The sequence below is a fragment of the Haliotis rubra genome, unplaced genomic scaffold (genome assembly GCF_003918875.1).
Source record: "Haliotis rubra isolate DU_JTF1 unplaced genomic scaffold, ASM391887v1 Scf271, whole genome shotgun sequence".
NCBI lineage: Eukaryota > Metazoa > Mollusca > Gastropoda > Lepetellida > Haliotidae > Haliotis > Haliotis rubra.
This window is the reverse complement of record NW_025766792.1, coordinates 713,312-1,168,213: the sequence shown is the minus strand read 5'-3', so window position 1 is coordinate 1,168,213 and position 454,902 is coordinate 713,312. Positions and strand designations below refer to the sequence as shown.

The following is a 454,902-nucleotide window of genomic DNA, read 5'->3' as shown; positions in this document are numbered from 1 at the left end:
CTAGACGTAAGAAATGAAGAGTACTTACATCTTAGTTGTCCTATATGTTCCGATGCAATCGGATGACTTATTATTTCCTAATTTTCCATTTAACTGCCCATAAAGCATGGCCGGAGCCTCTTGCTTGCCAAGCGCGATAACTCTAAACCCCTGCCGTTAAATAAGACCGTTATAAAAAAAAATACGCCTTTGACGGACGTAATCAAAGGGAGATAATTTCATCAACCTAATGTGACAAATCCTGTTCAGAAGGAGTAATCTACTACTGTTACTGATGTAACGTAACACACAACATCCTATGGAACAGCATCAATGTACTCACCAGCAATCACACCCACTACAAGATCAGAAAGCTACTAGAAGCCATTCATATCAAGAGACTCCAACCGGCCATGAACAGAGACCAAGGATATTACATCCCCACTGCCTACAACCAACTCATCACCAAGCAATCTTAATCCTATTATTCTCCTGTCTGTCATATCACTGGCTTCCTCCCTTAATCTCCCATGGCTTACTATGTTTGTGTAACTATTGGCCTCTTGTGTAATCATCCACCACCTTGTACATCCACCTCATTAATTGTGTAAACATCCTCACTTACTGTTCAACTTTACCATGTATATAAATATACCTTGCATCTAGTATTGTACATCACTTGCTTGATACCGGTGTTAGGAACTACACCGAAACGTCGCTCATATCATATTAAAGAAGTTGTATATCCATAGAACTCTCCTCGTTGACATACTCTTAATAAACAGACAAAATATATATCAGACCTAATACCCCAATCTGACTTGTCAGGATCTGCTGGTCGTGGGTTTGAATCCAAGATTGGTCTTTTATCTGTCAGCAACATACGATTGCATTTCACCGGAATGGTCCAACAGTCTAACCTTTGACCTCCCTGGCACATTATCTGCCACGCCAGTTTCAATGTAAGGTAATCCTATAGGCGTATATAGTGCTGACGCGTCACGCCATGAACATTGGTTTTCTTTATATCTTTATACGTCTGTATTACCTCCACATGATCATTTCAAATGAGATTTTTCGAAAGTCATAGTATATGTATGTATTTGTAGAATTGAGGATAGAACATTGAAGGTTATTCTTGCAGGAAGAGAGTATAGGAGAGGAGAGTGTCATGTAAGATGATGCTATAGGCGTATATAATATTGACGTGTCTCTTAAATATTTACAGTGAGTGAGCTTTACCCTTACGTTTACACTATTCCACGGCTTGTGACACCAGAAATGGGCTTCACACATTGTATTCATGTGGGGAATCGAACCCGGATCTTCGGCGTGATGAATGACTTTATTGCAGTAGAGGGGCCACAGGCCCATTATACAGTGCATTCTACAAAAGATGATTGATGGAGCGCCGCACAGTTGACAGGTGGTATAATAATAGCCATGGTTAAGTTGGTGACACAAACGATTTACGTTTTTTCATTGAAAGGAATACGTATTTTCCTAGACATTCAATGGTACATACATTATCTGATGTTAAAAGTAAATAAAGCTTATGTTCTGATGGAAATTGCCAATAATATCTTGGTAATAACGATTGTCTTAATTCGTTATAAAATGGGCACTGTAGAACTAAATGTAATTCTGTTTCTACAGCTGGAACAATACATAGCGGACACAGGCGTTCCTCTCTCTTTAACCCCAGTTTCCGCCCCATTTCAATCATTAAGCAGTGATTTGAACATCTGAGAAAACAAAGTACAGAGCGATAGATTTTCACTGATATAAAAAACCACAGCAGTTTTAACTGACCGATATAAAGATAATTTAGAGCACTGATTTAAAATTTCGAACCACCACTGGTTATCAATATCAACACACCTCTGCTTGAACGATGGAATAAAGGAAGGAATGCTGTTAACCCGTTGATCGGTCCACACCGACCCAAATCCATATTCAACGAGGAGAGTTTTAACTCGAAAACCCAACAATCAATACCCTTGTTCGCTATGCATTTTTCATACTGATAAACATTATGTTGCATAACATTATTTTCTTGATAGAGTAATCTAACCCAATACTTGATAATCTTGACATAGTAATTAACCTTGAAGGAATATCGCCCAAGCTCTCCACGAGCTACAATATTGGGAGTTGATCTACTGAGATGTAGTAGGCCTTCATAGAATCTATTCTGGAAAGCCTCAATATCTGGTGCCAGATCGAATCCCCAAATTTCACTGCCATATGTAAGCACAAGTAAGATTTCACATCAAAAATATGAAATAAAACATCAAACGGTAGTTTATCAAACTGAGAGATCTTAGACTTCAGACACTGCAAGACTTTGAGTCCTTGTTGAGCAAGAGTTTTCTGAGTCATATACCAAGAACCCGAGCTAGCCAAATGGACACCGAGATATTTTTATGTACTAACCACTTCTAGGGATTTACCATTAAATCTGAACCTCTCATAAAATCTCAGACGCCCCCTTTCCTGAAAACAATTACTTTACTTTTATTATTATTGACGAAAAGTTGCCACTTATTACAATACAAACACAAATTGTCTAGTCTCCTTTGTAATCCTTTAACAGTGCTATCAATAATAATAATAATAATAATAGTATAGATCATTTGTAATAGCAATGTCATCTGCACAAAGTAAGATAAATAGCTGAAGAACACCTATGGATATGCACCACTGATTGTCTTCACTCAGGAACTGAACAATATCGTTAATAAAGAATGAGAACAGAAACGGCGAGAGCTGGCATCCCTGACGAACCCCATATGCACAATCAAAGAAGTCTGTATATCCACCACCAAGAGAGACACAAGCTTTAACATGTGTATACATATTACTTACTAACCTGTACATTCGATCTTCAATGTTTCCAACACAAAACTTATATAGCAGACCTGTACGTGAGACAGAATCAAAAGCAGACTTGAAATCGATGAAGGCGCAATCTAGCATACCCCGATATAACGACAAGTACTTCGTTATGACAGCATTAATTATGAAAATATGATCGACAGTTTGGTATCCTATCCTAAACCCAGGCTGTTCTGGTGTAAAACTATTTTCATGTGTCGCCCATTCGGTCAGTCTGGAACAAGTAAGTTTACAGAATATTTTCCTTGAAACTTCTAATAATGTTATAGGTTACAGTTTTCTGGAGCATGTGCATTACCATTTTTTAAAAATTCAATAGTGATACCACTGAAACCAGGGGCTTTACAACTATGCATTCAGTTCTCTTATTGCGGTGTTGATTTCATCATGTAAAATGACACGATCAAGGAATTCACCATCAACAGTAGCGTCTATCATATCATCATAGAATCGTAAAAATCCTTTTCTGCCTGTACACAGTTGGTTCCCTGAAACAGTTCAAAGAAATGTGAGCCCACTGATATTTTGTAACAGATGTAGAGTTCAATGTTGAGTTTCGCCTGTTTACACAAGACCACAACATATTATTATTTTAGTGCTATTCTAAATTTATCACATAAACAATTATAAAACATGTCAACTTTTTCTTTACACATCTCTCTATAATGTTTCCATGCAAGGAAATAGTTCAGTCTGTTTACATCGTTGTTTGAGTCCTGATACGCAAGGAGTAACACATTCCTGACCCACTCGTGTTATTCCGGGACAAGCCGAATAGCGACTCGTGCCCCTCTGGAAGGATTTCATATTGGCGCATGAACATCAGAACTACTTTAAACAAGAACGATAACTCTATGCCTGTTTGATACCAATGTTTCTTAACATCACCGAAGTACATGTACATTGCTAGGTTGTTGTTCTGGGTTTTTTCTAATCTATTTTAAAGAATTAAACCTCTTTGATACAACTAAAAGAAGGAGAAAAACATATTTGTGAAAGACATATTCTTATGTAATTATTACCAGCTGTTCACCTTATATTTCCAATTTTCGAAATAAGGTTTAATAATCAAAAATGGGAATTGTTTTATTGAATATACAAATAAAATAATATTTTTCGGCTACATTAAATCCCAAAGCAGATACTCAAAAATGACTTTGAAATATTTCTCAAACTGAACATTCGTGTATCCTTGCTGTCACACACCTTGTGGAATTTTAAATGAATTCGCTGAAACAATATGCATGACCAAATAGCAGTCAGACTAAAATATCCCCAGAGCTGTGAAATATAAGCCCAATGTTAAAGATTAAGGTTGATCAGTTACATACAAGTATGATATTATTGTTTCGAAACTCGAAGCGATTGTAATTACATTTCCTAAAATTGGTCGAACCTCACGTACAATCTCCATAACAAGCCCGCAAGATCCTCAGAAATACTCAGTTGGACCCATGAGAGCCGTTATGTCAACAAACGCACGTGTGTGTATTTGAATCTCTCACCGTCATTCGCATGATTCTTATTGAAAACTTCATAATAGCCAGCAAAATCCTGTTAGCTACGTTCTTTGTACTTTCAATAAGACGATATATATTTTTCATGATTCTTTAAACAATGACATAATGCCTTAAAGGTCACCTGCAACCAAAACATAATTAAAACACAATTATCACTTATTCATGACATATAATATACAGTCAGGCCGCGGTAATCCGGTCCTCATTAATCCGAATCCACCGACTTCCGAACGCTACTCACTGGGCACCAAATCATCTCCCTATATATTGTATATAATTGACACCTCGTTAGTCCGATGATTCAGTTTCCGCCTCCGAACGCTGGTCAGTCGGAACGGATTGGACTAATTAAGTTGTAAACAGTTGCGTTAATCCGAACGATTTAAGTTGACCACGCTGCTGACTTGTCCACCCAAAGTGACACGTTGTTTGTTTAGCGACTTAACGACTCATCCCTTTGATCCCTTTATCATAAGTGATAGGGAAATTTAGACGACCACGTTGTTTTGGGAAAGACTTCAATCCAGAAATATATGCTCGGTACCGTTTCAACACGAATTAAAATTATAAACTATTTTTCGCAATGTTATTGAAAAAAACGATTCTCGGACACATGCTTCGGCAGCGGGTCGACAATAACATTGTCAAAGAGCAAAGTATCGAGGAACTGATTGAATAAACTAATGAATAAAATCAACAAAATATATACATGAAGCATTTTTGTCACAGGTCATAACCTAGCACAATACGTCCAATAAGTTCCATAATTTACGTATAGGTAGCGATTTCTTGCTTAATATCTTCAAAATAGCATTATTTTACCAAAAACTTTGGTCTAATCTAAAAGTTTTCGTTTACGAGGACGCTATCCCTTGCCGTAATATGATTGGCTGCCTTACGTCACGTGTCTGATTTGGACCAATCACGACCCTTATAGCAGACCGTAGCGAAAAAGCGTCATTAGAAACCAATTTCTATCCAATAAAATCGCTTCTTACAACTGTGAAAATACTCTTGGCAAGGGTTCAGTGATGTTGTTGATGTTCAGAGCTTTCGAACGATACCCGACATCAAACGATTCGCCTCCTATGTTATTCATACGACGCTTCGAAAACGGAGGTATTTTCCGTTGTTATGTCATATTACCGAGCGGAAAGCCACAGATATCGGGAAATAGGCGACCATACATATTATTTAAGAAATCTTTTTATAATAATTTTCTGATGACGTAAAAGTCAAAATATAAAAGAAAAAGGCACGGGCATGTTATGACATTTCACAAATGGAAAAAAAAATCGCCATATTTTTTGCTTCTTTCGTGGTTTATCTGGACGTTATAAATGTAAGCTTGCTGGTTATGAAGAAACATAAAAACAAAATTATAAGTGTACAATCGCAAAACAAAAGTGCAATATTTTTTACTTGGGTTTGCTTCCCAAGAAACGAAGCAGCCGGGATGCCGAACCAAGTCAGAGCGGGTGGGTGTGCACTCAAGTGTAACGGCTGGTTCATTTGCAGATGCCCTCACGGCTCATTGTGTGTGTATATATAAAGATGTTGGGTTTGTAAATACATGCTCATTTTTTTGTGTATAACATTTGGCAAACAACAGACACCATAACATGTCATGTGTACAAGTAACACACTTGCCTGTCTGTGTAATTACATAATGTGACAGAGACCGAACTCGGGCCATAAATCAATGCGTTTTGTTTATGGTGTATAGCCTGATTGGTGTTAAGTTCAAATTGTATGTGGTCAGTGATTGAAATTGTGTATTGAATATTGTCATTAGCAGACGGGCAGGCAGACACATAGGTGCCAATAAAACAGACATTGAGTTTTGTTTGTGACAAAGACATATCTTTATCACAGTTAGAAATTCTGTCGACGCTAAATAATGACATTGCTTTTGAGTATCGAACTGAGAAAGTGACTCGGTAAGAAGAACGTGTGGTGAAATAGACAAATGAAATTATATAAACCGTTAAATCGGTAATCTACTGTAATAACATATAAAAAGCTCGCGCCTGTGAAATATCAACAAAACATTAGAAAAATAGCTCACACCAAAGCCTTCACCGAATATTCACCGGACAACCCGCTTCCAAGCTCCGCGAACCTATTTCACTGCGCATGTGCTATGAGCGCAGCCCAGCTGTTGAAACCACTTCAATTCCCCCAAGCGCTGGGGGAAAGTTAGTGAATCGTTTGAACTACGATTTCGCGCGGGTTTGTTTTAACTTTATAAGTTGAATTTGCATTTTTGATGATTTGTTTCGGTAAGTCCATACCGAAAGGTATCAGAATCTGCAAAGTTGTGTTTTACGTTGCATGTGACCTTTAAACGATTTAAGTACTCGGGATTATTTTTATCAAAGCACCGGGCTCAATTACGCGCGTTCTGATTGGTTTGTTGTGTTTTCACACATAACAAGTATCGTTGGGGGGACGAGTCTTCTTGGAGATTACGGAAAGGGGCGAGTGGTGACGAATGGGAGTAACATTCTCGCAGCAGTGAGTGCATGTCTACATTCACTATCATACCAATTATCTACCTTGCTGGAGCGGCGTTTGTTTATGGGAGTTTTTTTGAAGATATCAACACATTATTTCATACACTTATTAAAACAATCGTATGATTCCGATACATTAGACCTTGATATATAGTCCTGGAATTGATCTTCTAGCTCTGACGAACTGGCTTCAGCGTGATGAGCAAACGCTTTAACCACCAGACCTTGTAAAGACGTCCATTTTGATTTTGATATATCATGGAAGAATATAGAGAGGATATTTGGTTTCTCTCGTCAATAACTCGACGCTTTCACCAATAGGCTACCCCACCGCATACCTTCTCACATGTACCTGACACGACCTCTGACAAAAGTACCATCCAATCCACAATCACAGAGCTGATTCTACGACAAATGTCAAATTAGCTATTGAATACTTACAGAACAGATCGCCATTCCCGAAAGCTTAGTGTAAGGCAGGTATCTGTGAACGTAGCTTGTACAGCAATGGCGCACAGTCAACTTTCTAGAGGTGATACAATTCCGAGTATTGTCGGGGTATATGAAGTGTCACTTACACAATGACACGGATATAAATATAACCAATGTAACGCTGACGTATCTCTTAACTTTGTCACGCACTGGATATTGCATAACGTCATCATATAGCCCGATAATTTGATATCGTGTTCCTGACAAATGTATGGTCTTAAGTAAAGAAAATTGACAGAGAGTAGAGGAAAAAGTAGGAGTTCATGACAACAATATCCCAACACGAGCTGAATTCGACGTTCTGGTGATTTCGACGATTGCATTGCACGCGCTATATCGGGGGAGTACGTGTGCGATCGGTGTGCACAAACAGTTTCACTGGTAGGGCGGGTGCCCAGTCGTTGTCCTGAGAAGTTGTATTGACAATGGAAATCGGGAAGTAAAGTTATATAAAAAGCAAACAAACATCAATATTATTTACCCGAGATCGTTCATACCACTTTAGATGCAAACTCAGTTGCCTTTATAACCAAAAATAGCAAGCGAAAATTCAGTAAGATCAGTCGTCTGCTGGTGACAGGCAATATATACTGGCCACATAAAGAAACTGTGCACACAGAAAATATAAATATAGGCACACAGCGTATTTATACATTAATACATTTGTGAACATAGCAAGTATGCTCATGCACGTGCCAGGCGACGTGACGTCATTAACGGTGGCGTATGGCCTTGCAATGTTTTACTGCACGTGCAGTCCGTACAGCTGCACACAACATGTGAAACTCGGAAATTGCTGTCACTGTCGAAAGTTTGATCTTTGGTCATTCAAACGTTCACAAATCCACATGAGAAGTCACATGCACATCATGCCAAGATTAACATCTGCTCAACGTCATGAAACCATTGGAATGGTTCGAGCAGGAATGAGCCAACAACAGGTGGCAACACATTTCCAATGCCATCGTAACACGATATTTGCATGGGTCAGGCGTTATCGAAACAGTAATGATGTCACCGACTACCCACGTTCTGGGCGTTCCCGACGTAACGACGCCAAGACGCCAGGTGGATTCGGGTGACTCATCTCAGATACAGGTTCCAGACAGCAGTGACCACGCCCCAGACCATTTCCCAGGCCTCCAATGCACATTTGGTAGCCTCTATGCTTCGTTGTTTTACTACTGTGCTTCACGCACATGGTGGTCATACCCGTTATTGATTTTGTGACTTCGTCATGTGACCCCCCTACTCGATTTTGAACTTCTGACGTCATCGTTACGGATATTGTTCATGTTCTTTTGACAATTTCATGTGGTCCGATACTTCAGCTTATAAAGTGTCTACATCATTTCGTCTTTGCTGTGTTGTATTCCAATTCTGAAGGCATTTTCTGTGTGCACAGTTTCTTTATGTGGCTAGTATATAAATAGGAAGCCACGTGATCACAACACTCCCTTCGCAGTGCGGAGCAAAAAGTATGGCTCATCGTCAAAAACCCATACCAAATATCCGGATGTTACGAGCGGCAACAGTTTCGCCGATACGATGTCATCAACGCTATTTTTGTGTGAAATAGATGAATATATCCTTTATCACTCGAGGTTAGTAAAATAAAAACTTTAAATGATATTACAGATAAAAATTACGTTTTTGTCTTACATCGTCGAAACCCCTGACACCGGAATACCAGTTACCTCCTAATTTCAATGGAAAGCGAAGAAGCGTGGAGGGAGGTACTCGAAGGTGTAGAAGACCGAGGAAGACTCCCTAAAGATGTGGTAACAATGGACACAAAGGAGATTATAGAATTAAGCGGTGTGAATGGGAGCGACGACAGGTGTTCGTCGGCTGCTGGCGCCTGATCGTCCGCTACGGGTTGGATACGAAACCGTTCGTCTGCTTCAGAGCTGTCGTCTGCTCGCAAGGCGCTTCCGGTTTACACACCTAAGGTTGTTGAATCCGTGTCATTCGTCACCCCTCTCCCCTTTCCGTAACCTCCAAAAAGACTCGTCCCCCTATCGATGCTTGTTATGTGCGAAAATACAACAAACCAATCAGAACGCGCGTAAATGAGCGCGGTGCTTTGATAAAAATAATCCCGAGTACTTAAATCGTTTATGGCATTATGTCATTGTTTAAAGAATCATGAAAAATATATATCGTCATATTGAAAGTACAAATAACGTAGCTAAAAGGATTTTGCTGGCTATTATGAAGTTTTTAATAAGAATCATGCTATTGGCGGTGAGAGATTCAAATACACGCACGTGCGTTTGTTGACATAACGGCTCTCATTGGTCCAACGGAGTGTATTTCTGACGAGCTTGCGGGCTTGTTTTGGAGATTGTACGTGCGCTTCGACCAATTGTAGGAACTGCAATTATAATCGCTACGAGTTTCAAAACTCGTATATATGTATATGTCCGATGATTGAAAATGTCAATAAATAACAAACATGATAATATTTGTTCATTTTATTTTTTATTAATTATAATAACCTCATGTGTAAGTCAGTATGAATGAATGAATAACTCCTAGGAAGTATACTAGTATACTTCTTAGAGGTTGGGAGGTCGTATATCCGTTCCACTGCAGAGGTTGGGAGGTCGTATATCCGTTCCACTGCAGAGGTTGGGAGGTCGTATATCCGTTCCACCTAGAGGTTGGGAGGTCGTATATCCGTTCCACTGCAGAGGTTGGGAGGTCGTGGCAGAGGTTGGGAGGTCGTATATCCGTTCCACTGCAGAGGTTGGGAGGTCGTATATCCGTTCCACTGCAGAGGTTGGGAGGTCGTATATCCGTTCCACTGCAGAGGTTGGGAGGTCGTATATACGTTCCACTGCAGAGGTTCTGACCTCGTGTATCCATTCCACGGCTGTGGGTTGTTTCCGCCCGGCAGAGGTTCAGAGGGCGTGTATCCATTCCAAGGTTGCGTGGTGTTTGGGTTTGTCATAGGTGTGGGAGCCACGCATCCGTTCTGTGCAACGATGTTGTTGTTGTTGATGATGTTGTGTTTGCTCCCATTTTCAACATGCGTGTATCCGCTACAGCTTGGTCTTGACTTGGCAGATTCTGTTCCAGGTGGTGGTGAGACAGGTCTTATCATCGAATCTAAAATGGAATGTAGAAGTAGATTTTTAATTTTTAAATAAAATATGTATACAACACTTCTGTTGAAGAACGGAAATAAGTAAATAATTCGGGACTTACCGGGTCTTTTATACGGATGTGTTCGATTGATGCCATCCACCTCAGGATCGCAACAGTTGACCAGCTCTAGGTCTTCTACAACCTCCAGTATCTCTTCCTGCTTCTGAACAAGCGCTTTGAATGCCTCCGGCGTTAGACTTAAGCTTTTCTCTCCTTTTAAATTGCGTTTCTTTATATGAATGAACGGTTTTGAGGTAGATGGGTCCAAGTTCACATGTACCGTGTTGTTAAACCAGTAGCTTATCTTCTTGGTAACCCTATTCATTGCCATGTCAGATAGTCAAGTAGATGCTGGTAGGATTTAAGGAGATATGACAGTGAGGTGAGGTGAGGCGAGGCGAGGCGAGGCGAGGCGAGGCACGAAACGAAACGAAACGAAACGTCGTGCTTGAGAATATTTCGCTCATATGACGACGTGTATGTGTGTGTATGTGTGGCTGCTTGTACTAGCCCAGACTGAAGCTGGTTTTATAGTGCTAGTCCACTGAGATACCACGCCGCAGTGAAGCATGAATACCCCACTCAGACACATTATACTGACTCCGAGCCGATCAGTCCTTGTTGTACCCATCAATGCCGAGCGCCAGGCGGGGCCCATATTTTAACGTCTTTTGGTATGACGCGGTCGGGGATCGAACCCGCGACCTTCCACTCTCCGGGCGGACGCTCTAACCACTACACCACGGAGATGGTCAGTATGTAAGCAGTTTTGAGGTTTTGCGCGAGCAGTTTTTACCGTCCAAAGATCAATTTTATTCTTCACTGAGCGAGGAAGGAGTTTTAGTCTGGTAGGATGGGTACAGAATTCAAGTCCCGTGGAAGTTTTGTGATGAAAGCAAAGCATTGTGTTTTTGTATTCATCAGACATGCTAGTTAAATAAAAAGTTTGGTTCCAAGTTGAAATATGGTGCAAATAGTACTTTTGAGCACTGTACAAAGTGGTTGTGGAAAAGGTTGCTAAAAGGTTAGAAGGTCATAATTGGAGAGTTGAATATTTAAAGTTTGAGGTTATTAACTTTAGCCAAGTGTGTTTCTCTATTTCATGAAATATTTTTTTAAAAGCAAACCCCAAAATATATTTTTTTAAATGAAAAAAAAAATATAATGAACACTCCCCCTCTAAAAATGGCAGCTGGGAGACGAATTTAAGCAGATGTAGGTTTTATGCATTTTGTAAGTATATGATTGCTTCATTTCATCAACTCAATGTAAATCAAGTTATTAAAGAACAGTTATGTATGAAACAAATAGAGATGTTTATTTTTGTTTGGTGAGACTCTCAGTAAGGGAGCAGTCCTTATTTCAAAATGTAGTATGTCAATATCAGATTATGATTTATCAATTATTACGCTTGAAGTTTTTCTTCTAAAAGCAGAGTTCTTTGAAAATAGATAAGAATATAATGAAGTGATGAGGAGAAAACACTATTTTCTGCTTCACACTCTCCTAATTAAATCCCTTGAAATAATATTCAAGTCATCAGATCGAATAACTTTCTAAAATGGTTATAATCTTTGAAAAAACACCATCTACAAATAAATGTAGGGCGACAAAAATTTATCAGCAGGACAGGAGAAGGCACGGTGTCCATATTTTGCTTGTTTGGCTTTGGGGATAACAAGAAGGTGTTGATTCCCTGATCTGAGAGATCTAGATGGTGCATAAGCCTGAAGAAGATCTGAGAGTTAGACTGGAGCCGTGTTAGTCATGCACTGGTATGCAAGACAGAATAGTTTGAAGGAGATTCTGTGTTTCACGGGCAGCCAATGAAGGTCCTTTAGAGTTGGTGTGATGTGCTTTTTCTGGTGATCTGGGAGGTAATGCGAGCAGCTAAATTCTGTATGCATTGGAGTTGGTCAGTGACACAAGATGAAGGTCCGGCCAAAAGGCTGTTACAGTAGTCCATGCGAGATATGACTAGGCTGGTACAGCACCAAAACCGGATAGTAAACCATTGAAATAAACGTAAATACAGTAGGAAATACATGCCATGACCGGATTTACGTATGTTTTCAGATATTTCCTAACTTCGGGCATATATTTCATATGAATCTATACCTTTGAAACATATGCTCATCGTACATTTTCGTATGCACAAGCACCTCGTTCATGTATGCCCTGACCGGATTGTCAGGGATTTCCAAATATGAATTGCAAAACAGATACCCCGGTAAATACATGATCATACAGTATTTCCAATGCATTCCATTGAATTTCAATGGGTGCTGAAATTTCCGATCTCGTTCTAAGTTTACTCGGGTTGGAAACATGTGAATTTACTTAGGTGGGGAAACACATGTAAATTTTCAAATTTACAAATGTTTACACACCTTAGATATTTATGTATCATACCGGATTTCAGGGGTATGTATATGAACGGTTCATACACCATCATGTTACCTGTGCTCAAGCAAGATGATCATATGTTTCCATCATGTGAATTACTTGGCTCATGTAATTTCACTTTCACACATTTTAGTACGTTTGAAATCAACGTTCACATGACCTCAATATTCTTATCACCAAAGAGCCTGGCAAAGGAAGCGATATTACCCAAGCTAACACGCCTTATTAAGCTGCACTCGCTCTTGCTACCAGTATCAGTTACGTCTTGTCTGTGGTGTTGGCAAATCTTGTGAGGTGCATGTTTCGAGGGATTGAAAGGTTCAGTGGTGAACAAAGGGCGATGCGTTGCTCCTTTGTCCTCGCAAGTGACCCTAGCTGCCCCAAAAGAATAGCACTTTGTCTCTCTCTTGGAGCACAGCCAAATATGCTACAGGAACCAACTCGTAATTTCTTAAGTCTGTTCAGCTCGCGCATCTACTGTAAAATATGTTTTTTGCAGTACATAATTGGAATATTATTGCACTGCATGTGACCTTCTTAATAGTCTCACAGTGCCTGAACAATGTTATTTCTCCATTCGCTCAGCCTTTGCTGTAATAACGCCATACATAAACTTTTGTTTAAGTTAAAGTTTGTTTCACTAACGCAAAAGTATACAATAAGAAACAATGTCATATCAAATTATAAATTCTGTGAGACATGAAATGAAAAATTGTTTTTATCGAGTAGCGATTATGACCGGATAGCACAGGCGGGTGTGTTCTCTGAGTATATATCATAGGCATGTTGGATCTTCGTGCCTTTTGTGAAATTCGTCTATATTGTCCTGTTTAAATTGACGATCCATAACTCAGATTGCGAGTAAATATCACGTAAGTAATTGTGATGTCGCATTGCTGTAAATTTCCCTGTCGAAGAAGTCATTCTCACAAGATGTATATTCCCTTGTTTGGAGAAGATCTATGGCTGTTACGCCCCAGTGTTGCTAAACATCTTATAGGCCTTTAGTCTGACACAGACGCGGACATCGCATGTTCAAGTTCTGATCTGACAGGGGCTGAAAATATCATTCCGACATGAATATAATGTCTCAGTGTTTTCCTAAGTAAGTGGAGATCTTTCTACAACATTGGAAATAACTGTATCGTTGTCCTTCTGATATTCCCCCGAACGAAAGCTCTACCCATTTAGGGTACAATGTGTAAGTTACAGAATTGTAGGGAACAGTCTTAAGACTTTTCTACTTTGACGAGGATTCTTCGAACTTGTAACAGTCGTTTGAGAAGATCAAAAGAGAAAAGGGTAGTGCGCGATGTATATGACGGACGTATATGGAGAACGTTCGAAGAACTTAATACAATAATAGAAATACCGGTTATGTTTAAAACGTACCTTCAATCTGATAGCCAGAGGGATTATTGTGAAAGATCGCAGTACGTATCATCATAAACGGGCCAAGATAAAAGTACATGTCATTCATCCCCACATTATATCCCACGGGACATCGTTGTTACAGGTAGGGCAAACACTTTCTTCTAAAGGTATCTGCCGGTTTCACGGTACATACATGTGTTCAGATTATCGGGAAAACTAGCGCAAGTTCTCCTCAATTACACCAGAGACCACATAATCTATCATATGGCCTTTGATCACACATATAATTGTATAAATACCCAGTGTTTATTGATAGCGAACTTATCAAAATTTAAGGCCGACAGTATCATCTGCATTACTCTCTTACATAAGGTGAAATATCACAGGGTTGTCATGGTAACGATAATTTGGCATACAATTTATTGGGTTATTCTTTAATCTGCGATTAGAATTTAAATCAGTTTTGACATGACTTAAGCAAAAAGAAGCTGTAAAACGAAATGTATTGTGATCGAACCTATAGGCCTTTGTAAAAAAAAACGAGTTGTAAAAACGAGTTTCAAGCCACCTACATAAAAACCTGTTTTCATGAAACATATGTGCTAATCGTGGCACGATTCCAACCAGATCATGGGCATATTTTTGTGAATCATAATCAAACAGTAATGTTACAAGGCGTCAATGCCGCGTCAACAACACATATGCAAACAGGGGCGTAGCTACCATTATAAAAAACAGCTCGAGCTTACACATGATCTTTCCTAAAAAATAAGTTTTCTTCTAATTTTTGCCAAAAATATGTACAAACACGTTCCATTTAAAAAGTGGAAATTCCTCTACGAATCGTACTGACTACAGTATTCTTTGATTAAAGCATTACCACGTACAGTAAACAGGTTATTCTTCACATCATAACTTTCAGTGATGATTGTGTTTCCATCGACATGTATAAGGATGTTTTGTTACAGTCATGATTACATGTGAATCCTCACTGAAATGCAGTTGTTTATTTTTCATTTGTTTATCATTTATTTTAGAAAAAACACCAAATACTCGATGTATGGTATTGTATCAATGCAGCAGACACGTGTAAACTATGTCCAAACATATTTGTATATGAGGAAATCACATTTCAATTTTGACATTATTTTGAAGCTATTGAAATCATCAAACGTCAAACGATAACTCTTCAAGTCTCATAAAAAATGAAAGTTGGGCAAGCCCTCAATACCACCTATAATATAAATCTTTGCAGCTCTTAGGGCTTACACGAAAAATATGGCTTGCTACGCGCCTGGCAAACGCACGAGAAGTGCAATACGGGCCTCTAACCACTGATTCTCCGTGACCTGGAGACACATGTGACTGAGCGTATGTTGGGACGTCGTCTGTCATACAGACCCTGAAGCAAATATATCCAAGCCCACGCAAGTCTACAAAATGTGGCAAGTCTAGATTTCCACAGCTTCGGGAGAAAGTCTCAGGGCTCCTTTTCATTATATTATATATTGTTTTATACTATGAACTTTTTTCTGTAAGATATGTTTATATCAGAGACTAGTTGTTAATCTAGTTCTGACGGGTAGAAGACAAAAGACAAAATGGATACTAGTGCTGTTACTATTATTTAATTATATATAAACATTCGTCCTTGTCTCGGGATGAATGTATATTTTCCACCAAATGTACATTCGGAGGATATCGAAATCTAGGTTAAGCTATTTGAATCATATTTGCAATTAAAACACCCAAACAATGGTTTGTTGTCCCAAATTTTGGTTTTCCTTATCTTGTCCCAGTCTGTATCACAGTCACAGAACGATATTTTTCCACTTCTGTCTCTAGGAAAACTCACTGCAGGGTTCGGGTTATGGAGTGCCATACCAAACACCCACAGCTGTCGGGACCAACATCTCCAGTAACATTTACATCTGCCAACGCTTAATTCGCAAGTGGTGAGGCAATAAGCTAATGAGGCTTAGGGTTTATGAAATATCTATGATGCCTTATATGAAGTCTAAGCAAGTCTAGCTATGTATGGCGTTAAGTCACTGCTTGAAGAAAGGCTCCTTTACAATTTTATTTGGTAAATCCATGTATTATTATTTCCATCATATTGGAAAATTACATAGACCAACGCTTCGTGTCTGAATATATATAATTTTGATAGTGACAAACCTAAAAGGAGCCCCAGGGAGACACGAGATTCAGTCCGGCCAGCCATGGCAGTTAGATATGTTTACTTTGTAACCCGACCCCCAAAGTGAGTAAGGTTTCTTGCAGATGTTAACAGACCCTGGACCTGAGGAGATCTAGCCTTGCTTCATTAAAGGCTTTAGCATTGTAGAGAGGGCTTGGCAGTACGGGAAATAATGTGGTTCAGGGACTGTGAGACAGACTAAGCAGTAAGGGAAATAATGTGGTTCAGGGACTGTGAGACAGACAAGAAAATGCATGGCGACCTACACTTCATTGTGACTATGATTAAAGCATCATTTTAAAACACAAGGGTTATTTCCTCTGCGCTAACTGACAGGCTTTCGGTTTCAAATTATTTGGAACTCCGGCCAAAGGTGATGTTATGCTGTCTGGAAATATGGCCTTTTGGCAATGCTTTGGTTGCACATAATGATAAGTGATTGTTGTACATATGATGTTTCTAAAGGATAATCTCAGCTGACTAATACTTTGCACGTGTTTCCCCCCCCACTCTTTCCATACCCGTAAAAGTTAATTTTCCATATATATGTCTGTAAGAAAATACTGTAAAGTAATGGGATGGCTGAGGTAGTGACCACAGCACTCTGGTTATACTGCATTCAGAGAGGACAGAGCTTGGCAAGATACCAATAAATATGCTTGTCATTTAAACCTTTATCTGATGTTTGTGGAATGTGATTTTATAATTGAAGATGCTTCCTGCACATGCAGCCTCAATATAGATGTTGTTAGTCTGTGAATCTTCCAAATTACTTCGTCTCTTTTTTTCAATTGAAATTAAGATCTTTGCCTTATATCAAAATAATATATTGTCAGTCTTAATGTGCCAATGTCGGGAATCAAACTTGAAAGGCGAACGCTTTAACCACGAGCGTACCCCATCATTCCTTGATACTGTTAAAGAATATACATTGGTACATTTATAATACATTTAAGATTGAACCCAGTTTTGTCACCATATATCCTTCAGTTTTTATGTTAGTGACATGATCTGCACACTGATAATTTAAAAAGAGGAATATAAATAATGATTGTTTGAGATCTTTATCCAATTTAGTTTTCCATTTATCTAGTAATTTTTAGTTTCTATTTCCTAGAAATTCTGTACGAAGGTACTTTTAACAGTTTCACCCAATAACAGTAAAGCATACAGCTAATACGTCTCGGTACTTTGATAGAATAATAAGTACACATTATATTCCATGATATTGAGATACCAAAATGATTAACATAATTAAATAATGTATATGTATACAAATCAGACAGCAAAAAGCAAAAGCAAAAAGGAAAACGCATGAGCAACATAAATGCTGGCAGGTTGAAAGATTTCAATAATTATCGAAACTGCTTAGTTGTGAGCTAATTGCAATCACTACAATTTTCTATAATCTACCAAAGAGATGGAATTTCAAACAAATTCGGTCTATTATGAAAATTATTAGCTAATTGCAATCACTGCAATTTTCTATAGTCTACCCAAGAGATGGAAACGAAATATGTCTACAGTATATTCCGTCGGGTAACTGAAATTTGAGAAAACTTCCGTATGGGATAATACCTGTATTCCGAATCAAAAATGAGGTCATACCAAGTATGTGCAAGTTCACACATTTACAACAGTAATTTACACCGGGAATCATTAATACATTGTAATCATCTTTTATGAAAGTATAGATAATGAAATTTGTTCAGTTATGATCAGTCGGATAACTCATACAAGTGAGCACTTAAATTAGGGACCTACCGGCTCATGTCTGTGTGAACACATGTGTCTGTGTTTTATTGTAATTAGCAGTGTCTCCTTGTATAGCATATATAAGAAGTGTACCAAAGGTCAGTTATATAAACTGTTATGTAATTTCCATTACAAAAAGTATAAACGATGTTACCTACTGGTCAGAAAGACTTATCAGTACCCCAACAACCCACCGCCACCACCTCATCCTAGGCCTACCCCATGCCACACCCTCTCCCACGCACCACACACACATACACTCCCTAACATACATATCGCTCTGGCCCATAGACCCGATATTTGAACCTGTTAAACAGACACCATGTGTATGTCAAGAAAGACACGCACGTTATTAGTTGTGCTCAGTCATGGGTATCACTTCACCATGTGTGTCTAATTATCTCAGTACATTATGGCCTGGTCGGACGCGCTAACGAACCCAATGGGACAGTTACCTTACAGAACCATTGAAATACATGTTAAAGTAGTGCTAATCATGTAACACTATATTTACCCATTTCCAACCATTTACGCATGTACTAAATATATGACAAATCTAACCCTGGTCATACGAGATTTCAAGGGTATTGAAATGCATGTCCTACAATCACAGCATTTACATATGTTACACATGTTAGGAAACACATGAAAACAATGGCCAGATTTACACACCTGTGAAATACATGTAAATGCAGAGTTGAATGTTCGTTTATTTTAACACCCCTTTAAACGTGTGTAAATCTGACGGCCAGATGATACGTAGATTTCAAACGTTGTTCATATGGCCACCGGATGAAACGAGTATTTTCTGACGTTAGTAAATTTGGGTAATACAGTCATTTTGTGGACTTGAGTACACTTGGGGCATAACCAGATGAAGTAGAAGAGTTAATAATCAGCACTAATGTTGGTAAATATCAGTGAAACTATCAATATGAGTAAGAGGCGTGCCATCAAACAGTTTTGAAGGAATATCAGCTTCATCCATAGCCGCAGAAGACGAAGTCTTGTCATGAATGTTCTTGGATCTTTTTGTAGAAATAATCCGAAAATGTTTGTGCTATTACTTCATTGTCATCAGATGTCGGAAGTGTCGATTCAATGTGTTTACTCAAGATACTGAACAAAAGTTTGAACAGCAACTTTGGACTTGACTCGTTGGCTTCAATCTTTGAATTGAGATGTTGATTTGTCTGGTGACCGTTGTTAAGTGATTTTTGGCTGAAATATGCATTTGGAGATGAATCTCCGGGAAAGATTGTTTTCCATCTGCGTTCTGCTTTCCTCTTGTCTTTTTTCGCTTGTCGAACTTCAGGTGTGAAGTCCCAAGCAGATGTTTTAGTGACTGGTATGACTGTCCTTCACTGGTGCATGTTTGTCTATATTGCAGCTCAGATAGAACTCTATTGTATAGCAGAACGAGACTCTCAGCGTCAGATGGTGGCTCAAGTATAAGGTCTGAGTTTAGCAAATTGTCTTTAAAAGTATCCATATCCAGCGAGCGCATGTTCCTACAGCGAGTAATCTTCACATTTGGACTGGGTATTGAGAGGTCCAAGCTCACAAATATATGGAAATGGTCAGAGAGCTGTAGATCCTATACAGGTACACAACTGACACACGCGTCCGAGGCACCGTTAACTATCCAGTCCAGAGTGTGTCCACCTCTGTGGCTTGCCTCTGACATGAGTTGTACACAGTTGTGGACTTCAAGAAGATTAATTATTCGTTTAGTGTCAAGGTTTTCCTTGCTGTCAAAATGGAAATTGAAGTCGCTTACAATGATAATAGCTACTTCGTCAACTTATCCAGTCTGTGTCGAGACGGTGCCGAGCAGTAATTGCTGCCAATGGTGGCCATACAAAGAATTGACTTTGACGCCATCTTGTGGACTCAAGAGAACAGAAACACAACAGTAAAGGCTTTGTCTAATGACGTTTGAATTTTCACCTTTTTACCATTGGGATTACATGAAATAATAGCTCTTAAACTAATGCAAGAAATTCTTCTAAAAAATGGCTTGTGCGTTTCTGTTTTTTTGAAGAGTATATTTCTGGGTCGCAGTTTCATGTAAAGACCTCTTCTATAGTTGATTAACAGTGTAAAAAGTATATTCCTTTTTCATATTGTACTAGTTCTATACAAAATATATGCCTTGTGAAGAAATGGGTTTTTTATTCATCATTAAAACTTTTAGAGCTAAAAATGACTCTTTGATGAAAATTTAAGACAAAATCAAACTAAAAAGATCTGGTGACTTACAGCATATGAGAAATATATTCCGTAACCAAACATGCATGGTATTTGATATTAAAACCATTGTTTTGTTCCGAGTTTTCGCAACTTTTTCAGTTCCCGGTTAAATTTTGGCAGCCATCTTGGATTTTGAGCTAAAAATAGCTTTCACATTACTATTCAGATTGGAACCAAACATTTTTTTAAACTTCTTTAACATATAAACACAAAAGAATATATGATTTGCTTTCATCAAAAAACTTTCACGGAATCGCATAAGCCTGAATATTTCGGATCCGGATTATGAGTTTGTGCAAGAGCTTTGGCATACGTTTGACATGAAATCGATCAATGAAGTGTCGGTGGACACTTTGCTGTTATGCGACGTCATGCAAATGTTTCGATCTATGTGTATGACAGACTATGGCATCGAACCGTTTCATTTTGTGAGTCTACCAGGTTTCTCGAACATGTGTTGCCTTAAGCTCACCGGTGTACAGTTACGATTCTTAACACACCCCGATTTATACGGGTATTTTGAGAAGGGCATCAGAGGTGGATGTAGTTTCATCTCCCATCGTTATTTCAAAATTAACAACGTGCACATGGGGGATGAGTACGACCCTGCGAAAGAGACGGGTTATTTGTTGTACTATGACGTGAACAGCCTGAACGCTACTTGTATGACAGAGCCATTGGCCGTGGGGAAGTTTGAGTTCTTAGAGCGTGACGAGTTCGACAGTATTGACTGGATTGCTGTCCCTTATGACGGGGACTATGGCTATACGATAGAATGTGATCTGACAATCCCTCCGCATTTACACGATTACTTCTCTTCATTCCCTCCCTCACCGATGCATAGGGACATACCGTCGAGCGAATTTTCACCATACTGTGAAGATATTTTGCACGAGTTAAGTCTATCTAAAATCAAATCGAGTGGGAAAAAATTATTTTGCACACTTTATGACAAAAAACAACTATTTCGTTCATTCCGAAACGTTGAAGTGTTATTTGAGACTAGGTATGCAGGTGAAGTATATCCACGCCGTAGTCAGATTCGCTCAGGATGCGTGGATGAAACCTTATATCGATGTCAACACTCACAAACGTAAAATGGCAACTGACAGCGCGTCCGAAGAGTTTTACAAACTTTTGAGCAATGCGTGTTATGGAAAACAGATTGAAAACTGTAGAAAGTTCAAGGACATTCGTTTGGTGGCCGATGCTAACATACTGACGAAATGTTCAGCCAAGTGCAATTTCAAACGTCCCAATATTTTCTCCGAACAGTACTTCGGTCGCGTTAAACAAACCCATTGCTGTGGGATTCTGTATACTGGAACATGCCAAGAGAAGAATCTATTCTTTCTGGTATGATGTTTTGGTCAGACAGTACGGTAGTCGGGTGAAACTGTGTATGTCTGATACGGATTCGTTCTTATTGGCCGTGAGCGCCCCACCGTAAAAACCCCTCCTGGACCCTTATCTGTTTATGAGCTATCATATGGAATTGTTTGACACGTCCAATTTTCCAAAGTCTCACCCATTGTACACCACAGAAAGACATAAACAGCCGGGTCTCATGAAATCAGAAACTGCACATCATATTATTACTGAATTTGTTGGATTGAAAAGTAAATATTACAGTTTTGTAGTAAAGCAGGAAGTAGAGAGCGAGGAAGGAGAAAAGAGTGCTGTACTGATAGAGGAGAAACGTGCTAAGGGTATACAGCGTACCTGGGTAAAAAAACACCTCAGACACGAGGCTACGTTTCACCAAATCAGGTCTTTTCGCAATACATTGTACACAGTGAAGGTAAGGAAAGTCGCGTTGTCTCCTTTTGACAATAAAAGGTACATACGCGATGATGGGATATCATCCTTACCCTATGGTTATATTGCTTCCGAGTAAGACTAACCAAATCTCTCCTTGTCATTATAGTTTATCGTGTTTGAAGCACGCGCATTATGACGAATCAAGAATCACAGACAGGTGGGTGAAGACTTGTCAAGCCGGATAACTGAAAGAAGCAGACTGGTCGGCTCGGAGTCAGTATAATGTGTCTGAGTGGGGTATTCATGCTTCACTGCAGCATGGTATCTCAGTGGGCTAGCACTATAAAACCAGCTTGTCTGGGCTTGCAGCCACACATGCACATGCTTGCACGTCGTCATATGAGCGAAATATTGTCAAGTATGACGTTAAACCCCATTTCACCTCAGCTCACCGTATCATGTGAAATAGTGAAAGAATGTGGCAAAGATTATATACACATTATTCGGTGAAGTGACTCTCCTTCTTTAACTGATTGATGACATTATTGATTTCGTTTCAGAGAATCGCACATGTTGTATCCTTGTCACGGGTTAATCTTTCCTGGCGTTTTTCTTGTTTGGGAACACGCTTGCCTCTCTGCATGTTGAACTCCGGCCAGTGACCTTGCAACTTAGCAATGTATTTTAAATAACAGTTCTCACTACAGCTGTGGTCGGTGTCAGGCACATAGTTGTAGCTGAGCCTCCAGGCAGGGGTAACACCAATATGTCTGTCGATGGCTTGCTTGTCTCCGGAGCAGTGTGACCTCAGACGGTGGATAATATCTTTGGACCTCCCCACATAGATGATCAGTCTATCCTGTTTGATAACGTAGATTCCTCTTATTTTCGTCTCTTGTCGAGGCCATTGTTTCCATGGTTTGCCTTGGCTGTCGATCAGGGCTTGGCTGTTTTGCTCAGTTTCACATGTAACTTGGAAGTGCTGCAATATATGGAAGTGAATCATGACTGACACACTGTTAATAAACAGACACAACATGTATCAGACCTAACACCCCATTCTGACTTGACAGGATCCCCTGGTCATGGGTTTGAATCCTTGATTGTTCCTGTTTCTGCCAGCAACATACGACTGGACTTCACCCTACTGCTCCAACAGTCTAACTTTTGACCTCCCTCACACATTATCTGCTACGCCCTGAAATGACTGGGGTACTGCTCAAAACAGAGATGACCTTACAAGCTCAATCAGACCTGATTCTAAGAAACTTTCACATGGGTTACTGATCATTTTAAGAAATGTTTGACGTTCTGAAACTATCGGTATGGGGCAGGTAATGTTACAGACGATATGTGTTTAGCAAACTGGCCCAGAGGTGTTCCTTACCAAAAAAAATCAAAAGCTCATTTGAATATGTCCACATAAAGGACAAACATTCATAAGAAATCGATTCACACACCCAGTTTCTGAGAACCAAGGCAGTTTGGGGTCCTACCAAGTATTGCCAGTTTGAATGTAAGGTTTATATAATGCTGACGAGTCTCTTAATTTACAGTGAGTTTAGTTTTATGCCTCTTTTAACAATATCCAAGCAACATCACGGCTGGGAACACCAGAAATGGGCTTCACACGTTGTACCCATGTGAGGAATCGAACCCCGGCATGACGGGCGAACGCTTTACCACAAGACCTTGTAAAAACGCCCATATCTGTTGTTATATCGTGGACGAATACAGAGAAGATATTTGGTTTGTCTTGTCTCGGGCTAATTCTAAGACAAATGTCATATTAGCTAGTGAATACTTACAGAACACTTCGCCATTCCCGAAACGTTAGTGTAAGGCAGGTATCTGTGAACGGAGCTCGTAGGTCGGAGCTCGGAGTTACCTTCCTAGAAGTAATACACGACTTACACGATGACACCAATATAACGCGGACGTGTCTCTTAATTTAGCCACGCAATGGACGTTGCATAATATCATCATATAGTCCGATAATTGCTAACAAATTTAAAAAGAGCTGCTGTATATACCTACAGAATTGTTACGAGTGTTAAAAACATCAATTCGAGGCAAATAATTAGGCACGGACCTTGTACAGTGCAATCGCGCACTTAAGGTTTCTCAGAAAAGATTAGAGTGTTATCAGTTGACATTAAACATTGACACCATAAATGAATATAACTATGACGTGTCTCCTAAGTTAGAATCCAGAGCTACAGATAAGTTCCTTGGTCACTGAGTTATGTAGTCGCTTGCGTTCATGTTGGGTATCCTAATTTTCCTTTGAGCAACCAAATAAATTGTACTCACCTCACTCAAACTCAATTGGGTATTTTGCCGTTTTCCATTAATTTAAAAAACATAAAAAGTTTTAAATGTTAGTGTTTGTTATTTATAATTGATCTGTAATATGATAAACGATAAAAAAGACTGCAAGTTGTCAAGTTCATGTCGCATCTCATTGGTCAGAATTCGAACGAGTTGAACCGTTGAGCTCGATCAAAGACCAGTTCCTATCACAAATTATAGTTAAATCAGCTATAGAATGTTTATTGAACACTTGGACATTCTTGGAACATCAGTGCCAAGTTCATTCGTCATCACTCGCCCCTTTACGTAACCTCCAAGAAGATCGTTATTCGGCTTGTCCCGAAATAACACGAGTTGGTCAAGATTATGCAAAGTCTTTATATCTGGTTTCCTAGAACCCATGATATTTCCTGGTATTAACAGATAAATACTTATCTAAATCAAACAATGACACCCAGATAATATGCATGTTATCAGAATTATCTTTGCATGGACATCTCAAAGTTGATCTTTCATTTACAGGTTATTTGCAACTGTACGAAGTACAGATTAACGGAAGAGGTGTTTCGGCACGATGTGGACAGTCGTTGTTAGCGTCCAATGGTAGATGTTGTGTAATCAATGTTTTTCGCTAAATTCCACAATATAGATATCGCTTGATCTCACACAAGCGATATTTACTCTGGGAGCCAGTTTTGGATATAGAGAATACTACACGAGGTCTCATTACATACGAAATATACGAAACGAGTGTCCTTCCTATGGTACCTTACCGAGCGAAAGCGAGGTCAGAAACCATAGGAAGGTCACGAGTTTCGTATAATTCGCATGTAATGAGACCGAGTGTGGTATTTTATTTATTACCCACGTCTTACATGCATTAAATTGACAAAATAGCGTATTTTTGTTATTGTTATGGTTATGGAAAATGAATTTCACTTTTAAATTTTAATAACATCGTATTGTTATATTTTATGGCGAGGTGAAGGCAGCATGACCTTTACTAAGACGTCACAGACTGCCCCAGTTCGATGAGGTCGTAAAATTATTCACAATGCATCTGGCGCAGTGGTTACACCTGTTATGTATTTTTTACGCTTATACAGTGTAGTTCTGTAACGCACAATGCGATTGATATAATATCAAGTCCGTACCAGACTTTTCTAGCGGCAGAGCCTCGTTTTGAGATTCCACGATTTCCAGGTTTCCGTTTGTCAGAGCACGTTGTACGACAGAGCACGCTGCACGACGTGTTTGCAAGGATTAGAAGGAGCGTAGTGTTGCAATACACAAGTGTTATATGTATCAAATAATACTGATTAATATTTATGTATCCAGTTAAATGAATTGGTCTAAAAATTCCGGACTGGTTATTGTACTAAGTTGCGCAATAGGACGGAATCCAGTCAACAGGAAACGAGGCTGTTGTGTAATCAATGTTTTGACTTGTTCCGTCACAACGTGACCTAATTGAGAGGTCATCGGTTATCAAATCAAATCGCTAGTATCTCAGGTCAAGTCATTACGACACAGGTCAACGCGATACGACACTCGTGTGACGTACGAGATAAGTATGCAACTACCCATACGTCGACCACATGGGTAATAAGATATAGTACGCACACGCAGACATAAATTGTTATTAAATAACATATATCGTTATTCGGTTTGTCGGTAAGTTAGTCACGAATATGCAAAGTCCTTACTTTCCCTTTTAGTGTCCTAGAACTCATGATATTTCCTGGTATTAACAGATAATTACTTATCTAAATCACTATTCTTATCACAATGACACCTTGATATATATATAACTCCGAAGTGTGTCTGTGGACACGTGTGGCTATATTTACGCCTTAATATATTTAGATCCAAGTCAGAGTTATCTTTGCATGGATATCTTCATGCTGACCTTTCATATGCAGGTTGCATGCAAGTGAGCGAAGTACAGATATAACAGAAGAGGTGTTTCGGCAGGATGTGGACAGTCGTTGTTGGCGTCCACGTTTGTACACATGCTCTATGAACATTAACGGTCATTCTGTTAAGCCTGAAAAAAAACGATGGGAGAAAAATTTCTCCCGGGGTTTTGGCACGTGCACCACGTGCATTATTACCAATCAAAGTCACGGGCTCTGCCTGCTTTAGTGACAATGGTAGACGCGAATTCTCATGCCGAGTGAGTGAGTGAGTTTAGTTTACGCTGTTTTATCAATATCACGGCGGGGAACACCAGAATTGGGCTTCACACATAGTACCCATGTGGGGAATCGAACCCGGGTCTTCGGCGTGACAAGCGAACGCTTTAAGCAGTAGGCAACCACACCGCCCCAGTTAAGCCAAGAGTAACAGAGGCGCAACAGAATAACGCAACAGAATAACGCAATATGTTATTTTGAGGCGGACGAGTAGCTACTGGCAGTTGCTCGGTGTTTGAATGTTTATGAGCACATGAAGGCATGACACGGATTTCAGCAACATAGAATTAGTCGTAATTGCCCTCAAAGTGGAACAACACGTGCTCTCTGGCGCAGAGCAACATCCATGCCTATCCACATCCATATCCAGTCATGTCCAGCCATGACCATCAAAATCACCAGATAGCAACCCTATTGGACATTTGTGGGACAATCTAGATCGACGACATCCCCTGCCGCTGACCTCACCAGCTTTGTTTTGGGGTTAGTTGGGTGAGCATATTTTGTCACGCATCACTTAAGATCCGGGTTAAAATCGGTCTTCAGCAACCCTTGCTTGATCTCAACACAATTGCTGGACTTCCGGTAACTTAAGGTGCAATGTGAGATGAGAGGTAAGAGTAAGTGAGTATGTTTTACGCCGCTTTTAGCAATATTCCAGCAATATATTTCGGACGGGGTACATCAGAAATGAGCTTCACACATTGTATCCAAGAGGCAAGAGATAGCAAACCTTAGATACCTAGACAAAGCTATCAGATCCCTGTTCTCTGCATCGGAGGAGGGCTGAAGTACCATGTTGTATCGTCCAGAACTGTTCAACACAATAATGGACTTGGTGATTTATGTGTACGAATCCCCACATGGGTACAATGTGTGAAGCTCATTTCTGGTGTCCCCCACCGTGATCGTGCTGTAATATTGCTAAAAACGGCGTAAAACCAAACTCAGTCAGTCCTAATAAAAGTATATCTACTAACTATCATATAAATAAGTATTATATTGTATAGCATGTAGGTGTACTATTTGCAATCATGTTAGTTTTCCAATCCTAAACTACAAACATAAATAAGCATCTCTAATATATTCTTATCTTTACTATCCTTTCAATGAATGTGTGAGATGAGAGAATGTGTTTTGATATAAGTTGTTTTAACTATGATAAGTGCAATTATCAATGTTTGGAGGTAATTCTGTGGTTATGAATGAGGGGCGGTGGGGTAGCCTAGTGGTTAAAGCGTTGGCTCGCCACGCCGAAGACCCGGGTTCGAATCCCCACTTGGGTACGTTGTGTGAAGCCCATTTCGGGTGTCCCCCGCAGTGTTGTTGCTGGATTATTGCTAAAAGCGGCGTAAAACCAAACTCAGTCAGTCAGTTTATGAATGTAGCCCTGAAGCTACTCCACATAACCTTGCATATTATATTTATAATCTAATATTATAACAGATAAGTCCCCGTCTATATGATTGGTGCTGTTCCCTGTACCACCCACAGGGTATGTGTATATGTACGTTTTATATCCATGTATTGTACATAGTACCATCAAGTAATGCGTGGTGATGAATCATGTGTATATTACAATTACGAATAATGCGTAATGGTGTATTATTGCCTATCTTGTGTGTATTGCATTGTATGTATGTATGTATTAGCATTACGTTACGCGTAATGATGTAATATCATAATTCGTGTTCCATATGTGTAATAAGTAATGGGAAAGATTTCCGTGTTAACCCTAAACCCCTAAACCTAACCCTAAAACCTCGAAATAATCCTATTAATAGAATACATTTCCAGCGGGGGTTACGGGCGGAACTCTTACCGTCACATGAAATCGACAGACCAACTCTTATGACTTGTCTCATAATTTTGGACACCCGAATCAAAAAGTTGCTTAACAAACGATTATTATTTTGTGGTCATTTTTCGCTATTTTTTACGAGGGGGGACCACTTGCTGAAATAAACGACCTCACACCCCAGCGTTGGTTATCTATGCCTCACCTTGACCCTGCTATAGTGACATCTTTGAACTTGACCTTTCTTCATGTGCCATTTGTTGCCCATCAACACTTCCATTGTGATCTCAACACCTGTAACAGTTTTTGTTTTTAAATGTCATTTGACTCCTATGTGTTGGAAATGATATTCAAATTGAATTTTGCCAGAATACTTATCCGGGGTTTACTTGTGTCCCTGTCGGTAAAGTGATCCGGGTTTGTTTTGGTCCCTGTCGCTAAACTGATCCGGGCGACTCAAGTCGACGAGAGCACATGGCCCATGTTCACAACGCTGATGAAAACTTTTGGGTCGCAAAGGGCCAAGATTGTGTGTGAGTAGTGTTATGATTAATATTTTCATTGACGATGACTTCTTTATCTGGATATTATCCGCATTAACTTTGGTAAATATGTGTTTGAAACAAATATTAGTTTGCCATGTCAGCCATGAGGGTTCGTGTATCATGTTTTCGTGGTATTGAGAGAAAATTATATTTATGTGAGCAGCCAGGATTTTCAAGCATTCAAAGCTTTTAAATTGGATCTAAATAATTGTTTGTTTTGATATAAAGCTTGAATCGTGGCAAGTAGTGTTCAATACTCAGTGCTACACTGCGGCATTTTGTCGAGTCAGAAATTACTCGATTTGTCAGTGGACAGTGAACAAAACATAAATAAATTCAAGATAAAGGCCCGCCCATGTTATTTCCTCTATACTGTAATTATGTATAACTATATGAGAAATCATCTTTGCGTTTCTTTTTATAGCATTATATTTATTATTCCTGGGAATGGTGAATTGATGATATTCAGACAAACGTATATATATTGTTTCCACCGGATTTCCACTAGAGTGAGTGAGTGAGTTTGGCTTTACGCCGCTTTTAGCAATATTCCAGCAATATCACGACAGGGGACGATTTCCACTACAGCGGGATAGAGTAGCAGATAAGTGAACTTTGAAAACATCCGCATTTATGTATTTATACAACTCCTTGTAAACAATCGTGTAGTTTCATATCATTACGACGAATGACGAACAGGTTGTTACAGATGGCGCCATGCGTTCACATTTCTCGTAACTATTTGGATATTAAAGGTCGTACTTACTGTCCAGTCACAGCACGGCAGAAATTGTCCTTCGCATTCCTTCCCGCTACTGTTAGTCATGAATCTTGAGCATTACTACTGGTCATTTGTGAATTACATGACTATATTGTACCCGATATTACCCCTTGTTTTGTTTGTTGTATAACGCCAAACTCAGCAATATTTTAGCTACATGGCAGCGGTCTGTAAATAACCTCGAGTCTTTGATCATCAACATGAGCATCGATAGGATGACATGTGTCAACCAAGTTAGCGAACCTGACCACCCGATCCCCTTAGTAGCCTGTTACGACAAGCATGGGTTGCTGAAGTCCAATTGTAACCCGAATCTTCACGGATTATATGTTACCCTATTACTCAGAATTAATAGATACCCTTTATGTAATAAGAACATAGTTTTAACATATTTGCACACTCCAAAACAATATTTACAGCTCAGTAGCTAACATGTCAGTCCAGTGCACTGCAGATCCCTAGTTCTCACCCACTCACTCACTCACTCACTCACTCGGTCACATTACACAATGGGCCGAAGAAAATTCTAGTCGTGATGTTACATGATTACTCAGGTTTCTGACCTTTCTACCATCATTTATAACGTGCCATGCTTTGGGTGAAGATCATGTGCCATTATGCTTTCGGGTGAAGATCATGTGCTTCTATGTGTTCTGTGATCCCATACTGCTACGGTTATTTGTATATCTCGTACTAAAATGGTCTGTGAATATCACATGCTAAGCTATTGGGCACAACTGTACGTTTTACATGAAGATCACCACCGCATAAACGGCATGAAGACAAGCACAACATTTTATTCTTTGAGGACATTTGCTGTTCCATATGAGTAAATACTGATCAATTATTGTGCATCTATGCTTTGGGTGAAGGTCGTGTTTCTGATCCGTTATTTGCAGGGGTACGACTGCGTCTAAGAACAAACTTTTTCTTGCATGTTTTTTTTGCATATTGTGTTAGGAACGGATGATACCAGTAAGGCAGAACAGGTTTACCCTTTTCGCGAACACCTGGTGTCCCTGATTTCCTGTTGATTTTAACCATTAATATAATGCACCGTTATTTTGCATTTGACGTCAGTTGGAATCAGTTTCGGGGGAAACCTTATCTCTGACGTTGTTACATATTAACATATAACATATGTTTCCTGTCGAGAGCAAAATAATTTAAAGTAAATATTTTTTTCTTCATTTCAACCATAACAACTTGCTGATGCAAAAACAGACATCCACAAGAATGTAGACTTCACTCAACAGTGATCTCCCACTGCTCTGTTGTCGAGTATTATCGCCGGCAGCAGCAAACATAATAAAACAGCAACTGAAACAGAGAGACAGAGTAGAGTGATAGGGTCTCTGAAGAACGTGCTGGTTATATAAGGATGTGTCGCCTCTGTAAAACACGTATAACGATGCCACACGTGACTAAGGTTGATAATCAGGGATTCGAACTCATGTAAATGAGTTCTGGCAGAAGTAAGGGATAAGATACGCGCAACTACGTACTTCTGACGGCGACGTGACTGTCCTGGCCAGCGAGGGAGGGAGCGGGGGAGGGGAGAGTATGGATGGGTGAATGAAATACGGAACAACTCAACGGTTACGTTCAATATCACTAATAATCGCTTATGAGGGATGTCACGCCTATTGAAGTAGTAGATACAATAGCGATCCGAGACCAAGTCCAACAAAAGCCTCTGCAAAACTTTTATTGTCAGGCCCTTAGATCTCGCCCCAGTATATCTACTACTTTTGAACCCCCAGTTAACTTCCCGGCCCCCACGTGGCACTATTGTGTCGCTATGACCGCGAACTAGCACGTGACACTATGTCGCGTTGACCTCCATGAAACAGTTTAATGTGAATCGCCTATGATCTCTTTGGTGTTCGTAATAAAGGCTTGCTGGGCTTTTCATACCCCCTGTTCTATGTACTTTTTTTTTCTCGTCTTCGCTGATAGCAGACTTACGAGACTTGGACCGGATTTCTTGTTTCATCTTACGGTACTTGCCGAGGTCAGAGAGGATTGAACGAAATTCCTCCTCTGAGATCTTACTGTCGATGAGTGCTGCCGAAATACGCTCACTTGTTCGGCTTTGCTTCAGCCAGAACCCTGATCTCGTCGTGTTTCAACGCCTTTCGATGCAGTCTGCGGGATACAAACTTAAACACCAACCCTGCCACCCCTACCACCCCAGCTGTTATTTCAATGCCTAGCACTATCAGTCCCGTCCACGATATTGAAAGCTCTATGGTACTTCTTATATAGTGCTTTCCGAGTGTCGCGGTCTTGTTTTAGTTGGCGTTTTACATCACATAACTGTCTCAAGCGGAACCCGTCTACGGTTACCAGGGTCGTCGCGACTTCTTCTACGACTGGGTACAGCCCCATTCTGTGTGCATATAATATATCTTATGGGATATTTTTAATTGGGCTTCAGTTAATAGCCGATCAATGTACTTGAGGCTCATAAGGCTTAAAGCCTCGTATAGGAAGATACGGGAAGGATTAATAGGTAACTTCTGGTCTATACTAACATTCAGGTTGTCTATTAAGGGGGGCAGTAATCCCAGTGGCTGGTCCCCCAATCGTATAACGATACGGCAGCGTAGGGGATTTGTATTAGGTGGTTATCAAAATGTATTATCACCCCAGGTAAAAGTCGCTGGGTTTGTTTCCGGCCTAAATCCTCATAATTCCCCTTATAACCGACTTCTATGATGAGTGTGGAGCCTGGGGCCATAGTCCTAAAACCTGCTATGGCATCGGGGCGGTTGAGACTTCAATATGACAAATAGGGTGAAACTAACATGTTGTCCGAGTAATGTGGTATTTAGAAATTATCATCTTTTCCTGAGTTGGAATGAAAGACGTGAGCAAGATACCGTTGTTCCTAATTTCAGGGACATAGCCATCTTTATCTAATGAGATATAAGGTGCGGTGAGGGTCACGTTGATCAACCATGCGGGTTCTTTAAAGTCTGCCAGAGGCTGACGTATGTACCCGTCATCTCTTAATAGCAGGACGTATGAGTCACCTTCCTCACCAGGCTGATCGAATCCCTCCGTGCCTACTAGATCGTTAAGCGTGGCGTTGGGCCGATGATTGGCCATTGCTATAATACTATTACGAGATAGTTTCCAATTGTTTTTCTGATAATTTCTCAGGGGTGCACTTCACCCCCATGAAGTGTATGTTGTCGGGTAGGAAGATCTTGGTGAGTGATATCATGACTTCCACTGTCACGGTGACCCCCTGCAGACTGGTGTGGGAGTCGACACCCACCCGAACATAAACAGTGCAAACCTGATACTGGTGTTGTTTCCCCTTCACGATTTCAACTTCATCCGACGATGGTTCCCCTAGGTAGACTTTGATGACCAGCGTGGAGTTCACCGGCGCTACAACGTGGTGTGGTGTGACATTGACCGACACTCGGCGTGGGCCGCTGAGTCAGTCTGTGTTCATGTTTCACGTGTACTACTAGGTCAGGCGTATCCTCAAAGAGATCAGCGCCCCGCTCCCACAAGACAAGGCGTGGGATGCAGTAAACAACCAGTATGATAGACGGGCCTACGAACGTATTTGCAACGAATTCGAACTAAACCCGAAGACGGATTGGCGTTTGCCGGGGCCGAACCACGGGTTGGGTATTCCATATAATGGGGGGGCAACCCGTGAAAGTCAGTGATGATTTACTGAAACGAGATGTACTACGCCAGGACTTTGCTTTGTCGAGTAATGAATGGCAGGATGACTGTATGAACTTTAAAGGTGGTGTTGCTTTCACCGTCCAGAAAGTGGAGCAGTCAACCGCAGACGGTTGGAAAATGTTCATGCTGGACACGTCGAAAGGGTTTACTCGTGCCGGTGTCACCAGATTGAACGACTCGATTCGAACGTACGTGTGGGCGCTGTTGGGTGCGCAGACGCAAACGCGTTTCAGCATCCTCGGTAAGCGGACTGCTTACGACGCTCAGAAACAGTTCATTGTTAACGTTGAGGATGCTATCAATGCTCCAGTTGATCTCCCGAGTGCCATCAAATGCTACCAAGACGTGTTGGAATATGCACGGTCGAAAGTCGACTACGTCTTCGACGTGGGACTGTACATGGCTCCGAGCGATATGCATCTGAGAGTAAAAAAAGTGGTGGGCTACAACAACGAAATAGTCATAGCCACGGCGGACCAAAAGTTGGGCGTCAACCCGGATGTTAACACGCCCCACGTCCCGCCACCCACACATACTGGTGCGATGGGTATAGTCGTACAACCCCCAGAGCCTAGGGTTCAACCAACACCCCCACAGCCCCCACCCCCTCAATCCAATCAGCAGCACATCGACCGTAAAACAGCGCTGGTGGTTGGCGGGGTCGCGGTCGGGGTGGGGCTCATTTGGTTAAAAATTCCTTAGCCGCTACATACACCAGACCCGCCACGGCGACGATGGCTGCCCACAGGTTTTGACCAAGCCATGTGTCAATTTTAGCCAGAGTGCCCAGCAGCCACGAGATGATGCTACCCAGGATGCCGGGTAGGGCTCCGGCGGCCTTACCAGTGAGTTTAGCCAGGGCCTCCCCGTGGAATTTCAGGTGTTTTTTTATCCAGTCTCTGATGCCACCAGTGGGTGTTGGTGTTGGAGTACCACTGCCGCCGGCAGGCATCAATGCCAAGACTAGGGTTGATATGATGAAGCCCAATGCAGTCAGAATGCTGGCGATGGTGATGCCTTGCTCTCGGAAGAGGATTCGGATCCTGTCAGCTAGCGTGGTGTCTTTATTTGGGACTAGATCGATGGTTTCCCGTACACGACTGATCTGGGATCGGAGGGCTTCCCGGTTCGAGGAAGCGGATTCCAACCGACTCTGTCTCTCGTCTTCAAAGTTTTTTATTCTCTCCTCGATAGGACGTTTCATATCATCGTCCTCCATTTCGGGGAGTTTTATTTTCTCACGAGGTCTCAGCGTACATGTTTCAAGGCTTCATCTAGGACTCGAAGTTCCCTCAGGGTAAATTCGAGACCCGGCAAGGGGTTGGCATGGTACGTGGCCAATATTTTTTCGACACTGTCTGATGTTTCTTTAGCACGTTGGGGCATATCACCTTCACCGCTGAGTTCGGGCCTGGCTGCCTGCAGATCTTGGACGACCTTCGGGGGAAGCTTAGGCCATGACCAACCGTAATCTATGAAGCCTAGTTCATCATGGATGAGTTGAGGCGACTGGTGAGTGTTGACAAAGCATACGGTCCTTTCCCGTCTTTTTTCATGATGTCGACCCCCGGGTGAGCCTTTAATCGCAGCGTGCCCTTCTTATCGATGATAAACTTGGCATAGTCTCGTAGCAACTGCTTGATGTTGTCTCTCTTTTCAACTGCGGCGTAATAATCGTCGACGGCTGGCTGTACAAGTTCAGCACTTAAGGGGTTGTTCGTGAATGTGGTGTCATCCTCCCAGAACGTCTGGGCACTATCATCCCACATATCATTCATCGGGATGTACTCATGACCGCCTTCAGCCATTATTTATATTAAACTTTTATATTTTATCTATATAACAGTGTATGGCAGGAAACTAGATCCTTTCCGAAGATCAAGAGAGCCTCTAGGTGTCAGAGCCGTGCGCCAGTCGGTGACCATCACCAACAATCCCAGCAAGATAGACCAGAACCAAACGCTGCTGGTTAGATTCCCAAACCTGGGTGAGAATGACCTTATCATACAGGGCACATTCAACCTCACGACAGCGACGTCTTTCACTGCTACGGAGACCTCTGGAAAAGTGAGGGAGAACGCGTCAATGACGTGTACCAAGGTATCAGCAAATCGACTCGGTTGCGCGTGGGGTACGGCTTCACGGCCGACCAGCTAGACAAGATCTCGGACGGTGAAAAGGCCATCGCCCAAGCGTACGGGAACAGGTTCTGCGGCAGCTCGACTTCGAGCTGCTCACGGGACACTCGCCGTTTTACCAGGCCGCGCTGGGTGATAGGCTTGAATACGAGCTCACGTTTAACGACTACAGCAAAGTCGTGCGTACGCTAAACGGTGATGAGGCCAGTTACACCATCGACAACATCTCTCTGGAGTTCGACATGGTCACTAGCCCGGAGCTGGCAAGACAGATTCGAAACCAGTACTCGGGGAAGGTGGCCATCCTGTACGATCGCATACTGAGGCATAGATCGGTCGTGCGGGATAAGAGCGACACGCTGTGGAACATCAATCTGAACGTGCCGGTGCGATCGATGAAAGGTATCCTGATCGTCCCCGTGGAGGATTACAAGCCGTTCCGAAGGGACAGCAAGAAGTTTTTCAACCCCGCAATTGAAAAGGTGGAAATGACCATCGAGGGCGTGCCCAACCAGCTGTTCAGCGATGGTATGAGGGCACACCAGCAGTGGGACGAGATAATGAAACTACCGACCCGGCACCAACACATCATCAAGGACCTGGACCTATCCGCCGTGCAGATCGGCGAATACCCGACCACCAAGTACGCGCTGTGGTTGGACATGCGATCCACGGATGACGATAAATTGCATGGCAGCGGTCGCCGCATCGACAAAGGCAGCGAGGGGATAACAATCCAGATTACCAAGAAGGCTCAACCCGCGGGCAAGTTGAAATTATATCTGTACGTTATTATGGACACGCAATTTCATATAGAAAATGGGAGATTCGTGCAAGCAATCTACTGATTTGCCCCGCGACCCACACTGCGCCATAGTGTGCGGGCAGACGGGCTGTGAAAGACCGTTTTCGTGCTGGATATGTTGGAGGGGTACTACCAGGATGTGTTCGATAACATCGTTATCATGTGCCCTACTTTGCACATGAATAGAACGTACACGGAAAGACCTTGGGTGATGACGGACCCAGATGTACATAAAGTCGACCCGGGAACACGTCTGCAGGACTGGTTGAAAGCTTATCACAACAAATTCAAGGGGGAGTCAACGTTGTTCATACTGGATGACTGCAGCTCTAATCGTGAGATAACAAAAAAAGAGAGACATGCTATTGTACCTGGCCTTCTCAGGCTGGCACGCAAAGCACAGCGTCTGGGTACTAACGCAGAAGTTCAACTCGGTGTTGAAAGACCTCAGGGAGCAGACGCAATGGGTGGCCTTATTCCACTGCAAGGACAGGGATTCGTTCGAGGAGTGTTTGAGAGAGAACGATGTCATGAGCAAACTAGAACGGGAACGTGTGAAGAAACAGCTCGCTGAAACGAAACATGCTAAGCTCGTGCTCAAGACGGACCAACCCGTGGCCTATAGGGTGTTTTATCTTAGCAATGCTAAGTAAATGCTAAGCAAAGCTAAGCAAAGCTAAGCAAAGCTAAGCAAAGCTAAGCAAAGCTTAGCAATGGTTGTTTTTGAAGTGCTAGTCGTTTGCAACTTAACCTTCATTTCGTTGTGTTTCACCTGCATCGGGAATTATATTATTTAAACTAAAACTTACTTATTACATTATAAGATGGAGTGTGATGAATTGTTGGAGGGGGATAAGCAAGGGTCCGATGATAAGCGAGGGGACGATGATAAGCGAGAGAGACTGGTGGCGCTGGCTGTTGGTGGTAAAGCCAAACAATACTTTGGGGACTACACTCCCAATAAGATTCACAAAATGTCAGCCGAAGAAATCGATAAGCTGTACGCTAGATACGAGGCTAGACTCGGGCCAAGATGACAAAGACTATAGGATCGGCTATGACCCAGATATACACTGGTATTGCGTCGTACTTCCTTCCCATTCCCCTTAGCCCCGGTGACGGCGGCGATTATCACAGCAAAGTATTGCCAATTTAAGAAGGGAAAAATAATTATAATAGTATACAAGATGGATGCTGCCCAAGGAATGAGACCCCAAATCGAGGAGACCCCCCACGTTGGGGGAACCCCAACTGGAGGTGAACCCTACAGTCACCAGGCAGAAGAACCCTAAGAGAGTCGCCGCCGGTAGAAAAAGGTGGTCTAACCAACATAAGAGTAACACGTGGAGCCGGGCTCCACTCCTGTTGATTGCAGGCGAAACTGCTGCCGCGGCTCTCTCATTATTGTTATATAATAAACAACCTCCCCCAACCTCAACCCACATATCATGTTATAAATATATATTTTTATATCACATACATAATGTCTGAGGGGAAAACGTTCGTCAACGATGCATACCACGCCACGGTGGTCGCCAGTCTAGCTGTAGGGTACGCCGGTTGACCAAAATGGTGCTTAAACAACCGACTATAAAGCTAGATTTCAACCTGCAGGATATGGGTATGCTCATAATGAACCTGGGTATGGCGATGGCCACCAAGGACATCCTAGTAAAACAAGGGATCCTACCGGAAAATATTTTGAAGTAAATGTAACTATATATAGGATGGCTACGATCGCCATGATGGTTGGTGGGGCGTTAGTAAACGCCCTGGCATTTTCCGGGAGTAATTTCCTCTTCTCGAAACTACGGGACTCACACGCGGCTGAGACACAAGCTGAGCGTAAGCGCCACAACCTGGCTGTTGAACGATTACAAGCAGCACAAGCTGAGTACGCGAAGAAACGTGTACAGAGGATCGATTACATTTACGAACGACTACAGCGTGAGAACCATGCCATTAAAACATTCCATGATGTCGACGACGCAGCGAGAGAATACTACCTACTAACCGGTAAACAGTAAGAACCACTCCATAAGCCCACACTCCCTCAGTACTACACACCATCCCCGGGGCAAATGGACCGGGAATTGATCTTTATCGCGCTGGGTCTAGCAGCGACTGCATTGGTTGCAAAACAATTAGACTTAGTACCCATATAAATATACCAAAGATGAGGCCTGCCTCATACCAATCCAAATACATACTTATGGGGAAGACCGAGGCCTGTGGTAGGAGCTGCAGGACTAAGGGGTACTGTTGTTTTCATATAAAGAGTATCAACTACACGTGTTCTGTGTGTGGTGTCAGGGTGAAAGGTTACTACTGCCTATGCAAAGCTCACGGAGCAAACGTAGTCAGACATCATCTTATCTACGAGAAGAAAAAAGACTACAGAAAAGAATGTAGGCGCCTCCTCAGGATAGCAGTGTAGTGGCCCAAGTAGAGACTGTGCACACCTAGGTATAACAATGTTCATGGAAGTTGAGCCCAGGGAAAGTCGTTGCCTGAGAAACTGGCAGATGAATGTTGGGGACAGTATAGATATCAGTGTCCTCAAACCCATGATTGTTAGCGAACTATATAAGGGGTGCTCATTTACAATCATGGTGAAAGTAGGGTTTGATGTACCGTGGGCTGGGAACACTTGGAATTACTTTGATGGTGGACGAGCAGATGTGCATGGAGAGATAGATATACTTGTTGACGACTCGTTGCAAATAATACAAAACACCCTACTATGCTGCGCATGTTCCGGGTGGGTCGAGGGTATAATCGATAAGGTCTATCTAGATATTTACTAAGGATTTTATAGCGCCTCTATTTTTTATCAAGGTTTGAAGAGTTGCCTCCCTTGCCTGCGGCCCAATTAGAGATTGATATACTTAGGTGTGTACACAATGTCTACTACTCAAGAGCTCAAGCAGATCGCGAGACAGCGAGGTGTAATTGGTTACTCTTGAATGAGGAAACTTCAGCTGTTGAGATTACTTAACATACAACTCCCTCCCACGGTAAAACAACTAAAACTTCGAGCAAAAGAGCTAGGGTTGACGGGTTATTCCCGCCTGGCGAGAGCCGGGTTAGTCACATTATTATCACATGCACCCATGAAAGGCCACCTCCTCGTGGTGGGTGCTGGGTCACGCTAAGCGCTTTCTTTCAACCCCCCGTTGTGGACCCGGGGGTATATTTGGTCCACCAACCCGTTTGCCGTGGGTTGCGCCCCTGTGTCGGTGGAGGACGGGAGTCTGGTGGTTGTGGGCACTGGTTCCAGGAACAGTGTTCCTTTGCCCAACACACCACTTCGGCCCTTACTTCACCTAGACGGGTGGTTGAATGGGCCCGGTTCAACCATTTGGCTGGTCATGTCGAGCCCTGTGCATTACTTGTATTTGCACAAATTATATTTTTAAACTATATGGTGGACTTTAGGTCTCGGCTCTATTAGTTTATATAAGATCACTTGATTTCGAAATATGTCTTGTTCAATTTGCCTAGAGTCTAAATGCCCAGAAGGCGATGGCTCATGGGCCAATCTGGTGGGATTGATCTTTTCAAGATTTTTTCTGCTTGAGTATACCCTCCTAGTATCCTTGGTGTCGTCTGCTGGAGATCCACAGACATGAGGCATCGTCCTTGTTGACACTCCATGGTGGGTGGGGAGCTAGGAGGGTGAATCATATTTATTACTATCATGGCACCCCCACTTAGAAAAACGTTCCCACGAATCTGACGATTCGTTTTCCTCAGAGGATGAGGGTCTTGCAACTCTGACCAGCCCTGACAATTGGCCTCGTTTCCTTGTCATGTGTGCACCTGATGGTGGAACTGTCAAGTTGAATCCTTTTGCTGTCACAAAAGGCATTGAAGGTTTGGCTGGTACAGTAACAGAAATAAAAAAGCTGCGATCTGGTTCTTTACTCATTGACTGTAAAAAACAGGTACAGTCCCAGATTCTTCTCAAAACCAAATCATTAGCGAATGTTCCTGTGGAGGTGTCCCCTCACAGGACATTAAATAGCAGCAAGGCATCGTCCGTGATATTGGACGGTGCCTCTCTGATATGGATGAAATTGACATCGTGACAGAACTACGCTCCCAGGGAGTTACTGATGTCAAAAGATTCACTGTTAAAAAGAATAAAGAAACCCTCAAAACAAATACATATTTATTCACATTTTGTTTACCAGTCCATCCAGATTCGTTGAAAGCAGGTTACTGCAGCTTGAGGGTTGAAAGATTTATTCCTAATCCTTTGAGATGCTATACCTGTCAAAGGTATGGACATGGATCAAAGTCCTGCCGCAACCCCGCTGCTTGTCAGCGATGTGCTGGAACGTGTGCAGATAGTAGTCTCTGTGACAAACCTCCCGTCTGCGTCAACTGCTCTGGCAGTCACCCTTCCTCATCTAAGGATTTCAAAAGTGAAACATGAAAGAAATATTTCATTTTTAGAAGCAAAAAAGATTGTTCTTGCTCAAGAACAGTCAGGCCCGACCTATGCCGCCACCGTATCAGCTTCTATTCCGGCCTCCAAACCAAAACATGTTTCCTGTTCTTCAGTAGGTTGCCAGACAGATTACACGTGGGCTAGGACTTCTGCTCCTACCTTATTGTCTGCAGAGATTCAGTCCAAACCCTCGCAAGTCACATCCTGTTCACAAACCTTGCCTTCATCCATAAGTGTTATTCAATCCCAGGCATCTTCTGAGAAAGTTACATCTGCTTCTCAGAAACAAACATCGAATGCGAAACAAAATGTGAAAAATAAATCAAAACCTAAAAATGACACTTCCAAAAAGAATCTAAGTGACAGAACCTCTAAGGGGTCGAACAATCAGGTCCAACTGTTTAACAAGTTTGGATCTCTTGAGGACATGGATGTGTCCGACCATAGCCATGGTAGGACACATAGCTTGTCACCCTCAAGGAAGATGAGGGGTAGATCTCCCGTTCATCCTCCGAAGAAATGATACCTTCACCTATAATACAATGGAATTGTAGAGGACTTCGCAATAATTTAAACGATTTACAGCTATTAAACCAAGATTTTACACCGTCAGCGTTCTGCATCCAAGAAACTTATCTGAAACAGACAGATAACTTTGACTTACGTCAGTTCAATGCATATCACTATTTTTCACCTCCGGGTGATAGAGCTTCTGGTGGATCATCAATCCTGGTGAGGCAAAATGTTATCCATAGCCCAGTTACACTCACAACCAATCTCCAAGCCGTTGCAGTGCGTCTTACGTTGCACGTTGCACTCACTTTGTGCTCTTTATACCTTCCGCCTTCATCAACTGTTCAACTAACCGATCTACAAGCTCTTTATGATCAGCTACTTAAACCTTGTATAATCATGGGTGATTTAAATGGCCACAACCCACTCTGGGGTGGCACTAATACAAACACCAAAGGTAAATTACTGGAGGATTTTATTTCCAACAACGATTTATGCATTTATAATGACGGTTCACATACGTATCTTCATCCTGGCACAGGAACATATACAGCTCTTGATTTGTCAGTTACTGACTCCAACCTATTGTGTCAATTTGAATGGTCAGTCCACGACGACCTCTGTGGAAGTGACCATTTCCCAACATTGCTAAAACCTGTGAATCCATCTGACGTTCCTCCATCATCAAGATGGAATTTTAACAAGGCTAACTGGCCTTTATATGAAACTCTCTGTCGTGACAAACTTAGGCCTGAACTTTTTAATGATATTCCTGATGCCATAAAATGTTTTTCGGATGAACTGAATAATATAGCTGACGAGTGTATCCCAAAGTCCTCTGCAATTCCTCATGTACGAAAACCATGGTTTACCAATGATTGCAAACAGGCTAGGAAGGCACGGAAAAAAGCCGAGCACTATTTCCGTCGCCATCCTATGGTCCACAATTTGGACAAATATAAAATGTTAAACGCCAAAGCACGACGTACTTTCAAGCAAAGTAAACGCTTATCTTGGCGAAACTATATATCAAAAATTAATTCTCGCACACCTATATCAAAGGTGTGGAATATGATCCAGAAAATCAAGGGTAAGGGCTCTAAGTCTAGCATACACCATCTCAAAGATGGGAACGAGTTACTTACTAATAAATCTGATATTGCTAATAAACTTGGTGAGACGTTGGCCAAACATTCTTCCTCGGCAAATTATGTACCTGAATTCCAAAAATTTCAAAAACAGCAAGAAAAGAAAGCTATTAATTTTAATTCAGATAATGGGGAAGACTACAATGAAACCTTTTCGATACATGAGCTTCATACTGCTCTTGATCAGGCTCACGATACTGCTTCTGGAGCTGATAACATACATTATCAACTCCTGAAGCACTTGCCAGAGTCATGTTTGGAGACACTGTTACATATTTTTGATGATATTTGGACAACTGGAAATTTCCCTTCGTCGTGGCGTGATGCTATCATTGTGCCCATCCCTAAACCTGGACGTGATCATACTGATCCTTCCAATTATAGGCCAATTTCACTCACTAGCTGTGTTTGCAAGACCATGGAACGCATGATAAATAATCGACTTGTTTGGTACCTGGAAACCAATAACTTAATAACAGATATACAATGTGGTTTCCGTAAAAAACCGTAGTACCATCGATCATTTAGTGCGTTTAAAATCTTTTGTAAAAAATGCCATAATTAATAAACAACATGCAGTGTCAATCTTTTTTGATTTAGGTATTTTAAGAGATTTACACGATTTTGGATTGAGAGGCCGTTTGCCTCAATTTATATCCAAGTTTTTGGCTGACAGGCAATTTCAAGTCCGAGTGGGTTCTACCCTGTCTGATCATTATAATCAGGATCAGGGTGTCCCACAAGGCAGTATTTTGTCTGTCACACTTTTTAGTATCAAAATTAACAGTTTATCCAAGGTTTTAAATGATTCAATTGATGGATCACTTTTTGTGGATGATTTTAATATTTCTTGTCGTGGTAAGAATATGCATACTATTGAACGGCAACTGCAGCTGTGTTTAAATAAAATACATAAATGGTGTCTTGAAAACGGTTTTAAATTTTCCAAGTCCAAAACTAATTGTCTACACTTTTGTAGAAAATATAAGCCGCATAAAGACCCGGAACTATCTCTAAATGGCACTCCTATCAAAGTTGTGAAGGAGGCCAAGTTCTTGGGTATTATTTTTGACTCACACTTAACGTTTCTACCACATATTAAAACACTTAAAACTAAATGCCTGAAGGCACTCGATTTGTTAAAAGTTGTTTCCAACTCAAAGTGGGGGGAGGGGATCATACTACGCTCCTTCACTTATACCGAGCATTGATACGATCTAAACTTGATTATGGTTCGATCGTATATGGCGGAGCCTGCAAAAGCAACCTTAAATTACTTGATTCTGTTCACCACCAAGGTCTAAGACTTTGTCTTGGATCATTTAGAACCTCTCCAGTTGATAGTCTCTATGTTGAGGCAGATGAGCCTTCGCTTTCCCAACGCCGTATTAAATTATCCTTACAATATATTACTAAACTATATTCAAACAAATCTAATCCTGCATTTAATTGTGTCTTTAATCCTCTTTATGAGGATTTGTATAACAAAAAGCCTTCTCTTGTTCCGCCTCTTGGGCACAGAATTAAACCATTCCTTTCTGCTGCCGGCATTGAGCTGGAGAATATATCTCCTTCTCGTCTTCTTTCTTCTCCTCCTTGGCAATTGGTGAGGCCAGAAGTTGACTTAACATTAACCACATTTAAAAAAATCCGAACTAATGATTTACAATATAAACAAGAATTTAGTCAATTAAGAAATAAATATAATACCTATAAATCCTTATATACAGATGGATCCAAGGATGGTTGCGCGGTTGCTTGTGCCACTGTCATTGGGTCCAAAACAATATCTTCTAGACTACCCAATGGCAGTTCAATTTTCACAGCAGAAGCAAACGCCATCTTAACAGCTCTTAAATATATTAATAAACACCGTAAATATAAACAATATATCATCTTTTCAGATTCTCTTTCGTGTCTTCAGGCTATAAAAAATCTTTCTTGCAAACATCCACTTTTATTAGAAATTATTGAATTGTATAATGAGCTTGCTACTGGACAATGCGACATCGTCTTTTGTTGGTTACCCAGCCACGTTGGCATTTCTGGGAACACGATGGCTGATATTGCTGCTAAGGCAGCACTCAACAAATCTGTGACACCACTTCTGATCCCATACTCTGATTACAAAGCTGCTATAAGATCTTATATCCGTGATCTGATGCAAAAGAAGTGGGACACCCAAGTCGGTATTAATAAACTACATGCAATAAAACCTTATATTGGTTACACCTACTTGGGTTGTCAGTCCAGATTTGAGGAGGTCATTATGAGACGATGTCGCATTGGCCATACCAGATATACTCATGAATATTTATTGAAAGGCGAAGATCCTCCGTTTTGTATCCCTTGTGATGAAAGGATCACAGTCAAGCATGTCTTGCTTGACTGCACTGAATATTCCATCACAAGGGATATCTATTTCACATCCAAAACTCTGAAGGATCTTTTTAATAATGTCAGTTCTCATTTAATTATTGCATTTTTAAAGAAATTAGATTTGTTGACTGATTTGTAAATAGTTAAATATTTTATTATTGGTAGTTTATATTAGTAACTGAGATTGTTAGTGGCTGTACCCTCAAAGGGGGTTGACGTAGCGTAAAATTATTGTCCTCCTGAGGGGGTACGTAAGTCCCAAAACTTTCAATGTCAATTTAAGTGTACCAGGTTTTTAATCGTAGAATAAGTGTGTTTTTATTTTTATGGCTAGATTTCTCTTCTGTCGCCAATGGCTGAAGGGATGGTGTAAATCCAACTAGGGTCCATGCAGGTAGCAAAAGTAATGTAAGTCCCCATGGTTCCTAGTATGGTGATCTACCTTCAGTTGATGGCGATCTATAGCCCATTTTTACATTGTATTGTTTTCTTCTTTAATTGGAATATTTTAGCTTTGTTCGCTAGTTTTATATTGATATCTGTGAGTATCTAGTATTTTTACTGTCCTTCGTCGGCAGGTTTGTTATAATATACATATATTTCATTCTAATATCGCATGTTCTCGTCACGATATGGCTGAAATATTGCCGATGTGACGTTAAATATTAACTCACTCACTCTTTCTGATAATTTTACCTGATGCAACTCGGGCCACAAGTCCCTTCAAACGAGAAGAATTTGTTTGGTTTGCAGCAGCAAATTCTTCTGTGAGACATTTTCCCAAGATTAGTTTTTTCCTGATCTTAGGACTCTTCATAGGACTTATACCAGCTTGTCGCATTTCAGTGTCAACCATTTTACAAGGACTCGGGTCGATGTTAGTTGGAGTTTTTATCTTCTTTTGCAGTCGCTCATAGCGCTTTTCAACAGTTTTAACCCGCCGCTTTAAATTCAAATTTTGCTGTGACAAGTTGTTAATGTTTCTTCGGGCTTTAGACACTGCTCTGCTGATCCGCTTTCTTGTTCTTGCTGGCCCTGTCTTCACCCTTCTAAAAGGGGGTAGCTTTACAATTATTGGTTCGTGTGTTGTACTGGACACACCATTGTCATCAGACATTGCTGTCACTACAGGCCCCTGTGAAACAACTTCTGCCGTTGCTTCATTCTGGTTCATAGTAGCAAGAATGGATTTTACTTTTTCTCTATATTTTTTTACATTTCTTTTGTTTCTCTCCCTACGCTTTTCTTTTACAGCTCTAGACAGAGTACTGGTTTGCTTATAATACTTTTTAACACGCTCTGTTTCTTTCCTGTTCCATTTGTTTCCCAGCTCTGACTTTTTCCGTTCTCTGTAGTCTCTTTGTCTCTCTGCTTGAGATTTCGCCATAATATCTGCAATAGTTTACCACAATTCAAGCAACAATGTATAAATTTCAGAACTCGGTGGAATCTCTCAGAAATCCCAAATAAAGTAATATAATTTACGTTGTAATTTACGTTATGAGTAAATATAAGTCTTTATAAATGCATTATTATGAATCGCATGCAATAACAACACTACTTTGAACAGTTTCCCAATAGCCATTTGTTTAAGAATAAAACATGCATGTTTTTAAGTATTATCATTATACCAGGTGTGCAGTTTTACAAGTATTATTTAAAGACCTATATCAACAAATAATCAAACACTGAACATGGCTCTTTTTACATCTTTAAACTAAAACTCCTCCGACTCAATCATAGGTTTACTGCTTTATCACTTGATAGGAAACCATATTGTGCAATATTCAGCTTACTTTATTTACCAGTGATTTATACAGAAACGATTAATGTAGGGGCACTGACAAGTAATTTACGTCACAATTCTTGTAATTTACGTTACAGGGCCATGCATGGAAGGCAGAGAATGGTTTTCATGAAATATGTCTGAATTATGAAAGTATTTAACTTGATTAATCAATACATTATCATAATGTTGCGAAAACGTAACTCAGAAACATTATACATGATGTGGCAAAACAGTACAGTCATCCTTACCATTGGAAAACACTTATTCCATTTCAGGAAACTTCCGTTCGTCAATGTTCTCATTCGAATGACGTGCAGAAATGACCCCTGCTTCCAACACGTGATTGCACAGGGTATTTGGGGTGCACATTTTCACTTACACGGAATTTCTGAACATGTACTAAACGTAAATTACAAAACGTAAATTACATCCTTATATTACATGTCCAGGATGAGGGCTACATTGCTCCGTTTTGGTGATTTAATGTTTGGAAACATACACGGTTATGCTATCCATTTAAATGGATTAGGGCCAGCATCGATTCGTTTGAGACTATGTTTTTGTAGTCGTCACGTATGATTACATCCTTAAAAAATCGTTCTAATAACTAAAGATAAAATAGGTTAGTTCGTTCAGTAGATTCTCCTTGTTGATCAGTTGACATGTTTGAAAACAATGTTGTTTTCTGCATAGCATACAACTCATTTTACTTGTTTAACTTGTTTGTAAATAGTAAATGTTATGTACATCAGTTACCATAACGTAAATTACGTTACTTCTACTGACAAAATTGAAACAAAAATTTTCTTTCTGTTTCTTTCTCATCCATGTTTTTTTATTATCTTGAATATAAAAACTCACTTTGAAATTTTATTATGCTGGTTTACAAGGTTGACTTGTCTTTGGAATATTATCCAGAAGAGAATTTATTGACGGCAATATCTATCACCGACAGCACAAAAAGCATAACCAACAGTATAGGAACGGTCAGTTTCAAATATTTTCTCAAATGTTTGTGACTATTGGAGTTTAGCATAAACTTTTATGACATTTGACTATTGAATACTGTCGATTTCACATGAAAATCTGTTTCATTTTATGGATAGCAGGGACCGTAACCAGTCCGACAGCATTTATACAACTTAACTGAGAATGGGTGTAAGCGTTGGATAGCTATTGATGGGATCAACACGTACGCGTACGGGCATGAGAAAATTGAACCAAGAACATAGGTGTATATATACAAAGTAAAAAAAAGTGATGCACCCCCTATCTTTTTACCGGGATATGATGTTTTTGGCGTTACTGAACGATAACAGAATGAGAATTAGAACCTGGATGGTACACCAACAAACCAGTCTTGTGCCTATGAAATGAACTGAAATGAGGTATCCTCTGACCTCATGGTATTTAAGGATCTTGAATTGCCCTTAAGTATTGTGTTCAAATTTAAGGAACGAGACGCTTTTAAGTATGGTCAAACATGAAAATTTAATGTCGAAACAAAACTTCTCTTAGGCTGACACTGACATACAGAGAGTGGACAAACACAAACAGTCAATATCGTGAACTGCCGCCCAGAACTTGGATAACAGCTTCCAGTCTTCGTCTCATACCCCTCACCAGACGTCGAAATCGCTCTATGGGCAGCTGCTGCCACTCTTCGTGCAATGCTGCTTCCAGTTCCCGCACGTTCTGTGGAGGAGGATCCATACGTTGTATCAGACGGCCCAAAATGTCCCAAATGTGTTCCGGGGATTGAGATCTGGACTCATTGCTGGCCATGGGAGGTGAGTCAGTTCTGGATGACCTGGGTCACAGCTCATGAACGATGTGGCCGAGCATTATCATCCATGAATATTGGCCTAGATGCAAGTGGATGAGTGTCAAAATGGGGCACAACAACTGGATCAAGCACTTCCTGAATGTAGCGATCGCCCGTTAAAGTGCCTTTCATGGTCACTAGATCCAGCTTACAGTCAAATGAGAAGCAACCCCATACCATAACCGAACCACCTCCATATGGTACCGTTGGCATGATGTTCCTAGGTGCATAAGCTGTACCCGGACGCCTCCAAACTCTGACTCTGCCATCCACAACATGCAGAAGAAATCTGCTCTCGTCTGACCAGTGGACTTTTCTCCAAGACCTCAAGTTCCACACTTGTCTCTGTCTACACCAGGCTAGACGTAACCTCTTGTGGTTCTCTATGAGTTGCGGGCGCTAGTGACTCTTCTGGACCTCAATCCAGCGGCCTTGAGTCGATTTCTCAGTTTGATGGCTGATCTGACGATGAGGAAGCCATTGGCGTTTGAGGGTTGCACTTGAAGCAAAGGGTTGCCGCCTTACCAGCCGTAGCAATGCTCTATCATCCCTGACTGTGGTTATACGTGGTCTGCCTGAAGGTCTGCGATTCATTACATCATTAGTCTGCGCATGTTTTCTCACCAGGCGGCTTATTGTGGAGTAATGACGCCCGGTTCTTCTGCCAATCTCCTTGAAGGACAGACCTGCCCTATGGAGTCCAATAATCTGCCACATGACTGCATCTGATATTCTCGTACCTGGCATCCTGCATTACAATGGATTAAATGGCCAGAAAAACATTTTTTATAGGCGAGATTCATCACATAAGCATACTGCAATTTACAAAAATCATGAAGAATGATATTCACGTCCAGGTTGCTGCGTTTTAGAGATCGTTTTCACTACGAAAACATAATGACTTCAACACCAAATCCTAGCAGAATGGTTATCATCAACAACCTATTCGGGTGTTTTGGATATGCCAACGTCACCAGAGTTTTAATATGGGGGTGCAACACTTTTTTTACTGTGTATATAAATACCCTGTCTGGATGTCACGGAACCAGAGAAACTTTGAGGCTATTTAGTACAGCCCACGTGGGTACTGGAAAGGAGCTAGTACCGTACATAAGCTGGCTAAAATGGCGCTAGTACCCCCAAACGAGGCCAAAGTGTGGCTTGAAAAACAAGCCCTATGGCAGATCTATTTACCGGCACCACGCTACGTGCTTAGAAGGAAGTTCGGTATTAACATACCCAATAGCGTTCACCAGGCCGACCTCCTATTCCTACCCCACGACAAGAGGTACAAGTATGACCTAACCGTCGTGGATGTGGCCAGTCACTACAAGGAATCCGAACCCTTGACCGCGAAAGACTCGGCCCAGGTAGCCCGCGGATTCGAACGCATGTACAAACGCAGTCCGCTGACGTGGCCCACAGAGCTGCAAGTCGACCCCGGGCGGGAGTTCATGGGTGCCGTGTCACACCTGCTAGACAAACACGATACCAAGGTCAGGCGTGGCGCTGCTGGAGCCCATCGCAGCCAAGCCAAAGTTGAGAGATTCAATAGGACTTTGGCCGAGTGCTTATTCGGGTATCAGAGAGAGATGGCCAACCCTGGGAAACGATCGACTGAATGGATAGCGCGGTTACCTCAGGTGGTGTCGGCCATCAACCACAAAATCACCTGTCCCACTGGCAAGAAACCAGCCGACGCTATCAAACTAAAATCAATAGTGGCAGAGTCGGCTGCACCATTGCGTGGGAAGGAGAAACAGATACCAGATAGGGCCCTCATGAGGTACTTCTACCAGCCGGGGGAACACGAAGGGGATAGCCGTAAGCGAGCCACAGATCCGATATGGTCAGTCAAAACTTACAACATAGATAAAGTTGACATCAAAGCCGACGAGCCGAACTTGTACTACTTAGAGAGGAATTATTGATCATACCCTACGGTACAATGTTACCTCCTGTCAACACGTCATAGCGACACAATAGTGCCACGTGGGGCCGGGAAGTTAACTGGGGGTTCAAAAGTAGTAGATATACTGGGGCGAGATCTAAGGGCCTGACAAAAGCTTTATTTGTGAAATAAAGCTTTGCAAGGGCTTTTGTTGGACTTGGTCTCGGACCGCTATTGTATCTACTACTATTGACGTAGTTTCCCTTCTTGAGTATATTATTACACCGATATTTATCATTATTACACCGATAATTATCATTATTACATTGATAATCCAGCGTTAGATATAACTGATGATCCAGTTTAGATGTAACTTATGGTCCAGGTTTAGATATACCTGATGATCCAGGTTTAGATATAACTGATGACCCATGTTTAGATATAACTGATGACCCAGGTTCAGATATACCTGATGACACAGATGTGGGTTAGAAATGAAAGACACGACGCACAGTTTACAATGACATCATGTATATATTTTTTTCTGTTCTCGTATCATAGGACTCCGTTGTGTAGTGGTTAGAGCATTCCGCGTCATACCAAAAGAACTTAAGATATGGTACTTGTTAGTCCCTGCCTGGGCCTCGGCATTAATTGTTAAAACAAGGTATGGTCGGCTCGGGGTCAGTATAATGCGTCTGAGTGGGGTATTCATGCTTGACTGCGGCATGGTATCTCAGTAGGCTAGCACTATAAAACTATAGTACAAGCAGCCACACATACACACGCATGCACGTCGTCATATGAGTGAAATATTTTCAAGTATGATGTCGTTAAACCCCATTTCACCTCACCTCACCGTATCATATGATATTGTGAATGAATGAGGCAGGGATTAACACAAATCTCATATACTCATTATTCTGTCAAGTATAGGTAAGTCACATGGATCTCCTTCTTTAACCATTTCTGGTGTCCCCCCGCCGTGATGTTGCTGGAATATTGCTAAAAGCGGCGTAAAACCAAACTCACTCAGTCAGTCCTTCTTTAACTAATTCATGACATTAACTTCGTTCAGAGAATCGCACATTCTGTATCCTTGTCACCGGGTTTATCTTCTCTGACGTTCTTTTTAGGGGGGGCGGTGGGGTAGCCTAGTGGTTAAAGCGTTGGCTCGTCACGCCGAAGGCCCGGGTTCGATTCCCCACTTGGGCACAATGTGTTAAGCCCAATTCTGGTGTCCCCCGCCGTGATATTGCTGGAATATTGCTAAAAGCAGCGTAAAACTAAACTCAGTCAGTCAGTCAGTCTTTTTAGGGGGAACACGCATCTCCTCTCAGCATGTTGAACGTCGGCCAGTAACCTAGCAACTCAGCAATGTATTTTGAATAACAGTGCTCGGCACACTTGTGGTCGGGGTCAACCACATAGTTGCAGCTGAGCCTCCAGGCAGCGGTCCGACCAATATGTCTGTCGATTTTTTTGCTGTTGTCTAGAGCGGTGTTTGTGTGTCTTCAGACGTCGTTTTATATTATCGGACCTCCCACGTAGATGACCCATCCACCCTGTTTGATAACGTAGATTACTGTTATTTTCGTCTCTTGTCGAGGCCATTGTTTCCATGGAATGCCTGGGCTATCGATCAGGGCTTGGCTGTTTCCCTCAGTTTCCGCCTGCAATATATGTAACATGGAAGTGAATCATGACTGACATACTCTTAATAAACAGACACAACATATATCAGACCTAATACCCCAATCTGACTTGTCAGGATCTGCTGGTCGTGGGTTTGAATCCAAGATTGTTTTTTTTTTTCATCTGTCAGCAACATACGATTGGATTTCACCGGAATGGTCCAACAATCTAACCTTTGACCTCCCTCCCTCATTATCTGCCACGCCCTGATATGACTGGGGCACTGCTCAAAACCGAGATGACCTTACAAGCTCAATCAGGTCTGATTCTAAGACAAATTTCACATGGGTTACTGAATACTTTAAGAAATGTTCGACGTTCTACAAATTGGGCCAGACGTGTTCTTACAAAAAAAATCAATATCTTTTATGTCCACATAAAGGTCACACATTTGTAACAAACCGATTCCTGGCAAGGAATTATCCACGGTGCTCGTACCGTGCAATGGCTCTGAGAACTAAGGCAGTTTGGAGTTCTATTATGCTATTACCAGTCTGAATATAAGATGATCCTATAGGCGTATATTATGTTGACGTGTCTCTTAATTTACAGTGAGTGAGTGAGTTAGTTGCTGTACGCCTCTTTTAGGCGGGGAGGACACCAGAAATGGGCTTCAGACATTGTACCCATGTGGGGAATCGAACATGGGTCTTTGGCGTGATGAGCGAACGCTTTGACCACTAGACTTTGTAAAGACGCCCATTTCGATTTGGTTATATCAAAGAATATAGAGACGATATTTGATTCGTCTCGTCAATAACACGACAGTTTAACCAATAGGCTACCCCACCGCCCACCTTCTCATGTGCCTGCCACGTCCTCTGACAAAAGTACCATCCAAAACTCAATCACAGAGCTGATTCTAAAACAAAATGTCAAATTAGCTATTGAATACTTACAGAACAGTTCGCCATTCCCGAAACCTTAGTGTATGGCAGGTGTAGGACAGGCAGGTGTCTGTGAACGGAGCTCGTACAGCAATGGCGCGCAGTCACCTTCCCAGAAGTGTAACGATTCCGAGTATTGTCGGGCTATGTGAAGTGTGACGTACACAATGACACCATAAATCAATATTTCGATAACATGTGTTGTGCCATTATAACCTACAATGGTCTTAAGTATGGAAATTTGATAGAGTACGTTTTGTTTCCACTATGCAGACAGGGTGTGTGTAAAAACGTTGAGTCTGAAGTCTTCTCCTTTAGCAGGGTGGAGGGTTGTCTGCAGGTATCCCCTGTTTGAACTGAATTTGGTGTTTTCTAATCAATGCATGGGTTATGTGTCACGTCTTTTATCAATCAACTTGAAATATAGGTGTTCTTATACGGTATCTTTAGATCTAACTGATGTTCCAGGTTTAGACATACCTGATGGTCCAGGTTTAGACATACCTGATGGTCCAGGTTTAGATATAACTGATGGTCCAAGTTTAGATATAACTGATGGTCCAGGTTCAGATATAACTGATGATCCAGGTTCAGATATAACTGATGATCCAGGTTCACATATAACTGATGGTCCACGTTCAGATATAACTGATGATCCAGGTTCAGATATAACTGATGGTCCAGGTTCAGATATAACTGATGATCCAGGTTCAGATATAACTGATGGTCCAGGTTCAAATATAACTGATGATCCAGGTTCAGATATAACTGATGATTCCCCACATGGGTACAATTTGTGAAGCCCATTTCTGGTGTCCCCCGCCGTGATATTGCTGGAATATTGCTAAAAACGGCGTAAAACCATACTCAGTCAGTCAGTATAACTGATGATCCAGGTTCAGATATAACTGATGGTCCAGGTTCAGATATAACTAATGGTCTGGGTTTAGATATGACTGATGATCCAGGTTCAGATGTAACTGATGATCCAGGTTTAGATATAACTGATGGTCCAGGTTTAGATATAACTGATGATCCAGGTTTATGGTCTAGTTTCAGATATAACTTATGATCCAGGTTAAGATGTAACTGATGGTTCAGGTTCAGATAAAGCTGATGATCCAGGTTCAGATATAACTGATGATCCAGGTTCAGATATAACTGATGGTCCAGGTTCAAATATAACTGATGATCCAGGTTCAGATATAACTGATGATTCCCCACATGGGTACAATTTGTGAAGCCCATTTCTGGTGTCCCCCGCCGTGATATTGCTGGAATATTGCTAAAAACGGCGTAAAACCATACTCAGACAGTCAGTATAACTGATGATCCAGGTTCAGATATAACTGATGGTCCAGGTTCAGATATAACTGATGGTCCAGGTTCAGATGTAACTGATGATCCAGGTTTAGATATAACTGATGGTCCAGGTGTATGGTCTAGTTTCAGATATAAGTTATGATCCAGGTTTAGATGTAACTGATGGTCCAGGTTTAGATCTAACTGATGGTCCAGGTTTAGATCTAACTGATGGTCCAGGTTTAGATCTAACTGATGGTCCAGGTTTAGATCTAACTGATGGTCCAGGTTTAGATCTAACTGATGGTCCAGGTTTAGATCTAACTGATGGTCCAGGTTCAGATCTAACTGATGGTCCAGGTTCAGATCTAACTGATGATCGAGGTTCAGATGTAACTGATGATCCAGGTTCAGATCTAACTGATGGTCCAGGTTCAAATATAACTGATGGTCCAGGTTCAGATATAACTGATGATCCAGGTTCAGATATAACTGATGGTCCAGGTTCAGATATAACTGATGGTCCAGGTTCAGATATAACTGATGGTCCAGGTTCAGATATAACTAATGATCTGGGTTTAGATATGACTGATGATCCAGGTTTAGATATAACTGATGATCCAGGTTTAGATATAACTGATGATCCAGGTTTATGGTCTAGTTTCAGATATAACTTATGATCCAGGTTTAGATGTAACTGATGGTTCAGGTTCAGATATAACTGATGATCCAGGTTTAGATATAACTGATTGTCCAGGTTTAGATATGACTGATGATCCAGGTTTATGGTCTAGTTTCAGATATAAGTTATGATCCAGGTTTAGATGTAACTGATGATCCAGGTTTAGATGTAACTGATGATCCAGGTTCAGATATAACTGATGATCCAGGTTCAGATATAACTGATTGTCCAGGTTTAGATATAACTGATGATCCAGGTTTAGATGTAACTGATGGTATAGGCTTAGATATAACTAATGGTCCACGTTTAGATATGACTGATGGTATACGTTTAGATATAACTGATGGTATACGTTTAGATATAACTGATGGTTCAGGCTTAGATATAACTGATGATCCAGGTTCAGATATAACTGATGGTCCAGGTTCAAATATAACTGATGGTCCAGTTTTAGATATAACTGATGGATCAGGCTTAGATATAACTTATAGTCCACGTTTAGATATAACTGATGGTATACGTTTAGATATAACTGATGGTATACGTTTAGATATAACTGATGGTCAATGTTTAGATATAACTGATGGTCCAGGTTCAGATATAATTGATGGTCCAGGTTCAGATATAACTGATGGTCCAGGTTCAGATATAATTGATGGTCCAGGTTCAGATATAATTGATGGTCCAGGTTCAGATATAATTGATGGTCCAGGTTCAGATATAATTGATGGTCCAGGTTCAGATATAACTGATGGTCCAGGTTCAGATAAAGCAGATGGTCCAGGTTTAGATCTAACTGATGGTATACGTTTAGATATAACTGATGGTATACGTTTAGATATAACTGATGGTCCAGGTTTAGATGTAACTGATGGTCCGGGTTCAGATATAATTGATGGTCCAGGTTTAGATATAACTGATGGTCCAGGTTCAGATATAATTGATGGTCCAGGTTCAGATATAATTGATGGTCCAGGTTCAGATATAACTGATGGTCCAGGTTCAGATATAACTGATGGTCCAGGTTCAGATAAAGCAGATGGTCCAGGTTTAGATCTAACTGATGGTCCAGGTTTAGATGTAACTGATGGTCCGGGTTCAGATATAACTGATGGTCCGGGTTCAGATACAACTGATGAACCGGGTTTAGATCGAACTGATGATCGAGGTTTAGATCTAACTGATGGTCCAGGTTTAGATCTAACTGATGGTCCAGGTTTAGATCTAACTGATGGGGTTTAGATCTAACTGATGGTCCAGGTTTAGATCTAACTGATGGTCCAGGTTTAGATCTAACTGATGGTCCAGGTTTAGATCTAACTTATGATCCAGGGCCTAGATTTTCGAAGCTCTCTTAGCACTAAGATAGTCGTAAGTTAATGTTAATGAATGGCACTTACGACTATCTTAGGGCTAAGAGAGCTTCGAAAATAAAGGCCCAGGTTTTAGATGAGGGTCAGAAATAAAAGACAGGACGCACAGTTTACAATGTCATCATGTTTATTTCTCTTCTGTTCTGATCATATCAAATCGTGAATGAATGTGGGCCAGATTAACACAAAGCTCAGATTTTTATACACATTACGCAGTCAGCTACAGGTGAGTCAGGTTTAAGTCAGGTTTAAGTGATTCATGACATTATTGATTCCTTGTCACAAGATTTATCTGCTCTGACATGGGGCACACGCATCTCCTCTTGTCTAGTTGAACCTCGGCCGCCGACCTTGCAACTGAGTAATGTGGTCTATATAACAGTCCTCACTTAGGTCGGAGTCAGGCACAATGTTGAAGCAGAACTTGTTCTCTTCAGGGGGTAACAGCAATATGTATGTCGATATCTTGCTTGCCTCCGAAAGAATGTGAAATCAGACTCTTTTTTATATCGCTGGATCTCCCCACGTAGATCACATATTCAACCGTGTTAACGTGGTTTGCTGGTAAATTCCCCACTTCACGCTCTTTGATAATGTAGATTCCTGATATTGGATGCTCTTGTGGAGGCCATTTTCCCCATGGAATGCCTGGGATGTCGATCAGGGCTTTGATGTGTCGCCTAGTTTCCGCCTGCAAAATATGTAACATGGAAGTGAATCATGACTGACATACTCTTAATAAACAGACACAATATATATCAGACCTAATACCCCAATCTGACTTGTCAGGATCTGCTGGTCATGGGTTTGAATCCAAGATTGGTCCTGTATTTGTCAGCATCATACGTACCGTGCAATGGCGCACACCCAGTCTTGGGGAACTAAGACAATTGGGGGTTCTATCAGGGTATTACCAGTTTGAATGAAGGTGATACTATAGACGTATATAATGCTGACATGTCTCTTAATTTACAGTGAGTTTAGTTTTACGCCACTTTTAACAATATCCCAGCAATATCACGGCGGGGAACACCAGAAATGGGGTTCACACGTTGTACCCATGTGGGGAATCGAACCCCGGTCAACGGCATGACGAACGAACGCTTTAACCTCAAGACTTTGTAAAGACGCCCATATTTGTCGTTATATCTTGGAAGATTATAGAGAGGCTAACTGGTTTGTCTCGTCTCAGCTGACTCTAAGGTAAATGTCAAATTAGGTTTACTTACAGAACAGTTCGCCATTCTCGAAACGTTAGTGTAAGGCAGGAATCTGTGAACGGAGCTCGTACTTGCGAAGCTACCTTCCAAGACGTAATGCAGTTCCGGATATTGTGGGGCTATAAGTAATTCGCACGATGACATCAGCATAAACATAACCAATATAATGCTGACGTGTCTCTTGATTTAGCCACGGAATAGATATTGCATAATACAGTGCAATGGCGCACTGCAGGTTTCTCTAAAAAAACAATTAGAGTATTATCAGTGACACCATAAAGCAATATAACTCTGACGTGTATTAGATATACCCACACTTTCCGAGGTGTGTCGCTCAATACCCCTACTGTTTGAGTCATGTGGCCTCCGAGGCGCTAGCCGAGGAAGTGTGGGTACATCTGACTTATACCTCACTTCTGGTCGAGTTACGAGTTTACTATAACACTTTATATTCTAAGAATGACAAAAAATGTATTTGTTTTCCATCTGTTTCATTTATTTTTAGCCCACTGGTTAAGACCCTCAAATGTCCCGCGTCTATCGTCTGTTTGCAGTGAAAACGTACCGATCAATTTCACTTAAAAAAAAAGGTAATCAAATAAAGTGAAATTAAGATTGCGAATCTCATAATTTGACCTTGCCAAATGAATATCTCAGAATTATATTCAACTTAGAATAAATTTTGTTTAACAAATGATCATAGTTTCAAATCAATATAATTGGTTTGTATTACAATTTTAGGGGGGTAAGCGCAGTACTTGGAACAGTGAAACAAATGCCCGTGCGGTACGTAATGAGCGTTAACTTCGACCAAACCTACATGTTCTCGGTGTTTCATTTAATGCGCATACCCCCTTGTAATACAAACCAATAACAGCGCTTTGAAGCTATGATCGTTTGTTAAACACCTTTTATCCTAAGCTGAATATAATTATGAGATTTAAATGTTCAATAGACAAGGTAAAATTATGGGGTTTTGCAATCTTAGTTTCACTTTATTTGATTTACTGTTTTTAAGTGATATTCATCGGTAGGTTTTCACTGCAAACAGACTATAAGCAGTCGATTGCACGTGCATGCACGGGCTTGCACGATTTCACGTGATTTTAAAAACCAGTTCGGGCGCGAGAATGATTTCAAGTAGCCCCAAATATGCGCAATATTATTCATAATTGACATTTGTATGGGCAGACCAATGCGCATGCGTTCTCTGACTCGCATGTGGCATAGAAAACATTGGGAAGATCACACGTTCGTCGGCCATGGATGCTGAAGAGTGGACAGAGGATTTTCTTTCTCAAATTGACAGTTCGTTAGCGTCACATTTCGACCTGGAAGATCAGGAAGATTTTAAGTTAACGACTGATTACGACAATTTGTAAAAAAGTGTAGGTGTATCATTGATACACCTACACTTTGACAAACCGGAATACACCTACACTTTTGACAAAGGAAACAATGACTACGAGACCGGAAGTGGGGTATAAGTATAAATAAACACGTGTGGCTATATTTATCTCTCGCTATATTTATATCCAAATCAGAATTATCTTCACATGGTTATCTCCAAGTTGACCTTTCATATCCAGATTACATGCAAGTGTACAAAGTACAGATATAACGGGAGAGGTGTACACAGTACAGATATAACGGGAGAGGTGTACACAGTACAGATAAAACGGGAGAGGTGTACACAGTACAGATATAATGGGAGAGGTGTACAAAGTACAGATATAACGGGAGAGGTGTACAACAGAGGTGTACAAAGCAGATATAACGGGAGAGTTGTACAAAGTACAGATATAACGGGAGAGGTGCACACAGTACAGATATAATGGGAGAGGTGTACAAAGTACAGATATAACGGGAGAGGTGTACACAGTGCAGATATAACGGGAGAGGTGTACAAAGTACAGATATAACGGGAGAGGTGTACACAGTACAGATATAACGGGAGAGGTGTACAAAGTACAGATATAACGGGAGAGGTGTACACAGTACAGATATAACGGGAGAGGTGTACAAAGTACAGATATAACGGGAGATATAACGGGAGAGGTGTGCACAGTACAGATATAACGGGAGAGGTGTACACAGTACAGATATAACGGGAGAGGTGTACAAAGTACATATATAACGGGAGAGGCGTACAAAGTACAGATATAACGGGAGAGGTGTACAAAGTACAGATATATATAACGGGAGAGGCGTACAAAGTACAGATATAACGGGAGAGGTGTACAAAGTACAGAAGTAACGGGAGAGGTATAACAGGGAGAGGTGTACACAGTACAGATATAACGGGGAAGGTGTACAAAGTGCAGATATAACGGGAGAGGTGTACACAGTGCAGATATAACGGGAGAGATGTACAAAGTACAGATATAACGGGAGAGATGTACAAAGTACAGATATAACGGGAGAGCTGTACAAAGTGCAGATATAACGGGAAAGGTGTACAAAGTGCAGATATAACGGGAGAGATGTAAACAGTACAGATATAACGGAAGAGGTGTACAAAGTACAGATATAACGGGAAAGGTGTACAAAGTACAGATATAACGGGAAAGGTGTACAAAGTACAGATATAACGGGAGAGGTGTACAAAGTGCAGATATAAAGGGAGAGGTGTACAAAGTACAGATATAACGGGAGAGGTGTACAAAGTACAGATATAACGGGAGAGGTGTACACAGTACAGATATAACGGGAGAGGTGTACAAAGTACAGATATAACGGGAAAGGTGTACAAGATATAACGGTACAGATATAACGGGAAAGGTGTACAAAATGTACAGATATAACGGGAAAGGTGTACAAAGTACAGATATAACGGGAAAGGCGTACAAAGTACAGATATAACGGGAGAGGTGTACAAAGTACAGATATAACGGGAAAGGTGTACAAAGTACAGATATAACGGGAAAGGTGTACAAAGTACAGATATAACGGGAGAGGTGTACAAAGTACAGATATAACGGGAAAGGTGTACAAAGTACAGATATAACGGGAGAGGTGTACAAAGTACAGATATAACGGGAGAGGTGTACAAAGTACAGATATAACGGGAGAGGTGTACAAAGTACAGATATAACGGGAGAGGTGTACAAAGTACAGATATAACGGGAGAGGTGTACAAAGTACAGATATAACGGAAGAGGTGTACAAAGTACAGATATAACGGGAAAGGTGTACAAAGTACAGATATAACGGGAGAGGTGTACAAAGTACAGATATAACGGGAGAGGTGTACAAAGTACAGATATAACGGGAGAGGTGTACAAAGTACAGATATAACGGGAGAGGTGTACAAAGTACAGATGTATAACGGGAAGAGGTGTACAAAGTACAGATATAACGGGAGAGGTGTACAAAGTACAGATATAACGGGAAAGGTGTACAAAGTACAGATATAACGGGAAAGGTGTACAAAGTACAGATATAACGGAAGAGGTGTACAAAGTACAGATATAACGGGAAAGGTGTACAAAGTACAGATATAACGGGAAAGGTGTACAAAGTCGGTAAAGTGACCGGGCGACTCAAGTCGACGAGAGCACATGGCCCATGTTCACGACGCTGATGAAAATTTGTAGCATCGCAAAGGGCAAGAAAATGTGTGAGTAGTGTTATGATAAATATTTTCATTGATAACGACCCCTTTATTTTGATATTAACCATGTAAACATATGTTTGAGCTTGAAAAAAATATTAGTCTGCAATGTCAGCCACCGTGGTTCGTGTATCATGTTTTCGTGATATTGAGAGAAAATTAAATCTGTGGGCAGTCTGGATTTTCAAGCAGTCAAGGGGCAGAGGGGTAGTCTAGTGGTTAAAGCGTTGGCTCGTCACGCTGAAGACCCGGGTTCGAATCCCCACATGGGTACAATGAGTGAAGCCCATTTCTGGTGTCCCCCGACGTGATTTTGCAGGAATATTGCTAAAAGCGGCGTAAAACCAAACTCAGTCAGTCAGTCAGTCAAGCAGTCAAAGCTTTTAAATTGGATCTAAATAATTGTTTCTTTCATTATAAAGCTTGAATCGTGGCAAGTAGTGTTCAATACTTAATCCTACACTGCGGCATTTTGTCGAGTCGTTAATCGTTTAGTCAGTGGACAAAACAAAACATAAATAAATTCGAGATAAAGGCCCGCCTATGTTTTGTCCTCTATGATGTAGTGATCTTTTTATAGTATTATATTCTGGGAAGTTTTACATGAAGATCACCACTGCATATTTGGCATGAAGATCACCACCGCATGTTTTACAATGAACATATTATTCTTTGAGCTCATTATCTGTTCCATGTGAGTAAGTCCTGATCAATTAATGTGCACCTATGCTTTGGGTGAAGATCGTGTTCCATTCAAAGGAATATCTGACCCGTTATTTGCAGGCGTACGAGTGCGTCTAAGAACAAACTAAACTTATTTTTTATGCATGTTGTGTTTGGGTTGATACCAGTAGAGCAGGACAGTTTTGCCCTTTTCGCCAACTCCCGGTGTCACAGATTTCCCGTTGATTTTAACCATTAATATAATGAACCGTTATTTGGCATTTGACGTCAGTTGGAATCAGTTTGGGGGGAAACCTTATCTCTGACGTTGTTACATATTAACATATAACGCAGGGTTCCTTTTGAGTGAAAAATGATTTAAGATACACAATTTATATTTTCTTTATTTCAACCGTAACAAGAAGGTGCAAGAACAGACTGACATCCACAAACATGTAGACATCACTGAACAGTGATCGCCCACCGCTCTGTTGTCGAGTATTATCGCCGGCAGCAGCCAACATAATATAACAGCAACTGAAACAGAGAGAGTAGAGTGATAGGGTTTAATGTCTCTGAAAAACGTCTTGGTTATATCAGGATGTGTCGCCTCTATAAAAGCCTGCGATTATGCCAACAGACTAAGGATAGCAATCAGGAATTCAATCTCATGACGACTGTATTCTGGCAGAACTAAGGGATGGGACACGCACAACTGCGAACTTCCGACCGAAACGTGACTACAGATATAACGGAAGGTGTACAAAGTACAGATATAACGGAAGGTGTACAAAGTACAGATATTATCGGCGTCAAACAACATTCAATCGATCATCCTACCACTCCGCGATCCAGATATAAATGGGAGATATTCGATACCTATAATGCAGGTCACTTACTTATTTTCCTGCTGTCGTGAGGACGATGGGGAGGTAGTTGGTGTGGCTGTGGCTACCGCCGCCGCCGTGGGAGTAGGGCACGGGGATCGGGATGGGGTAGTCCTCGGATGAGGACTCAGAAGACTCGGAAGACCCTCCGCAGCTGGAACATTCGCTGGACTCTGAAGACCCGGATGACCCGCCGCCGGAGGAGTGGTGGTGGTGGACGATGATCTCCTCGCTGCTGCTGGAGCTCTCACTCTCACTCTCGCTGCTGCTACTGCTGCTGCCACCGCTGCTGCTGCTGCCGTGGTGATGGTGTCCGTGTCTGTGACGATGGTGCCTGTGGTGCCTGTGGTGGTGATGATGATGGTGGTGGTGCCTGTGACGACGATGGTGGTGATGATGGCGGTGAGAGTAGACCAATGCCACAAGGGCTGAAATGCAAGAGAAGATGAGTGAGTGAGTTGGGTTTAACGGCGCATTTAACAGTATTCCATATCGTTACATCGCCGATAACATGTCATCTTAACGAAGAACCGCTCGACGTTAGTATGGACGTAAACAAAACAACAACAAAACAAAACAAAAGGATAAATGTTCAAAATTAATGTGTATTTTTCAGATTTTAAGATATATTTTAATGCAAGTTAACCATTCTGTAGCATATATTTGTTTCAGAGTGCAGGCGAATCAAAACCTGTTTTGTGGTTTGTGCGGTGTACACAGAACCACCACTAAAAACCTAATGGGGAGCTACTTTAAATCTGCCTCACTAACACTGCGAATGTCAGAGTAAAGGACCATAAAATATTACATAAAAAGAACCTTTACCTTTCATTGACAAATAACATGTTCAGGTCTTCTTGTGAGAGAAGAGTGACATATTACTCGCGCCACTCGTGGAAATATTTTGCCACGTCACGAGATAAAATTAAAACCGTTTTATCGACGAGACAAACCAAATATCTTCTCTATATCCTTCTACGATGTAACATAAAATATGGGCGTCTTTACATAGCCTAGCGGATAAAGCGTTCGCTCGTCCCGCCAAAGTACGGGGTTCGATTCCCCACATGGGTACAATGTGTGAACCCATTTCTGATTTCCCCCGCCATGATATTGCTGGAATATTGCTAAAAGCGGCGTAAAACTAAACTCATTCACTTTACAAAGTGATGGAAGCAATAATACGCTCATACTTAAACTTCGACTTATAACAGTATATAACGAGATATATCCATGTAAGGGGGCCCTTGTATGGCTGGGAAAACAACAGGTTAAGCGATCAAATCGAAAACCCGGGTTCGATTCCCAGTAAATCCCCAGCCGTATTACCATAGTGTGTACCCTGTAACCCTTAATTAGAAAAGACCACCTCCGTGGTGTAGTGGTTAGAGCGTCCGCCCGGAGAGTGGAAGGTCGCGGATGCGATCCCCGACCGCGTCATACCAAAAGACGTTCAAATATGGTACTTGTTGATCCCAGCCTTGCGCTCAGCATTAATGGGTACAACAAGGACTGGTCGGCGCGGAGTCAGTATAATGTGAGTGGGGTATCCATGCTTCACTGCGGCATGGTATCTCAGTGAGCTAGCACTATAAAACCAGCTTCAGTCTGGGCTAGTACAAGCAGCCACACATACACATACACACGCATGCCCGTCGTCATATGAACGAAATATTCTTAAGTGCGACGTTAAACCCCATTTCACCTCACCTCACCTTAATTAGAAAACGCTGTGAATGAAAACAAAAGATAAAAAAGACGAAAAAAACACGTACCAGTCAGCAGAAGGGCCATGATGATTACTTTGTTCATTTTCAGCTAGATCCTGTAGACAGCTCTGGATGTCGTTAAGGTTTTTTTTCATCGTTTATATACAGCTAAATCGACCCCCGTAGGCAGGTATGGCTGGTATCCACACCCACAGTTTGTCCGTGTGGTCAAGGTGGTGGCCGGTCACGCCGTGGTCCGTGACGTGAGCCTGCTGGTAATACCACATCATCGGCTCGCCGGGAGGCCACTTTAATACTGAAAAGCGCTAGGCACGTGTCCATCAGCTGGATGCCGAGGATTAAGATGTCTCACAGCATACCAAACTCTCAGCATAACTGTCACTTGTTTCATATTGTTCATTTTACTGACATATTTCATATGCCTTGTTGGGACTATTGTCGACATGGCGTATTACGAGTTGCGTCCCTTGACAAAGCCAGGATTCGCTGTTGTGAAATACATGATCAGCCCGAGATTGTCTCGAAAAGGTTACGTATATGACATTATTCAATTTAGGTTGTTCTGTATCTAACTGCGTACACAAAATTGCGACATTTATCCGACAAGAGACATAGGCGGTTTCAGGTTGTTTTTGGTTTTTTTTAAAGAGAGGTGTGTGTGCGTGCGTGCGTGCGTGCGTGCGTGCGTGCGTGTGTGTTTTGGTTCCGAACCACCGCCTTGGAATCGCCAATGCTAAACATTAACTTCAAAGAGAGGGTCCGAACCCTTAAACAAGCCCGCCCCCCTTAAACAAGCCCGCTCCCTTGGATCCGACAATGAGAGATAACGTGTACTCTGGATTATATACACTTTAACTCTGTTAGTACGGGGGGATACCTGTGTTGTAGGCGAATACTGTTTGTAGTTCCACGATAACCCATTAGAACGAACCCACTTCTCGTCGATACGGAACTTTATTATGAACGGCTTTACTGTGAACATCTTTTTCCTGATTTTAGGAAGTTTCTTTTTACACTGAGACTCTCGTCATAAATATTGAGATAAAAGATCCATTTGAACTTTTTACTCCTTTTTTTAAGATTCAGGTTAGGAATTATTCTTGGCAGGAACCCATGCTTGTCGTTAGAGGATACTAACGGGATCGAGTGGTCAGGCTCGCTGAGTGACAACTCATCATATCCATATATGGAAACATGTTCGTGATGTGAATCACTGGATTGTCTGGTCAAGATTCGATTATTTACAGACTGAAGTCATATTGCTGGAATATTGATCAGTGCTGAGTTAAACAGCAAAAGAATCAAATCAATATACATTTTTAATCAAAATGCCTATGTCATTTTAAGACCACCGTGTTTTCTATCTACTTCCTAGGTCGTAAACAATGCGGTCTCGTTTACTGTCTGTGGCTTATTAAGACTAGTGGATCTCAGTTTACTCTCTGTGACATATCAAGACCAGTGGTTCTCAGTTTACTGTCTGTGACATATCAAGACCAGTGGTTCTCAGTTTACTGTGGCATATTAAGACTAGTGGATCTCAGTTTACTGTCTGTGACATATCAAGACCAGCGGTTCTCAGTTAACTGTCTGTGGCATATCAAGACCAGTGGTTCTCAGTTTACTGTGGCATATTAAGACTAGTGGTTCTCAGTTTACTGCATGTGACATATCAAGACCAGTGTATCTCAGTTTACTGCCTGTGACATATCAAGACCAGTGGTTCTCAGTTTACTGCCTGTGACATATCAAGACCAGTGGTTCTCAGTTTACTGCATGTGACATAACAAGGCCAGTAGTTCTCAGTTTACTGTCTGTGACAAGTTAAGAACAGTGGTTCTCAGTTTACTGCCTGTGACATATCAAGACCTGTGGTTCTCAGTTTACTGCATGTAACATAACAAGGCCAGTAGTTCTCAGTTTACTGTGGCATATTAAGACTAGTGGTTCTCAGTTTACTGTCTGTGACATATCAAGACCAGTGGTTCTCAGTTTACTGTCTGTGGCATATTTAGACCAGTGGTTCTCAGTTTACTGTCTGTGACATATCAAGACCAGTGGTTCTCAGTTTACTGTCTGTGACATATCAAGACCAGTGGTTCTCAGTTTACTGTCTGTGACATATCAAGACTAGTGGTTCTCAGTTTACTGTCTGTGACATATCAAGACCAGTGGTTCTCAGTTTACTGTCTGTGACATATCAAGACCAGTGGTTCTCAGTTTACTGTCTGTGACATATCAAGACCAGTGGTTCTCAGTTTACTGTCTGTGACATATCAAGACCAGTGGTTCTCAGTTTACTGTCTGTGACATATCAAGACCAGTGGTTCTCAGTTTACTGTCTGTGACATATCAAGACCAGTGGTTCTCAGTTTACTGTCTGTGACATATTAAGACTGGTTCTCAGTTTACTGTCTGTGACATATCAAGACAGTTTACTGTCTGTGACATATCAAGACCAGTGTGACATATCAAGACCAGTGGTTCTCAGTTTACTGTCTGTGACATATCAAGACCAGTGGTTCTCAGTTTACTGTCTGTGGCATATCAAGACCAGTGGTTCTCAGTTTACTGTCTGCAGTGACATATCAAGACCAGTGGTTCTCAGTTTACTGCCTGTGACATATCAAGACCAGTGGTTCTCAGTTTACTGCCTGTGACATATCAAGACCAGTGGTTCTCAGTTTACTGTCTGTGGCATATCAAGACCAGTGGTTCTCAGTTTACTGTCTGTGACATATCAAGACCAGTGGTTCTCAGTTTACTGTCTGTGACATATCAAGACCAGTGGTTCTCAGTTTACTGTCTGTGACATATCAAGACCAGTGGTTCTCAGTTTACTGTCTGTGACATATCAAGACCAGTGGTTCTCAGTTTACTGTGACATATTAAGACTAGTGGTTCTCAGTTTACTGTCTGTGACATATCAAGACCAGTGGTTCTCAGTTTACATATCTATCAAGACCAGTGGTTCTCAGTTTACTTGTGACATATCAAGACCAGTGGTTCTCAGTTTACTGTCTGTGACATATCAAGACCAGTGGTTCTCAGTTTACTGTTATCAAGACTGTGGTTCTCAGTTTACTGACATATCAAGACCAGTGGTTCTCAGTTTACTGTCTGTGACATATCAAGACCAGTGGTTCTCAGTTTACTGTCTGTGACATATCAAGACCAGTGGTTCTCAGTTTACTGTCTGTGACATATTTACTGTCTGTGACATATCAAGACCAGTGGTTCTCAGTTTACTGTGTGTGACATATCAAGACCAGTGGTTCTCAGTTTACTGTCTGTGACATATCAAGACCAGTGGTTCTCAGTTTACTGTCTGTGACATATCAAGACCAGTGGTTCTCAGTTTACTGTCTGTGACATATCAAGACCAGTGGTTCTCAGTTTACTGTCTGTGACATATCAAGACCAGTGGTTCTCAGTTTACTGTCTGTGACATATCAAGACCAGTGGTTCTCAGTTTGTCTGTGGCATATATCAAGACTAGTGGTTCTCAGTTTACTGTCTGTGACATATCAAGACCAGTGGTTCTCAGTTTACTGTCTGTGACATATCAAGACCAGTGGTTCTCAGTTTACTGTCTGTGACATATCAAGACCAGTGGTTCTCAGTTTACTGTCTGTGACATATCAAGACCAGTGGTTCTCAGTTTACTGTCTGTGACATATCAAGACCAGTGGTTCTCAGTTTACTGTCTGTGACATATCAAGACCAGTGGTTCTCAGTTTACTGTCTGTGACATATCAAGACCAGTGGTTCTCAGTTTACTGTCTGTGACATATCAAGACCAGTGGTTCTCAGTTTACTGTCTGTGACATATTAAGACTAGTGGTTCTCAGTTTACTGTCTGTGACATATCAAGACCAGTGGTTCTCAGTTTACTGTCTGTGACATATCAAGACCAGTGGTTCTCAGTTTACTGTCTGTGACATATCAAGACCAGTGGTTCTCAGTTTACTGTCTGTGACATATCAAGACCAGTGGTTCTCAGTTTACTGTCTGTGACATATCAAGACCAGTGGTTCTCAGTTTACTGTCTGTGACATATCAAGACCAGTGGTTCTCAGTTTACTGTCTGTGACATATTAAGACCAGTGGTTCTCAGTTTACTGTCTGTGACATATCAAGACCAGTGGTTCTCAGTTTACTGTCTGTGACATATCAAGACCAGTGGTTCTCAGTTTACTGTCTGTGACATATCAAGACCAGTGGTTCTCAGTTTACTGTCTGTGACATATCAAGACCAGTGGTTCTCAGTTTACTGTCTGTGACATATCAAGACCAGTGGTTCTCAGTTTACTGTCTGTGACATATCAAGACCAGTGGTTCTCAGTTTACTGTCTGTGACATATCAAGACCAGTGGTTCTCAGTTTACTGTCTGTGACATATCAAGACCAGTGGTTCTCAGTTTACTGTCTGTGACATATCAAGACCAGTGGTTCTCAGTTTACTGTCTGTGACATATCAAGACCAGTGGTTCTCAGTTTACTGTCTGTGACATATCAAGACTAGTGGTTCTCAGTTTACTGTCTGTGACATATCAAGACCAGTGGTTCTCAGTTTACTGTCTGTGACATATCAAGACCAGTGGTTCTCAGTTTACTGTCTGTGACATATCAAGACCAGTGGTTCTCAGTTTACTGTCTGTGACATATCAAGACCAGTGGTTCTCAGTTTACTGTCTGTGACATATCAAGACCAGTGGTTCTCAGTTTACTGTCTGTGACATATCAAGACCAGTGGTTCTCAGTTTACTGTCTGTGACATATCAAGACCAGTGGTTCTCAGTTTACTGTCTGTGACATATCAAGACCAGTGGTTCTCAGTCTACTACTGTCTGTGACATATCAAGACCAGTGGTTCTCAGTTTACTGTCAAGACCAGTGGTTCTCACATATCAAGACCAGTGGTTCTCAGTTTACTGTCTGTGACATATCAAGACCAGTGGTTCTCAGTTTACTGTCTGTGACATATCAAGACCAGTGGTTCTCAGTTTACTGTCTGTGACATATCAAGACCAGTGGTTCTCAGTTTACTGACCAGTCTCAGTTTACTGACATATCAAGACCAGTGGTTCTCAGTTTACTGTCTGTGACATATCAAGACCAGTGGTTCTCAGTTTACTGTCTGTGACATATCAAGACCAGTGGTTCTCAGTTTACTGTCTGTGACATATCAAGACCAGTGGTTCTCAGTTTACTGTCTGTGACATATCAAGACAAGTGGTTCTCACCAGTGGTTCTTCTCAGTTTACTGTCTGTGACATATCAAGACCAGTGGTTCTCAGTTTACTGTCTGTGACATATCAAGACCAGTGGTTCTCAGTTTACTGTCTGTGACATATCAAGACCAGTGGTTCTCAGTTTACTGTCTGTGACATATCAAGACCAGTGGTTCTCAGTTTACTGTCTGTGACATATCAAGACCAGTGGTTCTCAGTTTACTGTATCATATGTAGTGGTTCTCAGTTTACTGTATATCAAGACCAGTGGTTCTCAGTTTACTGTCTGTGACATATCAAGACCAGTGGTTCTCAGTTTACTGTCTGTGACATATCAAGACCAGTGGTTCTCAGTTTACTGTCTGTGACATATCAAGACCAGTGGTTCTCAGTTTACTGTTCTCAGTTTACTGTGTCTGTGACATATCAAGACCAGTGGTTCTCAGTTTACTGTCTGTGACATATCAAGACCAGTGGTTCTCAGTTTACTGTCTGTGACATATCAAGACCAGTGGTTCTCAGTTTACTGTCTGTGACATATCAAGACTAGTGGTTCTCAGTTTACTGTCTGTGACATATCAAGACCAGTGGTTCTCAGTTTACTGTCTGTGACATATCAAGACCAGTGGTTCTCAGTTTACTGTGACATATGACATATTCAAGATATCAAGACCAGTGGTTCTCAGTTTACTGTCTGTGACATATCAAGACCAGTGGTTCTCAGTTTACTGTCTGTGACATATCAAGACCAGTGGTTCTCAGTTTACTGTCTGTGACATATCAAGACCAGTGGTTCTCAGTTTACTGTCTGTGACATATCAAGACCAGTGGTTCTCAGTTTACTGTCTGTGATATATAAGACCAGTGGTTCTCAGTTTACTGTCTGTGACATATCAAGACCAGTGGTTCTCAGTTTACTGTCTGTGACATATCAAGACCAGTGGTTCTCAGTTTACTGTCTGTGACATATCAAGACCAGTGGTTCTCAGTTTACTGTCTGTGACATATCAAGACCAGTGGTTCTCAGTTTACTGTCTGTGTGACATATCAAGACCAGTGGTTCTCAGTTTACTGTCTGTGACATATCAAGACCAGTGGTTCTCAGTTTACTGTCTGTGACATATCAAGACCAGTGGTTCTCAGTTTACTGTCTGTGGCATATCAAGACTAGTGGTTCTCAGTTTATCTGTTCTCAGTTTACTGTCTGTGACATATCAAGACCAGTGGTTCTCAGTTTACTGTCTGTGACATATCAAGACCAGTGGTTCTCAGTTTACTGTCTGTGACATATCAAGACCAGTGGTTCTCAGTTTACTGTCTGTGACATATCAAGACCAGTGGTTCTCAGTTTACTGTCTGTGACATATCAAGACCAGTGGTTCTCAGTTTACTGTGTCATATCAAGACTAGTGGTTCTCAGTTTACTGTCTGTGACATATCAAGACCAGTGGTTCTCAGTTTACTGCCTGTCGCCTATGGTATATTAAGTCCAGTGGTTCTCAGTTTACTGTCTGTGACATATCAAGACTAGTGGTTCTGTTTGCTTCCAAGCTGCAGTCACCAGTAAAGGGCTGCACATGTTGTACCCATGTATGTCATGGAACTGAATCAACATCAACAAATATTGTAGTAAAAAGACACTACCACTGTACTATCCATGTTCAGATGTGTTTTAAAAAATCGATTCAGGTAAGAACAGATCGGCTGTATATATTGATTTCATTTGAATGACATGTTTATATCTAAGATGCATTTAGTTATATACTTCAACCTTCTCTGGTGTGTAAACATAATCAATCATCAGTGAACCTTGTAAAGATAGTAATTGGCCACACTTATATAACCTGCTCATTGTCTGTATATCACTTGGATGGATGGATGATGTTGGTTTTACAGTTAAGCAAGACTTACCTGTAAGGCGATGGTTGACTATAATTCCACCAACCTAAGCAGAACTGAGGGATTATGTGACATGTGCGCATGCGTAAAATAATCAGCCTTTAGCAATAAATGTATACCTTAAAACATCCATGGGTGGGAGAAAGGGTGGGCACGTAGGAGTGAGTATACACTTGTTCTGGGGGAGACGGGAATTCTATGTGAGCTCCCCTAATTGAGGATATAATACATCTGTCAGAAGTTATCATTTTCCACATATCTGAATACTCACATACTTTACCAGCCACAAAATTACTGGGAGTATTCACAAGTCTGAAATTTTTTCTCACCTGTGATGCCGAATTGTCCATGAGTGGTTGACAGTCTACTGATATTTGCCGTAGGTAGGGTAAGGGGAGACGTTTCGACCCCTGAAGGTTTTCTTCCCCCCTGTGCCATGATTACCACCTGATGGGTGTCCTTGTCCATAATGGTACGGGTTGAATTTCTCTCCGTGGTATTTCTTCTTAGTAAACTTGTCAGTCATCTTGAGCCCTAGTTGTTTACTGTCAGAGATTTCCTTAACTTTCTTTGCAAGATCAGTCGTCGTCGTCACTTTTTCTGTGCAAAGTCTTTTGTATGGTGCCCCCACCTCAGGTTTAAACCCTTCTCTTCTTTTCTTGTTTAGCTCGCTGATGGCACCTGACAGGAGTCTGATGGCATCCATTGATTTTACCAAAAGTTCCTTTACATTCACTGGCGTTTCACCTAAGGCGGCAGCCATTAGGTGGTCAGTCGCCTGGATTACTGGGATCAAAGCCTTGGTAATGAGAGCCTGCGTGTGTTGGTGTTGAATGTCTCTTGTATGGGCAAAACGTTCTGGCTTGTCTCCAGATCTCATCGTTTACCTGGGGAACGAGAAGTCCTTCACAATTTCCAGGTCGTTTGTACTTTTCCATAATAGCCTTGATCATTTTTATATTTACCACGTTCCGTACCCCATCACTCACAGTTGAGGCAAGCTCGGCTGTCACATTTGGCGATGTTTCATCCGTGTCATCGAAGAAACTCTTCAACTCGGCCACAAGGCCTGCCACATCACTTTCGCCGTCGTCCTGTTTATCGGGTTTAGACTGCTCAAGCTGGGATAGAAAGCCATCGAGTCCATCCATAGCGTTTTCATAATCATCGTGCGAGTCTATGATTTTGCCCTCACTCTCACTGTTATGGCCGTGTGGCACTTCCGTCACACTCAAATAATCTCTTAACTCCGGACGTACTCGGTCCGGGTTGCGAGTCAGAGATTGCATAACCCAAACGGGGCCGTTCACAACCCTCTGGGTATTCTTCCTCCGTTTCTGAGTCCATTCAGGGTTTGGACTTGGGTCTCGGTTTATCCAACTGTTACGACAGACAGATTTTCGGTCTGTTCATGCCAACTGTGTTGGGCTTTGTTATGGTAGAGCTGTGCTCCGTCACCCCATGAAGGTCTTTGGTAGGTGTCGCCATTTTGTGTCCACTCTTTGACCACGGACTGTGTCCGTCAACGGTTCAAAGAAAGGGTCTGTGAAGGCTGTGCCCTCTTCCGACCCACAAAAGTCCCTCCAAGACACTTCTGCAACCGATCACGTAAAACAGAAAGTTGTCTGTATCCGTAGTCCGAACTTGTTGCAGACCATTCTAAGCAAAGCGCCGAACTGATTATTTTACGCATGCACACATCCCACGGAATTCTGAGGTTCTGTTTGGGTTGGTGGAATTGTCAGACTGACATACAATCCAACATGTTGCGGAGGCTGACTACCTGATCCATCCATCTTTCCATTCATCCATCTGTCAATCCTACATAAATGCTGGGGAGTGTGGTGACAATGTCGGCATCTATTTACCCAAATCACGATGCTGAATGTTTCTCAATGTTTTGAAATGTGATTAACACTTGAATCTTGCAGACTGTCTGTCTGCAACCTCTGTCCATCATCTTTCATTAATTCTCCCATTCAGTTAAATTAATATCAACAACAACCATTTATTTTACTTGATAAACATTTTATTTCCATGCTATTTTCTTGAAAATATAGATTATATACCTCATAACAACTAACTCATAACTCTAAATTGCACTACAGCTTTTAAACGACGACTCACAACGTTTTGAGAACAGATGTAATTACCAGGACAAAAGACTTTGGGGTCTTGTCAAGAGAACATGGAAAACTTTGTGTGTGATGGGCAAGAGTGCAATACTGATTGCAATATAGTATGACTTGAAATGCTTTTCATTTTTTTACAAACACTGTTTACTATATATGTTTTCATTGCAATGTCTTTTTTGTCACTGAAGTGGTCCCTTCATATTGGGGAGGGGATGGCGAGGGTCCGTCCCTTCATATATTGGGGAGGGTCCGTCCCTTCATATATTGGGGAGGGGAGGGTCCGTCCCTTCGTATATTGGGGAGGGTCCGTCCCTTCATATATTGGGGAGGGATCACAGCACCCCTGACAAGACCTCTAAGGTAGAAACAATTGCATGAACATCCAATTGTCTTCATGAATTTAGACTGACTGAGTTTGGTTTTACGCCGCTTTTAGCAATATTCCAGCAACATCAAGGCGGGGGACACCAGAAATGGGCTTCACACATTGTACCCATGTGGGGATTTGAACCCGGGTCTTCAGCGTGACAAGCCAATGCTTTAACCACTAGGCTACCCCACCGCCCCCATGAATTTATAAACCTGTACAGTGGAATATTCATTCTCATTACTAGATACAGGCATCAGTTAAAAATACATACATACGTTCCCTTAAGCATAATTCTCATAAAGAAAAAAGCTGACTGAATGTGATCAAACATAATTACACTGAGAACATATGTGAGATGCAAGGTGCAGCTGGTACTAAAAAGACAATAAATTGACAGCTCACCAGATTCAAGACTCCCATAACCTTTGACTAATGAGTGTGGGTTTGTGGACAAGATAACAAGCAGCCATAGAATGATAGTCTGTAACAACTGAAGCAGGTACAGAATAATAACTTATAACTTAAATAGTAGGACAAGCCGACTAGTGTGAAATCAAACCCAGGTCTTCAGCGTGATGAACAGACGCTTAACCATTAGGCTACCCCTGCCCCTAACAACAAAGGAAGGGACAGAGCAAACCTATTGTCCAGGTCCATACAGGGTCAATCATCTCAGTATCTACACAACTTTTCCATTCCATCAGTCGACCATACCAATAGTCGGCACCATCACATCAACCATCAATACTATAGACAGCACCATGCCACAGATCGGAGAACCCACCATAGATGTTGGTCCTTCCCTGGATGGGCGTGGTATGTATATATACAGCTTGTATTTACATCAGCTATGTACATCATGAATAATGAAGGTATATATATTTTATCTGACAGCATGAATAATGTAGGTATATATATTTGCATAACAAGCACATTCAAAAGTATTTAGAACCTATCACAGAACTAATGTGGAAGATTACAACTTAAATATAATGAACCGAAAACCACAATTTGATAATTAGCAAAAAAGCTAAATGTACTATTATACTGCTAATCAGCAATCCAAATTTGTACGGATTTGCTGCCAATGTACATACAAAAATATGGTAAAATTCTTGCATTGTTCAACTGTAAAGGTACCAGATTCACCCTACTAAGCACCCAGTTCCATAAGATACCACCGCAATGTTGAAACCAATCCAAGAGTAACATTTATAGCAGTTCAGAGGGAGATGGAAAGTTTGCGCAATGGTCCGATACCATTTCGCTAAAAATTTCCCTTTTTACAGAAATTACAGCTGTGTAAAAAGGGGTGCATAATATTCTCCTAGACACTGTTTTTCCCTCAAGAAACCTAGACAGTTGTCAGGTTAACATTGGACGAAATTGGATGTCACGCTTAAAAAGTCAAAGGACATTTTCAAATTACTTCTGATCCCAAACATGCTTTCTATTTTCACAGAAACAAACGTAACTTCAAATAGACTTCAGTTGACAGTATGTAACTTGAATGAAACACAGCCAACGATTTGTTCACCGTACCAATTTGTCACACTGAGAAAATAATCATGAATATTTTTGGGGTATTTATTATGGGGAGACCTAGCACACAATTTCATAAAAATATCCCAAAAAATATTTATATATTTCATATTCAGTATGTCCAATATATCCATACAATTTTGACACTTAGGAATTGGCAGCATGGATGTCTATAAGTTAATCTATAAAGTGTATTCTAAGATGAGATTTCAAGCTAGCTATTTGGACTAAATACACACAAGCTACTAACCACAAGATATGACTTAGCTCCTCCGCTTCATATCCTCGGAGGCTAGTAAGTAAGTGTCTTTAGTTTTACGCCGCTTTTAGCAATATCACGGCGGGGGACACCAGAAATGGGCTTCACTCATTGTACCCATGTGGGGAATCGAACCCGGGTCTTCGCAGGAGTGACGAGCGAACACTTTAACCACTAGGCTACCCAACTGCCCTGGAGTGGAGGTAGGTAAACAATATGAAAAGCAGCATTCATCAATTAAACAAGGGAGTATAGGGACCATTTTAGGAATACAGGAACTGCATGATTTACTGGAATGAAAGGTGTACTCAGAATTAGATTTCTGACATTGCAAAATTTAACTTATCAAAACTCACTGTTTGAAGGTAATTTACTTTCCGGTTCATTTCACTATAATTGCTATTACTGACAACCATTAATAACTGAACACAACTCCGGACATCATCAGCTCATCTGCGACCGGTCTTGTTGGTCTTGGTTGGCACTCTGGACTTGGGTGCAGGTAATCTGGATTGTGCTGAAACATAGCAAGACATAATGCAGATTAGACCTGTGATTAATAGCGTGAACACCAATTAACGAAGTCCACTCAAGATAAAGGTAAACGTCTGAGGACACATCACATGCAGACTGAATATTACTTTGGTAAGAAATCTCCCTGATATAGAAGCAGATAAAGTATTACAGATAAACTGTTTTGGGGGGGATATTACAATGTAATATTTGAGGACATACAATAAAATTTCCATCTATGCCCTTGAAACAAAAGTACACACATATTGACAACGAAGAATATTAAGAGGAACAAAAATATTAAAAAATATGCGAAATGAAAAAAAAAGCAAAATGATTAAAATGGTTACAAAAAAAATAATAATATAAAGATCAAAAGCAAAGCTGTAGAAAAATAAAAACATTCTTCATCTCTTTGGAGAAAGAAAATTTCCTAAACAAAGTCATTACAAAATCAGAAACTAACAAAATAAAACTGAAGAACAAATATAAATTATAGAGCAATTTCACTCCTTAACACATCCTATAAATAGCTGCAGCTGCAATATTCACGCTTATGGAACAAGTACTCCCACAAAATATTAACGAAAGATTGATATACTGTTGAAAATACTGTAATTTGTCAACGACATCATCAAACATAAAGATACTATAGTAATAAACCACAAACCTGAGTATTGATTTAGAGAGATATTTTAAATGCATTTGATGTGCTTTGAATTCTTCAGATTTGGATCCTCGGTCTAACATTGGCTAAAACCTTTTAACAATAAAACAAAATTCCTATGTGCTAGTAAAAGGATGATTTTCAAATTAAGATAGCTATGGTGCAAGAGGATCGCCCTGTCTACAGCCTATTTCTCACAGTTGCAGAATTCTTGCCTAAAATGTCATGTCAGAATAACAAAATAAAAGGAAAAGAGATGTTGGATTTAGAACATTTGTTTACACAATTACACAGCTATAATATTAGCTAGGGCTGTAACAAATACACAATGAGGGGAACAGGATAGGTTTTACGAACGTACAGTAAAGAAATTGCATACAAATATTTATTCAGAAATACTTTTCTATTTTAAGTTCTTGATATCAAACAAACTTCATTGAATTTCATAAGTTGAAACATGTAAATCTTACTTTTCTATATAGCAAAAAGGGTAATACATTGTGAATGATGCTGCTTATAAAATAATCCTAATGACAGGGCCGTAAGGGGCCTTGTCAAAACAACACAAGTTATGCTACTGCATCACTTGGATATATTCCATTTTGCGTAACTAGTTCTAAGTAAAAGCATTCTCTTAAAAGTATTTGTAAATATTTGATTCTAGTGACAACAAATAGTGAACAGAATTCATGAAGGGATACAGTTCAATTCACAGATTATGTGCGTGAATCCTTACAGACCAAAAAGAGGCGGACTAGAATGTTCTTTTAAACCAGCACTGACAGTACATCTAAATTATGCATCCTTTTCTGGTCTCACAATATTATTATTATTATAGGATATTTATACAGCCCACATATCCACGCAGTAGTGCATGCTCAAGGTGCTGGTTTTTTCTCCATCTATCATTGGATGTCAATCTCAACGGCACATTATCAATCTCAACTCCTTGGGGAGTATACAACTCTTGCAGCCACTAGGCGCACCAAGTTATTGTGGCTTTCTCATCCTAACGAGGTAAACACATAAATCCAAATTGGCATGGAAAGGTTCAAATGATTGTCAAGTACACAATGTTCTAGAAAATATACCTTAGCTTGGAAACAAAAACCCTTTACATTTTTAGATTCTATTTCAGCACAATAAGGCAGAAATGATAGACAAGAAACTATAAACTATCATTCAAAGAAAATTTGGCAAACTAGTAAAACTGTGGTCACTTAGAGGACTTACACCCTTTGGTAGATTTATCATGCTAATAAGTCTGACGCTTCCAACACTAGATTTACATAATCTCAGTGCCAAATCCAAAATCAATCATAATGCAAATTTTTAGAGAAAATGTTTCCCAACTATTTGGAAAGACAAACCCGATGAAACAAAAAGATGCCGGATAACTAAAAGTTATAAAGAAGGTGGGTTGAAAGTCCCATTTAACTAATTAGTTCTATTAATATCTTGACTTAGTTGGGTTTTATCCAGTCAGTACTTCTTGCGATGTATGGAAACGTGTTATAGCAGGAATAAAAGGAACCAAAGACTTCGGTATCCTGCAGGTTTGTTTTAGCAACAAAGTCACTGAAGGTTAACACCATTATTACTTGAAACAATTATATGACAGAAAATAGCATGGTTAAGTAGATTCTGTACAAGAGTTCAAGGCTAACCAATCTTCTATACTTATCACCAAGAGTGAGTGAGTTTATTTAGTTTTAGTGACATGCTTTAACCACAAGGCTGCCCCACTATCCCTATCATTCAGAAATGGAATCAAATTACTTAGAAACACGATATACTCCAAAACTTAAAAAGCGTCTTTCCAGAATGGGTGTTTGAGGTTTGGCCTGAATGGCAAAAAAACTACAACTACAAAAATAATGATTTTAGCAAACAGTAAATATCTCATCCTCGATAATCTCCAGGATATACGTTACAATCACTCTCCACTATACCCTGGATGCATCCACGGCTTGGCCCGATAATTATATTACCTCCCTTTGCTGGCTCTGCATTCTCACAGTAGCCAATCAGCTAAGCCGCCGTTACATACGAGCTTGCCAGTGTCAACAAAGATAGCGGTCGCAGTCGCAGTGCGACTCAGATTTTTTAGGAAATAATACCGACAAATTGACAGATCTGACACTTCAAAAAATATATAAAAGAACTCCTTTTACCTCTTCCAGAGGACCTCTGCAGCAATTGTGTTGCCAAGTTTAAATGGTTAGATAATTTAAGAAGCGAAAGTGAGTTGTAATTGGTACATTCAACTTCCCAGCGTAGACACCTGATTGGATAAAACGCCAGCCAAGGGAGATAATAAAATCATCGGGCCAAGCCGTGGATGCATCCAGGGTATAATGGAGAGTGATCATAACGTATACCCTGGAGATTATCGACAATGTAAATATCTGGGCGAATGACAATATGAAATAGCATTACTTTCAAGCAAATGACAAATATATTAATGGTTATCTTAAAGATGAGGGAACATTTCTATTGTATAAAGAATTTGCAGTCTTGTACACAGTCAAAACCAACTTTTTAGAATATGCTGGGCATACAAAATATTCAAAAGAAATACCAATGTAAATGAGGAAAAGATCTAAATGTCAGCATAACCAAATTATAGAACTTTAATTTTAAGCCATTTCGAGCATCTCACAGTACAAGGATGGATTTCAGTATCACATTACCCCTAGAATTCTAAACCAATGAAGACTTATGTACCTATGCTTTAATAGTACCACAGGGAATTGTCTGAAATGTTGAAAAAGAAACAATTATTTATGTATTACTGGATATGAATCACGGCATGCAATGCAGCCATGGCACACCTGATGAAATGGTACACCTGATGAAATGGATTGAAAAAAAATGAAAACTGATACTGAAGTATCCAAAAACTGTCAAAGACACTTGGTTTTAGAGAAAGACGAAAAAACCATGTTCTAATCCTGGTAATCTTGAAACCAAAGAATGCAAGTACTCCAGAAAACTGGCAAAGACACAGTCATCTCTTAAGATGTGGGACACAAAACAAGAAAAAAGTGATTACAGTTATCATATGTACACAAATACCATGCATGTTCTTCAGGCAAATGTAGCAATTTGATGACTCTTGGTAGTCTTTTCCCAAAGGCACCACCACATACATGTATATTGATATAAGATGGAAGGAAATGAGGACATGACAAAATAGCAAAAAAGGCAGTAGACAAAAGGTGAGGGAGGGAGCAAAACCCTGTGAAACAAGACAGTTACAAATTTTCATGCATGTAGTTCAATCCCACAATACCAAGTACCCTCGAATATCTCACCTACACGGTTGTTTACTGAGAGTCAGCAATCTGAAGGGGTTCTGTTAGTCCGATACACTGCATCACACAACTTCACGGTTTCTTATTGACAGTCGGAAATCTGAAGGGGTTCAGTTAACCTCTCACTAGTGCCCCATAACCTACCTGGTTGTTTGTTGAGAGCTAGCAGTCTACGGGGGTTCTGTTTACAACCATTCTGCCCCATTAAATGTTCCTTCCAACCATCTTCTCCAATGTGGATGTTTTGGTGACAGAGTGGACAATGGCTCATCTGTGGCTTGCCAGCTGCAACATCAACAACGTGAGTCAGTTAGTGAATGTCTGTCTGTTGCTGCACTGGTAATATTCCGTCTTTACGACAACAAGCTGTAGATAATCAAATCTGGAGTAAACAATGATTGATTGATGATTGTGATTGATGATGTTGCGATGGTGAGAGGACGATGAGCTGAACCACTAGATCCATTCAGTTACACCTTCAGATCAACATCGGTTGTTGGAGATGTGTCCTGACTTGGAATGCTTGGTTCACATGCAACTTAGTCTCTGGAAAATCTACAAAGTGAGTCAGTGAGCCAGTTGTTAGTACGTGAGTATGGTTTTACAAAGCTTTTAGCAATATTCCAGCAATATCACAGTGGGGGACACCAAAAAGGGGCTTCATACATTGAACCCATGTGGGGAATCAAACCCGGGTCTTCAGCGTGACGAACGAGTGAGTGTGAGTGATTGGTGACATGAACAGTGAGTGAGTGAGTATGATTTCACGCTGCTTTCAACAATATTCTAGTTATATCAAGGCAGGTGACATGAGATATGGGCTTCACACATTGTGCCTGTGTGGGTATATGAACACTGGTCGTTAGCGTGACAAGCTTTAACCAGAGCGAGTGAACGGGTGAGTGACTATGTAGCTGTTACGGAGTGAGGAAATGTGAGTCATGTGACTATGTAGCTGTAACGGAGTGAGGAAATAAACGTGAGTATATGGATTTAACTTACGATTGCAAGCTTTCTCCTGAATGTGTTGATCATAATCCTCCTTGAGTATAGCCTCGGGAGCAGCGAGGACACTTGGAGAACATGCCGTGGGACTCACATTCACTCAACAGGTGGTCAGTGAGGCTGGCGATCTCCACAACCTGTTGTCAACACAGACAGTGAAGCTAAACAATTCCAGCCAAAATGAAAATGGACTCATATCTTAGATTAAAGCAAATATTTTTGACAACTTCAAAGTTGTCCAAGAGTTTGTTGGCTGTTGCATGCATTGTACACACATAATATACAGTTCGATCCCGTGAATCAGTAGGTAATTCCCGAATTTTAAGTCAGTCTGACTTGTCACTTGTAAATTCTGCCAGTGAGATTAAAATACGCACAATCTTGGAATGAAATGTATTAGTACCGTGATACATTTTCAAAATGTGCTACAAAAATTAGAGGAGTCAATCAGAGCTGCTCTTCACTGACATGAACTCGACACACCCAGAAAGGTTGACTTTGTTAGCTGACAGACCCTCATGTCATCATGGAAGCAAGCCGTGTGTTGTGTACATTGTGTTCTACTCACCTGTTTACAGTTCGCACATCTCTTCAGCATGGGGCAGTTCTTCCAATAATGAAGGTCCAAGCCCTCATCATCGAAACCTTCATTCCTCTCACCACAGAATATACACACCCTAGAAAACAGCAAATCTTATTAAATTTGTTTGTTTATAACACAGCACTCAGCAATGACAGTGGCACTCTTACAGACATTATAAGCATTGAATTATACAAACATATGGCATGCATTAATCAGATCAATAAGCTTTACCACCTGGGGCAGTCTGCACGAAGCTATTTTAGCACTACTATTATCTTATGTCTCTGTTTGAGCATGGTGGTTATAATACTTGGTATCTACCGTATATGACCGTCTATAAGCCGAATTTTGAGGACCAAACAAAGCAGTGTGTAGAAGGGGGTCGTCTTATTCATGGGTTACGCTTTCGTCAAACTTTTTTCCAGAGGTAAGAAAACAACATCGTCTCACTTCGCGTGAACAAACAACAGAAAACGACTTTGTCAGTAGAGACGTCAAATGTGCAATTAAACATCACTAGACAAGATTATTTACCTTTTAAGTTCTAAGTTGTTTTTGCTGGGCATTGTATTATTTGCAGGGATTAAGATTACGGAGTGTATCTGAGCCGGAAATAGCAATCAGCTGTGCACATGTTTCCCGGCGATCAAGTTCAAACATGCACAATAATATATTTAGAGAAACAAAATATATTATGCCTTTTCTGTCAACTATACTTCTTTTCGATCCGTGAGTAGACGCAATATATGATTGTGAATTCTTTGAATAATGTGGACCAAAGTTATAATTATTGGTAACTGCCAGTTGTCTGTGTTTGCTGCAATTAGGACCCCATCGCAGGGGATCGACTTATGCACGAAACATACCATTTTGACACTGATTTTAAGGGTGAAGTTTGGGGGTCGTCTTATAGACGGTAATATACGGTAAGATGTGTTTTGCAAGTGGGGCCAGATCTTATACAGCATCAGTTGCTCAAAAACAAATCTAACCCAGATGATAACATAGCATTAGCATCTTTGTCATCGGTCAACTGTTGCTAAGTAACCATCAGTGGAAGGCGCCAAGAGTGTCTGTGGGTTGTGAATTACTTCTCCATGAAACTCGTTAATGCCAAATAATGCCCACATTTTCAAAATGGTATAGTTTCAACACCTAAATCCAAAAGGAACTTATTAATATTATTCAATGAAAGATGTCAATAATTCTTGTACAAAAGTCATGAAGGTTCATCATGATTAAGGGTCGTAACAGGACAGATGAAAGTCCAGTAAAGTTGGAATGTGCTGTAAGATTTGATGATTTCTTTACTCATCTTAATATTGTAACTTTTACTTGTTTTGTTTTTTGAATATTAATGTACCAATCTCGGGCGCAGGGATGCATTTTCTTTATCAGGAGTCAGTCCCTCATTGCATGAACTCCAAGTGTAAAACAAAACAAAAACTTATATTAAATTGTAACTTTTACTTGTTTGTTTTTTCCACTGCATATTTTACGGAGGATTCATGAACTGAATATTAATATGTGCATTGTGTGCTGTAGAACCCTAGAGATAATACTCCGGCCAACTGAGCATCTATTTCTCTACTGGAAATACCCACTTCCTATTTTTATCACAAAAGGTTGTGATATTTGGACACTTGGTTTCTACTCACTTATCCATGTTGACTACGGACATGTCGTCATCTTCGGACGTCTTCTGTAACGCCTTTGTCTTGGGTTTCACCTTTGCCTGCAACCCAATGTGATGACGATATGATTGAGGTGGGTTAGTGCCACTGTGACCAGTATTCCAGATACTGCTATATAACAATGGTTCAGAACAATGGGGGAGAAAAACTTGATATGATGCAAGTCTACGATGTTTCCCATGGTGATGAAGCCCATAGTGAGCGAGTTGGGTTTTACGCCGCTTTTAGCAATATTCCAGCAATATTATGGTGGGGGACACCAGAAATGGGCTTCACACATTGTACCCATGTGGGGAATCGAACCCGGGTCTTCAGCGTGACGAGCAAACACTTTAACCACTAGGCTACCCCACCGCCCCTGATGAAGCCCATGAGCATGCTGACACACCTAGAAGCATCATCATCATCATCATCATCAAAAAAAGATTTATATAGCGCCAGCTCCAGTCCAAAAGTACTGCTCAGTAGTGCTCTCCGAACAACTCGAGAATGAAAAGTTAGACACCGTATGTTTTCTGAAAAAGGTACGTCTTTCAGTTTAGATTTGAAAATCTTCAGGTTGTTGACTGTCAGTAACTCCAGTGGAAGTTGATTCCAGAGAGTGGGTCCTGCCACCTGAAACGATCGATCCCCAAACCTGGTACTGGACTGAATGTGTGGGACAAGACTGACTGACTGACTGACTGAGTTTGGTTTTACACCGCTTTTAGCAATATTCCAGCAACATCACGGCAGGGGACACCAGAAATGGGCTTCACACATTGTACCCATGTGGGGATTCGAACCCGGGTCTTCGGCGTGACGAGCCAGCGCTTTAACCACTAGGCTACCCCACCGCCCCTTGTGGGGCAAGAAGAAGACCAAGATTTTCAGATCATAAGCATAACCAGAGCCCTGTTCCACAGATCTATCTTAGCACTATGACTGTTGTAAGTCTATGTTTAAGTACAGGAGTCACGATCGCCTTAACGCTAAGTCCACTTTGTGAAACAGGGCCCAGGATTTAGACCCACAATACCCCAAATAGGATTCATACCTAAGGAGATTCGTACATAACCAAAATGGCGGGCCTGTACCTAAAATTCTTACCAGATTTATACCGGTTCAGGAGCAGTTGTATTTAATTTGGGTTACAGAATATGCCATTTAAAGCCATTCATCAAGAATGGAATGCAATACCTTAGCATCAAATTCCACGACTGATACAATTAATGAGGGTCAGAATGTTTGTAGGTGGTTCACACCACAAGTAGACTTTGTGATCTGTTACTGATACTTATGTGATTTCTTCAGATTATCTGCCAGAATCTTGAAAATGACTGCACTTATTCTTGTCATACAACCATAGTTACCAGCATAACAAAATGAGTCAATTCTCTGCCATGTTTGTCTCTGAAAACATGGCAGAGTGTGTCTGTGTGTCAGGTTTTGGCATTTAATTATTCCTTGAGGATCAGTTTGCCCAGACACTGAGTAGACTTCAGGTTTGGATACGTTCCTTTACAATGTTTAATGTAGATGTATTGACACCATGAGAAATATGGGGTGTTGCAATATGTTTTTTTCCATGTGCATACGTAAATCTCATTCCTAGTCAAAACGTAATAGCATTAACGTTTGAAAATTCTTCAATAACAATTTACAAGTGCATGAAAACGAAAACAAAGGTATGTGAGATTATCTACCTGCTCCACATGTACAGAGCTGCCAACTACTGCACTGCAACCCATGTTGTCGTTGTCCCCCCTTCTTTCACACACAACACAAAACGCCATTGTATTCTCTCAACATACAGATCATGTTGACCATGTTGCTAAGTGAAGATGAATGAATCCTAAACACTCTTTCCTGTCTTATTATGCAAGTAACATTAGGATATAAAAAAATAGGTCAACTCAACTGGCCTAGTGTACATATTTTTGATCTAGTATTGAAACTATTACCATTTTAGGAGTCAGGTGGTGTAACAACAATTTTAAAAAGTCAGTGACTGAACTACTCCCGTGTTATATCAAACACAAATCAAACATGCCGAATCCATTAATCAGTACCGGTAAATGTCTGTGGAGCAGATACTTGTCAGAAGTGACTGGAAATACTAAACAGATTTTCAGGATATTAAGCTATTAATTCACAATGATATCCAGGTCAGCACAACATTCCCGTTGTCAAATTTCACGCCACTGCTGCAGTTACAATAAGAAACAACGTATCAGATCATATAGGTTTTCATTGGGTCATTGCTGAACATGAGAAAACAACTGATTAAAGTTTCAAATCATATATATCTTCATTCGTTATGGATTTCCATTTAGGGTACGAATCATCTATTTGATTGGTTAGAGTGTAGATTATCCAAAATGTATGTACAAGGCCGCCAAAATTGGGTACGGAGCAAGTCAACAGGATATGCAAATCATGTTATTTTCATCTTAAAGCCATAGGAAACATCAGGAAGTACATCACAGCGGAATGTGCCCACATCCTAGTCAGATGTCTAGTGCTATCCAGACTAGACTACTGCAATGGACTGTTGATCGGCCTCAGCAAACACAATATCTCAAGACTACAGAAAGTACAGAATACAGCTGCAAGAATTATTTCTCTGAAGACTAAATCTGATCACATCTCTCCTGTTCTCAAATCCTTACATTGGCTGCCTATTCAATAGAGAATCAACTTTAAACTTCTCTGCATCACTTTCAGCTGTCTCCACAATCAAGCTCCAGAATATCTCACTGAACTCACAAAATACATTCCATCAAGATCACTCCGGTCCCAGAATCAGCACCTACTACAAGTTCCCAAATTCCACCTAGTTTCGTATGGGAAAAGGGCTTTCTCCTATGTTGCACCAACTCTTTACCTTTAGAAATCAAATTATGTGAATCTCTCTCAACCTTCAAGTCAAAAGTCACCTGTTTCAAAGTGCCGATGGCTGACTCTTTTACTCAATTCTTTTCAGCGCATTGAGCATTCATAAGTGTGTGGACATTTGCGCTTTATAAGTGACATTATTATTATTATCTCTATGGGTACAGACTGTCAAGTTAACTTTCAGTATATGTATAAAACATTGAACTGGGTAATGGCACAGAAACTAAAGGAAAACATATTCTTCGTGACATGATACTTTTGAAGCTGAACGAATTCAATACCAATAAAGCTACAGATGGTGTTAAAAATCTTAACATTCCAAGAATCATTTCTGGGGCGTCATATACCTTTCATCAATATATCATTGTCTGGAGTGCACTACATCCCTCCATCACCTGTTTAAAGATTCAGCTGCATCAAAACAGGGTTCTTGCACAAGTACCTTCTACTTATTTCATTTGTATTACAATTACGAAATATGAGAGGCAATATGTTAATGGTGGGCACAGAGAAAAAAACTAGGAACTTTTTTGTTTTTAACACAATCTTGTAATATCACATTTAAATTTTAACAATTTACATACACAATTCGCTAACGAAAGACGCGTACACAGATTGACAATGGCACAGTTCTGTGCGTCTGTCATGCTAGAATATGAAACATGTCCTAACACTTCCGGAACTTTGTCATGTTTCCAAATTCATGACTCCCCTATATCCAATGTGACATTGTTTACAAACACTGCAAAACATCACTATCACACTCACCACTGCATTTATCAGTGTACCAGATGACGTGCTGTCTCATATATTGAAGTGCATGTGCTTGAATCTGCGGTTTATGATATAAAATTTGAGCAAACATTCGTGAGAGCAATTTTGTGCATGTCTATGGCTGTGGTGGTGCACTTAATGGAGCATCTGCTTGGAGAGAGGAAGGCGTGTGGTTGGACCCTGGCCTTGTACCAAAACAATGAAAAATTCTTCAGAATCTAACTGAAGTCTTCAGCATGATGCTCTGATGCGACAGACTACACAAGCATTCTGTGTGATGGAGGGTGGTGGTGGTGGAATTGGGTTTAACGTCGTGCTTGAGAATATTTCGCTCATATGACGACGTGCATGCATGTGTATGTGTATGTGCGGCTGCTTGTACTAGCCCAGACTGAAGCTGGTTTTATAGTGCTAGCCTACTGAGATACCATGCCGCAGTGAAGCATGAATACCCCACTCAGACACATTATACTGACTCCGAGCCGACCAGTCCTTGTTGTACCCATTACTGCCGAGCGCCAGACAGGGACCAACAAGTACCATATTTTAATGTCTTTTGGTATGACGCGGTCGGGGATCGAACCCGCGACCTTCCACACCCCCGGGCGGACGCTCTAACCACTACACCACGGAGGCGGTGTGTGACGGAGGGACAGAGCCTATACAAGTATCAGTGTTGAAACCATTTACCTTTGCAGGACCTGGTCCTTTCTTGCCACCTTTCACCATGGACTGGTCGATGGGCTGCAAGGAGAGCATCATAGTCACAATACTGACGTAGACTATATATCTAACAGTGCAATCTCATTACAACCAAACTACTCCAGCTAAATACCTATCTCATAACCACCCCCATTAAGTTTCTTGTTAACACTGCATTCAGGAAATTCAAGCTGTATGACATGAGTTAATAATGTAGTGACGATCCAGTGACTGACATCATGACTGACATTTTACGCTTTTAGCAATATTCCAGCAACATCACGGTAGGGGACACCAGAAATGGGCTTCATTGTACCCATGTGGGGTTTGGACCCCGGTCCTCGGCGTGAAAGCCACGCTTTAACCATTAGGCTACCCCAATCAGATTGACATCATGAGCAATAATCTAAACAGTTTAGACAGGATGACATGCATCGACAAACTCAATGAATCAGACCTGCAAATCTATTAGGTGTCTCTTATGACAAGCTGTTGGCTGAAGACCAATGACCAATTTTACTGCTAGCCACAATCAGTGTATCATAATATTCTATCATACCCGTCCCCGTAATTTGTGAACAAAACCACAGAGACAACCATGAACTGTGCCAACATGCTGATGAAGTGCCGTAATGTCATATTAAAAACTGTAACGGACACAGAATATACAAACGATCTATCTGAAACCTATTCAAATACTTTGATCATAAAGCTTTAAATTTGCAATTTCTCTCAATACCAATCAGTTGTTTCTCGTAAAACATAATAAACACATAAAAACAATTTTCCATTTTTTAAAATTCCAAGCTTATTTCCAGTGCAGTGTGGACAATGGCAGATTTGAAAGCATTCCAACAAGTATGACAGGGACAAACTTAAATGTGCTCTTCAGGGCAACAAAAACTTTGTGAAGGGGAGGTTTCAAGTATGGTAAGGCTTTGTTTGAATTGGTTTACTGAATCTGCCGACATTTGAAAAACAAATATTCCAAAAACAGTCTAAATTGCAATAAATTGTACTATTTTACTGAATGCAAAATTGAGAATTCAAAGTAATTCTTTTTTCACAAATTAGGCCAATGTGGAAAACTGACAAGACAATCACAATTTATCCTCCACACATGGGAAATATATTGAGAATAAAAAATATCAGAAATGTCTTTTTCACTTTTTCCCCATGTATAGACCAGAATTTATCACAGAAGAATGTGTAAACACATTAATGCAAAGTCAAGCCATACTTCATGGAATCAGTAGTGGACACAGATGATCACAGTGCAACTATCATTACTGCTCAACTTTTACTGGAGTAAGTCTGAAAGTCCGTGACCAATGGAAATAAGGAAGGGCTAGTTACATTTCCCCTGTCGACCACCAGTTTTCAATAGATGGCAACTTGGTAGCTGATAGTTTTTAAAGTTTTGTGAAAACAAACAAATATTTCTAATCCTGGATATGAATACACAATGTGTGGGTTCGAATCCCACATGGGACTCAACAAAACAAAAGTACCATAATCTGTATTTTACTGAGAAGTGTAATCTAAATATAAAATATATTAAATCCTGGATATGCAGTACAACAATCATATCGGTGAAAATTGAAAAACATAATCAACATCATTGAGCTAAAAGTCCAAACTTTTTACATTTGCAATAATTAATGTTGTGTTGTTATTGTATACAAGGAACAATAATTTGGTGTCTTCTACAGTTCAAAGTCATGAAAACAAAACGCTACAATCAATGCTTTTCCAAGAAGATATGCATCATGTTTCTTTACATGAAAACAACCTGAAAGTCTATTGGTAACGATTTTCACAAGGGAGAAATAAACTTGGCATAAAACACCAGTGATTGAGTGGGGATATGGGACAAAGTGACCAGAGCACATTAACTATAAATTCATACTTATAATAAATGCATACGAATATCTGTTTCCAGTAAAAGTTAAGCAGCATCTCTAACACTGTAACACAACACTGGTGCCATCAAATCAATCACTTTTTCCTCAGCATCTCCCATTGTCTGTAATTTCTTCTGCATGTTTCAATGTCAATGAATGAAAAAAAGATAATATTCTTTTTAAACATCGACGGTAGAAATATCAGTAAAACAAGATAAATCAGACATAATAAATACAATTATAATGCAATGATATCGATGACAATCAGAGAACATGGCATGATCACACAGACAGGAACAGGATATAGTTTGTAGGCAGCACCATTCACAGTAATTTTAGGCAGGAATATTCACATTAATTCCCCAATTTATTTTAGGGCTCCAAGCTCAAATCAATTTGACGACATGTCTCAGGATGTTAGTGTCAGCCCAGCTGTTGGTGTGTGGACCAATACACATAGAAAAGAATGGTTTTAACTCCTACTTATTGCTGCACATCATCAAAATACTATTTTCGAAGTGAGTGGACTTACCGTTTTTCCCGCCGCCATGTCCTTCAGCTGCTGCAGCTGCTTCTGTAGAGCTTCTATCTCAGCCTGCTTCTTGGCCTCGTCCTCGCCCTTCTGTTTCTGTAAGGCAACTCACTAGCTCTAGAAAATCTCCTCAAACTATACTTTTTGTTTAATGACACTCGGCAATATTCCAGCTACATGATGGCGGCTTGTGAATAACCTTGGCCAGACAGTCCTGTGATCGACGTCATGAGCACCAAACCATGCAATTGGGACATAACACCAGCCAAGTCACAAGCCTGATCACCAGATCCTGTTATTCTTGGGTTTATTTGTGTTGCTTACATCATTTGCTTCAGTAAAACGGCACACATATATTCCAGACCTGCATGAATGAATGTTGGTAAGATGAATGTGTTGTCAACGGTCACTAAGGGTATGTGGTGTGATGATGCGCACACACATACACGTCACACCCTATACCCCTAGACATGGACTGACATGTTGTCATATTGCAGCCACGTCATCCTGTCCCCTGTCACATGACACACTCCAGCCACTCAGTTGGCAGAGTCAACTTGTCCTTCAAGACAGGGATTACGGAGTTTGAAGGAAATACTTAGTCGATGGTAAGAATGTAAGACATTTCAGACTGACTGTTTGGTTCAGGATATCTGACTACCAATGATGTATAGTGTTCCTGTTGCCTGTTGTCTGGCAGTCTAACCTGGTATTCCAATTCATTGTCAATGTGTTTGTTTGTGTTTGTTGGAATATAACAGCTGTTCTGAGCTGACTTTATTTTTAGTTTTGTTTCTTAGGATGATGAATCCCTACTCCAGCTCTGTGATGACATGACACCGCTCCAAGGAGCTAAGTTGTATATCACATGACAGGATTTTTACCTTGTTTGTGAAGAGACATATTTATCCCAATGTCACAGAGATAAAGCCTTGCAGTATTTTTCATGTATTGCATTTTGCATAATATTTTAGACATGCTAAGACAGCTGATACAGTTAGGCATATTTTAGTTAGGGTTAGGTTGATTTACTGTCTGAGGACCAGACAACCTAGTACCTGGCTCCACCCCAGTGCCGTACCCCTCTAGTACCTGGCTCCACCCCAGTGCCGTACCCCTCTAGTACCTGACTCCACCCCAGTACCGTACCCCTCTAGTACCTGACTCCACCCCAGTGCCGTACCCCTCTAGTACCTGACTCCACCCCAGTGCCGTACCCCTCTAGTACCTGACTCCACCCCAGTGCTGTACCCCTCTAGTACCTGACTCCACTCCAGTGCTGCACCCTCTAGTACCTGACTCCACTCCAGTGCTGTACCCCTCTAGTACCTGACGCCACTCCAGTGCCATTGCCCTCTAGTACCTGACTCCACCCCAGTGCTGTACCCTCTAGTACCTGACTCCACCCCAGTGCTGTACCCTCTGTAGCTCTAGTACCTGACTCCACCCCAGTACCGCACTTCTCCCCTCCTGAGTACCCAGACTCCACCCCAGTACCATACCCACTCCAGTGCCCCCTGACTCCTCCCAGTGCCCAGTGCCCCCTCTCTAGTACCTGACTCCACCCCAGTGCTGTACCCCTCTAGTACCTGACTCCACCCCAGTGCTGTACCCTCTAGTACCTGACTCCACCCCAGTACCGTACCCCTCTAGTACCTGACTCCACCCCAGTGCCGCACCCCTCTAGTACCTGACTCCACCCCAGTACCCCGTACCCCTCTAGTACCTGACTCCACCCCAGTGCCGTACCCCTCTAGTACCTGACTCCACCCCAGTGCTGTACCCCTCTAGTACCTGACTCCACCCCAGTGCTGTACCCCTCTAGTACCTGACTCCACCCCAGTGCCGTACCCCTCTAGTACCTGACTCCACCCCAGTACCATACCCCTCTAGTACCTGACTCCACCCCAGTGCCGTACCCCTCTAGTACCTGACTCCACCCCAGTACCGTACCCCTCTAGTACCTGACTCCACCCCAGTGCTGTACCCCTCTAGTACCTGACTCAACCCCAGTACCATACCCCTCTAGTACCTGACTCCACCCCAGTGCCGTACCCCTCTAGTACCTGACTCCACCCCAGTACCGTTACTCCCTCTAGTACCTGACTCCACCCCAGTAGCGGACTCCTCTAGTACCTGACTCCACCCCAGTAGCGGACTCCTCTAGTACCTGACCACCCCAGTGCCGTTACCCCTCTAGTACCTGACTCCACCCCAGTTATGTACTGACCGCCTCCCTGGTGTAGTGGTTAGAGCGTCCCCACCCGAGAGAGTAGAAGGTCACGGGGTTTGATCCCCGACCGCGTTATACCAAAAGGCGCTAAAATATGGTACATGTTGGTCCCTGCCTGGTGCTTTCGGCATTAATGGGTATAACAAGGACTGGTCGGCTCTCGAGTCAGTATAATGTGTCTGAGTGGGATATTCATGCTTCACTCTGCGGCATGGTATCACAGTGGGCTAGCACTATAAAACCAGCAAAGTCTGGGCTAGTACAAGCAGCCGCATGCGTGTACACATACACGCATGCACGTCGTCATATGAGCAAAATATTCTGAAGCACGACGTTAAACCCAATTTCACCTCCCTCACCCGGTAATGTATCCCTCTAGTACCTGACTCCACCCCAGTGTCGTGCCCCTCTAGTACCTGACTCCACCCCAGTGTCGTACCCCTCTAGAACCTGACTCCACCCCAGTACCATACCCCTCTAGTACCCGACTCCACCCCAGTACCATACCCCTCTAGTACCCGACTCCACCCCAGTACCATACCCCTCTAGTACCGACTCCACCCCAGTACCATACCCCCTCTAGTACCAGACTCGACCAGAGGACCATACCCCTCTAGTACCAGACTCCACCCCAGTACCAGACCCCTATAGTACCTGACTCCACCCCAGTACCAGACCCCTCTAGTACCTGACTCCATCCCAGTACCAGACCCCTCTAGTACCTGACTCCACCCCAGTACCAGACCCCTCTAGTACCAGATTTCAGCCCAGTAGCGGACTTCTCTAGTACCCGACTCCACCCCAGTAGCGGACTCCTCTAGTACCCGACTCCACCCCAGTAGCGGACTCCTCTAGTACCCGACTCCACCCCAGTAGCGGACTCCTCTAGTACCCGACTCCACCCCAGTAGCGGACTCCTCTAGTACCCGACTCCACCCCAGTAGCGGACTTTTCTACTACTTGACTTCACCCCAGTACTGGACTCCTCTATTCTCTGGTTACCAGACAATCCAGTGCTCAACATCATGATCACGATGACATGTCTCATGACTACCTGATCCAGTGAGTCCCCTCTTACAACAAGCATGGGTTGCTGAGACCAAGTCTAACCCGGATCTTTACAGGTGCTAAGAATTTGTACTGCCATCAATAGAATTCACATCCCCCCCTATATCCATGCCTCTGACACTCAAATGTTCCCGAGGTCCTCCCCGTCAAGGTCCCCACAAGGCCCTGGAGTGGGTATATACAGAATAGGCATAGGATATATACAGAAACACACAGCAACACCACAGGGATATATATATATATATATATATGTGAGAAAATGTTAACATGTAAAGCTAATCAAGTATAATGTCAGATCATAAGAAAGGATTACTTACTATGTATTTTTCTCTTTTCGCATTTACTGCATATTTTTTTCTTATAATACCATCTACATTTCATACCATACAGTTTAATTTTGTAACTTTTCCAAAGAGTGACTTCCACCAGATTGTAGAGATTTCATAATTAATTTCCATCGCCTACTCTGCAATAAGACTCTTGTGTCATCGGTAATAGACTCACGATGAGAGAATTAAACGTGCAAAAATGATAGGATACCATTAAGTGCCAATGATAATTTTATTCATTAGAAACAAAATAACAATACAGATAAAAGATGTTAAAAGAAACTGCTACACTCAAGCTCTGGTGCAAGTCACCTCTACAGATCTGTTAGATGTCAAAACGTTAGCAAACTGTGCAATATGTTCCAAAATTGCCAGAAAGGTTCTTTCCTCATCAAAATTGAGATTTAGATCATACAGGCCACAAAAAATTAATCATTTGTTTGTCCGAATAAAAACCTACAGAAAAAGTGGACATTTGCCAAAAAAATGTTTAAAGCCTTTACTATTAAAAATATAACTGTACAAGAGAATATAATTTATTTCTCCAAATATAATATGAATTGACAAAATGAATTTGTCTTGGTTTTTTTACATATTTTTGTGAACAAGACAAAAAGGAAAAAAAAAATTGTTTGATTGAAATATCCATCTGAAAATAAATTATTTTGTCTAAATTACAATCAAATATATTTTTGTTTTAAAAAATTCATATCGAGTTGGTCCGTAAAACAGGACTTTTTATGATTGGTCAAATTAAAAAACATCTGAAAACATTTAAGACAAACAAGGTATTAACAGATTATGGCCTTGATGTTATTGAATGGTGTCTGAACACGGTAAGGCAAGGCTCACCCATGCCTGGTTGTTGCAGTTATCTACAACCCAAGACCAGAATACCCTCGGATACCTAGAACGTCTATGTTATCAGTGTAGCAAATCAGTCACTTCAATCATCACACTGAAGACATAAACTAACTACATGTACCTCAACATGTTTATTTGGATAGGCAATATGTATTCAACAAATAAAACAATTTCTTCTCAATACTGGACACGCCATATGCTGCAATATGTGTTGCCTTGAGTGAGTGAGTGAGTGAGTTTGGTTTTACGCCGCTTTTAGCAATATTCCAGCCAAATCACAGCGGGGGACACCAGAAATGATCTTCACACATTGTACCCATGTGGGGAACGAACCCGGTCTTCGGTGGCCGGACGAAATTTAACGCTTTAACCATCAGGCTACCCCACCACCCCGTGTTTCCTTGATGTTGTGAAGACGTTTAAGTACTGTAATATTTCAGCCAGAAAAATACAAAAACTGTACACATTCAGGACATATGTTATAAAATTTAAGGAATTTTCATGTATTTTAAGTTTGTAGACTCATTAAAGTCTGCTACATTGTAATAACATAAATTTTCAGGGTATAGCTCCGGGGGATATTACTGGTCGAAGGTTGTATGTTTAGCGTTTAGGTGCATAAAATACAAACAAGGTTAGAAAAACATGGATACCATTAACTCCTGCAGAAAGTAAATATTACGTTTCCTGCAAAAACATTTTCAGCTAATCCAGTGACATACATTTTTGTGCGTTGAATTTAAAGCAAAATTTTCATGTAAAGTTACTTTTCTAAATCATGCCCTTGAAATTATCTAATTAGAATTGAATGCTATCTTTACAAGCTGCACAACGAAAGGCAACATTTTATGGGGAACAGCATTTAATCTGCTTTTCAGAATCGAAATTTAGGATTATGACGATGTGACAAGTCCTTTACCTAATCTGAACTTAGCGTAGCTTAGAAATTGATGGTATCCTCTGTGAATACACAACCATGATTAATACGGTGAGCACGACAACATAATTTTACATTAGACACAGGTGATTATGTAAGAAGAAACGTGAGAAATGGGGTGGGTAATAAAAAACGAACATGATGAACATGTGTGATCCACATTCTAACTGATTAACAAAGTAGAAAATGTACAAAAATGTCAAAATGTATCAAATATCCGAAGGACCTTCTACCAAAACGTTATGTGCTCATCTACTTTTGAAACAGTATATGTGAATATTCATAAACTTATCATCTCAGTGTCTGTTTTAACATTTGTCAATATCGACAGTAATATCAGAATCATGAAAGTGAGTGCATATTGTTTTACGTCGTAGTCAGCAGTATTTCTGGTATTTCACAGCATCCTGTAAATCTACATCAAGTCTAGGGCAGACACCCAGTGGGTGAGAGCATGAATAAAGTGAATAAACACAGCCATAGAAACTCAGGCTTTCTACCACTAGTTCAGAGAACTTGTATATCACTAGTCTTCAGGGTCTGTCGTTAGTCCTGCTTGAACAAGACAAAAATATTTACTATGTTCACATTCCCTGTCCATATCATTCAGTTCCAGTTGTTGTCTGTTGTTTTCCTTTCACTTTCTTTAACACCACATTCAGCGATATTCCAGCTATGATGGCAGTCTATAAATAGATTGAGTCTAGATCAGACAATCCAGTGGTGGACATCATGAGCTAAACAACTGGGAGTCAATGTCAGTCAACCAAGTCAGCGAGCTAGACAACCTGATCCCGTTGATCGCCAAATTATACACAAGCATGGGTCACTGAAGATCAGTTCTAACCCGGATCTTCACGGATAGACAAGCTTGGGTTGCTGAAGATCAGTTCTAACCCAGATCTTCACGGATAGTCAAGCATGGGTTGCTGAAGATCAGTTCTAACCCGGATCTTCACGGATAGTCAAGCATGGGTCGCTGAAGATCAGTTCTAACCCGGATCTTCACGGATAGTCAAGCACGGGTCGCTGAAGATCAGTTCTAACCCAGATCTAAACAGGCAGATAAGCACGGGTTGCTGAAGATCAGTTCTAACCCGGATCTTCACGGATAGTCAAGCATGGGTCGCTGAAGATCAGTTCTAACCCAGATCTAAACAGGCAGATAAGCATGGGTCGCTGAAGATCAGTTCTAACCCGGATCTCACGGATAGACAAGCATGGGTTGCTGAAGATCAGTTCTAACCCAGATCTTCACGGATAGTCAAGTTTGGGTTGCTGAAGATCAGTTCTAACCCGGATCTTCACGGATAGTCAAGTTTGGGTTGCTGAAGATCAGTTCTAACCCAGATCTTCACGGGTAGACAAGCATGGGTTGCTGAAGATCAGTTCTAACCCAGATCTTTACGTGGTTGACAAGCATGGGTTGCTGAAGATCAGTTCTAACCCAGATCTAAACAGGCAGACAAGCATGGGTTGCTGAAGATCAGTTCTAACCCAGATCTTCACGGATAGTCAAGTTTGGGTTGCTGAAGATCAGTTCTAACCCGGATCTTCACGGATAGTCAAGTTTGGGTTGCTGAAGATCAGTTCTAACCCAGATCTTCACGGGTAGACAAGCATGGGTTGCTGAAGATCAGTTCTAACCCAGATCTTTACGGGTTGACAAGCATGGGTTGCTGAAGATCAGTTCTAACCCGGATCTAAACAGGCAGACAAGCATGGGTTGCTGAAGATCAGTTCTAACCCAGATCTAAACAGGCAGCTAAGCATGGGTTGCTGAAGATCAGTTCTAACCCAGATCTTCACGGATAGTCAAGTTTGGGTTGCTGAAGATCAGTTCTAACCCGGATCTTCACGGATAGTCAAGTTTGGGTTGCTGAAGATCAGTTCTAACCCAGATCTTCACGGATAGTCAAGTTTGGGTTGCTGAAGATCAGTTCTAACCCGGATCTTCACGGATAGTCAAGTTTGGGTTGCTGAAGATCAGTTCTAACCCGGATCTTCACGGATAGTCAAGTTTGGGTTGCTGAAGATCAGTTCTAACCCAGATCTTTACGGGTTGACAAGCATGGGTTGCTGAAGATCAGTTCTAACCCAGATCTAAACAGGCAGACAAGCATGGGTTGCTGAAGATCAGTTCTAACCCGGATCTAAACAGGTAGACAAGCATGGGTTGCTGAAGATCAGTTCTAACCCAGATCTTCACGGCTAGACAAGCATGGGTTGCTGAAGATCAGTTCTAACCCAGATCTCACGGGTTGACAAGCATGGGTTGCTGAAGATCAGTTCTAACCCAGATCTCACGGGTTGACAAGCATGGGTTGCTGAAGATCAGTTCTAACCCGGATCTAAACAGGTAGACAAGCATGGGTCACTGAAGATCAGTTCTAACCCTGATCTAAACAGGCAGACAAGCATGGGTTGCTGAAGATCAGTTCTAACCCGGATCTAAACAGGTAGACAAGCATGGGTGCTGAAGATCAGTTCTAACCCAGATCTTCACGGGTAGACAAGCATGGGTTGCTGAAGATCAGTTCTAACCCAGATCTAAACAGGTAGACAAGCATGGGTTGCTGAAGATCAGTTCTAACCCAGACCTTCACGGGTAGACAAGCATGGGTTGCTGAAGATCAGTTCTAACCCGGATCTCACGGGTTGACAAGCATGGGTTGCTGAAGATCAGTTCTAACCCGGATCTAAACAGGTAGACAAGCATGGGTCACTGAAGATCAGTTCTAACCCGGATCTAAACAGGCAGACAAGCATGGGTTTGCTGAAGATCAGTTCTAACCCGGATCTAAACAGGTAGACAAGCATGGGTTGCTGAAGATCAGTTCTAACCCAGATCTAAACAGGTAGACAAGCATGGGTTGCTGAAGATCAGTTCTAACCCGGATCTAAACAGGTAGACAAGCATGGGTCACTGAAGATCAGCCCTCCCGGATCTAAACAGGTAGACAAGATCAGTTCTAACCCAGATCTTCACAGGTAGACAAGCATGGGTTGCTGAAGATCAGTTCTAACCCAGATCTTCACGGGTAGACAAGCATGGGTTGCTGAAGATCAGTTCTAACCCAGATCTTCACAGGTAGACAAGCATGGGTTGCTGAAGATCAGTTCTAACCCAGATCTAAACAGGTAGACAAGCATGGGTTGCTGAAGATCAGTTCTAACCCAGATCTTCACGGGTAGACAAGCATGGGTTGCTGAAGATCAGTTCTAACCCAGATCTTTACGGGTTGACAAGCATGGGTTGCTGAAGATCAGTTCTAACCCAGATCTAAACAGGTAGACAAGCATGGGTTGATGAAGATCAGTTCTAACCCAGATCTTCACGGGTAGACAAGCATGGGTTGCTGAAGATCAGTTCTAACCCAGATCTTCACGGGTAGACAAGCATGGGTTGCTGAAGATCAGTTCTAACCCAGATCTTTACGGGTTGACAAGCATGGGTTGCTGAAGATCAGTTCTAACCCAGATCTTCACGGGTAGACAAGCATGGGTTGCTGAAGATCAGTTCTAACCCAGATCTTTACGGGCAGATAAGCATGGGTTGCTGAAGATCAGTTCTAACCTGAAGATCAGTTCTAACCCAGATCTATACAAGTAGAAGATCAGTTCAAGCATGGGTTGCTGAAGATCAGTTCTAACCCAGATCTTCACGGGTAGACAAGCATGGGTTGCTGAAGATCAGTTCTAACCCAGATCTTTACGGGTTGACAAGCATGGGTTGCTGAAGATCAGTTCTAACCCAGATCTACACAGGTCAGCTCCAGCCTAAATCACAGCCATCAAACGCTGCTCTAAGCCAGTAAGGACTACCATCATCAGAACTACTCCCTGTAATTACAACATGCTCTGTAACTGCAGCGAGTGAACCTACAAATACATCACTGGTTCAATATTACTGATATGTGAAAACAGACTCCATGCAATTCAAGAAAATCACGATTAGTACGTGCAAACACACATGCAGTGCAGACATTATACAAGTATAACATAGTATATTAGTTGACGATCGCTAGGTTAGAGAGGCATGCAACAAGATGTTGTACCCGATGTTTCTACCATACACAGATTACAGAGATAAACTTGTCAGATATATTTGGCATGAGGATTTTAATCCTATAAAACTGTGAACTGCTGATACTACTGGTGTACACATTTTAACAATAATCCTGACAAAAGCTGATATGCCTGTTTGCACTATGTGTATAGTCTTGACATGAATTACCTCTTACTATAACTGAAACCTTATCCTACCTTACAACTGAAAATATATTTCCTACTTCGGATTTTTGTTTGTTTTAATGCTGCAGTCTGCATTATTCCGCTGTATGACAGCAGTCTGATAACAATCAAGACTTTGCCAGACAATCCAGTGATTGACGTCATGAGCATCGATCCACGAACTGGGATACAAGAGAATCAGCCAGGCTGAATAGTTATTAGATCAGCTAGTGGTGCTCTGCAGCATTGAAATCCAGTGAAATTTGTGTAAGAATAAAATGAAAAAATCTGATATTTCATTGAATTCTCACTGAATCAATATCAAAACAAACATGGGGAATTATATTGGAATATTATGGGCGGAAATCTGATATCACAGAAATATGTCAACATCATGGACACGACTAGACTGTTTCAAAATGTCCATTAAGTTGCAAAGTATATAAAAACAGCTTGCTACTTATGTAAAAAAATCCAACACAGGTTGAGATCCAAACCTCAATAAGAAAAGAAAACTGTAAATCCACGTAAATCCAAACCCGCATATTGCATTGTCAGCATCTAATTCACAAACACTTCATGCACATAAGGCCCCCCCACCCCACCCCACCCCACACCCCACCCTACCCAACTCTTCATGTTCATAAGATGCCACTTTATGAGACGTTGAAACAGATTTGCCTGCCCAAGAGTGCCCCAAAGGACAGGTCAGAACGGCCATTTCAGGAAGATTTCTCCTGGTATTAATCACTCCTCACAAGACAAGCCTGGTCAGGGCTGCTATTTTGTGGAGGACGTAAAGGCCATAAAGTGAAGTGGCTATGATGTTGGTGTAACAAACAGACATATTTAGAGAAACCGCTGCCATGATGGAAAATACCTTATTAAGCTATAAAATTAGCTCCCATTAGTCACCTGGGGCCGGATTCACTAAACTTCCTAGAATATTCTAAGAAGTTTAGTAAATCCGCCCTGGCAAGCAATATCTGACCTGTCCTTAACAACATTTACAAAAAGGGCATGCTATAAGTGGTCTCCCTTTACAACACTACATGCACTTAAGTTGTCTCCCTTTACAACACGGCATGCACAAGTTGTCTCCCTTTACAACACGGCATGCAAGTTGTCTCCCTTTACAACACGGCATGCGCGCAAGTTGTCTCCCTTTACAACACGGCATGCATGAGTGGTCTCCCTTTACAACACTACATGCACTTAAGTTGTCTCCCTTTACAACACGGCATGTGCATTAGTTGTCTCCCTTTACAACACTACATGCACTTAAGTTGTCTCCCTTTACAACACAGCATGTGCATAAGTTGTCTCCCTTTACAAGTCTGCATGTGCACAAGTTGTCTCCCTTTACAACACGGCATGTGCATAAGTTGTCTCCCTTAACAGTTTCCTCCCCTGAATATACTACATATAAGTGTAAGAAAGTCATTTCTTTGGGAGAATAAATCAACAACAGCTACCAAATTTACAGTACATGTGGGACTTACTTATTATTTGCCCATCAAGACATCAAGTTCATTGCATAGTCGCTGTATCTCCAACAAAGGGAGGAACAACTAGACACATCTGAGTGTGTCCAGACAGTTTCAGAACAGTGTCATTAATGCCATGTAAAACTGACACACTGTATCAACTCAATACTGTCAATAGCACTGGACCATGAATGAAATAACATTTTGAAACCTCTTTCCTGTTTCTTTGAGTGGCACCTTAGAAGCTGGGAAAGTACAATACTGAACAAACTTTATGGATAACACATTCCAGACAACGGTACAAGAATCTGTAATAAAAGTAGTTATCAATAAAAGTAGTTATCAATAAAATTTGTTCAATATTCTCTTTTCCTGCTGTCTAATAATGTTTTAAAAAAAGATAATCCAGCCAGGTTAGGTTGACTTTTCACTATCTATGGAATTGGCTTCTTACATTTGCACTAATAATAGCATCAGACCTATGTCCCTATATGACAGCCCTACATATCTCAAATGTTCTTTGTTAAGAACCATCCTGCCACCCCTCCTTATCAAGACCAAAATACATGCAGTATCATAGAACTCCTTGCAACCAGGTAAGTAAACTTATCGATATTTCACCTTCAGTTCAGATTTACTGGGCTTGCCGTCCACTTTGTCAAAATATTCAAACAACTGCCGCCATAGTGTGTTCTTCCGCGTCTTTTCATCATCAGGAGGAAGGAAGTCCTTGACGGGGGCGCCGACTTCACGGTACAGGCTTTTGATGATTCTCTCAGAGACCTCTCGCACCTCTCCTGCATTGTGGTTCAAGGCTTCCACACAAAATGGCATTAGGTTGTCCACGTTAAGCCCACTGAAAGATGCAAATGTTTAATCTCACATTGAAAGGTATTCTAGATACATGTGTAATAGGTTTCTCTGCCCAGTGACAGTTGAAGTTGGCTATAATAGGGTTTAGGACCTTGCGTTGTGTACTTTTTTATGTGGTGATGGTAAAGTAGCCAACTTCAAATAGGCTCTATGAATCAGGCCTCACTGCTGGTAAAAACATAACAAATAGAAAAGAGAAACTCAATAATTTATTTACAAAAACCTAAACCTAATCTATAACAACCTAAACAATCTAACCTAACCCCAAACCCTAATAAGACATGGCCCTCAGAGCATATGTCCAAAACAAATAAATATCTTAATTTCCTATGTAACCAAAAAAAACCTATATACTTGGTCTGGATTACCAGGACTCAAGCAACTGAAATAAATGTCCTCACCTCTGGTGAACCAGTGGACCAAAGACAAGGAGTGCTGTGACGCTACTCCCTTTATAGGGCTAGAGGCAGGCAGTGCATGTGCTGCACATGCCAGGCACAACCTGCCGGGTGTGTTGTGGCTATGTAATCAGCATAGCCGAGAACACACTAATAACCCATGTTATATTAACCCAACCCAAAATAGAACTCAAACTTTACCCGAAATATCCTAAACTACCACAAATGTATGACAAAAGTATAGACAGGCTACCTTGTTAATTAGGACCACATGGTTCCAAGAGAAATCTGACTATTATCCTGTTTGTATTAAACACCAAATTAATGATGCATAAACAAGTGAGTTGGTTTCAGATCATTATTGCACTCAGCAACATTCCAGCTATATGTCTGCAGTCTGTAAAATAATCGAGTCTGGACCAGACAATCTATTGATCAACAGCACGAGCATCGATCTGCTCAATTGTGAACCGATGACATGTGTCAACCAAGACAGCGAGCCTGACCACCCGATCCCGTTAGTCGCCTCTTACGACAAGCATGAGTTACTGAAGGTACATTCTAACCCGGACCTTCAAGGGTAGGTGGGAGGGAAGTGATGCAGGCACAGACATAATGCTGTACTAAATACATGCCATATATAGAGACATTCCCATCTCTACAGAACAGCCGTGATGTAAACCAGGCATGCAGCTGTGTTAAACCCAATCCTGTCACAACATCTAGTGTAAGTGAGATTTGAAACTACTTTGTACATTACACAGAGTCAGCTTGATGTAGGAGGAAAGATTGAAGTGATACAGTCCCTAGACGTTCACCACTGACTACTACTGTTGAAACCCAGATCCTCCACAGCCTACTCTGAGCCAGTCAAGGCAATCAGATGACTCTACCTCTCCTAGACATGAAGACAGTACCCTGTAGGGAGACCCAGGTCCTTGTACAGAGTCTCCCCAATCTCCAGCCTACTCTGAGCCAGTCAAGGCAATCAGATGACTCTACCTCTCCTAGACATGAAGACAGTACCCTGTAGGGAGACCCAGGTCCTTGTACAGAGTATCCCCAATCTCCAGTCTACTCTGAGCCAGTCGAGGCAATAAGATGACCCTACTACTAGACATGAAGACAGTACCCTGTAGAGAGACCCAGGTCCTTGTACAGAGTATCCCCAATCTCCAGTCTACTCTGAGCCAGTCGAGGTAATCAGATGACCCTACTACTAGACATGAAGACAGTACCCTGTAGAGAGACCCAGGTCCTTGTACAGAGTCTCCCCAATCTCCAGCCTACTCTGAGCCAGTCCAGGTAATCAGATGACCCTACTACTAGACATGAAGACAGTACCCTGTAGAGAGACCCAGGTCCTTGTACAGAGTCTCCCAATCTCCAGCCTACTCTGAGCCAGTCAAGGCAATCAGATGACCCTACTACTAGACATGAAGACAGTACCCTGTAGAGAGACCCAGGTCCTTGTACAGAGTATCCCCATCTCCAGTCTACTCTGAGCCAGTCGAGGGCAATCAGATGACCCTACTACTAGACATGAAGACAGTACCCTGTAGAGAGATCCTCAGGTCCTTGTACAGAGTCTCCACTGATCAGTACCCTGTAGAGACCAGCCTCCCCACCTACTCTGAGCCAGTCGAGGTAATCAGATGACCCTACTACTAGACATGAAGACAGTACCCTGTAGAGAGAGACCCAGGTCCTTGTACAGAGTCTCCCCAATCCTCCAGCCTACTCTGAGCCAGTCAGGGCAATCAGATGACCCTACTACTAGACATGAAGACAGTACCCTGTAGAGAGACCCAGGTCCTTGTACAGAGTCTCCACTATCTCCAGCCTACTCTGAGCCAGTCAAGGCTAATTAGATGACCCTACTACTAGACATGAAGACAGTACCCTGTAGAGAGACCCAGGTCCTTGTAGAGAGTCTCCCTATCTCCAGCCTACTCTGAGCCAGTCAAGGCAATCAGATGACCCTACTACTAGACATGAAGACAGTACCCTGTAGAGAGACCCAGGTCCTTGTACAGAGTCTCCACTATCTCCAGCCTACTCTGAGCCAGTCAAGGCAATCAGATGACCCTACTACTAGACATGAAGACAGTACCCTGTAGAGAGACCCAGGTCCTTGTACAGAGTCTCCCCAATCTCCAGCCTACTCTGAGCCAGTCAAGGCAATCAGATGACCCTACTACTAGACATGAAGACAGTACCCTGTAGAGAGACCCAGGTCCTTGTACAGAGTCTCCCCAATCTCCAGCCTACTCTGAGCCAGTCAAGGCAATCAGATGACCCTACTACTAGACATGAAGACAGTACCCTGTAGAGAGACCCAGGTCCTTGTACAGAGTCTCCCCAATCTCCAGCCTACTCTGAGCCAGTCAAGGCAATCAGATGACCCTACTACTAGACATGAAGACAGTACCCTGTAGAGAGACCCAGGTCCTTGTACAGAGTCTCCACTATCTCCAGCCTACTCTGAGCCAGTCAAGGCAATCAGATGACCCTACTACTAGACATGAAGACAGTACCCTGTAGAGACCAGGTCCTTGTAGAGAGTCTCCACTATCTCCAGCCTACTCTGAGCCAGTCAAGGCAATCAGATGACCCTACTACTAGACATGAAGACAGTACCCTGTAGAGAGACCCAGGTCCTTGTACAGAGTCTCCCTATCTCCAGCCTACTCTGAGCCAGTCAAGGCAATCAGATGACCCTACTACTAGACATGAAGACAGTACCCTGTAGAGAGACCCAGGTCCTTGTACAGAGTCTCCCCAATCTCCAGCCTACTCTGAGCCAGTCAAGGCAATCAGATGACCCTACTACTAGACATGAAGACAGTACCCTGTAGAGAGACCCAGGTCCTTGTAGAGAGTCTCCACTATCTCCAGCCTACTCTGAGCCAGTCGGGGCGCCATGTTGGGTTTGAAGAGCTTCACACACTCATGAGGTACGACGTTGGTTGGCTGCAACAGAAGATGTGCCATGTAGAATAAAAGACAGGAATTACAGTTATCTTTGTATCATACTTAGTCTCTGAAAATATATAAATTTGAGAACAATAAAAACAGAGGTACATGTATATCCCTCAGTTCAAACTTCTGTTTGAAGGCGTCCACACATGTGGCCATTATGAAAAGCTAACATACCCTAACTTCTGGGAAGTTGGACAAATCTTGGAGAAACTTCTTAGTGTCTTCTCGGTTCCGTACAGCCTGAAACACAGACAGACACAAAGTGCTTGATGTTCCATCTTCTATAATCAAGGGGTGGCGATGTAATGGGGCACATGTTTTAGACCCAAAAAGTCCATCACATGCCAGCCCAAAAAGATATTGTGTCTCATATTTAACACGGAGACACAGAAAACTGACTCCATGCCAATTGGACCTTCTTCATCCCCATAATGACAAAACAACGAGCACATATACAGAAAGTATCATCTCTTAAAGCCTCTTGGTAAGATGTGTTTAGGGAATCGAACTAAGGGTAAATCTACTGTCTATCTAAGGGTACTGCACCCAGGGAGTTCCTGACTGGGATATCACTGTCTATCAAGTCAACACGAGGCAGTTATGGTTAAAGCGTGTTAGTAGCTCCCACATGGGTACAAAAGCCGTGTCCTCATATTATATTAAACTCAGTCAGTCAGTTCAGTATATCCATAGAGATGGTACTTTCTCATGTGCTCTTTGTTGTTTCAGGTCTTATTTTGTTTGATTAGCATTCCTGAAGTTGGTTAGTCAATGACGCACAGTGCAAACAATGAGACAATGGATAAGCACTTCCTGTTGATTGTATAGAGCAATGTTTCGGTATAAATTCTTACACTGAAAACTTGTTGTATACAATAAACAAGCAGTTCTGATTAATAAAGTCATATGCTTCACTATTGACAAACCAGCGATTGATATTATGAGCATCTTGTAGTCAAGGTACAATCAATTCAGTCAATCAGGTCAATGAGCCTGGACACCAAATATATTAGGCCTCTCTTACGTCGAGCACAGGTCACTGTAGGACAATTCAAACACTAGCCATCATCAGTCTATCACCACGTCCCCAATATTCAAAATTCAGGTTGCTGAACTAACTGAATTCTGTGAAACTTAAAAGTCTTCAGTAAGTTTTGGATATGCCCCAACAAGATGGAATCCGACCACTTGGTCATACACACCACTCATAATAATCCACCTGTGTAGATCCAGGTTAGAATATTGATCTTCAGTAACCCATGCTTGTCGTAAGAGGCGACTAACGGGATCGGGTGGTCAGGCTCGCTGACTTGGTTGACACATATCATCGGTTCCAAATTGCGCAGATTGATACTCGTGCTGTTGATCAATGGATTGTCTGGTCCGGACTCGATTATTTACAGACCGCCACAATATAGCTGGAATATTGCTGAGTGCGGCGTAAAACTAAACTCACTCACACTCACTAATAATAATACCTTCTAAAATTTGTTGTTCACTTGTTTGAAGTTAAATGCAATTTTCCAGCTATATGACTGAGGTCTGTAAATAATCGAGTCTGGGACGGAAATTCCAGTGGTTGACATTGTGAGCACCGACCTACACAATTGGAATATGATGACATGCATCAACCTAGTCCGCAAACCTGAAACTGTTAGTGGCCTCTTATGACAAGCAGGTTGCTGAAGACCAATTCTGGCCAAGTGAGTGAGTGAGTTTTACACCGCTTTTAGCATTATTCCAGCAATATCATGGCGGGGGACACCAGAAATGGGCTTCACACATTGTACCCATGTGGGGAATCGAACCCGGGTCTTCGGCGTGATGAGCGAACGCTTTAACCACTAGGCTACCCCGGGCGTCGCAATTCTGGCCAAGATCTTCACAAGTAAATTCCTTCTTACATGAAGAAGCAACAGTTCAACAAAGACATGATCCCATGCAGAGCAAGACAGGTAACTTACAGTATCCCCAGATTTATGCAGCAGATTGGGGATTGTCCTCTCTACAGCAGAAATCGTCTCCTGACGAGGTATTCTGAAATATCACACACTAGTTATTACATGACACTTGACACTTGATCAGAAGAGTATGTATATATTGTGATCAGAAGGGTGCAGTTTGAGCCAAAAACATTTAAGACTACTAGCCCAGACAAGACTTTAAGCAACATTATCAGTAGATTATAGTGTTATTGTATGAATTATAAAGTCTGAGTTTACTAGACCAACCAGACTTTTACTTGACTGGGGCAGTGGGTAATGCCACAGATTACTGAAGGACTTACTTGTGTTGTGGCACATATTCTGTTAAGATCATTTTCTCCAACTGTAGAGCTGCCTTGAATACCTGGGAACAAACAAGTCAGATCCATAAGATCGAGTTGACGAATAAACTTCATAGTCTTAACCACTATGGGAGAAATCTTGTCTCTTTATTTCATACTTTATACTCAATAATTTCCACAACTGACATCCTACAAGTGTTCTTGTTCATCCTACAAGTGTTTGTTCATCCTACAATACCTGGGAACAAACAAGTCAGATCCATAAGATCGAGTTGACGAATAAACTTCATAGTCTTAACCACTATGGGAGAAATCTTGTCTCTTTATTTCATACTTTATACTCAATAATTTCCACAACTGACATGCTACAAGTGTTCTTGTTCATCCTACAAGTGTTTGTTCATCCTACAATACCTGGGAACAAACAAGTCAGATCCATAAGATCGAGTTGACGAATAAACTTCATAGTCTTAACCACTATGGGAGAAATCTTGTCTCTTTATTTCATACTTTATACTCAATAATTTCCACAACTGACATCCTGCAAGTGTTCTTGTTCATCCTACAAGTGTTTGTTCATCCTACAATACCTGGGAACAAACAAGTCAGATCCATAAGATCGAGTTGACGAATAAACTTCATAGTCTTAACCACTATGGGAGAAATCTTGTCTCTTTATTTCATACTTTATACTCAATAATTTCCACAACTGACATCCTACAAGTGTTCTTGTTCATCCTACAAATGTTCTTGTTCATCCTACAATACCTGGGAACAAACAAGCCAGCTCCATAAGATCTAGTTGACGAATAAAGTGGATAGTCTTAACCACTATGGGAGAAATCTTGTCTCTTTATTTCATACTTTATACTCAATAATTTCCACAACTGACATCCTACAAGTGTTCTTGTTCATCCTACAAATGTTCTTGTTCATCCTACAATACCTGGGAACAAACAAGCCGGCTCCATAAGATCTAGTTGACGAATAAAGTGGATAGTCTTAACCACTATGGGAGAAATCTTGTCTCTTTATTTCATACTTTATACTCAATAATTTCCACAACTGACATCCTACAAGTGTTCTTGTTCATCCTACAAATGTTCTTGTTCATCCTACAAGTGTTTGTTCATCCTACAATACCTGGGAACAAACAAGTCAGATCCATAAGATCGAGTTGACGAATAAAGTGGATAGTCTTAACCACTATGGGAGAAATCTTGTCTCTTTATTTCATACTTTATACTCAATAATTTCCACAACTGACATCCTACAAGTGTTCTTGTTCATCCTACAAGTGTTTGTTCATCCTACAATACCTGGGAACAAACAAGCCAGATTCATAAGATCTAGTTGACGAATAAACTTCATAGTCTTAACCACTATGGGAGAAATCTTGTCTCTTTATTTCATACTTTATACTCAATAATTTCCACAACTGACATCCTACAAGTGTTATTGTTCATCCTACAAATGTTCTTGCTCATCCTACAATACCTGGGAACAAACAAGCCAGATCCATAAGATCTAGTTGACGAATAAAGTGGATAGTCTTAACCACTATGGGAGAAATCTTGTCTCTATATTTCATACTTTATACTCAATAATTTCCACAACTGATATCCTACAAATGTTCTTGTTCATCATACAACTGCTCTTGTTCTGTCCTTGTTTATCCTACAAGTGTTCTTGTTCATCCTACAAGTGTTCTTGCTCATCCTACAAGTGTTCTTGTTCGTCCTACAAATGTTCTTGTTCGTCCTACAAGTGTTCTTGTTCATCCTACAAGTGTTCTTGTTCATCCTACAAGTGTTCTTGTTCGTCCTACAAGTGTTCTTGCTCATCCTACAAGTGTTCTTGTTCATCCTACAAGTGTTCTTGTTCATCCTACAAGTGTTCTTGCTCGTCCTACAAATGTTCTTGTTCGTCCTACAAGTGTTCTTGTTCATCCTACAAGTGTTCTTGCTCATCCTACAAGTGTTCTTGTTCGTCCTACAAATGTTCTTGTTCGTCCTACAAGTGTTCTTGTTCGTCCTACAAGTGTTCTTGTTCGTCCTACAAGTGTTCTTGTTCATCCTACAAGTGTTCTTGCTCATCCTACAAGTGTTCTTGCTCATCCTACAAGTGTTCTTGTTCATCCTACAAGTGTTCTTGCTCATCCTACAAGTGTTCTTGTTCATCCTACAAGTGTTCTTGTTCATCCTACAAATGTTCTTGTTCGTCCTACAAGTGTTCTTGTTGGTCCTACAAATGTTCTTGTTCGTCCTACCAATGTTCTTGTTCATCCAGAAGTGTTTTTGTTCATCCTACAAGTGTTCTTGTTGGTCCTACAAATGTTCTTGTTCGTCCTACATGTGTTCTTGTTCGTCCAACATGTGTTCTTGTTCATCCTACATGTGTTCTTGTTCGTCCTACAAATGTTCTTGTTCATCCTACATGTCAAGCAGCAACATCACACCAGGAAGTACTGATGGATGATTGAACCATCCTATTCAAAGACTTCACCAGAAATGTAACTTCACTGTCATGAACTAGCATCAGTAAAAGATCATAAAGATTGACCTTATCATTTGGTTTCATTACCATCTCCAGGGCTCAAGATAAGGGCCGTATCTGCGTATGTACGGATAATAAATATGCATGATATGGTAGGAAACAATTTAGAAAACGTAGCAGATAAGCACCACAGGCATATTTATCTGAAAAAAGTATCGTCTTATTGTTTATTGACCTGTTTACACAAGACTAGCAATGTTGTGGTGCATATATGAAACTAAACACAAGATTACTTATACTCCATTAAATTCCATTCAGTAAATCTATTCTTAAGGTTTTCCAGAACTCATGTATTGAAAAAATAAGGAGTACGTACTTTTGATGTTGAAAAATTATCTGGAGCCCTGCATCTCTCAAGAGGATCTTGGCATATTTTGTTGAAAAGTGGTTCACTGGAAAACTAAACTGCCACTAAACTAGATCAACATAATGTATGTGACCACCTACTGCATAAACTTTGTCATCGATTGCTCTCTTGGCGAGGAAAATAGCTGCCCTCATCATGGCCTTGGCGTCCTCCTTTGGTGTGGAGGATGGCAAGGCCTGCATCTGTTTGTACACGGCAAGCAGGGAGTCTTCTCGGTACGACCAGGTCTTGGAATAAGCTTTCGACACCTGGTGTTCAAATAGTATATGTGTTAGAACAGCAGCAGACGCATCCATCTAACAACATCATCCATCCAACACATCTATCCATTCATCCATTTATAATCATCAGTCAATCCATCTATTCATATTCACAGCCATCATCCATCCTTCCATCCATCCTCCACTAAACTATTTTATCACGCTGATACCACTTGTTCGTAGTTTTTCCATTCCCACAGCTATTACAAATTTAATTAAACATCCATCTAAACCCAAACATTCACCAACTCCTACCACTGAATATATACTGAGGGAAAAAAATAAGGGATCACATGAAAGCACAAGTGTTCTCTTATTTTTTTCCAGGTTTCTTCACAAGCTATGCGACACAAAGCTTGTGTAGAAACCTTGGGAAAAGATAAAGGAACACTTGTCCTTTCATGTGATCTCATATTTTTTTCCCTCAGTATAATCTATCCTACCCATCGAACATCCTCACCCTCTCACAGCCTTGTCACAATCAAGTTTGGAGCAGTACATATCAACACGTATCACTTACCAGTGGGTGTCCAAACACATCAATAGCGGATGATGCGTCTCGAATGTCCTTCTCTGTCATGGGTTCTGGTTCTCCTGGAATAGAAACAGAAACCGAATAAACACAGGAACATTGCCACCATTACCCAGCAGTCATCATTACCCAGCAGTCACCACTATCGATCAGCTATGTATGAGTGAGTGAAAGCTGTTGTCACAATCAGCCATATTAGAGCAAGATATGGACCAAGCTCACCACCGAGTATTGATCAGCACTGTATGAGTGAGTGAAAGCTGTTGTCACAGTCAGCCATATTAGAGCAGCAGATGGACCAGGCTCACCACCGAGTATCGATCAGCTATGTATGAGTGAGTGAAAGCTGTTCTCACAATCAGCCATATTCCAGCAACACTTGGACCAGGCTCACCACCGAGTATCGATCAGCACTGTATGAGTGAGTGAAAACTACTGGGGGCCAGGTCCACAAGTGTTTGACTGCCATCACTGTCCTGGGACTTACTACCATGCCCCGCCCCCATCACCACCAGACTGAAGACTTCACGCCTTGTAAACACTTCTCACCTGCTGCCATTTCTGGCTCCGGCTCTATCTCTTCTTCCACTACTGGTGGAGGTCTGTAAACAAAGACATACTCTCACGTGAGTGAGTGAGTCAGTGAGTGAGTGAGTGAGTGAGTGAGTATTCCCTTTTATCACAGCCCAGTATGAGAGGTGAGGTGAGGTGAAATTGGGTTAAACGTCGTGCTTGAGAATATTTCGCTCATATGACGACGTGCATGCGTGTGTATGTACGGCTGCTTGTACTAGCCCAGACTGAAGCTGGTTTTATAGTGCTAGCCCACTGAGATACCACGCCGCAGTGAAGCATGAATACCCCACTCAGACACATTATACCGACTCCGAGCCCACCAGTCCTTGTTGTACCCATTAATGCCGAGCGCCAGACAGGGACCAACAAGTACCATATTTTAACGTCTTTTGGTATGACGCGGTCAGGGATTGAACCTGCGACCTTCCGCTCTCCGGGCGGACGCTCTAACCACTACACCACGGAGGCGGTCCCCAGTATGGGAGGAAAGCCTGAACACAGTAACACAATCACAACGACAACAGTGCTCCAATATCACCGGTAAGCCTTGAACTGCACACAATGATCATATCTTGTGGCCTACTCAGTATAATTATATTCCTTCTGGTCTAGTCAGCACATGTGATATGTGAGTGAGTTTAGTTTTACACCATACTCAGCAATATTCCAGCTATATGGCAGAGGTCTGTGAAAAATCTAGTCTGGGCCAGGCAATCCAGTGATCAACAGCATGAGCATCGATGTACGCAATTGGAACTGATGACATGTGTGAACCAGTCAGCGAGCCTGACCATCCGATCCCGTTAGTCGCCTCTTACGACAAGCATGGGTTAATGAAGGCCAATTTTCTAATCATGAGTCCGATATGAAATGAGTTTTAGCATTTCCAGACACAGTACCTTCAGACTTTACAGATGTAAAAATATCATAAAATCCAACATTAAAAATCCTTGAAAAGACTTTCAGAAAGAAACAATACAATCCAGCATACCAAATTATTTTCTAAACCATTGATGAACAACTTTATGTGTTTGAACTTAACGACCTTTGATTCATTTCATCTTTCATTACATAAGATAGGAAGGTCATTCATATAATTTGTCAGCATGAACTCTGAAATGTCTATAACGGTTTATGGAACACATGCAGGTCTCATGACAATCAAAACCAGAAACTTGAGGAATGAAGATTTTCATATGCAATCAAACTTTAACTGATACCCTTCAAAACCTCCCCAGAACAGCAGCATGTCCACCTGATCAACATTTTCACACATTTGGCTGTAAGTGAGTGAGTGAGTTTTAGCAATATTCTAGCAATATCATGGTGGGGAATACCAGAAATGGGCTTCACACATTCTACCCATGTGAGGAATTGAACCCGGGTTTTCAGCCTGACGAGCGACCGCTTTAACCACCGGGCTACCCCACCGCCCCAGTTTGGTTGTAAGAACCTGGTTGAGTAACTCAGCATAACATGACCAGGCATGTGGCAAGATCCAAGCCAAACCCTTGAATCATCAGTTAGTGAGGAAGATAAATATTTCAACACACAGGCAAGAATTGACACAATATGGATCTGGGGAATAAGTAGGGGATACATGCTTGGCAAATCATCATATATATGTCACAGCACTGCAAAATATTTCAGGATTACCATATATACGTAACAAAATTATGTGAAGTATACTGGAGAAGTGTGGAATATCAAAGAATATTTCAGTAATTCTCGCTATTTATGTTTCATGGTGATAAGCTTGGTCACGCAAACTGTTCAAGTCTTTGTTTATTAGCTTAGCAGACCTTAGCATCATTATGTCATAAACACATGATAAAATATGACTGATGACGTCATCTGTATATGACATCACTAACTGACCAAGTTAAGTTTAGACCAAAAATCCTTATTTCTTAAACTTAAATTAAAAGTCAGAAGAATTTAAGAAACAAAATGTTTAAGATGATTCCCAGATAATCCACAATTCCGCAGGTATTCTGGAAGTATTGGGGTATGAAGTTGTGATAAGTGCAGAACACAGGTGTTAACACTATACATGTATATGATATGCAAATAGCGGCAAGCAAGTGCTGAGTAGGAGACTAAAGATCTTTATTAATATAATGAACTGAGGAGGTTGAGAGAGAGTATATCACCATTAAATTGAGCCACAGTACAGTCGAGTTAGTTGTATTATTACTTAGTAGTTTGCTGATTACTATAACTGATTGTTTTACACAGTTTTCACATATAGTCCGTTTGGCTCAAAAGCGGACCGATGAATTGCAATCTAACTCGAAAACTAATAAACATAAAATACTCAATGACACGCTGATCATAATCAAAACATCATACCAACTCTGTGAGGTTTTTGCAGAATTTTTGTCCTAAAAATAAAAAAGTTGTTTAACAAACTATCATTAAAATATTGACACAGTTCACTGTTTGTTACGAGGGAGGAGTGAAGAGAAAGGGACAGCCAGGTGTGCGAGAAGCACGTTCACAGACAAAGTTATTTATTCATTAACCTGTGCTGTGCCGTCTCCATCCGTTCTCGAACACCTGGTTGTCCCTTTCTCTTCACTCCTCCCTCGGAACAAACAGTGAACTGTGTCAATATTTTTATAATAGTTTGTTAAACAACTTTTTAATTTTTAGGACAAAAATTCTGCAAAAACCTCACAGAGTTGGTATGATGTTTTGATTATGATCAGTGTTTCATTGAGTATTTTATGTTTATTATTTTTCGAGTTAGATTGCAATTCATCAGTCCTCTTTTGAGCCAAACGGACTATAGGTTACGACGCAAATGTACCTTGGCCACAATCGCGTTCACATATATACCTAACTGACCAATGGCGGTATTAGTCGGGTCTTTGTTGGGGTGCACAAAACCATTCCCCGCCAACTATAATCGCCTTGATATATTCCTGTATCATCTACTTATATATTCACAGAAGAGTCACAATTTCCCCTCAACAGTCAATTCCCCATTCGTAAGTGACAGTTTTTACCCTAACAATTTCATGCAAAGGATTTGGTAGTGACCATTCAGGTTTCAGTACTGGGATAGCGTCGTACACAAAACACTCCCTTCAACAGGAACTAGTCAGGAGCTGTGAGAAGTGATCATGACATCAAGGCACGATTGAGTGGGTATAATGCCACTGAAGGGGTCGTTGTCGGCCCAGGTACGTTTCTGTATACAGATATGTACCCTAAACAAAGTCAAAATAAATAAACGTACCCGGTACCCTAAAAGGCGGACGAGTCTATATTCCGCAATCCAAAACCGAAACCGTATGTAGTTGTTCCCGTTCAACTGATTCCGAGTGGTATTCATATGCATCGCAAAATATCCGTTACTGTGTATTCTCATTACTTACATAACGCAATCAAATGTATCTAATACAACAGTATGACAGTTCCGGTCAAGAATACGACACAATGGGAATGGAATCGTCCAAGGGTACGTTTCTGTATTCTCATTATGGCCAGGGTACATATCTGTGGTAACCGTGCCGACAATGACCCCTTCAGCTATAATGCCGCCTTGATTCCAGTTAGATAACGGCCGCTTCCTGATCACTTTTGTAAAAACCAAGCACGACTGTGGGATTTGAACCCAGGATCACGGCATTACAGCACGTCCAGCACATTCTGATGTCATGTATCCCCTGTGTATCATGCAGAGTGCATAAAACAAACTGGTTTTCGTATGATTAAAAAATATACATGAATAGTGGTTAATTCACAGTGAAAATGTCTTCACTCTGATCATGATGTTAATATGTTGTCACTGCAAAAATGCATTAACACCATAGCCTTGTTGTGAAGTCAGTGTCCGAGCATGCTTTACACTAGCTTGTCACACAACTTACTTGTGTATTGGCAGGGGTCGTTCATCATAGGCCCGAAGCTGAGACGACTCAGGGTCAGGGTCAGGGTCAGGTTCAAGGTCAGGTTTGGGGGAGGGCTGCCTAATTAGTTCAAAGTTCAAAAGTAAAGAAAGCATGAAGCAAAGAATGAGTATCAGCCTACTAATGCTTCCATGAGACTAAATTAGTGCAAGGCATATTCTTGTTGGCTGACTGTGCAGCTACTTCTGCATTCTGAACTCCTCTTGGAGAAGAAATTGTGAGTCTATACAAGCATCTACCAGTCCACCCTTGTATACTGTACTTTCAGTACATAATTATGAGAGAAGTCACAGAACACCCAATTCCTTCACAGCATAACAGATACTACAGAAATATTGAAGAATTTGGGTGATCTTCAACTCCTGCTGAGTAGAATAATTAGGCTAAAACGATCAAAATCAGTTGATGTTATAGGCGAGAAAAATATTTGCGTAGACTCTGGCTTTGGACAAGTGGACGAAGTCACTGTCATATTTATCTATTTAATTTCAATATAAACAACCAAATATAGAAGTTGATGATGCTGATGATTTGGAGATCTAACGTGCGCTTTCCGACACAATGCATATTTCGCTTTACGGTTTTCAAAGTTGTCAAACAGAGGCTTTTATATAAATACAATCAAACTTGAGAGAATAACCACAGCATCAACTTGGACACAGAGACTTACACCATGATCGTCACAAGAATAAGCCTTGTACAAGAGTGACGATGCTGATGAACCGTATTAGAATACTACAGACAATGTTACAGATGTATCTACACAGTGTGCGGCATTTAATCATGGTTACGTACGCCCTACTGGTACATGTGAACGTCATGTTGGAAAATACAGATATCATGGGTACGATATCACTTTAATAATGAGTTTCTTGTTGCTGATTTAATTCCATGTGGATGAGAAAACATAAAAAGCTGAAAAGAACAGAATCTTCAAACTGTAGGTCTGCGAACTGTAATTTGTAAAATGGATAGAAAAATTTTACAAACTGAATTGTAATCAGATCATAGTGATCAGAGATTGAATGTCTAACAAAAATATTAAAACTACTTTGAATTCACATTATTTTTTGGAATCTCAAAATCTTACTTTGTACAAATTCAGACAAAATTCATCATCATTCAGATTGGAATGGCAGCCCCAGGGTACCTCAACACCTCGCAGGTTTCCAATATGACATTCACATGGGGGGTAGTAACACATGAATGTTTTCAATGGAATACTAAAGAATACAGTTGACAAATATAGCAATAGCATGTTTACCAGTCATGCAATAAACAAAAGGGGCAACAGTTATATAATCACCATCTGTATACAGCTACATAAAATAGTACAGAGACAATCTAGGAACTGGAGGCTACACGTTCAGGACTGAATAAAAAGTAAAACATCTATCTGTCTACACAGGAGTGAGTGAGTGAGTTGAGTTTTACGCTGGTTAGCAATATTCCAGCATATCTGGGACATCAGAAATGGGTTTTACATAGTGTACCCATCGAGGAATTAAATCCAGGTCCTTGGCATGACCTCTACACAGAAACGATAGACTTTGTCAGGATGATACGTGTGTTTATTTGTCATACAAGACCATTCTCAGCAATTTCAGCCATATGAACGCAGTCTGTAGATATTTAGGTCTAGACCAGGCAGTCCTTTGAGGTGAGGTGAAATTGGGTTTAACGCCGTGCTTGAGAATATTTCGCTCATATGAAGACGTGCACGCGTGCGTTTGTGTATGTGCAGCTGCTTGTACTAGCCCAGACTGAAGCTGGTTTTATAGTGCTAGCCCACTGAGATATCATGCCGCAGTGAAGCATGAATACCCTACTCAGACACATTATACCGACTCCGAGCTGACCAGTCCTTGTTGTACCCATTAATGCCGAGCGCCAGGCAGGGACCAACAAGTACCATATTTTAACGTCTTTTGGTATGACGCGGTCGGGGATCGAACCCGCGACCTTCCGCACTCCGGGCGGACGCTCTAACCACTACACCACGGAGGCGGTCGGCAGTCCTTTGAATGATATTGAGAGCAGAAATCTGCGCAATTGGGATAAGATGACAAGCGATCAAACAAGTAAGTCTGACCACCAAACATCTTTGTCTGCTTCTATGACCAGCGTTGGGTGCCAACAAAAGTTTGGCTATAACCAGTGCTTCAAATAAGCCTAAAACCAAACCAGACAGCAGGGCTGGTAACTTCAAAATGTTATAACTCAATTTTTTACTCAGATGTGTAAACATGCTATCGAAAAATATTACCAGACCATCGGGCTGGCTAGTTGTAAAGTAGTCTGTGTCGGTCTGTCGAACAGGCATTATTTCATACACTCATATAACATACAATATGACGATAGTGTACAGAAGCCTTCAAATCTTGAGTATTGACAATGCACTAAACAAACTTTGTTTCTACCTGTGGGTTATAGGTAGTGGTCTCTCGTCATACTTAGGTGGTGTCAGTGGAGGTGATCGAGGCGATCGATGGATTTCTGCCAGTCGTGGAGGAGTCGGCTGCCGTTCAGAGTCTGAAACACATCATAATCTGTAGTCAGCCAGGTGACTATGTGAATCTACTTGTAAGCAATAGAGATCCTTATTTAGATTGATCAAGATGAAGTCAGCACACCCAGACATCATTGTTTACCATATACTAGACTGTGTTAAGTTTCACAAAGTCACATTCATCCACAATGTGTTCTTTCAGCAGTGTTAAAATCCATATCACACATACAATATTAAATCAGCAATCAAACGACTAAATAATTCCTTGAAACTGTTCTACTTACCAAAGTTTATTGGATGTGGATGCCTTGACTGTTGGAACGTAAAATTAAAAGTACATTGAAAAGTAATCATCATAATCTTCAATCATACAAATCTTTTTCAAAGTAAAAGATTCAGAAATTAATTAGAAATACATCTCGTATCTTCAAGAAATGTTTAACCATTATAAATAAAATTGACACAAATACTTAGCTTAAGAAATACATCTTGTTAAATGTTCCAAGCATGCCATTAGGCTAGATACTACATTCTATATGACAGTTTTAAATGCACCATGCATCATACATATAGTCTACAAGCATTATTAGCGCTGAGTATCAGGAACGGAACTGGCAGCAGGTATGGAACCACAATGAATTGTTATATGTCATGCGCATGTTAGAGCAGAGAGCCAGGCATGCTGGGTATTAGTAAATCCCATTTACAGAGAAAAACTATTTGTACAAAAACTAAATTACAAAGACAGTAGAAAAACTACTTTCCATACCACTAATTGTCAAAAACTAAACTAAGTATTTGAAAAATAGCTGAAAAAAAACTTACAAGAGCTACTATTTTCATAAACCAAAATATGAGTATTACTTGCCCTTTTGATAATGACAATATAAACTTGCCACCAAAGGAAACTGCATCTTATTTCACTATATGCAGTCTCTCATGGTGCCTTATCAATCAAATCATATTTGTTTTATTGCATTCTTAAGCTATACTATTTAATGAAGAGATCTTTCAAGCATTACAAAATAACCTCCCCACTCACACCCAACCTCATTCTGTGAATGTCTACATATTTCCACCCATGTCTACATATTTCCACCCATGTCTACATATTTCCACCCATGTTTCCACGCTTTACACTGACACTGAATGTAACAGTACAGGTGGACATTACCCCAGTGGTTTCCAGCAAGTCGGTGAGATTCAGGTCCCTGTAAATATGGAGGCGGTATTCGTCCATCTGCAGCTTCTTCACCTTGGCCTTGTCATAGTCCTCGTTCTCCACCGCCTGCCGTTTCTCAACCTCCATCTTACCCAGCTTCTCGCCCACCTGGTCACGTCATGGACATATTGGGTTTGGATATAAAGTGACAGCTCAACAGAAAATTGACAGGTACCAGAGCTCACCTTCTTAACTGAGCGAACACATAGTTCTAACCTCCTTTTAACCCAGCTTCTAACCCACCTGGTTAAGAGATGGTCATATTGAGTTTGGATACAAAATAAGCGAGTCATGTGACAGCTCAGAAGAATGATGGTGATAGGTACCGGAGCTCACCTTCCAAGCATCATAACCTGAACGAACTTATAGTTTTAACTTCTTTCTTACCAAGCTTCTAGCCCACCTGCTTACGTGATGGTCACATTGGGTTTGGATACAAATGAATGAGTCATGTGCCTATAGAATAAGTGATTTGGGTTTATCAGTTCCTCCAGGATTCCTTTATTCAGCGGTTGCAGAATAAATCACGGAAATTACCTTTTGATGCAGAAAAACACCTGGATCGCGGAAAGCACATTTTCATGCAGAATACCTGCAAAATTTGCCCTTTTTCTGACGTGAAATTTACTTATTTTGAAAGTTAAATCAAGATTGACTATCAACCGAAATGAAAAATAGGGCTAAAAGTCAAAAGTATGATCGGTTACACAAAAACGAACTGAGACATTTGTTATAACGATATTTTCAAAATATTCACAAATAAAGATGATTTATTCATAAGGTAATCATTTCAATAATATCTTATGAATTTGACACTGCAAATATGTTCACAAAATCGATCTTTTTGTAGATTGAAATTTTTTTTTTTTTTTTTTTTTTAAGTTTTTAATGGCACAATGTTTTGCAGAATTTTGAAAACTAGGATACAGAATTTGCTTAAATTTGCCACAGAATTCTTAAAAATTCGCTGTGGAATCCAGGAGGGACTGGTTTATTGCTGCTTTGAAGAGTATTTCAGATACATCAAGACACGTCAGCTTCATGGGGGAAGCCCAAAGAAACACAGGTCTTAGATGGCTACCATTTTGGAGAAACGCAGAAATACAATAGTGAGTAAGTGAGTTTTTTAAGCCACTTTAGCAATATTCCAGCAGTATTACGGTAGGGGACACCAGAAATGGGCTTCACACATTGTACCTATGTCGGGAATAGAACCTGAGTCTTTGGCATGATGAGCAAACGCTTTAACCACTAGGCTACCCCACCGCCCCAGAAATACAATAGAGGTGAACCAAGATTCGAATTCATGTTTATAAGGGGCTAAATAGGGATTAAAAAATAAATTACTTAGTGAACGCAAATGTTGTTTTCTTCATATATTTGTGAGTGTTAACAAATGGAATAGAACTATACAGAATTCATAAAATGAACAGAAACATACAATAAAAGTGTTAGTTAGTGAGATGCCAAGTTTAACAGAAAAATCCTGTTATCTCCTCGATGCTGAGACCAAACGCTGCTGTTGATAACCTGAGTTGACGCCGGTTTGGAAAAAGGAATGGGCAAAGATTTCCTATTACATAACTCATAATATCTTACACTTAAAATGAATGTCCAATCAAATCATAAAAGAGAACTCTCTCCATTCAAACACATAATTTAGTGAAAACTAAAGACCTCAGTCACTGTAAAATATATTGGAAATACACATATAGTCAGTTTCACAAATTTTCACAAATATATTACACCTGTTCACTGCTATTTCGATGTGACAAAAAAATTTCTGACTGATTATTTCATATTACTGTACCTGTGGGAATGTGTCTTAGCATCAATACTATAATGATCGGTAACTAACACCAGTTGACTGATAGCCACACACTGTTATATAATGTGTCTCACAAAGCTATAGTTTTAACCTCTACACTGAAATGAAATATCAACCAGTACATTAGATTCTTAAAAGAATTTGTGAGGGTTAATTAAACCTCTCCAAAACCGTCTTTCCCAACAATTTAAGACACAGGTTTCAGTTTTCATAATAACCTACTGATATTCTGTCTGACATTTAGAACCGTACCAGGATTTTTCTGTTGATCTATTTCTAGGGGCTAATAGATCCTAACCTTCACACATGTTATAGCAAAGGAAAGCCAGAATCGGAAGATAAAGCAAGCAGTCCTGACTATGTGTGAGTCTGACAATCATCTACAGCTCTCGTATATTCAGAAAGATCACCCTGTGGGTAAAATCCAAGGAAATCTTGAGTTCCTCATCATTCTCAAGTTCAAGTTCAAGTTCTGGTGGTTGTCCATTGCGAGCGCTTCGGATAAGTTCTTCTGTATCAATATGAATGTGACGGACATTTTTCTTTAGAGAGGGTCTAGCTTGCCATCCCGAAGGTTCATGGGTCACAGGGGGATCAAACGGCACTGACCAATCCCCATCCAACTGAGGTTCAAAAGATGTGGACTCATCGAGTGCCACTGATTCGTATGGCCTGGTCGGAGGATAGCGCACCGATTCTGGGATATAGTCCATCGCTGGTGATTTAGACCTAGCAGCGCTCTCCTTAAATAGATGGTGTATCATTACTGAGATGAACCGTGATCTCGGAATATTTCATATTGCTTGCATGTTTTTGTCAGATTAGAATCTATGGCCCCTAGAAACAACACTCACTTTATCCTCGAACATAAACATTTCCTTATGTTATGGTGACACACTGAGAATTACACCTTTGGTAAGTCACTGAACAGATCAGGCACACTGTGTCAGAGTTACGACATCAAAGCAGTTTTCGTTTCTTTGCTACGACAGTGGCTTGTAATAATCGATGCAGGCCAGACAATCCAGTGATTGATATTGAAAGCAACAAGCCAAAACATGTGAGCAAGGTCACCATGACTCCCAACTTCAGCTGAACAACAATACCAATGATTATTCTTGACAAATTTACAAGATCTGTATCCAACTTTTAACTGCACTTTCCTATAAAAAGAAGCCATCACTTGACAAAGAAGCTGTTTTCCAGATTTGAAAACATTTAACCAATACTTTCCAAATTGTTGGTTGAACTAACTTTTCAAAGTTTAAATTTCCAAATTGCTGTAATTCTCAAATAACACAGACTATCATAATTTGCACTGCACCTCTCCTTTTGACATAGATGGTGGTGCCGAAATTTGAAAACAATCCAGCCAATAGTTTAGAAGTTATTGGTTGAACAAAAAGTCTTCTGACAGACAACTGATCGACAGACTTCCTTGATATTACAATCAAAGCTGTCTGGGTCAATGACATGCTATCAACCACATGACAAATGCTTGTCTGTCAACACTGAGACCAGCATTAGATACTCGGGACCTATTGCCACCCAGAATCCCCATGGACAAACGAGCTGAGTAGGCAAATATGATTGTAAACAGAATAGATGCCATCTTCCCCAAATAACAAGCTATAAAGTATTTCTCATCAGATCAAGACATCAAAGCCTATTGGTATGAATCTACAGTACTTGACATGTACAAGCCACGTGATTACGAAACAGCTGATTGTTTTATCACTTAGTTCCAATTTCAACTACAGCAACTTACGATAATACAATCAAGTTTTTTTATCTCGAAAATGTAACACTATAAATCTTGTGATGTAACTATAAATAGACATTATACCATTCGATAAACAAGACGTGATCATATAAAATATCAGACTAAATAATGACACAGTGGTAATTAAATTTTGGTCATTGCAGTTTTTTTAGAATGCAATTTTATTCATATTAAGAACTGAAGACACCATATTTTTGTTGCAAATTCAAGGACAATTCGAAACAATATGCAATTATGTAACAGCTAGTCTGATTTGAACAAAAATGAAACATACAACTTTATGGATGACAACTTCTTATTTATTGCACAGAGCGACGTTTCGATGTAGATTCTTACATCGTTATCAAGCTAAAAGATTTTGAACAGGTTACTATTGATAACCGTCAGCACACACCCAATATATGCATCTGTCATGCTGCCTCACAAACTGGCATGCAGACCATGCTATGCGATGCACCCACAATGCACCCATCATGCACCCAACTGCAACCACAACTGTCCCTGATTCATGCAGATGTTTGTAGTTCAGTGCTTACCTTTTGAAGTTCAGCTATTGCAAATTTTAACCTCTTTGCATAGTCGTAACGCTCCTCTGAAAAACATATTCATGATACATATTAATGTTTTAAATGGTTTTAAAAGTTATACACATTAAGAGGGGAATTTAATGGATATCCACTTCTGTCATGCAAAGAACACAATATCTTGATACTCCCTGAAACACTGTGTTCCTCATGTTACAGAAGTGGACACCCATAAAATATCCTCCTTTATGATAAATATACATCAAACACGTATCAATAAGATTTATTTCTTAACCACGAAACCTTTATTACCAGCAGTATGACCAAATTCTTCCTTATTTCCAGGATTTCACTCTTTATGTGACAGTGATAGTGATTTTCGTGTGATAAGCTAACATCGCATTTCAAATATATTTTGTAGTTTCTCAAAATTATTGAAACATACCTGAATATGTAGACACATGGTTAGTGTGAGTTACGTTACAGTATATTACAGTTTAACTTATTTCATATTCATAAGTATGCATTTGGTGGGATAACCAAAACAAGCACTTTTCCAGTGTTTCATTCATTTCAAGATTTGAAGGCTTCTATTACATATCAATATTCCAGCTTTATGATAGTAGCTTGTAAGTAAGATGACCAGACATCCAAGTTTGCGGAGGTGGTGTGGGGTGAGGTGGTGGTGTGTGTGTGTGCGTGTGTGTGTGCATGTGTGTGTTTGCGTGTGTGTGTTTGCGTGCGTGCGTGCGTGCGTGTGTGCGCGCGCTTACTTAAAATACAGTGCGAAGAATACAGCTTAGTTCCATCACCGTAGATGATCATGAATACACCATGAATCCAATGAACTCACGTAACACAGCTTCCTGTTTCTTGCGCTCCAGCCGGCGGATGATCTGAGCGATCTCGGGGTCCTGGTACATGTCAAAGGCGAGGTCATCCAGAGGCGAGATGTATTCCGGTCTGCAGATACAGGGAGACATGTTGATAGATGGGTAATTCCTCCAGTAAGCCAGTAACATAAGCAAGTGTACCCTTCAGTGGTCAAGAGATATGGAGGGCCAGTTGGCGGAGGGCGCTCAAGTTAGTTGATTTGTTGGCATTTTTTTCTCCATTTTACTTCTCAAGACAGTCATCAATAAACAATCTTTACGTAGTTAACGATTATTGATCTCTATGATCGATATTGATAAGCAGCCTTAGTGTTTATAGTACTAGCACAAAGCAATGACATGTAACCCATCCTGGAAACCCCACCCAGATACTCCAAGCCAACCAACCCTTGTTACACCTTCACAGAGGTACAGATAAGCTGCATAACTTATGCAAATATTTATGTGAAAACTCAATTCCTATTAAGTCCTTTGCATACAAGTATGCTTGAATTTTTGTAAATACTCAATAAATTTTATCCTACATGTGTAAGCACAAAAAGTCAAATCTTAGCTTTCATACGGATGTATACATAAAATAAATGAGGTACACTGAGAAGTTTTATTTCAGCACCTGAACTTGGCAACTTGCAGTCTTTCTTATTGTTTCTCATATTACATATTTGGTTCCTCAAAGGAAAATTAGGATTACCAATTGAGATGAAGACAAGTGAGTACATAACTCAATGACTCAAAAAGTTATCTGTAGCTCTGTCTGGATGCCAAGCCCCAGGCCGACCATCCTATGACATCTTTGTGTATGATACTTCTGGGACGGAACTTCAAACCCTACACTACGTGGACAGATGCTCTGTCAACTACACAATAAAGACAGCGGCCAACTATCATCATGATTGTCCAGACTCCTAAGAAACACTCCATGTAGAAATAACAGTGGAAGAAACATCAGTTCAGTGGTGTCACTCACCTGTTAAAGAAACCTTCTAATGCAGGGTCTTTATCTTGCGTCCGATTATCACTTACATCAAGCAGGTACTCCTTGAAATAGAAAACAATTCATTCTAAAAAGTATCCATACATTGTATTTTGGAGAAAAATTAACTACAAAACTGAAGAGATTGACAATTTCCACATTGTAAGATAAGAACATGGCACTTTTACGTCGTTAGATCAATTGTTATTTTATGTAAGCTTAAAGGACAACAAAGTAAGTACTAGTTAGCCTCATGAATGTTTTTTGAAACATAATTCTGATTTATCAGTTGCAAAATTCATTTAAAATACTTAAATCATGTTCAATCTTACACAAATGTGACAATATCCTTGATATTTACATATAAATGCCTGTGGTATTATATATATCCGTAGCAGTAGTCTTTGAACAGTTGGCCTAAAGATACGTAGGGCATTATGTAATGTCAAATAACTAATGTCCTTTTATTTCAGTGGATCAAGCTTGCAATGCTACAGCAATATTACAGATGTATGACGATGGCTTGTAAATAATACTCTCGGCTAGGGCTACATCATATTCCATTTTGCATATCTCGTTTTGATAAATAACACCCAAATTCAAATAAACAAAATCATGAATTCACGAATTAATTAATTGAATTCACGAATGGTTTAATTCACCAAATACACATATGGATTGTAACAGGCCTACTGTGGGTGGGACAAACCAGTGATATATACCATGTATTACAATCAACACTGTTGGGGTACGAATACACGCAATAAACTGAGTGATGCATTCATTATGTCTTCTTGTATCACCAGCTATGATCACAGTCTTGCCGCTGATTTTTTTAACATCCGGTCACTGTGTCTGACGACCACCTAAGTTACCGGTCCTGCACGAAAGCTGTCGGTCACAAAAAAATGATAGTTCCGTTGCCCTCCTCGTATCAGAGCCATTTATATTCAGATATCCAGTCTGAATTAACTTTCCGTAATTTACTAAGCTTAGTTTTGAAGACCTAATGCAACTTGAACTTGAATCATTGTTTTGCCCCTTACTGTTTGTTTTGTCATCCTCAATAGCCGAAACCGTACCTTTACCAGAAAAAAAATTGGACAGCGTCGTCTGCTTTCTGCTTGTCATTTCGACAAACATGTGGTACATAAACAATCAGATAACATCCTTACTTTCCGTAATTTCCCATGACAACTGATTATTCTGACGTTTCGAGGTACAAAATATATCAATCTTTTCCGAGTGACTGCCAAACTGACCAATCATATTGCGCGTAGCATAATGAATTTAGAAGGAAACATCATCTCAAACGAAAGTTTAAGTGGCCGATTCTACTATTAGAGGATTACTTCAGCGATTTTATTTCAAGTTTGGTAACATTTCAAGCAGGACAAAAAAAAGCTTTGGTATTTTACCGGACAGTGACCGATAGCCTCCAAATTTATCGGTCCTGGGCATTTTTACCGGCCAAAATCCGGTATATACCAGAGAACAGAAATACTGGATCAGACCTGCAACAACCTGACTGGCTCTCGGCAGTAGGGCTGTGTATTGGCAAATAAATGGTATTGTAATATATTGTGATTCAGGTACCCGTATTGCGATATATTGGGAACTTAAGTGTCTGACAGTAAATGACACTAATTGTACATGTCGATCCTATTTTCTACATTATACGTCCCTAAACATATATGTTATGGTCCTGATAACAGCAGTCTCAAAATTAGGTGGCATAGTCAGGGATTCTATTTTCATTTTTATACAGTTTATTGCATTACAGTATGTCGTATTGTAATTGAATAACGAAGGAAAACATTTGTTGTGCATGAAAGTGTGTAGATTTTAACTGAAACCATAAAGATAATCATAAAAACTTCATATATCTTCTTTACCCAATATACCGGTTCTCAGAACAAAATATTGCAATACGTATCATTTGAAAAGCGTATTGCGATATACCGGTATATTGGCAATACCATGCAGTCGTACTCAGCAGCGATGACAACTGTTTCAATGACTCACCGGGTCGGAGGGGTCGTAGGACTTCGTCAGTGGATCCCCTATCACATTGATTGCAATAACGCCAACCTGGTAACGTGAAACAACATCTAAATTCAGTTTAAACATACTGTATTCACAAATCAAAAACAGGACATGTTCTCATAACTCATAAAACCTCTCTTTGAGAATATTTACAATAACAAACTACATCGCAAGTTTGTAGATAATTTCCGACGCTGTATGTATAATCAACACTCAAAGAGCATTTTCACATGGATTACCACATGTGCAGGGTGGTTCTGTAATTATGTAATGTTTCGATTAAAATTGATATTTTATTCTTATCCTGACTCATGCTCTTTTGCCTGTCTCCTTCTTGCGAATGATAGTGGAACACTTGAATCCCCTTTTGAAGCTCCCTTCAAAAAAGCGGGCGTAAAATCACTCATCCCATGAGTAGCCTCCCTTTGCCCTTTGGCACCCTTATTGGTCACCTGACCAGCCAAGCTTGTCACTCTCTCCGTATATGAGCCCGACACCCAGATTACCGGGAAATCCAGAGTGTCCAGAGGGGAGGTTGGGAGGGCTGACCTCATGAGTCAAAATAAGTATAAAATATCAATTTTAATAAAAAAAATTACATACATTTCCTTATCCTGACTCATGCTCTTTTGCTTGTAGAATCCGACGGAACCGGCGGTGGGTCTGGCCATATGAACTTATGATGGCACTTGTGCTGATCCTTGTTTCTTGCAGCTTCTTCTGATGTGTCTGGGGGGACCACAACTGGTCAGATTTCTCTGGCTTCTCCTGACATTATGTGTGGATTTATGAAACTCCAAGTCTTTATGCTCGCATCAAGTGGAGAAGAGACCCTTCTTCATATACGAGCAACTCCTTTACAAGTACAGGGTCTATCACTCATGCTGGTCTGTCCTACACGTGCGTATGGACTCTAAAGCTCTAGCTCTTCAGAGCGTTGGCTTTTACAAGTCACGTGATAAAAGGGTGAGATTCATCTCAGCGCCTTTGAGGAACCGTCAATTGTTGTGCTACAACAAGAGGCCCAAACTGGTGAATGCCGGAGACGTCCTCGGTAGCAATGTCTCTGAGGTAGTGGTTGGCAAACACCATCTCTTACTTCCAAAGCAGCCCTCCATTATTGTCAAGATGGAGCAGTTTCCATGCAGAGCGAGTGTCGATGCCAGGGCTCTGACTTCATGAGTGTTGAAGGCTCGCGGAGGCTCAAGTCCTGCTGCTTTGTAGGCTCTTAGGATGACGTCTCTCATCCATATCGATATCGTCGTACGTGAGACCTCTGTAGGCGTCTCCGTAGATAGAGGGATGAAATGGCGCTTGAATTTTCATCTCCTCGTCTTAGACCTTTGCAGGTAGACTTTCAATGCTCTGACTGGGCATAAGGATAGGTCCTGAGTATCCTGTGGCCCAAGGACTGTCGAGAGACCTGGGATGTGGAACTGTCTATCTGGTTGACCGGCCAGTTGTTCTTTGCTATGAAGTCCCATCTCAATCCCAGATGTACGATGTTGCGATGTGCATCAAATCGTGTTCGTTCAGAGTCCAGAGCATGTATTTCCGACATCCGAGCTGCTGTTGCCAAGGCAATCAGGAACAGAGTTTTGTGTGTTAAAAACTCATAGGATGTCCTTTCTAGTAGTTCCTAAGCGTCACTGGTGAGATGCTGCAAGACTACGTTGAGATCCCAAGCAGGCGCGCTTTAAATTTCTTTTGTTGGCCTTCCAAATAAAAGGAGCGTAGTAGTGCCAGTATCTCTGGTACATTGGTCAGCTTAACACCCGTCTTCATGGTGATAACCGTGCTGAGGGCCGCTAGGTATGCAGAGAGTGTTGAACCTTTTAACCGCCTCGTTTGTCTTAGATGACAAAGGTATTCCGCCACTTGAGTATTTGAGTTGCTTTCATCACCGTGAAGCCCTTCCTCAATGCATATTTCTCAAAACTCTGCCACTTGTCGTCGTACAAGTTGCGGGTTGATCTACATAGAGCTAGTGTGACTGCTTTCGCTGTTCTGGTGGAAGATCCTCTTTTCTTCAATCAAGTCTTGATACGTTCCATGCTTGTAGCTGGAATACTGTTGGATTCCCCTGTGCTTGCTTGGTGTGCGGATGAATTAGTAGGTTCGGCCACTCTGGGAGTTGCAGGGTTGGACTTCCGAGTTCTTGTATGAGGATGGGGAAACCACACCCTCGCTGGCCAGTAGGGCGCGACCAAAATCAGTTGCAGCTTCTTCGTATGCTTGATTTTCTGCAACACCTTCGGTATTAGAGCTGGAGGTGGAAACGCGTAAGCGTTTAGTCCTTCCCAGGAGATGCTTAGAGCATCTGTTGCCCATGCTTGTGGATCCAGAACCGGAGAGACGAATGTTGGTAGTTGTTTGTTGAAGTTTGAAGCAAACAGGTCTATCAGCGGAGATCCTATCCTCTGTATGATGCATTCCGTCGGGGATGGTTGTGTTGGACGAGATAGGGCGTCTGCTATCACATTCTTGGCTTAGGGAATGTGGCACGCTTTTATGTTGATGTTCAGGTTGTCTATTATGCTGAACAGATGAAAGCTGAGGTCAAGAAGATACCTTGATCTTGTTGATCCTTGTTTGTGATGTAGAACGCCACTGTGGAGTTGTCCATGTGGATCATCAGTTGTGCGTTCCTTAGTATGCTGGACCAGTGTAGTAAGGCGTTTATTACTGCTTTCATCTCTAGCATGTTGATGTGCAGACTCTGCTCCTGACTCGACAATTTCCCTGCTGCCACTTCGTTGTCGAGGTGGGCTCCCCATCCTTGAAGTGATGCATCTACGTACAGATGAGTGTTGCACTCCAGCTCTGATAAGTAGATTCCTCAACAAACATTCGATTTCCGAGTCCACCATAGAAGATTTCAGTCCGTCCGGTAGTCCGAAGGAATCCAGACTGTCTAGATGAGCGTTCACGAACACTTGTAGTGGGCGCAGTTGTAGTCTTCCTCTGTGTGTCATGTCTTGTGCTGACATGAGATGACGAAGTAGGCTCTGCCAACTTCGTAGTGGTAACGGAAAAGAGTAGTGCTTGAGATACCATGGCTTGTATCAAGACCCAACGATCCTCTGAGACGGCCATGCGATTCTGCGGTGAGATGAACATCTTCCCAGAAATCTGCTCATATCCTACGTTGTTGGTAAGTAGACAGCGGAACCCTTGCCATGTCCGTAATGGAAGCGGAGCAATGTCCTGTTCTGGAATCATGACTTGAAGTTTATTTCTTCAATCTTCCGATAATATGTCAAGAAGACTTGTCCCCAGAATCCCAACAAAGTGCAGTGATGATGCATAATTCGCCTTCAGATGTACTGGAACTGCCATCGCTGTGAAGTCTATGTATAGTAGAAATCGTCAAACATATGTTGCTGCAAATCACTGGATAAACAATCTTCAATCTGCTGACAGGGAAGGTCCTTATGACTCGTGAAGACAGTCGAATCACACTGTACCCTGCTAACTGGACTGTAAATGGAGCCTTTCTCCTACATTGAAAAGTTGTTTACAACTGTAGACGACTTCCTGGCACGTGAGCTATGCCCGACTTCTGCGCAGAGCATTGTCTCTCATGGACCAATCAGTTTGCAGCCTTTGATTCATCTCAGATTCCCGCGATGTGACGTCACCCGGTGTTGCAGGAAAAAGATCCTTGTAAAATCTTGTGCAGTCGTTGATTTCTTCATCAACCCTCGGCCTTGTCCGTAACCTCACGGAGTTACACGAGTGAACACGTGTATAGCAGGCTGAGTGGAAAATGCGGGAAGGATTTCTCAGCGTAATACCGATGTAGGTAGACTGTCTCCCTGACTGTTGTGATTGTTTCCTTCTTCACTGAAGATAAAGTAATCGTCATCTTTTACAGATGATCAGCAAGTTCATACTTGCTTAACGCTGTTGCTTGTAGACTGTAGTCATCGGTCTCAATGAAGCGCCGTAAAATAACCAATTGTGTTGAATACACAAAGGTTCTTGTAGAGTTGATTCTTCGCTACGATGACCGTGAAAGAGGATGTCACCCTGAGGACTGCGACAATGCCAATGCTAGGCTAGTGATAACTGTCAAGCTGTCCCCTTCCTCACAAGAGTCAAACCCGCTGATGTTGGATTTGACTAGTCCGAAACAAGTACGTCTAGTAGTTGTGTAGGTTCTGCAATGGGAGTAGTTGATGTTCTTGAAGTTCTCATCAATCTCTGGAGCCTTCATGAAGGGTTCCATATGAAGTAGTGGGAATTTCCTGGCGTTGAACGTCGGGACATGTTGACTCTGGAACTTCGTAGCCTTACCAAGGCTGCGCTGAAATTCTCCGGTACTTGAGCTATCAGGTCGATAGGTGAAAGGTGAACGTATCAAATCATCGTTAGATATCTTGTACGTGAGTGCTTCTGATCCACGACGATGTGAGTCCCTGCCTGCCTGAAGACCTGCCTAAAGACCGGTTGGAATATGAATCTTCCCTTGAATCTTGAGACGTATCCCTCTGCCTTCGTGAAGGTGTGGATTCTCTTCTCCGTGATGAGGAGTGCCTGCACGCAGGCTCACGACGAAGATCCGCGTCTGAGGTTGAAGATGATCCATGTGACCGACTTCTGCGATACTCCGAAGAACGTCTAGTCCTGCTCCTTCGCGAAGGCTTCTTGGGAGGTCCTTCCGGCACGTCTAGGGCTGCATCATCGTTGTCGAGGTTGCAGTCAAGTGTGAACCTTCACGCAGGCTTCATCCTTCACGCAGGCTTCCATCTTCGTTGGAATTCTTAATCCATTAGCCATCCAAGACTTGATCTCTGTATCGGAGAATATGATTCCACCATCATCTTCAGATTTGGATGCATCTTGTTCTGAAGACCGTTGCCGTTGTGCTTGCTCCCTGAGTGGAGATCTACGTGGTGATCTACGTGGAGACATTCGCGAATGCCTTCGTGGAAATGCGTGTGGAGACCTGTGTGGCGACCTATATGTGCGTGAAGATCTGCGTGGCGATGAACGTGAAGATCTTCCTGAAGACCTGTGCGAAGATGATCGATCCGTATAAAGATCCTCCCTGGAGTCTTGAGACGTATTCCTGCGCCTTCGTGAAGGTGAAGATTCTCTTCCGTGGGATGTGAAGTACGTTCGCGCAGGTCCGTGATGATTGTCCGAGTCTGAGGTCGAGGTTGATCTGCGATGCTCCGGTGAACGTCTGGTTCTCCAGTGAACGTCTGGTTCTCCTTTGCGAATGCTCCTCTTCTACTGCAGGCTCATCGTTGTCCAGGTTGACAGGTTCTCAGGAAGTTGTCGTGGATGACTGTCGAGTACGTGGTCCTTCACGAACGTTCCCTTCTTCAAGCAGGCTGCCATCTTCACTCAGATGCGATCTGCAGGCTGCTTGTCCTTCGTGCAGGTTCGTCGTAGATGGTGTCTTCACCACAGCCTTCTCCTGCGCGTGAACCTTCGATCCATCAGGTCCATCATCTGCTGAGTAAACTGCTGCATGAAGATACACGGGTTGAAGGTCTGCGCTGACAACTGCTGCTGCTGTAAAGATGACGACGCATCTGAGAGTGCTGAGGCTCCTTCCAAGGACTTCCTGTCGTCTCTGGTCTCTAAGTCTGCGTTGATAAGACTGCGTTGATATGGCTGCTGACGTCACTGTAGAAGAAAACCTTGTCTTCTTCCTAACTGTTACTTCAGGAATCAGGATGGGTGGTTTATCGTATACGTCTGCTTCGTCCTGTGGGGTGATATCTGCGGCGAAGGACCTCGTCTTCTTTTCTGCCCCAAGGGACGACTTCGATGAAGTCTTATCTGTAGACGATTTCTTCTTCAGAGCAGACGATGTCCTGGTCTTGTTAGACTGCGACGAGGGTAGTTGTGATGATGATGATCTCTTCCTGGACCCGGAGCTGCCATCTGCCACAGTCAACAGCTCCGAAGTAGCAACCGGTAAATCACTGGAATGGTGAATCTCAGCAGACAATAATACACGGTTATTAACGCATTCACTCTGTTTAGACATGACTTGTAAAAGTCGTCTAGACCTGTCCAAGGAGCTTCAAAAGGGGATTCAAGTGTTCCACTATCATTCGCAAGAAGGAGACAAGCAAAAGAACATGAGTCAGGATTAGGAAAAATAATCATACTCTGTAAAGATTTAAACATTACAACCAAGTATATGCCTCAAAACTCCCATTTCTGAACCACAGTGTTCAAAGTACTGGATTTTGTCAATATTATGATTTCTGGAAAGGTGAGTGAGTGAGTTTAGTTTTACGCCGCACTCAGCAATATTCCAGTTATATGGCGGTGGTCTTTAAAGATCACATATACCCCAGGGGGTACAAATACATAAATCACTAACTGGCATCGTTATAAATGAAACCCCGTCATTAAAACTACTCATTTCGACCTTTGACTTAAATCGACCTTTTTGACAACAGTGCACAATTCTCACCCGCGAACGAAATTTCAACCAATCAGAGCGGCGCGTCTGTGTGACGTCATATGAGGAATAGCTTTGAGGGCTGATGCAGAATTCATCTACATTTTAGGGGGTAAATTATCTTGTTTACAGGCTTGTATAACCTGAAATCGTGACAATTGTTGTGGAAAATGAAAGCTATATGTTCTCACAATCTACTGTCATTTAATTTTGTCTCCTGCTTTGCCTAGTTTCTGAGTTACAACTTGTTTTCATAGACGATTCTGTCCAAATCGATTGGTGTCTTTAGGCACTATTTGTATAATGACTGATCCAAATTGATCCCATTTCTGTGTTTTTTACCTCGATATTTAATCATGTCATGTAAAAATCTGTTTGTATTCTCAAAACAGTGTCGGCCCATAAGTTTTCACATGCAATACAGCAATTAATACTCCCTTGTTGTAACCCGTGTTAGGTGGTATAAACCTACACATGTTATTTGTCATCATTCACTTGATGGTCAGTTAATGAATTTATAACAGGTATAATTAGTGGTAACACACTTAGATTACCCGACAAAGGTTCCCATTTGGCATTTCTTGTGTCTGGAGTAAATATTCAACATTATAAACATCGATCAAAGGATTAACCGATAACACGCTGATTGATTAATTACTTTTATCTTACACAGCGGAATTGTCAAAAGGTAGTGTTTATGTATGTAAATTTACTAATCTATACTGAATACACTCTGTCGTGTCGGTGTCTCGCGTGAAAACAACGCCCTTCTTTCAAAGGATTAACCGCAATACATTGATTGATTGCCCATTATTGGCTAACTAAATTACTGTTTTTAAAGAAAGGCGGACATTATGCAATTAGTTGCCAGGTGTGCTATCTTGGGTGACCAATGAGACTATACACCAATACCTGAAAAGATTTATCACTTTTTCGTATATTAAACTGTTAAAAGACACATCATTTGGAACAGTTTTGTGGATATTGATGCATACATTCCTCGAACAAGGTAATGGCCTGATATTGTTCCTATAACATTAATCTGTTTTAATTTTAATATTTGCATTTTGTTTTTATTCATTTGTCGTAGCATTCAACAGAATCATTGTTTTCGCCGTGAAGTGTAATGAGACAGACAACATACACTAGGGTGTGTGTGCGAATTATGATTCACATTGGCAAACTATAAAATGTCTAGATATTACAGTTCTGTTATAAATTCACTATAAGTATCAGCAGATCGTCTGCTTTTTATTTAGTTTCAAAATGCATACAAGTATGATAATAAACTAATTAGGATTATAAGACCAAATATAAAGACGCACATTGACTAGTATCTACATACTGGTGAGTGGACATTAACCATGTGAATGTAGCAAGAAATTTATCGCGCAGTATTGTCACTTCGACCCCCACCTCACTTCCGTGGAAGAAATCGTTATGTTATAAGTTGTGTCATGCAAAATCCGTTTGGTTATGATTCCAATACATATTTAACTACGGGTAGAAAGTAGTTTTGATTTTCTAACTTGATGAAAACAAACTATAATCTCATTAATTCTAACAGACTTTACGATTTTCAAAAATGGCGGCACCCTGTCGCGAACATCCGCCAGTCTGAGGATAAATGCTATTTAGGTTTGTTTTCACCGAGTTACAAAATCAAAACTACTTTCTACTGGTAGTAAAATATCTATTTTATTGATGGCCAATAGGATTTTGCATGACATAGCGTATAACATAACAATTTCTCTCCTGGCAGCGAGGTGGGTGTCAATATAATACTACTTACAATATTATTGTTACTTCGACCACAACCTCACTTCGAGGAAGAAATCGTTATGTTACAAGTTGTGTCATGGAAAATCTTTATGGTCATCAATCATATACATATTTTACTACAACTAGTAAGTAGTTTTGATTCTTTAACTTCCGTGAAGCGATCTGAACACAAGTAAGATATCGCTTTCAGGCTTCCACAACGCTAAAGCAAGACTCACAAACATAACCCATTTAGCACGAACTGCGCGGGTCCTGTGGAAATCTGTGCATGGTGACACCATCGCCCGACCCCTAGGAGCAATTGGCGACAAAGCAGCGATTCGGCATGTCGCCGTTGATGTCAAGAAATCATCAAAATGATGAGCGTGCTACACACTTTCTATACAACTAACTGAAAATCGTTCCTCATATGACGTCACTGCAGTGCTCTGGCGACAGAGTTACGTAACCTGTCTGTGGTTTCGTTGGCGGGCGAGAGGGAAGCAGGCGACTTTTTGGCCACTTTTAATCACTCGGTATTAATTAACCACAAGTTTTTAAAGAATAAATTTGGTGTTCCGCATAAGACTAACCACAAATCTTTCATATGTAATGGTTAAAAGAGTAACAAAAAACAAAGTTTATTGGTTCTTTAAACAATCAAGTCTGGACCAGACAATCCAGTGATCAACAGCATGAGCATTGATCTGCGCAATTGGGAACAGATGACATGTGTCAACCAAGTCAGCAAGCCTGACCACCCGATCCCGTTAGTCGCCTCTTACGACAAGCATGGTCGACTGTTGTGGCAAGCTTGGTTTGCTGAAGACCTATTCTACCCCGGATCTTCACAGGTCAGGGAAAGGAATGAGTGGGACCAGTTAGATTACATTTCAGTATATATCTTCAGTAAAAGGTCCAGGACAAACACCCTTCTGAAAGAAGTTCAACCCCGGGTGGTGGAGTAGGGAGCAGGACAATGCCACCCGGACAAGTGCCACCTAGGACAATTGGCACCGAGTGATTTCTACTATAATAGTGAGGACACTTGCCACCCATTCAAAATTTTTAGGAATTTTATTTGAGAAAATGAATGCAGGTTGTCAATAAACACAACTTTAGATGATAAAAAGTCAATGGTTTCTTGGTAAATTCATATTCTGACTTTGATCAACTTTTAACCTTGAAGTAATTTTGACTTTGATGAAATGGGGTAGCCTTGTGGTTAAAGCATTCACATGTCACACCGAAGACCTGATTTCTCCACATGGATACAATGTGTGAAGCCCACTGCTTAAAGTGGCATGAAACAATACTCACTCACTCACTCACTCCTAACTATTGAACAAAACTGTAAGTGCTTCATCTCACCTGGTTATACAAATTAAACTTGTTGACGTGGTTCTTGTGGATGTTGAGTTTCAGATACACCCCTACAGCATCCACATGGACAGACTTGAGTTCCCGAGCCTTGTAACCAGTCTTCTCATTGTCCGACAGAGACACATACCTACACACAAAAACAGTACAAGTCCTCAAAATACTACAAAGTTTGCAAAGACTCTATGAAAGTCATTTATACTGGACAAAATAAGTTAGGGATATTGGTATGTTTATGATTGATATTGTATTAGTGTGTCAATGAAGAAATAGATCAGTATTCATAATTTCAAAATTTACATATATCCCTAACTATTTTTGTCCAGTATATATATTTGTCAAAAATTAACGAAGACTAGTCCTATATCACGTTTATCGCTTTAGTGCAACACTCTAAAATAATATCATCTAAGCCCAGTGTTTCCGCTGTTTTTTTTAAACAGTCGGTCACTGTGTCCAATGACCACCTGATTTACTGGTCCTGCATGAAATCTGCCAATCACAAAATACAGGGCTTGATTTAAGAGATGTTGACCTAATTGCACCAGGTTCAACCTCAGATAAAAGCCTTGTTGCACAAGCCAAATTCCAGTTGCACTGCTTTTATTGCAATATGTAGATGTAATTATCTAGTACGGCTGGGTATTGCAGAGAATTTTCATATTGCGATATATTGCGATGCAAAAGCGTATATTGCGATATGTATTGCAATATATTGCAAGAAGGTTTTTTTCAACAAAAAAATACGTATAATCGAGTTAATGCTTGATTTATAAAGCAAAAACACAACAAAATCACTATGCTTGATTAAGATTTAATAAAAACTTTTAATCATGACAAAAAACAAATGTAAATAATGTTTTGCACAAATAAAAAAGGAAAGGAACAACTTAAAAAACGGAAATATCCAAAGATTTCCGAGTGTTACGAAGTTTTCCGAATGCATGTCAAAATACCGGTTTTCAATCAGCGTATCGCAATACGTATCGTTTTCATGTCTGAACCGGTAAATACCGGTAAACCGGTTATATTGCGCAGCACTATTATTTAGATGTTTTATTCAGAAGTATACCCACTCAAAAATTGACTTGCACATGGTGCAAGTTAGACTAATAACTAGGTTGCACTTTGTAATATTTGGTTGCACCAATGCAAGTAACAGAGCACTAAATCGGGCCTTGAAATATGATAGTTCCGTTGCCCTCATCATATCGGAGCCATTTATATTCAGATATCCAGTCTGAATTAACTTTCTGTAACTCTGTAACGGTTTTGAAGACCGATTGCAACTTGAATTTGAATCATTGTTTTGCCCCTTACTGTTTGTTTTGTCATCCTCAATAACCGAAACCGTACCTTTACCAGAAAAAAAATTGGACAGCGTTGTCTGCTTTCTGCTTGTCATTTCAACAAACACATGGTACATAAACAATCGGATAACATTGTTATTTTCCGTGATTTCCCATGACAACAGTGATTATATTGATGTTTTGAGGTACAAAATATATCAATCATTTCCGAGTGACTGCCAAACTGACCAATCATATTGGAGGGGCATAATGAATTTAGAAGGAAACCTCATCTCACACGAAAATTTTGAGTGGCCGATTCTATTATCAGAGCATTACTTCAGCGATTTTATTTCAAGTTCGGTAACATTAAGCAGGACAATAAGTAGCTTTTGTATTTTACAGGACACTGTGACCGATAGCCTCCAAATTTATAGGTCTTGGGCATTTTTTACCGGCCAAAAACTTGTATATACCGGAGAATGGAAACACTGTGAGCCTATATGGAAATTAAGCAGCAACTGGAATGAACACTTGGGGGCCATTCTATATTCTTATCTCTAGGATAAGAGTTCTTGAAACAACTTCACACACAACTGTTACGTCACTGCAGTGTAAATATGTCCTTTGTATTGTACTCACCCGAGTCTGGTGTATCGAGCTGTGTCCAATGACAGTGGCACTCCATCAGGGACATCGCCCACGTAGAACTCTATCTTGGTAGCTGAAACAAAAACACAAGTCAACATCTTCCACAAACCGTTATAACATTGTGAGATAAATCAAGCCATAGCTTTACAGGCGCATAGTAAGCCATATTTTTTCCTGTAAGCCCGCTAGGTTGCAAAACTTTATACTTAGATATTATTGAGGGCTTGTCCAACTTTCATAGCAAAAATCCTGTGAAAGCCTGGGGTTTTTTTGATAATGGTAGCTACTCCCCTGCTATAAGCATAGGTCAAGACAACATAACTGTATGAAGTACATGAATGATTCCAGGATTATGGACAGACAGACACATGGAATGACAAACATGATGACTTAGCCCAAAATGTTAATTAAAGAATAGGCACAAATTTCAATCAAAGATTTTAAGTTGGGTGCTAATTTGCAGACGATACAATGGCCTGAAATGACTGACTGAGTATGGTTTTACGCCGTTTTTAGCAATATTCCAGCAATATCACGGCGGGGGACACCAGAAATGGGATTCACAAATTGTACCCATATGGGGATCGAATTTGCGGCCTTCGGCGCCGACGATGGGTTATTTCCACCCTGTATACGCTTTAACTACCTATAAGGTACTATGGTTACCTATAAGGTACTGGTGAGACAGGATCTGTATTTTGCGGAGTCGAGATCTCTTCTCCAGCTGAATGACAATATCTTGTGGATACAAGCAGTACCTGGTATGGAAAAACAAACATGTCAATACTGGGAAATACATTTCTTACTGCTGTTTTCACAGCTGCTTATGCCTAATATTGCAATGTTTATGATATATGCTCATGATATCAATCACTTATTTACATAGCTATATCATATAGCCAGAATATTGCTGAGTGCGGCATTAAACAAACAAATAAACAAATTTTAATGAAATACATGCCACAGGGCTCCAGATAAGGGCCGTATCGGTGTATGTACGGATAAAAAATATGCCGATACAGTAGGAAACAATATAGAAAACGTAGCAGATACGCATCACAGCAATGGTGTGCGGACTTAGAATCATTTACAGACGTATTTATATGAACAAGTACTTTATTGTTTATTGACCTGTTTACACAAGAGCAGCAATGTTGTGGTGCATATATGAAACCAAACACAAGATTACTGATACTCGATTAAATTCCATTCAGTACTCTAAATGTACACACAATCCTCTCAATGCTACTGTCGAACCAATTCGACAGGAGAGCAGCATAATGACATCCCCAAATAAAACTTGCAATAATTATTCAACAAGTGGGATTTACGTGTCATTTGACTTATGTATGGAATGCATTAATTCTCAGCTTTCTAAATATGTAATCTTCAATTAGTTTATGTACCTTAAAAAGAAAAGCCAGCGAATTAAAAATGTGCTTGCCAAAATTCTCGGCACACAACCGTAAATAACGGCCATTGTTGACTTCAGGCACATCACGTCGAGTGGCACCCAGTCTAATATTTTCTTCATAATGAATTTTTTTTTTATAATTTGATCAATATATTTGTTCTTTGGTGAAAAGGAAACACTGAAGTTTCCCATTTTCTAAAAAATAGTAACTTTCGGTTTAATTATTTATAAACAAAAACAATCTCAATGTTACATCACCGATGAATAGGAACGATCATGGCAATGGCGGTAAACAAACAACTCCACATGCATCATGATACCGAAAAAAATATGCAATCCTTTTGATAGATCCAATTATTTTCGCTGGAATTAATTACATGGTCTGATTAGGTAAATGTTATTGTCTTTGTAACACATTTATCATATTTATCGACTTTATAATGATTTTGTTGGATAAACCTTCCGACACTGACATTGTTGACAGCCATAGGTGACGCGTCAGGGCGTGGTCAAACTCGCATGTTTTTTAAGTGACGAGACACGTACGAAGAGCGTTAGAAAATAAGCGTTCAGAATCAGAATCTGAAATCCAAAACATTCACAGAAAACGACTCAATACCTAAATAATACAATGAAACATCATCACAATATTTGTAATTGTACCCACCCTTGATGAAACCGGAAGAACGTACGGCATGGCACTCATGGAGGTAAAATAGACACGAGTTGGAAAACAACCATTGATACATTTTCTGAATTGATTCCAATTCCCGTAAAAATCCAAAATATATAATAGAATTAAGTTTATATTTACACTCAATTCGTTACTTTTAGCTGTTTTCAACAGCAGTTGGCATTTTTGCTTGCGTTGTATATTTTGTCCCCTCAATATTGCCGCCGATGCGTAGATCTTTATGTTTACAAATTCGAAGTCTTAATGGATCTCGCGGTCGATGATTTTTTAATAATGTTCTGACACAGGGAGATATTATAAAATGTCAGTATGTCATAACAACAACATAATGTTGTTATGTGTCTATCGTCACAAGGACAATTCTGGTGATTGAAGATGTCATGCCATTCTCTTCCCACAGAGGTTACTCCTGTCATATCTTCCTACGTAACCTCTGTTCTAATACGGCCCTTTCATGGTGTGAGCGTTCAAGACTCGTGATTGGAGACAATCAGATTTAGTTGTGCAATCAGCGACGTTGTTTCAAAAGTGATCATTCGCAAGGCCTCGGTAATTCCCGTATACTTCGAGAAAACTAAACCTCTTCCCCTGCGCGATGCGCAAACGTTTCTTCTAGACAGAACTCAGTCATGTTATGGCGGATCAGTGGCGTCTCCATCGCCCCCCATGACAACGGACAAGCTAGCCATTAAACGTCTTGTGTGTAGTATCAACACAAGTCCCCGGCAGATGGGGGATATTTGTGGCCTCACATTTGCTTGTGTTAGTCAAGTTGAATCTAAGTCGATGTAACACGTGTTCTGATTGGATAGAAAGAAGGGAGATAATTCGTGTTGCGATCTTTTGCCGCTAGGGGATTTTGTGAGAAACGGGAAATATGGCCGTATTAGAACAGAGGTTACGTAGGAAGATATGACAGGAGTAACTTCTGTGGGAAGAGAATGATGTCATGCATGAATTCTTTTTTCCTTTCACAGAAACGGATGAAACCAGATCTAGTGTAAGAATGTGATGTAAATGGATTTCTTAAAAATTGGAATGACGGGATAAAAAATAGTCACTGTCTGTGTGAATGCATTTCACTCAAAATCGGTATTTATTTTAGACATTAAAACAGTTACACAGCACATCTTTTGTTCTCCAAGCAGGAGCAAAATTGAAATAAGTTTGTTACCTCAAAAAGCAGAGCTTTCAAAGTTTTAATTCTACCTACTAGTTCCTCACATTGTTTGATGTGTCCATTTTCTCTAAAACGAATTACTGGTCAAGTGACCCAGTGCATGGCTCAATTTAGCATTTAGAATTTGCACAGGTGCAACCTAAAACTGCTAAATGTAACCTCATATTTTTACCTACTTGCACACTGTGCATGTTCATATTTTGCTGTTAAAAAAACAGACATGTTGAAAAATTATCTGGAGCCCTGATGCCGCCTCTACCAAGCCATCACATCAGTTATATCAGTAGGTATCCCGTATTTATAACCAAACATTATAATTTCTTAATTTAGGAATTTTTAAAGACATCTGTTGCAGACTTGTGGAACTCTATCAGCATCTCAGCAGGTCTGTATAAATTCTGTATGGTTCGTAATCATTCATAGACCTTTACTGCTGTTTCAGAACTGTCATAACCTTACCAGACCAAAAGAAATGTTACTGTATTCAGCCACTTGGGGCAAATAGTTTTGAAACATTTTCTAATGAAGCAAAGATTACCTTTCCACAGGTTTAGGCTGAATCCCCACCTCACATGGGCTCAGTATAAAGTAAATGTAGCTGTCTGTCTTAAGCAAATGGTTATTTCAACTGACTAAACATTAGTACAGATGGTTGTTTACCTTGAAGACTGCCATCCCTTAGTGAGGGGACCGTGGCTGTTGAGTTCCGTGGCCCGGTAACTGTCATCCTGACCCGACACATGCACCACTCTAAACTGGAGTTTCGCCGGCATCCTTGCTCTGCTTCATCTATCTACAACACAATAACATCCATCTCAGTTAGGATTCATACAAGATTCAGACACATAATTCAAGTACTTTAAAGTTTTTTTTAGACTCCTACAGTAAACTTCATAAGACACTCTGTGCCATGTTTAAGAGGCTACAGCAGGGTTTTACCTTGTCCTGCAAATCTAAGGCTCCAGAAAATGCGAAATTACTAATTTTAAGGGTCCTTCATGAAATAGGTTGATGTACAGGACCCTTGCACATTGTGTTAACCTTTATTGTTGCAATAATATGTACATGTAACTGTTATACACTGCATATGATAAATGGGAGCACCTTTAGAATACAGCACCACAACTTCTTGTGGCAGTCTCTGTCAGAGGTCACATGTCACTGAGACAAGCAACCAATTTTGTGAGAATCTGTCGGAAGCAAACCCATGACCTTCGGACTGTTAGCCTAACAGCTAACCGACTGAGCTACGCCCACACTGTTACACAATGTGCTTAAAATTATCTAGTTATTCCTGAGATGTTATGGAAATTAACGGACAATTCCGAAGATTACTTGATATCTCTTGATTTTAATCTACAGACAATTGATGAATGGCCCCGCTGCCATTTGGCCCTCTCGTCCCATTCTGTAATCTACAAGTTCCTGAATGGTGTGGAATGAGCTGATATGGCGCAAAGTGAAAACAGCTGTTGACATCAGACATCGAATTCACAGCATGCATTTTAAAAAAATCATCGGGTGATATTGTGACAGAATAGTGTTGCAAGGAACACTGTAAGGATGGACCTGTGAAGATCCGTGTCAGAATTGTCTTCAGCGACCCATGCTTGTCGTAAAAGGCGACTAACGGGCTCGAGTTGTCATGTCATCATATCCCAATTGTGTAGATTGATGTGCATGCTGTTGATCACTGGATTGTCTGGTCCAGACTCGATTATTTACATACCGACACCATATAGCTGGAAAACCAACCAACAAACCAACCAATCAACAACTGTCAGGATAATGTGGATTGCAATAAGGAATAAGGGAGACATGAGCAATTTGGGTTCCATTAGACAAAATCTTCAACATTAAACCATTTCATTGTGTAATTTCAACATTTTTGTGTGAAAAAAGTATTTAAAATCTGAAAGGATTATGTTTAGCACACAAACTCCCATCAGCTCTTGGCTTACTCAATGACAATGTGTGTAGAGATGACAGAACACTAAGAGGAGGCACACCCAATATCCCAGCAAAAGTTTGATGTCACAAATCATTGTTTTTGGTAAGGAAGTTTCACAACAAGCGCCATAATATTTCGTAAGCATAATCTAATAAAATATGAAAATTTAAGGTGATTCCATCTGGTTTTCAAATTCACAGATTGTTGGGTGGCTCATGCTAATTGGTATCAGATGTAGATGCTGGTTTATTAGGCTCTGCTAATAAAATGGCGCTGGCTGGATGATTTGATGAGTTTTGTTTCCCTTAAACCGAAGCAACAGCTATCGAAGTGAGAAAATATGCTCTATATTTTCATACTGACCAGTAGTGTTGGGAATTGGTTGAAATCTCACAATTGATGACTCACAATTGATGATTGGTTCAATACCAACGACCAATCATCGAAAAACATTCGTTAGCGTCATTTTTTAGATTTTCCTATTCAGGTTGTAGTTGTACTGATCTAAACTTACGCTGGTAGTAGAAATGCAACGTTCATATTGCCCCATATGGTTTACGCTAATGACAGATGTAATTAAAATAATTCAGAGAAGATATTTAATCCGAACGTAAACCGTCATCAAACTGTTATCATTTGTTTTTTTCTGGTAACGTTCGTCTTAACGTAGGGGGACAGAGACATCAATAGAACAGCGCACCAGTTAGCTCTGTACAAGGATTCTTAATTTAGGTCATCGACACCGTCGTTTGTTTTCTGCCTTAAATTAATCGTAATTATCCTTAGAAAGTATTAAATTTGGCATCTTAGAAAAGAAATATAGTTCGTTTACCACCATGTATAGTGTAATAAAATTTAAGCCCTGAACTATTATAGCGTTAAAGCACTCGACGCAAGCCGCCTCGTGCTTTAACTATAATAGTTCAGGGCAAAAGTGTGTTTTATTACACTATACATGGTGGTAGAGAGAAGTGTATTTCTTAAATCAAACACTTCATCACTCAAACTTATTCTAAAAAAATTGGCACGACATAGGTTCTTAGTTTTGCAAAATCAGAGTTATTGCCACAACAACACAGAACATTACTTAATATCATACCAAAATGGCACAACTTATGTTGGTGGCCAGTAGGTAAACTGAGAAAAAATGACTTAAACTAATGGAAAACATGGTCATATAAATAGGTGGATCAAAAACTATTCCTAAATCCTACCAACAACTTCGCTGGCACACGAAAACAACTGCAAGTAACATCAATATGATCAATTCACTGCTACAACATTGGGCCCAACATTGTCCATTCAAACATCACTGACAGGTTGTAACAAGTGTTCGTTTTAATAATGTTTGTCCACATGCTCTGACCAGATGGCAATAGAAAACAGTCGATCGGTGGACAACATGATAGTAATTTTGTGTTTAGTAAGCTGAAACTTGTCGCTTGACTATATCTTCCAAATAAAGACATCGGATACGTGAAGTCATATTCTTTTCGACATTGGAATGTGACTTTCGTGCATTTGTTTATGTTTTGACAGATACGTTTGTCAGCCGGTAACATTCAAATATTTCATGGCACATGGCGTCATTTTCTTATGTCATGTTATGCAAATATATCGATACTCACACATATACGCGGGACATTCAGCTATATTGGGTAAAATCAAGCGTACAATTCACATTTTATCTTCTTGACGACGAATAAACCGCGCAGGTTGTGTACATTGGAGCTCGGCGGAGTTCTCGTTGACGCGAGACTTGGACAGATAAATTACCAAAGAGTATTGCTCCTTAAAGTTAATTTTCGATGCATGAAAACGAAAAATTCCCACAGAAATATGCAATAAAATAGATTTTTATTTAAAAATAATTTTCCGTGAAATCGACATCAGTCATTCGGAACAACACTATCTCTGCGGGGAGATTGTTATATGTATTTCTGCGAATGTTTTCTGTTCGCGGCGTTCGTCCTAAAGCATCCAGTATAGTGTTACTGCAAAGATGTATAAGTAAGGAATAAACTCCGAAGACTCGCCAATATTCGCGCAGCTGGTTGAGTCCGAGGCCGTTAGGCCGAGGACCCAACCAGCCGAGCGAATATTGGCGAGTCTTCGGAGTTTATTGCGCTTAAACCTAAAATCATACATATTGGCGCCCTAGTTTCGTAACTCTTGCACCCGAACACAGCAATATAAATATTGGCGTCCTACATCTGGGTAGCACGGTATGCACGATACACACGTTATGAACACGCTCAACTGTGCACGAGACAGCATATTGGAGGGATACAAAACAAACGAAAATATTTTACTGCATCTATTTTACCAGATGTTTTCAACCATGTCAGGAGAATGGGATCCTTTAAGCGATGTCTTTGTCACTCAAAATACATTTTCCGAAGCTACAACTTTGAATGTGAGTGACATTAATTCAGATTTTGAGGAAATTTGAAAGGAAGTATTTCGAGTGTCAGTTCTGATATCACTCTGCAATGGGACAAAAATCATGTAGATACAGTTGGGAATAGTATTTCGGATGAGGAATTGCTGTGTGAGTCGCAAAACCTAGAACAGGAATTTGACCAAATGAATAGTTCAGCAGATGATGAACTGATGCTTGCTTCTCAGCAGATAGAAAAAGAAAGTGATCAAACAACTACCAGACGTTTTGGCAAACCCCTCTCAGTTTCTGAATATCAAAACTTGGAAAATCTTGCAAAAAATAAACATACAGAAAAGAAAAGCCGGTGGGCAGTGCGGATTTTCGATACATGGCAACGTGAAAGGGATGGGTTTGAATCCGAGTTAGGCAGCAAATTATTAAGTCTTTCGGATGAGGATCTGAATAGAACGCTGAGTCTATTTGTCACAGCAGTAAGGAACCAAAGGGGAGGTCAATACAAGGGCAACACAATTCATGAGACTCTTATTTCGATGCAGAGATTCATGCGCCAAAGTGGTCGAGATGTTAACCTAACCACCGATTTTGCTTTTAGGGGTTTGAGAACCATTCTTGATGCTAAAATGAAATCACTGGCCTAGTCTGGTATTGGCATGCATAGAAGGCGAGCTAACGTCATCACACCACAGGAGGAGGATGCGTTATGGGAGAGGGGTTTGCTTGGGGATGACACTCCGGAGAAATTGCTTGAAACCGTTTTTTATTTGAATGGGATAAACTTTTGTTTACGAGGTGGGGAGGAACATCGTGCTCTAAAAGTAGGTGAAGTTTCAAACTTCTGTGTTTTTAGAAGAAACAACAAAAAACAATTGGTATACACTGAAGGGGTTTCCAAAACGAATTCAGGAGGGCTAAAACATAAACGATTGTCTGCTAAGGTCATTTCAGTGGATATTAATGAAGAGAACCATGCCCTTTGTCCAGTTAGACTTCACCAAAAGTACATGTCACTGAGGTGAGTGAATAACTTAGTGATTACTGAAAATCTTAAAATTGAAAAAGATGTGAAATTCATATCCTCTTTTAAAAAAATAGCTTTTTGTATAAAAACACCCATGGAGACGGCTACAGTGAAGCTTGTATGCAATGTATGTACCACTTGATTGCAGGCCAGTGGGTTGTGATGACTTTTACCTTCGTCCACTCAAGTACCCTAAGCCTAACCAGTGGTACTCTGCCGCTTCTATAGGGAGACACTTCTGTCTGGGGTGGTCAAGAGGCTCTGCGCCAGGGCCGGGTTTGAAGGATTTTATACAAACCACTCCCTAAGGGCTACAACGGCCACACGCCTGTATGAGAGCGGTTTGGATGAGCAGCTGATTGCCGAAAGGACAGGTCACAGATCGACAGCTATTCGTGCATAAGTGTAGGTGTAATTGCATTTGAAATAATCATATACTGAACAACAGGTTGATTGATGACAAATGGGCACTGGTATAATGAGACATATGTGCACTGTATTTAATGATTATTAATCACGTCTAAGTGCGATGAGGTAGCCTAGTGGTTATAGTGCCTGCGGTGCGGGTTCGATTCCCCACACAGGCACAATGTGTAAAGCCCATGCTTTGTGTCCCCTGCCGTCATACTGCTGGAATATTTGCTAAAGGATGTGTAAAGCCAAACTCACTCGCTAACAATCACTTGTAAAATGTATATCAAAATATTAGTGAGGGAGTAACATGTATTGAATAATTATGTGCTATATACAATACAGGTACACGAGAACAAGCGAGGGCATGTTAAAGATTGTTGATGATGTTGTCCAGAGGAAAACACCAGCAACTGCCACATCAGCGACTAGCTCGCCAACACCTCACTCTCCGACACCACTGACCCCAAGAGACGTCAAGACGCCAACTGTTCAAATGCTAAAACTGTACACTTCGTTGTTGAACGCGACGGTGCAAGAGTGACATTTGACATGTAATAAAGGGATGAAAACATTGTGAGGTTTTGTTTCTATATTTCGGTAATGACTGACTGACTGAGTTTAGTTTTACGCCGCTTTTAGCAATATCCCAGCAATATTACGGCGGGGACAACAGAAATGGGCTTCACACATTGTGCCCATGTGGGGCATCGAACCCGGGTCTTCGGTGTGACGAGCCGACGCTTTAACCATTTCGGTAATGTGGGTATTACTGTTTGAATTCAGCGTTTGGACCGGGTCGGTAATAGGGCGCCAATATTTGAAAGTAGGGCGCCAATACACCAGATAAAGTCGCCAATATACGAAGCTAAGTCGCCAATAAACGAAAGATACGGGCTTCCCATCCCATGCTTATTGGAGTGATATGTTGTGTAATGGAGGCAATTTTAGGTTTAACCTGATTGCGTAATACCCCCTATACTGAAATACAGAAACAAACTCAATGTTTTCATCCATTTATTACTTGTCAAATGTCACTTTAGCACCGTTACGTTCCACAACGAAGTGTATAGTTTTAGCACTTGAATTGCAGCAGTATAACGGTGGGGGACACAACGCATGGGCTTTACACGTTGTGCCTTTGCGGGGAATCGAACCCGCGCCGCAAGCACTATAACCACTAGGCTACCTCACTTATTAATTACGTCTATGGGCGGTGAGGTAGCCTAGTGGTTAAAGTGCCTGCGGCGCGGGTTCGATTCCCCAGTCATCACAACCCACTAGCCTGCAGTCAAGTTGTACATACATTGCATACAAGCTGCACTGTAGCCGTCGTTGTTTTTTTAAACAAACTATTTTTGTAAAACGATATGAATTTCATTTTTTTTTAATTTTAAGATTTTAACTAATCACCATATTATTCACTCACCTCAGTGACATGTACTTTTGGTAAAGTCTATATGGACAAAGGCCCATTCAAATAAAAAGCGGTTTCAAGCAACTTTTCCGGGGTGTCGTCATCCCCAAGCAAACCCGACTCCCACAATGCATCCTTCTCCTGTATTGTGAGCCTGTGCCAGTGGTTACATTTTAGCGTTTAAAATGGTTCTTAAACCCCTTTCAAGCAAAATCGGTGGTTAGGTTAACACCTTGACCACTTTGGCGCAAGAATCATTGCATCGAAATAAGAATCTCATGAACTATGTTGCCCTTATATTGACCTCCCTTTTGGTTCCTTACCCGTGAAGGTCCGGGTTAGAATGTGCCTTCAGTAACCCATGCTAGTTGTAAGAGGCGACTAACGTGATCGGGTGGTCAGGCTCGCTGACTTGGTTGACAAATCATCTGTTCCCAATTGCGCAGATCGATGCTCATGCTGTTGATCAATGGATTGTCAGGTCCAGACTCGATTATTTACAGACCGCCGCCATATAGCTGGAATATTGCTGAGTGCGGCGTAAAACTAAACTCACTCACTCCTTTGGTTCCTTACTGCTGTGACAAACAGACTCAGCGTCCTATTCAGATCTTCATCATAAATACTTAATAATTTGCTGCCTAACTGGGATTCAAACCCATCCCTTTCACGTTGCCAGGAATCGAAAACCCGCACTGCCCACTGCTTTTCTTTTCTGTATTTTTATTTTTTTGCAAGATTTTCCAAGCTTTGATATTCAGAAACTGAGTGAGGGTTGCCAAAACGTTTGGTAGTTGTTTGTTCACTTTCTTTCTATCTGCTGAGAAGCAATTAAGCATCAGTTCATCATCTGCTGAACTATTCATTTGGTCAAATTCCTGTTCTAGGTTTTGCGACTCACACAGCAATTCTTCATCCGAAGAACTATTCCCAACTATATCTACATGATTTTGGTCCCCTTTCAGAGTGATATTAAAATTGACATTCGATATACTTCCATTTAATTGCTTCGGAAAATGTATTAATGTTGAGTGACAAAGACATTGCATAAAGAACCCCATTCGCCTGACATGGTTGAAAACATATGGTGAAATGGATGCAGTAAAATATTTCGTTTGTTTTGTATCCCTCCAATACGCTTCCACGTGCACAGTGGAGCGTGTTCATAGCGTGTGTATCGTGCATACCGTGCTACCCAGATGTAGGACGCCAATATTTATATTGCTGTGTTCGGGTGCAAGCGTTACGAAACTAGGGCGCCAATATGTATGATTTTCAGTTTAAGCGCAATAAACTCCTCAGACTCGCTTAACGGCCTCGGACTCAACCAGCCGCGCGAATATTGGCGAGTCTTCGGAGTTTATTCCTTACATATACGTCCTTGTGTTATTGTTAATTTGATGAGTTTTATCATATCAAAATTAATGTCTCTTTCATATATGTGTCATTAGAAATGTGACGAAAAGTATCTACATGTACATTCATACTTGTCTCCGTGTTATTGTAATTTCATTAAAAATTGCTGGTTTCAATAGTTAGAGTAGGAGTGAAACTGTTTTCGGTCCAAGAACAGTGTAGTTGGAAACAATACCAGTAGCCAAAATGCAGCGAAAAGAAATAGCGGAATTACACGAGGCATGCCGAATGGAGATCTGGCGGTAATGTCAAGTCCGATTGCGGAAATACACAAACAAACGTGCTTGCAGAAGCCACTGAAAGAAGGACCTGATGTCAAATAATGTTCAGCCGTTTCCTGGCTCTATTTAACGGCGGAATGAGGGCATACAAAGTACAAGATGTTGGGAGAGAAGTCAGAATAGGCGTGGCAGCCAAAAACTTTGAAGACTTGAAGAAAAAAGGCTGCGAAAAACTCGAGGTTGAAATCTATTTTTATATGATTATATCTCATTCATAACAGACGAGTTGTTTCGGTCGTTTGTCAGCTTCAACACTACATTAACATTTTAGCAGAGAATCAATGTTTATGATAACATCGATGGCCACGATCGACAATGCAGGGTAATGAGAGTCATATGAGTATTGTTCAAGATCATTGTTGTAAAATATGGGAAACATCTAAGGACGGAAAGATTTCCACCCATAACCCCGGTTTTTTTATCATTCTATGCCTAAGATTTATAGTAAGAATAGATATTTTTACATAAAGCCTAAACCCTAATCCCTTGAGGTGAGGTGAAATTAGGTTTAACGTCGTGCTTGAGAATATTTCGCTCATATGACGACGTGCATGCGTGTGTATGTGTATGTGCGGCTACTTGTACTAGTCCAGACTTAAGCTGGTTTTATAGTGCTAGCCCACTGAGATACCCTAACCCCTTGAAACAATCCTAATAAATAGAATCAGAGACCATATACCGGTATATGGTCTCTGATAGAATACATTTCAAGCGGGGGTTACAGGTGGAACTCTTACGAAGAGTCATAGTTGACACTGGCCCAATTTTTTGTCAATTTAGTATATACCACTTCATGAACAAAGCAACTGAAAGATTATCATAATGATATATATGTATGTAACACTGTTTGTTTGTTTTCTAATGCCGCACTCAACTATATCGTAATGCAGTGTTTAAAACTCCCAAAATTCCAAGCCAGACAGCAGGACGGTAATTTAAAAATGATTACCAGTCCGGATACAAACTTGCCTGTCCGGTTTTCAACAGTAAAAAACAAAACAAAAAATGAGGTTTCTGAATTCTTTACTGCAGGAAGCCCGACAAATTTCCGTAACATCGTGTTGCCTTATGATAGCAATGATAGGCATCGCAATGAACTACATAGCACTAACAGGCAATGCACCAAGTTTAGGTAAACCGAAAGTACACGTGTTGTTATTGGTTATCGGGGCGGTGGGGTAGCCTAGTGGTTAAAGTGTTGGCTCGTCACACCGAAGACCCGGGTTCGAATCCCCACATGGGTACAATGTGTGAAGCCCATTTCTGGTGTCCCCCGCCGTGATGTTGCTGGAATATTGCTAAAAGTGACGTAAAACCAAAACTCAGTCAGTCAGTTATTCGTTATCGTAACGTGAACTGTCCAATCATAAGTAGTTTAACATAATTTTCATAGTACCTTAAACACCTGAAACTAATGTCAAGAAAACCTGTCTGATATTATGAAATATTTACTGAGAGGGGTAAATATATCTACCAGACCACTTTTGACCACTACTTTTGAAATTTGACCGCCCAAGATGAAAATAGACCATTCCAGACGGTTGGGCAGGCTGGAATTTTAAACGCTGGGTAATGGTAATTAAATAATCGAATTTGTCCTGACAATCCAGTGATCAACAGCATGAGCATTGATATACACGTGTCAAGGCTGACCACCCGATCCTGTTGGTTGCTTCTTAAAACAAGCATGGGTCACTGAAGACTAGAGTAGTGTTTTGGCAAATAAATTGTATTGCAATGCATTGCTATTCTGGTACCCATATTCCAATACGTATTGCGATATATGGGGAGCCTCGGGGTTTGACAGTGAGTGACATCAATTGTACATGCAGAGCCTATTTTCTACACACATAAAGATTTTTGGTTAATCCATAAAATAAACTTAATGGTTGTGAGGCCATAAATTTCAAATTTAGTTTTGATTTGAGGGATTGTATTTTCTATTCTATGAATTGTATTGTCTGTAAAGTCTGCTGTTTTGTCAGTTAATTACAATAGAAAACTTCAGTGTGAATGAAAGCCTTTGTAAATTTTAACTTAAACCATAGAGATAATCACAAAACTTCATATATACCCGGTATACTTTATTACCCAATATACCGGTTCTGAGAAAAAAACATTGCAATACGTATCGTTTGAAAGGCTGTTTTTCAGTATACTGGTTATACTGTGGTGTCCTAATGAAGACCAAATCCAACCTGGATCTCCACAGTCTATAAAACACAGGATAACCCAGGATGTTCATCTGTACAATGAATTATTTCTTTCAGCTGAATCCAGACGATGTAACGGTAGTTATAGAGGATGATGGCACTGTCGTCGACAGCGAGAGTTTCTTCAAGAAGTTACCTGCGCAAACTGTCTTTGTATTTCTTAAGAAGGGACAGGTTTGGAATGGAGGTACGAAATTGATTATCCCTAAAAGTATCTTTCAAGTTGAAATATGTATTGGGGCTGTAGACATGGTAGATATAAGTCTAAATATAGCTCACTACTGCCCCTTTTTGAATCTACAGGTACAATGTACGACAGTTTAAACACTTATATAAGACAAAATATTATGGATGTCAACTTCTTCTTTATTGTATACACAGCGTTTCTGGGATGTTCCTTGCCCCTTCGTCAGGTGAAAGACAGACAGCGTCATTCACCTGACGAAGGGGCAAGGAACATCCCAGAAACGTTGCGTATACAATAAAGAAGAAGTTGACATCCATAATATCTTTTCTTCTACTTGAATACCAACTTTTATATGCCTCTCAAGAACCTCATTGTAAACACTGTAGTACAATGTATAACATTGCCTTATAACACCACACCTCATTTTAGGAGTGTAGAATTCTAGTTTTCTTTTCCAAAATCCAATTGAAAACAAATGTCAATTCCTCAAATTTTATTCCTCATGGTAATATGTTGAATATGATGATATGGAAGTGTGAAGACGTTCAATTTTGAAGATTGACTGAAATAACAAAAATAAAGGACCATAAGTTTCAGTCCACAGTGAAAATGCAGAAAATGGCTGACATTCATTCACTGACAAAGTTACCTTCAAAACCAAAATATAGACATTCAAAATTACCAAATTAACATAATGCTACCCAAATAAATAGATATAAGAATAAGTTGGAGTACATACCATTTTGTTTGACTTCTACATCATGAAATCTAGTGTGTGAGACACTCTCACTGCACAGCTGTCTGTCACCCATGTGCCTCTCAGGCACCCCTCTAGAGTTACCCGACCTGCCTTAGCCTCAGGTAACTGAATCACCTCAAAAATCTCTCTCTCTCTGATATTTTCACATTGTCATAACCAAAAATTCTTTCTTACTTTTAAACTCATACATGCACATTTTTATACATACATTAAGTCACACATTCACAATTTGATACAAAATACTCAAAAACTGACACTTTGCATATAAACTTAGTACACATATCTTTTGCACTTCATATTTATACGGGGCGGTGGGGTAGCCTAGTGGTTAAAGCGTTGGCTCGTCACGCCAAAGACCCGGGTTCGATTCCCCACATGGGCACAATGTGTTAAGCCCTTTTCTGGTGTCCCCAGCCGTGATATTGCTGGAATATTGCTCAAAGCGGCGTAAAACTAAACTCAGTCAGTCAGTCATATTTATACACTCACTCTTGCTACTTAAATGCAAACACTCTATCCATTCATACCAATTTATATACAAACAAAAAATAACCTATTACCTGAATACTACAAGGAGCATCCACAAATATGAACACTTCCTGATCTGTGACATCCCAGCCAGTAGATATGGAGTAATGGATACTAGATAGTTGGTCTGCTTCTCTTCAGCTGGAGCAGTGATACACGAAGCTCTCACCAAACTGTTGAGTGCGACGCGAAGAAATGAGCTAGCCAATCAAATCCGTGACCTGATGGAGGACGACAAAGCGCCGGAGAAAGTACACATAATGTCCCAGTACTTGGACATGCTGGACACAGACGTGGAATCGGAACACAGACACGAGAACGAAGACTGGTTCGAAGGTCAGTGTGTTTTGAAATAATTGTACAAGCTGTTGGTCCGATGTTCTTGGTTCTTGTACAGATGAATATTTAACTTGGGGAAAAGGGTTTACACCTGCACAGAGGCTAATATTAGGCCTAAAGTCTACAGCCAATGTCTGTTAAAATTCCCGAATCAAATTAAATATGTCCAGTTTGTATTAACAGAGTTTAACTAACAAGATGTCACTGATCACAACAATGATAAAGAGGTATTAATGTTTAATCGAGCATCATTTCATATAATTCAATGTTAATAAACCTGGGAATTTAAGTAAAAATTAACTTATATAAAAGGCAATTTTTTTAAACCAATTTAGCTACCAAGAATGCATATTTTGGAATCCTTGATAAATCCCCACTAAGCTGTTTTCATTTTGACCAAGTCAGCTTTTTAAGACCTGTTTAAATAACGGCTCATGATAACAGCTTGAAACAATCATGAAAATAATGCCGAAAGAAGAACCTGAAAATATTTTCCCTTGAACAGAAAATGTTTTTTTTAAAACAGGAGAGTATGTAAGGATATCTTGAACTCATTATTACTAGGTTTAAACAAGAAATACAAGACCAAGAGCGAGGTGATGAGGAATTCAGCGCAGACCAGGATACGGAGCTACTACAACAGTGTAAGTGTACTGGTTCCTGGCCCTGCCAAGGGATCAATCTCAGAGACGGACAAAATGGAGATAGCATTCTGTGTATTCCCAGTTATGTTTTGTGACATGTTCTGATTAAAGTAATGAGGTGTTTTTGTTCAGTGCTCATCATACGGACAAATGTACTGAGACGCATAAAGTTATACTGTGTTACATGGCTGAGTGGAGGTCATCTGTGTTTTTGTTCATGCTGTCAATCACTGGCTTGTCTGACCCAGACTTTACATGTAAACAATATTCCAGATTTGTTTTGTTTGTTTAACGCTGCGCTCAGGAATATTCCAGCGATATGGTGGCAGTCAGTAAATAATCGAGTCTGACAATCCAGTGATCAACATTATGAGCATGTATCCATGCAATTGGGATACGATGTCATCAGTCAACCAAGTCAGCGAGCCTGACCACCCAATCCCGTTAGTCGCTTCTTTCAACAAGAACAGGTTGCTAAAGACCAATTCTTACCCAGATATTCACAGACCGCCTCCGTGGTGTAGTGGTTAGAGCGTCCGCCCGGAGTGCGGAAGGTCGCGGGTTCGATCCCCGACCGCGTCATACCAAAAGACGTTAAAATATGGTACTTGTTGGTCCCTGTCTGGCTCTCGGCATTAATGGGTACAACAAGGACTGGTCGGCTCGGAGTCAGTATAATGTGTCTGAGTGGGGTATTCATGCTTCACTGCGGCATGGTATCTCAGTGGGCTAGCACTATAAAACCAGCTTCAGTCTGGGCTAGTACAAGCAGCTGCACATACACATACACACGCATGCACGTCGTTATATGAGCGAAATATTCTCAAGCATGATGTTAAACCCAATTCCACCACCATCACCACCAGATATTCACAAATTTATTGCTTACTGTGAATAAATATAAAATATCAACATTTTGCCAAACGAGATTAATCAGTCCTGCTTAATCCAGCAAACGATACTTCTCCGTTGGAGGCAAACTGACATTAAAACTTGGATCAGTGTTTCATGGATTACACCAGGTATTGAAAAAATCAACTTCATTTATTCAGCACCTTTTTCTACAATTTGTTCTGTTCGGCTGTTTTAATGAAATATTTCTTCCACAGGCCAAGGAACAGATTGAAAAAGATGCAGATGCTAAGAATAAGCCAATGCTTCTGGAACTGTTGGAGGAACTGTACGAAGAACTCAAGTCTCAAGACTTCCATGGAACATACTTTGACCGGAGGGCCAAACCAAGGGAGAGAATCTGTGACAACAAGGGCTGGTTCCTGTGTCAAGGAGCGTTTGATGAGAAATCCTGTGAGAAACACCACACTATCAACCCGTATGCTTCCAGAGGCTACAGACAGCTGTTTGGTCTGTGGAATCTCGACCATATGTGAGTTGCTGTTTTATCACATAACCTATTGATAAGATAAGATAATTTCTTTATTATCCGAGGGGAAATTTGTTTGGCATCATATACAGTTCTCCAGTTTTTCCTTCATAAGGCAGCCATATAACATTGCAAATAATAATCATAAAACTATTGTTTAAAATAATCAGGATATAAATACATCAATTTAGTACACAAACATAGATATTGACTAGAATTTGGACAGTTGGAAGACAAGTCATTCATTGAATTTATTGTTAATGCATCTAATACCAGCTGGAACAAATGAGTGGCGAACCCTGTTTGTTCTAAAAGTCGGATACGCAGCCTGCGTCCAGAAGGTAATGATGAATATTCCAAAAAAAGTATGTGAGTAGGATCGTTTAAAATTTTGTTTGCCTTTTTTGAAATTTGTTGCTCATAACAACTGTCGATACTTTCGATAGGAAGCCCAATAATTTAAGACGCAGTGTTTACGATTTTGAGAGTTTGCTTTTATTATTCTGTACATACAGATTCCCGAACCAACTCAAGAAATTAAAGGTTATGACACTTTGAATAAAGGTTTTGTAAAATGACATCACGATAGTGTGGTCGATTTTAAAATGTTTTAACTTCCACAATAAATGCAAGCGTTGTTGTCCTTTCTTATATATTTTCTCAGTGTTTTTGTTCCAGGAGAGAAAAATATATAAGAAAGGACAACACTTGCATTTCTTGTGGAAGTTGAAACATTTTAAAATCATTTTAATGCATAGTTATTAGTCTTTAATAAAAGCTTAGAATAATTAAGGCAAGAATTTATGGATCAGGGGTGGAAATAACCCATTGCCCGACGGCCGAGTCCAGTGTTTTTTTCTGTCAGGCTATCAAATTTGTATATCACACTGTACCGGTGTCCACTTGACTTTCCAATGTTAATTATGTTGTTTATGTTAAAAAATCAACCAGGAGACAGCCAGTATAGTGGAAAAATTATCAGGGCAAGTGATTTTACATGTGCGACTGTACCGGAGTACACTAGCAATTTTAAAGTTATTTCCACCTTTGTGGATGTCAACTTCTTTAATCGAGGAATGTGATGTTTTGGAGTATAAGATAACAACAATCCCCAGTAGTTAATTGGTGCTGAGTGGTAAGTAGTGGTGGTCCGATTAATTGAAATAATCGAAGAATGGTCGCAGTGACTAAACAACCAAGCAATCGAACATGTTTTCTCGTAATCTAACACGACCAATCTTGGAACACTTGTTTGCATTAACAATATTTTTCACAAGGCTGGTTTTGTCTGTGTCCTTATATTTACATTTCATAAGCACTACAAGCTCGTTCCAAGTCATGACTGAATTTATCTTAAAGAATTCAGGAAATATGTGTTCCTAACATACTAATCATCCTTTAAATATGCGAAATTTGCAAATGGATTTAAGCAATTTGCTAAAAACAAACAAATGTTACTACATGTTTTTTCTTTATATTTTTTGTGTGCATTAACAAAAATAACAGGGACATTTAATAAATGATGCTAACCAATTAATTTCGATGATTGATCGGTTGTAATGAACCAATCATCAATCATTAGATTTTAATCAATTCCCAACACTAGTAGGAAGGGCAATGGACTGATAGAAGCCAGAGATTAACCTTGACCTCCATAAATTCTTGCCTTGATGTGTATCACTTCTAAGTGCCGTTCAAAGACCTTTAAATAATAATTGACCAATTAGAGAGAATATTTTCTTAATCTAATTTCATAAAAGTTTTCATGTAATTGAGACCACAACATTATCAAATGGCAGAAACTAAATTATCAAATAGGCAGAAACTAAATTCAGTAACAGCAAGATCAGAGAAACGTGAGACCTTCAAAGGATGTTATATATTTACTCACAGACTGACAGTAAGCTGTAGTGAGTGAGTGAGTTTAGTTTTATGCCACACTCAGCAATATTCCAGCTATATGGTGGCAGTCTGTAAATCCAGTCTGGAGCAGACAATCCAGTGTTCAACAGCAGGAACATCGATCTACGCAACGGGGATACGATGACATGTGTCGACCAAGTCAGCGAGCCTTGCCACCTGAGCATGGGTTACTGAAGATCAATTCTAACCCGGACTGGCGGTTCTTCACGGGTGTAAGCTGTAGAATAATACAGATGATAAATCAGAATGTTGCTGATGTGTAAAATTTTGACCTGGCAAACCAGTGGTCGACAGCATGAGCATCATAAGAAATCACTTTTATCTCCTATCCTTTATTTTGTGAGCTTTAATATAGTTTAATATTTCAAGGTGTGACCATGTGATAATTTTTTAGATGTTTTTTTCTTTCAAGACTACAAAATTTTATCAGTTAAATATATTTTGACTAAATATCCTAGATTGTTGTTTGTACTGGCATGTGAAATTAGAGGAAATATTGCAGCAGTGATAAAAATATTTCTGCCCCTGCTGACACGGCCATGACATGTAACTGACTCTGTAAACATTTTCCAGAATCGAGAAATCCAGAGAGGTGATACCAGGGCTGATCGAGGCAGCACGACAAAAACCCAAGAATGCTCATCTCAACTGGGAGCAGGTGTATAAACTCTTGTTCACCAGGGACAATCTCAAGTTTGTACAGGTCGGCTGCCACAAGAAGGCAGCTCGAGAATCAGGCAGTTGTCCATGGCAATCTTTTGTTGTCAAGTGATACATCACAATGTTGTTATTGTTTTACAGTGCTATCTTCCCACAGCAAGGGAGATAACTGACGATATATAAGTCCTATTTCCCCCTTGCCAAACTAGGTTGGAATTATCAGCCCCGCCTGGAATCCACAGCGAATTTTTAAGAAATCCGCAGCAAATTTAAGTAAATTCTGCATTCCATTTTTCAAAATTCTGCAGTTTAAAAAAACCCACAAAATAATGCAATTTCAATCTTCAAAAAGATCGATTTTGTGAACATAATTGCAGTGTAAAATTCAAATAATATTATTGTAAGGGGCTGAAGAAAATATTACCTTATGAATAAATGACCTTTATTCATGAATTATTTAAAGATATCGTTATAACAAATGTCTCAGTTCATTTTTGAGTAACCAATCATACTTTTGACATTTACCCCTACTTTTCGTTTCGGTTGATGGTCAATCTTGATTCAACTTTCAAAATAAGTAAATTCCATGGCAGAAAAATAGCAAATTCTGCAGGTACTCTGCAGGTTTTCCGCAGACCAGACGTTTTTCCACATCCTAAGAACAATTCTGCAATTTATTCTGCAACCATGGAATCCAGGCGGGACTGAATTATTGAGCTGTAGTTTTGCTAGAATAACGAGTTCAGTATACAATTGGGTACCAAAAGTGGCATTAGGTTTGTGAACGGCCCTGCAGACTTCAGTCAATTGTAGGTTTTATGTACTACTCAACACTTATTAATATTTTTCGAATCTTGTTTTTGATCAAGGTGCACAAGTAAGTGCACTTCATGGAGGTCATATCCACTATATTACAAAAAAAGATCTTGATTATAGATGGTAACATTTGAATAGGGGACATCATTTTGGTGCAATCTGATTGGGAAACAGGATTGGCATTCAAGGGACATAACTCAGAATGGCCTCTGTTGGCTCTGCCATAGAGCTACAATATTTCGAGTTTGGTATTGCTGGAAACTTGACTCTGTAGTGAGTGAGTTAACTCCCTTGTTGAGGGAAGATGTACCACCTTTACAGACGCAAGTTGGTTTTCCAGGCTCTCATTAGCCAATTTTTCTATTCCTTTATGTATTTGTAGCAAAAACATACAAAATGGTTTATGTTGTGTAAAAGCGGATGTATGGATGAAAGAGTCGATTCTCTGACTTGGATCTGGAGAAGAAAATCTTTAGTCGGAGATGAATTACAATGTGTTGAATATTATGACAAGTTTTAAACAAAATGACAAATGAGTAATCAGTTATGTTTTTCGTTGTCAAAACAGATGGGATATTATTTTCAATAAGAGAAAATATGTCACGGTTGTTCTGAGGAAATTGTATTTAAATATCTTTCAAAATATATACTAATCAAATAATAATGTTAAATAATTTTTACTTTTATAAGAATTGCATTTTTAGAGAAATCACTATATTTCTCTGTGTGTGTGTGTGTGTGTGTGTGTGTTATTTCTGTTTTTGTCTCAAACCAAAACAAAGTATGTCATGGTCTGAGTAAAATGTAGTTTCATGATATCTTAGTAATCATTGTCATGTTGACAGCAAACAAGAAGATATGTTGTTCATGTTTGCTGTGAAGCAGAGCGTCGAGTTGTCTCACAGATGACATCCTTACCTTGTCAGCTTGCTAACGGGGTTAACCTCTTTGGTCATGTGGACAAGGTATCCGACTTTGATTCGGAAATTTTATGGCTGCTACTTGTTTAAAAGAGAATCAGTTTGTTCACCATATCACAAAGTGCCCTTAGTAATGAGCTGATTGGAGAGCAAGATCTGGGTAAGAATTGACCTTCAGGAACCTATGCTTGTGGTAAGAGGCGACTAATGGAATGGTCAAGCTCACTGTCTTGGTTGACATGTCATCCCATAGATCACTGCTGATGCTGCTGATCACAGGATGGTCTGGTCCAGACTCGATTATTAACAGATCGCCGCCATATAGCTGGTATAGTGCGGAGTGCGATGTTCAACAACAAACAAACAATCGTACTCTGTAGACTTTATACAGTCATAACTTTGTGATCACCTTGAATGGGACCTGGTCTTATTAGAACATGTTGCAATTGGCTAACTGAATGTCTATTGTTTGAAGATAATGATTGTAAGGAATCTGCAAATCATGACGCTTTCCATACTTGCATTTAAGTAAGTAAATATAGACTGCCGGATAATCGCTCACGCTGACCCAAATGTTTACCTCCTCAACTTGAATGAGTTTAGTTTTACGCCACACTCAGCAATATTCAAGCTATATGGCGGCAGTCTGTAAATAATCGAGTTTGGACCAGACAATCCAGTGATCAACAGCATGAGCATCGATCTGCGCAATTGGGAACCGATGACATGTGTCAAGCAAGTCAGCGAGCCTGACCACCCGATCCCGTTAGTCGCCTCTTACGACAAGCATAGTCACCTTTTACGACAAGCATGGGTTACTGAAGACCAATTCACGTGTAGTGAAAGGTTTCACATTTAGTGAAAGGTTTCACATTTAGTGAAAAGGTTTCACATTTAGTGAAAGGTTTCTCACGTAGTGAAAGGTTTCACATGTTCTGTCAAATGGGAAGCGCCTACCATTTACTCAATTTGCAGAAGAGTGTACGTGTTTGTTTGCTGTCAGTAAACAAGGCAGACGATCAAATTATGGCACAGAAAATCAAGTGAAACTATAGTGCATTTATAGATATCTTGATGCTGGAAGGGATGGTTGACATAAAGTAGAAGAAAATGGGTAGAAGAACATCTTCATGTATGCATTGGAACTTTTTTTGCATATGTGTTTGGGCATCTTTATATATGCAATGTACCTTTTATATATGAACACACACAATATATATTTGCACCATGAATTATAATGAATTGTTGCGTTGTTTTAGTAAGGTTGATTGGGCAGCCTTATGAAGCATTCCTTTGTGTCCATGGATGCTAATTTGTTGATGGGATATATTTTAAGTACATATAATTTTTGTCCATTTATTCCACACATGAAATGTGCCTTTTACATAACTAAAACCCTTGTTTTAGCATGTTGTATGCTGTGATCTCATGTATATGATAGCATATGTTAATGTCCAGTTTGAACTTCAGGGGATTTAGATTCAATTTGTGCTTAGAGTCTTCATCCATTGACCTTGGGATGTTAGGAAATGTGTATGGTTGTGTGATCATTGTGTGATTCAAGACTGTGTCACAGATGTAGACATGTTTGCCTGGGTGCCCAACTCTCCGCCATCCAGAGTTGAACCATTATGACTCTAACCTCACATTCTCTCACACTCAGGGAACCTATCCACTAAAGGTTCATAGCACTATGCCATTCGTAAAGATATGGTAAAGTATAGAGTTACGATTGGTCGTAACGTTACAAACACTTCGTGGATCGGGATCCAGGGCCTAGATTTTCGAAGCTCTCTTAGCGCTAAGATAGTCGTAAGTTAAGGTTAATGTATGGCACTTACGGCTTCTCTTAGCTTAAAAAAATCTAGGCCCAGGGTCTTGTTCCTCAAAGCGATCGTAGCGCTACGATGATCGTAACTCCCATACTTAAACATAGACTTACGACTGTCGTAGCACTACGGTCGTTTTGAGGAACGGGGCCCTGGGCCTAGATTTTCGAGTGAGTGAGTGAGTGAGTTTAGTTTCACGCCGCAATCCAGTGATCAACAGCATGAGCATCGATCTGCGCAATTGGGAACCGATGACATGTGTCAACCAAGTCAGCGAAACTGACCACCCGATCCCGTTAGTCGCCTCTTACGACAAGATAGTCGCCTTTTTATGACAAGCACATGGGTTGCTGAAGACCTATTCTACCCCGGATCTTCACGGGTCCCTAGATTTTCGAAGTTCTCTTAGCGCTAAGATAGTCGTAAGTTAATGTTAATGTATGGCACATACGACTATCTTAGCGCTAAGAGATTTCGAAAATCTAGGCCCTGGATCCCTAATTTGTCATCACCGACTTGATTTTGGTCTCTGTTGAGTTGTAAACATTCACACCAACATTACCTCAGGTCTACCTTCCAACACAACCAGACACGGAAATACTTGTAAAATGGCTGAAATCGGTCATACACCGACTTAGTTATCCATGTCAGGATGTCCTGTCGTGTTACGACAGTGTAAAGCTGCAATCTTTGGGCGTGCCAGAAAACTGTGACAGTTGCTCCAATCAGGCCCTGTTCAACAAAGAGACTGTAGAGCTAAGATGATCGTAACTCCCAACATTTTAACATAGACTTACGACTGTCGTAGCGCTACGATCGGTTTCTCGAACAGGGCCTAGATTTCCGAAGCTCTCTTAGCGCTAAGATAGTCGTAAGTTAATGTTAATGTATGGCACTTACGACTTTCTTAGCGCTAAGAGAGCTTCGGAAATCTAGGCCCAGGGCCTAGATTTGTCAGCCGTGTACCTTCACTGGTGGGGTTCACTCAAGTGGTGAATGTCTAAAGCCAGCGTCACTTCGGGCTGTTCATCATGCTCAATCTGACATACTAACAGAAATAGTGTACTAAACCATCTCACTTCTTGATGACAGCTTTTTCCATGCTAACATCAGAATTTGTGGCGTTTCGACATGAACGTGTAAAACTAACAATGTGTGGAGCTGACGTATTATCTGGGCATGTACACCATATGTACGTATTACTCGTACGGTTGTCCAATACCTTGTCCAGTTTACACTTTCTGGTTTAATGGCATCGACATGTGGCGTCCACTATTTCTGAAGGTTCGTGTCATGAGGGCCCACGATGTATTTATGCATGTACAGTGTTGAATTTAACTGCTCAGAGTGTATAAACATGTTACATTTGTAATAACTTGTTTGTTGACTTTGCATTTCATGCCCATTTCAACTCGCCGGGCCCGCTGGATCTTAGCTATACGATTGTCGCAGGTTCGGCTCTCTTATTGTCAGAGACAAATATTAGGAGACGGAGTGGTTTAAAAAGCTGTTTATTTACCTGTAATGAGAAATATCAACAATATGAAACGTTGATATGTCTGCCATCGTCTGTAGCTGACAGGTGACAATAGAAAGTGAATTCAAATTGTCCTTACAGACAATAGATAAAATAATGGTTTAAGTAAAATAGGCAACATATTTATAACCACACGGGTAAGAGTTCCGCCCGTAACCCCCGCTTGAAATGTATTCTATTTATTAGGATTGTTTCGAGGGTTTAGGGTTAGGTATAGGCTGTTTAAAAAAAACATAGGTGTATATTCTTAGGCATATAATGATAAAATAAATACGGGGGTTAGGGGAGGAAATCTTTCCAATTATTATACTAGCAACTAAAGGTAGATGTAAAATGAACATATAAGGAGAGTGCTTACCTGTAATTAGAAACATCAACAATATGAAAAGTTGATATCTGTCTGCCGTCGTCAGAGGCTGACAGGTGACAATAGAAAGTGAGTTCAAATTGTCCTGACTCACAGGCAAAAAGCTCGTGAATTACCTGTGCGTCAGATACAGGTAGCACGTACAACTCCTTATTATTTGATAGTTGAGAGGCAGCCGCAAGACAGAAGATGATCGTAATACCCGCACTCGTTCGCTCGTCACGCCGATTTTCCAAATGGGTACAATGTGTGAATCCCTTTTCTGGTGACCCCCGCCGTAATATTGCTGGAACATTGCTAAAAGCAACGTAAAGCCTTACTCACTCAATCCCATATAGTGTAAATACACACTTATTTCAGTCAAATGGAAAAGTGTATCCGTCTGGGTTCGAATTCCAAATCTGCTTTGATGGTGCTTCTCGAATGGTCGAAACGACACTGTACTGAGTAGCACACTGGTCACCTCCAAGACATTCGGTGGGTTCACTGAAACAACGGTCAATGCGGCGGACATCTTAGTGAGTGAGTGAGTTTAGTTTTACGCCGCACTCGTGCGTCAACCAAGTCAGCGAGTCTGACCACCCGATCCCGGCGTACATCTGAACGTACTGATGAATGAGGAACTACTACGGACTGGTTCCCGACCTGTTTAAGGGCCATATGTTTTCTTACCGCCAGTGTCGGTCAATTAATTACACATCCTAAGATGAATTCAGACAGAAATAACGTTGGAGGTGTCATATTGTACATTTAATCTACGGTTGTAGAACTTCAAGTCTTACAGGAATGATCACTCGCGTTGATTTACATCATAGGTGTGTGTGTGTGTGTGTGCGTGCGTGCGTGCGTGCGTGTGTGTGTTTGGGCACCCTTCTTCTTTTCGGGTGAAAATGAAGTGTGGACCCCATCTTTTCTCAATAGTGTGCACCCGCCTTTCTCAAAAAGCTGTGTCCGCCCCTGGATTTACATGCTCCCGTACGGGAAATTCTAATTACCGTATTTTCTCTTATAACCGCCGGAGGTAAAGCAGCTCACTAACAATTACGGTAATTAGACCCAATAAAAGCGCCGGGTCTGGAAGTCCCTTGAAAAAATACGCGCCCGGGCGCTTTTTTAGAGGGAAATACTGTAATCATGATAAGAATACTGCGAGCTGCCAAGCATGAAGCCTTCTGTACTTACATTTAAATAACGCATGAAGACAGACATCTTGAATAACAATAACAATAACCATTACCATTTATACACTACATCTATATTAAATTCCAAATCGCTATTACTCTTTACATATTTCATATTTTTTACCTTTTTAATTCGGCCTCCCATTCAAATTTCCCTTAAAACTCAGTTGTTTTTTTCTTGGCTTTTATGTTTGTTGTTTTTTTTGTTTTTTTTTGTTGGTTTTGTTTTTTTTCTGAGGGGGTTGGGGTTGTTTTTTTGGGGGTGGTTGGTTGTAACACCACTCTTTCTAAGTTTCTATTTATAGTTCCGCGTCATTTCTTAATAAGTGTACTACCCCGTCGCCGAAATACCTTAGATGTGCGTGCGACGTTAAATAAAGCAAATAACAACAACATAGACATCTTTAATGATGTGTAACAGTTAACGTTGCAGGCGAGAGTTCCACTATGTACACCCATGAAGACTTGGGGCGGGGAGCTGGTTCCTGTTTTTTAAATGTAGCAAACCTGTAAAGAAGGAAATTAGCTTAAGTGGTTGCGCAAGGAAATACCCTCAAGTGTTTTGTAGACGTTGTAGACATTGTAGACGTAGTCGATGTTAGTGGTAACGCCATATACTACAGCAATAACAATGGAATTGACATCAGGGTGCAAACACCGAGTTCAACGCCTGTTGTACAATTAAGCATAACCTGCCCGAACACGTGTCCTGCACACACACGCAAGGGCAAGTCATTTGGTCACCCGAACAAACACGTAACGTCTTTGAGCCACAATTTCTCGGATTTGTTTCGGTCACGCTGAGGGGTCAAACTTGCAGTGTCCTCTTAGGAAACAGCGCTTGGCTTCGGATCGTGTTTCGTAACATTTGTTCGTTCGTGAATGTGACTCGCAGAGTACAAGACTAACAACTAGTCTCTGAAATAAACATATTTTATAGAAAAAAGGCTTTTAGTGAAAAACAAACATAATAAAAAGGAGCCCTGAGACTTTCTTCTAGACTTGCCACATTTTCTAGACTTGCGTGGAATTTCTTGGATATATTTGCTTCAGGGTCTGTATGACAGACTAGCAGAATACATATAATTGAACCTACTTGGAGAGAAATAACGTAAAATGTAGAAACAAAACTATATTCTTAACACGACGCCACTAATTGTTTTAAAACAATATTGTTGCAATGTTCTCACGAAGAGTTCGATACATATTATTTGTCCACCTTCTGTACAGACTGGCGTCCCTTGTCGAGGATTCAAGATTCGACAAGAAATTCAACTTAAGTCTAACTCACTCACTCGACACAACACAGCATTATACACGTGTATACCTGCTACAGCCGACTGGAAGCCGGCGTTGTAGTCGCACGCAACTTCGTTGTGGATGTAGTCGGTCCTGAGATCCTTGTAGTTGTCGTGGGCGTCAGGCCCTCCAACCAGAGCTCCGTACAGCACGTGAGCGTTTGGAGATGGGGAGTCGAAATTGCTCCAGTCACAGGTTGCGGGAGGATTCGGACAGGTGCTGAAGCAAAAGAAGCAGGTGCGCCACAGAATAAGCGAGTTCATTTCTAAAATCAACACTATAAGATTAATTTCTTGTTCACTCAACACGACGGACGGGTGGCCATGTGGTTTGGTCGCATTGTACAGAGTCGCTTCCCTTTGTTCAGTATGGATCCTCTGATAGCGACGCACGTGCAGCCAGCACAAAGGCTAAATTCACTCAGGTTTATCACTTGTTCGTTAGGAAAGACCGTTCCCACCCCCAAAGCCTAAAATCTTGGGGTGGGGTGTGGTGTTTGCATGTCATGTTCAAAATCGATTTCCCATGGAGATGCATATTTTTATGTACAATTGTGAACCCCCCCCTAATCTTTACAAAATGTACAAACAAAATGGGTGATCCCCCTCATCTTGCATGTCATGTACAAAACACACACACACATCGATAAACCCCCTTAAGCTTCCCATAATTTCTAAGCATAAACTTTAAACATACTTTTATGTCCAAACTTGCTATGGACTAAAACATTGTCAAATAAAGACGTATCGCTGAAAACAGTGACATTAGAAATTGGTTGTGAAATCGTTGGTTAATGTTTGTGTCTGCAACTATGAGTTAAAGTCAGTAAACGGACATGAACTTTAATTTCGTTGAATTATTTGTACGTCTTTCACTGCGTCACAATAGCAGCAGCCTGTCAACAGCAGTACAGAATCACTGGCATCTAGTCACCTTCCAGAATGGTGGACATGTAGTGGGTATTTCAACCCATAGCCGACGACGAAGCTCATATGGTACTTGTTGTCACCCAGCATATAGGAGATCTGACCTTCTGCCCATGCGCGGTATGAGTCAGGGTGAAGGCCATCCTCGGCCGCCATCAGAGCCAACATGGCTGCATTGGCTGCAAATGTAAAGACCTCACATGGCAATATGTGAAGTTCATATTTCTGTCACGAATTCAAGAACCAACAAACACGAATCATTGTACAATTTAGAGATAACACCTGGTTATCTTGGGTCGCTGAATACCTCCGGTCCTGTTTGAAGTATAAGTCTTTATTGAAAGCCAGTGTCAATACAATACATTCCATTTCTACACAAAACATTCCCCTAAAGCCGGCGTAGTGGTCTTAGTGGAGGCCAAGGGACGGCCGCGAACTTAGGGTGTTACAGTTATTGTTGAATTGATCCCGAAGTCATCCTGAATAGCTGAGTCGCTGAAGCCAACCTATAGCTTAATGATCCCACGCGTCTGTGAAATTCACCTGCGTAGTTAGATGGCTGTACCCACATACCTGAATGATACCAACATTTCTCTAATCTTACCTGCGTAGCTGAACGATACCCACATCTCTGTAAATCTTACCTGCATAGCTGAACGATACCCACATCTCTGTAAACTTACCTGCATAGCTGAACGATACCCATTTCTCTGTTAAATCTTACCTGCATAGCTGAACATCTCTGTAAATCTTACCACTGAACGATACCCACATCTCTGTAAATCTTACCTGCATAGCTGAACGATACCCACATCTCTGTAAATCTTACCTGCATAGCTGAACGATACCCACATCTCTGTAAATCTTACCTGCATAGCTGAATGATACCCACATCTCTGTAAATCTTACCTGCATAGCTGAACGATACCCACATCTCTGTAAATCTTACCTGCATAGCTGAACGATACCCACATCTCTGTAAATCTTACCTGCATAGCTGAACGATACCCACTTCTCTGTTAAATCTTACCTGCATAGCTGAACTGAACGATACCCACATTCTCTGTTAAATCTTACCTGCATAGCTGAACGATACCCACATCTCTGTAAATCTGTTAATCTTACCTGCATAGCTGAACGATACCCACATCTCTGTCTCTGTAAATCTTACCCTGCATAGCTGAACGATACCCACATCTCTGTAAATCTTACCTGCATAGCTGAACGATACCCACATCTCTGTAAATCTTACCTGCATAGCTGAACGATACCCACATCTCTGTAAACTTAAATCTTGACCTGCATCTTACCTGCATAGCTGAACGATACCCACATCTCTGTAAATCTTACCTGCATAGCTGAACGATACCCACATCTCTGTAAATCTTACCTGCATAGCTGAATGATACCCACATCTCTGTGAATCTTACCTGCATAGCTGAACGATACCCACATCTCTGTAAATTTTACCTGCATAGCTGAATGGCCCCCACTTGTCCCTGAAGACCAGACCGCACGGCGTGTACGGCACGGTGCCTCCCGGCATGAAGTCCTGGAGGAAGGCTTCAACCATTGCACTGTATTTCTTGTCCTTCGTCACCCCATACAGAAGCATCTGTGAACAACACACACAACCCAGTCATATTGGTACACTCAGAGACCATATAATACACTCTGGTACACTGTAGGGCTGGAACTATGCATCGAACTATCGATGGATTGCAATTGTTGTTTCCCCCTCAATACTTCTTTGATTGGCATTCTAGAAGTTGAGGATATGAATAATGAGGCAAATTTTATGGGATTAAGAAGTTGTATATCCATAATTCTCCCCACATCCTCATTCTTCCCCCTCAATAGTCACCCCTAGTAGTGAGTGAGTGAGTGAGTTTAGGTTTACGCCGCACTCAGCAATATTCCAGCTATATGGCGGCAGTCTGTAAATAATCCAGTCAGGACCAGACAATCCAGTGATCAACAGCATGAACATCGATCTACGCAACTGGGAACCGATGACATGTGTCAACCAAGCCAGCGAGCCTGACCACCCGATCCCGTTAGTCGCCTCTTACGACAAGCATGGGTTACTGAAGATCAATATTCTAACCCGGACCTTCACAGGTCGTCACCCCTAGTACACTGGCTTCATGTGACGCGGCTAGCTAAGTGTAGAAGACACTGACATCTACGAAGACGATATTTTTCATCGCCATATATGATATTGTGATCTGGCGTATTACGTACAACCGTGATATTGTCTTTTAAATTTGCGACCCGATTTTGATAAGTTTATGTAAGTCTGTGTATGACTTGTTTAAATTTTTGGTAGCACACTGGTCGTTATTTTCAATGGGCTTTTTAGTTATTTCACAACTTTCTGAAATTATTTTGAATTATGAAACTAACAGCGTTAAAATAAAAAATAAACAAAATATGTTCATTTACTGAAACATTAACATGTTAAGGTAATTTTACTTTTTTAAGTATTCAGATACTATCTACAAACGCACATCGTGTTTGGAAGTCAAACAACTCGTCATTATTATTAACGCCAAAGGTTACATATAACAGACCAACAATTGAAAATGTGATAACGATACTAGTCGATAATTCGATAGTAACGGATACTTTCCCCTAAATAGCTTATAATATCATTTACGTAAATGTATCTATCACCTACGTAGAATTAAGGTATCACTTATGTAGATGAAAACATTTCTATGGAGATAAAGGTATCTTCTTCTCTGATAGTGGTATCATTTACGTAGGCGATAATTTGCACTAATACGCTCCCATAGTAACATTGGACGAGTCAACATTAGTGTTTAGGATCCGCAGGTCAGTAACACATTCTTATAGCTGCTGCAGCAACGTGTCTCAAAATCTGACTTGTGTTATTGCATACATCGCCTATTGGTCAAACAAGCTGGGCCCTAGAGTTAGACAGTTCCAATTACTATTCTCGAAACGTTCGTAGCCCTACGAACTTCTTAACCCATCCTTAACACATTGGCTACAATCAAAGTTAAGAATTCTTAGGGCTACGATCGTTTCGAGATTAAGATGTTTTGATTATCTCTGGAACAATTCAGTCATCACGTGGCTGTTACGACGCCGACCTGGACGGCGACGTCCTTGTCATCCCAGTCCAACGCCCACGCTGTGCCCGTGGCGACGTACGTCTCCGCATCCTGCAGGTAGTGCTTCTCCATACTGGCTTTATACAGCCAGACCGCCGCCAGTGCCAGCTCGTCCTGGAACCCCGAGGATCTGCCACACAGATGGAATCGTCAATAGAACCGAGGATCTGCCACACAGAGGGAATCGTCAATAGAACCGAGGACCTGCCACACAGAGGGAAGGTCAATAGAACCGAGGACCTGCCACACAGAGGGAATCGTCAATAGAACCGAGGATCTGCCACACAGAGGGAATCGTCAATAGAACCGAGGACCTGCCACACAGAGGGAATCGTCAATAGAACCGAGGACCTGCCACACAGAGGAATCGTCAATAGAACCGAGGATCTGCCACACAGAGGGAATCGTCAATAGAACCGAGGATCTGCCACACAGAGGGAAGGTCAATAGAACCGAGGACCTGCCACACAGAGGGAATCGTCAATAGAACCGAGGACCTGCCACACAGAGGGAATCGTCAATAGAACCGAGAGCTTGCTAGAGAGCTGTTTCATTTCCACCCAATGTATCCTTTCCAACAAATGTTAGCGTACCACAAGGATACTTCGATACCAGTGAGTGAGTTTGGTTTTACGCCGCTTGTATTAGTATTATTCCAGCAATACTACAAAATAAGTGGGCTTCACACATTGTACCCATTGACCTGGGCCATTGGCGTGACGAACGAACACTTCAACGGCTAAGCCCCACCGGCCCTACTTCTATGTCAGTATTGGGAGTAGAGACCGACTAAGAGCTGAGATCGCTTCGATGAACAGGGTCCCGATCCACAAAGCGTTCGTAAGGTTACGACCTGTCGTAACTCTATGGTTTATCATAGGCTTACGAATGTCGTAGCGCTACGAACGTTTTGTGGATGGATCGGGACCCTGGCGTGTTGCGCTGTATGATTCGGGCCTGTCTTTCTGATCGCCATGCAATGGTACTATTCCAATGGGCTGTTAATGCAATGGTACTATTCCAATGGGCCGTAAATGTAATGGTACTATTCCAATGGGCCGTTAATGCAATGGTACTATTCCAATGGGCCGTTAATGCAGTGATACTATTCCAATGGGCCGTTAATGCAATGGTACTATTCCAATGGGCCGTTAATGCAATGATACTATTCCAATGGGCCGTTAATGCAATGGTAATGCATTGGTACTATTCAATGGGCCGTTAATGCAATGGTACTATTCCAATGGGCCGTATTCCAATGGGCCGTTAATGCAATGGTACTATTCCAATGGGCCGTGTTAATGCAATGGTACTATTCCAATGGGCCGTTAATGCAATGGTACTATTCCAATGGGCCGTTAATGCAATGGTACCGTATTCCAATGGGCCGTTAATGCAACGGTACTATTCCAATGGGCCGTTAATGCAATGGTACTATTCCAATGGGCCGTTAATGCAATGGTACTATTCCAATGGGCCGTTAATGCAATGGTACTATTCCAATGGGCCGTTAATGCAATGGTACTATTCCAATGGGCCGTAAATGCAATGGTACTATTCCAATGGGCCGTTAATGCAATGGTACTATTCCAATGGGCCGTTAATGCAATGGTACTATTCCAATGGGCCGTTAATGCAGTGACACTATTCCAATGGGCCGTTAATGCAGTGATACTATTCCAATGGGCCGTTAATGCAGTGATACTATTCCAATGGGCCGTTAATGCAGTGGTACTATTCCAATGGGCCGTTAATGCAATGGTACTATTCCAATGGGCCGTTAATGCAATGGTACTATTCCAATGGGCCGTTAATGCAGTGGTACTATTCCAATGGGCCGTTAATGCAATGGTACTATTCCAATGGGCCGTAAATGCAGTGACACTATTCCAATGGGCCGTTAATGCAGTGATACTATTCCAATGGGCCGTTAATGCAGTGATACTATTCCAATGGGCCGTTAATGCAGTGATACTATTCCAATGGGCCGTTAATGCAGTGGTACTATTCCAATGGGCCGTTAATGCAATGGTACTATTCCAATGGGCCGTTAATGCAATGGTACTATTCCAATGGGCCGTTAATGCAGTGATACTATTCCAATGGGCCGTTAATGCAGTGATACTATTCCAATGGGCCGTTAATGCAGTGATACTATTCCAATGGGCCGTTAATGCAATGGTACTATTCCAATGGGCCGTTAATGCAGTGGTACTATTCCAATGGGCCGTTAATGCAATGGTACTATTCCAATGGGCGGTTAATTATTTTCATATGCTTGATGTCGATACGCCGTTAATGTCAAGATGCGCGTCAAGACTGATAGATAGCAATGCGCTTTTAAGATATAGATGTGGCTGTTTTAATGCTAATTCTTACTGTAATGTTAAGATGCGCCGTTAGAATTGCGAAAGCCTTTTCTGCGTGAGTTAGTGAGTGACGGACCACACCACCTATGGTGTTTTTCAAACGATGTCACGACGTAGGACGACAATGGAAGAGAGGGACAACTGTGAAAATCGAACGTGGATCTTCAGCATGAGGAGACAGCGCTTAAATCACAAGGTTGTCTTACTGCTTCTCGCTACTCACTGAATACGAAGCTCATCTTTGTGTCTCCGTCGTAATATCGACATATGGCTCAAAACGGCAGTAAAATCAGAGGCATGGACGATGTTCAGTTATCTGCGGCGTAATACAACATTCAGTCACGTTCCTACTCACAAATTACCCGTAGAATTCCTTTGCATCCGTTACACTGTCGCTGTACTTTCCTTGGTGAGCCTTTGCAAATGCATACAGGCTTTTAGCGGCTGTCAGCAGCTTTGTAGCATAAACCTTATCTGAAAAACAAATCAACTTCTCGAAACAATGCGCTGAGAGTACACTTAGTGGCCTACTAATCCGGAAGATTTTGAACATGTATTTTTTCTGAAAGAAAACCGAAAATACGTACGGGAGGACACCTTTTGACATTTTTAATCATAAATTTCTTTCCGGGCGTCTTCATTGCTGCCTACCCGTGAAGATCCGGGTTAGAATATTGATCTTCAGTAACCCATGCTTGTCGTAAGAGGCGACTAACGGGATCGGGTGGTCAGGCTCGCTGACTTGGTTGACACATGTCATCGGTTCCCAATTGCGCAGATCGATGCTCATGCTGTTGATCACCGGATTGTCTGGTCCTGACTGGATTATTTACAGATCGCCCCCATATAGCTGGAATATTGCGTGTGGCGTAAAACTAAACTCACTCACTCATTGCTGCCAACGGCTTTAAGGCTTAAAGTAACAACCGCCATTTCCCATTGGTGACACGGTGGACAAGGCTGTACAGGAAGTAACGACCGTCCGTATTTTCTATATATGTATCGTCTTTACAATCATTAACCGTCCTCCAAGTATTAACGTATTTGTTAACTGTTTTATGTTTTACCGTAGTTACCAACGATTTACCGTAGTTACCAACGATTTACCGTAGTTTCCAAGAATGTACCGTATTTACCAGCCATGTACAGCCTTAAATATGTGCAATGTTTTTACTACATGTGAATAACGTCTTTCGTCTTTACCTAGTATGTAACATGTAGCAACATTAGCCGTCGACAATGGCGCGCTTGTCTATAATGCCACGTTTATCGACTTGCTCCTGGCTGTATTTGCCACGCGTCGCCTTTTTAATGTACAGGGAGGGGATCTCTTTCAGTGAACAGCTCATTTCTCTTATACCCGTTTAGTTTTCTGCAAATGGCAATTTTTAAACTTGATAAGCTTATACATTTCTTACAGTCCTGGCATGTTAAAGTACACATGGGTGTATACTTGGGTAAAATGCTGTTTCAGGGAACCTTTAGATATAACCACGATCAGAAAATCAGCTTGTGTCACTACTTGCTCGTCGTCGTGAAAACTTCAGTCAATAATCAATCGACGGATATCATCTCTACGTATACAGTTAGTCGTGTTATGATTCCAGAACATGTGCTGGTTGAAATTAGTAAAGCCCTGTTCTCATTCACGTGAAAATGTCTGATAAATTTCATCACAATTTACATTTTATATACATTTGTATAAATTCTAAAACTATACAGGAAATGTGGGATCACGAAGGCCAGTATCCTACTTTGACGTTTATCTGAAAAAATGAAAACAAATATATCCAACCTTTTGTTTCAAAAGCAATTGCTCCCGCCGCCATTGCTGCGGCCATTTGACCCGCTACGTCACTTCCGGGATGCGCTGCAGTCACCTTGTATGCTGGGCGGGGCATGGTCATATCTTCAGCGCGACCAAACACATCATGGTCAGTTTTGCCCTTGCCAACCTAAACAGTGACGTCATCATCAACATCGTGGTTCTGTCTTTGGGTTCAAGACAAATTGTCAAGAAAGCAAATAACATCTGAAATTTACTGAGAAAACAATGAGATAATAATATGTGAAAAGTAGTGGACATAGATAGGAAAAACTTGCGCCACGTGTGCTCCGCCCCTTGCAGATCTGTTTTTCGATGCATGCGAGTCAGAATCTCTGCTCGGTTTGGCAAAAATAAGGAAATTTGGCCAAGAACTTTAACTTAAGCTTCAGACATACCGATGATATGTACACCTATTCTCACGAAATTTGCACCAAATGATAAAAATTAAAGTTCTTTTTAAATGATAAGTCATTTTATTGTTAGAACATCATTTATTATTCACACAATTCAAACTATGAAAAGTCAGATGTCAAGGAGAACACGAAGATCGCCAGTCATGATTGGGACCCATGGTTGGTAAAGTAATTTGCTTATATTGATCATCAAACGTACTGTACAGGTTTACTTAAACTACGTGTTACTGGAAATATATTTCCGATAAGTTTTATCTGTATTATATTGTGATAAACAACACAACTTGGCCATTATACAACCTGAATACAAATCTTGTAATCTAAAACTCTACCATATCTATATTACAGAACTTAAGAAACATTACTGGTGAAATGTTGCATTAAAAGATACAATAGAGATTAACTGTTTCTTCGTTTCATTCATTATTTAAAGTACAGACAGTACAGAAGCACAGTGAAAATTCATCGAAACTGTAATTACATTCCCTGTTTAGTTAGATGTAGAATAGCAACAATGAGAAGCCATCTAAAAGTAAATAATCATTTAACGTTTAGAAGATTTCATGCCATAACTTTAGATCCATAAAACTATCTTACCTGAGTAGCCCTGATAATGTGTGATCAGTTGTACTCGGGTAAGACATCGTGCACACTTCAATTACGCTACTGAACAAACTGTCCGTCATGCCATGTGCTTTTGGCGCTTGTATGACTGCGCCATTATTACTTCTGGAACCAGTGCACGGTCAGTGCCAAAGGTACGTAACTATTGTGTGCGATCCGTGAAAAAGACGATGCTCCTTTGGAAATGAGGTCACGTAGATTACATAACGTAGATTACATAACGTAGATTGTACATTACATAACGTAGATAACATAACGTAGATTACATAACGTAGATTACACAGACGTCCTTCAGCACCCACCAAACGTATAAAGTGTAAAGGAAAAGCATCGCCAAGGAGGGATAGGTCTGCCGACATGCCAACCGGCGAAGGCGACCTCAAAAGCACCAAACACAACAAACAACATCTCCTTCACTTAGTTCTTACTACTGAATAGATCCGTTCATTTTAAAACCCTTTTTGGTGACACTGGTTGTACAGTTTTTATCTTATGGTGGTCACGTAGATTACATCCTTAAATATCTCTACAACTTTAAACCTGTGAAACATCATGGTGAGAAATCGGCTGAAATTTAGTGGCTATGAGATTGATATTGTATTGTCCCAACATAAAACTGCAAATAAGGAACATTATATATTAATTATATGGTTATTTTCATGGGGTAAAGTAGATTACACTTTTTTGGGAAACATCACATTAAACACGAATTCTAAAAGAAATAAAGAGATGAATACATGTTCTGGGTACAGACGAAAGGGACAATAACTTATGTCGAAAATGTAATCTGTTTTGTTCACACTAGATGACTATTTACTTTGAAATGACACTCAAAATGTTATACCATCATTGGAGACATGCACATTTTGGTGATTTTGACCAACGTTTACCCTGAGTCACACACAGGAATAACAGATCATTGACAATTTCTACGTCTCGGATACCTACCAAGCCTGTCGCCTAATATAAACATGAAATGAACAGGTGAAATCAGTAGCAAAGTTTGTTTTAAAGCGGAGACACGTAACATTACAAATGGTGCACATTTCGTGAGAATAGGTGTGTAAGCCCGATAGGCTCAAAGCGTTATATCTAGATAGTATTGAGGGCTTGCTCAACTTTCATGGTGATCCTTAGCAAAAATCATCATGTGTAAGCCAGGGATTTTTTTATGATGGTAGCTCCGTGTGCGCGTGGTGTGTGCAAATGTGTGGGTGGTGTTTGTGTAAGAGTGTGTTCGTGTGTGCGCGAGTGGAATGTGTCTCTGTGTGCGAGGTGTGTGTGCACGTGTGTGTGCGTACACGTGTGGGTGTGATGGGTGTGCGATATTTGGTCGTCTCTCAGCGAGGTGTGCGTACACGTGTCTGTGTGATGTGTGTGCGATGTTTGGTTGTCTCTGAGCGAGGTGTGTACACGTGTGTGTGATGTGTGTGTGTGTGTGTGCGATGTTTGGTTGTCTCTGAGCGAGGTGTGTACACGAGTGTGTGATGTGTGTGTTTGGTAAAATACTGGCACACACTGCCCAGATGAAACCAACCTGTACGTAAAGTTCTTGCCGCGAAGGTTCCCAGCACTTCAGGAAGTAGTCAAGCGGCCATTTTATGCAGCTGTACATATGATCCAGTTGACCCGAGCTGACGTACGCGTCCTTGAACTTGATCATCCCCCAGGTCAACAAGGTCACGGACGCTCCCATCGGAAAATTAAATTTGATGTGATCCCCAGCTGACAAATAGAATCATTGAGATATACTGAGAAATCAGGTCATTGACGTAGCATGTTAGCAAGTAAGACTTCTTAAAACTGATTCAATTAAGTACTGACGACATAGGTGAGGGGCGGTGGGGTAGCCTAGTGGTTAAAGCGTTAGCTCGTCATGCCGATGACCCGGGTTCGATTCCCAACATTGGTGCAATGTGTGAAGCCCATTTCTGGTGTCTCCCGCCGTGATATTGCTGGAATATTGCTAAAGCGACGTAAATCTAAACTCACTCACTCACTCACTCACATAGATGCATCCACCCTCCCGATTCAGCCCATGGTATGATAGTGTTCAACGCCACCCTCTGGAGTATTTAGGTGATATCATGGTGTGTTAGCTTGACGAGAGAGAAAATCAAATCCCGAAGTGATCCTGGTGTTTAACGTTGTGAAACAGAGATCGGCTGAACGACTGGTACCCGCTGTATTAAGGTACAAATGTATGATTGTGATACATCGATATGATACTGACCGTCATACCACCCTCCTGTGAGGTCTTCCCCGCGGTCCCCCTTGTCCCCTAACGCTGAGTCCCCCCTCCAGGGGATCCTGTTATCTGAAGGGAGTTTGCCGGAACGCTGGGCCTCGTAAAACAAGATAGAATCCCCAAGTAACTTCGTGTAGTTGTAGTTGCTGTTTCCACCTACATGTGCAATAAAACATGAATATCAGCACCATCAACATCATCATCATTATCATCATCATCATCAGTGGGGAGTTTGCCAGAACGCTGGGCTTCGTGAAACAAGATAAAATCCCCCAATCACTTCGTGTAGTTGTAGCTGCTATTTCCGTCTACATGTACAATATAGCATGAATATCAGTACCATCACCATCATCATCATCATCATCATCAGTGATGTCTGTTGTGCTGAGTTCAGTAGGACATTCTGCAGCTTCATTGCGAAGGCTCCTCAACATTATGCTAATCAGGCCACGTCTCCCTGTTATAAAATTCTTACACCGATTTGGAATAAAGAGGATTGTGTCATTGTATAGTGGACTTTGTGTAGCTGTTTTCAGTCCGGTTAACACGAAGTGTTTGGTTCATGAAGCATGATGTGAACCACTTATCTCGACAACACTGACAGGGGCGGAAACCAATAATCATATCCGGGGCTTGTCGTTGTTGTCTATAGAATTCTGACAGAAGTTTGTTTAATCTCATTACTAAAAGATGTCAGCCACGTGAAGCAGCAAATAGATTCGTTCTTGAGAATAACGCATTACAACTGCCAACAGCGCCGACATGTCTTCAAGCCATATGTATCTTAATCTTAATTATATCACTGATCATGGGTCAATGTGTTCCGTCATGAAACAAGATCTGGGCACACTTAGGCTGTGTTTCCTTCATTCAACACACGCCGCGCTGATCACAGCTGGTGACTTTCTAATTCGTGCTGGAATAATGCAGTTGTTTGGCTTATTAACGAACATCGTGGTCTTTACTAAAACTAGCACGTGTTTAGCAGATAGGTTTCGTTAACATTTGTATGCTTGTTGTCAATGAAGCCCCGACAAAAGAATGGGTCTGAATCCCAATGACTCCTTAAATGGATTGAGATAATTTGTGTCATCTAGCAATGCCACATATACCACAAATATATATTCTGAATATAGGAATCTTAAACATATATATTTATAATATTTTATTATGAATTCTGCTAAAAATTGTATACATGATGTTAAACATCGAAGCTAACACTGCATCTTATGTATCTATATGAATGAAAAAGAATTTATTCATTAAAGTTTTTAATTTCAATTAATTAATTTGTCGAGGATTAAATTGTTCATTTCATGAAAGAGAGGGTGAGAGATTTGCTCATAATCTGAATGAAAGGTACATGTTCCTCTCATCAATGCCTTCTGTTTGTGTTTGCAGAGACCATATAATCTATTATATGGTCTCTGGTGTTTGTGCTACGAGGGGCGTTCAAAAAGTAGTCAGCCTAACAGTATTCCAAATTAGATGTCCAATGTTAGAAAAGCTTCCATTTTATTTTGAAGCAATTATTAGCAAAGCCATATCCAAAATTTCGCATATTTGGGGAATGTGGTTGCAACACATTAGGGTACAATATTTCATAAAAAATTGCAGAAAATGAAAAACGATCTGTCATTTGGTACCTCTTGAATAACGGTATTCCCTCAGATAAGGTCATATGCAATATGTTCAGTATAGTATTGGATGACTTCCCGTCATAATCAGCATTCAGAGATTTGGATTGATTGATATATTTTTAGACGGGGCTGTTTTTAAAGGACACCCCCATTTTAATCTTTCAAAAACATTGTGTCCAGATATTCGAGCTGGCCCTGTTTACAATATACTGAGAGCTGACACTTGTGTGACCATTCAGTACTTATAAATACACAGTGCCATTTAGAAAGTGGTCAAATATAACATATGTTATATTCAGTATTTAGTTTGAACCATCATGTATGAAAAGTTTAAAACATTACAATAAGTTATGTCCTTCCTCTCAGTGGGGGTGGGTAGTGTCTCCAAAACGAGCTCTTTCAGTAAACATGAAGTGGGGAGTCACTTTCTAAAGCGATTATAGTTACAAATTTATGCAGTTTAATATCTAAGTTTGATTCTAAAGGACTTCTGTCTATCTCAAACACACAAAATGTTTCTTGCACGTTTTGTTTTCTGAAGTTTGTGATGCATTTATTGCAGATTTTGCGTTTTTGGGGGGATACCAAGATAGAACGTCAATCAAAATGGGGATCGTGAGGCTTGAACATAGCAAAACCAATGAATCCGTTTTTAGCCTTGTGAACATTTAACGTCATCAATATCATGAAAATTTGTAACAGCCAATGTGGCATGGGAACTATGTGCATACGTACTCAGTGTTTTCAACGTACGAAAATAGTGGATTGGACATTCCAGCAAATTAATTATTAGTATCTTTTGATGATCTATATTAATAGTAATGTACTGAGTGTAAATAGGTGGACCTTACCTCAAGATGTTTGTTAATAATGGGTGGGTTGGCCATTTCCGAAATTAAACACTCACAAAAATTGATGATTCTCATCAGAAGCAGGGGGGCGGCAGGATAGCCTAATGGTTATTGTGTCCCTCTTCACGCTGGGTTCGATTCCCCACATTAGGACAATGTGTGAAGTTCATTTCTGATGTTCTCCGCCGCGCTATTGCTGGAATCTTGCTAAAAGCGGCGTAAAACCTTATTCATTCACACACACACACCCCCCCCACCCACACCCACACCCCCCCCACCCACACCCTTTAAAAGCATCTATTTTAGATTTACTTCCGTGATGTGACGTCACTGGTGTCGTCGTCATGTGACTGCTGGGCGAGGGCGTGGCTGGATACCCGGATGGCTGGAATCCCTCGAAGTACAGTGACGCAGTTGGTAGTGTATGGACGCTTGTGTGAGCCTCGATCTCCATCTTGATTGTGTCGCCTGCACCGAGGTCCTTGTTGTAATTTTTGTTGGCAATGACAAACTCCCTCCCATTGTTAAGTTTCTGAACAACGTGAGCATCCCATATCTGACGATGAGGAAACATTTCAATACCTTTATTGTACTAGGGCATTTTGATATGTTTAAAACTTACCATCAAATATGCAACTTTTCCTTTTTAACACAGATGTAAACATATGATTAAGAAAGAAAGAAAACATGTTAGTTTAAGCTAGGGGTGGGTATTGCAAAGAATTTTCATATTGCGATATATTGCGATGCAAAAGCATTATTGCGATGTGTATTGCAATATATTGCAAGATGTTTTTCTTAACAAAAAACTACTTATAATCGAGTTAATGTTTGATTTATAAAGCAAAACCACAACAAAATCACTATGCTTGATTCACCTTAATAAAAACATTTTATGATGACAAAGTAAAAATGTAAATAATATTTGGCACAAATGAAACAAGTAAAAGAACTTAACAATCCAGTTAAATGTAATTTTCACCACGATCATTTCCACCACCCTTACCACAATTTCCACAATCATTAAGATTACCGAGTGTTACGAAGGTTTTCCAAATGCATGTCAAAATTTTCGATCAGCGTATCGCAATACGTATCGTTTTCATGTGTGAACCGGTATATATCGGTAAACCGGTTATATTGCGCAGCCCTAGTTTGAGTTCACTGGACTTCGATTGTGATTATACTGAACAAAATTAAAAACTTGACACATGTTAAAGTGAACCCTACAATGGAAGCAGTGTGTGCAATATTATGGAAATAGATGTGTATCAAACAGCGCTCATCCAGGGCCCCGTTTCACAAATCTCTCGTAAGCCTAAGAGTTCGTAACTTTCCTCGTAGCATTCCTACCCCCTATACTGTAACACTGACTTACGATAGTCGTAGCGCTACGACAGTTTTGTGAAACGAGGCCCAGGTAACAAAAAGTGGATTGCACTATCATGCTATTGGACGTTCTATGAGTTTTCACACCCACCCACTTATGTTAGAAGTTGCGGCGTAGCGGGGCCTACAAATAATCACGGGCAGTTAAAGTTAGGAAGAGTTGAAGGATTTCAAACCTCACTGAACATCATTTTAACCAATCAGATTGGCTTATACATTTTCGTCTGTAATTTATAAGCTTCCATTGTGAGTCGTTCAAACATACATTAATGAGTAATATCTGCATGTACACATTGTATAAGAAACTATTTTACATTATCATGTAATTGAGGGTGTTATCGGTGCAATAAAGCAATCTGATAAACTTATTATCCAAATCTGATAACTATGCAAATTACGTCAATCCACGAACTACTTTCACAAAACTCCATACATTCCATGCGAATCTTAAAACGTTAACATTTCATTGATGACGTCGTCGCGAGTTTACATTGCGTGGACGACACATACCGGCGCAGCGATGACTTAGCCCCATGGAACTCTGGGTAGGAGAGTGCGTGGACGAGTTTGTAAACAAACATGGCTGTCCCCATTATCAAAATTGGTGATTCTGTAAGAACTGATGACAGAGGTTCTGGAGTCGTTACTGCAGTAATTGACTTTAGAAAACATGAAACGGAGTACTTCGTTCAAATTGAAGGTACGGATTATGAGGCACGAGTGAAAGGCGATCGTCTAAGGAAGGTACAAACCAAGGATTTCGATCGATCGATCGATCGATCACAACAAAGCAGATGACGAATCCATTTCGTCAGGTATCAGAAACTGATATTGATGAGGTGATTACTCGCAATGAAAATAGAAACACTGCCAAGAAAACCCTGCCTGATTTTGTTGTTCTTTTTAGACAGAAAGATCTTGTTTTAGGCACGAGTTATGTTTGCACGGTATTAGCGACTCGTCGCAACCATATTCCGCTGCCATGAACGACCTTCACCTTTAGTGAACCGCTCAGTATTCGTGTGCTCGATTCTCTACATATAAATTCACGTACGATTTGCTTCTTTTTTTAGAGTAATTTTAAGAATGACATTATTTTATAAAGAGATAACCTCGTGTGTTTCTGTATCATTAATATCATATATTAGGAATAAACACTCATGGAAACGAATAAGCGAACACATGAAAGTACAAGTGTTCCTTTATTTATTTCAAGAATTTCACCCACAGTACAATACATACATTGTGAAGAAACCTGGAAAAGAATAAAGGAACACTTGTACTCTCATGTGTCACCTTATTTGTTTCCATGAGTATATCAATGATACGGAAACACACTCGGTTAGTACTCTCTATGTAGGAAATTACATAACATTGATTTATTTTTAACCAATCCTTATCAAGGGTACATCAATGTTGCCGAAAGAAAGTTCAGCAGCAATAAGGTCAACCGATAAATATGTGCTCACGTCTATTTTGTTGACGGGTGTTGAAAAAAGGACATGCACCCTCCATCCATGCAGTGCCTTTGGTGCGTGGAGAATTAGGTCAGCTAAAAATCCATGGTCCAGTTTCTGCTTTATGACCACTTCACACTGACCAACCACAACACAAACAACAAACAAGTACACACTGGCTCTCATGGCGTCTTGCTTTCTTGTCCGACTTGCCTTATCTAACGATTAAGCATTTACCGTCGGCTGCCCAGTCCATAGATAGACAGGTCTGTAAAACTGGCGTCTGACCTAAGTTCTGTTTCGCTACTATCAAAACTCTCCACTCCTTCTTTTTTCAAATAGTTTGTATACGTCTTTAAGAATATCGCGCAACGTTGATCTAAGTTTAATAAAGATCTAAAATACCAAGGATGTCCAATTAAACATGGCATCAGAAAACTGTATGTTTGTTTCTCCATCATGCGAAGCGAAGAAGCTGCTGATTGATCGACCACTTGATTGATATCGATGCATCTGCACTGAAGCGTCACATATTGTACTAAATAAGTATAACCACAGATCTTTCCCCTTTCTGAGCAGCTAATCTAATATAAAGAACGTCTCCCGTAAACACTGTTGTCATCAAAATAACTTAAGACATTCTGTCTAGATAGAGCAACTAAATTTCGCAATTACAATCTTCACAATAATTAGGGATTTTATGAAGATCTACGTAAGCTATTTTCGTGTACTATTGGTGATAATACAATTATATTTAACTTTATTACACTTTTACATTTTAATGTGTATTCTGACTAGAAGGTATATTGAGTACATGTCCACTCGAGTACTATATATATTAGAGTGTGCTGACGTTGGCCGCCTTGGAACTTTCTGAAACTTGATTGTAAACATTTTAGCGTTGACTGGCTTTGGGTGATTATCTCGTGGTATATTTATTCAGGTATGGTGTTGAGTGGGTTGGTTGTATTCAGTGGTAAGTCTGCTAAGCGAGTCGATTCCCTAGTTCGTTATGATAAATATGCGACCATGAATCATTTTTTCAAATAGCGATGAGGTATCCGTATCTCCACCAGTAGAACACGTCACAAACACATGAAAAGGCAAGTCATTTATTCACTTCTCTCAGACGATTTGTGATGGTTTGGTCGGAAATCCTTCGAAGACTAGGCAACTGTCCTGTAGTGACGTAGGTGAACTACCGGATAAAACCGGCCTGAGTAGGAGTGGTCCCACTTGGTCTTCCACTTCTGGGACGACCTTGGGTCGAAGTGAAGCGGGTATGTCGAAGTGAAGCGGGTATGTCGAAGTGAAGCGAGTATGTCGAAGTGAAGCGAGTATGTCGAAGTGAAGCGAGTATGTCGAAGTGAAGCGAGTATGTCGAAGTGAAGCGGGTATGTCTAAGTGAAGCGGGTATGTCGAAGTGAGAGCGGGTATGTCGATGCCATAATCAAGGAGTTGTGATGGACGTTGCCTTGCAACGGCAGACTAGGACTCCCCTGCTTCCAAACGTCCAATGACGATATTTCAGTCACTAGCACTCAATCTTGCCATTTTCTATCTTCGTTTACGTCACAAAATTTTATAATGAAATGATGAAGTTGGTTTGTCCTTTTATAGTTGATGCCTCTACACATGTTTCCGACATTGCACGTGCAGTTTCTATCGTTTTCATTCTTACGTGTTTACAAATTTTGGTATGCGTCAAACGTTCGTTTTCACATTGGTGATTTTGAGTGAGTGAGTTTAGTTTTACGCCGCACTCAGCAATATTCCAGCTATATGGCGGCGGAATTGTCTTAATGACGATTGCTGACAAATATATAAAAATGAACTGCTGGAAGATTAATGATTGTATTCTCTGTCTTCTATAAGACGCGGAGACACAGTTTTGGTTTCCTGCCGCTTCAGGTTTTAAGATCATTGAATATTCTAGTTGACGACGTGTAAATGCCCTTTGATGGTTTCATTAGACACCCGTCAGATGGTAATAAGTCATGGTGAGTGTGAAAACCCTGCATTGGCACCCCGTGAAGACAAGTTATCATACACAGTACTAATTACTTCAGTTGCCTGGCGTATGGCGAGAATCTCGTCTTTCACGTTCCCATTTGTTTGCAAGTAATAGTCACAGACGACAGTAAATCACTAACGCTCAAACGTCAGTTCCCAGCCACCAACGGTCAGATGGCAGCAGCATATAATCAACAGTCAGAAGTCTGCCCTCAACAGTCACAAGCCAGACGTCAGCATTCCGCTGTCAGTTGTCATACTCCAGCCCTCAGTAGTACGGTCTACACTGAGCAGTACGGTCTACACTGAGTTGTACGGTCTAGATTCAGCAGACAATGGTCTACACTCAGTAGCCAACGGTCTACTCTCGGCAGTCAACGGTCTACTCTCGGCAGTCAACGGTCTACTCTCGGTAGTCAACGGTCTACTCTCGGCAGTCAACGGTCTACTCTCGGCAGTCAACGGTCTACTCTCGGCAGTCAACGGTCTACTCTCGGCAGTCAACGGTCTACTCTCGGTAGTCAACGGTGTACTCTCAGCCGTCAACGGTCTACACTCCGCAGTCAACGGTCTACACTCAGCAGTCAACGGTCTACTCTCAGCAGTCAACGGTCTACTCTCGGTAGTCAACGGTGTACTCTCAGCCGTCAACGGTCTACACTCCGCAGTCAACGGTCTACTCTCAGCAGTCAACGGTCTACTCTCGGTAGCCAACGGTCTACACTCGGTACTCAACGGTCTACACTCAGTAGTCAACGGTATACACTTAGTCATCAACGGTCTACTCTCGGCAGTCAACGGTCTATACTCAGTAGTCAACAGTCTAGTGTTGACAGGTGCGAGTTGTTGATTGTCTATATTCAACAGTTGACATTCATCTGTGTGGTGTGTCTTCAGTAGTCAGAAGAAGTGTTCATATCTTACACAATGGATGGAATTGATATGATCACAAATTTAACCAATCCTGGTCAAAATAGGACTCCTTTTACGAACGCCTCAGCTGGTGAACATTCATTCCTGATACCAACCAACCCATTGTCTGTACACCTGACGATAGGAGCGAGCATGATACCCTTAATTCTACTGAGTAACCTTGGCATAATTTGTACAGTCATCTTCTCAGCGTCTTTAAAAAGACCCAGCTACGTCCTCGTCTCCAGCCTCGCCACTGCTGACCTCGCCGTCGGTGCTGTCGTTCTTCCTTATAATATTCTGTTGAATTATATGACTGAATTGAAGACCTCAAATGCTGGATGTGTAATGAATTTTTGTTTTTGGATCTGGGGACTGGGTCTATCCATCACTCACCTCTTTGCCATTGCGACTGAACGTCTCGTAGCTATCCAGTTTCCCTTTGTCCACAGAACGTCGTACACAACGTCGAGGGCTGTTACAGTTGCCGTTTTTGTTTGGGTAATCTGTAGTGGCCTTGGATTTGGCGCTTTAAGTTTCTTGAACAGTAAGGAATTCAGTTGCAACATGCAAGAAATGCTGGCAAGTGTGTTCGGTCGTGTATTGACCATCTGTCAAATCCCCTTGATCCTGTCCACTGTGTTTATATATATCCGAGTGCTGTGGGTAATCCGGCGATCTAGAAACATGAGGACACATGTGATAAGTGCAAGCGTGATTGCTGAACGTAGAAGGTCCATTGCATCCTTCGTGGTGTTTGTCTTGTTCCTCGTGTTCTGGTTACCAGTTTCATTAAATGGAATACTTTCAAGGATTCTAGGTGTCAGAGACTTGTCACTCTCCAAATATCTGTCTCTTCTCGCCGCAGCAAATTCCTTCGTCAATTCCATCGTGTACGGCGTGATGAACAGAGAGATGCGGGCGGTGTGGAAGAAGACTCTCAAGTGTGGCCGAGCCGCTTCTGAAACCCGAGGCCTCCAAGTAAGGGTGGACGTATCTCGGCCATCCCTCCCCGAAGGAGCAGGTGTTTCTGCAGCAGCTGGGTGTAGCATTGTGAGCGACAATACATCTACACCCACAGTGGTTTCCATGGTGACTCTAAGTAGTGCAGATGAAGCATAAGAAGTAAACTGACTAGGACCAAACACACCATGACAAATACCCGAACCTAACAGGGCCGGTAAATCTCGCGAGGCGGTACTTCCCGTACTAAGCTTGTTCCCGGCTCCCTTTGCGCGCGCCAACTTGCGGGACCCAGCTTACTTCCGGTATCAGATTTCCGATAACAAGCGTATATTCAAGAACCAGTTCTGGTTCCTAATTGCGCGACGGCCAAATACGACTACTAGACGGGACCGAGTGTACAACCATGCTTGGCTGTCACAGCTGTTGAAAGTCGTTATTGTTGGCTAATTTGGGGGGTGGTCAGATCGGAAATGTGTTACTCCTTCATTGTCGGTTTCTTACTGTCAACTGACCACCATGAGACCATTCGAAAAGGTATGAAACGTTGTTTGTCATCGGAAGTACTAAGGTCTGGTGAAGTGCCGTGACCTAGTTACGGGCCTTCTATCACACCAAACACCCACCCGAGCAACCGTTGTTGTAAGGATCTCTCAGCAAAAAAGACTGTTCGACATGTGGTATATTCACTTGTATGCAGTAACAGTACATACACCATAAAACATCTACCATAAAACAGATCTAAAGCATATAACAAACTTTAGAAAGGCATTCGATTCTGTGGATAGATGACGATTGCAGTAATTATTTGGTGGCAAATGTATGTTATGCTTATAGACATTATGTTACGGACCGCCTCCGTGGTGTAGTGGTTAGAGCATCCGCCCGGAGAGCGCAAGGTCGCGGGTTCGATCCCCGACCGCGTCATACCAAAAGACGTTAAAATATGGTACATGTTGGTCCCTGTCTGGCGCTCGGCATTAATGGGTACAACAAGGACTGGTCGGCTCGGAGTCAGTATAATGTGTCTGAGTGGGTATCCATGCTTCACTGCGGCATGGTATCTCAGTGGGCTAGCACTATAAAACCAGCTTCAGTCTGGGCTAGTACAAGCAGCCGCACCTTACACACACACGCATGCGTCGTCATATGAGCGAAATATTCTCAAGCACGACGTTAAACCCAATTTCACCACACCACCTCACCTACATTATGTTACAATGTTACATTTAAGTAAATCGGTGTTGTATCAATAAGAACAAAGGAAGCTTTCTGTCAATTGTAATCAGTTTTGTATAAATTATACACTTCATATTTTCTGTTACATTTTTTTTGAATGTCCAATTCAGTTGATATCATGTGGTTAGAACAGCAACTTACATTGCTCCTACAGGGCCACTTAAAGGATCAGATTCAGTTCATCGACATATCCTTGCTTATAATATCAATCACCAGATTTCCTGGTTCAGACTCAATATTTAGTGAAATATGATAGCCCCATTTCTTCACACATTATATTGGGAATCGTACCTAGGCGTTCGACGTGACGAGCGAACGCTTTCACCAATAGACGTCCCCGTTTCCCTAGCTCCAATTGAGTCAAGTCTAGATGTTATTTGGTTAGAGTGAGTCTAGTTTTACGCCGCTTTTAGCAATATTCCAGCAATATCACGGCGGGGACACCACACATGGTCGTGTGGTTAGAACCAGCGTGCGAAATAGTTTCCAAATTTTGCTAGCCAGTCGGGCTACCTATGCATGAAAGTTACCAGCCAACAAAATAATTCACTGGCCCGAAATTTGAATGTCGACAAGGGTTTCATCATTAAGCTACTACTATGATGAACATTTTCATCTGGCCATAATCTTGCATGATTTAAAAGTGTATTATAACTTAACAAGTCTGAGAGAGTGATATATTTACAAAATGATCTCATGAAAATTCACTAGTCAGTCGGGCCAGTGACTGTGGAGAGTTACTGGCCCGACGGGAATTTTACTAGCGACGGGCTAGCGGGCCAGTGTCTATTTCGCACACTGGTTAGAACAGCTACCTACACTGCTTCTACAGGGCGACTTAAAGGATCGGGGGTCAGATTCAGTTCTTGGCACGTCATCGACATATCCTTGCTCATAATAACAATCACCGGATTGTCTGGTTTAGACTCGACGATTTACAGCCTGCTGTCTTATAACTAGATTAGCACTGCGTTAAATAACAAACAAGCAAACATTATTTTGAAAACCCTCAGTTCTGCTGTTGGCAATATCGAAGATATGCATTATTTGTGAGTGAGTGAGTGAGTGAGTGAGTTTAGTTTTACGCCGCACTCTATCTGTAAATAATCAGATCAGACAACCCAGTGATCAATAGCATGAGCATCGATCTGCGCAATTGGGAGCCTATGACATGTGTCAACGAAGTGAGCGAGCCTGACCACCCGATCCCGTTAGTCGCCTCTTACGACAAGCATGGGTTCACGGGTCTTATTACTTGTGGCGGCGCGTGGTCCTGTGCTTAGAGCTTAGATCATATATCATATATCATATATCAGTTGAAGTTGAGCAACGTTCAGCGCGTAGAGTGCTTGGATGGGTGACCGTGTTTGGCAGCTTGACTCCTGAGAGTTTCTAGGACTTCATTTCTTTTCCCACAACGAAGGTCATGTGATACCAGGGTCTGTTTGCAGTGAAAACGTACCGGTGAATTTCACTTTAAACAAAAAAGTAAATCGAATAAAGTGAAATTCAGATTGCGAATCCTAATAATTTTATCTTACCAATTAAACATTTAAATCTTAGAACTGTATTCAACTTAAGATAAAAGTTGTTTCACAAACGATCATAGATTCAAATCGGTATTATTGGTTTGCATTACAAGGGGGGTAAGCGCAGTCGTTGGAACAGTTAAACAAATGCACGTGCAGTACGCGATGAGCGTTAACTTAGACCAACCCTTCCATTTGTCACCACTCGATACTTGTTATGTCATTCGTCACCACTTGCCCCTTTCCGTAACCTCCAAGAAGACTCGTCCCCCATTCGTCACCACTCGCCCCTTTCCGTAACCTCCAAGAAGACTCGTCCCCCTATCGATGCTTGTTATGTGCGAAAATACAACAAACCAATCAGAACGCGCGTAAATGACTGCGGTGCTTTGATAAAATAAATCCCGAGTACTTAAATCGTTTAAGGCATTATGTTAATGTCTAAAGAATCATGAAAAATATATATCGTCATATTGAAAGTACAAAGAACGTAGCTAACAGGATTTTGCTGCCTATTATGAAGTTTTTAATAAGAATCACGCGAATGACGGTGAGAGATTCAAATACACGCACGTGCGTTTGTTGACATAACGGCTCTCATGGGTCCAACGGAGTGTATTTCTGACGATCTTGCAGGCTTGTTATGGAGATTGTACGTGCGCTTCGACCAATTTTAGGGAAATGTAATTATAATCGCTTCGCGTTTCAAAACAATAATATCGTATTTGTATGTAACTAATCAACCTTAATCTTTAACATTGGGCTTATATTTCACAGCTCTGGGGATATTTTAGTCTGACTGTTTTTTGGTCATTCATATTTTTTTTCAGCGAATTCATTTAAAATTCCACCTGGGGTGTGACAGCAAGGATACACGAATGTTCAGTTTGAGAAAAAATTTAAAGTTGAGAATCTGCTTTGGGATTTAATGTAGCCGAAAAAATATTATTTTATTTGTATATTCAATAAAACAATTCCCATTTTTGATTTTAAACCCTATTAAAAAAATTAACATAATTGGAAATATAAGTCGAACAGCTGGTAATAACTACATTTTTAATTTTTTTTAAAATATGTCTTTAACAAGTATGTTTTTCTCCTTTTAGTTGTATCAAAGAAGATTAATTCTTTAAGATAAATAGGTAAAAAACACAACAACAAAAAAACAACCTAGCAATACAATGTACATGTGCTTCGGTGATATTAAGAAACATTGGAATCAAACAGGGATAGAGTTATTGTTCTTGTTTAAAGTAGTTCTGATGTTCATGCGCCAATATGAAATCCTTCCAGAGGGGCACGAGTCGCTATTCGGCTTGTCCCGAAATAACACGAGTTGGTTACGAACGTGACATTCGCAGTGTTAGTGAGGCAGATTTAAAGTAGCTCCCCATTAGGTTTTTAGTGGTGGTTCTACACCGCACAAACTACTGCACTCTGAGACAAATATGTGCTACAGAATGGTTAACTTGCATTGAAATATATCTTAAAATCTGAAAAATACACATTAATTTTGAACATTTATCCTTTTGTTTTGTTTTGTTGTTGTTTTGTTTACGTCCATACTAACGTCCAGCGGTTCTTCGTTAAGATGACATGTTATCGGCGATGTAACGATATGGAATACTGTTAAATGCGCCGTTAAACCCAACTCACTCACTCACTCATCTTCTCTTGCATTTCAGCCCTTGTGGCATTGGTCTACTCTCACCGCCGTCATCACCACCATCGCCGTCACAGGCACCACCACCACCATCATCACCACCACCACCGTCACCACAGGCACCATCACCACCATCGTCGCCACAGGGCAGCAGCAGCAGCGGTCAGCAGTCAGCAGCAGCGAGCAGGTAGAGCTCCAGCAGCAGCGAGGAGGGATCATCGTCCACCATAATATTCACTTTGTACTCCTCCGGCGGCGGGTCATCCGGGTCTTCAGAGTCACGTTTAGCGAATGCTCCAGCTTAGTTCTGGAGGGTCTTCTGATTGCTATCCTTAGTCTTCTGAGTCCTCATCCGAGGCGACTACCCCATCCCGATCCCCGTGCCTCTACTCCCTTCAGGCGGCGGCAGCGATAATACCTCGACAACAGCCATCACCAACTACATCCCCATCGTCCTCACCATAAATTATTTATCGGACCCTGCATTATAGGTATCGCATCTCCCATTTATATCTGGTTATCGCGGAGTGGTAGGATGATCGATTGAATGTTGTTTGACGCCTCGATAATATCTGATACTTTTGTAACACCTCTTCCGTTATATCTAGTGCACATTGTACAGTACCTCACATTCCGTTATATCTCGTACTTTGGTACACCTCTTCCGTTATATCTGTAGTCACGTTTCGGTCGGAAGTTCGTAGTTGTGCGTGTCTCATCTCAACGATTAACGACTCGACAAAATGCCGCAGTGTAGGACTAAGTATTGAACACTACTTGCCACGATTTAAGCTTTATAATGGAAGAAACAATTATTTTGATCCAATTTAAAAGCTTTGACTGCTTGAAAATCCAGACTGCCCACATATATTTAATTTTCTCTCAATATCACGAAAACATGATACACGAACCACGGTGGCTGACATGGCAAACTAATATTTTTTTCAAGCTCAAACACATGTTTACCCATGGTTAATATCAAAATAAAGGGGTCGTCATCAATAAATATATTATATCATAACACTACTCACACACATTCTTGGCCCTTTGCGAAGCGTCGTGAACATGGGCCATGTGCTCTAGTCGACTTGAGTCGCCCGGATCACTTTACCGACTTTGTACACCTCTCCCGTTATATCTGTACTTTGTACACCTCTCCCGTTATATCTGTACTTTGTACACCTCTCCCGTTAAATCTGTACTTTGTACACCTCTTACTCTCCCTCTTCCCGTTATATCTGTACTTTGTACACCTCTCCCGTTATATCTGTACTTTGTACACCTCTCCCGTTATATCTGTACTTTGTACACCTCTCCCGTTATATCTGTACTTTGTGCACCTCTCCCGTTATATCTGTACTTTGTACACCTCTCCCGTTATATCTGTACTGTGTACACTCTCCCGTTATATCTGTACTTTGTACACCTCTCCCGTTATATCTGTACTTTGTACACCTCTCCTGTTATATCTGTACTTTACACCTCCTCCTCCCGTTATATCTGTACTTTGTACACCTCTCCCAAGTTATATCTGTACTGTACTGCTCTCTGTTATATCTGTACACCTCTCCCGTTATATCTGTTATATTCTTTGTTTGTACACCTCTCCTGTTATATCTGTACTTTGTTATATCTGTACTTTCTCTCCGTTATATCTGTACTTTGTACACCTCTCCCGTTATATCTGTACTTTGTACACCTCTCCTGTTATATCTGTACTTTGTACACCTCTCCTGTTATATCTGTACCATATCTGTACTTTGTACACCTCTCCCGTTATATCTGTACACCTCTCCCGTTATATCTGTACTTTGTACACCTCTCCCTCTCGTACTTTGTACTTACCCTCTCCCAAGTTATATCTGCTATATATGTACTTTGTACACCTCTCCCGTTATCCTGTTATATCTGTACTTTGTACATATCCTCTCCCGTTATATCTGTACTGTACTTGTACACCTCTCCTGTTATATCTGTACTTTGTACACCTCTCCCGTTATATCTGTACTTTGTACACCTCTCCCGTTATATCTGTACTTTGTACACCTCTCCCGTTATATCTGTACTTTGTACACCTCTCCCGTTATATCTGTACTTTGTACACCTCTCCTGTTATATCTGTACTTTGTACACCTCTCCCGTTATATCTGTACTTTGTACACCTCTCCTGTTATATCTGTGTACTTTGTACACCTCTCCCTGTTATATCTGTACTTTGTACACCTCTCCCATATCTGTTATATCTGTGTACACTGTGTACACCTCTCCCGTTATATCTGTACTTTGTACACCTCTCTCCTGTTATATCTGTACTTTGTACACCTCTCCCGTTATATCTGTACTTTGTACACCTCTCCCGTTATATCTGTATCTGTACACCTTCTCCCCGTTATATCTGGACATCTCTGTTACTCGTTATATCTCTCCCAAGTTATATCTGTACTTTGTACACCTCTCCCGTTATATCTGTACTTTGTACACCTCTCCCGTTATATCTGTACTTTGTACACCTCTCCCTGTTATATCTGTACTTTGTACACCTCTCCCGTTATATCTGTACTTTGTACACCTCTCCACCTCTCCCCGTTATATCTGTACTTTGTACACCTCTCCCGTTATATCTGTACTTTGTACACCTCTCCTCCTGTTATATCTGTTATATATCTGTACTTTGTACACCTCTCCCCGTTATATCTGTGTACACCTCTCCCGTTATATCTGTACTTTGTACACCTCTCCTGCTATATCTGTACTTTGTACACCTCTCCCTGTACTTTGTTATATTATATCTGTACTTTGTACACCTCTCCCGTACACCTCACCTCCCTGTTATATCTGTACTTTGTACACCTCTCCTGTTATATCTGTACTTTGTACACCTCTCCCGTTATATCTGTACTTTGTACACCTCTCCCGTTATATCTGTACTTTGTACACCTCTCCTGTTATATCTGTACTGTACACACTCTCCTGTTATATCTGTACACCTCTCCCGTTATATCTGTGTACTTTGTACACTTTCCTCCCGTTATATCTGTACTTTGTACTTTGTCTGTACTTTGTACACCTCTCCCGTTATATCTGTACTCCTGTTATATCTGTACTTTGTACACCTCTCCCGTTATATCTGTACTTTGTACACCTCTCCCGTTATATCTGTACTTTGTACACCTCTCCCGTTATATCTGTACTTTGTACACCTCTCCACCTCTCCCGTTATATCTGTACTTTGTACACCTCTCCCGTTATATCTGTACTTTGTACACCTCTCCCGTTATATCTGTACTTTGTACACCTCTCCTGTTATATCTGTACTTTCCTCTCCCGTTATATCTGTACTTTGTACACCTCTCCCGTTATATCTGTACTTTGTACACCTCTCCCATATCTTATATCTGTACTTTGTACACCTCTCCCGTTATATCTGTACTTTGTACACTTCTCTCCCGTTATATCTGTACACCTCTCCCGTTATATCTGTACTTTGTACACCTCTCCCGTTATATCTGTACTTTGTACACCTCATATCTGTACTTTGTACACCTCTCCACGTTATATCTGTACTTTGTACACCTCTCCCGTTATATCTGTACTTTGTACACCTCTCCCGTTATATCTGTACTTTGTACACCTCTCCCGTTATATCTGTACTTTGTACACCTCTCCCGTTATATCTGTACTTTGTACACCTCTCCCGTTATATCTGTACTTTGTACACCTCTCCCGTTATATCTGTACTTTGTACACCTCTCCCGTTATATCTGTACTTTGTACACCTCTCCTGTACACCTTATATCTGTACTGTGTACACCTCTCCTGTTATATCTGTACTTTGTACACCTCTCCCGTACACCTCTCCCTCTCCCGTTATATCTGTACTTTGTACTCTCCCCGTTATATCTTTGTACTTTGTACACCTCTCCCGTTATATCTGTACTTTGTACACCTCTCCTGTTATATCTGTACTGTGTACACCTCTCCCGTTATATCTGTACTTTGTACACCTCTCCCGTTATATCTGTACTTTGTACACCTCTCCCGTTATATCTGTACTTTGTACACCTCTCCCGTTATATCTGTACTTTGTACACCTCTCCCGTTATATCTGTACTTTGTACACCTCTCCCGTTATATCTGTACTTTGTACACCTCTCCCGTTATATCTGTACTTTGTACACCTCTCCCGTTATAGCTGTACTTTGTACACCTCTCCCGTTATATCTGTACTTCGTACACTTGCGTGTAATCTGGATATAAAAGGTCAACTTGGAGATTTCCATGTAAGGATAATTCTGACTTGGATATCAATATATAGAGGTATATACATAGCCACCCGTGTTTATATATATATATATATATATAGATAGATACACGCCAGAGCTATATATATCTAGGTGTCATTGTTTGATTTAGATAATTAATTATCTGTACTACCAGGAAATAGCATGAGTTCTAGGACACAAGAGTAAGGGCGTAGCATATGCGTGACCAACTCGTGTTATTCCGAGACAAGCCGAATAACGATCTTCTTGGAGGTTACGTAAAGGGACGAGTGATGACGAATGGACTTTGCACTGCTATTCCCAGAATGTCCAAGTGTACAATAAACATTCTCTAGCTGATTTAAATAAATTCCAGTACTTTAGTCGTATCAGCAAGCCAGCCTAACTTGGTGTTTACATGTTTCAGATGATGAATAATCTAGTGAAATGTGACCTTGAAATCTCACTCACCCTTCTTCAGATAGACAGTGTCACACCATAGCATGAACAAGTTACAAAAACAAATGTAATATTGACAAGCCATATGGATAACAACTTTTAGTTCGTGAGTGCGACGCTTCACTACAGATTCTTGTAATAATGATAATAATAATAACTATGTGTATGCTCATAGCGCTACAAATATACTCCAATATCAATTTTAACTCTGTCAATGGGGACACAAACACAAAGCAGTAGATTTTAGTCCAGGTATGTCTGTCGGAAGAGATATGTTTTAAGCTCGGACTTGCAAAGCGAGAGGGTTTCGAGATCTTTGAGTTCAGTTGGGAGTTTGGGAGTTCCATAGAACTGCAGCATTATAGCTGAAAGATCATGTACCGTTGTCAAGCTCCCTGCAGTACAAGAATCTGTCTCGAAACGTCGCACTCATGGAACTAAAAGTTGTTATCCATAAAGTTTGTCAATATTGTGCTTCCCAACTTCTAAAATGCCACTCAAAGACGTGATGCACAATTTAAAGTGAAAATAAACAAATGTATTTGTTAACAAAAGTTACACCAAAGTCTCTTCTTCTGTCATCCTGTAAAATAATTTCCGTTCTGTCTCTCCCCTTTTAGACCAACACATTTTTATGATCTGCATACGAAAGATCATATTTGAAATGATAATGCAAAGGTTACACACTGATTTGCATGTAACGATATCAAAGTATAATATATATCATCTAATTTCCATTGATATTTTAAATTCGTTAGATACGTTATGCGATGTATAACATGCCAATGGATAAAATTGCAACCTTGCAAGAAGTTTACATTGTAACATGTATCATGTTTATTTGTGGAAATGTGATGTATAACATGCTTGCCTGAATTTTACATTGAAAAACGTAACAACTTTATTTGTTGAAATACGATGTACAATATGCTAATGGGAAATAAAAAACCAAAAATGAGAGAGAGATACACCATCGGTATATTGGTTTAATTTAGATTGGCAATACTCTGATTATTTTCTAAGAAACCTGGTAATGGTCATTCCACTGTACAAGGTACGTGACTAATTATTGGCCTCAAATGGACTTTTTAAACATTTGTAACAGTTCTGTAGGCATAAACAGCAGCTCTTTTTAAATTGGTCAGGAACACGATATCGAATTATTGGGCTATAGGATGATGTTATGCAATATCCATTGCGTGACTAACTTAAGAGATACGTCAGCGTTACATTGGTTATATTTATATCGGTGTCAGTGTGTACGTCACACTTCACTTACCCCGACAATACTCGGAATTGTGTCACTTCTAGGAAACTGACTGCGCGCCATTGCTGTACGAGCTCCGTTCACAGACACCTGCCTGTCCTACACCTGCCTGTCCTACACCTGCCTCGCACTAAGGTTTCGGGAATGGCGACCTGTTCTGTAAGCATTCAATAGCTAATTTGACATTTGTCTTAGAATCAGCTCTGTGATTGTGGATTGGATGGTACTTTGTCAGAGGTCGTGTCAGGTACATGTGAGAAGGTGGGCGGTGGGGTAGCCTATTGGTTAAAGCGTCGTTTTATTGACGAGACAAACCAAATATCCTCTCTTTCTTATATTGTTAAGGGTGAAATACTGTAAATATTGGTGAAAATAAAAATGGTATTTTCACTGAGTAGAATAGCATGTTATTCCACTGAGTAGAATATCACTTTTGCCTGGAACTACTTTCTGCTCAAGGGCTAGACTGTATTTGGGTAGCGTAACAAAATGCAGACTTACTCGATGTCTTGATCTGCACCACTCGTGAACATATCAACTTTGTGAACATATCAACTCTGTGAACATATCAACTTTGTGAACATATCAACTTTGTGAACATATCAACTTTGTGAACATATCAACTTTGTGAACATATCAACTTTGTGAACATATCAACTCTGTGAATATATCAACTTTGTGAACATATCAACTCTGTGAACATATCAACTTTGTGAACATATCAACTTTGTCAGACCACTCGATGAAATATACTTGTTATTTGACAACATTAACAAAACATCCTCTATATATTCTTCCATGATATAACAAAACCAAAATGGGCGTCTTTACAAAGTCTAGTGGTTAAATCGTTTGCTCGTCACGCCGAAGATCCGGGTACGATTCCCCACATGAATACAATGTGTGAAGCCCATTTCTGGTGTCCCCCGCCGTGATATTACTGGAATAGTGTAAACGTAAGCGTAAAACTCACTCACTCACTCACTGTAAATTAAGAGACACGTCAATATTATAAACGCCCATAGTATCATCTTACATTTAAACAGGTAATACCCTCTCCTATACTCTCACCCAGCAAGAATAACGTTCTATGTCCTATCCTCACTTCTACAAACACATAACTATACTATGACTTTCGAAAAATCTCATTGGAAATGATCATGTGGAGGTAATACAGACGTATAAAGATATAAAGAAAACCAATGTTCATGATGAGACACGTCAGCACTATATACGTCCATAGGATTACCTTACATTCAAACTGGCGTGGCAGATGATGTGTCATGACAGATAAAAGACCAATCTTGGATTCAAACCCACGACCAGCAGATCCTGACAAGTTAGATTGGGGTATTAGGTCTGATATATATTTTGTCTGTTTTTTAAGAGTATGTCAGTCATGATTTACTTCCATGTTACATATATTGCAGGCGGAAACTGAGGGAAACAGCCAAACCCTGATCGATAGCCCAGGCATTCCATGGAACCAATGGCCTAAAAAAAAGAAGAAAATAGCAGGAATCTACGTTATCAAACAGGATGGATTGGTCATCTACGTTGGGAGGTCCAAAGATATAGAACAACGCCTGAAGTCACACTGCTACGGGAAGGTGCAAGCCATCGACGAACACATTGCTGATACCGCTCCCAAGTGGCTCAGCTACAACTATGTGATTGACCCCGACCAGAAGTGTAATGAGCACTGTTATATAGACCACATTACTCAGTTGCAAAGAGGTCAGAGGCCGGAGTTCAACAGAACTAGGGGAGATGCGTGTACCCATTGTCAGAGAAGAAAACCCGGTGACAAGGATACAGAATGTGCGATTCTCTGAAACGAAATCCAGAATGTCACGAATCAGTTAAAGAAGGAAGTTCATCTGACTTGCCAAAAGCTGGCTGAATAATGTATATATACATCTGAGACTTGTGTTAATCTTTGCCACGTTCATTCACGAAGATATATAAGAGAGTGAGTGAGTGAGTGTGTTAATATTTATCGTCACATCGGCAATATTATATAAAAGAGAAATAAACAAGATGACATTGAAAACTTTGCGTCTTATCTTTTATATCTAAACCTGGATCATCAGTTATATCTAAACATGGATCATCAGTTATATCTAAACCTGGACCGTCAGTTATATCTAAACATGGACCATCAGTTATATCTAAACCTTGATCATCAGTTATATCTAAACCAGGGTCATGAGTTATGTCTAAATCTGGACCATCAGTTATATCTAAACCTGGATCAGTTATATCTAAACCTGGATTATCAGCTATATCTAAACCTTGATTATCAGTTGTGTCTAAACCTGGACCATCAGTTATATCTAAACCTGGATCATCAGTTATATCTAAACCTCGATCATCAGTTATATCTAAACCTGGACCATCAGTTATATGTAAACCTGGATCATCAGTTATATCTAAACATGGACCATCAGTTATATCTCCCTCCCTCGCTGGCCAGGACAGTTGTGTCTAAACCTGGACCATCAGTTATATCTAAACCTGGATCATCAGTTATATCTAAACCTCGATCAACAGTTATATCTAAACCTGGACCATCAGTTATATCTAAACCTCGACCATCAGTTATATCTAAACCTGGATCATCAGTTATATCTAAACCTCGATCAACAGTTATATCTAAACCTAGACCATCAGTTATATCTAAACCTGGACCATCAGTTAAATCTGGATCATCAGTTATATCTAACGCTGGATAATCAATGTAATAATGATAATTATCGGTGTAATAATGATAATTATCGGTGTAATAATATACTCATGAAGGGAAACTACGTCAATAGGCGTGACATCCGTCATAAGCGATTATTAGCTATATTGAACGTAACCGTTGAGTTGTTCCGTATTTCATTCACCCACGCATCCACTCCCTCCCCTCCCCCACTCCCTCCCTCCTCCGCTGGCCAGGACAGTCACGTCGCCGTCAGAAGTACGTAGTTGCGCGTGTCTTATCCCTTACTTCTGCCAGAACTCATCGTCATGAGTTCGAATCCCTGATTATCGACCTTAGTCACGTGTGGCATCGTTACACGTGTTTTACAGAGGCGACACAGCCTTATATAACCAACACCTTCTTCAGAGACCCTATCACTCTGCCTCTACTCTGTCTCTCTGTTTCAGTTGCTGTTTTATTATGTTGGCTGCTGCCGGCGATAATACTCGACAACAGAGCAGTGGGAGATCACTGTTCAATGAAGTCTACATTCTTGTGGATGTCTGTTTTTGCATCAGCAAGTTGTTATGGTTGAAATAAATAAAAAAATATTTACTTTAAATAATTTTGCACTCGACGGGAAACATATGTTATATGTTAATATGTAACAACGTCAGAGATAAGGTTTCCCCCGAAACTGATTCCAACTGACGTCAAATGCAAAATAGCGGTGCATTATATTAATGGTTGAAATCAACAAGAAATCAGTAACACCAGGTGTTCGCGAAAAGGGTAAACCTGTTCTGCCTTACTGGTATCATCCGTCCCAAACACAATATGCATAAAAAATATGCAAGAAAAAGTTTGTTCTTAGACGCAGTCGTACGCCAGCAAATAACGGATCAGAAACACGATCTTCACCCAAAGCATAGATGCACAATAATTGATAAGTATTTACTCATATGGAACAGCAAATGTCCTGAAAGAATAAAATGTTGTGCTTGTCTTTATGCCGTATATGCGGTGGTGATCTTCATGTACAACATGCGGTGGTGATCTTCATGTAAAACTTACAGTTGTGCCCAATAGCTTAGCATGTGATATTCACAGACCATTTTAGTACGAGATATACACATAACCGCAGCAGTTTGGGATCACAGAACACATAGAAGCACATGATCTTCACCCGGAAGCATAATGGCACATGATCTTCACTCAAAGCATGGCACGTTATAAATGATGGTAGAAAGGTCAGAAACCTGAGTAATCATTTAACATCACGACTATAATTTTCTTCGGCCCATTGTGTAATGTGAGTGAGTGAGTGAGTGAGTGAGTGAGTGGGTGAGAACTAGGGATCTGCAGTGCACTGGACTGACATGTTAGCTACTGAGCTGTAAATATTGTTTTGGAGTGTGCAAATATGTTAAAACTATGTTCTTATTACATAAAGGGTATCTATTAATTCTGAGTATTAGGGTAACATATAATCCGTGAAGATCCGGGTTACAATTGGACTTCAGCAACCCATGCTTCTCGTAACAGACTACTAAGGGGATCGGGTGGTCAGGTTCGCTAACTTGGTTGACACATGTCATCCTATCGATGCTCATGTGGATGATCAAAGACTCGAGATTATTTACAGACCGCCGCCATGTAGCTAAAATATTGCTGAGTGCGGCGTAAAACAACAAAGAAAACAAGGGGTAATATCGGGTACAATATATTCATGTAATTCACAAATGACCAGTAGTAATGCTCAAGATTCATGACTAACAGTAGCGGGAAGGAATGCGAAGGACAATTTCTGCCGTGCTGTGACTGGACAGTAAGTACGACCTTTAATATCCAAATAGTTACGAGAAATGTAAACGCACGGCGCCATCTGTAACAACCTGTTCGTCATTCGTCGTAATGATATGAAACTACACGATTGTTTACAAGGAGTTGTATAAATACATAAATGCGGATCTTTTCAAAGTTCACTTATCTGCTACTCTATCCCGCTGTAGTGGAAATCGTCCCCTGTCGTGATATTGCTGGAATATTGCTAAAAGCGGCGTAAAACCAAACTCACTCACTCACTCTAGTGGAAATCCGCTGGAAACAATATATACACGTTTGTCTGAATATCATCAATTCCCCATGCCCAGAAATAATACATTTAATGCTATGAAAAGAAACGCAAAGATGATTTCTCATATAGTTATACATAATTACAGTATAGAGGAAATAACATAGGCGGGCCTTTATCTTGAATTTATTTATGTTTTGTTCACTGTCCACTGACAATACGAGTAATTTCTGACTCGACAAAATGCCGCAGTGTAGCACTGAGTATTGATCACTACTTGCCACGATTCAAGCTTTATATCAAAACAAACAATCATTTAGATCCAATTAAAAGCTTTGAATGCTTGAAAATCCTGGCTGCTCACATAAATTTAATTTTCTCTCAATACCACGAAAACATGATACACGAACCCTCATGGCTGACATGGCAAACTAATATTTGTTTCAAACACATATTTACCAAAGTTAACGCGGATGATATCCAGATAAAGAAGTCATCGTCAATGAAAATATTAATCATAACACTACTCACACATATTCTTGACCCTTTGCGATGCTACAAGTTTTCATCAGCGTCGTGAACATGGGCCATGTGCTCTCGTCGACTTGAGTCGCCCGGATCACTTTACCGACAGGGGCCAAAACAAACCCGGATCACTTTACCGACAGGCACAAGTAAACCCTGGATAAGTATTCTGGCAAAATTCAATTTGAATATCATTTCCAACACATAGGAGTCAAATGACATTACGAACAAAAAACTGTTACAGGTGATTGAGATCACAATGGAAGTGTTGATGGACAACAAATGACACATGAAGAAAGGTCAAGTTCAAAGATGTCACTATAGCAGGGTCAAGGTGAGGCATAGATAACCAAAACTCTGCTGGGGTGTGAGGTCGTTTATTTCAGCAAGTGGTCCCCCCCTCGTCAAAAATAGCGAAAAATGACCACAAAATAATAATCGTTTGTTAACAACTTTTTTATTCGGGTGTCCAAAATTATGAGACAAATCATAAGAGTTGGTCTGTCGATTTCATGTGACGGTTCCGCCCGTAACCCCCGCTGGAAATGTATTCTATTAATAGGATTATTTCGAGGGTTTAGGGTTAGGTTTAGGGGTTTAGGGTTACGGTTAGGGTGTGGTTTAGGGTTAACACGGAAATCTTTCCCATTACTTATTGCACATATGGAATACGAATTATGATATTACATCATTACGCATAACGTAATGCCAATACATACATACAATGCAATACACACAAGATAGGCAATAATAAACTATTACGCATTATTCGTAATTGTAACATACACATGATTCATCACCACGCATTACTTGATGGTACTATGTATAATACATGGATATAACACATACATATACACATACCCTGGGGGTGGTACAAGGAACAGCACCAATCATATAGACGGGGACTTATCTGTTATAATATTAGATTATAAATATAATATGCAAGGTAATGTGGAGTAGCTTCAGGGCTACATTCATAAACACAGAATTACCTCCAAACATTAATAATTGCACTTATCATAGTTAAAACATAGCAACTTATATCAAAACACATTCTCTCATCTCACACATTCATTGAAAGGATAGTAAAGATAAGAATATATTAGAGATGCTTATTTATGTTTGTAGCTTAGGATTGGAAAACTAACATGATTGCATATAGTACACCTACATGCTATACAATATAATACTTATTTATATGACAGTAAGTAGATATATTTTTATTATGACTGACTTACTGAGTTTGGTTTTACTCCGCTTTTAGCAATATTCCAGCAACATCACGGTGGGGGGACACCAGAAATGGGCTTCACACATTGTACCCATGTGGGGATTCGAACCCGGGTCTTCGGCGTGACGAGCCAACGCTTTAACCATTAGGCTACCCCACCGCCCCTTTTATTATGAAGGCACTGTAAGAATTAACTGCAATATTACTGTAATTAAATAAATACTAACCTTAATGTTACACTTTGTCTGTCCATGCTCAAACGGGGCAAAGAGGCAGTGCAGAATGAGTCAAATTGTACATGAAGTCCGTGAGACCAATCAGCGGAGAAGCGTCATGGCTTGGGCAATTGGCGAGGGAGTGTTGTGATCACATGGCTTCCTATTTATATATTGCCTGTCAACAGACAGACGACTGATCTTACTGAATTTTCGCTTGCTATTTTTTGTAATAAAGGCAACTGATTTTGCATCTAAAGTGGTATTGACGATCTCGGGTAAATAATATTGATGCTTGTTTGCTTTTTGTATAACTTTACTTCCCGATTTCCATTGTCAATAGGGGCGGTGGGGTAGCCTAATGGTTAAAGCGTTGGCTCGTCACGCCGAAGACCCGGGTTCGAATCCCCACATGGGTACAATGTGTGAAGTCCATTTCTGGTGTCCCCCGCCGTGATGTTGCTGGAATATTGCTAAAAGTGGCGTAAAACCAAACTCAGTCAGTCAGCCATTGTCAATAAAACTTCTCAGGACAGCGACTGGGCACCCGCCCTACCAGTGAAACTGTTTGTGCACTTCGATCGCACACGTACTCACCCGATATAGCGCGTGCAATGCAATCGTCGAAATCACCAGAACGTATTCAGCTCGTGTTGGGATATTCTTGTCATAACTCTACTTTTTACTCTACTCTCTGTCAATTTTCTTTACTTAAGACCATAAATGTGTCAGGAACACGATATCAAATTATAAGGCTATATGATGACGTTATGCAATGTCCATTGTGTGACAAAGTTAAGAGATACGTCAGCGTTACATTGGTTATATTTATATCGGTGTCAGTGTGTAAGTGACACTTCACATACCCCGACAATACTCGGAATTGTATCACCTCTAGAAAGTTGACTGTGCGCCATTGCTGTACAAGCTCCGTTCACAGATACCTGCCTTACACTAAGGTTTCGGGAATGGCGAACTGTTCTGTAAGTTTTCAATAGCTAATTTGACATTTGTCTTAGAATCAGCTCTGTGATTGTGGATTGGATGGTACTTTTGTCAGAGGTCGTGTCAGGTACATGTGAGAAGGTGGGCGATGGGGTAGCATATTGGTTAAAGCGTCGTGTTATTGACGAGAGAAACCAAATATCCTCTCTATATTCTTCCATGATATATCAAAATCGAAATGGACGTCTTTACAAAGTCTAGTGGTTAAAGCGTTTGCTCATCACGCCGAAGCCAGTTCGTCAGAGCTAGAAGATCAATTCCAGGACTATATATCAAGGTCTAATGTATCGGAATCATACAATTGTTTTAATAAGTGTATGAAATAATGTGCTGACATCTTCAAAAAAACTCCCATAAACAAACGCCTCTCCAGCAAGGTAGATAATTGGTATGATAGTGAATGTAGACATGCCAAACTGCTGCGAGAATGTTACTCCCATTCGTCACCACTCGCCCCTTTCCGTAACCTCCAAGAAGACTCGTCCCCCACTCGTTATCATTCGTCACCACTCGCCCCTTTCCGTAACCTCCAAGAAGACTCGTCCCGATGCTTGTTATGTGCGAGAATACAACAAACCAATCAGAACGCGCGTAAATGAGTGCGGTGCTTTGATAAAAATAATCCCGAGTACTTAAATCGTTTATGGCATTATGTCATTGTTTAAAGAATCATGAAAAATATATATCGTCATATTGAAAGTACAAAGAACGTAGCTAACAGGATTTTGCTGGCTATTATGAAGTTTTTAATAAGAATCATGCGAATGACGGTGAGAGATTCAAAAACACACACGTGCGTGTGTTGACAAAACGGCACTCATGGGTCCAACAGAGTGTATTTCTGACGATCTTGCGGGCTTGTTATAGAGATTGTACGTGCGCTTCGACCAATTTTAGGAACTGCAATTATAATCGCTTCGCGTTTCAAAACAATAATATCATACTTGTATGTAACTGATCAACCTTAATCTTTAAGGGCTTATATTTCACAGTTCTGGGGATATTTTAGTCTGACTGTTTTTTGGTCATTCATATTTTGTTTCAGCGAATTCATTTAAAATTCCACAAGGGGTGTGACAGCAAGGTTACACGAATGTTCAGTTTGAGAAACATTTTAAAGTAATTTTTTTGAGTATCTGCTTTGGGATTTAATGTAGCCGAAAAAATATTATTTTATTTGTACATTCAATAAAACAATTCCCATTTTTGATTATTAAACCCTATTAAAAAAATTAACATAATTGGAAATATAAGGTTAACAGTTGGTAATAACTACATTAGAATATGTCTTTAACAAGTATGTTTTTCTCCTTTTAGTTGTATCAAAGAGGATTAATTCTTTAAGATAAATAGGTTAAAAAAAACAAAACAAAAAACAACCTAGCAGTACAATGTACATGTGCTGCGGTGATATTAAGAAACATTGGAATCAAACAGGGATAGAGTTATCGTTCTTGTTTAAAGTAGTTCTGATGTTCATGCGCCAATATGAAATCCTTCCAGTGGGGCACGAGTCGCTATTCGGCTTGTCCCGGAATAACACGAGTGGGTCACGAATGCGCCCGTGCAGTACGTGATGAGCGTTAACTTCATTGAATGTGCATGCCCCCTTGTAATACAACTGACTGACTGACTGAGTTTAGTTTTACGCCGCTTTTAGCAATATTCCAGCAATATCACGGCGGGGGACACCAGAAATGGGCTTAACACATTGTGCCCATGTGAGGAATCGAACCCGGGTCTTCGGCGTGACGAGCCAACGCTTTAACCACTAGGCGGATCACCTTTCGAATCCGTCCACATTATTAAGGTGAATATTTAAGGTACTAAAAAACATAATCTTGGATTGTTAACATTCAACCGTCACGTCATACGAGCAGCATCGTATGTTTCTAATTAAAGCTTATAAGATCCTTGTCAAGACTTATCAACTTTTGTTTTTAATGAAGTTTTTGATGGACTAAGTGCACAAACGCTCAAACATTTCGTAACCAGATACAGTTTCTTTTGAGAGATGAACTTTATTAAGTGACCATCTTCCATATATCCAGGAATCGATTGTGTGAGTGAGTGAGTCGGGTTTTATGCCACAGGAATTTACAGCTGAGTACACCAGACATTTCTTCACACATTGTATCCATATTTGGAATCGAACCCGGAAGTCCGAAGTCTTTCACCACTATTACCCTCACCGCCCCTAGCCCCATTAGAGTCAAGTCTAGATTCCATGCTAAACTAAACTCTCATGTCGGCTCCTTTTCAGTTTTCAAGGTAGTTGCATGTTTCTATCAAAATTAGATATTTGATGAGACCAAGTGATAATCTACATAATTTTTTGTAACGAAAATATTAAAAATATTGCTACGTTTATTCATTTCATTGCCATTACATTAATAATGCCGTCATTATACTCTCGAGAGTGGAATGTTTAGTCAAATTTATTCATGACCTATCCTTTAAATAATTATATGGCTTTATAGAGCTAAAAAAAGAAGTATTAATTATATAATTATGAAGAAATAGGCATGTCAGTGATAATGTCAGGTGTCGTCTTTCAGTAGTTAACAAAGCCTATTGTCCTCACGTGACAACAATGGGATGTATTTGATGACGTCATGCTGGGACAGAGACGGGAGATGTGAATGTTGAACAATAGGTTAGGGGTTAGACTGACAAAAAAGTTCATAGTAAAAAAAAAAAATATAATGAAAAGGAGCCCTGCGACTTTCTTCATTTGAGGAAATCTAGACTTGCCACATTTTCTAGACTTGTGTGGGCTTTCTTGGATATATTTGCTTCAGGGTCTGTACGAGAGACTAGTTAGGGGTCATCAATATCACATAATTTCATAAAAATGTCCATTTATATTTACAACCTTTTATTGGTGAGTATATTTAAGAATAGAATTCGCTATTCGATTAAACAGGTATGAACATCAAAACCGGTTTCACTTTGTGCATTTGCTTCATCAAATACCTATCAATAACTTCATAGAATACATATTTAATCATATACACACCAAAATATTTTAACGATACGGTACGAAATCAGTGATGTCGTTAATTCAAGATTAATCGTCAACGACTGAAAATAGCCAGCCTCCATTTACGTCAAAGTATTTGTTTGTTTGTTGTTTAACGCCGCACTCAGTATTCCAGGTATATGGCTATCATAATCGAGTTTGGACCACACAATCCAGTGATCAATATCATGAGCATAGATCTACGCAGTTGGGATACGATGAGATGTGTCAACCAGGTCAACGAGCATGACCACCCGATCCCGTTAGTCGTCTCTTACAAGCACGGGTTACTGAATATCCGTCGCAATATTTAGATCCAATTGGTCGTTAAAAGCAAAACAGAAGGTTTTATGAATATGTCGCCGAAAATCAGTGATGTCACGGAAGACGGCGGAAGGAGGAAGCACGCCCCACACAATGTGCACAATAAGTATTTGTTGCCCACGCCGCACAGCGGTCCTCGTGTAAGCAGCAAATCGATAATCAATTGACGGATCAGAAAATTTGATGACACGATAATTCACTAACCAAATATAAGAAAGGTTGATTATGTTTACTGTGTACACTGAGATATGTGTTTATAAGTATACAAAACAACGCGCGTCCTGCCAGCATTCAGGATATTGTTTGAGAATAATGGGTGTGGTGGCCTTCATTTCCGAAATTAATGATTCTCACTAAATGCCTAAGCCAGGTGGTTAAATCGTCACGCTGAGGACAGGGTTCGAATCCACATTTATACTGTAAATGAGGCACTTTGTGTAATGGCTCCATGGCAATGAGCCCTGAATGCATTAAAACGATCAAGTTCCATTTACGAACATTTCAGAGAGCGTCATATGTTTGTTCAAGATCGTCATTTAAGGTTTTACGGTTGATTTTTTGGAAGACTTTTCCAACTTTGACGTATCGGGGACAAAAGTATTCCATACAATTCCTAATTTTGAATGGTATCATGTGGTTTTCGTTGTATTTCATACGACAAATTGACGTTCCTTTGCATGTGTTTATGATGTATTTTGAGCGCACGTATTTCCAAAACACTGTAACATATTCCCTAATACATATAAATAATAATGGTATGCACTTATCAAGTGACATGGCAGGCATACCCACATCATCATATGAACATCGTTGTAGGACTGCCATTGTGATGTCGTTCGGAGATGGACATATTCAGACAACGTGGCTACTTTCACTAGGGGTAGCCTAGTGGTTAAAGCGTTCGCTCGTCACGCTGAAGACCCGGGTTCAATTCCCCACATGGGTACAATGTGTGAAGCCCATTTCTGGAGTCCCCCGCCGTGATATTGCTGGAATGTTGCTAAAAGCGGCGTAAAACTAAACTCACTCACTCACTATGTAACGCCAAACGTCACCCAGGTCTCTGACCTTCATCACCATGGTGAAACCCACGAGATTTCATTATCGGGTACAATCAACCAGACCCACACCTTATAGTGGTAGGCTAGAGACCGATAATTATGCTTCTTTAACACCATATTGAGAATCATCATTATAGACCATGCCTACACAAGTGAAGGTTATGTTATATGTTACGTATACTCTCCAAAATGAAACCCATATGTGATATTGATATAGGAAATTTCAAATGTTTTTCAAAATTAGTGTTTGATGTTATAATATTGCCAATATAAAGCTGGTTTTTGTACATGGAACGGATGCACATCGAAAAACGCATCTGTGGAAGCTTTAATGCACGTTTACGTTCGAAAGTGTCATCTTGTATAAAAATGTCATTGAGAAAGGGTTTCGCAATATGCACGTGCGGTTCTGAGGAATCATTGCAGAGACAATGCATATATTAGGCCGTTTTGCATTTAGACGGTCATTGGCATTTGTTGGCGAAAAGGAAGAATATCGCTATCATGCCGCCACTCACTGCTATAGCTCGAAACATTCCCATTGGGCGTCTGGAGGCTTGGGGAGAGTTAATTTGGCGTTGACCTCAATGTTCACCAGACTCCTTTCAGTCGTGTGTGTGTGTGTGTGTGTGCGTGCTTTTGTTTGTGTGTGCGTGTGTGCGTGCGTGCGTGCGTGCGTGCGTGCGTGCGTGCGTCACAGTGTTATTACGTCGGCCTGTAAATTGTGCAATGATATTTACCAGCGTCCAGTAATTCAACAGAACGGCGCTTATTCAGTGATTGTAACCCCTGAAGATCCGGTTAGAATGAAACCTCAGTAACCCATATTTGTCGTAAGAGTGGGATCGGGTAGTCAGGTTCGCTGACTTGGTTGACATATGTCATCGGTTCCCAACTGCGTAGATCGATGCTCATGCTGTTGATCACTGGATTGTCTGGTCCAGACTCGATTATTTACAGACAGCCGCCATATAGCTGGAATATTGCTGAGTGCGGCGTTAAACAACAAACCAACCAACCAGCCACTATATTTCAAACACATATTTCAAACATCAACGCTTAAAAATTACACTATTTAAAAATGATTTAATCATTTATGAAATACTGCAAACTATACAAGTGCTTTAAACATACAGAGAAACACGAATTTGATTTTGTTCTCGATGCTAGGTCTGGTAACTATGGTTTCCTCAGAGGAACCAAACCCAGGGATCGCCATATCTGGAAGTGATGGAAACACCGTTTGGCACTACACGGGACAAGCAGTCTCTCTTGTGTTACTTCTACACTACTCACACTTTGCTAAGGATCACAAAAATCACAACTTTACTTAAAACGTAGATTTATAATTTGAAATTGTTCCATTTAAAACTAGATAAATAATGATATGGTAACCCCTCTTTAGTCAAAAAGTCACTTTTAAATCTAACTTTTATGCACTTGATACATAAGTACATGTAACCATAAAAATGGTTTTCATGGCACCAATCAACCATTTTGCCAAATCATGGAACCAGTCATTGACAAATATACAACACATGTCAATATCAGGTATGGGATCCACAAGATCCAATGACATACTGAACCCTAGGATCCATGCTTACAAATAAGCTTAGGTATTTAAACAAAATTTGACCCCACGTAATAGTTTTCTGATGAATCCATGATTTGATCCTTACCAAAGTGTGAATAGTATACAACCAAAGTTTGTTTAGGAATAAAGCAGTTCTCAAAGAGTAATCACATTCAGTTCAAAGTCCTTTTCAACCACGTTTCCAGTTGAGTCAGTGCCTCTGTAGGTGTACACACCTGCCTCCGATCTCGATATGTTAGATAGATAAAATCTCTTCATAAAAACATACTCATATCTGTATTCATGAAAAGGAACTTCCATCAATTCTTTTCGTCCATCAGCATGCCTTTTCCATAATGTTATGCCTTCAGGATCGTTACCAACAATGGCTGATAATGTTGCACAAGTTCGTCCTTCTATACAAAAGTATTCCAAGGAATCTGCTTAACTCTTAAAAGCCAAGAGAACCTTCAGGATACGGGTTCCGGTGATGTGCCATTCTTGAGAGTAATGGTCTGTTCATTGCCGTATGCCCTCAAGGGAACCTCTACTGTGCATGTACATACCAACATAGACAGCTCCTTCGTAATCCTCGCCGCCACGGTTGACGACCAACGTGTGTTCATCGTAATCAACGAATTCTTTCGTATTGGTTTTCTCAATAATCCCAGGAAGTTCGAGCTAGCATCAAACACCGTGTCGGTATTGTTCCTACTGAATGAGTACATACCGAACACTAACCCGTTGTCAAACGGATGCCTGCTTTCATTTCTCTTGGCAGTTTGAACTCTGATTTCCACAGTTTCACCTTTGTTGAAAACAATCTCGTCTTCAACGTTGGTCTTCAGGAGAAGCTGTTTAACTCTGAGCTGTGTCGTGTTTTTCACGTTGACGAACACTTTACTTTGCCATCTTCTGTCAGAACTTTCAAACAACACTTCATACCTCGGCGTTGCCGATGTTGCGCTGACAACACCGTGGCCATCTGCGAAGGTGTTCCTGAAGTCGTTATCTTCAAAAATGCCAACAAACCCACTGAATGTCTTCTCGGCCACCCGGACGAAGACGCCGCTTTGAGCTGTGTATTGCAGCTCAAAGGAATATGTGCTTGTCTCGCTTCTGTTCTCAGTATTAGGATCTGAAATGATGGCTCAAACTTCGTCACACTATCCGTGGTCTCAGATGTCGTCACAGCATCCGTTGTCGCAGACGTCGTCACACCATCCGTGGTCTCAGATGTCGTCACAGCATCCGTTGTCGCAGACGTCGTCACACCATCCGTTGTCGCAGACGTCGTCACACTATCCGTGGTCTCAGATGTCGTCACAGCAGCCCTTTGTCGCAGACGTCGTCACACTATCCGTTGTCTCCAGACGTCGTCACACCTTCCGTTGTAGCTGGTTTCCGCGGGCGACTGTGAGTATTTCCTGTTGCTGAGGCAAAATGTGGAACTTCATCATTTTGGTGAACGATGCTCGGATCCTGTTCAGGAACTGTGGCACATTCTGTATCCATGAATACAGAACAAACAAGTAAAGAACAAAGATTCGCTAATAAAGCAGAAAACCCTTCTCTCGTTGCATCATGACGAAGCCGCAAGTGAACTACTGCCAAATTGGCATTGTGTGATACGGAACAACGAGTTTATAGAATGTCAGAGACTAAAGTTCAGAGTGATTAAAAGTAGGGACGTGATCTGAATCTGTTTGTTCTGACCTTCCATTACTCGGCCATTTTACAATTGTTGATAACTGTTCCCAGACACAGCATGACTGACTCATGCTCAGAAAAAACTCCATCGAGATCAAATAAATCAATGTTTATAGGTAGTTAAAATTACTGTAAGCCAACCCATGTTTCAGATATGGCGAATGTGTCGTGTGCGCGTGCTGTTTCACTCCACTTTAGCGATATGTCAGTTGTTTCTTTGTTCTGGCTACAGACAACTGTGTTTCGTTTGGCGCCTATTTGGCGATATCGCCGTTATATCATGGCTCTTTGTCTCTGGGTGAAGTTTGTTCGGGGGTTGCAATCAGAGATAGGTTAGTCTGTCTCACAGTCCCTGAACCACATTATTTTCTCAACTGCCTAGCCCTCCTGCAATGCTAAAGCTCTAAATGAAGCAGTCTAGATTTCCCCAGGTTCAGGAATCTCCCAACTCACTGGGGATCATTTCCAAATCTAAATGGGTTTATTTGTTACTATCAATATCAGATATACTTATGTCCATAATGGTTGTCACCCCCTTTTTGATAACTAAGTGTTTTTGTTTTTTACGGCTTTTCAGTTTTCACTTGTTAATCCTTCCAGTTTGTTTAATGGCTTTATTGAAACTAAATTATGTTACTAACATTGATGAGGTGAAATTGGGTTTTACGTCGTGCTTGAGAATATTTCACTCATATGACGACGTGCATGTATATGTGTGTGTGCGGCTGCTTGTACTAGCCCAGACTGAAGCTGGCTTTATAGTGCTAGCCCACTGAGATACCATGCCGCAGTGAAGCATGAATACCCACTCCAGACACATTATACCGACTCCGAGCCGACCAGTCCTTATTGTACCCATTAATGCCGAGCGCCAGACGGGGACCAACAAGTACCATATTTTAACGTCTTTTGGTATGACGCGGTCGGGGATCGAACCCGCGACCTTCCACTCTCCGGGCGGACGCTCTAACCACTACACCACGGAGGTGGTCGTTACTTAACATTGAATAATTGTCTTAAGAACTTTATACGTCTACGATTTTAGTAAACGACTACACAAAGACATGCTCCCTAAAAACTACTCACTTTTACACGTGCGACTGACTTATGAATAAGCTTAGCTTTATTCAATACAAAATTTGTTGCAGATTAGATTTTGAGGACAACTGTCTCAGAACATTCATGATCAGTTGTCAGGAAAATGATGAGTCAATAGCGAGAAGCTCTGCTACGTGACTAAAAGGAGGTAATCCGTCGCCTCATGCTATCACCAAGGTTGTTGACAATGTCTCGTCCTGTAGAGTTCCAGATTCGAACCAAGGTTGTACCTAAGTCATCCAGATTTCCAGGAGGGACTACCAACTGTCGCACTTGCCTGTCCAGGTGGCCCTCACATGTGCCTCAATTGGATTAATGTCTGACTTTTTTCGCTGGCCAGTGCAAACTGTTAACACCCTTCCTTTCAGAAAGCGCCAACGGCCCTGGCACGATGTGGAGCAGCCTCATTATCCTTGCAGCAGGAGCTTGTTGCCGTATACTTGACGTGCATGTGGAATCAAATGGTTTTCCAAAAATGTCGTTTTCATGAACAACACGAAGTTCTGTTTTTCCATTGTAATGAATCCACCCCATACCAAAACAGAAACAGAACCACGCCCGCAACTTCTGACCTTCCACACAATCTTTTATAAACCTTTCTCCAGTCAATCGTCGAACTCGAATTCTTCTATCTACCCTCTGTAGAAGGAAATCGGGATTCGTCAGAAAAAGATGACATAACGCCATTATCGTCACCACTCGCCCCCTTTCCGTAACCTCCAAAAAGACTCGTCCCCCTATCGAAGCTTGTTATACAACAAACCAATCAGAACGCGTAAATGAGCGCGGTGCTTTGATAAAAAATAATCCTGAGTACTTAAAATCGTTTATGGCATTATGTCATTGTTTAAAGAATCATGAAAAATATATCGTCATATTGAAAGTACAAAGAACGTAGCTAACAGGATTTTGCTGGCTATTATGAAGTTTTTAATAAGAATCATGCGATTGACGGTGAGAGATTCAAATACACACGTGCGTTTGTTGACATAACGGCTCGCATGGTCCAACGGAGTGTATTTCTAACGATCTGCGGCAGGCTTGTTATGGAGATTGTACGTGCGCTTCGACCAATTTTAGGAAATGTAATTATAATCGCTACGAGTTTCAAAACAATAATATCATACTTTGTATGTAACTGATTAACCTTAATCTTTTAACATTGGGCTTATATTTCACATCTCTGGGGATATTTTAGTCTGACTGTTTTTGGTCATTCATATATTTTTTCAGCGAATTCATTTTAAAATTCCACCTGGGGTGTGACAGCAAGGTTACACGAACGTTCAGTTTGAGAAACATTTTAAAGTCATTTCTTTGAGTATCTGCTTTGGGATTTAATGTAGCCGAAAACATATTATTTTATTTGTATATTCAATAAAACAATTCCTATTTTTGATTATTAAACCCTATTAAAATAATTAACATAATTGGAAATATAAAGTGAACAGCTGGTAATAACTACATTGGAATATGATGTCTTTAACAAATATGTTTTTCTCCTTTAGTTGTATCAAAGAGAGGATTAATTCCCTTAAGATAAATAAGTAAACAAAAACAAAAACAACAACCTAGCAATACAATGTACATGTGCTTCGGTGATATTAAGAAACATTGGAATCAAACAGGGATAGAGTTATCGTTCTCGTTTAAAGTAGTTCTGATGTTCATGCGCCAATATGAAATCCTTCCAGAGGGGCACGAGTCGCTATTCGGCTTGTCCCGGAATAACACGAGTTGGTTACGAATGATGACGCCAATGTTGTAACGTTATGTTACGATGACGTTGAGCCCAGTCAAGTCGACGTTGCTTATGCAGAGCTAACAGAAGTTGTCGACGGACAGGTCTTCTTGCCTTGCACCACCTCTCGAGCGTTTGTTTCAATTGACTGTGATACATACAACTGTGATTAACGTACAATTTCCAAACCGGAAGTCATGCAATCGTCAAGTTCAGCCGTTCGCGAGGTGGGCCTCCAAGTTTCGGGGTATATTTTCTGTTTTTTGGTGTGTTATTTTGTTTCCCAAGTATCAATGTCCATAGGGTTAGGTAGTTTAGCAGCTCATATATCACAAACGCTCGGGTTTGTGGTGCCAGTGGCTTCAAATATGGGTTAGACGATTCCAGTCGTGTGTAGCAATGCGATGACCGCGGTGCGGAAAGTTGTTCTTAAAGGGCCTCTTCCATGTATGTGCTATTATAGCTCGATCGACCTATAGGCATATAGCTCGTCTGAACTACTATAGCTTGATCTAACTATTATAGGTCGTTTTCAGGTTCTCCCCGACCTGCATAGTACAACGCTTGCATTGCGTATTGTTCGAGTTATTACATATCAAAAGTAAACAGAAACAAAAAAACAAAACAAATATAGGTGTTTTCGTTATCTTCACACCATTGCTCTACATGTGTCTATTCGAAATAAAACGGTTACGGTAGTATTCCTCAAAATAATAACCAAACCAAAACATACTCACTAAACAGAGTTCAAGGTGAAAATCTATCTGGCACAGATCGCATAGAGTAACCCGCGAAAGAGCGCCAGTCGTAGTACAACGCTTGCATTGCGTACTTTTAAATTGCGACATATCAAAGGTTTTTAAGAAACACACATATGGGTGTTTCGTTATATTCACATTATCAGACATGGATGAGTGCCATGATATTCGAAATAAACCAGTGGTATTACTCAAAATGATGACCTAACCAAAACATACACACTGATCAGAGTTCAAAGTGAAAATCTATCTGGCACAGATCGCATGAAGTAACCCATGAGAGAACACCAGTCGTAGTACAACGCTTTGCATTGCGTGTTCTGTCTTGTTACGACATGTCAAAAGTTTTAAAGAAAAACACATATGGGTGTTTCGTTATTCACATAATTTCATACATAGATGAGTGCTGGTACCTGTTGTGTAAAATTATAACAATTCCAAAACACACTCATTGAGTAGAGTCCGCGTTTGAAAAGAAAATCCACACAGCACGGATGGCAAAATAGTTCGGTAGAAATACACCAATCATACCACAACGGTTGCATTTCGTACTGTTCGCTCGTCTAACTTATCAAAAAGTTTAAGAAAAACACATTATGGGTGTTTCGTTATATTCACATTTTTCAGTATTATAGACGAGTGCTCTACATGTTGTTTCTATTCGAAATAGAACGGTAGTATTTCAAAAGAAGCAATTCCACAGCATACTCACTGAGTATAGTCCAAGTAGTCCAAGTGAAAATCCACGTAGTACAGATCACAAAATAATCCAGAGACAGAACGCAAATCATAATACAACTTGTATTCCGTACTGTTCGAGATACGGCCACGTGTTACGACTGCACGTGATTTTCGTGTTCACTGTTATCCTAGTGGTATGAGCACTACTTGTGTCCTTTCCGCCAACGGGATTTCTAAATGAGGTGAGGTGAAATTGGGTTTAACGTCGTGCTTGAGAATATTTCGCTCATATGACGACGTGCATGCGTGTGTATATATATGTGCGGCTGCTTGTACTAGCCCAGACTGAAGCTGGTTTTATAGTGCTAGCCCACTGAGATAACATGCCGCAGTGAAGCATGAATACCCCACTCAGACACATTATACTGACTCCAAGCCGACCAGTCCTTGTTGTACCCATTAAAGCCGAGCACCAGGCAGGGACAATATGCTCTAGAAGTGCAAGATTCTGTAGAATCTAAAAGACAATATTTGTTATTATGCATTTCAAGTGTGAAAATGGTGGTATTAATGAGTTTAGTTTTACGCCGCTTTTAGCAATATTCCAGCAATATCACGGCGGGGACACCAGAAATGGGCTTCAACACATTGTGCCCATGTGAGGAATCGAACCTGGGTCTTCGGCGTGACGAGCCAACGCTTTAACCACTAGGCGGATCACCTTTCGAATCCGTCCACATTATTAAGGTGAATATTTAAGGTACTAAAACATAATCTTGGATTGTTAACATTCAACTGTCACGTCATATACGAGCAGCATCGTATGTTTCTAATTAAAGCTTATAAGATCCTTGTCAAGACTTATCAACTTTTGTTTTTAATGAAGTTTTGATGGACTAAGTGCACAAACGCTCAAACATTTCGTAACCAGATACAGTTTCTTTGAGAGATGAACTTTATTAAGGACCATCTTCCATATATCCAGGAATCGATTGTGTGAGGGAGTGAGTCGGGTTTTATGCCACAGGAATTTACAGCTGAGTACACCAGACATTTCTTCACACATTGTATCCATATTTGGAATCGAACCCGGAAGTCCGGGAAGTCTTTCACCACTATTACTCCTCACTGCCCTAAGGCAGCCCCATTAGAGTCAAGTCTAGATTCCATGCTAAACTAAACTCCTCATGTCGGCTCCTTTTCAGTTTTCAGTTTGAAGTTGCATGTTTCTATCAAAATTAGATATTTGATGAGACCAAGCGATAATCTACATAATTTTTGTAACGAAAATATTAAAAATATTGCTACGTTTATTCATTTCATTGCCATTACATTAATAATGCCGTCATTATACTCTCGAGAGTGGAATGTTTAGTCAAATTTATTCATGACCTATCCTTTAAATAATTATATGGCTTTATAGAGCTAAAAAAAGAAGTATTAATTATATAATTATGAAGAAATAGGCATGTCAGTGATAATGTCAGGTGTCGTCTTTCAGTAGTTAACAAAGCCCGGTATTGTCCTCACGTGACAACAATGGGATGTATTTGATGACGTCATGCTGGGACAGAGACGGAGATGTGGAATGTTGAACAATAGGTTAGGGGTTAGACTGACAAAAAGTTCATAGTAAAAAAAATATAATGAAAAGGAGCCCCTCTCGCGACTTTCTTCATTTGAGGAAATCTAGACTTGCCACATTTTCTAGACTTGTGTGGGCTTTCTTGGATATATTTGCTTCAGGGTCTGTACGAGAGACTAGTTAGGGGTCATCAATATCACATAATTTCATAAAAATGTCCATTTATATTTACAACCTTTTATTGGTGAGTATATTTAAGAATAGAATTCGCTATTCGATTAAACAGGTATGAACATCAAAACCGGTTTCACTTTGTGCATTTGCTTCATCAAATACCTATCAATAACTTCATAGAATACATATTTAATCATATACACACCAAAATATTTTAACGATACGGTACGAAATCAGTGATGTCGTTAATTCAAGATTAATCGTCAACGACTGAAAATAGCCAGCCTCCATTTACGTCAAAGTATTTGTTTGTTTGTTGTTTAACGCCGCACTCAGTATTCCAGGTATATGGCTATCATAATCGAGTTTGGACCACACAATCCAGTGATCAATATCATGAGCATAGATCTACGCAGTTGGGATACGATGAGATGTGTCAACCAGGTCAACGAGCATGACCACCCGATCCCGTTAGTCGTCTCTTACAAGCACGGGTTACTGAATATCCGTCGCAATATTTAGATCCAATTGGTCGTTAAAAGCAAAACAGAAGGTTTTATGAATATGTCGCCGAAAATCAGTGATGTCACGGAAGACGGCGGAAGGAGGAAGCACGCCCCACACAATGTGCACAATAAGTATTTGTTGCCCACGCCGCACAGCGGTCCTCGTGTAAGCAGCAAATCGATAATCAATTGACGGATCAGAAAATTTGATGACACGATAATTCACTAACCAAATATAAGAAAGGTTGATTATGTTTACTGTGTACACTGAGATATGTGTTTATAAGTATACAAAACAACGCGCGTCCTGCCAGCATTCAGGATATTGTTTGAGAATAATGGGTGTGGTGGCCTTCATTTCCGAAATTAATGATTCTCACTAAATGCCTAAGCCAGGTGGTTAAATCGTCACGCTGAGGACAGGGTTCGAATCCACATTTATACTGTAAATGAGGCACTTTGTGTACGGCTCCCATGGCAATGAGCCCTGAATGCATTAAAACGATCAAGTTCCATTTACGAACATTTCAGAGAGCGTCATATGTTTGTTCAAGATCGTCATTTAAGGTTTTACGGTTGATTTTTTGGAAGACTTTTCCAACTTTGACGTATCGGGGACAAAAGTATTCCATACAATTCCTAATTTTGAATGGTATCATGTGGTTTTCGTTGTATTTCATACGACAAATTGACGTTCCTTTGCATGTGTTTATGATGTATTTTGAGCGCACGTATTTCCAAAACACTGTAACATATTCCCTAATACATATAAATAATAATGGTATGCACTTATCAAGTGACATGGCAGGCATACCCACATCATCATATGAACATCGTTGTAGGACTGCCATTGTGATGTCGTTCGGAGATGGACATATTCAGACAACGTGGCTACTTTCACTAGGGGGTAGCCTAGTGGTTAAAGCGTTCGCTCGTCACGCTGAAGACCCGGGTTCAATTCCCCACATGGGTACAATGTGTGAAGCCCATTTCTGGAGTCCCCCGCCGTGATATTGCTGGAATGTTGCTAAAAGCGGCGTAAAACTAAACTCACTCACTCACTATGTAACGCCAAACGTCACCCAGGTCTCTGACCTTCATCACCATGGTGAAACCCACGAGATTTCATTATCGGGTACAATCAACCAGACCCACACCTTATAGTGGTAGGCTAGAGACCGATAATTATGCTTCTTTAACACCATATTGAGAATCATCATTATAGACCATGCCTACACAAGTGAAGGTTATGTTATATGTTACGTATACTCTCCAAAATGAAACCCATATGTGATATTGATATAGGAAATTTCAAATGTTTTCAAAAATTAGTGTTTGATGTTATAATATTGCCAATATAAAGCTGGTTTTTGTACATGGAACGGATGCACATCGAAAAACGCATCTGTGGAAGCTTTAATGCACGTTTACGTTCGAAAGTGTCATCTTGTATAAAAATGTCATTGAGAAAGGGTTTCGCAATATGCACGTGCGGTTCTGAGGAATCATTGCAGAGACAATGCATATATTAGGCCGTTTTGCATTTAGACGGTCATTGGCATTTGTTGGCGAAAAGGAAGAATATCGCTATCATGCCGCCACTCACTGCTATAGCTCGAAACATTCCCATTGGGCGTCTGGAGGCTTGGGGAGAGTTAATTTGGCGTTGACCTCAATGTTCACCAGACTCCTTTCAGTCGTGTGTGTGTGTGTGTGTGTGCGTGCTTTTGTTTGTGTGTGCGTGTGTGCGTGCGTGCGTGCGTGCGTGCGTGCGTGCGTGCGTCACAGTGTTATTACGTCGGCCTGTAAATTGTGCAATGATATTTACCAGCGTCCAGTAATTCAACAGAACGGCGCTTATTCAGTGATTGTAACCCCTGAAGATCCGGTTAGAATGAAACCTCAGTAACCCATATTTGTCGTAAGAGTGGGATCGGGTAGTCAGGTTCGCTGACTTGGTTGACATATGTCATCGGTTCCCAACTGCGTAGATCGATGCTCATGCTGTTGATCACTGGATTGTCTGGTCCAGACTCGATTATTTACAGACAGCCGCCATATAGCTGGAATATTGCTGAGTGCGGCGTTAAACAACAAACCAACCAACCAGCCACTATATTTCAAACACATATTTCAAACATCAACGCTTAAAAAATTACACTATTTAAAATGATTTAATCATTTATGAAATACTGCAAACTATACAAGTGCTTTAAACATACAGAGAAACACGAATTTGATTTTGTTCTCGATGCTAGGTCTGGTAACTATGGTTTCCCAGAGGAACCAAACCCCAGGGATCGCCATATCTGGAAGTGATGGAAACACCGTTTGGCACTACACGGGACAAGCAGTCTCTCTTGTGTTACTTCTACACTACTCACACTTTGCTAAGGATCACAAAAAATCACAACTTTACTTAAACGTAGATTTATAATTTGAAATTGTTCCATTTAAAACTAGATAAATAATGATATGGTAACCCCTCTTTAGTCAAAAAGTCACTTTTTTAAATCTAACTTTATGCACTTGATACATAAGTACATGTAACCATAAAAATGGTTTTCATGGCACCAATCAACCATTTTGCAAATCATGGAACCAGTCATTGACAAATATACAACACATGTCAATATCAGGTATGGGATCCACAAGATCCAATGACATACTGAACCCTAGGATCCATGCTTACAAATAAGCTTAGGTATTTAAACAAAATTTGACCCCACGTAATAGTTTTCTGATGAATCCATGATTTGATCCTTACCAAAGTGTGAATAGTATACAACCAAAGTTTGTTTAGGAATAAAGCAGTTCTCAAAGAGTAATCACATTCAGTTCAAAGTCCTTTTCAACCACGTTTCCAGTTGAGTCAGTGCCTCTGTAGGTGTACACACCTGCCTCCGATCTCGATATGTTAGATAGATAAAATCTCTTCATAAAAACATACTCATATCTGTATTCATGAAAAGGAACTTCCATCAATTCTTTTCGTCCATCAGCATGCCTTTTCCATAATGTTATGCCTTCAGGATCGTTACCAACAATGGCTGATAATGTTGCACAAGTTCGTCCTTCTATACAAAAAGTATTCCAAGGAATCTGCTTAACTCTTAAAAAGCCAAGAGAACCTTCAGGATACGGGTTCCGGTGATGTGCCATTCTGAGAGTAATGGTCTGTTCATTGCCGTATGCCTCAAGGGAACCTCTACTGTGCATGTACATACCAACATAGACAGCTCCTTCGTAATCCTCGCCGCCACGGTTGACGACCAACGTGTGTTCATCGTAATCAACGAATTCTTTCGTATTGGTTTTCTCAATAATCCCAGGGAAGTTCGAGCTAGCATCAAACACCGTGTCGGTATTGTTCCTACTGAATGAGTACATACCGAACACTAACCCGTTGTCAAACGGATGCCTGCTTTCATTTCTCTTGGCAGTTTGAACTCTGATTTCCACAGTTTCACCTTTGTTGAAAACAATCTCGTCTTCAACGTTGGTCTTCAGGAGAAGCTGTTTAACTCTGAGCTGTGTCGTGTTTTTCACGTTGACGAACACTTTACTTTGCCATCTTCTGTCAGAACTTTCAAACAACACTTCATACCTCGGCGTTGCCGATGTTGCGCTGACAACACCGTGGCCATCTGCGAAGGTGTTCCTGAAGTCGTTATCTTTCAAAATGCCAACAAACCCACTGAATGTCTTCTCGGCCACCCGGACGAAGACGCCGCTTTGAGCTGTGTATTGCAGCTCAAAGGAATATGTGCCTTGTCTCGCTTCTGTTCTCAGTATTAGGATCTGAAATGATGGCTCAAACTTCGTCACACTATCCGTGGTCTCAGATGTCGTCACAGCATCCGTTGTCGCAGACGTCGTCACACCATCCGTGGTCTCAGATGTCGTCACAGCATCCGTTGTCGCAGACGTCGTCACACCATCCGTTGTCGCAGACGTCGTCACACTATCCGTGGTCTCAGATGTCGTCACAGCAGCCCTTGTCGCAGACGTCGTCACACTATCCGTTGTCTCAGACGTCGTCACACCTTCCGTTGTAGCTGGTTTCCGCGGGCGACTGTGAGTATTTCCTGTTGCTGAGGCAAAATGTGGAACTTCATCATTTTGGTGAACGATGCTCGGATCCTGTTCAGGAACTGTGGCACATTCTGTATCCATGAATACAGAACAAACAAGTAAAGAACAAAGATTCGCTAATAAAAGCAGAAAACCCTTCTCTCGTTGCATCATGACGAAGCCGCAAGTGAACTACTGCCAAATTGGCATTGTGTGATACGGAACAACGAGTTTATAGAATGTCAGAGACTAAAGTTCAGAGTGATTAAAAGTAGGGACGTGATCTGAATCTGTTTGTTCTGACCTTCCATTACTCGGCCATTTTACAATTGTTGATAACTGTTCCCAGACACAGCATGACTGACTCATGCTCAGAAAAAACTCCATCGAGATCAAATAAATCAATGTTTATAGGTAGTTAAAATTACTGTAAGCCAACCCATGTTTCAGATATGGCGAATGTGTCGTGTGTGCGCGTGCTGTTTCACTCCACTTTAGCGATATGTCAGTTGTTTCTTTGTTCTGGCTACAGACAACTGTGTTTCGTTTGGCGCCTATTTGGCGATATCGCCGTTATATCATGGCTCTTTGTCTCTGGGTGAAGTTTGTTCGGGGGTTGCAATCAGAGATAGGTTAGTCTGTCTCACAGTCCCTGAACCACATTATTTTCTCAACTGCCTAGCCCTCCCTGCAATGCTAAAGCTCTAAATGAAGCAAGTCTAGATTTCCCCAGGTTCAGGAATCTCCCAACTCACTGGGGATCATTTCCAATCTAAATGGGTTTATTTGTTACTATCAATATCAGATATACTTATGTCCATAATGGTTGTCACCCCCTTTTTGATAACTAAGTGTTTTGGTTTTTTACGGCTTTTCAGTTTTCACTTGTTAATCCTTCCAGTTTGTTTAATGGCTTTATTGAAACTAAATTATGTTACTAACATTGATGAGGTGAAATTGGGTTTTACGTCGTGCTTGAGAATATTTCACTCATATGACGACGTGCATGTATATGTGTGTGTGCGGCTGCTTGTACTAGCCCAGACTGAAGCTGGCTTTATAGTGCTAGCCCACTGAGATACCATGCCGCAGTGAAGCATGAATACCCCACTCAGACACATTATACCGACTCCGAGCCGACCAGTCCTTATTGTACCCATTAATGCCGAGCGCCAGACAGGGACCAACAAGTACCATATTTTAACGTCTTTTAGTATGACGCGGTCGGGGATCGAACCCGCGACCTTCCACTCTCCGGGCGGACGCTCTAACCACTACACCACGGAGGTGGTCGTTACTAACATTGAATAATTGTCTTAAGAACTTTATACGTCTACGATTTTAGTAAACGACTACACAAAGACATGCTCCCTTAAAAACTACTCACTTTTACACGTGCGACTGACTTATGAATAAGCTAGCTTTATTCAATACAAAATTTGTTGCAGATTAGAATTTTGAGGACAACTGTCTCAGAACATTCATGATCAGTTGTCAGGAAAATGATAGTCAATAGCGAGAAGCTCTGCCACGTGACTAAAAAAGGGAGGTAATCCGTCGCCTCATGCTATCACCAAGGTTGTTGACAATGTCTCGTCCTGTAGAGTTCCAGATTCGAACCAAGGTTGTACCTAAGTCATCCAGATTTCCAGGAGGGACTACCAACTGTCGCACTTGCCTGTCCAGGTGGCCCCACATGTGCTCAATTGGATTAATGTCTGGACTTTTCGCTGGCCAGTGCAAACTGTTAACACCCTTCCTTTCCAGAAAGCGCCAACGGCCCTGGCACGATGTGGAGCAGCCTTGTCATCTTGCAGCAGGAGCTTGTTGCCGTATACTTGACGTGCATGTGGAATCAAATGGTTTTCCAAAATGTCGTTTTCATGAACAACACGAAGTTCTGTTTTTCCATTGTAATGAATCCCACCCCATACCAAAACAGAAACAGAACCACGCCCGCAACCTGACCTTCCACACAATCTTTTATAAACCTTTCTCCAGTCAATCGTCGAACTCGAATTCTTCTATCTACCCTCTGTAGAAGAAATCGGGATTCGTCAGAAAAGATGACATAACGCCACATTCGTCACCACTCGCCCCTTTCCGTAACCTCCAAAAAGACTCGTCCCCCTATCGAAGCTTGTTATACAACAAACCAATCAGAACGCGCGTAAATGAGCGCGGTGCTTTGATAAAAATAATCCCGAGTACTTAAATCGTTTATGGCATTATGTCATTGTTTAAAGAATCATGAAAAATATATCGTCATATTGAAAGTACAAAGAACGTAGCTAACAGGATTTTGCTGGCTATTATGAAGTTTTTAATAAGAATCATGCGATTGACGGTGAGAGATTCAAATACACACACGTGCGTTTGTTGACATAACGGCTCTCATGGGTCCAACGGAGTGTATTTCTAACGATCTTGCAGGCTTGTTATGGAGATTGTACGTGCGCTTCGACCAATTTTAGGAAATGTAATTATAATCGCTACGAGTTTCAAAACAATAATATCATACTTGTATGTAACTGATTAACCTTAATCTTTAACATTGGGCTTATATTTCACATCTCTGGGGATATTTTAGTCTGACTGTTTTTTGGTCATTCATATATTTTTTCAGCGAATTCATTTAAAATTCCACCTGGGGTGTGACAGCAAGGTTACACGAACGTTCAGTTTGAGAAACATTTTAAAGTCATTTCTTTGAGTATCTGCTTTGGGATTTAATGTAGCCGAAAACATATTATTTTATTTGTATATTCAATAAAACAATTCCTATTTTTGATTATTAAACCCTATTAAAATAATTAACATAATTGGAAATATAAAGTGAACAGCTGGTAATAACTACATTGGAATATGATGTCTTTAACAAATATGTTTTTCTCCTTTTAGTTGTATCAAAGAGGATTAATTCTTTAAGATAAATAAGTAAACAAAAACAAAAACAACAACCTAGCAATACAATGTACATGTGCTTCGGTGATATTAAGAAACATTGGAATCAAACAGGGATAGAGTTATCGTTCTCGTTTAAAGTAGTTCTGATGTTCATGCGCCAATATGAAATCCTTCCAGAGGGGCACGAGTCGCTATTCGGCTTGTCCCGGAATAACACGAGTTGGTTACGAATGATGACGCCAATGTTGTAACGTTATGTTACGATGACGTTGAGCCCAGTCAAGTCGACGTTGCTTATGCAGAGCTAACAGAAGTTGTCGACGGACAGGTCTTCTTGCCTTGCACCACCTCTCGAGCGTTTGTTTCAATTGACTGTGATACATACAACTGTGATTAACGTACAATTTCCAAACCGGAAGTCATGCAATCGTCAAGTGGCAACGCTTGCATTGCGTATTGTTCAAGTTATTACATATCAAAAGTAAAAAGAAACAAACAAAACAAAACAAATATAGGTGTTTTCGTTATCTTCACACTATTGCTCTACATGTGTCTATTCGAAATAAAACGGTTACGGTAGTATTCCTCAAAATAATAACCAAACCAAAGCATACTCACTGAAAAGAGTTCAAGGTGAAAATCTATCTGGCACAGATCGCATAAAGTAACCCGCGAAAGAACGCCAATCGTACTAAAACGCTTGCATTGTGTACTTGTTCAAATTGCGACATATCAAAAGTTTTTTAAGAAACACACATACGGGTATTTCGTTATATTCACATTATCAGACATGGATGAGTGCCATGATATTCGAAATAAAACGGTGGTATTACTCAAAATGATAACCAAACCAAAACATACTCACTGAACGGAGTTCAAAGTGAATATCTATCTGGCACAGATCGCATAGAGTAACCCGCGAAAGAACACCAGTCTTAGTACAACGATTGCATTGCGTACTGTTCAAGTTACGACATTTCAAAAGTTTCAAGAAAAACACATATGGGTGTTTCGTTATATTCACATAATTTCATACATAGATGAGTGCTGTACATGTTGTATAAAATTATAACAATTCCAAAACACACTCATTGAGTAGAGTCCAAGTGTTTGAAAAGAAAATCCACAGAGCACGGATGACAAAATAGTTCGGTAGAAAAACACCAATCATAATACAACGATTGCATTGCGAACTGTTCAAGTTACAACATATCAAAAGTTTAAGATAAACACATATGGGTGTTTCGTTATATTCACATTTTTTCAGACATAGACGAGTGCTCTACATGTTGTTTCTATTCGAAATAGAACGGTAGTAATTCAAAAGTAGCAATTCCAAAGCATACTCACTGAGTATAGTCCAAGTAGTCCAAGTGAAAATCAACGTAGTACAGATCACAAAATAATCGAGAGAAAGAACACTAATCATAATACAACTTGTATTGCGTACTGTTCGAGATACGGCCACGTGCACGTGATTTTCGTGATATCCTAGGCCTACTTGTGTTACGACTGCAGGTGATTTTTAACGTCGTTCAGAATGGTCATATGACGACGTATGCGTGGTATGAGTGCACTACTTGTGTCCTTGGTTTTATAGTGCACCAACTGGGATTTCTAATACCCCACTCAGAACATTATGCGATACTCCAAGCCGAGTCCTTGATTAAAGCCGAGCAGAGGGACAATATGCTCTAGAAGTGCAAGATTCTGTAGAAACTAAAAGACAATATTTGTTATTATGCATTTCAAGTGTGAAAAAAAAGAAATGGTGGTATTAACAGTCACTCATAGGGAACAAAACAATGTTCAGTCAGACTCAGTGTCTGTTGTAAAGTGTTATTCATATCTTTTCCATTGAGAAGATTAAGTGTGCGGCTCCTTCGTCTCCAGTACGACCTCCACCCCCACGACTCTCACCCTTGTCCACACGTTCTGTTTCTCGCGTATTTCGGTCGCCTGTCTGCTCAGGATCGCGCGTCGCTTCTTTAAAATTTGGGGGTAGGTCTGTCTGGATGCTGTACCGTTCGGTCTGTTCTCGTGGTATTTTCCGTGCCCTCAGTAGATCGTCCCGGTCTGTCATTTTCACGAAAGTAGCGATGATACTGGGCGGGACCGTTGGCTTGTGCTGCCTCTGGTATTCGCTTTTTGGGAGTCTATGCGCGGTTTTGATCAACATGGTATCAACTCTGTCCTGGCTGAACTTGAGTTTGTCAATAAAGACTGACTGACTGACTGAGTTTGGTTTTACGCCGCTTTTAGCAATATTCCAGCAACATCACGGCGGGGGACACCAGAAATGGGCTGCACACATTGTGCCCATGTGGGGATTCGAACCCGGGTATTCGGCGTGACGAGACAACGCTTTAACCATTAGGCTACCCCACCACCCCTGTCAATAAAGAACACTTTAAGTGTGTTTTCTGTGTTTTCATGTGGACGTTCTGGCAGACCATAGTAAAGGAGATTAGTCTTCCTGTCGTGTATGTCTTTAAGAATACTCTGACGTTCAAGATTGACGTGAGCTTGTTTAATGGCGGCCATTCCGCGCGAAGTTTGGTCAGTTCACCATCGTGCACCGACACATCATGTTCAACACTGTCAACTTTGGTTTTCAAATCGTTTATATCCTGCTTAATCCCATCAATAGAATCTTTCAGTTCGGTTTTCACATCTGGGATGAGTTCACGTAATCTTTTCTCTGATGACTTTACAATCTCTTCCATGTTAGCCGAGCTTGCTCGTGTTGCCATTTTTGGAGATATTAAACTGCTCACAGTCGATGCGTATTTGTTAAATAATCGTTTAAAGTTGTCTTTAATAACTATTCGCAAATGTTGTTTTCACAGAGCAGTGTTTCACTGAGTCATTTGGCAAGATTACTTACGATAGCCTGTGGGGCGGCGGAGCGCGTCTTCAACGTGGCCTATCTCTTCCCATGCGCAACCGGAAGTGCTTGGTCACGCTGAACATGAAAATGGTAACAATACGGTAACGATGAACATGATGATGGTAACAATACGGTAACGATGAACATGATGATTGTAACAATACGGTAACGATGAACATGATAATGGTAAGAATACGGTCGATGAACTTGATGATGGTAAGAATACGGTAACGATGAACATGATGATGGTAACAATACGGTAACGATGAACATGATGATGGTAACAATACGGTAACGATGAACATGATAATGGTAACAATACGGTAACGATGAACATGATGATGGCAACAATACGGTAACGATGAACATGATGATTGTAACAATACGGTAACGCTGAACATGATAATGGTAACAATACGGTAACGATGAACATGATGATGGTAACAATACGGTAACGATGAACATGATGAAGGTAACAATACGGTAACGATGAACTTGATAATGGTAACAATACGGTAACGATGAACTTGATGATGGTAACAATACGGTAACGATGAACATGATGATTGTAACAATACGGTAACGCTGAACATGATAATGGTAACAATACGGTAACGATGAACTTGATGATGGTAACAATACGGTAACGATGAACATGATGATTGTAACAATACGGTAACGATGAACATGATGATTGTAACAATACGGTAACGCTGAACTTGATAATGGTAACAATACGGTAACGATGAACATGATAATGGTAACAATACGGTAACGATGAACTTGATAATGGTAACAATACGGTCGATGAACTTGATGATGGTAACAATACGGTAACGATGAACTTGATAATGGTAACAATACGGTAACGCTGAACATGATGATGGTAACAATACGGTCGATGAACTTGATGATGGTAACAATACGGTAACGATGAACTTGATAATGGTAACAATACGGTCGATGAACTTGATGATGGTAACAATACGGTAACGATGAACTTGATAATGGTAACAATACGGTAACGCTGAACATGATGATGGTAACAATACCGTAACGCTGAACATGATGACGGTAACAATACGGTCACGATGAACTTGATGATGGTAACAATACGGTAACGATGAACTTGATAATGGTAACAATACCGTAACGATGAACTTGACGATGAAGATGATCATATGTTGACAAAACGGATAATGTGGTCGACAGATGCCTTGGACTTTTCTGGCCTCTGTAAGGATTCTTGCTTTGCTTATCATTCGTTACTTTAAGGTTCCTTTTTTCACAATGACTGTTGCTGGTATGACTAGTTTGGTGCCTGGGTATGTTGGGGCCGGGATTCTTTACGAGATGTTCTCTAACGGTAAATGTAATGTGGGATTTTACCAAAGGAATCTTGTGCTCTTTATTCCGGTGGCTATGGGGCGTGACTGACTGACTGAGTTTGGTTTTACGCCGCTTTTAGCAATATTCCAGCAGCATCACGGCGGGGGACACCAGAAATGGGCTTCACACATTGTACCCATGTGGGGATTCGAACCCGGGTCTTCGGCGTGACGAGCCAACGCTTTAACCATTAGGCTACCCCACCGCCCCCTATGGGGCGTGAAGTGTCCCCAGTATATTGTCTCTATATACTTGTCTCGATAGTCGGTTGGCGTAAGGGAAAATAATGTTGTTCAGAGTCTGTGAGACAGATATATCACTGGATATATCAGTACATTAATTAATCCGTATATCCTTTATTTCCTTTACTTACGCTTCTTAGTCTTTTGGTTATATATGGTGAGGTGATCCGAAGAGCTCTGGAAAGTCTGCTGTCATAGGTTCGTTTACTCTGATACCACTTTTAGTTGTCCGAGGTTACCTTCATTTGTTAATGCAGGGCTGAGTCGAGCTGAGCCGAGCCGAGTTGGGCCGATTGGCGAAATGCATGCGTTTACAGGGCGATTTTCACATCCAGTGCATAATCCAGTCAAGATACTGTGATTGAAGAGCTCGTAATATTCTCACATTCTTGCTTCAAACTGACTTTAAACCAACCAAACGCGTTGCATACAAAACTTTATTTCTTTAGAAAACCAAAAAAGGATTCAACAGGGTAAACTGTCCTACAACATGAGATGGTGTGTGGTTTTCTCAAAACATCCGTTCAGTTCAATAACACGGAAAAGGATGCATGTGTGGTTGTTGCAGTGTTGTCTCGGCAACAGGAATTAGTGAAAATATTCCAGTGACAGTATTCAAATGGTGCATAATGGTTTCAAAGACGAGGCAGTAAAGCAAACGTGGGCAGAACAGTCACTCAATATAACTGCCAATTCCAAATTCATTTTATCACTCATACCACTTTTTGCATCCGTGGATCGCGTAGCACCATTGCCAGAATGGTCTCTCGTCTTTCTTGATTTGTGTCGGACATGTAATTGTAGAATTACGGGTAAGTTAAAATCGGAATTTATGTCGTTAATGAACGAGGGTGTATTTGGTAACTGACCTATTAGGAATCAGGGTTTTCGGGCGGTGGTTCGGGATAAGGCAATTTCTCAACAGGTGTAATCACTGTCAGGGACTGGCTAACGGCTTAATGAGTCAGTTTGGGTTTTGTCATTGTTGAAAATAATATTTACTTAATCTTTGAATGGTAACGTCTTAACGACTTAATTGCTGTAATCACTATAAAAAATCAGGTTATTTCTTAATTGGTTTTATCACTGTTAGGAATCAAGCATATTTTGAAAAGCCTCTGCAGATCTAGATACAGTCACGAAGTGTTATTTGGGGCTGCGAGTGTTTCGAAGCATAAGGATTTCGAGTTAAACAGTAGACGTCAAATGTAGACTCATGCCAATAATGGTTGTCACCCCCTCCCCATCCCAACCCCACACCCCCACTCCAATAAAAAAAATTGAAGGGGGTGACAACCATTATTGGCATGAGTATATATGTGTTGATCAGAACTCTATCCTACCGTCGGCTACCTATTCGAGACAACCGAGAACAACGACGAATATTTAAATTCGCTCATAAAACTGGTGCACATGTTGTCCTCGGGAATATAAAACATCTACAAATCTAGGACCAGTTAAATGGCAACAAGGCTTGGTGATGGGACACGAACTTACATATTTACATTGTTTCTCATACATACAATCCTTTCTTGTCAACTCACGCGTGAAGAAAAACAAATGTTAACTTTCAGTTACCAATGGTTCGAGACAAAGAGAATCATGATGAAACCCCTTAACTCGAAGTCTCGGTTCAATGGAAAGTAAATCATAGTTTCCATCAAGGAAGGCTGCTGTCGTTCTCAGAAGACATACCTTTTGCATTTCCAGAGGAGTTCGAGTTAAGTGGTTTCACAATATCATGAAGAGTTCGTGAATAGGAGACCTACACATAATGATTAACCATTCCACACAGCTTCCATACATCAAGAACAGACTGCATAATTCTAGACAATACATAATGCAAACGTGCAACCATTTAGACCTGCCCTGTTTTCTTGAAGTTCAAAACAAGATGCCATACAAATCAACTAGAAACTGCATATGTGTACAGTCCTATACAAATATAAGTGCACTTTAAACATATGTACATATTTGTGAAAATTGGGATATACTATAATCAAGTCGTTTTACATCCAAATATATAAAATAGTCAGAAAACTTTATCAAGCCTTGATATACAAATCTAAAGGACATTCTCCGCAAGTTCACACATTCGAACTTTCTCTGTTCATATCAGCAATGACGTCCGTATCACAATCAAATAGTGAAAACATCAACAAAATGAAATGGTGATTATTTGATAAAAGTTATCATTATTATGTTTTGGACTTTCAGATAGCAATGCGATTGTGTTCAGTCTACTAACATATTGGGGTCAATCTTTGGGTTAAATTCATTTTCAAGTGTATACTTTCTTTTCCCCGTTAGTATACCTGCTTCCACGTGTCTGTCCATGTTTCAAGGGTCAATGTACACTCATCACTTTAACGACATATACAAGGATAATCACCATTATTCTCTGCAGCACAGGTTATAATCTACAGTTATAAATAAATTGTTAACATATTTACAATACATAGCTCTCACCTATCTACGCCCATTATCATGTACACGGCATCATGCCGCCGCTGTCAAAAACAACCATTGTAAAACATAATGTATTTGCAGATATAAATGATATGATATTCACAGGCTTTATAGGCTTTACAGGTCTCAAATAGATACAGGTTTCAAATAGATACAGGTCTCAAATAAATACAGGTTTCAAATAAATACAGGTTTCAAATCATCACTGTACAGATTTCGTTCGTTGGGTTGTCGGGGAACATTCCACACCAAAATCAAAACAACGAACTTTTAAAATGGTACTTTCGACATCGAACGTGTCATTGTACACTATATCATTGTATTTTTAAGCAATGTATTTCACATCATCATCACAGCATGCTCATTATCATTTATAAAAAGCATGATATTGAATATTAATAGGATTATTGTTAACAAATCGATAAGAAAGGCACAGCTCATATTGTCCTTCTTTTCCAATTGCTGCACATGCTTGAAGAGGAAATGAAGTACCTACAAATAACACTAAATATGTGTGAAACAAACATAAATATTACCAAGTAGGTTTTGAATTGGATTAATTGTTAAAAGTCAATACAGTAACAACGTTTAACATTCGGTAAAATCGACTTTTTTATATCTCGAGAAAACAGTTATATGGTATGTCTAATTTGTCTTCTTTTCAAGTTGATATATGCGTCTTGCTTCTCAAGCTCGATGAATGACTTTTAACAAACTGAATGTGTTTTATCAATGGACCTCCGGAATCAGTAAGGCAATCTGTGTAGACACGTGCAAACATCTATCGAAGATTGTTTGCTCTGTAAATAATATGAGCTCAACTGTCGTAATGTGACTTTAACGAGCTCCACAACGTATGTCTAGCTTGCTTGTAGTCAGACCTCCTATAGGATCAGTCTTCTCGATGAGTGAGTTTAGTTTCACGCCGCTTTTAGCAATATTCAAGCAATATCACGACGGGGGACACCAGAAAAGGCTTCACACATTGTACCCATTTTGGCAATCGAACCCGGGTCTTCGGCGTGACGGGCTAACTCTTTAACCACTAGCCTACACCCCCGCCCGTCTTCTCGATGAAACACGACCTCGTTAAACCGGATCACCTTTCGAATCCGTCCACATTATTAAGGTGAATATTTAAGGTACTGAAAACATAATCTTTGATTGTTAAAATTCAACCGTGATGTCACGTCATACGATCAGCATCGTATGTTTCTAATTAAAGCTTATAAGATCCTTGTCAAGTTGGAGTGAGTGAGTGAGTTTATGATTACATAATGCCATTTTAGAAAGTGCTCAAATGAAACATATGTTACTCTCTTAGTAAAGTACAAATTCTGGTACTCTTTGGGTTGAGTCCCATCCGGGATGAGTTTAGTTTTACGCCGCTTTTAGCAACATTCCAGCAACATCACGGCGGGGGACACCATGTACCCATGTGGGGAATCGAACCCGGGTCTTCGGCGTGACCAACAAACTTTTTAACCACTAGGCTACCCCACGGCCCCGTCAAGCAGGAATTGTATACCAAACTACACATGTGTCATTTACTATATATACATGTATATATATGTATCCTAATTCAAGAGATCCTGTTATTACTCAATGTTAGAACATAGAATACCAATAAGAACAGCAATAATAATACCATGAATCTAGACTTAGATGTGTTCGGCCACGTTACTTGGTAAAGCTGACCTTCAGCACACATGTTCATGAGTTCGGTTTAACACATCTTTGAGATATATCACGGTATGCTAGATTTATGTCGTAAAAGTCAACGTGACGCTCGCCTTGACCACTTTGATGACCCCGCCAAAATTAAGGCAAATTTTGGACTCGAACCTACCATCACCAGAACCTGGCATTATAAAGGGACGCAACTCTGTACAGCGAAATTGAGCGGTTTGGCCGACACATGCCTGTAATTTACACATGTAAATCTGAACATCATACGCATAAATTAAGTAAACCATACACGTCATTCGGCTGCACTCATCAAGAGTTGGTAAGTCTTGTAGTGGATATCGACATTACAGTTTGGCATTCTTGAAGGAACAAGGTTACATAACCAGCGGATGGTACAAGAAGCGTCTGACGTCATAAGACCTTATAAGGCATTATATTCTAGACAAAATGATGAATGATCTCAGAAACCTCCGAAGCAGGAATCGATTCCTGACCTAAAATGCACATTTCCCGATGAACGCCGATGGTCCTTAATGCAGATCATGATGCTCAATGCCGCGGGGGATGGAGTGATTCGATACAGTTTGCATAGAGTTGGACGATTCACGTTGAATGACGACCAGGTTAAGCTTCAGCAGCAGGGTTGAGCATCATCGTCTCCTCGATGTCCTTCCACCTCATCACCTTCTTGTCGTGGCCGTAATTGGACCCCAGTGTGTGTAAACTAGAACCCCCTCCACCCAGCTGGACCAGTTTCCTCCTCCATAATAAACATCCGACCACAGGCATTAGGATGAAGTACCCTAGCACTAGCAGAAGCACCACTATGCTATCCACTCGCATATTCGCAATGGTGCTTAGTTTGGTGCACTGGACGTGAGATATCGTATTCCCATTCAAGAGTTCTAGTATCTCAACGCACACTAGATATGTTGTGTCTGATTGAAGGTGGGTAAATTCGAACTCTTCTTCGAGGTGAAGTTTATTGGAAACAAAACGTCCGTAGTTGAGATCCCAGCCAACAAAGATGGCCTCAATTGTACCGTTTGGTGTGTAGCCCTGGAAATTCCATTTAATTCCCATTGTCGATGTTGTGCTGTACAGATGGGTGATGGCAACGTTGCCTGCCGTCACCGTGGTTGCTGCCCGTCCTGGGAAGTGTGCAAGAAGCGGTTGTGATTGGTTCAGGAGGTCACGGGCCGGTTCTTCTGACGTCACTTCCGTCAGAAGGAGGAACAACGTCAGTGACGTCACGACACGTTTATCCATGGTTTTCAGTGACGGAATCTCTGAAAAATAACAGAAAATTACTGAATATTGTGAATAGACAAAACTTACATACAATTCCATATTTCTATAGGAGCATACATGGAGTTTTTTGGCCGTATGGTTATATTACAATATACATATGTATATATACACAATCTATAATTAGATGTAAATCTATAGATTTATTCATAAATATTTTTGATCATGTCCATATATTTATGGTTGTGCTAACTCATAGGAAATTCCCGCGTACTTTTCGTGGACGTGGAAAGGGTTTTGTTACTTTTATTTATGACAGGCATAGAAAGTGTTGTCTCTTTTTTTATGTCACTGGGATGAGGATACTGATCTGTTTATACTTCAGCGACCTCGAAACGCAATTATTCTAAAATCTATTTAAAACAAGGTTCCGTGGCTCACCTGAATATTTCTGAACCATTTGCATCAGTTATTAAGGTTACAATAAAAGCTGAAACTAACATTCAGATTAAACTTACGAAGTACTTCGGTACATAAAGTTAGGCCATTCGAGACGGATAATCCATTTACTATTGTTCGTATACCAATGCTGTAAAACAGGTCACTTGATCCCTCACTGACTGACAGATATCGACACGTCACGTGACAAATAACATACACGCCCACACCTGACAGTTGATCTCTTATGTCACTCCGAGGTGCCCTTAGCTTCGGAATCAGGTGTCCGCCTATCGAGTAAGGGCTAATAAATAATGGCTTCGAGACGCACCATCTGGTTGGATTTCTCCCTCGATGAGTGACATTTAAAAACCGGAATTCCTTTGCTGACCGTACATTAACTGCCAGGCAATATGATGGATTACTTACGCCAATCTCAGAAGCTATATGTAACCATGTATGCGTGTAATCGATTACATTGAAATGTGTTTCTTTCATGTTGAGATTCCGGTGAGCGTTTACTGTAATGATTCATGTGGTATGGGATTTAACGCCGAGTTTAAGATTATTGCACACAGATATATATAGCGTTGAATTATTGTACTTGTGCGCGCGAGTTAGTTAGTTAGTTAGTTAGTTAGTTAGTTAGTTAGTTAGTTAGTTAGTTAGTTAGTTAGTTAGTTAGTTAGTTAGTTAGTTAAGGTTTTCGCTCTAGTCAAGCCGAAGACCCGGGTTCGATTCCCCACATGGGTACAATGTGTGAAGCCCATTTTTGGTGTCCGCGCCGTGATATTGCATAATGCTAAAAGCGGCGTAAAACCATACTCACTCACTCACTCTGGTCAGGTATTGCGACCCTATACATCGTTTACACATTATGAGGTTATTTTAACATTTTAACTGTAAACCGGCGAAGACGGGTTCAATTATGTCAACCAATTTCTAATCTTTTCACATCATTTCTAGGTATGTTTTTTGTTTCGGTACTCACGTGACCCCAAATAAAGCGTTTTTAAAATATTTAATTTAGGTTTCTCAGCTTGGAATTGAGAATACACCATCTCCCTGGACGGAATGAGTGAGTTATTCCAGCTATATGGCGGTCTCCCTGGGACGGAATGAGTGAGTTATTCCAACTATCCAGCCCTGGGACGGAATGAGTGAGTTATTCCAGCTATATGGCCCCTGGACGGAATGAGTGAGTTATTCCAGCTATATGGCGGTCTCCCTGGACGGAATGAGTGAGTTATTCCAGCTATATGGCGGTCTCCCTGGACGGAATGAGTGAGTTATTCCAGCTATATGGCGGTCTCCCTGGACGGAATGAGTGAGTTATTCCAGCTATATGGCGGTCTCCCTGGACGGAATGAGTGAGTTATTCCAGCTATATGGCGGTCTCCTGGACGGAATGAGTGAGTTATTCCAGCTATATGGCGGTCTCCCTGGACGGAATGAGTGAGTTATTCCAGCTATATGGCGGTCTCCCTCCCCTGGACGGAATGAGTGAGTTATTCCAGCTATATGGCGGTCTCCCTGGACGGAATGAGTGAGTTATTCCAGCTATATGGCGGTCTCCCTGGACGGAATGAGTGAGTTATTCCAGCTATATGGCGGTCTCCCTGGACGGAATGAGTGAGTTATTCCAGCTATATGGCGGTCTCCCGGGACGGAATGAGTGAGTTATTCCAGCTATATGGCGGTCTCCCTGGACGGAATGAGTGAGTTATTCCAGCTATATGGCGGTCTCCCTGGACGGAATGAGTGAGTTATTCCAGCTATATGGCGGTCTCCCTGGACGGAATGAGTGAGTTATTCCAGCTATATGGCGGTCTCCCTGGACGGAATGAGTGAGTTATTCCAACTATATGGCGGTCTCCCTGGACGGAATGAGTGAGTTATTCCAGCTATATGGCGGTCTCCTGGACGGAATGAGTGAGTTATTCCAGCTATATGGCGGTCTCCCTGGACGGAATGAGTGAGTTATTCCAGCTATATGGCGGTCTCCTGGACGGAATGAGTGAGTTATTCCAGCTATATGGCGGTCTCCCTGGACGGAATGAGTGAGTTATTCCAGCTATATGGCGGTCTCCCTGGACGGAATGAGTGAGTTATTCCAGCTATATGGCGGTCTCCCTGGACGGAATGAGTGAGTTATTCCAGCTATATGGCGGTCTCCCTGGACGGAATGAGTGAGTTATTCCAGCTATATGGCGGTCTCCCTGGACGGAATGAGTGAGTTATTCCAGCTATATGGCGGTCTCCCTGGACGGAATGAGTGAGTTATTCCAGCTATATGGCGGCGTCTCCTGGACGGAATGAGTGAGTTATTCCAGCTATATGGCGGTCTCCCTGGACGGAATGAGTGAGTGAGTTATTCCAGCTATATGGCGGTCTCCTGGACGGAATGAGTGAGTTATTCCATGCTATAATGGCGGTCTCCTCCTGGACGAATGAGTGAGTTATTCCAGCTATATGGCGGTCTCCCTGGACGGAATGAGTGAGTTATTCCAGCTATATGGCGGTCTCCCTGGACGGAATGAGTGAGTTATTCCAGCTATGGCGGTCTCCCTCCCTGGACGGAATGAGTGAGTTATTCCAGCTATATGGCGGTCTCCCTGGACGGAATGAGTGAGTTATTCCAGCTATATGGCGGTCTCCCTGGACGGAAATGAGTGAGTTATTCCAGCTATATGGCTATGAGTGAGTTATTCCATATATGGCGGTCTCCCTGGACGGAATGAGTGAGTTATTCCAGCTATATGGCGGTCTCCCTGGACGGAATGAGTGAGTTATTCCAGCTATATGGCGGTCTCCCTGGACGGAATGAGTGAGTTATTCCAGCTATATGGCGGTCTCCCTGGACGGAATGAGTGAGTTATTCCAGCTATGGCGGTCTCCTGGACGGAATGTCTCCAGCTGGACGGAATGAGTGAGTTATTCCAGCTATATGGCGGTCTCCCTGGACGGAATGAGTGAGTTATTCCAGCTATATGGCGGGTCTCCCTGGACGGAATGAGTGAGTTATTCCAGCTATATGGCGGTCTCCCTGGACGGAATGAGTGAGTTATTCCAGCTATATGGCGGTCTCCCTGGACCTGAGTGAGTTATTCCAGCTATATGGCGGTCTCCCTGGAGGAATGAGTGAGTTATTCCAGCTATATGGCGGTCTCCCTGGACGGAATGAGTGAGTTATTCCAGCTATATGGCGGTCTCCTGGACGGAATGAGTGAGTTATTCCAGCTATATGGCGGTCTCCCTGGACGGAATGAGTGAGTTATTCCAGCTATATGGCGGTCTCCCCTGGACGGAATGAGTGAGTTATTCCAGCTATATGGCGGTCTCCCTGGACGGAATGAGTGAGTTATTCCAGCTATATGGCGGTCTCCCTGGACGGAATGAGTGAGTTATTCCAGCTATATGGCGGTCTCCCTGGACGGAATGAGTGAGTTATTCCAGCTATATGGCGGTCTCCCTGGACGGAATGAGTGAGTTATTCCAGCTATATGGCGGTCTCCCTGGACGGAATGAGTGAGTTATTCCAGCTATATGGCGGTCTCCCTGGACGGAATGAGTGAGTTATTCCAGCTATATGGCGGTCTCCCTGGACGGAATGAGTGAGTTATTCCAGCTATATGGCGGTCTCCTGGACGGAATGAGTGAGTTATTCCAGCTATATGGCGGTCTCCCTGGACGGAATGAGTGAGTTATTCCAGCTATATGGCGGTCTCCCTGGACGGAATGAGTGAGTTATTCCAGCTATATGGCGGTCTCCTGGACGGAATGAGTGAGTTATTCCAGCTATATGGCGGTCTCCCTGGACGGAATGAGTGAGTTATTCCAGCTATATGGCGGTCTCCCTGGACGGAATGAGTGAGTTATTCCAGCTATATGGCGGTCTCCCTGGACGGAATGAGTGAGTTATTCCAGCTATATGGCGGTCTCCCTGGACGGAATGAGTGAGTTATTCCAGCTATATGGCGGTCTCCCTGGACGGAATGAGTGAGTTATTCCAGCTATATGGCGGTCTCCCTGGACGGAATGAGTGAGTTATTCCAGCTATATGGCGGTCTCCCTGGACGGAATGAGTGAGTTATTCCAGCTATATGGCGGTCTCCCTGGACGGAATGAGTGAGTTATTCCAGCTATATGGCGGTCTCCCTGGACGGAATGAGTGAGTTATTCCAGCTATATGGCGGTCTCCCTGGACGGAATGAGTGAGTTATTCCAGCTATATGGCGGTCTCCTGGACGGAATGAGTGAGTTATTCCAGCTATATGGCGGTCTCCCTGGACGGAATGAGTGAGTTATTCCAGCTATATGGCGGTCTCCCTGGACGGAATGAGTGAGTTATTCCAGCTATATGGCTCTCCCTGGACGGAATGAGTCTCCAGCTATATGGCGGTCTCCTGGACGGAATGAGTGAGTTATTCCAGCTATATGGCGGTCTCCCTGGACGGAATGAGTGAGTTATTCCAGCTATATGGCGGTCTCCCTGGACGGAATGAGTGAGTTATTCCAGCTATATGGCGGTCTCCCTGGACGGAATGAGTGAGTTATTCCAGCTATATGGCGGTCTCCTGGACGGAATGAGTGAGTTATTCCAGCTATATGGCGGTCTCCCTGGACGGAATGAGTGAGTTATTCCAGCTATATGGCGGTCTCCCTGGACGGAATGAGTGAGTTATTCCAGCTATATGGCGGTCTCCCTGGACGGAATGAGTGAGTTATTCCAGCTATATGGCGGTCTCCCTGGACGGAATGAGTGAGTTATTCCAGCTATATGGCGGTCTCCCTGGACGGAATGAGTGAGTTATTCCAGCTATATGGCTATATGGCGGTCTCCCTGGACGGAATGAGTGAGTTATTCCAGCTATATGGCGGTCTCCCTGGACGGAATGAGTGAGTTATTCCAGCTATATGGCGGTCTCCCTGGACGGAATGAGTGAGTTATTCCAGCTATATGGCGGTCTCCCTGGACGGAATGAGTGAGTTATTCCAGCTATATGGCGGTCTCCTGGACGGAATGAGTGAGTTATTCCAGCTATATGGCGGTCTCCTGGACGGAATGAGTGAGTTATTCCAGCTATATGGCGGTCTCCCTGGACGGAATGAGTGAGTTATTCCAGCTATATGGCGGTCTCCCTGGACGGAATGAGTGAGTTATTCCAGCTATATGGCGGTCTCCCTGGACGGAATGAGTGAGTTATTCCAGCTATATGGCGGTCTCCCTGGACGGAATGAGTGAGTTATTCCAGCTATATGGCGGTCTCCCTGGACGGAATGAGTGAGTTATTCCAGCTATATGGCGGTCTCCTGGACGGAATGAGTGAGTTATTCCAGCTATATGGCGGTCTCCCTGGACGGAATGAGTGAGTTATTCCAGCTATATGGCGGTCTCCCTGGACGGAATGAGTGAGTTATTCCAGCTATATGGCGGTCTCCTGGACGGAATGAGAGTGAGTTATTCCAGCTATATGGCGGTCTCCCTGGACGGAATGAGTGAGTTATTCCAGCTATATGGCGGTCTCCCCTGGACGGAATGAGTGAGTTATTCCAGCTATATGGCGGTCTCCCTGGACGGAATGAGTGAGTTATTCCAGCTATATGGCGGTCTCCCTGGACGGAATGAGTGAGTTATTCCAGCTATATGGCGGTCTCCTGGACGGAATGAGTGAGTTATTCCAGCTATATGGCGGTCTCCCTGGACGGAATGAGTGAGTTATTCCAGCTATATGGCGGTCTCCCTGGACGGAATGAGTGAGTTATTCCAGCTATATGGCGGTCTCCCTGGACGGAATGAGTGAGTTATTCCAGCTATATGGCGGTCTCCTGGACGGAATGAGTGAGTTATTCCAGCTATATGGCGGTCTCCCTGGACGGAATGAGTGAGTTATTCCAGCTATATGGCGGTCTCCCTGGACGGAATGAGTGAGTTATTCCAGCTATATGGCGGTCTCCCTGGACGGAATGAGTGAGTTATTCCAGCTATATGGCGGTCTCCCTGGACGGAATGAGTGAGTTATTCCAGCTATATGGCGCTGGCGGTCTCCCAGCTGGACGGAATGAGTGAGTTATTCCAGCTATATGGCGGTCTCCCTGGACGGAATGAGTGAGTTATTCCAGCTATATGGCGGTCTCCCTGGACGGAATGAGTGAGTTATTCCAGCTATATGGCGGTCTCCTGGACGGAATGAGTGAGTTATTCCAGCTATATGGCGGTCTCCCTGGACGGAATGAGTGAGTTATTCCAGCTATATGGCGGTCTCCCTGGACGGAATGAGTGAGTTATTCCAGCTATATGGCGGTCTCCCTGGACGGAATGAGTGAGTTATTCCAGCTATATGGCGGTCTCCCTGGACGGAATGAGTGAGTTATTCCAGCTATATGGCGGTCTCCTGGACGGAATGAGTGAGTTATTCCAGCTATATGGCGGTCTCCTGGACGGAATGAGTGAGTTATTCCAGCTATATGGCGGTCTCCTGGACGGAATGAGTGAGTTATTCCAGCTATATGGCGGTCTCCCTGGACGGAATGAGTGAGTTATTCCAGCTATATGGCGGTCTCCCCTGGACGGAATGAGTGAGTTATTCCAGCTATATGGCGGTCTCCCTGGACGGAATGAGTGAGTTATTCCAGCTATATGGCGGTCTCCCTGGACGGAATGAGTGAGTTATTCCAGCTATGAGTGAGTTATTCCAGCTATATGGCGGTCTCCCTGGACGGAATGAGTGAGTTATTCCAGCTATATGGCGGTCTCCCTGGACGGAATGAGTGAGTTATTCCAGCTATATGGCGGTCTCCCTGGACGGAATGAGTGAGTTATTCCAGCTATATGGCGGTCTCCCTGGACGGAATGAGTGAGTTATTCCAGCTATATGGCGGTCTCCCTGGACGGAATGAGTGAGTTATTCCAGCTATATGGCGGTCTCCTGGACGGAATGAGAGTTATTCCAGCTATATGTTATTCCAGCTATATGGCGGTCTCCCTGGACGGAATGAGTGAGTTATTCCAGCTATATGGCGGTCTCCCTGGGCGGAATGAGTGAGTTATTCCAGCTATATGGCGGTCTCCCTGGACGGAATGAGTGAGTTATTCCAGCTATATGGCGGTCTCCCTGGACGGAATGAGTGAGTTATTCCAGCTATATGGCGGTCTCCCTGGACGGAATGAGTGAGTTATTCCAGCTATATGGCGGTCTCCCTGGACGGAATGAGTGAGTTATTCCAGCTATATGGCGGTCTCCCTGGACGGAATGAGTGAGTTATTCCAGCTATATGGCGGTCTCCCTGGACGGAATGAGTGAGTTATTCCAGCTATATGGCGGTCTCCCTGGACGGAATGAGTGAGTTATTCCAGCTATATGGCGGTCTCCCTGGACGGAATGAGTGAGTTATTCCAGCTATATGGCGGTCTCCTGGACGGAATGAGTGAGTTATTCCAGCTATATGGCGGTCTCCCCTGGACGGAATGAGTGAGTTATTCCAGCTATATGGCGGTCTCCCTGGACGGAATGAGTGAGTTATTCCAGCTATATGGCGGTCTCCCTGGACGGAATGAGTGAGTTATTCCAGCTATATGGCGGTCTCCCTGGACGGAATGAGTGAGTTATTCCAGCTATATGGCGGTCTCCTGGACGGAATGAGTGAGTTATTCCAGCTATATGGCGGTCTCCCTGGACGGAATGAGTGAGTTATTCCAGCTATATGGCGGTCTCCCTGGACGGAATGAGTGAGTTATTCCAGCTATATGGCGGTCTCCCTGGACGGAATGAGGAATGAGTGAGTGAGTTATTCCAGCTATATGGCGGTCTCCCTGGACGGAATGAGTGAGTTATTCCAGCTATATGGCGGTCTCCCTGGACGGAATGAGTGAGTTATTCCAGCTATATGGCGGTCTCCTGGACGGAATGAGTGAGTTATTCCAACTATATGGCGGTCTCCCTGGGACGGAATGAGTGAGTTATTCCAGCTATATGGCGGTCTCCTGGACGGAATGAGTGAGTTATTCCAGCTATATGGCGGTCTCCCTGGACGGAATGAGTGAGTTATTCCAGCTATATGGCGGTCTCCCTGGACGGAATGAGTGAGTTATTCCAGCTATATGGCGGTCTCCCTGGACGGAATGAGTGAGTTATTCCAGCTATATGGCGGTCTCCCTGGACGGAATGAGTGAGTTATTCCAGCTATATGGCGGTCTCCCTGGACGGAATGAGTGAGTTATTCCAGCTATATGGCGGTCTCCCTGGACGGAATGAGTGAGTTATTCCAGCTATATGGCGGTCTCCCTGGACGGAATGAGTGAGTTATTCCAGCTATATGGCGGTCTCCCTGGACGGAATGAGTGAGTTATTCCAGCTATATGGCGGTCTCCCTGGACGGAATGAGTGAGTTATTCCAGCTATATGGCGGTCTCCCTGGACGGAATGAGTGAGTTATTCCAGCTATATGGCGGTCTCCCTGGACCGGACGGAATGAGTGAGTTATTCCAGCTATATGGCGGTCTCCCTGGACGGAATGAGTGAGTTATTCCAGCTATATGGCGGTCTCCCTGGACGGAATGAGTGAGTTATTCCAGCTATATGGCGGTCTCCCTGGACGGAATGAGTGAGTTATTCCAGCTATATGGCGGTCTCCCTGGACGGAATGAGTGAGTTATTCCAGCTATATGGCGGTCTCCCTGGACGGAATGAGTGAGTTATTCCAGCTATATGGCGGTCTCCCTGGACGGAATGAGTGAGTTATTCCAACTATATGGCGGTCTCCCTGGACGGAATGAGTGAGTTATTCCAGCTATATGGCGGTCTCCCTGGACGGAATGAGTGAGTTATTCCAGCTATATGGCGGTCTCCCTGGACGGAATGAGTGAGTTATTCCAGCTATATGGCGGTCTCCCTGGACGGAATGAGTGAGTTATTCCAGCTATATGGCGGTCTCCCTGGACGGAATGAGTGAGTTATTCCAGCTATATGGCGGTCTCCCTGGACGGAATGAGTGAGTTATTCCAGCTATATGGCGGTCTCCCTGGACGGAATGAGTGAGTTATTCCAGCTATGGCGGTCTCCCTCCAATGAGTGAGTTATTCCAGCTATATGGCGGTCTCCCTGGACGGAATGAGTGAGTTATTCCAGCTATATGGCGGTCTCCCTGGACGGAATGAGTGAGTTATTCCAGCTATATGGCGGTCTCCCTGGACGGAATGAGTGAGTTATTCCAGCTATATGGCGGTCTCCCTGGACGGAATGAGTGAGTTATTCCAGCTATATGGCGGTCTCCCTGGACGGAATGAGTGAGTTATTCCAGTTATGGCCAGAATGAGTGAGTTATTCCAGCTATATGGCGGTCTCCCTGACGGAATGAGTGAGTTATTCCAGCTATGTGGCGGTCTCCCTGGACGGAATGAGTGAGTTATTCCAGCTATATGGCGGTCTCCACGGAGTGAGTGAGTTATTCTATATGGCGGTCTCCCTGGACGGAATGAGTGAGTTATTCCAGCTAATGGCATCTCCCTGGAAGGAATGATATTTTCCACAACCGCACTCCATGCTGGTGCATGAGTGAGTTATTCCAGCTATGGCGGTCTCCCTGGACGGAATGAGTGAGTTATTCCAGCTATTGGCGGTCTCCCTGGACAATGAGTGAGTTATTCCAGCTATATGGCGGTCTCCCTGGACGGAATGAGTGAGTTATTCCAGCTATATAAGGCGGTCTCCTGGACGGAATGAGTGAGTTATTCCAATATGGCACTCCCTGGACGGAATGAAGATTATTAATGATGCTTTCTCCCAAAGGAGAACTTCACTATTCACTATCGTGATCTAAACTTTGAGTGCACAGTTGAAAATGAGAATGATATTTGTGTGGGATTGTAGCTGAAATTTTAGATCAGTTAGTCTAGCTCAACATTTCATCTATTGAGAGAGTGAGTGAGTATGGTTTTACGCCGCTGTTAGCAACATTCCAGCAACATCACGGAGGAGGACACTAGAAATGGGCTTCACACGTTGTATCCACGTAGGGAATCGAACCCGGGTCTTCAGCGTGACAAGAGGAGGCTTTAACCTCTAGGCTACCCCACCACCCTATTTCAGCTATTGACACAAGCGTAACTATGTGCGTGCGTATGTGCGTGGGCGCTTGCGTGTGCGTATATGCGTATGCGTGTATGCGTATGTGTTTGTTGTTTAGCGTCTCACAATATCCTAGCTATAAAACGGCGGTCTGTACATATTAGGCTCGAGCTCACTCACTCACTGACTTGAAGGACAAGCCTGTGATTAATAGCGTGAGATCCTGCCTACGTAATTGTGATAATTGACATGCATCGGTCAAGTCACCAAGACTTGCCACCCAATCCACACCGACACCTCTTACAAGTATTGGGGGCAATATTCTTGCCTGAACCCCCACAGATCTGAAAACACTGACATCTAAATTGTTAAGCGTCATAAAATATGAGATAGAAAAAGAACTAGATTTATTAGGATTGCCAATTAACAGAGCCTGTCCCCTTTGAACCTAACAGCGGACCACCTACTCCCTAAATGACTTTGACCTTCTCGTGTAATCTCGTGTAATCCTGTGTAATCTCGTCCAGGCCTGTCCTCGCTACATGACTGCTGTACGTTTATATAATAACGCTGCGTGGAAGATACTATCAACCGACCCGGATTAAGCATCAAGAGACATTTTTACAAGTGATATTTTCAGACTGACTGAAGAATATATTGCCATTAGGCTGTTGCATGTCAAGTTGAGAGTATATGGCTACTTGTCACGAATTGCTACGACCAAGGACAATCATTAAGGAATATATTAATAACTGTATCGAAAATAGGTGATCCTGCCGTCTTAGGCACTACTAGACGTAGAGTTGGCAGTGGCGGATCCTGAGGGTGGTTCAGGGGGTTGAGAATGACTAAAGACCACATTGAAGTTAATGTTTTGCAATGGCGGAGCCAAGGTGGGGTTTGGACCCCCCACTCTCCCCCTTTTGAAAATTTGTGGATCCGCCTATGGGTGTGTACCTTCACCTGCAGAATCAGAGAGAGAGAGAGAGAGAGAGAGAGAGAGAGAGAGAGAGAGAGAGAGAGAGAGAGAGAGAGAGAGAGAGAGAGAGAGAGAGAGAGAGAGAGAGAGAGAGAGAGAGAGAGAGAGAGAGAGAGAGAAATTGATTAGTATATCATGTCAAGCTTCAATTATTTAGTGCATATCATACTTCTGTTGTGACATACACCGTGGAGCCGTTCACAGTAACGATTCGGCCTCATATCGAATTACAGGACGCTGAAAGTAGGCGCCCAGTCCAACTACGAGCATGAGGCAGAAAGTCATGGACAGAGCTGTGAGATAGTATGTACGAGCGTACGAGTGGACGTACATGTAAAGTGTCCTGGTTCCACCAGGATGGTCGAGCGGCAAGAGTGAGTGAGTCAAGTTTTACGCCACATTTAGCAATATTCCAGCAATATCACGGCGGGGGACACTAGAAATGGGCTTCACACATTGTACCCACGTGGGTCGTGTTGGGCTTTAACCGTTAAATCATTATCATTTAGTTATGGTTTTGGTGAAGTTTGGCTACAATAAGGCAAGATCTGTGAACTTTGCTCTTAATCGACATATACGTAAAATGAGCATTACAGTCATGTGCGCGTTAATGTTATAATGCTGGTGATGTTTTTAGTCTTTTTGTCTTTTGGTTTCGGAGGTATTCTAGACAGGTATTAGCTTGTAGAAATGTCTCTAGACAGCTATTATTAGCCTTGCACAAGAGATATACAGATATATTCCAAACATAAATACCAAATACGGGCATCTAATGCCACCAATCTATTTTCCATAGTCTATCTCTATAACGAAAATGTCATTAACGATATTTGTGTCCGTAGTTCATTAATATATTACATTTATACCAATTCAGCCGATACGTGATATTTCAGTTTCTTAATAGAGCTTATATTGACTTCGTTGTGTTCTGATTGGCTAGTGCCTGGTCGTTTTGAAACCACCGGTATTTGTGACGTTACTTGGATTCAAGGCTGGTGACGTCAGTTACAGATATTGTTAACAGTAAAGCTTAAACTCTTTCAGTGACGGCAAAAAAATGTGTGATTCCCACTATATCTTCCACCAAAATCGCTCATACACTACCAACATGGCTGACATTAAACCAACATGGCTGACAGCATACCAATATGGCTGACATTAAACCATTATGGCTGACATTATACCAAAATGGCCACATTAAAGCATTATGGCTGACATTATACCAAAATGGCCACATTAAAGCATTATGGCTGACATTAAACCAATATGGCTGACAGTATACCAATATGGCTGACATTATACCAAAATGGCCAAATTAAACCTTTATGGCTGACATTAAACCAATATGGCTGACATTAAACCAATATGGCTGAAATTATATCAATATGGCTGACACTAAACAATTATGGCTGACATTATACCAAAATGGCCGCATTAAAGCATTAAGGCTGACATTAAACCAATATGGCTGAAATTATACCAATATGGCTGACATTAAACCATTATGGCTGACATTATACCAAAATGGCCACATTAAACCAACATGGCTGACAGTATACCAATATGGCTCACATTATACCAACATGGCTGACATTATACCAATATGGCTGAAATTATACCAGCATGGCTGACATTATACCAACATGGCTGACATTATACCAACATGGCTGACATTATACCAATATGGCTGACATTATACCAACATGGCTGACATTATACCAATATGGCTGTCATTATACCAACATGGCTGACATTATACCAATATGGCTGACATTATACCAACATGGCTGACATTATACAATATGGCTGACATTATACCAACATGGCTGACATTATACCAACATGGCTGAAATATACCAACATGGCTGACATTAAACCAATATGGCTGACATTATACCAATATGGCTGACATTATACCAATATGGCCACATTAAACTAATACGGCTGACATTAAACCAACATGGCTGACATTATACCAACTGGGTTTAACATTTTATCCGCGCTGATGTTGATCGCTTGCAGGATACTGATAGTTGACACAACACAAGATGATTATTGCTACATGTATATATAACGATGTGGGGTTAAGAGATCACGGCGTATGTAGGTATCAGTAGTCATCTACTGTAGATATGACACCTGAAACCACCAATGACACACAACTAATACGACCGTTTAATTAATGTAAACTGAGGCAAAATTTAATAGTTTCATTTTAAGCGCAAAAATAGCCCACGCATAGTTTATTCTGAAATCCGCTAAGAGTTAAAAAGTCATTTAAATGGTCATGAAGTCTGGAAGGCTGTTTTACCACGAGGAAATTGCTCATCACAAAATAACGTCAGATCGTGATGATTGAATTTCAACAGACAAATTGAAAACTCAAATACTCGTCAACATGACCGTCGGGAAACACTGTCTGTGTATAATCCTTCGCCTGTGTTTTTGACCCATCATAGGATGCGTTGAAGTGTTGGTTGTTTGTATTATAATGCACACTTTGTCTCCTAATTTATGCCTGGCGGGAAGCTGTTCAGCTGTCATGCTTAGTAATACAGTACATCGAGGTTAAATGGCGATTTCACGTGCGGTGCAGAGTGGATCGGAGGGGTGCGGTGCGGTGGGGTCGGGTGCGGTGCGGTGCGGAGGGGTGTGGTGGGGTGCGGAGAGTGGTGGTGGTGGGGTGCGGTTCATAACTCCTCGCTCAAGACGACTTCACGTGCGGTGCGGAGTGGAGGGGTACGGTACGATGCGGTGCGGTGGAGTACGGTGTGTTGTCTGGGGTGCAGTGCGGAGAGGTGCAGAGAGTTGTGGGACTGCGGTGCGGTATAGAAAATGACTGTTCAAGCCGTAGTTTAAATAATTATGAAAGAACTGACTTGACATTATTACCTACAGGCACAAGGAGAGGAGAGGTGAGGTGAGGCGAGGTGAGGTAGGGCAGGTTTAACCTCATCCTCTAAAATATTTCACTAAAATATAATGTCTTGACTGCACATGTCTGCCTGTCTATCTGAGATTTCGTTTCGCTCAGTCCTTGTTTTATCCACTGTATGCCGTGCATGCCGTGCCTCATTAACACTGGATTCATTAACACTCAGGGAAGGCAGCAAGACGATGTATTAAGGAAGGAATCTGTCCACCTTCAAGCCTCCGGACAGACGCTCTTCTACTGCACCAGTAACGTGGTAGAGTATAGAGGTAGACACACTCAGGGAAGGCAGTAGGCGATGTATTAAGGAAGGAATCTGCCCACCTTCAAGTCTCCGGACAGACGCTCTTCTACTGCACCAGTAACGTGGTAGAGAATAGAGGTAGACACTTACTGGGAAGGCAGCAAGGCGATGTATTAAGGAAGGAATCTGTCCACCTTCAAGTCTCCGGACAGACGCTCTTCAACTGCACCAGTAACGTGGTAGAGAATAGAGGTAGACACTTACTGGGAAGGCAGCAAGACGATGTATTAAGGAAGGAATCTGTCCACCTTCAAGTCTCCGGACAGACGCTCTTCAACTGCATCAGTAACGTGGTAGAGAATAGAGGTAGACACTCACTGGGAAGGCAGCAAGACGATGTATTAAGGAAGGAATCTGTCCACCTTCAAGTCTCCGGACAGACGCTCTTCAACTGCACCAGTAACGTGGTAGAGAATAGAGGTAGACACTCACTGGGAAGGCAGCAAGACGATGTATTAAGGAAGGAATCTGTCCACCTTCATGTCTCCGGACAGACGCTCTTCAACTGCACCAGTAACGTGGTAGAGAATACAGGCAGACACAATCAGGGAAGGCAGTTAGACGATGTATTAAGGAAGAAATCTGTCCACCTTCAAGTCTCCGAACAGATGCTCTACCATTGCACCAGTAACGTGGTAGAGTATACAGGTAGACACACTCAGGGAAGGCAGCAAGACGATATATTAAGGACGAAATCTGTCCACCTTCAAGCCTCCGGACAGACGCTCTTCTACTGCACCAGTAACGTGGTAGAGTATACAGGTAGATACACTCAGGGAAGGCAGCAAGACGATGTATTAAGGAAGAAATCTGTCCACCTTCAAGTCTCCGGACAGACGCTCTTCTAATGCACCAGTAACGTGGTAGAGAATAGAGGTAGACACTCACTGGGAAGGCAGCAAGACGATGTATTAAGGAAGGAATCTGTCCACCTTCATGTCTCCGGACAGACGCTCTTCTACTGCACCAGTAACGTGGTAGAGTATACAGGTAGACACACTCAGGGAAGGCAGCAAGACGATGTATTAAGGAAGAAATCTGTCCACCTTCAAGTCTCCGGACAGATGCTCTACCATTGCACCAGTAACGTGGTAGAGTATACAGGTAGACACACTCAGGGAAGGCAGCAAGACGATATATTAAGGAAGAAATCTGTCCACCTTCAAGCCTCCGGGCAGACGCCCTTCTACTGCACCAGTAATGTGGTAGAGTATACAGGTAGATACACTCAGGGAAGGCAGCAAGACGATGTATTAAGGAAGGAATCTGTCCACCTTCAAGTCTCCGGACAGACGCTCTTCTAATGCACCAGTAACGTGGTAGAGAATAGAGGTAGACACTCACTGGGAAGGCAGCAAGACGATGTATTAAGGAAGGAATCTGTCCACCTTCATGTCTCCGGACAGACGCTCTTCTACTGCACCAGTAACGTGGTAGAGTATACAGGTAGACACACTCAGGGAAGGCAGCAAGACGATGTATTAAGGAAGGAATCTGTCCACCTTCAAGTCTCCGGACAGATGCTCTACCATTTCACCAGTAACGTGGTAGAGTATACAGGTAGACACACTCAGGGAAGGCAGCAAGACGATGTATAAAGGAAGAAATCTGTCCACCTTCAAGTCTCCGGACAGACGCTCTTCTACTGCACCAGTAACGTGGTAGAGTATACAGGTAGACACACTCTGGGAAGGCAGGAAGACGATGTATTAAGGAAGGAATCTGTCCACCTTCAAGTCTCCGAACAGATGCTCTACCATTTCACCAGTAACGTGGTAGAGTATACAGGTAGATACACTCAGGGAAGGCAGCAAGACGATGTATTAAGGAAGGAATCTGTCCACCTTCAAGTCTCCGGACAGACGCTCTTCTACTGCACCAGTAACGTGGTAGAGTATACAGGTAGATACACTCAGGGAAGGCAGCAAGGCGATGTATTAAGGAAGGAATCTGTCCACCTTCAAGTCTCCGGACAGACGCTCTTCTATTGCACCAGTAACGTGGTAGAGTATACAGGTAGATACACTCAGGGAAGGCAGCAAGACGATGTATTAAGGAAGAAATCTGTCCACCTTCAAGTCTCCGGACAGACGCTCTTCTACTGCACCAGTAACGTGGTAGAGTATAGAGGTAGACACACTCAGGGAAGGCAGCAAGACGATGTATTAAGGAAGGAATCTGTCAGGACAGAGGGCCGACAAGTACTTGTGTCTACAGCAGTAACAGCGGGGAATACACACACGTGGTGCTGATTATACACACGAGGTTGTTAAGTAGCGTCTCCCGTGTACCTGACTCTGGGTAATGTTCCTCACTAAACTACGGTCGTGCTGAGTTGTGTATGCAGCAATGTTAGATTCATGCGCGCCTAGACAAGGTCTTGCAGTTATTGATGTCAAAATTAGGTAAATTCTCTCTGATTCCACAGGACGTTGCTGAACATATTTTCGATACTAAAGTACTTTCTATTCTCACTTACGGCCCCGAAGTTTGGGGATTTCACTCCACGCCTGATATTGAAGGTATTCATGACAGATGTTGTAGATCAATGTTATCGTTAAGTAGAGGTACTCCAATGTCGCAACTCGTGACATTCTAGGTAGTCCAATGTTAATGTTTTTCACTATGTCAAAATTAATCAAATTTTGGTTAAGGATACTGTCGCAAACCGACAATGTGATTTTGAAGCACTCAATTTTCAATATCGAAGAGCTGAAAAGTCTTGTTGGGTGAGTGAGTGAGTGAGTGAGTATGGTTATACGCCGCTTTTAGCAATATTCCAGCAACATCACGGCGGGGGACACCAGAAATGGGCTTCACACATTGTACCCATGTGGGTCTTGTTGGGCTTTAACCATTAAATCATTATCGTTCAGTTATGGTTTTGGTCAAGTTTGTCTACAACAAAGTATAGTAGTAATGTGCTTGATCCTATGTAGCAATGTGACAATGTGCTTGATGCTCTGTAGAAATGTGCTTGAAGCTCTGTAGTAATGTGCTTGATCATATGTAGCAATGTGCTTGATCATATGTAGCAATGTGCTTAAATCTATGTAGTAATGTGATTGATCCGATGTAGCAATGTGCTTGATGCTCTGTAGCATGTGCTTGATCCTATGTAGCAATGTGCTTGATGCTATGTAGCAGTGTGCTTGATGCTATGTAGCAGTGTGCTTGATCCTATGTAGCAGTGTGCTTGATCCTATGTAGCAATGTGATTGATCCTATGTAGCAGTGTGCTTGATCCTATGTAGCAGTGTGCTTGATGCTATGTAGCAGTGTGCTTGATGCTCTGTAGCATGTGCTTGATCCTATGTAGCAATGTGCTTGATCCTATGTAGCAGTGTGCTTGATGCTATGTAGCAATGTGATTGATCCTATGTAGCAGTGTGCTTGATCCTATGTAGCAATGTGATTGATCCTATGTAGCAGTGTGCTTAATCCTATGTAACAATGTGTTTGATCCTATGTAGCAGTGTGCTTGATCCTATGTAGCAATGTGATTGATGCTCTGTAGCATGTGCTTGATCCTATGTAGCAATGTGCTTGATCCTATGTAGCAGTGTGCTTGATGCTCTGTAGCAATGTGATTGATCCTATGTAGCAGTGTGCTTTATCCTATGTAGCAATGTGTTTGATCCTATGTAGCAGTGTGCTTGATCCTATGTAGCAGTGTGCTTGAATCTATGTAGCAATGTAAGAGATATATAGGTAAAAAAAACAGAATTTACATGCAGTAATATGATATGTAATATAAGTTTAGCAGTGTAAGATATATGTTACTGTGAGGACACCCGGTGTTTGCGAAAAGGGTAAGTAAGACCTTCCCTACCGGTAGCACATTCACACAATTTACTTTAAAAGGTAAGTATTTACAGACAGACAGACAGACAGACAGCCGCCACACTGCAGTACTCCTGCCAGGCGACGGCCGCCTGTAAACAAAGACACATGTAATATGTAATATTGATGTAACACGTAAGATATGATGTCAGTGTTATATACACTGTTAATGTAACATGTAACATGTACTGTTTGTGTAGAACTGTAGACCGTAGTTACAGTGTACTTGTATAGGTTTCAGAGCGTATGTAGACCAACGCTTAGTTTCTGAATATATATAATTTTAATTGTAACAAATAAACCCATTTAAATTGAAATGGAGCCCCAGAGATTCACCTGAGGAAATCTAGACTTGCTTCATTTAGGGCTGTGGGGAGAATAATGTTGTTGAGGGACTGTGAGACAGACTAGAGCGTATGTGACGGGGTACACTATATCATGAAGGCACCGTTGTAGATTGTGGAAATATGTTCAAGTAAACAGAGATTTCATTACAATGGTATTTAAGACATAATGATAAATAAGCACCCAGTCACTACAAATAAAATCATTTGTCAAAAAAACCCAAATCACTGAACGTTTCAAAGAGTTCATTAGTGTTTTGTGTTTATCGAGCTAAAGGTTTGAGACAATGATGAAATTGACAAAATAACTGTTGGAATTAATACAACTAGTAGGTATATATAGGTCATATTTGGGCAAGTCGGCATGCTCGACGTTTTAGAAAGGTTTCCAGCAATAGCGACATCAAGATCGAGGTTCGAAACCGGTCACGGTGTGCTAACGATTTTAACAACAAAGGTTCTGCCACCGCCCTTGTCAAATATAAAAATATTTCACCATTTAATATAAAATATGGTTGATGATGGTTACGCTTCTGGAATAATCATTAGGAACCAAAATACTTCACTGACATTTCCATAAGAATAATATACACATTTTATAAAATATCCAGACTTCAGACTGATCTGGTTAACACAAATGTACTAAATAACTTATGGTGACAAAAATGTGTTAATATATACAGGCTAAAGAATAAGTTGTACTGTACTCACACAAACTACCAGGATTGTTCCCTTCCTGCTTTCCACGAAGCTGTTATCTGCAAAACAGTGGGAAGCACGATAAGGACGCCGTCAATGCATACACAACTTGTCAAGAACCGAATACCGGAAGACAAGCAACCGATTCTGAAGCTGCGGGCGTATTTGTACGCCCATCTCAGAACCCATTGGCGTTATTCTTGGATGTCTTGAAGGATCGTCATATTACACATTAATAACACCTAGCAATCCCACCTGAATGAATTTCATTGACGTGAAAGCAATTTGATGCCTATTGTCAGAGAGATATATTGTCTTCAAGGGAGGCTTCCGTGTTTTTTTCAATCACACATTATCCTTAGGGTTGAGCACGTTTTTACGATCTGATATCAATATTCTAGCACTATCATGGTGGGGGACACAAGAAATGGGCCTCACGTATGGTACTCATTTAAGGAAATGAATCCCAGCGTTCGACGTGACGATCTAACACTTTAACCACTGGACTACCAGCGAGTACTGACAGTGAATTCACGTCTGTCTCTCAGGTTTCAGACTATAGCGTCATTGTAAAGATAGGAAACTGTAAAAGTACAGATCTTTAATTCAGATAATTATCTGCTGTCGGAAGATTCGCTTCAGCATCAACATTATTTTCAGGTAAGAGAAGACGATGCAAAGTTCATTGATTAAAGTAACACCTTCAACAAACCTAATTTAGATTATAGAAATCGACTGTATGTAGCATGTTCTCCAGATACAAGGCAATCCTCACTCCATTGGGTAAAGCAAAATCTTCTTAATTTGACAGAACTGAAATGTACCATGTTTAAAATAGTCTGTCAGATCCTAGATAATAAATAAAAATTGAATCGAGAATAAGTCTGTGATTTGGCAAGTCTAAATTGACCAGGTCTAAGGAAAGCTTACATTGTTCTACTCGCATTTTATGCTATTTTGTAGATACAGTATGTATATATTTTATTTATATATATATATTTTTATTTAATGAGTTCATTTCTGGGACTAAATGTCAGTGTATATTTAATAAGACTTCTGAAACAATGACTAATAGACTAAACAACGAGACTAACCTCTACTACATACTAGCGAAAGCAATTCGGAAGAGAAAACAAGTCAAGTGTATGACCGTGGTTTAAAATGACCTGTTCATGACTTCACAGTTACAGGTGAGGGCGCTCTTGCCACGGTCAGCACATATCACAACTCGATCGGGTGGTCAGGCTCGCTGACATCGTAGACACATGTCATCGTAACCCAATTGCCTGGATAGATGTCTGGACTAGACAATCCAGTGATCAACAGCATGAGCATCAATCTACACAATAGGGATACGATGACATGTGTCAGCCAAGTCAGCGAGCGTGACCACCCCATCCCGTTAGTCGCCTCTTGCGACAAGCATGGGAGAGAGAGAGAGAGAGAGAGACAGACAGACAGACAGTGATAAAGACGAACACATATCAGAGACTGAGAGAGAGAGATGGACAAACAGGAACAGAGTGAGAGATACAGAGAGAGACAGACAGAAACATGCACAAAGAGAATTGGACAAAGCCAGAAGGAGAGAGAGAAACAGATATACGAACGCTGTCAAACATTCCTAACTATATTTTATATTTGATAAGACCCACCACTTGCTGCAATGAAAGTAGATAATTCTAATGTTTATAACCAAGTGAAGATCGTGATAACAACAATTATCTCAATTGACATTTAGAACAAATGTCATGCCTAATGTCACTCCAGATCGTCCTATACTAAATGACCTTATAAAGAGAGATGCCATATCAGAATGTGAATATTTCATAAAACAATACTGAACAATATTTCATTATATTTTCTACAAACAAAAAACGAAACCTCATAAACACTGACAGTGACTCCACATTCTATCAGTTTAAAAGCTTTTACAATGACATCGTTTGTGTTCAAAAAGAGATCCTAAACAATTAAAAAAAATATTCCCAAACGTTAACGTATTACAGAGCCTCATAAGCGTTGGTTGTCATGAGTTGAAAGATTTTACCTTGACCTCATTCCTGTTCCGTTGAAATAGAATTTTTAAAGAACATTTCGGAACACCTCTCAGATTCGGGATTATTTGTCTCAGTGGTTCTCTAAGCTGAACACACCCGATGTGCACTTGAAAGACAAAAACACAAAAACGAACCTCATCAGGAACTCGCTGTTTTATTATTTCGCTATGGGAGGGGTTTATTCGGGGTCTCTAAAAACTCTCTTCGTGGTTCTGTAGAAAATCTGATTCCGACTGATTTTCTCCATTTTCGAATAGAAAATTAGCAATAACGTCCCAAAACAACACCCACAGTTCTAATACACCCAGCATTGGGCTAGACAAGCTAATATCTGTACCTATGTGGTATTAGTCCAAGAGCACGGGGTGATTTTGTACCGAGAGAGACCAAAAGGTTTGACCATGTTTTCTGATGTAAAACTGCCTCACGAATCCCCCAAATTCAGTCTTGCGAATCAAAGCAGGCAAACTGTAGCGCAAATAAGGTTACGCAACAAAGAGAAAATTACCAGTCTTCCTATATGCCGGGGGGGGGGGGCTGAAGCGATGACTCAGCATTTTTTTTATCTTTTCTAATGTAATTTCCAAACTACAAATGCTCAGTATTTGCCCCAAAGTGGTTTTAACGTGAAGAAGATAAGTAAATGTGTAATGTCACAAAATATAATGTTTAACAGAGAAATGACATATTGTATTTTGCGTAGATTTATGAATGTTTGTCATTCTACAACATTGTAATGAAACGAAAGTGTAAAATGTTAAATATGTAGAAATGTGTAACGAATTTTTAATATATAAAAAAAATGCATATATCACTCAAGGTTAGTGCTTTATCTAAGGAAAACTAAGAGTAAACGTACTTCTAAAAATCACTTAAGGGGAGATAAATATGTTTTCAGAAAGCTTTGTAAATTACCACCTTTTAAACATTTCTTCATGATGCAAAACAGATCATCAGCCATTAAAACACGCATGCACGCACGTGCAGGCACGTGCACACATACTTAGTTAATGAAAAAGTTAATATATATCTTTCTCGACTCCAACCCCAACAGTTAATTATTTATTTACAAAAAAACCTCCATATAGCTGGAATATTGCTGAATGTGGCGCAAAACTAAACTCGCTAAACTAATTATAAAAATGTTCACTAATTGTTACTTTTTTGGTGCAATTTTATAATTAAGATTACGTGTGGAGAGGGGTGTGGGGAGGAAGGTAAGACTATAGTTTTATCACATCAGGGCTTATATTTCCACAGCGAAAATTGTTTTAAGACGTCACGTCGGAGTATGAATTCAGGGTGGTAAATAAAATCCGGACAGATTAAAACCGGTGATGACTTTCCACGCAACCTTCCCATTACAGTTTTATTCTTGGATTTGATATCAACATAAACCGCCAGACGTATTTCGGTTACCAAGCATCAAAGACAACAGCTTCAGAGTTTCGAAATACACGACAATGATTTCGAAAGATCTTGTGTCAATATAATGCCTACAGAATACACTGTTCAAGAATTTGTATTGATATATCTGAAATATTGCATAAATGGCATTTCTAAAATGACATTGTGTATTTCATAGCTTTCGGCCGTGGGAGCCGTGCCAATTAACACTTATCAGAGGGGTACACAAAGTCCGCAGTCTAGACTACCAGTTGTCTGACTTCCATTTTTTGCGGAAGCCGCGGTGGCTGAGCGGTCTAGGCGTCTGACTTTGTGTTCTGGCGATTAGGTGCCTGACTCTGAGGGCGTGGGTTCGAATCCCGGATGGGACTCAACCCCCCAAAAGTACTAGAATCTGTACTTTACTGAGAAAGTGTAATCCCAAATATAACATATGTTACAGGTAATCCTTTGTAAAATTGTGCTTTTTGAATTTCTGTTTGTACGTATTGCGTTTTTCACTGCACGAGGGGTGACGACGTTTTGGACAATATTTCAAAGTCACAACGTGTCAGCTTTATATGAGTGAGCTTAGTTCTCACAGCAGGAAATGGGTACCCGGTGGGATAACCTATATGGGCGCCTCATAGGCATCTTGGGTAATCCGTTGTAATTATGTCCAGCATGTTGTATGCGCTAGAGCATGTCCTAACAGGGTGGAGTTCAGCGCTATAAAGGTGTCCTTATTGTTCTCATTACTGTGCTTTTAGCAATATTCCAGCAATATCACGGCGGGTGACAAAAGAAATAGGCTTCACACATTGTACCCATACATGTGGGAAATCGAACCAGGGTCTTGACGAGCCTTAACCACTAGTCTAGCCCAAAATGATGACAGGTCTCCGATCAAAGCTTGGTAAGTCCGACAATACGAGTATGATGCTTTCAGAAACATAATCAGGACGAAACCGGTATCGAACCTACGATCGTCGATTCCTGGTACGCCAAAGGGAAGCAACTCTGCAAAATCCCGGAGCCTTCAACGACAAGGACACCCTAGACGTCTGCACGGGTGGGACATCCTAATGATGCCAGACGTGATATACAGAACGCTTCAGAAGTACCATTTTCCCCAAACATTATCAAAACCAGGTTTACAGATATCTTGTAGCAGTCACGTGACACAGGAATTCCGGGACAGACATATTTATGCAAGACTGTTCTAATAATGTTAATTAAACACGCGTGTTACGAGCATGCTCTCAAGACGGAACCGCATCCAGCACACATCAACATGATTAATACATTCACACAGATGCGACTCAAATGTAGTCAGAAGATACATACATGTATTTCTTTCATAGTACTGTAAGGGCGGAGTGGGTAGGCTAGTGGTTAAAGTGGCTAGTCACGCCGAACACCCGGGTTTGATTCCTAATATGGAAGCAGTATGTGAAGCCAATGTCTGGTGTTTTCATTCGTGATAGCGCTGACATTGCTCTGAAGCGGCGTAAAACCTAACTCACTGACATTTGTCACTGAAGGTGCACCGAGGGAGTGCCAAAACGAACCCACGGCCACATGGCTACAGTGAAGGAATGAGTTTAGCCTTGGCTCGTCACGCTGAAGACCTGGGTTCGATTCTTCACATGGGTACAATGTGTGAAGCCCATTTCTGGTGCCCCCCGCCGTGATATTGCTGGAATATTGCTAACAGCGGCGTAAAACCATACTAACTCACTCATAGTACTATAGTAGTAAATATGTGATGTGTTGAAAACTATAGTGGAAAAAGTATAGTTTGAATTCACTGGACATGCTAAGTTCGATTTTCTCTTCTTCAGAGAAAATTGTTTACTGACTGAAAAATATATTGTCTTCAAACGAAATTCGGTTTCTCAGAACGCAGAACAAGGTATTCCGCGAAGTAGAAACAGGGTCAGGTCTAAATAAATGACAGTTTGTTACGGTGGATAATGAACAAATCACAATGGATGCATTAGTTACCCATATCCACGTGAGTTTCGACGCGAAGCAGCAAGAAGAGTATTAATGGAGGCAATCGAGAATCTACTTTAAGTGTAAACGGGCCGTAGGAACAAACCGCTGTCACTTCAGAGTTAATAACGACTTAAAGATTTTCAATTATAGTAAACAGCTGGTACGGCTGAAAACTTTGTAGTTTTTAACGATTTCTTTGTTGCCTAGTAACAGTCGAGGACAGAGTTGCCGGAGATTACGGCGTTTAATAAAATGGTTTTGAAACGATACGATTTCCTGGAGTGTGGTCTTTTGATGTTTGTATAAAGATTTACTAACGAGGAAGTTTCATAAAGAAGGATTCGCTACATGATATAATAGCGGTTATAATGGGCCAATCTTAAGTTTGACATGCAATGCTGTGGAGTGTATGAGTTTTGCTGGCGTTCTGGGAAAGGTGAACTTTGCCAAAGCATCAAAATCGCTTTACACGGGATTTAGAATTTCCTTGACAGAAACATTAATTAATGGTTACAATTATTAATTTTTGATATTGTGATTTAATATATATTATAGAAAGGAGATTGACAGTCTTCTAATGAATCGTGAAATTAATGAGATCTAGGTCACCTGCATTAGCTTTTCGGATAATTTTTATTGAGGATTTATTTATACGAGAGGTCATTTCATGGATGTCATATTTCGTTTCTGTTGGAATTATTTTTCATTTCATATATACTGGGGCGGTGGGGTAGCCCAGTGGTTAAGGCGTTCGTTCGTCACGTCGAAGACCTGGGTTCGATTCCTCACATGGGTACAATGTGTGAAGCCCATTTGTGGTGTTCCCGGCCGTGATATTGCTGGAATATTGCTGAATGCGGCATAAAAACCATACTCACTCACAACGCAACAGACAAGGAGGCCGTGGACAAATGACTCAAGTCATCTCTGGATCATTGACCAGGGCAACTTAGCCGGATCTCACGTTCACAGCTGGTTAATCCAGAACGGAAATACAAGCAATGAGCTAAGCAGCAGCAGATCAATCCCAGACCAGATCATATGGCGTACCCCGATACCGATTGGTGAATATTAACTTTCACGGAAATCTAATCCTTTCTCTTGAGGATAATATTTCTCACATTTTCACGTAACGATAACTACCGAGTAACGCAACAAAACTAAGCACTTTTCGACGGTTGCTAGATATGGGATTCTTTTCATTTGTGTTTGGAGATCAAGATACGACGAAAACGTCCATGAGCACGGACCTAGACTAACGCTTAGTCTCTGATTATATATATTTTTGATTGTAACAAATAAACCCGTTTAAATTGAAAAGGAGCCCAAGGGTGACCAGATATTAAATCTAGACTTGCTTTATTTAAAGCGCCGTTCACACATGTTAAAATTTAAAAAAGTTGTCAGCTCGCGTTTTCAAACACATGTTGTCAAGCTTTCGTGTCATCTTGAGCGCCATGTCTCTATCGGTGTGGTCATGTGACAATTTCGTTGACTGCGATTGGTTGTTTCTGAACAACAAGAGTTTGACAACACCGAAAGTTTGATGGAAAAGTTGGTGAGAATAGAGACCGATCCCGTTTTTCGACAACAGTTTGACAACTCTATAATTGGTGTTGGTGGCGAGTTGTTGGAATGTTCACACTCTCAAACTCGAGTTTCTCTCTCTCTCTCACACACACACACACACACACACACACACACACACACACACACACACACACACACACACACACACACACACACACACACACACACACACACACACACACACACAAACACACACACACAAACACAAACACACACCGGGATCGGGTGGTCAGGCTCGCTGACTTGGTTGACACATGTCATCGGTTCCAAATTGCGCAGCTCGATGCTCATGCTGTTGATCACTGGATTGTCTGGTCCAGACTCGATTATTTACTGACCGCCGCCATGTAGCTTGAATATTGCTGAGTGCGGCGTAAAACTAAACTCACTCACTCACACACACACACACACTCACACTGGATCCGCCTATGTACATCTTGTTGACAATTTCCTTTGCATGATTTCTCTGAATAGATATTATGTATTTTTTTCGTGTATAATAATATCATGTTAGCTTCGCTAATAAGCTAAAAAATACTAATAAGCTAATCAACAATTAAAACACGTGTTAATTAGGAGATAAACCTACTGTGTGGGAAAATCAGAGGTATATAACGAAATTATAATAGCTCTAAATTTCATTTAAAACCGAACGCGTAGCGTGAGGTTTTAAATGAACAATTTAGAGCTATTATAATTTCGTTATATACCTCTGATTTTCCCACACAGTAGGTTTATCTCCATTCTACCAAGACAATTTTATGAACAATTTCAGGTGGAGCTCTTTCTTTGGTTACGAGTCAATACGTGAAGCGGCCTCGCATTCCAATCTCAAGTGGTATCGCCCGAAACGGGGTGTTTGGTGGCAAATCGTCAATGACTAACAAACTCCAGATTCAGTAATAACAAATCACGTTTTGTTTTTTCAATGCATCAATCACCAATCATTAACTGATAAGTTGGAAAACATATATCAAATAAGTTTCAAAAGCTTGGTTCACATTTGAAAATTCCACCGTAGACCCTTTCCCCACCAGAATAGTGGCAGCAACCTCATGGCCTTGACCTTTTCTCGAAGTCATTGTTTACATTTGGAAAGATGCGACAGGAGAGCCACTGACAGTTTGCGCAAGGTTAACCTGATTGTATGACTGAGATAGTCTTTGATATCTAATTACTGGTACTGGTACAAAATTTAAGAGTAGGGGCGCTTTTGCTGTAACGAGAAGTCCGTGTTGTACCGAATTTAGATACTGTTGAATTTTGCGCCCTGTCAACTTGACGATTTCACGCACCTCTACGTCTGCGTGCGACAGCTGTGGTGACTCTTACACACTCATGTGTGTACTTTGTGCTCAAATTCGATTCTACGGATATTATTTTCTACATTTTGGAAAGTGTTTTGTGACCTAGTGGCTTCAAAGTGTAGTGAATTCAAATTGAATCGGATTGGCTGGCATGTTCGCGAGTCTGTTGACAAAGAGCCAGATTTGTGGTGATATTTCCGAAAGGATGGATCAGGACACGAGGGTGTACCTCTGGCATAAACACGGTAAGGTAATTAATTATACTTTAATAGACTACTTTAGATCAAGCAGTGTAATGGATAAGAGGGATCATGACTAAGCTAAATAACTTTTTCAACGATATTATACATTTAGAAAAAAAATATGTTGGGCTAAACAGAACGGTTTGCAGATTATGTAGGTCTAATTGTGTTTTACTACCGCTAAATTTGAAACAGTACAAATTTCAAAATATCATTTTGTTTGAATTGATAACCCAACTGTTTATTTATGTGGACGGAAGGCATTAGAATCTAAAATTTCTTCGGCGTTCGATGTTAATGCATCCTCCGTTACCGGATCAAGATCAGTGGCGATATCGTTGACGAAAGCTGATAATAAATTAAACACGGAACTTTTGTAGCAGTCTATTGCTGGATCTATTCTGACATAACATAGAATCAACGTAAACATATTTGTTTTTGCTGAATTTTTATTCGGAAAGCAGACGATGTTTTGATCTTGTTCGACTGAATATTTGTTTCCATGCTTTCGAAGTACTTTTGTATGTATAAACACCTATTGCTGTGATTTACGCAAGTAGTGAGTCGTGCCCGTCATCGCTAAATCCATCTTTAAAGACATATGTGTAATTTCCGACAGTAAAATCGCCGTAATTTATCGATGCATCGGTAGGTTGTTCGGTGTCCGCCATGTTAGTGGGCAGACAAAAATAGTGCATTCTACCGTAAACCATGTATGATTGCGCACGGAAAACAGAGACCTGTATAACGTGATTATATACCTCTGAATGACTTTAATTAACCAATCACAATCCAGTGTTTACTGAAGTCATGGTAGAATACAGCTTCAGGTCCCACATTCCTCGATCACCCGATAGGTTGCGCTTCGCGAAGCGCAGCGAGAATAGCGCCGATCACAAGTCAAACCAGTCGAGATAGTCTCAACGTCATCATCATCCGTGACGTCACCATGGCAACATTCAGGTACATCCATTCCGGATTATTTCCTCAATATAAACAGTCGGAGGTCGACGTAAAAAAACCCAGAAAACATTCAACTGTTAAATTATTCAGGCAACACGTCCCTGCACCAGAAAGTAACGCACTAATTATCTTATCCAAAATGCAAACTCTTTTTCCACATTACTTTGCGAAAACGGTCATTTTTTCAGCGCAATATAACCGGTGAGCGTTAAAATGACTGTGCTTAGAGTTTTTATTTTCGTTCACCTTAGTAGCAATCAGCGCCGTGGATCCGTAAATAAAAGAAGCCACTAAAACAATTCCGTAGTGATGTGTACATATATATCTAAACATATGAAATATGTCACCGGTAAGATTAGATCTGTAACCCAAACCCTTGGCATCTCCTCAAGACAATGATGCCAGACGAATGTATAAAGGTACGTGGACATTTATTGTTGCTTAAGAGAAACAAGTCGTGTTTTGGCTGCTCTTTGACCTGCAGTAGTTGTCTCCCTTGTCTCAGCTAAAATCATTCAGTGCTGGGCGTGATGCTATTTTTGTGTATATTTTTCAATATACATCACGATGTTGTTTGTAGTTTCATGTGAATGATGTTATTATATAATACAAATATTTCGCTATGAGACAGCCTGGTGTATGTGAAATATATTCAAAATATTTGTCTCAGATCTTTTACTTTGATAAGATTCATGCGCCTCGTCAGTTTCCCAGACCTCAAAGAAAGATTAAAGAAGGACTTCAACTCATGTCTAGAATTATAAGGCTAGTATAGATTGCCTCAGAACTCTTTTGGATCCTTTTGGATTTGTTATACATTTTAGTAGACATATTATTGAACATTATACCATTCTACTGGGACTAATTATCAGTCTAGTCAACACCAGAGGAAACCGCGACAGAAACTCGTGTCAGGTAAAGTCTTGATTGAACTTCAAATTCCTAATATATTTTGGGGGGTTTCTGATGTCCTGTGTCAGATGTCAAGTTTTCTAAAACGTTGGTTGTTGTATTTGACCGCAGTATTGATCCCTGTACAGACAGCGTGTGCGCTTCATTGTCGCACAAACGCATCCTACACATGGAACCAGGCGGAGTTTTACCGCCTCGAATCGCAAATTTCGATCTCTTCCAAAGAAAAACATCACAGAACACTGCACTGTATAGATGCCATGGCGCTCAGAAATGACACGATGTATAAAATATCCACAACGATATACTAATGCAAAATCAATTTGGATTTCCTCGATTATAATCGTTTTCGAGTTTCAGAAATCAGATATGCTTGTCTGAATGCGTCAACACGCAGACCTCGGCGCTAACTGGAGGATAAGAAAATTATTGATGCGGGGTTTTATCGAGATTTTCCCAGATATACACAAACAGTAGTATCATATCGGTGTTACACCTCTGATAATTGTCTGTAGTAATAATATGACGGCATCAGTTTTGAGTCCAAATACCCTGATATTCTGGATCGGTCAGTAGGCGAGTGAATGTTGCTTTAAGCCGCATCAGCAATATTGCAGTTTTCTGTGGGTAATTCTGGATCAGAATGGATCCTTACTACTTCAAGTTTGTCTTAAAAGTTAAAACGGAATCACGTGGTCAAACGTGACAATTTGCTCATGCTATTAACCACCGAATTGCCTTGCCCAGATTCGAACTTTTCCCGAGGAACTTTGCTTATATAACTGTCTCTATTTTGTTATAATTACTTTTTATTTCCAGCTTAATAAATGTTAAAAATATCGCATACAGGTATCTCAATTTTAAATAGTCACACACAGAAACCTTTTCACTAAAACACGTCGATCAACAACCACTTTTTGAGTGATGTGCGCTGGCGCCAGGAAAGGACATGCTGACCCTATTCCGGAACACCCGGTGTCCATGCCCATTTTGAGTGATCCAGCATATAATTTTGACTTATACATCCAATGGAATAGGTTTCGGCGTAGTACGGACAATGTCTCACAGTCCCTGAACCACATTATTTTCCCTGCTGCCAAGCCCTCCCTTAAAGCCCTAAATGAAGCAAGTCTAGATTTCCAAGGTTCATCTGAATTTCCCAACTCAATGGTCTCCTTTTCAACCCTAATGGGTCTATTTGTTAATATCAAAATTATATGTATTCAGGGACTAAGCGTTAGTCTATACGGACACTATTTATTCACAGTTTTGTAGTTCAACAATTGCGAAATAATGTGATTTTAATGAAAATACGCTTTGAACGAAGCGAAATCTGTTCTGATTGACGTACGTGGTGATATTGTTTAGTTATCCCCGTGTGTCTTGGTATCTAGGCTAATGTGGGGGATATAAGACATATCGATTTCAATTACTCTCATATCTGACCCAGATAGAAACACCTGTCAATACACCTGTCAGTCTATCGACATGATATCGACATGATATCGACATTTGTCCACATTGCCACAGAGTCAACACAGCTGAAGAGAGGATTTGACGCATAAATCACTGGAATGGACTGTTTGACATTTAAATCAGTAGTTAAAGTAGCTGTGTTTTACAGATTGTGTTTTGTCTCAAGAAACAGATAAATCCATGAATAACTGGTCACGGTGACCAAGTTGTTTAAGAAGCGCCATTTCGCTGTTCAGAGTTCTTGCTAATTACAAAAAAGTGTAGGCTCATATTTTTAGTTACAAAAGTACCAGTTGCAAATGAAATCTATACACTGCTGAGAAGTAGCCAATGGAAGACTAATTGGAAACCCACGGGATTTTTAAAGTTTGCACTCCGGCCTTTAAAATTATTCTGGTCTACGACGAAAATCCCAGACCCCGCTGGAACAACAAATGACCGATCCCTGGCCAGTCTGAGGTCACATGACCTCCCTGCCACGCCTGATTATCGACCCTTCATTATACACCATGTGGACAAATCCGCTCTTCGGCCATGTTGATGAGGTTCTAAATAGTCCGTAATTAGTCGCTGGAGAATTGCACGTCTCACTCAAGCAATTATGGGTTATAAAGGCCTATTTAAATTGTCATCATATATGATATGGAAACAATCACATGTGTCACTAGACATTTAAATGTTGTTTTCCAGCTATGGGAAGATGACACGATCATTCCATAGCAGTCTGGTAATAACACTCATAATAATTATAATGATATTGCGACAAAATAGAGGTTTGTTTGTTTGTTGTTTAACGCCGCACTCGGCAATATTCCAGCTATATGGCGGTGGTCTGTAAATTACCTAGTCTGGACCAGACAATCCAGTGATCAACAGCATGAGCATCGATCTACGCAATAGTGAGTGAGTTTAGTTTTACGCCGCACTCAGCAATATTCCAGCAATATGGCGGTGGTCTGTAAATTACCTAGTCTGGACCAGACAATCCAGTGATCAACAGCGCGAGCATCCATCTACGCAATTAGAGATACTGCAACGAATATACAGTTTAAGCAACGACAACTATGATGGTGATCTGAATGTACTGTTTTTTTACAGCACTTCAGAAATAAATTTTCTGAACGACTTAATATATTATTTGTCTGCCGTTTTATGTCCCCAAATATTGCACAATTTGTTTACCAATGAACGCTTATAGCATTGGTTTACAGGTTTATAATAGAAACATGAAACGGGAGACGATCCAATATAAACACAGAGGTCTTGATGCTGGGCAGTAACACGGCGGATAATGTACAACTCGCTGACGTCATCGATATTGTGACATTTCCAGCTCTGATTGAAGTTAACATTTCCCCAGGATATGTAATTGAGTTTCCATTCTTACACTTCTGTTAAAAATAAAGTTCCCCCGTGATTAACAGTCACGAACATTTCGTGCAAGCACGTCAGTCAGTGAAGCAAGACGCGAATCATGCGTGTAGTTTGAATTCTTGCATGTACACTACTATTCAAAACTAACTCCCCGTGGTCGCTGTTGTTTCGCGCGTGCTTATGTTATGATCGGCTTGCGAACGTTGCGTCCATATTGGTGAAGTGTTAACGTTTACGTTATGTTAACGCAGCTTCAGTTGTCTTAAGGTTGCGTCAATTGTCACACAGCGACTTTCATTGCTTCAATGCCTTGGCATCAAAATCTTAATCTTTCTACCTTGTTGAATGAGTGAGTGAGTGAGTTTGGGTTTACGCCGCTTTTAGCAATATTCCAGCAATATCACGGCGGGGAACACCAGAAATGGGCTTAACACATTGTACCCATGTGGGGAATCGAACCCGGGTCTTCGGCGTGACGAGCGAACGCCTTAACCACTAGGCTCCCCCACCGCCCCACCTTGTTGAATGACTTGATTAACTTGTTCAGCAATGTTCAGCACCTGGTTTGAAGATGACAGGAAGGGATGTCATATGTCAGTGTTCAGTCTGAGACACTACACAAACATCTTTGCTAGACTTCCCTGATGTGTTATATAAACTAACGCACAAAAGTAAGTACACACTTGGTGCTTTGGGAATATTTTCCAAAAAATATTTTGAAAAGCGTTTTGATTAGGACAAAAATACAGAAAGGCTTGTAAGTCACAATCAAAACACTTTTGACAATTTTTTTCCGGAAAATAATCTAAACAAATCAGGTGTGTACTTTCTTTTGAACGTCAGTTTATTACCATTTAAAGATGACGTCGCCTATGTCGCGACTAGGTCACGACCATTCGCTATCGAGGTTACATAGTTTTGAACAGGAGTGTAGATTATGTCTATTATTATCTGGACAGTGTCTGTGACCATGTTGTACCGGACATCAGACAAGGTGGAAGATACCAGTCATATGATCCGCCATATTTTACTTCGGCACCAGGAATGATGAATGGATATCCGGACAGACACCAGGATGGGGACTAATGAGACGTATCTTCTTCATCAGTTGAACACGGGATGCATCAATCAGGGGCAACCTGACGCGCACCTGCTCATGTTTACAACTGATCTACTAGCGAAGGTGTCACATATACAACTAACAGTCATGGTGTGGTTTCAATTTTCTAATTATAATTAATTAGAAGAAAATTATGCTGTGGTCTGCAGTTTAGCTTACCCTTAAATACACAGTGTCTAGGATCTAAACTGGCGTACAAAAGAAACTACACACCTGGTGTTTTGGGATTATATGAAAAGTGTTGTGATTTTGACTGGCAACTTCGCAATAGGGCACGATATCTGTGGTGTTTGACATATATCACTGTAAAACCTCTTTTCAAAACATTTACGTCGCCCTTTGGGGAGTAATCCAAAAGCACCAGGTGTGTAATTTCTTTTGTGCGTCAGCTTTATATTCAATATGCGTGATTCAAGCTGACAAGCTTAACTGTGTCACGTTAGTTTATAAATGCTACAAAAATCACGTCAAATTACTGCTGTATCCAATTCACATTTGAAATAAGAGTGAGTGGGTTTATTTTGTTAGCTTTTTAGCAATATTCCAGCAATATCACGGCGGGGGACACCAGAATTGGGCTTCACACTTGTACCGATCAGGGGAATCGAACCCGGGCCTTTGGCGTGACGAGCGAACGCTTTAACCACCAGGCTACCCCACCGCCCCTTAATCACGATATTACCGTTAAAGAAGTGAGGCATGCTGGGAAACATGGAGGTGAAGTCTGTAAAGTATGATTATGACGTCACGAATGTTTTTACAAGAGCTGGACATTGGTCAAATTGATATCGAAACAGGTCCGTGTGTTGTGAGTCAGGGACAGATAAGCACGCCACGGTCACGTGGTGTTATCTGCTCTAGACGCATTTAACCTTCCTTGAATTTCGGCCAATTTTCGGATAAATGTTTAAATGAATAAATGTTTTCTCTTTCATATCGCTGAGAAAAGCGCCCAGTTTTTTAAATTTTAATTTCTCAGAAGATAGTTATGAGAAACATGAAAATAATGTATATGCAAGTCTAGATAGATACAACTACAATGTCTATTTGTGCCAAGTGTCTGAATTCTCTTAGTATATATGCCACCCACTTCACGAGGAGCCGTCAGAGACAAGTGCCCCTGCAATAAACATGCAATCAGCACGCCCCCTGCCTGACTCCTGTTGTTGTTGACAAGCAACGTGCTGTTACATACATGTAATTGATGACACGTGGGACAAGCTTAGCGAGCTCCATCACAGCTGGGAGTCAGCTGATGTAACGCACATGTTAAACATAGCTTCGTATGCAACGTGACAGATAATACTCTCTACATTATACAAGCACTTATATAACCCTTTTTAATTTGACATAACATATGTGCCACTTGTTTCAGTCGATTAACTCTATCTCATGCGTACAATATTTGATCATTCAAACATCTGAAAATTAATTATCTTTTGCTTTTTAGATAATTTTATTCATCAGCGCATGTGTGTTAGCAATGGTTTACATAGTTCGGCTTGTTGTCCTGGTTACCAGTGGGAAGATATCCGATTATTTACTGTGCAAATTTTATGCAACAGTTTACGTTATATTGCACATGCAGTCATTGTGACTTGTCATTTTAATCCGTCCGTCCTTCCGATTGCCTTCTCTTCCCTGATCTCATAAGCTAAGCTGAAATAGCCTACACCTCATACTCGGTAATCTGGGGAGATTAATTATATCCGTTCTACCGAGGTAAACATTCTGAACGTATTCGTCAACCATATCTTCGTATCCGAAATGACACCACCATGTCTTGTATCAGAAATTCAGCAAAATATTTCTGTCGCACATATGAGTAATTTGATTGGACGGTTTCATTACGTGTCATGCCTTTCGAGTCGTGCTCATAATATCGAAGCTAGTTAACATAGACACGTGTAAAAACACTAATAATATACACAACTGTTTTCACAAAGAAAGGCCATTATGATAACCAGGGACCAATCACCGATGGTCTCGGTGATAACAATGTCCACACACACTCAAATTTAAGAAAATATGCAAACCATATAAATTGGTTCATTAAACAGTTTTCAAACATCAGCATCAATGTGTCAAACCGTTATTTGTGACATATATCGATAATATACACTGCAAATTTCACCATTATATTTTCTGTCGGATACAAACGCTTCAAAACACAAAATGATTAATAATGCATGCAATATCTTGGCTGTGTGCTTTTTATAAATGGCAACGGTATGAAAGACATTATCGAAGACCGTCTCCCTTGGAGGAAGCACAACGTGGGGACGTAGCCATTAATAAAACTAAAACAATGTCACCTGCTCCCATGGACTGATCAGTGGGGAAATAAGAATTATATTGCCGCTAATAGCCAGTAGCCAGTAGCCAGCACAGATCCGAAATGAACTAAAGATAATGGACTTGTATATACCAAGTTAAACGTATATATTTTTAAAAAAAAGAACAATTCGAAAAGTAGGATTAACAAAAACAGGTATCAGTTATTGCAGCATGAAGTGCTATCTATATTAGCATCAATAGCAATATAGTTCAGCTATGTTTTGTACCAGAGAGTAAGACATACCCTGTGAGAGATCTGTCTCTGATGAACAATCTGCCCTGCTTGTCAACACAATAATGGTCCGTGTAAATGCTTGCTCTTAATGCATCGCTCAGTATCTATGGTTACAAGGACTGCCCTCGAGACCAGACCACTGCAAGGGGCGCGCATCTGTCCGGTTCTGTTAATGATAGCTGGTTAATTATTCAGCATAATTTATTGGATGTAGATCTGGAATGTGTTCTGTAAGTGAAGACGATGGATTTGTAGGGCTACATTTCAAGCCGACCACTTGAACTATAATGAAGTTATTGAATTATCTATAAGAAACATGTTAGTGTATAGCTACTTGAGTGTAATTAGTCATAAAATATCAAAGAACATGAGAGATTTGGTCGGAATTTTTTTACCTGTTTCTAAAGTTCTACATTTTGTACTAAAAACTTAAACCATAAGAGTGAGCCGTTTGACCGATATTTGAGCATGTCATGCACGGGCCCTCGTGTCTTTGCGAGGGTAAAAAATTATTAAAAAATGAGATGAGTCTTTACACAAAATACACGTGTATTTTATGTAACGAGTGTAGCGGTATAATTTTCTAAAATATTCATATCTTCACCGAATTCTTTCAAATTTAAAATATATGTCATTCATAACATAAACAAACAATATACCATTGCAAAAGTCTAGATTTTTATTTTTACAAATTATTGTCCAAACAGTGAATCGAACCCCTGTGACAAGACTGGACGCTTCAATGTACCCCAGCCGCCTGTACCCCACGGGGGAGGAAATCCCGAAGTGATGAAGGTCTCACAACTTTGGGGAGCACGGCAATGGTGACGAGAAATCAAGAGCCATTGGAAGGGTTCAAAGACAAATTCAAGCAAGTCATAGGATGTTGGCATCTCTGAGAATAGTACAGCGGCTTAAACGATCGGATCACCAGTGACCTGGTATATACGCAATTAAAAATGTTATCTGAAACGACTGAATCCAATCTATTTAATATTACATGTAATTACTCTTAAGACTATGAAATATGCATTGCTCCATGGTGAGAACAGTGGTTCGTTAAAGAATAAGATTATTTTTTTAAGCGGTGGTTGCACAGTAAATCAATTACTGACATAAATCCCGCTGTGCCTCTCGATCTGGCTTTGGTTTCCTTCATGTTTCTGGTATTGTCGCAGACTGGTTTTTTCTCGCCTCCTGAAGAGTTTTTGTGCGGTAAGCATTGCTTTGAAGTTAACGGGTATAAAAAGTCGGCGCTGGTATAAGGATCTTTTCCAAAAATTATCTCTAATAATATATTTAAGAAGTTTTTTTCGTAAATTGTGTCCACTAAAGATTATATTTTAGTCCTAATATTCATATAATCATTAAAGCTCTTAAACCGTGCACCCTGGATATAATGCCATATTTTCTCCTGGACAAACGATGGCATTATAACCAGGGTATACTGTATACTACTGTGTTTACACACAAGGTGAGGTGAGGTATAACGTAATGTTTATAATTATTTCACCTACATAACGACATGTGCGTGCGTGCGTGTGCGTGTGCGTGTGTGCGCGCGTGTGCGTGCTTTTGATAACGCAGACAGTGCTGGCCCATTGAGACACCTGTTGCAGTTTACCACGGACACAGGAATCTGACCCGGTCCCTGTTCTATCCCCTGTACGCGAGGCCAGGCAGGGTAACAGCAAGCATCTTTGAATATGGTTTGACAAGACGCGTCCAAGTAACACCCGCTCTTCTAGCAGACGCTCTATCCACGAGACTAGGGAGCCGATAGCTTAAAAACTAACAAATGAAGTTTAAACACTATTATAGCTTGAACGTTCAATCTTCCCTGCTGGAATTTACCTAAGTTTATCAATTTATATTTAATTTATAGTTTTACCAAAGAGCCTCAAGTCACCACCTGATAATTGCAGCAAGAAAACCGGAGACTGTTCGCCTACATGGGAAATAGGCACTTTGTGGAATATTAATGATTCGTTTTAGCGAATTTCACCACTTTTCGAAATACAGGTACATACCGTTCCCTCCTGCAATCAGTGTATTTGATGCAGGTGGGTACATATCCACACGAGTGAGTGAGTGAGTATGGTTTTACGCCGCTTTTAGCAATATTCCAGCATTATCACGAAGTGGACACCCGAAATGAGCTTCACACATTGTACCCATGTGGGGAATCGAACCCGGGTCTTGAGCGTGACGGGCGGACGCTTTAACCACTAGGCTACCCCACCGCCACTATATCCGGACGAATATAATTTGTTAATTCAGAAATTTGTCAGTCCGTACGAGTTCACAATGTCCAAAACTTTTCGGAATAACAAGGTTGTATTGTATATATCGGAGACTAACTGTGGTACTCTCTATATGTGGTTAAAACCAGGTGGCAGATATCTTAAGTATGTGAGGTGAGGTGAGGTGAGGTGAGGTGAGGTGAGGTGAGGTGAAATTGGGTTTTACGTCGTGCTTGAGAATATTTCGCTCATATGACGACGTGCATGCGTGTGTATGTGTATGTGCGGCTGCTTGTACTAGCCCAGACTTAAGCTGGTTTATAGTGCTAGCCCACTGAGATATCATGCCGCAGTGAAGCATGAATACCCCACTCAGACACATTATACTGACATCGAGCCGACCAGTCCTTGTTGTACCCATTAATGCCGAGCGCCAGGCAGGGAAGAACAAGGTATGACGCGGCCGGGGATCGAACCCGCGACCTTCCGCTCTCCGGGCCTTAAGTATGTACCTTCTTGATACGTACATATGTTAATGCGGTCGAGTATACTGGACACCATAATGTCCGGATTAACCAGGGTTCGCTCTAGTAGCAGTAATAGTCAAGGATACGCGCTCCTCTTGTTGAATACTCTCCAACACCACAATCTGAAAACCATTCTTAAATACATTCTCATGAAACAGCAGAATCGTACAATGGACTGTTAAATCCGGGTCTTACGATTACGGAAATGGTTTTCGTCGGTTTTCATTCAGTACAAGAGGTTAGCTTCACATTCGGAAATTGTGAATCTAACGATGTGTGATATTAATGAAACGAAAAATCCAGATCGGATTCAGCGCACCCAGTGGCATATATACAGTCCATGTGCCGTGTGCTAATCGCTTTAGTGGAGACAGGGGGTCGGTAAGGCGGCTAAGTCAGTTATTCCAGTGTGTGGACTCACCCTATACTTATTAACACCTGCACTACATTGAATTAATTCATCCAGAACTGACGCAGGGATGAGCAAGGTTTTGTAAGAAAAGCACGAATTTTGTCCGATCTGATTACGTTTACAAATTACGGATAGTTTCACATGGACTGCAGAGACTTAATCGGGAAGATGTTCTAGTCATGCTAATTGAAACGTATGCATGTTTTGGTTGTTATGTGCAACATAAACAGTGATGAATTGAAGCATTTCTTGAACACAGCGAGATCTTTATTAAGTGGATGTTGTTTTCACTTTAATTGAACTATGAAATACCAAGTGTTTCATTAGACACATGTAGAAGGGTGATACACACTGGGGCTAGGAGTGATGATGGTGATACAAGTCAAAACATTGATTACGCAACAGTCTCGTTTCCTGATGACTGGGTTCCGTTCTACTGCGCAACTTAGCACAATAACCAGTCAAGAATTTTGGGACCAACTCATTCAATTGGATATATAAATATTAATCAGTATTATTTGATACATCTAAGCACTTGTATATTGCAACACTACGCTCCTTATAATCCTTGCAAACACGTCGTGCAGCGTGCTCTGTCGTACAGCGTGCTCTGACAAACGAAAATCTGGAAATCGTGGAAGTCTCAAAACGAGGCTCGCCCGCTAGAAACGTTTGGCGGTCTGGTACGGACGTGATATTATATCAATCACATTGTACGTTACAAAGAATACATAACAGGTGTAACCGGTGAGCCAGATGAATTGTGATCCCATTTTACGACCTCATCAAACAGGGGCAATCTGTGACGTCTTAGTTAAGGTCAGGCTCCCTAAACCTCGCCATAGATTATAGAAATACGATTTTATTAAAGTTTAAAATGAAAATTCATTTGTAAATACCATTTTCTTATGAAAGAAGAAATTGGAATTCGGTGTAACCATACTTGTTTGTAGTGTCTCTTTACACTTTCACACGAGAAAATTGGGATCGGCTGAAAAGTAGGTCATTTGTAATGTCGATATGCAGGCGTTGTATTCAAGGAAAATCAGGATGTTAAAATTCTTATCATTTGTTGCGTTCCGATATTCCAAGTTGGAACTGGTTCCATGCCAGTTTCATGTTTAATTTGTGGTAAGAGGAGTGAGTTGAGTTTTACGCCGCTTTTAGCAATATTCCAGCAATATCACGGCGAACAACAGAAATGGGCTTCACATATTGTACCCAAGTGGAGAATCGAACCCGGACCTTCGACGTGACGAGCGAACGGTTTAACTACTAGACTACCCCACCGCCCATGTGGTAAGAGGAAACTGTGTAGGACTGACGTACTCGGTCATCTGATCTAGTGGTCGATAGCGTGAGCACCGACGTATTGTAATGTGTAAATCTTTTCATTGCAAACGAAATACCATTTGCAGGAATATTGGTAAAAGGGGTATATTTGAATAATCTATTTTACCACTTAGTGGCTAGCATTTGATCGTGTTCAACGCTATGTGTTCCTTGTGGTACTTCGCACAGAATATGCTGACTTAGCGTTTAAGGTAACCCTTGTGTTGTACCACATACATGTATTGTCAATGGGCATCTATTGATTTACTGATGTCGCTATGATTCGTAAATTTGCAGGTTGCGCATAAATGCACCATTGACCATAGGGCCACTCATACAAATTATCTTCCTTCCATCGATATGCATTCGCCAAACATCATTCCGTGGGTAATTTCCGTACATTATACGTGATTCAATTATTCGAGATAAAGAGTTACTAACATGAAGTACCAAATGAATTCCCACAGTTCGGCATTCCGTAGAGGGTAGCATACAAAATGTTACTCGCTTGTAAGCGGGGTACATTGAAAATAATAGAATAGCGCTCAGCCAATCAGAAAACGACATATATGTGGGCGGGCTTTTTGGTCATGTGTGGTCTTTAACTGATTTCAAAATTAGGTTTTGAGATTACGAAACTCGGGTTTAACCTCTGCGGTTCAACAAATAAGTCCTGCTGTAAATGTGCAATAAGTCAGGTAAATAATGTGGGTATTTGTATAGCGTACATCTAGGTACTAATACCCGCTCATGGCGGTTATCGACAGCAACCGGATGAATGTAATATAGCAGTCGACATTTCACTAACACCTTACTGAGATCAGATATCAGGATTTTTTTCTAACAATACCCTAACATTGTCTGAAGGTAAAAACGGTAAGACTGAAGATAAAAAATATATAGGTTCATGTAAATAATAAAAACATCGCTCCATCTAATATACCTTTCACGAAATTGCTCAACATTCCCAAACCGTGATATATTTAGGTAGCAATGCCTCCCGTGATATGTTTATTGTATAAGATGTGCTAAAGAGCACCTGATTACGTCAGTCCTTGGGTGTGAAATCAGATATATAACATCGTGACAAATAAATGTCACCATGTCGATATTAGTCATAGCGGATGACGATGTATGGCTGAATCTGGAGGATATTTGTAAAAGCCAGGGGAGAAATATGTAGACTTGTTGTCAATTCGAAATCTGTCAGAAAAAACGCGATGAAGATGCGAAACGTTTAAGCATATTACAGGAATCAAATATTCAGCTGGTGTTACGAAACACTTTTCTGAAAGCTCTGTTTATCCTTTTAAATTTTAACAGTGAATCACTTCTATCTTCATAGTGGGTTTGTTTAATAGGTTTAGTTTTGTTGTGTAGAGTTCCGTCCCCTTGGTGCACCTGGATCCTGTGACCTTGGATTGTTTCTAGTTTTGACAGTGTCGTAGCCTTGTCACTCACTCACTCACACACTCACAAAGTCACTCACGCACTCACTCACTCTCTCACACGCCTCTCCCGCTCCTCAATAAACAACCCTGACTATGTCTGCTTTGGATCTCACGGCCATGGAATCCGTAATTGTTTCCCCTGACGGATAACCAGATATAATATGGTTGTCATGGTAACAGATACGACTTCTGCGCTTCATATTTCCATATATCAAGTTATACGAAGTAAGTGTCTGTAGCCCCTCCAAAATACATTCCTAGAAGATCGTTTACAGATTGGTTAGTGTGCACGTGATAGTCGAGCTTTGCTCAAATGTTCTTTAATAATGCGTTTTAATAAACAAATCTGGAAGTGAATAAAAAACGTATTTTCATTTTAAGACAGTCTTGAAATGTCTGATTATGTTCCAATTACTTGAAATACTGCGGCGTGGTCTGACGTCATATTTCTTTATGATGTCGTCATAACGTCATGATGTAGTATGACTTACTGCAAGAAATACTTTATTATACTTTATAATATTTTTTAGTTTGAGGTGATCACTGCGAATGCTGTACTGTCAGATTACATTCCGCTGTCCACGGCAGAGCAGCTGACCTTGAACATGACCTGTCACCTCTACCGGACAGCTGTTATGACGGTACCTATGGCATTGATTCACACACGTGTGTGTTTATAATGCTCTACTGAGTATCACGATTCTACAACAAATCAATGCCTTAACTCAGTCAAGCTGGTACTGGATCAAGTACAATTTGTCTGAGGTGAACCCGTACCATAATTAAAGTTAAGATGAATAATTTCCTTGCCTTTGCATGTGTTAATGACGGGCGTCACAAATTGGGCAGTAGTCGCTGATCTTTTCACCGACACCTATGTTTCAGCGAAGAATATTGTTTTGTTTGATGTCCAAAGGCTTTTGAGGGCGCACAACTGTGAATTTCCTTTTGGTCATTACCATCAGATGTCAGTCACACCGAGTTGTTCATTTCACACACGGGAAATGAGCATGTCATGCATTGGGAACTGTGACTGCAGCCCCCAGCCAAATAATCATTGCTGTTGGAATAAATCTGTACCATTTCAGTTACATTCAGCCGGTGGTTGCAGACTTTTCCTCAGCAATGTTCCGAAAACAGAATTTAGAATAATATACAGTGTGTTTTAAGATGACATACGATGTCCTGTTACAGGTAATGTGAAGGGAGAGGAAGCATGTGTGTGTTGTTAGTCGGAGCGGCATTGAAATATGCTACTTAGAGTTTCATAGGAATAATAAGATGTGTTGATAGAGACAATCATAATAATCAAACTCTTATCACTGCATCATGAATATTGTATCTTTGACACTGCATCATGAATATTGTATCTTTGACACTGCATCATGAATATTGTATCTTTGACACTGCATCATGAATATTGTATCTTTGACACTGCATCATGAATATTGTATCTTTAACACTGCATCATGAATATTGTATCTTTAACACTGCATCATGAACACTTATCTTAAACACTGCATCATGAATATTGTATCTTTGACACTGCATCATGAATATTGTATCTTTGACACTGCATCATGAATATTGTATCTTTGACACTGCATCATGAACGCTTATCTTAAATACTGCATCATGAAAACTGTACGTTACCACTGCATCATGAACATTGTATGTACCACTGCATCATGAACACTGTGCGTTACCACTGCATCATGAACACTTGCGTTACCACTGCATCATGAACACTGTACGTTACCATTGCATCAAGAACACTGTACGTTACCACTGCATCATGAACACTACATTTAACATTGCATCATGAACACTACGTTACCACTGCATCATGAACATTGTATGTACCACTGCATCATGAACACTGTACGTTACCACTGCATCATGAACACTTGCGTTACCACTGCATCATGAACACTGTACGTTACCACTGCATCATGAACATTGTATGTACCACTGCATCATGAACACTGTGCGTTACCACTGCATCATGAACACTTGCGTTACCACTGCATCATGAACACTGTACGTTACCATTGCATCAAGAACACTGTACGTTACCACTGCATCATGAACACTACATTTAACATTGCATCATGAACACTACGTTACCACTGCATCATGAACATTGTATGTACCATTGCATCATGAACACTGTATGTTACCACTGCATCATGAACATTGTATGTACCATTGCATCATGAACACTGTACGTTACCACTGCATCATGAACACTACATTTAACACTGCATTATGAACACTGTATCTTAAACACGGCATCGTGAACACTGCATCGCCAACACGTCATCATCGGCCATTCATCATGACTTTCAGGTTCAGCTGTATTGAACCACAAACAAATATACTGTCCCTATTTAATTGCTGAAGCTACAAAATAACAGTGAAGAGTTCATGGACCAAATTATTTTTCCGAAACGTTTTAAACACCGTACTATTTAATTATATTAGTCCCCTCTCAGCGACGGAAAGTAAAATGTACACACTTCGGATACAGGGCTCTTTCAGACCACAGCGAGTGACTGAAACTCCCCAGCTCGCCAGACATAATATGTGGGACCCCGAGCGTTTTCGTTCTGAAATCAATTAGAATATTACGCCTCACCCATATGGACATAATGTTTTATTTTTGATCCAAGGATGAACTTTAGTAGGGGATCTCAATCACTATTTCAGTCCGTTTGGCTCCGTTTGGCTCAAAAGCGGACCGATGAATTGCAATCTAACTCGAAAAATAATAAACATATTATACGCAATTAAACGCTGATCATAATTAGAACATCAGACCAAATCCGTCAGTTTTTTGCAGAATTTATGTTGTAATACTAAAAAAAGTTGTTTAACAAACTATCATTAACATACATGTATTTACACAATTCACTATTTGTACGAAGGAGGAGTGCAAAGAGAGGAACAGCCAGGTATACGAGAAAGGATGGAGACAGCACAGGTAAATGACTCAATAACGTGCCTCTCGTACACCTGGTTATAGCATCCATTTCCAGGGTGGAATCGTTTCATGATTTTTGTTAACTTCGTCGTCTACTGCCTGAATGTTTTGCTAACTCGCTGTGATCATATCACAACGAAAACTATTCATGGCATATTTCTGTAATCGACACCTTCCTATAACTGGTATTACATGACAGAGCATATTGACAGAGTTTTGTCATCAGCTGTTAATGTAGACAGCTGGTGTATTGTCAATATCACCAACAAGGGGGCTTATACTCATAGGATATGCATGTACATGCACACAATCGAGAATCAACTTGTTTGGGCTTGTATTAAAAAACACTATATATATTATATATTGTTTTAGTCGAATATTTCATAAAATTTACTTTCACAATTGTGAATGTTTAATGCCGATGTATTTTTGTGTTTCAGAAATGTGACAGCGTTAATAAGTAATGTCTTTAAAAAACTTTCACGAGAAAAACGAAATGAATCAGAATTTTTTTAATTATGAAAGAAATACCACCCATAGGAACAAGTTTTTATTAAGTATTAAGTATAAAGTATATATGGTATTTTGCTGGCTGTTTAACGCCACACTCTGCAACATTCCACCAGTAAGACAATGGCGGTATCCCGGCCACTGACATCATCAGCATCAATGTACACAATCAGGATAAGATGGAATTCATCCACCAAGTATGCAAGTCTTACAACCCATTTCGCTTTTTAAAACGGTGTATGTATAATGATGAGTGAGTGAGTTTAGTTTTAGCAATATTCCAGCAATATCACGGCTAGGGACACCAGTTAAGCATGAATATCCCACTCAGACACATTATACTGACTCCGAGCCGACCAGACCTTGTAGTACCCATTAATGCCGAGCGCCAGGCAGGGACCAACAAGTACCATATTTTAACGTCTTTTGGTATGACGCGGTCGGCTAGGGACACCAGAAATGGGCTTCACACATGTGGGGAATGGTCTTCGGCGTGAGCGAACACAGTAACCACTAGGTTATTCCTAGTATGATATGCTCGTACGATGAAGAAGTTGTTATCCAAACAGTCCTTGTCATGGTTATATCCATTCTTTTCCCGCAGAGGTTACTCAAAAGCCATATCTTCCGATGTAACGTGGGAAGATATGACTTGAGTAATCTCTGTGGGAAGAGAATGGGTTATATCCAACTAGCGATGTGACGATACAGATATTTCACGATACGATACGTATCGCGATATCATGGAACGATACGATTCGATACGATGCATATCACGATATGCTATCTTTAGTTATTTTCTTTAAAAAGGTGTATTTTGATAACAAGAAACAGTGTAAAGTTTGACATAACCGTCAATTTCTGGTGAAAAGTCACAATGTTAAGGTCAACGATACATATCACGATACGGAAAAAAGTATCGATATATTTATTGTCAGAAAAAGTATCACCATTATCGATACTACGATATATCGTCACAACTCTATATCCAACTTCTATATACTAATCTATAATTGATCATTAATGTCTTGTTTCCCTTGCCCACTGAGTGTTATTGGTTGCTGGTGATTCAAATTGTTTATACGTTGTGTACATTAGATGGTATATTTTATGGTTATGCACGTGCATTTTTTGTGTATGGGATGTTCTGCACTGGCGTCAGGAACTGCTACATTGCGTGGTGTGTGGGGTGTAAGCTCGTGCATCCATATCTATCTGACACGGTCACTTATGGAATATTGTAGCGATCGTGCATTCACACACTGTTGGCGTGTTTAGCTCGTTTCCAAACTTCGACATCGCGAGGATATCCCTAACAGAATTCCATAGTAAGTCGACATGAGCTGTGCCTGTATAACGCGACACTCGGAAGCCGTGTAGTCAATAGGCTCTCGTCCAGGGTGAGTTGTGAAGTAGATAAGTGCGCTCAATAATCGATGTCCAAATTGCTATGTACAACAAGGTGCACATTTCTTTGTCAACAAATGGCGTAACATAGCCACGATCTGATTGATTGACAGCGTAATAGACAATACTGTGTTACACACTAAGGAGACTGACTCATCTGACACAACGACCAACAGGACATCGCCAGAACTAGTTTTGTTCTCATATTTGGACACATGGACCTAGATTTTAAGATAGTCGTAAGTTAATGTTTATGTATGACACTTACAACCTTCTTAACACTAGGGGAGCTTCGAACATCTAGGTCCAGAATTATTGATTTCTGTTGTATAAATGACAACTGCAAAGTAACCATCGAACCTAATTTGTAAAATGTTAAAAACGAATTAAAAAACCATAATTTTATTTATCTATTTTATACTCGTTATGACTCTTAAATTTATAGTTTTAAAATACTCAGCTGTGTCCCAGCTATATGGCGGCAGTTTGTACATAATCAAGTCTGGGCCAGACAATCCAGTGATTAACAGCATGAGCATCGATCTACACAACTGGGATACGATGACATGTGTCAACCAAGTCAACGAGTCTGACCACCCGTTCTGTTCGTCGCCTCTTACGACAAGCATGGGTTATTGAAGACCAATTCTAACCCGGATCTTCGCGGGCCATCACGGATTCCACGTGCAACCGCAGTATGGGTAGTCAATTTCATTGTTTTCAGGGGACATCTGGGCCCCGTTGCACAAAGCTATCTTAGCGCTGATATGATGGTCACTTCATACTCTACATAGGCTTACAACAGTTGTAGCCTTAAAATCGCTTTGTGCTACTGGTACCTGGTTGTGACAATACCAGCCACCTTTAGTGTTGGATTATCAAAGAAAACATTAACACATCTCTGTTTTCCATCCATGTCCGTATTTCCCGTATCATATCATTGAATGTACGCGAGGAAGAAGATACTCCGATGACAGGCCTAACAAAAGAAAATGTCGTGTCTATCTGTTTAAACATCAATAGTTAATGTTAGCGCTATGATCATAGTTTTCCTGTCATAAAGAATTGAACAGGATTATTTTTTCACTATTCTGCACTGGGGATATGATAAATGATATGTCTTTTCACTATTGATTAATAGTTTAGCTAAAAATGGAAATATAGTCATTCAGATCATAGCGATTGTCCGACCCTTCTGATCAACGCGATATTTTACCCCTACATGTTGTAAGATCAAGTGCAACAATTTTGGTTTGGTTTTATTTCTTCTCCGACACCTTGATCTTTCTGACTTGGGGTTGGGGGGTGACGGGTGAGGGTGGTAACCCGAGAAAAACCGTTACCTAAAAGTCTCTATAATAAGTTTGTTCGTGATCTGTTGGTCGCGTTCTATTATTTACGGGTGCGAGGGATAACCCAGTGGTTAAAGTGTTCGTTCGTCACGACGAAGGCCAGGGTTCGATTCCCCACTTGGGTACAATGTGTGAAGCCCATTTCTGGTGTCCCCCGCCGTGGTATTGCTGGAATATTGTTAAATGCGGCGTAAAACCCACTCACTTTAATCTCCGTACATGGGACAACATGGGACTGCGTACATTAAGATAAATTTCCCGTAATTTTATTTTATGAAAAGTTTGTGTTTTAATTCATTAATTTGATAGTAGTTTGAGCTTTCAACAAAAGCTTTGCCATCGGCTGAATTAGAAAGGCTGGTTACCCGAATGGAATTATTCAGTGGTTACATTATCCGCCATTGAATCACTGGTTCGGGATTAGATCAAATTATAAGACATGCGACTGGCATGAAAACTGGTTGCTATGGTTACCGGTTAGCGTTGTCAGCTGTTCTGCGTCTCTGCTGGGGATTTAAGCTCCACCCGCTAGAAACACCTGCTAATCTGGAATTTACAGCAAACACCGATTCACAACAAACCGTATTTCAGATTGAAACAAATCCCTGTACATATTTTGACACCCCATTGAAACAGCTTCGCGTCTGGTTGTTGATTAAGAAATATTGTTCGAAGTTAATTAAAGAATTACATCCTATGCGTAGAAACGTATGCAATCGCCCCATATGTTTTATCATAGAAGACGTTTATATTAAAATACACTGAACATAAATGACCCAAATACAATGAACCTGTTTACGTGCCAAAGGTACATATGTACTACTAAGTGAATGATTCCTAAGTCAAAATGTCGATCCCAGACGCACCAATGAGATAACTTTATCAAATACGTGTAAACAAAATGACCTTGACCCTGACTATACAAACACGGTGTTGTTATTGATTACAAAGAACGGTAAGGTTGGACAATTAGCACGAAATATATCCGCTTCATTAGGCCGGCAGATCACACAATGGTTTAAAGCACAAGGCGGAACTAACCGACATTGAGTTGCACGTTACCTCCAGTACGCTACGTGTGCTTGCCTTTACCGCTGAGAGTCTTTAAAGGGACTACGCCTCCGGGGCATGTCTAAGGGCCTTAATTATGTTCAGGTAAGTAGATGGTGGTGGCCAGTGATTGTACTCGATGTCGATGTTATATGGTCAGCCTCAACGTCAAAAGTCCACGCTGTCAATGTCGTCAGATGACTTGACGTTGCACAGATGACGTCATGGTACATAACTGACGGTGTGCAACACTACTGTACTGATCGTAGGTTCCAAATATCACCATGGCAACGTTTTCGGATGTATGTCAACTTCTGACCCGTGAAGGTCCGGGTTAGAATATTGGTATTCAGTAACCCATGCTTGTCGTAAGAGGCGACTAACGGGATCGGGCGGTTAGGCTGGGTGACTTGGTTGACACATGTCATCGGTTCCCAATTGCGCAGATCGATGCTCATGCTCTTGATCACTGGATTGTCTGGTCCAGACTCGATTATTTACAGACCGCCGCCATATAGTTGGAATATTGCTGTGTGCGGAGTAAAACTAAACTCAATCACTGACTCACTATATCAACTTCTCGTATCATCATAGCAAAGTTGCCTGACGCGTGAAAATCTTAGACATCTCAGTGACAAGATATGGCTTTGACGTTGTCGGATGTGTGACGCTCAGATAGGTGCGTGCGTGCGTGCGTGTGCGGATATCACTATGACAAAATTGTTGGGTGTATATCAACTTTACTATGGTCACAATGGTTTCCAACATTAACGAAATCAAAGTTAGACCGCACAATGCTCAACCTAAAACACTGAAATACGATCTGGCTAAAAGCAGACTCTCAATATGTGATGTAATGGTTTCCAAATGTCAGTCACTGTAAACCAACCTGAAAACAAAGTCCCTCAAGCCCACGCGTCGGCATACTCTCGCCATCTGTATCGTCAGTCTTTGATGTGTCGGTCGTATGACAGTCAAGGGCAGTTGTTGTCATGATTTCATGATCCTTACGTACTGAAGTCAATATGATCATCTACTGACATGACCTTCACGTACCGAGGCAGATACAAAACGCAGGCACACGCACGCACACAGAGAGAGAGAGAGAGAGAGAGAGAGAGAGAGAAAGAGAGAGACACACACACACAGAGCAGGCACGTATGCACACATATACACACAAAACGCAGGCACGCACATCACACAAAACGCAGGTCCACACACAATGACACACACACACATATACACACAAAACGCAGGCACGCACATCACACACAAAACGCAGGTACACACACAATGACACACACACACACACACACATATATATATATATACACACAAAAAACGCAGACACGCACGTACGCACATAGAGTATGTCCGTCCCTTGAAGTAATGGCGGGAGCAGTGGCCGGAACAATTACGAAGGCAGACTTTAAACATTCATGCGAGGAATACAAGATGGAAGGTTCACGTTTTCTTACCCCGGGTGACATGAAATATTAATAGCGACAGATAACGTGTAACAGAGATAATACAGCACTTACAAACTGTAACCGATAATTGTCATCTCCACTCAAGTCTAACGAAATAGTAGGTCAGGAGTGAGTAGAAACGGTAACGCCCCTCAGTTTATAGCATTGTAGTGTTGGTGATGGTAGTAGTAGCAGCAGCAGTAGTAGTAGTAGTAGTAGTAGTAGTAGTAATAGTAGTAGTAGTAGGAGCAGTAGTAGTAGTGGTAGTAATAGCAGTAGTAGTAGTAATAGCAGTAGTAGTAGTAGTATTAGTAGTAGGAGGAGGAGCAGTAGTAGTAGTAGTAATAGTAGTAGTAGTGTTTTTAGTCTTAGTCGAACAAATAGCTACGTATTTGAGGTAGTGGTTGTAGCAGTAGTAGCAGAAGCAGTAGGAGTAGACGTCTCAGCAGCAGTAGAGGTAGTGGTAGTAGTAGGTGTAGAAGGAGTAGGAGTAGCAGTAGCAGTCGCCGTCGTAGTAGTAATAGTTGCAGTAGTAGTAGTGAGGTGAGGTGAAATTGGGTTTAACGTCGTGCTTGAGAATATTTCGCTCATATGACGACGCGCATGCATGTGTATGTGCGGCTGCTTGTACTAGCCCAGACTTAAGCTGGTTTTATAGTGCTAGCCCACTGAGATACCACGCCGTAGTGAAGCATGAATACCCCAATCAGTCACATTATACTGACTCCGAGCCGACCAGTCCATTAATGCCGAGCGCCAAGCAGGGACCAACAAGTACCATGTTTTAACGTCTTTTGGTATGACGCGGTCGGGGATCGAACCCGCGACCTTCCGCTCTCAGGGGGGACGCTCTAACCACTACACCACGGAGGCGGTAAGTAGTAGTAGTAGTAGTAGTAGTAGTAGTAGTAGTAGTAGTAGTAGTAGTAGTAGTAGTAGTAGTAGTCCCAAAAACAAGGTTACCTTAGAGAGCCTTAAAGCCCTATCAGCAGCAACTGTGCAGGTATTCGCGGCGATACAGAATTATTGGTATGGTTAAACTGTCATGGTTTATCTTCTTCAAATCTTAATCTCTCGACACGACTCACTGAGATCATATCACGTGGCACGATATATTAACTCGAAGTGAACATATTCAGATACTCATGTAATGTATCAGCTGTTGCTTCGACCCAAATCACGTTGTTGTGTAAATACATGTCTTTGGGCCTTAATTATGTTCAGGTAAGTAGACGGTGGTGTACAGTGATTGTGGTCGAACAATATTGGACAGTATGTTGTAGGGAAGATGTCGAAGACTGGCGTTGTGATCCAACGTCCCAATAATGAATCAATTTACGAAACGAAGTATCGATACAGAATGAAAAATATCGTTGAGATTAGTATCGCGGTAAAGCGGTGAATGGTTCCTGGTACACAAAATATACCAAAGTACGAGAGTGAGTGAGTGACTTTAGTTTTACGCCGCTTTTAGCAATATTCCAGCAATACCACGTCCGGGAATACCAGAAATGGGCTTCACACTTTTTACCCATATGGGGAATCGAACCCGGGTCTTCGGCGTGACGAACGAACGCTTTAACCACTAGGCTAATTGAAATACAATATTTATGTGGGGTTTTTTCGATCGGTCATACAACATGTAAACCTGAGAAATTGAAAAAATGAGTGAGTATGGTTTTATGCCGCGTTCAGCCATGTCCGAGATGATGGAGGCGGAGGGACAGAGAGGGAGGAGAAGATACACCAGCATCACACATTGTTTGTTCCCAAATACTAGTACATCGACACAAACCATGCGAAAATATATTACACATGACATTGCTTGTAGCCTATGTTACATTTGGGATCATCTCAAATTCTAGGATGTATTTGGGTCCCACATTTACAAAGATTGAGCAACATCTTTGTTGCAGACCGCAAAAATATAAAGTATTTCCTTTTGACTATTAACCGACCAGCTCTGGCTTCTGTCTGGACAGCGAAGGTCTGCTGTTTACTCCCATGGTGTCCACTATCAGAGCGAGGCACCTAATCTCCACCAGACAAAGTCGACGATCTAGCCCCCACAGCCACCGCAGTTTCCACCAAATGGAAGTCTGACAACTGGTAGTCTGGATCACAGAGTTAGTGTACACACACACACACACCCCACCCCCCGACAAGTGTATATTGGAACGACTGCCACGGATGATTGATGCCAAAATAACATTGATATGTTAGATAACCTCATGCCAAAATACCTAAAACAGGTTATTTTGGCTTTTGTGGTCTTTTGGTAAATAAATTGTATTTACAAATGTTTTCGTATAATAGTATTCGTTCTGCAGTTCAAACAAACTTCTGGGTGTCCAACATGGGGAAAATTGTTGGTTCTCAGCAAACAACACTTGAAAATGTAAACTGTGTGAGGGCGGTGGGGTAGCCTAGTGGTTAAAGCGTTGGCTCGTCACGCCGAAGACCCGGGTTCGAATCCCCACATGGGTACAATATGTGAAGCCCATTTCTGGTTTCCCCCGCCGTGATGTTGCTGGAATATTGCTAAAAGCGTCGTAAAACCAAACTCAGTCAGTCAGTCAGTAAACTGTGTGAACCAAGAGAGATTGCCTTCAACCCACTGAGACAAAGGAATAAAAACATTCTCTATTTGCCAAAGCACCAACGATGCATTGCAAAACGTATGACACTCCCCCAAGCAGAACATGAAACAATATTTATTCAAAACCGCTGTTCTGGTACAGAACATTTTTTACAACGAACAGCTAGCGAGCTATAAATAGACAGGATAATGAACTGGACTTTGTGTCAACACAGGCGGGACGAATGGCTGTGTGACAGACACCTTCTTGACAATAAGAAATTACGAATCTTTGTTCAATTATACATGCCAGTTCAATAATTCTTAATGTATTATTAATGCTATAGCAGCAGTCAGTCAATCCACAATCCGTTTCACACTGGGACAATACCATTCTAAGCTTGTTCCTAGTTTATCGATACCAAATGACCAAGCTTTCGATATGAGCATAGCAAATCAATGTGTTATAGTTAGGTTTAGTGAGTCGTGCTAGATATTAACGATTATCCAATAACCAAGATAAAAAAAACCTGTAAATATGTATGAGGGTAATACTGAAAACTTTAAATTACCTAAAGTCAATTCCTTTGTATGACGTGACACTTTAAGTAAATCCATTCCTTTGGGAATTACACACTTATGAAAACCCTTAATGCAGAGAGGCAATATAGCCAGATATCTAGAGAATAGCCAACGAGCTACATGGGATGAAGGATTATCTTTCCCGAGTAAACGAGCGGTGTTAATCCCAACTTATTCACAAAGGACAGATAATCCCTACTCCGAGTTTCCTATGTCACCCACTGACATTTTAAGAGAGAAAAATGAAAGAGAATCCGAAAATGTCGACCCTATAGAAAAAAAATGCACAGAAGGCAGCTTATTGTTTAAATGGCGTAATATATTGCAAGTCAAAACATTGATTACACAAGAGCCTCGTTTCCTGTTGACTGGGTTTCGTCCTATTGCGCACTTAGTACAATAACCCGTCCAAAATTTTGAGACCAATTCATTTAACTGGATACATAAATATTAATCAGTATTATTTGATACATCTGCACTTTTATATTGCAACACTACGCTCCTTATAATCCTTGCAAACATGTCGTGCAGCGTGCTCTGTCGTACAGCGAGCTCTGACAAATAGAAACCTGGAAATCGTGGAAATCTCAAAACGAGGCTCTGTCGCTAGAAATGTTTGGCGGTCTGGAACGGACTTGATATTATATCAATCACATTGTGCTTTACAGAACTACACTGAATAAGCGCAAAGAACACATAACAGGTGTAGCCAGTGAATCATTGTACGACCTCATCAAACTGGGGCAGTCTGTGACGTCTTAGTTAAGGTCATGCTGCCTACACCTCGCCATTAAATATAGAAATACGATGTTATTAAAGTTTAAAATTAAAATTCATTTGTAAATACCATTTTCTTATGAAACAAGGAATTGGAATTTAGTGTAACCATAGTTGTTTGTGATGTCTATTTTCACTTTCACACGAGAAAATTCGGATCGGCTGAAAAGTAGGTCATTGTCTGAATAGGTTAATGAGACTCATATTTCGGTTTGAGTTTGAGTTTGAGTTGGATGGCGTCATGTCATATTTTTGAGAGCAAGGTCGCACTCTGACGTCATACGGCTTCAACTGACCAATCAACATTATGAATGTACATTGTACACAGGAAACATCACTATGTTTTTTCACAGGAGAAAAATAAACCGTATGCATTTTATGACAAAATATTTTGAAATAAGGCTGAAAGTCTGTATAGTTCATTAAAAATTGCACGTGCATTTCATTTAAAACATAACATTATCTTTGCTGATTGACACTTGGTGAACAAGTTCGTACAACAGCACGTGCGTTAATGTGAAAATACTTTTTAGCCTCCTATCATTTTCGTACTATGGCTGTTAATAATCTAAATATTTAAGTTCCACTTATCTCGCAAGGACTTCGATTAAAGAAACGGTACGGTAATTCACAGATTGTTTATACACTTACGGAAAGAATCTAAGGATCGAAAGAGCATTGTTTGGGACCACTTCAGTTGGTAAAGTCAATGTTACACAGAAGTAATTCCGGTAAAATCATTCGCTGAAATCCATACAGAAAACAAGAGATAATGTATAGCCCAATTATTGCAAACTGTTGCGGGTTTTTTTTATGCAAAGTCTTGTTTTATTTATCAAATATGAACTTTAAATTGAACACAATCAAGTTTTCTAAAGGTAGACTATCCGTTTCTTTTTTCGAAGAGTGTACTTTGAAATAGAACTCCCTGCCTGAAGTGAGAGATGTTCATTCCGAATATTCCGATTCATGTCAATCAAAGTTGATACAGGAATCCACGAGACTACGAGGTGATTCGTTTGAAATAGGAAAGTTAATTAAAGTAAATTAGCTTCCCAGCTGGACGCCTCTGGCCCCATACTTGTTAACTCTTGTAAACACAACTGGTCTCTGATTTATGATTTGATGTTGAAAGTAGATTGGGTAGTTCAAACACGGACATTGCTGTTCGCCTACCTGAAACTAATTTAAAGCTGTTACACAGGTGAAGTTGCTATCCGCTACTGCAAGCTGTGATCTGCTGAGTTATCAAGTCTTGACAGATTGATTTCGACCGAGTATCAGTTGTTTTCACTGGTATATCATGTTTGGGATCAATTGTATACCGACATCAGTGATACAGTAGGAGTGAGTGAGTGCGTTTAGTTTTACTCCGCTTGTGGCAAAATTCCAGCAACATCACGGGCGGGACACATTGTACCCATGTGGGGAATAGAACCCGGGTCTTCGGCTGATATAGTAGGAAGATAGTGAGTCATCTACGCCTTTCAAGAGGTCGATTCTCATACTGAAGGTTAGTGGTTTGTCTACTCCAAATTTGTGTTAGCTTACGCAATGAGTTGTCCACAAGCTGTTACCCATGGCGTTAAACGTCTTGATTCAGGTCAACCCGTTTTGACAAGGTAAGACTCGTGTTGACCAGGGTCCCGCTCCACAAAGCGATCGTAGAGCTAAGGTGATCGTAACTCCCAGCTAAACTGAAGTACAAAAGAAAGTAGACACCTGTTTGTGGGTTATTTCTCAACACAATGTTTGCGACTTGTACATCACATTACAACACTTTGCAAAATGTTTACGTTGTTTTTGGGAAAATATATTTCCCAAAGCCCAAGGTGTGTACTTTTTTTTGTACCTCAGTTTAGTTTCATTCTTTGATTCTATCATGAAAAAAATTCTAATTGAAAAGCAACTATGCACTCAGGAAATTTGACATACTATTCTTGTGAGCTATTTAGAATCAATAGTGATAATGATGATCTTTGTATATTTCGATCACTAGGCCATCCAGTTTCGTTACAAGGCTGTGAGATCGACCCAAGCAGAGCGTGACGTGTTTACATTAAAACTACTCATATTTCACACCAGCTGGGAATCACATCGTGTGCTGCACACGTGTTACAAGCCGGCGCATAGGAAAGCTATAAATTCATGGGTTGATAATATCGGTACAAAGCCTAACAGTCATATGGTCCTAGCGTTAGATAACAGTAAATACCACCGTTATACAGATAAAAAAACAGTTGATAAATTCATTATTCACCTCATTACCTTGTAACCACTATGGGAAGAGAATGTGAGTGAGTTGGATAGTAATAGTACTATTATGATTACTGAGCAATAACTTAAGCATATTTAGTCAATTTCATGACTTGTCACATTTTCATATAATATAACGTGATAGGAATCGAAGCCGTGTCTTTGGTCTGAAGCTTAACCCCCACTCCAACCCCTACCTCAATCCACATTACAAAAACCATAGGATTATCAGAAAGGTTTAATTTTCAGGGAGTAGCAAATATATTAAGGGACCACATTCCAGCAATATCACAGCGGTCTGGAGAAGAGTGAGTGAGTGAGTGAGTATGGTTTTACGCCGCTTTTAGCAATATTCCAGCAATATCACGGCGGGGGACACCAGAAATGGGCTTCACACATTGTACCCATGTGGGGAATCGAACCCGGGGTCTTCAGCGTGACGAGCCAAGGCTAAACTCATTCATTCACTGTAACCATGTGAACAGACAGGTTTACGTGGACTAACGTCTCTGAAAACATGTAATTTTTATAAATTCAAATAACTACATTTAAACTGAAAAGGAGATCCAGTAGGGTGGGAGATTCGGAAGCTGGGGGAATTTAGAGAAGCTAGAGTTACTACATTCGTGTCTATAGAATAACAGCAAGGACTGGATGGAAGGGAAACTAATATAGTTCAAGGGCGGCGAGACAGGATGACGTTATAGCGTGTAACAGTGGCTTATAGTTACGTAAGGTGTAGCCCGGCAGACACACGACCTGATCAACAAATCAATGCCAGCTTCTTTAGATCGCACTCTCCTTGTAACAAGCAGAAATATCACAGGAGCATTACTAGGAGGTAAATAATTAAACGAGAGGGTAAATATGTGACGTCAGCGCCAGGGAATACCCAGTCTCGACTAACGAGAAATTATCAAACAGAAAGATGATAAATAACCGAGAGAAACTTGGAATCAAAACGATTATCTGGTTTTTATATATCTTTATGCTGGTGTCTGTGTGCGAGTGTGCGTGTGTGTGTGCGTGTGTGTGTGTGTGTTTTACAGTTGTTGGTTTGTTGGTGTGTGTGAGTGTGTACGTGCGTGTGTGTTTTGCATGCGCATGCGCGTCTGTGTGTCTATAAAAGAGCAATCATGTCTAGCCCTGACGGTCGCGATCGCAAACTCAGTAAAGAATGGTCCAAAGTACTGAATGGAAATGAAAATTGTATTCACTCATATCTGGTAAGGATCGGACCTAATAGTCAAAACAGCTTTTTTGCTTTTTTTTTGGCAAACCAGTAAATTCCCTCGAGCTGAGCATCCAGACAGTTGGACCCCGTCTCGACAAAGCCTTCTTAATGTAATGTACGGGTTCAAAACACCCCAGCTGGTTGGAAAAGGAAAAATCATCGCTGCTCGCACTATCAACCACGTGACAGGGCTCGACAGTTTGCACACGGTGCAGTCACGTGACTCATGTGACGCGATAACATGCATGCATCACGTGCACTGCGTATCTCATACATAAGTAAATACCCGTTATAAATGTATACATGTAGACCAAAGACGTCAATAATCAAATCTGATATTTTGCTGACGGTACTGGCTGACTGGTCAGGTATTACAGTCTGGAAAGACATCCACGAACTACGGAACAGTTTTCATGGGAAGCTATCGTCGGGGTTGATACATCGTTGACCTGTATGTTGAAATTCACTACTTCAATGTTCACTGTATTATCTATCACAGAGATGGGGGTAGATATGTGGTAATAGCATTCCCTCATCACGCCGTACCCGGGTTCGATTCACACAATGGTAGAATATGTCAAACCCACTCCTGGTGTCACCAAGGCCGGTATATTGCAGGGACCCGTTTCACAAAACGATCGCAGCGCTACGTCTGTCGTAAGTCTATGTTAAATTATGGGAGTTACGATCACCTTAGCACTACGACTGTCGTAAGTCTATGTTAAAGTATGGGAGTTACGATCACCTTAGCGCTACGACTGTCGTAAGTCTATGTTAAAGTATGGGAGTTACGATCACCTTAGCGCTACGACTCTCGTAAGTCTATGTTAAAGTATGGGAGATACGATCACCTTAGCGCTACGACTGACGTAAGTCTATGTTAAAGTATGGGACTTACGATCACCTTAACGCTACGATCGCTTTGTGAAATGGGGCTCTGGGCATAGATTTTCGAAGCTCTCTTAGCGCTAAGATAGTCGTAAGTTAATATTAATGTATGGCACTTACGACTATCTCAGCGCTAAAGGAGCTTCGAAAATCTAGACCCAGGACGATTGCTGGAAGTGGCGTAAAACCATACTCATTCAGACAACATCTTTCCTTCGTGGTATCTCAGTGGGCTGGCACTATAAAACCAGCTTAAGTCTGGGCTAGTACAAGCAGCCGCACATACGCATACACACGCATGCACGTCGTCATATGAGCGAAATATTCTCAAGCACGACGCTAAACCCAATTTCACCTCACCTCACCTCACCTCTTTCCTTCATGTATTTAGAGCCGTAAATATAATCTACGATACATTAAATTTACAGTAGTAGATGAAAAAACTGGCCATAAAATATGTTTTTTATGTATAATAAAGCGTCGACAACGATCCCACGATATTATCAGCATGTGTTAAATCAATGTTAAATAGAGATGACACCAGGTGTTCACCAAAAGTGCTGGTATTCTGTCCCACTTGTGGCACCGTCACAAACACTTGCAAAGGCAAGTCAATTCCTCAATTGTATTTTATCCTACTTAACGATCTCTCCCTACAAATTAAGATGCCTGCTGATGTGAAACCACAGCGCAACGCCAACTGTCGCCCGTTGCGGGTGTTCTAACGACATGCCATACGTCAATCTATCGCCGATATAAAGCGATGAAGCTATTGAGTTATTGACTAAACATAAATCACGAACCCATGCGGTAAAAATCAAACCAGAACTTCATTAATCCACAGTTTACGACATTGATTACAATATACGGCAAATGTATTTTCGAACACCGCTGCAACGTTCTTTAACAATGCGATGCTGCTTCATTGAGTGACAAAAAATGGTAACATTTACTGAGAGAAATAGGTTAATGTGCTCGTTTTTTATCGATTTGCCAATACAAATGCACAAAAAACATTGACATTTTCTTAAGGAAACACGTTGAGGCTAAAGTATTGATAAAATATGTATTTATTAACGATATGTTTGTGCAAAGATGCTTATATACGGAGAGTACTTCCTTGGTGTGTCGATGGTAAACGTAGGGGCGGTTCGCGACATGTGAGTCACTGGTACCAGCCTCTGTGAAGATCCGGATATGAATTGGTTTTCAGCAGCCCATGCTTGTTGTCGTAAAAGGCGACTCGTGAGATCGGGTGGTCAACTTGGTTGACGCATGCCGTGTTATCCCAACTGAATACTAATACTCATTATATCAATCACTGGATTAACTGTCTTGTTCAGATTCAACTATTCACGGGCCGATGTCGTAAAGCTGTAATTTTCCTGAGTCTTGAACTGAAGGAGAATCAGTAATTTGAGCGACTTTGTAAGTTCAGGAATGCAATATTGTAGTTATTTCACCAAGGTAAGTGCGTACGTGCGTGCGAGCGAGTGTGCGCGAGAAGGGGGTTGGTGGTGGGATGGGTGGTTTGAGGTAGGCACAAGAAAGATTGAACCCAAGTCGGGAATCGAATGGCGGCCCCAGTTGTGGGCACTCTTGAATACATGAACGCTGCTAACGCCGCTGTTTGGTACAGATACATCAAATTGTACTGATTTAAAATATCCATAATACACCTTTAAGGGGGAGTCAATATAATTTGTAAAGGGTGGAGAACAAATTATGTGTTTACTGAGCACCATCAGACAATCTATTCACTTTTAACCACCATCAGCCCCCCCCCCCCTCCCCCACACACACATACCACCCCTTCCCACAGACGAGAGGCCTCCCAATACCGTTCTACATACAAGCTGACTCACTTAAGCGTCTACTTCGTCGGTGATCCTATCTACAGTAACGTTCGAACTAAGCTAAGAACATGTGTAAGACACGCTTGAGCCGATCCCTCATTTGTCCGTGAGGCCATTAAGACGTCAACGTGGCTCATTTGTATCGTGTTTGTGGAGATATCTCCTTGGCACTGAGTGAGTTGTTCGTTTGGCCATGGATGGTTCATGCCGAGAGAGAGCGCACCGAGCGACCTTGGTTCTAAACACAGTTCTACAGAGCGCCACAACCGTGTCGAAGGTAGGTGCAGTGCATACTATAGAAGAAAGAATCGCTAGCCGTGGGTGTCAGTGATCATCTAGCAACTTGTGATTCGTCGCCGGGACGGCAGTGTTGAGTACTGCCTATGTAGTAAAACTTTGTAAAATGAGGTCGGATCGACGAAAAGGTAGTTTTATGTGTTCCATGAAGTGATCCTGCCTCCGCGATTTATGTAAGTCTCAAAAGATACGACACTGACCCAGTTAACCCTATGTGTTGATCGTTATTCTTATTATCGACCACGGATTCTCCATAACAACCCTGAATATGCCCTAGGTTGCCGAGGATGAGATAATTGGACACATTCGGGCATAGCTGTTTTGGCTAGGCAGGCCGTCAAAACACCACGCATATTTTACAGGCACTCATGAAATACTTGTTGGAACCAGACAGAGCCACAGCTCACATCAATGCCTCATTCAACGTATCTCCAAGAACTGTCTATAATATGCATCTATTATTATCTATTGACGCGGTATAGAGATATGGTTTGGTGAGTGATTGGGTGAATATGCTTTCTGCAATGTACAATCCTCGAAAAACGGGATCAATGGGCTGAAGTATGTTTCGGCTGCCTGTGAAACATTACAATTTATTATAGCATGTACACAGAGGCTATTTGACACACTGGTCTTCCTTACCACAGCGAGAAACCTTACAGTGAGTGAGTGGGGTTCAATTCTATTTTGAACAGCATTCTAGTTATATCACGGGGTATCAGGATTGGGAGACAAGCCGGAATGGATTTTGGGGACACCTTCAATCACGGACAGTGGGTGCTGACAAACCAATAACCACAGTTAAAGCTAACCAGTATTCGAACATAAGAGCCTGCTACAACAAAGGGACACAACTCATCCTTTAACGGCTGCGCATCAGTATCCCGGGAGACGCCATACACAACGAACAAAACTACACTGAAACTGACAAGCGACATGACTCCCGGTCCATCGCTAGTTCAGCCCTCACAGTCCACGTATAGATACAGTGTGGCGAGATCGGGCTACAATACGGAATGTATATAAACATGTATTTATATACCTGTCATGTAAGCAATGGTGAATCCACCTTATCAGACAGGTTTATCTTTAATGTGCATGCCTGTCTTCAATCTGCTTCAACATCTTATACGCTCACGGCAGTTTCTGCATGTAAGTGTTCTTAAATTGCTCGGACTGATTTAGGAAGAGAGGATCTTACTCATTTTAACAGTGTACAAAAACGTCTTGGCGGAATGGATGGTCATATATATACTCAGCAAAATTAGAAAGTAGACACATAGTCTACTCTATCCGAGGTGGTCAATATTTTGGAAAGTTGGGGAGGGAGATATGGTTATTGAAAAATTATCAACTGAATATCGACAAACAAGTCCCAGGTAGGCATCATTTGTAAACACAATAATTGATTGATTGAGTTTAGTTTAACGCCGCACTCAGCAATATTAGAGAATATGACGGTCTTGAAATAATCGAGTCTGGACCTGACAATCCAGTGATCAACAGCATGAGCCTCGATCTGCGCAATTGGGAACCGATGACATGTGTCAACCAAGTCAGCGAACCTGACCATCCGATCCCGTTAGTCGCCTGTAAACACAATAAGCCTATGCTTCTTGAGTTTCTTAAATAGAACAAATGTATGAAGTTTATTTCAGTTTGTTTGCCATTGGCTCATGTACAAAAAGCAATAGAGATGATACTGTGCACACTGACAATAGGCAGACCTTTGTGTTGTCAATATACAGAAGGTCGTCATTTAAGATGTGATTTGATAAATTTAGCACAATTCAATAAAAGTACCATGTCATTTGAAGTTATTAAATGTATGAATTTACAAGCATTTGTTAAATTATTCCATAGAGGTAAATAAGTTTTTCGTAGTGCTACATATTTATGACATTCAAATAGGAAGTGGACTTTATCTTCATTTCTATTACTATTACACACCTTACAAATTACATCTGTGTTCATAGTTTCTTTACATCTAATATTACATCGTAATGGTAATCCATTGAATCTTAACAAACATAAATATCTTCTTAAGTCTCTTACATAAATTCATAAAATGTGATTATCAAGCGGCAATGATGATATAATACTTTTAAAATGTACAAGACTGGATGAATCCATGATATTGCTACTGATATTTTGTTTTGAACAATCAACTAACCTCTGCTTAAATAATGATAAAAATAATGACACATTTCCGATGTCTTGGGAAAGCCAAACATAACCAAATCCATACTCATTTAAGAGCTTTCGTATTTCTGAAACCCAAGTAATCCTACCAACAGAATCTAGTCTAAGTCTATAATTATGACATTGTTTGGGATAACGATCATTACACCAGAATGTAACACATTTAACATGATAATCTACATTCATACTGTATCTTCCACATTCAGCTAATGCTGCATTACTTGAGGTATGTTTACCTACCCCTACAACAAATTTACAAATAGATCAGGAAGTGAGTGACAGTTCTTTTAGGCAGCAGCCAGCGGTGCTCCAGCTGTAAACCATTATGATATTGTTGATTCCGAGCATGGATTTGGTAATTCAGACCAAAACTGGAACAAGTAAACCTGACGCACAGTTGATCAATGTGCACAGTTATAGAGACATGATCTACCAACTCTTACAGAGGTTTTAAGTCGGAGAAACCATGAGAATGTGTTGATTCCTGAAGTAGAATCTGTGGATTCCGGAAGAAGGCTCTGTTGATTCCTGAAGTAGAATCGCCAGATTCTCAGGATTGCTCCATTCAAGCAGCAAGACACGCAAAACAACCAACTCTATCGCTTCATCCTCGATTATCAAGGGCTGTTACCTATCTTGTTCTGATAAATACCCTGGATAGATAATCCCTACCATAGTCTCTCAAACTCTCCTACGTCTACGTACTTCTCTCGTCTGCGTCACACACAACAGTGGGTCCCTAGCCCGTTCGTGGTATGAGTGTTCTGTCGACTATATACTAGTGGCGTTGTTTCAGTGAATCAGTCATTAAACTGTTGTGAAATGAGTCATTTATCTGCCTGGAACTGGATAATCGAGGGCCAACTGTGAGTAATCATATCTCTACAGTAACTGGAGATGTAAATAGCCAGTTAGTCTGTCTCACAGTCCCTGAACCACATTATATTCCCTACTGCCAAGCTCTCTCTGCAGCGCTAAAGCCCTAAATAAAGCAAGTCTAGATTTCTTCAGGTTCTGAATTTCTTGTCTCCCTAGGGCTCCTTTTCAATATAAATGGGCTTGTTTGTTACTATCAAAATTATATATATTCAGAGACTAAGCCTTAGTCTAATAGCCAGTACTCACAGTGTAGAATGAAATGAACGAACACACACACACACACCCCACCCCCCACACACACACATAGAAACGCACGCACACATACATGCACACCGCCCCCATTACACACAACGAAATCGGAATGTAAATATTGTGATTAGGTCATCGATATCCCATTTCAATTAGTTCTGGTTAAAGGAATATCTACTCCGGTTATATAAGTCGAGTTATGGCAGAAATGTTTGTCATGAGAATGGTTTTCCCATATCAATACTGTCTTATATACCCTGGAACTCTTTCCATGTTGCCACTTCCTTGTTATCGTAGATTCAGTTTTGACTGACTGGAAAACTGCCGTATGCAACAGTCACTTACAAAATGTTGGCTATGTTATGGCACACGTGCCTGGGAGATCAGCTGAAAGCATAACCGTGGCTACCACCTAAACGTAAATGAAAACAGGTGGATTTTGTGTCAATCGATTTTTCCTGAAACTAAAGAAACGTTGTCGTCTGCTCTCGACGAAGGATCCGCCGACGGAGTTGTGTTTCAGAAGAGGATTACTGTGTTTGAAGAAACTTTGAAACGAATGCGGATGAATTATCAAGCCGAGAGCATCCTTGCTCCGAGTTGGGTTATATATAGACGCTAGAATTGTCGTCTGCTCCGAAAAACCTGCAGTAAACATAACAACTCGTTCTGCAGAAAACTAAGAGGAAGTGGTGAAAACTGGAACATGTACTCACGATTTGTTCGAATATGTCCGAGACCGGTTGAAGCAGACGACAGTTATGAGGCGAGCAGACGACGAGAATGAATCCACTTAGCCAAGACAGTCAGCGACTGCACGACTCGACAGCTGTAGCATAGGCAAGCAAGTGACCTACAACCATTCCCACAATCAATGTTGTGTGAACCCACAGCCTTGGCTTAACGCTACAGTCAGAACGTGCACGCGACGAAGTCGGGGAAGGGGAGGTAGCGGTGCAGGGAGGGGGTTGAGGCACTGAGCGTCATACGGCACAGGTGTGTTTTTCTTCATATACTTACATAGCTCCGATGTTTCTGTTTTAACAAGCGTGACCTTGAACCATACTAATACTGACGACACTGGAGATGGTTCTCGTCAGCACGGCGGGGAAAAGATCATAAAGATGGAAGATGGTTTTGTGATGATTATATTCAGATACACTGTCATTGAGAGACTTTTTAAAATAGGGTCAAGTGTCAAAACTATGAATTATTAACATTAATTGATATCAACATGTAGAATTCGTTATTTATTCTTAAAGACTTCAGAAATGAATACATATGAATTCGCGTGTGTTTTTTTTTAAAAAGCCTTGATTAAGTATCTATCATTGAGGTATTGTGATCGAACCGAAACCTATTCCACAACAGCTCAGTTCCGTCGAAACTTAATCACCAAGAACTCGCCATTCTCCCGTTACTCCCACACAGAATATGTATCTTCAGTTTATTCTGTCAGTGATGACAAAAGAGTGATTGTCTCGAGACTCAGATAACACAATAATTCTAGTTGAGCTGGGTTTACAATAGATTTATTCAATTTCAAAAGTCCCTTTGCAACTTGTAATTCAGTATGTATCTGGGACTCGAGAGAATGTATTATTTAATAATCCAGCTCAGGTCTTGAAGTTAACTTCACCTTAGCTTGAAATTAAGCTCTGGTCTGGGCTTCATTTGGATATTGCATTATATATTGTGAAGCGTATTTAAAATGAGACACTTATCATTCTGGGGCTAGCTAAAGTACTTTAGTCGTAGTATACATGATAGACGATTGTGTCGCCATTGTTGAATCTTTAACGAAGAGGACCGTTATTTAATGTGATAATATAAACATAAAAAGAAAGATGTTTGTATCATTTTCTTGCCCAATATTTTCAAAAATAAAATTATACAGTATTTTCTGCACAAAATGGATGAATGTATATTTCATTGATATGTTTTCTTTCCTCACGCAATGTCCAGTCTCGAGCTCCAACTAAAACCAACACAAACAAAACATGTTCTTTAATTAATGTTGAAATATATCTGTCAACAATATCTGTCAACAATATATATCAAAATATCTGTCTAAAATATCTATCAAATCTGTCAACAATATCTCTCAACTATATCTATCAACAATATCTCTCAACAATAACTGTCAGTATCTGTCAACAATATCTGTCAACAATATCTATCAACTATATCTCTCAACAATAACTGTCAATAATATCTCTCAACTATATCTATCAACAATAACTGTCAACGATATCTGTCAACAATATCTATCAACTATATCTATCAAAAATATCTCTCAACAATAACTGTCAACGATATCTGTCAACAATATCTCTCAACAATATTTTCTCTTCTGCATCAAAGCACCACGGCAGACGAGCTAACGTCAATGTACAGAATGCTGTCATCAGTCTGGTCGTGTTTCAACCAAAGCAGCTTTCTCCCGTTACGGTAAGCACATCCTTGGTCGAGGGAAATCCGACCCAGTCATGCAGACTACTCACGGTGCGTCGTGTGACCAGCGGCTGTTACTGGATGGTATCTATATATTCCTGGCTCGGTGTGTCTGACCAGTCACTTACAAGACGGTATGCGGGTATTCTAGGTAGGAGCACTTCCTGGTTGACCACTGGCTGTTACAAGACGGTATTGGGGTATTCTAGGTAGGGTCACTTCCTGGTTGACCACTGACTGTTACCAGGCGGTATTGGGATATTCTAGGTAGGAGCACTACCTGGTTGACCACTGACTGTTACCAGGCGGTATTTGGGGTATTCTAGGTAGGAGCACTACCTGGTTGACCACTGACTGTTACAAGACGGTATTGGGGTATTCTAGGTAGGAGCACTTCCTGGTTGACCACTGACTGTTACAAGACGGTATTGGGGAATTCTAGGTAGGAGCACTTCCTGGTTGACCACTGACCGTTACAAGACGGTTTTGGGGTATTCTAGGTAGAGGCACTTCCTGGTTGACCACTAACTGTTACCAGGCGGTATTGGGGTATTCTAGGTAGAAGCACTTCCTGGTTGACCACAGACTGTTACCAGGCGGTATTGGGGTATTCTAGGTAGAAGCACTTCCTGGTTGACCACAGACTGTTACCAGGCGGTATTGGGATATTCTAGGTAGGAGCACTACCTGGTTGACCACTGACTGTTACCAGGCGGTATTGGGGTATTCTAGGTAGGAGCACTACCTGGTTGACCACTGACTGTTACAAGGCGGTATTGGGGTATTCTAGGTAGGAGCACTTCCTGGTTGAGTATCAATGTTTGTCATTCCACAGAGGATTCTTGTGATCTTATGTGATCTTCATTCCACCTGTAATGCCATGTGATCTTCATTACAGCTGTGATGTCATGTGATCTTCATTACAGCCTTGATGCCATGTGATCTTCATTACAGCTGTGATGCCATGTGGTCTTCAATACAGCTGTGATGCCATGTGATTTTCATTCCATCTGTGATGCCATGTGATCTTCATTCCACCTGTGATGTTATGTGATCTTCATTAAAGCTGTGAGGCCATGTGATCTTCATTCCAGCTGTGATGCCATGTGATCTTCATTACAGCTGTGATGCCATGTGATCTTCATTACAGCTGTGATGCCATGTGATCTTCATTACAGCCGTGATGCCATGTGATTTTCATTACAGCTGTGATGCCATGTGATCTTCATTACAGCTGTGATGCCATGTGATTTTCATTACAGCTGTGATGCCATGTGATTTTCATTACAGCTGTGATGCCATGTGATTTTCATTAAAGCTGTGATGCCATGTGATCTTCATTACAGCCGTGATGCCATGTGATCTTCATTACAGCTGTGATGCCATGTGATCTTCATTACACCTGTGATGCCATGTGATTTTCATTACAGCTGTGATGCCATGTGATCTTCATTACAGCTGTGATGCCATGTGATCTTCATTACAGCTGTGATGCCATGTGATCTTCATTACAGCTGTGATGTCATGTGATCTTCATTACAGCCGTGATGCCATGTGATCTTCATTACAGCTGTGATGCCATGTGGTCTTCAATACACCTGTGATGCCATGTGATCTTCATTCCACCTGTGATGTTATGTGATTTTCATTACAGCTGTGATGCCATGTGATTTTCATTACAGCTGTGATGTCATGTGATCTTCATTCCAGCTGTGATGCCATGTGATTTTCATTACAGCTGTGATGTCATGTGATCTTTATTATAGCTGTGATGTCATGTGATCTTCATTGCAGTTGTGATGTCACGTGATCTGTACTACGTCACAGATGTCATATGATTTCCATGATACGACTGATATCATTTCGACCAACAAGCCGAAAAAGCCTGTTACGACAAGCATTGTCACGGTCAACAACAACAAGCCGTCCATTTTTATGATATCCTCTTCTATTATTCTGTTTCAGGTCTGATAATACCTTTCTTTGCTTCCTGGTTAGACCGCTTGAGATGCCATACCCATTTGACTTTAGTAGATCACGACACTGTAGAGATCTGATTTTGCAGCTGGTGGTATGGGTACTAATGTAAGATTAGCAGTGCTATTGAAGGAGTTCATGTTCAAGCATGTAAATATTTCCTTGGTGTGAAATCGTCAACTTCAAACCATGTTGTTCGTGGCGAGTGTGGGAGATACCCGGTATATATCTTTGCCTATAAGCGTTGTATGAAATATTGGTATAAACTGCTATCCATGCCATGCATTGATAATATTCAGTCGTTTTTATCAGAATTTATGGATAGAGCTTAATGTATTTATCAGCAAGTTTGGCAAGCATCTTTGTCACAAGGTTCTAAAACATATAATTATTCTATGTACAAGTCAAACTTACACCCAGAGCATTATATTAAGCATATAACTATTCGGAAATTTCGTGTCGCCTTAGTCAAGTTTAGATGTAGTTCTCACAAACTGAAAATTTAGATGGGTAGATATTCAAATGTCCCAAGAAAAAAAAGATTTTGTAATGTTTGTAAAATGAACTATGTTGATGATGAGTTCCACTTCTTGTTAGTATGCCAGGCTTATGTCGATTTACGTGAACAGTTTATTCCTAGAAAATACTACGTATTTCCAACATTAGCTAAATTTAATCTTTTAATGTCCAGTGATAACAATGATCTTATAAGGAGGTTGGCTATGTATGTTGAGAATTCTATGCAACTGAGAACAACTCTGTTAAAGTAGGAAATATATATTGTGGCTGATGTACAACTGCTGTGTCATGGGCCGATGGCCTACGTCTCCTGTTTAATAAACCACTTAAGACAAGCATTGTCTGATGAAGACAAGGACCTTAGCGGGTCTAATTTATGACGTTAACAAGTGGGGACGAAAATAATTTGAGAGGCATCAATTTTTTGCGACAAATTTTCAGCTTGTTTTAATTGTAATATATGTGTTCATAGTTTGTATTTATGTAAAGATATGCATATTGAGAAAGTAAAATGATTTGGTGCTTTTTACTGAATCATGGTCATCGGATCCGCTATTATATCTGGCCAATTGGATTTTTTTACTTGGTTTGGTATACTGTTTTATACGAAATTGGCCCACGTACAACGTCATTGACCTGTTACTTGGCTGTAAGATCTGGAAACATTTCTTCTCCATGTTTAGCCTTGACATAGTATTCTAATTAAAGACACGAGGCGATGAGACTCAAAGCAATCTGCAATGGCGGAACAAGCTTCCCCATTGTGAGAAACGGTCCACTGAGAAGGACTGGCACGTGGTTTCAATTAGCGTTATAACGAGGTAACCTTGAACTACCAACAAGCACATCGGCACGCGTATCTATATCTCAAATATAGCACGCCATCTTATGTATGGCTTTATCCTGAAACCAAAGTTTAGTACCTCGTATATAAAAGGCATCACTCCAGGTATGTATTCCTACGCGCGGAGGCATAAAATGTACATCGCATTTTACACCCGTGACATAAACCTACTTTTATTTTAATAAATGGAGTATAATAATTTAAAAAACCGTTTGGATCAAACTGTTATTTTTGTTTGTTGCTAGGCGACACTCAGCAATATTCCAGCTATATGGCAGTGGTCGGTAAATAAACGAGTCTATCCCAGAAAATCCACTGATCAACGGCATGAACATCGATCAAGCAGTTTGGAGCCGATGACATGTGTCAACCAAGTCAGCGAGCCTGACCACCCGATCCCGTTAGTCGCCTCTTACGACAAGCATGGTTTGAGAAAGATGACTTCTAATCCGGATCTTCACGGACACGGTAGTAGGTTTTTAATCGAGTCTGTGCCAGGCAATCTGGTGATTCTGATCTTGAGTATCAACCAATTTCGGATTCGATAACATGCATCAACCAAGCCAGCGTGCCTGACCACCCCAATCTGTCAGTTGCATGTCTTACCAGCTTGAGTTGCTGAAGATCAATTCTAACCCGGATGTTCACGAGGTGACACGTGATATGTTGATGCAACACCTGCCGACAATGAGTGACATCGTCGTCAGGTGGTAATGTAACAGATTTAAACTAATGCCAAGGTGAAACAGTTTGGAATCTGGAAGAATGCTTTGTCAGAGACGTCTATAAATAGTCTCAATTCCCCCATGTGAGTGTTGAATAGAGGGCATAGAATAGGGGGTAGCCTAGTGGTTAAAGCGTTCGCTCGTCACACCAAAGACCCGGGTTCGATTCCCCACATGGATACAATGTGTGAAGTCCATTCTGGGGTACCTCGCAGTGATATTGCTGGAATATTGCTAAAAGCGGCGTAAAACTAAACTCACTCACTCACTATACTTGTCAAATTTTCCAGACTTGCGCGAGGTTTTCTTGGGGATCCGTGTGATAGACTATTTATCTGCGTATTCTCTATTTAGCCATCTTTTTGTAGTTGTGGTCGAACTTCGGATAACTCGAAGAATTTACGTAGGTCCTTTCAACCTCGACACAACGTAGTTTGATGACGCTGACATTGACGTACAGTCCCTGAAGGAAGCATTACAGGTGCCACACAGGTCTTTGGATCCTGGAGATCAGTCGCCTTACTCTGAGAGCTGTGGGTTCGAATCTCCTTATGGGACTTCAAACAAGAGGAAGTACTAGAATCTATATTCCAAATATAACAACTGTTACAGGGTGAAGTTGTACAAAACAACCTTAGCGCTATGACTATCGTAAGTCTATGTTAGGGTATGGGAGTTACGATCACCTTATCGCTATGACTATCGTAAGTCTTTGTTAAGGTATGGGAGTTACGATCACCTTAGCGCTATGACTATTGTAAGTCTGTGTTAAGGTATTGGAGTTACGATCACCTTATCGCTATGACTATCGTAAGTCTATGTTAAGGTATGGGAGTTACGATCACACATGCACGAGTACTTGTTGACAAACCCAGAAACAATCGGAGCCTTCTCGGATTCTGAACCGATCACTTTAATGAGACAGGACTTTGCAGCGAATTGCGACGTCGTGTACGACACTGCCAACCACCTCTGGAACTCGGGACCCGCTGTGAGACGCTGGACCCAAACAGAATCGTATTTGGTACCTAGCTTCAACATTAAAAAACAACATTCCCTTCCTGTAGTCTATATTTTATATACGGTCAGCAAATTATCTTAAATGGCGCCGTTTTATGACCCAAGAACGAGTTGTTTAGGTTTTCGGCTCTGCTCAACCTTCTGTCTTTGTCGAGTGAATTCTGACATGTGCTTTTGAGATTTATCTTGAGTAGTGTTCGGGAGACTCTGTGTGAATAATAGGAATGTATTTGGGATTCTGGGAGCGGAGTTGGCATCCTCAGACCTCACGTGGGCCAAATCAGCCATCACGAGCAGCATGGGAATACACAGGTTTCATATTATTAGCGGTATACCGTGCAGTTACAATGGGTAAACGTTGAACGCGGGAGTGGAAGGGGAGGTAACCGCTACTAGCCATAATCTATAGTTCCATTTTGTAATGGGTGTTGTTGATGAAATAAACCAAACCGATAAACATCGTAATTTGAGGCGATAAATATACGAAGTTGCCGAGACTGCACACCTTTTGAATTCATTGCCGACTTTTACAACAAACTATATAACCTGGCGCTCCCGGGTTCACGTCAAGGTTTTCCAATGTGTTGGTGAGTTTGCAAGCAAACCTCACATCTTTCGACGCTCTATGATAAACTTGACGGTTCACTCAAGATCAACACCATATTCATACGCAGTGTCTAAAGTTACTTCTGTGAGCGAAATTACGTCTTAAACGTTGATTATTTTAAGAATGACATCATATGAAGACGATAACATTACCCCCGCATATTTTCGCCTCGTAAATAGCAAATATTTAGAATAAATGTATTAAAGACCGTTCATAATTTATGGCTAGGGGTAGGGGTGGGCGGGGATTGATGATGATTTACTTTGTACGTAAATTTTACATTGTACATGCTTCTCGATAAAAATCATCAGTGCTGGTCTGATTTTTTGTGCAACGTCGCACTCAAAAATAGTCCAGATATACGACGGCGGTAGGTAATCCAGTGATTGAAATCATGAGCATCGATCCACGCAATAGGCATACGAGGACACTTATCTCCCACATTTCCGACCCTGGCCACTCAATCCCGTTAGGAACCCTTTATGAGTGAGAGAGTATGGTTTTACGCCGCCTTTAGTAATATCCCAGCAATATCACGGCGGGGGACACCAGAAACTTCACATATTGTACCCATGTGGGAAACTGAACCCGGGTCTTCGGCGTGACGAGCGGATGCTTTAACCACTAGGCTACCCCACGGCCCCGCGCCCTTTATGAAAAGCATTGGTTGCTGACTGTCAGTTCTATGCAGAATCTTCACGTTTGTATTATCTCGTACTAATCCTTACAATGTACTTCTGTTTTGTCTGTGGGCAGCTACGATTTACATTTGTGTCTAAAATACATAATACCACGTTTTATTCAATTACCTTTGTATTGTAGGGGAAAAATATGCGCCCTTGTCTTGCTGACTATATAAAAGCATCTCAAGAATTCAGTTCGTAATTTCTATATTTATTGTAAAACATAAATATATGGTTCAGCAGGAAGACATAATTGAGCTCCTACACATTTAAAAATTATTTCAAACCACCACCGCTTCGCCTCTACCTCCACAAAAAAAGGAATGAAAGAAAAAAGATCAAATGGAGGCTCCTTCATGTTCAGCTCATGTTCAGCTCATGATCAAAGTTCTTTTCATCATCATGAAAGACGGGTATCTTTAAACATCACGTCTATATCAAGACGATCTTCTCACAGATTATGGCCTTGAACTGCCACTGCGCATGCTCGTAGACTGACGTCACAGGGGTATATTTCAGAATCCATCTTCATTTCTTTACGGAGGCTAATATCTACCTTTGATGTCACGGACGAGTTTGAGATATTTATTTAACTCTCGCCGGCATTCGGTAGTAAATCTCTGTCGTATTTTTTCCTCAATCGATATGAAAATCACCATCCAATTAAGTGAATCCTTTGGTCTCTATGTTACAGTGGACAGAGAACAGAATATGTGGTTATTTGTGGTGTGGGTTTTATCATTTATCGCATTACACGTCTCTAAACAACACTGAGATAGACTGTCTTGTATACAGCACTGACGTATAACTGTGCTCTTCACAGAGACGTGAGCGGCTCTTCATTACACAACCAGGGCAACAGCGCTGTGGATGAGCTCTCACTGATATCACTACCAACACTACCGTGAAGACACGGGGTAGAAATGCTCTACAACACACCGTGCTTGCTGGTGGTGAAGGTGGTACTACTGCTTCTACTTACCACGACTGCTACTGCTGCTGCTGCTGCTGCTACTACTACTACTACAACGTCCACTGCTGATATCACTACTACCATGAAGACACGGGGTAGAAATGCTCTTCAACACAGTTGTTGGAGACAACTGACAGTAGCCGGGAGTCCAGACTATGTTGATGTCGGTCACCATGTCACATTACATAGATCGGTGCTCATGATGTCAATCACTGCATGGTCTGGTCAGACTCCATTAGTCAGAGATCGACTCTATACAGCTGGATTATTTCGAAGTTAAAAACAAGTAAACAAATATAGGTAGAAAACAAGACCGAAAGACAACAGAGTCAACAGAACAACAAAGGAATAAAAAACAACAACACAAACAGATTAGTCAATAACCAATGCGGGGCGGCGGGGTAGCCTAGTGGTTAAAGCGTCCGCTCGTCACACTGAAGACCCGGGTTCGATTCCCCACACGGGTACAATGTGTGAAGCCCATTTCTGGTGTCCCCCGCCGTGATATTGCTGGACTATTTCTAAAAGCGGCGTAAAATCATTCTCGCTCACTCACTCACTCAATAACACACTCACTCACTCAATAACTCAATAACAAACACAAGAAGAAGGAAAACATCTAAGCAACACCGAGAAGAGACATTATGTACACAACAGACACGTTTATGGGAGACAACCAACAATATCTATGTGGCATGATCTGGAACACGCCTCAATCAATTCATGGCGAGCAGTTGTCTCTCCAGCGTTGCTCCATCTTATCTTGCCAATGTGTTCACTTTCTGTTTTTGAAACCTAAAAGAGAAAACTCAATGTTTCACAAAAAAATGTCTCAACTGTCTCGTCCAATCAAATCACCCAGAAACAAAAGACGCCCGAAGAACATCTTAACGTCGACAAAAAACACAAGACGTCCATGCAACGGTCAAAGACAATCATCTAAAGATAATCAATACTTGACGCTTTGTCAGGAACGACTTTGACAGACAACACACGTTTGACAACTAATCCCATTACACAGAGAGCAAGAAGACAAAATGTGTCATAAGATATTACGCCTAAAACGGGAACGTCGTCTCGCCCAATCTATCATATTCCTTAAAGGTGCAAAATGTCAGCTTGATTAAGCATTGTTCAGTCTGCAGCAGTCTGTAACCAAATAATGTCTTCCAGACGCGAGTTCCAGACATAAGAGAAACACAGTTCTCATCTAGGCATTGTCTACAGTCTAAACAACGCACTGCACTGTAGCGCAGCGGATCCTGAGCAACACGGACATATTCATTACTGGTATTGCAAACATCAAGTGGGGTAATTATCTCCCTTTGATGATAGCCGGGCCGCCCGGTTTGTTGGTTCCCGAGCGATCTTGTCGGTTGTAAACATGGACATTCTGAGATGTAATGGGCTATTTTTATCAGAACCTGTTGTTTAATTGGCAATGGCCGGGTCTATTGAGAGTGTATATTTCCAAGGAGATAGGAAGCTAACATACATTTGGAGTTTATCTCATGGAGTTTAAATTGATTTCATTGATTGACATTTTCTTCTTAATGTTGACAGGGCGATGCTGGCTTCCTATGTGGCGTATTGTTTGATCAGCGTGTGATAAGAGTTAAAGGGACACGAACAAGTTTTTTTAAGAAAACGCCCTTCATTTGTCAGTCCGACGCCACAACGCAGACCCCTGAAGATGCATTGTGGAATTGGTCTTGATTGGGTTTTTTGTTCGTTAATTCGGTCAGATTTTCTGACTTGGTTGCCGGGTATCATCGTAGCCTAATTGCGTAGATCGATGCTCATGATGTCAATCACTGGATTGTCTGGTCCAGACTCGATAATACTTACATACCGCTGTCACATCTGAAAGATTTCTGAATGCGGTGTAAAAAACAAACACTACTCCACAACTTGCGTAAATATCTATTTTCAGATTAGCTATATTTCACAACTTGGCTGTGTGAGTGGCAGTTGCTAGCCGTAGCGCAGGGTTGCCATTTTTGTGTAGACACCAGTATTTTGTCTGTTACCCCCGGTAGGGGCGGTGGGGTAGCCTAGTGGTTAAAGCGTCCGCTCGTCACGCCGAAGATCCGGGTTCGATTCCCCACATGGGTACAATGTGTGAAGCCCATTTCTGGTGTCCCCCGCCGTGATGTTGCTGGAATATTGCTTAAAACCCTACTCACTAACTCTTACGCCCGATGATCGTATATGTTATATACATGTAGCTGGATACATCATTAACTGAACTAATGTGTAAAAAAACATGAAAATACAATATGTGACGTCAGTATTAGAAACCTGCCAGTTTTGTTGTGAGGTTCAAATCCAGCCCAAAATCAGATAATGTGCCAGTTACAAAGCCAGATATCGTGGGACCTATACTACATCTGATTGAAGTTTCTTGTCAACTACCGCGACGGACAATGGCGGCCATGCTTCCAAGTCAGCTGGTCGATATCCGTTTCGCCTGAAACCAAACAGTTTGGTCAGTCTACATTCTTTCTCCATTATTTTTGACAAAGATGCCGCACCACGTGCCACATCCATGAAGTCATCTCTAGCGACCATCACAGGTGGCTGACACCAAGTCCACATCCAGTCACCCCATGGAACACTTAGAGTGAGTGGTGAAAGTTGTTAGAAGACGTACCTTCTATTTTGCAACTATGTGCACCCACGGAGAGCTTTTGGCAACTGCAGTTATACGAAAACACCTGCTGTCACAACAACAACAAAGCTTAAACTGATTGACTGACTGACTGAGTTTGGTTTTACGCCGCTTTTAGCAATATTCCAGCAACATCACGGCGGGGGACACCAGAAATGGGCTTCACACATTGTACCCATGTGGGGATTCGAACCCGGGTCTTCGGCGTGACGAGCCAACGCTTTAACCACTAGGCTACCCCACCGCCCACAAAGCTTAAACAATAGTATCATTGGTTTTGCAAAATATACCCCAAACAATAGGTGTGTACTTTCTTTTGTACTTCAGTTTAGTTTAGAAAACTTTGAATGCGAGAATTCGCATCACTTTGTCGAATTAGCGTTCGGGGATTGTAGGTTTGAGTCCCAGATAAATATTGGCAACGGAATAAACATTTGAATAAAAATGATTATAAAGGGAACAAAGACATAATTTGGGTTATCTAGTTGATCGTCTGGGTATGCATTGCATAAGGGTTACACCCATACTAAGTTGACGTATTGTAGGAAGACTGAAGCGCCGTTTAAAACAGAACTAAACCCAATTCCCTCACTGATCATTATTGCTTGGTGTTAATTACTTCCGGTGTGTAATTGCCATCAAATTAAAATATTAGAAGCTTGGGTTTGACATTTAGACGATGCGGTGTACCCTGTCTGGGGCAATGAGTTGTGCATTGTTGGACTACACACTTATCCACTGACTAAACACTTATCCACAGACAGTCACGGGGATGTGAAATATACAGCCCAGGTCATCCCATTAAAACGTATCGATACATATCCACGGTCTGGGCTATTACTAACCGTGTCCGAGCCCCTGTCGAGGGTGTTTACGTCGTGCACAGTGATCGAGATAATTTACCCTCACTCCTCGTCAGAAGTGACAAAAGCACTCAGGTTCAACATGAAGGCAAATAGTATATTGTTACCGTATTCGCGTAATAATCGTGTTTGTTTCATAAATGGCCGGGGGAAATCATACTTGATGGTGGCTAAATATAAAACGCAACAAAATATTGTACTTGGTGACGAATTTGATTCTGGTATCCCGGGCGATATCACGTGGCATCATATCTATAAGTATCACACAACCGACAACTGCTTTCAGAAAGGTAAAATATGCAATAGTGAGTGAGTGAGTTTAGTTTTACGCCGCACTCAGCAATATCCCAGCTATATGGCGGCGGTCTGTAAATAATCGAGTCTGGACCAGACAATCCATTGATCAACAGCATGAGCATCGATCTGCGCAATTGGGAACCGATGACATGTGTCAACCAAGTCAGCGAGCCTGACCACCCGATCCTGTTAGTCGCCTCTTACGACAAGCATAGTCGCCTTTTATAGCAAGCACATGGGTTGCTGAAGACCTATTCTACCCCGGATCTTCACGGGTCAAAATATGCAATAACTTTGTTAAAAAGCATTTAGAAGTTGCAGTACTAGAGAAGGACAGCAATATATGGATGAACAACTTCTTTATTACAACAGGGCGACGTTTTGGTGTAGGTTCTAACACTGTTATCAAGCAAATGTTATAAAAGTAGAACTCTCAATCTCAGATAAAACCATCTTCATCACTTGCTTGACCAACAGGACGCAAAGGTGTAGTATTCCTGTGTAAACTTCAGTCTGATGAACACCATGTACAAAATTATGAACAAGCTTGAGATAAGTTAGAAACTTTAATCTGATCTGTTTACATGCCAACATATCGCATTGTGGCAGGAGTTTGGTTAAGGCAGGTCCAGTCCTATGGAATGAACTTCCAGATCACATTCAGCACATCACTGACCTTAGATATTTCAGCATGAGGTGAAGACCCGGATGTTCCAAGAGTCCATGACCTGCGCCTTTGAGCAAAATTTGAAATTTAGGCGCCATATAAATTTATACTTTATTATTTCTTAATAGTGTGAGACACGGTTGTTGTAAACGGTGGGGTTGTTCATAAAGACCCCACAACATATATATTTAAGAAAATATTTCCCAATTCTAGCGTCATCACTATGCCATTTCAGGCAGCCTTAACTCTCCCCCTTTTTCAGCTCAGGCAGTCAGTACTCTGAACTTATTGAACTCTGAATTCAAACGATTTGAGGTATCCTTTATAGAATTAAATATCTTGCTCTGTACATAATTTTGATTCGGGAACCATATCTTAGCCTTGCTATCTTAATTCGCCATAATTCAAATTGCCTCAATTCAACACCACCCCCAGCAAAACCCCAGGAGCCACCCCCCTTTGACGGTTAGTGGGACCTCGATTCCCCATGGCAATTTACTGAGCAATTACCAGTTACCCTACTGACATTATCATAGGGGTTCGAAAGCTCCGCAAATCTCTGTACAGAGTTTGCATTCTTTAGTCATGCCAGGATCTGCTATTTCCCTGATTATGACCCTCGGCATGCCAGCCCCACATCCTGCTGTATAATTGACTTCCCTATAATTGAATCACAGGTCCTAATGGCGCTCTATACTCAATTCATTCATTCCGAAAACCTTTACATCACTATATAGCTATATCACTATACTAAATCAATAAAACCTTCATGTTTTATTTGGTCATTAAACGGGATCGATATGAAAAAATGGTTCATCAAGCTAGTCATAAATTACAATATTTACTAAAAAATATAATGCGTTTTGAAATGAGTTCCGCCAATAAGTAATTCTCTGTGAACATAACATTTTTTTCTGATATTGGCATATTCGGTTACCGCGTGTCTAAGTGTCATTTTTCATATCAAATATATTAGGTTTGTTCCTAACAGTGCATTATTGACGCGAGTGGACAAACCTTTGATATCATTATCGCTCAGTCCGCATAATACGCTCTGTAAACAGCACTCGAACAAATGTATTTTCCAATATTTATGTTTGCCAAGTAAACACGGCTTTTGTCATCAATTAATCAGCCTCATCCCACGTTCTACAGCGTAAAGTGTCCGGAAGCCAACGCAGCTTCATCGATTTCATCGTATTTGTAACAGTAAATATTCCCTCTGTTCAACGTCCCATACGCTGTAGGCGACATATCACGACAAATATCTATAACAAGGTCGTTTTTGTTGCGCAAAGTCAAACAAAGTGATGGACAGAGCCTGCATGTCTTTGTGATAGATAGATGATAGACAGAGCCTGCATGTATGTCTTTGTGATGGATAGAGCCTGCATGTCTTTGTGACGGATAGAGCCTGCATGTCTTTGTGACGGATAGAGTCTGAATGTCTTTGTGACGGATAGAGCCTGCAAGTCTTTGTGATGGATAGAGCCTGCATGTCTTTGTAACGGATAGAGCCTGCATGTCTTTGTAACGGATAGAGTCTGAATGTCTTTGTGACGGATAGAGCCTGTATGTCTTTGTGACGGATAGAGTCTGAATATCTTTGAAACGGATAGAGCCTGCATGTCTGTGTAACGGATAGAGTCTGTATATCTTTCTAACAGATAGAGCTGGCATGTCTTTGTAACGGATAGAGTCTGAATGTCTTTGTAACGGATAAAGCCGGCATGTATTTGTAACGGATAGAGTCTGTATATCTTTGTAATCGATAGAGCCTGCATATCTGTGTGACGGATAGAGCCTGCATATCTTTGTAACGGATAGAGCCTGCATATCTTTGTGATGGATAGAGATGCATGTCTTTGTAACGGATAGAGCCCGCATGTCTTTGTAACGGATAGTGCCCGCATGTCTTTGTAAGATATAGAGCCTGAATGTCTTTGTAACGGATAGAGCCCGCATGTCTTTGTAACGGATAGAGTCTGAATGTCTTTGTAAGATATAGAGCCTGAATGTCTTTGTAACGGATAGAGTCTGTATATCTTTGTAACGGATAGAGCCTGCATGTCTTTGTAACGGATAGAGCCCGCATGCCTTTGTGACGGATAGAGCCCGCATGTCTTTATGATGGATAGAGCCTGCATGTCTTTGTAACGGATAGAGCCTGCATGTCTTTGTAACGGATAGAGCCTCCATGTCTTTGTAACGGATAGAGCTCGCATGTCTTTGTAACGGATAGAGCCTGCGTGTCTTTCTAACGGATAGAGCCCGCATGTCTTTGTGATGGATAGAGATGCATGTCTTTGTAACGGATAGAGCCCGCATGTCTTTGTAACGGATAGTGCCCGCATGTCTTTGAAACGGATAGAGCCTGCATGTCTTTGTAAGATATAGAGCCTGAATGTCTTTGTAACGGATAGAGCCTGCATGTCTTTGTAACGGATAGAGTCTGAATGTCTTTGTAACGGTTAGAGCCAGCATGTATTTGTAACGGATAGAGTCTGTATATCTTTGTAATGGATAGAGCCTGCATATCTGTGTGACGGATAAGGGCTGCATATCTTTGTGACGGATAGAGCCTGCATGTCTTTATGATGGATAGAGCCTGGATGTCTTTGTAACGGATAGAGCCTGCATGTCTTTGTAACGGATAGAGCCTGCATGTCTTTGTAATGGATAGAGCCTGCATGTCTTTGTAACGGATAGAGCCTGCATGTCTTTGTAACGGATAGAGCCTGCATGTCTTTGTAATGGATAGAGCCTGCATGTCTTTGTAACGGATAGAGAGCCGTGCATGTCTTTGTAACGGATAGAGCCTGCATGTCTTTGTAACGGATAGAGCCTGCATGTCTTTGTAACGGATAGAGCCTGCATGTCTTTGTAACGGATAGAGTCTCAATGTCTTTGTAACGGATAGAGCCCGCATGTCTTTGTGATGGATAGAGCTGCATGTCTTTGTAACGGATAGAGCCTGAATGTCTTTGTAACGGATAGAGCCTGCATGTCTTTGTAACGGATAGAGCCTGCATGTCTTTGTAATGCATAGAGCCTGCATGTCTGTGTAACGGATAGAGCCTGCATGTCTTTGTAATGGATAGAGCCTGCATGTCTTTGGAACGGATAGAGTCTGCATATCTTTATAACGGCAAGAGTCTGCATGTCTTTGTAATGGAGAGAGTCTGTATATCTTTGTAACGGATAGAGCCTGCATGTCTTTGTGATGGATAGAGTCTGCATGTCTTTGTAACGGATAGAGCCTGCATTTCTTTCTGATGGATAGAGCCTGCATGTCTTTGTAACGGAGGGAGTCTGTATATCTTTGTAACGGATAGAGCCTGCATTTCTTTGTGATGCATAGAGTCTACATGTCTTTGTAACGGATAGAGCCTGCATGTCTTTGTGATGGATAGAGCCTGCATGTCTTTGTAACGGAGAGAGTCTGTATATCTTTGTAACGGATAGAGCCTGCATTTCTTTGTGATGGATAGAGTCTGCATGTCTTTGTAATGGAGAGAGTCTGTATATCTTTGTGATGGATAGAGCCTGCATGCATGGAGCCTGTCTTTGTGATGGATAGAGCCTGCATGTCTTTGTAACGGATAGAGCCTGCATGTCTTTGTAATGGATAGAGCCTGCATGTCTTTGTAACGGATAGAGCCTGCATGTCTGCATGTCTTTGTGACGGATAGAGCCTGCATGTCTTTGTGATGGATAGAGCCTGCATGTCTTTGTGATGGATAGAGCCTGCATGTCTTTGTGATGGATAGAGCCTGCATGTCTTTGTGATGGATAGAGCCTGCATGTCTTTGTAACGGATAGAGCCTGCATCTTTGCGTGTCTTTGTTAACCCTGATGTCTTTCTAAACGATAGAGCCCGCATGTCTGTGGGATGGATAGAGCCTGTCATGTCTCTTGTAACGGATAGAGCCTGCATGTCTTTGTAACGGATAGAGCCTGCATGTCTTTGTAACGGATAGAGCCTGCATGTCTTTGTAACGGATAGAGCCTGCATGTCTTTGTAACGGATAGAGCCTGCATGTCTTTGTGATGGATAGAGCATGTCTTTGTAACATGTCTTTGTGATGGATAGAGCCTGCATGTCTTTGTAATGGATAGAGCCTGCATGTCTTTGTAACGGATAGAGCCTGCATGTCTTTGGATAGAGCCTGCATGTCTTTGTAACGGATAGAGCCTGCATGTCTTTGTAACGGATAGAGCCTGCATGTCTTTTTGTGATGGATAGAGCCTGCATGTCTTTGTAACGGATAGAGCCTGCATGTCTTTGTAACGGATAGAGCCTGCATGTCTTTGTAACGGATAGAGCCTGCATGTCTTTGTAACGGATAGAGCCTGCATGTCTTTGTATGGATAGAGCCTGCATGTCTTTGTCTTTGTAACGGATAGAGCCGGATAGAGCCTGCATGTCTTTGTAACGGATAGAGCCTGCATGTCTTTGTAACGGATAGAGCCTGCATGTCTTTGTAACGGATAGAGCCTGCATGTCTTTGTGATGGATAGAGCCTGCCTGCATGTCTTTGTAACGGATAGAGCCTGCATGTCTCTTTGTAACGGATAGAGCCTGCATGTCTTTGTAACGGATAGAGCCTGCATGTCTTTGTAACGGATAGAGCCTGCATGTCTTTGTAACGGATAGAGCCTGCATGTCTTTGTAACGGATAGAGCCTGCATGTCTTTGTAACGGATAGAGCCTGCATGTCTTTGTGATGGATAGAGCCTGCATGTCTTTGTGATGGATAGAGCCTGCATGTCTTTGTGATGGATAGAGCCTGCATGTCTTTGTAACGGATAGAGCCTGCATGTCTTTGTAACGGATAGAGCCTGCATGTCTTTGTAACGGATAGAGCCTGCATGTCTTTGTAACGGATAGAGCCTGCATGTCTTTGTAACGGATAGAGCCTGCATGTCTTTGTAACGGATAGAGCCTGCATCGGATAGAGCCTGCATGTCTCTGTAACGGATAGAGCCTGCATGTCTTTGTAACGGATAGAGCCTGCATGTCTTTGTAACGGATAGAGCCTGCATGTCTTTGTAACGGATAGAGCCTGCATGTCTTTGTGACGGATAGATAGCATGTCTTTGCCTGAGCCTGCATGTCTTTGGGATAGAGCCTGCATGTCTTTGTAACGGATAGAGCCTGCATCGGATAGAGCCTGCATGTCTCTGTAACGGATAGAGCCTGCATGTCTTTGTAACGGATAGAGCCTGCATGTCTTTGTAACGGATAGAGCCTGCATGTCTTTGTAACGGATAGAGCCTGCATGTCTTTGTGATGGATAGAGCCTGCATGTCTTTGTGATGGATAGAGCCTGCATGTCTTTGTAACGGATAGAGCCTGCATGTCTTTGTGATGGATAGAGCCTGCATGTCTTTGTAACGGATAGAGCCTGCATCGGATAGAGCCTGCATGTCTTTGTAACGGATAGAGCCTGCATGTCTTTGTAACGGATAGAGCCTGCATGTCTTTGTAACGGATAGAGCCTGCATGTCTTTGTGATGGATAGAGCCTGCATGTCTTTGTGATGGATAGAGCCTGCATGTCTTTGCATGTAGAGCCTGCATGATGGATAGAGCCTGCATGTCTTTGTGATGGATAGAGCCTGCATTTCTTTGTAACGGATAGAGCCTGCATGTCTTTGTATGTAACGGATAGAGCCTGCATGTCTTTGTAATGGATAGAGCCTGCATGTCTTTGTAATGGATAGAGCCTGCATGTCTTTGTGATGGATAGAGCCTGCATGTCTTTGTAACGGATAGAGCCTGCATGTCTTTTTAACGGATAGAGCCTGCATGTCTTTGTAACGGATAGAGCCTGCATGTCTTTGTGACGAGAGGGTAACATAGCTAGATATCCAGTTTCATCCAGACGTTTGCGAATCATGAAATAACAATAAGAAAAATTCATCGTGTTTTTTCACATAACTTTTCGTTTCTTGAACCAACTTTCCACATGGGAGTAAAAGTCTCTCGGTTGCCGATTGAAGGGACAATAATTAGTTTCTAAATGTTGCCTCTATTCCAATACAGTTAAGAAAGAAATCATCTGGTATTTTTAATGAAAATGGCAATTAGGTTTCTTTTCTCCTTCAATTTAATTCCAAATCTGTTACGTTTATTTTGTTCTCGTGTTTGTTGTGGTTTTTATGTTTCCGTTATTTCCGATTTGCTGTTTTTCAGCTTGCAACAGGAGTTTGTATTCCGATGGTTAAGACAAGTTTTTTCTCTGTTTTGAGCTTGTAATCAGGGATGTGATTGTACAGTGTTCTTACTTAGATTGGAAGGAAATACAATTTATGAACTGTGATTCACTGATTAACAAAAGAATTTCTAAAACACTATTGATTGCCTTGACCTTAAGAGTGAGTGAGTGAGTGGATATGTGGGAGAAAACCTTAAGATATGCTGGGCTTGTACCTCTTGGGTGACCCGAAACATGCAAGGGAGAAACCAAGACACCACGATCATAAGTGTATGACATGCCCAAGGGGAGGCAACTCAGCACGGCTAATTGCGGGGCCTTAAGCGACTGGACCACTCACACCACGCGAGATAAACGATGGCCGTTTTGAACATTATTCCAGTACTGTGTTCTGAAGTGATGCAGGGGCGGTGGGGTAGCCTAATGGTTAAAGCGTTGGCTCGTCACGCCGAAGACCCGGGTTCGAATCCCCACATGGACACAATGTGTGAAGCCCATTTCTGGTGTCCCCCGCCGTGATGTTGCTGGAATATTGCTAAAAGCGGCGTAAAACTTAAACTCACTCACTCACTCACTCACTCACTCTGAAGTGATGCAGGACCCAATCGTTGGTCCAGACAAACCAGAGACAACAGATTCGAACCAACGACCATAGGTTTTGGCGTGCTGAAAACAAACGAGAAGATATTCCAAATGTCTTTTGTAGCCCCTGCTTGAACAGGATACCATTTATAACACAACGTGTAAACATCCCTTAGAGGTAAGATACCATGTTTGAAACTAAAGTAACACTTGCGTCGACATCGGAACAACGTCATCTGTGTTCGGAGACACTCTTCCCCGATAGCTTTTGGATTATATCGTATGTATGGCTATTTATCGAACTATTTCTTACGAGGCCAGATGCTACCAACAAGAAAATTAGTCAAAAGTGATTTTCCGTGTATGTCAACTCCAAACAACACATATTTTACCCCAACTTTCTATCCTTTTATTAAAGTCATCTGCCAACCGCATCATACCTTCTCTCTTTTCTTTCTTTTTGAAAAGAATCACAACAATGTAAACACCGACAGAAAACAGATATTTTGAATTTAAATATTTTTATCAGCAGCACAGCAACATCAGATGTTTGTTTGGGGGTTTTTGGTTCCTATTTTTTACCCCCACCTCAGCAATATTCGAGAGGTAGGGCGACGGTCTGTTGATAATCAAGTCTGGGCCAGACAATCCAGTGATCAACAAAATTAGCATCAGAAGCGATAATTTACTTTGAAAGCGAACATGTAGAACAAAAAAGCTATGCAGAAAATAACAATCGGTGGGTTTAAATGTCAATCATCATCATCAGCAGCAGCAGCAACAACAACAGCAACAGCAGCAGCAACAGCAATTACCTTCAGATATGTTTTAACACGAACTGATGCAAACAAACAACACTCAGAGTGTATTCAAACATTAAATGCCAAATTGAAAGACTGTGCAACTTCCATGATGGAATCAGGCCTGGCTTCCCGATGCTCGATGTATGTGTATTTATACAACATTCCTTATCTGCAGCCGCCGGAAAAACAGCCCGAAAACTGACGAGAAAAACATCACACGGGATGGGCCGGAAACAACAGTTATTGAGAAGCTCCTTGCAGTGCAGAGATAACCGTATGCCAAACGAAAAACATTGATAACGCGCTGCAGGGAGTAAACGACTGGAATGCATTGAGTTTACGCAATCATGAGTGAAGTGAGTTTTACGCCGCTTTTAGCAATATGCCAGCAATATCATGGCTGGGGGCACCAGAAATGGAGCTTCACACATTATTGCCCATGTGGGGAATCGAACCCGGGTCTTCGGCGTGAATAGCAAACGGCTTTTCGAACAATGGAAGTCATCTTAATTGTCCTTGCGGCGTAAAACTTAAACTCACTCACTCACTCACTCACTCACTCTGAAGTGATGCAGGACCCAATCGTTGGTCCAGACAAACCAGAGACAACAGATTCGAACCAACGACCATAGGTTTTGGCGTGCTGAAAACAAACGAGAAGATATTCCAAATGTCTTTTGTAGCCCCTGCTTGAACAGGATACCATTTATAACACAACGTGTAAACATCCCTTAGAGGTAAGATACCATGTTTGAAACTAAAGTAACACTTGCGTCGACATCGGAACAACGTCATCTGTGTTCGGAGACACTCTTCCCCGATAGCTTTGGATTATATCGTATGTATGGCTATTTATCGGAACTATTTCACGAGGCCAGATGCTACCAACAAGAAAATTAGTCAAAAGTGATTTTCCCGTGTATGTCAACTCCAAATAACACATATTTTAATTTTCTATCCTTTTATTAAAGTCATCTGCCAACCGCATCATACCTTCTCTCTTTTCTTTCTTTTTTGAAAAGAATCACAACAATGTAAACACCGACAGAAAACAGATATTTTGAATTTAAATATTTTTATCAGCAGCACAGCAACATCAGATGTTTGTTTGGGGGTTTTTGGTTCCTATTTTTTTTACCCCCCACTCAGCAATATTCGAGGTAGGGCGACGGTCTGTTGATAATCAAGTCTGGGCCAGACAATCCAGTGATCAACAACAGCATCAGAAGCGATAATTTACTTTTGAAAGCGAACATGTAGAACAAAAGCTATGCAGAAAATAACAATCGGTGGGTTTAAATGTCATCATCATCATCAGCAGCAGCAGCAACAGCAGCAGCAGCAACAGCAACACCTTCAGATATGTTTTAACACGAACTGATGCAAACAAACAACACTCAGTGTATTCAAACATTAAATGCCAATTTGAAAGACTGTGCAACTTCCATGATGGAATCAGGCCTGGCTTCCCGATGCTCGATGTATGTGTATTTATACAACATTCCTTATCTGCAGCCGCCGGAAAAAACAGCCCGAAAAACTGACGAGAAAAACACATCACACGGGATGGGCCGGAAACAACAGTTATTGGAAGCTCCTTGCAGTGCAGAGATAACCGTATGTAAACGAAAAACATTGATAACCGCGCTGCAGGGAGTAAACGACTGGAATGCGTGAGTTTGCGCAATCATGAGTGAGTGAGTTTTACGCCGCTTTTAGCAATATGCCAGCAATATCATGGCTGGGGGCACCAGAAATGGGCTTCACACATTGTACCCATGTGGGGAATCGAACCCGGGTCTTCGGCGTGAATAGCAAACGCTTTAACCACTAGGCTACTCCACCGTCCCTTGCGCAATCATGTTCTTGATCGTTACCCTTTTCAAGAATGATTATATGTACAAGCACTTTGATTTAATGAGAGAAGATGACGTTAGAAAAATATGGGTCTTTTGTTTGAAATGCATTTATTGCATGTGAGTATGTCAAGGCAGTTTGTTTCCTATAAAAGATGCCATGCATTAGGTTCCGATTACTTGTTTTTTATGCATCTGACATTATCAAATACATCTTCAGCAGTTAAAGTTGACTCAGAAACACACATTGTCTACCACAATGATACCTGTAACCATTAGCCTTAATGCCACAGGGACTTGAGATAGCCCAATGGTAAAGGCGTCCGTTCGTCACACCGATTCCCCTAATGAGTGAAATGAGCAAAGCCAATTTCTGACGTCCCGGTCGTGATATCATAAAAAGCGGCGTAAAAGTATACTCACTCACTTAACTATCATATTCGTAATTCAGACTGCTATGAGGATTAGATGGCTGTAACGTGACGAGGCATGACGAATATTCGGTATCCTCTTTCTACATAAAACCGTGCTCATGCTATCGACCTCTCAGATATTTGATCAATTCGATTATATACAGAATATTGTGTGACCGACATTGTATGACTGAATATTACTTAATGTATACCTGACCGACTGAATATTATTAACGTATAACGCACAGTGAGTGAGTGAGTTAATTTTACGCCGCTTTTAGCAATATTCCAGCAATATCACGGCCAGGGACACCAGAAATTGGCTTCACACATTGTACCCATGTGGGGAATCAAACCCGGGTCTTCGGCGTGACGAGCAAACGCTTTAACCACTAGACTACCCCACCGCCTCTGGTGGGAAGAGACCGCGTGACCTGGTTGAAGTTCCCAGCAGCCTTGGGCGATGCTCATGATATTGATCACAGTTTACACAGACTCGAACAATGCACATGGCCAGCAGTAGAATATAGCTAACTATACTACCAGACTGATGCACGCGTGGTCTACACTGAGTACGCCCCCACGACTAACGGTACATTCGCCCTTTGCCTTTTCTTTGAATGCTGCAGTTGATGCGGAGGTTGATGTCAATAGGTTCATTTGCATTACATCCTGGATCTACTGACGTATACGCGACAATCCCTCCGAGACAAGACCCCGTAACGAGCGTATCATCAGTGTTTATTAAGTATAAATGCAATACGATCATATTAACACTATTACCTGGTGTATGGCTATTTTCAAATTGAATTTGTTTCGTGCATGACTCATCCTTCAAATGTTGACGTATTGTTATATAAACACTGAGCAGATTCATTTAAAGGTCACATCTAACGCCTCCCAAGTAATAATCAAAATTAATTACATAAACAGGAAACTCACTCCATTAGAAGCAACTAGCCTGCTTCATGTTGTAGAGGTGAGGTGAAATTGGATTTAACGTCGTGCTTGAGAATATTTCGCTCATATGACGACGTGCATGCGTGTGTTTATGTATGTGCGGCTGCTTGTACTAGCCCAGACTGAAGTTGGTTTTATAGTGCTAGCCCACTGAGATACCATGCCGCAGTGAAGCATGAATGCCCCACTCAGACACAGTATACTGACTCCGAGCCGACCAGTCCTTGTTGTACACATTAATGCCGAGCGCCAGGCAAGGATCAACAAGTACCATATTTTAACGTCTTTTGGTTCATGTTGTAGAGCGCTGTCGGGTATTTCCGAACAAAATTCCATTTCGGTATATTTTCTCAACTGGTCTTGGCAGCTTTTTCTACACGTATAGCTTCACAACTTCTTTCAAAACTTTTAGCTCATAAAGTATAAATCGAAACACAAAGAAAAGAGACAAAGAACGGGTGTCAGATCATACATGTTATAATGCGTGTATGGCCTGTCCAAAACCTTTCACATGTTCGCCCTATTATTTACCGAACACATCTCATTGGCCTCAAAAACCATGTATGTAACTAAACACTGAACACGATAAGCGAACCTCTCAATTGGACACGGGTCTTGCAGAAACTCTTTCATATAAATATATCGAAGATCTGGGTTAGAATTCGTCTTCAGTAATGCTTGTCGTAAGATCGGGTTGTCAGGCTCGCTGACTTGGTTGACACATGTCATCGTATCCCAACTGCGTAGATTGATGTTCATACTGTTGATCCAGAGTCGATTATTTACAGACCACCGCCATATAGCTGGAATATTGCTGAGTGCGGCGTTAAACAACAAACCAACAACCAAATGAATATCACAAAAGGCTAGTTTTGTTGACCATGAATGGATTGAACAGTACAAAATATACATGTACTTACTTTCAGAAGTTCTCCCTGTCGTCCTTTACCGAACAAATCTCATTGGCCTCTGAATCACGAATGTAAAAAAACACTAAACACGATAAGCGTGTGTCTCCATTCGACATAGGTCTTGCAGAAACTCGTGGAACTCGTGGAACAAAACCCTACTTCCACATCCGATGTATGCACGGGCAGTTTGACAGGTCGGACAAGAAATGTACAGCAGTTGGCCATAAGTGAGTCATCATTAGTGAAATTTCCATAGACTTACATGTTAATTAACTGTTGCAAGAATAATTTTCATACATTGAGTAGAAGTCATTATATTTTGATATTTTGCAAACATCTTGGAAATCATCTTCAGCTACGTGTACACAATTTTCTTTTGATCTTTCCGTTGATTTGTTATCGAATGACACCTGATTAAGCACCATAAGTACAACTTTATGTTAATCTGTCCCATAGACAGCCATGTTAAACCTGATTGGTATGTCTGATATATGTTGTTCAAATAGTTGCAGTTTTCTTAATAATCATCGGAAAATTGAATGGAAATTATGTGTATGTAGCCGAGATGATTTCCCAGCTGGTAGATCAGTATTGAAAGCAATTCGACCAAAACTAAATTTATGAAAATTGTTCTTGCAAGAGTTAATTAACATGCAAGTCTACAGGAGTTTCACTAATGATGACTCGCTTATGGCCAACTACTGTATCTAATGAACAACAAGAATCGTCCCCGTGGAAACGTGTCCCGCTCTAAAAACACGATTATTATTTCATCAATACTCCACATTGTCACGCCTTGACTATGAATAATGTGTTCAGTTATTGTCACCACTGTGTCCATGTTGAAGTGAGTAATTCCATGAGTAATTCCATGAATAATTGCTCCCTCATCCCCCAAAGGAAAATACATACACGTCAGTTATAGGTACTGCAATTTGTACAGAACGTGGGCGATATTAGGAAAGTGTTGAAATTTAGTATGAGCATTCGCCTTGTGAATGGGGGAGTGAGTGAGTTTAGTTTTACGCCGCACTCAGCAATGTTCCAGCTATATGGCGGCGGTCTGTCAATAATCCAGGGATCAACAGCACGAACATCGATCTACGCAACTGGGATACGATGACATGTGTCAACCAAGCCAGCGAGCCTGACCACCCGATCCCGTTAGTCGCCTCTTACGACAAGCATGGGTTACTGAAGATCATTTCTAACCCGGATCTTCACGGGTTACGTAGTGAATGTAGTTTAGCGTATTATACGTGTACGTAGTAGTAGTAGTAGCAGTAGTAGTAGTAGTTGTAATCAGTTAAACGCAAATCGAATAGTTCAAACGCTTGCATTACTATCAATCAATAAATGTTACTGAGAATGTTAATTTTTTCTTCAAACAAATGACAATTCGATCGAACGGTCGTCCGTAATGCAATACAATGTATAGTCAATCATGAAATATAGCTATTATTAAGCAGAAAATGTTTTCAAGCCACAAATGTTGTGCTGATACAAAATCCAAAACCAAGGACCAAAAGAATGTGTTTTATTCTTTCTTGTCTACAGTACGAGTTGTGTATCTAACACTTGGCTGCAGGGGCGGGGGGCAGCTTCTTGCTCGCATCTAGAGACACCAGTGCTGGAACAGAACAAAACCCGTTATTGAGTATTACAATACAGTACACTAGGGTTACAGCCAATACGCTTATAACGAACTATCGGATATAACGAATTTTGCCGCTTACTATTCTCATCTGTTTGTTTTTTATATACTTCCCATCAAAAGTTCAGACTCACTTAATACACTCACTATATGTTATACACTCACTATAGATATATATATATATATATATATATATATATATGTGTGTGTGTGTGTGTGTGTGCGCGCGTACGCGCGTGTGAGTGGTTACATAGAAGACTGATGTCTCCACTAACTTGGGGAATCCAAATTCAAACCTTAGGCAGATGAATTGTACGAGGGTCATGTGCAAATATCGTGCATGTGAACACCTGCGTTCTAGTGTAAAGTTTTGTTAAGAAATCGCCAATTTTCATTTATTTTTAACATTTATTGAACTCATGACAATGATTTTTTCAACATTACGAATTAGTTTTATAATACATCAGTTCATGTGTAAACAGTACCTTTAAACAGTATGGAATATTTAGCAAAATCTAGTTTAGAACAGTTGGCTGAAGTAAGTGGCTATATTTACACTAGTAAGTCTAAACATTTGGTGGTAAGTATACTTTAATTGTGTGTGTGTGTGTGTGTGTGTGTGTGTGTGTGTGTGTGTGTGTGTGTGTGTGTTGTAGGGTGGGGGGTGGTGGGTGGGGCATGTATATAGTAGCAATCAGTGATAAAAACAGCATGAACATCGATCTATGCAATTGGGAACCGATGACATGTGCCAACCAAGTCAGCGAGTCTGACCACCCGATCCCTCTTACGACAAGCATTGGTTACTGAAGATCAAATCTAACCCGGATTTTCACGGGTATGTTATGAACAGACTACACAAACAAACCGAAATATGAGTCTCATTAACCTGTTCAGACAATGACCTACTTTTCAGCCGATCCGAATTTTCTCGTATGAAAGAGAAAATAGACATCACAAACAACTATGGTTACACTGAATTCCAATTCCTTGTTTCATAAGAAAATGGTATTTACAAATGAATTTTAATTTTATGCTTTAATAACATCGTATTTCTATATTTTATGGCGAGGTGTAGGCAGCAAGACCTCAACTAAGACGTCACAGACTGCCCCAGTTTGATGAGGTCGTAAAATGATTCACAATGCATCTGGCTCACTGGTTACACCTGGTATGTGTTTTTTGCGCTTATTCAGAGCAGTTTTGTAACGCACAATGTGATTGAATTAATATCAGTTAACTTTTCTAGCGGCAGAACCTCGTTTTGAGATTTCCACGATTTCCAGGTTTCCGTTTGTCAGAGCTCGTTGTACGACAGAGCACGCTGCACGACGTGTTTGCAAGGATTAGAAGAAGCATAGTGTTGCAATATACAAGTGCTTAGATGTATCAAATAATACTGATTAATATTTATGCATTCAGTTAAACGAATTGGTTTAAAAATTCTGGACTGGTAATTGTACGAAGTTGTGCAATAGGACGGAACCCAGTCAACAGGAAACGAGACTGTTGTGTACTCAATGTTGTGACTTGACGAGTAGTAGTCGCCGTGCTGGTGCTCGTTCCAACATCGATAACAGTCCACGCGCCCAGAATTCCACAGCCAGGAATGTCTCTCCTCCATGATTATATCAGTCCAGACCTTATGAAGCTACTCTGGCTTCCTGGACGATGCAGATTAGTGTCCACAATTATCAGACTTAGATCAGAATCTCGTCAGCTTCTCGATATTGCCGATGTTAACAGCAGCAAATGAATGCAACTGCATCTTCAGATCTTAAAGTCTCGTTTCAAAACATATTTATGTCAATTTGCCTGTGTCGATGAACTTTCCGTATGAACTCTTTGTTGCGCTTCGAGTATGCATTGTGTAAGGTTAAGTGAGCAAGAGAAATTTACTGTCATTATATTTGTGGGCGCTTCGAAAGGTTTTCTTTGGATTTGATTCGAATCAATTACTGCTGTTTTCATTTCGTTAATATTCGTGCAGGTATTGCAATTAGTGAAACTTTACACTACTTACGGGATGGAAACGAGACAGAGGTTGGATGAAGAATGTATGTAACACTCAGTACCAACCTCGAAATTCAAAACAAATTGTCTCTCCCCTAACCTGCTACCCACCTGCAAGACTGGACTGGAAGCCGGCGTTGTAGTCGCAGGCAACCTCGTTCTTGACGTAGTCGTCCCGTTTGTCGGCGTATGTGTCGGAGGCATCAGGACCCCCTACCATAGCCCCCTTGAGGAGCTGAGGGTTAGGGCCAGGGTTGCTGAAGGCTTGCCAGTCGCACTTGGCCGGACGGTCGGGGCAGGAGCTGACACACGAGACAGCAGTAACGGTTAATATGCATGAGGGAGTGAGTTTAGTTTTACGCCACACTCAGCAATATTCCAGCTATATGGCGGCGGTCTGTATATAATCGAGTCTGGATCAGACAGTCCAGTGATCAACAGCATGATAATCGATCTGCGCAATTGGGAACCGATGACATATGTCAACCAAGCCAGCGAGCCTGACCACCCGATCCCGTTAGTCGCCTCTTACGACAAGCATGGGTTACTGAAGGTTCATTCTAACCCGGACCTTCACGGGTTAATAATATGCATGAAGACTTGTCACATTTGCATGTACGATTACTTGGGGTGGGTTTTTTGTGAAATTTACTAAAATGTGAAATATATCAGATATTACATTTCTTGATCTATGGCATTCTCAGAAAGTGAAGGGCGGTGGGGTGGCCTAGTAAAGTGAAGGGCGGTGGGGTGGCCTAGTAAACAGAAAAGGGCGGTGGGATGGCCTAGTAAAGTGAAGGGTGGGGAGTGGCCTAGTAAAGTGAAGGGCGGTGGAGTGGCCTAGTAATGTGAAGGGCGGTGGGGTGGCCTAGTAAAGTGAAGGGCGGTGGGGTGGCCTAGTAAAGTGAAGGGCGGTGGGTGGCCCCTAGTAAAGTGAAGGTGAAGGCCTACGGAAGGGCGGTGGGTGGCCTAGTAAAGTGAAGGGCGGTGGGGTGGCCTAGTAAAGTGAAGGGCGGTGGGGTGGCCTAGTAAAGTGAAGGGCGGTGGGGTGGCCTAGTAAAGTGAAGTGCGGTGGGGTGGCCTAGTAGAAAAGTATTCGCTCGACACGCCGGAGACCCGGATTCGATTCCCCACATGGGTACAATATATGAAGCCCATTTCTGGTGTCCCCCGCCGTGATATAGCTGGAATAGTCCTAAAAGCGGCGTAAAACTAAACTCACTTACTCACCCAGAAAGTGAAACAATTTGTGATATATAACTTCCCATCGTTTATCAGGCTCGCTGCTACCAGCGGTTCAACCCGACTCGACCCGGTTGACACTGAACCCCCAGAAGTACTACTATCTGCACTTTACAGAGTATGTAAACCTTAGTATAACATATGTAAGATTGGATTACTTTCTAAATGGCATTGTGTATTCATCGTCGTTGACGACAAACTCATTTAAACCAGAATTTAAATAATTTTCTTCATTCACAAATAATACGGGTGGTTAGTCCGGTAAATAAGTAATAAACAACACGCCTAATCTTAATCCTTAAAGAGTTTTTGTACAAAACACTATAAAATATATTTCTTCATTATCTTTAACAGAGAATTTTGATCCCTGGAAGCGTCTGTAAAATCTTCACTAAAGACATTAGTAGGGACATGAGTTTAAAACTGAGCCGTTGATAGTCTGTGTGGGACAACATTACTTGAAGCGCAGCGATATTCTCAAACTCAGCAAAACAGGAGAATCTGCGGTATATAATTACTGATGACAACTACAGCGCATTAGGCCGTGGCTTCGTTTTGGCACTCCCTCGGTGCACCGCCTTCGGTGACAAATGTGAGTGAGACAGAAAACACCATACATTGGCTTCTCTTACTGCTTCCATGTTAGGAATCGAACCCGGGTCTTCGGCGTGACGAGTGAACGCTTCAACCACTTGGCTACCCAACCACCTCTCTGACAATTGTGTATGATCTGTATCTAGTCTATAACAGACGTGTACAACGGTGATATGAGTGGCGTTAAATGAAGAATTATTTAACTACCACCCTTATATTACTGTATTTCATGATTATTTAACTACTTATCAGCTGATCTGCAGCCAATGTCCTAACCTCATGTGGTTTACAACATCACCTGCTGCAACTACAACGACGACACAGACACCTGCCTCTGTGATGCGGCCTTTTGGGGTTGTCCCCGTGGACGATGTGTTTTACCTGCCTCTGTGATGCGGCCTTTTGGGGTTGTCCCCGTGGACGATGTGTCTTACCTGCCTCTGTGATGCGGCCTTTTGGGGTAGTTGCTGCCAAAGCCGATCTGGTAGCTCATGTGTGAAGGGTTGTCCCCAAAGACGTAGTCGATTTCGCCTTCCGCCCACTGCTGGTACACTTTGGAGTTGATGCCGTCGTGGGCCGCCATCAGGGCGATGAACGCGGAGTTGGCTGTCGAAGTGAGTGAGTGAGTGAGTTGGGGAGTGAGTGAGAGACTGAATGAGTCGAAGGTGAGTTAGTGAGTCGGTGAGTGAGTAAAACACATGGCATCAAATTGATGTTCTTTATTGTCGGGAATTAACATCAATAATACGATCGTATTTGGACGATATAAAACAGTGTCGATCAAGATTTCTTTTCACAAGGAAATGCGCCACCACCTAAAGGCCACCACCTGTTGCATGTTTCAGAGAGTGATTCATGTTTCTTCATGCCGCTTCAAGCCATACTGTGACAGTGTGAATCAAGAAATCAGTGTGCTGAGCTAACACACTTTAACCGCCAGGCTACCTCACTACCCCAGCACGTGGAACAGAACAAAATTTCAAAGCATTGATTTCTCTCAGTCGACTGTTGACTGAGATCACCGAGAGCACCTTCCACAACCTACTTGCGTATCTGAGCGTGCCCCACTTGTCTCTGATGGCCAAGCCACACGTGCTGTAGGGAACTGACCCGCCTTGCATCCAGCTCGTCATGAAGGCCTCCACCTGCTTGCTGTAGCTGGCGTCCTTGGTGATCTCGAATAACAGCAGCTGTCGCACGAGAGAAACAGTTACCCTTCAATAATCAGCACATAGTCAGTACCCCCGTACTGGTATGCAGAATTGGATGACGGGACGATGCTAGCATTCAGTGCGTGCGTGCGTGCGTGCGTGCGTGCTTATGTATATTTGCTAGTCCAGGCTGATGCTGGTTGTACAGTGCTATTTTCCTGCAGCATTACGGTGGCCTTTCAACACTTTGGGTTCGAAACAATAGTGGTTGATAACGACAAGCAATGGAGCTTTTCGGACGTTAAGTTAAACAAATATTATGACGCTCACTACGCGTCACAGTACTGACCTGACATGCAATTTTCGTGTCATCCCAGGAATACCCCCATGGGACTTCGTCAGTGTTAAAGCTCTTGGCATCGGCTAGATACTTTGCCTCCCCGGTCACCTTGTACAGAACGGCACTTCCGGTACACAGCTCGTCCTTGAAGTGACTCGACCTGGGTTCATTAAATACAGACGGGTAACCAACTATGATGTAACACGAGTTCTAGAGGGTTACCACCTTGGTGAAAACCACGAACATATGTACATTACTGACATAAATAGAAAATAGCAGGGCGAACATAGGATTCTGGCACGTTAAGGGAAGCAACTCTGTACAACTAATTACGGCGTCAAATTCGACTGGGTCAACTGGTTACCTGTTACCCTTATTTATCCAATTCCCAGTTTATCACTGGCATAAACTCACTCACTCACTCTAGGGCACAATGAACCTTCAGTAACCCATGCTTGTCGTAAAAGGAGACTAACGGGATCGGGTGGTCAGGTTCGCTGGCTTGGTTGACATATGTCATCGGTTCCCAATTGCGCAGGTCGATGCTCATGCTGTTGATCACTGGCCATGGATTGTCTGGTCCAGACTCGATTATTTACAGACCGCCGCCATATAGCTGGAATATTGCTGAGTGTGGCGTAAAACTAAACTCACTCACTCACTCACTCACTCTAGGGCACAATCGACAGTTCTACCTATGTGGAATGAGTTTAGCCGAGTGGCAGTGTACCTGCTGACAATCACTGGTTTGACAGGTTCAGTATGAAAGCAATTTCTCAAATAAGTTATATTACATTAATAAAAGCAGCCCCATCCGGACGTATAGAATCGTATGATTAATTTTGTTTCCATTTTTGTCGCATTTGTCATAAGCATGCCGCTAAAAACGCCATACCTTTGGAATCCTTGCTTAAAATCCCTATTAATCCGTACCTACAGAATCCTAGGTTCAGAATCCTAGCTGTACCTGTAATATCCGAATCCAAGATTTACCTGTAATATCCGAGTCCCAGATTTACCTGTAATATCCGAATCCCAACTTTACCTGTAATATCCGAATCCCAACTTTACCTGTAATATCCGAATCCCAGATTTACCTGTAATATCCGAATCCCAACTTTACCTGTAATATCCGAATCCCAGATTTACCTGTAATATCCGAATCCCAGATTTACCTGTAATATCCGAGTCCCAGATTTATCTGTAATATCCGAGTCCCAGATTTACCTGTAATATCCGAATCCCAGATTTACCTGTAATATCCGAGTCCCAGATTTACCTGTAATATCCGAGTCCCAGATTTACCTGTAATATCCGAGTCCCAGATTTACCTGTAATATCCGAATCCCAACTTTACCTGTAATATCCGAATCCCAGATTTACCTGTAATATCCGAATCCCGACTTTACCTGTAATATCCGAATTCCAGATTTACCTGTAATATCCGGCGGCCTGGTTGACACTGTTGCTGTAGATACCTTGGTACTTCTTGGCGAAGTCGTACAGGGTTTTGGCCGCACTTAGCAGCTTGGCGGAGAATGCAGGGTCTAGCAGGTAATAACATAGTATCAACGGACACATGGACGTCAAATACAGCTACAGCATCAACAACTACGCTTCATGCGCAGGCGGCTCGTCCCCAAAACGGACAGGTAGTCCGCTACAATCAAGTTTACTTCAATACATTTGTAACTTACAGTAAATACAATTCTCTCTCCAGTTTCGAAAAGTCACAAGGAACACAAATATTTTCAAAGTTTAGAGAAAGATTTTGAACAGACTAGCAAATCGTAACACACATGTATATTTTGTTTCTGGTGTACGGATCCGCGGACAAAACATTTCAAAATGTTACAAACAAAACTCAACAGTCGCGTTCACATCTGCGAATGAAAAATAAGTAAATATTTGACTATTCTCATAGATTTACTTTCTTTCAAAAACACACGTTTTAATTAGATTAAGTGCTAATATACATTTTGACCCTCAAACTTATGGGTTACGTTCGTGTGTCTCCAAATTCTTTTCGAAACAAAATTTATTTATTGCCCTGTTTTGGCATAAGTGTCGAGCTTACGGGCTTACTTCTTGCAGCAATACGCTCTGTGAGCATCCAAATTGTACATTTTATAAAGGCTACTACTAAAATGTTACCCTTGTCTTTGAATACGACAGATCCCATAGCAAAGGCAGCGGCCGTCTCAGCTGATACGTCACTTCCGGGTTTACTGGCCGTGACCTTGAAAGCTGGCCGAGCCATGGTCATGTCTTCCGGTCTTCCCCAGTATGCATGGTCAGGGCCGCCATCTCCCACCTATAGTCAGGCACCATGGATTGCTTATATCAATAGTTATATTGATAACCAAACGTATGACTGTTCGATGAAGGTTGACACGACAGTCTTAACGAGTATAACCTGGTGATGGGTTCATTACACCAACACATCAATTATATACTAGGCATAAACACAATAAAAAACTATGTTGTGATATTTCCCTCTTTACCCCAATACGCATAAAAACAACACGACGCTTCATCTTCGATTAAAGGGGTTGTTGTTGGTTTTGGAGGTTTTGTTTTTGTTTGTTTTTGTTTGTTTTCAGGGTTTGTTTTGGTGGTGTCTTTTTGGTTGTTTTTTTTGTTTTGTCTTGTTGTTGTTGTTTGGTTGGTTTTTATTTATTGTTTTATTTAAAAAAAAAAAAAAAAAATTATATATTTTTTATATATATATATTTTTTTATATTTTTTTTGGGGTGTTCTGGATATATTTGTTCGCTTGGTTTGGTTTGTTGTTATTTGGGGTATTTAATCTCTATTCCATGATATAATATAGTGATAATGATAATAATAGGTAATTCAATTATGTCATGAAATTGACATCAACCCGAGGGTATGTCTTGACGGTTGATCTGTTGTTGATAAAGTGATCACGAAGGACAATTATACAATCCAACTATTCATCTTAATTATTAAATGTTTTAAGTTAAGATTCCAACGTACACCGGGTGCTAAACCTGACCACCATCAAATACAATGAATCCCATATGCCCTAATTTTATACACCAGCAGGGACTATCTAACGTGAGACGGTTTCTAGAGACGGTGTAGGACATGAGTCGCCCTGGCATGTCTGACCTGTACGTAGTATTCCTCCTTGCTCGGGATCCAGCACCGGAGGAGGTAGTCCAGTGGCCACCTCAACATGTCGTACATCTGGTCAAGCTGACCCGCGGCCGTATAGCCATCCTTCCACACAGACAGCCCCCAGGACAGGATGAACGCGGAGGAGGACATGGGGAGGTTAAACTTGACGTGGTCGCCGGCTGAAAATTTGAATCAGCATCAGAATCATTATGTGGGGAAACCCAGTGGAGTGAGTGAGTGAGTTGGGTTTTACGCTGCTTTTAGCAATATTCCAGCAATGTCACAGCAGGGGATACCAGAAATGGGCTTCACACATTGTACCCAGGTGGGGTCATCGGCGTGACAAGCGGACGCTTTAACCACTAGGCTACCCCACCGCTTCACCCAGTGGACCTCATGACGCTGTTGGCTCGGGTTCGGGCCACTACATGGGTGAGTGAGTGAGTTTAGTTTTACGCCGCACTCAACAATATTCCAGCTATATGGTGGCGGTCTGTAAATAATCGAGTCTGGACCAGACAATCCAGTGATCAACAGCATGAGCATCGATCTGCGCAATTGGGAACCGATGATATGTGTCAACCAAGTCCGCGAGCCTGACCCCCCGATCCCGTTAGTCGCCTCTTACGACAAGCATAGTCGCCTTTTGTGGCAAGCATGGGTTGCTGAAGACCTATTCTACCCCGGATCTTCACGGGTCCTACATGGGGGAAGTGTGTGAAGTTCATTTCTGGTTCGCCGCCGTGATATTGCTGGAGTAACGCTACAGGAGGCGTAATGCCAGCCTCACTTTTGCACTAGCATTTCGATATGGCTGTTGGACAGAGGTTTCTTAATGATGTGGTGACAAAGACCCTGGTTCGATTGCAACCATGTGGGGAATCGAACCCGGATCTTCGGCGTGACTAGCGAACGCTTTAACTACTAGGCTTCCCCACCGCCTCCGCATGATTACAGTATGTGGAACCTTTTCTTAGTATTCCCCAACGTGATGTTAAATCTTAATTCCTAGTTTTTCATTCCTCGTCCTCCCGCCAATGAATGCAGCTGATATATCTCACAGTGTTCACTACTTTACAGGTACCCGCTGACAACAACCCAAGCTGCTTACTATAAGAAGAAAACCATCACTGCTTCCTTCAAACGTTTTGGGATTCTGGATTAGCAGGGGTTTCCCTAAGGGTGGTCATAGGGGTGGTGGTGTGAATTGATGTTCATACTATCGATCACTAGCTTGTCCGGGCAAGATTCGATTGTAAAGCAGGTTGCTGCCATATACACCTACGTTTGTCATTATATTATACAGAGGTGTGATCTCCGGGCCATCCGTATCCCATTTTATTTAAAATGTCATCAAGATTGCACTTTGAAGACGAATTCTAGCCACATCCTACGATTTCTTACCATCATACCAGCCGCCCGTGAGATCCTCGCCATTATCTCCCTTGTCACCGAGCGCGGAGTCACCTCGCCAAGGGATGGGGTTGTTAGCCGGAAGTTTGCCTGATCGCTGCGCGTCGTAAAAGAGAATGGAGAGACCAAGTGCTTTCTGGTAGTCGTACTTGGCTGAGCTACTTCCAGACTGCACTTAAAACAATAAAAAGATTTTCGTCTGGTACAAATCAATAATTCCGCATCCTGGTCCAACAGAGGGTAATTTGGAAATGTTCGGCTGAAGAATGGCATCTCGAGAATCACTGCGGCCCTTCAAATCCTGCCAGTTATACTGAGGGGAAAAAATAAGGCAACACCACTTCATCACAGTGTTCCTCTACTTATTCTTGTGCTACAAAGCTTGTGAAGAAACCTGGAAAAGAATAAAGGAACACTTCTGCTTTCATGTGTTCCCTTATTTGTTTCCCTCAGTATATATTTCCAATATGACGGGTACTTTGTTATCCATTACATGATAAAATTGATTTCAAAGTGCGCCAGGAACTTTCGCTGGTATTCTTGTTGAAACGATTTTTTAAAATGGATTTCCCCCTATTAATTTTGTTTTTAATATACAAGATCGAAAAAGATCTTTGCACGCAGAACATGTCGGGTGTTCTGAAATCGTTCACAGCAAAATAATTGCGTGCTTTGAAGCAGGTGAGGGACAAAATCCCTATTAGAGTCTAATGGCTAAGTAAACAATGGCTGCCATACCGGGTGCCTGTGTCTGGCTGGCGGGCGTGGTCACAGGTTGCTGTGTCTGGACCGGCGACTGTGTCGGCGCCTGTGTCTGGACCGGCGACTGTGTCGGCTGTAACGTGGCACCTCCCTGGACGTTCTCAATGAACACGGTGCCTCTCATGTCGACGTTGCCGTCAGTCGTGCCCATGAAGTTGACACACAGCTGTTGTCCCACCTGTTCATCTTTATTCCAGTCCTTGTTCTTGAGGACGAATTCTTTGTTGTTGTCGCGCGTCTCCACCACATCCGCTTGGCTCAACTGTCAAACGTAACACTTCTTCAGGTAATACCAGGCTGATGGACAAAATAGTGGACAGGTTCCGTAAAACTGTGCATAGTTCATCAAACCGGTACTTGTAAATTTCACTTTGGTAAAAAAATAATCAGGAAGCATTACCCGGACAAAACGAATGCAATAGATATGCAAAAGAAGTATTCATTCCAAAGAAGGCACACGATGTTGTATTTGCAGACTAACGCTTCGTCTTTGGAAATATATAAGTTTGGTAGAAAGAGCTCCAATTAACTTGAAAAGGAACCCATTGAGATAGATGATTCAGAATCTTGGGAAAATCTAGAATCACTTCATTTACAGAATGGGTTGGGGAAAGGAAAAGAATATGGTTGAGGGACTGTGAGACAGACTGTCGTATTAGGCGAATATCGTTATGGATGCAGGTTAGTAAGTCACCGAATAGTCCGTGATTAGGTCAATAAGGTTGGTTGGTTGTTGGCTGGTTGGTTGGCTGGTTGGTTATTTAGTTTTTAACGCCCCATTCAACAATATTCCAGCTATGTGGCGGCGGTCTGTAAATATTCGAGTCTGGACCAAATAATCCAGTGATCAACAGCATGAGCATCGATCTACGCAATTGGGATACGATGACATGTGTCAACCAAGTAAGTGAGCCTGACCACCCGATCCCGTAAGTCTCCTCTTACGACAAGCAAAGTGAATAAGGTTGTTCTGTTTTAGGGAAAATAGTATCCGCCACTGACCTCTGTTCACCTTGAGTTGTCTACCTTATATGCGTCTGGATCCTGTCATCATGGGTTGAACTGACGATTCTATATATGATTATAGTTTGCTGAGGTACAGATAAGCTGCGTATCTGCGTACATTACGCAAATATTTATGTGAAAACTCATTTCCTATTAAGTCTATTGCGTACAAGTACGCTTGAATTTTTGTAAATACATGTACTCTGTAAATGTGATCGTACATGCGTACACACACAAATGACAAATCTTAGCTTGCGTACCGGGGGTAGATAAAATAACTGAGGTATACTGAGAGGGTTCTGTTTCAGGAAATGAACTTGACAACTTGCAGTTTCTCATAATACACACAAAATATAAATAACAAACACTGACATTTAAACTTCATTATATTTTTAAAATTAATTGAAAATGGCAAATACCCAATTGTGTTTGAGTGAGGTGAGTACAATTTATTTGGTTACTCAAAGGAAAATTAGGATACCCAACTGAGATGAACACAAGTGAGTACATAACTCAATGACCCAAAACGTCATCAGTAGCTCTGCAGTTTGTCAGCACTATACCCTGCCGTTTCTTAAAGAACTTGATCAATTCAGGTCTGGCTCCCACATAAAGCCGACCCTGGAAGATCTACGGCGCTAAGCCCAACTCACTCACTCACTCATTCAAATTAGATATTTGTGTGAGCTAAGTACTAGAGGCCATCTTGATACCTACTTGTAGTGTCTTGACCTCATGGTCAAACACCAGGTGAGCCTTCCAGCCGTGCAACTCCTGAGTCAGTGTGATGCAGAATTGACCATTGAAGCCTCCATCCCAGTGACCGGTGATCTTGATGTCCGTGGCGGCCGACGTCAACCCCAGCACCGCAGCCAACAGCAACAACATCATTGCAGCTGACGGAACAAGGCAGCATCCGCGATGAATGCATTAGATATGGAGAGCAATGGAATCTAGCACCACACAGCACCACACAACAACGCGCGACACTCACTGCAGTTCCTCTCGGTGTTTTGTTACATATGGCCTTACACAGTGAATGAGAAAGCAGCTTGATGACTACCTCTAATACCAGACTATGATTTCAGTATTCCTGTAATCACATTTTCAGTACGTATCTCGTCCCCAATGCTCGGGAAACTGGTTGGATCGAATAAAAAAAACATTGAAGAGACAAACCATTTTTATATATAAACAAACTGACAAGTATTTATGCACATGAAATTATTCACAGTTTACGTTGTGTTCTAGAGCTACGGTATTACTGTAGGGAGCTTTGAGGGATGATCAGAAGAGGAGAAATAAAGTCAATAGACAGTGCAACGTGTTTCCATAACAGTAAATATAGATCGCATTTCCAAAGGTGACGGAAACTTCGTCAATTTATTTAAAGAGTTGGATATTACATTCTCAACTGGCTGTACATTAAAAGCACCACTCACTCACGCACTCATCCGCTCACCGTACATAACCCTTCCACTCACTCACCCTCCCACTCACTCACTCTCTTACTCACTCACTCTCTTACTCACTCACTCAGTAAGTCATTCATGTCCATCGTTAACGTGGATGTATACCTTTTTTTGTCCCGTCAGTATATGTCTCTACTGCATGTATTAATCAAGTTACCTAGCAACTTTGGCCATATCAAGCGACCATTTGGGGCACGTTTACAAGTCCAAAATATGCATATTGCTGTGTTCGTTCATATAAACACATTTGATAACCATCACGTCAATTGCTAAATATTTTTCAAATTTCTGAAATGAGCTAAACACAGTACTTGTGATAATATATATTGCGGAGTCTAATACCAACTTTACCACATCATACTATAAATCATTGCAGAGAGAAGCATATATATATATGTAAATGTTAAATAATAGCATCAAACAGATAAAACTGGCCCAGTATTACACATGGTAAAGTCTTGAAATTCCACATCGCTGAGGTTCGTCCTTACCTGTTCTATGCAAAGGGTGGAATAAGCTTTGCCAACAGCATTCCGAGCGATTTATCTTTGTAATCTGTTCTAATTCTGGAACCCGTGTCAAGGTGAATAGATTGTCTGGTCAGACATTGAATTAAAGCTGAATTTTTCCAGACCAATGTTCTTAGTGCCCTAAAAGTGTTGGAATCTTGTTGGAACAATGTTGTAATTGAATTAAATTGTATCTGTTCATTATATGATTTGAATATTGTGTTTTAGACATAATAAGTTGAGTTATCAGGAACGTACTAAATTTATTTTTGGGGGTGGGGGTTAATCAGTTGTGTATACGTTACTATATTTAGATGTTTTTGGAGTCAAGTGTTATCTAGATTCTTCTTTAACATCAGTAGTCTAGTCTAGCATGATATAGGTGAGTGAGTTTAGTTTTATGCCGCTTTCAGTCATATATCACGGCGGGGGACACCAGAAATTGGCTTCACACATTGTACCCATGTGGGGAATCAAATCCGGGTCTTCGGCGTGACGAGCGAACGCTTTAACCACTAGGCTACCCCACCGTCCCATGCATGATATGAAACATTTTAAAAGATATTGACACAGTGTAAGAGGACAAGAGCATGTATCTAATATTTCGCATTACATGAATAACGCTGTTGTAGATCACTTCTCACCTTGGATACCCAGCCACGGGTATGACCACTGTTTCTGCTTGGTGAATTGTGACTTGGTCACTTAATATTTTGTTGTCGTCAATGCAATTGCATTTTATTCTGCCACTGAATTTTGCACTGTCTCTCTGCTTTGTACTGCCATTGTAATTATGTTGTAGCAATTTGTACTCAGTCTGATAAACTAATGAACCTAGATAGTTTATTTCTTAATTACATAATGACAGGGAGGGGTTTTTTTATCTGTTGGTTTCACATTGAATCCTATTTCATCTAGCTTGCTGGGTTAACTTTTTGTTTCACCTGGGCAGTCGACACATAAAATTAGCACAGAGCCATTCTCCATTGTCCAGAGTTTCATATTTCTGTTCTAACCCTGCTTCCATTCTCCATCACTGATGGATACAAATAAAAACAGCTAAAAGTTCACGATGGGAGGAAACGTCGATATTAGCACTACCCGACATTTGTCTTCGGTGCCGTATGAGATGCATCTGGAATGTCTTGTGGAACATCACATTATTTTTTATTTATTTTATTTATTTATTTATTTTTTATTTATTTTATTTATTTATTTATTTATTTTTTATTGTATTCTATTTCTATTTTTTTTAAATTTTCCTCAGCGATAGAATTGGTGACACTCGGGACCCAAAAGCTTCGAGATTAGAGAGCAGCCATGTTGGCAAAGTGAAAAGAGAGTGCACTTGTCCACGTGCTGGGTCAAACATTTAGCATGTTGTATGTTATCTAACCAAATATAGGCAATTCTATTTTAAGGCATGAAAACTGCTTCAAATAGATTAAGAAATGACTCGGTGAATTCAGCTCAACAATGTCGGTTAAATGTTGCGTTGTTATATTCCATTTGAGAAGTAAAAATAGGACATTGACTGAAATACCTATATATTAAATGAGAGAATTCAGGGCGTCAAACGCGGTCGGGTGGTTAGGCTCGCTGACATGGTTGATACCTGTCATCGTATCCCAATTGTGGAGATCGATGCTCATGCTGTTAATCACTGGTTTACTTACAGGCATGCGCCATATTGCTGGAATATTGCTGAGTGCGGCGTTAAACAACAAACAACAAACAATATCAATACATGCCCGGTACATACCGGTATAAAGTGCCTTTACTGGTTGCTGATGATCTGCAAGCACAAGCTAACTAAATCAATACGGTTATAAATTCTATATACTGTTTCCAAAAGTCCCAAATTCAGAAAATGTATTCTGATTAAACTGTAAACCCTTCTAACACGGAAATACTTCTGAACTTGTTCATTCTCCGTTGTCAACGAATATCAGTTGTCACTAATTCCCCGTTATAGCGCGGACGTGATAGCGTTATATCATTAGCGAGAAATATTTTCTGAAAAAAATTATCAATATTTACTCTTTTGTCAAATTTTTAAAAAGCACTAGATCAACTTTTTGGAAAATCCACATAATCAAAGAAATACACGAACACACCTGCATACAGAGAATCACGGAAGAGACACTCATGCAGGTAGACATACACAGCCACTAGACCAATTTGAAACATTGAGTGAGTGAGTTTACCCTTCTTTAAATACCATTCCATTTATATCTGGACGTGACTGCTCAATGAGGGAGGAAGACCCGAAGTAATGCAGGTATCTGATGGCCGATAAACACTTGCAGACAAGAGAGACACCCAGGTAAGTGGACAGAGAATATAAGTGAGTGAGTGAGTGAGTCTAGTTTTACGCCGCTTTTAGCAATATTCCAGCAATATTAGGGCGGGGGACACCAGAAATGGGCTTCACAAATTTTACCCATGTAGGGGAATCGAACCCGGGTCTTCGGCGTGACGAGCGAACGCTTTAACCACTGGGCTACCCCACCGCCCCGACAGATAATATAAACAATCAGACAGACATACAGACAGACAGTATAGATATATGTCTCCGTGAAATATGACAGTATGGTATCCTAGTGGTTAGTGTGTTCGCATCGCTATTGTTTCAGCCATATAGCGACGAGACCAAGTCTGGGCAGATACATAAGTCCATGTTAATTACAAAGTTTAAAAGAGTTTCTTTAAATACATATTTCTTCATTACAATATCATCTACAAATAGAACACGTCGTAACGCCAAACTTAAAAAACAGCCAATTTGTCACACAAATATATGGTTACAATTTATGATAGAGACCAATTTCTCTCAAGAAGTTCATAATGAGATGCCCGCTCACACGGGAAAACAGATCTTTCAGATGTATTGCTTCAGAATGTGAATCCCTTGCAGTTGAAAAAACCACACAGTCAAACATATGCTTGATGGTGAACACTTTATCGCAAAGGTTCACTTAGGAGGTTCATCTCCATCTGTAAGATGATTATGAGCTGATGTGGAGTTTTGAGCTATATGACACATTATCATTTATTATTATAAGCAGATATTCCTCATTAGACCAACTGAGGCCAATACGATATTGTCGTAAAATGATTGACAGCCCAACTATAACCGATTGCTGGTCCTAATTCATGAAGAGTATTTCTTTTTGGATGGAAGATGACACAATACTTTATCGATAACACAAGAAATGGATGAATTATTGAATACGTATTGCACCATTATGAAACGTGGCCAATAGGCCTTGAATTATTTGTCAACACGAACGCATAACGAACAGTACTGGATGGATAGTGTTTACAAAATCACGTTTGCCGTTTACAAGACGCTTTTTATATCAGATATATTCACGTTCAGCTCCGTCCCTGAATATCGCAAACGTTTCAGCAAATTATTCAATTATTGAATACGTATTGCAAGAAACATTCCTTCATACGTGTTTTCTTCCTGTTAATGTAATGAAAAGTGTAGTTCGTTATCGAGTAACGATTTGCTCGGTCATTCTGAAGCCTCATCTCGAATACCTGCAAAGTTGCTGACGCGGCACTAAACAGCATGCACTCACTCATTCTAAAGCCGCAGGCGAGACTACGGACAGCTCCCTGGAACACTGAGTGAAAGCTCCCTGCTACTGGGGCCGCAGTCGTGCAGGTGTTAGCACACTACTATGACGTCTCCCCTGTCTCCGAGTGTGTACGGATATACAGTGCTTACTGTAGCTTGTCTCGTAGGTTGTACCATATATGGATATATCTCACAGAATTATTTACCTTTAGGTAAGTAAATGTGTTGTAATTTTTATAAGAATAATATATGATACGGAATATTTACAGGTATTCCAAATCCTTACTTCATTTGCAGTTAATCATATCAATTATCCTATTACTTGGAACACCAACGATGAAAAACTTGCATTCATGATCAGTAACGAATATTCTAGAACACAGTTCTGAATTACCTGGACAATGTCTGTTCTGTGATATCAGCCACTTTTGTCAAAGCACAATTCCTCCAAACGGACTTTGAAAACTTAGCTACATTTGAGCATTTTCTGCCTGATAATCATGATGTTACTTTGTGTGTGTTTTGAAATCGAAATATTATATTTTCAATAAAAATTCTCGGCTGTTATTGATCACGGTCGTCGGTGGTTTATCAATTCACCAATGATGATTATGAAGCGTGACCAGTAGCCCTTGAAGTATTTGGCACATTTTAGAAAATACATCAACACGAAGTCCATAATGAACAGTACTGGATACACAATCACGTTTGCCGTTTACATTTTTACATCAAATATATTTCACGTTCAGCTTCCTCCCTGTATTTCGCAAACGTTTTACCCAACAAATGGTCTGAATTGTTATACAAAACCAAAAATTACGAAAGGTGTAAAAGGGATCGTTGTGCCCTGTACTTGTGTCAATTAATTTTGGAAACAGATCAAAATCCAGATTTTACACTATGTAGTATATCTCCTAATTCAAGAAATCCATTCATTTATTCGCTGCATAAAGCATCGGCTAAATTCTTCCATGATATGCATGGGGAGATGTCGTAGAGAATTAGGTAATACAAAGTATATGCATCGAAGTAACTTTAGCTTTAACTTAAAGATTGACTTTAGTTTTTTCGGGTCAGTGAGGTATTAGTCAGAGAACGGATGTGCAAATTTTCGTGAACATTCATGTAGTTAAATACGACAACGAAAACATAAGTTATAGACAAATGTTTAATCGAAATCTCATCTATAAATGACATAACACCAAAGATTTTTCGTCCCGAGTGACAGAATGACGCATAATCACAAAGAACCGAAACAGTATTTTCTTTGTATATGATTGCAGCCCTGAAAGTGGCTTAATGTGCGTTTTAACAACATTTTGAACACAGGTAGTGTCTTTTTATCAAATATCTACAAAATATGTCATATCAGTTCAGTATATTGTTTTCAGTGTACATATAGCAACATTCCCCAACATACGTCTAGAATATGGGTCATGGGTCATTAACGACTATACACTGAACTGTAATTTAATATATCATTTTACTAAAACTTATATCCGTTACATAAACTTATGACATATAGACACGTATGCAATTTAGAAGTGGAAGTGGAACTTATTTTCTGTGAGAGATCGTTTTGATTCGAATGTTATAAAATCAGTAAAAATATACCAAATATATAATCAAATGACATCGCTGTTAAAGTTTCAGTTATTCTGCAAGACTCAAGCAGTTTTAAACATAATACTCGGATTATCTTTTTCTCACTGATTGAATATGCCAAAATGTATCTTACAGATGGGTATACCATGGTACACAACACGGCATGAATCACCATGCATAATGCATACGTAAGATTTCGAAAAGAATGTTACATCAATTCTGATGCCTTTTTCTCAAAAAAGGGAATGTGTCACGTGAAAAGGATAAATAGAATTCATCATTATTCATCATCTTGTCCCGTTAATCGGAATTTGCTGATGAAACTAAGACACGGTTGATATTTCCCAAATTAAAAAAACCTCATGATGAATCCTCTACACATATATGATTCTTGTCATTCATTTTCATCCACATAATATGGTTATTCTGTTTTGCGTAATTATATTCTTGAAGGTAAATCCGGTCCCGTGCGACACCACGTCTCCCATAATGTTCCCTGTTCAACACCAGTACATGTGTCAGTAAAAAAACAACTCGGCATCCAGGGGGTTAAAAGAGCAAATAAAACACATCTTGTCAAAATGATTTATTAAAATAACACTCAGTCTGTTAACCAGAAACTACCCCACACAGATTGTCACTATGGCTGGCTAAACGATTTAATCGCCAGCTCCACGTCTACACAGACACACATCCATTCATCGCGTCTGAATTTAGTCCCCCAAATGGATCTACATTTTGTCGTTTTTTGCCCTAACAAAGTTTGTTGACCTTAATTTAAAACACTAAATGAACTTGAAATCTACATTAATCTTGAATCATGCACTCAACGAGGTACATGTATATGTAAAAAAATGTTGACTCAACGGTCGTTTGACCTTCACCTTGGTTACTCGTTATAACATGACACTGAGAATATATTAAACATGTTAATTAACAACATGAATATGATTATATACATCAGCGACTGTTACTATTTTGCATGTCTATTCAGTGTTGGTAGTTTAATACTAACTGTCTTGAGGTCATAAACAAATGAGGTTAATTAATTACCTGAAGGTGAAAAGTGTCATAAAGGGGTTAAAGCTTGTGGATGACAAAACTCTTCACGGTGAGAAGAGATGACAGTCGACTGTCAGACGGACAGGTATAAAACTGATGGATTGCAACCAGGAATATCTTTTTCTTCTCTTCAACAATGACCTAGGGTTACAATACATGGCTGGTGGATTTTTTACTGTTACACCCACACAAACTCACCTGATTCGAAAATTGACTGGAATATATTGAGGTTCAAATTCTTACTTACCCACTGTCAAATAATTCACAATGATAAAATAATTATGTGTGTCGCTATTACACAACACTCCACACGCACGCAGACACACGTGTATGTTAAAACGCAAACATTATTATCCCAATCCATATGCATTTGAATTTCATTTTCAACTTCCTGGGGAGTGTAGAACACAATCTGTCAGAAGGCTAGCAGTACCATTACAGCCTGCGAGGTACCCAGTTTACTGCTGTACGGACAGGTGAGCCATTCGCACGAGGAGACACAACACGTGCTGCATGTGCTTCAGTTAGCAGCAGGGCTGAAGTCTTAAAAAGTCTAAGGAATCAAGCTCCACTCACTCACTCACTCACTCACTCGCGCATTCTGAAGCGTTTTTCGTATTCATTCACTCGGCTAGACGCTTAGTCATGCACTCACATTCTGATATTATTTTCTTTCACTAGGTCCAGTAATGGGTATAAATATTCAAGAAAGGGAGGCTCTTGGCAGTTCGAGTGTACACCAGGTAAGAACAGGGGCCCGATCCACAAAGCGTTCGTAGCGCTAAGAACATCGTAAAACCTATCGTAACTTTAAGACAGAAATCTTAAGCGATCCACAAAGCTATCTCAGTGAAAACATTTCGTAAAGTTAAGAGAAAATTTAAGAACGACCAGCGCCTATCGTAAATCAGACATTTCTGTCGTAACTTGAGAATTAAGATGGCTGCATATTTTCTGTTCGGCTTAGTTGAAGAAGAGTGAAAACCATCACGACCAAAGGTATTTCGGGACCGAACTCAGGTTCTCGATACGCTGGATGATGACAGCATAGTAGGGCGATATCGTCTACCACGTCATGCCATTTTTGAGCTTGTAAACTCACTATCACCATATCTTGCTTTCCAAACCGAGCGTTCCCATGCATTGTCGCCGGAAACACAGGTTTTAATTGCCCTCAGATATTATGGTAAGGGATCGTTTTTCTCTGAGCTAGCGGACTTGCATGGGGTATCCCAGTCCACTGTGTCACGGGTATTTACCCGCACAAACGATGCTATTGTCAAACATATGAAACAAAAATCATTCCCAAAGGCAGCATCAGACCAACGAGCCACCAAGGAATCTTTCTATAACATTGCTAGATTTCCAAAGGTGCTTGGGTGTATCGATGGAACTCTTATCCCTATTATGCAACCCAGCGATGACGCGTTTGGTTTTTAAATTAAATTTAGCGGTCTTAAATCAACGATAAAGGACCGCAAAATTGAAAACAGAGTAGCTTTATCTTCTAAGTATAGCAAGTACACACAAACAAGTTCTTTAGCAAAATACAATTTCCATCTATGTATGTTTTGAAACTTCATGAATAACAGTACATACCACTGAGAGTCTTTGAGGCCATCATCTTTCCAACGCATCAACTGCATCAACTGTATCAACTGCATCAACTGCAATAAAGATACACATCATTTTATTTTGAAATGTGGCCATAGACATGAAAACATAATCACATGAATCTGAAATTCTGAGTAAAGACATTTTACTATTAAATGTATACCACCCATCTTCTCTCTCAATGTGAAACATGAACACATAGAGAGAGTGGACTATCAAGTCATTGTGCCATTCCAGTAAAACCTGTGATACTATGATATTGTAGATATGATGTCATATTATGTTGTGATAGATTACTTGCTTAAAACTGTCATAATTCTCTCTCCACACAGAACCCTATAAATGTCTTGTCCTAAACTTAATGAGCATTATATCCATGATGTACATGTTAACAACCTTGGAGAACATCATCTGCTGACAACAAACTCTCTGAGTAGGTAGGTAGACTGTAGGCCCCATCACGTGGCAAATCCGGCAGTACACGGAGAGTCTCAGGGGTGGCCGGAGTAGTGTCTGTAAGTAAAACATGAATTGTAATAACAATTGAGAATTTTCATACAATCAAAAAAGGAACAATCTACCAAAAGTATGGTAACTCAACTGCATTATTATTCAATTTTGTAAATCAATTTTAATTACATCGGTTTCCTTACATTTTCAAATTCACCTTTATTTGTGAGACACTATGTGTCAAATATATTAATTAACATTTCATTTGAGATTGTTTCAGCTGTAAACAATTCCACATATAACATTTCATGAACTTATATTCAAATTTCTCACTTTCAAGGCCACCATCACAACCTTGAATAGTGCATGAAGGCAGGAATGATACACCTTGAAATGAAATTGTTAAATTACAATTCAACAGCAACTGTATACACTGTAAACAATATGCCCAGATGTATTTCATATATCTTAATAAAGACACACGTGAAATTCATGATTCAGAAAGGACTGTAGGCTCACCGGCTGTTCCATTTCTGTCAGGCTTGATGGTGGAGGCCCCCACCAGTTTTGGTTGCCTCCCTCCTCCTTTCTGCCTCCTTTTTCCTTGTTTGACCCCTAATGAAACAAAAAAGTATAAATGTATATATACTGTCAGGACAAACATGATATATCCCATGCAGGTAGAATTTATTTAATGCAAAATATTATGTTCAAAATATTGATGTATTTCAGCACTTACTTGTAGTCCATCCACTACTTTTTGACATCTTTGGTAAGTCTCTTGACCCCACTGTTTGCACTAATTCTGTAACAAATGTCAATGAACATTTATTAAAAAGTTAGAACGACAAGCGTTAATCTTGGTGTTTTGATATATCCATAGTGAGAGACAGGGTGGGGTTGAACTCCGAATCAGAAATAATACATCCAGGAATTACATCGTCTAAAAGACGGATAGAGTGCTGTCCCTTTCTGCGAGTAAAAAATGGCTTCCAGTGTGACTGCAGCGTTAGCTCCTGACTATAATATCCTTTCCATGAAGCTAATTCCTACAGACTAGTTTCTGAATTACCACCGTGCGGTGACAGGCTAGTGAGACAGGCCATAGATACATACATATAGTCACCGCCTCTAATGCTTTCAACCTAGTTCGGTACTCAAAGCAAATTCATAGATTCACTCACCTCTGTGAAATGTCATCCCATGCCTTTTTCTTCATGATGTTTGTTACATTGTTCGTGAATGACGAAAATAGTAAGGTTTGTTTTGCCTCGACAAATTCCACGAGAAGACTCAACTCTGTGTGGGTCCAGTTTTTGTTTCTCTGGCGCTTGATGGTGGCTGGCGACTGACTGGAATTCGTGTCGGTGTGTTGGTGACACGGAATGTGTCGTCTGCTAACCGAGTGCAGGGATTCCCTTGAAGTAATGACGTCATTGGGAAACCCCCTATATTCGTCGCCTCCTCATCAGGAGAGCGACGATCTTTATTTACGACAATGCTCGTAAGATAATGAATTTACGAATAGATTAAGAGCGCTTTGTGGATAGGTCGTAAAATTAGTAAACTTTCTTATTTTCGATCGTAAACTCTTACGAATAACGTAGGCTACGAACGCTTTGTGGATCGGGCCCCAGGGTTGTAGTAGTAGTAGTAGTAGTAGTAGTAGTAGTTGATTGGTTGGTTTGTTGTTTAACGCCGCTCTCAGCAATAATCCAGGGGTGCGCACCCCACCTTTTGTCCTGAAAGTTTAGAAATGACCATTGAAACTCCCGAGAAAATGTGTGAAAGACAACAGTGCAAAACCACCCCCACCCCCCACCTCCCTCAAAAATCCGACCCGGACATGTTTATGGTACCCCTCTACCTGTGGTTCCTGGAGGTTGCCGTTGCAGGGTAAGGCCACAACTGCTTCCCAAACCTTTCACTGGAATCCAGTGCGGGTCTTTTCTCGTCACTGCCGTTGGTTGTTTTCATTTGCCAGTAAAATTGAAAATTGTTTTTCATTAGATTTGAGCTGTTTAGTTGATGAGATTATGTTTTTGTCCCACTTTTCGAAAATATTTAATCTTGGGTTTAAGGAATCGAGAAATTTATTTATACATTTTTGTATGATGTTATCTTTTTCCAAATCAGTTTCGACGATTTATCATTGTTTGCCATCGTGATGATCATCATCATCGTCTTCATTATTATTATTATTCTATATCTTTTTTGTTGTTACAGGAAGTAATGGACCCTCTCAAGGGGGAATACGAAGCCCGCCTCCAAAGATACCGTGACGCATGCGCCGTGAGGAGGATTAAGGCCTCTGTCTATAACAAAATGTATTACTACGCAGATCCAGGTAGTAACACCAGCATAGGTTACTGCCCCGTCCCAAAAGTGGGCTGCACATTCTGGAGAAGGATATTCATGTTCCTCAACAGAACCCAAACTCAGATGTCAAGTCCTTTCGACATTTCTCGTTTCGAGGTGTACTTCAAACCCATGGTACAACTCAGAACTACCAAACACACAACGGACATTTTGGAGCATGCGCATCGCTTCCTGTTTGTGAGAGATCCCTACTCGAGGCTCTTCTCCGCATACGTGGACAAATTTCTTCTTCCGCAGTTTCTGTCATGGCCGACGTATGGTAAAGTGATCGCTGCGATCAGAGCTGGAAGAAGAGTTCTGAATGAAACATGTGTCACGGAACTCGTAACATTCCCCGAGTTTGTGAACATAACAATGTTACGGAAATACCCGAACATTCACTGGCTGCCGATCACATCGATTTGTGACCCGTGTCGACTGCATCCTGATTTCATTGGACAACAAGAGTCATTTTCAAAAGACGCCAAATATATTCTAAACAAGGTCGGGCTGGGGTATCTGCTGACGAAGTATTCACACAAAACGTTCGTCTCAGACGAAATTACGCAGGTAGTCGACTTTACGTTTGCCTACGGGGACTACAATAGGCACTTACGCCAATGTTACGATAGTCTAATGCTGGCTGAACGTTTGTGGACGGCGTTTAAGATGAATGGTTACATATTACCAGCGGTGGAATTCCCTAAGGAAGAACTACTTGAGTTGATTCAAAAGACAAATGACACTATCACGTTTAAGGCTCTTCTAACTCAAATGATAGTCAAAGAAAATGGGCGACGTCACCTGTCACCCGAGATGTTCAGGCTGCAGAAGAAGATAATGATGCTGAACGAGTATAAAAAACTATCTCGAGAAACCATGGACAAAATAGCCAAGTATTACACGTCGGACTTTAAACTGTTTGGTTACGAGCAATATCCAGAAACTCTGTTTCCTTGGAGGTACGCATACCAACAGCGGTCTCCCTGAAATCCAAGTGTTCCCTTTCTCTAGGATTATTATCACCAATGATGTCGTCGCTATTTGTTAATGAGGTTTGAACCCGAATTTCAAAATGGCCGCAGTGGGAGCCGTGCTGAAACATATGTTATGTTATGGAATTTTGTGTCGTTAGTAGTGATGCTGAGCATATAGGTTCATGTTTTGCGTGCGTGTGTGTGTGTGCGTGTGTGTGTGTGTGTGTGTGTGTGTGTGTGTGTGTGTGTGTGCGTGCGCGCGCGCGCGTGTGTGCGTGTGTGTGTGTGTGTGTGTGTGTGTGTGTGTGTGTGTGTGTGTCTTTTTTGAGACCATGCGAAGATCTTATTTATAATTGGTCTTCAGCAACCCATTCTTATCGTTAGAGGCGACTAACGGGATCGGGTGGTCAGGCTCGCTCTCATGGTTGACACGTCATCGTATCCCAACTGCGAACGATACTTTCACTTGGTTGTCTGGTCCATACTTGTTCATTTGCAGACCTCCCTCTCAGCAGATGTATTGAAAAGTCCACTTATGGCCAGTATTTGTATAAATAGTATTGAAAAGTATTTGTTTCGTGGGCCGCGCGTCTCAATATCCGTGGTACAAAGGTTTGTTTTGCAATATTTATTTTTATTCATCTTTCAATGCATATTCTGCTGTGTAAACCTCCCTGAAATTAGGGAACACCATGTGACATGTGCATTTTTATTATGATGTCATATTTTGCCAAAATGATTTGATGTTAGTTGTAAATTTTAGTCCTCTGCATATACAAAGCAAGCAACTTTTGCTAAGTGCCTATTTTTGTTGTTGTCTACATACCCAAGTGAATGAGTGAGTGAGTTTAGTTTTACGCTGCACTCAGCAATATTCCAGCCATATGGCGGCGGTCTGTAAATAATCGAGTCTGGACCAGACAATCCAGTGATTAACAGCATGAGCATCAATCTGCGCAATTGGGAACCGATGACATGTGTCAGACAAGTCAGCGAGCCTGACCACCCGATCCCGTTAGTCGCCTCTTACGACAAGCATGGGTTACTGAAGATCAATATTCTAACCCGGACCTTCACGGGTACATACCCAATTAAGCTATAGTGACGCGGTATGTTTTGTAAAATTATAATTGATTAAAAGACATTCTATAAATGAGATTGCCACAGAATTAGCACATGCTTAGTAACATGCTAAATTGTCATCTTACGTTCCTAGTTCATTCGATGATGTTTGACGAAACGTCACCATTCCATGTGGGTATGGCGAAAGAGAAGGTCAGAAAGAGATGAAATAGCTTTCGTCATAAAACACTACCTTCTAATGGTAAAATGTCAAAATGGTGTTCTGTTGTTGTTTTGTGACTCCATCCCAAACAATCAGCGGAGTGAAACATACAATGCCTAATGTCTGGTTCTAATGACAAGCGTGTGAGGGCCTACTGGGTAAGGGTGGGTTTTGCAGAGAATTTACATATGGCGATATACTGCGATGCGAAAGCATATACAGTGTATTGCGATATGTATTGCAATATATTGTAAGAAGTAAATTTTTAACCAAAAAAACCTCCTTATAATCGAGTTAATGCTTGATTTATAAAGCAAAAAAAGAACAAACTCACACACTATAATTGTATTATAATTTCTTGTAGTTAATATAAATTAGAATTAATAACTCTATAAAAGTTTAAATAAGCTTTTAACGTGTAATCTTTACCAAATTACAGTTACTTTCCAAAATAAATTATTCCACTTCATAATTTAATTCCTTACACATTATCATTCTCCAAAGTGTGATTTGTGACTGACTGAATGAATTGTTGTACTGTCTGTGTACCACAGACGGTAACGTATAGTATGACCAGAAATTATTGAGAATTTTAGGAATATGTTTAATTGGATTTCTAGTATAAACAACCTTGACCAGCTATCAAGTGCTTCGTTTCATTCAAGAGAGATAACTCCGTTAATCCTATTTCATTAGTTTGTGAAGAGTTATCCCCCTTTGTTTACTTGCTAGCAGACGACATTTTCAGTGATCCTCAGTATGGATGATTTAGAGAAGAGGAAGTTGATTTTAGAGTATTATAACAAGGACATCAAATCAGCTAAAGTGATTTCAAGTAGAACAGGCATCCCTTTGTCCACTGTTTATCGTGTTTTGAAAAATATTGCAAATGGATATGGCATTGAGCACCAGGGAGGCGCAGGTAGGCCCAGAAAATTGACTGTCGGTGACAGGAGGCGGCTTGGTATTCTTGTTTCTAAAAACAAACGAAGGAGTTTAGAAAACTTAAGGCTGGATATGATTGATAGAGGAACTGTGGCTGTCTGTAAGGAGACAATTAGAACTGAGCTGCATGCAATGGGTTGGCACAAAAGTCGAGGAATTCCATCACCGATCATGAAACCTGAACAAAAGGAGCGAAGGTTGAACTGGTGCTTACAGCATAGAATGTTTAACTGGGACAATGTGATTTTCTCAGATGAAAGTTCTGTTTGGCTGTTTCCTAATACACTGAAATTTGGACCAAACAAACTGAAAAACCTTTGTATCAGCGCCAAAAGTACAGTCCGAAATTTAACGTGTGGGGTGGCATATCTGTGTTAGGGGCAACGCCCCCTCTATGTATTTGAAGGGGAATATGAACAGTGAGTGGTACACAGATACTCTCGAGGGACATTTACTTCCATCTGCTCACGTGTTCTATGGAAATGTTTGGATTTTCCAGCAGGACAACGACCCAAAACATCGTTCAAAGCATTCACAGGCCTGTTTTCGGACCCAAAATATGACATTATTAGATTGGCCAAGCTATAGCCCTGACCTCAATCCAATAGAAAATGTTTGGGGACTTATGAAGGAAAGTGTCAATAAGGAAAATCTGACAAATATTGCTGAAATGAAAGAAGAGGTGGTCCGATATTGGGACAGCATGAACCACGACTTTCTAACTTCTTTGATCAGTAGTATGCCCCGCCGTATTGAAGCCTGCATTGCTGCCCATGGTGACTTGACAAAATACTAACTGTTCACCTGTCTTTGAATCTGGAGTTATGTTCTGCTAATATTCACATTAATACGTGAGTAATGAGTGAAAAAAATGAAAAAAATTACAATTTTTAAATTCTCAATAGTTTCTGGTTGTACTGTATATGACGTATGTCATGTGGTCTTGGGCGCCGCCATGCGCTTGATAAGCTGTACACCATACATGTATATATGTAAGTGAATGCTTGTGTATTAATAATTTTGTTGCATGGTATTAAGCTGTGTCACTCTTGGATTTATTCTTTGTATGTAATGTGAGAATGTGTATGTAATTACGTGATATTTTAGATGCCATCATGGGCATTTGTATTATAAGGCAATGCAATGTAATTAAATGAAATCTATTGCCATTTAAATCTCGTGTATTGAATATAACATACTGACATGACTTCTGTTATTTCAACAAGATGTATGCTACTTCAACATGTGTAATGAGAGAGATATTAAGTATGTCATGAATTAAGATGTGATGTGTTGAAATGTCATGTTATTGTTCACTGTGATATTATTGCCTAACTGTTCCAGGGCACTAAATTATCGGTACTCTGCTGGATCACCAAACCCACAATACCCTGAACAAACGATTGAACCCCAGAGAGCCTTCGTCATCATTCGCTCCGGCGAATAGAGCTGTTACACATACATACGTCAATTGCGTAAATCGATGTTCATGTTGTTGATCACTGGATTGTCTGGTTCAGACTCGATTATTTACAGACCGCCGTCATATAGCTGGAATACTGCGGCGTTATACAACATGCAAACATTGGTTGTTTGATACTTTGGTTTCATATAATGATATTTCTTGAAATGTTGACGTTCATTCACAAAAGCAGTCTTCTCAAACAAATAATGGAACTCATTGTACACAGTGAATATATTCTACCACTATGAGACAGTTTCATTCGTCGACAAACTCTCCACACGGGTTCAGACTGCTAGTTCTGGATTTAACTGATACATTTTAAAATATAAAATCATCATAGATAGAAGTGTTCAGTCTAAAATCAAGCTTTATTCAAGTAAACAATTTCAACTTGGATTAAAGTGTTTGATCATAATGCACTAAACTGGTCCCTGAGTCGACTTTCTACCAGAATATTAGCTATGGTTTACTGATTGTGTGCTGGTTTATCTCAAATAACGACTTGATCCACAATTTTTAAATATATTACGAATTACATTTATCAATTTTCAACGATCTAAATACTTGAAAAACATTTAATAAAGATCATGGTGAATACACATCCTCAATTTGTCATTATTGGTGTCAATTACTATTTAATACCAAAATACAATCATGCGCTTCTTGGTGACAATATGAATTGGCAGTCTCTTCGTTTCACCATATATAGGTATACTTAGATGACACTTGCATCTACATGTATCTGATTTCTCAGTGGTGAGGGAGGAATCGGTTTCAAATCAAGACAAATCTAGAAATCAACAAGAACAGCGTCTGTGGTGTGATGCTGTTTTGCTAAATGCATACATAGCTGTGATAAGGATGTACGGACACGTTTACTGACACTCGTGGTGTGGGCGGAACGAAGCCAACAGCGTCGTCTCCCAACTCTCGATCACTCCTCCAAAAACGACTGACGCCGGGGAAGCGGCGGTAAAATGTATTAAATGGATCAGCCAGGAGCTTGTGCTGTGAATGGAATGCAAATGTAAAAAACATATTTACAACTACAACTATTGCAGCTGCTACATTTACTACTACTACTACTACTACTACTACTACTACTACTACTACTACTACTACTACTACTTCTACTTCTGCTACTACTTCTACTTCTACTACTAATACTAATACTAATACTACAACTACTAATACTACGTCTACTACAACTACTACTACTACTAATACTACTACTACAACTACTACTACTTCTACTACTACTACTACTTCTACTACTACTACTACTACTGCGGCGACAACTACTGCCACTATCACAACTTCTACAACTACTACTACTACTACTACTACTACTACTTCTATTCACCTGTGAAGATCCGGGTTAGAATTGGTCTTCAGTAACCCATGCTTGTTGTAAAAGGCGACTAACGGAATCGGGTAGTCAGGCTCGCTGACTTGGTTGACACGTCATCATATCCCAATTGTACGATGATTATGCTGTTGATCACTGGATTGTCTGGTCCAGACTCGATTATTTAGAGACCGCCGCCATAAAGCCATGGCGTTAAACAACAACAACAACAACAACAACCAACTACTACTACTATTACTACAATAACTGCAACTGTCAGTGACTTTTCCTATACAACTGGTACAATTCACCCGTCATTATAATACTAATATTTAAGTAGCAGTGTTCCTAATCCCAACTAAAAAACACGCGTCTTTTACGGTTTGACTTAAAAGGGTAGCTTGTTTGAGTGGCATTTTTAGAAGTTGAGACGTACAATATGGAACAAGTTTGTATGGATAACAACTTCTTTATTTCGTGAGTGCGACGTTTCGATACAGATTCTTGTACCGTTGTCTTGCTTGACAACGGTACAAGAATCTGTATCGAAACGTCGCACTCACGAAATACAGAAGTTGTTATCCATACAAACTTGTTCCATAAAAAGGGTAGGTTTGGAGGAAAATGAGATTGAGAACTGATATATTTTTACCTGTTGGTTGTACAAATAAGCCATGTAGCTCAGCTGATCTTCTTTTAATTATATAAATTTATATTGAAATTAAGTACCGTTAGTGCTTGAGAGAGAGAGACAGAGAGAGGGCGGGAATGAGAGAGATTGTGTGTGTGAGAGAGGGAGAGGGAGGTAGACAGAGAGGGGGGAGAGAGAGAGAGGTACGTGGGGCAGGACAGAGAGGGAGGCAGAGAGAAAGAGTGTGTGTAAAAACAGGCAGCTACCCCAGCTCGTTTCGATGTTTAAAGTGTAGTCTGAGCATTACTTTAACAACATTACAATATTACTTAATAAATAAAAAAATTGACGGTAATTTGTTTTACAGCAGCTTACTCCAATAGCGATGTGTTAATTAGTGATAGTCTTTCTAGGTAATCGAGACTCGCTTGTTACCTAAACGTTCGGGGATAATTACGTGTATCCTATTTTCGCTGCATATCCTCATTACTAATGGAAGAATCGTTACATATTTCTCATAACTTTCACTTTTTTATTTCTTCCGGTGAATCAGCTGATGAGAACAGCTTACTTTTGCAACACAACACCGTCTACAGCAAATCTCCAACGGTAAGAAAATCAGCTGTCCCGTGCCAATAAAACCATCTTCCAGCTTCCCAAACCTACCACATCTCCCAAACAACAATGAAAGGCAGCTACAACACGCTTTAACGAAACCATCCCGTCACTAGTGCGGACACGAACCGCGGTATAACGAGGTCACAGTTACCATTCCATCGGTTACGGGAGGGGAGCTCTCCATGCTGAAAAGGTAGCATTTGTTGAAAGGGGATCCGGCGGTGTTTAACACGTCCATATATGGGCAGGGTACTCTCGTTTGGCCTATTTCTTACCAATTTGGAAATGCACGCGAGGCTTGGCGAAAATAAAGCTCCCGTTGCCATGGAGATGGCAAGGGTTTGGGGGCACATTACTTTAGATAGAATCGGAAAAGTTTGTGTTGTGGGGTTCAAGCTAACTTCATGCGTGTCGACTCGTATTCTGAAGTTGGGAGCAGTTAATTTGGATATGTCGGGCATCTGAAGAAATTCTTGTGTTTCACCACAAAATGCTAGAGGATACTTGGAGAACGGAAGGATGTGTTTGAAGTTTGGCCTGGGATTATACTGAGAGTTTGACCATGTCTCACAGGCGGAAAAGTGCTAGACCTACGAATAAGCACTGGCGAAATGGACCGCACACCTATGATCACTCTCCTACACAGTCGGTAAGTACACTATCAACACCGCGCCAGTCTGAAATGTACATGATATATACATCACGTGAAATAGACATAACCTGATATTGTCAGCGATATTGTGTATATCACCCACGTGATTACGTGTGTTTGGAGTGAATACAGTTATAGATAATCACATATATACATATAGTTAAAATATTGACATTTATTCGATCTGTCATGAATATAAAATAAGTGTTGAAATACACACGGTTGAAATTTACAAGTCAACAGCATGTTCCATTGTTTTGGTAATGATCGAACAAATGACTAATTGTAATTGTGTACTGCACAGGAAATCACGGAACGTTCCCTCATTTACATTTTGCCATATTTATTTATTTTAAGTTATTTTAAAATGCTTGAAGTTTAAAAATACGGAAACTGAATCATTCGCTATGACTCCCCGAGTGCGCTGTCTTAGAAGTATGCCTCATTGAGTAACACGCAGAAACTACAACGCACGTGCACTCAGCTACAAAAACAGGAAACTTACTACAGGATTATCTATGTCTAACAGTTGTGTTACGTTATTTTTTATGCCCGTTCAGATTTCGTACACTCCCTGTCAATACCTTTGCGGTGTGTTTGCTATAAACTAAATTCACCATCGTCATCGAAATTCTTAAACACTGTAATCGAAACTGAAATACTTTTTGTCAATATCCTTGTCAGTTTCACTCACGTCGAAGCATTTCACCACCACCTGGTATCTGCTATCAACACCCCTTCAAATATACATGACATTTATAGGAGGAATATATCAATATAAAGTAATCTCTGAATTTATTTACGCTGTTAAAGGTACAAACACACAACACCTCGAGGCATTTAGTGCAGGTTTTATTTTTATTGTAAAGCGTTCATATATGGTTACGATTGAGCTGCCTTGCTGAGTTTATACCATTCAGACGCAAGACGTCCATTCATTGTTTATAAACCCCCCACGCTGGGAAAGCCATGGGGTGCGGCCTGTCAACTGGGGGAGGGGGTGATCTGTACATGTGGAACTTATCAACCGGTCAAGGGGAAATGGCAGGGGATAAACCTCTGTCGTAAAAGATCCGCTATATTAATTAAATTGCTGCGTCACTCTGCCATTTTCAATTATGTCTCCTGTCCTTTTATGTTCCCCGACTTTCAGGTCTGTGCCATTCTAAAGAAAATTGTATCGGTTAAACTTCCGGCTTGTAATCTAAACCTCCAAGAAAATAATCCAAAACACGAAAAAGGTTACATACAAAATTCCAACGAGGTCCGTTGATAGGGGCGACCCGCGGTGCTGGTCTGTTTCCGTTAGAGACCAGTAATACTATGAGATAACTCTCTCTGTGCACTTCCTTATATGGGAAGCGCCGACCCTGGCTCTATTTCATCATATAGCATCGGAATGCACGCAGGCACTTATAGCTACTGGTTTATATTCTATTTATATTCCTCTATTTATGAACTGCTATTTGAAAGATGTTTACGTACTCGAGAAATGGGCAAATTGGATGTTCGTTTTGGGCTGGGCTGGCTGTTCTGTCTTCTGTAAAGTATTAATTATGTTAAACAGTGCTGCTTTACCGGGTTTAATTATAATTATTAATTAGTTGGTAAAGTGAACGAGTATAATGGTCTGTCTTCCATTGGCAGCGCTATCTACTTAATTGCAAAAATTATGGATTTCGTTTATCATTAAATTGCTTTGCTTGTGAATAATTTTGAACGTGGAGAGCAAAGATGAGGGTTGAATTTGAGGAATATATTTCTGTAACGAATTGGCTTGGGATTTGATCTCAGTATGCTAAATATCGGAGCATGGATGGTATCTTGGATATATAATTAGTTAATATCTTATACAGTCGATCACCATTAAACATATGTAATCATTTAGCCATGGACAACTGAATGAAATGAACTCTCTCTCTCTCTCTCTCTCTCTCTCTCTCTCTCTCTCTCTCTCTCTCTCTCTCTCTCTCTCTCTCTCTCTCTCTCTCTCTCTCTCTCTCTCTCTCTCTCTCTCTCTCTCTCTCTCTCTCTCTCTCTCTCTCTCTGCAATTTCTAATATCTTGGCCTGCTTATATATAGGTTATGTAAGATACGTTACATGTGTATGTCGGTCGATAACAGTGTCCCTGGACAGTGTCCAAGACCGCCTCACTGTTGCTGTAACTAGACGCCCCGACACATCATACAACCCACTTCATGTATTGTTGTTCGTGGGTTGTCGGTTACTTTCCTACCTGTACAACGTCGTTGTCTGACAATCATTCACAACACAAGTAAACTGTTGTAGCAAAACTCGGCGGAGTTTGTCTTGTCTCAGATTCCTCGCGATTTCATTTTTATATGTTTCCATTTGCAAAGATTGATAATTATTAATGAGGAATTAGTAATACATTTCTGAGTCGAGGCACGTCGAACACTGCAGTCCCGGGAACACTCACGGCTATGGCTGGGGAGAGATGGGGGGGGTCTGTCTTAGAGAGGTCCGGGTTCGATAATCCATGTGGGAAGATTATGTAAACCCAGATGCCATTCCCATGTAAAACAACATCCGCGGGTTCCATCACGAATTAATTATACCAGTCACCCACTAATGGAGTACGGAGTCTGAGTAGGTGACGTCAGTCGGGGATTTCAACAATGGGACACTGTCAAATTCTGAGACGAGGAGAAGATGAGAGGAAGAACTGTATGTTCAACACGGAATATATATTAGCATTTGGTATGAAAACATACCAAAAATGTTTTCTGAAAGAAAATAAGAGCTTATTTCTTTTTCTATTGATTCTTACCAAAGTTGGGGTTTTTTTTCAGGATATCCATATGTTTAGCGATCATTTTTGTTCAAGTACTGCCGTCCCAAACCCAACCCCCCCAAAAAAAACCAAACACACACACACACACACACACACACACACACACAAAAAAACCAACTATAATGTAAACATATCATGTGATCACTCGTAATGTCCATGAAAAACTTCAACACATATAAAGAGTTTTCGGTATTCAGAATTCCTGCTTCACATGGAAATTTGATAAAGGGAGTGTCTCTCTGGGCCCACGTATAGAAATAAATATTTTAATTTATGACTTACTACATCCTTCAGTCACCGGCTTCTGTACAGAAGCTAGGGCGTTCCTACCGACTGCCGTACACGTCAGTGCATGTGTACTCCGTTGACGGATACAGTAAGAGAGGTATAATGTCGGTAACCTTTCGCTTCATAAAAAAATCTATTCCTAGCAGAGTGAGTGTTGTTTTGCGCCGCTATTAGGAAGATTAAGCTATGGCGAGGAAGCTCACGCATGGACAATGTTTTTCGAATTTAGTAAAGGCAAAGTTTTCGGCTCCCTGGAAACTATTTTCTTTAACGTCAAAGTGATGTCAAATATTGTAAACGCCTTTAGGCTTATCAATATGTTGATGAACGAAAAAAACAATTTTTTCTTCAAAACTATGTTCATAGCTGATAGGCAGTTATTGTGTTACAGGACCTAGCCCCAGAAGCATGATACAGATATTAATAATCACTTCTTAAGAGGTTGTCCGTCACAGTTGAGTGCTGTATCGTGGAAGACACGTTTGGCAGATACAGAGGCAGCTCTGTGAGGATGGGGATGATGTTCTTGTGTCCCAGAATGCTTTGCGTCAAGCACAGGCTGTCCGACAGCTCTAGTAATAGATAGTGTTCAGTAATGGCGGCTGATGACGTCATTCCTCATCTTATTATTATGATAGTGAAGCGTTTTCATAATTTAGTTACATTTCCGCCGATACCAAATTTGACAAATGTTGAATAAATAACTATAAAATCACAAATATTGCTTTCCTCAAGAATTTGGTACTTTCACATCGAAAGTTAGTCTGCCGTACAGAGCCTGAAACAAATATACCCAATGTAGCCTATGCAAGTCTAAGCCTCTGGGCTCATTTTTTATTGTATTATATTTGAATTTAAAAACTTTATTCTGTAAAATATGTTCATTTCAGAGACTACAAAAAAGTTAGTTTAATCGAAAATACGTACACTGCCGTGCAAAGAAAGCTAAGAAACGAAAATAAATGTGTATTTTGGATGGTGATGTATTTGATGCAAGTGTCGTCGTTGTGTTTGGGACTGGCTTCAGTCTATGGAGTTTCGGTGACTGTTTTCGGCCAAGTAATGTTTGGAAAACCTTTTGACGTTTTGGGTCAGATTGAAAGATAGAAGTGTAGCAGTTCGGGTTATCCGTGGTAATAAAGGCCCCAGCTCTCTCTCTCTCTCTCTCTCTCTCTCTCTATATATATATATATATATATATATATATATATAAAAAAATACTTTTTCATATTTTACATACATTGATCTTACATATTTTAAAACTATCTTCATTTAAATTTTAAAAACTAAAACGCTAAAAACGGATAGCCTGATCTGTTGTTTGATGTTTCAGGCGTGCGAGGACGAGGGTGAGGACAGGTCCTCTCCAGCCCCCCACCCGGGACAGGCCATCGAGATACCCTCCGACATCTTCAAGGACTTTGAGCAGCTGAAACACGTCACGAACCTGGACACCACCACCCTCATGAGGAACCTCCTCAACGACTACCACAGGTCAGTGGACTCAGGATGGAATTGCTTCCCTTGGGTACACCAGGATCCTATGATCATGGTTTGAAACCCGTTATGTTTATAGGTCTTTCACCTGTGTTTGTAGGTTTCACCAAAGAAGTAAACTTCGGTCTTTCCCCCGATATTTCTAGAATACTGTTCAAAATGACTCCAAACCCAACTTGGGGGTAACCCAGTGACGCTGAAGGCCCGGGTTCGATTCCCCACATGGGTACAATGCGTGAAGCCCATTCCCGGTGTCCACCGCCGTGATGTTGCTGGAATATTGCTAAAAGCGGCGTAAAATCATACTCACTCACTCACTCACTCAAACTCAACTTTAACACCCACTAAGGTACTGTCGTTCATCTATCAGTTGAAATAAATCCTTATGGAAGTTAGCATACATGTCCATATAAATTAGAATTAGGTGGGGGTTAGTTTCACGGCAGTGACATGTTCTGGAGATTGGTTAAAGACGATTTGAGAAGTCAGCCATGTGAACATTTCCGATAACCGTCATAATATTCAGTTGTAACTTTAGAATTTAACATTTTGAGGGGAGCCCAAAAGGATGTCCCTTACCTCACAGTTGACCCGTGAAGATCCGGGTTAAAATTGATCTTCAGTAACCCATGCTTGTTATAAGAGGCGACTAATGGGATCGGGTGGTCAGGTTCGCTGACTTGGCTGACACATGTCATCGTATCCCAATTGCGTAGATCGATGCTCATGCTGTTGATCACTGGATTGTCTGGTCCAGACTCGATTATTTACAGACCGCCGCCATATAGCTGGAATATTGCTGAGTATGGAAAAATAAACTCACTCACTCACGACGTCATACTTTGTAGGTGGGTACCAATGACAACCCCCAAGTGACGTCATCTTACTTTGACAAACCCCCAGTGACGTCATCTTACATATGTCTCCTCTTCTCCAGATTGCCAGCACGGTCGTCATGGCACCGGCCTCACGTGGAGGAGGTGCAGACGGAGAGTCCAGCGTCACCAGTTGTCGACGACAAGCAAGTGATGAAAGACTCCTCCGAGAGGAGTATGTTTGACCTGGAGATGAATCACAGTTCTCCACTCGTGGACAGTGGCTTTATAGATCATGGTTGTGACAGCCCTCTTGGATCTGGGACAGATCAACCCTTGGACCTGTCAGTTGTTGTGAAGTCGGAAAGGTCAACTCCAGATGACGGCATAGGCCAAGACAAGAAGACCTTTGCTGGACAGCTACAGATGAAGCTAATTGGAGGAGAGAGGGGTACAGCTTCTCCCACAGTGTCGGCTGCGCCTTGTGTGATGATGACATCACCGGTAATGACATCTGACGTCATCATGTCCCACGTGTCCGGTCAAGGGGGGCTGGTAATGACCTCTGCAATGCCGAACCAGTGCAGGGTCGTGATGTCGTCTGCCGTCCCTGGCACAGGAACCTTTTCCTTGAGCGGTGACAAGAACGAGTGTAACATCATGATGCCGATGCAGATGTCAATGCAGCTGCCGACAGTCACCAACGTCGAGGGAGGTCAAGGGGTTATGACGAGCAACATCAATGTGGAAACAAGCAGTGGTCAGCAGATAGTAGCCATCCCCATCCTCCAGACAGTGCCGGTCCAAGTCCATGCTGCTCCAAAGTCTCAGCCCCAGCAACCTCCGCCTCCTCAGCCACAGCCACAGCTTCAGCAGTTTCAACTGCAACAGCAACCCCAGCAACCTCAACCACAACCACACGTCCCTGCCAGGAGAGGTAGAAAACCAGGATCAGTCAACAAAGGAACTAAGGCATCCAAACCAGCGAGGTCAAATGAAATGAAAGTTGTTGCTGAGAACACAATGTTTCCTGGAGTGTATACAAGTATTCTCAAGCTTCCCTGGAGCCGTCGATCTCGAACCAAGGCTCATCTTCCAACCCCTCCAGTGCCCCCTCCAACACAACCCTCCATGACGCTTCTGCCAGTTACGTCATCACAGGAATTAGCAACGTCTTCAGCACCAGCAGCTTCAGCATCTCATTCACCCTCTACGACACAGTCTGTGATGATGGTGTACCCTAATGCTACGATATCTGCTTTAGGTAAGCCAGTCAGAAAGAGGGGCCGACCTCCCAAGCTTCCAGTCCTTTCCCACCTTCTTGCGGAGAAGAAGCCCAAGAAGGACACTCTATATACACCAGTAGCAACAACCCTTCCTAGCCAGTCCGCCTCCATATCCGCCGATGGATCAATGTTGTCAATACTCAGTACTCACAGTATTGGAGCGGACACTTCAAATGAAGATGATAAATTAAAAAAACTTCAAACTGTATCTGAAACCCAGGATTCAAAGACCTTTCAGTTGGACACGCCAGACCAATTCCCCACCCCAGCATCTCAGCACCTTGAAACATCAGACCAAGGAACTGCGACAACTAAAGGATCAAACGGTGCGATGTTTCAAGAGATGCTGCTGTCTTCTAAGTCACTGATCAACATCAAACCAAGAAAGCGACAATCGAGCAACCTTTTAAAATCAGGTGAAAACTTCATATGTACATCTTTCAGAATAAGACCCAGAGGGTCAAGACACAAAGCTCCTTCAGCTTCCCCAAAGACTGCTCCTGAACAACCTACATCTGATCCTGACCCAGCCCCACCGATCACCACTCCAGACATGAACCACACATCGCCAGAACCCCTGGAAAGGGTGACCGTGTCGCCCACCTCGACAGTAGATGACTCCCCTCTGTCCAAGAATATGTTCCACGAACTGTACCACTGTAAGGTATGCAACGAGATAGTCCCAGCAGATGAGAAACAGACTCACAAACAGCAGCATGTTCCGGTCAAGTTCTTCTGCTTGACCTGCGGCTTGGAATACTACAGTTTCCTTCAGGGCAAAGCCGGGGAGGACCCGGATGCTCCTCAGAGCTTTCAGTGCGAGCGATGCAGTGAGAACTACAACAGTAACCTCCCCTTGAACAGTGGCCTTCACCTTAAAACGGAGTCATTACAATGTGATCTTTGTGACGAACATTTGAAATCTTTCTCCGATCTCTGCGAACATAGGAGAGAAGTACATGGCGATGAGAAGAGGGGGATAGATCAGTATCGCTGTGACGAATGCAGTAAGGTGTTTTTTACGGAGAAGAGTCTCGATGCTCATAAAGAAACCCATGGAGAGAAAGAAGGAGAGTATTGTGAGGACGAAATGAATCCGGAAGAACTGGAACTAGCGAAAGAGTTTTCTAGTAAGAAGGAATACACCTGTGTGTATGATGGCTGCAAGAAGAAGTTCATGAAGAAATTTCATCTCCAAGAACATATTCGTGTGAAACATTTCAACATCCGGGCATACCGGTGCTCATGGCCCGGATGTTATAAGGAGTTTGCGGCTGAGCGGCATCTTAAGGTACACTTGCTGATTCACAAGGATGAGAAACCGCTAAAGTGTGACTTCTGTGACTATAGATGTCGCCAGCGAAATGCCATGAACTGGCACATGCGCAAACACCCGGAAGCTCCTTACAGATACCGGAAGTTTGGAATGCTTTCCGGATGTGATGACTGAGGGCTTTTGACCTCTGTGACCTGGTGTCCTAGGTGATCATATAAACAATGTGAATTCTGCCGAAACATTTTTGCGAACATACCTGTGATCAAATTATATGACCAAAACTATGTTGTGTTTCAAAACAGTCGTAAGGTATGAGGTGTCATTTGGTGTGAAATACTCTCGGGTGTTATATATTTCGCTGGATGCCATTGTGAAATCATTTCTCACTTCAGTATGTGAAATAGCACAGGTAACTGCTCTAACATTAATTACCAGATTCCATTTTTGTTGCATTTCAAAGAATTGTCTGGAAGTGATTTCATTACATTTGATTTTAGAAAAGGAAAAATATTTTTTAAGAAGTCAGGATTAACGCAATCTAAGTTACACTCCATGTTTGATGATATTCCTCGTGGAATCAAGAACAAACATCTGGATTTCTAAGGGTTAATGATCTCTTCACCTCAAGCAGGGGGCTGGAAACAGTTTCTCACTTTCTCATACTCCCCTAATATAGGAATTGGTTATATTATAGATCTCATGTGCGTATGGGCGTGTGCGTGTTTGTGTGAATGCGTGCGTATGTGGGCGTGCGTGCGTGCGTTCGTGTGTGTAAATGTGCAATACCCTCCATTATGTAACTACATGTATCACACAATATCGAAGTTCCCGGTACAATGAGGTGTTGTGCACTAATACTGTCAACATATTAAATACTGTTAACATTTTTACTTAAATAGATCCACTGAACTCAAACCAATACCATGTTCGAATGTATATTACATGTAATCCTAAACCTCAGTCCATGATATCCCCTGACAAATGGTAATCTTGTCTGCCGTCCATGACATCCCCGACAAAAGGTGAGCTTATCTTCCGTCCATGACATCCCCGACAAATGGTGAGCTTATCTTCCGTCCATGACATCCCCGACAAATGGTGAGCTTATCTTCCGTCAATGACATCCCCGACAAATGGTGAGCTTATCTTCCGTCCATGACATCCCCGACAAGTGGTGAGCTTATCTTCCGTCAATTGACATCCCCGACAAATGGTGAGCTTATCTTCCGTCCATGACATCCCCGACAAATGGTGAGCTTATCTTCCGTCCATGACATCCCCGACAAATGGTGAGCTTATCTTCCGTCCATGACATCCCCGACAAATGGTGAGCTTATCTTCCGTCCATGACATCCCCGACAAATGGTGAGCTTATCTTCCGTCAATGACATCCCCGACAAAAGGTGAGCTTATCTTCCGTCAATGACATCCCCGACAAATGGTGAGCTTATCTTCCGTCCATGACATCCCCGACAAATGGTGAGCTTATCTTCCGTCCATGACATCCCCGACAAATGGTGAGCTTATCTTCCGTCCATGACATCCCCGACAAATGGTGAGCTTATCTCCCGTCCATGACATCCCCGACAAATGGTGAGCTTATCTTCCGTCAATGACATCCCCGACAAAAGGTGAGCTTATCTTCCGTCCATGACATCCCCGACAAATGGTGAGCTTATCTTTGGCGTCCATGACATCCCCGACAGAAGGTGAGCTTATCTTCCGTCCATGACATCCCCGACAAATGGTGAGCTTATCTTCCGTCAATGACATCCCCGACAAAAGGTGAGCTTATCTTCCGTCCATGACATCCCCGACAAATGGTGAGCTTATCTTCCGTCCATGACATCCCCGACAAAAAGTGAGCTTATCTTCCGTCCATGACATCCCCGACAAACTGTTAGCTTATCTTCCGTCAATGACATCCCCGACAAAAGGTGAGCTTATCTTCCGTCAATGACATCCCCGACAAATGGTGAGCTTATCTTCCGTCAATGACATCCCCGACAAATGCTGAGCTTATCTTCCGCCCATGACATCCCCGACAAATGGTGAGCTTATCTTCCGTCCATGACATCCCCGACAAATGGTGAGCTTATCTTCCGTCCATGACATCCCCGACAAATGGTGAGCTTATCTTCCGTCCATGACATCCCCGACAAAGGTGAGCTTATCTTCCGTCCATGACATCCCCGACAAATGGTGAGCTTATCTTCCGTCCATGACATCCCCGACAAATGGTGAGCTTATCTTCCGTCAATGACATCCCCGACAAAAGGTGAGCTTATCTTCCGTCAATGACATCCCCGACAAATGGTGAGCTTATCTTCCGTCCATGACATCCCCGACAAATGGTGAGCTTATCTTCCGTCCATGACATCCCCGACAAATGGTGAGCTTATCTTCCGTCCATGACATCCCCGACAAATGGTGAGCTTATCTCCGTCCATGACATCCCCGACATATGGTGAGCTTATCTTCCGTCAATGACATCCCCGACAAAAGGTGAGCTTATCTTCCGTCCATGACATCCCCGACAAATGGTGAGCTTATCTTGCGTCCATGACATCCCCGACAGAAGGTGAGCTTATCTTCCGTCCATGACATCCCCGACAAATGGTGAGCTTATCTTCCGTCCATGACATCCCTGACAAATGGTGAGCTTATCTTCCGTCAATGACATCCCCGACAAAAGGTGAGCTTATCTTCCGTCCATGACATCCCCGACAAATGGTGAGCTTATCTTCCGTCAATGACATCCCCGACAAAAGGTGAGCTTATCTTCCGTCCATGACATCCCCGACAAATGGTGAGCTTATCTTCCGTCCATGACATCCCCGACAAAAAGTGAGCTTATCTTCCGTCCATGACATCCCCGACAAATGGTGAGCTTATCTTCCGTCAATGACATCCCCGACAAATGCTGAGCTTATCTTCCGCCCATGACATCCCCGACAAATGGTGAGCTTATCTTCCGTCCATGACATCCCCGACAAATGGTGAGCTTATCTTCCGTCCATGACATCCCCGACAAAAGGTGAGCTTATCTTCCGTCCATGACATCCCCGACAAATGGTGAGCTTATCTTCCGTCAATGACATCCCCGACAAAAGGTGAGCTTATCTTCCGTCCATGACATCCCCGACAAATGGTTAGCTTATCTTCCGTCCATGACATCCCCGACAAAAAGTGAGCTTATCTTCCGTCCATGACATCCCCGACAAACTGTTAGCTTATCTTCCGTCCATGACATCCCCGACAAATGGTGAGCTTATCTTCCGTCCATGACATCCCCGACAAATGCTGAGCTTATCTTCCGTCAATGACATCCCCGACAAATGCTGAGCTTATCTTCCGCCCATGACATCCCCGACAAATGGTGAGCTTATCTTCCGTCCATGACATCCCCGACAAATGCTGAACTTATCTTCCGTCCATGACATCCCCGACAAAAGGTGAGCTTATCTTCCGTCCATGACATCCCCGACAAATGGTGAGCTTATCTTCCGTCCATGACATCCCCGACAAATGGTGAGCTTATCTTCCGTCCATGACATCCCCGACAAGTGTTAGCCTATCTTCCGTCCATGACATCCCCGACAAATGGTGAGCCACGTCCATGTCGTCCCCCGATAAATGTTAATCTTGTCTGCCGTCCATGACATCCCCGACCAATGGTAAGCCACGTCCATGTCGTCCCCCGATAAATGGTTATCTTGTCTGCTGTCCATGACATCCCCGACAAATTGTAATCCTGTCTGCCATCCATGACATCCCCGACAAATGGTAAGCCACGTCCATGTCGTCCCCCGACAAATGGTGAGCTTATCTGCCGTCCATGACATCCCCGACAAATTGTAATCCTGTCTGCCGTCCATATCAAAATTCCAGGTAGCATCTAAATTTCGAGATATATGTAGTTTAATCACATGTTACAATGCATCAATATTACTCGTGTAGAACAGTCGAGAAAGACCGTTTATCGAAGGATTTGTTATTAACGATAGTATTTATACAAAGAATTTTAAGATATCGCGAACTATACTCATGCCAATAATGGTTGTCACCCCCTTCAATTTTTTTAATTGGAGAGGGTGTGGGGTGTGAGGTGTGTGTGGGGTTGGGGTGGGGAGGGGGTGACAACCATTATTGGCACGAGTATATGTTTAATTCATTACATCTATGATTGAGTACTTTAATATGTATTTAGAAGGCATCTTTGCAATCAGACTTTTGGGATTATTTTTTCTGAAGGAAATGGCGAAATATGAACTGATGATGTATCATTTGGTTTATTTTGAAAGTTTTTCTTTACGTGTCATCCCCGTTCGCTGTTTCCATTGCCCTTGTATTAACAACGATGTGTATATTTGTATGTTTGTATATGTCGAATATTGGGGTTTGTCTGTTTTCAAACTTATTCTTATACGGTCGGCGAAAAGTGCAATATATGTATTATATCTATGGTTGTGCTGTGGTGCTTATTTTTATCTGTTGTCTCGAATATATCGATTGTTTGGTATTTATGAAGAAATCCTTCAAGACATATTCAATATCCTTATATTCACATCCCTCCGATTTGTCCAGATCATTGAGCTAACCTTAGTGTTGGTTCTGTCGAAAATCACATAAGTCCACCACCCCGTGTGCATCCCAAGTACTTTTTGTTGTTCAGAGTTACGTCCCTTATTCGCAACAGGATCATGGGATAGAATCCATATTCTTCCCTGATTGAATCTTTGCTGACAACACTGTGCCTATGGTCATAGTTGTCAGCGGAGATGTTGAGGATCTAACACGAGTTTTCATGACCCAATAATCTGACAATCGTGAGGAGCTTATGTTACACCAAGAAGCGTTTAACTGAGTCTGGGCAAGCCAAACCAGTGATTGATGTCATGAGCATTAGCTTGGACCTTGTATCTCAATTTCATGTCCATAAATACCCAGGAACCATTCGCTAAAACTGCTTCGATTTTAATAAAAACCCTCCAAATTCGGCCATCCAATCAAATAACACACGAGGCAGAGAAAATATGTTACGTATGGCACAATAGACTGATATGGTAACGTCACTTCCGGAACGAAGTTGTGATGGCGGATGGGATCCCGAGTATAGACTGGAAATATAATAACCCTAGATAACAGAATGGTGTCCATTAATGCTCCGTGTCATTAGTAAAGCCAGGGTCATATCGTGTGTACGAAAATCAATTTGAATGAAACTTTGGGTTATTGCTTCAATAAATTTGAATCGTCCCTACGAGCACGTTTAGGCCAGTTGAGGTTCAATGTTTGGGATTACACAGCTCTGATCACGGTTTGGTGGCTGGGTCTAAATTGACTTAATATCGTGAAATTTGGGCATGTGTAAAATCAAGATCATTCTGCGATTGTTCTTGTTCAGAAAAGTGTTTGAGCGTTTTTAAACCTGGGAATTCTGGAATCAGGCATGGGTAGTTTGTTCATTCGTAACTACTCGCCTCTTTCCGTGACCTACATGCCGAAATGACACGAGTGGTTACGAATATATTTTGTTCATACTCCGTGGATTGTTTAGTCGGATAGGTGTACGATTGTCAGTCATCATCTGGATATCTGTTCTGTTGATTAGCCAGCGGATTTTCAGTCATGTTATGAAATTATGAAAATGGGTGGCCAGTTGTTTCACTGTTGTTAGGTTATATTGTGTTACAAAGAACACAAAGACCTTATCTCATCCCTCCATTTATTCATGTAGAAAATGAATGCCGGAAAGAATACAGTATGGTTCAAAACTAAACAGCACATTCTCGTTTCGCAGGAAAACGAAATATTACAACACAGTTACATATTTTTGTGATTATTGAAAAATAATGGAATATATTTGGAATTAGCATTATAAAGTTTTTAACCGATTGTACACCATATCGTTTAGGGGGAATTAAAATCGTGTTAAGGCATTCCATAAAAGGTTTAATATCTTAAAATAGTAATTAGTAACCGTATTAAACGAAACGAAATTTAGGGATATTTATCGATTTATTTTGTTATCTTCAAAACATTATTTGACGATAAGAAAGATCACCTCTTCAAATGTCCCGTTATTAAAGTGTCGGTCTTTAAAGCAAGAAACACTATCTCTTCATATCATTATGTTAATATTCATTCGTCTTTCAGTTGCGATTAAGTCAATTATAAATCCTCCTTTTTGACCTCATCCATGACTTGCTAATCGTACCTTTGATTTGTTAGCGGTCTTCAAATCAAACAGCTGTTGCCATGGCGATGTAACTCGGCTGTTTGTGGTGTATCTAAACTGTTTAAACATCAGACAAAGAAATAAAGAAATTTATATTTTGTCACAGTTCAGTTGTTGGTATTCATTCCTTTGAGTAGTGTGTGAAATCAACGATATTCTGAAAGTGGGAGTTACGTTTCCCACTCATTGAGCATCATGCCACAGTGTGGGTGATTAAGTACAGCTTTACGCCGCTTTTAGCAACATCACGGCGGGGGACACCAGAAATGGGCTTCACACATTGCACCCATGTGGAGAATCGAACCCAGGCCATCGGCGTGACGAGCCAACGCTTTAACCCCTAAGTAATCAAGTCGGGACCAGACAATCCAGTGATCAACAGCATAAGCATCGATCTGCGCAATTGGGAACCGATGACATGTGTCAACCATGTCAGCCAGTCTGACCACCCGATCCCGTTAGTCGCCTCTTACGACAAGCATGGGTTACTGAAGGTTCATCCTAACCTTGACCTTCACGGGTGTATTTATGAAGTGAAAATATACTAATCTATTTTATTATTTCCCTGATACATTGTGCAAGAGCTGCCAGAATCTACATCGAAAAAGCCTGCAACTCACTCACTCACTCGCTTCATAAATATATACATGAAGAACATGAAATTCAGCATTTAGGAAAATGTGGCTTTTATTCCATACACATTTGATACATACATCAGAGACAAACACGTTTACAATTTACAAATATCAGCGAGTTACAGCACATGGTCCAGTGAACACTATGTATACAATACATTCTCCACAACGTCACACTACAGAATGTTTTCAAATGTACAGCTCCTGCCATAATACAGGCTTACAGTTTCACATACATCCAACCTCATTGTGACTCACATTAACACATAACATCTTAACTTATACAACTCACACCTTAGTTCTTAGTAAATCAGATAATAAATAAAAACGATTTTATTTCCATTTAACAACCAAACCAATACATTCCAACTTCAGCTACTAGCACCTTAGCCGAAACTTATCTAAATCTCAGAGTCATCATCATTCATTATTTGACCTTCTCAGCATCTATTTAGTTAAAATTATTTCTCGGTATCTTATAAAATGGAGTTTGCAAACCAATAATCTAATCGATACTAAAATACATTCAGATTTTTTAATTTCAAATTACACATCACAACAGAAGGAAATAAATTATTTTTACTAAAACACAAACATATTTCCTGTGTTGTTTTTCAATAATTTGGCAGTAACAATTTTATCTCATAACTTAGAAACCAAAACAATAAGAATGAAAAGAATATTCTACATGACCTTTCTTCTTGCTTAAAATATATATAATAACTGAAGAAATACTTTTTCCTTTCCATACTGAGTGAGTATGGTTTTACGCCGCTTTTAGCAATATTTCAGCAATATCACGGCAGGGTACACCAGAAATCGGCTTCACACATAGACACATGTGGGGATTCCATACTGAGTGAGTGAGTATGGTTTTACGCCGCTTTTAGCAATATTTCAGCAATATCACGGCAGGGTACACCAGAAATGGGCTTCACACATTGTACCCATGTGGGGATTCCATACTGAGTGAGTTCTTAATCTCCATATTTCATAAACTACAAAAATCATTATTTCACAATGCACACTTCAGATTCTGCCAAAAAGCATCCAACCTTTGATGATCAGTCATTCCCTTTACAACGTTCCTTAATACCGTGTCAACAGCTTCAGCCGGAACAGCGCCACGGGTGATGGCTGACGCTGGAACAGCTCCGTGGGTGATGGTGCTGAGAGCCACTGCATCCAATATGGAATCTCAGTTACAGTTCTGTAACCATCAGACGGGTTACATGTGTGCCTAATGAGTTATCACGTACCACCCCCATACCGTAAGGTACCGGGTAGTCTCTTTCTGCAAAACATCTCTTGGCTCTTTCAGATTATATACCAAATGTGGGATTAATTAGGAATTGTGTATGGAATGTAACTGACCTATTTAACCTATTTAATTACAAACATGCTCACATAATAAGCCAGATTTTTTCAGTTGGTTGAAATTTTGAATAACCCTCTGTGTAACCTACCCACCAGGTATATCCCAATACATACCATCCAATCTCTGCAAGCTTCTAAACACAAACACTCTCTCCATTCTGTATCCTCAGTTTTGATGCCCTTGCATGACCCCTCGCTGTGGGATATTCCTGGGCAACATGCCAGTCGAATTTTCTAATCAGCCAATGAGTGTTGATGTTTCAAAAGTCTTGGCACGAGTAACAAAAGAAATGTTAAGCTGTTTGCGTATCTCTTGTGGAAGCCCAACACAAATACGATCTGCGATTTCCAAATTCAAAAAGTTGGTAATATATTGTGCAGAGTAGACACAAAGTGTAACTGACAGAAAAAGCTGACATTTGCTTGGCTCAACAACGAACACAACATGCAACCTTCTAGAGGCATCTTCAGGTCTTCATGCGGAGAATGATCGTATGCAGTAAAACATCTGATTGTGATGATATTTCTCAGTACCATGTGCCGAAGCAGGTCCTTTAACAGCACTCGCTTAATCATCATCCTCATCATCATCATCATCATTACTATCATCATCCTAATGATGTATGTAGAAGACTCCTACCACACAGCGTATTTCTCTAAATGCAAATCTTCAAACAAACATCACTGTACAAAAAGCACTTGTCCATTCACACGGTCTCCCAGTACACAGTCATCAGTCACTTCACCATACTAACTGGCCAAACTTTGGAAGTTGCACATGATTCTATCCCAAGAATTCGCCCACTCTACAAGATGTCTGTCATCTATCTATCCTGTTTTCACCCTGTTAGTTCTTCAGAGAAAGATCAGTTCCTGGTACCAAAACATCACTTAGCACCTGACATGTGATCAGTGAAATAGGGTGTTGCCCGAGGTACACCATCAAAGGACTGATCCGGATATTCTGGGGAAGGGGGCATGTGACATGGATAGGGGGAATTTATAATTTAGCCTTGGCTCTTTTAACAAAAACATCTGGTGACTGTCTCGAACAATGATGAACAATTTGTCCAAAACTTTCCAAAAAGTATCCATCCCCCCACCAGAGTTCAACCACTGAGATTTGAAGCTTGTCAATCAGTCACATGTTATTTATTATCAGGTACATTGTGCCTACTGAATTCACACTTTAGCTTATACAGCAAACTAGAAAACCAGGCCTCTGCCCTGTACCCAGGAGATGCCAATGCTATCATACAAGTCATTAAATCATACAAGCTTGAAACAATACTTTGACGTATCTTGAACTCAAATGACCATAGGCCAAAATGTTTTCTCTTTGACAAATTCTTTAAAAAAGCTGTTGAATCCTCTGTACCGAGTGAATAACACTGATGAGTTAAATTCAAGTCCATATCGGTCACGTTGACAGCACTCAGTATAATCTTGACACCTTCTTCCGTGTTTTACGCTTGAACACTGCAGTCACTTCTGCAGTTGATGTCGACTCCAATGTTGAAGATTCCCTGTCCTGCATTGCTCTCGTCACTCGGCGTCGTGGGGCGGGGCTCACGAAGTTTATCGGGCTGTCGCTGGGCGAACTGTGGGGAGGCTCTACAATCTTCTTCTTCTTGCTTCTGAAATAATATTATATTCTTGTTTTATACTAGATAGCTATTGACCACCTCGGGGGATTTCTGGGTAAGAATCTGCTGCCTCAACCTATGCTTGTTGGTGTGTCATTGTGCCCCATCATTGTTCACAGGATCTATCACTGGATCGTTTGATCCACAGCGGGGACACCGTTCAGTGTGGAGAAAACAACAAACCAAACCTGTCCGCCATATTTGTGTGACACTTCTGGACAACTGCCACAGTGTGGCTGTTTGTACTAGACGGATATGAAGCTGAAGCAGATTCACATATTTAAATGTCATTAAACCTAAACAACAAATATGACGGTAAACATTGAAAATCACACATCAACACTGAAACAGTTTCATAATGACACAGGACAACCCCTTCATGTACATCTTTCAAATGGACATTTCAACAAATGTATTTTTCATTTATTGTGAACATATTTCTGTCTGTTAGTGTCTTTGTGTGTTTTCGTCAGCTTGTAAAGGTCCAGATTAATGCCAGTTTAATAGTCCTTGTCTTCTGAGATACAACGCCACAGTTTGACACAGACACCAACACTAAGACTCTTCCGACCTGGGCCTCCTTTCACGAAGCACTAAGGTGATCGCAAGTCACTAAGGTCCTTAGTGCAATGTTAGGTGAGGTGAAATTGGGTTTAACGTCGTGCTTGAGAATATTTCACTCATATGACAACTTGCATGCGTGTGTATGTGTATGTGCGGCTGCTTGTTCTAGCCCAGACTGAAGCTGGTGTTATAGTGCTAGATCACTGTGATACCATGCCGCAGTGAAGCATGAATACCCCACTCAGACACATTATACTGACTCCGAGCCGACCAGTCCTTGTTGTACCCATTAATGCCGAGCGCCAGACAGGGACCAACAAGTACCATATTTTAACGTCTTTTGTATGATGCGGTCGGGGATCGAACTCGCGACCTTCCGCTCTGCGGGCGGACGCTCTAACCACTACACCAAGGAGGCGGTCTAGTGCAATGTTAAAGAATGAGAGTTAAGGTTCACCTAACTAAAGGTTGCTTCACAAAAGGAGACCCTGGACCTGTTTCAGTCTGTCCTGTACAGCGACCAGCAGGCAGGAAAACAGTACTATTCATAATGTCTTCCTGATGAACCAAATACTGACCAAGCAGCTTTCCATTCTTTGGACAAATACTGTATCCCCACAAGATCAAGGGAAACCATTGAAACCTTCTATAACGTTCCTACTGTCTGGTCGTGATGTGTCATGTGAAGGTCACAATGGGCAGTCCAGGTTCCTGACAGGGTGACCGAGATCCACCAGCAGGGAGTACTTATGAGAAGACTCCGAGTACTTACGTCTCCTTCTTGACTGCTTTCCTAGTCTTTGGTTTCCGTGAAGGTCCTGCTCCGTCGTCTGCCACTGTGGGAGGTGGGAGAAGGGAGGTAACTGGTGTTGGCGGATCCTCCTTGGCGACAGGTGCTGACCTCTTCCTCTGTATTGGCGGGGAGAAGATGAAATTCTTGACGGGTGTTCCTGGTTCTCGGAGTCTCGCTGAAGTAAAACAAACATATTGCGGTAAAGTGGAAATTTTCTATATAAGACAAGAAGTTCAGCTGAGAGGTTTGCACTAAGAGACAAACTGATTGTCTGCAGTTTCTTAGAGTGAGTGAGTGAGTGAGTGAGTGAGTGAGTGAGTGAGTGAGTGAGTGGTGATGAGTGAGTGAGTGAGTAAACAGTATTTAGTGAGTGTACATCAAGTGCAATTCAGTTGATGTTGAGTGAAGATGTGTGGCGATGATGCAAGCCTGTGTTGTCTACTGAGTTGTTTACGATGGTGAATTCTACAAGCATGGGTATGATGACTACAATCCAAGAAACAGAATCAGGGGAACCACTCCAATCAACCATCAAAGGTTCGGGACACAGCCAAGGGACACAACTCTGCATAGAACCAGTGTGCGAAATAGTTTACAAATTTTGCTAGCCAGTCGGGCTAGCTATGACTGAAAGTTACTAGCCCACAAAATAATTCACTAGCCCGAAATTTGAATGTAGAAACTAAGCAAAAGTTAAAATACCATCATTTATCAGGTAATAATCTTGCATGATTTTTAAAGTGTATAATAACTAAACAAGTCGGAGAGAGTGATATATTCAAAAATGACCCCCATGACAATTCACTAGCTAGTCGGGCCCAGTGACTTGGAGATTTACTGGCACGCCTTCTGATTTTTACTAGCCAGTTGCACAGAATACCATCTATCAGTTAGATTCTGCATCACTCCAGACTTTCCACTAAGTCCATCATCTTGCCTGACACCTGACAGTAGCCCCCTCGCAGAGTACACTCTCGTCTAACCACTAAGCAAGACAGGTAAGACAGAACGGTACCCACCCTGTAGTTCTGGCTCCAGAGACATAGGCTCAGAGAACTGGAAGCTGGAAGACGAGGTGTTGGCGGCAGCAGCAGCAGCAGCTTCTGTGGAGGATGGGGGAATGAGTTAGTTAAACATTGATCAGTGCAGCTGCTTATGCTGTTCAAATAAGATGTCATCAACAATTCCACCCATTGACAATATTTATTTAAAGGTACCACGTTCTGCCTGGCACCTCAAGGGCTCATCCTTCAGGGACAGATTTCATCCAGCATTTCTATCTGAACAATGAATGTTATTGTACCTGACTTGTCAGCAACTGGTTCTTGTGTTTCCATGGTAACATCTTTGGACCTTATCCTGGTAGAGTGGCGAGCAGAGGCCACAGACTTCCTGGCTGGAGATTTACGTCGTGACTTTGTCTGAAAACACAGAGAGACCAGTCAGAAAAAACTACTGTTTTCTTAAATGTTGGAGAAGCTGGAAACAGGTGGCGCAACGGATGATGCACAAACAGTCCCGGGATACGAGTGAGTGAGTTTAGTTTTACGCCACACTCAGCAATATTCCAGCTATATGGCGGCAGTCTGTAAATAATTGAGTCTGGACCAGACAATCCAATGATCAACAACATGAGCATCGAACTGCGCAACTCGGAACCAATGATATGTGTCAACCAAGACAGCAAGCTTGACCACCCGATCCCGTTAGTCGCCTTTTACGACAAGCATGGGTTACTGAAGGTTCATTCTAACCCGGACCTTCACGGGTCTCCCGGGATACGAACATGAGGTTTATACATTCTTATCGATAACAACAGCACACATCACAACATGATGAAAGAGGAACTTCAGCAACCACAGCAACTGGGGCTATATTTATCATGGCAATGGGCTGCAAGAGTCCCTCGATATTAGGGGTGTCACAATAAGACCAACTTATGTATCGGTACATCTATTATTATTATAGGATATTTATATAGCAATATCCAGGCTGTGCATGCTCAAGCCTGGTATTTTCCCCTCGATCATTGATGTCAATCAGTCGTGTATACTCTTCAGCCACTCTTATTGTGGCTTTTTCATCCTAACGAGGTACCCATTCACAGCTGGGTCACATAGTCACAGTACTTTGTCCAAGTTCACTGCGTTGCTGTACCCGCAGAATCTAGGTGTGCTGCACAGAAAGTTGACTCCAAGGTTTTACTGATCCCGGCACCTCAACCTCGCTGGATCACTAGCCTGGCGTCTTAGCCAGCTCATTCTGACAACACTGAAGCCATGATACAGTGTGTATCTCTTCACTCAACTGGTGCTGACTGAAACTGGCCGGAGTTCCAGCTTGGCCGTTGTTGCTCTGTGACAAGTTAAAGGTGATGTCTTTTTCATATACAATCGGTTTTCACAAATAGTTTCAGGATGGGTCATTGGAGGAGTTTGGACATTTGCAGAACTTAAATATCAAATTTCAAAATAGATACAGAGTTAAACATGAACTGATACATAAGTAGGGCGAGGGTAAACCGTAAGTCGTGCACTTGTGCCCAATCCCTTTGTCAGTTGGACAATAACATAACAAACAAACAAGAAGGTGAACAAAGTAGTAGTATCAGTTGTACAAATTTACAATGCTTCCGGTACGTCTGAGAAACAAGATACACACCTCCTCCACCTTCTCTGGGGAGTCTTTGCCGGACTCCGGGGGTGTAAGAGGGGCACTGACTCGGGATGGTCGGGGAGGAGACTTAAACACAGCACTTTCTTCCTGCAGGCAAAACAGCATGTCATAACACAGACAGGCATAGTGAGACATTAACATCCAGTTACACTGTTGGGTAGTTCCTCAACCACAAACTCAGAAATACTGCAACCATACAACGGCAGTCATTAACTGATAAAGTCTGGACCTGATAATCCTGTGATTAACAATAAACAAACTTTATAGCTAAAATACATGGAATTATCATGAAACGGCCCTCCCATTATCAGAAATTTGCAGGCCCGCTTCAAATGATATTGGACCGCTCAACCTTAACGACGGGCCACTATCAGTTCTGTTGTCAAGTGACGTCATAGTGGGTGCGTGGGCTTACGGTTCATTCGACATTGGCTTTGGACTGGCAGATATTCTGGGTGAAACAAGTCAAAGCAACCCGAATTCCCGCTTTAAATAGCGGTAATATTGGCTTTCTTGCTGGTGCTAACCTCAACAATTGCACTATTAACGTTGTTGTTGGACCAAAACCGAACACTGACATAGTTTGACATGTTGCAGGTTATGGTCTTGTCAAAGGCCAAGGTCGAATATCGTCACTTTCTGTTGTGACGTCACTTGAATTGTTTGTTGACGTAATTGCATTCGGGCAGTCAACCCTGTCAGAAGTTGGTTTTGAGTAAACTTACAGTCAAATTCCTTCATTGTTTCCTTTTTCTTTTCAACACAAATTCCATGTATTTTAGCAATAATAACGATAATGCTATTTTCGAGGGCATTATCATTTGCAGAAGCCCGAGGTCTTTCAACTGCCCGCATTCGTCGGGCAGTTAATGGAAGACCTCGGGCTTCTGCAAATGATAATGCCCTCAAAAATAGCATTACCCTTATAATAATGAAATGATGACATACATGAACAGATCCTGAAGCAGGACCACAGAACTGTTTCATCTCTCTCAGGACATGTATAGGTAGTTGAACTCCAGTTAATGCACAATTCTTCATGGTAGACATATTGGTTGTCGATATCCATGACTGGGATTTACAACTTCATCAAAAGTCAAATTACAAAGAAAAGTGCAATATTCACACTGAACATCAAATTTCATCATGCCACATACAGAACGGCTGGAGTTAATGGCAACAATGACCTTTGATGGATCAAAAAACACTACAGCTCCATAGTGGTAGTTTCAAGACGTCAAACATGTACAAATTCTGAATAATGGACAACATGACACATCAGGTCAGTTTCAGTGTGTGAAAAGTTTACTACATCATTACAGGGTTCATACAGCCAAGAGCCAATGAGATTCACGGGCTTTTCAAGGAGTTTTCATGGACATACGATGTTTTCAAGCACCACTGTTTTCCCCAAAGTATTGCAGACAAGTTTCACTTTCGGTTTTGACATTGCCGCTTCCAGCATTAACAATGATCTATCAGACTGCAGCGCAAATGCCAGATTCACAGACAGAGCCCAGTTTCCATTTTTTCATGATGTAAGGAACCAGGAAATAGACGCAATTTAATCAAACAGATCAATTGATCGTCAGTGGAACCACAACAAATATTTTAATGAAATTTCAAGCACTTTTCAAGGACACATCAACAAATCCAGTACTTTTCAAGTATTTCTGTGGTAGTTAAATTCAAGCACATTTCAAATCTGTGCGAACCCACGAAATGGGTAAAGAAAGCTGGACTGCAGTCAACACAAGATATTCCCTGTCAGCTCACCTTCTGTTTCTGAGCTGCTGTTCGCCTCGTCGACCTCCTCTTGGAAGCCTCGGTGTCGAAGTGAAGTACCTCCGTCTCCCCCTCCCCCTCGCTGTCAGTCAGCTGCTTGGAAAGCGTCTTCATCATCAGACGAGGTGAGCGTCGGATCGGAGACACCGGGCCAACTTCAGAGTCAGACACTAGAGATAAAAGTTTTGTTTCCTTTACTGAGTCACAAATGACAAATTCACTTGAGTGAGTGAGTGAGTTTAGTTTTACGCCGCACTCAGCAATATTCCAGCTATATGGCAGCAGTCTGTAAATAATCGAGTCTAGACCAGACAATCCAGTGATCAACAGCATGAGCATCGATCTGCGCAGTTGGGAACCGATGACATGTGTCAACCAAGTCAGCGAGCCTGACCACCCGATCCTGTTAGTCGTCTTTTGTGGCAAGCATGGGTTGTTGAAGACCTACCCTACCCCGGATGTTCACGGGTACAAATTCACTTGAAAGACACAAAGTGCTGTTGATATTTTGAAATGAAAAGTATAATCATATAAAACAAGATGTCCCATCTGCCATGTGTTTTTAACAAATAAATCACATTAAACTGTTAAACCAAACTGTTCCCTACAGACATGTATTTCCAAAGTACTGATTTTATATTCAAGGCATATTCCTTCTTAACATATATTGTAAAGCATAAACACCATTTCAGCCTCTCTCTAAATTCTTTAAAAATCAAACCATTTTCAAACATCTTATTTTGTAGTCTGGTCATTTTCAAAACTCATCATCCAACTCTACTCACGGTCAGTGTTGATGAAAAGTGGCTGCTTGGCTTCCTCCTGTGTCTCCTCGACTTCCTTCAATTGCGACATCTGCTTCTTCATCCGACCTCCTGATGCCTTCACGGTCTTCTCCACAGACCCTCCTCGAGACCTTCTTGATCTGCCCGAGGACTCAACCACTGCTAATTCCTCCGTCTTCTCAACAGACCCTCCCCGAGACCGTGTTGATCTGCCTGAGGACTCAACCACTGCTAATTCCTCGGTCTTCTCAACAGACCCTCCCCGAGACCGTGTTGATCTGCCTGAGGACTCAACCACTGCTAATTCCTCGGTCTTCTCAACAGACCCTCCCCGAGCCCGTGTTGATCTGCCTGAGGACTCTACTCCTGCTAATGCCTCAGTTTTGTCCACTGACCCCCCTCGAGACCGTGTTGACCGGGCTGGAGACTTGACCAATGCTACTTCCTCAGTCTTCTCCGGAGTTTTCTGTGATGCTTGTACTGCCTCTTCAATATTTGTCACCTTTCCTTTTCTGCCTGGTGATTTGGGGAGGGAAGGCTGTTTCCGAGCTGACCTTCGCCCTGGTGATGGAGCTGGTGGCTCCAGGACTTTCTCAGATGATTCCTCAGGCACACCCTCCTCCTCCCGGAGGCCCCTTCCTCCTCTAGCCGGGGACTTCTGAGCTGCTGATCTTGATGACCTGCGAGTCGGAGATGCTGATCCTCCTCTTGGTGGAGATGAAGCTTCTACCTTGTCTTTCACAGGCTTTCTTCTTGACGGGGAAGCCCGAGTGGAGGTTTGTCTTGCAGGAGATGTGGAACTTGCTCTTTCTGGAGAAGCATGAAGGAGATCCTCTTTCTTAGATTTTCTTCTCCCAGGGGAGGCCCTCGCAGCAGCCTTGGAGGATCTCCTACTGGGGGATGCTGACATTGCTCGCGCATCAGCTTCATCATCCATGGACCTCACTGGAGAAATCTCATTTTCTTTCTGTGACTTTCTTCCAGTGGGGGAAGGTTTGGCTGTTTGTCTTGATGCCCTACGACCTGGTGAGGCAGACTTGGATCTCTCTGGAGAACTCTCTTCAAGTGCAGTCTCGGCTTTCTTTGATTGTCTCGATGGTGAGAGCTGAAGGGTATCTCTGGATGTTCTTCTGCTGGTGGAAGAAACCTCTGTGGCAGTCACAGCACTCACTCCATCAGTAATCTTCTTAGTTGCACTGCGTGTTGATTTGCCAGGGGATTCGCCAAACAACTCATCGAACACTTTGATAGGAGACTCCATCTTCAACCAAGGCTGTTCCCGTCTCCTTGGAGAATCCTTTCTGGGAGATCTGGATCTTGCTTCTTCTGTTTGCTCTGATGATGCTCCTGGTGATGCTCCTGGTGATGCTCCTGGTGATGCTCCTGGTGATGACGGTTGTGGAGACTCCCTTGAGACTTGAGATGCTGATGTCCTTGCTGGGGACTCTTGTGATCGTTCTTGGGATTCCCTTGATGGCCTAGTTGGTGATTCCCTTAATGATCTTCCAGGGGACTCTCTTAAAGACCGTGCAGGAGATTCCCTTAATGATCTAGCAGGTGATGATCTAGTTGATCTAGCAGGGGATTCCCTCACTGATCTAGCTGGGGATTCCCTCAATGACCTTGCTGGGGATTCCCTCAATGACCTAGCTGGGGATTCCCTCAATGACCTTGCTGGGGATTCCCTCAATGACCTGGCAGGGGATTCCCTCAATGACCTAGCAGGGGATTCCCTCAATGACCTGGCAGGGGAGGACCTAGTGGACCGAGCTGGGGATGTCCTGATTTCAACCTCCCCAGATGTGTCTGGAGAAAAGTCCTCCCCATCATCCACTTGAGTCGATGTGACATCGGCCTCTCCAGCATGCTCCTCCTCCTCCATCCGTATCTCCCCCTCTACCAGATCCAGCTCGTCCTCGTCCGCACCCACATCCTCAGTACTGTCTGCCCGTGTCTCACGCACAACACACGGCTCAGCTTCAACAGGCCTTGTTTCCATGACAACCTGAGGCCCAGCCTCCATGTCATCATCTTCGGGAAGGTCTACAACATCCTCCTCATCGGCAGGTTCCTCCTCCTGCTGCTCCTGCACCACCTCCACTTCCCGGAGTGAACCTGGCACTGCCTGGACACTGGGTTCAGGTCCTCGCTGGTCCTTCGCCGTCGTGGGCACTGATGGCGACAAATCAGGAGGTGTGGGGGCGTCATCATCGATTTCCATCTCGTCTGAAAACAAGTGAGTGAATAACAGTTTTGGTTGATGTTGCTGGATTCAGTGGTCAGTAAATTCGATTTTATGCTTCAAGATGGTTGGACATTCAAACAAAAACCTCAGCACTAACCCCCAAACCCAACAGACCATAGGCTTGTACCTCTGTGACAGCTTTAGCTTAGATAGGGGCACCTGTTCTAGCATACATTCTTCGTAACATAGATGATGTCCCTTAGATGATGAACAGAATATATAGCTCGGAAAAATACAACACAAGTTAAATAAATGTGGCACAGAGGCCAGAACAATACTGTACCTGAATCAGCGGGGTTAAAGTTGAAGGTGATGTCATCATCTACGTCATCATTAGCAGGGTCGGCAATGTCATCAGCCCCACGTTGTCGGTCAGTTCGTATCGAGGGGCGTATCAAACTGTCCATGCGTGCAGCCATCTTGGGAGACAGGCTGTGACGAGGATGGGGCAGATAAGTATTCAGGCTCTACAACTACTTCCATAAGTTAACTCGGTAAAGGCTCACTCCCAAAAAAGTCAAGTTCAAGGTCAAGTGGCTAAAATCTGTCACAATTGATCTGGAAAACACCATACCACCTACGAAAATAATGTTTCAACCTTTCTTTTCAGATTGTTATTGAATCAGAAATATTCGACTAATGGAACCAGTGGATATTTTGAAGGGAGATAACTCTGAAGATTTGGTTGGGGCAGTGGGGTAGCCTAGTGGTTTGAGCATTCGCTCGTCACACCGAAGACCCGTGTTCGATTCCCAACATGGGTACAAGTGCGAAGCCAATTTCTGGTGTCCCTGTCGTGATATTGTTGGAATATTTGTAAAAGTGGCGTAAAACTAAACTAACTCACTGACTCGCTGAAGATTTTGGCAAATTTGAAGGAAGCAACTCTGCAGAGACAATCCCTGCATCTTAGATGACTTGACATCCCTCCCTCAACAAATCTCATTCAAGCAACAGTGCCATAAATTATCTATCGTAAACAAGCAGCCTCACCTTTCTGGCGTGGGACTCCTGTTCTTGACTGACCGAGGACTGGGCGGCGATGGTGGGGGCACAAGCCTCTTCTTGACCGGCGTCCGTTCATCATCAATTATAGTCGGCTCCACAAAGCGGAGATGTTTGGGTGTTGATGCCACGGACCCTGACGCTGACTGCCGTCCAGACGAGCCGGGCAGGTCAGCAAAGGACAACTGTTTGGGCGTGTTGGGGACGGAAGCTGTCTGTTTCAGTTTGGCAGCGACACCTGCAGATAGCTTCTCTGCAAACCCAAGCCGCTTAGGCCGATGTACTCCGGTCGGAGTCTTGTCGGAAACATCTGGAAGGAGACAGGTATCTATTCTTGGTTTATTTGCACAGAAATGGAAACAAGATGTAAAACAGTGTGAGTGAACGTTGGTTTACGCAATAATCAGGCTGCATCATGGTTGCATTCTGGATCAGGCACAGCAATAACTCCAAGCAAGAGCAAACTAGTGACACTATCAGGACACAACGTCATTTGGAAAGTGGTCAAATGTAACATGTACATCGCAGGTTACAAGTTATAGTACGTTATAGATTCTGGTCCCATCTGGGATTTGAACCCACACTCTCAGAGTTAGGCACTCAAAGTCAGCCATCTAACCCACTGCAGCTTCCACAAAACATATTCCTGCAACTTCTTGTGTTTCCTTTCAAATGTACAAGAATCTGTATAGTGTAATATGGACACAATGACAACACAATAACACAATTCTACCACATTGTGTCACACACAACTCATCCTACCTAAGGTACTGGAAGCAGGGCTGGGGGACTTAGTGATGAGTCTCCGCACTTTGAGTATCGACTGCGGCGTGCGGAGTGTAGAGGGCATGGAAATCCGTGACGGCGACTTCCTGCGGACCTTCGGCGTCTGGAGCAGTGACATTGATCCGGCAATTGAATACCTTGACTTCTTCTTACTGAAAATAAAAAAACATATCACATTGGTCATGCCAATCTGTTTAAAAAACAAGAGTCATCAGAAGATGACAAATCCCCCCGGCCCCCATAAATTTGAAAGAACAAATCAACTGAAAGTTACTTAAAGTCCAACTTGATATGTTTGGACTTAGTCCAAATCGTTTCCATGGAAATCAAGAAAAATAAAAATGCCAAAAATCTGCAAATAGCAAAAGGCACCACTTCAACATCTGTCTCATATATCTGCCAAGTTCTGTTGAAAGATATTGAACGGTTTTCGAGGCGTACTCCGGAAACGAAGCCCACCCCTCCCTTTTGAGACTAAGTCTGAATCGTTTCCATGGAAACCGGGAAAAATAAAAATGCCCAAACTCTGCAAATAGCAAAAGGCACCACTTCAGGTTATGTTTGATATATCTACCAAGTCTTGAATAAAGATACTGAACGTTTTTTGAGTTATGCTCTGGAAACGAAGCAGAAAATATCCAAGGAAGATTTGAATTAAATGGTCCTTAAAACCAAATCCCGAAGTGAATGATCCATATATTTAGGATTCATCTGCAGGGGATTATTAAAAATATTTTAACTCTGTAATGAGTATTATTTTCACATATCACCTATCAAGTTCCAAGACTACTGTTCGGAGAGTCAGTCGGCTATATTGTGACTAAATCGTGTTATCCTGACGAAAACAAACCCTGTGACTGACAGCATCACCAACAATCTACACCACTGGAACCATTTCAATATGATGAAACACAATCAGCCAAATCACTAAGCCTAGGCAAGTTTCATAAAACGGTGGTAACTATGACCTTTTTACATCTATGTTAGGATCTATCGTGTGGAGCTGGACCCTGACGGTCTGTGTGAACAATGTTCCTACCTCTGGAGTGTCTCCTTCAGTGACTTGTTGACAGACAGGGGAGAGTTGAGGACTGCAGGGTCCCTGGTAATTTGATACACCGACAAGTTCTGTTTGTCTGACGCAGATCCACACATTCGGGTTGGGTACACCACGTCCTGGACCTCACTGCCAACAACACATACGACATCTCAAAACAACATTCAACAACACATATGACAACTCAGGACAACATTCAACAACACATATGACAACTCAGGACAACATTCAACAACACATATGACAACTCAGGACAACATTCAACAACACATATGACAACTCAGGACAACATTCAACAACACATATGACAACTCAGGACAACATTCAACAACACATATGACAACTCAGGACAACATTCAACAAACAACTTTCAACAACACAAAACAACAAACAACATTCAACAACACAAAACAAAAAACACCACAAAACAACAAACAGCATTCACCAAAACATCCTACAACACATGCAACATGTACAGCATATCCAACAAAACAGAACACATGACAGTCCATAAATATGATTCTTCCTTATATCAAACATTGTTTACCTAAAACAGCACTAAAGCAGATTATAAACCATTTAGTTTCACGGCGATGTTAAAGATTATCCTCTACCAATCAATCTGTCAACTTATGATACTTGTATACTGTTTAACAGGTGACATTACAAAGGCAAAGTTTGCAAGACTTAACACATTGAAAGGTCTCCAAAACAGCTAACCTAACAACTAGGAAACTCTTTGTCATATGCTGAACATATGTAGAGGCAATATGCTTTCCGAAAACTGATGAATCAGGTATGACTGATTCATTAATATTTACATGCAAGTGATGAGAGTCGAAAACTAATTTTTCCTGCCAAGTAAATTTTTAGCCAACACACAACAACTGGGCATACTTTGAACTCAACTCTTTACACAATATTGTATCAAGCAGAGATAACAGAATCTTTTTAAACGACGGCTCAAATTTGATTTCATTTCTTGTTTCACTGATATGTTTCTAATCATATCCTTTTTGTGGCCTAACTTCGAAGGAGTAATTTTGGTGCTACAATACCTTAATCTCAGTTTTTCCCGGGGAGTGATAGGTGTACATAAAAAGGGCCCCAGGTCACTCTCCTTCTCCTCCTCCCTGGAACAAACAGAGCATACAGCCATCAATATCATCTCTGTAGTGTGTGGGACACCTGGTGTCCACGTGTGCAAGTGTACTCAATATGAGGTGAGGTGAGGTGAGGTGAAATTGGGTTTAACGTCGTGCTTGAGAATATTTCGCTCATATGACGACGTGCATGCGTGTGTTTGTGTATGTGCGGCTGCTTGTACTAGCCCAGACTTAAGCTGGTTTTATAGTGCTAGCTCACTGAGATACCATGCCGCAGTGAAGCATGAATACCCCACTCAGACACATTATACTGACTCCGAGCCGACCAGTCCTTGTTGTACCCATTAATGCCGAGCGCCAGACAGGGACCAACAAGTACCACATTTTAACGTTTATGGGTATGACGCGGTCGGGGATCGAACCCGCGACCTTCCGCTCTCCGGGCAAACGCTCTAACCACTACACCACGGAGGCGGTCCCAGACTGGTGAAAAACATGGCAATCTATCTCACCTTTGTGGGGATTCCTGATATTGCTTCACTTCCTGTACTTTTTCCATCATCGCCAGAATGAGGCTGGAGTGGGAAACAACCTTTGACCTCTCCGACTGGGTGACAACTGTAGACAAGGGCTTCGGCCGTCTCACTGAGAAGGAACAATACTTCCACTCAACACCATTTTGAGTAAAAACTCCTTTACAGGTCTTAAAAAACAAAAACCCTTCACGTAAAACAGTTTATGATCCAAGGCAGAAAAATGATAATGAAAACAGCAAGCAATTCCTTAAACTATTAAACATTATTAACAATATTTTCAAAAGCGGTGAAGAAGAAAAGAATCCGGCTATTTACCATCGATTCTCTTCCCAAGACTTTTTCTGGGTACGCTTGGGTGGTCGCCGACAAGCTTCTTCTGTGGGGCAGGCAGTGTGCGGAAGAATCCATCGACAATTGAGTTCCGTGCTCCCGCCCTCTCCCTGGCCCTGGCGCTGGTCTCGGTCTGGACGGAGGAAAGACAATAATCCTCCTTAGTGTATTGATGAGGGGGCAGTGTCTTGCTTTTAATCATAAGATTATGTGACCAAGTTACCAAGGTATAAGGTGTTGTCATGCACAGTTGAGGACTCTGATAACTGACTGGCCACAAACACACAACAAATGTGACCACACTTGACATGGAACGTAGTGAGTGAGTGAATATAGTTGTACGCTGCTTTTAGCAATATTCCAGCAATATCATGGTGGGGGACACCAGAAATGGGCTTCACTCATTGTACCCATGTGGGGAATCGAACCGGGGTCTTAATGTGATGAGCAAACGCTTTAACCACGAGGCTACCCCAAACGTTATGAAAAGCAGACTTTAAATCTAGCGTTTAATTACATGGTTAATATCTTAGTTTTGTGTTCACACACACGCACGCATGCACGCAGGCAGGCAGGCACGCACGCACGCACACACACACACACACACACACATGTGCGCACATATCATTATTTCTACCCATACACCCAACATGACAACAAACTCCATATCAAGATAAAAATGTGTCCCTTATATAACTTAACCAAAGGGACACTTGCATCTTGAACTTTTCATGACTTACAGTACTTCAAAACATTGTAAAGATCACTTGTTGAAATGGCCATGACAACACATGATGTTAACCAGCTCACCATTACTCGGTGTTTGATCTTCTCATTCAGTCGGATGGCCTCGATGTACCGAGCCCGCTGTAGATAGTGCATGACAAGCAGCTCCGCCGAGTGGGGCTCCGAACTCTCCAGCAGGTAGTTCTGTAGGTGGCGCTCCTCTACGTCACTCAGCGGCAGCTGCAGCAGCTGGTCTATCGTGTGTGCTGAAGCAGACAGGAGGATCTGTGCATATAACTGTTAACAACGTCAACTTAGATTTTCTTGTCATCGTCACTTCAAGAATTACTGCATTATCTCCCCTCAGTAAAGTTGATATCCCACAAGAAGTTTTTGGTTTTGCAACAGTGACTAGGTGAGTCAGCTAAAATCTAGTTTGACATCTGCAGTATTTTAGCCATATCGTTACCTAAAGCTAAATAACAATAAGTGAGTGAGGAAGTTAAAATCTTACATGACATTGGCAACATCAATAAGAAACACACTCAGGCTATAAAACTCCCAAACTAACAAACTAACAATGACAACCTCACTATATAACATCACAATATCTACCATACCAAATAATACAATATAAAAATTGGCTGAAGATATAAAATGGGCTTAAGATACTTCTTTAACAGGTTGCCAGCAATATTTCAGCAACATGTTTACCGAGTTATGTCACATTTCTGCTCGCTACTCACTTTGATGGCAGCCAAGAAACAGATGACTCAGGAGGTCGGCCATGTTGTTTTTATCCCTGCAAGCCCGCTGGTACTCGAACGCTTCTGTGATCAGCCTGCAATACATACATTACTTTCATGTTCCATGTACATTCTCCTTAGAAAAAAAAAGGTGAGGTCACGTGCCCGGTTTTAGCGGGAAATAAGGGAGGTAATTCAGGGTGAGTGATTGTACATTCGCTTCAAGGGAACTGAAGGGATTTAAGTTTCCACTTGACCGTTCGGAAGAGAGGATGAGAAAGCAAATAAGCATGAGTCAGGATAAGGAAAAATTTACTCCAATTTCTTCATGCATTTCAATCATAATGTATTTACTCTCAAGATTTTTATCGTTGCTGGGAACAATGCGTTTGCTTCTTACTCATGATTATTTGCACAATTTGCCTAATGTCTGCAGCCTGTAAATAATTGAGTCTTGATGTTACAGTCCAGTGATCGACGTCATGAGCACCAAACTACCCAACTGGGATACATTTGATACTCTGTACAGGGAAAAAAGTGTCAACTCCTGATATGTCATCTGTGCATCTATGACTTACCCATTAGCCAGCAGCACCGTCAGCTTCAGCTTCACCTCATCCTGCGACATCACCGTGACGTTGCGGAGGCTGATGTAACGTAGGGCCAACTTGCTCTCCCCTTGAAACAGCAGAGACTTGATGACCCGGCCCTGCTGCCACTGTCCCAGCTGGAGGTTGGCCATTGGGTGGAGCAGGTGGAGGAACGCCTCCTGAAACAGAGGAGAGATATAGAACGCTTGCTGAAACAGAGGAGGTATAGAACACTTGCTGAAACAGAGGAGAGATGTGGAACACTTGCTGAAACAGAGGAGGTATAGAACACTTGCTGAAACAGAGGAGGTATAGAACACTTGCTGAAACAGGAGGTATAGAACACTTGCTGAAACAGGAGATGTGGAACACTTGCTGAAACAGAGGAGAGATATAGAACACTTGCTGAAACAGAGATGTGGAACACTTGATGACATAGACAATGGAGATACAGAATGATTCCTACCACCTCCCATGGTTACACAGAACACTCCCTAAAGCAGGACATATAGAATGGCTTGATGACAGACAGCGGCAGACATAGAACACATTCTTCACTAGATGACCTCACCTCAAAGTCCTTGTGATCCAACAACCAGAAGGCCTGGATCTGCTTCACCACAGACAGGGGAAGAGAGAAAGACTTGGCAAATTTGGCAATCTTGTCAGCAAACTGAAACGAAGTATGGTGCACTTGTGAACAAATTGAGAAGAAAAACAAATTCTGCATTATCAGATTAATATCTTATCATGAGTGGTTCAGGTAGGTAATCCACCAGAGGGGTGAGATGAGGCCAGAGGTTGTTAGGTTAAGGTGAGGGTGGGAGCCAGGGCTGGATGTGCAAGGCGTGGGTGGGGGCTGGTTGTGTAAAGTGGGGGTGTGGGGGCTTGTTGAGTTAAGGTTGAGGTGGGGGCTTGTTGTGAAAGGTGGGGGTGGGGTCTGGTTGTGTAAGGTGTGGGTGGGGGCTGGTTGTGCAAGGTGTGTGTGGGGGCTGGTTGTGCAAAGTGTGGGTGGGGGCTGGTTGTGTAAGGTGGAGGTTGGGGCTGGTTGTGTAAGGTGGGGGTGGGGCTGGTTGTGTAAGGTGGGGGTGGGGGCTGGTTGTGTGTAAGGTGGAGGAGGGGCTGGTTGTGCAAGGTGTGGGTGGGAGTTGGGAGCTGGTTGTGGGGGGTGGTTGTGCAAGGTTGAGGCGGGTGATGTTTGTGTAAGGAGGGGGTGGGGGCTGGTTGTGCAAGGTGGGGGACAGTGTAGTGGATGTGGTAAGGAAACTAACCTGTTCATGCCGATGCTCCTCTACGAGTGATGCCAGGTCCAGCAGCAGGTACAGCACTATGGAATGCTTCACCCCGATACTCACGTCCTCCAACAGGTACACATTCAACAGCGCCTACACAAAGCACATTCAACCTTAGCACAGACCTTTCAGTTAAGTAATTTACTCTCACAAATTACAGCTTTAATATTTTCAAAATTTGACTAAATATAAACAGTTGTAATGCTATTACTTCCAACCTACCAGAGCGTGAAATCAGCCACAAAAAAATCATCAAACAATGTCTTGGAATGACATGTCCGGGGATGGCACCATTGATCTACCATCTCCAGACAGACTCTCTATCCCCTACTTCCTACCAGAAGACAACAACATGGCCGTGACTTACATGCAGACTGGGGGGTGGGTAGAGGCCACTCCCTCCGTCCCCCTCCCACAGGTCATGGATGGCATCCCCACAACAGCTGACCAAGCCATCGATCAGCAGAAGCTCAGTCGGGTTGATCTCGCTGTAACACAGCATTGCAACAAACATGATACATGACTAGAGAATATTGATTGTTTCCAGAATGTTCCCTCAAGTAAACAAAACAGTTGAAAATAGTTAATCCCAAATCTGTGCCATGGTATCCTGTGACCTCTCAATTTTTTACAATCATCATTATGGCTTCTGCATCTTAAGCAGCCTTCACACGGCAAACTTAAGTTTGACAAAACATGTTGTTGAAATTTTTAAAGTTGTCAAACTCGCGTTTTTACACGTCAAACACATGTCGTAAAACTTTCCTGTAATTTGGGCACCATGTCTCTATCAGTGCGGTCACATGACAATTTCGTTGACTGCAATTGGTTGTTTCTGAACAACACAAGTTTGACAACACTGAAAGTTTGATGGAAAAGTTGGTGAGAATAGAGCCCGATCCTATTTCTTGCCAACAGATTGACAACCCTGAAATTGGTGTTGGTGGCAAGTTGCTGGAATGTTCACTCTCTCAAATTGAGTTTGACATGTGTTGTCAAACTTTAGTTTGCCGTGTGAAGGCTGCTTTAGGCCTTCAACGCCACAGTGCTATCCATGGTAACACTCTCATGTGCTGTTCCTGTATCTTAGACCATCAACACTTTTATCAGTATCCATGGTAACACTTATCGGTATCCATGGTAAGTATCCACGGTAACACTTATCGGTATCCATGGTAACACACCCTTGAGCTGCTCCTGTATTTTAGACCATCAACACATTTATGGGTAGCCATGGTAACACTCACCTGTGCAGATTCTGCATCTTAGACCCTCAACAACTGCATCTGTAGCCATGGTAACACTCACCTGTGCAGCTTCTGTATCTCGGCCCGGCGTGAACTGAAGGCCTGGGTCAGGTTCCCAGCTGGGAAGCGGTACAGACCCTCCACATCCTCACCGATTTCTGTCAACAAATATTGTCTGCATGTTTCCAAATGTAACAATTCAAAGGAGCCCAGTGCTTGATGATAACAATGTTAATAGGTATACATAATACACGCTGAACACTGAAGGTAGTTTCATTCTCTGATCAATGTCCGAACTGAAGTCAACTTTATTTACACTCTGGCCCGCATTCTGCGGCATCCATTCTCTGATCAATGTCCGAACTGAAGTGAACTTTATTTACACTCCGGACGCATTCTGCGGCATTCATTCTCTGATCAATGTCCACAAACTGTAAGAGGCCAGGGTTGAACCATGAAACAAAGGTGAACGAGATCAAGGGTTTTCTATCACTCTGAATACTATGTTAGTTGTGCTAGGTGAAATGTAAGAAGAAAGTCCAAAGCAGGTCTGAGTGAGTGAGTAAATGAGTTTAGTTTTACGCCGCACTCAGCAATATTCCAGCTATATGGCGGCGGTCTGTAAATAATCGAGTCTGGACCAGACAATCCAGTGATCAACAGCATGAGCATCGATCTGCGCAATTGGGAACCCGATGACATGTGTCAACCAAGTCAGCGAGCCTGACCACCCGATCAGGTAGTCGCCTCTTACAACAAGAATTGTCGCCTTTTGTGGCAAGCATGGGTTGCTGAAGACCTATTCTACCCCAGATCTTCGCGGGTCAAAAGCAGGTCTAAGATATTTATCTAAATATAAATTTTTAAAATGGGCATAAATGGGATTCAAAACCCAAATTCATTGAGTTCTGTTTGTGTGTTGTTAACAACAACTCAGCAATATTCCAGCTGTAAGACAGGGTCTGTCATTCAGACAGTCAGATCCTCCAGACAATCCAGTGCTAGACATTGTGAACAACAGGACAACACTCCATGCTGATTTAGTGCGATTGCTCACTATCAGGTCTCTGAGAATAACCACAGGAAGTATTTGGTTGACAGTTGACAGTTTAAACAAAGTTATAGACAAAAAGTGAACCGGATTGGGTGCAAGTTTAGGACAGCATGGAACTAATGACAAATACCTGTCTGTGCAGCAAATTTGTGCTGCATTACAATACTGCACCATCATAGAAACTGTTGCCCTCCTTGTACCAACATGTAATATCAATACTTTCATCAAGCTTCATGATCTGTAAGATTACGCCAACCTATCGGCTTACCGTCACACTCTGGCAGCAGACCAGCATCGATGAACCAGAGAACTATCTGCAGATGCTGGGAGAGGAACTGGATGACGTTCAGCCTTGTCTCTAGCTCCACCACGCCTGCAAGCACAGACAAGTCAGAGTAGACACGTGAGAGTATAGACATTGGAAGTACAGATACACCAGAGTACAGGCACGTCAGAGTACACACCAGTTACAGACACCCAAATGTCACGCGGTAGTAGAGTGAGTTCAGTTTTCACGCCGACTTTTAGCAATATTCCAGCAATATCACGGCAGGGGACACCAGAAATGGGCTTCAAGCACACTGTACCCATGTAGGGAATCGAACCCGGTCTTCGAAGTACAGACAAGTCACATGCTTTAATACCACTAGGACTACCCAAATCAGCCCTGAAAACGTTGTCCATAAAGCCGCTGACGCACAGTCTGCTCTTGTTGTCGGTGCCGACTGTGTCCTTACAGCAAAGTCAGTGCATGATGGTCCGCAGGTGATGCAAGGTGACCTTTGACCTGTTCAGTACCTGGAGCAGCCGGTGGTCGGCATGGTTACCTGACCAGTCATACAGAGGAGCACCTGTAACATAATGTCAACATAAGTATTAATAACAGGCACAATGTCAATGTCAATGTTGTCAGTGTACAGGAGTACTTACAGTGTCAATGTTGTCAGTGTACATGTGTACTTACACACAGTGTCAATGTTGTCAGTGTACAGGTGTACTTACACACAGTGTCAATGTTGTCAGTGTACAGGTGTACTTACACACAGTGTCAATGTTGTCAGTGTACAGGTGTACTTACACAAATGTCAGTGTGTTGTCAGTGTGTCAAGGTGTGTACTTTGTACAGTGTCAATGTTGTCAGTGTACAGGTGTACTTTACACAGTGTCAATGTTGTCAGTGTACACAGTGTGTGTCAGTGTACAGGTGTACTTACAGTGTCAATGTTGTCAGTGTACAGGTGTACTTACAGTGTCAATGTTGTCAGTGTACAGGTGTACTTACACACAGTGTCAATGTTGTCAGTGTACAGTACTTACAGTGTCAATGTTGTCAGTGTACAGGTGTACTTACACACAGTGTCAATGTTGTCAGTGTACAGGTGTCCTTACAGTGTCAATGTTGTCAGTGTACAGGTGTACTTACACACAGTGTCAATGTTGTCAGTGTACAGGTGTACTTACAACACAGTGTCAATGTTGTCAGTGTACAGGTGTACTTACAATGTCAATGTTAGTGTACAGGTGTACTTACAGTGTCAATGTTGTCAGTGTACAGGTGTACTTACAGTGTCAATGTTGTCAGTGTACAGGTGTCAGGTGTACAGTGTCAATGTTATTGTACAGTGTCAATGTTGATGTCAGTGTTGTGCTGCACAGTGTACAGGTGTCAATGTTGTCAGTGTACAGTGTCAGTGTCAATTTGTCAGTGTACAGGTGTACTTACAGTGTCAATGTCAGTGTACATGTCCTTACAATGTCAATGTTGTCAGTGTACAGGTGTACTTACAGTGTCAATGTTGTCAGTGTACAGTGTCAATGTTAGTGTACAGGTTTACAGTGTCAATGTCAATGTCAGTGTACAGGTGTGTTACACACAGTGTCAATGTTGTCAGTGTACAGGTGTACTTACAATGTTGTCAATGTTGTCTGTACAGGTGTACTTACAGTGTCACTTTACACATAGTGTCAATGTTGTCAGTGTACAGTGTCCTTACAATGGTGTGTACAGGTACTTACTTACAGTGTCAATGTTGTCAGTGTACAGGTGTACTTACAGACAGTGTCAATGTTGTCAGTGTACAGGTGTACTTACAGTGTCAATGTTGTCAGTGTACAGGTGTACTTACAGTGTCAATGTTGTCAGTGTACAGGTGTACTTACACACAGTGTCAATGTTGTCAGTGTACAGGTGTACTTACACACAGTGTCAATGTTGTCAGTGTACAGGTGTACTTACAGTGTCAATGTTGTCAGTGTACAGGTGTACTTACAATGTCAATGTTGTCAGTGTACAGGTGTACTTACACACAGTGTCAATGTTGTGTTTGGTGGAAGCAACTCTGTCCCACGCCCAGTCCAGGAGGAACTTCAGAGTACAACCTTGCTGCACGAACTCTGAAAACACAAATCATGTTCACAAGAAATATTTCCAACTCAGGTAGCATGCAAGACTCACATAATTCCACACTTTCAGGAGGAGAGATGTAGCAGCTTATTGCAACAGAACACTGTCAGGAACTGATAGTATTTTTACAGGTGTGATGGATCCTAGGAGTCAACTGTTGTACTCACCTCCCGCTGCCCAGGCTGTGATACAACAGTTGATAAACCTGATCATTGAGTGGTCCAGCGCCATGTTGAGTAATGTCTGACGCTGCTGAGCCTGTCGGTAAAAACAACCAATATGACAAACGCACATATTTTTGTGAAATGTCTAGCTGTTTTCATAAATAGTTTGTGTTGTGAGGTCGCGACACAGATGGATGTGGTACTTACTGCAGGTGTGGTGTAAGGTGTGAGGTCGCCACACAGAAGGATGTTGTACTTACTGCAGGTGTGGTGTGAGCTGTGAGGTCGCGAGGCAGACAGACGTTGTACATACTGCAGGTGTGGTGTTGTGTGAGGTGTGAGGTCGCCACACAGACGGATGTTGTACTTACTGCAGGTGTGGTGTGAGCTGTGAGGTCGCGACACAGACAGATGTTGTACTTACTGCAGGTGTGGTGTGAGCTGTGAGGTCTCCACACAGACAGATGTTGTACTTTACTGCAGGTGTGGTGTGAGTTGTGAGGTCCACTGCACAGACAGATGTGTGTAGCGGTTGGTGTGAGCTCACTGAGATGTGTACGGGGTGTAGACCAGTGCACAGATGGATGTTGTACTTACTGCAGGTGTGGTGTGAGTGAGGTCCCACACAGATGGATGTTGTACTTTACTGCAGGTGTGGTGTGAGGTGTGAGGTCGCCACACAGATGGATGTTGTACTCTGCCAGGTGTGGTGTGAGCTGTGAGGTCACAACACAGATGCTTCTGTAATGGATGTATGTACTTACTGCAGGTGTGGTGTGAGCTGTGAGGTCACACAGATGGATGTTGTAAATACTTCTACTCGCAGGTGTGGTGTAAGGTGTAATTAGCCACACAGATGGATGTTGTACACAGGTGTAAGGTGTGGGGCCTTTGATGCCTTGTGGATGTTGTACTTACTGCAGGTGTGGTGTGAGCTGTGAGGTCGCTGAGGCAGTGTGAGGTGTGGTGCTTGCAGAGACCACCGCACAGACAGATGTTGTACTTACTGCAGGTGTGGTGGTGAGCTGTGTTGTAGGTCGCCAGCTGTGAATTACGCCACACAGAGATGGCAGTAGACCACTGCACAGACAGATGTTGTAACTGGTGCAGGGTGTGGTGTGAGTTATGCTGTGAGATCGCGCGGCAGTAGACCAGTGCACGACAGATGGATGTTGTACCGCAGGTACTGCAGGTGTGGTGTGAGCTGTGAGGTGTGAGGTCATACCACACAGAGGTTGGAAGCAGACCTGTGTGCACAGACAGATGCGTTGTAATTTACTGCAGGTGTGGTGTGAGTTGTGAGGTCGCGAGGCAGTAGACCAGTGCACAGACAGATGTTGTACTTACTGCAGGTGTGGTGTGAGCTGTGAGGTCGCGAGGCAGTAGACCGGTGCACAGACAGATGTTGTAGACGTCCTGTGGCTGCAGGAGACACGAGGGTCCTTTGGCTTCCATGTCGTACAACACCTAGTGGAAACAAAACACCACGTTTCACTTCTGGCTTCACTGAATGTCCTCTCTAAACAAGCTTTGTGGGGAGAAAAGTATCACCACAGTAGACAACATAAAGATATTGTGTGCCATCTGTGACAGGAAATCCTGCTCTTGGCACATCACTCAAGGAACTTTCAAAGTATTCAACTGTTTTCGTTTCAGCTCACCTGTCTCTGTCGTCCACGAAACTGGGCAGATATCGTGCCAGTTTCAAATATACACACAGCATCTGTAACAGCAGGAAACGTGTCATACAATAACAGTATCACGTTTATCAAATCAACGAAGGCAAAAGTAAAAACATTCTAGAATCTAAAAAGTGTGACTAGCTTCAAAAGACAAACAAAACATTCTGTCCCCATGCCATACATGACATAGGAACCTTTTCTTCTTTGAATCTCGATACTCGATGGGGAAAGATCTGCTTGGAATCCCAACAGAGAGACAAGAATTGTTCTGGAGATACTTCCTTCTTGGAATCTCCACCAGAATGTTTAGGAAGAAGCCAAGGATTCATGTACACACAAGACTGGTGCCAAACGAACATTGACCACAACTATATTTCTGACGATGACTCACCGAACGCCAGGGCGGTGGGGTAGAAGTGTTGTTCTGGGGTGAGTGGGGAGTTGTTGATGTACCTCTTGAGGGAGTCCGGCTTCACCTCCAGGTGCTGGTAACACAAGATACACGTCTTACATTTACAGGCCACTGGTGGTTTGAGAACTCGTCTTAAAACAATGTATAGGATAGTGTGAAGCTTTCATGATTCCCTTTCATATTTTAAGTCAGGGACAGTCAACAAACCAGTGGATATAGTTAATGGCTTGCGAGGGTTGTGAGACAATTTCTCTCGCGACTCAGACACTGATTGAGATCAGGAAGTAATGTTACCCTCAACGTAAACACAAACTCACAAGCAAGGCATCAGGGTTAGCGAGGTCGCACAGTTCACCCAGTTGATACACAGCGAAGAAAGAACACAGGTCCATCGTCGACTCTCGTATCCTGGAACAAGTGAACACAAACATATAAGTGGACCGTGCTTTGAACATAATTCAAATAATGAACCCCTAAGAAGAAAAGATGAGAAGCTATCTTCCAACTGAGAGAAAAATCACAGACAACTATCATCATCATCATCATCATCCTGTAAGAAAGTTTTACCTGAATTCTCATTTTTCATGATTTAGTCCAAGGATATTGGTAAAAATCTGCGTAATTTTACGTCAATTGTTTCTGTTACTGGTCATTTGTATGATATGTGCCCCTGAAAACCTTCTACACAAGAACATAGGCTTGAGGCTGCAAAGTGTCTGTGTACATTATGTGATGTAGTGATGTACCTGATGGATGTTGGCATCTGGGCATGGTACCATCTGTTCATGTCGAACATCCCCAGGTGGTACAGTGACTTGTCCCCCGGGCTGTTGTCCTGTACCTCCCATACAAACACACACAGGCTCAGGTCCGGGCCGTGGCTACCTGCAACACAGAGGTCATGTTGCTGGCTACTTAACAGAGGTCATGTTGCTGACTACTTAACAGAGGTCATGTCGCTTACTACTTAACAGAGGTCATGTCGCTGGCTACTTAACAGAGGTCATTTTGCTCGCTACTAAACAGAGGTCATATCGCTTGCTACTTAACAGAGGTCATGTCATGGCTGGCTACTAAACAGAGGTCATGTCGTCAAACAGAGGTCATGTTGCTGGCTACTTAACAAGTCATGTCGCTGGCTACTCAACAGAGGTCATGTTGCTGGCTACTTAACAGAGGTCATGTTACTGGCTACTCAACAGAGGTCATGTTGCTGGCTACTCAACAGAGGTCATGTCGCTGGCTACTTAACAAGTCATGTCACTGGCTACTCAACAGAGGTCATGTCACTGGCTACTCAACAGAGGTCATGTTACTGGCTACTCAACAGAGGTCATGTTGCTGGCTACTCAACAGAGGTCATGTCGCTGGCTACTAAACAGAGGTCATGTTGCTGGCTACTTAACAGAGGTCATGTCACTGGCTACTCAACAGAGGTCATGTTGCTGGCTACTTAACAGAGGTCATGTCACTGGCTACTCAACAGAGGTCATGTCACTGGCTACTCAACAGAGGTCATGTTGCTGGCTACTCAACATAGAACACAGACATAAGGACAGGTCATGTACACGATCTCTCAACACACCGATCCTGTGAGCGAATCTGTCTTGGTCATAGTCAGCGATATTCCAGCTATAAGAGCGACTTTTAATATATTTTTTCTAGTTGAAGAAAAATAAAAACTCCATCCATATACCCAAGACTAACAACAGAACACTCTTGCAGGAAATAAATCATGTACGGACTAAACAGTTTAGGCCTGACTACAGACAACACAGCACACAAAAAGGTGACGTCTTACTTTCTTCGAAGGACTCGTTGTCATGCAGGAGTGTGGGTGGAGAGTAGAGTGGGTTGGTGAGAGTGTAGCACGACACTATCTGGCTCATCCACGTGGACTTGGTGCTGCTGCTGTATGGGTCGTCGGCGAGGTTGTGCTCGATACGCAGACACACCGAGTGCAACTCCTGGACACAGAAAACAGTAGCCATTGTGTTAGGAATGACAAGTCTTTATGGAGATCAACTTCTTTATTGTACCATAGCGACGTTTCAGTATAGATATTTACACAGTTTTTCGATGTAGAAGTATCTATACTTACAACTTCTACAATTCCTCTCAAACAGTTCAGCCATTGTGTTGTTACACATACCTCTACCCTTCACAACAAAAGTCAAAATCTGTCGTTTGTTAATAGAAATTTTCAAAACAAGGTTCACATAAAAATAAAATCTTATCAAGAAGCTCTCGTTTCTGTGACTTTTCAGAACATAAACAAATAATTAAGCTCAATTTTGGGTATCAATTATGCATAACAGCTCCAAGAAATCCCGGGTGATGGGAAGCCATATTGGATACCACTCAAACAAGAGTCATCAGAAGATGACAAATCCCCCCAGCCCCCACATATTTGAAAGAACATATCATCTGACAATTACTTAAAGTTTAACTTGAACTTTTTCGGACTAAGTCCAAATCGTTTCAATGGAAATCATGACAAATATAAATGCCAAAAATCTGTAAACAGCAAAAGGCACCACTTTGGGATCTGTCTCATATATCTGCCAAGTTTTGCTGAAAGATATTGAAAGGTTTTCAAGTTGTGATCCGAAAACGAAACCCCCCTCTCCCTTTTGAGACTAAGTCTGAATTGTTTCCATGGAAACCGAGAAAAATGTAAATGAAAACATCTGTAAATAGCAAAAGGCACCACTTTAGGTTCTGTTTGATATATATACCAACGGTTTTTGAGTTGTCATGGTAATGCTCCGGAAACAAAATGATGACGGACAGACAGACGGAAGAGGCGTCTACTATATCCCCCATGTTTCAGAACACCCATTTCTTTCATGCTACTACAGTCAACCTGTCATGGCACACAAACAGTAACCATTCAGATGTGTATCATCTGGTACAAAACAAAACAACAGACATTATTTTTATTCAAACGTGTTCTGGCTTTCATAAAATCTGTTGAGGTCGATACGTCAACTCACCTCAAAGAACACGCCATAGTTGGCATAAAACGTCTTCTTGCCATAACTCAGCTGATACAGGGAGATTGTGCTGATGCTCTCTTGTCTGAAAAATCAGTGAAGATAAACAGAACAATTACATTCAAACTAAAGTTCACTGTGACCAAATACAGAGAATATGTCAGTTATCCTCAGTCAGTGTACTCGAGCAAGGCGAAGGGGGATGCAGATAATTCTGTAAGGATCAGATCAACCCATAAATGATATTATGATGAACCTCCCACAATGATGCGCGTCACCATATCACCCGCTCCATGAAGCCATCTTGACCAGCCTATCATACACAGAACACTCTTTCACAGAATTCCCATGTTGCCGTCATTGCAATTCCAGAAGCAAATTACAAATCACAGCCATGGCCTAAATCCTGTCAAACAACAGCATAAAAGAAGTTGTAGAGTAATACCAACAAAACATGCAAAGTTTTTCGAACTTGTGTTGGAAAAGAATAGCAAACCACATCACCCAACAACTCTCAAACTAAAGAAATGAAACTTGTGTCCCTTGTTTAACTTTGGGACTGCTCAATTGGTTAGTTTGACTTGGCTCCACAATGAACAGTATTTTGTCAAATAGGTGTGAGTGAAATTCTAAATTGATGCAGGTCGCCGATGTTTATCACTTTGGTGAAACATGATCAGGGTAAAACAGTCCAAACTCACAATCCCGGGTCGGGGCATGGCCAGGGGACACAACTCTGCAGATCTGCTGCTGTGTCTTAGACGACAGGGACATCCATGGTTTAGTAAAACCTGCACAAGTGCACCAGTATACCCACCCAATATTGACGACAGAGTTGTCTCTGCCCACCCAGATGTAGCAGAAGTTCTTGGGGTCGTTCTCCGGTTCCTGGTACAGAATGTGAGAGACAGCTGTTGGTTCTGCTTCAAGACGACTTGAGTACCTGAACAGAGATCGTGAAATGATCTCAAATTTTACAAAAATCAAAAGCCTCTTCAAATTCTGCCTTAAATTGAAGCACTAGTACCTAAACATTTGCAAAACAGCTAATCAGCATTTAGCTCTCTAAATTGGTTTGACATGACGCCAAAGTCTTCAGACAAAAGTATCTGATGTCTATACCACAAAAACGAAAAGACTGTTCCGACTTACTCCATGACTGGGGCATACAGTTTCCACAGCTGGAAGCCTCCGAAGCTGAACCCAACAGCCAGGTTGCCATCTTGGGGGATGTACTTCAGGCATGTGATACTGATAGAATCTGAAGAAACAAAAGACAATTTGACCTTACCACTAACAGTGATGGTTTCAGCGGAAGAAAAAAAGCATCTCTTGAAACAATTATCTTCTGTTATACAGAGTATTATATATCTATTCAGTCATGACACATACTGTTGACCATTTAATCACCTGAGCTTCATTATGAGGCTAGTTTGACATACGTCTTATCATAATGCAATCAAATTAACTTTCTCTCTTAGGATTTAGACAAGCTGCAATATCACCATCTGATTTTACATGTGGCATAGGAACTTCCGTCTGTTTTTCCTTTGCCTAGATACACTAAGGACTTGATCTGATGAGGACTAGACTTTCAATGTAGATCTACGCTGAATCTACATTCAAAAGTTACTTTGACTGCTTTTCGATTTCAAGATCATGCTCAAAGTCAGTTAGTTAGCAAGGAGGAGCATTTTGGTTGGATATTGAGAAAGGAGGATCTGGCGATGTTACCCCCAAAACAAAGCCATGGTGCTGTAAGAGTCCTGGGTAGTGATCATAATCAAATAGAAATACATTGCACTGGACGATAGACGCTCAGAAACCAGGAAAGTCACGATACTCTTTCCTCATGTGTCGATACATTCCAATAGGCCTGAGTCACAATAACTAGCGGACCTGTTCTGTAGTCTTTCACAATAAAGTCATCTGTGTCAATACATTCCAATAGGCCTGAGTCACAATAACTAGCGGACCTGTTCTGTAGTCTTTCACAATAAAGTCATCTGTGTCGATACATTCCAATAGGCCTGAGTCACAATAACTAGCGTACCTGTTCTGTAGTCTTTCACAATAAAGTCATCTGTGTCAATACATTCCAATAGGCCTGAGTCACAATAACTAGCGGACCTGTTCTGTAGTCTTTCACAATAAAGTCATCTGTGTCGATACATTCCAATAGGCCTGAGTCACAATAACTAGCGGACCTGTTCTGTAGTCTTTCACAATAAAGTCATCTGTGTCAATACATTCCAATAGGCCTGAGTCACAATAACTAGCATGGACCTGTTCCAGTAGTCTTTCAATAAAGTCATCTGTGTCAATACATTCCAATAGGCCTGAGTCACAATAACTAAGCTGACCTGTTCTGTAGTCTTTCACAATAAAGTCATCTGTGTCGATACATTCCAATAGGCCTGAGTCACAATAACTAGCTTATACCTGTTCTGTAGTCTTTCACAATAAAGTCATCTGTGTCAATACATTCCAATAGGCCTGAGTCACAATAACTAGCTTACCTGTTCTCTGTAGTCTTTCACAATAAAGTCATCTGTGTCAATACATTCCAATAGGCCTGAGTCACAATAACTAGCGTGCCTGTTCTGTAGTCTTTCACAATGGAGTCATCTGTGTCAATACATTTCCAATAGGCCTGAGTCACAATAACTAGCGGACCTGTTCTGTAGTCTTTCACAATAAAGTCATCTGTGTCAATACATTCCAATAGGCCTGAGTCACAATAACTAGCTGCATCCTGTTCTGTAGTCTTTCACAATAAAGTCATCTGTGTCAATACATTCCAATAGGCCTGAGTCACAATAACTAAGCGGACCTGTTCTGTAGTCTTTCAAACTAGCGGACCTGTTCTGTAGTCTTTCACAATAAAGTCATCTGTGTCAATACATTCCAATAGGCCTGAGTCACAATAACTAGCGGACCTGTTCCGTAGTCTTTCACAATAAAGTCATCTGTGTCAATACATTCCAATAGGCCTGAGTCACAATAACTAGCGTACCTGTTCTGTAGTCTTTCACAATGGAGTCATCAGGACGACGGAAACAGAACTCTCCCTTGGAATGAGAATTTTCTGAAACAGAATTAAACCAGTCTTCATCCTGTACCAATGATATCAGTGTAGAAAACAGACACAAGTGAATGTGACATTATCAAACTGAAATTATAGAATGAAACTTCTCTTAACAAACTTCAAGAATGATACTTCTCTTAACAAACTTCAAGAATGATACTTCTCTTAACAAACTTCAAGGTTAATTTAGAACTTAAGTGAAATGTTTTAGATCTTGTTTTTGGTGGATTTAGTGGAAAACATTATGGTCAGAAGAAATAAAACAATACATCGCAGATATTCTTGTCTTGCAAAAAAGTTGCCACATGCGCATTTTGAGTTAAACAAGACTTGGCATACCATCAAGCACCAGACACAGATGCTGAGATCTAGACAGAGCCTCCTTCCGTGTGTCCTTCACATTGCGACACCGAGGCGTGATGAAGAAGAGGCTGCGAGGACTGACCTCATCCGACGTCTCCTCATCATCATCCAGGTTCATATCTGAAACACATTTGTTAGTTTAATGATGAGAGTGCGATGCTCTTCAACAGAACATTAACAGTTCAATTTTGGGCTTAGAACTCATTATTTATATTTTAATTTAAGTTTAAATTTGGCTATTTTGAAAAAATGCATCAGCTCTACAAATGTAAAAATGTTGACTTCGACATAACATAACAGTGGCTATAGAAGAAGTGTGTACCTATGAGGTAGACATATCCCCCTTGCGTCCCAACTGCCACAATGCCATAGAAGCATCTCATCTGTTCGCTGATGGCCCACTCCGGGACTCCAACTCCACCGTGGGACAGCACGGTCTCAACACTCGTCACCTGGGGAAATCATGAATCATGCATTGTCTATATTTCTGCACTATCTGACTCCATGCCGTAGGTTTTAATAGCCTTATGGTCTCAAATTAACATTTCATTTTCATTAGCCAGGTGGATGTGATACACTACTCAGTCTAACTGACCAATCAGAATGCAAGTTACAAACCAGCCTCAGACAGTCTCTTTGATGACAGTTAGAAAGAAATTCAACATAGAAAAACTGACCCAGAAACATCATTAGGGCGAACAGGGATTTTAACCCACGATCGTAAGTTTCTGGCATGCCCAAGGCGTTTAACTCTGAATGTAAGAACCATTTTTAGCTAAGTTTATGAGACAGAAATTTGTGTCAGAAGAAACATTTTATATTTTGTAGATATAGTATTGCAGTTAAATACCCCACGTGTCCAGCAACTCTCACCTGGTATGGTAGTTCCACAGCCTTGACCACTTGTGATGAGGCAATGTCCAGCAAACACACCATTCCCTGTCCGGAGGTGTGCAGACCCACCACTAGCTTGAGCCTCCCTTCATAGCTGAGTTCCTTGACACTAGTAATGAATGTACCTGTATCTTTCAACACAGCCCCAAACTGCCAAGAAGCCAGTCTATCTCTAGTGTTGGTTGAGATGACTTCAAGGGAGGGTCCATGGTACAGCCATGTTGCTTTTCCATCTGAAAGAGGTGAGGTGAGGTGAAATTGGGTTTAACATCGTACTTGAGAATATTTCGCTCTTATGACGACGTGCATGCGTGTGTATGTGTAGGTGCGGCTGCTTGTACTAGCCCAGACTCAAGCTGGTTTTATAGTGCTAGCCCACTGAGATACCATGCCGCAGTGAAGCATGAATACCCCACTCAGACACATTATACTGACTCTGAGCCGACCAGTCCTTGTTGTACCCCATTAATGCCGAACGCCAGGCAGGGACCAACAAGTACCATATTTTAATGTCTTTTGGTATGACGCGGTCGGGGATCGAACCCGCAACCTTCCGCTCTCTGGACGGACGCTCTAACCACTACACCACGGAGGCAGTCCCATCTGAAAGAAGCCATCATGAATCACTCCCTGGGTGATGGTTTCAGTCGTATATTATTTGTGTGCTGTAAATGATTTTTATCATGTTTATAGTAAATGGTCTTATCAGGGATTCACATGGCATCATCTCTTGCCAGTTCCTGGGTATTCTCAAAGAAAGTCTGAGGAGTCTGAGAAACAAACATGGTAGCTCAGATTTGATTTCCAAGAATTTGACACATGGCATGGCATACTATGTGTTGAAGTCTGATATAGATTGGGAATTCTAAGACTGAAGAAAATTAAAGCATATTTTTGTGAGACTAAGGTATGTCCTGTAAATAACAATCTGATTCCTACTGGCATAAGTGCTGTGTAAATGTGCCCATCACCACCATTGCATCTCAGAATTCTGCATAACAGCATCAGTTTAATCATCTTATCTATGCCATTTCTTACATCAAACATTCAGTTTCATGAAACACTGAAGTGAGACTGAGCGATATAACATTAACACGAGCAAAATTATTTATTGCATACTTTTGCTTGTACCGGCATGGATGCCGGCAACTTCTACTTTCTCTAAAGCATTTTGAGTTCCTGGTTGGAATGACTGCAGTGTTGAGACATTGCTTGGAGTCAACAGGTTTCTCATGGCAGTTGATCGAGGGCTGCACCCTGAAAACACAAGGAGGAAAACCATGTCAATAACATCATTTTAGTTTTGTATTTGAAAAAAAAGGGAAAACGTTGCCATTCATATACGTTATCATTGGGTTAAAACACATGATAATTTCGAGATGGAAAAGATTAAAAGGAAAACATCATGCATTATTATGATCAAGTAACAGAGCTACAGATAACTTTTTGGGTCATTGAGTTATGAACTCACTTGTACTCAACTGGGTATCCTAATTTTCCTTTGAGTAACCAAATAAATTGTACCCACCTCACCTAAACTCAACTGAGCATTTTGCCATTTTCCATAAATTGTAAAAATATGATAAAGTTTAAATGTTCGTTACGTGCTTGTTACCTATATTTGATCTGTAATATGAGAAATGATAAGAAGTTCATGTGCTGAAATAGAGCCTCTTAGTATACCTTTGTTACTTTTTCTATCCACCGGTACGCAAGCTAAGATTTGACACGTGTGTGTACGCATGCAAGATCAAATGTATTGAGTATTTACAAAAACTTAAGCATACTTGTACCCAATAGACTTAATACGAATTGAGGTTTCACATAAATATTTGCGTAATTTACGCAAATATGCAGCTTATCTGTACCCCTGAGTAACCTGTCCGTTTACTGCTTGTTTAAAATGCTGATCAGTTAGTAGTTTGGTTGACCCTCCACAATACCACTTATGGTTTGGCATGAAATGCATGTGGACCCGTTTTTTTGTAAATATCTCTTACAAAAAAACAGGTCCACATGCATTTCATGCCAAACTATAGTTGTGATTGGTTCTTATAAATCATTTCTGCCTTATCCTCAGGAAGCAAACATGACCCTAAACTGCAATAAAAAGTGTACAGGCATGGTAAATATCTCAAGCAGACCATCTAGGTTAATCACAGGTCTCCTAATTCCCAATTCCACTATTGTTTCCAGGTAACAGATGAGTTCAAACATTGTTGGGTCATGGTTTTTGCACATCACATCTTTACGGAGGACAGTGTACTTGTGCTACAGCGAGGTGGTATGCGTCACACAGACATTGTAAATACATAGATACTAAGGTTTTCCAACATTAGTTGTTGTCTCGATTATCGCATGAACAATTCAAAACATGTCAGATTACTTTATCCTAAACATAAGAAACTTACAGGAGTTCACAATGTCTGTATGACGTAACACCCCAAGTTACAGCCCGAGTGAGCGTCTGACTACCTTTGAGCCAACGGAAGAAAATCAACCTTTGAGAGAAGATACGATATAAAGGAATGTTAGTGTCATTCATCCACAGATCAATAGATTCCCTGATAGTGCATATAATAGCCTCAAATATTACGTAACAACCAAACACAACAACTAAATGGAACAGTCGTACTTCCACTCATGCTTTTACTTGCAAAACATTCCACAGAATTGTGATTTACCGACTTCATTCAATCTAAGAAACTCGCTTCGTTATCTCCAGACACACGGCACTTATCTTGTCATAGAGTTCACACAAACTATAAGTAAGATTGGGCATAGGTGGAGTATGCCCCGGTAATGTACCTTCAATAATTGGTGATCCTGTACAATAAATATGATCAGAATTATTGATGATCAACCATAACTAAACCGCAATGTTTTCAAAGTACCGCCATCTTTTCACACACGTGCAGTTTTCGACTTCTGCGCAGGCGTTTGCACAGGAAGTTGATAAATACCATTTCCTTTTAACACATTCGGCGACTCGTCCGTGATTAGCGGAATCAGCCGAGAGGATCTGAGATAACTTCGGTCGGCTTTTAAGAGGCAACTAATTATTTTCCTTTCATATCAGTAGATGTATATACAAATGATAAAATGATGGGATATATAGACAAACTAGGATTGAGTGATGGTTGAAATGACGTCATCAATTTAACAACAGTTCTTTCAGGTTTTAATGACATTAAAAAAAAAACTGATGGGGATTTTTGTTTACCTCAGTTTATTCTGAAAAAGGCTGCTTGCAACTTTGGAATGCACATAAAAAAAGCATTGCTTTTAATTTACATAAAAAATTATGCTTTTTAATAGTGTTGGTGAATTTACACATGGAAAAGGTTTTGTTAAAAATAAAAGTTGGATGTTTGAAAAGAACTTCTTTGAGTGGCATTTAAGAAGTTGGGAAGTACAATATAGAACAAACTTTATGGATAACAACTTCTTTTTATTGGTGAGTGCGACGTTTCGATACAGATTCTTGTACCGTTGTCAAGCATGATAAAAAAAAGTTGTTATCCATAAAGTTTGTTCTATATTGTTTGAAAAGAACATGTACGCGTTACCTCCTGATATATTACCATGGGTCTTGATAGTAAGGAAATATGTCCGACTCCTTTAAATTCGTCGTCGGCGTTGATGGCCGAGTTGTTGTCTGTCTACCGATTTGTGCCAATTAACTTTGATTGGTCAATAAACCTGTTATTATAGAATTCTAATCTTAATGAGGTTTAAGCGTACATGTACATGTTGAATACACACACTTCGTGTTTATTCAGTAGAACACCCGTTACCTACTTGCAACTTCGTGTATTTCCCAAATAGATCATAAACAATATACCACGTACATGAATATATTTTCAAAATAAAACGCATTTACTACACCCAGACATCATTCTGATTTGATTTAGTGTGGAATATTCCAGTTAATAAACAAATTCCTTAATGTAGTACCAGGGTTAGAACCTTATTATGAAGAAATGTGCAGCAAGGTAGAAATCAGTTGATTATGTGTTCCAGAAGATTGTTTTTTAGAGTCGATATTTTTTGTGTGGAAACAGTTTACGGTATGTAGTAAGATTAGGTCAAGTACAATAGTCAGAGCTCCAGATAAGATTTAGCTCATGTGGGTACTGTACCCACTGTATTTTTTTGGAGTGGGTATTATGAATGTTGAGTGGGTATTTCATTATCCGTTACCCACTGCTTTCTAATATGTGCTTATTTCAGTCATTTTACTCACCTAAGTATTATGTCATTGAGTAAGTTTACTAAGCAGGTATGTTCTGCCTTATGTCATTCCTAATCAAAACCAACTTAAATATAATAGAAATCACTCATCCTATACTGACAGTACAACACTTGCCCTATACTAACAGCACAACATGATAGCAATCAATGTCATTTTCATACCCAAGCGATTTTTATAAATATATTCCGTACGCACTTGTTTTAAACTTTTTGCGTATCTAACATTTTAAATGCGTAATGGGTACGCAACAATTATTTTTCAATGCGTAAATGGGAATTTTCTATGCGTATTTTACCCGGATACGCAGCTTATCTGGGCCTCTGCAATAGTATTTTATAAGTGTTTGTCTTAAGTGTTTCTCTTATAGAACTGACAAAAATGAAGACAATATAGTGAAATACGTAAAATACTATGAAGTAATATGTATTTTTGTCTGTTTAGAATCCTTTCTACATCTGATACAATTTAGGGTTAATTATGTACATATGCATTATTGATTACGCCACACAGATGACGAAAACAGACGATAAATCTGATCTGATTAAAACAGGGCTAATTAAGTTTATTTTGGTTTGTAATAAAGATGAGAAACCGGAAGAATGTATATAAGTTCTAGATTGTCCTGAACCTTGATATCTTTAGAATATTCTTTACCATAATGTTTGGTTTTGATTTTCTTAACTTTTGAACAACCATTTTGATCACACACTCGCCATGCTATTCATCAATTTATGTAACATATGCCATTAAAAGTTAAAATAACGTCATGGAAAACGATATCCATGTTATTTGACACGAAATAATTTCAGTAGGGTCTGTATAAATTGCCTTGTTGTGACGAATATGTTGCGCTTTTCGCTAAATCACATAACAATGCAAGGTAGATAACTCTGTCAAGACTAATCTTGTTATCGGTTTATTCTCGTTCCATGTGTAATCCTAGTTTTATAGTAACAGCCCAGAATAGCTTCAGAGGCAACACACAAGCATGCTAGCGACCTCATTTCTGTAGGGAACCTGTTCGTGTGTAGTCATTGTGATCAACTTGTCGCTTGTTGTGAAAGAATGGAATACAATTTTCTACACAAACTTGATGGAATATTTTGTTGACATTTGTCATTATGAGGATAGCCACAGCTGAGGATTATACTGAGACTCGGGTACACCATGGATAACCTGGAAGGTAAGGATGACACTATATTTTTATATCGATCGTTCGACAACCTGGTTCACCTGTCGGCAATCAGGTAATCCTTGATCCACTTTATCCAGGTGTTCTTTCAAGAAATGCAGTTTTGCAAAGTAGTTTCTATTTGAAACGAAGAAGAAATCGTATTTAACAGGTGGTTGCAGTTTAACACCTACAGGACATCCCAGATCAGATTATCTCCCAGTACACTCAACTGAATGTGTCGTGAGTTGTCACCGAAAATATATATTGGGTTGTAACAACCATCTTGCTAACTTGTCAGCAAGGTAAAGGGAAAGGAAATAATTTGCTCCTTTAAAAGCAAAATATATCAAAGAATTTATTATAAAATGATCTTATAAAGTTTTGAAGTAATATAATTTTGATAACCTCAAATGTTTACAGAATGTGTACATTGAGCCTATAGAAGGGCCTACTTACACCGCTGTTGTAGATATCTAAACAGCTGATAATGGCGGACACTTTATCCCATACAAACATTTACTTAAAAGGTTCAGAAAGCCCTGTCTGTAGACAATAGGCCTACATGGCACATTGGTAGTTGATCGTAAACAAGTGTCAGTGTTAATTTTAGAAGGGTATGTATCAAGAATGATGAATTTGGTTGTCAAGTTGTCATTTCACTGTAATGCATTTGTATTACGAGTTTTGTTTGTGAACCAAAATAGAAAGTGTTAGTACTGAAAAGGCAAGTGCGTCTTTAGTTCAGAAATGTAATCTAGAAAGTGTTAGTCTGTGAACCGGCTAATTGATATGTCCTGTGTGGCAATCCCTACTTGATGAGTGTTGGGAAAAAAATAGAATAAAAGTAATGAGGTAATTATGTTCTATATAATGTAGAATTTACTGTACAATGCTATGTAAAATATTTTATATATTGATTTGAATGTTCTAAAAGTTCAAAATTAGGGGATCAGTGAGTCACTGATTTGATCCTCCTTATAAAGGTTAATTATAATGATGTAAATGATTAGAAGGATATGTACATTCTAGCTGACATCAGGGATTGGGATAGAGAACTTTGACAATGGGCCATTTTCAGGATTATTAGCCCTGGATTTAGAATGGGCCACTGCCCTGGTATCAATAGTAAACTTCAAAATATTAATGGGCCATTTTTTATTCTAATGTGCAAAATGGCCCACGGCCCCTGCCTTTCCCAATCCTTGTGACATGTTGATAGCATGTTTCAAAAACAGGTAGTTTTATCTGTGAACAATGCAGTAGTACTGTAGCACTTTGATACAAACTCTTTAATTTTGTTTATAGTTTAAACATTTTCTATTATCAAAAATCTTAGGTATGACAGTTATTGGTGCCTTTTATTAAAATCCAAGCATATTATAAAATACTTTCAAATTACACTTTCAATTTTTCTGTTACCATTTAGAACAGTTTTCAAGTTGGTTGCACCCTTCTTTTGAAGTTTCTAATTGATTTGTCTTTAATTTGCTTGTGTATTTAGACACATTATCTCAGAAAAGATATAGGCAGCAAATTCACCCCACCCAGTATCTTGAACATACATCTCAAACACATCACAAGCCACCCTTTAAGATGAAACTTTGTTAAGTATAGAAAGAGATGGGTGGTATCTGCAGTATACTTGAATAAGCAATTTGTTAATGGGAACTGTCATTTTCTTGAGGGTACGTGGACATATCAGTCTGGCAAAATAACATATTAACTGCCATGTTTGTCGGTCAGTTCTCTTATCAGCACGCTAATAAACTTTCTCTAACTGTGCGGGACGTGTACTTAAGACCCCCACACAAACTCTCCATTATGTTGAGCTCGGGAGGTATTGTCATAATTCAAGAGGGGAATTCGGTTGTCCAGTTGGTCAGACAAAATAATTGCCCTGGGTGATCTATGCTTGGCATGGACACTGAGTAGTTTTATTTCTTCACCGAGTTCATCCACAGCAATAGCCAGATAATCTTATCCATTCGGCTGACCAACTTGTCCTGTTGATTTGGAATTAATTGATCTTCTGTTGGACACAGGGATCAGTAGCGGTAACCCGAGATCTCCATTGTACAGGAGAAATATGTTTGTGTTAACTATTCAGTTCTAACAATCCAGGAAGAGTGTTGAACGTTGGCAACATGTGTTTTTGACCAACAAAGCATTATTATCCATCTATTGGGATGTCATCTGTATAGAATTGGGTCTATTATTGATAGGGTTTTAGGATTCGCAGAATAGATCATATTTGATGTTTTTAATTCTTGGGATTATGTTAGAATTGATTATAATTATTTATTTAACGTCCTTAACCTTTTTAAATTGTTTGTTTATTTCTGATGAAAGTTTTCGTTAATCTTTTGTCAAACTGTTATTAAGTTGTGTAGCAACTGGTTTGACAACCCCCGCGAGTCACACTTGCGCCTCAGTAAACAAAATTCAGCTAACCACAACAGGAATAACATAGGGACATTGTTTGTGAATGAGCTTGTTCAAATATGTTTTTTATTTATTTTCCCATTCTTTTGTTACTTCCTGGTTTCTGCGTTTCCACGTTGTTGTATGTCTTCCTGGTCAGCTGTCTCCAACAAAACACGTACCACAGGTAGGGATAAAAAAGTCAGGAAGAAATTCCTTCACAGATTAGTGAGACATGCCTGAAGGGTCGAACATGGTCTTTACTTCTGTCTTTTGTCAGTTTAGTTCATCAGTTGAAGGAGTAAACATTCTATGATGAGGGTGTTTTTTCGAATATAGACAGACATACATTTACAGGTTTTTTATATAATAAAATTCCTCTTAATTTATAAGTACAGGGTCTGATTATGTGGTGAATAGTTATTCAACACAAAATTCACTTAAATTAAAGTATTAAGTCACATTTGATGATATCTCTAAAGAATTATTATTGAACTTCATTGAAAGTAAGTACTCGTTAGACCCTTTACTTTAAAAATTCCTCTTAATTTTTAAGTACAGGGTGTTATATCTTTATGAAACATAAAATTTGCTTTCTTTAAAATATTAAGTCAAATGTCCTATTAAACTAATTTGGATGAATATTTAATGAATGTTTATTGAAAATCATTTATAAAAAAAATTAATTTGCTGAAAGAAAATACTCTTTATATCTTGAAAGTTGTCTTAAGTTTTGGTTTTAGTTACTTACACAGGTGAGTGAGAGTGTAATCCTATATGTGTATCCTTTCTAAAACTACAATCACATGTCGGCAAGTATGTGAAGTTTTCAGGAAGCGTAGTAAACTCAAGGCGTTATAAAAACAAGGCTGGTGTAAGTAGGTCAGAGGTGAAGAAATAGAAGGGTTGAAACAGCCATTGGAGATGTATCACACTTATCACAGCCCATTCCTCAGGCAGATTAAATCACTTCGGGCCAGGCAGTCAGCAGGGACTATTTAGAAAGTCTGACTCTAGGTTTATTAACAATGATAAAAGTTGTGGACAGGGTAGAGAACAGTGGGGTGGGAAGAGGGTGTGGTATGGTACAGAGATCAAATGATACAATGGTATATCATTAGTTTTCAGGCAATTATGTGATACACTATACTCTTGCTAAATCACCTGCTTCACATTTAATGACACCCCCCGGCTCAGGATTATGTTTGTCAAATATCGGAAAATGCACTGTAATGTGTGTTTCAAGATTGCTGCTAAAAATATCCTCTGAACATATGTCTAGAGCGAGCTTTTCCTTTGGAACCTGCTCTGAAATATTTATAGTGGAAAGGTTTCCGCATAATTTGATGTGAACTTTGTCATCGGGATACGTATTGTATCGTATCATGACGTTGTATCATGATACCATGTTGTGGCCTAGCTTGCTGTATTGTGTCACCCTAGTAGGGTGGGAGGTGGGTGGGGTGGGAGAAGATTGGGGTAGGGTGGGGTGGCCTTGCTGTATTGTGTCACCCTAGTAGGGTGGGAGATGGGTGGGGTGGGAGAAGATAGGGTGGGGTGGCCTTGCTGTATTGTGTCACCCTAGTAGGGTGGCAGATGGGTGGGGTGGGATGGGAGAAGATTGGGGTAGGGGTGGGGTGGGGTGGGGTGGCTTGCTGTATTGTGTCACCCTAGTAGGGTGGCAGATGGGTGGGGTGGGGAGAAGATTGGGCCTTGTGGGTGGGAGAGAGATTGGGGTAGGGTGGGGTTTAGGGTTTGAACCGGGCTGATGCATTGTGGGATTAGGAGGGAATTTGGCCTTAGGTAACAGTATTAAAATAACCTGTTTCAAAACAAATTTCTAAAGTTTCCTAATGTACTTAAGAATATTTTTAATGAATACAAATCATGAATATGAAATATTATTTAAAATTCCCATGGGTAATCTGACTATACAATGATCTAAACACCCTTGGGTGATTCAGCAGTTCTAGTCTCTGTGATACTGATACGCATGATTAATAAATTGATTTATTTTAAGACTGACAAACAACTCTTTTTGTGCTCAGAAACATTAAACTTAAATAGAGAGTTATGGTCTTGTTGATATACTTTCTGCACACACATTATCTGGATATTTAGTTTGGTACTGAAATAATTCAGAAGATCCTATTTGTATGAGCTTATGCTTAATCTTGCCCAGGGATGCAGGCCATTGACCCCTTTAAAACATATGAACTTCCGCTTGTGAGACATCAATCCCTATTTTATAAACACCATGACACGTAATCAGTATCTTGGCCTGTAGGTACTCAAATCAACCTTAGCATGCTCAAACTGATTTTCACTTAGTGGAAATAAACTTTGATGAAAGAATGCAAAAGAAGTCAGGAGGCAGTTTATTTAATACTGAGGACGCTCAGTAACAGTTGAAAGTTTGCAGGTAAAAGTTTCGAGTACAAATACGCCATGAATTGTGACATAAATCGTCAATCAGTTGATCGACCATAAGGGCATACAATTGCCGATATGGTTCACTGTCAATATCTGTATCGAGCCTGGTGTTGTCACAAGTCATTGTGTAAGTATCGATCAGGAGTGTTGAGTAATTCAATTGAGGCAATTAACCGTCTCCCATGAGCGTGGGAATGGCCAAGGTGTGGGATTATGACATCAGCTGTGGAAGACAGACAGTCTTCAGGTATTTCTTGGTTGAAGCGTTGTACTTGAAAGGTTTTGGGATTGTGGGACGAGTAATGGAACTGGTCATGGTTGGGCTAATGGATTAAAACACATTTTAGAAAGTAGGTTAGGTCAGAATGCTGCTTTGGGCCTCTGGCTGCTGAGGAGATCTCCAATAGACCTTCAACTGACCTACAGCTAACCTCTGACAGACTTCCAACAGACCTCCGACAGACCTTCAACTGACCTACAGCTAACCTCTGACAGACTTCCAACAGACCTTCAACTGACCTACAGCTAACCTCTGACAGACTTCCAAAAGACCTCCGACAGACCTTCAACTGACCTACAGCTAACCTCTGACAGACCTTCAACTGACCTACAGGTAACCTCTGACAGACTTCCAACAGACCTCCGACAGACCTTCAACTGACCTACAGCTAACCTCTGACAGACCTTCAACTGACCTACAGGTAACCTCTGACAGACTTCCAAAGACCTCCGACAGACCTTCAACTGACCTACAGCTAACCTCTGACAGACCTTCAACTGACCTACAGGTAACCTCTGACAGACTTCCAACAGACCTCCGACAGACCTTCAACTGACCTACAGCTAACCTCTGACAGACTTCCAACAGACCTCCGACAGACCTTCAACTGACCCACAGCTAACCTCTGACAGACTTCCAACAGACCTTCAACTGACCTACACCTAACCTCCAACAGACCTACAGCCAACCTCCGACAGACCTCCAGTAGACCTTAGACAGACCTCTAGTAAACCTCAGACAAACTTCCAATAGACCTCTGATAGACCACCAACAGACCTCCAGTAGACCTCAGACAGACCTCCAGTAAACCTCAGACAAACCTCCAATAGACCTCCAATAGACAACCGACAGACCTCCAATAGACCTCAGACAGACCTCCAACAGACCACTGACCGGACAGGATGAGGTGGTCAGGAGGGGAACTTGTATCTTTGTTCATGCCATCAGTCACTGGGTTGTCGACATCATCAGGTACCACCACACAACAAGATACCATAATCACACTCACAATATTGAAACACACCATTGAACCATGCAAAGGTACAACACCCAAGGTTATATATACCTGAACACCAATGTTCACTGTACAGCCAGCAGAAAATGGGTACCTGGTGGGATAAAGTCATGTGACTATAAACGTCTGCCTAACAGGAAGCTTGGGTTATCTGGGGTAATAGTGCGTTGACTTTGTGATGCGCAGTTGAACAGCTTTGCGTTGGATAAAGGTGCCATATAAATCCATTATTTCTATCATCATTAATGCCATATTGAGGATTGTTCCTCCCAGACCTACCTGTCATGAACACTGACAAAGTCACACCTGACATGACGCCAGAATTCCACCATTAATCAGGAAGAGAGGAAACGATTTGCCCCAACTTTACCTGGTTTCTTTTGGGTCCACCATGCTTTCTTTACCCTTGTTATTTATTTTCTAGGACATTGATAGTCATTCAAAAAGCCATATAGACTTTGTTCCAGTTTGGTAATGATGTAGAATGTGCCATGAAATTTGATAGAATACTGAAAACTGTCTCTTGCACGAAATGACCGTTAACCATAGCAGTTATAACAGGCAAGAACATCACTAATATTGTATAAGACATGCCATTGTACTATCTCTCTCTCTCCCCCCCCCTCCCCGAACCTTTTAAGTAAAGATTTTTATTGCAGCTGCAGTCAAAAACCTATATCATTGACTCGAGTAATGCAAGTTTTCTACGTTTCAGCTTTTCTTTTGACCCACTGACTATAAATTGTGCAATTGACCTGAGAGATTGTAGATTTTTACCCCTACATTACTATACATTCATGTACATCACAGTGTGGTAACTATCTCACTCTGTGAATAAACACCATACATTAGCACATTAAGCACCCATGTGCTCGCATCAGAATGAACATTATAACCAAGTAACATTACGACGGCACTTGGAACTATTCAGGGGTCACTGGAACCCAACTGGATTTTTTTTATGCACGGCAGTCTCCGAGAGCTGTTGGTGAATCACTGTGGGTGATGTGAGCCGTGATAGCGCCTAATTTGTTGTGGTTAGGGAACCCTAATTTTGTGTTGGACCCCAGTGTGGCCTGGACTTTGTTGGAGCAATACTTCCTTTCATTAAGTCGCAGTCCGGATGTAGTAGCTGTACAGATGGTACACAAGTCGGGCATGACATTTAAACAGAGGTTTTTTGACACTTGCACTATGAGATGACCTGTGACTTGTTGTGTAGTTGTTACGGGATGTGTATCTGATATTTGTTGTGGTTAGGGAACATGTATGTGATGTTTGTAGTGGTTAGTGATATGTATGTGATGTTTGTAGTGGTTAGGGATCATGTATGTGATGTGTGTAGTGGTTAGGGGTGATATGTATGTGATGTTTGTAGTTTGTGTAGTGGTTAGTGGTTAGGAACATGTATGTGATGTTTGTAGTGGTTAGGGGAACATATATGGTTAGTGTATGTGATGTAGTGGTTAGGGTATGATGTGTATCAGTTATTTGTGTGTAGTGGTTAGGGAATATGTATGAGTTATTTGTAGTGGTTAGGGGATATGTATCAGTTATTTGTAGTGGTTAGGGGATGTGTATCAGTTATTGGTAGTGGTTAGGGGATGTGTATCAGTTATTGGTAGTGGTTAGGGGATGTGTATCAGTTATTTGTAGTGGTTAGGGGATATGTATCAGTTATTGGTAGTGGTTAGGGGATATGTATCAGTTATTGGTAGTGGTTAGGGGATATGTATCAGTTATTGGTAGTGGTTAGGGGATGTGTATCAGTTATTGGTAGTGGTTAGGGGATATGTATCAGTTATTGGTAGTGGTTAGGGGATGTGTATCAGTTATTGGTAGTGGTTAGGGGATGTGTATCAGTTAGGTGTAATGGTTAGGGGATATGTATCAGTTATTGGTAGTGGTTAGGTACTTACCTGGTACGTTACTAAGTAGACTTTAGATACAGTGGACACTGTCTAAATTAGACTCTGTCTATTCCAGTATGTAGACAGCTGTAGTGATCTGATGTTCATGGGTTCAAATCCCAGATTCAACCTGTTGATGACCATGTTTTTCCTTACCAGTTGTCATTGGTTTCTCTATTGTGGCCAAGGCCAAAGACTACATCACTTGATGCTGTCCTCCGTCATTCAGCTAACACACATTCGTCACTGGCCATATAACTATTATTTGTCTGCATTGTTTAGCAGGTTCATACTTTTTGCACACACCATGCAGATTAATAGGATGAGACAACTGTTTTGACTACAGCCTCCAGCCTGTTTCTAGACATTGTTAGCTGCAGAGGGCATGACCAAGAGAGGTCACATGGTTCTTTAGGCACATTTGAATAATATTTATTGTTAAATTTATTTAGATAACTGAAAAATTAAAAGAAGGATATATATTCTCCATTCCTACCTGGTCGCTTTGAAAAAGAAACTGCATCAGTGAATTGTTTTGTCGTAACTGAATGTTCAGTATGGCAATAAATATATCTCACTTTAATCCTGGCTGTGTAGCTCTTTGCATCGCCAACGTAACTTATAATAATAATATAAATAATAATGATAATAATACTAAGTTTTGTGCCTAGAATCCAACATGATGGTGCTCTCTGGCGTTACATTATTAACCTGACGGAACTGTACTTTCAAAGCCACTACCAAACGCTTCACGTGACCATATAGGTCCATACATCCGCTTCTCAGGTACCCATTTTGAACAGCTGGGTGGACTGAGTGCAATGTGGACGAAGTGCCTTGCCCAGGGACACAACACAGTATGAGACCCAGGTCACAAATTTTTGGTGTCTCCACCGGGATTCGAACCCGGGCCTTTGGCTTGAGAGGCCAGCATGCTAACCACTCCACCACTGTGCTTACACGGTTGAACAAATGTTGGCTCTGTAAAACTTATGGGATACACCTGAAACATTAAGAACTGAAATTTGCTCCCATGTTAAGTAATCTGTGGATTGATTACCTGGCTTGAGCCTGTAGGATCATGTCTGCCATCTTGAGTGATGTAACTGTCCAGGTTGTTATCAAGTCATTTTTTGGCGTCACACAATAGCCTTGTTGAGTCCAGCAGATGAGAGGCTCGGGTTACATTATTGTGATGACAGACATAACCAGTGGCATTATACAGTGTAACAATGGAATTTTATCACCTCTGAGGATCTTGAGCTTATGAATATCTAGGACTATTACCATAATAATTGAGGATTGAACCTTGTTACGTAACTCTACTGACTGAGGTCCAGATAAGCTGTAGTAAATACTAGTACACAAAATGTATCACTTCCTAATTTAGGAAGGATCATCTTTCTCAGTCTCTGAAATGTATTATTTTCCCTTCAACTTAGTCTGTCTCACAGTCCCTGAACCACGTTATTCTCCCTACTGCCTAACACTCCCTACAGTGCTAGAGCCCTAAATGAAGCAAGTCCAGATTTCCTCTGAATATTCCAACTCGCCTGTTCATGTATCTATCCAAATTATGTATATTCGGAGACTAAGCGTTAGTTTTCGATCCAGCCCTTTGCTGTACTAGTAAGGTCTCAATGAAGCAAGTCTAGATTTGTCACAGGTGCAAAAAACCTGTCATCTCCTAGGGCTCTCTTTCCATTTATATAGAGTTGTTTGTTTTAATTAAAACTATTTAGTCTTGGATTGTCCTTGCATTGCCTTGTGCAGAGCGTGATCTCTTCTTGTGAAAAAAAGAAAGTTAAAAGGTAAAGTTTCTTTATGAGATGGAGAAGGACATCGGGACTGTCTACATGATCCTGTCACAGTGGGGTAAATCACTTCAACCGCTGCTGCAACCTTTGACCTCTGTCAAAGTATATCAAACTGAAGGTGTTAGACGAGGGGGAAATAACATGGTATCTTAGCAGATTGAATATGTTGTACTTATGTGTATATACATTATTAGCTCAACACTAGTCTTGTGTTTACTAAGCAAATAGGGTTGACCTTTACATATATTCTATAAATTAAGAAGTTGACGAGGAACAACTGCGATCAAACTTAGCTGCAGGCTGGAAACATGTCCTCTGTCGTGGGTGTCTTTGTATGGGTTTTTTATTAAGTTTTAGTTAAACATGTGGTGCCTCTGTCGTGTGGTTACTTCATTCTAACAAGATGTGCCGCTGCTGTTGATGTTGTTGTTGTTGTTGTTGTTAGTGATGTTGCAGATACTGCTGATGTTGCTGTTGTAGCTGTCATTGATGGTGTAGTTGGTGTGGCTGTTGTAACTAATGTTTATTTAGGCGTGTATTTTAGTTTTCTATTAATTGGTTTACAGATCTGCATAAGTGTGAAAATCAGGAAACATCAAACTTAATCAAATTAAATACTGAAGTGACATAAGCTACTTTCATAACAACCACTCTTATAACTTACTGATATAACAAGTGTTATGTCCCAGCTGCAGGCTGTATACTTGAAATATGTGTAGCGAGCTACAGTAATAAAAACTGAACTTTGTTATCCCTCTGAGTTTGTTATGAACCATAGTTTTTTCTGTTAAATCTTGTATTGCATAGTTTTTCCTCTCTTTATTTCCTGCAACTGTAAGCTGATAGGTTTTGTCATAGATTGGTGTGATGTTGAATTATGTGCTTATAATGGTCTAGGACTGTCGTAGTTCAATCTATGCTACATTTAACTTCATGATTGGAAACTGAAGCCAACATGTCAATGAAATCAATCTTCTGGAACAGCAATATTATTAAAACAGGTTTTATATACATGCGCATTGATGTGTGGATCTATCTGCCCTGAACATAGATACGATAGGAGGGAGCACATCTCCTTGCTGTACTCCAACCACTGTACACCAACCACAGGGCACAGGGCAAGTGTTGTTGTCACGGTCACTCCAGAGCATATGTTTACCCACAGATAAGATAATGTTGATGTAATTGACTAGTAAACCTGTTCACAGCTCTAGATCCCACCTGTTTACTTGAAGAGATGGCAGGTTGAGAAAGGTCACAGCTGTGTTTTGTGATTAATCAGATGCCCGAGTTGATGCTTGATGTTAGTCTATTGGGTTAAACAGTATCAAACTGTTTTCCTGTATGCTTTGAAATAGATGCCCAAAATTATACCACTAGCTAGAATTTCATGATTTCCGATTCTTGTCCAACCAACTTAAGTTACACGATACCATGACTATGTTAACCTTTTTGTGGGATGTGTACAGCAGCAATTGAAATGGGTGCTTGATGTCTACCTTTCTTACTATCATCGCAAGTAAACAAACTGGCTGTTACCTACTGAGTAGTTTTGTTGTTAAATGAGTAAGATCATTTACTTGTGTTATAGTTTTGCTGTTTTGGGGGATTAAAAAGTGAAATGAAGTTTTCCATTTTGGCATGAATGTCCTGCGAGAACTTGACTAAATGTAATACTGTACAGAGGCATTAACCATGATATTTCTAATTCCTAGAATCTTCTATTTAAAAAAATCTGTATAATGTAAACTGTAAGAATTTGAATTCACCACGTCACTTGCAAGGTTTCCATGTTTTTTCTCAAAGATGTTTGCCATTTGTGTTCATGAAATATTTTTTTGAAACTAAACAAGTTGCAGCTGATTCAAAGGCTTATATCCAACTCACAGATAACCAGCCATGAAATATTATATGAGGATATTGTTTCACTTCTTGTGGAAGAGTGTGAAAAATTGGTATGTTTTCCCTGTTGCCTCGGGGTAATGAGGGGTTGGGTGTTCAACAGAGACCAGTAATAATGTCTGTGTAAGTCAGGGTTGTGCTCCATCAATTTGATACATTCTGTCATATTTCTCTTGTAGATTCTTGTACTTATCAGACAACAGAGCAGGTAAAGCTTCCTCACTGATGTATCGCCATGGATACAATGGTCTTGGGGTGCATCTCTGCAGATCCAGGAACTTCTCATCCTCGAATCAATAGAATAATGGGCAGCCACTTGTTTAATTGTCCATTTGAGACCAATAGCTGTCTGGTGCACTTTTCTTCAATCACATTTAGTTGTCTGGGGAATAGTTTTGGCATGTCCATCCATGTTTATCTATAATAACATTAGTCTTCTGGGAAATGTTATCTATGTAGTTGTGAGGCTTTGAATATCAGTGTTTAGACGATTGTGTATCTTCATGACTGAATTATTTTGTACTGATGGTACAATACGGTGATAACAATTGTTACAAATTGCATCTATGTTTGTCACGGAAAATATGCGTAATTTGTGTCTTTGTGATAAGGAAACGTCCTTGCAATCTCATGGTCACTGCTTACATTTGCTTGTCATGGTTTCAAGCTTACTATCAAGATTAATCTTTGTCCTGTTTATGGATGCTCTCTGTAGCCTCTGATTATGTGATCCATGTTGTTGGCTGCTCAAGGTGGCGTCTGCCTCTGACCAGTGGCCAGCTTGATGTTCATATAGATAAGTTGACGTCTGCTTAATGAATGTCCAGCAAACTGGCCAGCGGGGTGAAGGTTGTGACTTTGAAGTCACCTCCATCGGCCTAGAGGGCACTCTGTCATGTAGTGATGTAATTACTGCCATTGTGACCAGTGTTATCTCAGCTGTGGACGGAAGGTCTTCCTGATCACGGAGCTCTTTATGAAATATGTTTGGACTGTTTGTCAAAATTTTGTTTCATTTTGTATTCTCACTTTTTCGGACTTGTATCAAAGGCATACTGATTAATAAGTATTAAAGTGACATTTTTGCCTCTTGGTATTACTTTTCAGTAGGTTTTGCTATTATGAACCGTAAAACTTGAGCAAGAGAAAACCGAGACCATACCCACCATGAGTATCAACAAAGTGTTTGTGAGTGAATGAGTGAGGTTTTACGCCGCTTTGAGCAATATTCCAGCAATATCATATGGGGGACACCAGAAATGGACTTCACACATTGTACCCATGTGGGGAATCGAACCCGGGTCTCCGGCATGATGCACAAACACTTTTACCACTAGGTTCCCTGACTGCCCCGACAAAGTGGTTCTGTGTGTTGTGTATAGTGACAGTGATGCAACTATTTCTGCTACTATGTGATGTATGGAAAACTTTCAATATTGATCAGCCTGTACAAAAACATTTGGAGTCTACCAGCAGGATTTGCATCATTTTATTTAACGTTATCATATTGATTTGTGCTATCTGAGCTTATGAGACTGAAGACATTTTTATTGGACTACAGGAATTGTGGCTGAAGTCTACTGTTCATTCATTTCCACAAGTCCTTTTGACATTTTTGAATGTACCTTGGGTATTGGTGACTTTGGTCAGGACTTCAAACAGGACTTGTGGCATTTTGTCACGCATGTGAGCAGTATAAGCTGGTCGACAAATAGTCTCCTTTCGTAAAAACTGCTGACTTTGACCTGAGGATAAATTTAATTTGCTATGTTTACCCAGATAATGGTAAATAAATACCCCAGCAGGAAGTTGTGTCATTCTGTTGCCTGTCCCCAGTTTTACAGAGTGATGGGCACTAGGGATGAAGACTATTTGAAATTGAATTATTCATTGATGAGATGAAGTAGAGTGTGGAGTGTGGTTTGAGTGGGTTTGGGTTTCTGGGATGTAGGAAGTAGAGGATGCAAGTGTGTGATGTGTGGCGATACTGGCTCAAGACGTTACCACACTGAAACTGCTGTAGTGGGTATAACATTGCCTTGAAAACCGAGGTATACTGTAAAACACACATCTCATCGGTTGTTTGATGTGAGTCTCAAAGGAGCACAATATATATCATGAAAGAAAAACAAACTTTCTGAAAGTCAAACTTCTTTGAATACTGGGGAATTACTGTATGGAAATTCTCACAAAATGTTGTGGTCTTCCATGAAAAGTTTGAATTTAGACAATGCCTTAAAATGTCTGTAAAATGGATAACAGTCCTTTAAAAAAGTGTTCAGTTTCCCCCTCCTACTCTACTTAATGTTATATCAGTCAAACATTTCAAAGAAAACAATTTGTAAATGATCAGCATGTTGTCTAGTACATGGATATTGAAAGGTAGATGAAATAAACTGTTTCATCTGAAGGCCTTGATCTGAAGGGGAGCCCAAAGGTTCTAAAATTTTGTTCTGAACTGCTGTATGCACCTAGTCTGTCGTACAGACCCTGAAGCAAATATATCCAAGAAAGCCCACGCAAGTCAAGAAAATGTGGCAAGTCTAGATTTCCTCAGCTTCAAAATGAAGAAAGTCTCAGGGCTCCTTTTCATTATATTTTATATATATAACTTTTTTTTCAGTAAAATATGTTTATTTCAGAGCCTAATTGTTAGTCTAGTATGCACCCTGTGTATGCAAGAGGTATAAAGTTACCTACTGAAAACGATGCAATAGTGACATGTTGTAAAATTTGGTGTTAGTCAAAGGAAGGTTTTTGTCACCAACTTTTCCACATTAACCAAAACACAAAATCTTTATGTTCAGGCATGTTCAGGAACTACATGCCGTGTTGTCCACCATCAAGAGAAGAATGCTATGTTACCCATTTCAAGTCAACAAATGTTCACAAATAAACAAGCTGTTAGCAACATGATCAAGATTAACTGTTCAAACAAATGACTATATAGTGTTGTCGATCAGTCATTGCTCGAGTACATCTTCCGTGCACGGTGACTGAGCGTTGTGAATGATCACGTGATGCGCCAGTTAATTACATCTCAATTATTGCTTCCTCCTCAAGTGCCTCCCAATTATGGCGAAGTGACCCTTCATTCAGACTCTGATGAGGTTGCATAACGCTGGACACTCTGACGGGCACGCTGCCGCCACGGTGTTGACCCAGTGGCTGTGTCAGTATCACTGATAAGATTGATGGTCATTAGCTATGCTTCATTTACCTGACGGGAAGTAGGTTGCCGTGGTAACCAGGTGTGGTATTGTTGCAAAAAGAGGCTTTGGTACGAGTATTCATAACTTATTCAAAGGGTTCAATTCAGTTCAGTTTGTCTGATTGTGTTGTTTTATCTGTAGTTTCTTTTTTAAATAAGTCAGTTCTGTTCTTCAGTTCACAGATTATTTCACTGGAACTTGAAATAAATATTATTTATTTTCTCACTTGCTCAGTACTGAATGTTAAACAGATGATTTGGGTCTGAAAGAATGGTTAAAACAATGGGTTCAATAGAGTATTTTTTAATACTTACATTATTCTATTTGGAAAAATGTGCATCGTTTTTGTCTTTGTGATAAGCACATTTTCTTGCAATTTTGTGGTCACTTAATACATTTGGTTGTAATGGTTTCAAGCTTACTCCCGACATGATACTAGTGTATAGTTATTGTGATATATTAACATGATCTACTAGGGCTATCTACCTTGTGAAGTGCTCTGCTTGAATTATATGTAGATAAGCATTGGGAGAAGAACACTAACTTTGTTAGGTTTTGTGAATGAATATTTACCATGAAATCAAATGCATTCGGAATATATATTTTGTGACATATTTTGTTCTCGGTTTGCTGGATATTTATGTGCACAGAATTCGAATCACAAGGCTGGTATGTTTGAATTATACACCTTTTTATTACCTTGAAAATATACCTTACATTACACTGGAGCAATAAAATTTCAAAACGTGGACAGTTATAGCGTGGGTGTAATATGAGCCCCAGGTTAAGAAGTCATGTGACTGTCATGTGTCATGGTGCATGTCAAAGGTGACAGGTGAAACTATGACAGGGTATTGATGATATTTAGCCCATGGATATCTGGGCAGTTACGCCTGATATCACCCTGCCACTGCCCAGACTGATAAATGAGACAGCGTAATTCAAGGTCAAATGGGTTCAATGCAGAACCCAAATGGACGATGTCAAGGTTCAAGATATGAGTGGATTTTTAAAGAATATCAGTCAGAAATGTTGTTTTTTGTGTAATTTTATTGATATGTTTGTGTTATATACACCTATCTGTAAGAAAAATGCTTTACATAACAGGTACTTTAAACGAAATGATGCGTAAGATCGTGTAAGTGTGATGTTTCTGAAGGATTACTGTAAAGGGACTAGTCTGTCTCACAGTCCCAGAACCACGTTATTTTCCCTACTGCCAAGCCAGTGTTATCCCAAAACTGGCAGTCTCCAGATGACGTAATTATGGAGGTGTTATAATCCGCTGCCAGAAATGGGGTATACGGAAATTGCACTGCCAGAACTGGGACAACTGCCATCACTAATTAGGACTAATTGGTCTGTGTGAAAATGAAATTGGGTTAATTAATCCTTAATTAATCCATTGCTACCTACCTGATCAATTGCTATTTGGGCAGGTCAATCCTTTGCTCCTCTAATGATTATGAACACAGTGTGTTTGTCTTTGGGAACTTGTTTTAAAGTTTGGACCGGATATGGTGTATATGGTTATGACAACACTTTGTTTTATATTATGGGCACATTTCTCTGGTACACTATGAGTCAGGAAATGTTTTGTTTTTGTATGTTAATCACATTTCTTTGGTACATTGAGAGAAGGAAATATGGTGATGGCAGAATACGGTGATGACTTTCTCCATATTTTTGGTACCCATTCTGACCTGAAGAGACTATGTGATTCCCCCACAGCAGCTACAGATGGAACTTTGAAGATTTGTCCCAAACCGAGTAAACCTCAACAGTCAATACCAAATATTGAAATTATATCTATCTTCGGTCGGTTCATAAGTTGGATCAAACCTTCCTCCTCCTTGTCTATATTACAATCTTATGACTTGCCAACCAGGTTTCTTTTATTTGTTTGTGTCTCTCCTGGTAAGGTATCATTGACCTATTCAGTTAACCATTTAATTAGCCTACTCAAGTCCAATTAGTAATTTATTACCTATCAATTAAGCGGTGTGAACAGCATACTGCCAAGCCTATCTGCAGTGCTAAAGCCCTAAATACAGCAAGTCTAGATTTTCTCTGAATCTCTGGTCTCCCTGGGTCTCCTTTTCAATTTAAAGGGGCTTGTTTGTTACTATCAAAACTATATATATTCAGAAACGAAGCGTTAGTCTATGAAGGGATATGTGGACTGATTGAATGGAAGTGGAACAGGAACAGTAGTCGTCAAAATTATAATAAATCTTCATCAACAGCCCAGTCATTATCAGCATCAAACATTAACACCGCACATCCACTGATTATCATGAAACAATGATGGGTAGATTCTTGTACTCTCTACTGTAGCTCCATGAAGCAGGGAGTGTTTGAAATTGAAACAGAGAGATCATGTCTTGACCCTAATGTTCAAATATTCAACTTTAGTATGTCTGTATGTTACTGTTGCAAAAATCTTCAAAGTTCCAAGGATCTTTTTGCTTGACAACTTTAACAGGGTATAAATAAACATGGTTTCTTTGTTGTCCTGTAGAATTTATGTTTTTGAAGGCATTGTTATCTATCATGGCCATTGTGGCAAATAAATATTTGAGGGGAGGTTGTTTCGTTTGTTTTGGTTTTTTAAATTTATAAAGTGGTCTTTGTGCTACAGACGTCTTTCAGTCTAGTATTTCAGTTATGGGAGTTGTGATCTTAGCGCTGAAATGGCATTATGGTACAGGGGCTATGATTGTCTTCGTTACTGTTCAAAATGTGCGACCAGATTGGTTTGTGGAAGGGGCCCATTGCCCAAAAATGTTTTCAAAATAGGTTTAAGAATAAATGTGAATTTTGTTCCAGTCATTTGAATAATTATAGATTCTAAAAAATCGCACCATTATTTTCTTTATCTTGATCATGTTGATGGACGCAGGATTGAAACAGTAACTTTACAAATTTTGAAGTTGGAATTAATTCAAGAGTTTCAATAATGGGATAGATTTTATTCAGATTTTAAACTCTAGTGGTCTAGAGCGTGTTACTCATTCCTTGGGCTTCCCAGTCTCGATTGTTTGGATTGTCAAAGAATATCTTTTGTGGGTTGCTTTTTAAGTAGCAATTTCAGCTTGGTAGGTTGACAGTTTAACCACAGGGGCTCCAGTGAATCACAATATTCTTTTCAGTACATAAAATGGCTTCACAGTCTCCTTCTGTCGGTCTTGTGGGAAAGGTGAAAATAGACATGTCATGAAAAATGAATATTTATCAAATTTGTTCACCTCGATATTTAAATGAATGCTGTAACTGATGTATTTCTTCTTTTTTAAATGTTATTTTATCCTTGTGCAACAACATTATTTAGTAGGAGGGCGACAGGCTAAATATGTATGTATTTGGTCAGGCAAGTTCTTGTTTTGTTTGTACTCAAATTATTAATTTAATGTTCAGGTGTTTCAAATTTACATGAGAATAATGAAGCTAGAATCCAAAGAATCCCAATATTTTTCCCTTCACAACAAGTTTTGATTCTTTGATGTTGCTACCTGGGTGCTGTTGTGCAAAGCAATTCCCATACCTTAACATGGACTTACGACTAGTTGCTAAGGTTGCTTTGTACAGTGGCACCGTGGTTAGATCTACAGGTAACCATGGTAACTACGAGGAAAAGTGACATCATGAAGCACTGCTACTAAATATGATTTATAAATTTGATATTTATGAATTTCCTGTTTTAACTCCATACACATACACATTCCACATTTCTGCGCTTTTATCAGCTACTGATTCACAAAATATTGAGGGAGAATATATTTGTAGAAAGCTACTTGGTTCAACTTGGTTAATTATTATAACTGTTCCTGATGTTTCTTGGCATTCCTATAAGGGATCAGTGTAGGCATCTGGCCAGACTTTGGAGATTTTAGAGTTTTGTCAGCTTTATTCCATTCTGTTAATTTTTGTCACATTTCAGTATTTCCGAGTCAGATTCATAAAAAATGTCTTGCTTGACTTGTAGAAATGCTTGAGCCTTGCACTGTGAGACCTGGAGTTTCTGTCTAAAGTTCTCAAGCTTTTAATCTTTTTCTGCACCTCAAGTTGCCCTTTTGTCCCTCGTGTACTCCTGTAATTGAAGGAACACTCCGACAGCCCATAGACACAGGTTTTGTGTCTCTCCATGGAAACGCATCACTGCCTACGGCAACCAGCTCCAGGTGGTGTACAACAAGCAGGTGCTTTCTCACCTGTGTAGTGTCTTAACACATGTACTTATAAATATTGAAGCAAATTTGTTCTCTTTGATGAGATATATGACAAATGGTGTCTTGATTGTAGCTGTAATAATTTTGGTTTAATGGTAGGTAGGTATGTGATGGATGTTAGTAGACCTGCTGGAAAACGTTGTTGAAACATCCATCAGAAATTTAATGCCAATTCAGCCTAGCATTAATGCACATTAGAGCAGCTGTTTACTTCTGAAGCATATTAACCCTTTCAAAACCTGTCAACCAGAGGTTTTTATTGTCATAACACGGAGTTCCCAAAGACTCTGAGGTCATAGATGAAGCCTACGTTTATCAAGGGAAATATGAGCTTGTAAAATATTATTGCTACTACATCTCATGCACCATTTGAAAGGTCTAATCCTACTGTTTATAAATATGAGACCTATTTACAACTTCAATAAGTTTAGTTTTAATGAAAATGCAAGCTTACTCATTTATTATGTTCAGATAAACCACAAAGGAAGTGATTGGCCATACTGATCTAATCTTGCTTAAAAAGTTATATTTTGGTATTTGATGTTTTATAGATATAAGTGTAGGAAACAGAAACATTTTATAGTGATATTTAGATAAGGCAGGGGCAAACTGTAAACAAATGCGACCCTTCGAAGGTCCGGGTTAGAATATTGATCTTCAGTAACCATGCTTGTCATAACAGGCGACTAACGAGATCGGGTGGTCAGGCTCTCTGACTTGGTTGACATATGTCATCGGTTCCTAATTGCGCAGATCGATGCTCATGCTGTTGATCACTGGATTGTCTGGTCCAGACTCCAGATTATTTACAGACCGCCGCCATATAGCTGGAATATTGCTGAGTGTGGCGTAAAACTAAACTCACTCACTCACTAAAAAAATGCCCAGAAAGATATTGACACATTCTTTAAGTTTAGATGAACTTGTTTCCTAGCAGATGCATATATATCAAACTTGGCTGGTAGTTACCAATGTTTAGTTGTGTAACACTTGTATTGGAGTGTACCAACAAGGCTGAACAACAGACTGCACTGTTAGCACCCCTGAAAGTATTTAAAGCTTTATTGCCAACAAACGATGCCATACATCCCAGACAAGTAATCAAATGCTGCTTGTACATGTTTAGCAGCTTTGATTATGTTAAATTTAACAAGTTAATGTTCCATGGATGTGAGGGAAAAAGGTGTTAACAGATTTTATTTTGAGAATTAGCAAACTGGTCCCCTGCATCAGTGTGAAATGTGTTCCGATGCTGCAAGGCAGATGCACTTTGCTGTTCATCTACCATGCTGTCAGCCTTTGAAGTCCAGTATATTGCCAACATCCAGACTACTGACTGTATCCCAGGCACAATTGTAACATATTTGTATAGATCTACAAAATAACATGTCACAAGTATGGAAATGTATGATGTTACTGACGAAGATGGTGTGACATCTGTGCTGTCGTTGCAAGTGATGCTGGACAGTAACTACGTATGAAATATACAAGTTTGATGAAAGCCATGAACAATATATTCTTCGAACATTTTACTTACTCAACAGGTCCCATGTCTTTCAAATGAAAAATGTATTAGGCTGTCCATTTCCTGAAGGACACAAGGGGAGATAACTCTCAGGTGACTGAATTTTAGCAACCAGTTATAATTTCACCTAAAGACAGTCAATACTGTATCTGTGTTGAGAGTTTCAAAGAGATGGAAACAGGGTTGCATCCCTTAGGCAAACAGCGCAGGGGTGGTGTTATAGCTCTGCTTGTTTTTATGAAGCAGGGACAGACATATGATATTTATTCAAGTGGGCAATTGAGCTGATGTCTAAATGTTTGTGTTCATGTTGAGTGGGTACAGTAATTATGGTAATCTGGAACCAGCAGTAGGTGAGAAACACAAGATGACCCCACACATGAAGGTCCAGTGGCCTGACCTCACATCTAACATAGCCATGAAGATAGGATCTACACACAGCCATTCAGCATCCAGATTCGCTTCATTTTGAACCATGTCACAGACAATTAAGATTAAACAAATGATTTATGATGTCACTCAGCTAAAGAGGACATTCAAAACAAACGTATGGTGTTAAATATCATTAACCCTTTCTGGTGTGTTTGTGACAAATATGTACAGACTAATGTGTTTGTTAGTGATGTATGTTGGACAGGACTGCTGGTGGACTGCCGTGTGGGGTTGCGGACAGACAGTCTGTCTGATATGTGGACAGACAGGCTGTCTGATGTGTGGACAGACAATCTGTCTGATGTGTGGACAGGCAGTCTGATGTATGGACAGTCTGTCTGATGTATGGACAGACAATCTGTCTGATGTGTGGACAGGCAGTCTGATGTGTGGACAGACAGTATGTCTGATGTGTGGATGGTCTGTCTGATATGTGGATGGTCTGTCTATGTGTGGATGGTCTGTCTATGTGTGGATGGTCTGTCTGATATGTGGATGGTCTGTCTATGTGTGGATGGTCTGTCTAATATGTGGATGGTCTGTCTGATGTGTGGACAGACAGTCTGTCTGATATGTGGATGGTCTGTCTGATGTGTGGATGGTCTGTCTGATATGTGGATGGTCTGTCTGATATGTGGATGGTCTGTCTGATATGTGGATGGTCTGTCTGATGTGTGGATGGTCTGTCTGATATGTGGATGGTCTGTCTATGTGTGGATGGTCTGTCTGATATGTGGATGGTCTGTCTATGTGTGGATGGTCTATCTGATGTGTGGATGGTCTGTCTATGTGTGGATGGTCTGTCTGATATGTGGATGGTCTGTCTATGTGTGGATGGTCTATCTGATGTGTGGATGGTCTGTCTATGTGTGGATGGTCTGTCTGATATGTGAATGGTCTGTCTGATATGTGGATGGTCTGTCTGATATGTGGATGGTCTGTCTGATATGTGAATGGTCTGTCTGATATGTGAATGGTCTGTCTGATATGTGGATGGTCTGTCTGATATGTGGATGGTCTGTCTGTTGTTTAACACCACACTCAACAGTTTTCCAGCTTTATGACAACTGTGTAGTGAAGTTCGTAGCTACAAGCTGGGGCTGTCTGAACACACTGAGAGTTAACTGTGGAAAGTCGCCTTTAGTTTCTGACTTGTTGGTTTTAGGCAACCTTGTCTTCATCAACAACAGCATCAGTTGATGTGTATGGAAATCTGTTATTGTTTCAAAACTGCAGTATTTTTTTTATTCTCGTAATTAAACATTTCTGTCTCATTGTTTTAGGTCTTTGGGGTGGGCTTACAACTGAAAACAATTATCAGTTTAGGCCTAGGGCTTATATCCAAGATATACTTGTACTGGGCTTATATCCAAGATATACTTGTACTGGGCTTATATTCAAGATATACTTGTACTGGGCTTATATCTATACTCATACTGGGCTTATATTATACAATATCCAAGATATACTCATACTGGGCTTATATCCAAGATATACTTGTACTGGGCTTATATCCAAGATATACTCATACTGGGCTTATATCCAAGATATACTTGTACTGGGCTTATATCCAAGATATACTTGTACTGGGCTTATATCCAAGATATACTCATACTGGGCTTATATCCAAGATATACTCATACTGGGCTTATATTCAAGATATACTTGTACTGGGCTTATATCCAAGATATACTCATACTGGGCTTATATCCAAGATATACTCATACTGGGCTTATATCCAAGATATACTTGTACTGGGCTTATATCCAAGATATACTCATACTGGGCTTATATCCAAGATATACTCATACTGGGCTTATATCCAAGATATACTTGTACTGGGCTTATATCCAAGATATACTCATGCTGGGCTTATATCCAAGATATACTCATACTGGGCTTATATCCAAGATATACTCATACTGGGTTTATATCCAAGAGACTTAGATCCAAGAAATTATGTTGGTCACTAGGCTTTTATAAAGTCACTGTTTTAGTCATAGGGCTTATTCTCCAATAACGGAGATAAACTGTGGTGTATTTGCTGGTGATTCTGGTAGTCTTGCTGCTTATATCTCTGATAAACTACTAGTTCTACGGCAGACACTGGGCTTGTATTTCAGTGTTTGCAGTTGACATGACTAGTAGGAGTCATACGTCATACCCCATAGTCAATCAGGAAACAGTTACAGAACTGACACAGATGCCAAGTACACATTTTCAAAATACATCATGAATGATAAAAATGGATCCAGTGAGTGAGAAACTGAGTATAGTTTTACGCCTTTTTTAGCAATATTCTAGCAATATCACGGCGGGGGACACCAGAAATGAGCTTCACACATTGTACCCATGTGTGGAATCGAACCCGGGTGTTTGGCGTGACGAGCAAACGCTTTAACCACTAGGCTAGCCAACCGCCCCGAAAATGCACCAGAACAGCTTAGAATAGGTCTGTTTCTGACTATAATAGATGAATGGTTACCGTGGTTTTACATCCCTGTCACCTGCACTGCCGTTCAGTCAGAGCTCATTGGTCCAGTGATCTTCCTGTACTGAAAATGATCATGTATGATCTCAGCCAACGTGTACCAACTCCTTCTGTTGAAGCAACTGATCAATTCATCAGTGATTGATTCAATTTAGATGGTCAGCATGATTATTATCTAGAATCATGTTTTATTTGTCGGGTTATTCATGTTTTAACTCCCAAAAAATTAATGTTAAATTGTAACAGTCTTAAGCTTAAGACGATCATTATTTCAATATCCTAACACTGACTTGCGACAGTTCTAGTGCTACAATCCCTTTGTGAAGTGGGGCCAGAGTCTTCACAGAGTAAGTAGTCCTGGACTGGAGTGTATAGGATTTCACTTCTCCTTGAAAAAGGTATGATACACATCTCCCCTGCATGTTGTGTCTCTCCGGGCAAAGATTTTACAAGAGATTATCTTCTCATGATCTGAAATTTCAAACCTAAACGAATGAAAAAAAACTTGCAGACATGGTGTTGCATATTTTCTGTCAAGATTTAAGAGATTATCTTGTTTGAAATTGTCCGAATGATTTTAAGAATTAGGTGTTGATTGCTGTCACTCAAGTTGAAAGATTCATAGACGTCATTTAGAAACTGTAAAATATTTATATTATGTTTTGTACCTGTGAAAATATGAAATAGTTAGTTCAATTTTGGACATATGTTTTCATTCATGTAATTCAATAACTTGAACAACTTTAAATGACTGTACCAAATTATGTCTCATTATTTTCAAAAATAACACTTTTAGACACGTTTTTGTGTGAGATGCAGAATTTTCCTGTCTGTGGTCAGGCACTCATGCTATTGAGTGACCCCCCTCTCAGGTAGTCACTTGTACGCATAACATGGGGCCGTCTCACGTACACGTTACATCCTCTATTGTATATGGCTTTATGTCACTGTCAGTGATACAACATCTTCAGAGTCTTAGTGAAAGTAATTGTATGAACACCCCGATCACACGTGTGTCGTATTTACACAGGTACAATGGCAAACAGGACCAGCCCAGTTGTTGTTGATGTTGCTGATGTTGCTGATGTTGCTGATGTTCTGGCCTGTGCTGCTGTACTGGAGCTGCTGTAGATAAAGCAACACTGCTTCACTTTGTCCGTTCATGACAGTTTTGTTGATGGCCGGGCATCAGTGCATCTGTTTAATGAAATGGGGGGCGGTGGGGTAGCCTAGTGATTAAAGCGTTGGCTCGTCGCCGAAGACCGGGTTCGAATCCCCACATGGGTACATTGTGTGAAGCCCATTTCTGGTGTCCCCCGCCGTGATGTTGCTGGAATATTGCTAAAAGCGCGTAAATTACTAAAATCAAACTCAGTCAGTCGATCAGTTTAATGAGTTTGAGTGTGGATGATTAACTGGGAATCAATATTGTTTTTTTGTGTAACAACACACACAACGATATTCCAGCCATGTGATGGATGTAAATAGTTCAGTCTGGACCAAACAATCTTGTGATTGATGTTATGAGCATCATTGAAGTACAAACACACGTGATGAAGTGTTTGAGTTGATCCATTAAGTCCACGGACCTGTTCGGACCTTTTACACCATAAATGAAGAATCGATGTTTGGCTTCAAGATTCTGCTTCACTTTTATTTATATTCTTCAGACGTATAAATATATCATGCTGCACTGAATCCTATTTTTCTGCTTCATCTTAATGATGTACAGAAATTCTCCTTATGGTCTAGTCTGTTCAGATGATCAGTTGTTAACAGATATTTTGGGTTTCTCCTTTTCAGCAACTCACATATTTCGTAAGATATGATGATCTTGTGGTCAGGCTCAGTGACTTTGATGATACATGTCTGTGTTTCCCAAATGCTCATGATGTCAATCACTGGATTATTGTTCCAGAAACAATTTTTTCTGTCATACTGATTGGAAAATGTGTCTTGACACATCAAACAGTAATTATGATAACTTTGCACAGAACAGTCTTGTAAATGTCTACACAAGAATTTCAATCTAATGGCCCAAGTTTCATGCCCAGTCACAATTTAGGTGACTTGAACATGAATCAGATCGCTGATATTAAAATATATGTTACACAATTTAAAAACCATTAAATCATCGCTTTGTTGACAGGTACTTGAAATCCAAAGCATTTCTGTGCTTTGATGTCAGAATGCAACAATATGTTTTAGTACCTCTTAAAAATCACAAAAGGGTCCTGAAAAATATGAAGTAGAAGCCACTTGAATCCCAGGAAATATGTGAACTGTGTGGCCTGAACTTGTCTGTAATGTGCTGTCGACAAAAGTCAGTGAGTTGGTCCCCTGGCTGGCCACCATGATGGTGAGTGGCTGGTCAAGCATTCCAGAGATGGTAGCTGTAAGTGAGGCAGACGGCATGTTCTGCTTGTCCAAGTCCTATGTCTCGCATCACTGCACACTGCTTGACCTTTGACACAAGGCCAAGAAGATGAGTCACTGGTCAGGTTACCCACGTATTGACCTCAAATTCACAGCATGGAGGCATTCATATAACACCTTTCTTGCAATAGTAAAGTGTGGCACCTGAGGTGAAGATATGGACAGCGTGTTGGCCTTTGTACCGCCCTCTCTCAGCACCTGTTGACAGCTGAGGTGTGATAACTCAGATCCCAAGGGGAGATAACCCATGGACAGTCACTCTTCAGATTACAGAATGGTGATGGATATGCAACTTCGTCTGAACCTTTGCCTTCAAGTCTCCATTCAGATCTCTACATCTGACAGGGTGGGGGTGGGGTGGTTGAAAATTGTTTTGATAATTATTTTATTGATGTGTGTGATTTTATCATACAACTCTGAAATTGACAATGTCCCTACAGGAAATATGGTTATCAGGATTCAGCATTAACATATGTCACCTTGTTTGAGAATAGTAAGGAACAAGAAGGACCAGAAACCTTTCTTCATAGGTTGCCACTTCTCCCAACTTTTCTATCTGTAAACTGAACTCAAAATTAAAAGCTGCTTCCAGTTATTTATTTCAGTAACGTAATAGTTATTGTTTTAAACTTGTAGATACCATCTAATTGTTCAAATGATGCAAAGTGTTTTGTATTTTTAAAGTCCATGTTTAGCTCATAGTTGGTTTGCCATGACTTTGTTGTAGATATCAGACAAAACATGGTGGTCACAGTATGCTTGCGAAATGTGAGTGAGGTTAGTTTTACGATACACTCAGCTATATTCCAGCTATGTGGCGGTGATCTGTAAATAATCGAGCTTGGACCAGACAATCAAGTGATCAACAGCATAAGCATTGATCTACAGAATTGGGATACGATGACATGTGTCAACCAAGTTGGTATAAACCTCACAAGTGAATGTCATTGTAACCTGTGGATTGTTGCTCACTATTTCGACCACTTGATTGTGTGGACCATATTGGATTATCTGCAGGCATGAAGCTAGAATAGTGCTGAGTGCACCATTAGCCAACACACAAAGTAACGCTGAAGGGGTCGTCGGCACGGCTACTACAGATATGTACCCCAGGTACTATTCTGTATTCAGATATGTACCCTGGCCATAATGTGAATACAGAAACGTACCCTAGGACGATTCCATTCCCATTGTGTTGTATTCTTGATCGGTACCGTCTTGCTGTTGCATTAGATACATTTGATTGCGTTATGTAAGTAATGAGAATACACAGTAACAAATTTTTCGCGATGCACATTAATACCACACGCAATCAGTTGAACGGGAACAACTACATGCGGTTTCGGTTTTGGATTGCGGAATATGGACTCGTCCGCCTTTTAGGGTACCGGGTACGTTTCTGTATTTTGACTTTGTTTAGGGTACATATCTGTATACAGAAACGTACCTGGGGTACTTATCTGTAGTACCTGTGCCGACAACGACCCCCTTCAGCCAAAGTAACAGTCAGGGCTGTGAAATATGTGCCATATCGTTTACAAGTCTAGCTGAACTGAATGTCTCCTGCAGACTGTGTTCCTTGAGAACCCAGTTGGTGGTGAGTTGAAGGACTTCTGTATTGTAACCCTGCTGTACAAATCACATCAACTAGCCTCCTGTCGCTGAGTAATACCCTCTCAGGTACATCTTGTCTCATGTAATTCTGCAATAGATGATGCTTATATCGCTATAGACGATGCGGATATCACCCTGTATAATGAAATCCCCGGTCCCTGCATATCCACTCTGTGACAGCTTATTGTATACAACAGATGTGTGATATATCATGTATACAATGGTGTGTATATCAGCTGACAAATTGAATTTAGGGAAAAGCATGGGGTAAATTGCTGAAGCATAAAGACACTTGTAAAAACAAGTAAAGGTTAAAACCGCTCGTAACAGAAGAGTATTATTGTGTTAATGGTGATTTCATGCCATACTTTCATAAATATCTGGTGAAATATTCGGATGATTTTGGAGTGTATTTTTGGCTTCTATTGGTTCCAAATTGTTTTGGGGCGGTGGGGTAGCCTAGTGGTTAAGGCGTCCACTTGTCAAGCTGAAGACCCAGGTTCGATTCTCTACATGGGTACAATGTGTGAAGCCCATTTCTGGTGTCCCCGCCGTGATATTGCTGGAATATTGCTAAAAACTGCTTGAAAACCATACTCACTCACTCACTCCAAATTGGTTGTATGTAGGAAATATTTTCAGATCTCATGACCCAGTTTTCACCTGTAGTTGCCAGAAGGTTGTGTAACAATGTATATCAATATATGAATATTTTACACTGCTGTGTTGTTTATTGTGTATTGCTGCACTCAGCAGTATTTTTAGCTTTGTAAGTGTAGCCTGTAAATATTGCAAATCTGGACCAGACAACCCAGTAATCTATATTGTGAGCAATGTCACGTTGTCAAGGTAACAGCATGAGAAGAAAGCCTGATATGAGAGATAGCCATTTATTCATTGAGAACCATTTATCCCACACTGTCCTTTACTCTCTACATCTGTCAGACATGAAAGAAAACATCACCGGAAAAGGCAATAATCTCATTATTACACTCAGGTGGAAGTTATCCATATGAAAGTATTTAACCATAATACTCCATGTCTATGAGTCTGTCACATCTGACTAAGCATCGACATAACTAGCGTCGGTGCACGTTCGGACCCTGTGATGATGACCGCCAGTGTTAGAGAGTATGCTGCCATGAGATGATAGCCAGTGTTAGAGGGTATACTGCCATGAGATGACAGCCAGTGTTAGAGGATATACTGCCATGAGATGACAGCCAGTGTTAGAGGGTATACTGCCATGAGATGACAGCCAGTGTTGGAGGGTATACTGCCTTGCGAAGACGGCAGCCAGTATTAGAGAGTATACTGCCATGCGATAACAGCAGCCAGTGTTAGAGAGTATACTGCAATGCGATAACTGCAGCCAGTGTTAGAGAGTATACTGCCTTGCAATGACAGCCAGTGTTAGAGAGTATACTGCCATGCGATGACAGCCAGTGTTAGAGAGTATACTGCCTTGCAATGACGGCAGCCAGTGTTAGAGGGTATACTGCCATGCGATAACAGCAGCCAGTGTTAGAGAGTATACTGCCTTGCAATGACGGCAGCCAGTGTTAGAGGGTATACTGCCATGCGATAACGGCAGCCAGTGTTAGAGAGTATACTGCCTTGCGATGACGGCAGCCAGTGTTAGAGGGTATACCGCCATGCGATGACAGCAGCCAGTGTTAGAGAGTATATCCTGCCATGCGATGACAGCTGCCAGTGTTAGAGAATATACTGCCATGCAATGACGGCAGCCAGTGTTAGAGGGTATACTGCCATGCGATAACAGCAGCCAGTGTTAGAGAGTATACTGCCTTGCAATGACGGCAGCCAGTGTTAGAGAGTATACTGCCATGCGATAACGGCAGCCAGTGTTAGAGAGTATACTGCCTTGCGATGACGGCAGCCAGTGTTAGAGGGTATACCGCCATGCGATGACGGCAGCCAGTGTTAGAGAGTATACTGCCATGCGATGACAGCTGCCAGTGTTAGAGAATATACTGCCATGCGATGACGGCAGCCAGTGTTAGAGAGTATACTGCCATGCGATAACGGCAGCCAGTGTTAGAGAGTATACTGCCTTGCGATAACAGCAGCCAGTGTTAGAGAGTATACTGCCATGCGATAACTGCAGCCAGTGTTAGAGAGTATACTGCCTTGCGATGACAGCCAGTGTTAGAGAGTATACTGCCATGCGATGACAGCTGCCAGTGTTAGAGAATATACTGCCATGCGATGACGGCAGCCAGTGTTAATGAGTATACTGCCATGCGATGACAGCAGCCAGTGTTAGAGAGTATACTGCCATGCGATGACAGAAACCAGTGTTAGAGAGTATGCTGCCATGCGATGACGGCAGCTAGTGTTAGAGAGTATACTGCCATGCGATGACGGCAACAAGTGTTAGAGAGTATGCTGCCATGCGATGACGGCAGCCAGTGTTAGAGAGTATACTGCCATGCGATGACAGCAGCCAATGTTAGACTGACTGTCTGAGTTTGGTTTTACGCCGTTTTAGCAATATTCCAGCAAAATCACGGCGGCAGTGTTAGAGGGTATACTGCCATGCGATAACAGCAGCCAGTGTTAGAGAGTATACTTCCATGTGATAATGGCAGCCAGTGTTAGAGAGTATACTGCCATGTGATAACGGCAGCCAGTGTTAGAGAGCTTACTGCCATGTGATAACGGCAGCCAGTGTTAGAGAGTATACTGCCATGCGATGACAGGAGCCAGTGTTAGAGAGTATACTGCCATGCAATGACGGCAGCCAGTGTTAGAGAGTATACAGCAATGCTGTAAATACCATAACAGCTGATACCAGTCATGTAATACGAAGCAATGGGCAATCAATGACACAGGTGGCCAGCACAAAACATGATTGGTATAATGTTTAAGGTTTACATGGTATGATTAAATATTCTTGGTTAAATCAATTTTCAATGAAAAGTCTATAATTTCTTACTTTTGAATAGTGAAACATGTGTAGTGTGTCTCAAAGAATGCTGTTTGGTTGTCGCTGATGGCAGCTGCTGGTTTGAAATTGATTTCATTTTTTAAGGAAATATGAAAATCAGTTGGTATTGTGAGCTGACAAAGAACGTAAGTGTGGGTGTAGTGGCTGTAGGTGAAGTTGATGTTGTGTAGACACAGGTGCTGCTTATTGTACATGTTCTGTCTGACGTCAAAGTCTAGTAACATTTGTTTGGTCTATTAAGTTCAGCTTCAATCCAACATGCTAACATTAACCGCCACTAGAAGATGATGAAGATATAGTTGATGTAGAAACTAAAAAACATCAGATATTTTTATAAGGAGAAAACTTTAACGGGAGACTATTTAGTATTTCCAGTCCAAGGCCAGGTGGAATTGGTCCTTTGTCTGGAAATAAGACATGTGTTAGTTTGTCTGGGTGTCTGTTTTGGGTATTTACGTGTCTGAGTGAGCTGTATTGTGAATTTAAGTGAACTGATGAAGCAATGTTTGGAAGTCTTCAGTCCAATTTGCAGGAACAATTACCTCAAACTTCATGCCCTTTAAATACTCTTTGAAATAAACAAGTATGTTTTGCAGTTGACATTTCACCATCTAATATGATTCAGCCAAGCTGATGACAAACTGAATGAATCGTCTCATTCTGCGTTTGATTGGTTCAACACTTGGGGATCAGCACATTCCTGGCCTATGACTAGAGGTGTGACGATATGGAAATGTCACGATACGATATGTATCGCGATATCTTGGAACGATACAATTCGATGGATATCACGATATGCTATCTTTAGTTGTTTTCTTTAAAAAAGTATATTTTGATAGCAAGTAACAGTGTCAACTTTTACATAACCGTCAATTTCTTGTGAACATTAACAATTTTAAGGTCAACGATACATATCACGATACGAACAAAAGTATTGATATATTTATCGTCAGATAAAGTATCACGTTTATTGATACTACGATGTATCGTCACAGCTCTACCTATGACCCTGGGATTAAAAATCAATCAGATAATCCAATGATTTATATTGTTACCCACACTTTCGGGCCAGGATGACTTTTAGACAGCCAGGCCTCTCAGTCCAGTCCAGTAGGCTGCCTGTTTTGACCAGTATTGGTTGCTAGGGACCAGTTGTAGTCAGAATTCCCTGTGGCAACCACACAGGGTTCTCTGTTCCAGGACAGTTGGTCTGAAGACCGCCTTGTACACCAGTGGTCGCCTGGGGTCACCTGGTCTGCATCTGTAAATACTGATGGTGTAGAAAGCCGGGGTGTCACTCATTGTCAACTGATTTTCAGCTGTTTACTTGGGTTTTTTATTCATTATGTTTGTGTTTTAGTACTGCATTCAGCAACACACAGTATCACCACGATCAGTTCATAATCGAGTCTGGACCAGACTATCCAGTGATCAGCATCATGAGCATCAATCGATGCAATTGGAATTCAATGACATGTGCCAGTAATTCAATGAGCCTGACCACATGATCCCATCTAAAGATGAGCATGGCTTCCTGAAGACCAGTTCCAACCCAGATCTTCATGGAAGTACAGATCCAGACTGCTGGCTTCTCTGTATGAGAACAGGGGATTCAAATGTCAGTGTCCCAAATCGAGACCGCTTGGTGAGCGTGTGAATTATGCAGTGACACTTGTGGCTCTTGGTTACACACTTCAGTTGTGTGACCTCTGTGTGCAGAGGAAGAAGGTCGTGATGAACCGGAATGTGAAAAATGAGCAAATACGATGAATGAAAGATCCACGGAACAGGGAGGTTCAAGTGCCCTTGAAGGATGCAGGTTCCTGTGGCAGCGTCAGATCGTCAGAAGATATCATGAGATGTGTTCATAGAACACTTCAGTCAGTAAGGAACTGATTTGAATTGATGTTCAGCAACTTGTGCTTGTCATGTGAAGCGACTGACAAGATCGTGTTGTAATGCATGTTACTGAATCCAGATTGTGCTGATAAATGTTCTTGATGTCAATCACTAGATTGTCTGGTCCTGATATGATTGTTTACACTGCCCTCGTGTGGCTTGACAGTTGCTGAGCACTACAGTGTTACAACAACAACAAAGCCAAACTATAGGAGCTGAATATCTGCCAACACTCTGTGCACAACCTTGCTTAACTTGCTGCATGTACATATATATTACTTAGTGAAGGAGGTATAGTTGAAGCACTGTCTCAGGAATGTTAGCTTAATAAGAAATGATGTGATGTTCATAGAAAACTGTAATGGTCAGGTGTTATGACAGTGTCTGAAATTAAGGTATTTTGGCTATGGTGATCAGTCTGCATGGTGGACGGTCCGGAGGCTGGAATTGCCACCTACTGTAAAACCAAGACACCATCTTTGTTTGATAAGAGTTCTTTGAAAATGCTTGATTGATCACATCATGAAATTCATGTTAACAAACCCAGAGGTGTTTGAGAGATTTTAATCAAATTTTCCTTGCCCTGAGAATAGGCTGAGATTTTGCTGCTGAAGTTGGAAAATGGCTGAGAATTGGATGAACATGGGATCGGTGATTGTTTTATCAACTGCAACCCAAGTTCTTTGCAGCTCAACAATATTTCTGAACTGTTTGAAAACTGATGTTTACGAGCTACTGTCCACCAACAGCGCTGTCATAGATAGCTGTATATAAAATACCCCATCTACATGCTGACCATTATCAGTTTAATGGGCCATCCCACTAACAGCTGTTTCTGGCTGTGTACGGGCAATTTTCCCGTTGTTCCTTAGAGGAGGGTATTTCATTGGACACAGTAATTGGTCTCCTGGCATTCAACAGCCATTTGTGGGAATATCATACACAAGTTGTATCATTTAAAGTTTATTGGGTAAATGCCGAAGCAGTAACAATAATGTTTGCAGATTAATGTTAATGTATACTGGAGACATTCATGCCAAATGGTCGACTTTATGGGCGTCTTGAAGTTTACTGACAATAAGTTACAATAGCCGGAAATAAAGATATTCATATTTCCCTTATTATGTGACAGAGAGAGTTTAGTACCACACTCAACTATCTGACCTGTGGAGGCCAGTATATAGCTGGGTTAGGGGCAAGTAACCCTGTGGTCGATAGCATGAGCATGTATCTATATAGGGGCTACAGTGACATTGTGACTGATCCTCCTTTTAGACCCGTGAAGATCTGGGTTAGAATTGGTCTTCAGCAACCGAAGAGGCGACTTATGGGTTTGGGTGATCACGCTCACTGATCTGGTTGTAATGTGTCATCGTATCCGACTTGCATCGATCGATTGTTCATGCTGTTGATCACTGGATTGTCTGGTCCAGACTCAATTATTTACAGACTGTGGCCATATAGCTGAAATATTGCTCAGTGCAGCATAAAACTAAACTCACTTACTCACAGACTCTCTGAGTCCATAAACTTGATTCCTTGATTTCAAGAACCCTTCCCTTCCACCCCTTGACTAATAATGGGATCACCTATCTTAATGCTTTGATATACCCTCATTGACCAGTCCGGATCATACTTATTAGCATAATTAGGTAGGATAATAGCCATGGGTTGTGATAGTTAAGGGTCTGTTTATGGTTGTGTTATGGTAGCAGCAATAATCGCCAGGACATTACCATTTATTGCCAGAGTTTGCTTGTCAGGGGGGCTATATCGCCCACTTAATGGTCTGGGGTTTAGTTGTGCCCTAAGGGAAGACTAATGGTGCCGAGGTAATGACTTCATTCTGACCTGCCCAATTCACCTCGGTGGAGGGGGTCTGGTACTAGATTATTTATACTTAGTACTACCTATCCAGAAGTTGAATAATTGTGAGCTAGTTTTGAGAACAGAAGCAAACAGTTCTGGCTCCGAATATGAAAAATATTTCACGTTATTTACACTGACCTAGGTCATTAAGGAAGACTCCATGTCTAAAGTTGAGGTTCTAATGTCAAACTTATTATGATATACTGGAGCAAAAGTCTAAAAGGTTCTAAATGTAATGTTAATTGCAGAGTTTTAATATACACCCTTTTGTTTTTTTTAAGAAAAAAGGCCAGACCAATTTTGTTTCTTGTTTTATGGATTTTTGTCCTCAGAAAACCTAAAGGCAGGAGGGAAAAAAAATAAAATAAAATCACCAGTCAAAGTAATATTCCTTCTATATATTTAAATTATTTTACTTTTGGCAATATATGAAGTGTATATGGGGCAAAAAAAAGTTTACATTTTTGGCCCAAAAAACATTAGGATTTTATTTTTTGAGTGGGGAAAAATAATAATTCTTTGTTTATTAGTCTTGAAAATATACGACCAGTGGATCCGTAAAACAAGAAATAAAATTGGTCTGGCCTTATCTTAAACTGTTTTTGAGATTGAAGTTATTTTTTCAAAATTATGTTTTCAATGAAGTGCTGGGTTTTAAAAAAAAAGAAATTAGATATCCAATTTACATAGAAACAAAGTCTTAAACTGCAAGATGTTCAGGGCGTAACATACGGGAGATAATATGGATGTCTTCTTTAGGATGGTGAACACACATTTGTACTCCTCTTGTATGAGGCTGACAGCCATAATTGTGTCCCTTGTGTTTGTTACTTTGATTGGCTGTTGAATGACTCTAACATTATAACATATACATCGAAAATGTCACACCTCAGTTCAGACTTAAATATAGAACCTAAACTATATGTGTATACAATGTTTTAGGTTCAATAAACACAATTGTGCAAGTGAACCAACTAGTGTTAAAGGAACCTCAGATCTCTTACTATTGGAGCAGAGAAGAAGTTGAGTTAGAGTAACACTTAGTCTCTAAATGTATATAAGTTGGATTATGACAAGTAAATACATTGAAATTTAAAGGAGCCCCAGGGAGATCAGAGATCCTGAACCTGGGGAAATCTAGACTTGCTTCATTCAGGTCTTTAGCATTGCAGAGAGGGCAAGGCAGTAGAGGAAATAATGTGGTACAGGGTCTGTGAGACGGACTAGGACGTCCAGGCAGTAGAGGAAATAATGTGGTACAGGGTCTGTGAGGACTAGCCCAGGACTAGGGCAGGGACGGACAGGCAGTAGGAGGAAATAATGTGGTACAGGGTCTGTGAGACGGACTAGGACGTCCAGGCAGTAGAGGAAATAATGTGGTACAGGGTCTGTGAGACGGACTAGGACGGCCAGGCAGTAGAGGAAATAATGTGGTACAGGGTCTGTGAGACGGACTAGGACAGCCAGGCAGTAGAGGAAATAATGTGGTACAGGGTCTGTGAGACGGACTAGGACAGCCAGGCAGTAGAGGAAATAATGTGGTTCAGGGACTGTGAGACGGACTAGGACGGCCAGGCAGTAGAGGCAATAATGTGGTTCAGGGACTGTGAGACGGACTAGGACGGCCAGGCAGTAGAGGAAATAATGTGGTTCAGGGACTGTGAGACGGACTAGGACGGCCAGGCAGTAGAGGCAATAATGTGGTTCAGGGACTGTGAGACAGACTAGGTTGAGTGTAACAGTTGGACCAGGATGAGAATGTGGTGATTGTTTCATCTCAGATGCTCACTGTCTGAGACCAACATTTGTTATGTGACTGAGCTGAAGCATAAGAAAGCTTTGCTTGCAATTTGTGATATTAGATATACTGAACAGGATCATTGTTTCCTTCACTGAACAGATGGCATCCAGTGGCAGTGAACCAACAGTGGGGATAAGTACCCACACTCTATTTTCCAAAGTGCACCAGATGGGGGAGGGGGAAGGGGAGTTGTCATCTTGTTGTATTTATTTGATGATGGATGGGAGCCAACAGGACGTGA

General features: G+C 41.2%; 11 protein-coding genes and 3 long non-coding RNA genes across 20 annotated transcripts; 6 read left to right on the top strand and 8 right to left on the bottom strand.

Moving 5' to 3' along the window:
• Window positions 1-10,064: 10,064 nt before the first annotated feature.
• LOC124280699 lies at window positions 10,065-10,951 on the bottom strand. The gene is made up of 2 exons (XM_046716686.1): window positions 10,619-10,951; window positions 10,065-10,519 (listed from the first exon to the last, which is right to left on the bottom strand). Exons 1-2 carry the CDS (start codon window positions 10,887-10,889, stop codon window positions 10,065-10,067), a joined length of 726 nt encoding a protein of 241 aa, XP_046572642.1. The 5' UTR covers window positions 10,890-10,951.
• An 11,185-nt stretch (window positions 10,952-22,136) lies between these two features.
• LOC124280682 lies at window positions 22,137-24,288 on the bottom strand. Its single transcript, XM_046716676.1, has 2 exons — window positions 24,116-24,288; window positions 22,137-23,289 (listed from the first exon to the last, which is right to left on the bottom strand). The coding sequence occupies exons 1-2, from the start codon at window positions 24,128-24,130 to the stop codon at window positions 22,864-22,866; spliced, it is 441 nt and encodes a 146-aa protein (XP_046572632.1). The 5' UTR covers window positions 24,131-24,288; the 3' UTR covers window positions 22,137-22,863.
• Window positions 24,289-56,645: 32,357 nt separating this feature from the next.
• LOC124280685 lies at window positions 56,646-58,264 on the bottom strand. The gene is made up of 2 exons (XR_006899742.1): window positions 57,766-58,264; window positions 56,646-57,227 (listed from the first exon to the last, which is right to left on the bottom strand). It is a non-coding gene; the product is annotated as an uncharacterized LOC124280685 (long non-coding RNA).
• A 15,529-nt stretch (window positions 58,265-73,793) lies between these two features.
• On the bottom strand, window positions 73,794-146,836 carry LOC124280678 (centrosomal protein of 104 kDa-like). Its single transcript, XM_046716672.1, is given in 30 exon segments — window positions 73,794-76,605; window positions 80,730-80,870; window positions 81,588-81,642; window positions 81,644-81,727; window positions 82,159-82,267; window positions 83,832-83,908; window positions 88,209-88,262; window positions 90,223-90,258; window positions 90,657-90,752; window positions 102,429-102,663; window positions 105,930-106,051; window positions 106,235-106,300; window positions 108,025-108,097; window positions 108,348-108,409; window positions 111,351-111,518; window positions 112,051-112,124; window positions 112,612-112,664; window positions 116,517-116,615; window positions 118,976-119,087; window positions 119,349-119,376; window positions 120,239-120,394; window positions 124,434-124,489; window positions 125,275-125,384; window positions 126,282-126,352; window positions 128,313-128,378; window positions 137,896-138,034; window positions 139,836-139,917; window positions 140,511-140,602; window positions 143,793-143,925; window positions 146,712-146,836. Coding segments are annotated over 29 exon segments (2,697 nt in total). The 5' UTR covers window positions 143,906-143,925; window positions 146,712-146,836; the 3' UTR covers window positions 73,794-76,537.
• A 5,147-nt stretch (window positions 146,837-151,983) lies between these two features.
• On the top strand, window positions 151,984-160,991 carry LOC124280674 (DNA fragmentation factor subunit beta-like). The gene is made up of 6 exons (XM_046716670.1): window positions 151,984-152,209; window positions 154,301-154,430; window positions 155,860-156,054; window positions 156,622-156,701; window positions 157,811-158,085; window positions 160,579-160,991. Exons 1-6 carry the CDS (start codon window positions 152,072-152,074, stop codon window positions 160,775-160,777), a joined length of 1,017 nt encoding a protein of 338 aa, XP_046572626.1. The 5' UTR covers window positions 151,984-152,071; the 3' UTR covers window positions 160,778-160,991.
• A 2,239-nt stretch (window positions 160,992-163,230) lies between these two features.
• LOC124280676 lies at window positions 163,231-163,507 on the top strand. Its single transcript, XR_006899740.1, has 2 exons — window positions 163,231-163,266; window positions 163,325-163,507. It is a non-coding gene; the product is annotated as an uncharacterized LOC124280676 (long non-coding RNA).
• Window positions 163,508-167,703: 4,196 nt separating this feature from the next.
• LOC124280673 (endoglucanase A-like) lies at window positions 167,704-219,658 on the bottom strand. 4 transcript variants are annotated; one of them, XM_046716665.1, is made up of 11 exons: window positions 205,103-205,196; window positions 182,966-183,209; window positions 180,148-180,318; window positions 179,452-179,639; window positions 176,845-177,004; window positions 175,412-175,523; window positions 172,660-172,810; window positions 171,011-171,155; window positions 169,548-169,719; window positions 168,643-168,833; window positions 167,704-167,822 (listed from the first exon to the last, which is right to left on the bottom strand). In XM_046716665.1, the coding sequence occupies exons 1-11, from the start codon at window positions 205,151-205,153 to the stop codon at window positions 167,761-167,763; spliced, it is 1,647 nt and encodes a 548-aa protein (XP_046572621.1). In that variant the 5' UTR covers window positions 205,154-205,196; the 3' UTR covers window positions 167,704-167,760. The 4 variants fall into 4 exon arrangements, with proteins under 4 accessions (XP_046572621.1, XP_046572622.1, XP_046572624.1 ...); XM_046716666.1 differs by lacking the exon at window positions 205,103-205,196 and adding an exon at window positions 185,512-185,666; XM_046716668.1 differs by lacking the exons at window positions 182,966-183,209; window positions 205,103-205,196 and adding an exon at window positions 219,545-219,658.
• LOC124280675 lies at window positions 199,810-201,859 on the top strand. Its single transcript, XM_046716671.1, has 2 exons — window positions 199,810-199,965; window positions 201,237-201,859. Exons 1-2 carry the CDS (start codon window positions 199,951-199,953, stop codon window positions 201,639-201,641), a joined length of 420 nt encoding a protein of 139 aa, XP_046572627.1. The 5' UTR covers window positions 199,810-199,950; the 3' UTR covers window positions 201,642-201,859.
• On the top strand, window positions 207,448-224,072 carry LOC124280677. The gene is made up of 4 exons (XR_006899741.1): window positions 207,448-207,523; window positions 218,135-218,139; window positions 220,974-220,983; window positions 224,060-224,072. It is a non-coding gene; the product is annotated as an uncharacterized LOC124280677 (long non-coding RNA).
• A 13,254-nt stretch (window positions 224,073-237,326) lies between these two features.
• Window positions 237,327-304,759, bottom strand: LOC124280672. 2 transcript variants are annotated; one of them, XM_046716663.1, is made up of 3 exons: window positions 304,546-304,758; window positions 258,305-258,351; window positions 237,327-238,727 (listed from the first exon to the last, which is right to left on the bottom strand). In XM_046716663.1, exon 3 carries the CDS (start codon window positions 238,705-238,707, stop codon window positions 238,063-238,065), a length of 645 nt encoding a protein of 214 aa, XP_046572619.1. In that variant the 5' UTR covers window positions 238,708-238,727; window positions 258,305-258,351; window positions 304,546-304,758; the 3' UTR covers window positions 237,327-238,062. The 2 variants fall into 2 exon arrangements, with proteins under 2 accessions (XP_046572619.1, XP_046572620.1); XM_046716664.1 differs by lacking the exon at window positions 258,305-258,351 and having other exon boundaries at window positions 304,546-304,759.
• Window positions 304,760-331,394: 26,635 nt separating this feature from the next.
• On the bottom strand, window positions 331,395-345,194 carry LOC124280670 (endoglucanase E-4-like). Of its 2 annotated transcripts, none has more exons than XM_046716662.1 (12): window positions 345,156-345,194; window positions 343,910-344,088; window positions 342,164-342,449; window positions 341,417-341,599; window positions 340,004-340,191; window positions 339,023-339,182; window positions 338,304-338,415; window positions 336,878-337,028; window positions 336,423-336,567; window positions 335,812-335,983; window positions 333,653-333,843; window positions 331,395-331,504 (listed from the first exon to the last, which is right to left on the bottom strand). In XM_046716662.1, the coding sequence occupies exons 2-12, from the start codon at window positions 344,081-344,083 to the stop codon at window positions 331,446-331,448; spliced, it is 1,821 nt and encodes a 606-aa protein (XP_046572618.1). In that variant the 5' UTR covers window positions 344,084-344,088; window positions 345,156-345,194; the 3' UTR covers window positions 331,395-331,445. The 2 variants fall into 2 exon arrangements, with proteins under 2 accessions (XP_046572618.1, XP_046572617.1); XM_046716661.1 differs by lacking the exon at window positions 345,156-345,194 and adding an exon at window positions 345,110-345,151.
• A 3,600-nt stretch (window positions 345,195-348,794) lies between these two features.
• Window positions 348,795-357,062, top strand: LOC124280658 (carbohydrate sulfotransferase 11-like). Its single transcript, XM_046716636.1, has 3 exons — window positions 348,795-348,974; window positions 352,111-352,172; window positions 355,720-357,062. The coding sequence occupies exons 1-3, from the start codon at window positions 348,866-348,868 to the stop codon at window positions 356,839-356,841; spliced, it is 1,293 nt and encodes a 430-aa protein (XP_046572592.1). The 5' UTR covers window positions 348,795-348,865; the 3' UTR covers window positions 356,842-357,062.
• A 6,131-nt stretch (window positions 357,063-363,193) lies between these two features.
• Window positions 363,194-373,733, top strand: LOC124280657 (mucin-5AC-like). 2 transcript variants are annotated; one of them, XR_006899738.1, is made up of 4 exons: window positions 363,194-363,769; window positions 368,210-368,370; window positions 369,311-372,772; window positions 373,688-373,733. XR_006899738.1 is itself a non-coding variant. In XM_046716635.1 (3 exons), exons 1-3 carry the CDS (start codon window positions 363,683-363,685, stop codon window positions 371,922-371,924), a joined length of 2,862 nt encoding a protein of 953 aa, XP_046572591.1. In that variant the 5' UTR covers window positions 363,194-363,682; the 3' UTR covers window positions 371,925-372,865. The 2 variants fall into 2 exon arrangements, 1 of the variants encoding a protein (XP_046572591.1); XM_046716635.1 differs by lacking the exon at window positions 373,688-373,733 and having other exon boundaries at window positions 369,311-372,865.
• A 4,927-nt stretch (window positions 373,734-378,660) lies between these two features.
• LOC124280698 (protein ELYS-like) lies at window positions 378,661-415,887 on the bottom strand. The gene is made up of 41 exons (XM_046716685.1): window positions 415,784-415,887; window positions 414,095-414,232; window positions 412,955-413,208; window positions 412,404-412,533; window positions 412,058-412,201; window positions 411,647-411,718; window positions 409,783-409,891; window positions 409,448-409,573; window positions 408,631-408,715; window positions 407,436-407,601; window positions 406,381-406,519; window positions 405,952-406,042; window positions 405,614-405,707; window positions 405,202-405,263; window positions 404,888-405,007; window positions 403,544-403,634; window positions 403,277-403,366; window positions 401,724-401,823; window positions 401,629-401,639; window positions 401,241-401,345; window positions 399,980-400,076; window positions 399,039-399,159; window positions 398,651-398,764; window positions 397,951-398,052; window positions 397,368-397,558; window positions 396,790-396,884; window positions 396,128-396,309; window positions 395,303-395,450; window positions 394,964-395,096; window positions 394,404-394,478; window positions 393,328-393,474; window positions 392,265-392,440; window positions 391,491-391,812; window positions 390,781-390,929; window positions 388,253-390,478; window positions 387,459-387,637; window positions 385,668-385,769; window positions 384,310-384,427; window positions 384,026-384,109; window positions 382,986-383,181; window positions 378,661-381,640 (listed from the first exon to the last, which is right to left on the bottom strand). The coding sequence occupies exons 2-41, from the start codon at window positions 414,207-414,209 to the stop codon at window positions 381,439-381,441; spliced, it is 7,263 nt and encodes a 2,420-aa protein (XP_046572641.1). The 5' UTR covers window positions 414,210-414,232; window positions 415,784-415,887; the 3' UTR covers window positions 378,661-381,438.
• Between the last annotated feature and the right edge of the window lie 39,015 nt (window positions 415,888-454,902).

Excerpts from the sequence above, each read along its gene's own strand:
- LOC124280672 (XM_046716664.1), bottom strand. The coding sequence starts at position 238,707 with ATGGATAAACGTGTCGTGACGTCACTGACGTTGTTCCTCCTTCTGACG.
- LOC124280670 (XM_046716661.1), bottom strand. Across the intron at positions 341,600-342,163 it reads CAGCCAGACACAGGCACCCG|TGCAGTCTGGAAGTAGCTCA; the intron begins GTATGGCAGCCA and ends TATTGTTTTAAG. Across the intron at positions 340,192-341,416 it reads CACGGGCGGCTGGTATGATG|CCGGCGACCACGTCAAGTTT; the intron begins GTAAGAAATCGT and ends TCAAATTTTCAG.
- LOC124280673 (XM_046716665.1), bottom strand. The coding sequence starts at position 205,153 with ATGTTCACGACGCTGATGAAAACTTGTAGCATCGCAAAGGGTCAAGAA. Across the intron at positions 171,156-172,659 it reads ACAAGGACGTCGCCGTCCAG|ATGCTTCTGTATGGGGTGAC; the intron begins GTCGGCGTCGTA and ends TGTTGTTCACAG. Across the intron at positions 168,834-169,547 it reads CATGTCCACCATTCTGGAAG|CACCTGTCCGAATCCTCCCG; the intron begins GTGACTAGATGC and ends CTTTTGCTTCAG.
- LOC124280699 (XM_046716686.1), bottom strand. The coding sequence starts at position 10,889 with ATGGCAATGAATAGGGTTACCAAGAAGATAAGCTACTGGTTTAACAAC. Across the intron at positions 10,520-10,618 it reads ACATCCGTATAAAAGACCCG|ATTCGATGATAAGACCTGTC; the intron begins GTAAGTCCCGAA and ends ATTCCATTTTAG.
- LOC124280674 (XM_046716670.1), top strand. The coding sequence starts at position 152,072 with ATGTTCAGCCGTTTCCTGGCTCTATTTAACGGCGGAATGAGGGCATAC. Across the intron at positions 154,431-155,859 it reads GGGACAGGTTTGGAATGGAG|CTGGAGCAGTGATACACGAA; the intron begins GTACGAAATTGA and ends GCTTCTCTTCAG. Across the intron at positions 158,086-160,578 it reads CTGTGGAATCTCGACCATAT|AATCGAGAAATCCAGAGAGG; the intron begins GTGAGTTGCTGT and ends AACATTTTCCAG.
- LOC124280657 (XM_046716635.1), top strand. The coding sequence starts at position 363,683 with ATGTCTCACAGGCGGAAAAGTGCTAGACCTACGAATAAGCACTGGCGA. Across the intron at positions 363,770-368,209 it reads ATCACTCTCCTACACAGTCG|GCGTGCGAGGACGAGGGTGA; the intron begins GTAAGTACACTA and ends TTGATGTTTCAG. Across the intron at positions 368,371-369,310 it reads CTCCTCAACGACTACCACAG|ATTGCCAGCACGGTCGTCAT; the intron begins GTCAGTGGACTC and ends CCTCTTCTCCAG.
- LOC124280698 (XM_046716685.1), bottom strand. The coding sequence starts at position 414,209 with ATGAGAAACCTGTTGACTCCAAGCAATGTCTCAACACTGCAGTCATTC. Across the intron at positions 393,475-394,403 it reads CGGGAAAAACTGAGATTAAG|TGAGGTCCAGGACGTGGTGT; the intron begins GTATTGTAGCAC and ends TGTTGTTGGCAG. Across the intron at positions 384,428-385,667 it reads CCCCAGAGAAGGTGGAGGAG|ACAAAGTCACGACGTAAATC; the intron begins GTGTGTATCTTG and ends CTGTGTTTTCAG.
- LOC124280658 (XM_046716636.1), top strand. The coding sequence starts at position 348,866 with ATGACGTCTCCCCTGTCTCCGAGTGTGTACGGATATACAGTGCTTACT. Across the intron at positions 348,975-352,110 it reads ACAGAATTATTTACCTTTAG|GTCCAGTAATGGGTATAAAT; the intron begins GTAAGTAAATGT and ends TTCTTTCACTAG. Across the intron at positions 352,173-355,719 it reads GCAGTTCGAGTGTACACCAG|GAAGTAATGGACCCTCTCAA; the intron begins GTAAGAACAGGG and ends TTGTTGTTACAG.